Genomic DNA, 494,311 nt, shown 5'->3' with positions numbered 1-494,311 from the left:
TGTGTTCATCCCTGATGCAGAAGGACAACAGTGATGGGTAGAGCAGACGTGGAAAGCAACTCACACAGTGGGTTGGCATGAACTTGGAGCATCTTCATACAACTGACAAGACATGGAAGCATCAAGGGTGGTTTGCATTTTCCGTCAGTGCTCTCAGGTGGTCCCCCAATGGATATAACCCCAGTCACAGCAGCCAGAGCGGGCTCATACATTGCTCTGTTTGTCCCCGTGTTTCTCGAGGTTTGAATAGAGCATGAAAGTGATGACCACCCCAAACCGCTGCTGCATTCCTGGGTACAACAGATGCCTCTGTCAACACGTCAAAATTCCTTGATCAGAGGAACCACTCCTGCCCACTCACTTCATTTGCAGCGTTTCCACGCTCCCTCCTGCCTATAACGTGCTCAAGAGCTGCGGCATCCTGAGTGGGTCCATCTCCCGGACCCCACAGCTCTACAGCCTGGGTCAGCACTTTGCAGCTGGTTTGCTCCAAACATCCTCAATCCATCCATCCCGCTGCGCCAGCTCCTTCATGAGCTCAGCGCTCACCTATTCCACTCTTTCCGTGCTCCACATCTTTATTTCCAGCCAGATTAACCAGTCTTTTCTGGACAGTTACACATTACATTGCTTCGTGCTGTGTTCCCGTGCTGCTCGGCGCAGTTTGTATCTTCATCATTCTTCGTATCGCCTCGGGGCTTGTTTACTACACAGCAAACACTGCTCTGAATAGGGAATCTTTCTCTTCCTCTTGCACTTATCTGCTGTGATCATCGCCCAGAGAAGTAAGTCTTGGAAATATCGAGGAGGCTAAGAATTCTCACAGTGTCCAACGGCATGAGGAGATCTATTGTCCCTTGGACGCCCAGCAGGACCGAGCTTTGCTAAGCTTTGCTGGTCCTGCCCAGCTCAACCCCTTTGCTCGTGCGGGTGCTCTGGGTTCAGCAGAAAACCCAGTTGCCTGGGAAATTAGAGCACGAGTAGTACAGCTTGTTTGCCACGGGCAAAGATGAAGTTATCTTGTTTCTGGTGTTTCCTAGGATCTCAGTTCTTGTTTCAACCCTCTCAAGCTGCTCGTAGCAGGGTAAGGCTCTTATCAAATATCTTGGCTTGCAAAAGCAAGAGGGATGTGGGGCTGTTCAGCCTGGAGAACAGGAGATTGAGGGGAGACCTATCGCTGTATATAACTACCTGAAAAGAGATTGGAGCATGGAGGGTGTCGGTCTCTTCTCCCAAGTAGCAAGTGATGGAATGAGAGGAAACGGCCTCAAGTTGCACCAGGGGAGGCTGAGGTTGGAAATTTGGGGTGATTTCTCCCCAAAGGGCTGTGGGTGTTGGAACAGTTGCCCAGGGCAGTGCTGGAGTCACCATCCCTGGAGGGGTTGAAAAGGCGTTTAGACAAGGTTCTTAGGGACGTGGGTTTGTGCTGGAGTTGGTTGGGTTATGGTTGGACTCGGTGATCCTGAGGGTCTCTTCCAACCAAAACGATTCTGTGATGTCCTGCTGCACTCTCACAGCCTCATTTGCTGTACGCTTAAACCCCTGAGCACCTCCATGGCCCTTGCTCCAGTATGCTCATCTGTCTCTCGAACAGGGGAGCCCAAAATGGGGACACGAGATGTGCTGGAGCAGAGGGGCGCAGGGTCCCACAAGGAAGCCACCAGCTGGACTTCCAACTGCTGCTTGCAACCCTGGGAGCTGGTGGCGCAGCCGGTTTTCCACTGGAGTCGCCTGTATCGCGGGACGTCCAACACCTGCCCAAAGCTCAGGTACACAGCACACATTGCTCCCATCTCTTCTCACACACAACAATGAAATTGGTCAGGCACAATTCTCCCCGCTGGAGAAAGGTCAGGTCTTCCTCACGCAGAGCAGGGCTACAACGAGCCCTCGACACCCTGAAGTCCCCATGAAGACTCCGCCGCTCACGGTGGGGATTTCTACCTCGTCTTGCACACTTTTGGCTTCGTTTCCATGTGTTTTGCTAACAATGAGCTCCCGCTGGCTCCCAGCTGAGGTTGGAAGTTGCCCAGTAGCCTCCTTCAGCCTCACTCAACATAAAGAGCTGTTGTTTGTGGTGGGTTCACCGGCCCTTTAGCACGTGTTCCCAGAGCCCCAGCCACAAGTCACACAACAGTCCCTGACCAACAGGCAACTCTTAAATGCAGCTAAAACCAACCGAAGCCCAAACAAGACCTAAGACTATGCTGTCTGGTCAATGCAACCCCCCTGGCTTTCTGCGATAGACAATAGGAATATTATTGGGAAAGGACTAAAATCCAGTTCTCCCAGTTTGGGAGAGAAGTGCTAGAGCTGAAAGGACTTAAAACACTGCCCACCCACAAAGTCAAATTACGTATTGAGTTTGCAGTCCCATGGCTGCTTTCCAGTGCTCAGAGATGGCTCTGGATGTGCGCCGTGCTCCATAGTCACTCATTTGTCCATGGGGTCCGCTCACTGTGGGCTTCTTCCTTATTGCAGCCTGAAACTGAGAAAAAGAAATGGTTCTACAATTAATAACAGAAGCTGCGAAGAGTTAAAATGTCCCAGGAGTAGAAGCAGCTTTGATTCATTTCTCCACATAAAGAGTTTCTAATTATACTGACTCTTATCGCTGTGCTAGAGCGGATTCATAACTCTGCCTTTGTCCTTGGTGTGTTCAGCAATGGCGAGATTCCGGACAGCGCGGGGAGGACGGTTTGGGAAGGATGAGCAGTTACCGGCATCCTTCAGGCAGGAGCTCCAAGATGGGTATTGAGGAGAAGCACAAGCGCTGATGAACAAACCCCGACACACAGAGCTACGGCCATGGACCAGATGACAGCCCGAGGTCCCTGCCCACCTGCATTATCCCAGGATGACTGATCTTGAGTGGAAAGGTCCACCCCAGGAGCTCCAGTGCTGGGTTAGCACACGTGCACAGGAAGGATTAACGTGCGGTGGGAACCCTGTCTTCTCACCCTCATCAGAGTCATTCGCAGGGCGACACGCTCCAGCTCGGCACCGCATCCCGAGCTCCTGAGCATCTCCTGAGAGCTCACACAGGCGCTTCTGTCTGGACCAAACAGTCAGCAAAGCACTTAAGCAGCGCTCAAAATCTCCTTACGCTAGTTCCGAAACAAAGGCTGCCCAAGCAATCCAACGCCTCCCTCCCGCACACGTTATCCCGGAGGGTTTCTGCATCACGCTTCCAATTTGAAATGCAAGTTGTACAAAGCTGATGAGGGGCTGGAGCACAAGTGTGATGGGAGAAGCTGAGGGACCCGGGGGGTTCAGCTGGAGAACAGGAGCTGAGGGGAGACCTTCTGATCTCTGAACTGCCTGAAAGGAGCTTGGAGCATGGAGGGGGTTGGTCTCTTCTCCCAAGTAGCAAGTGTTAGAATGGGGTGGTCAGTGGGTCAGAGAGGTTCTCCTGCCCCTCTGCTCTGCCCTGGGGAGACCACACCTGGAATATGGTGTCCAGTTGTGGCCCCTCAGCTCCAGAAGGACAGGGAACTGCTGCAGAGAGTCCAGCGCAGCCACCAAGATGCTGGAGGGAGTGGAGCATCTCCCGTGTGAGGAAAGGCTGAGGGAGCTGGGGCTCTGGAGCTGGAGAAGAGGAGACTGAGGGGGGACTCATTGCTGGGGATCAAGATGGAAAGGGGCAGTGTCAGGAGGATGGAGCCAGGCTCTGCTGGGTGACACCAGTGACAGGACAAGGGGCAATGGGTGCAAACTGGAACACAGGAGGTTCCGCTGGAAGATGAGAAGCAACTTGTTGGGGGTGAGGGTGGCAGAGCCTGGCCCAGGCTGCCCAGGGAGGTTGTGGAGTCTCCTTCTCTGCAGACATTCAAACCCCCTGGACCCCTTCCTGTGGAACCTCAGCTGGGTGTTCCTGCTCCGGGGGGGTTGCACTGGGTGGGAGGGGGTGGATTGGACTGAATGTGCAAAACTCAGCTGTAGCAGGAACAGTCCAACCTCCTCAGGCCATTTACCTCACCGCATATGGGGATTAGCAGCCTCCTAAGCCAGGCTAAGGACTCCACAGTTAAGGGGGTAGTTTGTGCTCATTTATAAGCCCAATTTCACAGCCTATATTTCTCAAAAAATAATCTTTACGTTTGAATTTCACACGCGTTATCTGTGGCCGAAGCAGAATTCTGGCAGAATGTGAACTGAAAGGAGGAGAGAGGAGGAACGAGAGAGGAGAGAGGAGAGAGGAGAGAGGCAACCAGCGTCACCAGGATGGGGCAGCTGGTCATTTATAGACCTAGAACAGTGGAGAAGTCACCAATACCAAGGAGATAGAGCTCTGGGGACCTCCTCACCAGAATTTCTGTGCCTCCTCCAACCATCTCCATCACCAGCTGCAACAGATACCCCATACACACACATCTCTCCTCTCAATTCAGCTCTGCCTGTATTTGAATTGAACGCAATCTGCCATTTCATGCGCGAGCGTCACGGGACCCTCTTCATTGCATTCAGCCTTAGATTCGGCTCTCCTGAATCATTCTTTTCCCCTACCCATTTGCCAGCTCACTATTCACGGTGTTCTCCGCATCCTTGTGTGAATACCAGCGCGGAGCTCTGGACGCTGCCACTGCGAAAATGGGCTCAGTACTCCGGGAAACAGTCGTTAATCTATAGGTCTGCCTCTCCATCCCTTGAATAGGCAGTTTTCTTGTAGCTCAACTCACTCAAAACACATAAACCCCCATGTACGGGGTATTAATCGCACATCACCCTGGCCCAGCAGCTCGCTAACTTCAGAGCTCAAACGTAGATTTGACTCTAAGAGCCACGTAAAACTCTTGCCCAACACACAGCATTCATTAAAGCATCTAAATAAATTATTCTATATTATTATTGATGCTCTAGGTGTTCCCCCGACCCACCGCTCGCCCCCCAACACCCCGCAGATTGGCGCCCACAGAGAACTATTGACTCCAAACCTTCCAATATCCAGAGCCAAGGGTTTTATTACTCATTGAGCAACTCCCTTTAATTTCCCTTTAACTCGCCTCCCCCTTTTATGTCACCTAAAGACCTTTTCCAACTCCTGCTGCTGCAGTCAACCCTTCTGGCTCTTTCCCGTTACAACGATGTTGGATTTGAGTGCATTGCAGTCGGTGTTAAGGAAAAGAAAGGCATCTCTTTGATGGTGATATATTGATCCAGGTTCTGTGTGTTACTCTGCAATAAATCAAAGGTTATTCTCCCCTTGCAAGGTCTTTCACCGGTTGCTTCATGGGTTGTCATTTACCTTCTTTTGACTGGCATTTTGCATTGGTTTGTCGGGAGCTATTTAAATGTGCGCATTTCTATTCAATACATCCTTAATTGGGGCGAATTTCATTCCTTTGCAAAAATAAAACCCTCCAGAATAAACCGCTGGAAATGGAGCCCTTAATACTCTTAGAAATTCAATAGTTAAAGCAGATAAAGGTTATCAGATACTCCAGTGACCTCCAGGTCTTGTCTGGTCACCAACGGCCCCATCCATCGCTTGTTCCTCAACAGCTAATGCTACGCTCAGCCTATTAATTATTAGTTAATTAAGCACTTTGCTTCTAAACACCGTGTTGCTTCACCTTCCATCTCCCTCTTCTAGTGCAGAAGGACCTTGAAAAACATCCCCTCATTCCGCAGGTGGTCGGAAAGCACCGATCTCACGCCAACTGGTTAACGATGGCTGCGCGTTTTATAACTGAATCGCATCATACATTCATTCGGCATCAATTCTCTTCAATCCTCCCCTTTCCAATACATTGCGAATTCTTTCGCGCCGCACGCTGCTCGGTGCGATCGCTCCCTTGGAGCGAGAAGAGCGGGAAGAAGCGGGGAGGCCATTCTGGACCCGGTTTTAAGTGGCGCCCAGGAGCGAGTTCACAAAGCACTGAGATGCTGCACAACAGCAGCCCAGCGCTGTTCAGCTCAGCATCGCACGGGGAAACCGGCGCCGAACAGCACTGAGCGACACTAAACGGAGGCAAATGCTAAAAACCAGTGTGAGACTAATTAAGCAAAGCCTAAAGGGGTTTCGAACGGCGTAAAAACAAACAACGGGGCTGAGCGTGTCAAGAAGCCATCAGGAAGACGTGGGGTCATTGGACTGGCAGAGGTTAAAGGAAGCAATTGTGGGACATGAGGATATTGCAGAGATGCTAAATGACTCTTCTTCCATCTTCACACCTTCCCCAGGGATTTCTAAGCCTTTGCCTCCAGAGAAACACCACCCATGGCTGTAGCAACCGCAAACACGGGCAAGGAAACATGATCAGTTAAAGGGAACGTGTCACCGAGCTCATTTGGTGATTTAGAAGGTTTCATTCTCACTCCATCCTCCAACAACTCTGCCTCCAGAGACAGCATCCACTGGAGGGACACTGAGGAAAGGCTTGTGGGCTGAGCCTTAAAGTCAGGGGGTGGGCAGCAAGACACCAGAAAAGGCCAAATTCAGATATTCAGAGGGGAAAATCTTCTCTGGAGGTGTGGTGTTGTGGTTTAGCCCGAGCTGGTAACGCAGCCACGCAGCCGCTCACTCACTCCAACAGGGGAGAGAATCCAAAGGGAAGGGAGAAACTTGGATTGAGATAAACACAGTGCAATAAAATAGCTAAATACTAACACACTAGTAGTAAATATATATATAAATCGAAATAAAAGATGCTCAAGGCAATTCCCCATGAATACGCTGAGCAGTCGGTGCCAGGAAACGGCACCTGGTCCCACAACCCATCCCAGAGAGAGAAAAGAGGGGAAAAGGCAGACGGGCTCTCTGCAACGCACCAGGAGACAGAGAAAGGGTTAAAAGCACCGCCTGGAGCTCCAGGCTTCAGCAGAGGATGGGTTGGGGGTGGGGGGCTCAGGGAGGGGACAAGGCCCTCCGGGAGGGGACAGAAGCCCCCAGTGCCGTGGTGGGCGGTGCGTCCGGCGAGGGAACCGGCACGGCCCCAACGCTCCCCACATCCCCCTCAAGCAAAGCCATTGAAGCTGGGGATGGTGAAAGGCCCAAAGAGACCCAGTGTCACCAGAGACCCTCCTCTCTGGAGGAAAATACCTCCCTCCACCCCCCGAGGGCTGAGCGCAATGCCAGGAGCCACCCACGCCCCTCCAGAGCCCAACCCAGCACCATCCCCTTCCAGCAGCCATCCCACGGGACCCCAGCTTCCCCGCCCCATCCCACGCTCCTGCCACACGTCTGTATTCACTCTGCTCCTGGCGGAGGACCTCGCCTGAGCTGCTCTCGCATACCCCGGCTCGCCAGAGCTGTTTTCCAAAAGCAGCCCCTTCTCCAGCTCAAGGAGCCTCCCGTGGCCTCATGTGCCCCACGCTGTCCCCAAAAGTGCGCCACGGGCTGTGGCTCTGCACCCTGAGCACCGAAGTCACAGCTGGGGCCCGCCGCGGCTCCCCTAAGCTTGGCTTAACGAAGCCGTAACACAAGCAGCATCGCCTCTAGGGCCACGACAAAGGGATGAAAACTGAAGCGGAGCAGCGATCTGATGTGACCACCAGAAAGCTGTTCCTCCCACAGCCCTTCCCACAGAGATGATGACTAATGGAGACGTCCCTCTTGCACAACATTCGTGCGGGAGAACATCAGGGTGCAGAGAAGCTCAGCATCAAAGCACGTGAGGAGGAGTTCACCCTGATGTGTGAAATGAACGCACGCATTTGTTTCAGACCTACAAAGTAAAAGGGGTTAATTACTCATTTGGGGATGCAGGAGGGAGTCCAAGCTAGAAATGTCTGGGCTGCCATGAGCGAGCGTTGGGGTGTTATCACTTAATGGGTGATAACGCAGATGGATAACAGCGGATAAAGGAGTTTCCTGGGAGATGACATGGGGTAGCAAAGGCTGGACACTGACTTTTAGGAACTGGCAGCTAAAACCTGGAGCCAATGCAGACTTCATCCCAAACGTGATTTGGCTGCAAGTGTGCGCACGGCCGGGTTGTGAGACCGGGTGCTGCCGCAGAGACAGCGGGGAAGTTCTCAGCTCTGAGGACCAGAGACAGGCTGAGCCACGCTGACGAGCACGGGTCAAACCCCAGCATCTCAGCAGCATCCTGACCCCACGGAGCACCGAGGACACTGTCCCGCAGGCACTGAGCTGTGCGCTGGTTGCTGGTCCATGGTCAACACAGAACCCCAGAATGTGAGGGGTTGAGGGGCCTGGAAAGCCCATCCAGTGCAATCCCCCCGGAGCAGGAACACCCAGCTGAGGTTCCACAGGAAGGGGTCCAGGGGGTTTGAATGTCTGCACAGAAGGAGACTCCACAACCTCCCTGGGCAGCCTGGGCCAGGCTCTGCCACCCTCACCCCCAACAAGTTGCTTCTCATCTTCCAGCGGAACCTCCTGTGTTCCAGTTTGCACCCATTGCCCCTTGTCCTGTCACTGGTGTCACCCAGCAGAGCCTGGCTCCATCCTCCTGACACTGCCCCTTTCCATATTGATCACCTGCTCCCCAGACCACATCCCGGACCCACCTGAGTGCTCCCCGGGTCCGTCGAGCCCCGGGGACGCGGTTCTGGGAGGACGAGCCCTCCCGGGGCCGGGCGAGGCTTCGAGGGACGGGGCTCCGAGGCGCTGCGCGGCGGGACCGGCACCGGCACCGGCACCGGCACCCCCCTCGGGGCGGGAACCCTCAGCCCGGGAGCGGGGGAGACACCTTGAGAAATCGCGACTCCGCTCGGTGCGGGACGGGGACACACGGGGCGGGGGAGAACCCACCGGGACCCGCCCGCCGCCGCTCGCCCACCTGCGTCCCGCGGGGAGCCGCGCATGCGGAGCGCACCACCGCGCCTCGCGTGCAGGGGGGGGAGCGGCGGCCGGAGCGGGCATGTTTACAGCGGGGCCGAGGGGGGCGGCATCGGCGCGGCCCCCCCGCCCCCCCCGCCGCCGAGGCACGAATGGTCTCTTCCTCGAGCCCTATTTAATCCCCGCCGCTGCCGCACCGCCGGCTCCAGTCCGGAGACCAGCGCCGCGCCCGGTGCCGCCGCCTCAGCGCTGCGGCTCGGCTCGCCCCGGCCCCGCGGGCCCCCCCCCGCCGCCGCCACCATGCTGCCCCTCGGCCTCCTGCTGCTGCTCGCCTGCTGCGGCGCCGCCCGGGGAAACCTCTCCCGCGACGGTGAGTGGCGGAGCCGAGCGAGCCCCCGCGCCATCACTCCGCCCGTCGCGGCGGGGCCGGCGGGCGCGTCCTCTCCCCACGGTGGGGGACACCGGCCGCGCGGAGCGTGGGGAGCGCGGAGCGGCCGCGGGCAAGCGACAGGTGCGGGGGGCGGCGGCGCCGTTATGTGGGTCAAGCCCGGCAGGTGCCGCCGCCCCGCCCCGGCCCTGCCCTCGGGGCCCGCCCGCGCCGCCGGAGAGGCTGCGACCGCCGCGGCCCCGGGCAGCCGGTGGGACTCAAGGTCACGGCGGCGCCGGTGCTGCCCGTCGTGTCCCCCCCATCGCCGCGTACCGCCCGGGGCGGGGCCGGGGCCGGGGCGGCGGAAGATTCCAGACAGGCCCTGGCGGGCGGCGGCGGAGCCCGGCCCCTCCCGGCGCTGCCCGCGGCGGGGCGGGTGCAGTCGGGGGGTGGGGGGCTCGGCGGATGGAGCCCCCCGCTGGGGTAGAGCCGCTCCCCCGGGAGGATGGCGGGCGGCGCGGGGGAGGCAGCCACCCCCGCGGGTGGGGATGCAGCCCCCGGGGGGGCGGTGGTTACATCCCCGGCGTGGGGGCGCCCGGAATGGGCAGGACGCCGGTTCCCCACGATCGCAGCCCCGCTCCGTGGGGCGGTGGGCTCGGGGAAGGGCGGCCGCTCCCATCCCGCCGGGATCCCGCCGGTGTGTCTGCTGGCATCCCGGGCTCTGATGCTCCTCGGAGGAGCATCAGCCCTTGAAACAAAGGCTGTTTACCCGCCACAGCCTCGGGTGAGGCAGCCGGTAATGAAGTGCCGCAAAACAAATGCGATCTCGATGCTGCCTTGTCAATGGCAGCACCTTATTTTCCGTAACCATTTGGCTGCGGAGTCCTGCGCTCGGGGCTCGTAATTCCCAGCAGGCTGCTGGCGGCTGGGTTTGCTGCGCTGGGAGTCGCTGGCTGTGCTAAAACCGCTGCTGCGAGCGTTTGGATGGGGAGCGCGTTGTGCGGAGATGCAGCAGCCGTCCAGGGCCCGCTCTGCCTGTTGTATTTTGGGGGGTGTTGTGGAGCTGCCATCCAAGTCCCTGCCTTTGGCTGGTTGGAAGCAGGGGGGTAATTCTGGCATGGGATGAAGGCGCCCATGGGCTGTTGAGGTGGAAGGAGCGTGGTACGGAGGGTATGAGCCCCAGCTGGCGCATCCCCCGCCACGCATCCCTTTGCTGGAGGAGGTCGCTGTGACAGGCAGAGCCGCTCTGAGGGCTGGTGTGGGTTGATGGCTGCGTTCCCATCCACGAATCCCAGGGTTTATTCTGATTATGGCCACGGTCCTCCCACGGGAGCCTGTAAGAGTCACTCGGGTGTGGGTGACGCTGGGTCCCGCGGCACGGGGATGTCCCGGCGTCCGTACGTGGCGATGCTCAACAAGGGGGTGGCTGAGCCGCCTGGCGAGCGCTCGCATGAAAGGGGTGGCCGTGACCTGGAGCCGTGTGTAGTCCTAGGGCAGGATGTTGTGTGGATGATGACACTGCAAGATTCCTTCCAGGCCCGGCCATGAGCAGCCGGGCTCTGTCGCCCAAAGCAGCGAGACAAATGGCCACTTAAAAAGCCTTTGGGAGCTGCAGAGACGCGTGGATGGAAGATGCTCAAAGGAGCTGCTGGCGTGGCTTTGCAGTCGGTGTCTTACCCTCAACCAGCAGCTCGCAGTGCTGGGAAAGCCCTTCCACAGCGCCCTTCCCGAGGCAGGGACGGAGTCGCCATCTCTTCTCCTTGCAGAAGGACCCCTCCATCGCTCTGGATCTCAAAGCTCCAACCACGGCGGTGCCGGCAGAGCCCCCCGAGGCCACCCCGGCGCTTCGCACCAGGACCGTGTGTGCGCACTTGGCTGGCGTTGTGCTGCTGTCGGCAGATTTCTGAGTGTTTGGGCTGGGTGCGTGGTTGTCCTTGCTGCGAGGATTACTTCCCCCACAGAGTTATTACACTCCAGGCTTGTGTAACCCTTTTGTTTGAACAGTGCCCTACTGTTGTCCCATGGGAAGCCACAGCATGCCAAAAACAGACGGCTTGGGGCTATTTTGCCCTGTGTTTGCCAGCAGCTTCATCCCGTGTGGCACCGGCGTTGCGGGCTCTGGGTGTCCCTTGGTGCGCAGCACAAGGGACACCATGCGGCAGCTTTGGTGGCACAGTGGGGACCTGAGCATCCATCCCACTGTACCAAAGCTGCTCTGTTCTTTGTGTGTGGTTCTCTTGCTGGGAGAAGCCTCAATTTTGAGGGTCTTAGAGGTGGGTTTGCCTGGCCAGGTATAGGTGGCACAGCAGAGGGGCCAGGGCTGCTCTGCCCTGTAGATGAGGGGACTGGTTGGGTGGCTTGTGCCAACGTCTCCTGTGGGCTGAGGTGAGACTGGAGACCACCTTGAATGGTTGAAGGTGGTTGAGATGGTTGAGATGAGCTCCCTGCCTGACATTGGCAAGTAGGCAGGTTTGGGGACTTTCCCCTCCCTGGAATGTGGCTTCATCTTTCTGGAGGTGCTTCCTCTGTCTTGGGGGCTGCGTGGACCCCCATCCTTTCTGCAGTGGGAGCCCTGTTCTGCACAAGTGGAAGCCCAGGAGCTGTGTTGAGCTCACACAACCCTTTGATTGCCGCTTATGGCAGCGCTTTCACCCAACCGATGTGTGCAAGTGCCCCGTTCTCACCATATGCCGCACGTCTTTCCGTGCCAGCACAAGCCCTTGGCACTCGAGCAGAGGAAGCAGTAACACCCCTGATAAGATACCAACCTGCATTGATACCTGGACAGCCTAATTCGGGCGGCTCTGATCAGCGAGCGACGGCGACGCAGCCGGATCAGCATCGGCTGGAGGAGAAGCCGCGCGGGGAGCGCCGAGGCCGCTGCTCATGGCACAACGCGTTAGGCTCAACAGGCAGCGCTGGATTAAGACAACACACGGGATCAAGAGCTGCCCCACCGCATACGCAGACGGTGAGGGATGCGCTGGCACCGCTGCTGCGGGATGGGTTTTGCCGCTGTGCTGATCCCACCTGATATTTTGGTGCGGTTTGTTGTACCCAGGCTGGGGTGTTTGCGGCTTGGTCAAAGCCAAAATCCCCAGCGGACCGGGGCGTTGCTGCTGGAACACGAGTTCCTCCCACGTGTGGGTACGTTCTCCGGAAAGGGATGGAGGGAAAGCCCTGCTTGCCCAGAATTGAGGGCTCCCGCACGCTAAGCGGTGCCTCTGCTCCCTCTGCCCGACCTTCTCGCCTCGCCAGGGGTGTTGGAATTGCCGGAGTAACTGGAGGCGTCTACATCTGTGTAGTCACCCCGGCGCTGCTGCGTCCAGGCGTTGAGCCAGATGGAGGAATCCGCATTCAAACCAGCATTGTTTGTTTGCACTGGGTTGGTTTTAACCTCGATTTACCCCAGTCCAGGGTGCGGTGCGGTTCAATGGAGCGAAACCACGGGTGCGGGAGGAGGCGGCGCAGGATGCGAACGCGCGGCCGACGCGCCTTTGCGCCGTGGGTTCGGAGCTTGGTGGGCTCAGCGTGTGTGCTGCTGGGCTTGTTCTTCTGGGTCTCGTGTTTGCTGTTGTAAAGCATGCACAGGTGCCTTCTGGCAAGGGCTCTTCTCCCCGCACCGGCGTTTGGCGCGATGGCCCCATTCCCAGCTTGGTTTCCATCTGAACCGCGCTCCGGGCTCCTTTTCCAGCCCGGCGAAGGCTTGGCCGTGCAGCTCGTGTGCCGCTGTGTGTGCACAGATTGAGTTCCCTCCTCGTCGCTTGGCTCTTTGATGGCTCCGTGGGACCTCGGCGATGGTGCCAGCGCTGTAACACCCACGTAGTCCGACGCATCTGATCCTCCTCCTCTGAATTACTGGGTCAGCTCAGCTTGAACCATCTGGTCCGGTCCTCTCCCTGCGGCCGTGCCGTGAAGCGATGCAGCAGCAGAGCCTTCCGTCGCAGCAGAGGGAGGCGGAGGAGCCACGATGAGGGCTGGGAAGAAACGCACTTAACCATTCCAGTCACCCGCCCGGCGTCGCGCTTTGCTTCAGATGCTGCAGCCGCCGCCGCTCGGGGGTTGTGGAGGCTCCCTGGTGTCACCGGGACGTGCCGGAGGGCAGCGGCGCTTGCAGCGCCTTTGCAGGTGACCCCAGAGACCGCTTGTGGCTGCCGAGCGGCGGAGCCGGGAGCTCCCGTGTTGCTGCAGGGTCGCTTCCTCGGGTGATGCTCCAGGCGGTGCTTCCTCTACAGATGTTCCTCCTCACCTCGCAGCGCTTCAGGTGGTGTTTGCTGGGAAGCCTGGTGTGCAGCATTAGAGCTTCCAGACCGCTGCGTTCACTGCTGCTTTCAGGCTGTGGTTCCCGGGGGAGCGAGTTGTGACACTTGTCACAACATCCCCGAGCGGGTGAACGCGGTGACGGGTCAGCATCGCGGGGCTTTCCTGGGGGGGGCTCTGTTTTCACAGAATCACAGAATGGCAGGGGTTGGAAGGGACCTTAAGTGGAACCTCCTGTGTTCCAGTTTGCACCCATTGCCCCTTGTCCTGTCACTGGTGTCACCCAGCAGAGCCTGGCTCCATCCTCCTGACACTGCCCCTTTCCATCTTGATCCCCAGCAATGAGTCCCCCCTCAGTCTCCTCTTCTCCAGCTCCAGAGCCCCAGCTCCCTCAGCCTTTCCTCACACGGGAGATGCTCCACTCCCTCCAGCATCTTGGTGCCTGCGCTGGACTCTCTCCAGCAGTTCCCTGTCCTTCTGGAGCTGAGGGGCCACAACTGGACACAATATTCCAGGTGTGGTCTCCCCAGGGCAGAGCAGAGGGGCAGGAGAACCTCTCTGACCCACTGAGCACCCCCTTCTAACCCAGCCCAGGTCCCATTGGCTTCCTGGCCACAAGGGCCCAGTGCTGGCTCAGCCCACAGCACCCGCTGTTCCCAGCTGGTCTCCCATACAAGCACTGACCGGGCCCGACCCTGCTTAGCTTCCCAGATCAGACGAGATGGGGCGTTCTCAGGGTGCTATGGCTGTATAGATTACATTATGTATATATATACGTTCTCCAAGTATATCCTGATAGTATCTGAACTAAACCCTTTTCTCGAGGGCAGAGCAGAGGGGCAGGAGAACCTCTCTGACCCACTGACCACCCCCTTCTAACCCACCCCAGGTCCCATTGGCTTCCCGGCCACCAGGGCCCAGTGCTGGCTCACAGTTTCACCTCTTTGCAGCTCATCAACTTTGCTTTCTGACCTCTTTTTGTCTCCTCGTGATGCTGGGGGTTGCTCTCCAAAAGGCACAGACCACACAGCAGCCGAGGTGACGTGGTGGGCGAACAAAGAACAAAGCTGAGAGTACCTGAGCATCCCGTGGGACGCGGGGGCTCCCTGGCACAGCAATCACCTCAAAGACCAGCAGGATTGAGCCTGTATTTTGATATCACTCTTGCATTTCTGAGAAGTCAGGAGGAAGCGTTAGCATAGCTTTCCCCACTTCTTATTGCTGTTATCAATATCCTTGTGTGTTTGATCCCCGAACGGTTGGGAGTGGAGATTCCCCATGCCGGCTTGGACGGAGCTCTGCTGCAAGTGTTTAGATGCCTGCAAAGCAACAAGAGATGTACCAGGGCATCCGATGCAGCCGTTTCTGAGCCACCTCGCTGGGCAGGCAGGAGATCCTGAAAACAGAACTGTCAAAGCAAGGAGCTCGTTCCCTTGGCAACAGTCATGTTGGAGATTGGCCTTAGGGTAGGAGCTGAAAAACACGCTCCAAAAAGTCGTTATCAGCTGTTTGCTGTCAAACTGGAGGAGGCTTGGGAGAGGGTCCCCCTGCCCGGCTCCGCGTTGAGATGTGGGAATGAGTTCACAATGGATTCAGTCCTGGCTTTAGGGTCTCAGGACAGCTCTGGCACTGGGGGTGGGTGTTGTGGCGCTCGGATGATTCCTGGTGGCCCAGGATGAGGCTTTTCCCCCTTGTCTCTGTCTGTTGTGTGCAGTGTGTGCCGGAGCCAGGTTCTCGCCTTCCCGGGTCGGGCCAGCCGCAGATCCCGCGGGATCGCCGGTGGCCTCGAGGAGGTGATGGTGCTGGGATTCCCCGCCGATGCCGCTGCCTTTTGCCGCGTTAATTGGCCGCTGGAGCGGTGTGAACGTGCGAACACGACCGAGCGGAGCCGCCGGCGGCGATCGCGCGGCTGCCAAAGCTGCGGGTGGGAGATGCTGCCCCCGTCCCCTGAGCACCCTGCTCCTGTCCCAGCTCCCCGCAGGGCCCATCTGGCCATGGAGGGGGTCATAGTGCTGGGGACTGCGCTGTGATGGAGCAGGACACGGAGCCCGGGTGCTCCGTGGTGACAAGAACATGCCCCAAGGCTCTAGGGCTGTGGAGGAGGAGGAGGGTGATTAGAGGGCAACCTGCAATGAGAGCTTTGGTGGCACTTGCAACCAACCTCTCATCAGCTACTGATTGATTGCTAATTGCTGGCTGTGTTCCAGTTGCTTCACCCCGGGGCAGGGGTCGCTGTCACCCCGGGCAGGGGTCGCTGTCACCCCGGGCAGGGGTCGCTGTCACCCCAGGCAGGGGTCGCTGTCACCCCAGGCAGGGGTCGCTGTCACCCCAGGCAGGGGTCGTTGTCACCCGAGCAGGGGTCACTGTCACCCGAGCAGGGGCTGTCAGGGAGGTGACACAACCCCATGTCCTGGGAGAAGGCAGCAGCTCCGCAGTTTGCTGGTGGAGCTTGAGGCCGTGTCAGTGCCCCCGGAGCAGGACCTGCAGGGGGTCCGTGGGTCCTGGGTGTGAGCGGGGTCTCTGGTGTGGCCTTGGAATGATCCCAGCAGAGGCCCAGGGGTCAGAACGGGACCTTTGCTTTGCGTCTTCCCAGAATCATGGAATAGAATCATTTTGGGTGTAAGAGACCCTCAGGATCATTGAGTCCAACCATAGCCCAACTCCAGCACTAACCCATATCCCTAAGAACCTTATTTAAACACCTTTTAAACCCCTCCAGGGATGGCGACTCCAGCACTGCCCTGGGCAGCTGTTCCAATGCCCACAGCCCTTTCCATGAGGAATTCTTCCTAATATCCAATCTAAACCTCCCCTGGTGCAACTTGAGGCCGTTTCCTCTCATCCTGTCCCTTTGGAGAAGGGAACACTCATGTCCACATCTGTTTTCAGAGAAATAATGGTGTTCAGAATGTCATGGTTTTCACACGGGCCGCACCTGAAGGCACGGAGCCGCTGAACCCACTTGTAGGCATGGAGCCCATCACATCTGGAGCTGGGACGGCTCGTCGCTCCCCCCGTTAACATCTGGATCTCACACCCGCTGTTGCACCATCCCCATCATCCGCAGGACCACGGAGCAGATGGAGCACGGGCACGTTTCTCCCTCTAAGAAAACACGGAGCGAGCTGCTGGTGGGGAGGAGCCGGGTTTGTGGGTACCCAGACTGTGGATCCGCAGCCGCGCGGCCCAGCTTGAGCAGCAGATGCCTGAGCCCACGTGGCCGGGTGCGCGATCCAACCCATCCAAACTGCTCCAATGTCACCACGCGGCGAGGGCGGCTGGAAACGGAGCTTCGTGGCTGGGAGTGAGTTATTAAAGCACGGCCCTTGGAGATGAGAGAGCTCGTCGTGGAAAGCGTCTGTGTCGATGGGGAGGAATCGGGGCTTTAGGGTGAATAGGGGAGAATGAGGAAAGCGAGGAGTGGTGTGGTTTGCGCGATGGCTCTTGGAGTGGCGGCGCTGGAGGGATTGGAGCAGCGGGTGTTTTCCTCTGGGGATGGTTCTGCCCAGCAAAGATGCTTTGGGTAGGGCGGATGTGCCGGCGGAGGGACCCGGTGGCTCCGGCTGCACCGGCAGCAGCTGCTGAAGGAGCCGGGAGAGACGCCTGCGTTGTTTTCCCTTCATAAATATGAATGCGCCCCCCCCCCCTTGCAAAATGCACAGATTTAATTAATGGAATATTGATTTTTCTAGAGCGCGGCGCTTCTCTAATTTCACAGCTCCGCCGGGGATCTGGAGCAGACGCGGGCAGCGGTTTGTGCCCAAACAGGGGGGCTGGCAAAGCCTTTGCGGTGGCTTCTTGTGGGGCACCTGTGGTTGCTTTGCCCATCCCCAGGTGTGCTGGTTTGGCTTAAAATGGGTTCATTCTCCTCATGCAGTTACAAACCTTCCTTTCCCATCGCTCGTTATTTGGGCTTAGTTTGGGAACAAGAGGTACCAGCCCAGCACAGTTAATGTGTTTAATTGCTCTGCTCTGAGAGCCAAGGGCGCTGAGCTCTGCCCACAGGGGTGAGGCAGCGAGGAAGGGGATGGACGGACAGAGCCGGACTGACACCCACACTGAGCAATCACAGTGTTCCAGCCCATTCGCATCATGCTGATTATTTAAGGAGATTTGGGACCTTCCAGTGGGCTTTGGCCACCGCGCGGTGGCTCGGTGGGCGAGGGGACGGTGCCAGCCGCTCTGTGCTGGCAGCGTTCACCGGTGTGGTGAGGGCGGATGCTTCCCCGAGTGCCCGGCACCTGTCCCCATGGCCATGCCAGGGAGATCCGGAAGCCTTTTCAGCAGCCAGAGCATCCTTGCTCTGTTCCCCTTGTGTCTCCCGACCCCGGGGATGCTGCTGACCCATAGTACCAGGGCTTGTGATGCTGTGGAAGGGCTGTTGGGCCCGAGCAGAACGGCCTAAGCTGCTGTTTGTCCTCCTCGGGAACCCCGGGATGTGACCGGGAGGATGTGGGTTGTGGTTTAACCCGAGCGGGCAATGCAGCCACAGAGCCGCTCGCTCACCCAATAGGGGAGAGAATCAAAGGGAAGGGAGGAACTGGGACTGAGACGAACACAGTGTGATAAAATAGCAAAATACTAATACACTACTAGTAAATAGGTACATATAATAGGAATAAAAGATGCTCAAGGCAATTCCCCATGAACACGCTGAGCAGCCGGTGCCAGGAAACGGCACCGGGTCCCACAGCCCATCCCAGAGAGAGAAAAGAGGGGAAAAGGCAGAAGAGCCCAGAGGCCTCTGCAAAATGGCAAAAAACCCAACTAAACGTCCCGACCAAAACTCCCCCGGCTGCCCAAAAAGAGCAAAGAGAGAGAATGAAACTGGAAGGCCCCACTCTTAAATAATCAGCACGATGCCAATGGGCTGGAACACTGTGATTGCTCAGTGTGGGTGTCAGTCCGGCTCTGTCCGTCCATCCCCTTCCTCGCTGCCTCACCCCTGTGGGCAGAGCTCAGTGCCCTGGGCTCTCAGAGCAGAGCAATTAAACACATTAATTAACTCTGTGCTGGGCTGGTACCTCTTGTTCCCAAACTAAGCCCGAATAACGAGCGATGGAAAAGGAAGGTTTGTAACTGCATGAGGAGAATGAACCCGTTTTCAGTCAAATGGAGCGGCTGGATTTGGGGGCATGGCAACACGTGGAGCATCTTCCTTCTGGCTGTGCCGCTGTCCCCAGCCCTGGGGTGGCCGCTTTGTCCCCCCTTTGCCATCTGTTCCTCCAGGCTGCTGGGCCAGCGCGTATCTGGGTCGTGCCGGAGGGTGCGGAGCAGCGGCCGAGTCCCATAGGATACGGAACAGCAAACAGCTAAACCAGGCGAGCCCAAGACGCAGCTCTGATAGGCGAGACTTAGGAGCCTCAGGAACCACAACACAAGAGCCCATGTCAAACAGCAACAGCGTGATTGTCGAGGTTTGATTGCGGGGTGACAATAAGACCGTGGCAGATGTATTGTTAACCCTTCTCCCCCTTCACCCCCTCTGTCTCCCCCTTCCCGCTAAGGACAGGGAGTTGGAAAAATTAAAAGTGTTTTACTAATGCTGCTGATAAAATAGAGAAAATAATACAAAATATACAAACCCAATGTTGAAAGTCCCGGCAACTGCAGAGCCGGCAGCCGAAGTCCCGGACTGGATCCTCCAGCCAACCGGAGCTGGATTCACTCTGTCACTGGCCTCAGTTCACAAGCCGGCAGCCGAAGTCCCGGACTGGACTCTCCAGCCAACCGGAGCTGGATTCACTCTGTCACTGGCCTCAGTTCACAAGCCGGCAGCCAAAGTCCCGGACTGGACTCTCCAGCCAACCGGAGCTGGATTCACTCTCTCACTGGCCTCAGTTCACAAGCCGGCAGCCGAAGTCCCGGGCTGGACTCTCCAGCCAACCGGAGCTGGATTCACTCTCTCACTGGCCTCAGTTGGCAGGGACGACTCGCAAGGTCCTCTCCTGATGTCGCCATAAGGAAACGGGGCGAGATCCTCGTGATCTCCCACTTCTCTATGAAGTATCAGGTGGATGGGATGGTGTACTCGGTTGGTCAGGCTTTGGTCACCTGTTTCTCGTCGCCCCTCTCGTGGATGTGCATCCATCCTGATCAATGACCTCGCGTCCATTGCTGTGTCTACCAAACATGGATCTGGCTTGCAGGAAGATGAAGTTAATATGAAGCTTTAGCTAATTCACTAAAAGACAAACCTGTTTATAACAAATCAGGACAATGCTCCACGGGGCCTCGCTGGTGCAGGATCAGGGGATGCGCTCGGTGTTGTGGCTAAAACACCACCCTGTATCTGGATTTCTATTGCCAGCACCAGAGGTTTCGGTGCAGACCCGCAGAAGACCCAGAGCAAATAGTTTTGAAGAATATAGGCTGATATATTACGTGAGAACAACCATACAGAAATCCTTTGTGGAAAAGGGGGTTGGATTGGGGGTGACAGTAAGAAAAGGCAGGAAAACAGCCGCTGCAGTACAGAAATAGGCCCTGGCAGCAGGGAGGTGGGTGAGGAGAGGCAGTCGTGGCCCTTTTGCTCGGCTGGCGTGAGAACACGGGGAGCCGGCTCCGCAGCTCCTGCAGGACATGGTCCTGGGGCTGGAGACCGGTCCTGAGGGCTGGGGAGGGAGAGGGGCATTGTCAGCATGGCCAGGGGGAGCTGCCGGGGGGCTGTGCGGTGCCCTGGGTGTCACCAGCCGTGGGGCTGTGTGGTGTCACCGGCCATGGGTCTATGTGGTGTCACTGGCCATGGGGCTGTGTGGTGTCACCAGCCATGGGTCTGTGTGGTGCCCTGGGTGTCACCGGCCGTGGGTCTATGTGGTGTCACCAGCCATGGGGCTGTGTGGTGTCACCGGCCATGGGGCTGTGCGGTGCCCTGGGTGTCACGAGCTATGGGGCTGTGCGGTGCCTCGTGTCACCAGCCATGGGGCTGTGTGGTGTCACCATCCATGGGTCTGTGCGGTGCCCTGGGTGTCACCGGCCGTGGGTCTGTGTGGTGCCCTGCATGTCACCGGCCGTGGGTCTGTGTGGTGCCCCATGTGTCACCAGCCATGGGGCTGTGTGGTACCCTGGGTGTCACCAGCAATGGGTCTGTGTGGTGCCCCATGTGTCACCAGCCATGGGTCTGTGCGGTGCCCCATGTGTCACCAGCCATGGGTCTGTGCGGTGCCCTCGGTGTCACCAGCCATGGGTCTGTGTGGTGCCCCATGTGTCACCAGCCATGGGTCTGTGTGGTGCCCCATGTGTCACCAGCAATGGGTCTGTGCGGTGCCCTGGGTGTCACCAGCAATGGGTCTGTGTGGTGCCCCATGTGTCACCAGCAATGGGTCTGTGCGGTGCCCCATGTGTCACCAGCCGTGGGTCTGTGCGGTGCCCCATGTGTCACCAGCCATGGGTCTGTGCGGTGCCCTGGGTGTCACCAGCCATGGGTCTGTGCGGTGCCCCATGTGTCACCATCCATGGGTCTGTGCGGTGCCCCATGTGTCACCAGCAATGGGTCTGTGTGCTGCCCCATGTGTCACCAGCCGTGGGTCTTTGTGGTACCCTGGGTGTCATTGGCTATGTGACACGGGTGACACCAGCTATGGGACACGGGTGGCACCGTCTGGCCCTGCCCCCCAATAACACACCTTTCTCTGTTTAACCTCCCCACGCTAATACCTTAATGAGGCCAGTGCTGTGACAGGTGATGGTAATTGTGTTAATTAAGAGATCGGGTCTGTTCTGCATGGGTTTTAGGCCCTGTCCTCAGCTACAGCCGAGGTGGAGTGGTTTGAGTTTGGCCAACAGCAGCTTGCACAGCCTAATCCCCTAATTATGGTCGTAGCAGCACAAAGACATCGTTAACCAAATTAAAACAAGCCGAGGGATGGGTAGGAGGAGCTCACCCAATGCATCTGTGGTCCTGATGGTCCTTGCTGGAGCTCCTGCCGTGCCGGACCTGATGTGAGCTGGAGATGCATTGGTGAGGAGCCCGAGTTGTGCCCAGGGGACGGGAATGGGCTGCGGATGCTTCGGTTGGTGTTGGGGAGGGCTCCATCATCCCCTGGAAAGGGGAAGGAGATGGGACCCGGAGGCTCTTCAAGGGTCGCCCATCAAACCCAGGCAGGTGGAGGGGAGCGAAGCTTCACCAGCGAGCGTGAAACGGCGGGGATTGAGTGCAGAGCCTGCAGCCTTGGGATGTGTTTAATCCTAATTTGCTGCATTTCTGCTGCCACCAGCGGGCAGGGGGGGATTTGTGCGTTTCCAGCGCAGCTTCTCCTGGAGTTCAACACAAGCCAAGCCTGGCAGCCTCGTCCTCCTGCCCTCCCCAACCCGCTCCCTGCCGCAGCTTTGGGAGCTGGCGATGTGAGCGAAAGAAAGGATTTCCCTTCGGTGTTCTGGGTGGAAAACGGGGAAATTCAGCTGAAGCTGCTTCCATTTCTCTCCTGACCACGGGAGCTTCTCGCGGGCAGCGAACATCACGCCCATGACATCGGGGTGCGTGGGGACACGGGCAGGATCGCTCGGGGGTCCTGGGGGTGAATCGCTGCTTAAACTTGAGTCGGTTGGGCTGATGACACCAAGCTGGGAGGAGTGGCTGACACTGGAAGCTGTGCTGCCATCCAGCGGGACCTGGACAGGCTGGAGAGTTGGGTGGGGAATAACCTGATGGAATTTAACAAGGGCAAGTGTAGAGTCCTGCATCTGGGCAGGAACAACCCCGGGTTCCAGTATAGGTTGGGGCATGACCTATTAGAGAGCAGTGTAGGGGAAAGGGACCTGGGGGTCCTGGTGGACAACAGGATGACCATGAGCCAGCACTGGGCCCTTGTGGCCAGGAAGGCCAATGGCATCCTTGGGTGTATTACAAGGGGGGTGGTCAGTAGATCAAGAGAGGTCCTCCTTCCCCTCTACTCCGCCCTGGTGAGACCCCATCTGGAATATTGTGTCCAGTTGTGGCCCCTCAGTTCCAGAAGGACAGGGAACTGCTGGAGAGGGTCCAGCGTAGGGCAGCGAAGACGATTCAGGGAGTGGAGCATCTCCCTTATGAAGAAAGGCTGAGCGAGCTGGGGCTCTTTAGTTTGGAGAAGAGGAGACTGAGGGGTGACCTTATTAATGTTTATAAATATATAAAGGGTGAGTGCCACGAGGATGGAGTCAGGCTCTTCTCAGTGGCAAACGATAGGACAAGGGGCAATGGGATCAAGCTGGAACACAAGAGGTTCCACTTAAATTTGAGAAAGAACTTCTCAGTGAGGGTAACAGAGCACTGGCCCAGGCTGCCCAGGGAGGTTGTGGAGTCTCCTTCTCTGCAGACATTCAAACCCACCTGGACACCTTCCTGTGGAACCTCACCCAGGCGTTCCTGCTCCAGCAGGGGGATTGGACTGGATGAGCTTTTGAGGTCCCTTCCAATCCCAAACATACTGTGATACTGTGATACTGTGATACTGAGACAGGCGGCGCCGCGTGGGGAAGCCCGGCGTGTGCCCTGCGAGCCAGGCGCGTGTCGGCTTTCCCGAAATAGCCGTCCTTGGGCCGACCGCGGGTACCTGATCCTGCTGCTGCTCTTCGCTGCCCTTGGGCCGCTCGGCAGCCGGAGCCGTGCAGGGAGCCCGAGGAGACCAAGGACGGCGTCCGAGCTGTGGACGCGCGGTGTGGGACGGGACGTGTGCAGCCAAAGGGTGGCGGGAGTCATAGAATCGTTTTGGTTGGAAGAGACCCCCAGCCCATGTCCCTGAGAACCTCATCTCTGTGTATTCAACCCCTCCAGGGATGGCGACTCCAGCACTGCCCTGGGCAGCTGTTCCAACACCCACAGCCCTTTGGGGAGAAATCACCCCAAATTTCCACCCTCAACCTCCCTGGTGCAACGTGAGGCTGTTTCCTCTTGTCCCATCGCTTGCTGCTTCGGAGCAACAGAAAGTCCCCATAAGGAGTGACACGGAGAGCAGGACAGCGGGTGCACCCCACAGGCCCACGCTCAATGGGCCATGGATGCTTTTGCTGGAGGCGGCTGGTGGAGCATCCCAGCAGATCCTGCCCGCTGATCCTTCTGCAGCTCTGTTGGGGTTGTTGGGGTCACTGGGGGAGCCCAGGCTGATAGAAGCAGGTCCATGTTGTCCCTGGGTGGGTTGGGGCCACTGATGTGTTCCTCCCTTCACTTGGTTGCTCAGTGATGCTCGTGGAGAGGTGAGGCCTCTTAGGTCAGAGAGGTTCTCCTGCCCCTCTGCTCTGCCCTGGGGAGACCACACCTGGAATATTGTGTCCAGTTGTGGCCCCTCAGCTCCAGAAGGACAGGGAACTGCTGGAGAGAGTCCAGCGCAGCCACCAAGATGCTGGAGGGAGTGGAGCATCTCCCGTGTGAGGAAAGGCTGAGGGAGCTGGGGCTCTGGAGCTGGAGAAGAGGAGACTGAGGGGGGACTCATTGCTGGGGATCAAGATGGAAAGGGGCAGTGTCAGGAGGATGGAGCCAGGCTCTGCTGGGTGACACCAGTGACAGGACAAGGGGCAATGGGTGCAAACTGGAACACAGGAGGTTCCGCTGGAAGATGAGAAGCAACTTGTTGGGGGTGAGGGTGGCAGAGCCTGGCCCAGGCTGCCCAGGGAGGTTGTGGAGTCTCCTTCTCTGCAGACATTCAAACCCCCTGGACCCCTTCCTGTGGAACCTCAGCTGGGTGTTCCTGCTCCGGGGGGGTTGCACTGGATGGGCTTTCCAGGTCCCTCCAACCCCTCACATTCTGTCACTCTGTGGTGCCGTGTCCCCCGCTGACCTCTCGCCTCTTGTGTCTGTGTCCAGAGAGCCAGCCCACGACGTCGGATGAGACCGTGGTGGCCGGCGGGACAGTGGTGCTCAAGTGCCAGGTGGAGGACCCCGATGACTCCTCGCTGCAGTGGTCCAACCCTGCCCAGCAGACCCTCTACTTCGGGGAGAAACGAGGTACGTGGGCAGCTCCAGGATCAGAATCATAGAATCATTTCGGTTGGAAGAGACCATCGGGATCACCGAGTCCAACCATGGGCAAAGCACGAGCTCGTGGGGGGTGTGATGGTGCTGAGCCTCTTGTCCCTTTTCCGCCAGCCCTGCGCGATAACAGGATCCAGCTGGAGCGATCCACGCCGAACGAGCTGACCATCAGCATCAGTGACGTGGTGCTGTCAGACGAGGGGGAGTACACCTGCTCCATCTTCACCATGCCCGTGCGGACTGCCAAGGCCCTGGTCACCGTGCTGGGTGAGCCATGGGGAGCCCCAAACCTGCTCCCCATCTCCTGCTTGTAGCTGCTCTGTGTGTTTAACCCGAGCTGGCAATGCAGCCACACAGCCGCTCACTCACCCCAATAGCGGAGAGAATCCAAAGGGAAGGGAGAAATTGGATTGAGATGAGCACAGTTGAATAAAATAACAAAATACTAATACACTACTAGTAAATATATATATAATAGGAATAAAAGATGCTCAAGGCAATTCCCCATGAACACGCTGAGCAGCCGGTGCCAGGAAACGGCACCGGGTCCCACAGCCCATCCCAGAGAGAGAAAAGAGGGGAAAAGGCAGAAGAGCCCAGAGGCCTCTGCAAAATGGCAAAAAACCCAACTAAACGTCCCGACCAAAACTCCCCCGGCTGCCCAAAAAGAGCAAAGAGAAGAGAGAGATGGAAACTGGAAGCCCCCACTCTTAAATAATCAGCACGACGCCAATGGGCTGGAACACTGTGATTGCTCAGTGTGGGTGTCAGTCCGGCTCTGTCCGTCCATCCCCTTCCTCGCTGCCTCACCCCTGTGGGCAGAGCTCAGTGCCCTTGGCTCTCAGAGCAGAGCAATTAAACACATCAATTAACTCTGTGCTGGGCTGGTACCTCTTGTTCTCACACTAAGCCCAAATAACGAGCTATGGAAGAGAAAGGTTTGTAACTGCATGAGGAGAATGAACCCGTTTTCAGTGAAACCAGCACATTGCGAGGTGCTGTCGGTACAACCGTTCATCTCTGCTGCTCCCATATCCCTTCCCGTTACCTCGTCCTCACTGTGTTTATTGAGATCTCTATGCGCGTCTGTCTCTGGGTGGCAGCACACTCACAGCTAATGGGCTGTTGTATTTCTTGCCTCCTCCTCCTCCTCTACCAGGAGTCCCTCAGAAGCCCCAGATCTTCGGCCACGAGCAGCCCATCGATGAGGAGAAGATAGCCCGGCTGACCTGCCGCTCCTCGGGCAGCAAACCCGCAGCCCAGCTCCGGTGGAAGAAGGGAAACAAGGAGCTGAAGGGTGGGTGCTGCGCTGGGGCCGTGCCCTGCGGGACTGGGGAGCACTGGGCGGGCTCCAGGGGTTGCAGATGTGCTGGAGCACATTGGCGTCCAGCGCTCCTGCCAACAAAGGGATGGGACAACCAAGATGCTGGAGGGAGTGGAGCATCTCCCGTGTGAGGAAAGGCTGAGGGAGCTGGGGCTCTGGAGCTGGACAAGAGGAGACTGAGGGGGGACTCATTGCTGGGGATCAAGATGGAAAGGGGCAGTGTCAGGAGGATGGAGCCAGGCTCTGCTGGGTGACACCAGTGACAGGACAAGGGGCACTGGGTGCAAACTGGAACACAGGAGGTTCCGCTGGAAGATGAGAAGCAACTTGTTGGGGGTGAGGGTGTCAGAGCCTGGCCCAGGCTGCCCAGGGAGGTTGTGGAGTCTCCTTCTCTGCAGACATTCAAACCCGCCTGGACCCCTTCCTGTGGAACCTCAGCTGGGTGTTCCTGCTCCGGGGGGGTTGCACTGGATGGGCTTTCCAGGGCCCTTCAACCCTCAGATTCTGGGATCCTGTCATTCTCAATGTGCCCCATGCAGCTCAGTGGCCGGGGAGATCCCTCAAAAGAATAGAATAGAATTGTTTCAGTTGGAAGAGACCCTCAGGATCATTGAGTCCAACCACAATTAACTCCAGCACTAACCCATGTCCCTGAGAACCTCGTCTAAATGCCTTTTCAACCCCTCCAGGGATGGTGACTCCAGCACTGCCCTGGGCAGCTGTTCCAACACCCACAGCCCTTTGGGGAAGGAATTGTTCCTAAATCCAACCTCAACCTCCCCTGGTGCAACTTGAGGCCGTTTCCTCTGCTCCTGGCGCTTGTTCCTGGGGAGCAGAGCCCGACCCCCCTGGCTCCAAGCTCCTTTCAGGCAGTTCAGAGATCAGAAGGTCTCCCCTCAGCTCCTGTTCTCCAGCTGAACCCCCAGCTCCCTCAGCCGCTCCATCACCCTTGTGCTCCAGCCCCTCACCAGCTCTGTCACCTCCTATGCACCCTCTCTAGTGCTTCAATGTCCTTCTTACGGTGAGGGGCCCAAAACCAACCACAGGATTCAAGGTTTGGCCTCACCAGCGGCACAATCGCTTCTCTAGTCCAGCTGGCCACGCTATTCCTGATACAAACCAGGGTGCTGGTGGCCTTTTTGGCCACCTGGGGACACTGCCGTGTCATCCTGGTGCCTCGTGTCCCTCAGCTCTAACGGTCCCTGTCCCCACAGACGAAGGCACCGAGGTTGTGGAGGATCCCAACGGCAAGACCTTCACGGTGAGCAGCCGCGTGGAGTTCCGCGTCACCAAGGAGGACAACGAAGCCGAGGTGACCTGCACCGTGGACCACGAGTCCCTGCAGAACGCCGAGAGGTCGACCACGCAGAAGCTGCAGGTCCACTGTACGTGCCGCGTGGGGCTGACGGGACGGGGCGCCTGGGGAAGGGGACGGGGCTGTGCTGAGGGACGTGGGAGCTGCCCCCAAAGTGCTGCCCCCCATCCCAGTGCACCCTCCCACCCACAGGCGCGCTCGCAGAGCTTGGGGAAGGCGTTTTGGGGTGTATGCAGGCTCCCGCAGAGCGTGGGGCAGGGACTGACCGTCCCCCAACTCTTCCTCTCCTCCTTTTGCAGACAAACCGACAGCAAAGATTGAGCCGCACCCCCAGTACCCGCGGGAGGGCGAGAAGCTCCAGCTGCAGTGTGACGGGCAGGGCAACCCCATGTAAGGCTCCCCCTCTCCTTCCTCCTCCTCAGCCCTCCCAAAATCACCGCATAGCCCTCCGCAGAGCTCATGCCGGGCATCGCAGCCTTGCACCCATGCCAAGCAGGGCCGGGCGCCCCACAGGGAACGGGTGAAGCCCACGTCCTGTCCCCGGAGCACCAGAGCCATCCTGGTTCATATCTCGAGGGGTATTTCCCTCTGCTTAAATACTCCTCGTTGCCCCCTGTTGTGGTTTAACCCGAGCTGGCAATGCGACCACGCAGCCGCTCGCTCACCCAATAGGGGAGAGAATCAAAGGGAAGGGAGAAACTGGGATTGAGATGAATGTGGTTTAATAAAGTAACAAAATACTAATATGTTACTAGTTAATATATATATAATAGAAATAAAAGATTGTCAAGGCAATTCCCCATGAACACGCTGAGCAGCCGGTGCCAGGAAACGGCACCGGGTCCCACAGCCCATCCCAGAGAGAGAAAAGAGGGGAAAAGGCACAAAAGCCCAGAGGCCTCTGCAAAATGGCAAAAAACCCAACTAAACGTCCCGACCAAAACTCCCCCGGCTGCGCCAAAAAGAGCAAAGAGAAGAGAGAGATGGAAACTGGAAGGCCCCACTCTTAAATAATCAGCACGATGCCAATGGGCTGGAACACTGGGATTGCTCAGTGTGGGTGTCAGTCCGGCTCTGTCCGTCCATCCCCTTCCTCGCTGCCTCACCCCTGTGGGCAGAGCTCAGTGCCCTTGGCTCTCAGAGCAGAGCAATTAAACACATTAATTAACTCTGTGCTGGGCTGGTACCTCTTGTTCCCAAACTAAGCCCAAATAACGAGCGATGGAAAAGAAAGGTTTGTAACTGCATGAGGAGAATGAACCCGTTTTTAGTTAAACCAGCACACCCTCTCCCTCCCACCCTGGGTGCTGCGGAGGGTGCTGGTTCCTCAGCTCCGTCCCGCTCCGCAGCCCCCAGGAATTCCTGTGGGAGAAGGAGGGCAGCGACGCGCCCCTGCAGCTCAGCTCCGACAGCGTCCTCATCTTCCCCTTCCTCAACAAGAGCGACAGCGGCACCTACGTCTGCACGGCCACCAGCTCCATGGGCAGCGTCGTGGCCAAGTACAACCTGGACGTCAGCGGTAAGCGGGGCGCCCGGCGTCACCCGGGTGGGCGCAGCCGCCTCCGTCCCGGCCGTGTGTCCCCATTTGGGGACGCACGGACGCAGGGAGGGCTGTGGAGGGAGGGGGGGGGTGTATGTGAAGCTGTGTGCTGGCAGAGCCACATCCAGCCCCCCTGTCCTTGCCTGTGCTGTGCGGAACCGCTGCCTGGGGCTGAGATGGGCAAAGAACGGTTTTGGGGGCTTGGGGTCCCCGTTTCCCCAATGGGCAGTGGGTGCAATGGGGGGGTTGATGCTGCTGAGTCTCTGGGTGGGGGGGAACGGTGTTCCTCGTTGTCACCTCGTTGTGTCACCTCTGTGAACCAAGGAGGATTTCCAAATATCACTGACCCCTCCAGACCACGAGGTGCCCTGGGAGCCCCGTCCCGAGCTTCTGGAGGCCTGTCCCCTGTCCCCAGAGTGTGTCACCGCTCGTCACCCTGCACGGCGCTGTCCCCCCGCTGCCCCCCCGCCCGGCTGTGCTGTGTCACCGCGTTGCTGTCCCTGTGCCCCGCCACATCCACACGCTGCGGCTCTGTGTGCTGGTGGGACCCCGTTGCCCTGCGGTTCTGGCTTTGGATTTGGCGTTAACCTCCTCTTCTGCCCAATCTCTTCCCATCGCTACGAGCCTTGGACTCCCCATCTTCCACCCCCCCAGGTGCCTCAGTTCCTGTCCCCTTGTCCTCCCCTCCTGTTCTGGACGCTTTGGGCATCCCTCCCCTCCAGCGTGGCTGTGGTAGCGGAGCGCATGGCAGCAGTGGCAGCAGTGGCAGCAATGGCAGCAATGGCAGCAATGGCAGCAATGGCAGCTCGTGTCCCCAAATCCGCCCCCTCTGCCTGTCCAGAATGAGCCCCCCAGCGCCCAACCCTGTGAGGTCGTTCCTTTGTCACCCCCTGTGTCCCTGCTGTGCCCCTGGGGCTGGGGTCTGTACAGGGAGCTGGTTTCGGAGCCCGGCTCTGAGCATATAGCACCCATCCAGAGCCCTCAGCACCCATCCACGGACTCACAGCACCATCCAGAGCCCTCAGCACCCATCCATGGCCCCTCAGCAGCACCCAGAGCCCTCGGCACCCATCCGTGGGCTCACAACAGCACCCAGAGCCATCAGCACCCAGAGCCCTCAGCGGCACCTAGAGCCCTCAGCACCCATACAGACCCCTCAGCACCCATCCGTGGGCTCACAGCAGCACCCAGAGCCCTCAGCACCCATCCGTGGGCTCACAGCAGCACCCAGAGCCCTCAGCACCCATTTGTGGGCTCACAGCAGCACCCAGAGCCCTCAGCACCCATCTGTGGGCTCACAGCAGCACCCAGAGCCCTCAGCACCCATCCGTGGGCTCACAGCAGCACCCAGAGCCCTCAGCACCCATCCGTGGGCTCACAGCAGCACCCAGAGCCCTCAGCACCCATCCGTGGGCTCACAGCAGCACCCAGAGCCCTCAGCACCCATTTGTGGGCTCACAGCAGCACCCAGAGCCCTCAGCACCCATTTGTGGGCTCACAGCAGCACCCAGAGCCCTCAGCACCCATCCGTGGGCTCACAGCAGCACCCAGAGCCCTCAGCACCCATCCGTGGGCTCACAGCAGCACCCAGAGCCCTCAACACTGTCCCCGAGCACACAGGACACGGGTGTCCCTCATCCCCTCCGTGTCCCAGTCCCCAGCAGAGGAGCTCCGTTCTCCATGTCACATCGTCCCTCTCTTTCCCCGGAGCCGCTCAAGTCTCAGGCACCATCAGCTGAGCCCTGGAGCCCACCCGTGACAGCGAGGACAGGCCGGTCCCTGAGGGGCTGCCTAGGACAGTGTAGGTGGCACCTCACAGTGGGTGACACTTTGCAGCCACCGCTGGGTCCCTCCCGGAGGAAGGGGCCCCAGGGTTGCTGCATGGGGCCACGTCCCCAGGACGGCGGCAGGAGAAGGAGCGGGACCGAGAAAGGGGTTGTGGAAGGAGCTGCTGAGAAGAGCGAGTCCCACGAGGCCGGGGGGAGCCGGGGTCCCCTTTCCTTGTCCCCTCCCGGGGTTGATTCATGTCCCTGTGTTTTTGTCGTCTTCCCCAGATCTTTCCCAGCTCCCCACCCCACACGTTCACTCCACTCCAGCCCCTCCGCCGGGCCCTTCCCAGCCCATCTCTCATGCTTCCATGACCACCGCTTCATCCTTCACTCCAGCTCCCGTCCAAGGTACCGTAAGCTCCTTTTCTCTCTCTTTACGGACCCGGCGGGAGAAGCTCCACACGAGGATGGTGCCACCATCGCCACATCCCATGTTGCCCAACCAGGCTCCGGTCCCCGTGCAGCCACTTGGTGCGCGTGGGCTCCGCACCATCTCAGCACTTTGCGTGGTGGTAACACAACAGGAAGAGCCAAAACCACCGAGCGTGGGCTGCGCCGCGGCCCTTCCAGCTCTCCCGCTGCTGCGGTGGCAGCAACCTGTGCCTTGTGTCCACGGGAGATGTTGTCCCCCCGTCCTGTCACCTCCCCGGTGTGTGTCCCACGCTGTGCTGTGTGAATGCCACCTCGAAGTGTCTCCGTGCGTTGTCCCACCCTGGAGGTGCTGGGCGCAATGGGTTTGTCGTTTGGCCCCTTGTAGCGCTCGGCTCGTCGGTGACGCCCGAGGGACGCGGAGGGTGGAACCTCAGACCACAAAGAAGTCGTCACCCCTTGGTCCTGCTGCAAACGCTTCGCTTACAGAGACCTGGTCTGGGCTGTAGCTCTCGGGGGATGTCACCTCCCCTCTGGCAGGAATGGAAGGGGTCACTAACACACGCTCACTAAATAAGAGTTTGTGACAAGTGACGCTTGAGCGCTTGCTTGGGTATGAGGTGAAATTTGGAGAGTAGAGGGATTGGGGATGTCCTGGGAAGTGCAGGTGTGTGAGTTCTGCCCCAACGCTGTAGGAATCCCCATTGCAGGGATGGACGCTTCTGTATTCGTGCTGCGTTCCCACAGTGCTGCTGGTGTCCCACCCAGGTCACTGAGCCTGTCCTAAGGCTGACTCTAGGCCTGGGCGTCCCATCGTGAGCCAGGTCCTGGGGTGGGTTAGAAGGGGGTGCTCAGTGGGTCAGAGAGGTTCTCCTGCCCCTCTGCTCTGCCCTGGGGAGACCACACCTGGAATATTGTGTCCAGTTGTGGCCCCTCAGCTCCAGAAGGACAGGGAACTGCTGGAGAGAGTCCAGCGCAGCCACCAAGATGCTGGAGGGAGTGGAGCATCTCCCGTGTGAGGAAAGGCTGAGGGAGCTGGGGCTCTGGAGCTGGAGAAGAGGAGACTGAGGGGGGACTCATTGCTGGTGATCAATATGGAAAGGGGCAGTGTCAGGAGGATGGAGCCAGGCTCTGCTGGGTGACACCAGTGACAGGACAAGGGGCAATGGGTGCAAACTGGAACACAGGAGGTTCCACTGGAAGATGAGAAGCAACTTGTTGGGGGTGAGGGTGGCAGAGCCTGGCCCAGGCTGCCCAGGGAGGTTGTGCAGTCTCCTTCTCTGCAGACATTCAAACCCCCTGGACCCCTTCCTGTGGAACCTCAGCTGGGTGTTCCTGCTCCGGGGGGATTGCACTGGATGGGCTTTCCAGGGCCCTTCAACCCCTCACAATCTGGGATCCTGTGGCTCACTCCCCCAGGATCCAACACCGACGGCCGTCGCTTTCCCCTCCTCGCTTCCCCCACCACCTTCCCTCCCCTCCCCTCGCTCCCAGCTCTCATCTGCAGCAGGATCGAGCCGATGGAGCCCAGCAGGACAGGATGGGCGCCCCAGGGCACCCGTGGGATGAGCAGCAGCCCCTGCCGCGTCCTCACCGTCTCCTCTGTTTTCTCTCCCTCTGTCTGAGCAGATGCCAGCCCGGTGCCCTCCACCTCCAGCACGTACCACGCGCTGATCGGCGGGGTGGTCGCCGTCATCGTCTTCCTCCTCCTCAGTCTCCTCATCGTGCTGGGGCACTACCTGATCAGGCACAAAGGTACGGGGTCCCGGGGAGCCGGGCTGCGTCCCCAGTGAGCGCCAGCGTGGGGCAGGGGCCAAGGGACGTCCTGCACACCCCATAGAAACCCGGCGGAGCGCTCAGGGCTTGGGGGCTGCTGCGGAGGCACCGCAGCGAGTCCTCGCAGCACCGGGCGGACGCAGCGTCGACCCCGCTCCTCCGTCTCTCCACGGTTTGGCACCCGCTGCGCCGCGACCCCGGTGCCGCTGTCCCCACCTCCCTCTCCATCCCTCGCACCCTCCACCTTCCCCCCCCGCCATTTCCATCTCCCCATCCCTGGCCTTTTCGTCCGCCTGGCAGGTTTGTGCATAAGACACGGGGAGACGGTCACATCCAGACATCGGCAAAACCCCGCAGAGGTGATGTGTGAGTAAGAGCCCCCCATCCCCTGTCGCCTCTGCCCCACGCCGCACCGGGGCTACCGCGGGGCTACCAGGAGCCGGAGCCTCCCCACAGGCAGCATTTTGGCAGAGAAACCCTCCGGTTTTCTGCGGGACAGGGATGCGGGGAGGGCGCGTGAGCCTGGTGGGGACGCAGCTTCACCTTCTGGCTGGAAACCACGATAACTCGAGCGGCCAAAGTGCTCCAACTCAGGGAAACCGGTGACTTTTCCATTGCAGGCCAAACCCAAAGGACTTTGCAGCTCTGCCCCACGGCCCCTCCGGGCGGCCCAGCTTGTTTTGGGAGCGGGGTGCAGAGCGACCCCAACCCCGTGACGCTGCCCCCTCTCCCCACCCAGGCACCTACCTGACCCACGAGGCCAAGGGCTCGGACGACGCCCCGGATGCCGACACCGCCATCATCAACGCCGAGGGCGGCCAGAGCGGCGGCGACGACAAGAAGGAGTATTTCATCTAGGGGAGCGCGGGAGAGAGCGCGAAACGGAGCCAACAGACCCCGACGGAAACGGAAACCAGACCACAAACCCCACTCAACCCAACAGATTTTCACGTGCCCGGCGCGGGCAGACGGACGGACGGACAGAGGGATGGCGGGACAGAGAGCGGAGAGCGACCGGCCTGAGACGTGATGCTTCTTGTTGAACTTGTACAAAACGTTCCTACTACGAACAGCGAACGCCGCGGCCCCATTTGCTTGCTTGCACCTCCATCCCTGCCACCGGCACTGGCACCAAACACAGACCAACCAGTGAGTGAGCGACTTTCCTTCTTCCTTTGGACCTTTGCTTTGGTTTTGTGGCTGCACTTTGCTTTCGGGCCCTCGGTTGGGATGTGGGGCTGGGGTCCACGTAGCTCTTTTCCTTTTCTTTCTCTCCATTTTTGGTTTGACATCCAAGGATATAAATCGGCTCCGGTGCGTTCCCGTTGCTTCCCCGGCCGGGACGCGGCTCTGGGGTCAAACGGGGGGGACCCCAGGCCCCAAATGTGATTTTGTCCTTGGTGGTTCTTGTCCAAGTGTCCATTGGGAGGGAGATCTGTCCTCGTGCGGTACGGGTGTGACGGGGGGGCTGAGCTTCCAGGGTGGGAACCGCCGAGACCCCTGGATACACTGGGTGCTGCGGCTCCTCGGTCCCACCCCAGCGGGAGTCGGGGGGAGGTTTGGTCTCGGGGGGGGCGAATCCAGAGAGAAACAAACGAAGCCTCAACTTGACAAATTCTCACATTTGGAAACGTCGATTTAAACCCATCTATTGAGATGTTCAGTGCGGGGGGGGCGGGCCGTGGCCGTCGCCGCTCCGCTCCACCATACAAAAGGGGGTTTGGACCCTGCGGGTGGCTCCGGACAGAGGTGACACGGCCGGTGCTGGGCTGGGGATGCAGCCCAGGGCGGTGCAGGACCTGGGGTTGATTCGCTTGCCCAAGATGGAGCTGCTGCTTGGAGCTGCTCGTCCGCCTCCCCAGGGCTCGGAAAAGGCCGCTTCCCCTCGGCTCCAAGAGCTGCAGCCAACAGTGGCCAAAATGCCTGGGTTTAGCGTCTCGGTAGCGTGGGCTCTCCAAGGAGGCTCTGGGGGTCTCCAAGGAGGCTTTGGGGTTCTCCAAGGAGCCTTTGGGGTTCTCCAAGGAGGCTCTGGGGGTCTCCAAGGAGGCTTTGGGGGTCTCCAAGGAGGCTTTGGGGTTCTCCAAGGAGCCTTTGGGGTTCTCCAAGGAGGCTTTGGGGGTCTCCAAGGAGGCTCTGGGGTTCTCCAAGGAGGCTTTGGGTTCTCCAAGGAGGCTTTGGGGTTCTCTGAGGAGGCTTTGGGGTTCTCTGAGGAGGCTTTGGGGTTCTCCAAGGAGGCTTTGGGGTTCTCCAAGGAGGCTTTGGGGTTCTCTGAGGAGGCTTTGGGGTTCTCTGAGGAGGCTTTGGGGTTCTCTGAGGAGGCTTTGGGTTCTCCAAGGAGGCTTTGGGGTTCTCCGAGGAGCCTTTGGGGTTCTCCAAGGAGGCGCTGGGGGTCTCCAAGGAGCCTTTGGGGTTCTCCGAGGAGGCTTTGGGGGTCTCTGAAGAGCCTTTGGGGTTCTCCAAGGAGGCTTTGGGGGTCTCCAAGGAGGCTTTGGGTTCTCCGAGGAGGCTTTGGGGGTCTCCAAGGAGGCTTTGGGGGTCTCCAAGGAGGCTCTGGGGGTCTCCGAGGAGCCTTTGGGGGTCTCCAAGGAGGCTTTGGGGGGCTCATCCACCCTCTTACCGCGTCACCATCTCTTCCAAGACAAAACCGAGCAGCCTCCCCAACCTCTCCAGCGCGTCCCCAGGGTCCCCAACCACACGCCCACAGGCTGGGGCTGCGGGGGCTGCACACCCCAATATCCGCAGGACCCCCCTGGGGAGCCAGGACCTGTAATTCACCCCCACTATGAGGTTTTCCAGCATCTCCCGGTGCGGACACGAGGGGTTTGCAGCTGCGCACCCCTTGGATTTCGGGTTGTCTGGAGGAGGAGAGGAAGGAGGAGAAGCCATGGGGGTGTGGGGAACATCACTGGTGGGGTCCCATGTGGGGCACAATGCGGGCACGAGGGGGCTGGAGCTGAGCAGATGAGGAAGAGGAGGCACAACCAGGTGATGGGCACAGTGGTGAGCAAGGGACGCGTTTGTGGCACGGGGGCGAGCAAGGGACGCGTTTGTGGCACGGGGGCGAGCAAGGGACACATTTGTGGCACGGGGGCGAGCGGGTTCACGGTTCAAGGGCACGAAACCTCCGTCCTACCGGGCAAAGAAAACCGGCGGTTTTCTCCATGTCGTCCCTTCCCATCTCTTTGGAGGAGGAGGATGCTCCGAGCTCGTTTCAAGGACCGCGGCCCTCGCTGCCGGGGGTAGCGCTGCGGTTGTGGGCGCCGTTAACCGCGCACCGGGCGCCGCTGCCTGACGCTCGGCCGATGGTTTTTTAACACCCGCTATCGAACAGGCGTAAATTCCTTCAAATAAAAACCGCAAGGACGTGTTTTTCAAGCACGGTTTAATCTCGTCGTAAATCTACGCGCTGTAGATGGACACAAAGCAAACCCCGACTCGGGGCTCTGGGAGGGAAGGGGGGGGTTGATCCCCAGGGATGGGGAGGTGGGAGCTGAGCTTGCACAGGGAGATGCGACGGGCACATCGGTGACGGCGACACCCGCGGTGCTGCCAACGGAGGGTGTTTGGATGGAGAAACCGCTTTGGGGGGCACAGACAAATAGGTTTTGGGGGTGCGGCGGGCGCTGGGAGCGACGCGGTGACTGCAGCACGGGCGCGAGGAGGAGCACAGAGCCACGGAGCATGGGGACGCCCCGTTGTGCCTCGGCGCGGTGACGCGGCGCACGGGGCCGGCCGTGGGTGCGAGAGGTGGCGCGAAGGGGTGAGAAGCTGCACCTCGGTGGGGCGACGTGGCCGCGGTGCCGCAGCAAAGAGGGGGCGCCAGGCTCGTGTCCGGCGCCGCTGGCACCCAGCAAACCGGGGCCTGGGGAGCCGCGGTGTGGCCAGGACGGCGCTTGGGGGGGCGAGGAGGATCCGGGGCCCCGGTTCTGGCCGGGCTCGTTTCCTCCCGCTCGCCGGCCGTGGCACTGAACTCTCAATAGACACGAAAGCCATATCAGTGGGGAGCTCTGGAGACGCCGTGGGGCAGCGGGCAGAGGACGGTCTGTGGTGTTGTGCTGTGTTCTTGTGTGTACATACAAAGGGAGACGACGAACGTTTGATGTGACTTTATAACCTTTCTAATATCCTGTGCTAATCTTGGAAAATAATCCTATAAATATATCTGGATTACACACGTTACCTGCCTGAGTGTCTCTGCTTCTGCTTGGGGAGGGGACGGACGTGGCGCGTGGGGACACGGAGCCCCCCAAAAACATCAACTCCTGACCCCCCAAAACACAGCGGCCATCACCCCCGTGCCCCCAGAACCCCCGCATTACCTTTCAGCCCCAAATCTCCCCATCTACATCCCCCAGACCCCACCGCAGACACCCAGCCCATGACCCCCAGCTCCCCCCGCATTATCAGCCCATGGTGACCCCACAGCATCTGGTGTCCCCACGGGATGTCCCATGGGAAATCTGGGGATTCCCTTGGCATACAGGACCCGGAATGCACCCGGAGGGTCCCCTGGGCCACCCCGTGCCCACGCGGTCCATCCTGCGCCCCACGGGTGACACCGCGCACGCCTGAGCCCCAGCCAGCACCGGGAGCACCCGCGCGGCCGGGGCGCCCGTAAACACGGTTCCTAATTAATTTCAGGTGTTCTGCCAAGAAGTGATTGTTTCCTGCTCGAGAAATCGCGGGCTGGCCATGGCGGCTCAGCCGCTTTCCCGGCAGCGCCGGCGCCGCCGTTTCCTTCGGGCCCTGGCAGAGGGGAGTGCCCGGCTGGGTGGGTTGAGCAGGCGGTTCTTATCTCCATAGCGCAGCCGTGCACGGTGCCTTTCGGAGAGCGTGCACCCCGTGTGTGCACCCCAAACGTGCACCCTGTGTGTGCACCCCAAACGTGCACCCCGCGTGTGCACCCCAAACGTGCACCCCGCGTGTGCACCCCACTGTGGTGCACAGCACCCACCGGAGACCCCAAAAGCACAGGAGCAGCTGCAGACCGGGGGACGCATCATGGGCAACTGCATCCTGGTGGTGAGTGTCTCTCCCCGGTGCTTTCCCACCCTGCCGGACACGGAGCCGCATGCGGAGCGCTCGGTGGGGTTCGCGCTCGCCCACCGCAGGGTTTGCGTCCCTGCTTTGAGGCGGGAAGGGAATTGGGGCTTCCACGCGCGGTGGGACAGCCCCACGGCGCTCGAGGTGTCACCCGCAGGCGTTGTCCCCTCGCCACGGTGTGGCCATCCCTGATAAACTCGCTCAGCCCACACCGGGGTTGTGCGCGGATCCCTGGGCGCCGCACGGTGGGGAGCGGCGGCTCAATGCAGGGGACACTTCAAGTGATGCCGTGGGACGTGGGGACATCCCCGCGTGACATGGGGACATCCCCGCGTGACACCGCGCGCCTTCGTTCGCAGAGCCCCGGCGTCCTGGAGAGCGAGACCTCCCTGGACCTGCTGGACATCATGGGCAACTTGTCCTACGACGACAACAACGTGACCGACCCGGACTATGACGCCGCGCCCTGCCACAACCAGTACTGTCCCGTCTTCCAGCGCGTGGCCCCCCCGTTCCTGGCCGTCACCTGCGCCGCGGCCGCCGTGGGCACCGGGGCGCTGCTGGTGGCGCTGGCCAAGCGGCCCCATGGCTGGTGCTGGCCCCGCAGCCGCGCGCTGGTGGCCCAGCTGGCCGTGGCCATGGGCCTGTTCGCCGCGGTGCTGCCGGCCGTGGCGGTGGGCGCCGGGCAGGGCTGGCGGCTGGGGGGGGCGCTGTGCAGGGTCACCCACCTGCTGTGGCACTGGAGCCTCTTCGCGCAGGGGCTGCTGCTGGGCAGCGGGTGCTGCTGCGGCAACGCCTGGTGCCGCTGGGACCCCCGCAGCCGCCGCTTGGCCGTGGCGGCGTGGGCCGGGGCGCTGGCGCTGGCGGCACCGGCGGCTCTCACCAGCGGCACGGCGGCGGCTCCGGGGATGAGCTGCGTCCGCCGGAGCGTGGACGTCCTCTCGCCGCTCTACCTGCTTTACCTCGGCCTCTGCGTCGGGCTCTTCCTGCTGCTGCCGGCGGCGCTGCTGGCGGCCGCGCTGGCCGTGCCGCGGCTGCGGGCGGGCGCTGGAGCCGGCTGCCTGTTCTTCGGGCTCTGGGTGCCGTACGGCGTGGGGCTGGCCGTGGATTTCCTGCTGCGCGCCCGGGTGCTGCAGCCCACCTGCGGCACCTTCGAGCGCTTCGACTACGCGCTGGGGCTGAGCGAGGGGCTGGGGGTGCTGCACTGCTGCTTGGGGCCCGCGGTCCTGCTCACCGCACGGCTCTGCCGCCGCGGGGATGGCGCCGGCGCCAGCTGCTGAGCTCCCGAGGTCCCCACGCCAGCTCCTGGTCCCCTCAGTGTCCCCACCAGCCCCATGGGAGGGTGATGCCGCTCCCAGGCTTGGCGCCTCTCTCCATCCCATTCCTCAGCATCCCAGCTCTGATGTTTGGGGCCAAACACCCCGCTTTGCCCAATGGGGATGGCCATGGGTGCCTCAAGCATCCCCTGACCCCCCGGGGGGTGTCAGCCCCACGTTCCCGCAGGGCCCCCCAGCTCTATAAGGATTCCGGAGGCAGACAGGGCGGTGATGATGGGAAGCAATGGGATTTTCCGCTCCCTCCTGAGAAGCCGAGATAAGCGTCGCATCCAGATCGGCCAGCGGGAATTAAACCCAATGTAAACGTCTGTGAGAGCCGCTCGCCAAGCGCGGTTGACGGCGGGGACCGGGGGGCACGGGGGTGACATCCAGCACCTCCGGCCGCGCTCCCCGGGGTCGGGGGCCGGGAAGTGGGGGGCGCGTGTTCCTCGTGGCTCCGAACGAGCAGGAAAAGCTCATCACGGAGCTCCGCAGTGTTATTACTGGAAAGCGAGGTGATCGAGATCCGGCGCCGGAGGCCACGAGGGACGGCCGCGTGCGGTCACGAGGCGCGGGGGACGTGACACGGGAGTGCACGGGGGGATAGCGGAGGGGAGTGAGGGTGTGGCCGGGACCTGCCCGCCCGTGGGGCCGGCGTGGAGCACGCAGGAGCTGCCCCGGTTGAGCCAAACCCCGCGGGACCCGGGGGCTCATCCCTGGGGAACTGGGGGCTGACTCAGTGGGGAGCGAGCCCACCTTGTCCCCAAAATGGGGAGCGGAGCGCACCCCGCTGTCACCCTGTGCCTCTCAGGGTACCCGTGCGAGGGCCCTGACCCCCACCCGGCTCCACCATTGTGGAGCCAAAATCCACCCCCTTCCCCAGCAGCTCTGCACAACGGCCAGGTCCGCTTGCAGGACACACGGACGCCCTCAGAAGATGCCCAGACCACGGACGCCCTCGCAAGCTGCTCCGCTTTGCTGCGGTTTCTTCTGCCACCTGGTGCCCACAGCTCCGGCTCCAGGCTCCGTTTGCCCACGACGGAGGGGGCAGAGCCCGGGGATGTGCCCGGAATGGGGGTGAGGGGGCCGGGGCAGCTTCCCCTGTGCTTCTTGGACCAATTGTGCTCAAACCAAATGGCTCCCGGGGGGTTTGGATGAGAGGACGGGGGTGAAGCCACGAGGCGGGGGGCACAGCTCCAAGGGAGCCCCGTGCGGGCGGGTGACCCGGCCGCGTGACAGCGCGAAATCGGCGCCGTGCCAGCACCGGGGGGGACGGGGCTGGGGGGACGTGGCTCCGATCCCATCCTCCGGTTCATAAACCCAGCGGGGAGCCCCGCGCCGAGGCGGCTCCTCTGCCGGCACCAGGACCATGGGCCGGCTGCAGCTCTGGGTCACCGTCCTGGCCGGGCTCTCGGGGATGATGGCACAGGAAGGTAGGGGGGACACTGGGGGACGGGATGGGGGGACACGGCAGCAGCTCTTGGAGTCTGGGGGTTGCTGTGCTGAGCAGAGGGGACATCAGCGGGTCACCCAGAACAGGGAAGGCTCAGAGGGGGCTGCAGGACCCCCAGCATCCCATTGCGCCCCCTCTTTTGCCCCCAGACCTGTACCGAAAGGTGTTTGTGTTCCGGAAGGACCCCAGCGATGCCTACGTGGTGCTGAGGGCCGGGCTGGAGCAGCCGCTGCACAACTTCACGCTGTGCCTGCGGTCCTACACCGAGCTGGCGCGGCCGCACAGCCTCTTCTCCTACGCCACCAAGGCGCAGGACAACGAGATCCTGCTCTTCAAGCCCAAACCCGGCGAGTACCGCTTCTACGTGGGGGGCAAGTTCGTCACCTTCCGCGTCCCCGAGGGCCGCGGGGACTGGGAGCACGTGTGCGCCAGCTGGGAATCGGCCACCGGCATCGCCGAGTTTTGGCTCAACGGGAAGCCCTGGCCGCGCAAGGGGCTGCAGAGGGGCTACGCGGTGGGCGCCGAGGCGGCCATCCTGCTGGGGCAGGAGCAGGACGCCTTCGGGGGCGGCTTCGACGTCTATAACTCGTTCTCGGGCGAGCTGGCTGATGTCTACCTGTGGGACACGGGGCTGTCCCCGGACAAGATGCGGGCGGCGTACCTGTCCCTGCGCCTGCCGCCCGCCGTCCTGGCGTGGAAGAGCCTGAGCTACGAGGTGAAGGGCGACGTGGTGGTGAAGCCGCGGCTGCGGGAGGCGCTGGGGCCGTGAGAGCCGGCCGGGCGTGGGGCTGGGGTGGCCTCAGCCCCCGGTGTCCCCTCCCCGTCACCTCTTTGCCTCTATAATCCGCCAAACGGAGCTCCGGTCGCCACATGGGGAGGTTTTGGCTCAATGGGAAGCGGGGGGAGCGGGGGCGGTGTCAGCGCCCAGCAGCACTTTGAGGGGGAAATCTCATCCTGAATGTGCTGGTTTGGCTGAAAACGGGTTCATTCTCCTCATGCAGTTACAAACCTTTCTTTCCCATCGCTCGTTATTCGGGCTTAGTTTGGGAACAAGAGGTACCAGCCCAGCACAGAGTTAATTAATGTGTTTAATTGCTCTGCTCTGAGAGCCAAGGGCGCTGAGCTCTGCCCACAGGGGTGAGGCAGCGAGGAAGGGGATGGACGGACAGAGCCGGACTGACACCCACACTGAGCAATCACAGTGTTCCAGCCCATTAGTGTCACGCTAATTACTGAAGTTACTCTTAAGTAGCTCCCTTTTGCTCTTCTTCTGCCATCTCTTGCTATCGAGCCGTTTTGGTCGGGACGTTTAGTTGGGTTTTTTGCCATTTTGCAGAGGCCTCTGGGCTCTTCTGCCTTTTCCCCTCTTTTCTCTCTCTGGGATGGGCTGTGGGACCAGGTGCCGTTTCCTGGCACCGGCTGCTCAGCGTGTTCGTGAGGAATTGCCTTGAGCACCTTTTATTCCTATTCTATATATACATTTATTAGTAGTTTATTAGTATTTTGTTATTTTATTAAACTGTGTTTATCTCAATCCCAGTTTCTCCCTTCCCTTTGGATTCTCTCCCCTATCGGGTGAGTGAGCGGCTGCGTGGTTTAATCACCACCTCATGTTAAACCACAGCAGGATCTCCAGCACGGAGGTGATGGAGGCCACGCACAACAGCCCCGTCCTCAGCTGGAGAAGGGGAACCCAGCGCCATCCTGGACGAGCCGCAGCCGCCATGGCTGTGACCCCCCCTTTCCCGCTGTGCAACCCCCCAAACCCGCCCAGCACCGCATCAGTGAACAAACGGGTTTGAAAAGCAGCAAACGGTCCTTGCCGGAGCTCCTGTAATTAATCAGAAAACTCGTTAAGGGCAGAGGAGGAAGGGGCTGAGGCCACCCGGGGGTCCCACTCCCGTGGGGGGGGGCAGGGCTGGGCACCCGTGCTCGAGGGACCAGGGGTACCGAAACTCGGGGCCGGGGGAACCGAACTCGGGGCCCAGGGAACCGAACTCGGGGCCCAGGGAACGGAATCTCGGGGCCCGGGGAACCGAACTCGGAGCCGGGGGAATCGAACTCAGGGCCCGGGGAACCGAACTCGGAGCCCGGGGAAGCGAATCTCGGGGCCCAGGGAACCGAACTAGGGCCCGGGAAACCGAAACTCGGGGCCGGGGGAACCGAACTCGGGCCCTGGGGCAGGCGGAACTCGGCGCCGGGCTCCCGCTGCCCGGGGGCGCCGCCCCGTGTCCCGGCGGCCGGTGCGGCCCCGGCGCTGCCGCCCGCTCCGTGCCCGCCCGCTCCGTGCCCGCCCGCGCCGCCGCGCTCCGCACACGCTCCCCACACGCTCCCCGGGCTCCGCTCCGCCGCCCGCGGCCTCCTCGGTACGGCGGGGCGGGAGGGGCCGGGCCGCGGGGCTCAGCCGGGGAGGCCGCGGGGAGCGGGCCCGGGGGGAACGGGGGATCCCCGGGGCTCTGACCTTGCGGCCGGGGCGGTGCTGGGGGGGCCGGCCGTGATCTCCCCAGGGTCCCCCGAGCGACCCCATCCCGGTGCCCACCAGGCGATGGGAGCGACCGAGCCCCCCAACTTCTCGTGGGTGTCGGAGGGGCGGCTGGCGGGGCTGGCCATGCCGCGGGAGCCCGGGCACTACCGGTTCCTGCTGGGCCAGGGCGTGCGGCACCTGGTGTCGCTGTCGGAGCGGCCGCCCCCGCACCACGGCTGCTGTCCCGCCATCCGGCTGCACCGGCTGAGAGTGCCCGACTTCACGCCCCCGACGCCCGGGCAGATCCGGAGCTTCCTGCGGCTGGTGGAGGAGGCGAACGGGCAGGGCGAGGTACAGCGGGGACACCGCGGGGATGGGGGGAGCTGGGTTACAGCTCTTGGTAACGCCAAGGGGGGCAGCGGCTGTGACACCGGGTTCCAGTGTGAGTTGGGAATGAGGTGTTGGAGAGCGGTGAAAAGGGAGCTGGGGGTCCTGGGGACAGCAGGGTGAGCATGAGCCAGCACTGGGCCCTTGTGGCCAGGAAGCCAATGGGACCTGGGGTGGGTTAGAAGGGGGGGTCAGTGGGTCAGAGAGGTTCTCCTGCCCCTCTGCTCTGCCCTTGAGAAAAGGGTTTAGTTCAGATACTATCAGGATATATTGGGGAACATATAGATATACATAATGTAATCTATACAGCCATAGCACCCTGAGAACGCCCCATCTGGTCTGGTCTGGTAAGCTAAGCAGGGTCGGGCCCGGTCAGTGCTTGGATGGGAGACCAGCTGGGAACAGTGGGTGCTGTGGGCTGAGCCAGCACTGGGCCCTTGTGGCCAGGAAGCCAATGGGACCTGGGGTGGGTTAGAAGGGGGTGGTCAGTGGGTCAGAGAGGTTCTCCTGCCCCTCTGCTCTGCCCTGGGGAGACCACACCTGGAATATTGTGTCCAGCTGTGGCCCCTCAGCTCCAGAAGGACAGGGAACTGCTGGAGAGAGTCCAGCGCAGCCACCAAGATGCTGGAGGGAGTGGAGCATCTCCCGTGTGAGGAAAGGCTGAGGGAGCTGGGGCTCTGGAGCTGGACAAGAGGAGACTGAGGGGGGACTCATTGCTGGGGATCAATATGGAAGGGGCAGTGTCAGGAGGATGGAGCCAGGCTCTGCTGGGTGACACCCAGTGACAGGACAAGGGGCAATGGGTGCAAACTGGAACACAGGAGGTTCCGCTGGAAGATGAGAAGCAACTTGTTGGGGGTGAGGGTGGCAGAGCCTGGCCCAGGCTGCCCAGGGAGGTTGTGGAGTCTCCTTCTCTGCCTCTGACGGTGCCGCCTCTGCCCAGGCCGTGGCCGTGCACTGCATGCTGGGGCACGGCCGCACCGGCACCATGCTGGCGTGCTACCTGGCGAAGGCCCGGGACATGAGTGGCGCCGACGCCATCCGGGAGATCCGGCGGCTGCGTCCCGGCTCCATCGAGACGCAGGAGCAGGAGGAGGCCGTGATCCGGTTCTGCAGGTGGGTGCAGCCCAGCCCTGTGTCGTGCAGGGAGGGTGGCCGCGCGTCCCAATGTAGGGATGATGATAGAATAGGCCCAGGCGGGATCTCTCAGCAAAGCATATTTATTAACCATTTTCCAAGTTCTACCTCATGTCAGGCACATGGAATAGGGCAAAAATCCCGCTCACCGGTGTGATCTGCCCCACTACAGCGATGGAGAGGAGGGCGAGGAGGCGTGAGCGTGGCCAGCGCTGCAACGGAGACGGTCGCCATGAGATGCTGGGGGGGCCGTTCCGAGCCCCCAGGTGCTGCTGTCCGTCCCCTCCACCTTAAACAACTCTCCTGTGGCTTTTCTCCGGGACCGTGTGTGTGTAACCGGTGGGCGGCTGTCGTGGTTCAACCCGAGCTGGCAATGGAACCGCGCAGCCGCTCACTCACTCCAATAGGGGAGAGAATCCAAAGGGAAGGGAGAAACTTGGATTGGGATAAACACAGTGTAATAAAATAACAAAATACTTATACACTACTAGTAAATATGTATATATAATAGGAATAAAAGGTGCTCAAGGCAATTCCCCATGAACACGCTGAGCAGCCAGTGCCAGGAAACGGCACCTGGTCCCACAGCCCATCCCAGAGAGAGAAAAGAGGGGAAAAGGCAGAAGAGCCCAGAGGCCTCTGCAAAATGGCAAAAAACCCAACTAAACGTCCCAACTGAACTTCCCAGCTACCCCAGAGAGATCGGAAGAGCCAACCGCAAGTTCCCAACTCTCCTTAAATAATCAGCGTGATGCCAATGGGCTGGAACACTGGGATTGCTCGGTGTGGGTGTCAGTCCGGCTCTGTCCGTCCATCCCCTTCCTCGCTGCCTCACCCCTGTGGGCAGAGCTCAGTGCCCTTGGCTCTCAGAGCAGAGCAATTAAACACATTAATTAACTCTGTGCTGGGCTGGTACCTCTTGTTCTCAAACTAAGCCCAAATAACGAGCGATGGAAAAGAAAGGTTTGTAACTGGGGTCTCAGCCCTTGGGGAGGACAAGCGGCTCCGCTTGGGGCCCAGCAGGCTGGCCCGGGGCCGGTCACCCACCACCGCGGTGACACGGGGCACAGGACGGCGGCCAGGTCAGCACACAGGGGCCGGCCCGGGCCGTTGATGCTTAAACTGAAGCTTAGACCGAATTTAGGCATCTCTGTCCAAAAGTCCAATCCTGAAAATCTCTTCTCAGCCTCTCCTAACCTTGGTGGCATTTAAATCCCAAGTGCAACAAGTGTCACCGTCCCCGTTGCCAGGCGCGCCGCACATGGCTGGGATTGCCTGGTGGTCGTGGGCTGGCGGGGCCATCGACTCCATGGCTCCAACCATCGCTCTGAAACCCCAAAATCTTATCTTCCTTCAGGAACGAAGCAGCGGGGTGGTGACACCGCTCAGAGCTGTGACGGCTGTGACCCCCAGTGTCCCCTTTTGCTAGACCCAAATCCTCCTTCATGGCTTGGAGTGGGAATGGTGTGGAAAGAGATGATCGGATGGGTCTTCACCATGGGGTGCAGTGAGCTGGGCATGGGGTCTTCACCACAGGGTGCGGAGCACCCCAAAAATCAAGGTAGAAAGCTGGTGGTGCTGTGCCATGCCCCACGACCCCTCAGGAGCCACCCGTGTCCCTTGCACGGGGCTGTGACACCGCACTGGGATGCGGGGCCATCCGGGGTGCTTGATTCTGCCTGAACCCCTTGTCCGGGGGTCCCAGCCCCACGCGGGGGGACGGGGATGACGGGGACAGCGCTGTCCAGCCACAGCGCCTAAGCCCGTGGGAGCCGCCGGACTCACATGGGCCCGTGAGATGCAGGAAAGCAGCTTAACCGCAGAATTATTTACTTTAACTCCTCTTACTTTAGCTCTGTCCTTAATAGTCTCCCAGGCTCAGGGGGCCGGGCCAGGCCGGGGCGATGGGGGGGACTGTGGACCCCCCTGGCGCAGGGAAGGGGGTCAGACCGGGGGGCTGCGCCCCAGCGTCACCAGCACGGTGCTCAGCTCCGCACCAGCGCTCAGCGGTGCCGCGGAACGGGCCCTGGCGCCGTGCAGACCATGGCGGCGCTTGGCCCGCGATGCCACCGTGGTGACACACACGGGGGAACATCCCCTACCCCGGGAGACCTCCCGGAGCCCCCGGCCTGGCGGGCAGCCCAGCTCCGGCTCAACCTGGCAGGATGGGGACACCGCTCCGGTGGCCATCGCTGTGCCAGGGACGCATTTAGGATGGGATTAGAGGGGTGATGGCCTGGATGGGAAGGGCAGGTGGGGAGCGGTCACGGGGGTGCCCCATGCCGGCCCGCGTGCTGCCTCCCACGGCGTGCTGGGTGCGGTGCGGCGTGGCGGGGAAGGGCTCGGCGTGGAGGACGTTGGAGGGACAGCATGGGTTCCACGCGTTGCCGATGCCCCCGCCATGCGCAGCTCTATAATGGATGAATTTAACTTTCCATTTCACTATAGCTTTATTCAGCGTGACTGTAGATAAGGGCAGCAGCAAACAATCATTTTAAAAATAAGTACCAAGGCCTCCTATTTGCTCTGAGACGGTTTGTTTTATTTGTAGGGAATACTGTTTGATTTCATTGTCGTGATTCCCGTGTCCCAGGGGTGTCTCACACCCCCGTGTCCCACTGTTTGCTTCATTTTCAGGGAATACTGTTTAATTTAATTCTCTTGATTCCCGTGTCCCACGGTGTCTCACACCCCCATGTCGCACTGTTTGTTTTATTTTCAGGGAATGCTGTTTAATTTCATCAATTGTCGTGATTCCCGTGTCCCGCCCGCGCTTCGCTCCGCTCCCGCCAAACTACAACTCCCAGCAGCCCCCGCGCTTCCCGCTGCTCCGCTCTGCCATTGGCCACCTCGCAAGCGCCAGGCGCCGGGCTCCCGATTGGCTGTTGCCGTGGCAACAGGCGGCGGGGGGCGTGGCCTGAGCGGCCCCTCCCTACGCCGCGGGTTTGTTTGTGGCGGCGGCGGCCGGAGCGCGGGGGCGGAGCGGAGCGGGCCGGGCATGAGGAGCGGCGGCGGGACGCGGAGCCGCCAGCGCCCCCCGCCCGGGGCCGCTGCGCCGTGGGCAGCCCGGCGGAGCCCGCCTTGAGGCGCCGGCCCCCGGGGATACCGCTCCCGGCGACCCCCCGCCGTTCCCTCGCCCCGTCCCGCCGCGGGAGCCGCCGGAGGGGGAGCTGGGCTATGCGGTGGTGGCTGCGCGCCGCCGTCCTCAGCCTGCTTGCCGGCGTTGAGGGTAAGGAGCCGGGGCCGGGGCGGGGGCCGGGGCCGGGGCCGGGGCCGGGGTCGGGGTCGGGGTCGGGGCGGGGGCGGCCGCGCTGCTGGCGGAACCGGTGCGGGGTTCCCGGGACGCGGGTGGCGGCGGGAACCGCGCACGTGTTGCCGCCGGTGGGGAAGGGTCCGCGGGCTGGGGACTCGGGCGGGTCCCGTCCCGCGGGCGGAGCTCAGCCCTCCCGCTCGCTCCCCGCAGGCAGCGGCCAGAGCCCGGCCCGGGCTGTGGTGGGGCGGGTCGGGCAGAGCACGGTGCTGGGCTGCGACCTCCTGGACGCCCACGAGGCCCGTCCCCCGCTCTACGTGATCGAGTGGGTCCGATTCGGCTTCGTCCTCCCCATCTTCATCAAGTTCGGGCTCTACTCGCCGCGGGTGGACCCGGAGTACATCGGTGAGTCCCGGTGGGCGGTTATCCTGAGGGACCCTCGGGCTGGCTCCGGTGTCCCATGTCCCCTCTCTCCTTGTCTGGGCCCCAGCTGAGGGCTGCTGCTGTCAGCCCACATTAATCATGCTCCCGGGGTGGTGGGGAGGTGCTGGGCTCTCCTGGACAGCAGGAGGGGACATGGTGGGGTTGGGGATGTCCTCACGGCAGGGCAGAGTCCCCTCCTTGTGCAGCAGCGCCAGGGATGGCCGGAGCGGGAGGCAGAAAGGTTGTGGGTACCCAGCCTGGGGGCTGATGCAGCCCCCAGCCCAACGGGAGGGATCCCCACGGGGCTGGAGCTCCTGGCGCGTCAGCCCTTGCTGTGGACAATCCCAGCGCCACCCGCTTGGGACTGGGGACCTGGTCGTGGTCCTGCGTGCTGCTGGGGCCGGTGACACCAGGATGCCCCGTGCCAGAGGCCGTGGGTACCCGGGCGCTGCCACTCCGACGCCTCAACCCGTGCGGGTTTGTTGAGGACTGAGCCTGGGGAGGGGGTTTTGGTTGTTGGTGCTGGGGTTTGGAGTGAAGGGCTGTGGTGTGGGAGAGAGATCAGAGTCACAGGATGGTTGGGGTTGGAAGGGACCTCTGGAGATCATAAAGTGCGACCCACCGGTGCTCTCTTTACGGGGTAAAGCAAAGCAGTGACGGAACTTGAGGGATCCCTGCGAGCACGGAGGTGAGGACGACGGGAGCATCCCTCGAGGATGGGGATGGGGAAGGGGGGAAGAGCTGGTACCTGGCTGGTGTTTTGGGCTGAGTCTGGCCCCAATTACCCATGGCAGCGATGCACCAAAATCCCCCCCATGGTATGCAGAGGGCTGGAGCACCGGATTGTGCCCAACCTCCCTGCCGAAACCAGCCCTTGCCTAAAAAATATGCAGCAGGCTGAGGTTTGAACCGAGCCCCAAACTGGCTGTGGGCAGAGCGGCGATGCCTCTTGGGCTGTGCAGGAGGCGGCTGAATTCGGGGCACACCTGGGGACACCTTTGCTCTGCAGCCAGCCCTGAGCTGGCCCCGTGGGACCAGTGGTGACAACAAACCCGCCGGTGACGGTGCCGAGGAGGCACCTGCTTTCCCAGGAGGTTCAGCCTGGGTTCCTGTTACCTGAGCCGGCACCGCGGGGCCCCCTCGGCTGCAGGGGCTCCGGTTACCCAGGAAGGGCCCGACGGGCTCCTGCCCGCTCCGCACAGCCCCCCCTTGTCCCTGCTGGCAGCGTGGCCGGGGGGGCTGCTCCGGGGATCAGCGCTGGAGGAAGGGGGCTGTGGTTGTAATGAGGATGAGGTGGGTGGGCAGGGGGGCTGGCGGCCGTCACCATGGCAGCGGGGCGGCTTGTTTTCCCTTCTGTGGAAGGACGGAGGGACAGACAGGGGATGCAGGACAGATCAGACCCTCCGCTCAGCCCTTCCCAGGTGCCACCCGGAGGAGTTTGGGGAGTCCCTGTTGTCACCCATGTGGCAATTCGGGGTATCCCGGTGATGGGCTGGGCTGCTTGAGAGCCCTTGGGGGAGCAGGGTCGGCTCTCCCCCTGTGCCACCATCCTGCAGTGTCACAGCCTGGTGTCCCCTGCTGCCAGCCGGCCCGGAGCGGGGCTGGTGGCACCAGGTCCCCAGCAGCAAGCGTGGCTGGGGCTGCAGCCCCTTTGTGTCCCTCTGAATGCCGGTTACCAGGGATGCTGGTGTGGAGGGCAGCGGCGGTTTTGTTATCGGGAGGAGGAGGAGGGGGCTGGGGCCGCACAGGGGGATTAGGGGGAGGCTGGGGGCGTCCCCAGAGCGCTCTGATCCCTTCCAAAGGGACCTTTGTTCGGGAGCCCGCTGCTCCTGGGGCTGCGAGCTGGCAGCTGCCGGCGGGGATGGGGCTTTGCGGAGCTGCCCCCATTCCCAGGGCTCGGCGTGGGAGCCACCTCTGGGGTAGGGGGGAGGCCCCCTTGTCCCGGGGGTCTTTTGCCATTGCTCCCACCCTTCTTGCTGCTTCTCTCGCGTTCAAGGTTTGCCTGGGGTGTTGCTTTGTGCTCCGAGTCGGTGATGCTGCCGGAGACACCGAGACACGTCCGTCTGTCCACGGGACACAGCGTGGGGCTGGGTTAGGGGCAAGAGGACGCACCGTGGGGCTGGGTTAGAGGCAGGAGGGGTGGGAGATGCATTGGGGGGCTGCAAGGATCTCTGGCCACTATCAGGAAGGGTTTGCCCGTGTTTGAGCAGTGGGTTCACACGGGGCCGTGTGTCCCCAAACCGTGCAGCCTGTGTCCCCAAACCAGCCGTCCCGGCCCCACCGCGGTGCACAGGGCCAGCCCGCGACGCCAGCGCCAGAGCAGGGTTCGGCACAACTTGCTTTGTTGGCAACGCTTCAGGCCGCGGGGTGCTCTGGGGTGTCGAGGGGAGCGTCGTGGTGCCGAAAGCTGCAGGCGGTGCTGCCAGCGGCGTGCGGGAGCAAGGCCACCCCGGCAATGGCACGTGTGGGGCACACGTCCCCAGGGTAGCCCTCTGGGTGGTGGGTTCCTGCAGCGGGTGGGGGGCGCGCAGCCCGTGGGTGCTGGGGCGGTGGGTGCTGGGGCGGTGGGTGCTGGGGCGGTGGGTGCCGCTTGCTGCGCACCCCGGCCGGGGCTGAGCCAATTGCCCGCTGCACGCCTGAGCCGATTATGGCTCTGATAATAGCCCAGGGGATTAACGGGCTGCGCTCGCTGCCGCTTTGTGCCCTTATCCTCCTCCTCATCAAAGAGGCCATGGCGCTGCTGCTGGCGGGGTGAGGGTCCCCTGCTCCAGCAGAGCCCCCCGCCACGGCCGTGCCCCTCGGTGGGTCCATTGTGCTCGGCGCTGCGAGGCGGGCGAGGGGTTCAGCTCGTCCTCCCCGCACTGTGGGGACAGGGGACAGTGCGGGGGTGCCCGGGGCTTAACAGGGCTCCTGAGGGTGAGGCTGCCGGGGGGGTCCCGGGGGCCAGGGCGGCCGAGGCTGCGGGGGAAGGGTCCCTGACGCCAGGGCAAGGGTGCGGGGGGGGGTTTGCAGAGGGGCTGTGGGACCAGCTGGAGTGATGCTTGGGGTGCACAGACCCACCCGGCTGGGGGTCCTTGCCCCTTCGTGGGGACAAGTGACGGAGCCCAGCGCCGTGGTGTCTCCTGGTGCCGCAGCGCCGGGTGTCGGTGTGAAACTTCCACCAGCCACCTTGGCTTCTGTTCCCCGTGGCGCCGGAGAAGCCGGAGCGCGGCCCGGGCGTGCGGGCAAACGCCAAGTGGGGCAGTCGGGGAAGCCGCTGGGCTGCATGGGCGGGACCGTGGGGACGCGGTTGTCCCCGAGCCGGCGGTGACGGCCGCGTGTTGGCGCGCAGGTCGCGTGCGGATCGAGGAGGGCGCCTCGCTGCGCATCGACCTCCTGCGCGCCGAGGACCAGGGCTGGTACGAGTGCCGCGTGCTCTTCCTGGACCGGCACAGCACCGACGCCGACTTCCAGAACGGCACCTGGATCCACCTCACCGTCAACGGTACCGCTCCATCCCACCCTTGGCCGCTGCTCTGCTGTTGTGGTTTGATTGCGGGGTGACAATAAAACAGTGGCAGGTGTATTGTTACCCCCTCTCCCCACCTTCCCCCTTCAGCCCCTCCGTCTCCCCCCTTCCCACTAAGGACAGGGGATCGGGAGGGAAAGGACAGAGAGAAGAGAGCTGGAAAAATTAAAAGTGTTTTACTAATGCTACTGATAAAATAGAGAAAATAATACAAAATATACAAACCCAATGTTGAAAGTCCCGGCAACCGCAGAGCCGGCAGCCGAAGTCCCGGACTGGATCCTCCAGCCAACCGGAGCGGGATTCACTCTCTCACTGGCCTCAGTTCACAAGCCGGCAGCCGAAGTCCCGGACTGGACTCTCCAGCCAACCGGAGCTGGATTCACTCTCTCACTGGCCTCAGTTCACAAGCCGGCAGCTGAAGTCCCGGACTGGACTCTCCAGCCAACCGGAGCTGGATTCACTCTCTCACTGGCCTCAGTTGGCAGGGACGACTCGCAAGGTCCTCTCCTGATGTCGCCATAAGGAAACGGGGCGAGATCCTCGTGATCTCCCACTTCTCTATGAAGTATCAGGTGGATGGGATGGTGTACTCGGTTGGTCAGGTTTTGGTCACCTGTTTCTCGTCGCCCCTCTCGTGGATGTGCATCCATCCTGATCAATGACCTCGCATCCATTGCTGTGTCCACCAAACATGGATCTGGCTTGCAGGAAGATGCAGTTAATATGAAGCTTTAGCTAATTCACTAAAAGACAAACTCGTTTTTAACAAACCGAGGACATCTACCCAGTACCAGCCACGACCTCCAAGGGCTGAGACTGGATCCAAAACCTTGGCATAAGAGTCTGGATTTGCCTTTACAGCACCCCCCACCTTCCTGGAGACCCCCCCTGCATTTGTGGAGGTGCGGGACCGGGACGCGCTCAGCCTCACCTGCACGGCTGTGGGCAACCCGCAGCCCGTGGTCGTCTGGAAGAGGAGCGACCTGGCTGTGCAGAGCGGGGACACGGTGCAGGTGGGATGGCCAGCCCCCCGTCACCTACCGCGCTCGCTGGAGAGCGGGCGCCTGTCCCCGCCGCGGTGGCACCGCCGCTATTCCCGAGTGGCTTCGCAGGTGAGGAACGGGACGCTGAGCATCGCCGTGGTGGAGCGCGCCAGCGCCGGCACCTACACCTGCCACGCTTCCAGCAAGGAGGGCACCGTCACCCACACCACCCGCGTGCTCGTGCAGGGTAAGAGCGCCCACGGGGCACAGACGGAGTTGGTTTGGGGCAGGTGTGATGGGGTTTGGGAGGAGGTGGCGCTGTCACCTCGCCCTGGCTCTCACTGTCCCCTCTGCCCCGCGCCGCAGGGCCGCCCGTCATCGTGGTGCCGCCGCAGAACGTCACCGTCAACGTCTCCCAAGATGCCTTTCTGGCGTGCCAGGCTGAGGCGTACCCGGGAAACCTCACCTACACCTGGCTCCAGGGCAGCAGCAACGTCTTCCACCTCAGGTACGGTGGGGACGGGGCGGCACCGAGGTGGCCACGGGCCGGTGCCGCCGTGGCCCTGGATCTGAGCGCATTGGGCTGGCTGGGTGCGTGGTGTCCTTGCGGGGCGGTGGGGACGGTCCCGGCGCCACTGAGCGCGTCCTTCCCTCGCAGCCGCCTCCAGGCTCGTGTCCGTGTCCTGGTGGACGGGAGCCTCTTGCTCCAGCGAACGACCCCGGACGACGCCGGCAAATACACCTGCATCCCCAGCAACGGGCTGTGGAAGCCGCCTTCTGCCTCGGCCTTCGTCACGGTGCTGTGTAAGTGCCTGGGGAGCCCGGGCCACGCTGTCACCAGCCCAGGGGGTGACACAGGGACCTGCCACCCTCACACGGGCCCTGGCGCTGTTCGTCCCCGCAGATCCGGCACGGGTGACCGCAATGCTCCCCGAGACCCACCTGCCCAAGGGGATGCGGGGGGTGATCCGCTGCCCCACCAGCGCCAACCCGCCGCTGCTCTCCGTCAGCTGGACCAGGGACGGGCGCCCGCTGGAGCTGGACAAGGTGCCGCCACCCCCCCCGCCCTCCACATTCCCTCCCAAACCCCTCGTCCTGACCCTGTGTCCCGCTCCCCCAGCTCCCCGGCTGGTCCATGACACCGGACGGCTCCATCGTCATCGCGACGGGGAACGACGACGTGCTGGGGGTGTACACGTGTACCCCGTACAACAGCTACGGCACCGCCGGCGAGTCCCGGCCCACGCGCGTCCTGCTCAAGGTGAGGCCGGGGGGGGCCCCATCATCCCCCATGCCCCCATTGTTCCCCATGTCCCTGTCCCACGCTGTGCGCCCCATTCCAGGACCCACCAGCCTTCACGCTGCGCCCCAAGGAGGAATACTTCCAGGAGGTGGGCCGGGAGCTGGTGATCCCCTGCGTCGCCCGTGGGGATCCCCCCCCCACCATCACCTGGGTGCAGGTAGGAGCCACCGCTCCGAGGAACCCGCCGAGCCCTCCTGGAACGGGGACGCTGCTTTGGGCCACGGGGACATCACTCCGGGGTAGTCCCTGTGTCCCCAGCAGTGCCACATCTCTCCTGGTTCCCGCAGAAGGGGCTCAGGGCGCTTTGCTTGTGTTGCCTTCTGAAAAACCCATGCACAGTCCTGCCCCGCAGTTCCTAAGTTGGGTCACGTTGGGTTGTGTTCTCCCGAGGCCCGTGGGGTGGTGGCAGAGCAGCCGTCCTGGCCCGGGGGGGTGGGCGTGGGGGTCACCGTGCCCGTGCGTTGCCGTGCAGGCGGGCGGCGCGGGGAAGAGCGGCGCCCGGGTGGACGTGAACGGGAGCCTCGTCCTCCGGCCGCTCGCCAAGGAGCAGCACGGGCTCTGGGAGTGCACGGCTGCCAACCGCGTGGCCAGCGTCAGCGCCACCACCGCCGTCCACGTGCTGGGTGAGTCGTGGGCTGTGGGAAGGGAATCGGCCAAGGGGGTTAGGGGGGGTGACACCGACCCCCCGGTGCTGGCAGGGGTGGGGATGCCAAAGGTCGTGGTTTAACCTGAGCTGGTATTAGAACCACGCAGCTGCTCACTCACTCCAGTAGGGGAGAGAATCAAAGGGAAGGGTGGAACTTGGATGGAGATAAATGCAGTCTAACAAAACAACAAAATACTAATACACTAGTAGTAAATATGTATATAAAATAGAAATAAAAGATAGTCAAGGCAATTCCTCACGAACACGCTGAGCAGCCAGTGCCAGGAAACGGCACCTGGTCCCACAGCCCATCCCAGAGAGAGAAAAGAGGGGAAAAGGCAGAAGAGCCCAGAGGCCTCTGCAAAATGGCAAAAAACCCAACTAAACGTCCCGACCAAAACTCCCCCGGCTGCCCAAAAAGAGCAAAGAGAAGAGAGAGATGGAAACTGGAAGGCCCCACTCTTAAATAATCAGCATGATGCCAATGGGCTGGAACACTGTGATTGCTCAGTGTGGGTGTCAGTCCGGCTCTGTCCGTCCATCCCCTTCCTCGCTGCCTCACCCCTGTGGGCAGAGCTCAGTGCCCTTGGCTCTCAGAGCAGAGCAATTAAACACATTAATTAACTCTGTGCTGGGCTGGTACCTCTTGTTCCCAAACTAAGCCCGAATAACGAGCGATGGAAAAGGAAGGTTTGTAACTGCATGAGGAGAATGAACCCATTTTCAGCCTGCTCTGACCCGTGTTCCCTCTGCCCCCAGGCACCAGTCCTCACGCTGTCACCAACGTCTCCGTGCTCCCGCTCCTCCTGGCCGCCAACATCTCCTGGGAGCCCGGTTTCGACGGAGGTTATTTCCAGCGGTTCAGCGTCTGGTACACGCCGCTGTGAGTCCCCACGGCCACCGCGCTGCCCCACAGCCCCCTCTGCCCCGCCTGCTTCTCTGGGCTCACGGGTCCCACGTCCCCTCAGCGTGAAGCACCCGCCCCGCGCCCACCACGAGTGGGTGTCGCTCTCGGTGCCGGTGGGCGCTCAGCACCTCTTGGTGGAGAATCTCCAGCCAGACACCAGCTACCAGTTCAGCGTCCTGGCCCAGAACAAGCTGGGCAGTGGCCCCTTCAGCCAGATCGTTACCTCCGTGCCCAGGGGTAAGAGGCGGCTCCCCAAGCCCCCTGAGCCCCCAGAGCCCTCAAGCACCCACCAGGCTCCCCCTGTCCCCCCAAACTGGCGTCCCCTTTCTCCTCAGGCCTCTCAGTGACCACAGTGCCTCCAGAGCCACCGGCCATGACCATGCGCGTCTTCCTGTCCCCGCCGCAGGCTCTGAGCGCCAACGAGACCGCGCGCGGGGTCCTGCTGCGGTGGGACCCCCCCGGGCAGGCCTCGGTGGCGCTGAGCGGGTACGCGCTGGAGCTGCGGCAGGACAAGGGCGGGTGGGAGCTGCTGGATCGCTCCATCCCCAGCACCGAGACACAGGTGCTGGTGCCGGGACTCATCAAGGTGGGAATCACAGTGTAGGGGGGGGAGCTCTGGGGGGGGTGGAACAAGGGTGGGGGTGTCGTGGTTTAACCCAAGTTGGTGATGTGACCACGCAGCCGCTCGCTCACCCCAAATCAAAACCAGAAGGCCCCGCTATCAGTAATAATAATTAGCATGATGCTAATTAATGAGCTGGAACACTGTGATTGCTCAGTGTGGGTGTCAGTCCGGCTCTGTCCGTCCATCCCCTTCCTCGCTGCCTCACCCCTGTGGGCAGAGCTCAGCGCCCTTGGCTCTCAGAGCAGAGCAATTAAACACATTAATTAACTCTGTGGTGGGCTGGTACCTCTTGTTCTCAAACTAAGTGCAAATAACGAGCTACAGAAAAGAAAGGTTTGTAACTGCATGAGGAAAATTACCCCATTTTCAGCCAAACCAGCACAGGGGTCACGTCTGCGTTGTCGCTGCCCGGAGCTGGGGCGTCAGCTCAGCTCTGCAGCCACAGTGCTAAGGATGCTCAGGGCCCTTTGCTCCCCCAGGACGCCTTCTATGAGTTCCGCCTGGTGGCCTTTGCCGGCAGCTACATCAGCGATCCCAGCAACACGGTGAACGTCTCCACGGCAGGTGAGGCACCTGCTCGCCTCGCTGTTTGTCCCCATGGCGCCGGTGCCACGAGGGGGGCCGTGCCCGCCATCCCGGTGTCTGTGTCCCCGCAGGGATGGAGGTGTACCCGTCCCGCACGCAGCTGCCGGAGCTGCTGCCGCAGCCGGTGCTGGCCGGGGTCATCGGCGGCATCTGCTTCCTCAGCGTGGCCGTCATCTTCAGCACCATGGCCGCCTGCATCATGAACCGCCGGCGGGCCGCACGCATCCAGAAGAGGAGGCAAGGTAGGAGCTGCGATCCTGGAGAGCCCGGAGCCCCATGTGTGGGGCAGCATGACCCACCACCCATAGAGGGGACACCCCAGGGGTGCTGAGGACCCACCAGGCGTGTTCATAGTGCTGAGCGGGTGCTGTTGTCTCCTCATCATCACTTTTGAGTTGCTCGCTGTGTGATCCCCTTGTGTTCTCATGACCTTCCAGATCCACCACTCGTCTTCTCCCCCAGCAAGAAGCTTTCACCTCCACAGTAAGTCACGCCACGCCACGCCACGCTCCATCCCTGCCCCGCTGCGCTCCCCATCGTTCGCTCACCGCTGGCTGGGGACAGAGGGACAAGTTGGGGGGGGTTAGGAGTGCGGTGCCGCCATCAGGGCGGGTTGTGGGGTGCGGATCCCCTGAGGTGTCCCCTCCAGGGAGTTTTGAGCAGAAAGCGCACGAGCGGCTCCGTCGAGCCGGCAGCAGCGGTGCGGGGTCACGGTAGCCAGTGTTGCGTTTGGGGTAGCCAGGCAAGCCCGGAACAGTCCGGGCGCTGCAGCCGCTCCCTCCTTCCCTGCAGCAATTCTGCTGGCGCTGGTAGCCCAGACAGCACCGTGAAGCTGAAGCTGCAGCCGTCTCCCTACCGGAGCCTGCGCCGGACGCTGCTGTGGGGCGAGAAAGCCGGCACCAGCCTGGGGCTGAGCATCGCCGGCTCCCGCTACGCCGTGTACGAGAGCCACGTCGGGGAGCACGTGCCCCTGGAGCGCATCTCCCGCGGCCCCGACGGGCGCTTCGTGGTGGAGACCGAGGCGCAGGAGAGCGGCCACGGGGCGCTGGAGCCGTTCGCCCCGCGGGACCCTCAGCCGTGTGTCCAGCCGCCCGCCGAGGAGGAGCCCGTGTGGCGCAAGGGGGTCTCACTCCGCCCCCGGCCCGCGGGGCAGCCCCACCGGGACGCCGGATACCGCCGTGGCCGCTACTTTGGCTACGGCAGCAGCAGCAGCCCCGTGGATGAAGCCGCCGCGTTGTGCATCGTGGACATCAGCCCCGTGGCCTCCGCCGCGACTCTGCCTTACAGCACCACCGAGGAGCTGCGCGGCACCCCCGGCAGCGCCGGGCCCTGCCAGCGCCCCCCCAGCGCCCTGTGGGACTCGCTGCCCCTCGAGGGCTCTCCCCGGACCCCCCCGGCTCCCATCAGCCCCCCGGTGCAGAGCGGGATCCTGCAGTACCTGAGCCTGCCCTTCTTCAAGGAGATGTGTGTTGATGGCGACTGGCCGGAGGAGCCAGCGGAGCCCCCCGGCACCATCAACCACCCAGAACCCACCGCCAGCCCCCCGCCGGGCTCTGGGTGCTCCCCGCAGCGCGCGGGGCGGACGCTGTGCCCAGACTGCATCGACACGTGTGCCAACGCCACCTCCCCGCCGGCCACCGCGTTCCTCCGGCCCCCCAGCCCGCCCGTGGGTCCCGCCAAGGCCTCGCTGCCCGGCACGGCCGCCTGGCCCCGCTCCCCCAGCCCGCAGCTGCCCACCAGCGGCAGGACTGAGCCCGCGCCCTCGGCCGGCACCGCGGAGCCGGTTCCCCCGGAGAAGCTGCCGCGGGGCAGTTTGACCAGCCAGAGCAGCGGCCGTGGCAGCGCATCCTTCCTGCGGCCGCCCTCACTCGCACCGTCCCTGGGGGGCACCGGTGGCTCGGTGGCCGAGGAGGGCAGGGTGAGGATGGATCCGGCGCTCGGCGGGAAGAGGTGAGCCGCGGGAAGGACGCCGGCGACGAGCCGGATCATACCAGGGGCGCTCTGAGCCTGTCCTGGGGTGTCCCGGCATGGAGCTGCCTCCCAGCGCCTGTGGCACCTTGGCTGCTGCTCCCTGGGGTCACCCCGGTGGGGTCCCCACCTTCCCTGCCCCTGGGGTCACCCTGGTGGGGTCCCCACCTTCCCTGCCCCTGGGGTCACCCCGGTGGGGTCCCCACCTTCCCTGCCTCTGGGATCACCCCCGTGGGTCCCCACCTTCCCTTCCCCTGGGACCACCCCCAGCGTCCCCCTCTGGGGACACAGGCACCATCCTGACCCCCATCCCCACAGGAGGAACACATCAGTGGATGAGAACTACGAGTGGGACGCGGAGCTGACGCTGGAGTCCGACATCCTGGCGGCGCTGCAGCTGTACCGGAGCGGGGACCCGGCACGGCCCGTCTCCACCATCGCCCTGCGCGACCTGGAGCGGCAGAGTGAGTGCGGCACCCTGACCTGGTGGGGCTAGCAAACCCTCCCATGGGGAAAAGGGGGTGTCAGGGCCCTTTGGCACCCCTGTCCCCGCACAGGGGTGACGCAGCCGGGCCGGACACTGCGTGTCTCCCTGCAGAGCCTGGCTGCAGCTCGTCCCCGGTGAGCTCGGTGTCGGCGGAGGCGTTGGAGCGCGGCACAGCCCCGCGCCAGGAGCTGGCGGCCGCCCGGCGCCGCAGGGAGGGGGCCCAGCAGCGGCGGCAGCGCCTGAGCCCCCGTGGGGGCTGCGCTGATCGTTTCGAGCTGGCAACGCTGCTCTAGGGACCCCCGGGACCACGGGGCCGGGAGAACGATGAGGGGGGAATAAAGAGGAATGAGAGCAGCATGGGCTTGTATGTGGCACCCGTCACATCCCCCCCGCCGTGTCCCCTGCATCCCCCCCGCCGTGTCCCCTGCATCCCCCCCGCCGTGTCCCCTGCATCCCCCCCGCCGTGTCCCCTGCATCCCCCCCCCGTGTTCCTTTCATTCCCCCCCATGCTGTTCCTCCTCCCTCCCCCCCCCAGCTGCCGGTGCCTCTGTCATCCCGGTCCCCATGCTTCGTGCGGAGTCCCCCCCCCCCGTTCCCGTGTCCCCTCCCGTGTCCCCCCAGCCACCCTCTCCCTGCCCGCTGCCCCCCCGACTTTCGCGGGCTGGGCGGGGCCTGCGCGCCTCTTTCCCTTATATGGCCATGCCGCGGGAGCGCGTCACGGGGGCGGGGCCTGGAGCGCACTACGTCACCCCCGGCCGCGGGGTGTTCCGGGGGTCCCGGGGCTGCACCACGGGGTCACCTCGGGTCACCCCGGCTCGTCCCCGGTTCCTCTTGGGCTGCCCACGTTTGTCACCCCCGCCCGTCCCCCAGGCTGTCCCCCATGTCACTTCAGAGCCACCTCCCGGTTCTGTCCCCCTGGCCCAGCCACATGTCACGTCATGTCCCCTCGACCTGCCCTGTGTCCCCCTCGTTCTGCCCGGGGACCCTGAATGTCACCTCATGTCCTCTGCATCAGCCCCAGGTCCACCGCTGTGTTCCCCAGGGATCCTGCCTGTGTCACCCCTGGGAGTACCACCCCATGCCACCCCAGCCCTGTGCCCTGGAGCTGATGTCCCCTTATTGTCCCCATGCTGGCCCCAGGGTGCCTGTCCCCAGACCACCCTCTGTTACCCGCTGGCTGAGTCTTTCCAGGATCCTGCCCTTGTGTCACCCCCATGGGACCTGTCCCCCTGCATCATCCCGCTCCTGTTCTCTGTGTCACCCTGGACCTCCTGTGTCACCCTGTGTCTGTCCCTCCATGTCCTGCCATTGTGCCACCCTCATCCTCTCACCACTGACCCTGCCCCATTCCTGTACATCCACGTTACCCCCGTTAGCCTGGGGGGGTACAGGAGACATCAGGGACAACACCCAACCCACCATGTGTGGGACAGAGGGACACTGGCCACCGTGGGGACAGGGGGACACACCAAGGCCGGTCTCTGCTGTGGTGGTGTCCCCATAACCGAGCTCTGGAGGATGGCGGCACCTCAGGCTGGCTCAGGAGGAGGGTGGGTGTTGAGCTCAGGGCACTTTTTGGGTGCTGAGGGGTGGGTGGGGTGGCGGGGACGCGGTGGCAGTGGCAGTGGCTCTGCCGCCTGTTCCGGAGGCGGCCGGTGGCTTCGGGCCGAGGTTTTGTTTGTTGTTTTGATGGCGCTTCCCATGGAGACGGGACTTGTGCAAGCGCCGTCGTCCCTCCCTGCGCCCCGGGGACACCATGGGGCAAACTGGAGATGCTGTGTCCCCTGAGCTGTCCCCCTGCCACCATGGCCAGGCCTTGGTTGTCCCCACCGCCACATCCCCTGCCACCGCAGTGACCCTGCAACCACGGCTGGGCCCTGTTGCCATCACAGCCTTGTCCTCCTGCCACCAACGCCAGGCTGGCTCCACCATGGCCACCACAGCCGCTCTGTCCCCAACCAAACCCCCGATGTCCCTTGAACACTATGGCCAGCCTGTCCCTACCACTGCCACGCTGCTATTGCCACCATGGCCACCCGCTCCTCACCTTGTCCCCACCACAACCCTTGCGTCCCCCTGGTCACCACGGCTGCCTCATCCCCACCCCAAGTCCCCCCTGGCCACCTGCCACCGCATCCCCCCACCCTCAGCACAGCCCCTTTGCCACCCCGGTGCCCACAGGACCCCCTGTCCCCCGCGGGGCCGCCGGGCGGGGCGGGGCTGCCCGGGGCGCGGTGGCGGAGCAGCCCCGGCCCCGGCGGACCCGCCCCGGGAGCGGGCGGTACCGGGCCGCCCCCGGCCGCGCTGACATCAGCCGTGAAAAGGGCGCGGGCGGTGGCATCCGCCACTGCCGCACCGGGACCGCGGGATCGGCGCCGCAGGTAGGGACGGACCGGCGGGCGGGCCGGCGGGCACCGGGCGGCAGGTGGGGACGGGGACCGGGGTGGGGATGAGAGGGGAACCGGGGTGATGATGAGATGGGGACTGGTCACTCTGCCCTAAAATGGCCGAGCTGCCCCCGGGGGCCCGGAGCGGGCTCGGTGCCCCGGGCTGCCCCGCCCCGGGTAACGGCTCCGGGCAGGATCGGGCGCTGCGCCCGCGGAGCCGCCGGGACACGCGGCCGCGCCCGGGAAATGGGACCCGGGTGCGGCTTCCGGGCGCCCCGAGGGCACGTCCGTCCCGCGGCCGCGGTCCCTCGGAGCCACCGCGGCGGTCCCGGTGCTGGGGCTGCGGCTCGGCGGAGCCCCGGTCCCCTTCCCGCTGGCCCTGAGGTGCCCGCGGTCCAGTCAGGCTGGGGCCGGTGCCCCCCCAGAGTGGCCGTGTCCCAACCGGGGGTCTATGGGGACCCCAGGGTGGCCGTGCCCTGGGTATGGTCCCCTCCCTGCTCACCCCGGGGTCCCCAGCGCAGCCCTGTGCTGGCTGCATTCCCCTCCCTGCTGGCTTTGGGGGGGTCTATGGGGTCCCAGGGTGGCCTTGTCCCAGCTGGGCTGTGTCCAGTCTGCTCCCCGCTGGCCCTAGGAGACCTGCGGGTTCCCCAGGTGGCTGCATCCCAGCTGGAATCCCCATCCCGCAGCTCCCGGGATGCCCGGAGGGTACCCGGGTTGTCCATGCGGCACCCGCGGGGTCCCCGGTGCAGCGGTGGCGCAGCTGGGCTGGGTCCGGCCCTCCCCTCCCCTCCCGGCCGGGCAAGCCCCAGCTGTGTCGGGAAATCAGCGCTGTCTGCACCAATTTCTGCTCCTCTTTGTTTCCCAACCGGCTTGGCCCCCGGCCGGGCGCTCCCCACGCTCCCTCCCTGCGGGGGCCGCCTGCGCCCCAGCCCTTGCCCAGTAGCCCCGTGGTGGCCGCTGCCTTTTTGGGGACGCCCGTCTGGTTGCCGAGCGGCTGCAGCGCTGAGGCTTCACGCAGCTTCCCCGGGGGCTTGGGGTTGATTTTGGTCCCGTCCGATGAGCCAGGGTGGCTCATCCCTTTGCTGGTTTTGGTGACAGGAGCCCTGAGCCCGAAGCGGCGCGCGTGATGGGGTCGAGCTCTGTCCCAAACTGAGCCTGGCGCCCCACAGGTGTGAGCTGGGCTGCCCCAGGGTGGCAGCTGCCACATGTCCCCATGCGCCAGTGCTGGCGGGGGCACCTGCGTCCCCAGGGACAGCAGCACGTGCTCCTTCTTCCGTGTGCCGGGGTGGCACCCGCGCTCACCCTCTGCCCCCAAACACCGGGGGTGCAGCACTGGGCACAGAAGGTGATGCCAGGGCAGCCCCATGTGCCGCCACAGGGGGGGCAGCGGGGGCTGGGGACCCAGAGCACCAGGTGGGGACCCAGGGCAGAGCTGCTCTGCTCAGGACCCCCGTGGGCACCTCCCACAACCCCCATCGTCCCCAGCGGGGGTGGCACCAGCTCTGGGTGCTGATGCCTTAGCCAGGGCATGGCCACGGGGCCCAGCAGGTCCGGCTCCCCGCCGGGGTGGGGGCACCGCAGCCGGCAGCCCCAGTCCCGGATCTGGCGCCCGGCCCGAGCAAACGGGCGAGTTTGCAAACAAGCTCCGACCGGCAGCAAGCGCCTGCCAAGTCTGCGCGTCCTCGGCGGCGCTGAGCGGTGGGGACCGGGATGCTCGGGCTGGGGGGCCGGCCCTGGCACCGAGGGGCTGCGGTGCTGCCGAATCGCCCCGTTGCCCTCGGGTGGGCACGGCCCTGGTGCTGGGCAGGAAGCCGGCAGGGCAGAGCCCCAGCAGCGCCTGGCATGGGTGATAAGGCTCCGCGCCGGACGTCCAAGCAGGATGGGGCACTGCCGGGGAGCAGCTGCCACGTTCGCCGTCACTCGCATTCCCCAAGGGGCTCAATGCCATCCATCCCGTGCCGGATGCCCTGGTGCCACCAGAACGGCTGAGCGGGGGGTCCGATCTCCGCAGATCACAGCATGGCGAACCGGGGACCATCGTACGGGCTGAGCCGGGAGGTGCAGCAGAAGATCGACCGGCAGTACGACCCCGAGCTGGAGCAGATCCTGGTGCGGTGGATCCTGGGACAGTGCGGCGGGGACGTCGCGCAGCCGGCGCCCGGCAGGGATGGCTTCCAGCAGTGGCTGAAGGACGGCACCGTGAGTACCGCGGGGCCACCGGGGGGCTGCCGTGGCACTGCCGCGCCGCCTGACCCCCGGCTCCCCTCCGGTTTCCCCCGGCAGGTGCTGTGCCGGCTCATCAACAGCCTCCACCCGCGCGGCCAGGGGCCGGTGGCCAAGATCCAGGCGTCCACCATGGCCTTCAAGCAGATGGAGCAGATCTCGCAGTTCCTGCAGGCGGCCGAGCGCTACGGCATCGCCGCCACCGACATCTTCCAGACCGTCGACCTGTGGGAAGGTGAGCGGCTGGGGGGGACACGAGGGGACAGGTGGGGATGAGGACAGAGCTGAGCCACCGTGGGCCTTGCAGGGAAGAACATGGCGTGTGTGCAAAGGACCCTGATGAACCTGGGCAGCCTGGCCATGGCCAAGGGTGACGGGCTCTTCGTGGGAGACCCCAACTGGTTCCCCAAGTAGGTAGCGGGTGCTGGAGGGGGGTGCCGGGCGGTGGGGTCCCATGGGGTCCCACGGGGACGCTGACACCTGCCGTGCCCGCAGGAAGTCGCAGGAGAACCGGCGCGTCTTCTCCGAGGACAAGCTGAAGGAGGGGCAGAGCGTCATCGGGCTGCAGATGGGCACCAACCGGGGCGCCTCGCAGGCCGGCATGACGGGCTACGGCATGCCCCGCCAGATCCTCTGAGCGCCGCGCCGCCGCGGCACGGCCCCCCCGGGCCACCCCGCCCTGCCTTAACCCCCCTCCGCGGACCAGCTGGGTGCCCCCAGCACCCACCCCCCTGCCAGTATTTCCAGGACCAAAGTCTTTTTTTATTATTATTATTTTGCCGGGTGCGGGCGCCGCTGCGCTCACACCCCCCGTGCCTTGGGGGCGCGGTGCCCCCCGTCCTGTGCCCCAATAAACGGCTCGTCTTCTTTACAGGCTGGGCGGTCGTGCTGGGGGAACTGGGTGGGTGGGTGGGTGGTGGGGGTGCAGGGACCCCCCCAGCTCGAACATGACGAGGGGCGGGGCTTGAGGGGAGGGGCGGGGCCAGGACTGGTGGGCGGGGCCACGGCGTGAGACGTGCTGGAAGGAGACGCGTGTGAACATGGCCCAGCCCCTCCGTAGCCACGCCCCCTCCGTAGCCCCGCCCCTCCGCCGCTAGCGGGGGGCGCGTTGCTATGGCGACGTTCGGCGTCTGGCGAGCGCAACGAGATGGTGAGTGCGGCCTGTCCCGGTTCACCGGGCCCGGGGCCTCCTCCCCCGCAGCCCCGTCACGGCTCTTCTATCCCCCGCAGCCCACCAGCATCGCTCCGTCCCCCAGCCGGGCCCCCGGCCGGCAAAGAATCAGCGGCGCGGCGGATGAGACGCTGCTCGGGGAGCGCCGGGTAAGGAGCCCGGGACACCGGGGGCACCGCCGGCTGCTGGAGCCCCGCACCGGGCAGGGCCATGGGGGGTCGGGTTGGGCGGGACCTCACCAGCCACATCCCGCCCGGGGCAGCGTGGAGCCTCCCTGGTGCTTTCACTTTTACAATTAGTTAATTAGCCGCACAAAGGAGGCTCAGGTAAGACACCCCGGTAAGGGAGAGGAGCCGGCGCTGCCTGTACGCCCAGCAGCAGTTATTCTGTGTGTGGTGGATAGAGGGCCGTTGGAGCAGGGCCTGGAAGCTTCCAAAACAGCTCGTTGCCAGCATATTTAGATTTCCACCAGGGAGCTACGACATCAGTTCCCTTGGAGACGCAGCAGAGCTGCCCAGGTCTCTGACCTCCCGGCGGGAGGAGATAAACAGCGAGCGGCGGCTCTTTCCTCCCCATCCTGCAAGGAAAGGGCTCGTTTCCCCGGCTCGTTTCCCCGGCTCGTTTCCCCGGCTTGGCCCAGGGCAGAACTGCAGTGTTTTCCAGGCAAGGTGATGTTTTGGACACCTTTTTCCCGATGCTTCTTCCCCCACCTCCTTTACCAGCCCTGCCAGGGCAGGCCGGGTTTATGGCTGCACCGTTGGCTCTCCCCACCCTTCATGTCCTCGGCACAGACCAAGGTGCAAGGATACTGGTGGGTTTGGCCCCATCTCTACAGCTGATAAAACATTGGGGATCTGTATCTAGTGGAGTCCCTTGAGAGTCGGTACTGGGACCAGTGCTATTCAATATATTAATCAGTGATTTGTATGAGGGAATAGAGTGCACAGTCAGCAAGTTTGCTGGTGACACCAAGCTGGGAGGAGTGGTGACACTGGAAGCTGTGCTGCCATCAGAGACCTGGACAGGCTGAGAGCTGGGGGGGAGAAATGGAATGAAATAGAACAAGGGCAAGGGTAGAGTCTGGAATCTGGGCAGGAACAACCCCAGGTTCAGTGTAAGTTGGGAATGAGCTGTTGGAGCAGTAAAAAGGGAGCTGGGGGTCCTGGGGCCAGCAGGGTGACCATGAGCCAGCACTGGGCCCTTGTGGCCAGGAAGCCAATGGGACCTGGGGTGGGTTAGAAGGGGGTGGTCAGTGGGTCAGAGAGGTTCTCCTGCCCCTCTGCTCTGCCCTTGAAAAAAGGGTTTAGTTCAGATACTATCAGGATATATTGGGGAATATATAGATATACATAATGTAATCTATACAGCCATAGCACCCTGAGAACGCCCCATCTCGCCTGATCCGGGAAGCTAAGCAGGGTCGGGCCCGGTCAGTGCTTGGATGGGAGACCAGCTGGGAACAGCGGGTGCTGTGGGCTGAGGTTCCACTTAAACATGAGAAGAAACTTCTTCCCGGTGAGGGTGCCAGAGCCTGGACCAGGTTTGCCAAAAGCCTTTGGCTTTGCGGTGGGGAGGCAGGAAGCGTGTGATGAGGATTCCCTGCGCTCATGGACGGTTCACAAGCAGCACCCCGCAAGCCACGGAGCCACATACGGGTTTATGAGCTGTTATCTCTGAGGCCTTCGAGGCAGATAAAAATGTCATAACACTCACGTGGGCGTTACCTGAGTTCCTTTCAATTAATCCAGGTTCACTCCGAGGAGTTCTCGTGGCTTTGGGGACAATGTGTGAACTGGCTGGCGTGAATAACACTATTATCTTTGTTTGCGCCGGTGTTTTGGTGCCAAACCCTTTAATTCAACAGCTCGCGCTTGGGGCCCATGGGACGCTGCTCCGCTCCCCGCCGCGCTGGGCTGAGGTCACCAGACCTGAGAAATGGAAATGTCACAGACCCATAGAACGCAAATATTGCTGGCAGGAGGTTCCCAGGGCCCGGCCGGCCCTGGACTCTGCTCCAGCAGCGACTCTGGGTTCAAAAGCTGAACTGGTAAACAGAAGGACAAGGGAAACCACACACCTGTGTGTACCTGAGATCAGCTCCCGCCATTCCCCTGGGCTGGGGACTGGCCCTGGGCTCGGGGTCCCTGTGTCACAGAATCACAGGATCCCAGAATGTCAGGGGTTGAAGGGCCCTGGAAAGCCCATCCAGTGCAATCCCCCCGGAGCAGGAACACCCAGCTGAGGTTCCACAGGAAGGGGTCCAGGGGGTTTGAATGTCTGCAGAGAAGGAGACTCCACAACCTCCCTGGGCAGCCTGGGCCAGGCTCTGCCACCCTCACCCCCAACAAGTTGCTTCTCATCTTCCAGCGGAACCTCCTGTGTTCCAGTTTGCACCCATTGCCCCTTGTCCTGTCACTGGTGTCACCCAGCAGAGCCTGGCTCCATCCTCCTGACACTGCCCCTTTCCATCTTGATCCCCAGCAATGAGTCCCCCCTCAGTCTCCTCTTCTCCAGCTCCAGAGCCCCAGCTCCCTCAGCCTTTCCTCACACGGGAGATGCTCCACTCCCTCCAGCATCTTGGTGGCTGCGCTGGACTCTCTGCAGCAGTTCCCTGTCCTTCTGGAACTGAGGGGCCACAGCTGGACACAATATTCCAGGTGTGGTCTCCCCAGGGCAGAGCAGAGGGGCAGGAGAACCTCTCTGACCCACTGAGCACCCCCTTCTAACCCACCCCAGGTCCCATTGGCTTCCTGGCCACAAGGGCCCAGTGCTGGCTCAGCCCACAGCACCCGCTGTTCCCACCTGGTCTCCCATCCAAGCACTGACCGGGCCCGACCCTGCTTAGCTTCCCAGATCAGAGGAGATGGGGCGTTCTCAGGGTGCTATGGCTGTATAGATTACATTATGTATACATATATGTTCCCCAAGGGCCCAGTGCTGGCTCATGATCACCCCACTGTCCCCAGGACCCCCAGGTCCCTTTTCACTGCTCTCTAATAGGTCATTCCCCACCTCACACTGGTCACCCGCAGCCGGGGGACCCTGCACTAGGTGGCAGCCTCGGCCCAAGCAAAGGCACTGGCACCAGTCCCAGCTGTACTGGGAGGACTGGTTTTGCTGGTTGATGACCAGCCCTCGAGCTCCCACTGCCCCTGGACACCCAGCCAGCCCCCCCAACTTTGGGTCAGGCTGGGTTGGTTTTGGGGCTCAGCAGGACGGAGGTGCCATCAACTCCAGGTGACCGAGACGATGCTCCGGCATCCCTGGGGTCTTGCCCAGAGGAGCCAGCTCTCAACTCATCATTTACTGCACATTTGGGTGAGACGCCCAGAGTCTTACAGTAAAACAATTCTCCCTGTATCCTTGCCAGGCCTTTAGATCTGGGGTTGTGGGGGCAAAACCCCCTTCCCATGCCCAGATATTGTGTTTGGTGGAAAGCGTCCCGAGCTCATGGGAACTCAGGAGTCCCGTGCCCCATGCACCGGGGGCAGGAGACCCATAGGAAACACCGTCCTTCCTTGCAGAGCCCCATCGTGATCCTTCAGGATGCACGAACTGCCCCGAAACCATCGCACAAACCCGAGACCATCCGGCTCATCACCAAGGACTTCACCCGGGACGTCGTGTAAGTCCCCAAGGAGCTTTTGGGTCCCCGTGCGGCTGCCACGGCCCCGTTTCGGCACACGGCGTCCCCCGTTTGCCGGGATGTCACAGGGAGAAGGGACGGCAAACAACCAGGAAAAAGCAACATAAAACCTTCTCAGCAGCCAGAAAAGCTCCTTATGGGCCAACCTGCCCACATCTGCCCCCATCCCACACCAAACGCTGCCTCCCGTACCCCGACACCGAAAAACCCCGTGCGAGATGGGCAGTGGAGCATCCCCCACACCCTGCGCATTGTGTTTCTCTGCAAGGCTGTTTTATAAGCAAGACTGGACTGTAAGAACCCTGGCACTAATTACTACACCTCGTTAAAAGCCCGCAGCACATAGACGAGAATAGGGCCATTATCCCAACCGGCTCCAATTTAGCCTCGCTTTGACCTCCCGAAATTTTCGCTCCGCGCAGGGTTCGCCTTTGCTTCCTGTTTTGAACTCGTGCGTAACGCCCGTGCACCCGTAAAACCTGCGGGTTTGGGTTTGCGGTGAAAACGTGAGGTGGCACAGAGGTGCTGCTTTGGGCTTTGGAGGCTGGTTTAGGGCTTTGGAGGGTGGTTTGGGCTTTGGAGGCTGGTTTAGGGCTTTGGAGGCTGGTTTTGGAGGTTGGTTTGAGCTTTGGAGGTTGGTTTGAGCTTAGGAGGTTGGTTTGGGCTTTGGAGGCTGATTTGGGCTTTGGAGGCTGATTTGGGCTTTGGAGGTTGGTTTGGGCTTTGGAGGCTGGTTTAGGGCTTTGGAAGCTGGTTTAGGGCTTTGGAGGTTAGTTTGAGCTTAGGAGGCTGGTTTAGGGCTTTGAAGGCTGGTTTTGGAGGTTGGTTTGGGCTTTGGAGGTTGGTTTGAGCTTAGGAGGTTGGTTTGGGCTTTGGAGGCTGGTTTGGGCTTTGGAGGTTGGTTTAGGGCTTTGGAGGTTGGTTTGGGCTTTGGAGGCTGGTTTAGGGCTTTGAAGGCTGGTTTTGGAGGTTGGTTTGGGCTTTGGAGGTTGGTTTGGGCTTTGGAGGTTGGTTTGAGCTTAGGAGGTTGGTTTGAGCTTAGGAGGTTGGTTTGGGATTTGGAGGCTGGTTTGGGCTTTGGAGGTTGGTTTAGGGCTTTGGAGGTTGGTTTGGGCTTTGGAGGCTGGTTTGGGCTTTGGAAGCTGGTTTAGGGCTTTGGAGGTTGGTTTGAGCTTTGGAGGTTGGTTTGGGCTTTGGAGGCTGGTTTAGGGCTTTGAAGGCTGGTTTTGGAGGTTGGTTTGGGCTTTGGAGGTTGGTTTGAGCTTAGGAGGTTGGTTTGGGCTTTGGAGGCTGGTTTAGGGCTTTGGGGGCTGGTTTGGGCTTTGGAGGTTGATTTGGGCTTTGGAGGTTGATTTGGGCTTTGGAGGTTGATTTGGGCTTTGGAGGCTGGTTTGGGCTTTGGAAGCTGGTTTAGGGCTTTGGAGGTTGGTTTGGGCTTGGAGGCTGATTTGGGCTTTGGAGGCTGGTTTGGACTTTGGAGGCTGGTTCGGGCTTTTGAGATTGGTTAGGGCTTTGGAGGCTGATTTGGGCTTTGGAGGTTGGTTTGGGCTTAGGAGGTTGGTTTGGGCTTTGGGGGTTGGTTTTGGAGTCTGGTTTGGGCTTTGGGGGTTGGTTTTGGAGTCTGGTTTGGGCTTTGGAGGTTGGTTTTGGAGTCTGGTTTGGGCTTTGGAATCTGGTTTAGGCTTTTGAGGTTGGTTTTGGAGGCTGTTTGGACTTTTGAGGTTGGCTTTGGCTTTGGAGCCTGGTACCTGGTTCTGTACACCCCAGTTCAGCTGACAAAGCCAGGGGCCAATTCCCAGATGTGCTGCAGCTGGAGTTAATGGAAACCCTTTGTGCTGGTTCAATTCCTGAAAATCAGGCCCTAGACGTCCCAGGCTGGTCACCCAAACACCGGGACGACTGCAGCAGTGTCATTACATTTATTAGTGCCGTTGTTACCATTACCCATTCTTTCAAGCGTCCTGGAATCCGATGCTGTGATGCAGCTCTCGGATGGTCATTATGCAGGTATCTGTTCATATTCACAAGGGTGGATGAAAGGTGACACACAATAATAATGAGTAAATTCTTAGCCCTGAACATCTTCAAAGTGCTCTATGCATTTGGTTAATATACGCTCCTACACCGCACGCGTCACCATGGTATCTGAGTAATACCAAGAGTAATTAACTCCTTACAACTCCTCTGGAAAACAGCCCCGTGTTATTATCCACATTTTTACAAGTGGGGAAATGGGGGCACCCAGAGCTTCGGTGATTTCCTCTAAACCACAGCGTGAGTCACGGGCAGGGCTGGTGGCTCTGCAGTGTCCCCGTGGCGCTGGAGGGGACGGGGACCTGGACGGGACACCCCGCGCCGGGGCACATCTGGACCCAGAGCACCCTGAGTGTCATTGAAGCCGGATTCTGCTCCCCACGATCCATCCGCATGGGGCAGAGGTTCCGAGTCTGGGGGCAGTGACGAGCAGCGTGTCCCATGGGAAAAGGGGTGAGGGCAGCGGTCACCATGTTCCCACACCAGAGCTGGGAAAGTCGCGTTGGACTGAAACACTTCTTACAGGGACCGACTTGGCCTGCGCTGAGTGTTTCGGGCTTTCCCGGCTCGAGCATCCTGTCCCTTGTGCATCCCAGCGCGGTGACGCTTTCCCTGCGCCGTCCCCAGCGCGGGGAGGGGGACGCTCGGTACCGCTCACCGCGCTCTCCCCAAACCACCAGTGTCCCCGTGGAGAACCCGCCGGGGTCCCTTGTCATCGGCCGGGAGGATTTCCAGCGCATCCAAGAGGCGGCTCGAGTCCTGAGCAAGCAGGAGCGCGAGGCCAGGCTGGCGGCGCTCAAGGCGGAGAAGGAAGCCGTTCTCGTAGGCAAACCCCTCCTTGACCCTTCCCGTGTCCCCCTTGATCCCCAACCCTGTGCCAAGTCGCTGCGTTTGCCCATGGGGAAGGATCCCAAGCGCGGTGACCGCAAATAGACCCGGTGTCCTAAGGGGGTGCGGGAATGGGCCTCCCGGCGCCGCGTCCCCCGCTCCGTGCCGCGGATGGTGGAGGCGTCCCCCCGGGGGCCGCGTGTCCCCGCAGGACGCCCTGCGCGAGCGCAAGAGAGCGGAGAAGGAAAAGGCCACGCGGCAGCAGGCGGGGAAGCTGAGCGACCTGGAGGAGGAGGCGAAGGAGCGGACGCAGCACCTGCGGCAGCGGGCGAACAGGATGCGCTTGGAGCAGGAGGAGGAGATCAAGGAGTTCAGCGAGGTGGGACGGGGGTCCCCGATGTCCCCTGGCTGCTGAGAGCGCCGTCGGCATCACCCAGACCTAAACCCGCTGCTGCGCGGGCTCTTCCTCTCCTTCCCTCGTCCCCCACTTTGTGTGTCTGTCCCCCGGAGACCAGGGACACCCGTTGTCCCCACAGATGATCCTCGGCGCCAAGTGCCACATGATCCGCGACATGCAGATCCTGGAGAAGCAGCTCATCACCAAAGAGCTGGAGGAGGAAGAGAAGCGCCTGGACAAGATGATGGAGGTGGAGAGGACGAAGGCCAACGAGATGCAGGAGGAACTGGAGCGCGGGAGGAAGGAGGAGTTGATCAGGTTTGCAAGAAGGGCCCCTGCTACCCGCAGAGGCACCTGTCCTGATGTCTGTGCTGGGATGTCTGTCTGTCCTGATGTTTCTGCTCCTCGGCGCGGTGGAGCCGGAGGGAACCTTTCTGCTCTCTTCTCGCAGAGGGAGGCAGGAGATTGTGAAGCAGATGGAGAAGAACGCGGAGGAGCGGGCTCTGAGAGCCGAGCAGCAGGACCAGGAGGTGCAGGAGATGCTCAAGTACCTGGAGCGGCTGAAGATGGAGGACTTGAAGGTGCGACCAGCGACCTGGGGGGGCTGGAGCCAGAGTGGAAGGGTCACCCTGTGCTGGGCAAGTTGGGTTTGGTGTGTGGAGAACGCAGGCGGGAGAATTAAAGCTCTGGTCTCTTGGGGAAGTTGAGGCACCATTGGAAAGAGCTTGTCCTCCCACCCTTGGACCCTCCGTGCTGTTCCTCTTCCAGGAGATGGAGCGGAAACGGGAGGAGCAGAACAGAATCCAGGCCGAGATCAGACGCGTCAACGAGGAGAACCAGAGGCACAAGGAGGAGCAGCGGGAGCGGGAGAGGATGGAGGACGAGCGGGTGCTTGAGTACCAACGGCAGAAAATGGTATCAGGACCCCGTGTCCGGCACGGGCCGGGCCGGCGGAGCCGCGGGCGCTGCCACCGGGGTCTGTGCCGGGCAGGAGCGCGAGGCCGAGCTGGAGGCTGAGCAGGAGAGGATCCGCCAGGAGAAGGAGAAGGAGACGGCGCGCTTGAGGGCCATGCAGGAGAAGGCCCAGGACCACAAGGCAGAGCAGGTGGGTGGTTTGTGCACACACCATGAGCTCCATGTTCACCCACCGCCTTCCTCATCACCACCCCGGCCGCGGGGATGTGGCGGCTCTGCCGGGTTTACCGTGGATCTGGACCAGCACGTGGAACCGGGTGAAGTCTTGGAGCCCCACCAGGACTTGACCATGGCCAAGCGGCCCTGTGTGCCCCGTCCCAAGGGACAGTCACCCTGTCCCCCTCCGGCAGGATGCTCTGAGGGCCAAGCGCAGCCAGGAGGCTGCGGAACGCGAGTGGCGGCGCAAGGAGAAGGAGGCGGCGCAGCGCAGGGCCGAGACGAACCGGCTGCTGAAGCAGAGCCGCCTGGAGCAGATCGCCCAGCGGGAGCACAGCATGGCCGTGCAGGTGCAGCAGGACCGCGATGAGTTCGAGAGGATCCTGCGGTGAGAGGGGAGCTCGCTGATGAGGGGTGGTGGTTGTGGGGTCGTCACGGGGGCTCCGGCGCTGGCCGGGTTACCGGGTGTCGTGGTTTAACATGAGCTGGCAATGCAGCCACGCAGCCGCTCACTGACTGCAATAGGGGAGAGAATCCAAAGGGAAGGGAGAAACTTGGATTGAGATGAACACAGTTTAATAAAATAACTAAATACTAATACACTACTAGTAAATATACATATATATGATAGGAATAAAAGATGCTCAAGGCAATTCCCCATGAACACGCTGAGCAGCCGGTGCCAGGAAACGGCACCGGGTCCCACAGCCCATCCCAGAGAGAGAAAAGAGGGGAAAAGGCAGAAGAGCCCAGAGGCCTCTGCAAAATGGCAAAAACCCCAACTAAACGTCCCGACCAAAACTCCCCCGGCTGCGCCAAAAAGAGCAAAGAGAGAGATGGAAACTGGAAGGCCCCACTCTTAAATAATCAGCACGATGCCAATGGGCTGGAATACTCTTATTGATAAATGTGGGTGTCAGTCTGGCTCTGTCCGTCCATCCCCTTCCTCGCTGCCTCACCCCTGTGGGCAGAGCTCAGTGCCCTTGGCTCTCAGAGCAGAGCAATTAAACACATTAATTAACTCTGTGCTGGGCTGGTACCTCTTGTTCCCAAACTAAACCCGAATAACGAGCGATGGAAAAGAAAGGTTTGTAACTGCAGGGTCCAGCGGGAGCAGATGGAGAAGGAGCAGGCGGAGGAGGCGCGGAGGGCCGGGCTGCGTTTCGCCAACGCCGCCGCCGTCCGTCTCCAGATGCGGGAGCGGCAGCAGCAGCTGGCGCGGGAGCGCGCGGCCGCCTTCGAGGAGGGCAGGCGGCTGCAGGAGGAGGCTCGGCGGCGCAGCCAGCGCATCGCCCAGCTCAAGCAGCAGAAGATCCAGGAGCTCAGGTGATGCGCTGCCCTGGTTCCTTGAGTGTCCCCTGTCCCCTTTGCACCCACAAGCTCGGGTGCGTGATGCTTTGTGTCTCCTACAGAGCCTGCGGCATCCCCGAGAAGTACTGTGCCCAGTTGGAGCGGAGGGCGCTGCCGCGAGCGGGCGCAGACCCCAACCCGGCTCAGGACCAGAGCTCCAGTTCCATCACAACTTAAGACGTTCGATTTCCTTAGGCTGAGCTTTCTGCAACAGAGATGTTTTATGGATCAGACAGCGGCTTTCGCTCTTCTCTCCCTTGGGGTTTGCGGGCCAGGAGTTTGGGGCTGGACTTGCCCAAATCATTGTCCAACCTGCCCCATTCGCGGGACTCACATCGCCACTCGTAGGTGGCCCGTGTCCTCAGAGGGGACATGAGTGTCCCCAGCGCCTTGGCACAGCTCGGTGTCAGCATCTTGGAGTGGGGTGGGTGTCTCCAGCTCACACAGGGGGGTTCAGGAAGGGTCCCCAGGAGCCACACACACTCTTCTCCTCACACACAGCCCTGGCTGGGCCACTTTGTCACCGAGGTGTCACCTGCGGGCCCCGCAGCCTCCTAAACAAGGAGACCAAGCATGATGCAAAGATGTAAAATCCATTTGGATGGGACCGGCAGATTCAGAAGGGCCGGGAGCCCGTAGGAGTGGCTCTGATTAATTGTCAGAGCAGCTGAAAAATAAGGAGAGCCAGCAAAGGCAAGACTGCCCAGGGCAGGGGAACGGCGCAAGGACTCGCCAGAACCCCGAGCCTGCTCCGGGCTGGGTAAATAGGGAGAAGGAAACACTCTGGCCCTTTATTGTCCCTTCCTTGTCACTTCTCCAGCTTCTGCGTGTCCCCACGAGGTGACACGAGGTGCCCTTTTGGGGCAGGGGCTGGCTCTGCAGACCTGACATGAGTGAGTCCCCGTGGCTACCGAGCCCTCTGGGACCCCTCGGTGGTTGGTGCTCCGTGCCAGGCTCCGCTGCCACACCTCAGTCCCCTGTCCCCAGCGCTGTGTCACTCTCGGTCACCACCTTGCTCAGGCAGTCACAGCCTTATTCTAGGGCAGGCTCAGCCCCGGAGGGGTTCAAAGCCACCGCGCCGGCCACAGCGAGGGGACAGTGACCACCGGCGGGCGGCCAGCTGGGGTGGAGCGGCTTCCCCACCCTTCCTGCGTGAGGAGTCACCGGCTGGGAGCCGGCAGCGCCGCGGCCGGGAGCCCCGAGCCACCGTGAGCCACCGTGAGCCACCGTGAGCCACCGTGAGCCACCGTGAGCCACGGCCCCGTCACGGGGAACGGCCCCGGCTGGCGGCTCCTTGCGCCGCAGCGGTGCTGCCCGGGGACAGGACACGCACAGGGGGCCCCAAAATCACAGACGGGGCCAGGCACGTGCTGGGCTGGGCTCTGGTTCCCAGCGTGGGGCTGGTGAGGGTGAACTGGCAGCATGAGCCGGGAAATGGAGCAGCTCTTGGCCCCAGGGAGGGTTTGGGACCGGCTGGGCGGTGCTGCTGAGCCGGCTGGGACAGTCTGGGCTGGAAAGCAGCAGCGCGGCGGAGCTGTGCCGCGGGCAGTGCCCGGCGAGCCGGACATGGCGCCTGACCCGCAGTGACGGCACGGACCAGGGCGGGGGCTCGGCCAGGCCACAGGCCTGCATCTGCTGCACAGCATCCCTGTCCTGGCTCCTGCATCTGCTGCACTGCATCCCTGTCCTGGCTCCTGCATCTACTGCACAGCATCCCTGTCCTGGCTCCTGCATCTGCTGCACAGCATCCCTGTCCTGGCTCCTGCATCCCTGTCCCGGCTCCTGCATCTGCTGCACAGCATCCCTGTGCCAGCTCCTGCATCCCTGTCCCAGCTCCTGCATCTGCTGCACAGTATCCCTGTGCCAGCTCCTGCATCCTTGTCCCAGCTCCACCATCCCTGTCCCAGCTCCTGCATCTGCTGCACAGCATCCCTGGCCCAGCTCCACCATCCCTGTCCCAGCTCCTGCGTCCCTGGCCCAGCTCCACCATCCCTGGCCCAGCTCCACCATCCCTGTCCCAGCTCCTGCATCTGCTGCAGAGCATCCCTGTCCCAGCTCCACCATCCCTGTCCCAGCTCCTGCATCTGCTGCAGAGCATCCCCGTCTCAGCTCCACCATCCCTGTCCCAGCTCCTGCATCTGCTGCAGAGCATCCCTGTCCTAGCTCCACCATCCCTGTCCCAGCTCCACCATCCCTGTCCCAGCTCCTGCATCAATGTCCCAGCTCCTGCATCCCTGTCCCAGCTCCACCATCCCTGTCCTAGCTCCTAAATCCCTGTCCCAGCTCCTGCATCTCCTGCCGAGCATCCCTGTCCCAACTCCTCCATCCCTGTCCCAACTCCTCCATCCCTGTCCCAACTCCTCCATCTGTTCCAGGCCACCCCTTCCCCCAAATCCCACCCTCAGATCCCACCAGGTTTCAGCCACTGTCTTCCTACCCTCTGGCTGTCCCAGCCTCCCCCAGCCGCCCTGCGTGTCCCCTCGCTGTGCTGTCCCTGCTGCTGCCGTCCCACCGTGTCCCCATGCAGCGAGCCATGGCCAGACCTCCACACCGCATTTCAGCAGTGCCACCAGGGCTCGGTGGGTGCCGCGGTCCCCGCGTGGCTGCAGCATCCCCGTGCCCACCCGTGGAGGGGGCAGGACCAGAGGAGGGATCTGCAGGAGCTTAAGCCCACACTCAAACCACACCTTTAAGCTCTTCCAATCGCCCTGAGTCCAAAATCCTTCCAGGACCTGTATGGGGCTAAGCTGGCGCTTCCATGGTGCTTGGCTACTGCTTCCACGGGAGCTTTTGCCCACCGGCCACGCTCATCCCACCAGTGCCCACAGCAGGGACCACACACCACGCGGTCCACAGCCACCACGGGGTCCACAGCCCCCCGGTCCCTCCCCACAGCCCAGGATGCTCTATTCCCCCTGCCCACCCCATCCACGGTGGCCCCCGACCCAGGGCTGCCTGGATGGGAGCCCATTGCATGGTGATGCTTAATTAGCAGGTAGGGAGTGGAGCAGGGCGGCATCGCTCACGCACAGCTTGGAGCCACTCAGTCATCCCAAAGGCATCCGTCCCACAGGGAGGAGCGCCCCGGCCCAGCATGTAAAAGCGGCCCCGCACGCCCGGCTGCCCTGTCGCCTTTGGAGCCTCCTCCGCTCCCGCTCCTCCTCACCGCCGCACGGCCGCAGCGTCATGGCAGGGCACGGCGCCAGCCTGCTCCTGCTCCTGGGTCTCATGCCAGGTAGGCGCCAACAGATCCCCGCTCTCCGACCCGTTCCCGCAGCGATACCACCGAGGACCGAGGGTCCCCGCCCCGCCGTGGGGCTCCCCGGGGTGCGGGATGCACCCCATGGTCAGCAGAGCCCCGGATGCCCACCCATGTCGGAGCATTGAGCCCACCGTGGCGTTTTGCCCCCGATGCAACATCGCAGGACCTGGCGGGCGCTGAACCCCACCAGGACACCTGGTCCCCGGCAGATGGATGCGTCCTGCTCCCTGTTGTTGGTGCTGCCGGGCGCGGGGTTGGGGCGCACGCGGTGCAGGTTTGCGCTGTCCCCGCGCTCCCCGGCCGGTGCGATGGGTGCTGTTCTCTCCCCAGCTCTCCTCCTGGCCGTCAGGATCAACGGCAAGGGCCGGGAGGTGCTGCACTTGGCCAAGGGCGACTCGGTGAAGCTGGGTTGCCCATACGTCCTCGAGCCTGAAGACAACGGTCCCCAGGGCTTGGGCATCGAGTGGATCCAGATCACGCCCGAGCGGCCCAGCCCTGAGAATGTGGTGAGTGTCACCGGTGCCGGCAGCCGCCGTCCCACCGGGCCAGCAGGGCTGGGATGGACCAGCCGGAGCCCAGGAGAGCAGGCAGGGCAGGAACGGTGTGGCAGGGCAGGGAGGAGCAGGCAGAGCAGGCAGCGCCTGGCAGGGCAGGCAGGGACCAGGTCTGGGCAGCACATCTCCCTCCCCAGCCAGCACGCCGGGGTCCCCCACCCGCACCAGCCCTACCCAGTCTCCCCGCTTTCCCCCCACCAGTTCCTGTCCTACCACGACCACCACGTGGACTACGGCAGCGGGTCGGGGCTGCAGGACCGCGTGGCCTTCGTGCAGAAGGACCCCAGCCAGTACGACGCCTCCATCCGCCTGGCCGACCTGCAGGTCTCCGACACCGGCACCTACCAGTGCCGCGTGAAGAAAAACACCGTGGCCGTGCACGAGGTCATCGTCACCGTGCAAGGTGAGCCCGCTCCCCAGTGTCCCCCCTCTCCCGGGTGTCAGCTCTGGCGCTCACAGTGTCCCTCTCCCCACAGATAAGCCAGCACCCCCCCAGTGCTGGATCGAGGGGGAGCTGATTTGGGGGAGCAGCATCCTGCTGAGGTGCTTCAGCCGCGAGACCTCGACCGCCATCAGCTACCAGTGGGCCAAGCTGGCCGATGGCTACGGTGGGGGACACCTGCCCTCCGGCACCATCCAAGGTGGGTTCTGGGGGGGTTGCTGGGTGCAGGGGGTGCTCAGGGGTGGGGGGTCCTGTCTGTGGGCGCACACGAGTCGGTGGGTGCCTGTGGCTGGGTCTGGGTGTACTGTGTTAGTGGGTGGATGTGGCTGCGTGTCCATCTGCATCCCGGTGCCACCGTGTTCCTCAGTGCCCCTGTGCCCCCGTGTCCATCCCTGTCCCCCCCTGTTTGTCCCTGTCCCTGTGTCCCCATGTTCCTCTGTGTCCCTGTTCTCCCGTGTCCATCCCTGTCCCTGTTCTCCCGTGTCCATCCCTGTCCCTGTTTTCCCGTGTCCATCCCTGTTTTCTTGTGTCCATTCCTGTCCCCCCATGTTTGTCCCTGTCCCTGTTTCCCCTTGTCCACTCCTGTCCCTGTTCTCCCATGTCCATCCCCATTCCCCTGTGTCCATCCCTGTCCCTGTTCCCCTGTGTCCATCCCTGTTTCTCCATGTCCATCCCTGTCCCTGTGTCCCATGTCCCTGTGCCCCCTTGTCCCCATTCCCCCATGTCCATTCCTGTCCCTGTTCCCCCATGTCCATCCCTGTTTCTCCATGTCCATCCCTGTCCCTGTGTCTCGTGTCCCTGAGCCCCCATGTCCCCATACCCCCGTGTCCATTCCTGTCCCTGTGTCTCTGTTCCCCCGTGTACATCCCTGTCCCTGTGTCCCATGTCCCTGTGCCCCCATGCCCCCCTTCCCCCATGTCCCTTCCTGTCCTTGTGTCTCTGTTCCCCCATGTGCATCCCTGTCCCTGTTCCCCATGTCCCCACGCCCCTGCGCCCCCACATCCCCTTTCCCCTGCGCCTGAGTCTGACGCCTCCATCTCCCCGCCCCGCAGGACGAGCTCCTGGCGACCTGTTGATCCGTAGCCTGTCGGAGGTGCACGCCGGCATCTACCAGTGCCGCGTCACCAACCGCGTGGGCTACTCCGTGTGCCAGCTCAACGTCAGCCCCGTGCCAAGTAAGTGCCACCGCGGGGGGGACGCGGCGCGGGCTGGGGGGCAGCTGGCTCCGCGCCCAGGGTGCCCGCGGTGGCGCGGTGAGCGGTGGGCAGCCGGCGGGAAGCCGGCGGTGACAGGGTGTGCTCCCGCCGCAGGGGGACGGCAGACGGGCATCATCGTGGGCTCCATCCTGGGCTCGCTGCTGCTCCTCAGCCTGCTGGGGCTGCTCATCTGGGCGCTGATCTGCCGCTACCGCCGGAAGGAATGCCAGCGCGCCTGCAGCGACTGCCGGTGAGCGACGGGGGCGCGGGGCGGGCACGGGGGCACCCGCAGCTGCCACTGGGGCCGATGGGCACTGTGGGTGTCACTGGGAACTGATGGGCATTGCCAGGGACCTTTGGGGGCTGATGGAGACCAATGGACACTGTGGGTGTCACTGGGAACTGATGGGCATTGCCAGGGACCTTTGGGGGCTGATGGAGACCAATGGACACTGTGGGTGTCACTGGGAACTGATGGGCATTGGCAGGGACCTTTGGGGGCTGATGGAGACCAATGGACACTGTGGGTGTCACTGGGAACTGATGGGCATCACTGGGGACTGATGGGCATCACTGGGGACTGATGGGCATCACTGGGGACTGATGGGGACTGATAGGGACTGACGGGCACTGTGGGTGTCACCGGGCACTGATGGGCATCACCGGAGACTGATGGGGACTGATAGGGACCAATGGGCACCTATGGGTGTCACTGGGCACTGATGAGCATCACTGGGGACCGATGGACACTGTGAATGTCACTGGGCACTGATGGGCATCACTAGGGACCGATGGGGACTGATAGGGACCAATGGGCACCTGTTGGTGTCACTGGGCACTGACGGGCATCACTGGGGACCGGTGGAGACCAATGGGTGCTGCTGAGTGCCACCAAGCATTGATGGCCACCGCAGGTCACCTCTGGGTACCACCAGACAGTGATGGGCACCAATGGGCACCACGGGGGACCCCAGTGAGCACCAGCAGGTGCCATCAGGCACCAGTTGGTGCTACTGGGTGTTGATGGGCACCAATAGGCACTGGTGGTGCCAGCGGGCACTGGTTGGCAGTGACAAAAACCAGTGGGGTGCTAAGTAGTGCCACTGAGCATCCGTGGGCACCGAGGGGTGCCAGAGGCACCGGTGCGTGCCGGTGGGGTCCAGTGGGTACCGGTGAGCACCGCCGAGCGCTCACGGTGCCGCGGCGGCTCCCTCTGCCCGCAGGAGCAGCACGGGTGGCACCATGACCCGCACCTGCAACGTCTGCACCCACGGCTACGCGCCCCACGGCATCAGCTACATGCAGTGCCAGCACGGCGACAGCGACGAGCGGGCGGCCGCGCTCATCTGCAACGAGGGCATCCGGCACCAGGTCGCTTGCCCGGCGCTGTAACCCCCACTCCGGCACCACACGCCCGCCTTAAATTCGGCTCCACGGGGGGGGGGGAGCGACACAAACCCGGAGCTGGCGGCGCCGCCGGGATCAGCGCGGAGCCGCCGGGGCTCGCCGTGCAAATTGACGGCAAGAACCAGCTCCCTCCTCCCCCCGGCACAGCTCCAGCAAACCGCGTTTTGGTTCATCCCTCTGGTTGGTTGGTTTTCTTGGTTGTTGGTATTTTTTTGGCCCCTTTTTTTTGTATGTCCCCCCCCCCCCCGGCTCTCGGGGCGGCTCCCGGAGGCTTCCCTGCCTATTTATTTCTCTCCCGCCCATCCGCTCGGCACCGAGCGGGGACGCGACCGCCCCGAATCGCACCCCCCGCCCCATGCACCTCCGGCCCGGCGCCCCCGCATTGGCTTCAGCAATTGGGTGTTTGTTATTCGAGACGAGACGCCGTCGGCACCAGGATTTGCAGTTTGGAAAGAGAAAAACCAAAAAGAAATAAACCAAAGTGACTCCAGCGCTGCCCCTTCGTGTCTCGCCCCGGGCGGGGGGAGGCGGCGCTGGCGCCGCACTCGGGAGGGTCCGGCCTGGGGTGTCGCTGGGGTGTCACGGAGCAGCTGGGCACCCGGCACGTGCGTGTCCCCGCGTCCCCGCTGCTGACACAACCCCGGCACCCACGGGTGTCCCGGGACGTGCCGGGGCTGTGGTGGCTGCTCCCTGTCCCATGCCAGCGCTCACCGCAAAGGTGCCCAGAGCTGGGGTGGCCCAACGCTAAATTTGGTCCTAATTCTAAGCCAGTGTGGCTTGTAATTCAAACCCTAACCCCCCCGCCTAATTTGCACCCTAAAACTGAGCCTAACCTAACAACAACCTCTCACCTGACCCAAATACTAACCCAACATTAGCCCTGGCCCCAGCACTAACCCTAAGCCTCATGTCAGTCCTAACCTCCATGTTAACCCTGACTCAGGTGCCAACTTCAATCCTAATGCTAATCCGAACTCTCCTGCTGAGCCTGACCCTCCCCTAAGCCCAGCCCCACATCAGCCTAGACGTCCATTCTAGTTCAGATGGAGCCTGAACACTAATCCTGACAGCAGGCTTAACCCTGACCCCCGCTTGGTGGGCACTGGGACCCACCGCACTGGAGCTGGGACAACAAGGGCCACACCCTCTGAAGCCCCACCCTCCACAGCCCCGCCCTCCACAGCCCCTCCCTCCACAGCCCCGCCCTCCACAGCCCTGCCCTCTACAACCCCACCCTTAACAGCCACGCCCTCCGAGGCCCCGCCCTTCACAGCCGCGCCCTCCGAGGCCCCGCCCCCCACAGCCACGTCCTTCACGGGCCCGCCCTCCGAGGCCCCGCCCTTCACAGCCACGCCCTCCGAGCCCCCACCCCTGCAGCCCCACCTTTCACAGCCACGCCCTCCGAGGCCACGCCCCCGTGGTCCCGCCCTTCACGGCCCCGTCCTCCGACAGTCCCGCCCTTCACAGCCCCGCCCTTCACAGCCCCGCCCTCCACAGCCACCCCCTTCACAGCCACGTCCTTCACAGCCACGCCCTCCGAGGCCCCGCCCCGCCGGTAGCGCCCGTTGGAGCCGCCAGGGGGTGCGCGCGGCGCGGTTGCCAGGAGACGGCACGCGCGGCCATGGCGCGGTTCGGCGCGGGGCAGGTGGGACCGGGACGGGCCCGGGGCTGCCGCTCCTGCCGGTGCTGCCGCCGGGGCCCCTGCGGGCTCTGACCGGCCCCGCTCTCCCCGCAGTACGAGGACGCCTTCACCCCCCACCGCCTGCAAAACTGGAGCGTGCCCCGGCCCAGCCGGCAGGTACCGCCGGACCGGACACCCCCCGGCTGCGCTCAGCCCCGCACGGACACCCGGGACCCCTCAAAACCCCTCTCGGCCCTGGCCTGGGTGTCCCTGGGACCCCCGCAGCCCCAGCCCAGATACCCTGGGACCCTCTGGGACCCCCTTTAGCCCTGGCCTGCACCCTGGGACCTCCTTTAGCCCTGGCCCGGACCATGGGTTCCCCTTTAGCCCTGGCCTCCACCCTGAGACCCCCCCTTAACCCTGGCCTAGACCCCTGGGACCCTCATTTAGCTCTGGCCTGTACCCTGGGACCCCCCTTTAACTGTGGCCTGGACCCCTGGGACCTCCTTCAGCCCTGGCCTGGACCCCTGGGACCCCCCCTTAACCCCGGCCTAGACCCTCAGACCCCCATTAACCATGGCCTGGACCCCTGGGAGCCCCCTTAACCCCGACCTAGACCCCTGGGACCCCCATTAACCATGGCCTGGACCCCTGGGAGCCCCCTTAACTGTGGCATGGACCCCTGGGACACCCCTTAACCCCAGTCTAGGCCCCTGGGACCCCACTTAACCCCGACCTAGACCCCTGGGACCCCCATTAACCGTGGCCTGGACCCCTGGGACCTCCTTTAGCCCCAGCATAGACCCCCTGGGATCCCCCTTAACTGTGGCCTAGACCCCTGGGACCCCCTCAGCCCCAGCCCTGGGACCCCCTCAGCCCCAGCCCAGAGACCCCTGGGACCCACGGCCATGCACCCACCGCCCCCCACAGCGACCCACGCTGCAGGACGGCCCCACGCAGATCATCACCAACGACCGGGGACACCTGCTCCCCACTGTGCCCCGCTCCCAGGTGAGCCGCACCCACAGACCCGGGGGGGTCCCTTCCTGCCCAAGACCCCCACCAGCTCCTCCTCCTCCTCCTCGCAGGCCTCCCCATGGGGCACGTTTGTGGGGACGTGGGAGATGCCGCCCCGGATCCCCCCGGCCAGGCTGAGCCTGACGTCCCGCTCGGCCGCCGCTGCCGCCCGGCTCACGGCCTGGACCCGCCAGCCCACGGCGCTGCGCCGCGCGTGCAACGGCGTCCGCACCGAGATCACCGGCAAGGTACGGCGACCTGGGGATTGCGCCCTGGCAGATTTCGGGGGGTTTTGTACCCACCTTGGTCCGTGGGTGGAGATGGGGCTGCATGGGGGAGCTGCTGCTCCTTGTGCCGTTCCCTGTGTCCCGTGGGTTATTTCAAGCTTGTTCCTCCCACGTTTGCACCCGCTGGTTGATCCAACCCGGGGTGCTCAAGCACCCAGAGCTTGGGCCACCATGTCCCCTTGTGCTCAGTGTCACCCCAGATCGGGGCTCATCTGCCGGGTGCCCCAGGAGGAGCCCACAAGCCGCCGCTCTCCCCCAAAAGCATCTGAGAACAGGGGCTGCCCTGATGGGTCCCCAACTCCCAGCACCCCATTTCATTCGCCCCATCGCTGCACCGTGGGTTTAACGCTCGTCTCCCCCACGCAGCCCGAGGAGCCTCGGCCAGACAGACAAACCGCCCAGGAGCCTTCGCAAAGGAGCAATCGGGTGCCCAGCGAGGGGACAAAGCTCCGACGCGGGGACACGGGGTCACCCCAAATCTCAGCCTCAAGGGAGCCCAGTCCTGGGGGAGCCACCGCGCCGGGGGTCGCGGCTCCTGGACAGGGTGAGGAAGGGGAGGGCGGCGGAGGAGCCTGAGTCCAGCACCCCACGGCCCACACTTGTGTTTCTGTGGCGATCGGGATAAATAAACCTTTAACCAAATATCATCCCCACGTTTGGTTTGAGCAGCTGAGCCTGGGGATGTTTGGGGGGTGCAGGTGGGACGTGTGCTGTCCCAGCTCATCACGGTTTATCGTGTGCTGGAAATGCGGGTGCAGCGGTGGGGCGGGAGCTGCTCCCCGCTGAGGGGGGGGTTCATCCCTTCCCGAGCGCTCCCCAAAAGGAAATCAGGGCTGTCTGACTCGTGCGCAGCTGGCACATTGCACAGAATAGCTCATCAGCGAGAAGTGGCTTCCACATCAAAGCCATTTCAGCAGCTGCAGGAAGTAATTGGTTTAAAGCTAAAATATACTTATTTTCACCCAGGAAAAGCTCCGTCCTGCTGGGCCACGCGGCTCCACCAACAAGGGTTTGGTGCTTCCTCCACGGTGCTGACAGCTGATCTTCCCCCGCTGTGATTTGATTATGTCCCCTCAGGGCAGCGATGCCGCCGCTAATTAAAGGAGTGGCTGATTAGTCAGGGACGGGGCTCTGATCGGCGCCGCAAGGAAAAGCGATGGCGTGGAAACGAGCACGAGGGATCCCGGAGCACGTTACCGGCTCCTCTCCTGCCACTTCGGGTCTCCATCATAAGGCGGGGAGCAGATGTTCCCCGTAAAGCCGAAATCCTGCCAGTGGGAAGGGGCAGGAGGATGCTGAGCCGGAGCCCAGATTTGCGCTGGGCTGGCAAAGCAAGACAGAGCTTTGCAAAGCTTTGCTGCTGGTGGTAAATGTTAAAAACTGGCCGATTGCAGCAAAAAAGCTCCCAGAACTTGTACCAGTGCAACCACCCGTTGCTCAGGTAGGAAATTGCTTTGCCAAGCAGGTCAGACCCACACCCACCAGCTCCAAATGCTCCAAACAGTTTGTGTTTCCATCACCCGGCTCCTCCGGGAAGTGGTGACTCCCGGAGCCCAAAGCAGAGATGACGGACGTGGAGGATCGAGCTGCTTTATTGCCAAGGTGGGTGAGCGACAAGAGCCGAAACAAGAGCTGGTGGTGACATACGACTGGAAGGAAACGTCCCTCCCTGTTGTGTTGGAGATGGGGAAAACTGGATGTGAAAATTCCCAATGGGGGAAAAGTGGATGTTTTCACTGGCAGGGGCTCCAGCACCCAAATCGGCTGGATTTTGGGGATACTGAACCCTGCACACCCACCCCATGGTGCCGGCGCGGGTCCCGGTGGCACCGGCAGCCCGTTCCCCTCCCGGTGCCGGCGTTGGCAGCGCCGCCCGCTCTCCCCGCTCAATGGAGACGCTTGTCCTGGGCCGAGCCCACACACGCGGCTCCAGCCGTCCCCGAGCCCACTCGGACCCGCGGGGACACAGATCCAGCATTGTCTCCAGCTTGGGGACAGGGCACAGAGAAGAAACGCCCTGGAGTTCGCCGGGAGGAAGGTGGCAGCAACCGAATACGCTGTTAAAAGCCGTTTTTAACTTGTGCCCGGCTTCCCGCAGCTGTGTGGGACAGCAGGGACGGCCCGGCCTGTCCTCCCCGCACCCAGGGGGTCGGCGCGTCCCCCAGGTTAATGAAAAGCAGCTCTGATCTCCCACCTCCCTCTGCAGACTCTTCAGGCCAGGACGGAGCGAATCTTCATAAATGGGGAGGTTGTTGACGGGAGGGTGCGTTCACATGGCGGCGAGGCCGGCGGAGGAGAGCAGGGTCAGGATCAGGACCAGCACCCCGGATTGCTCAACCTGCGTGATCTTGAACCCCTTCCCCAGGTCCCAGGCCTGCGGGAGAGAGGAGACGCAGTGGGTTAATTCCAGGGGCTTGGGGTGTGCAGAAAGGTGCCTCTTTGCAATGAAAGCTTGGAAGAACACCCCAAAAAACAGCCTTTGGACCCCTGGGTACGGCTGCAAGCGCCCGGTATGTGGCTCCGTGCCAAAGGAAGCTCATCCCCCTCCAAACCCCCCTGTTTATCAGCAGAGCCGCCCATGAGCTCCCCCCAATCCCAAAGCAGCAGCTGCTCCCGCTCGCTGCTCTCCCGCTGACAGAAATGGGTTACAAAGCACAGCAGGAGCCGCAGATCCGCAGCAGAGCCCAAGGGGGGGTGAACCGCAGCCACAGCCCCCCCATGGACACCCGTGGGGTGGGTGGGGGCCACACTGAGCCTGGAGGATGGGGGGGATGCTGGAACGCAGCCCGGAGCAGGACGTCCGAGGCTCCCGGGTGGGTTTGCTCTCGTGGGGCTTTGCCCACGCAAACAGGGGTGCTGAAGGTGGTTTGGGGAGGGCACGGCCCCCCCAGCAAGCCCCCGGGCTCCAAACTGGGAGCGCTGGAAGCCGCCAGCACCGCAGCGTGAGCCCACGGCCGCCGCACGTGATGCGGCCCCGAGCAGGAGGATCGTGTCACGCTCCGGGCCAGCTGCCTTTGCTGTTGTGCTCCCGTAAAACCCAACCTCGTCTGGGGCTGCAGAAAACACTAAATAACTCCAAAAAGCAGCACATCTTGTACTGTTCCCAGCAAGAAACTCGCAGCTCTCTCGTCAAACACAGGAAGCTCGGCTGAAGGGAGCTGCCTGTTCCCTCAGCCCAGGGTGAACACGCAGGTTATTCTGTCTCCACCGCTATCTTGGGCTTGGAAACACCGTAAAGCACTTGAAAGGTGACAGCGTGATGAGGGTGAGATAATGAGCCATAGGTGGCCCCTCTGTGGGGCTTTGGGGACACGTCCCTGGCGGTCACGCTGCTATGGGGACACGGGGACACTCCCACCATCTGTGCCACCCTGGGAAGAGCCAGCAGAGCGATGCTCTTTGCACCTTAAACCCACCCAAAATAGCAGCACCTGAGGTGGGTAATTCCCTCGTAGCAAGTGATAGGACAAGAGGAAGCGACCTCAAGTTGCCCAGGGGAGGTTGAGGTTGGATCTGGGGAACAGTTTCTTCCCCAAAGGGCTGTGGGGCATTGGAACAGGCTGCCCAGGGCAGTGCTGGAGTCACCATCCCTGGAGGGTTGGACAGACGGACACGAGGTTCTCGTGGTCATGTGGCAGTGCCAGGGGTGAGGGATCAGTTGGACTTGATCTTAAAGCTCTTTTCCAACCAAAATGTCCCTGTGGTTCGTGATCATGGAAGGGTTTGGGTTGGGAGGGACCTTCAAAGCCATGGGCAGGGACATCTCCAATAGACCAGGGACATCCAACCAGACCAGGTTGCTCAGAGCTGTGCCCAACCCGACCCTGGATGTTCTCAGGGATGGTTCATCCACCACCTCCCTGGGCAACCTGGTTTTCCCACCCTCAGCATCACAAAAGGAGTTTGGAGATGGGATCTTGGGGACGATTTCTTCCCCAAAGGGCTGTGGGTGTTGGAACAGCTGCCCAGGGCAGTGCTGGAGTCACCATCCCTGCAGGGGTTGAAAAGGCGTTTAGATGAGGTTCTCAGGGACATGGGTTAGTGCTGGAGTAAGGTTATGGTGGGACGTGATGATTCTGAGGGTCTCTTACACCCAAAATGATCCTATGATTCTATGAATTCCCCTTTCCCGTGCCCGTTTCCCCCACAGCCGGCGCACAATCCCCTTCCCTCGCAGCCCCGGTTACTCACGAGGTGCCGGATCCCGTTCCAGGTGTGGTAGGAGAAGGGGAAAGCCAGAGCGAACTTGGCGGAGCAGATGAGAGCGGGGCCCAGGCTGAGCGACTTCACCAGGGCCAGGTAGTGCGGAAACTGCTCGGGGAGCAGCAGCGCAGCCACTCCGAACAGGGACACCCCTGCAAAGCCAACGCCGCGGGTCAGGACAGCGGGACCGTCACCGGCCCAACGCCCCAAATCTGGGTCATTCACCAGGGGCTGCGTCGCTCATTCAACACCCAAACCGCCCTGAGCTTATGGAACCGCAGCCAAACCAGCCCCAAATTCAAGGCGAAAGCTGCCGTGGCGTCTCCTCCCCGTTTTTAGGCTGAGAGGGTTTCTCCAGATGGTGCTGCCAAAATAAGGGGAGCGGCGCGGTTCAATAGCGCCTGATTGCGCCATGGCACACGCGCTCGCTCCGGCACCGCGGCTGCGCCCGCGCCGCTCAACCAGCTGCTCCTCAATGGCCTTTGTGTTCACCCGGCAAGAAGCTGCGGTAATTACAGGCCTGACGGAGCGGAGCTGAACTTCCCCCTCCTCCACCCGGCTGCGGCCGCAAAAGTGACGTCCCCTCGTGCTCCATCGGGCCGGGAAGGGGACGGTGTCCCCTATGGCAGGAGGTGATGGAGCGGAGCAGGAAGGTGACAGTGACACTGCCAGCTTGGCGTAATTTTTTAGGATGTTTAAGGATGCTCGGAATATAAGCCCTACTCCAAAAATAAGCCCTAGTTAGAGTTCATTAAAAAATCAATTTAAATAGTGCCCAGGCGGCTATAGGTATAAAAAAGTCAGCATCTTTTGGAGCTAAAATTAATATCGACTCTGTCTTATTTTGGGAGGAAACGGTATTTAGAAGCCAGGGGAAGGCAGAGGAAAAAGTGCAGGGGAAATTTGCTAAAGTGAAGGGGTCAAGGGGAGCAAACGTGCACCCCAAGTCCCAAATCAGCCGGTGGGGGGTGGACGCACCGATGCTGAGCGCCACGCCGGTGCCGCGGTGCGTGATGGACATCACCATGGGCAGGGACCACCTGCAAAACAAGCAACCGCGTCAGCAAAACGCGGGACAGCGCCGGGGCTGCACCCGCAGTTATTTAAGGAATCTGGCTGGAGCAAAAGGGGACGGACGGGGGAATTTGCAGAGGCAGCTCGGGAATGGCAAACGCTGCTGGCGCAGGAAGGGAAAGGCGGCTGCTGAGAGAGGGAGATGAAGCAGGAGATCGTGAGGAACAAAGGGGAAGGGTCTGGGCATTGTGGATAAACGTGACAGAAGTAGCCTCAGAAAAGCCATCGTTTCTCTGAGCAGGGGGCACAGGGACATCGTGCGTCCCTGGGGCCGAGCGGCTCTTACTTGTAGATGGTGACGTGCGGCGACAAGGGCCGATTGGACTTGGTGTTCTTCTCCCAGAAACGCGCCATCTCCTCCTTGGCCGTCGTTCCCATCGGGACGACGCTGCAAAAGGAGCAGAGACGGTGAGGGCACATGGGCAGCGTTTCGGCCCCAGCAGCACCGGGAGATCGGATCGCACGTTACATAACCCCCATCACGGGCAACCTGCTCCTCGCAGCCACGGTAATTGCACACTGCGCCAAATAAAGAGCTCGTAATTTACTGTTCCCTGGATTACACGGTAATTACACTCACAGCCCCGTTTAGCAGAAAATAACTATTTTCCCCCAAACCCGGCAGCGCAAAGCAGGGGAATGAGAGGGTTTCTGCAGCTCCCGGCCTTCCTCGGGTGCAAAGCTGCGGCACGGAGCAGCAGGGGGGTGACAGGGACACCGCCACCCCCTGAAAGACCCTTTGTCCCCAAGCCTCAGGCGGTGCCCTTGTGGTGGCAGGAGGTGGAAAGCACAGAAGCCTCAGGCGGGATCCCACAGGGAAGAGCTCGATCTGTTACTCCAAATAAAACCCAGGACTCACTGTCGCACGGAAAGGCCGGGGCCAAACCGGGCCAGGAGGCATCGCCGAGCGACACATCTGCAAGAGAGGAGAGAGACTTGATGAGCACCAAATAAACACCTGAAAGCACCAGCAACACAAGGCCGGGGAGAGGATCTGCTGCTTTGGCTGTTTGTATCTTAAAATCAATCTTAACACGAGAGATTTGGGCTGTTTCTTGGTGATTTTTCTCTTCCGCTGAGCTCTGAAGCAGAGCCCAGGGGCTCGTTCTCTCCGACACCCTGTAATTAGTGTGCTGAGCTATTTGTCAGGCAGACACAAACAGCGCTCAGCTCACAGCTCCCGCTTCTCGCTGTTGCTACAGCAGTTATTATTATTACAGCGAACGTCCCCGCACGGGCACAACCGCACTCAATGGGGTGACACAGACACCGAGGGCATCACTGTGGGGACAGGGACAAGGACGAGGGGTCAGAACGCTCTGCAGCGCAGCCACAAGCGCTAATTAATCCTCTCAAACACACAAGCGTCTGCGCCAGCGTCCCCCGCTGTTTCGTTAGCGATTAACGAAGCTCCGCGGCTCTCCAGTCGCCCTCTAGCCGAGGACGCGGGGGGGGAAACATCTGGCGGTCAGCTGTGCACCAGGTGTGAATCCAAAACAAAAGGCATTATTATTAACCGCCCCAGGTTCCTGTGTAAATGATCGGGAGGATGTTTCCCTTCCAATTCCTCCCAAGGCCGGAGTTGAAACGCTGCAGGTTTTTTGGAAAGCGACGCAGCAGGACGCGGTGATTTTCAGCAACCACCCCCATATTCGGGCAGGGGGGAGGAGGAGGACGACAAATCTCTGCCTGCAGAGCATTAATGATTTATGCCCCTTGCTTCTCCCCCCCTCAGTCCTCTTCTCCCTCTTCTCCAGATTAAAAGGCCCGACCTACTTCACCCCCCTTCTCATAGAAGCCGCTCGGCGCCTCTTCTGGGACGAGGGGGGGTTGGCTCCAAATCACACACGATATTCAAAGCAATAACAAAATTCACAGCGTATTTGCATTTTTTCAAAGCTAAGCTCCCCAGCAAGAACTCCTCATCTTCTTGGCTCCATTTGGGGATTTTTTGGGGTTGTTTTTTTTAGCTGCAAAGCGCAACGAGCATCACTGGCAAAGCGCAGCCCCCGCAGCGAAGCAATCGAGGTCGCTCCGCGCCCAGGACCTGTCCTCTTCATTATTTATCACGCCCTAAGTCATTGTGCCTTTCTCCGTCCATTAACTTGCATTTCCTTCCAGATCACTGCCAAACATGTTTTTTTAAAGAGAATCAGCCCTAAAAGAGGATCCTCCGGGCTGAGAGCTCCATGAGGATGGGGTGAAGGCTCCAGGGGTGCCAATTATCGGGGAGCTCATAGCTGGGGAAGCAGCTCAAACCAGACGGACACAAAAGCAGTGGCAGCACAGCCGGAGCTGCAGCCACCCCGGGGGACACCGGCAGCGACAGGGACATCTCTGGAGCGGCATCACCTCGACAGACGTTCACCCTGCAAGACAAGTCTATAAACATCACTTGGATGTCATCACGGAGGAGGCAAACGAGGAGCGATCGTGGGTGCTTTTTGATCTGCCAGGCTGCAGCAGATCCCGCCTTCAAACAAACCTGTGCAAGCAACAAAGCGCGTCCCACAAATGCCTGACAGCTCCGGCTAAAAGGGAATAAATTAAGGGAATAAAACCCCAAAGTGTGGCTGCGCGTTGACATCAAAGGGAGCGCTGGGGAGGGGACAAAACTCCTCGGGATGACGGGGGGACATGGAAGAGGCACCTTCGGGCCTGGCAAACACCGGGCGCTTCCCCACGGGGAGACCGGAGGGAGCGGCCCCGGGGCTGTGGTGGCTCCGGGGGCCGTTACCCGCAGCCCGGCCGGGGCAGGAACCGCCCCCGGGGCACCCAGGGCCCGGCCCGCCCGTGGCTCCGGGCCGCCCACCCCCCCGCGGCTCCGTCCCCTCCCGGCGGCACCCGGGGACACCCGGGGACACCCGGTGACACCGGGGACACCCGGGACACCCGGCCCAGCCGTCCCGTCCCCGCCCGGGGCCGCGGGTCCCTCCCCGGAGTCACCTCAACGCCAGCGCCGCCATCTTGGAGCGCCCCGCACGCCGGAAGCGGCCGTGACGCACTTCCGCCGCCGGGGCCGCCCGGTAGCGGCTGGGTGTCACCGATACCCGCTGGGTGTCACCGGTACCCCGGGGCCGCTCGTTGTCCCTCGTTATCACCACAACTGCCCGTTACCCCCCCGGGGGTGCCCGTTATCACCACAACTGCCCGTTACCCCCCCCGCCCCGGGGATGCCCGTTAAGCGCTTCCGCCGAGGGTTCCCGTTACCCCGCCGGGACTGCCCGGTTCTCCGGGGACAGCAGGACGGGGCTCCCCGGGACCCTCTCGCCGGTGGAGGGAGTTGAAGCAGAACGATCTCCCGTCCTTGTCCTCGGGGTGAAAAACCCGTGGAGGGGACACGGCGGTGGCACCGGGACGGGAGGGGACACACCGGTGGCACCAGGACAGGAGGGGACACACCGGTGGCCACAGGATCGGAGGGGACACAGCGGTGGCATCGGGACAGGAAGGGACACATCGGTGGCACTGGGACGGGAGGGGACATACCGGTGGCCCCAGGACCGGAGGGGACACAACGGTGGCATCAGGACGGGAGGGGACACAGCGGTGGCACCGGGACGGGAGAGAATGGTGTCCCTGGGACAGGAGGGGACACAGCGGTGTCACCGGGGTGGAAAGGGACACAGCGGTGGCCCCAGAAGCGGAGGGGGGACAGCGGTGGCATCAGGACCGGAGGGGACACACCGGTGGCCACAGGATCGGAGGGGACACAGCGGTGGCATCGGGACAGGAGGAGACACATCGGTGGCACTGGGACGGGAGGGGACATACCAGTGGCCCCAGGACCGGAGGGGGGACAGCGGTGGCATCAGGACCGGAGGGGACACAGGGGTGGCCACAGGATCGGAGGGGACACAACGATGGCACCGGGACAGGAGGGGACACAACGGTGGCATCGGGACGCGAGACAATGGTGTCCCTGGGACAGGAGGAGACACAGCGGTGGCACCGAGACGGGAGGGGACACAGCGGCGGCACCGGGACCGGAGGAGACACAGCAGTGGCACCGGGACAGGAGGGGACACAGTGGTGGCACCGGGACGGGAGGGGACACACCGGTGGCACCGGGACGGGAGGGGACGCATCGGTGGCCCCAGGACCGAAGGGGACACACCGGGGTCGGTCCCCGGGACTCCGGTTCCCCCCGCTCCGGTGCGCTCCGGCTCCGGCCGCATTCCTGCCGAGCCGCCCCCGCCGCGCCGGGAATGCGGCCGCACAAAGGGCGCTGTGTCCCGGCCCCCCCGCCCGCGTCCCCCTCCTCGCCCATGGCCACACTCAATGTCCCCTTTGAGCCCCGGCTGCCCGGTGCCCCCGGTGCCCCCACCTGCCCGGCGCCCATTGGCCCGAGGCCGCTGCTCCGCGGGCATCGCCCGGTGCCACCGGCTCTTAAACCTCGGCCCCCGGCCCCCGGCACCCTCCGGCCCGTCGCTCAGCCCTCCATGCGGCTCGGAGCCGGCCGGTGACAGCAGCCACCATGTCGCAGGGTGCCGAGGGCAGCGGGTGCCTCCTCCTCCTCGCCGGGCTGCTCGCCGTGCTGGGTAAACTGGGGACGGGGAACTGGGGCTGCGCATCCCCAAATCCAGGGTGCTGGGGGGGAACAGGGAGGCTCCAGACCCCCGGGAGGTGACCGTGGGGCTGGTGGCCACCTGCTTTTGGGACTGTCACCCGTGGTGGCGATGCTGTGGGGATGTGTCTGCTGCCATGTCCCTGTCACCTGGCTGCGAAGTGTCCCAGCATCAGCCACCTCCTTAGGGACAGGAGAGTGTGCTGGACCCTGCTGCGGTCCCCAGGTGACAGCTGGCACTGGGACACGGTCCCAGTGGGGACACCGGGGAGGAGGGTCCGTGTGGTGGCACAAAGAGCCGCTGTCCCCCTGCAGCCCTTGTGTTTTCTCCAGGGCCACCAAAAGCCCTTTGGTGGCAGCACGGGGCTGGCATGGGGGTGTGACAGGGTCCCCATGGGGCTGACGGGTTTGTCCCCCCGGCAGGGCCATCCCCGACGTCGTCCATCCACGTGTACACGCAGCGGGAGGTTTACGGCACCGTGGGCTCCCCCGTCACCCTCTCCTGCAGCTTCTGGTCCAGCGAGTGGATCTCTGAGGACATCTCCATCACCTGGCACTTCCAGGCCGAGGGCACTCGTGACAGCACCTCCGTAAGCACCCGCTCCGCTGTGGGGGGTGCCCCGGTGTGCCTGGAGCCGCCGTCACCCTGATGTCCATCTGTCTGTCCCTGTCGCTAGATATTCCACTACGCCAAGGGCCAGCCCTACATCGATGACGTGGGCACCTTCAAGGAGCGGATGGAGTGGGTGGGCAACCCCCGCCGCAAGGACGGCTCCATCGTCATCCACAACCTGGACTACACCGACAACGGCACCTTCACCTGCGACGTCAAGAACCCGCCCGACATCGTGGGCAAGTCCTCCCAGGTCACGCTCTACGTCTTCGAGAAAGGTATGGGACGGTGTGGGCGCTTCCCCTCCCCTGCCTCAGTTTCCCCACCACGGGCAGGGGGCTGAGCGGGTTCTGGTGTCCCCGCAGTGCCCACCCGCTATGGTGTGGTGCTGGGCTCCATCATCGGCGGGGCCCTGCTGCTGGTGGCCGTGGTCGTGGCCCTGGTCTATCTCATCCGCTACTGCTGGCTGCGGCGACAGGTGGCCCTGCAGCGACGGCTGAGGTGAGACCCCCGCCCCATCGGGGCCAAAAGACCCCAAAACGGGGCTGAACCAGCGAGGGGTCGGTGTTTCCGAGCTGCATTTTCTCCTTTCCGCCCCAATTTTAGCGCCATGGAGAAGGGGAAGCTGCAGCGATCGGCCAAGGACGCGTCCAAGCGCAGCCGGCAGGTGAGTATGAGAGGTTGGGGAGGGGAGTAAACCCCTCTCCTACTTTTTGGGGTGGGAGGAGAGGCTGTGGGGGGCACCGCGGTGCCGATGCTGCCCCATCCCACAGGCACCGGTGCTCTACGCCATGCTGGACCACAGCCGCAGCACCAAAGCAGCCAGCGAGAAGAAACCCAAGGGAGCCCCCGGGGACTCCCGCAAGGATAAGAAATAGCGGTTAGCGGGCAGGGAAGGTACCGCGGGGGCGGCCGCCGGGGCCCCCCGGCCCCCCAAAGTCGTCATGACCATCGAGATGGAGCTGCGGGGGGAGGCCCCCGAGGCTGCGCGCCCCCCGCCCGCCGTCCGCTCCCCCAGCAGGGGCAGCCTCAAGAGCGCCCTGATGAACATCATTAAGCCCAACGCCGAGACATGACGGGGTGCGGGCCCCCCCGGCTCCGGGAATTAGCCGCCCCGGGGTGGGGGACACGGCGAGGAGCGGGGTGTGGTCCTCGCCCCGTGTCCCCCCCACCTCGGGGACACCCCGGTGTCCCCGGCCCCGTCCCGAAGCCCCTCGGTCGGTACCTTCCTCTGCGCAACCGCTGCCCTGCCCAGCCCCGGGCTCTGATGTAATTTTTCTGTTTGAAGATGCAAACACTGAATTTTGAGTCTGCCCCCCCACAAGCTGCCTCGGTCCCCCCTCCCCAGAGACCTGCAAGGTCCCCGTGGGACCGAGCTGCCCCCCTCCCTTCCTAGCATCCCCCCCCCCAAAACCAATCTCCGGGAGGGTTTTTCTCTGCCCATGTCGTTGCTCCTTTTCTGGCCGTTTTCTCGTCTCTCCCCACGACCGAGCCCAAATGACGTCATGGGGTGGCCCCCCGCCCCGTCCCCTCCGTCCCCCTCCCGTCCCCCATTAACCCTCCCGCCCCGTAACCCCCGGCCCCCCCACGTCGGCCGGAGCCTCGTGGAGGAGGAGAAGCTGCGGCCCGGCTGGGGGGCCCCCCGGTGCCCGTCACCCGGTGCCCGTTTTTCTACGTCCCGTCCGTGTCCCCACGGCACCGTTAATAAAACTCACATCTCCAGGAGCGCAGTGTCACCCCGGTTCGAAGTGGGGGTGTCCGGGGGTGCGGGGGGTGCTGAGCATTTGCCAACTCACCGCACGGAGACTCCCAGCTCCCATAGAGAAAAGGGCAGCGCTGCCGTTGTGCCTCAGTTTCCCCAGGGGTGAGGTGATGGATCACGGCTGCGACCCCACCCCAGGGCCACCCACCTCGTCCCATCAAGCGTTTGAGTTAATTAACGCTCAGCACCCTTGAACTTGAGCCCACGAGGGGTCCTCGCTCTGCCCCCGGGGCTATAATTGTCTTTTCCCTAATAAGTCTGCAAAGCGAGCGGGGGCCGAGCCCCCACCCAGGGTGTCCCCTGGGCCCTGCGTGTCCCTTGGCCACGGACGCTGTTTTTCTTTCCAGGAGCTATTTCTGCCACCGCGGCTCCACGCCGGGTCCCTGTGTCCCCAGTTACCTCGTGGTACTGGGCAGCTTTTCGCGTCTGAGCACCGAGAACCCCCCCCAAATGGCTCATTTTACCCCCCACCTATTTCTCGCGGTGGTGCCGAGGCCGCGACTCTCGCCAGAATTTTAGGGGAAAAACTCCAAATTTGAGGGTGATTGGAGACCGGGGGTGGCAGGGGGGTGAAGCCGTTCCCAAAGCGCCATTCAAGGGGGGGAAGCCACCACCCACCTGCCTGTGTACCCCACCCCCCAAGTGGGGACACCCACCCCAGGGACCGGCTGCACCCCATTCCCCCAGAGAACCGGGGGTGCCACCAGCTGGGGGACAATCACACACCCCACCCCGCACAGACCACACACCAGCCCAGCTTCTCTCCCCCGATGTTTTATTCTCTACACATGCTAAAATCCGCCCCCCCCCGCCAGGAGAGAGGACGGTGACAATGTCAGGAATGTGGGGAGGGAGCGGTGCGAAGATGGGGAGCCCTGGTGGGCTGCAGCAAGTCCCTCCCGCCGTGTCACACCCCCCGGGATGGGACAGAAGCTCCCCCCGCCCAGGGGACACCGGTGCGTGAGTGTCCCCCCCCGCCCAGGGACAGGAAAATCCGAACCGCCCCGGTGAAAAAGGCGTTTGCGCGCCAGCCCCTCGCCCAAGGGCCACCTCCCCTCCGGGGGACACGGGACTCGGTGCTGTCCCCCCCACATCGACCCCCCAGCTGCACCCGGGGTGGGCGAGGGACGGGTTGAGCCCCCCCCGGCCCCGCTCGCTGCCTCCCCCGGTGCGGCGGAGCTCAGGACGGGGCTGTGGGGGGGGGACCCGGGACCCCGCAGCCCCTCAGGGTCCCGACTCCTTCTTGCGCTTCTGGAAGCGGCGGAATTTGCCCTGGATGGCGAGCGCGGCTTTTTCCGTCTCGGGTGCGCTCAGGTCGATGTCGATCTCCTCCTCCTCCTCCTCCGCCTTCTTGGGGTCGCCGGCTTTGGCTGGGGGGGCACACACACAGGATGGGGGTCGCCCTGGTTACAGCCTGGCACCCCCAAACTCATCCCTAGACTCACCCCAGGACACCCAGGGTCACCCCCAAGGGGCAGGGAAAGGACAGAGTGGGTCCCCAAATCCATCCAGGTGTCACCCCCACCATGGTGGGGACACAGATCCCGGACACTCCGGGGACGGGAACAGCCAGCGGGGTCCCAGAGGGACATAGGGACAGAGGTGGCACCGGTGACAGGGCACCCCGAGCGTGCACCCGCCGGTACCGGGCATCCTCACCTTCCTCCTGCCCGCCGGGGGCCTCCGCCGCGGGGGGACACTCATGGTGGCTGCGCTGCGGAAGAGAAGGGGGTGCCCGGGGGTGACACGGGGCAGCAAACCCGCACCGCGGGGAACGGGATCCGTTTTACCGGGACCCCCCGCGAACCTCCGGGGTCCCCCCCACTCCAGGCACAGCATCACCGCCGTTCCCCAGGGCGGCTCCTCTCCCTTTTTCGCTAAAAACGAGGGGAGAAGGGGAAACCCCTCGTCTCGTCCCTCACCTCGCTCATCGCCGCTCCGGTGCCGCCGCCGCTCCCGGTGAGCGCGGCCCCGAACGCCGCGGTCCCTTTGAAGGGGCGCGGTTGAGTGACGGCCGAGAACAGCCAATGAGACGCAGGGGCGGGGCCTGGAGGGGACCCCGCCCCCCGCGTGTGTCAACCTCTCCCCCCCCCATGACGAACCTCGACGCCCCACCGAGCGGGAACCGGGGGAACCGAGGGGATCGGGAGGTCGTGGCCATTGTCACCCCCCCAGCTGCCACCATCCAAAGGTGGGGGGTGACAGCCGGGGTGACAGGACCTCCCCGGGGGTCTTGGGTTGGGGACACCGGTGGCACCTCCCCGCGGTGGCTGGTGGCCATGTCCCCATCTCCTCCGAGCTCTGCCACCCCAAACACTGTCCCCAGCATCAACACGTCCCCCTGCCTGTCCCCGTGTCCGTCCCGTCCCTGACTGTCATCATGTCTGTCCCATCCCCGACTGCCCCTGTGTCTGCCGTGTCCTCACCTGTCCTCGTGTCTGTTCCGTCCCTGCCCGTCCCCGTGTCTGTCCCATCCCCGCCTGTCCCCACTGTCCCTCCCACACCGCCTGTCCCCGCCTGCTGCCACCTCGCCCAAGTTCAAGGTTCAAACTCCGCAGGGCTCCGGCTGGGAGGTGACAGGGACAGGCAGGGGCCAGGTGGCCCCACGCTGGCGGCACCGACCACCGGGCACGGCCGCACCGGTGGGCACCAGCTCCTGGGTACCGGCACCACCGGGCACCTGCTGTCCCCCTGCTCCGGGCACTGTCACCTGTCATGTCGAGCCCCTCGGATGTGGAGAGCAGCCCGCGCCCGCTGCCGGTCCCCATTGTCCCCGGGGGGAAGGACGCGGAGCCCGAGGAGGACAAGGTCTGCGCCGTGTGTGGGGACCGCGCCAATGGCTACCACTTCCATGTCATGACCTGCGAGGGCTGCAAAGGCTTCTTCAGGTGGGGGCTGCCACCACGGGGGGGACCAGGGTGACACAGGGGATGGAGTGGGATGGGACAAGATGGATAGGATGGGACAGGACAAGATGGGTTGAGACGGGACAGGACAGGGTGGGATAAGGTGCTGCTTCTCTGCCCACCCTGGGGACACACAGTGACAGTCCCCATGGCCTCGTGTCCCCCCAGGCGCTCTATCAACAAGGGCGTCCGCTTCACCTGCCCCTTCTCCCGGAGCTGTCCCGTCACCAAGGCCAAGCGGCGGCAGTGCCAGGCCTGTCGCCTCCAGAAGTGCCTGGACGTGGGCATGCGGAAGGACAGTGAGTGCGGTGACATGGGGACAGCGGCAGGGAAATGGGGGGACAGGGGATGGGGCGACACAGGGGTGACCTGAGGGGAAGAAGGGGACATGGAGCAGAGGGAACCTGGGTGGGAGGACACGTGGGAAAGGGGATGATGGAGACCTGGAGGTGACAATCTGGGGGGACATGGGACAGAGAAGATCAGCATGGGTGGGGAGGCATGGGAGGACGTGGGGGCGGAGGGGACGGAGCAGCCCCAGGGCAATGGGACAGCAAGGGACAGGGGCGTGGAAGTGACAGCAGGGGACGGGGGGGAGCGGGGACTGCAGGGCAGCGGTGGCTCCGAGCAGCGCGGGGCTGTGACCCGTCCCGGGGTGACGGTGGCGGCGGGTGGCAGTGATCATGTCCGAGGAGGCTTTGCGGCTGCGGCGGGCGCTGCGGGGCCAGCGGCGGCTAGAGCAGCCGGGGGAGGTGACAGCGGAGGTGACAGCGGAGGTGACAGCGAAGGTGACAGCGGAGCAGCGGGAGCTCATCGCCGTGCTCATGGCAGCCCACCAGCGCACCTTCGACCCCAGCTTCTCCCAGTTCATGCATTACTGGGTGAGCAGGGACCCACCGGGGACACGGGACCACCCCACGGGTGCCGCGGCACAGCGCTGACCCCGGTGTCACCGCCACAGCCCGCCGTGCGCCTCTACGTGCCCAGCTTGCAGCCGCAGAGCCCGACGCAGCCGGGTGTCCCCAGCGAGCGGCCGCTGTCCCCGCGGGTGGCCTGTCCGGACGAGGACGTGCTGCCCGACGTCTTCTCCATGCTGCCCCACTTCGCCGACCTCAGCACCTTCATGGTCCGGCAGGTCATCAACTTCGCCAAGGAGATCCCGGCCTTCAGGTCTGCGGGGTGTGCTGGTTTGGCTTAAAACGGGTTCATTCTCCTCATGCAGTTACAAACCTTCCTTTTCCATCGCTCGTTATTTGGGCTTAGTTTGGGAACAAGAGGTACCAGCCCAGCACAGTTAATGTGTTTAATTGCTCTGCTCTGAGAGCCAAGGGCACTGAGCTCTGCCCACAGGGGTGAGGCAGCGAGGAAGGGGATGGACGGACAGAGCCGGACTGACACCCACATTTATCAATAAGAGTATTCCAGCCCATTAGCATCGTGCTGATTATTGAAGAGTGGGGCCTTCCAGTTTCATTCTCTCTCTTTGCTCTTTTTGGGCAGCCGGGGGAGTTTTGGTCGGGACGTTTAGTTGGGTTTTTTGCCATTTTGCAGAGGCCTCTGGGCTCTTCTGCCTTTTCCCCTCTTTTCTCTCTCTGGGATGGGCTGTGGGACCTGGTGCCGTTTCCTGGCACTGGCTGCTCAGCATGTTCATGAGAAATTGCCTTGACTATCTTTTATTTCTATTTAATATCCGTATTTACTAGCAGTATATTACTATTTTGTTATTTTATTAAACCATGTTCATCTCAATCCAGGTTCCTCCCTTCCCTTTGGATTCTCTCCCCTATTGAAGCGAGTGAGCGGCTGCGTGGTCGCATTGCCAGCTCATGTTAAACCACCATGGGGGTGTCAGGGACGAACACCCCACTGCCTCCCGGCCCTAACACCCCCGTGTCACCCCCCCCCGCAGGGCTTTGCCCATCGAGGACCAGATCTCACTGCTGAAAGGATCCGCCCTGGAGATCTCGCAGGTCCAGTTCAACACGGTGTTCAACACCGAGAGCAAGTCCTGGGAGTGCGGGCCGCACTGCTACACCATCAAGGACGCGGCGCTGGGTGAGGGGACGCGCTGGCACCGCGGGAAAAGGGGCAGCGGTGTCCCTGTCCCCCCACTCACCGCTCTGCCCCCCCAGCCGGCTTCGAGCAGCTCTACCTGGAGGCGGTGCTCAAGTTCCACATCAGCCTGAAGAAGCTGGGGCTGCATGAGGTGGAGTACGTCCTGGTCCAGGCCATGCTGCTCTTCTCGCCAGGTGGGCACCGCGGGGGCCGCGGCAGGGGTGTCCCCTCGGCCACGCTGACCGTCACCCCCCCGCTGTCCCCAGACCACGCCGGCATCACCCAGTGGGACGTCATCGACCAGTTCCAGGAGAAGATTGCGCTGACACTCAAGAGCTACATGGACCAGCAGCACCCCATGCCCGAGGGCCGGTACGTGCTGGGCGGGGGTGACGCAACCACGGTCCCCACGCCACGGGGACGGTCACCAAATGCTCCCCCCCGACCCCGGCCGCAGGTTTATCTACGCGAAGCTGCTGCTGCTGCTGACGGAGCTGCAGACGCTGAAGGTCGACAGCATGCGGCAGATGCTGCACATCAGCGACCTGTCCTCCATGACGCCGCTGCTCTCCGAGATCATCAGCTAACGAGCCCCCCTCCGGTTGTCACCGCACACCACGGGGACAATTAAAGCTCCTTTATTTTTCCAGGCTCCGCGGGTCCCTGTGCCGCGGGAGGGAGCGGAGGGACGTGGCGCTGGGGCCTCCAGACCCACGCAGCGCCCACTCCTCAGCCCTGGGGTGTCAACGGCCACCACGCGCTGTCACACAGTGTCCCCCGGCCGCCAAGGACCGGGCCCCCATCCGCGGGCTCCCCCGGTGTCCCTGAGCGGCTCCCTGAGCAGGACGGTGACACCCGCGGCCGCTCAGCCCACGATGACGCTGAAGCCGCAGTGGAAACGGTTCTTCCAGTGGTTGAGGAAGGCGCCCAGAGCCAGGGTGACGGGCAGGGGGGGCAGCTTCTTCTCCAGCACCCCCCCAACGCTCCAGTTACTGTCCACGAGCCCTGTGGGGGGGACGGTGAGCGCGGGGGGGACGGCGAGCGCCGGGGCGGTGGGCGCCGGCTCCCCGCTCACCTCTGAAGACCATGTTGGCCCGCGGCAGGTTGAGCTGGTAGCCAAAAGCGAAGGTCGTGTCCTGCAGCCGCGTGTTTGCCTCCAGCTCCACCCCCACCTGTACCTGGGGGGGACACAAATATGAGACCCCAGTGGGAGCCGGGGACACGCAGGGACAGGCGGGGGACACTCACCTGCTCGTTGGCTCGGTGGTAGTAGCTGGCGTGGGCCCCCCCGTACCCCACATTCAGCGTCGCCACCCACTTGAGAGCTGGAAGAGAAGCCGAGCGGAGGGCGAGGGCGGCCGGGGTGCCCCCTGGGGTCAGCACATCGGTGGGGACCCCCGGGCTGTGTCCCTGTCCCCACGGCCCCCCTGCGTACCCGTGTACTTGCCCGCCAGCGTCAGGATGGCTCCTTCCTCCCCCGGCCGCCGGTGATAAACCATCTCCCCCCCCAGCACCAGGCGGGGGGTGACGCTCTGCAGGAAATGGGCCACCAGGATGACTGTGGGGACAGCACGGCGCTCAGCGCCCGTCCCTTTGCGCCCCTGGGGGGACACGGAGGGGCCACCCCGCTCACCGGACTCGCCGAGGATGTCGGGGTTGCCCAGCGTGAGGGTGGCCGTGCAGTCGTCCCCACGGTACTCGCCGTCGAACTGCCACGTCACGAACTTGGCCTGGTGTGTCTGCGAGGGGACGGGCACCGCGGGGGTCTTGTCACCGCCCCGGGGTGACACCCCCCGCCCGGGGTCCCCTCCCGCCCGGTCCCACCTGGAAGACGGCTTTGGTGCGGATGCGCTCGGCCACCAGCTGCAGCACTTGGGCGTTGAGGCTGCCGCTGTTGTCCATGTCCCCAACCAGCGTGGGGAAGGCCTGGGGACACAGCGGGGTCAGCTGGGGACACCCACCCCATCCCCCTGGAACCCTTCACCCCTGGACAACTCTCGCCCGTCCTGGTGGCCTTGCAGCCACCCTGGGGCCACCAAGTGTCCCAGGGCCACCTCACCTCGGTGGGGCTGAGCTGCCGGTCCCCCACGAAGGTGGCGTTGAAGTGGTAGCTGGAGGGGCCCAGGGTGCTCATGTGAACCGTGTGTGTCACCTGCGGGGATGGCACATCAGCGGGGACCAGGGGTGTGGCCCACGGGTGGCAGTGGCCTCCCGCTGGCAGCACAGGGTCCCCGTGTCCCCCCGTCCTGACCTGGAAGTGGCTGCTCAGGGTCTTGGTGACAATCAGCTTCACCCCCTCCATCTGCTGTGGGAAAACCTCTGCGGGAGAGGGGGGCTGAGTGGGGACACCACTGACACCCCCCCATGTCACCTGTTGCCACCCCCCATGTCACCTGCTGCCACCCCCTATGTCACCGGCTGCCACCCCCATGTCACCTGCTGCCACCCCCCATGTCACCTGCTGCCACCCCCTATGTCACCTGCTGTCAGCCCCCAGTGCCACCTGCTGTCCCCCCAGTGTCCCCCCACCTCTCCCAGATCCCCCCTTGTCACCCCAGTACCAGCCCGCGCCCCAGCGCCACCGGGAGCCTCTAAAGCTGCCGGGGCCACCGGGGGTGTCCCCAGGTCCCATTGCCCCCCGGTCCCGATGTTCCCCCAGTCCCGATGTCCCCCAGCCCCAGTGTCCCCCAGTCCCGATGTCCCCCGGTCCCGATGTCCCCCCAGCCCCGATGTCCCCCGGTTACGATGTCCCCTGGTCTGGATGTCCCCTAGCCCCGGTGTCCCCCCGGTCCTGATGTCCCCCAGCCCCGATGTCCCCACAGCCCCGGTGTCCCCCTAGCCCCAGTGTCCCCACAGCCCCGGTGTCCCCCAGCCCCGACATCCCCTTGGTCCCGATGTCCCCCCAGCCCCGGTGTCCCGCCGGTCCCCCCGGCCGCACCTTTGCATTGCCGGTGCAGCTCGTCGAAGCTGCCGGGGCTGCCGAGCGGCTCCCCCCGGCGCGGGGCCGGCCCGGCGGGGCCCAGCGCGTTGCCCATGGCCCGGCCCGGCGCTACGGCCGCCCGCCCCCCCCTGCCCCGCTGCCCGCCGCCATCACGGGCCCGGGCGCCGCCGCCGGAAGCGGCTTCGCGTGGCCGCGCCCGCCCGAGGCCGCCGCCATGTTGGGTGCGGGCAGTGCTCGGCGCCCATTGGCTGAGCCGGCAGGGGCGGGGCCGCCCCGACCGCGCTCCCCGGACCCCGCGTGTGTCCCCACGCGTGTCCCTTGTCCCCATCTCCTCTGTTCCCGTGTGCCCCCGTCTTCTGTCCTCCACCCCCTCCGTGTCCTGTCCCCCTTGTGTCCCCTCTGTGTCCTTCCCTGCACCCCCGGGTCCCCCTGTCTGTGACCCAATTCCCACCCGTGTCCCCGCTATGTTCCCTGCCGATGTCCTCTTCTTGCCCCACGTCCCCCTCCCTGTCCCCTCTGTCCCTGCTGCCACCACCAGCAGCTTTCCTGGAAGGGGCTGCTCCAGCCAGGGACTCAGACCCCGGTGGCCCCACCGGTGACCCAGGGGACAAAGAATTTTTGCCCGCGGTGCTGCCCAGGTGCCCTTTGGCCGTTTGTCCCCAAACAGCGCTGGAGCTGCAGCGGGGTGTCCCCAGGGTCCCCCCCGCCCCGCGCTGAGTCACAGCGTCACGTTGGCGGCCGAGGGTCAGCGATAAGGCGGGCGGTGACCTTCGCCCCATGGGTGCTGGTGGTGACCAGGGTGTGGAGCCCCCCAGGGTGACCCCACCAAGCCAGGACCCCCAGGAGCTAGAGTGGTGCTAGAGTGGGGGTCCGGGGACTTTTCTAGGGGTGCTAGGGCTACAATAAGCCACCAGCTGCCCCAGGGCCCCCACCAGCCCAAATCCCTTGGCCATTGTCACCAACCACCTGCATCCTGCCTGGGGTCATGGGGCGTTGGGGACACAGGGACAGTGCCCGGGGGTGTGGGGCCGCGGAGGGGCCGTCCCCTGCAGTGACCGTTACCCCCGCCGTGTTTACCCGGGCCCCAGGGCGGGGGCTGGCGGGGGATATAAGCAGCTCCCAAGGGGGGACCCATAGCCCCTGCACCCCAAGAGTTCTGCCCAGGTGAGCAGCAGCCGGTGACGGGCAGGGATGGGGCTGTGGGACAGGATGGGAATGTAGGGCAGGACGGGACTGTGGGGCAGAAGGGGCTGTGGGGCAGGGATGGGGTTGTGGGGCAGACTGGGGCTGTGGGGGGCAGGATGGGGCTGTGGGGCAGGGATGGGGCGGGACAGGGACAGAGCTGCTATGGGGTGCGGTGGGAAGGGACAGGAGTGGGGCAGGATGGTGCCAGCAAAGCTGTGGGGCTGGGACAGGGTTGGGAGCGGGACAGTGGGGCTGTGGGGCAGGAGGGGGACCCAATGTTCCATGGGGTGGGATGGAGACACTGGGGCAGCGATGGGGCGAGGAAATACGGGCAGGACAAAGGGGACAGGAGAGGACAGGAGGGGCCGGCGGAGCCACCGCTGACCCGTCCCACAGCCTCCTTGCCCTGCCGAGATGAGGGCTCTTTTGGCCGCGCTGCTGCTGCTGCTCTGCGCCTGCTGCCTCCAGGCCGCCCTGGTGCGGCGCGAGGCCCCGGCTGAGGACGCGGCTCCCGCCACCCTCGACGGCTTCTTCACCCGCCAGTTCCAGACCCTCTCGGAGTTCATGACCAAGGAGCTGCCCCAGAAGCTGCAGGCGGAGGAGCTGCGCAGCCAGGCCGAGTATGGGGGGGACAGGGGGGAACCCCTCAGCCTCCCCTGGACCCCCTCTCATCGCCGCCTCTCCCCAGGGCGTATCTGGACCGGGCCAACAAGCAGCTGGCACCGCTGGCCCAGGAGCTGCGCAGCAACTTTGTGGGGCTCTTCACTTCCCTGCTGGATCTGGGCAAGGACAAGGGCGAGGGGAAGCCCTGAGCGCCCACCCTGCGACAATAAAGTGTTGGAGCCACCACTGTGTCCCCGCTTTCTTTTTTGGGGGGGGAACATGACAAGCGCTGAGACCCGACAAACTCAATTCTGCCCGCACTAAAGATGGAGGCGTAGAAACGGCGTCGCGTTCGCCACGTGCCCCTAGTAAAGATGGCGCCCTACGCCCCCTCCCCGTGTGTTACGCCCCTAAGCAAGATGGCGGAGGGAGGCTCGGTGCCTCTCTTAGCGTCACTTCCGCCCCCAGCCAAAATGGGCGGCTTCCGGTGACCATGGCTGACGAGGCGGCGCGGCGGGCGGTGGCGGAGCTGCCGCTGCTGCGAACGGCGGCGGGGCCGCGGGACCGGGAGGGCTGGGCGCCGCGGCTCAAGGAGGAGTACCGCGCCCTCATCCAGGTGCGGCCGCGCCGCTCCGGGCACCCCGGTTCCCCCCCGGGCTTCCCCGCTTCCCTATCGATCCCTCTCGGTTCCCCCGGTCCCTCCCGGTTCCCCCGGTCCGTGGGCTCGGGGCGGCCCCGCTCACCCCCTCTCCCCCGCAGTACGTGGAGAACAACAAACGTGCCGATAACGACTGGTTCCGCCTGGAGTCCAACGCCGAGGGCACCCGGTGGGTGAGCCGGGAGGGGACGGGACGGGTTTCCCCCCAACCCGCGGCCGCTCCGGTGTCGGGGTGGGGGGGTCCCGGGACTGAGCGGGGCGGGGGTCTCGGGACTGAGCGGGGCGGGGGCCGGGCCTCCCCCGTGTGTTGCAGGTGGTTCGGGAAGTGCTGGTACATCCATGAACTACTCAAGTACGAGTTCGGCATCGAGTTTGACGTGAGTGGGGAGGAGATGGGGGGTGCTCGGGGGACCGCGGGGCTGGGGGGGCCGCTGACCTCCATGTCCCACTCCAGATTCCGGTGACCTACCCCGCCACCGCCCCCGAGATCGCCATCCCCGAGCTGGACGGGAAGACGGCCAAGATGTACAGGTTGGGAGGGGGGTCCCGGGGTTGTTCCCGCCCCTGGGGGGGTTTTGGGGGCTGACAGTTCCCCCCTCCCCGCAGGGGGGGCAAGATCTGCCTAAGCGACCACTTCAAGCCCCTCTGGGCCAGGAATGTCCCCAAATTCGGCTTGGCCCACCTGATGGCGCTGGGGGTGAGTCCAAGGTGTCACCCGTGGCCGGGGGGTGGTGTCCGCGGGGGATGTCACCCGCGGGGGGCGGGGTTGTCACCCGATGGGGGGTGTCCCCATGGGGCCACTCACCCTCTGTCCCCACAGCTGGGCCCCTGGCTGGCCGTGGAGATCCCGGACCTGGTTGCCAAAGGCATCATCCAGCACAAAGAGAAGTGAGCGCACGGGGAGGAGGTTGGGGGGTACTGCCCCCCCGAGGGGTGCTGTTCCCCCCGGCCCCCCCATGTACTCCCCCATCCCCCCTCGCTTTGCTGCTGCTGCCCAATAAACTGTTCAGCCCTGGATTTGCCCTTGCTTGCTGCTCTGGGGGGCCCGGCGAAGGGCTGGGGGGTCCCCCCCACCCCTCCACGCCCTCAGTGGTTCCGCGCGACCCCGCAGTGCCACAGAATTAGAGGACGCTGTCGCTTTAAGAAGAGCGGGCGCGGCGGCCCCTTTAAGAGCGACGTGGGGGACGCCGCTCGGTCTCCATGGCGACGCGGAAGCGTCAGGCAGGGGGCGTGGTTTTGGATCGGCGCAGGCGCAATGCGGCGCGTGAGGCCGGCGGGGGCGGGGCGGCGGGCGGGAGGAGCAAAGATGGCGGCGGGCGCTGCGGGAGTTGTTGCCATGGCGGCCCGCGGCAGGTACCGGCGGGCGGCGGCCCGCGGGGGCGGGGGGCACCGGCGGCACCGGGAGGGGGCGGCGGGCGGCGGGGGGCGCTCTGCCGGGCCGGGCAGCGAGGCTGAAGGGGCAGCGGTGTCCCGCGGTACCGCAGGGGGTGGGACGCGGCGGGGGACCGGGCCCCGGAGGGGCGGGGGGTGATGCCCGCGGCGGGGACGGGCCATACCCGGGGTGACCGGAGCAGGGGACAGCGGCCGGGCGGGCTGTGGGGCGGGGCGCAGCGCGGCAGGGCCGGGATCCCGGGGCCGGCGGCTGTTGCCACCGGTGTGACCGGCCCCGCGGGGCCCTTCGCTCTGGACGTGCTGCAGCGGCGATCCCGGCCGCCCGTCCTCCCTGCCCGCCGGGCCGAGCTGGCAGCGGGACCGAGCTCCCCGGGGCAGCCATCGCTGCTGAGCACCGGCAGCATCTGTGTGGGGCCTGCAGCCCCGGTACTGGCTGCAGGAACCCGCTCCCGGTGCTGCCGGTGCCCCCAGAACTCACCCACTGGCTTGGGACCATGGCTTAGTGCCAGGGGTCTGTAGGGTCTCCCCAGGGGCCGTGGGGTCTCATCAGGAGCCATGTGGTCTCATCAGGAGCCATGGGGTCTCATCGGGACCATGGGGTCTCACCGGGACCATGGGGTCTCACCGGGACCATGGGGTCTCACCAGGAGCCATGGGTTCTCAACCAGGGACCATGGGGTCTCACCAGGGACCATGGGGTCTCAGCGGGACCATGGGGTCTCACCAGGAGCCATGGGGTCTCACCAGGGCCGTGGGGTCTCACCAGGGGCCATGGGGTCTTACCAAGGTCGTGGGGTCTCCCTGGGGCCATGGGGTCTCACTGAGGCTATGGGGTCTCACCAGGGCCACACTGCCCCCCGGCCCCATCCGGTGACCCGGTGCATCTCTCCTTGTGCCGCAGGGCCCCCGCGGACGGGACGTTCCGGCCGGCCGCTCGCCGCGGGGGGCTGTGAGCGGTGCCAGCGGCGAGAGAGGTGGGTTTGCACCCCGGTGCCCCCGCGCACCAACCCAGCACCGCCATCCTCAGCCGCGTCCCTCTCCCCGCAGGGCGTCCCCCTCGGCCGTCCCCGCCATGCCGCAAGCCTCGGAGCACCGCGTCGGCCGCACCAGGGACCACGCCGTCGTCACCTCGCAGCCCAAAGCGGCCGCCAAGCTGCCCAGCGGGCACCGGGCGCTGAGCCAGGAGCGCCACGCCACAGCCCTGGCCTCCGCCGCCGCCAACGGCCTCTCCCCGGCGCCCAAGCTTCGCCTGCTGCCGCCGCGGCCCGGCGCGCTGGATGACCGCGGCAAGAAGCTGGAGCTGGACCGCGGGCGGGCGTCCAAGCGGGGGGAGGCTCTGCGCAGCTCAGCGTGCCGGCGCGGGCCCGTGAAGGCGGACCACGCGGTGCGGGTGCCCGGCTCTCCGCAGGCGGCCGCGGTGCCGGGCGGCGCCTCCTTCTCGCTGCCCGTCGGGGCCTCGCTGGCCGGGCGCGAGGCCGAGCGCCGGCGGAGCAACCTGGCCCGCTCCAAATCCATCAGCATCGGGGATCTGAGTCAGGGTGGTGGTGGTGGCGGCCGCGCCGAGGATGTGGCGGCGGTGCTGAGCCGGCTGGTGCTGAGGGACTGCGGCCACCAGCTGAGCTCCGGCTCGCTGGCGCTCAGGAGAAGCTCCTCGCTCCGCAGGGTCAACATCTCGCCGGGGCTGGACGGGAAGCCCGCGACCCCGCTGCTCTCCATCCGGCCCGAGGGCTGCCTGCGGACTCGTGCCCCCAACCCCCCGTACGCCCACAGCCCCGATGGCCCCGCGCCCACCAGCCCCCCCCTGGGCAGAGCCCCGGCGCCCGGCAGGACCGAGGAGAAGGTGGCAGCTGTAAGAACCTCGGGATTTGTCCCCAGCATCAGTGTTGCTCGCGTCGGGTGACACCAGGGGTGCCGGTCTCACCTCTCCCCGTTTCGTTCCCCGCTTGTAGAAGGGTCGAGTCCCCTTGGGGGTGCTGGGGGTTGGCTGGCACTGCGCCCTGCCCGCATCCTCCTGTGGGCTCCGTCCTCCGCTTGCCCTGGTCCACGTGTGGGATTACATGGTGTGAAATCCCATGTCGGGCCCGCAGGGGGACAGGGACGCGGCTCAGCCCCCCATGGCACGTCCCCTGCCAGCGGCACAGGGCTCCCTGAGCCCCCCGCTCCGCTCTCCGGCACGGCGGGCGCAGTCGCCTCCGCGCCCCGTTCCCCGTGCGCCCGCTGTCCCCGCGGTGGCTCTCCCGCTAATTAATCCCCCTGAGATGAGCCTCCAGCCAGGCCCAGAATAGCCAGGGGAAATCGGATCAGCTAATGAGCTGTGGCAGAGGGGCCCGGCGAAGCCGGTGCCGCAGTCGCGTCCCAACGCCCCGAGCGGTGCCGGAGCCGGTCCCGCAGCCATGCCGGGGCTGGTGGAGCTGCCGCGCCGGCTGCACCGCACGCTGCTCACCCGGCGGGAGCTGCAGGGCCGCGGCGCCGACATCTCCGAGTCGGTGGTGCACACGGCGGTCATGGGGCTGCTGCTCGTCAGCGGCGAGGTGACGGCTGCGCCACCGCGTCCGGCCGTCTGTCTGTCCGGGGGGGTTTGCTGTGCGGGGATGGGTCTCACTCCTGTCCCTCTGTGTCCCCACAGACCCACCACACGCTGCTGCTGGGCTCGGGCCACGTCGGCCTCAGGAACCTGGGTAACACGGTAAGCACCCACGTCCCCGTGTCCCCTCTGTCCCTCTGGGTGTGCAGGGACCCCTGCGCTCACAGCAGCCAGGATCAGCGCATCCCTAGAGACCCCGCAGCCCTTTGGGGGTACAGGGGGCACAGCGGGGGACGCCGAGCCCGGGTGTCACCGCGTCCCCGCGCTCCCCGCAGTGCTTCATGAACGCCGTGCTGCAGTGCCTGAGCAGCACCAAACCGCTGCGGGACTATTGCCTGCGCCGCGACTTCCAGCTGGAGCAGCCGCCCGGCCCCCGCGCCCCCCAGGAGCTCACCGAAGGTGGGACGGGGCCCCCCCGCTGCTAATCTCTTATGTAACCCCCCCCCGGCGCTGACACCCGTCACCTCCCCGCAGCCTTCGCCGATGTCATCGCCGCCCTCTGGCACCCCGAGTCCTCCGAGGCCGTCAACCCCGGGCGCTTCAAGGCTGTTTTCCAGAAATACGTCCCCTCCTTCACCGGGTACAGGTGAGGCTGCACCTTCCCCCTGCTCTGGGGTACCCCCACATCCCGGTGGGTGTCCCATGGGGCGGTGGGCGCGATGGGTCCCTCCCGCCGCAGCCAGCAGGACGCGCAGGAGTTCCTCAAGTTCTTCATGGACCGGCTGCACGTGGAGATCAACCGCAAGGGCCGCCGGACACCCAGCATCCTCGCGGACGCACGGCGGACCCCGGCGCTGGAGGAGCCCGAGACGCTGAGGTGAGGGAGGGGGGTCCCGCCATGGGGGCACAGCCCTGGGGAGGGGACACAGCCCCAGCCATGGGGACAGAATCCCAGCCGTGGGGACACATCCCTGGGGAGGGGACACAGCCCTGGCTATGGGGACAGAATCCCAGCCATGGGGACACAGCCCTGGTGAGGGGATGCAGACCCAGCCATGGGGACACAGCCCGGGCCAGGGGGACACGGCCCTGGGGAGGGGACACAGCCCTAGCTATGGGGACACAGCCCTGGTGAAGGGACACAGCCCCGGCCATGGGGACAGAATCCCAGCCATGGGGACACATCGCTGGCCATGGAGACACAGCCCAGGCCAGGGGGACATGGCCCCAGCCATGGGGACACAGCCCTGGTGAAGGGACACAGCCCTGGCCATGGGGGCAGAGTCCCGGCCATGGGGACATGTCCCTGGCCATGGGGACAGAATCCCGGCCATGGGGACACATCCCTGGCCATGGGGACAGAATCCCGGCCATGGGGACACATCCCTGGCCATGGGGACACATCCCTGGCCATGAGGACGCAGCCCAGGCCAGGGGGACACGGCCCTGGGGAGGGGACACAGCCCTGGCTATGGGGACACAGCCGTGGGGAGGGGACACATCCCCAGCTGTGGTGACACAGCACTGGCACGGGGACACAGCCCCAGCCATGGGGACACAACCCTGGTGAGGGAACACAGCCCTGGCCATGGGGATACAGCTCCAGCCATGGGGACAGAATCCCAGCCATGATGATACATCCCTGACCATGGGGACACAGCCTCGGACATGGGGACACAGCCTTAGCAAGGGGACACATCCCTGGCCATGGGGACACATCCCCGGCCATGGGGACACTACCCCGGCCATGGGGACACATCCCAACCCGCCATCCTCCCTCCGCAGTGACGACGAACGCGCCAACCAGATGTGGAAGCGATACCTGGAGAGGGAGGACAGCAAGATCGTGGGTGAGCGCTGGCGGCTGGGGTGACCCCTCCAGACCCCCCAAACCCCCCGGGGTGCCCCCCCTGGCCTCACCCCCCCCCCTACCTCCCAGATCTGTTTGTGGGGCAGCTGAAGAGCTGCCTGAAGTGCCAGGCGTGCGGCTACCGCTCCACCACCTTCGAGGTGTTCTGCGACCTCTCCCTGCCCATCCCAAAGGTAGGGATGGGGCACAGCCCCCCCGGTCCCCCCATGTCCCCCTTGTCCCCCCCACCTGACCCTCTCCCCCCACAGAAAAGCTTTGCCGGGGGGAAGGTCTCGCTCCACGACTGCTTCAGCCTCTTCACCAAGGAGGAGGAGCTGGACTCCGAGAACGCCCCGGTGAGCACCCAGACCCGGTGTCCCGCCCCCCAGGACCCCCCCCAACCCTCTCTCACTGTCCCCGTGTCACCGGTAGGTCTGTGACAAGTGCCGGCAGCGGACAAGGAGCACAAAGAAGCTGACGATCCAGCGCTTCCCCCGCATCCTGGTGCTCCGTATCCTTTGGGGACCGCGGTGCGGGGGAGACCCTCGCGGTGGGGGGTGTCCTGGGAGCGGGGGTGTGTCCCCCCCCAGCCTCTTGGGGTGTCCCTTGACGCTGCCCCAGACCTGAACCGGTTCTCCACCACCCGCTACTCCATCAAGAAGTGCTCGGTCTTCGTGGACTTCCCCCTGCAGCAGCTCAACCTGCGCGAGTTCGCCAGCGAGAAGGCGGGTGAGGCACTGGGGGGAACACACGGTGGGGGGGGACACACAATGGGGACACCAACCCCTCTTCCCCGCCCCCAGGCAGCCCCGTCTACAGCCTCTACGCGCTGTGCAACCACTCGGGCAGCGTGCACTACGGGCATTACACCGCGTTCTGCCGGGACCAGGCCGGCTGGCGCGTCTACAACGACTCCCGGTAGGTGTCCCCCGAACCCCCCGCGATCCCCCCCAGCCCCCCCAACCCGGCCCCGCGCCCCCCCCGGTGGGGCAGCCAGGCTGAGGGTGCTGCCGCAGCGTCTCGCCCATCAGCGAGAACCAGGTACCGTCCAGTGAGGGCTACGTCCTGTTCTACGAGCTGGAGGAGCCCCCGGGCCGGCGGGCATGAGCCCCCCAAGCCCCCCGCGGCAGGGCTGTTCCACCCCCCGAGCAGCGGCCTCGCCCTCCCCGGGGCCGGGCAGGGACACAGGGCGGGGGCCGCAGCCCGCGCTGCCCCGGGCGGGGCTTTTGTGAATAAATTTACTAAAAAAAAACCCAAAAAGCGCAAATTTGGAGGCGGGAAGGGCTGGGAAACCGCGCCGGAGGGGCGGGGCTGCAGGGGAAAGGGCGTGGTTATGGGAAAAGAGGGCGGAGCTGCAGGGGAAGGGGTGTGGTTATGGAAAAGGGGCGGGACCAAAGGCTGGGTAAATTGTGAGGGGCGCGGCTAGTTGCAGAAGGGGCGTGGCCTGCTCCAGGATTGGAGGTTCTGAAGCTGATGGGCGGGGCGATGCTGAGGGAAAGAGCTGGTCGTAGGCCACAGGGGGCGGGGCGTCGTAGCGTGCCGGTGGGCGGCCCCCGCGCCTGTCCGTCAGGGGATAACAGCGTACCATTGGCCTGCCGCGCCTCTAGCCCCGCCCTCTCCCCTGTCAGTCACGGAGGGGGCGGGACCGGGGGTGTCCCGGCGTGTCCGTGGGCCGGTCCCGCCGGTCCCTGCGCTCCCCGATGCCGCCGACCGTGGCCGTGGTGGGGGGCGGCATCAGCGGCCTGGCCGCCTGCTACCACTTGGCCCGCGGCCCCAGCCCGCCCAAGGTGAGCGCGGGAAGTGTCCGGGAGTTCGGGGGGACACCGGGACCCCCGGAGTCCCCGCGGTGACTTCGCTGTCCCCAGGTGTTGCTGCTGGAGGCCAGTGCCCGCCTGGGGGGGTGGCTGCAGAGCACCCGCACCCCCGACGGGGCCGTGTTCGAGCACGGGCCCCGGGGCATCCGGCCCGGGGGGGCGGTGGGAGCCGACACGCTGCACATGGTAGGGGGGACCCGAGAGGGCTGATCGGGGCTCCTGGGGCTTGGGGGGTCCCTGGGTGGGCGCTGGGATCCGGGGAGGCCCTGGGGGGGGTGCTGGAGTCTGGGGGTTCCCCAGGGCTTGGTTTGGGGTGCCAGAGTGGTCCTGCAGGCTGGAGGGTCCCTGGGTGGGATTGGGGGGTCCCTGGGTAGGTCCTGGGGCCTGGGGGGTCCCTGGGTGGGTGCCGGGGTCCGGTGGAGGCTGCCCCGGGGCAGGTCCTGTGTCCCACACCGTGCCCATGTCCCCCATGTCCCCGCAGGTCTCTGAGCTCGGTCTGGAGGGCGACGTCCTGCCCGTGCCCGGGGACCACCCGGCCTCCCGCAACCGCTTCCTGTACGTCGGCAGGGCCCTGCACAAGTTGCCCTCGGGACTGGGGTACGGACAACACCCGGTGCCACGGGCCACCCTCCCTTGAGCCCTCGCTGTCCCCAGGGCCACCCTCCCCTGTCCCCTCGCTGTCCCCAGGGCGCTGCTGCGGCCGGTGCCGCCGTTCTCGCGGGCGCTGCTGTGGAGCGGGGTGCGGGACCTGCTGGCGCCGGCGGGGACGGCGCCCGACGAGACCGTTCACGCCTTCGCTCAGCGCCGCTTCGGCCGGGAGGTGAGCGCCTGCGCCGGGAGATAGCGCCGGGGCCTTATCCGGGCTCCGCAAGGAGCGGGCGGGGACCGACCTCACCCCCCGCGTCCCCGCAGGTGGCCGATGTGGCGGTGGACAGCCTGTGCCGGGGGGTGTTCGCCGGGGACTGCCGGGCGCTGAGCGTCCGCTCCTGCTTCCCCGCACTCTTCGAGGCCGAGCGGCGCCGGCGGTCGGTGCTGCTGGGGCTGGCGCTGGGCTCCGGTGAGCGCCGGGGTTGGGGGGGACGCATGGGGGGACACCCCGGAGCACGAGGGGACACCGGTGTTGTCACCCCCACAGGGAAGGAGCGCGGGGCTGAGTCGCGGCTGAGCCGGCGGGCGCGGGCTGAGCGCTGGAGCCAGTGGTCGCTGCGGGGGGGGATTCAGAGCCTGCCCGAGGCGCTGGCCGCCTTCCTGCGCCCCCGCGGCGTCGAGCTGCGCTGCCACGCGCCCCTGCGCCGACTGCGCCACCATGGTGGCCGCTGGCAGGTACGGCCCTGGGGGGGACGGGACAGCCGGGTCCCCTTTCCAGTGTTACCTTCCCAGTGTCCCCCACCGCTCTGCTTTCCCCCAGCTCACCCTGGACGATGGCACCGTGACAGCCGACCACGTCATCAGCGCCATCCCAGCCGCAGGTACGGACCCCCCCGGACGCCGGGGTTTCCCTGATGTGTGGGGGGGAACCCCACGATGTCCCATCTCCCCCCAGCCCTGGCTGAAGCGCTGCCGGCCGAGGCCGAGCCGCTGGCGCGGGAGCTGCGCCGCATCCCGGCTGTGTCGGTGGCCGTGGTGAACCTGCAGTATGAGGGCGTCACGTTGCCCGTCACGGTGAGAGCGGCACCCGGGGTGTCCCCAAGCGCCCGGGGGTGTCCCCACCCTGCTCACGCTGCTGCTCCCACCCAGGGCTTTGGGCACTTGGTCCCTTCCTCTGAGGATACATCCGTCCTCGGCATCGTCTACGACTCGGTCGCCTTTCCCCAGCACGACGGCACGGGGGCCGCCTCGGTGCGGCTGACGGTGAGTGGCCGGGACAGCGGGGAGGGTCACGGTGACAATGGGGACGCCGCGTGGGGATCTCACGCTGCCCGTGCAGGTGATGCTGGGAGGCGCCTGGTTCGGGCAGAGCTTCGGGGACCCGGCGGCGGCGGCTCCGGCGCTGCTGCTGCGGCGGGCGCAGGAGGCCGTGCGGGAGCAGCTGGGGCTGGAGCCGGCGCCCACACGCTGCATCGTGCGCGTGCACCAGGTGGGTGACACAGAGGGGACACGGTGGGGACAGGGGGGATCCCACAGGCTCACTGTCTGCTCCCCCTAGGCCTGCATCCCCCAGTACACGCTGGGACACTGGGAGCGCACAGGTAAGGGGGGGACAGGGCGCGGGGGCCGTGTCCCCAGTGTGGGGTCTCTGGCCGCAGTGTGGGGGTCCCCTGGCCTGGCAGACGCCCCACGCGCGTCCCCGTCCCCACAGAGCGGATCGGCCAGTTCCTGGTGGAGCAACAACTGCCCCTCAGCCTGGTCGGAGCCTCCTACACCGGCGTCTCCGTCAACGACTGCATCGCCAGCGCCAAAGCAGCTGTGGGGCGGCTGTTGGGGCAGCCGCGCTGAGCCCCCACAGCCCCCCCAGCACCAGGCGGCCCCGCAGCTGTAGGACAAAGTGTTTTTTTAATTGAAAAACCCTTATAAAGGTCCAGGGAGCAGCTCATAAATAGAATAAATAACCGTGTGCCGGCAGCACAGCCTGGAGCCACCATCCAGGGCCGCGGCTGAGCCGGCGCTGCCCCCAGCACCCGGCGCTGGCCCCGTGACCAGCAGCTCCCCGGTAGCTCCCCCCGGTCTCTCCAGCAAGGCCACAACCCCCCCGTACACAACGGGGTCCCTTCCCTGTCACAGCAGCAGAGTCCATGGGGACCGCGGTGGCTAAGGGGCTCCATGTGGCAAGCTCTGGTTGTCCCCACTGGCAGGCAGGGTCCCCGGGTGGCCATCGCCCTCCCCGGCAGCCTCGGGGCTGCGCTGGGTGATCCCCGGTGCCGCGGGGGCGCCGGCGCTGCCGTGGGTGCCGTTCCCCGCTGGCGGCTGCTGCGCGGTGGCCGGGGGGAGGCGGGGGGACAGCGACAGAGCCAGGGCCCGGTCCCCCCAGCCGGCTGCGGCATCACGGGGCGGCTTGCGCAGCATCTCCTCGCGGAAGAGGCTGTTGGCGCCGCGGTACCTCTGGCCCTCGCGGGCGCGGCGGCCGGCGCGCGGGTCGGTGCCGATGTCCACGGTCAGGTTGGTGTAGAGCGGGCGCAGCTGCTTGGCCAGCAGGGTGTAGGTGAGCGAGTTCATCCCGTCCTGCGTCCACATGCGCTGCGTGCGGATCAGCAGGTCGAACCTGCCGGGGGGGGGACACAAAGCAACGAGGGGGGCGTCACCACCATGTCACCGCCGAGCCCCCCGCCCGGCGCACGCCCCCCGACCTGTGGGGATTCTCCTCGTTGCCTTTGTCGCTCTTGTGCTTCACCATCTTGTAGTGGCCGATGGAGATGGGCGGGCGGGCGATCTTCATGCCGGCCAAGCGTACCCTGCGATGAGCCCACGTCACCCAAGGTGCTGGGGACAGTGGTGCCACCCCGGGGGGGACAAACCGGGATGGTGACCCGCAGGTCCCCATGGTTTCCTACCTGGTGGCAATGTCATCGTCCTCACCGCCCCAGCCCCAGTATTCATTGGGGAACCCGTTGATCTTCATGTACTGGTCAGGGGTGAGGGCTGAGACCCCCCCAAAGTACTGGGGGTACGGGAGGCTGCAAAAAAGGGGGGGACGCTAAGCCAGTGCCGGTCCCCTCGCCCCCAACTCACCCCACGCCGCAGTTCCTCACCTGTACCCGAATTTATTCATGGCGATGGAGACGTGTTTGGGGTTCCAGGGGTCGCACACATAGAGGTTGTGGTCGTTCTCCGGGATGAGGTCAACGTCGTGCAGGAACAAACAGTCCCACTCCTCATCCTTCAGCGCCTCCTTCACCCCCACGTTCAGGAGCTTGGCCCGGTTGAACGTGGAGTTACCGGCCTGCGGAGAGAGGCGGCTGAAGCGGCGGCCCCGGTAAAGTAAACCCCCCCCCAAAACCCCCCGTTCTCACCTGGTGCACGACGTAGATGCCGTACTGGAGCTGCTGGCGCTGCAGGAAGGGGTGCAGGTAGTAGAGCAGGTGGCCCAGGTGGCTCTCGCGGTTGCGGTGGGGGACGATGACGGCCGTGCGGGACCGCGGCTCGCAGCCGGGGGGCTGGTACCGCCCGCCCTCCTGCACCGCCGGGTTCTTGGCGCGGATCTGCTCCAGCGTGGGCACCCGGCTGAAGGTCACGGTCAGCGGGCCGACTGCATGGGGGGCAGAGGCTGGTGTGGGGGGCTGGGGGTGGCAATGCGTGGGGGGAGACCCCTGCCCTGAGCCACCCAGGACCGGCACTGCCTGGGTGGTGGGGCCGGTTCTTCCCCCAGAGGAGCCGGTTCTTCCTGTAGAAGGACCGGTTCTTCCCCCAAGAGGGGCCAGTTCTCCCCCTGGAGAGGCCGGGTTTTCCCTTAAAGGGGCCGATTCTTCCCCCAAGAGGCTGGTTCTTCCTCCGGGGGGGTCTAATTTTTCTCCCAGAGGGGCCCGTTCTCCCCTCGGAGGGACCGATTCTTCCCCTAGAGGTGCCGGTTCTTCCCCTAGAGGTGCCGGTTCTTCCCCCAGAGGGTCCAATTCTCCCCCCGGGGAAGCAGATTCTTCCCATAGAGGGGCCCGTTCTTCCCCCGGAGGGGCCGATACTTCCCCTATAGGGGCACGTTCTTCCCCCGGAGGGGTGGTCGCGGTCTCCAAGAGCCCGGTTCTTCCCCCGGGTGGTCTAATTCTTCCCCAAGAGGGGCCGATCCTTACCTTAGAGGGGCCGGTTCTTACCCTAGAGGGGCCGATCCTTACCCTAGATGGGGCCGATCCTTCCCCGGGGTCCCCGTCCCTGCCGCCGCCCCCCCGCCGGTCGCTCCCCCGCACTCACCGAGGAAGGGCGAGCGCTCGGGGCAGAACGGCAGCGGCCGCGCAGGGTCGGGCGAGCCGGGCCGGGCGGGCAGCAGGCGGCTCAGGTTCGCGTACACGTCGTGGGTGCGGGAGTAGTCGAAGACGGGCCCGGCGGCGCGGCCGAAGAGCGCGGTGAGGTTGCGGAACCCGCCCAGCGAGAAATAGGCCACGAAGGCGAACTGGCAGCCGACGAGCAGCGCCAGCGAGCGGGGCCGCTCCAGCAGCCGCCGCAGCATGGCCGGATCAGCGGGGAGCGCGGGGCCGCATGGCGGGGTCGGGCCCGGGGAGCGGCGGCCTCGTGTCCCCCGGAGCCGCCGGTACCTGCGGGCGGCGGAAGCGGCGGAAACGCCTCAACCCCGCCCCGCCGCCACCGCCATCTTGGGACGGGGAGAACGGGAGGGAGGGGCGGGGCGCGGTGACATCAGGGGGCGCGGACGCTCTGATGTTAAAGGCGCCGGTACCGGCCCCGCCGCGGCCGTTGCTGCGGGAGGGATGGGCGGGGGAGAGGGGTTCCCTCCGGCCCTTGGCGGAGGTTGGGCCGCGGGGGTTCCGGCTGCGGGACGAGGTCCCGGGAGCCTGGAGAGGAGCGGGTTGGGGGCCCGTGGTGACCGGCGGGGACCGGGGAGGGGAAGCGGGTCCCGGGAGCGGCGTGGGGTGACCGGATGGCGGCGGAGTGACGGGCGGTAGGACCCGGGGGAGCCCGAGCCGGCGGCAGGGGGCGGGGCTTCTCTGTGTTTCGCCCATATTTGGCGTGTCTAAAGAAAGCCCCGCCCCCTCACTTCGTCGCCGTGGCAACTGCGCACGCCACCGCTCTCACTTCCGGGTGGTGGTCCCGTCCCTACTGGCAACGTCACGGCAGGGGCGCACTCTGATTGGACACCGACACGCGTGGTTCCCGGGGCGGTGGGATTCCCTGGGTCCTCCCGTCCCTCCGCTGCCGCCCGGACCCCCCTGGCTGCCGATCCCGGCGAGCGCCCACCCCCCCACGGAGCCCCGGGTGCCCCCTGTGGAACCGTGTGGCGGGTGTGCAGCCCCCGGCGGCGCCCCGGCCAGGGGGTCACTCACGCTCCCCTCAGTAAAGTCCCGTTCTGGGCAAGCCCGGTGAGGCCCGATCCTGGGGGGCAGGGAGTGCTGGTGGCACCCGGGGGGACAATGACACCGGGGGAGAATGCTGGGAGCACACTGGGCGGGCGGGGTGACCGCAGCTGCGCCCCGGGACGTCGCCGCGCCTGGCACAGCCGATCACACACACACCACACCGGCCGCTCCATAAATAGCTTTAAATAACCGCGCTGCGCTACGTGACAGCGCGGGGGGCTGCGCTGGAGGGGGTACAGCCGGGGCGGGGAAGAGGGTCCCTGGGCCTGCCCAGGGGTCGCCCCGCGAAGGGGCTGAGGTAGATGCGGTGACCGCGGCGCGAACGCACCGTGGGCAATAAATAACCAAATAAATAGTCCCTGCGGTGCCGCCGGCATCGCTGCCTCCTCCTGCTACTTGTGGCGCCGGCGGCTCCTCAGGATCTCCAGGATCTCGGCTTTCTGCTTCTCCCAGGCCGCCGATGACCGCGGCGGTGCCCGCGGCACGAAGAAGCTGTATTTCAACCGCGGCGGCTGCCGCTCGTCCACCACCAGCGCCTGCAGCACCAGCGGCTCCCGCAACGGCCCCCGGCCCGTCAGCGTCTCGGTGGCCGCCGTGGCCCCGCTGTAGCGTAGGGTGACACCGCCGGGCAGGGCCACGTCCGTCGGGGACGGCACCAGGACGTAGCCGCCGTTGAGCAGGGACCCGCCGTCCGGGCGCCGCAGTGCCAGGAAAACGTCCTCGCCGCCCACCGCCGAGATTTGCCGCACCAAGAGGTGCGTGGCCCCCGCCGGGACGGTCACCACGTCGTTGTAGCCGTAGCTGTGGAGCACAGCGGGGTTGAGGGGGGGACGATGGCAGCCCGAAGGTGGCGTCCCCCCAGCGCCACCGCCACCATCGGGTGCTTACCGGGCTTTCGAGAAGGAGCCGTAGACCTTGGAGCAGCCGGAGCCGTCGCCGCCGCACGTCATGCACTTGTCGAACTTCTTCTTGGAGCCGATAACGCGGTCGCAGCCGGCGGGGACGCAGCGGCCCCGCACACACACCCCGGTGCCCTCGGGGGAGCAGGGGGTCCCGTCGACGACCTGCGGCACAACCCGGCGTCAGCGCCCGCCAGCGGCACCGCGGGGCGAGGGGGAACGGGGGCGACGCTCACCCGCGGCTGCAGGACGTGGTAGTAGCCCAGGGTGCGGGACTGGCAGGTCAGCTTGCACTGATCGCGCTCGGAGACTCCGCTGTAGCGCGGCACCCAGTCCTGGGGGGCCGGGAGCCCCCTGACGAGCTCGGGGCGGTTGTTGTAGGCGGCGCATTGCTCCTCGCGGAAGGTGAGGGCTGCGGGGGGCACGGTCAGCACCACCGGCACCCCCCAGTCCCCCAGCGGTGTCACTCCCCCCGTCGCCCCCACTCACGGGTGCTGCCGGGACACTCCTCCACGTTGCAGGACTGGAAGCGGGTCCGCTTGCCCTCGCAGTACCGGCCGCCGTGCCGCGGCACCGGTGCGGTGCAGTTGCGGTGGGAGAGGCGGACGCCGCCGCCGCAGCTCCGCGAGCAGCCGCCCCACGGCCCCCACGGCCCCCAGCCGCCGTCCACGGGTGTCTGCAGCGGCGAAACGCAACGGAAGGGGGTCAAAACGGCGCTGGCGGGTGGGCGCCCACCCCGCAGCCCCCCATCCCGGGACTCACGGTGAGCTCCCGCACACGGGCGCCGCCCACGCACAGCCCGTCCATGCAGACGCGTCCCGGTGCGCACGGCGTCCCGTCGGCCCAGGGGAAGTGCTTGGTCTGGCAGACGGAGCGGCCGCCGGCCTGGCCGGTGCACCAGAGCCAGGTGCAGGGGGGCTGCAGGTCCCCGCAGTGCCGCGACTCGGGCCCGAAGGCGAGCTGGCATTGCCGCGCCAGCGGGTACACGCTGCCCGGCAGCGCCGACGGCAACTGCAGCCACTCCAGAGGCTTGTCCAGGAGACAGTGACCTGCGGGGACATGGCACCGCTGCACCGGGGTCCCCGAAGGCGCCGGGACGCCCCACCCTGCGCCGTCACCTCCCACTCTGGGTCGTACCGTGGCCGTTGTCCAAGAAGTCGGTGATGAAGCGGGCGCTGCACGGTGACCACATCTCGCCGGGCTCCAGCGAGGAGAGCACGGGAGCCATGACCCGGCGGGCGGCTCCGGCGGCGCCGTTCAGCTCCCGGCAGGGCTGGGAGGTGTCGTGCAGCATGTTGAAGACGTGGCCTGTACCGGGGGACGATGTTGTCAGCCCTGGGGAGGCTCACGGGCAGCGGTGGATCCCCCCGCCCCGGCCCCGCCGCTCACCCAGCTCGTGTGCGGCCGTGAACGCCGACTGCAGCCCGTCGTCCTCCACGATAGCGCAGCTCCGCTCGGGATCGCACACGGTGCCCACGTCGGCCATGCCCAGCGTGGCACAAGTGGCCGCTCCACACAAGTCCTGGGGGCATGCGGAGGGTAGGAGGGGGCTCAGGGCCACCCCAAAACCTGGCCATGGGGACCCCGCCAGCCCCAGAAACCACGGACACCCCACGGGCTTGGCCAGGACCCAAACACATCGGGGGAACCCTGCCAGCCCAAAGGGACCCCAACCCTCCCGGGCCCCCCCCAAGCCGTCACCCCCCGCACCTGCCGCGTGAAGAGGATGGCGGTGTCGAAGTGGAGGGGACTGTCCTCGTCGGGGACGTTGAGCCCCTTCTGCCACTGGCAGAAGTTGCGGAGCATCTGAGCGGCGTTGGAGGTGACGGGGGGTCCCGGGGTGCCCTGGCCCAGCACCATCAGCCGCGTCACCCGCAGCTCCACCGCGTTGCCCAGGCTGCCGTGGCGGAACGAGCGGGCGGCCGCCGCCAGCACCGTCAGCAGGTACCGCCGCAGCCCCGCGCCGTGGAACCGCGACATCGTCTCGTCCGCCACCACCAGCATCTCCACGTACCGCGGCACCGAGGCGAAGCGCTGTCGGGGAAGCGGGGCGTTGGGTACGTCCCGAATATGTCCCGGTGCCCCCCAGCACCGGCCCCGTCCAGCCCAGTGCAAACTAGTGGCCCCGGACCCCGCAGCAGCGCCCCGGTGTTCTCAGGGTCCCGCAGCCCGATTCACTCCCCCAGGGCCGGTCCCGGCGCTGCCCCCCGAGGCGGAGGATCCGCTCGGCCCGGCCCTGGTCCCGCCCCTGGTCCCGCCCCTCCCGGGCTATGCCGGTCCGGCGTGTCCCAGCCTGTCCCGGTCCATCCCAATCTATCCCGGTCCATCCCAGCCCGTCCCAGTCTCAGCTCATCCCGGTCCGATGTGTCCCGGTCCATCCCGTCCCGGTGCCGGTGTCCCGGCCCGGTGGTACCTTGGCTCTCCTCGGGGCCGGCCCCACGTGGGACCGCGCCCCGGCTTCGTCCGGTGCCGTGACGGGACACGCGGGGTCGGGGGCGGCGACGGCAACAGCGGCGACGGCAACGACAGCAGCGACCAGGAGCATGCGGCGCATCGCCCGGGCACCGCGGCAACGACAGCGGGAGGCGACAACGGGTCCCCGCGGCTCTGCGCCGCCGCCTTTTAACGGGCGGGACGGGCGGGGCGGAGCGGGGCAGCCCCGGGCGGGGGGGGAACCGGCCCCCTCGTTCCGGGAAGGCACAGACGGTCCCTGGGGAGCGGGGCCGGGATTCCCCGCACCGGGACCCTCTGAGCGGGATACCCCTACCGGACCCCCCAACTGGGACCCCGCACCGGGTCCCCACCACTGGGACCCTCCCCGGGACCCCCCTCATTGAGACCCCCGCACCGGGACCCCCCCACTGTAACCCCTCCACAGGGACCCCGCACCGGGACCCCCCCCACCTGGACCCTTTACCTGGACCCTCCCACCGGAACCTCCCACTGGGACTCCCCACAGGAACCCCCCCACTGAAACCCACCCACTGGAACCCCCCACTGGAACCCCCCCACTGGAACCCCCCACCGGGACCCCCGACCAGGTTCCCCCCACCAAGGGACCCCGCACTGGGACCCCCTCACTGGAACCCCCCATTGGGCCCCCCCCCCGGAACCCCCTCACCAGGATCCTCCCACCATGACCCCTCATTGGGGCGGCTGAGGGGGCACCCCCAGGGTGGGAGGGTCAAAGTCAGGGTGGGCGTCTGCTTGGGGTACCTGGAGTGAGCACGGGGCACCTTGGGGTGGCTCCACAGCACCCGCTGCCCCCAAACCCCCCCTGCTGCATCCCCTTCATCCCTCCTCATCCTCCCTGTCCCCCCCAGCCCTTCTGTCCCCCCCTCCATGTCTGCACTTCCCAGCAGGGCCACCCGCTGTGTCACCCCTCGAGTCCCCACCCCCAGGGCCGCATCCTGCTTCCTCCCTTCTGGGAACCGGGAGGGTCAGACCCGTCCGTCCATCTGTCCGTCCGTCCTGCCCCGGCCCCCCCGTCCCCCCATCTGGGGTGCCCTGCATGGCCCCGGTGCTGCCGGTGCTGTCCCCGCTGTCCCCGGGAGAACAAGGGGGTGACGCGGCCGCACACAAAAGCGGCCGATGGCACCGGGTGCCGCCACACAAAGGGCCTCTGTGCCACCGCCGCCGCGGGTGCTCAGCGGCACCCGTGGGACCTGCTGGTGACACGACTGGGAGAGGTGACACTGCCAGGGCCGTGGAGCCACTGAGAGCCACCGCGACCTGGCACCTGCTGCGGTGGCATCCGCTGAGTTCCAGCATCCGCTGCTGTCACCATCCGCCGGAGCCGGCGTCCCAGGGGTTGCGGCATCCGCTGGCTGCGGCATCCGGCACAGCTGCAGCCCTGGGATGGGACAACTGCTCCGGCCACCACCTGCCAGCTTGGGTACCCAGCATCTGAGCATCCGGCACCTCCAACATCCAGCACCTCCAGCATCCCCAGTTCCAGTATCCCAAATTCCAGTATCCCCAGTTTCAGCATCCCCAGCTCCAGCACACCCAGTTCCAGCATCCTCAGTTCCAGCACCCCCAGTTCCAGCATCCCCCAGTTCCAGCACCCCCAGTTCCAGCATCCCCGGCTCCAGCACACCCAGTTCCAGCACCCCCAGTTCCAGCATCCCCAGCTCCAGCATTCCCCAGTTCCAGCACCCCCAGTTCCAGCATCCCCAGCTCCAGCATTCCCCAGTTCCAGCATCCCCAGCTCCAGCATTCCCCAGTTCCAGCACCCCCAGCTCCAGCATTCCCCAGTTCCAGCATCCCCCAGTTCCAGCATCCTCAGTTCCAACACCCCCAGTTCCAGCATCCCCCAGTTCCAGCATCCCCAGTTCCAGCATCCCCGGCTCCAGCATCCCCAGCTCCAGCACACCCAGTTCCAGCATCCCCAGCTCCAGCATCCCTAGTTCCAATATCCCCAGCATCCCCAGTATCCCCAGTGCGTGGGGCACCCTTGGGTGCTGGCGGGGGCTCAGTGTGGGGGGACCCCCCTGGCTGCCCGGGGCCGGCTCCAGTCCCCGCAGGGTGTCCCCAGCTGGAGGGGTGGCCAGTGGCCAACATCTGGCCGGCATCACCCGCGCGGCCACCATGACTCACGCCGGGCCGGGAACAGCTGTGACGTGGGGGCTCTGCGGGCGCTGGCGTCACCGGGGTCGGTGACGCAGGGTGAGGCCACGGGGCTGGCGTGACCCTGTGGCTGTGGGGACATGGTGAGGGACAGGGGACACAGAGGGTCTTGGCACAGATGGATGTGTCCGCGGTGAAAGGGACAAATGATGCTGGAGCGAGGGGGTGCAGTTTGGCCAGGGGGGACACAAGACAAATTGTTCACCCCCCCTGGGCACCCACATGGCACCGCAGTGCCTGTCCCCATCCCTGGTATCCGCATGGGGACACTGCGAGTGTCACAGAGGGGACAGGAGCCACCTCGCGCCGCTGTAGTCCCCGAGTGGGGAGGCTTGGGGACACGTCCCCCCCCGCCACCACACCGGGACACTCTGCTCCTCGTTTGTCCAGTGTGTTCTGCTTGGCCTGTCCCCGTCACTCTGTCCCTTCCAACCCGTCACTCCTGTTCCTACCCGCTTTGTTCCCATGCCCACCCCTCTCCCCTCCATATCCAACCCCATCCCTCTGTCCCCACCCCTGTCCCCTCTGTCCCCACCCCTGTCCCCTCTGTCCCCACCCCCGCCCTTTCTGTCCCCACCTCTGTCTCCCTGGGACCGCCCCGTCTCGCTGCCCGGCACAAAGATGGCAGCGGCCCCAACAGCCGTTTCCCGGATGTTTCCCTTAGTAAAGATGGAGGAGGGTTGGAGGGGGGATGCTGCCCTCGGTTAACATGGCGGCACCACAGACCTTCACTTGCCCTCCCCAAACATGGCACCCCGGCCCCGCCCCTTGACGTAGCGTGTGGGCGGGGCGGCCCATGCGCGGTGCCAAGGGCAACATGGCGGCACTGCGGGTGCTCGGGCGGCTCCGGGCACCTTCGGGGCTGCGGGCGGCGGCGCCGCTGGGCCCGGCCCCGGCGCGGTGAGAACGGCGGGAACGGGGCGGCGGGGCCGGGCAGGGGCTGCGGGGCCCGGCAGGGGCTGCGGGGCCCGGTCCCGGTGGGGTCCGGTGCCGGTGGGGTCCGGTCCCCGTGGGGTCCGGTCCCGGTGGCGTCCGGTCCCGGTGGCGCCCCGTTCACGGCCCGGTCGGTCCCCAGGGCGGCGCGGCAGTGGCAGCCCGATGTGGAGTGGGCCCAGCAGTTCGCCGGCGCCGTCATGTACCCGAGCAAGGAGACGGAGAAGTGGGTCCCGCCGCCCTGGAACGGTGAGAGGCGACCGGGGGAGAAAACGGGACCCGGGGGGGTAATTAACGGGGCCTGGGGGGTAAACGGGGCCCTGGGGAGAATGGGGCCCGGGGGGTGGAATGAGGCCTGGGGGGTGGGGAACGGGGCCCAGGTGGGAACAGGGCCTGGGGGGCCTCGGGGAGGGCAGGAATAGTCCTGGGGAGACCCCTCATGGGGGACCCCAAGGTCCCTCAGGGTGCAGCCAGGTGCCCTGGGGGGCTCTGAGGGGCTATTTGGGGTCCCCATTAGTGCTCAGGGAGGCACTGGAGGCCCCGCGGGGGTCAGTGGGTGTGGGTGCCCTGGGGCCTGGGACTCAGGGTCTGGGGGTGTCGGGGCTCTGCGGATCCCCCCCTGCATCCCCAGGCAGCCCGAGGCGCTTGGCCCCGGCCCAGGGCGCTGGGGACGGCGCGTTCCCAAAGTCCGGCCAAGCCCCCAGTGCGGTTTGGCCGTCTGTCCGGCGTCCGTCCCGCTGCCGGGAAGGGTTTGAACACCCCCCCGTGTCCCCCCCGGCGCAGACAAGGACCCTCTGGCGCACAAGAAGGTGTCCAGCCTGACCATCAACTTTGGGCCGCAGCACCCGGCGGCGCACGGCGTCCTGCGGCTGGTGATGGAGCTGAGCGGGGAGACGGTGAAGAAATGTGACCCCCACGTGGGGCTCCTGCACCGCGGCACCGAGAAGCTCATCGAGTACAAGACGTATCTGCAGGTGAGGGGTCGCTGGGGTGGAAGGGGGTTACTAGGGTGGAATGGGGCTGGGGGTTATTGGGGTGGAATGGGGATACTGGGGTGGAATGGGGATACTGGGGTGTAATGGGGCTGGGGGTTACTGGGGTGGAATGGGGATACTGGGGTGGAATGGGGATACTGGGGTGGAATGGGGATACTGGGGTGTAATGGAGCTGGGGGTTACTGGGGTGGAATGGGGCTGGGGGTTACTGGGGTGGAATGGGGATACTGGGGTGGAATGGGGCTGGGGGTTACTGGGGTGGAATGGGGATACTGGGGTGTAATGGTGCTGGGGGTTACTGGGGTGGAATGGGGATACTGGGGTGGAATGGGGCTGGGGGTTACTGGGGTGGAATGGGGATACTGGGGTGGAATGGGGCTGGGGGTTACTGGGGTGGAATGGGGCTGGGGGTTACTGGGGTGGAATGGGGATACTGGGGTGGAATGGGGCTGGGGGTTACTGGGGTGGAATGGGGATACTGGGGTGGAATGGGGCTGGGGGTTATTGGGGTGTAATGGTGTTACTGAGGTGTAATTGGGCTGGGGGTCACTGGGATGTAGTGGGGTTACTGAGTTATAATGGGGCTTGGGGTTATTGGGGTGAATGGGGTTACTGGGGTGGAATGGGGATACCGGGGTGTAATGGGTCTGGGGGTTACCAGGTGTAATGGGACTGGGGGTTATGGGGTGTAATGGGGTCACTGGGAGTGGAATGGGTCTGGGTTACTGGGGTGTAATGGGGTTACTGGGGTGTAATGGAGGTGTAATGGGGTTCTTGGGGTGTAATGGGGCTGGGAATTACTGGGGTGTAATGGGGTTACTGGGGTGCAATGGGGCTGGGGGTTATTGGGGTGTAATGGGGTTCTTGCGCTCCAGTGGGGCTGACGGTTACTGGGGTGTAATGGGGTTACTGGGATATAATGGGGCTGGGGGTTACTGGAGTATAATGGATTTATTGGGTTATAATGGGATTGGGGGTTATTGGGGTGTAATGGGGCTGGGGGTTCTTGGGGTGTAACAGGGTTACTGGGGTGTAATGGGGCTGGGTGTTACTGGGATGTTATGGAGTATAATGGGGCTGGGGGTTATGGGGGGACCTGTCCGTCCCGGGGGGGATCTTGGTGTGTCCATCTGTCCGTCCGCTCCAGCAGCCGCCGCTCGGCGCCGTCTCTCCCGCAGGCGCTGCCGTATTTCGACCGCCTGGACTACGTGTCCATGATGTGCAACGAGCAGGCGTATTCGCTGGCCGTGGAGAAGCTGCTCAACATCCGCCCCCCCCTGCGCGCACAGTGGATCCGAGGTGAGACCCGATCCCAAGGGATCCCACGCCCCCCCCCCCCCGACACTTTTAGGGGGGCTCCAGCTCTTTTACACCCCCATATTTCCCAGGGTGGCATCTCCTGGCTCTCCACACCCCCAACCGCTGTTTCCCCTTCCCTGGGGACACATGGGGGGCCAAGGGGCTCCCCCTGCACCCCTGAGCCCCCCCCGCGCCCCCCAGTTCTCTTTGCAGAGATAACACGGCTGCTGAACCACATCATGGCGGTGACCACGCACGCGCTGGACATCGGCGCCATGACCCCCTTCTTCTGGATGTTTGAGGAGAGGGAGAAGGTACCAGACGGTATCACCGCAATGGGGGGGTCCCATGGGGCCTTGGGGGGGGTCCAAGGGGGGTTTGGGTGCAGCGTTGTCCCCTCTGTCCCCGCAGATGTTCGAGTTCTACGAGCGCGTTTCGGGCGCGCGGATGCACGCCGCCTACATCCGCCCCGGCGGGGTGCACCAGGTGAGCCCCCCCATGCCCATGGGGTGTCCCCGCGTCCCCCCTGTGGGTGATGACCCCGCCAAGGGTGTCCCCGCTGTCACCCTCACTGTCCCCTCCCGCAGGACCTGCCCCTGGGGCTGATGGACGATATCTATGAGTTCGTCAAGAATTTCTCCATGCGGATCGATGAAGTGGAGGAGGTGAGAGGGGGTGGGTGTCCCCCATGTCCCCCGTGTCCCCCAGCTCTGGGGACAGTACTTGACCCCCCCAGGACCTGCTGACCGACCCCCCCGCCCGCAGATGCTGACGAACAACCGCATCTGGAAGAACCGCACGGTCGACATCGGGGTGATCACGGCGGAGGAGGCGCTCAACTATGGCTTCAGGTGGGGCTGGGGACACCGGGGAGGGCTCCAGCACCCCCCCCAGATGCTTTGGGGCTCATTGGGGGGCATGGGACCCCCCCGGCGGGTGCTGACCCCCTTTTGCACAGCGGGGTGATGCTGCGGGGCTCGGGGATCCACTGGGACCTTCGCAAGACCCAGCCCTACGACGTCTACGACCAGGTGGAGTTCGACGTCCCCATCGGCACCCGTGGTGACTGCTATGACAGGTGTGTCACCCCCCCTGGCTCTGGGGTGGCCCGGTAGGGTCTGACACCCCCCTGGGGGGGCTGCGGGTGCTGACCGGGGGGTCCGCAGGTACCTGTGCCGCGTGGAGGAGATGCGGCAGTCGCTGCGCATCATCCTGCAGTGCCTCAACAAGATGCCCGAGGGGGAGATCAAGGTGGACGACGCCAAAATCTCCCCACCAAAGCGGGCAGAGATGAAGGTGACTGTGTTGTGTCCCCCTCCCCGGGGCTCCTGTCCCCTCCCCGGGGCTTCTGTCCCCTCCAGCCTCACCGCAGCAGCAGGATCCGCGGTTTGATGCGTCAGCTGCTCATGTGAATGGTTTTGCCGGGTTATCGGCTCCCGCATCGCGCCAAAGGGCGGGTGGGGGACGCCAGCGTGTCCTGCCCGCGGTGACAGCGCCGGTGACGCCGTCCCCTCCCCACAGACCTCCATGGAGTCGCTGATCCACCACTTCAAGCTCTACACTGAGGGCTACCAGGTGCCCCCCGGAGCCACCTACACGGCCATCGAGGCCCCCAAGGTGCCACTTGTCGCGGTGTGACGGTCACACGTGTCCCCTGTGACACTCTGGGGACATCACAGGGCTCCTGTCACCAGTGGGGTGGCCTGTCCTTGTCCCCAGGGCTCTGCCCTTGTCCCAAACTGTTCCTTGGGGGCCGGATATCCCTGTGTCACCAGCCCTGTCCCCATGTCCCCACAGGGTGAATTCGGTGTGTACCTGGTGTCCGACGGCAGCAGCCGCCCGTACCGCTGCAAGATCAAGGCGCCGGGATTCGCACACCTGGTAGGAGCGGCCGGGGGGGGTTTTGGGCTGGGGGGGCACAGCTGCCCCCCCCCATGGCAAGCTGGGGTCCCTGGGCCACCACCCCAGTGTCCCATGGGGCCACGTGTCCCCTCGTGTCTCTGCTGCTTCCTTTCTCTGCTGATAACTGACCACTTCCCCCCACACTCATGCTGGGGGGGCCGCGTCCCCTCCCCGGGGTTTGGGGGGGGCTGACAGGGGTCCCTGTGCTCCACAGGCTGGGCTGGATCGCATGGCCCGGGGCCACATGCTGGCGGACGTGGTGGCCATCATCGGTATGTCCCCTCCCTGGGGGGTTCCTGCCCCAGTTTGGGGGTTCCTGCCCCTGTTGGGGGGCCAGTCCTGCCCTGACACCCCTGTCCCCCCCCAGGCACACAGGACATCGTCTTTGGGGAGGTGGATCGGTGACATCCCCGGGTCTCCTGCTGCGTGTGCAACCCCCCAGTTGTTGAGTTCAATAAAGACTAAATGGTGTCGCGTGTGTCCAGCGCTTCTTTACCCCCCCCCAGCCGGAACCCGTGAGCCCAGTACCGCCAGTAAAGCCCAGTAAAGCCTGGCTCTTCCTCCCCACGCTGGGCTTGCGGTTGAGCTTCCCCTTCCCACGGCCACAACCCCGCCGGGGGAACTGGGAAGGACCCCCGGATTCTGCCTCCCCCCTGCAAACCGCAGCGGGGCGGGGGGGCCACAAGGGGGACGGGTGACGCTTGGGGACAGTTCGCCTGGCCCTTGAGCAATGTCCCCGCCGCCCTTTGCAGGAGGGGAAGCGAGGGGGGGGCGGCGCGAGTTCGGGAGGAAGGCGCTGGCGCTGCAGGCAGTGGCTGGGGCACCGGCACCCCAGACACCCCCTGGACACCCCGGGGCGATGGGCACCCACCTGCTGCTCACGGCCACGCTGCTGCTGCTGCGGCCCCCGGCGGCAGGTGGGGACAGGGACAGGGGTCCCGGGGGACAGGGAGTGGGTGGATGGGGACAGGGACGCTGTGGGGACAGGGACCCTGTAGGGACAGGGGTCCTGGGGGACACGGAGCAGCTGGGTTGGGACAGGGACCCTGTAGGGACAGGGAGTGGCTGAATGGGGACAGGGAAAGGGGCCCCTTGGGGACACAGAGCAACAGGTGGGGACAGGGACCCCTTGAAGACAGGGACAGGGAACCTGGGTGATGGGGACAAGGACCCTGTGGGGACAGGGAGTGGCTGGATGGGGACAGGGATGAGGGTCCCAGGGGGACAGGGAGTGGCTGGTGGGGACAAGGATGGGAGTCCCAGGGAACACAGAGCAGCAGGTGGGGACAGGGACCCTTTGAGGACAGGAGACCCAGGGGATGGGGACAAGGACCCTGTGGGGACAGGGAGTGGCTGGACGGGGACAGGGATCCCAGGGGCATGGGGAGCAGCAGATGGGGACAGGGGTGTGGGTCCCAGGGGGACAGGGAGCAGCTGTTGGGGACAGGGGGGACTGGGACAGGGACCCTATGGGAACAGGGAGCGGCTGGTGGGGACAGGGATGGGGGTCCCGGGGGACAGGGAGCGGCTGGTGGGGACAGGGATGGGGGTCCCGGGGGACAGGGAGCGGCTGGTGGGGACAGGGATGGGGGTCCCAGGGGGACAGGGAGCAGCTGGTGGGTGCGTGGCCCTTGTGCCGGTTCTTTTGCTATTGTCATCGTCCCCTGGGGACAAGCCAGGACCCATCACCTCCCCGGGGTGCTGGTGTCACAGGGGGGGACACCCCAGGGATGTGTGACTGTCCGAGGGGACGTGGGTGCTGCTGCCACCCCTGGGACCCTCCGGGACCCCCTGCCCTCCTATGGGAGGGGGACACGGGAGCTCAGGGTGTCCGGGACATTTGCGGGGTCCACCCTGGGGTGACACTGCCCTGGGACCCCCCGTGTCCCCCCCAGCGGCGCTGATGGAGCCCGAGCTCTGCTACGTGCTGGATGCCATCCTGTTCCTCTACGGCCTCGTCCTCACCATCCTCTACTGTCGCCTCCGGGTGAGCGCAGGATTGGACCCCCCTAACCCCCCCTGGACCCGCCTGAACCCCCTTTTGTTGGGGCGACCCCGGGGGGGGGGCGCAGCGGGTGCTCCCCCACTCCCCATGGACCTTTTTCCTCTTCTTATTTGTTTTTATGGCGACCCCCTCGCCCCCCCCCAGTTCCTGGTTCACCGCAAATCGCAGCAATCAGCCGGCAAGGAGGTAATGGGGCGTGGGGGGGGATCGAGGGTGGGGGGGTCAGGCTGGGGCACCCCGGGAGGGATGGACCCCCCAGCGAAGGGAATTGAGGGTGCTGGGGGGGGGGAAGAAATCCCGGCTTCCCTGGGGATTGGGGGGTGTAGGGGGCTGGGGGGGGATTCGTGTATCCGTGTCCCCCCCCTCCTAAAGCTCTTTCTCTTTCTCTTTCCGAGAGCAGACAGAAGAAGCCATTTACGCCGTAAGTCAGCGGGAGGTGACGCGTTCCCGGGGGGGGGGGGGTGTCCTGTTCTGGGGGGGGCACCGTGACACATCGCACGCGTCGGGCGGGAGCCCCCGCCTTGGGGTGACAGCTGGAGGGACACAGGGACCCCGTAACCCCCCCTCTGCTGCAGGGGCTCAGCGGGGAGAGCCAGGAGATGTACGAGACCCTCCAGCACCAACAATCCTGACCCCCCCGCGATGTCACCCCTCGTCGTCCCCTCCGGACCCCCCCACCCGGGACTGCGATGGAGAACCGGAGCTTTTTCCCCTGGAAATCGCTGGTTTTGCCCCAAACCGTGCCCAGGCTGGGGCTGCCGCGGTGCCGGGACCCCCGGAGCCTGGGGGGGGGTGGGGGGGGTGAAGCTGCCCGGGGGTGCCCCCCCCGTCCTGCTGTACCCCCCTTTTTTCTGCCGTACCCCCCAATAAAGCGGCGCTGAGGGGCAGGAGCGTTTGTGTCACCGCGGGGTGGGAGGTGGCGGCGGTGACACCGGGCTGGGGAGGGGGGGCAGGATGGCGCCTGGGGGGCTGCGCTGGTGACACCTGATCCTGACTGGGACCCCAAAATCTGGGAGCTCCATAGCTGGGAACACAAGGGCTGGGACCCCCAGGAACTGGGACCCGGAGGGGCTGAGACCTCCAAATCTGGGACCCCCGGACCCGGGACCCCACCCGCTCGCTGTGGCGCCGCCTGGCGGATCTGCGCCGCGAGGGGCGTGGCCCCAGGGGGCGTGGCATCACAGGGGCGTGGTATCAGTGGGCGTGGCTCCTAGCGGGCGTGGCTCCCGCGGAGGGCGTGGTCTTCCTTGAGGGCATGGCTTCCGTGGAGGGCGTGGCCGCCAAGTGGGCGGGGCTCAGCGGTCCCGCCCCCTGGCGGCGGAGGCGGAGCGGCGCCAAGATGGCGGCGGAGCCGGACCCGGGGTCGGACCCGGAGCTGGAGGAGCTGCTGGACAGTGAGCGGGGCCGGCGGGCGGGGGGACCCGGGGGCACCGGGGTTATGGGGTGCAGTAGGGCTGGGGCTACTGGGGTGTAATGGGGTGACTGGGAGTGGAGTGGGTCTGGGGTATATTGGGCTGTAATGGGGTTACTGGGGTGTAATGGGGGTCACTGGGTTATAATGAGGCTGGGGGTTACTGGGGTGCGATGGGACTGGGGGTTATTGGGGTGTAATAGGGTTATTGGGGTGTAATGGGGTTATTGGGGTGTAATGGGACTGGGGGTTGCTGAGGTGTAATGGGGTCACTGGGAGTGGAGTGGGTCTGGGGTATATTGGGGTGTAATGGGGTTACTGGGGTGTAGTGGGGTTACTGGGGTGTAGTGGGGTTTCTGGGGTATAATGGGGCTGGGGGTGACGGGGGTTAATGTGTTGCAGTTATTGGGGCACAGCCAGGTGGGGGGACCCAGCTGGGGCTCTCAGGTGTGCAGGACATCACTTTGGAGACATGGGGGGTCCAGGGGGTCCCCCTCATCCCAACTCCTCCCCCAGGTGCCCTGGACGACTTCGAGAAGGCCCGACCCGCGCCCCCCCCGCCGCCCCCGCCCGGGGCGCAGCCCCCGCCCAGCGCCACCGCCCAGGTGTGACAGCCCGGGGGGTGAGGGGGGGACACGCACCCGCGTCCCCGCCGGGTGACCGTGCCCCCGCCCAGGCCGCGCTGTTCGCCTCGCAGGAGCGGTTCTTCCACGAGCTCTTCGAGGGCGAATTGGCCTCCCAGGCGGCCGCCGAGTTCGAGGCCGCCATGCAGGAGCTGGCGCGGGAGGAGCCGCAGCTGGTGGAGCAGTTCCAGAGGCTCTCGGAGGCGGCGGGAAGAGTGGGTGAGGGCACCTCCGGGACACACGGGACCCCCAGGACCCCCTGCTGCCCCACGGGACCCCACATTGCCCCCTGGGAACCCCTGAAGCCCCCTGGGACCCCCACGGCACTGGCACACACCAAGAGGGCAGTGGGCAGAGTGGCTGAGTAGTGTAGCCTCCCAGGGACCCCCACAACCCAATGGCACCCCCCATTGCCCCCCAGGACCCCACGCTGCCCCCAGGACCCCCGGGACCCCCTGGAACCCCACACTGTCCCCTGGGATCCCCTGCAGCCCCATGGCACTGGCACACACCAAGGGGGCACTGGGCAGAGTGGCTGAACGCTGTGGCCTCCCAGGAACCCCCACAGCCCCATGGCACCCCCCATTGCCCCCCAGGACCCCACGCTGCCCCCCAGGAGCCCCTGCTGCCCCCCAGGACCCCACATTGCCCCCGGGACCCTCCACTGCTCCATGGCGCTGGCACACACTGAGGGGGCAGTGGGCAGATTGGCTGAGCACTGTGGCCTCCCAGGAACCCCCACAGCCCCACAGCACCCCCCATTTCCCCCCAGGACCCGATGCTGCCCCCCAGGACCCCTGGGACCCCAGGACCCCCCACTGCCCCCTGGGACCCCCCAGTGCCCCACGACGCTCCCCATTGCCCCTCAAGACCCCATGCTGACCCCCAGGACCCCTGGGACCCCAGGACCCTCCACTGCCCCCTGGGACCCCCCAGTGCCCCACGGCACTCCCCATTGCCCCTCAAGACCCCGTGCTGACCCCCAGGACCCCTGGGACCCCAGGACCCCCACTGCCCCTTGGGACCCCCCACTGCCCCATGACACTCCCCATTGCCCCTCAGGACCCCATGCTGGCCCCCAGGACCCCTGGGACCCCCCACAGCCCCCCAGGATCCCCCACTATCCCCTGGGACCCCCCACTGCCCCATGGCACTGGCACACACTGAGGGGGCAGCAGACCCCCCAGGACTCCCTGCTGCCCCACAGGACCCCCCGAGGCACTCCCTGCGGCCCCCCGGTACCCCCCACTGCCCCAAGGGACCCCGGTTTGGTTCAACACCAGTTGGCACCTCTGCGTTGTCACAGCACTGGGTGTCCCCCCACATACTGGGCGCTCCCCAATCCTCCATGGAGAGGGGGAAGGTTTGGGGGTCCTGTGGGATGCCCATTTAGGGGTGCAGTCCCAACAACAAGACTCAGAGCGGTGTCCCCGTCCCCAATGGCGTCTCCCGGTCCCCGCAGGGAGCGACGCGGCGTCACAGCAGGAATTCACCTCCTGCCTGAGGGACACGCTGAGTGGCCTGGCCAAGAACGCCACTGATCTGCAGGTAACGGGGCACCGGCCGGGACCCCGCGGCGTCACCACGGCCCCGCTCGCCGTGTCCTTTCACCCCATTCTGGTGATCAAGATGGAAAGGGGCAGTGTCAGGAGGATGGAGCCAGGCTCTGCTGGGTGACACCAGTGACAGGACAAGGGGCAATGGGTGCAAACTGGAACACAGGAGGTTCCGCTGGAAGATGCGAAGCAACTTGTTGGGGGTGAGGGTGGCAGAGCCTGGCCCAGGCTGCCCAGGGAGGTTGTGGAGTCTCCTTCTCTGCAGACATTCAAACCCCCTGGACCCCTTCCTGTGGAACCTCAGCTGGGTGTTCCTGCTCCGGGGGGATTGCACTGGATGGGCTTTGGGGTCCCTTCCACCCCTGACGTTGTGGCTCTGTGTCCCCGCAGGGCCCGGCCGAGGAGGAGCTGGTGACGGCGCTGGCGGGGCTGGGGCTGGAGGACGGGGACGGCGAGGCCGGTGTCCTGCCCGCCGTGCGTGGTGTCATGCAGAGCCTGCTCTCCAAGGACCTGCTCTACCCCTCGCTCAAGGAGATCACTGACAAGGTTTGGGGCTGGGGTCTGTCTGTCCCTCCCCTTCCTCCACAGGGACCTTGCGGTCTGTCTGTCCATCCCGTCCATCCATGGAGACCCCAGGATCTGTCTGTTCGTCTCCTTTCTCCGTGGGGACCCCAGGGTCTGTCTGTCCCTCCCCTCCATCCACAGGGATTCCGGGGGCTGTCTGTCCATCCCCTCTGTCCACAGGGACCCCGGGGGCTGTCTGTCCATCCCCTCCCTCTTTGGGGATCCCAGGGTCTTTTTGTCAATCCCCTCCGTCCACAGAGACTGCGGGGTCTGTCTGTCTGTCCCCTCCCTCCGCAGAGACCCCGGGGTCTGTCCGTCCCCTCCATCCACAGGGACCCTGGGGTCTGTCTGTCCATCCCTTCCCTCCGTGGGGACCCCAGGGTCTGTTTGTCCATCCACTCCCTCCGCTGAGACCCCCGGGGTCTGTCTGTCCATCCCCTCCCTCTGTGGGGACCCTGGGGTCTGTCTGTCCGTCCCCTCTGTCCACAGGGACCGTGGGGTCTGTCTGTCCGTCCCTTTCCTCCCTGGAAACCCCAGGCTCTGTCTGTCTGTTCCCTCCATCCACAGGGACCCCAGGGCCTTTCTGTCCATCCCCTCCCTCTGTGGGGACCCCAGGGTCTTTCTGTCGATCCCCTCCCTCCACAGAGACCCCAGGGTCTGTCTGTCCATCCTCTCCCTCTGCAGAGACCCCAGGGTCTGTCTGTCCATCCCCTCCCTCCGCAGAGACCCCAGGGTCTGTCTGTCCATCCCCTCCCTCCGCAGAGACCCCAGGGTCTGTCTGTCCATCCCCTCCCTCCGCAGAGACCCCAGGGTCTGTCTGTCCATCCCCTCCCTCCGCATGGACCCTGGGGTCTGTCTGTCCGTCCCCTCCATCCACAGGGATTCTGGGGTCTGTTTGTCCCTCCCCTCCCTCCATGGGGACCCCAGGGTCTGTCTGTCCATTTTCTCCCTCCATATGAACCCTGCGATCTGTCTGTCCATCCCCTCCCTCCGCACGGACCCCAGGGTCTATGTGGGGCTCGGGACGGGCTGGGGGGCCGGGGCGGGGTCCCCGTGTGACGCCGCTGTCCCCGCAGTACCCCGAGTGGCTCCAGCAGCACGGCGCGGCGCTGCCGGCCGAGCAGGTGGCGCGGTACCGGGAGCAGCACAGCGTCATGGGCCGCATCTGCCGGCAGCTGGAGAGCGAGCGGCCCGGGGAGGGCGAGGCGGAGCGGCGGGCGCGCTTCGAGACCCTCCTGGACCTCATGCAGCAGGTCAGCGCCATGGGGGGGGACATGGGGACACCCCTGGCACACCCTGAGCTGCCCCCATTCCCTTGAGCTCCACAAGCCACCCCGAGCTGCCCTGACCCTCCCCAAGCTGCCCTGACCCCCTCAAGCCGCCCAGAGCTACCCTGACCCTCCCCGAGCTGCCCTGATCCCCCCAAGCCGCCCAGAGCTACCCTGACCCCCCCTGAGCTGCCCTGACCCCCCCAAGCTGCCCAGAGCTACCCTGACCCCCTCCGAGCTGCCCTGACCCCCCCAAGCTGCCCAGAGCTACCCTGACCCCCTCCGAGCTGCCCTGACCCCCCCAAGCTGCCCAGAGCTACCCTGACCCCTCCCAAGCTGCCCTGACCCCCCCCTGATCCTCCTGAGCTGTCCTGACCCCCCAAGCCACCCTGAGCCATCCTGACCCCCCCTGATCCTCCCGAGCTGTCCGGACCCCCCCAAGCCACCCAGAGCTGCCCTGATCCCCTACTTGAGCTGGCCTGACCCCCCCGAGTCACCCTGTCCCCCCCAAGCTGCCCTGGCTTCCCTTGATGACCCCCCCAAGCCACCCTGACACCCCTGACCTGCCTTGAGCCACCTGACCCCCCCAGAGCTGCCCTGACCCCCCCGAGTCACCCTGTCCCCCCCAGCTGCCCTGACTTCCCTTGATGACCCCCCAAGCCACCCTGACCACCCTGACCTCCCTGACCCCCCCTGAGCTGCCCTGAGCCCCCCGATCCCCTCAAGCCACCCTGACCCCCCCCACCCCCCTTTAGCTGCCCTGACCCCCCAGAGCCACCCTGACCCCCCCGAGTTGCCCTGAACCTCCCGACCCCTCAGAGCCACCCTGACCCCCCAAAGCTGCCCCGAGCCCCCCAACCCCCCAGAGCCACCCTGACCCCCCAAAGCTGCCCCGAGCCCCCCAACCCCCCAGAGCCACTCTGACCACCCCCCCAAGCCACCCTGAGCCCCCCAATACCCTCAAGCCACCCTGACCCTCCCCGACCCTCCTTGAGCTGCCCTGACCCCCTCTGGCCCCTCCAAGCCCCCCTGACCCCCCCTGTGTGTCCCCACAGCTGCAGGAGCTGGGCCACCCACCCAAGGAGCTGGCGGGGGACGCGGTGAGTGGCCCCAGGGGGTGGGGGGACCTGCCTGGACCCCCCCCGGACGCCTGGGTCCCCCAACTCACCTGCCCCCCCCACCCCATCCCCGCAGCCCCCCGGCCTCAACATGGAGCTGCCAGGCGCCGAGCAGTGTCGCCTCATGTAGAGCCTCGTTACGCACTAATTAACACCCTGACGAGGGTGAAGATGAGGATGAAGATGAGGATGAGCAGCCCTGGCTCTGCTGTCTCATGGGGGTGGGGGCATGGGGACCCCCACTCCGGGGACGCGCGGGTGTCCCCAAATGTCCCCAATAAACGCGTTGGCACCCATGCTGGCTCCCGCCTGGGGAAACTGAGGCGGGGTGGCCAAGGAAGGGACACCCCGAGTGACACAGCACGGTGACCCTGCCATAACATGAGGGGGTCGTGGGGTGACCCCACACTAACACGAGGGGCACAGGGAGACCCTACAATAACAAGGGGGGACACGGGGTGACTGCACAGTGTCACAGGGTGACCCTACAATAACATGGGGGGACACGAGGTGACCCCACAATGAGACGGGGTGACCCTGCATTAAAGAGGGCACAGGGTGACCCTACAATAACATGGGGGGCACAGGATGACCCTACAATAACAATGGGGGGACATGGGGTGACCCCAGAGCAACATGGGGTGGCCCTTCATTAAAGAGGGCACAGGGCAACCCTACAATAACATGGGGGGACATGGGGTGACCCACCAACGAGATGGGGTGACCCTACAATAACAAGGGGGGACATGGGGTGACCCCACAGTGACATGGGGTGACCCTACGTTAAAGAGGGCACAGGGCAACCCTACTATAACAAGGGGGGACATGGGGTGACCCCACGTTAAAGAGGGCACAGGGTGACCCTACAATAACAATGTGGGATACAGGGTGACCCTACATTAAGAAGGGTGCATGGCAACCCTACAATAACACGGGGGGACATGGAGTGACCCTACATTAAAGAGGGTGCAGGGCGACCCTACAATAACACAGGGGGCACAGGGCAACCCTACAATAACAAGGGGGAACACGGGGTGACCCCACAATGAGACAGGGTGGCCCTACATTAAGGAGGGTGCAAGGTGACCCTACAATAACACGGGGGGACATGGGGTGACCCCACAGTGTCACGGGGTGACCCTACAATAACATGGAGGGCACAGGGTGACCCCAGAGTGACATGGGGTGACCCTATGTTAAAAAGAGCACCGGGCGACCCTACAATAACAAGGGGGGACGGGGTGACCCCACAGTGACATGGAGTGACCCTACATCAAAGAGGGTTCAAGGCGACCCTACAATAACACTGGGGGGACATGGGGTGACCCTACAATAACACGGGGGGGACACGGGGTGACCCTACAATAACACAGGGGGCACAGGGCAACCCTACAATAACACGGGGGGACATGGGGTGACTCCAAAATGAGACAGGGTGACCCTACATTAAGGAGGGTGCAAGGCGACCCTACAATAACACTGGGGGGACATGGGGTGACCCTACAATAACATGGAGGGCACAGGGTGACCCCAGAGCGACATGGGGTGGCCCTACAATAACATGGGGTGCACAGGGCGACCCTACAATAACACGGAGCCGCGGAGGTGGGGGGGGGGGGGGCGTTCCCATGGCGACGGCGGGGGCCCGGCGCTGTCGCGCGGCCCGTCGCGCCGCGGCCCCGTTTGCCGTAAAGCGGCGCCGTAAAGCGTCCCGCGGAGGCGGCGCACTAAGATGGCGGCGGCTGCGCCCGGGGCCGGCGGCGGAGGAGAAGCGACCGGGGCCCGCGGGGCCCGCGCTTGAGCGACGGCCGGGAGCTGCCGGGCAGCCGGGTCGGTGCGGGGCCTTCCCCTCCCTCCCCCTCCCCGCCCCGACCGGCCGATCCCACCGCGGCCCCGGGGCCTCCCTGCCCCCCCCACCCCGGGGGCCGCGGCCTCAGCCTGGGGGGGTCCCGCGGCCCCCGCGGTGAACGGCGCTTTCGGGGGGACCCGAGGGGGTCAGGGGGGACTGGGGGGGGTCTATGCTTTTCCCCGGGGATCGCTGCGTTTTAGGGGGACCCTGTGTTATGGGAAGGGGGCTGGGGGGGTTCCCGGTGCCCCCCGGGGGGTTTCCGGTGCCCCCCGGGGCCGCTCAGCCCGCGGGAGGGAACCTGAGGGTCCCTCTGCCCCATCCCGGTCCCTGTCACCCCCGGGGTGTTGCCACCTCCGCGGTGTCACCGTGTGGCTGGGGGGACACCGGGGGTTCCCCCACCCCCCTGTGGTGCTGAGGGTCCCTCCAGCCCCCCTTGCTCCAAACCCCATCATCGGGTCTGTGTACCCCCCTCCCTCCCAGGACAGTCCCGTTGTCCCCAGGGTGTCCCCAAGGGGGGGTTCCCATGATATAACCTGTTGTTCCCGTCAGCTGCCAGCAACCCCCCAGCCCCGGCGCCCCCGGCACCGCCGCGCAGGTGAGTGGGACCCCCCCGGCCGCGCGTCCGTCTGTCCATCTTGTGTCTGCCCCCGGTTGTTTTGACTTTGCCAGATTCTTTGTGCTGGTGCTGCGATTTTGGGGCTGCTCTGGTGGGATTTCTGCCAACCCGAGGACCCTTGTGTCCCCCCCATGCTCATTAGCTGTGGTTAATTAGGCCCTACCTGCGCTGGGGGGTGGGTGCTGTGTCCCCCCAAAGAGACTCTGGGGTGCCTTGAAATGTTTGGGCTGGACCCCTTGTAATTGTAGATGGGAAGAGGTTGCTTAATTAGCATCATTATGGGCCCCACTGGGCTCCGGGGCAGGTTTGGGGTGAACCCCAAGTGCAGGGCTGGGGGGTCCCCCCAGCTTCTCCCTGCTAAGGGGTGGAAACGGCTCGTTGTGGGAGTTTGAGCTGGTTGGGGGGGGACGGCGGCTGGAGCGCGGCCGCCCCGGCCATGGCCGCTGAGGGAACTTTCCTTAAATAGAAGCGGCTGAGCCGAGCGCGACGCGACACGAGCCGGGAGGGACCCGGCGTAAACACGGGCACGAGGCTGCGCCACAGCGTGTGCCGGTGCCGGCAGACCACACCGTGGCGTTTACCGGCGTGGGGACTCCCGGTGATGGGAACCCCCCAGCCACGCTCACCGCGGCCCCGTTTCTGCTCCGTGTGGCGGTGCTGGGGTGTTTGTGTTGCTGTGTAAATATTCTGGTGATGGGTCTCTCCGTGTCCCACCAACTCGCGGCAACCGGGGATGGGGAGGGTGCGTCTCCTGGGTGCAACTTGCCGACCGGTATAGGGGAAGGTGGCTGGGGAGCCCGGTGTCCCCGTGGTGTCCCCGTTCTGTCCCTGCTATCTGCTCCGCCATGGCACCGTGGGGTTTCTTTCCTCAATCCCGGTTCCCCGAGAGCTACCGGTGCCCGGTGTCGGTGGGTGCGACCGTCACGGTGGTTATGCGGTGACAATTCCTCTTCTGTGTGTCCCTCACCTGTGGGAGAAGGTGTTGGTGACAGAGCTGATGTGACAGAGGAAACAGCCCCCAAAGAGCGGAGTCTGGACCCAGTTCCAGCCCCGTTTGCTCCGGTATCACCTGTTTCTGGTGCTGGGCCGGCATTGCCAGGCCCAGCCAAGGCACAGACCTCGGCTCCTTGGGGCTCTGCTGCTGTTAATTCCGGCTCTAACGAGGATTAGTCCCCAGCGCGGTTGCTGTAACCGGAGTTAATGATGTTCTGGCTCCGTGTGAACGGGGAATCGCAGCCGCCCCCGGCCCTGGGTGAAACAGTCTGAAAACAGAGAAAGAAAGAACGAGCAAAGCAGGATTCAAATGGTTTTGTTCCTTTTGTGTTCCTGAACTCGTGGCTCCGCATCCCCTCCTGTGTCACCCACCGCGGCAGCTCCGCTGCCCTCACCAAAAGCCACCCATGGGTGACAGCACCACGATACTGGGGTGTCCGTGGCCCCCGCTCTCCTGCCTCACCGTGTTTTCCATCCTCTCCCGCGCAGGGTTTGCTTCGGAACACGCAATGTCAGACAAGAGCAGCGGCATGGACGGCAAGACGGACATCGTGAACGGTAAGGCCGGCTGCCGGGGGGCGCCCGCGCCGGGCCGTCCCGCCACGGGGGCTCACGGCGTCGCCTGCACCGCGCAGGCAGCTTGTCCAGCAGCCCCGAGGAGATGTCGGCCGAGGAGGGCCGCGAAACGTCCTCCGGCATCGAGGTGGAGGCCTCGGACCTCAGCCTGAGCCTGACGGGCGATGAGGCGGCGCCCACCCGCGCCGAGAGCCGCGGCACCGACACCGAGAGCTCGGGCGAGGAGAAGGACTCGGACAGCATGGATGACACGGGGCACTACTCCATCACCGAGGAAAGCCGCGCCCGGGACCGCTCGGACGACGAGGAGGAGGAGGAAGAAGAGGAAGAGCAGCGGTCGCGCCGCCGCGCCCAGCGCAAGCGCGCCGGCGGCCGCGAGCACGACTCCTCGGACGACGAGCGGGCGCTGGAGGACTGGGTGTCCTCGGAGACCTCGGCACTGCCGCGGCCGCGCTGGCGGGCGCTACCGGCGCTGCGGGAGCGGGAGCTGGGCCGCGGCGCCCGCTTCGTGCGTGAGGCGTGCGGGGCGCGGGTGTTCGTGCAGCGGTTCCGCCTGCAGCACGGGCTGGAGGGCCACACGGGCTGCGTCAACACGCTGCATTTCAACCAGCGCGGCACTTGGCTGGCCAGCGGCAGCGACGACCTCAAGGTTGTGGTTTGGGACTGGCTGCGGCGGCGGCCGGTGCTGGACTTTGAGAGCGGCCACAAGAGCAACGTCTTCCAGGTGAGGAGGGGATTGGGGGGCAATCTGGGGTCCCCCTTGTGTGAGAAGCTCCTGATTGCGGCCGGATGATGCGGTAGAAACATCTGGGGGCTGTGGGAGGGTCTGACCGCTTCGTGGTGGGAATTCATCACTGAAACTCACCGATTTGCCCCAAAACCTGGCGCTGAATGTATCCCCCCCCGCCTCTTCCTTGCTGTCTCCCCCAGGCCAAGTTCCTGCCCAACAGCGGGGACTCCACGCTCGCCATGTGCGCCCGTGACGGGCAGGTCCGTGTGGCCGAGCTCTCGGCCACCCAGTGCTGCAGGAACACCAAGCGCGTGGCGCAGCACAAGGGAGCTTCGCACAAGGTGACACCCCGGCGGCACGCGGAGAGGGGGCGGTTGGGGACCCCAAGACACCCAAGACCCCCCTGAAATACCTGGAGACCTCTGAGACACTCAGGGACCCCCCAAGAGACCCATTGACCCTTGAGACATCTGGTGAACCCCCTGAGAGACCCATTGACCTGTGAAACACTCGGAGATGCTCCAGAACATTTGGGGACCCCCTGAGACACCTGGGGATCCCCAAGACACCCATTGACCCTCAAGATATCTGGGGAACCCCCTGAGACTCCCAGGGACACCCAAGACACCCATTGACCCTTGAGATATCTGGGGAGCCCCTTGAGACACCCACTGACCTGTGAAACACCTGGAAATGCTCCAGAAAATTTGGGGACCCCTTGAGACACCTGAGGACCCCCAAGACACCCATGATGCTCAAGATATCTGGGGAACCCCCTGAGACACCTAGGGGCCCCCAAGACACCCACTGACCCTTGAGACAGCTGGGGACCGCCCTGAGACTCCCAGGGACCCCCAAGACACCCATTGACCCTTGAGACATCTAGGGAACCCCCTGAAACACCCAGGGACCCCCTGAGACAGACAGGGACCCCCCAGGCCACCCATTGATCCTTGAGACATCTGGGGAACCCCCTGAGATACTTGGGGACCCCCAAGATACCCATTGACCTGTGAAACACCTGAGGATGCTCCAGAACACTTGGGGACCCCCTGAGATACCCAGGGACCCCCAAGATAGCCGTTGACCTTTGAAACACCCCAGGATGCTCCAGAACACCCAGGGACCCCCAAGACACCCACTGACCTTTGAAACACCCGGGGATACTCCAGAACACTTGGGGACCCCCTGTGAGACACCCAGGGACCCTCCAGACACCCACTGACCTGTGAAACACCCGGGGATGCTCCAGAACACTTGGGGAACCCCAAGACACCGGACAACCCTCTGAGACAGTGGAGACCCCCTGAGACACCCAAGGGACCCCCAAACACCTGGAGACCCCCAAAGACCCCCTGCAACCCTCCTGTCCCACGCTGGCGAGAGTGGTGATGGCAGAACCGCTGCCACATGGTCCCACATCTGGAGAGGGGACGGATCCAAAGCTCCTCTCTTGTCCCCATCACCTCGGAGGGGACAAGCAGGGTGCGGGCGCCGGGTTTGGTGACACCATTTCGGCGGAGGGACGGGGTCTGGTGGCGCTGTTGGTGCAAAGGGAACCGACGCCCGAGTGTTTATCTTGCAGCTGGCCCTAGAACCGGACTCTCCATGCACTTTCCTATCGGCAGGTGAAGATGCTGTGGTCTTCACCATCGACCTGCGGCAGGACCGGCCCGCCTCGTGAGTACGGACGCGCCGGGGGGTTCGTCGTGGCGATACGCGCCCGTTTCGCGGGCGAAAAGTGGGATAACGAGCGATTTTTGCCTTTCTGTCGCTGGTCAGAGCTTTTCAACCGCGCTAATTAGCGTTAGGACCCTCATCCTGCCCTTATTGGGACTCCAGAGAGATAATAGAAATAATACCGATAGAAATAATAACGCGGTGGCTGCACGGAGGGTCCCGGTTCATCGCGGCGTGGAAACTTCCCCGCGCTGGCACGAGCGCTGTCGCTGTTAATTGAAAAACAATAATTAACGAGCAGCCGGGTGGTGCGTGCTGGATCTGCCGAGCTTCCAAACCAACCCGCGGCTGTCGGAGTTTGGTGTCTCGGTACTTTTCCAACCCGGCGATGTGTTCTTTTGGAGATGATCCCGCTTAGCGTGGCGCGTTGGGTTTATTTGTGTGCGCGAGGGCTTTTGTGTGCGGCTCCGGACCCGTTTGTTTCGTAACCAGCACAAAAAGCGCCCGGGTGGCTCAAAACCGCCGCGGTTAATCCTGCCCCCGCGTCCCCCCCCGGCCTGCGGAGCCGGGTCTGTGAGGCTGGCAGGTCTGTCTGTCCGTCCCCTCCCTCTGCATGGACCCCGGCGTCTGTCTGTCCGTCCCCTCCCTCTGCATGGACCCCGGCGTCTGTCTGTCCGTCCCCTCCCTCTGCATGGACCCCGGCGTCTGTCTGTCCGTCCCCTCCCTCTGCATGGACCCCAGCATCTGTCTGTCCGTCCCCTCCCTCCACGAGGACCCTGGGGTCTGTCTGTCCGTCCCCTCACTCTGCAAGGACCCCATGGTCGGTCTGTCCATACCCTTCCTCCACAGAGACCCCAGGGTCTGTCTGTCCATCTCCTCCCTCTGTGGGGACCCCAGGGTCTGTCTGTCCATCTCCTCCCTCTGCAGGGACCCCATGGTCGGTCTGTCCATCCCCTCCCACTGCAAGGACCCCGGGGTCTGTCTGTCTGTCCCCTCCCTCCGCAAAGACCCTGGGGTCTGTCTGTCCGTCCCCTCCCTCCACGAGGACCCCGGAGTCTGTCTGTCCGTCCCCTCCCTCTGCATGGACCCCGGCGTCTGTCTGTCCGTCCCCTCCCTCTGCATGGACCCCAGCATCTGTCTGTCCGTCCCCTCCCTCCACGAGGACCCTGGGGTCTGTCTGTCCATCCCCTCACTCTGCAAGGACCCCATGGTCGGTCTATCCATACTCTGCCTCCACAGAGACCCCAGGGTCTGTCTGTCCATCTCCTCCCTCTGCAGGGACCCCATGGTCAGTCTGTCCATCCCCTCCCATTGCAAGGACCCTGGGGTCTGTCTGTCCATCCCCTCCCTCCGCAAAGACCCCAGGGTCTGTCTGTCCGTCCCCTCCCTCCGTGGGGACCCCAGGGTCTGTCTGTCCGTTCCCTCCCTCCGCAAAGACCCCAGGGTCTGTCTGTCCATCCCCTCCCTCCGTGAGGACCGCGGGGTCTGTCTGTCCGTCCCCTCCCTCCGCGAGGAGCCCGGGGTCTGTCTGTCCATCCCCTCCCTCCGTGAGGACCCCAGGGTCTGTCTGTCCATCCCCTCCCTCCGTGAGGACCGCGGGGTCTGTCTGTCCATCCCCTCCCTCCGCGGGGACCCCGGGGTCTGTCTGTCCATCCCCTCCCTCCGTGAGGACCCCAGGGTCTGTCTGTCCGTCCCCTCCCTCCGTGGGGACCCTGGGGTCTGTCTGTCCGTCCCCTCCCTCCACAAAGTCCCCAGGGTCTGTCTGTCTGTCCCCTCCCTCCGCGGGGACCCCGGGGTCTGTCTGTCCGTCCCCTCCCTCCACAAAGTCCCCAGGGTCTGTCTATCTGTCCCCTCCCTCCGCGGGGACCCCGGGGTCTGTCTGTCCGTCCCCTCCCTCCTGGCGGGTTTGGCGGCAGCAGGAATTGTCACCCGGGGCTGGTGACACTGACGCTCATGCTGGAAGCAGCTCCCGGCTCTCGTTAAGCCGAACGGTACAATTAAAGACGAGCTTTGGAGCTACCGCATTTCCCTTCATGTCTGAAACCCCAAATCCTGCGCTTCGGGGGGGATGGGGACAGCGCGTGTGTCGCGTTTCGTTAAACCCGGGCCTGATTACAGCCCAGACGGGCGGGAGAAACAGCAGCAAAGCGGCTCCGCTCCGGAGTTAATCCGGTTCTACCCCGGGAGGTGTCGGAGGAACAGGGCCCCATCTCACGTGTGAGCTGCCAGCTGGAACGGGCGCCTTTGGGTTCTTTTGTTGGCGGGTGTTGTTTTTCTCCGCGAGTGAGTAAGAGACTCGTGGAGCTTCTGCTTCTCCCATCTGGCCCCTGTTTTGAAGGCAGGGTGGATTATTTTGCTGGTGTTTTGTTGTGATTTTATTGCCTCGTTTCTTCAAGGAAACTGGTGGTCACCAAGGAGAAGGAGAAGAAGGTGGGTCTGTACACCATCTACGTCAACCCCGCCAACACCTTCCAGTTCGCTGTGGGGGGCAGAGATCAATTTGTCAGGTGAGTCTGTGCCCAACCTGACCCCCAAAATGGGGCCAATATCCCTGGGGGGGCTCAGCTGGTTCTCCCTGAGCCCCAAAATCCCACGTGGCCCCCAAAACGCTGCGGTTGCTGCCGCCTCCGCAGCCCGACCTCCCCTCATAGAGGGGATTAACCAGGAGGATTTGGATGCTCTGGGGTTTAGCTTTGGATCCTCTGTCCTGGAGCGGGGAGATCCTTCCCTCGGCAATTAGCGACACTTAACGAGCCGCTGATTAACCCTCCCTCGGTCCCAGATTAATCTCATCCCCCAGCGATGGGATTAGGGCTGGGGATGGGCTCGGTTTCAGCAGGACCCGGCTCTGTAGGTCATGAACACAAAGCCCATTGGCGTTGGGGGCAGCCCTGGGCGTGTGTCCGGGCTGTGTCCATCTGTCTGTCCTCTCAGCTCTGTCCGTCTGTCCCCTCACTCTGCCTGTCCCCTCGGCTCCCCATGGCCAACAGGTTTAAGGCCCCAAACTCGGCAGCACCTGTTTTGTGGCCAAAGCGAATGGTACGCACACCAAACCCGCCGGATGTGCCGGAGCCGTTCCCTGGGGACATCGCGGCCGCGCCGCCGGCACCGCCGGCTCCCCGGAGCGCCTGGCAAACAGGCAGCGGCTCCCGGGGTGCCGGGCAGGGAAGTGCCGAGCACGTGGGCTCACGGCTGCTCAGCCGGTGCCGCGGCGGCTCCGGGAGAACCGCGAGCGCTGCTCAGCCGCAGCCGCCACGGACGGCGCGGTGACGGTGACATCGTCCCGGCTGCAGGTGGTGGCCTGTAGGGACGCAGGCAGTGACGTTGTCACGTGCTGCCGAGTGATGAGAGGTGACATTAAGCTGCTTTGGCTGGATGTGGCATCGGGGGGAAACCGCGGCTCTGCCGCGCTCCTGCCCGGTGGCCCCGGTGTCCTGAGCGAGTGACAAAGACCCAATGCCACCGTCTTGTCCCCCCAGGATCTACGACCAGCGGAAAATAGATGAGAACGAGAACAACGGCGTCCTCAAGAAGTTCTGCCCGCACCACCTGGTGAGCACCACGGTTTGGGGACACGGTGACCCCCACTTTGGGGGTTATGGGGATGGGTGGGAGCTGAGCTCTGTGCCCCCCCAGGTGAACAGCGAGTCCAAGGCCAACATCACCTGCCTGGTTTACAGCCACGACGGCTCAGGTGAGTGACACAGGGGTCACAGCCCCGGTTGGTGGCACCGGGGGGGTCACAACCACCTCTGCACCCCCCCTCGCTAACGCTGTCCCCTCCGTCCCCCCCAGAGCTCCTGGCCAGCTACAACGACGAGGACATTTATCTCTTCAACTCCTCGCACAGCGACGGCGCCGAGTACATCAAGAGATACAAGGGACATCGCAATAATGCCACCGGTGAGGACGGGATGTGCCCGTCACACTAGAATCTGGTGGCGGGGGTGGCACCGCGGGTTTGTGACCCACGACCACGGTTTGTGTCCCCCCCCCTCAGTGAAAGGCGTCAACTTCTATGGCCCCAAGAGCGAGTTTGTGGTGAGCGGCAGCGACTGCGGCCACATCTTCCTATGGGAAAAGTCCTCCTGCCAGATCGTGCAGTTCATGGAGGGCGACAAGGGCGGCGTGGTGAGTCCCCCTCGTGCCCCCCCCCGGACTTACACCCCATTTCTACCTTGAAAACTTACTAAATAAGCTTCAAAGTTTCTCATTGGAAGGGGACATGGGGGGGATGCTGAATTTCCAGGCTCTGGTGGATTATGTCCCCACCGGGGGGGGTGGGCTGGTGGCACCGTGGTTCATGGGGGACACAGGTTTTGGTGTCATGGCGATGGCAGAGCCCTCGCCGCTCTATCCCCCACAGTCACCCTTTGTCCGGTGGCCGTGGCTCCGTGCCAGGTCCTGGTGGCTGCTGGCACCGCCACCCCCGCCAGCAGCACTGGGTCCCCCCCAGGTCCTCCCCTAAGTGCCACATCCCACCCAGGACCCCCCCAGGTCCCCCCGGTGCCCTTGGGAGCCATGGCCCCTCTTCCCTGGGCTTTGCTGGGAGGGGGTTTGGGGTCCCCCATCCCCAGGCTCGGTGCCCTTGGGGACACCCTGAATTGGAGGGTTTGATGGCAGGGGTGGTGAGAGACACTGGTGGGGACTGGGGGATACTGGTGGCTGCACCTGGGTGGCACTGGGGACACTGGTGGGGACTGGGGGCTGTTGGTGGCTGCACCTGGGTGGCATCGGGGACACTGGTGGGACTGGTGGCTGCACCCGGGTGGCACTGGGGACACTGGTGGGACTGGTGGCTGCACCCGGGTGGCATTGGGGACACTGGAGGATACTGTGGCTGCACCCAGGTGGCACTGGGGACACTGGGGGATGCTGGTGGCTGCACCCAGGTGGCACTGGGGACACTGGTGGGGACTGGGAGCCAGTGGTGGGACAGGCACCAGCATCCATATGGCCCTGGGGCCGCTTTAGGGACCAGGGGATGCTGGTGGGATACGGACTGGGGCACCAGCACCCATATCATACTGGGGACACCGATGGGGACAAAAGGGACAGTGGGGAGGGACACACACCAACCCCCGCTTTGAGGGGTCCATGGGGACAGAGATCTGACCTAAGGGGCTGGGGGAGGCCACCAACACACCCATGGGTGACTCCCCGTGTCCCCCCCCAGGTAAACTGCCTGGAGCCCCATCCCCACCTGCCCGTCCTGGCCACCAGCGGCCTGGACCACGACGTCAAGATCTGGGCGCCCACGGCCGAGACCCCCACCGAGCTGGCCGGGCTGAAGGAGGTGAGTCCCTGGATGATGGGGGGGGACACCCCCTGAACCCCTTAAACCCCCCCTGACCCCCCAATGCACAGGTGATCAAGAAGAACAAGCTGGAGCGGGACGAGGACAGCCTGCACCACACCGACATGTTCGACAGCCACATGCTCTGGTTCCTCATGCACCACCTGCGACAGAGACGCCACCACCGCGTAGGTGACCCCCCCACCCCTATCCCGCACCCCCCCAAAGCCCCTTCGCACCCCACTTCACCCCCTATTGTGTTTCCCCCCCACTTGGCAGCGCCGGCGGGAGCCGGGAGCACCGGACGGCGATTCGGACGAGTCCCCGAGCTCCTCGGACAGCTCGGATGAGGAGGAGGAGGGTCCGGACCGGGTGCAGTGCATGCCCTCCTGAGCCCCCCCAAACCGCCGGGGGGGGGGGACCCCACTAACACTTTGAGCTTTGTATTGACTTATTAAGGACCCCCCCTCCCCATCCCGCATCCCCATTCCCTCCCCAGGACCTGCCGCGTTGTGGGGGGGGGGACGGGGGACTTTTGTACTAACGTGGCCCCCCCTGTTCCCCTCTTTGGGGGGGGGCCCATTCCTTCACGCTCTTCAGGGCCCCCCCCTTGATCTGGGGGGGCTGTGTACCCCCCGTTTTCCCCCCTGGGGGTGTTTGCAGAGATGCTTGTCTGGTTTGTACATATCAGTGATTTGCACTTGGTTTGGCCCCCCCCTGCCCCCCCATGTTCTGTTCTTTGATTTGGGGGGGATGGGGTGGGGAAGGGGAGGGCGGGGGGGGGGCTTCCCCGTCACTGTTAGAGGCCTAATTTTATATGTATTAAAACCAAATCGAACTTGGATGTTATCAAGTTAAAATTATTGTAAAAGTTTGAATATATATTATATATAAATGCAATAAAAAGCGATAGAGAGAGAGAGGCTGCGGGCTGCGTGTCCCCATGTCCCCTTCCCTATGTCCCCAGTGTCCCTACGCCCCCCCCCACAGAGCCAAGCGACCCTCCAGAGCAGCTTTTCATCTCCATTTATGAGATCCATACACAGTCAGCGCGGTCGGGAAGAGGAGGGGGGGGGGACAGGGAGCAGGGAGGGGACCCCCGCAGGGGACACCGCGGTGTCACCTGTCCCCCCCCCTCCCCGCACCAGGATCTCAATGGGGAGGGGGGAGAGGGGTCCCAAACAGTCATTTTGCAACAAAAGACACAGTTTTGGGGGTGGGGAATGAACGTGGTCCCTGTCCTGGAGATAATAAATAGGGGGGGGGGACACGACACGGGGTGGGGGGGACACATGAGGCGGGGGCCGCGCAGGCGCTCTGCGGGTTTTAGCTTTTATTAAATAAAATATATTAACATATTCTCTCTCCAGTGCCCCCCCCCCGGGTTAGTAGCTAGAGCTGAACCCCAGAGACCCCCCCACGCACCCTGCGCACACTGGGGGGGCTGTTCCCATTCCCAGTCCTGTGCCCCCCCCTTCCCAGTATGGCACTGGGAGAGGCTGGAAGGACCCCCCCTAATCAGTTTGGCTGGTTGGGGGGGGCTCCCAGTTGTGCCCCCCCCCCCCCCCAACCAAAGTGGGGGTTTGGGGGGGTCTTTCCAAGGGAGATTCCCCAATGCCCTGGGGGGGGTGTGGGGTGCCCCCCATGTCACCACCTGCACTGGGGCTGCCACCGCCCCCCCATCATGTCACCTGCTTGTCCCCTCATTGCAGCCCCTGGCGGGGGGGACACTACAGCTGTGCCCCCCACCCCGTGTGGGGCTGAGGCCTCACAAACTCACTCCATCCTCCTGGGGGGGCCACAACCCCCCCCCAGCTCATCCATGCCGCTCGCCCCCTCCTGACCTGCCCCCTCCTTCATCCCCATGTCCCTGTTATCCCCCCCACAACACTGGGGTGGGGGGTGGTCCCGGTCCCTGTCACCCCCCCAGTGCCACAACTTGGACTGGGCGGGGGGGTCCCTGTTGTTGTCCCCCCTCCCAGTGAGCGCTTGGGGGGGTCCCCTGGGAACAGCAAAGCGCCACCCCCCCCCATGCCCCCCACACACGCAGAGCGGCCCTGGCGGGTGGGGTGGGGGTGGGGGGGGCGTTAAGACTTGGTTAGTGACCGCGCCGGCCCCCCCAGCCTGCCCGGGGCCGGAGAGGCGGTGGGGGACACGGGGGGGGCACAGCCTTCATCCTCCTCCTCCTCCTCGCCCCCCCCCTCAGGCTTTCTTAGGCGGGGGGGCCAGTTTGATGATCTCCTCCTCCGAGGGCTGTCGGATGATGTCTGCGGGACACGGCGCCATCATGGGGGGCTCCGCTGTGTCCCACCCCGGCCAAAGCCACCCGGACCCTGCCCCTTGTCCCCATCCCCATGGGGAGGTCACTTTTTTTTTGGGGGGGGGGCTCACCCTTGTACTTCTTGGCGCTGGGGATGCGGGTGAGCTTGGTGTCCACCTCGTCCTCCTCGGAGATCTTGAGCACCTGCGTGCGGTACTGAACCACCATGGTGAGCAGGTCGGGGCGGCGCGAGATCTCGAAGATGTGCTCGATGTACGACAGGTTGTCTGCGGGGACACGGGGACACGCGCTGGGACACCCCCTGGGGCATGGGGAGCGGGCAGGGATGGGGACCAAAGGGTGGGACATGGGACAGGGAATGGGGCGAGCAGAAGGTGACAGAGATGAGCAGGGACAGGGGTTGGAACCAGGAGAGGGGACATGAGCCAGGCGGGGGACCACAGGGGACAAGGACAAGGGTGGGGACCAGGGCAGGGACAGGGATCAGTGCAAGGGACTGGGATGGGGACAAGGAAAGCAGACAGGGGACCAGGATGGCGATGGGGACAAGGATGGGGACCAGGAAAGCGGACAGGGGACCAGGATAGGGATGAGGACAAGGATGGGGACCAAGAAAGCAGACAGGGGACCAGGATGGCGATGGGGACAAGGATGGGGACCAGGAAAGCGGACAGGGGACCAGGATAGGGATGAGGACAAGGATGGGGACCAGGATGGGGACCAAGAAAGCAGACAGGGGACCAGGATGGGGATGGGGACCGGGATGGGGACTGGGATGGGGATGGGGACAAGGATAAGGATGGGCACAAGGAAAGCAGACAGGGGACAAGGATGGGGATGGGGACTGGGATTGGGACCAGGATGGGGATGGGGACCAGGATAGGGATGGGAACCAGGATAGGACCAGGATGGGCATGGGGACCAGGATGGGACCAGGATGGGGACCAGGATGAGGATGGGGACCAGGATAGGACCAGGATGGGGATGAGGACCAGGATGGGACCAGGATGGGGACCAGGATGAGGACAAGGATAAGGATGGGGACCAGGATAGGGATGGGTACCAGGATAGGACCAGGATGGGGATGGGGACCAGGATGGGGACCAGGATGAGGATGGGGACAAGGATAAGGATGGGGGCCAGGATAGGGCTGGGGACCAGGATAGGACCAGGATGGGGATGGGGACACGGATGGGGACACAGATGTGGACCGGGATGGGGACACGGATGTGGAGAAGCCCTGGGCAGTGTCCAGGGCTGGGGACCAGGGCCAGGGGGGTGTCACCTCTGCCCAGCTTGTCGTGCTTCTCCAGGAAGGCGAACCAGTGGTGGCTGGTGGCGATGGCCTCCCCCTCCCCGCTGGGGATGTCCTCCTTGCAGGCCGACTTGAGCTGCTCCAGGTCCTCGGCCGTGATGTTCTGCGCCAGCTCCTCCAGCAAGCTGCGGTACTCGGCCATGGCTGGTGCCACCGGCGTCACGAGCTGCCCGGGCTCAGCCGCTAACCCCCCCGGACCCCCCCGCGCGGCGCCAGCCGGGCTCCGCTGGCCCGTGACTCATGTGATGCTCACGGGATGTGACAGGGACGGCGGGACCCGCTGTGTGTGTCTATGTGTGTGTGTCCCCCCCCCGGCGCAGAGGAGCCTCGCACACGCGCCCTGTCCCCGCGTCCCTGCGCAGACCCCCCCTATTGGCGTGGGCTGACCCCCCCCACCCAATACAGCACAGCCCCCCCCACGCACCCACCTGCGGGGTGGGGGGCACCAAGAGCACCCCCAGCACCAAGCATGGATTGGGGGGGGGGGTGTGTGGGGGTCAGGGCTGGGGAGGGGGGGGGGTGTCACACCCTATCCCCCCCATCCATCCCCTGTTGCGCCTCGGTCGCCATGGCAACCGCTGCCACCCACCCCAGGGATGCGGTTGCCGTGGCGATCGCAGCTTGGCCACCCTTCGGGGCTCCTCCCGTGTGCTCCCCCCCACTCTTTCCCCGAGTGGGGGGGCACCTGTGGGTGCTGAGGGGGGGACCCCACAGACACGAGGGGACACACAGACACGCCGGGGGTGGGGGGACACACAGACACTCATACCCACCGCGCTGCTCCCCCACGTCATGTGCACGCATGCGCCCCCCCCCGCATCTCCCCCCCGCACACGCACACTCGTGCGTGAACCGTAAACAGCCGCCCCCCCCCCCGCAGACACCTGCACGCACAGACACCCCCACCCCCGCACGGACACGTGTGCACGCGCGTGCACCCACCCCCCCCGCTTCGCACCCACACCCCCCCACCCATTCACACCCCCCCCACCCATTCACACTCCTCCCCACCCATCACGCCCACACCCAAACAAACTCACCCCCCCAACACACACACACGCGTGTCCCCGCCGTGTCCGGCCCCTTTAAGGCCGCCGATGACTCAGCCCCTGGCCCGGACGCCTGGGTCCTTCCGGGCGGGGGGGTGCGGGGGGTGGGGGCGGGGACCCCCCCTCCCTCCCCGCCGTGGCCGCTTGCCCGTTCCCAGGCCCGGCGGGTCCCGCCCGAACGCCTGGGTTCCCCCGCCCTCCCCCCCCGTCGCGGCCGTGGAAAGAATGGGGGGGGATGCCCGAGCCCCCCACCGCGGAACCCCCCCCCCATTCACGCGTCCCATGCAAAACGCCTCATGAATATGCACGAGGGGCGTGGCCACAAGGGGGCCCATTCAAAAGGGCGGGAGGGGCGGGGGGCGCCTAATCCCGCGGCGGGGGGGGCAGGACACGGAGGGTAGGGAGCAGGACACGGGGGGGGGGGCAGGACACGGGTGGGCCGGTTCCTTCCCGCCTTTGTCTCCCCCGCTCCGGCCAGGTGCGGGGATGGGGGGGGGAACACAATCACTGTCCCCCCCCGCCGGGACTTTGGGGCGGGTGGCGACAGCGGGAACGGGAGGGAAGGGCCCCCCCCACCCGGACCCCCCCGCAGCCCCGGGGACAAGGGGCCTTTGTGCAGCGGGAGCAGCGCAGCGCCGGCCGGGGCCGCCCCCGGGTCCCCCCCGCGGCAACCCGAATCACGGTGCTGGCCCCACGGACACGGGCCCGGCCCCGCGGGCACCGTCCGGCTGCGTGGGCAGCGGCACCGGCCGCTGGGTCCCCCCCTCGTGTCCCGGGGTTCTCGCCCTGCCCGCGGCGGGAGCCGCATCCCCCGGGACGCGCATCCCACATCTGGGTCGCATCTGGATGCGCCCCCGCCCCGCCCCGTGCCTCAGTTTCCCCACGCGGGACAGTGCGGAAGCTCCGTGGGGCGGAGCACGGGGTGTGGGGGGGGAAGATGAGTCGTGGCCCCCCCAGCCCTCCCCGTCCCGGGGCAGCGCGGCGGAAGAGGCGGCTCCACCGCCGCCACGGCCCAGTTTGGCCCCAGTTTGGCCCCAGTTGGGCCCAGCCCGACCGCGTGACCGCCTCACGCGCCCCCTCCCACCCGTGTTCCTGGGGAGTCCGGCCACGCAGCCGCCCCCAATTCACCCACTCGCGGCGGCGGGGGACCCTGCCCTGGGGTACGGGTGGCATCCCGGTGCTCCGCGGCTACTGGGCGGCACTGGGTGGCAGCGTGGGGATGGGGCGCGGGTGGGGGGACCCCGCGTCCCACGGGGACCGGGTGGCATCCACGGGGGGTGAGGAACACGCCGGGTCTCGGGTGGGGATGGGGGAACCGGGGGGAACATCGGGATCGGGTGGGGATGGCAAACCCCGTGTCCGGCGTGGGGGCCGGGACCGGGTGGCACCGCGTGGACCGGCGGGCCCGGACACCCCCCCCTCCACTCCCTCCCCCGCAGGTCACGGGTTCGCGTCCCCCCCAGGGGAGTGAAAGGGGAAGTGGAAGGGGCGGGCGAGCCCCGCGGAGGGGGAGGCACCGGGGTGGGGGGGGGTGTCCTGGCACCGCCGGTAGCACCGGAGCCGTTAACCCCTTCCTGGCCACGGTCGGGGCGGGGCATCGCGCGTTACCGGGGCGGGGGGGGCATCACCGGGGCGGGGGGGATGTCTAGTACCGGAGGGGGGGTCACTACCGCGACCGCTGCCCGGCTGAGGGGACCGCGACCGGGATCGCGATCGGGACCGTGATCGGGACCGGATGGCGGCGGCCGCCACCTGCATCCGGCCGCGGTTCCGCTCGCGGTCCCGTGTGCCGGCGGGAGCCGCCGGTGCCCGCGCAGCCCCGCACTTACCGGCCGGCTGGGGCGGTGCCGGTGGCGGTGCCGGTGCCGGTGCGGCCGCTCGGGATCGCGGTGCTGCCGCTCTGAGCAGCGGGGCGGGGCTTAACGGGGCGGGGCCTAACGGGGCGGGGCTGCGGGGGCGGGGCTTAGCTGGGCGGGGCCGGGGGAGCCGCCCCGCCCCGCGGGGACCGTGGGTGGCTGGGTGGGAACGCCGATCCTTGATCCCACCCCCCAGACGTCCTTTTGGGGTCCCTGCTTGGGACTGTCACCCCAGGGAAGGGGCGCAGTGGGACACCCACGAGTGTCCATGTCCCCATGGGTGTCACTGTGCCTCCAGGAAGCCCCACGGAAACAACCCCCCCGGGGTTTCTCATCCACGGCTGGGGCGTCTCCAGTCCCCCTGTCCCCCCACTTGGTGACACAATGTGGTTCTTTGGGGACTTTAATGTCTCGTGCAGGGCCAGGGCTGGAAGCAGAGGCCCAGCACAAGGCCTAGTCATCGTCATCGTCATCATCTTCATCTTCATCATCGTCGTCATCATCATCATCGTCGTCATCATCATCATCATCATCATCATCGTCGTGGTAGTCCTCATCGTCATCCTCGGTGTTGATGTCCCCAGCCAGCACGTCCTCCAGCCACCCCTCCAGCTCCTCGGGGCCCGGCAGATCCTCCTCGTCCGCCATCTCCAGCCACACACTGTCAGCCTGGGGACACCGCGGGGGGGACGTGGGACAGGCAGGGGACAGGGTGGGGGGGGCTCCGGCCGGGGGAGGGGACGGCGGGGGCGGACATGGGACACTTGGGTACAGGTCAGACTGGGACCCTGACTCCCAGATGTTGCCTGTGATGAGCCTGTTGGGACTGGATGACACTGGCTGGCATGGGGGGGCACAGCTGCGGTCCGCGGGGGGGGACATATCAGGGCTCCTCGTGGGGGGGACACTCACATCAGTGACATTGACCACCCCGATCTGGGGCCGGGACAGGTCGATGTTGAAGGTTTTCTCCCAGTAGGGAATGAGCTGTGGGGGGGACACACACAGGTCAGGCCCCCCCAGGGCCACCTCCCAGTGCCGGGGGGGGGGGTCATGTGGGGGTGTCCCCCCCACCAGGGGGCCGGTACCAGTGGGAAATCGCCTGGGTCGATCCAGATGATGCTGAGGTCGGGGTTGTCCGTGTTGTCCTGGGCCACGTCCTTCAGGATCTCCAGGAACTCAAACCCATCTGGGGGGTGGGGAACCGGGGTTGGGGGACACCAGGACCCCCCTGGACCCCTTGACCCCCCCCCCGGGCCACTCCCTCACCCGGATCATCCTCCTCTGCAAAGGCCACGATGTGGATCCCGTCCATGTCATCCTCCTGGGGGGACATGGGTTGGTGTCACCAATTTGGGGGGGGCCTCCCTGGGGGTCAAGGTGATGGAGGCAGGACCCCCCACCACCCCAATTCCACTCCCCCCACGCTCACCCAGGTCTCGTACATGCTCTCGGGTTTGAGTTTCCGCAGAGTGGCCCTGTGAGATGGGGGACAGTGAGGGACACCCCCAAACTTGCCCACCACCCCCCCTGAGATGCTGCCCCCCCATCCCCAAGCTGTGCAACTGTGGGGCTGCTCAAATGGGGGGGGCAGTGGCTGGGGGGAGGTGAGGTTGGGTCTGGAGGAGTGGGGGGCACAGATTGCGGGCTGAGCCCCCCAACACCACCGGCACTTCGCAGAGGGGGGGGACATGCAGGGTCCCTCCATCTCCCCATCTCCAGCGGGATTGAGGCCGCGGCGGGGGGGGCGGGTTGATCCGGGTGGGGGGATTAAGGCTGCGGAACATCCCGGCAGCGCTTGGGTTTAACCCTGCCCTGCCGGCCCCTCCCACGGCCCGGGGGGGTTCGGCTGCCCCCCGACACCCCCAGAGCCACCCCCAGCCCTGAGGTCTCACAAATTCGTGTCACCGCAGGGACTGGGGACAGGGGGAGCGGACTGGGGGGGCTCGGGCCCCACTGGGCACTGGGGGGGCCCCCCCACTCCGGTCTTCCCCACCCCTGATATCCCCCGCGGCTGCGGCTGCCCTGGCAGTCACCGGTCCCCATGGCAACCGCCTCCCCATGGCAACCTGTCCCCATGGCAACCGGTCCCCAGGCAACCTGTCCCCATGGCAACCACCTCCCCATGGCAACGGTCTCCTGTAACAACCACCCCCCCTTGGCAACCTGTCTCCATGGCAACCACCACCCATGGCAATCACTTTCCCATGGCAACCGCCTCCCCATGGCAACCTGTCTCCATGGCAACCGCCTCCCCGTGGCAAACACCTTCCCGAGGCAATGGTCTCCCGTGGCAACCACCCCCTTGGCAACTGCCTCCCCATGGCAACCATCTCCCATGGCAACCACCTCCCCTGGCAACCACTCTCCTATGGTAACCATAGCTCCCATAGCAACCATATCTCCCATGGCAACCATCTCCCATGGCAACCATCTCCCATGGCAACCATCTCCCATGGCAACCATATCTCCCAGGCAACCCTTCCCTATGGTAACCATCATCTTCCATGGCAACCGCCTCCCCATGGTAACCGTCTCTCATGGCAACCACCTCCTGTGGCTCCCGGTCCCCCTGGCACCCCTGGGGACACCATGTGTGGGTGTGGGGGGGTCCCGGGCCCCCACCGCTTGTGCTCCTCCACGAAGGCCACGATCTCCTCCTTGCTGTTGGGCCGCCCGGGGACGGTCACCGGCTCCTCCATGAAGGGCTCGTAGAAGTCGATCTCGTTCAGCTTCAGCGTCAACTTCTTGGCTGTCTGGGGGTTGGGGGTCCCTGAGACCCCCGAGGGAAGATTGGGGTCCACAAGCCCCCCCAGGACCCCCAACCCACCTTGCTGTCGAAGGTGGCGAAGAAGGAGATGTAGGGGTGGAATTCCTCTGCTGCTGCCTCGAAGGCCTTGAAGTCTGGGGGGACAGGGATGGGGGTGGTACCAGCACTGGGATCCGGCACCGGGATTCGGCACCAGCCCCCCCAGCTCTGGTCTGTCCTGGGGGGCTCTGGCTCCAGAAGGATCCCCCCAGCCCCATGGTCAGAGTTGGTACCTCGTGGAGGGACAGACGATGGACGGAGGGATGGATGGATGGATGGATGGATGGATGGATGGATGGATGGATGGAGGGATGGATGGATGGATGGAGGGATGGAGGAATGGATGGATGGATGAATGGATGGATGGATGGATGGATGGATGGATGGAGGGTGAGATGGATGGATGGATGGATGGAGGGTGAGATGGATGGATGGATGGATGGATGGATGGATGAAGGGATGGATGAACGGAGGGGTGGATGGATGGACAGAAGGATGGATGGATGGATGGATGGATGGATGGATGGATGGATGGAGGGATGGATGGAGGGATGGATGGATAGATGGAGGGGTCGATGGAGGGACAGATGGATGGATGGACAGAGGGATGGACAGAGGGATGAATGGAGGGATGGATGGATGGATGGATGGATGGATGGAGGGATGGATGGAGGGATGGATGGATGGATGGATGGATGGATGGAGGGATGGAGGGAGAGATGGATGCATGGATGGATGAATGGAGGGATGGATGGATGGATGGATGGATGGATGGATGGATGGATGGATGAATGGATTGATGGAGGGATGGAGGGACAGATGGATGGATGGAGGGACAGATGGATGGATGGATGGATGGATGGATGGAAGGACAGATGGATGGACAGAGGGATGGATGGATGGACAGAGGGATGGATGGAGGGACAGATGGATGGATGGATGGATGGAGGGATGGATAGATGGGTGGATGGATAGACAGACAAGCAAATGGCTGATGGATCGTGGGCTGTGGCCGTGGTGCTGGGGGGGATGGAGAGGACAAGGGGACATGGGAGGGGACACCAGGAGCTGCCCCAGCCCCACGCACGTTCCGAGTCCTCGTTCTTGAAGTAGCCGATGAGTTTGGGGTCGTCCTCGATGTTCTCAAAGGCCTGGAGCTCGTGGTCGCCTTCGATGAGCTCCACAGGGTCCTCCAGCACCTGGGGGGCAGTACCGGGGTCCCCAGGGACCCCCCCAAGTCAGGGGGGGGCTGCCCGGGGGGGTCAGGACCGGGAGGGGTCAGGACTCCTGGGTCACACAAAGGGGGTTCGGGGACTCGGACTCCTGGGTTCCCCCCTGGGATAGTGATGGGGGTAGAGGTTGGGGGGGGTCCTGGATGGGATGGGGGGCCAGGGGGGGCTCACATCCAACAGAAACTCCACCAACGTGTCAGCCGCCAGCTCCCCGTCGTACTCTATCACCTCGTCCTCCTTGAACACGTAGATGCTGTCCTCCTCCGTCAGCCCTGGGGGGGCAGGGGGTCCCTGTGCCAGGTTTGGGGATCTGGGGGGTCCCTGTGCCTGGGGTTGGGACCTGGGGGGCCCCTGTGCCTGAGGGGGGTCACCCTTACCCAGCTTTTTGGCCAGGACCACGTCCTTCTCAGAGTCGACGAGACCGAATCCGACCCCCTTGTCCTCCAGCACCTGTGCTGCCAGCTGAGGGGACACGGCGCTGGGGACACCAGCCGTCCCCACTGTCCCTTTGTCCCCACCAGTGTCCCCAGTACGATGTGGGTGCTGGTGCCCCAGTCTGTGTCCCACCAGCATCCCCTGGTCCCTAAAGTGGCCCCAGTGCCACATGGATGCTGCTGCCTGTCCTACCACTGGCCCCCAGTTCCCACCAGTGTCCCAGTGCCACCTGGGTGCAGCCCCCGGTCCCACCAGCATCCCCCAGTCCCCACCAGTGTCCTAGTGCCCCACCAGTGCACCAGTGTTCCCAGTGCCACACGGGTGCAACCATCAGCATCCCCCAGTCCCCACCAGTGTCCCCTGGATGCAGCCACCAGCATTCCCCAGTCCCCACCAGTGTCCCCTGGATGCAGCCACCAGCATCCCCCATTCCCCACCAGTGTCCCTGGTGCCACCTGGGTGCAGCCCCCAGTCCCACCAGCACCTCCCAGTCCCTACCAGTGTCCCAGCGCCCCACCAGTGTTCCCAGTGCCACCTGGGTGCAACCCCCAGTCCCACCAGTCTCCATCAGTGTCTCCAGTGTCCCCTGGGTGCAGCCACCAGTATCTCACAATCCCCACCAGTGTCTCTGGTGCCACCAGCATCCCCCAGTCCCCACCAGTGTCCCCAGCTCCCCACAGCCACCACTTCCCCAGTGCCGCCGTGTGTCCCCCCGTGTCTCCAGCGCCCCGCGGGGTCCCCTGCCGTGTCCCCCGTGCCCACCTCCAGGACCAGCTCCTCCATGTCGTGGTGTCGCTGGGCTCCCCGGTCCCCCGCCGGGGGGGGCCGGTGCAGCAGCGCCAGCACCGGGAAGCGCTTCAGCAGCGCCCGGTAATTGCGCAGGGTCACGGGCACCACTCGGTCCGCTCCATCGTACGTGGGGAAGTCCAGACCCCCACCCGGGGACCCACCCGGGATCGCGGTCCCCAGGGCCAGCAGCGCCAGCGCCCACCCCCACGGCCCCATGGCCCGGCGGGCGGACAGACGGACACGGACGGACAGACGGGGGTGGGACTGATAGACAGACGGACAGATGCGGATGGGACGGGTGGACGAGCGGGGATGGGCGCACAGTCAGGGGACGGACAGACAGCTCCGGGGGCAGAGAGACGGACTGACGGACAGCTCCTGGAGAGGGACGGACAGACAGACACAGCCTGGGGGACAGACGGACGCAGCCTCGGGGACAGACAGACGGATTCCCTCCTGGCCGGGGATGGATGGATGGACGGACAGACAGACGGAGCCCGACTGGAGCGGCGCAGGGGACGGACAAACAACCCCTGCTTGGTCCTAGTGGGGGGTGACAGGGACAGACACGGCCCCTTCCGGCCCGGTCAGGAGGGGACAGACGGACACAGCCGGGCGGGGACACACGGACACCTGTCCCTTCTCAGCCCCGGGGAGGCTTAAGGCACAACGGGGGGGCAGTGACACCCTGATCCCCCGACCCCCCCAGGGCACAGGGGGGGCTCAGGGCCCCGGGAGGCGCAGGGTCCGCCCGGAGGGCTCAGCCTCGTCCCCCCCTGTCCCCTCCTGTCCCCTCTTGTCCCCGCCGCCCGCTCCAGGTCCATATTAAGCCAGGAAAGAAGAGCGGGAGGGGGGGCTAAAAATAAGGAGCCGTGACCAGTGTCCCCCACCTTGGAGTCCCCAGAGTCCCTGCCTGGGGACGGGGACACCCCTGAGCCGGCCCTGAGGGCAGCAGGATGGGGGTCCGGGTGCCCACCCAGCGCAGGGACCCCCCCAGCCCCACAGTCACCAGCTGCCCCGCTCTGTCATAGCGGGGGGGACGCGGGACTTTTGTCACCTCTGTCCCCTGGGATCGGGTGACCACCCGCTCTGCTGAGCGCGGGGAAGCGGATCCCCCCGGGCTGGGGGGGTCGGACCCCCCATGGCCATCCCCGAGCTGGGGGGGTGGAGCAAAGGAGCAACCAGAGGCAGGACCCCTATTATTGGGGGGACACCCCCGTGTGCTGGGAATTGGGGTGCTCGGAACCCCCCTCCCACGGTGCCAGAGGGCACAGGGGGGTCCTTGTCCCCCCCCGTCCCGGTTTCGGGTGACCCTGACTCGGATCCGCCTTATTTTTAACCTGGGGTGACACCGAAACCCAGCGGAGGCGAAACCGGAGCCTGCGCCCCCGCCTTGCGCTGCTGACTCAGCACCTCAACCCCCCCATGGTCCCTCTGCCCCCCCCAAAAGCCCCCCAGCACAGACCAGTGCACAAAAGGGTTAAACTGGTTTATTGCTCTGAAGTTGGGGGGTGGGGGGGGGGGGTCTGGGTGCTCCGTGGGGCGCTCCACGCACTCCTGGGTCCCCCATTGACCAGGGGGGGCCCGACCCCCCCACGCTGTGCCCACGGGGTTAGTAGGGGGGTGCAGGGTGGGGTGAGGGGGGGCCGCACGGATATTTAATAGTAGGTCTCCTTCTCCACCCAGCCTGTAAAGGGGGGGGTGTCAGTGGGGTGAAATGGGGGGTGTCCCCCCCTCCAGGTTCTGGGGGTGTCCCCGCATCTCTCCTGGGGGGCCCCCCACTTCTTTTCCCATGGGGGCTCCCCGTGTCTCCCCACCCCCCATGGGTGCCCCCCCACCCACCTTGGGTACCCCCCAACCCCTCCCTGGGTGCCCCCTCACTTCTTGGGGTGCAGGTGCCAGCCCTAAGGGGGGTGCAGCAAACCAACACGGGGGGGTCGGGGGCTGGGCCAGTTTGGGGGGAGCAGCGATGCTTTTGGGGTGCAAAGGGGGGGAAAGCCCGTACTGGGGGGGTTTAGGGGTGCAGGGGAGAGCGATGCCCACCCGGGGGGGGTGATACCCATGGGGGGGTCACACCGGGGGGGTCACTCACCGCCGGGGTAGCGGCGCAGGATGAGCTTGCGCACCTCGTCATAGGCGAAGATGAGGAGGCTGTAGGGGAAGGCGCAGAACCACCAGGTGACCCTAGAGGGGGAAGAAGCGTTAGTGGGGGGCACCCATGGGTGGGGGGGCACCCCCCATCCTCCCAGACTCACTTGAGGGGGTACATGCGCAGGGCCACCCCCATGCCAGGGCAATAGGACAGGAACGCGGCCAACGCCGTCTCCTCCAGCAACCCGAAAATCAGGATCTTGTTCCTATGGGAAAACAGCACCGTCGGGGGGTGGGTGTTGGGTGGGGGGCACCCATGGGTGCTGGGGTTTCGGGGTGGGGGGGTCACCCACTTCATGCCCTGCTGGAAGACGGAGTTGCGTCGGGTCTTGCAGATGATGAGGTCGGCCCACTGCACCACCACGATGCTGGCGAAGAACGCCGTGTGGCACGTGAACTCCACCACCTTGCGCTGCTCGTACGTCTGGGGGGGGACACGGGCTCAGCGGGACCCCCCCGGGACCCCCCGTGCATGGGGGAGCACGCACAAGCACGCACGGTGCAGGTGCATGAGCGTGCAAGGGTGTGCATGAGGGTGCATGAGGGGTGCATGGATGTGCGTGGGGGTGCATGGGGGTGCACGGGGGGGTGCACAAGGGATGCATGAGGGTGCATGGGGGTGCACCGGGGGTGCATGGGGGTGCACAAGGGCGCATGGGGGTGCACGGGGGTTGCACAAGGGATGCATGAGGGTGCATGGGGGTACATGAGGGGTGCACAGGGGGTGCAAAAGGGATGCATGAGGGTGCATGGGGGGGTACGTTAGGGGTGCATGGGGGCGCACAAGGGTGCATGGGGGTACATGAGGGGTGCATGGGGGTGCACAGGGGGTGCACAAGGGATGCATGAGGGTGCATGGGGGTACGTTAGGGGTGCATGGGGGCGCACAAGGGTGCATGGGGGTACATGAGGGGTGCATGGGGGTGCACAGGGCGTGCAAAAGGGATGCATGAGGGTGCATGGGGGTACGTTAGGGGTGCACAAGGGTGTATGGGGGTACATGAGGGGTGCATGGGGTTGCATGGGGTTGCACAAGGGATGCACAAGGGTGCACGGGGGTACGTTAGGGGTGCATGGGGATGCATGAGGGGTGCATGGGGGTTGCACAAGGGATGCACAAGGGTGCATGGAGGGTGCACGGGGGTTGCACAAGGGATGCACGAGGGTGCACGGGGGGGGTACATGAGGGGTGTATGGGGGTGCACAAGGGTGCACAAGGGTGCATGGGGGGGTACACAGGGATGCACAAGGGCGCATGTGGGTGTATGGGATTGCACAAGGGATGCACGAGGGTGCACGGGGGGGTACACGAGGGGTGCATGGGGATGCACAAGGGTGCACGAGGGGTGCATGGGGGTGTACAAAGCATGCACGCGGGTGCATGTGGGGTACATGGGGGGTGCATGGGATTGCACAAGGGATGCACGAGGGTGCACAAGGGTACACGAGAGGTGCATGGGGATGCACAAGCGTGCACGGGAGGTGCATGGGGGTGCACGGGGGGGTTCAGGAGGCCCCACGCACCCACTCCTGGCCGTAGGAATCCTCCAGGTCGTTGGTGGAGCGGTCGTCCCAGGCCAGGCGGATCCCCACCAGCGTCCCGGGCAGGAACCCGTTCTCCGCCAGGATCACGAAGTAGGTGAAGAACCCGCCCAGCGCCTGGATCATCCCTGCGGGATCCACAACGGGGAGCGGGGATCAGTGCTGGGATCAGAATCAGGATCAGGGATTGGCGCTGGGGTCAGAATTGGGATCAGGGGTTTGCACTGGGATTGAGGATGGGCACTGGGATCAGGGATTGGCACTGGGACCAGAGATCAGCACTGGGATCCACTGGGATCAGGGACCAGCACAGGGATTGGGGATCAGTACAGGGATCAGGGACTGGCTCCCAGATTGGGGATCAGCATCGGGATCACATCCCAGGATGGGGGATTGATGTCACCTCGGGGGACGTCCCTTGGCACCTCCAGTGGGTGCCCTGTGTCCCCAGTGTCTCCTGTCCCCCCGGGTCCCCATCGCACCGATCTGCCCATGTAACCCTATCCCCCCCTGTCCCCCGTGTCCCCCCCATCACACTGATCTGTCCATAGTCCCCTGTCCCCCGTGTCACCCCTGTCACACCAATCTGCCCATAGGCCTCTGTCCCCCCCTGTCCCCTGTGTCCCCCTCATCGCACCAATCTGTCCGTAGTCCCCTGTCCCCCCCTGTCCCCCGTGTCCCCATCGCACCAATCTGCCCATATAACCCTATCCCCTCCTGTCCCCTGTGTCCCCCCGTCACACTGATCTGCCCACAAGCCCCTGTCCCCCCCTGTCCCCCATGTCCCCATCACACCGATCTGCCCATAGGCCCCTGTTCCCCTCTGTCCCCGATGTCCCCCCATCGCACCAATCTGCCCATAGGCCCCTGTCCCCCCTGTCCCCTGTGTCCCCCCCATTGCACAGATCTGTCCGTAGTCCCCTGTCCCCCCTGTCCCCCGTGTCCCCCCCGTCACACCAATCTGCCCATAGGCCCCTGTCCCCCCTGTCCCCTGTGTCCCTCCTGTCCCCCGTGTCCCCCCCATCGCACCAATCTGTCCATAGTCCCCTGTCCCCCCCGTCCCCCATGTCCCCCCCATTGCACAGATCTGTCCGTAGTCCCCTGTCCCGCCCTGTCCCTGTGTCCCCATCACACTGATCTGTCCATAGGCTCCTGTCCACCCCTGTCCCCCGTGTCCCCCCATTGCACTGATCTGTCCGTAGTCCCCTGTCCCCCCCGTCCCCCGTGTCCCCCCCATCGCACCGATCTGCCCGTAGGCCATGCTGATCAGCCTCTCATTCACCAGCTTGTCCGTCCGCGGGTTCCGCGGCTGCCGCTTCATGATGTCGCTCTCGGCCGCCTCGTAGGCCAGCGAGATGGCGGGGACCTGGGGGGGACCGGCGTCCGTCACCCCCCGTGTCACCCCCTGTCACCCCCCGCGACCCCCCGTCCTCACCATGTCGGTGCCCAGGTCGATGCAGAGGATGGTGACGGTGCCCAGCGGCAGCGGGATGTTGGCGATGATGAAGAGGAGGAAGGGGGTGATCTCGGGGATGTTGCTGGTCAGGGTGTATGCGATTGACTTCTTCAGGTTGTCAAAGATCAGGCGGCCTTGTGTGGGGGACAGCGGGGTGTCACCGGGGTGTCCCCATCATCATCATCCTCCCCACGGGTTCATCCCTGACCTTCCTCCACGCCGGTGACGATGGAGGCAAAGTTGTCGTCCAGCAGGATCATGTCGGCCGCCTGCTTGGAGACGTCGGAGCCGGCGATGCCCATGGCGATGCCGATGTCGGCTTTCTTCAGCGCCGGGGAGTCGTTCACCCCGTCCCCCGTCACCGCCACGATGGCCCCCTGGGGACACGGGGGTCAGGAACAGTGGGGATGGGGCGTGGGGTGTTGAGGGGCATGGGGACACCACGGGGACACCTTGGGGACAGGGGCACTGTGGGCACAAAGATGGAGAAACCGTGGGGTATGGGGACACCATGGGGACACCACAGGGACACCATGGGGACTGGGGCACTCTGGGCATGAGGACGGAGACACTGTGGGGCACAGGGATGGGGACACCATAGGGACATCATGGGGTCACCATGGGGACAGGAGCACTGTGGGCATGAGGATGGAGACACCGTGGGGCACAGTGATGGGGACACCATGGGGACAGGAGCACTGTGGGCACAGGATGGAGACACCATGGGGTACAGGGATGACGACACCATGGGGACAGGGGCTCTGTGGGCACGAGGACGGAGACACCATGGGGCATGGGGACACCACAGGGACAGCATGGGGACAGGGGCACTGTGGGCACAGGATGGAGACACCATGGCGTACAGGGATGGGGACACCATGGGGACACCTTGGGGACAGGGGCACTGTGGGCACAAAGATGGAGAAACCGTGGGGCATGGAGACACCATGGGGACACCACGGGGACACCACGGGGACATCATGGGGACATCATGGGGACATCATGGGGACAGGGGCACTCTGGGCATGAGGACGGAGACACTGTGGGGCACAGTGATGGGGACACCATGGGGACAGGGGCACTGTGAGCACAAGGATGGAGACACCATGGGGCACAGGGATGGGGACACCATGGGGACAGGGGCACTGTGGGCACGAGGGTGGAGACACCATGGGGCACAGGGATGGGAACACCACGGGGACACCAGGACCCCTTGGTGTAGGGGGCCAGGGGCACTGCATGGAGCACAGGGATGGGGACAGAGTGGGGCACAGGGACTGCACAGAAGTGGTGGCACCATGTTGCACGGGGACATCGTGGGCCAGCAGGGCACACGGGGACAGCAGGGGCCATGGGGACACAGGGGCCACCTGGCGCTGGCAGCCCTCCACGATGATGAGCTTCTGCTGGGGGGACGTGCGGGCGAAGACGATCTCCGTGTGGTTCTTGAGGATCTCGTCCAGCTGCTCCGAGCTCATGTCCTTCAGGTCGGAGCCGTGCACCACGCAGGCCTTGGCCTCCCTGCGTTTCGGATGGAGGTCAATGCCCTCATCTGAAGGCCATTGGCCTCTCCTTGACCTCCTTTCCTGGCATCATGTCCTATATTATCCTTGCTCTTATTACAAGTATGTGAAATAAACACTTTGGTGTTTTTCGTCTGGGGACCAAAACCTGACCAACTGAGTACACCATCCCATCCACCTGATACTTCATAGAGAAGTGGGAGATCACGAGGATCTCGCCCCGTTTCCTTATGGCGACATTAGGAGAGGACCTTGCGAGTCGTCCCTGCCAACTGAGGCCAGTGAGAGAGTGAATCCAGCTCCGGTTGGCTGGAGAGTCCAGTCCGGGACTTTGGCTGCCGGCTTGTGAACTGAGGCCAGTGAGAGAGTGAATCCAGCTCCGGTTGGCTGGAGAGTCCAGCCCGGGACTTCGGCTGCCGGCTCTGCAGTTGCCGGGACTTTCAACATTGGGTTTGTATATTTTGTATTATTTTCTCTATTTTATCAATAGTCTTTAATTTTCCCAACTCTCTTCTCTCTGTCCTTTCCCTCCCGATCCCCTGTCCTTAGTGGGAAGGAGGAGATGGAGGGGCTGAAGGGGGAAGAGGAGGTAACAATACATCTGCCACGGTCTTATTGTCACCTCGACACCTCCTCAGCCTCCTTGTTCTCCTCCTGAAAGCTCAGTCTCTGTCCCACAAAACAGTTTATGACCCTACTGAAGATTTTACAAACTATGCAGCCACTGTCTAGCGCTGGGTCATCTTGCTTGGACCATCCTTATGCCAAGAAAGGTTGGAATAAGCCCCCAATTCGGGGTGCTGGAGCCCCAATTCCCCCCTGGCACCGGCACCTACCGGGGGTTGACCTGGCTGACCGGGATGTTGAGCCGCGCCGCAATGTCCTCCACCGTCTCGTTGCCCTCCGAGATGATCCCCACCCCCTTGGCAATGGCCTTGGCCGTGATGGGGTGGTCCCCGGTCACCATGATCACCTGGGGGGGGATGCAGAGGGGTCACACCCCACTGGGGGCGTCCCCAGGAGGCGCAGAGATGGGGCGACCCCAAGGGAGCTTGGCAATGGCCTTGGCAGCGATGGGGTGGCCCCTGGTCACCATGGTCACTTTGGGGGGCACGCAGAGGGGTGACAGCTTGGGAGGGGGGCCGGGGGGGTCTCACCTTGATGCCGGCGCTGCGACACTTGCCCACGGCATCAGGGACGGCGGCGCGGGGGGGGTCGATCATGGACATGAGCCCCACGAAGACGAGGTCGCTGGTGGGGAAGTTCACCTCGTCGGCATCGAACTTGAACCCGCGCGGGAACTTGTCCGGGGGCAGGTAGAGGTGACAGAAACCTGGGGGACACGGGCGGGTCATGGGGTGGGGACACCCCCGAGCCCCCCTGCCCTCCCTTGGTGCTCCTCATCCTTGCTGTGACCTCCCCAGTGACACCTTTGACCCCAGGTCCCTTGTGCACCCCATGTCCCCTGTGTCCCCAAGTGTCCCCAAGTTCTTACCCCCCCGCCCCAGCTCGTGTCTCCTGTCACATTGCCCGTGTCCCTACACCCTCATGTCACTCGCATTCCCCTGTCCCAGTGTCCCTTTGCCCCCACCTCCTTCATCCCCCTGCCACCATGTCCTCATGTCCCTCATGTCCCACATATCCCCATGTCCCCTATGTTCCTGACATTCCCATGTCCCCCACATCCCCACGTCCCCCATGTCCCCCACATCTCCCACATCCCCCACGTCCCCCGTATCGCCATGTCCCCCATGTCCCTGACATCCCCATGTCCCCCACATCCCCACACCCCTCCATGTCCCACATATCCTCACGTCCCCCATGTCCCCACATCACCCATATCCCCATGTCCCCCACATCTCCCACATCCCCACGTCTCTCATATCCCTATGTCCCCCATGTTCTCCACATCCCCACGTCCCACATGTCCCCAAGTCCCCCATGTTCCCCAGATCCCCACGTCCCACATCTCCCCCACATCCCCATGTCCTTCATGTCCCCCATATCCCCATGTCCCCCACATCTCCCATGTCCCCCATATCCCCGTGTCCCCCATGTTCTCCACATTCCCACGTCCCACATGTTCCCATGTCCCCAGGTCCCCCATGTTCCCCACATCCCCATGCTCCCCATGTTCCCCATATCCCCCGTGTTCCCCATATCCCCATGTCCCACATCTCCCCCACGTCCCCATGTCCCTCATGTCCCCCCCCATCTCCCCCACATCCTCATGTCCCCCCATCTCCCCCACATCCTCATGTCCCCCCATCTCCCCCACGTCCTCATGTCCCTCATGTCCCCCCATCTCCCCCACATCCCCATGTCTCCCATGTCCCCCCATCTCCCCCACATCCCCATGTCCCTCATGTCCCCCTCATCTCCCCCACATCCCCATGTCTCCCATGTCCCCCCATCCCCCCCACATCCCCATGTCCCTCATGTCCCCCCCATCTCCCCCACATCCCCATGTCTCCCATGTCCCCCCATCTCCCCCACATCCCCATGTCCCTCATGTCTCCCCCATCTCTCCCACATCCCCATGTCCCCCATCTCCCCCACATCCCCATATCCCCATGTCCCCCCATCTCCCCCACATCCCCATGTCTCCCATGTCCCCCCATCTCCCCCACATCCCCATGTCCCTCATGTCTCCCCCATCTCTCCCACATCCCCATGTCCCCCCATCTCCCCCACATCCCCATGTCCCTCATGTCCCCCCCATCTCCCCCACATGCCCCCCATCTCTGCCCTGTGCCCCACAGCCCCGGTGCCCCCTGCTCACCCAGGACGCGCTCCCCCAGCCCCCCCAGCTCCAGGTACGCGTTCTGAAAGGCCTCGCGCATCTCGGGGTCCAGCGGCAGCTCCTGGCCCTGCAGCAGGATGCGGGAGCAGCGGTCCAGGATGCGCTCGGGGGCCCCTTTCATCACCAGGAGATGCCCTTGCGGGTCGTCCTCCCGCTCATGGATGGACAACTGCGGGCACAACAGGGGACACTGGCACCGTGTGGCACCCCAGGACTGTCCCCAGTGTCCCCGTGGCCACCACCGGTCCCCCCACACCTGGTATTTATTGGTGGAGTTGAAGGGGATCTCGGTGACTTTGGGGTTCTTGTCCCGCATCTTCTTGACGGAGCCGCAGGAGAGCTGGATGCACTTGAGCAGCGCCGACTCCGACGCGTCCCCCGCCGTGTCCCTCTGTGGGGACAGGCGCTCAGGGTGACACCGGTGACACCGCCACCGTCCCGGCTCTTCGGGGGAGGATTTTGGGGGGGTACCTTGGAAATGGAGATGTTCTCCTGGCCCGGCTTGAAGACGGCGCGGTTGCAGAGCCCGGCGATGCGAGCCAGGGCCGCCCAGGTGGGCGAGCGCTTGTCGAAGGTGGCACCTGGGGGACAGCGGCCCCATCAGCCACCCCAAGTCCCCACCCTCCGCTGGGGACACCCCCTGTGCTCCCAGAGGTGCCCTGGGGTGCCAGGAGGTCAAAATCTGGATGCAAGGTAAGAAAAGGGGTGTCCTGGGTGCTGCTGGGGTTTGGGGTGCTCCGGGTGCCCCCCACCCACCCGACTGGTCCTCGGTGGTGTCGGCCTCGTGGATCTGGTTGTCGAACCACATGTGCGCCACCGTCATGCGGTTCTGGGTGAGGGTGCCGGTCTTGTCGGAGCAGATGGTGGAGGTGGAGCCCAAGGTCTCCACGGCCTCCAGGTTCTTCACCAGGCAGTTCTTGCGCGCCATGCGCTTGGCCGTCAGCGTCAGGCACACCTGGGGGGCACAGGGGCACCCATGGGGGTCAGTGAGCACAGGGCATTGCTGGGGAACCTGGGTCGGACCAGCAGAACCAGCGCCCGCCACCTCCCTCCCAGTAGAACCAGTGCCCATCATCTTCCTCCCAGTAGAACCAGAGCCCATCACCTCCCACCCAGTAGAACCAGCACCCATCATCTTCTGCCCATCACCTTCCTCCCAATAGAACCAGCACCCACCACCTCCCTCCCAGTAGAACCAGCACCCATCACCTCTCTCCCAGTGGAACCAGCACCCATCATCTTCCTCCCAGTGGAACCAGTACCCATCACTTCCCTCCCAGTAGAACCAGCACCCATCACTTCTCTCCCAGTAGAACCAGCACCTATCATCTTTCTCCCAGTAGAACCAGCACCCATCACCTCTCTCCCAGTGGAACCAGCACCCATCATCTTCCTCCCAGTAGAACCAGCACCCATCATCTTCCTCCCAGTAGTACCAGCACCCATCATCTTCTTCACAGTGGAACCAGTACCCATCACTTCTCTCCCAGTGGAACCAGAACCCATCACCTCCCTCCCAGTAGAACCAGCACCCATCACCTCTCTCCCAGTGGAACCAGCACCCATCACCTCCCTCCCAGTAGAACCAGCACCCATCACTTCTCTCCCAGTGGAACCAGCACCCATCACCTTCCTCCCAGTAGAACCAGTGCCCCCGCACCACCCCACCCCTCTGCTCCGCTGGCCCTCACGGTGACGGTGGCCAGCAGCCCCTCGGGGACGTTGGCCACGATGATGCCGATGAGGAAGATGACGGCCTCCAGCCACGTGTAGCCCAGGATGAGGGAGAGGATGAAGAAGGAGAGGCCGAGGAAGACGGCGACGCCGGTGATGAGGCGGATGAAGTGCTCGATCTCCATGGCGATGGGCGTGCGGCCCACCTCCAGCCCTGAGGCCAGCGACGCGATGCGCCCCATCACCGTGCGGTCCCCCGTCGAGATGACGATGCCGCGGGCGGTGCCTGGGGGGTGACACAACCCAGGGAGCGGTGACACAGCCAAGGACCCCCCCAGAAACCCCCTGGCACGGGCAGGGACCCCCAGGACCCACCTTCCACGCAGTTGGTGGAGAAGAAGCAGATGTTGCGGGTCTCCAGTGGGTTCTCGTGGGTGAACTCGGGCGAGCGCGTCTGCGGCTCCGACTCCCCCGTCAGTGACGAGTTGTCCACCTGGGGGGGGACATGGGGTGGGTGACACGCATGGGGGCTCAGCTGGATGGACCCCTGGGCCATAGGGGCCACAGGGTGCCAGCCCTGTTGTCCCCATGCTGGCCCCAGTGTCCCCATGCCAGCCCCAGTGTCCCCATGCCAGTCAGAGTCTCCCCATGCCAGCCCCAGTGTTCCCATGCCGGCCAGAATGTCCCCATGCCAGCTCCAGTGTCCCCATGCCGGCCCCAGTGTCCCCATGCCAGCCAGAGTCTCCCCATGCCAGCCCCAGTGTCCCCATGCCGGCCCCAGTGTCCCCATGCCAGCCAGAGTGTCTCCATACCAGCCCCAGTGTCCCCATGCCAGTCCCAGTGTCCCCATGCCAGTCCCAGTGTCCCCATGCCAGTCAGAGTGTCCCCATGCCAGCCCCATTGTCCCCGTGCCGGGTCCAGTGTCCCCATGCTGGTTCCAGTGTCCCCATGCCGGCCCCAGTGTCCCCATGCGGGTTCCAGTGTCCCCATGCCAGCCCCAGTGTCCCCATGCCAGCCCCATTGTCCCCGTGCCGGGTCCAGTGTCCCCATGTCGGCCCCAGTGTCCCCATGCTGTCCAGAGTGTCCCCATGCCAGCCTCAGTGTCCCCATGCTGGCGCCAGTGTCCCCATGCCGGCCCCAGTGTCCCCATGCTGGCGCCAGTGTCCCCATGCCGGCCCCAGTGTCCCCATGCCAGCCTCAGTGTCCCCATGCCGGTCCCAGTGTCCCCGTGCCGGCTCCAGTGTCCCCATGCCGGCCCCAGTGTCCCCATGCCAGCCCCATTGTCCCCACACTTCCTGGTGCTCCCCATGTCTCCCGGTGCCCCCCACCTTGCAGCCGTGGGACGAGATGATGCGCATGTCGGCGGGGACGCGGTCCCCCCCCTTCACCTCCACCAGGTCGCCCACCACCACGTTCTCCGCGTTGATCTGGATCTTCTCGCCCTCACGGATCACCAGCGCTTGCTGGAAGGGGTGACAGGACACCCTGAGGGACACCCCGAGGGACACCCCGAGGGACACCCCGAGGGACACCCTGAGGGACACCCGGGCACCCTAAGGAACCCAGGCACCCCCCAGCACCCCCTGTGCCCCCACCAGGGTCCTACCTGGGGCACCATGTTCTTGAAGGAGTCCATGATCTTGGAGCTTTTGGCTTCTTGGTAGTAGGAGAAGCAGCCGGTGACAATGACAACGGCAGCCAGGACCACCCCCAGGTACAGCTGGGACCAGGTGGCACCTCAGCACCCTGGGGTGCAGGAGGGGACCCCCCCTGTGCCCCCCTGGCCCATTTGCCCCCCAAGACTGCAATGGAGCCCCCTGGGTGCCTGTGTCCCCTGCAATGCCCATGTCCCCATGGTACCTGTTCCCCCCCCACCCAGTGCTTGTGCACCCCAGGGTGCTCAAGGACCCCACAGACCCCACGTCCCCATGATGTCTGTGGCCTCCCAAGGGTGCCTGTGCCCCCCCCAGGGTCCTGGTGCCCCCCCCGGGTCCTGGTGCCCCCCATGGGTGCCCACGGTTCTGCAGCACTTGTGCACCCCATGTCCCAACATCCCCATGATGCCCGTACCCCCAAAAGTTGCCTGTGCCCCCCCAAGGTGCCTGTGCCTCTCAGGGTCCCCATGCCCCACATGACACCCATCGCCCCCCCCAATTCTCGTGATGCCCACAGCCCCCCCATGATGCCTGTGCCCCCCAAAAGGTGACTGTGCCCCCCAAAAGGTGACTGTGCCCCCCAAGGTGCCCATGCTCATACAGTGCTTGTGCACCCCCCCAGCGCCCATGTCCCAACATCCCCGTGATGGCCGTGTCCCCAAAATGTTCTTGTGCCCCCCAAATGTGCCTGTGCCCCCCCCCCCAGGTTGCCTGTGTCCCCCAAGGGTGCCTGTGCCCCCCAAAAGGTGCCCGTGCCCCTCAGGGTCCCTGTGCCTCTCAGGGTCCCCATGCCCCACATGACACCCATTGCCCCCCAATCCTCATGATGCTCATGGCCCCCTGTGACACCTGTGCCCCCCCAAGTTCCTTGTGCCCCCCGCCACAATACCTGAACCCTCCCATAGTTGCTGGAGAGCTCATCCCCCATGCTGACCCCCTCATCACCCCCAGCCCCCCTGTAAGTGCCCCCCATCGCCCCCCCTGGCACCCCTGTTCACGTTGTCATTGGAGGGCTCGTCCCCCATGGTGACCCCCTCATCATCCCCAGCCCACCTCTAAGTACCCCCCAACGCCCCCCATCGCGCCCCCCGCTCACGTTGTCATTGAAGGGCTCGTCCCCCATGGTGACCCCCTCATCACCCTCAGCCCCTCTCTAAGTGCCCCCATCGCCCCCCCTGGCACCCCCGTTCACGTTGTCATTGGAGGGCTCGTCCCCCATGGTGACCCCCTCATCACCCCCAGCCCCCCTCTAAGTGCCCCCCATGGCGCCCCCGCTCACGTTGTCGTTGGAGGGCTCGTCCTCCATGGTGACCCCCTCATCACACCCAGCCCCTCTCTAAGTGCCCCCATCGCCCCCCATGGCTCCCCCGCTCACGTTGTCGTTGGAGGGCTCATCCCCCATGGTGACCCCCTCATCACACCCAGCCCCTCTCTAAGTGCCCCCATCGCCCCCCATGGCTCCCCTGCTCACGGTGTCGTTGGAGGGCTCGTCCCCCATGGTGACCCCCTCATCACCCCCAGCCCCCCTCTAAGTGCCCCCCATCGCCCCCTATCGCGCCCCCTGCTCATGTTGTCATTGGAGGGCTCATCCCCCATGGTGACCCCCTCATCACCCCCAGCCCCCCTCTAAGTGCCCCCATCGCCCCCCATCGCACCCCCTGCTCACATTGTCATTGGAGGGCTCATCCCCCATGGTGACCCCCTCATCACCCCCAGCCCCCCTCTAAGTGCCCCCCATCGCCCCCCATGGCGCCCCCGCTCACGTTGTCGTTGGAGGGCTCGTCCCCCATGGTGACCCCCTCATCACTCCCAGCCCCCCTCTAAGTGCCCCCCATGGCGCCCCCACTCACGTTGTCATTGGAGGGCTCGTCCTCCATGGTGACCCCCTCATCACCCCCAGCCCCCCTCTAAGTGCCCCCCATGGTGTCCCCACTCACGTTGTCATTGGAGGGCTCATCCCCCATGGTGACCCCCTCATCATCCCCCAGCCCCTCTCTAAGTGCCCCCCATCGCCCCCCATCGCGTCCCCTGCTCACATTGTCATAGGAGGGCTCATCCCCCATGGTGACCCCCTCATCACCCCCAACCCCACTCTAAGTGCCCCCCATCCCCCCCCATGGCGCCCCTGCTCACGTTGTCATTGGAGGGCTCGTCCTCCATGGTGACCCCCTCATCACCCCCAGCCCCCCTCTAAGTGCCCCCCATCGCCCCCCATGGCACCCCCTGCTCACGTTGTCCTTGGAGGGCTCATCCCCCATGGTGACCCCCTCATCACCCCCCAGCCCCCCTCTAAGTGCCCCCCATCGCCCCCCATAGCGCCCCTGCTCACGTTGTCATTGGAGGGCTCATCCCCCATGGTGACCCCCTCATCACCCCCCAGCCCCCCTCTAAGTGCCCCCCATCGCCCCCCATCGCGCCCCCTGCTCACATTGTCATTGGAGGGCTCGTCCCCCATGGTGACCCCCTCATCATCCCCAGCCCCCCTCTAAGTGCCCCCCATGGCGCCCCCACTCACGTTGTCATTGGAGGGCTCGTCCCCCATGGTGACCCCCTCATCATCCCCCAGCCCCCCTCTAAGTGCCCCCCATCGCCCCCCATGGCGCCCCCGCTCACGTTGTCATTGGAGGGCTCATCCCCCATGGTGACCCCCTCATCACCCCCAGCCCCCCTCTAAGTGCCCCCCATCGCCCCCCATGGCGCCCCCGCTCACGTTGTCGTTGGAGGGCTCGTCCTCCATGGCTGCCTGGATGCCGTAGGCCAGGAAGCAGAGGATGGCGCCGATCCAGAGCAGGATGGAGAAGCCCCCGAAAAGCTGCCGGCAGAACTTGACCCACTCGGGGGTGGTCGGGGGGGGCGTCAGCGCGTTGGGACCGTCCTGAACCAGGATCTCGGCCGCCCGCGCGTTGGTCAGGCCCTGGTGGGGGACACACGGTGCCACTGGGGAGCCAGGGGACACCCTGAGGGTGACATGGGCAGGGGACATGTGGGGTATGGCTGGGGGGACAATGGGGATGGGGGCACAGGTGGGTGTCACCCATGGGGACAGGGTGGCAGGAGGGGACAGGGGACATGGGTGGGTGTCACCCCCAGGGTCAGGAGGGGACAGGGGACATGGGTAGGTGTCACCCCCAGGGGCAGGGGGGGACAAGGGACATGGGTGGGTGTCACCCAATGGGACAGGGTGGCAGGAGGGGACAGGGGACACTGGTTGGTGCCCCCCATGGGGGCAGGAGGGGACAGGGGACATGGGTGGGTGTCAACCCCGGGGCAGGAAGGGACAGGGGACATAGCTGGGTGTCACCCATGGGGACAGGGTGGCAGGAGGGGACAGGGGACACGACTGGGTGTCACCCATGGGGACAGGAGGGGACAGGGGACGTGGGTGGGTGTCACCCCCGGGGCAGGAGGGGACAGGGGACATGGGTGGGTGTCACCCATGGGGACAGAAGGGGACAGGGGACATGGGTGGGTGTCACCCCGGGGGCAGGGGACACTGGTGGGTGTCCCCCATGTGGACAGTAGGGGACATGGCCCATGGGTGGGTGTCACCCATGGGGGCAGGAGGGGACATGGGACATCGGGGGGTGTCCCCCATGGGAGTAGGAGGGGACAGGGGACACAGGTGGCTTTCACCCCTGGGGGCAGTAGGGACACAGGACACCGAAGTGTGCCACTTGGGGACATCTCACCCGGGACAGATCCACCTGGTACTTCCTGCCCAGCTCATCCAGGGACAGCTTGTGGTCGTCCTGTTGGGGACACGTCCCCCATGTCACCCCGGGGGGGCCGCGCCAGCCGCCCCCTCTGTCCCCACTGTCCCCCCGGTCCCCTGCTCACCAAGTTCACCTCCTTCTTCAGCTCATCCAGCTCCTTCTCCTTCTGCTTCCTCTTGCCCCCCCCATTCTCCGAGGTGGTGGCAGCGGGCGAGTACTCGCGGCCGGCCTGGATTTTGGAGGGGGGGGGGACACCCATGGGGACAATGGCACCGCCGTGTGGGGTCCCCCCCGCCGCACGGCCCTCGCCTCGTGGGGGGCACGGGCATTACCATGGGCATGGATGTCACCGCCAGCATGGGGGTCACGGTGGCCACGGGCATCGGCGAGGGAACGGGCGTCACCGGGGGCGCGGGGGGGGCTGCGGGCACCGGGGGCAGCGTGGGCATGGGGGGCACCGAGGGGTGGGGGGGACACAAGTAGGGGGGTGGCAGTGAGGGCAGGGGTGACACTGTGGTCATGGCGGGGGGGGGGGCGGGGGTCAGTGTCCCCTGGGGTGTCCCCAAGGTGCGGGGGTGTCCCCATGGCCACAGGGGTGTCCCCAAGGTGCGGGGGTGTTGCTTTGTCCATGCGGGGGGTCACCGTGGTTTGGGGCGGGGGGGTCACTAAGGTAATGGGGGTCACACTGGAGTGTCCCCAGGACTGGGGGGAGAGGTGACACTGCAGTCATGGGGGTGTCACTGTTCCCAGGGGGGTCACTGTCCCCAGTGGGGTCACTGTGACCACAGGGGTGTCCCCAAGGCCACGGGGGTGTCGCTTTGTCCATGGGGTGGGGGTCCTTGGGACTGTGCTGGTGGGGGGGTCACCGTGGTGAGGGGGTCACTGTGGTCATAGGAGTGTCCCCAAGACTGTGAGAAGGGGTGGCTCTGTGGTCACAGGGGTGGCACTGTCCCCAGGGGTGTCACTGTGGCCACGGGGGGGTGTCCCCAAGGCCACGGGGGAGTGTCGCTTTGTCCATGGGGTGAGGGGTCACCGTGGTTGGGGGGGGGGGGGGTCACTGTGGTCATGGGAGGGTCCCCAGGACCTGGGGAAGGGGTGACACTGCAGTCACAGGGTTGTCGCTGTCCCCAGGGGTCTCACTGTCCCCAGGGGTGTCCCCAAGGCCTCGGGGGTGTCGCTTTGCCCATGGAGGGGGCCACCATGGTTGGGGGGGAGGGGGTCACTGTGGTCATGGGAGGGTCACTGTGGTCATGGGAGGGTCACTGTGGTCATCGGAGTGTCCCCAGGACCAGGGGAAGGGGTGACACTGCAGTCACAGTGGTGTCACTGCAGTCACAGGGGTGCCACTGTCCCCAGGGGTGTCCCCGTGGCCATGGGGGGGTCCCCACAGTCCGTGGAGAGGGACACGCCACCGCCACCAGCAATGTCCCGGAGAGGCAGGGGTGTCACGGCGGGCAGGGGACAGGCGGGGGTGACACGGCAGCAGGGGGTCCCCGGGGCTGGCAGGGCTGGTGACACGTCTGTCCCCGCGCCCGGAGCTTGGCAGGAGCAGGAGGGGCCGGGGGGGGCCGATGCGCTCATGGAAAACGGCCCCGGTGCCAAGAACAACGGCCGGGGCGGGGGGGTCGTGTTACCGCGGGGACGGAGACACGCGGGGCGCCCACATACCCCCCCACGGGGCGACATCTCGCGTGGGGAAGCTCTGCTGTCTGTCCCCCCCCCCCCCGCGGGGATACTTTGCATGGGTGGGGGGGTCCCAATGCTACGGCACCCCAGGATTTTGGGGGGATGGTGGGTGTTGTGTCTGTGTCCCCCCCACGTCGGTATTTCCCTGGGGTGACTCGGGGGGGACACCCGGGGACGGGACACCCACGTTTTCCGGGGTAACCCCTTTTTTGGGTGGGTGTCGGCGTGGGGGGTCCCGGCCGTGCCAAGCGGGACGGGGCGGGGGGGCCTCGGTGGGATGGGGGGGGACCCGGGCGAGGTGCCAACCCCGGCTCAGGGCCCCCCCGCGGCCGTTGCCACGGCAGCCGCGACCCTGGCGCTGAGCAGCCGCGGGCACGGGGCCACGGGCACGGGTGGGGGACGGGCACGGGGAGGGGAATGTGTGCTGGGGTACAGGGGGGGTCCAGGCGGGGGAACCCCGGTTCCGTGCCTCAGTTTCCCCACCATAGGGGACCCTTTTTCCCCCGCATTCCTTCCCTGAAGAGAGGGGGACCCAGGCGTCCGGGTAGCCGCCCACGCGTGGCGGGGGTCACTCGGGAACGGGTGGTTGTGGGGGGGGGTGACTGTGTGTGGGGTGTTGGCGCGGAGGTGATGGGGGTGTCGGTGGCACCCTGGGGGTTGCAAGACGCCCGTGGGTGGGTGCCGGGGGGGGAAGTGCCCACGGGTGACAGCGGTGCCCCGCTTGGGGGGTGCCCAGGGCTGGGGGTGCGGGTGCCAGGGGCAGGTGCCGGGTCCCCGCAGGGGTGGGTGCCCTGGAGGGGGAAGGGGGGTGTGTGGGTGCCCCGCGTGGGTGGGTGCCTCGCGTGGGCGGGGGGCGCCCCGGGCCGCCCCTACTCACCCCTCTGCCCATGGCGCTGCCGTCGCTGCTCCCGGCCCGGGGCGCTCGGGGGGGACGGCGGCGGAGGCGGCCGAGAAAAACCCTCCCGGCCCCGCCCGGCCCGGCCCCCCCCGCCCACCCGGCCGGGCCGGCCCCCCCCCAGACCCCCCCTCCATCCCCCAGCCCCTCCTGGCCGGACACGGACCCCCCCGCCCGAACCCCCTCCCCTCTCCGCTCCCCCCCGTTATGCGCCGGGGGGGGCTCCTCCCGCCTCCCCCCGCCCGTGCTGGGGGTCTCCACCCCCCCCCCCCACTGGAGGCAGCCGTGGGACCCAGGCATCCGGGGCGGTGGGGGGTCCTGGCCGAGCGCTGGGAACCCAGGTGTCCGGGCGGGATGGGAGGGGGGGGGCTGCCCTCTCCTGACCCCCCCCGTGCTGACCCAAAGCTGAGGGGAGGTGTCAGGGGACCCAGGCATCCGGACCCCCCACACCGACCCCCCAGCTCGCCGAAGGGGGGGACAGGACACCTGCGTCCCTCCCTGCAGCCCCCCCAGCGCAGGGGGTGACCCCAGGAGGAGGGGGGGAAGTTTGTGGGGCGGGGGGGGTTGATCCCCACCCCAACGTGTCACCAATTCTCGCAGCTGGGGACGCTGGTGCCACCGGGAACGCGGGGTGGCTAAAATTAGCTGGGGAAAGGCCAGGGCCAGGAGGGGACACTGTGCCAGGGGGGGGACACTGTGCCCAGGGACAGCTGTGCCCAAGGAACTGACTGTTCCTGGCGACCGGCTGTGCTGGGGACACGGTGGTGTCTGTGGTGGCTGTGCTGGGGACACGGTTGTGCGTGGGGACACGGTTGTGCCTGCGGTGGCTGTGCTGGGGACACCGTTGTGCCCTGGGGACCCACTGTGGCTGTGGTGGGGACACTGTTGTGCCTGGGGACCGACTGTTCCCAAAGCCCTGGGGTTGTGCCTGGGGACACACGGTTGTCCCCAGGGGCCAGCTGTGCCAGGGCAGTGCCCAGTGTCACATCCCGACACCCCCCGTGTCCCCCCTCCCAGTCCCAGTGCCCCCCAGTCCCGTTCCAGGGTCCCTTCCCAGTGCAGCTCCCTCCCCGTTCCACGCCCCCCCCAAACCCCTCAAGGTCCGGCTTAGTCGCCATGGCAACCGTCAAGGGCAGCTCAAGGGCATGGGGGGGGCACGGCCGTGGGGCCCACAGCCCCCTGCACCAGTGCCACCAGTCTGCACCAGTGCCACCAGTCTGCACCAGTGCCACCAGTGTGCCCAGCACCCCCGCTCTGCTGCGCCGCTTCCCAGGTCCAGCCTTGAGCTCCCAGTGCAGCCCAGTATCCCCAGTCTGGACCAGACTTCCCAGTTTGTGCCAGCGACCCATCTGTCCCAGTATCTCCCAACCTGCCCCAATTCTCCCCCAAACCTGTCAATGCTTCCCACCTTCCCCAGCACCTCCCTGTCCAACCCCAGTCTCTCCCAGTATGCCCCAGTCTCTCCCAGTCTCCCCTCAACTGCCCCAGCAACTCAGTCTCAGTGTGCCCCAGTCCATCCCAGTCCCTCCAGTCCATCCCAATATTCCCCAGTACCCACAGTTCCCCCGTCCATCCCAGTCCCTCCCAGTCCTCCCAGTTCCCCCAGTCCATCCCAATATTCCCCAGCACCCCCAGTCCCCCCAGTCCATCCCAGTCCTTCCCAGTCCTCCCAGTTCCCCCAGTCCATTCCAGTCCCTCCCAGTTCCCCCAGTCCATCCCAATATTCCCCAGCACCCACAGTCCCCCCAGTCCATCCCAGTCCCTCCCAGTTCCCCCAGTCCATCCCAATATTCCCCAGTACCCACAGTCCCCCCAGTCCATCCCAGTCCATCCTAGTTCCCCCAGTCCATTCCAATATTCCCCAGTACCCACAGTCCCCCCAGTCCATTCCAGTATTCCCCAGCACCCACAGTCCCCCCAGTCCCTTCCAGTCCCTCCCAGTTCCTCCCAGTTCCCCCAGTCCATCCCAGTATTCCCCAACACCCACAGTCCCCACAGTCCCTCCCAGTCCCCCCACTCCATCCCAGTTGGGGCCGGGCACGTCGAGGCCAGTTGCGGGGGGGGTGTTTACCCAGCCTGTGTCCCCTGCTGTCCCCCTCCCGCTGTCCCCAAGCTGAGCAAACAGATGACGCGGGAGCAGGCGCCACGTGCTGCGACCCCACCCCGGCCCCCACGGGGGACCCAGGCGTCCGGCCCCACGGGGGACCCAGGCGTCCGGCTTCCACCCCGCTGCCCGGGGCAGCCCAGTCTTCCCAGTCACCCCAGTTCTCTGCCCAAAGTGGCAGCGTGACGCGTGTCCCCGTGGGACTGGGGGGGGTGTCCTGCACACGCGTGTGCCCCTGCCCGTGCCAGGATCGTGCCCCCGCCCCGCGCAGCTGCTGCCCGTGGGCGGCAGGAATGCGGCAGCCGGTGGGGGGGACACGGCAGGGTGGCCGTGTCGCTCCCCCCGCTGCTCACGCGTGTGCACACACATCACCCCCCCACTCCGGTCCAGCCGTGTGTGTGTGCACACGCGTGGGGACCGCCCCGATGTCCCCCGGACCCACGCGTGGCTATGAGGGGGTGCAGCTCCTGCCCCCCCCGCGGCTGCTCCACCCGCGGCGTGGGCGGGGATGGGCGGGGCAAAGGGTGGGGTGGTGGGCGGAGAAGTGGGCGGGGAGAAGAGTGGGGCAATAGGCGGGGCGACGGGCGGAGAAGCGGGCGTGGCTTCCCGATGCATCAGGGCCTATTCAGCTCCGCCCACTTCTCTAAGCCCCGCCCTCTCCGCTGCTGCTGGATCCGCGGGGGGGACAGCGGGGATGTCTCGGGGGCGGGAAGCGATGTCTCATAGTCTGGAGCCACCCCCCCAATTCCGTGGGGTGGGGGACACTAATCCCTGCCCGGTGGCAGCCCCTCCGAACCCCAAATTCCCAGATGGGTTCACCTGGCCCTCCCCGCATCCCCCTATTCAGCACCCAACCATCACTTGGCGGAGTGTGGGGGGGGTTGTATGTGTTTATTAACAGCAAACGGGGAGCAGCGGGGCGCCCAGCACCCCAGCGCCCATCACCGCCCCTCGGGGCTGGCCAGGCTGCCGTTGCGCTGGCGGGGGGTACCGGGCGGCGCCCCCCCCGCCGCCTCCTCCAGCGGCTGGTCCAGGCGGCTGGGGATGGACCAGTAGAGATGCGCGTCCCGGCGGGCGGCGGCGGCCGCCAACTGCCGGGCGCTGCAGGCGGGGGTGGGCACCGGCACGGTGTGGTGGAACCCCCCGTAGTCCACCTCGTAGAACCCTTCCTCCAGGCTGAGCAGCGGCGTGAAACGGTGGCCCCACAGCACCTCGTCCGCCAGGTACGAGCTGCGGGCCTGGCACGTCATCCCTGCGTGGGGACAGCCCGGGACAGCCCGTGACACCCGGCCCGGGGACGTGGGACATGGCGGGGTGACCCGTGCTAATGGGGTGGGTGGAGGGGGCTGTGGTGCACCCGTGGTGTGGGGCACCCCAATATCTGCAGCACCCGCTGCATAGCAGGACTTCAATCTGTGCTGCACCCACTGTGTGGGGCACCCTAATATCTGCAGCACCCAGTGCATGCAGGACCCCATTCTGTACCATACCTGGTATGTGGGGCACCCCAATATCTGAAGCACTCACCGCATGCAGGACCCCATTCTGTACTGCACCCATTGTGTGGGGCACCCCAATATCTGCAGCACTCAGTGCATACAGGACCCCATTCTGTGCTGCACCCACTGTGTGGGGCACCCTAATATCTGCAGCACCCACTGCATGCAGGACCCCATTCTGTACCATACCTGGTGTGTGGGGTACCCCAATATCTGAAGCACCCTCTGCATGCAGGACCCCAATCTGTACTGCACCCACTGTGTGGGGCACCCTAATATCTGCAGCACCCACTGCATACAGGACCTCAACTTGTGCTGCACCCACTGTCTGGGGCACCCCTATATCTGTAGCACCCACTGCATGCAGGACCCCAATCTGTGATGCACCCACTGTGTGGGGCACCCTAATATCTGCAGCACCCACTGCATACAGGACCCCAATCTGTGCTGCACCCACTGTCCGGGGCACCCCTATATCTGCAGCACCCAGTGCATGCAGGACCCCAATCTGTGTTGCACCCACTGTGTGGGGCACCCCTATATCTGCAGCACCCAGTGCATGCAGGACCCCAATCTGTGTTGCACCCACTGTGTGGGGCACCCTAATATCTGCAGCACCCAGTGCATGCAGGACCCCATTCTGTACTGCACCCATTGTGTGGGGCACCCCAATATCTGCGCCGCAATCTGTGCTGCATCTGCTGTATGGGGCACCCCTATATCTGCAGCACCCACTGCATGCAGGACCCCAATCTGTGCTGCACCCGCTGTGTGGGGCACTGCAATATTTGCACCCCAATCTGCTGCACCTGTTGTGTGGGGCACCCTAATATCTGCACCCCAATCTGTTCTGCACCAGTTGCGTGGGGCACCCCAATATCTGCAGCACCCGGTGCATGCAGGACCTCAATCTGTGCTGCACCCACTGTGTGGGGCACCCTAATATCTGCACCCCAATCTGTACTGCACCCACTGTGTGGGGCACCCCAATATCTGCAGCACCCAGTGCATGCAGGACCTTAATCTGTGCTGCACTCATTGTGTGGGGCACCCCAATATCTGCAGCACCCAGTGCATGCAGGACCTCAATCTGTGCTGCACCCACTGTGTGGGGCACCCTAATATCTGCACCCCAATCTGCTGCACCTGTTTTTTGGGTACCCCAATATCTGAAACACCCAGTGCATGCAGGACCTCATTCTGTACTGTATCTATTGCGTGAGGCACCCCAATATCTGCAGCACCCGGTGCATGCAGGACCCCAATCTGTGCTGCATATGGTGCACAGGGCACCCCAATATCTATAGCACCAAGTGCATTCAGAACCCCAATCTGTGCTGCACCTGGTGCATGGTGCACCCCAAAATCTGCAGCATCCACTGCATGCAGGACCCCAATCTGTGGTGCACCCCAAAATCTGCAGCACCCAGTGCATGAGGTGCCCTGCTCCTGGCTGGAGGGGGCTGGACTGCACCCCAGTGCACAGGGGCACCCCAATCCTGGATGGGGGGATCTGTACAGCACCCAGTTGCATGAGACACCCCAGTGAGCAGGGGACAGACTGGGACATCAGGAGCTGCCACTGTCATCGGGACCCCCTCCCCAAGCTCCTGGTGAAGGCGGCACCCCCCGCAATGGGCTTGTTCTGGAGGGGGGGACCCAGGCTGAGCTTGAGGGGGAGGGGGAATTTGGGGTCACTTCCCAGTAGGATGGGGCAGGAACACCCAGGGTTGAGATGTCCCCATGCAGGTGAGATGTCCCCTGTGAAGGTGAAGCATCCCCATGGAGATAAGATGTCCCCAAGCACATCCCACCCCCAAAGCCACCACCGGCGTCCCCGTTACCTGTGGCCTCCACCATCCCCTCGAGGATGACGACGATCTCGAAATCGTCCTTCTCCAGCTGGTGCCGCGAGACGTCCCAGAAGGGGCTGCGCTCGTCGATCTCGTGGCTGATGATGAGGGGCGAGACGAGGAAGAGCCGGTCGTCGCCCGTCTCGAAGCCCACGCTCAGGTCGGTCTGGTCCAGGGGGATGAACTCGCCCTCCTGCGTCTGCTTGGACTTGATGAGCTTGGCGCGGATGGACGCCTCCACGATGTGCGAGTCCCGCAGGTCGCCCACGCGGAACATCAGGCAGAGCCGGTCGTCCCGCAGCGAGACCACGGCGTGGGACGAGAACACCAGGGTCTCGGCGCGCTTGTTGGGTTGGGAGATCTTCACGAACATGCAGCCCACCATGAAGGCGTTGACCATGGAGCCCAGGATGGCCTGGAGGAGCAGCAACACGATGCCCTCGGGACACTTGTCGGTGATGACGCGGTGGCCGTAGCCGATGGTGGTCTCCGTCTCAATGGAGAAGAGGAAGGCGGAGACGAAACCGTTGAGGTTGTTGACGCAAGGCGTCCAAGCGTGGTCCTCCAGGTGCTCCAGGTCCCCCCGGCAGTAGGCGATGAACCACCAGATGAGGCCGAAGAAGAGCCAGGTGACGGCGTAGGCCAGGATGAAGACGAGGAGGCTGAAGCGCCACTTGAGGTCCACCAGCGTGGTGAAGATGTCGGTGAGGTAGCGGTAAGTCTCCCGCACGTTCCCGTGTTGCACGTTGCACTTCCCGTCCTTCTCCACGTAACGCTGGCGCTTGCGGGCGCCGGCCCCCCGACGCCTGGGGGGGACCAAGGGGGGCTTGGTGTCCCCCGGGAGCCCCTCGGGGACCCCGCAGAAGGCGGCGTTGTCTTGCGCCATCACCCCTCAGCGCCTGTGGGGCAAGGAGAGGGTTAAAGGCACCGCTCGGCCCCTCCAAACTGGGGGGACTGGGAGGGGACGGTGGCACCGGCTGGTGCGTGGGGGGGGCTGTCCTGGTGAATTGGGGAGGGGGGGTAAAATAAGGCAGAGGAGCGCACGGGGGTGCCGAGCCCACGCGTGTGCACGCACCTGTACACACCTGCACACGCGTGTGCACACCTTGCACACGCAGCCCCCCCCATTGCACACACCCACGTGTGCGCACCCACCCCATTCCACCTGGACCCCCCCCACGGCCCGGCCTTGGGGTCTTGTGCCCCCCCGCATCGTGGAGGACCCCCCCACTCCCACCCGGGTTCGTGGGGCCGAACGGAGGCGGGGGGGAGGAGCGCACCCTCCGCGCTCTGTGTTGGGGTGGGGGGGACCCCTCCACGCAGGCCGGGCCCCCAGCACCCCACCCGTGGAGGGGGGGTCCCCGGTGCCCCCCCATGCGCTGCGGCGGTGGGGGGTGCAGGGGGCTGTGGGGCGCAGGGGGAGCAGCAGGACCCCCCCCCCAGGCTGTGTCGTGTTCCCCCCCCGGCCCCGCACTCACCGCTCCCCCCGCGGCCGCCGCTCCCGCCGGGCCGCGCAGCCCCCGTGCGCTGCGCACATGGCGCGGGGGGCGCAGCGGGGCCGCACCGATCGCTCCCGGGCCCGCTGCCGGTGTCGGACCCGCTGTCGGTGCCGGTCCTGGTCCCGGAGCAGCCCCCCCGTTCCCGTTCCTGTCCCCCCCCACCAAACCGTTCCCTTGGCTGCGCTCCCGCCGTTCCCCGGCAACGGCTGCGCCCCGGGAGCGCGCGGCTAAAAATACCGACCAGCGCCCGCCCCCCGGGCCGCCCGCCCCCGGGTCCCCCACTCGTGACCCCCTCACCCCCCCCGGACCCTCACCCGTGACCCCCCCGCCGGTGCGGTGCACACGTGTGGGAAAGCACGCGTGGGACGGGGGTTCGCACACGCGTGTGCGGGACGCGGGGGGGGGGCGAACACCTGGGGACACCCGGGGGGGTCACGGGGGACAGGTCTGGGGGGACACACGCGCGGGGCGCAGCGGGGGGGGTGTGACACGGGGCACATCGGGGTGGGGGCGGGATGTGAACACGCGTGTGACACTGAGCACGGTGCGGGGGGGACATGCGAGGTCCCACCCTCCCCGCTGGCCCACGCAATGCACAGGTGGCCACGACTGCCCCGCGCAGGCCGAGAGCCCCCCCCTCACTTGCCCAATGCCCCCCTCACTAGGCCAGACCTCCCCCACTTGCCCAATGCCCCCCTCACTAGCCCAGACCTCCCCCACTTGCCCAATGCCCCCCTTCACTAGCCCAGACACCCCTCACTAGCCCAGTTCCTCCTCATTTGCCCAATGCCCTCTTCACTAGCCCAGACTCCCCTCGCTAGCCCAGTGCCCCCCTCACTAGCCCAGGGTCCCCCTCACTAGCACAGACCCCCTCACTAGCCCCTTTCCCTCCTCACTAGCCCAGGGCCCCCCTCACTAGCCAAGTGCCCCCCTCTCTAGCCGCCCCCCCCACTAGCCAGGGCTCGGTGGTCACTAGCCACCCTCCGTCCTTTCCAGACCCTCCCCCGGTGCCGCCTTCGGGAGCCCCCGCGCAGCCCCGGCCCCCCCGGGAGGACAAAGGCGCTTTGTCCCTCGGCCCCGGGGAACCGGCCCCGGAACAGCGGAGCCTTGTGCGGGGGGGCCCGGAGCCGCGCCCCGCGCTGCCACGGACCCCCCCGGCCCCACGGACCCCCACGGACCCCCACGGCCAAGAGGCAGCGCCGGAGCTGCCGTTGTCCCCACAGGGATGCTGGGGGGGGGTCACTGTGTGTGTGTGGCTGGCGTTGTCCCCATAAGGATGCTCGGGGGGTGGGATGCAGCCGGGGGGGCGCTGCGGTGACCGGGGGGGGAGCTCTGCCCGGTACCGGAGCCCGGGGGACCCCGCCCGGCCCCTCCCCGGTGCCGGTGGCTGCGGGCAGGGTCCCCCGCCCCCCCCGTGGCCGGTAACGTGACCCGGTGCGGACCGGCTCGTTTTCCACCCCATTAACCCCCGGCCCGCCCCCGGCGGCTCCTCCCCGGCCCGGGCCCCCTCCCCGGCCCCGCCAATCGGTGCCGGCCGGGCCCGGCGAGGCGGCCCGGGCCAGGGGGGGGCAGCGGGGGGGCCCGGCCCGTCCCGCCGCCGCCGGCCCCGCCGAGCCATAAAGCCCATGGGGAGGCGGCGGCGGGGCTGAGCCAGCCGGGACCGGGACCCCGGGTCCTCCCCGAGCAAGGTAAGGGCGAGGGGGGGGCACCGGGGGTCCCCGTCCATCCCCATCCCCTCTGGGGCACCTGCCGGAGTGGGATCGGTCCCCGGGTCCCTGCAGCCCCACGGCTCCTGGTACTGGGACCTTGTAACCCTGTGTCCCCCGCAGCTCCGTGTCCTTGTGTCCCCATCTCCCCACGACCCCATAACCCCGTGTCCCCACATCTCCGCAGCCCCATATACTTCCACAACGTGTCCCTAAGTCCTCCTGTACACCATGTCCCCCTGTCACCCCATATCCCCATTCTGCACATCCCCATGTCCCTGCATCTCTCTGCCCCCATATCCCCAAGTCCCCATGTCACGTATCCCCCTGTCACATATCCCCACGTCCCTGTGTCCCTGTGTCATGTCTCTCCAAGCCCCCATGCCCCTGTATCCCCACGTCACATATCCCCATGTCCCCCCTGCTCCCTGTGGGTGTCCCCCATGGGGGGCTCAGGTCCTCAAGGATGGAGCACTACAAAAGCATTTGGGTGGAGGGGGCTGGAGTGTCCTTGTCACCTCCCAGGTCCCCACAGTGGGCAAGTGGGTCTCACCAGGCACTGGTGGCCCTGGCTGGGCTGTGGGTTAACCGGGCTGCGGGTTAATCACACCAGATTAACTGGATTGGGGATTAGCAGGGCCACAGATTAGCCACACTGGGCAGTGGTTTATCCCAGGTGTGGTTTATCCCGAGTGTGGCTTATCCCAGGTGCGGTTTATCCCAGATGTGGGTTATCGCAGATGTGGGTTATCCCAGATGTGGGATATTGGGGCTGTGGGTTATTCTAGGTGTGGTTTATCTGGACTGTGGGTTATCCCAATTGTGGGTTACCTGTGGTGCAGGTTATCCCAGCTGCAGGGTTACCTGTGGTGTGGGTTATCCGTGGTGTGGGTTAACCAGGCTGTGGGTTACCCATGGTGTGGGTTAACTGGGCTCTGAGTTCCCTGGGCTGCAGGTTAATGGGGCTGGGAGTTAACGAGGCTCTGGGTTAATGAGGCCGGTTGCGGTGACTGCGGTTACTGGTGCCACGGTGGCTTCTCCGGTGGCCACAGGAGCCCGTGGCCCCACGGGACGTGCTTGAAAAAGGGCCCAAATTGGCTGGTTTTCCCCTCAATCTGCAGCCCTGGCTGACGAGGGTTGGGCAGCACTGGGGCGGAATAAACAAAAATGGTCATTTTGCGGTGCCGCGGGTGCTGCTGGGGTGGGACGGGGGGTCCCCATCGCCCCCATGGCCGGGGGGTGGCAGCTCCTGCCCCCCGGCGTTTACCGGCTGTGGGTGGCAGCGTGAAGGGCACAGGGACATGGGGACATGGGGACATTCATCCCCTGGGGGCACCAGCCCCGCATTTGGGCTCAAACCGCTCCGGGGGTTCAGTGGGGGAACAAGGGGGGTCTGGTGGGGGGGACCCAGGCGTCCGGGGGGTGGGTGGTGGGGGGACCCCCATTGGGGGCTGCGCTGGCGGCGGGCGCGGGGCCCTGAATGCTAACGAGGGGCCTCGTCAAAGCGCCATTGTGCCCCGCCAGCTCCATTGAGGCCTCTGACAATGGCCCCACTGTCCCTGTCCCCCCCCCCCCGCCACCCCGCGCGCCCGCCCCGCACCCCCAGCCCCACGGGACCTGCCCCACGGCGCGGTCCCCCGAGACCCCAACCCACTGTGGGGATGGGGTCGCACATCCCCCCCACACACACACCAGTTCCCAGTTGGCACCAGTACGGGGAGGCCGGCGCCCCAGTTTCGAGGTGGGGGGGACGCCCTGGCGGGGAGCCCGGCCATGGCTGGCACGGCGCGGCCATGGGCACGGCGCCCGCGCTGGTGGTGCCAGCGGGACGGGATGGGGGGGGACGTGTCCCTGTGTCCCCCCTGTCCCACCACGGACCCCCCTGTTCGCAGCCAGTGTCCCCTGGGGGGAAACTGAGGCATGGGGGGTGAGGGGGGTTAATGGGTAACCGGTTCTGCCCGCGGGCACCGTCCCCGCGCCGGGAACAAGCGCTGGCTTGTCACAACCCGTGTCCCTGCATGGGAAGGGCACAGGGGCACGCGGCCCCCCAGGGGGACATTATGGGGTGCAGTGACCCCAAAAATGAGGAGGGGGCACAGACCCTGGGGAGGGGGACTAAGGAGGCCCAGAGGAGCAGAAGGACCTTCAGGGTGCAGCGGCCACTGTGTCCCCACGGTGACGAGCTGGTGCCTGTTGCTGCTTGGTGTTGGGAGAGCTCTGGGGACACGGTGGCTTTGGGGACACACGGTGGCTCTGGGGACATGGTGGCTTTGGGGACACGCGGTGGCTCTGGGGACATGGTGGCTCTGGGGACCCCCGGCAGCTCAGCTGGGATGTGGCAGGTCCGTGTCCCCGGTGTCACTGTCCCCTCCCCAGGGCATTTCACCAGGAGGGGACGTGGCACAGGGGGGACGGCGGCAGTGCCACCCACGTTCCCCCAGCTTTGGCAAGGGCAGGGACACCGGGCTCCAAGGAGACCCCCCAGGGTGCCACCGTGTCCCTGTGTCCCCGGCACGCTGCCGTGGCGGAAACCGCGGTGGGGCCAAAGGCTGGCGGGGGCTGAAAGGGCCTTTCTGTGCCGCCGGGGCTGGCAGGGGACAGGGACGGGGACAGGGATGGGGACGGAAACGCGCCTGGCGCCGCCACCAGCCCTTTGTCCCCGTCACCTCCCATTCATCCCCCTTCCTCTTCCTCCTGCCCGGCCAGGACACCTGGGTCCCCTCCACGGGACGGGAGGGCTGCCAGGGGACAGAGGGGACATCCGTCCTCTCCTTCTGTCCATCAGTCACCCTCTGTCTTCTCACCCATTGCTCCTCTACGACTGTCCGTCTGTCCATCTGTGTTCTCCATCCATCCATCCCTCTTCTCCATCCTTCTTCTCCATCCGTCATCCATCATCCATCTTCTCCATCCATTCGTTTGCCTCCTCCGTTTTCCTTTTCCCTTTTCATCCATCCATCCATCTTCTTCATCTTCTCCTTCCCTCTCCATCCCTCCTCTTCTCCATCTTCTCCATCCCTCCTCTCTTCTCCATCCCTCCTCTCTTCTCCATCCCTCCTCTCTTCTCCATCCCTCCTCTCTTCTCCATCCCTCCTCCCTTCTCCATCCCTCCTCTCTTCTCCATCCCTCCTCTCTTCTCCATCTTCTCCCTCCCTCCTCTCCATCCATCATCCACTTGTCCATCTTCTCCATCCATTCATCCATCCACCTTCCTCCTCCTCTTCATCCATCTGTACGTGTTCTCCATCCATCATCTTCTCCATCTTCTCCACCTTCTTCTTCCTCTTCTCCATCCATCACCCACCCATCCATCTTCCCCATCTCTCAGTCTCCCTTCTCTCCACCCCCTGACTCAACACTCCCCCCCATCACCTCCTGACCCGCCTTGTCCCCTCCTGACCCCCCTGTCCCCTCGTCCCCAGATGACGTCGGCCACCAAGGTTTACTACAGCCAGACCACGCAGACCGAGGGCCGCCCGCTGATGGGGCTGCGCCGGCGCCGGGTGCTCACCAAGGACGGGCGCAGCAACGTGCGCATGGAGCACATCGCCGACAAGCGCTTCCTCTACCTCAAGGACCTCTGGACCACCTTCATCGACATGCAGTGGCGCTACAAGCTGCTCCTCTTCTCCGCCACCTTCGCCGGCACCTGGTTCGCCTTCGGCGTCGTCTGGTACCTGGTGGCCGTGGCCCACGGGGACCTGCTGGAGTTCGAGCCGCCGGCCAACCACACACCGTGCGTCATGCAGGTGCACACGCTCACCGGCGCCTTCCTCTTCTCCTTGGAGTCCCAGACCACCATCGGCTACGGCTTCCGCTACATCAGCGAGGAGTGTCCGTTGGCCATCGTGCTGCTCATCGCCCAGTTGGTCCTCACCACCATCCTGGAGATCTTTATCACCGGTACCTTCTTGGCCAAGATCGCCCGGCCTAAGAAACGCGCCGAGACCATCAAGTTCAGCCAGAACGCCGTGGTGGCCCAACACGAGGGCAAGACCTGCTTGATGGTCCGCGTGGCCAACATGCGCAAGAGCCTCCTCATCGGGTGCCAGGTCACCGGGAAGCTCCTCCGGCCCCACCTCACCAAGGAAGGCGAGAACCTACGGCTCAACCAACTCAACGTGGACTTCCAGGTGGACACGTCCTCCGACAGCCCCTTCCTCATCCTGCCCCTCACCTTCTACCACGTGTTGGACGACGCCAGCCCGTTCCGCGACGTGGCCCTGCGGGCGGGGGACGGGGACTTCGAGCTGGTGGTGATCCTGAGCGGCACGGTGGAGTCCACCAGCGCCACGTGCCAGGTGCGCACGTCCTACCTGCCCGAGGAGATCCTGTGGGGTTACGAGTTCAGCCCGGCCATCTCGCTCTCGGCCAGCGGGAAGTACGTGGCCGATTTCAGCCTGTTCGACCGCGTGGTGCAGGTGGCGGCGCCGTGTCCCCCCCGCGGGGGCGGCCGCCTCGGGGACCCCGAGAAGGTGAAGCTGGAGGAGTCGCTGCGGGAGGCGGGTGACAGGGAGGGGACGGCGCTGAGCGTGCGCATCAGCAACGTCTGAGGGGACGGGGGATGCTGGGCACAGAGGGGACAATGGCCCCGGAGGTGTCACCAGCACTGGAGGTGTCACCAGCCCTGGAGGTGCCACTAGCTCCCCCCTCCCCGCCAGGTGCCACTAGCCACTAGATGCCACCAGCCCTGAAGGTGTCACCAGCCCTGGAGGTGCGGCCAGCCCTTAGTGTCACCAGCTCTGGAGGTGCCACCAGCCCTTAATGCCACCAGCCCTGAAGGTGCCACCAGCCCTGGAGGTGTGGCCAGCCCTTCGTGTCACCAGCTCTGGAGGTGGCACCAGCCCTCAATGGCACCAGTTCTGGAGGTGTCACCAGCCCTGAAGGTGTCACCAGCCCTGGAGGTGCGGCCAGCCCTTTGTGTCACCAGCTCTGGAGGTGGCACCAGCCCTTAATGCCACCAGCTCTGGAGGTGTCACCAGCCCTGAAGGTGTCACCAGCCCTGGAGGTGCGGCCAGCCCTTCGTGTCACCAGCTCTGGAGGTGGCACCAGCCCTTAATGCCACCAGCTCTGGAGGTGCCACCAGCTCTGGAGGTGTCACCAGCCCTTAATGGCACCAGCTCTGGAAGTGCCACCAGCTCTAGAGGTGTCACCAGCCCTTAATGCCACCAGTTCTGGAAGTGCCACCAGCTCTTAATGCCACCAGTGCTGAAGATGCCACCAGCTCTGGAGGTGCCACCAGCCCTCCAGGTGCCACCAGCTCTGGAGGTGCCACCAGCCCTTAGTGCCACCAGCTCTGGAGGTGCCACCAGCCCTGAAGGTGCGGCCAGCCCTTAGTGTCACCAGCTCTGGAGGTGCCACCAGCTCTGGAGGTGGCACCAGCCCTGGAGGTGGCACCAGCCCCCCCCCAGGTGCCACTAGCCACTAGATGCCCCCAGCCCTGAAGGTGTCACCAGCCCTGGAGTTGCGGCCAGTCCTTAGTGCCACCAGCTCTGGAGGTGTCACCAGCCCTTAATGGCACCAGCTCTGGAAGTGCCACCAGCTCTAGAGGTGTCACCAGCTCTCAATGCCACCAGTGCTGAAGATGCCACCAGCTCTGGAGGTGCCACCAGCCCTCCAGGTGCCACCAGCTCTGGAGGTGCCACCAGCCCTTAATGTCACCAGTTCTGAAGGTGTCACCAGTGCTGAAGATGCCACCAGCCCCTCAGGTGCCACCAGCCCTTAATGCCATCAGCCCTGGAGGTGTCACCAGCCCTGGAGATGCCACTGGCTCATCCCCCCCATGCCGTCCCCTCCTGGGCCATTTTGCCCCCCAAAACCCCCCAGGCCGGACCCCCCTTCCTGCTCCAGGTCAGGGCTGGGGACACATCCCAGGGTTGGGGACACGAGCCGGGGCTGGGGACGCACCCCAGGGTGTCACCGATAATCGGACGCGGCGCCGTGTCCCCCCGGGCCGGGTGCCCCCCCGGCCCCATCGCTGCTGCTAACGTAGAGCTCCGCTAATTAACCGCGGCCCCCCCGTGCCGACACCCCATATACATTATATATATATACATATATATATATATAGCACCACTAATCGTATGTACAGACCAGGGGGGGCCGTTTCCTCCCCAGACAGACTGTCCCACCCCCCCTCGGGTTTTCAATTTGGGGGGGGGGAAGGTAAAGCGGTTACTAAATAAAGGTGATGTTGACCATGGGGGGCTGAGTGTCACCCCCATGTCCCCAGGGTCCCCCACGTGTGTCCCCCCCCGAACAGACACCGCTCAGTACAAGGACACATTTATTTCCAGCAGCTGCTGCCCCCCAGTACAGGGGGGCAACTGGGACCAGTAGGACCCAGGATGGCTGGGGAGGGGGGGTCGGGTGACACCAGCCCCCCCTACAGACCTGTTCCCCTACTTGGGGACATGGTGATGTCCCCAAGCGTGGGGTCACGACCCATGTCCTGCTGGGGAGGAGACATGAGACCCCCCCCAAAAATAAAGCCCTGAGGGGCTGCGAAGGCACCGGCTGAGACTTAAAAAAATAATCATTAAAATGGGGGAAACAGGGACGTGGGGACAGAATTGGGGACATTTACACAGGGTGGGGGTCACACCAGGAAGGACGATGTCTGCTTGAACTCGCCCTGTGGGGACAAAGGTGACGTTAATGGGGGACACGGGTTGGCTGTGCCGCTGTCCCCAGGACAGGGACATTGGGGACAAGGGACGCTGGGGATGGGGGGGATCCTTTTGGGATCCGTGGGGAAGGAGCCCAGTGTCACACACCCCCCTGGGAGGTGACAGTGGCAGGGAGGTGACACCGTACTCACGTCGGTGCGCTGCGAGGGTTGGCTGTAAATCACCTTCTTGCTGCTGGTGCTGCGGAAAACAACGGCGTCAGGACACGCAAACGCTGTCCCCATGTCCCCACCCCAGCACCTGGGGACACCCCAGGCACCGTCCCAGCCCGGGGAGGGGACACAGAGGGGGACAAAGCCCCCGTGTTCCCACTGGAGGAGGAAGAGGCAGCAGCGCCACGGCGTCACTTACTCTTTTCTCTCTGAAACAAAAGGAACAAGATGGGGTTTTTTGGGGTGTGGGGGGTGTGGGGGTCCCGGGGGGGCCTGGGGGGGGTCACTCACTGCTGAAGAAGCCGCGGCTGTAGGCGAACCAGACGCCAAAGGCCACCAGGCCCAGCACCATCAGCAGCACCACGACCGCCGCCACGATGCCGCCCACGTTGACCTCGCCTGGAAAAGGGGGACACTGGGGACATCGGGGACAACACCGGGGGGGCCAGACCCCCCGTGCCTGAGCCAAACCCCAGCAACAAAGCCCCAGTTCGGGGGGGGCCGCCCAATTTAACCCCCTCACTCCCAAAGCACCAACCCAGGGTTTGTTAATGTCACTGTTAATTAACATCACCGTTAATTAACTTGGGAGGGCCAAGGGGTCACCTAAACGTGACCTGCCCAGGGTGGGCAGAGCACAGCGCAGCCCCACAGCAGGGGGGACACACGTGTCACCCGCTGTCCCCCCCTGTCCCTTACTGGCTTCCATGCGGATGGTGCTGGATTTCTGGGGGGGCCCCACGCTGTTGGTGGCCTCGCAATAATATTCCCCGCTGTCAAAGGCGCTGAGGGGCTGGAACACCTGCGGGAAGGGGGGGTGAGCACAAGCTGGGGTGTCCCCAGGTCGGTGTCCCCCCCAATGTGACCCCCAGCACTCACCAGCTCTCCGGTGGTGGAGTCCAAGCTGTAGGATGAGTTGCGGAAGGTGGGGCTGGATTTGGGGTCCGAAGGCATCACCATCCCATCCTTGTACCAGCGGAATGTGGGGGGCGGCGACCCCTCGGTCTCGGTGCAGCGCAGGACGGCGCGGCTGCCGATGGTGGCCGAGGTGGGGACATGGGCCACCGGCGTGGACGGTGGCACTGCGGGACAGGGCGCCGGTGAGCACCCCCATCCAACCAGCCGTCCCACGCCGCGGCGGGGACAATGAGGACAAGGTGGGGGGACAGCAAAGCCACCCGAGGAGGGACACACACACACACACCTTGGACGATGAGGTTGACCTCGGACTTGGCGATCTGGCTGCCGGACCCCACCACCTCGCAGATGTAGCGCCCGGTGTCCTCGCGCGTCACCGCGCTCAGCTGGATGCTGGTGCGCGAGAATGTCACCCGGTCCCGGTACGGCTCTGCGGGGACAAGGGGACGCGGCGCTGGCGCAGGTTGGGGACACGCAGGGGACATCGTGGGGATGGGGGGGGTGTACCTGTCAGCTCCCCCCCGTAGTAGAAGAGCACGAGCGTGGAGCCTTTTTGGAACTTCCACTCAATGCGGGGGTTGCCCCAGCTGGACTTATATGCTGAGCAAGGGATGTTGGCGGCTGTGGGGACAAGGACACTGTGGTTGGGGACACCCCCAAGCGGGACCCCCCACTGGCAGCCCCGGGGGACAGGGGACGGTCACTTACTGTCATGCTCAGGGACTTCTTTGGTCTCGGAGGTGACCTGAGCTCCTGCCAAGGCCACTGCGGGGGGAAAGGACATGGTGAGAGACGCTGGTGACAAGATTTGGTGCACCGGGGGGGTCAGCGGGAGCCCGGAGGTGATGGTCCCCAGGGCACGGGTGACACTCGTGCCGCGCGGTGCGTCACGGCGGAGAGAGCCGGAAAATCCCGTCCTGCCGCTCCCGCCACCGTCACCGTCACGTTTCCCCCGCCCTGCCCCGTTCCTCCCGGTTTCGCACAAAAGCGCCCGGTTTCGCAACGCCCCGCGCACGTGACACCCCCGGCGTCCCCACGCGTTGTCACCGTGGCCCCGGGGCCGGTGACCGGGTGGTGGCCTCGTCCCTGAGCCACCTGCACGTTTGCACCCTGAAACGCCACTGAGAGAAACGTGGGTGGGTGTCAGCAGAAAACAGCGATTTTTGGGGTGAAATGAGGGGGAAATGGGGTGTCTGGTGTCCCCAGGCATAGGGGCTGGCACCGCTCCCCAGCACCGGTGACACGGTGACAGCCAGGACCCCCCTGACACCCTGGCTGGGACAAGGGTTTTGGGGATTTGGGGCAGATGCAGCAGGAGGTGACACCTCAAACCACAGGGAGGTGACACCCCCAGACCCTGCAAAGTGACACCCCCAGCCCCATGGAGGTGACAGTCCCAAACCCCAGGGAGGTGACAGCCCCAGACCCCAGGGACCATCACATGGGTCCCCATTCTGGGTGGAAATCAGGCAGGATCGGGTTAATCCCAAACCCGGGATTGTCCCAGCACAATGGAGGGGAAGTGACAACGGGGACAGGAAAGCCACCACCGTCACTTTGGCCTTTGGGAGCGCCGGCTACTCATTAACCCGGGGCGGGGGAGACACGGCCCGACAGCGGCCCCGGGGCAGCGGGACGGGGACACCGGGAACACCGGGGAAACCGGGGACACCGGAGACACCGGGGACACCGGGACAGGACCAGCCCAGGAAACCCGCCAGCCCCGGCCGGGATGTTTTGGCCTCACCCGGTTTCCGGCCCCGGGAAGTGCGGCCGAATCTGCTCCCCGCGCCCGGTCCCTCCCCCCGGTGCCCCGAACCCCCTCCCCGGTACCGGGAGTCGGTAACGGGCTCGGCGGCAGCGGCACAACCCCCGCCCGGGCTGCGGAGGGGGAGACGCGGGTGGCGAAGCTCTTGTGCACCCACAAAAACAACCGTAAACCGGGGGCGGCCCCGGGACCGCATGGCGGTTCGGTGCTAACGGGGCTCCCCGGGGCGGGCGGGCGCCGCCGGGTTATTAATAGCCCGTTATCGCGGTGAGCGGCGGCACCGGGGCCCCGCCGTGACCTCCCCCCCGCGGGACCCCCGGGGACGGCGTTGGCACCGGGGACCCGCCGCCGGTATCGGGAAGGCGCCGCCGTCCCCGGACAACAACCCCGCCCCTGGCGGTAACACCGCCACGCCCCGGTTACCGGCACAGCGCCGGTCACCGGCACCACCCCGGGGGAACCCCCGCCGCTTCCCCGGTACCGGCGGTGCCCCACGCACGGGCCATTGTTCGGGCACCGCGTGGCCGGTCGCAACCCCGCCCTTCCCGGGGACTCACCGACCGCCGCTGCGAGCAGCAGCCGCAGGGTCCAGGCCCGGGCCCCGGGGCCGCCCCGCCGCGCCGCTCCCGCCATGGCCGCCGCCGCACTGCGCGACCCGCCCGCTCCAGGTGCGGTCCCGCCCAGGTAGGCCCCGCCCACCGGGACCGCCCACCTTGGGGCCGGGCCAACCCGGCAACGCCCCTCCGCCAGGTGCTAGAAAACCCCGCCCCTCCCTCGGCTCCATTGGCCGCGGCGGCTGTCTCGCCAAGGAGAGACCACACCCCTCTGCAGTGAGTGGCTGGCTCGACTCACACAGCTCCGGCTTGATTGGCTGGAGCGAAGGGGCCGCGCAGGAGACAGGTGTGGAGAGGGCGAGGCCTCCCGGCCAATCAGAGAGGGCGCTTGAACTTCTAGCCAATGGGCGCGCTTTGCGCCCCTCGTGGAGGCCGTCGGGCGGGGACCCGGGCGTTGCCATAGCGACGGGGCCTGCGGCCTCCTCGGGTCCTAGAGGCCTCCCAGTAACCCCCAGTTCACCCCAGTTGCTCCCAGTTCACCCCCAGAGCCACCATGGTGCAGCAATGCCAGACCCTGATGGCATAGTGACATCACAGGGACACAAAGTCCCATCCCGGGGGGGCTCAGGCAGGAATGAGGGGACCCTGGAAGCTGCTGTGAGGCTGGGGGGCGGGGGGGGTGAGCAGGAGGGGAAGAAACTGTAGGACCTGGAAAAACAAATCACTATTTTTATTTATTTTTTTTTGCTTTTTTTTTGTTGTTTTTTTCTTAAATTCAGAGAGTTTAAAAAAAAAAAAAAGTCCGGCCGTGCTGGGCCGGGCCAGCCGCAGCAGGTGGGGGGGGGAGCGGGGAGCTGCACCCCCCCACCCGGGCCCCCCGAACCCCCATTGGGAGGGCGAGGGGCTGCGTGGGGTCCCCGCGGGTCTGGGGGGGGTTCCGTGGGGTCCCTGCAGGTTGGGGGCGCAGAGGCAGTGCTGGGGGGGCCGCCCCCCTGGCCGAGAGCGTGTGCACGAAGCGTGGAGGGGGGGACACGTGAGAGAGACGATGGGGACACAGTGACACCCCAGGTTGAGGGGGGGGGATGGGGAAAAAGGGTGGGTGAGGGGTGGGGTGGGGGGGACACAAACCAAACGGGGGGGTCCTGGTGTGGCGCCGGAGAGGTGTTGGCTGCGGGGGGGTGTGCGGCACGGGGGGGACACACCCCGGCCCCCCCTGTCCCCCTGTCCCCATCAGTGGCTGTCGTTCTTGATGACGATCTCCACGCCGTGCTGGCGCAGCTGCGCCCGCAGGATCAGGTTCTTGTTCTTCAGATCCTCCACCTGGCACCGTGAAGGGGGGGGAAAGGGGGTGAGAACAAGTGTGACCCCCCCACACACACACCCCCCCACTCAGGGAGCCCCCCCGTTTTGTCACCTGCTGCCGCAGCACCTCGTTGTCCATCTGCAGCTGGTCCAGGCCCTGCAGCTCCTCGGACAGGCGGTGGTTGCTCTGCCGCAGCTCCTGGATGTAGTCGCAAGCTTTGGAGAGGATGCCGCCCTTGCTCTGGTGGGGGGGACACGGGGGTCACGGGGGGGCACGGACCCACCGGGGAGCCACCCCCGTACCCCTTTTGGGGGGTCCCCACCTGCCCCGACTTGGTGTTCTCCATGGAGCAGTCAGGGATGATCTTGGAGAGCTGCACGATCCAGTTGTTGATCTTGTCCCGGCGCCGACGCTCCACTTTGGTGGGGGGGACACATGGGGGGGTCAGCAGAGTCTGAGACCCATGGCAGGACCCCCCCAAGAACAACCCTTAATCTGCATCTAATTACAGCTCGCCCAAACGAGGTTTGGTCTTCAACCGACGAGAGTTTTGCGATGTGGGTGATTTTTTGACCCGATCGTGGTCACCGGGGACAATCGCGGTGACTGGGGACAACCATGGTGACCAGGGACAGCCCTGCACCCCCCCGTGACCCCCCCGGTACCTTCATTGTGCTGCGCCCGGCGCTTCTCGTCCCGGGTGGCCCGCGGGGCCTCCGATTTCCTGGGGGGAGAGCGATGGCATCAGTCCCGGTGACAGCAGCGGGGATCCCCACGATGGCACAGGGGACGCCCCCCACTTTGCACCGGGGGGGACACCGGGGGGGTGGTTTTGGCACTCACGGGGAGTAGGGGTGCGCACGGGGGGTGATGGACCTTTGCGCCCCCCCCTGCAGCACCTCCTGCGGCGACATCATCACGAAGAATTGCCCTGAACGGCACAAAATGACAAAGGGGGTCAGAGCTGTGAGCAGTTGGGGGTCCCGCGGGTTGTCACCCCCCCAGTGTCCCCCCTCGGTACCTGTGGGGGTGGGTTGCCCCAGAAGCGCCTCCGAGCTCTGCGTGGTGACGACGGCGGTGGCCGCGGTCCCCGCGCCGGCGGAGCTGCCGGCGTCGGCCACGGCGGCGGTGGGGAAATAGGTGTAGTGGGTCTCGGTGGCCGCCGCCTCCGTCTCCACCGCGTCCTCGCTGGTGAAGGCGCCCTGAATGACGGCCTGGGGGACAGAGGGGACACACAGTGGTGGCACGGGGGTGCCGGGGGGGACCCCGCGCCGCCAAACGCCACCAACACCCACCTGTGTCATGGACTGAGCGGCGGGGTAACCGCTGATGGCGCCCGCGCCCTCCGTCTGTCCGTCCAGCTGTCCGTCTGCCACTTGGATCACGCGGTACATCAGCTGCGCACAGGGACGTGGCTCTGGTCACCCCCCGATGTGGTGTCCCCCCAAAACCCCCACCCCGGACCCCCCCGTACCTGCGTCCCGCCGTTCTCTGTGCGGAAGACATACTTGATGTTGGGGTCTGGGAAGGTGGTGGCCGACTGGATGCTGGCAATGGCGATGCTGGTGGGGTCCTCCCCGGTGGCCACTGCACCTTGAGGCGAGGGGGGGACACGCCATGACGGGGAGGGGGACACCATGATGAGGATGGGGGACACACAGTGACGGGGAGGGGGACACCATGATGAGGATGGGGGACACACAGTGACGGGGAGGGGGACACCATGATGAGGATGGGGGACACATGGTGACGGGGAGGGGGACACGCCACGACGGGGAGGGGGACACACGGTGACGGGGAGGGGGACACACGGTGACAGGGAGGGGGACACACGGTGACAGGGAGGGGGACACCATGATGAGGATGGGGGACACATCGTGACAGGGAGGGGGACACGCCACGACAGGGAGGGGGACACATGGTGACGGGAAGGGGGACACCATGATGATGGGGAGGGGGACATACAACGACGGGGAGGGGGACACCACGATGAGGATGGGGGACACATGGTGATGGGGAGGGGGACACGCCACGACGGGGAGGGGGACACCATGATGAGGATGGGGGCACATGGTGACAGGGAGGGGGACACCATGATGAGGATGGGGGACACATGGTGACAGGGAGGGGGACACACAACGACGGGGAAGGGGACATCATGATGAGGATGGGGGACACATGGTGACAGGGAGAGGGACACCATGATGAGGATGGGGGACACATGGTGACAGGGAGGGGGACACACAACGATGGGGAAGGGGACATCATGATGAGGATGGGGGACACATGGTGATGGGGAGGGGGACACCATGATGAGGATGGGGGACACATGGTGACAGGGAGGGGGACACGCCACGATGGGGAGTGGGACACCGTGATGGGGAGGGGGACACCATGATGGGGAGGGGGACACCATGATGGGGAGGGGGACACCATGATGGGGAGGGGGACACACAACGACGGGGAGGAGGACACCATGATGAGGATGGGGGACACATGGTGATGGGGAGGGGGACACACAACGACGGGGAGGGGGACACCATGATGAGGATGGGGGACATATGGTGATGGGGAGGGGGACACACAACGACGGGGAGGGGGACACCATGATGAGGATGGGGGACACATGGTGATGGGGAGGGGTCCCCCGGGGTTGGGTCAGAGCCATGTCCCACTCACTCGGTGACAAGGACAGTGTTTGGTGTCAGCCCAGCCAGAGCGCACCCAGCGCTGGGACTGAACGGGAGGCACCCCGAGCCCCGCCCCCCCAATCCAGGGACCCCCAAAACCACCGCGGGGTCCCCGCTCACCTTCCTGGATCTGCACCGTCCCCTCTTCCGTCTCGGCTGCTTTCTGCTGCCTGCCAGGGGAGGGGGTGAGGGTGGGACAGGGACCCCCGGGATGTCCCCCTGTCACCGGCACCCTGGAGTTCGGGGGGGGGTCCGGGGGGTCCCGCACTCACCCCTTCATCGCTCCGCTCCCTCGGGCATCAGCGGGGACGTCGCGGAGGAGCCTCGGCCTTCACAGCCCTGGGGGGACAAAGGGGGTGAGGGACAGTGGCCTTGCTCCCCTCATCCTCTTCCTCCCCTCATCCTCCTCATCATCTTCCCCCCCTCCTCATCCTCATTGTCCCCTCCCCATCTTCATCCTCATCCTCCCCGGGGGTGACGCACTCCCCGCTGTCACCAACACCGGGGGACACCCCCGGGGCACCATGACGGGGACGAAGCCACCGCGGAGACACCAAACCCGGTGCCGGTGGCACCGCGGCAGCACCACGGGCGCCGCTTCGGGGCGTCTCCCCCGTTCCGCTGCCACATCCCGGGTGACACAGCTGTCCCCAAAGCCACCGGGGGGGACGGTTTGGGGTCCGGCTGGTGCCACAGACCCCCCGGTGACCCCGTGTGGCCGCGTCACCCCAAAACGGCGACCGCGCTCCGCTGTCACCGCCGGCACCGGGGACACCGCCACCAGCGCTCAGTGCCGCGCTACCCCCGCTCACGGCCCCGCGTCCCCCCCGAGCGGCTCCGCTCCCCCCGGAACGCGGTGTCAGGCTCCGGTTGAACCCCCGTGCGGGGGTGACAGCGCGGGGGCGGCGGTGCCAACCCGGGAAGGGGGTGACAAACCCGAGGGGAAGCGGCGGATCCCGGGAGGGGGAACCCGCACCCCGCCGGCTGGGCCCAGGGGCCGCGGCCGGGCCCGCACCTCCCGGCGGCGGCGGCGGGGCCCGGGGCTGAGCCCGCGGGCCGGGGCGGGGGGTTGTGTGTCCGGCCCGGTGCCGCCGCCGCCCCCGCCCGGCCCGGTGTCCCCCCCCCCCGCCGTTACCTCGCCACACCGGGCCGCCCTGCGCGCGCTCGGCCCCTTGTCTCGCCATGGAGCCCCGCACATGCGCACGGCGCCGCCGCGCCGCCATGGCGGGTGCGGGCGGAAGCGGGTCCCCCCTCCCCCTTGCGCACCCGCCCCCTTCGCCGCCATCTTTGGGCAGGGGCGCCGCGTAGAGCTGCGCCGCCACCGCCGCCATCTTGACGCCGGGCACGGCCTCCCCGCCCCTCCCCGCCGGCGCCATCTCAGGGCGTGCCGGCCCCCGCGGGCGCCATCTTAGACGGCGAAGCGCGGCGCTTCCGCCTGGCCGCCATCTTGCGTGAGGGCGGCGCCATCTTGGAGGCGGGCATGGCTCCCCGCGCCTCGCACCCCACTCGTGAAAACTACCCCGGCCCGCCAGTACCGCGGCCACGGGGGGAGAAACCCCGTGCCCTGCTCCCCGCCCCGGCCACGCTCGGCGTGCTACACAGAAACCCTCCCGCAGCACCAGTGCTTTGAAGCCACCCTGGGCGTCGCCATGTTGCGTGAAATGAGGCCTCAGTGACAAAGCCCAGCGCCTTTATTGTCCCCGTTGTCGCACAAATGTCACCAACCCCTCGTCCCCAGTGCTCAGCGCTCCCCCGTTGTCCCCTCAGTGCCCAGCTGAGCGCAGCTGAGCGGCCGCGGCCTCCGCGGGCCCCTGTGGAAGGGCCGGACCTGGTGCATGGCGGCCGCCGGTTCCTCCCCCCCGTACGTCTGGATCCTCCTCACGGGCACCGGCACCGGTTGCTCGGCGCCCAACGCCGCGTCCAAGGAGCCGCCGCCGCTCTCCCGCCAGCCCGCCCGTCGCGTCCCGGCCCCGGGGGCAGCGTCCACGGCGAGGGGGGCGCAGGGGGCCCTGGCGAATTGGGGCTTGGGGGGCACGACGGGCACGGAGCGGACGTGCTGCACCCGCACCCTGCGTGCCGCCAGCCGGGCCGGGGCGCTGCCATCGCCGCGCAGCGCCGGGCCGGGGGGCCGGGGGCAGCCGGGGGCGGCGGGGGGGTGGTCTGGGTGGGGGGGACACGGGGGGATGAGGTCCGGGATGGAGCTGGGGACGGAGCTGGGGACGGAGCTGGGGATGGAGCTGGGGACAGAGCTGGGGATGGAGCTGGGGACAGAGCTGGGGATGGAGCTGGGGATGGAGCTGGGGACGGAGCTGGGGACAGAGCTGGGGATGGAGCTGGGGACGGAGCTGGGGACGGAGCTGGGGACAGAGCTGGGGATGGAGCTGGGGATGGAGCTGGGGACGGAGCTGGGGATGGAGCTGGGGACGGAGCTGGGGACGGAGCTGGGGATGGAGCTGGGGACGGAGCTGGGGATGGAGCTGGGGATGGAGCTGGGGACGGAGCTGGGGACGGAGCTGGGGACAGAGCCGGGGACAGAACTGGGGACAGATGTGGGGACAAATCCAGGGACAGACCCAGGGACAGAGCTGGGGACAGATGTGGGGACAGACCCTGGGATGGAGCTGGGGACAAGCTCGGGGACAGAGCCAGGGACAGAGCTGGGGACAAATCCAGAGAGAGACTCGGGGACAACCCTGGGGACAGACCCAGGGACAGATCCAGGGATGGAACTGGGGACAGATGTGGGGACAGACCCAGGGACAGACCCTGGGATGGAGCTGGGGACAAGCTCGGGGACAGAGCCAGGGACAGAGCTGGGGACAGATGTGGGGACAAATCCAGGGACAGACCCAGTGACAACCTCATGGGCAGACCCGGGGACAGACCCAGGGACACAACTGGGGACAGATGTGGGGCCAAATCCAGGGACAGACTTGGGGACAGACCCATCGACAACCTCATGGACAGACCCAGGGACAGACCCAGGGATGGAACTGGGGACAGATGCAGGGACAGACCCATCGACAACCTCGGGGACAGACCCAGGGACAGACTTGGGGACAACCCTGGAGCCAGACCCATGCTCTGGGGGCTCCGCTGGCTCCTGGGGGGGCGCGGGGGCTGGAGGGGACCCCGCTGGGGGGCGACCGGAGCCACCTCCGTCCTCTTCAGTGTCCCATTCCTCCTCCATGTCCCCAACCTCTTCAGTGTCCCCATGCTCTTCAACGTCCGTTCTCCCAGGGCCACCACCCACGGTCCCCTCCCCGTCACCCCCCTGCCCGGTGCCTGGTGTCCCCCCTTCTGCTGGCACCTTGTCACCATCCTTCTCTTGTGGTACTGGGGACACGTCCTGGGGCTCTAGGGACACATCCTGGGGCTCTGGGGACACATCCAGGGGTGATGGGGACACATCCTGGGGCTCTAGGGACACGTCATGGGGCTCTGGGGACACATCCTGGGGCTCTGGGGACACATCCAGGGGTGATGGGGACACATCCAGGGGTGATGGGGACACATCCTGGGGCTCTGGGGACACGTCATGGGGGACAGCAGCACCAGGTTGGGACGGGGGCTCCGTGACCGTCCCCAAATCCAGGGGCTGGTCCGGTGGCACCAGCGGGCTGAGCTCGTCGTGGGCGCTGAGGAACATGTCGTCCGAGTCGGTGTCCCTGGCACCATCTTCCGTGTCCCCAGCGCTGTCCTCGGTGCCATCCTTGGTGTCCCCAGCGCTGTCCTCGGTGTCCCAGCCGCTGGGCGCCATGAAGAACATCTCCTCGTCCATGCACTCCTCAATGGACAGGTAGCTGGGGGGCTCCCCGGCCTGGGGACAGGGACAGGGACAGCGGGACGGTGACATCCATGCTGAGGAACCTCCGGCTCCATCCTGTCCCCTCATCCCTGGCCCCTCCATCCCTGGCCCCTCCATTCCTATTCTGTCCCCTCATCCCTATCCCCTCCATCCCTGTCCCCTCCATCCCCATCCTGTCCATCCCTGTCCCCTCATCCCCACCCTGTCCTGTCCATCCCTGTCCCCTCCATCCCTGTCCTGTACATCCCTGTCCCCTCCATCCCTGTCCCCTCATCCCCACCCTGTCCTGTCCATCCCTGTCCCCTCCATCCCTGTCCTGTCCATCCCTGTCCCCTCATCCCCACCCTGTCCCCTCCATCCCTGTCCTGTCCATCCCTGTCCCCTCATCCCCACCCTGTCCCTTCCATCCCTGTCCCCTCAGCCCCACCCTGTCCTGTTCATCCCCATCCTGTCCATCCCTGTCCCCTCATCCCCACCCTGTCCCCTCCATCCCTGTCCTGTCCATCCCTGTCCCCTCATCCCCTCCCTGTCCCCTCCATCCCTGTCCTGTCCATCCCTGTCCCCTCATCCCCACCCTGTCCCCTCCATCCCTGACCCCTCATCCCCTCCCTATCTTGTTCATCCCCATCCTGTCCATCCCTGTCCCCTCCATCTCCGTCCCCTCATCCCCACGCTGTCCCCTCATCCCCCCGGCTGGGGACAGTGACCATGACCCTCCACCCTCCCTCCCACCGTGTCCCCAAAACGAGGGGACGGTGACAGCCACTCACGCTCATGAACCCCCTCTCCATGCCCTCCTCCGTGGCCAGGAACGCGTCCCTGCTGTCCTCAGTGTCCCTGATGTCCCCAGCGTCCAGCAGGGACCACGTCGACAGCTCCTCATCCCTGGTGTCCCCAGCGTCCGGTGACAGGGCCGGTGTCACCAGCTCGGTGTCCCCATCCAGCCAGGGCTCCTGGCTGTCCAGGAAGGCGAAGGAGTCGCGCAGCTCCAGGGACAGTCGTGTCTGTGCTGTGGCCGCTGTCCCCTCCCCTGTGGACAAGTTGGGGACACTGAGCCCATATGTCACCCTGAGGGTCCCTTTGGCCACTGTCCCCTCCCCTGTGGACAAGTTGGGGACACTGAGCCCATATGTCACCCTGAGGGTCCCTGTGGCCACTGTCCCCTCCCCTGTGGACAAGTTGGGGACACTGAGCCCGTGTGTCACCCTGAGGGTCCCTGTGGCTACTGTCCCCTCCCCTGCGGGCGAGGTGGGGACACTGAGCCCGTGTGTCACCCCCTGGCACCCCAAGGGTCCCGGTGGCCGCCACTCACCGCTGCGGTGCTGGATGTCACCAGTGCTGTGCTCAGTGTCACCAGTGCTGTGCTCAGTGTCACCAGTGTGACACTCAATGTCACGGCGGGTGGGCGCTGGGGGGCTGGCGGTGATGTCCCCTCCTGGGGGACCGTCCCCTCCTGGGGAGGTGTCCGTGCCTGGGGGGGTGTCCCTGCCGGGGGCACTGTCCCCTCCCTGGGGACCGTCCCCAGCCGGGGGTGCCAGCGCCGGGCAGGGCAGCCCCCTCGTCAGGCGGGACAGGCTGGCGCTGATGTGGAAGGGGACGGTGACAGCGAAGGGACCCGAGATGTGGACCCCCCCGCGGTGCTCGGCGCGGCTGCGGACCCGGCCGGCACGGGGGGTGCCCCAGGGGGGGGTGCTCTCGTCCCCCGGATCGGGCCCCGCTGGTGTCACCTCCGCTGTCACCGCCGCTGTCACCGCCCCTGTCCCCTCCACTGTCCCCCGCGGCGCGGCGCAGGCGTCGAAGCTCTCCCGGCGCGGTGGCGGCGTCGCTGGCCGGGCCACGCTCAGCCCGGGGTCACCTGTTCCCCAAGGAGGGGGACAATCAAGGCTGGGGACACGGGTGATGCTCGTGGGGGTGTCTGTCCCCACACTGTCCCTGTGTCACCTTCTCCAAACCCAGCCCTGGTCCCTTCATCTCTGTCCCCTCCATCCCATCCCTGTCCCCTCCGTCCCATCACTGTCCCTTCCATCCTTGTCCCCTCCATCCCATCCCTGTCCCCTCCATCCCATCGCTGTCCCCTCTATCCCATCCTTGTCCCCTTCATCCCTGTCCCCTCCATCCTTGTTCCCTCCATCCCATCCCCGCCCCTCCATCCCATCCCTGTCCCCTCCATCCCATCGCTGTCCCCTCCATCCGATCCTTGTCCCCTCCATCCCATCTCTGTCCCCTCCATCCCATCCCCGTCCCCTCCATCCCTGTCCCCTCCATCCCATCCCTGTCCCCTTCATCCCCATCCCCTCCATCCCTGTCCCCTCCATCCCATCCCATCCCTGTCCCCTCCATCCCATCCCTGTCCCCTCCATCCCATCCCTGTCCCCTCCACCCCCTGTCCCCATGTCCCCCACATGTCCCCTCACTGTCACCGGCGCAGGGGACAGCGCTGAGCGAGTCCATGCTTTTGGCCGGGCGCAGGCTGGGGCCACCGCACTTGTCACCTGTGGGGAGGGACACGGGAAACGGGGACATGCAAGGTGGCGGCGGGGACGGGTCTGGGGACAGCGGGGGACAGCGGAGGACACCGAGACTCCCACCTTTGTCCTTCCCCGGCTTGCGCTTGGGCTCGTGGCCGGAGCGGCCCAGGTGGAAGATGGATCTCCAGTTGCGGGCCTTGAGGGAGCCCTTGCGCCTGGGGACATGGGGACACCGGGGGACACTTGTGTGTGTGCACAAGCACGTGCCACACTCATGTGTGGCACTGCCCAGGTAGGGGGTCCCCGGAGGTGTCCCTGGGGGGTGACAGCAGGTCCCAGGGTGTCCATGGGTGTCCCCGGGTGTCCCAGTGCATCCCTGGTGTCCCTGGGTGTCCCAGTGCGTCCCAGGGTGCCCCTGAATGTCCCTGGGTGTCCCAGTGGATCCCGGAGTGTCCCTGGTGTCCCTGGTATCCCTGGGTGTCCCAGTGCATCGCAGGGTGTCCCTGGGTGTCCCAGTGGACACCAGAGGTCCCAGGGTGTCCCTGGGTGTCCCAGTGCGTCCCAGGGTGCCCCTGGATGTCCCTGGGTGTCCCAGTGGATCCCGGAGTGTCCCTGGTGTCCCTGGTATCCCTGGGTGTCCCAGTGGACACCAGCGGTCCCAGGGTGTCCCGGGGTGTCCCAGTGAGTCCCAGGTGTCCCTGGGTGTCACAGTAGGTCCCGGGGTGTCCCTGGTGTCCCTGGGTGTCCCCAGGTGTCCCAGTGGGTCTCTGGTGTCCCTGGCTGTCCCCGGGTGTTCCTGGGTGTCCCAGTGGATCCCGGGGTGTCCCAGGGTGTCCCTGGTGTCCCTGGGTGTTCCAGTGGATCCCGAGGTGTCCCCAGGTGTCCCGGAGGTGACAGCGGGTCCCACCTGTGGTCACCCAGCTCGATGATGGTGTGGTAGGGCCGGATGGGGGGGGGCCCGTCCCCCTGGCTGAGCGTGGCCGGGACGTGGTACGGGGGGGGCTGAGTGTCCCCTTGTCCCCCCCCCTGCAGCAGCAGCGACCGACGGGGACACTCAGTGCCTGTGGGACATGGGGACGGCGGTCAGGGGCACACGGGGTGACACCAGGACAGGGAGTCAGGGTGACATAGGGACAGGGTGACAAAGGGGTGGGGGATCACGGTGACAAGGAGACAGGGTGACACAGGGGTGGGGGGTCAGGGTGACACTGGGACAGGGTGACACAGGGACGGGGGGTGATGCCAAGATGGGGGGACAGGTTGACATTGGGACAGGGTGACTCAGGGATGGGGGATGAGGGTGACACTGGGACAGGGGTGACAAAGGGGCAAGGGTGACACCAGGATTGAGGGGTCAGGGTGACACCAGAACAGGGGCTCAGGGTGACACAGGGATGGGGGTGACACCAGGAGGGGGGTCAGGGTGACACAGGGACGGGGGTGACACCAGGAGGGGGATCAGGTGACACAGGGACGGGGGTGACACCAGGAGGGGGGTCAGGGTGACACAGGGATGTGGATGACACCAGAAGGGGGCTCAGGGTGACACAGGGACAGGGGTGACACCAGGATGGGGGTCAGGGTGACACAGGGGTGTGGATGACACCAGGAGGGGGTCAGGGTGACACAGGGACGGGGGTGACACCAGGAGTGGGCTCAGGGTGACACAGGGACAGGGGTGACACCAGGAGTGGGCTCAGGGTGACACAGGGACAGGGGTGACACCAGGAGGGGGATCAGGTGACACAGGGATGTAGGTGACACCAGGAGTGGGCTCAGGGTGACACAGGGACAGGGGTGACACCAGGAGTGGGCTCAGGGTGACACAGGGACAGGGGTGACACCAGGAGGGGGGTCAGGGTGACACAGGGATGAGGGTGACACCAGGAGGGGGTTCAGGGTGACACAGAGATGGTGACACCAGGATGGGGGTCAGGGTGACACAGGGACGAGGGTGACACCAGGAGGGGGGTCAGGTGACACCGCTGTCACCCACCGTGCAGGGGCGCGTCCCCAAAGAGCTGGGGGACGTGTGTGAGGACAAACTCCACCACGATGGCCTGGACCCGCACCTCCAGGAACGCGGCCGTGCCGTTCAGCCCCGTCACCTCGATGTCCCGCGACCTGCGGGGACACGGGGACAGGGACGGACGTTGGGGACACCTCGAGGCTGCATGTCACCTGTGTTCCCAGCCCCACACGTCCCCCTGTGGCCCCCCATCCCCCAGCACATTCCCTTGCCCCTGTCCCTCTGTATCCCCCCATGTCCCTCGATGTCCCCATGTCCCAACCACAGCAGGCTGGGGACCCATACGATCACCAGGTCCCCTGTCCCCCCATGTCCCCTTATGTCCCCCCATGTCCCCATGTCCCCACCACAGCAGATTGGGGGCCCAGAGGATTGAGAGGTCCCCTGTCCCCCATGTCCCATTGTGTCCCCACATGTCCCCACGTCCCCACCACAGCAGGCTGGGGACCCATACGATCGCTAGGTCCCCTGTCCCCCCATGTCACCATGTCCCCCTGTCCCCACTGCAGCAGGCTGGGGCCCACATGATCGCTAGGTCCCCTTGCCCCATGTCCTCCTGTGTCCCCATGTCCCCGTGTCCCCACCGCAGCAGGTTGGGCACTCAGACGATCGCCAGGTTCCCTGCCCCCCCATATCCCCCGGTGTCCCCATGCCCCCCATGTCCCCCCATGTCCCCATGTCCCCACCGCAGCAGGTTGGGCACCCAGACGATTGCCAGGTTCCCTGTCCCCCCATGCCCACCATGTCCCCCCATGTCCCCCCATGTCCCCCCATGTCCCCATGTCCCCACCACAGCAGGCTGGGCACTCAGACAATCGCCAGGTTCCCTGTCCCCCCATGCCCCCCATGTCCCCCCATGCCCCCCATGTTCCCTCATGTCCCCGTGTCCCCACCGCAGCAGGTTGGGCACTCAGACGATCGCCAGGTCCCGTGTCCCCCCATGTCCCCCCATGTCCCCCCATGTCCCCGTGTCCCCCCATGCCCCCCATGTCCCCCCATGTCCCCATGTCCCCCCATGTCCCCATGTCCCACCGCAGCAGGTTGGGCGCCCAGACGATCGCCAGGTTCCGCGCGTGCATGTTGGTGCGGCCGCTGTGCGACGCCATGAGCAGCAGGTGCCGCATCAGGAACTCCAGCGTCCTGCGGGGACACCTCGGTGACAGTGACACCCACGGGGTGGGGACAACCACCCCGGGGTCCCCGTGTCCCCAATACCTATAGTGTGGCGGCGGCAGCTCCTTCAGCACCTCCTTGATCTTCACCAGCCGAGCCTCCTCCAGCTGCGTGGCCACCGCGTCCTGGGGGACAACGGGGGTGACAAGTGCCAGCCGGGGTTGGGGACACTGGGGGACATGGAGGGGGGACACTCACGGCGAATTTGTCGTAGAGCTGGTAGGTGAGGAGGGGATTGGGCAGCTCGCGGAAATAGGACTTGAGCAGGGAGCTGACGCAGTGGATGTCCTGCAGGTAAATGTCCCTGCGCAGGTCGGGACAGCCCGGCCCCTCGAACTCCTGCCTGCGGGACAGGGGACAGCTCGGGGACAGGGACACCAGAGCGGCAGGGATGGGGAGGATGGTGGGGATGCGGGGATGGTGGGGACGGGGGGATGCTGTGGGTGTCAGTGGTGCAGGGACACAGGGGAAGTGGGAACATGGGGGGCATGGGAACACTGGGGGTGTTGGGGACGCTGGAGACACTGGGGACACTGGGGGTGTGGGGGACGCTGCAGACACAGGGGACACTGGGGACACTGGGGGTGTGGGGGACGCTGCAGACACAGGGGACATTGGGAGTGTTGAGGACACTGGAGACACTGGGGGCACAGGGGACACTGAGAGTGTTGGGGATACTGGGGGTGTGGGGGACACTGGGGACACAGGGGACACTGGGGACACTGGGGGTGTGGGAGACACAGGGGACACAGGGGACACTGGGGACACTGGGGGTGTGGGGGACACTGGAGACACAGGGGACACTGGGGACACTGGGGGTGTGGGGGACGCTGCAGACACAGGGGACACTGGGGACACTGGGGGTGTGGGGGACACTGCAGACACAGAGGACACTGGGGGTGTTGAGGACACTGGAGACACTGGGGGCACAGGGGACACTGAGAGTGTTGGGGACACTGTGGGTGTGGGGGACACTGGGGACACAGGGGACACTGGGGACACTGGGGGTGTGGGGGACACTGCAGACACAGGGGACAGTGGGGACACTGGGGGTGTGGGGGACGCTGCAGACACAGGGGACACTGGGGGTGTTGAGGACACTGGAGACACTGGGGGCACAGGGGACACTGAGAGTGTTGGGGACACTGGGGGTGTGGGGGACACTGGGGACACAGGGGACACTGGGGACACTGGGGGTGTGGGAGACACTGGGGACACAGGGGACACTGGGGACACTGGGGGTGTGGGGGACACTGGGGACACAGGGGACTCTGGGGACACTGCAGACACAGGGACACTGGGGATGTTGGGGACACTGAGGACACTGGGGGTGTTGGGGACACTGAGGACATAGGGGACACTGGGGGTGTTGGGGACACTGAGGACATGGGGACACTGGGGATACTGGGGCTGTGGGTGACACTGAGTCCATAGGGGACACTGGGGGTGTTGGGGATACTGGGGGTGTTGAGGGCACTGAGGACACAGGGGACACTGGGGATGCTGGGGATGTGGGGGACACTGGAGACACAGGGGAGACTGGGGTTGTTGGGGACACTGAGGACATAGGGACACTGGGGACACTGGGAATGTTTGGGACACTGCAGACACAGGGGGCACTGGGGATGTTTGGGACACTGAGGACATAGGAGACACTGGGGGTGTTTGGGACACAGGGGACACTGGGGACACTGGGGGTGTTGAGAACACTGGGGACACTGGGGGTGTTTGGAACACTGTGGGTGTTGGGGACATAGGGGACACTGGGGACACTGAGGGTGCTGGGAACACTGGGGGTGTTGGGGACACAGGGGATGCTGAGGATGTTTGGGATACAGGGGACACAGGGGACACAGGGGACACTGGGGGTGTTGGGAACATTGTGGGTGTTGGGGACACAGGGGACACTGGGGGTGTTGGGAACATTGTGGGTGTTGGGGACACAGGGGACACTGGGGGTGTTGGGAACACTGGGGGTGTTTGGGACACAGGGGACACTGGGGACACTGGGGGTGTTGGGGACACAGGGGACACAGGGGACACTGGGGGTGTTGGGGACACAGGGGACACTGGGGGTGTTGGGGACATGGGAAAAGGGGAAGAAAGAAACACTCGAGGCAAGAACGGAGAAGAGCAGAACAGTGACAGCCCCAGTGTGGAGAGTGAAAGAGAAGAAGAAAGAGCAAATAAAGAACAAGGAAGGAGCTGCGGGGGACACGGGGACAGGACGGGGGGGACACGGGGACAGAACGGGGGGGACGGGGCCCAATCCGGCCACCTCAGCACCGGGGGCGGGTCCTGCGCTGGCTGTGACGGTCCCCGTCCTGTCCCCTCCCCACCTCCGCCCTTCCGGTCCCGGCACCGTCACCCTGCGCCCTCATCCTGTCTGCTCCCCCCTCATCTTCATCCCCATCTTCATCCCCATCTTCATCCCCATCCCTGTCCCCATCCTCATCTTCATCCTCATCTTCATCCCCACCCCCGTCCTCATCCCCATCTCCATCCTCATCCCCATCTCCATCCTCATCCCCATCTCCATCCTCATTCCCATCCTCATTTCCATCCTCATCTTCATCCCCTTCCCTGTCCTCATCTTCATCCTCATCCCCATCCCATCCTCATCTTCATCCCCATCCCCATCTTCATCCCCATCCCCATTTTCCACCCATCTCCCTCCTGCTTTCCTCCTGTTTGATCCCATCTGGGCTCCAGCTCCATCCCAGCTCCCTCCAAACTCCATCCCACCTACTTTGGCTCCAGCCCCATCACCTGCAGCTCCATCATCTCCATCCCACCTCCATCCCCACCCCACCTACTCCAGCTCCATCTGCTCCATCACCTCCATCTCATCCCACCACTCCGATCTCCATTCCATCATCCCCAGCTCCAGCCCCATCATCTCCAGATCCATCATCTCTATCCTGTTGTTCCCATCTCCATCCCACCTGCTCCATCCCCAGCATCTCCATCCCCATCTGCTCCATCATCCCCATCCCAGCTCCATCCCATCACTCTGGTCTCCATCGCAACTGCTCCTGCTCCATCCCCATCATCTGTATCCCTACCATCTGTATCCCCACCATCTTTATCCCCATTACCTCCATCCCCATCATCTGTACCCCCATCATCTCCAGCTCCGTCATCTCCACCCTCATCATCTGTATCCCCATCATCTGTATGCCCATCATCTCCATCCACATCACCTTCATCCGCACCATCTCCACCCCATCATCTCCATCTCCATCACCTCCATCCCCATCACCTCCAGCTCCATCCCCTCCATCGCTCCCCTGTCCCCCCTCACCGCAGCCGCTGGATGTTGGAGGAGACGCCCGAGAGCCGGTAGATGCCATCGACCACCCCGTGCTGCTCCACGAACTCGGTGCAGCTCCTCAGCACCTGGGGCACTGCGGGACAGTGTCACCGCTGTCACCGCTGTCACCTCTGTCACCCCCTCCCTGCCCTGCTCCCCGCCACAGGTGACAATGGGGACTGGGGACCGTGTCCCCATGGGCTGCACCGGCCACCTCCAGCTCCTGTGACCACCAAGGGACAAAGCCACCATCTCCATCCCCTCAGAACCACAGTGGGGCCGCACCGAGCCGCAGGGACCCCCCGAATCTCAGCGGGACCCCCCCCAAATCTCAGGGGGCCTCACCAGGATGTGCCACGGCCACACCAGTTACTCAACCACCGGTGATGCAACCGCATGGCCGCGTCACCCCCATCCCCTCCCCGCGGCACCGGGCGGGGGTTCAATGGTGACAAAGGGGACACAGGGGGACACTCACCGTCCGTCCCCGCCTGCTGCAGGTGCTCGCGGAGGTCGCAGCCGAACACCCGCTCGCGGGAGCCGCCCTTGCGCCTCGCCCGCTGCCGCGCCTTCAGCGCCAGCGACATGGGGGCGGCCGGACCCCCGTCCCGTCCGGGGCGTCACACGCGGCCCATGGCCCCAGTGGCACCGCCGCGGTGGCCGGAGGGGACGGGGCCCCCCGAGAGAGGAAGCGCGGCGGCCCCGGGTGCCGCAGCGGCGCAGGAAGGCGGCGGCCGCGCTCGAGGCGCTTCCTGCTGCTCGGCGCCTCGAAACCGCAGGGCAGGGCGCGGGTGGCACGCGTGCGCACCATGCTGAGCGCCCCGGCACGCCCCGGCGCGCTCGTGCACGGCGTGCGCGCTCGTGCACGCTCGCGATGCTTGTGCGTGTGCACTCGTGCACGCCCGCGCGGGCCCGGGCGCGCTCGTGCACGCTCGCGTGATCTTGCGATGCTCGCACGTGCTCGTGCAGGCTTGCACGGGCCTGGACGCGCTCGTGGGTGTTGGGCACGCTCATGCACGCTCGCATGATCTTGAGATGCTTGCACATGCTCGTGCACGCTTGCACAGGCCTGGGCGTGCTTGTGCGTGCTTGCACATTCTTGTGCATGCTTGCACGGGCCTGGGCGTGCTCGTGCCTGCTTGTGTATGCTTGCACATGCTCGTGCATGCTTGCATGATCTTGAGATGCTTGCACATGCTCATGCATGCTTGCACAGGCCTGGGTGTGCTTGTGCATGCTTGCACATGCTTGTGCATGCTTGTGCATGCTTGCACAGGCCTGGGCATGCTTGTGCCTGCTTGTGCGTGCTTGCACGTGCTCGTGCATGCTCGCACGATCTTGAGATGCTTACACATGCTCGTGCACGCTTGCACGGGCCTGGACGTGCTCGTGTCTGCTTGTGCATGCTTGCACATGCTCGTGCACGCTTGCATGGCCTTCGGCGTGCTCATGCATGCTTGTGCATGCTTGCACATGCTCGTGCATGCTCGCATGATCTTGAGATGCTCGCACGTGCTCGTGCACGCTTGCACGGGCCTGGGCGTGCTCGTGCATGCTTGCACATGCTCGTGCATTCCCGCATGAACTTGAGATGCTTGCACATGCCTGTGCACGCTTGCACGGGCCTGGGCGTGCTCGTGCCTGCTTGTGCATGCTTGCACACGCTGGTGCACGCTCACATGATCTTGCAATGCTTGCACATGCTTGCTCGTGCATGCTTGCACAGGCCTGGGCGTGCTTGCATACGCTTGTGCATGCTTGCACATGCTCGTGCACTCTTGCATAGGCTTGGGCATGCTCGCACATGATGGTGCACGCTCGCATGATCTTGCACTGCTTGCACAAGCTTGCTCGTGCATGCTCCTGTGTGCTCATACCTGCTTGCACAATCTCCCGACGCTTGCACACGCTCGTGCACGCTTGCGTGAGCTTGCGACACTTGCGCACGCTTGCTCACGCACACTTGCACAGGCCAGGCCATGCTCGCACACGCTCGTGCGCGCACAGTCTCCTGCTGCTCACAAACGCTCGCGCACACTTGTACGATCTTGCGATGCTTCCACGTGCTCACGCACGGTTACACGAGCCTGGGCACGCTCACGCGTGCTCACACGACCTCCTGATGCTCACGCGTGCTCCTGCACGCTCGCACGAGGCCACTGAGGAGCCCATCCTTGCACACGCGTGTGCAGCAGCAGCTCCCGGCCCCGCTGAGACCAGACGCACAGACACGGCCCCAGGCCCCGCGCGGGGGTTTATTTACAAGCGCGGCTCCGCCGGGGGGGCCCCATCCTATACAGCTCTGTACACGTGGGGTGCGATGGCCCCAGGGACCCCCCAACAGCCCCCACCGGGGGGGGTCCCGCGGCGGTTGGGGGGAAGGGGAGGGTTTTTTGGGGGGTTTCGGGGTCAGGGAGGGGACACAAGCGTCCCAAGTGCCACCGGCAAACCGTGGCCCCAGCGCCGTGCGGGAGGAGCCACCACAGTCCAAGGGATGTTTGGGGTTGGGGGGGTGGCCCCCAGGGGGGCTCCTGTCCCCATCTTGTCCTTGGGGTGTCCCCGGTGGCTCCAGCACCCACCAGTCCTGGATGCTGCTGTCACCTCTTTGCGTGTCCGGTGCCAGCTGCGAGGTGACATTTGGGGACCGGAGTCTGTCCCAGGGCACTGTGCATGTCCCCAGCCCTGTGCCAGCAGCAAGGTGACATTTGGGGACCGTCGCCCATCCCGGGGCACTGTGCGTGTCCCCAGCCCTGTGCCAGCAGCAAGGTGACATTTGGGGACCGGAGCCTGTCCCAGGGCACTGTGTGTGTCCCCAGCCCTGTGCCAGCAGCAAGGTGACATTTGGGGACCGGAGCCTGTCCCAGGGCACTGTGTGTGTCCCCAGCCCTGTGCCAGCAGCAAGGTGACATTTGGGGGCTCTGTCCTAAGGCACGACGCGTGTCCCCAGCCTGTGCCAGCAGCGGGGTGACACCCAGGGACCGGAGCCAGCCCGGTGGGCGGCGGAGCAGCGGGGGGACACTTGGGGTCCCCGGGTGTCCCCCCGGCCCAGGCCGGTCACACCAGGTGGCCGCGGCCGTTGATGTAGATGCCATTGGTGCTGGGCCGGGCCTGCAGCATCCCGTTCTCCTGCACGAAGTGCGTCATGGCCACCTTGATGGGGTTGTCCCTGTCCCCAGCGCCGCCGCCACCGTCCTCCTCCTCCTCCTTGGGCTCCTTCCCCGGTGGCAGCGGCAGCAGCGGCAGCGCCGGCGCCTCCGTCTGCGTCTCGATCTCCCGCACGGTCGAGAGCGTCGAGTAACTGCGGCCCTCGGGCTCCTCGCTCTGCGGGGACGGGGGACAGGGTCACCAGGGACAAGGGACGGGGTCACCAACAGGGACGGGGTCACCAGGGACAAGGGATGGGGTCACCAACAGGGCCGGGGTCACCAGGGACAAGGGACGGGGTCACCAACAGGGACAAGGTCACCAAGAGGGACAAGGGATGGAGTCACCAATGGCCCCGCGGACAAGGGACAGGGTCACCAGGGACAAGGCACAGGGTCACCAACAGGGACAGGGTCACCAGAGACAAGGGACGGGGTCACCAGAGACAAGGGACAGCGTTACCAACAGGGACAAGGAATGGAGTCACCAATGGCCCCGGGGACAAGGGACAGGGTCACCAACAGGGACGGGGTCACCAGGGACAAGGGACAGGGTCACCAACAGGGACAGGGTCACCAACAGGATCAGGGTCACCAGGGACAAGGGACAGGGTCACCAACAGGATCAGGGTCACCAGGGACAAGGCACAGGGTCACCAACAGGGACAGGGTCACCAGAGACAAGGGACGGGGTCACCAGAGACAAGGGACAGCGTTACCAACAGGGACAAGGAATGGAGTCACCAATGGCCCCGGGGACAAGGGACAGGGTCACCATAGACAAGGCACAGGGTCACCAACAGGGACAGGGTCACCAGAGACAAGGGACGGGGTCACCAGAGACAAGGGACAGTGTCACCAGCAGGGACAAGGTCACCAACAGGGACAAGGGATGGAGTCACCAATGGCCCCGGGGACAAGGAACAGGGTCACCAAGAGGGACAAGGAATGTGGTCACCAATGGCCGCAGGGACAAGTGACGGGTCACCAACAAGGACAAGGGATGGGGTCACCAAAAGGAACAAGGAACGGGGTCACCAATGGCCTCAGGGACAAGGGACAGGGTCACCAGTGGCTCCAAGGACAAGAGACGGGGTCACCAATGGCCCCCAGGGACAAGGGACGGGGTCACCAACAGGGACAGGGTTACCAATGGCCCCGGGGACAAGGGACAGGATCACCAAGAGGGACAAGGGACGTGATCACCAAGAGGGACAAGGGACAGGGTCACCAACAGGGACAAGGACAAGAGACAGGGTCACCAGTGGTCCCAAGGACAAGGGACAGGGTCACCAATGGCCCCCAGGGACAAGTGACAGGGTCATCAGTGGCTCCAAGGACAAGGGACGGGGTCACCAATGGCCCCCAGGGACAAGGGATGGGGTCACCAACAGGGACAGGGTCACCAATGGCCCCAAGGACCCCCACAGGTGTGCAAAGGTGTGTGCAGGTACAGGAGCTTTGCACACACGGAAGGAGAGTTTGCACGTGTGCAAGGGGTTTGCACAAGCGGAAAGCAGGTTGCACACCCAGAAGGGGACACCCCCGTGCCCCCCGCCGTCCCAGGGCTCTCACCATGGCGGAGCAGATGCTGGTGCCGCGCAGGCTGTCCCCGCGCAGGCTGTCCCCACGCAGGCTGCCCTGCCGGCTGCCCTGCCGGCTGCCCTGCCGGCTCTCCGTGCGCAGCTGCAGCGTCTCCTCCAGCTGCAACAGCCCCGTGAGACACGGCACCCCAAAACCCAGACCCCTGCATGCTCTGATATCCAGCACCCCAGCACCCTGAAACCCAGCCCCATGGGCACCCCAAAACCCAGACCCCCAGCCCCCTGAATCCCAGCCCCCCAGCCTCCTGAATCCCAGCACCCCAGCACCCTGAAACCCAGCCCCATGGGCATCTCAATACCCAGCAGCCCAGGCACCCCAAAACCCACTCCCATGGGCGCCCTGAAACCCAGACCCCCAGCACCCCAATACCCATCACCCAGACACCCCAATACCCATCAACCAGGCACCCCAGACCCCAATACCAATCACCTAGCACCCAAACACCCATCACCCCAATAACCATCACCCACCACCCCAATACCCATCAACCAGGCACCCCAGACCCCAATACCAATCATGTAGCACCCCCATACCCATCACCCCAATAACCATCACCCACCACTGCAATACCCATCACCCAGACACCCAAATACCCATCACCCACCATCCCATTACCCATCACACAGACCCCCCAACACCCATCACCCAGACACCCCAATACCCATCACCCCAATACCCATCACCCACCACCCCATTACCCATCACACAGACCCCCCAACACCCATCACCCAGACACCCCAATACCCATCACCCATCACCCCAATACCCATCACCCACCACCCCATTACCCATCACACAGACCCCCCAACACCCATCACCCAGACACCCCAATACCCATCACCCATCACCCCAATACCCATCACCCATCACCCCATTACCCATCACACAGACACCCCAACACCCATCACCCAGACACCCCATTACTCATCACCCATCACCCCATTACCCATCACCCATCACCCCAATACCCAATACCCATCACCCCAGACCCCACCACCCCATTACCCATCACCCAGACACCCCAATGCCCATCACCCAGACACCCCAGACCTCAATACCAATCACCTAGCACCCCAACACCCATCACCCCGGACACCAACACCCCAATACCCATCACCCCAATACCCATCACCCAGACACCCCAGGCCCCAATACCAATCACCTAGCATCCCAATACCCATCACCCTAACACCCATCACTCCAACACCCATCACTCAGACACCCCAGGCCCCAATACCAATCACCTAACACCCCAATACTCATCACCCATCACCCAGACACCCCAATACCCATCACCCATCACCGCAGACCCCAACGCCCACCACCCCATTACCCATCACCCAGACACCCCAGACCCCAACACCAATCACCCAGACACCCCAATACCCATCACCCAGACACCCCAGATCCCAATACCCATCACCCTAACACCCATCACTCAGACACCCCAATACCCACCACCCCATTACCCATCACCCAGACACCCCAGACCCCAACACCCATCACCCCACCACCCGTCACCCCACCTGTGTGCGTGTGTCGGTGCTGTGGCTGGAGTGCAGGCGCCGGATCGAGTTTTCCCGCGTGAGCGTCAGCTCCTCCTCACTGGGGACACGGGGTGGGGGACACACTCAGCAGGGGACCCCCCACCTCACCCCCACCCCCCACCCCCATCTCTGCCCCCTCTCTTACTACTTCTCGGAGATGCGCTTGGTCTTGCGCTTGTGGTAAAGGGTCATGACGACGACGACAATGACAAGGACGCAGAGCAGGACGGCGGCGATGACGCCCACGACCACCACCGAGGCCGAGACCAGGTCCACCTTGCGCACTGTGTCATCTGCGGGGACACGGGGGACCGGTGAGCGTGTGGGAGGGTGGACGGACAGATGGACAAGTCCAGAGATGGGGCGGGGTGGTTGGAGAAACAAGGGGTGGAGAGGTGGATGGACAGAGAGACGCATCAGAGGGATGGATGGGTGGATGGGTGGACAGACGGATAGATGGGTGGATGGATGGGTGGATGGACAGATGGACAAGTCCAGAGATGAGCAGGTGGTTGGATAAGCAAGGGATGGAGAGATGGATGGACAGAGAGACGCGTCAGAGGGATGGATGGTGGACAGACGGATAGATGGGTGGATGGATGGGTGGATGGACAGATGGACAAGTCCAGAGATGAGCGGGTGGTTGGATAAGCAAGGGGTAGAGAGATGGATGGACAGAGAGACGCATCAGAGGGATGGATGGGTGGATGGGTGGACAGACAGATAGATGGGTGGATGGATGGGTGGATGGACAGATGGACAAGTCCAGAGATGAGCAGGTGGTTGGATAAGCAAGGGATGGAGAGATGGATGGACAGAGAGACGCGTCAGAGGGATGGATGGTGGGCAGACGGGTAGATGGGTGGATGGATGGACGGACAGATGGACAAGTCCAGGTTGAGTGGGTGGTTGGATAAACAAGGGGTGGAGAGATGGATGGACAGAGAGACGCATCAGAGGGATGGATGGGTGGATGGACGGACAGATGGACAAGTCCAGAGATAAGCGGGTGGTTGGATAAGCAAGGGGTGGAGAGATAGATGGATGGACAAATGGATGAGTAGATGGATGGGTGGACGGATGGGTGGACAAGTCCACAGATGAGTGGGTGGTTGGATGAACAAGAGGTGGAGAGATGGATGGACAGAGAGACGTGTCAGAGGGATGGATGGATGGACGGACGGACAGATGGGTGGGTGGATGGATGAGCAGAGGGATGGGTGAACGGATGGGTAGATGGGTGGATGGACAGACAGGTGGACAATAGGACAGACGAGCGTATGGACGGTCACATGGATGGATGGAGAAATGGAGAGAAGTGAAAGGCAGATGGACAGACAGATGGACAGACAGATGGACAGCCAGGTGGGCGGATGAGGATGTAGAGGCAGAGGTAGGTGGGCAGAGTGAGGGGCTGGGCAGACAAACAGGACAGAGAAGCAGATGGAAAGATGGACGGACGGACAGACAGATGGGTGAAGGGACGGAAAGGAGCATCTGGGGAAGGACAGAGCCTGGGGGGGACACACGGACAGACAGAAGAGGGGACAGACGGGCGTGTGGCGGGAAGAAGAGCCCGGGGATGGACAGACGGACAAACACAGCAGCTTGCCCCCCCACCCAGGCTCCCCTGGGACCCCCAAACCTCCCCACGCCCCCCGGGGGTCCCTGACCCCCACCTTCCGCGCGGCCCTTGACGCTGACGTTGGCTCGCGCCTCCTTGGTGGCCACGCGGTTGGTGACGCGGCAGACGTAGGCGCCGGCGTCGGTGGTGGCGAGGGGCCGCTGGAACAGCAGGGTGTCCCCCCGCGCCCGCACCCCCGTGGGCAGCGGCGCCTCCAACCTACGGTGGCACCGGTGGCACCGTCAGCGGTGGTGGCACCGTCAGCACCGGGCAAGCGCTGGTGGCGTCGGTGGCGGCGCCATCAAAGCCGGGGCTGCCGGTTCCCACGGTGACGCCCCGACGGGACCTGCCCGGGCACGGCACCGCCGCCACGGCACCGCCACACCCGGGCGGGGACACGGGACGCGGCAGGGACGTGGGGACGGGCAGGGGACACCACAGGGACATGGAACATGGGGACAGGTAGGGGATGCGGCAGGGACACCAGCATGGGCAGGGGGGACGTGGCACAGGCATGGGACATGGTAGGGACATCAACATGGACAGGGGACACAGCTGAGGCAGGGGACACGGCAGGGGACACGGCAGGGGACACATGGCAGGGACAGGGATGTGCACAGGGGGACACAGGAGATGGCAGGGATGTGGGGATGGGCAGGAGACACCACAGGGACATGGGCCATGGGGACAGGTAGGGGATGTGGCGGGGACACCAACATGGGCAGGGGTGATGTGGCACAGGTATGGGACATGGTAGGGACATCAGCATGGACAGGGGACACAGCTGAGGCAGGGGACACGTGGCAGGGACAGGGATGTGCACAGGGGGACACAGGAGATGGCAGGGATGTGGGGACAGGCAGGGGACACCACAGGGACATGGACCACGGGGACAGGTAGGGGATGTGGCAGGGACACCAGCATGGGCAGGGGGTACATGGTACAGGCATGGGACATGGTAGGGACATCAGCATGGACAGGGGACACAGCTGAGGCAGGGGACACGTGGCAGGGACAGGGATGTGCACAGGGGGACACAGGAGATGGCAGGGATGTGGGGACAGGCAGGGGACACCACAGGGACATGGACCACGGGGACAGGTAGGGGATGTGGCAGGGACACCAGCATGGGCAGGGGGTACATGGCACAGGCATGGGACATGGTAGGGACATCAGCATGGACAGGGGACACAGCTGAGGCAGGGGACACGGCAGGGGACACGGCAGGGGACACGGCAGGGGACACGGCAGGGGACACGTGGCAGGGACAGGGATGTGCACAGGGGGACACAGGAGATGGCAGGGATGTGGGGATGGGCAGGGGACACCACAGGGACATGGACCATGGGGACAGGTAGGGGATGCGGCAGGGACACCAGCATGGGCAGGGGGGATGTGGCACAGGTATGGGACATGGTAGGGACATCAGCATGGACAGGGGACACAGCTGAGGCAGGGGACACGTGGCAGGGACAGGGATGTGCACAGGGGGACACAGGAGATGGCAGGGATGTGGGGACAGGCAGGGGACACCACAGGGACATGGACCACGGGGACAGGTAGGGGATGTGGCAGGGACACCAGCATGGGCAGGGGGTACATGGTACAGGCATGGGACATGGTAGGGACATCAGCATGGACAGGGGACACAGCTGAGGCAGGGGACACGGCAGGGGACACGTGGCAGGGACAGGGATTTGCACAGGGGGACACAGGAGATGGCAGGGATGTGGGGATGGGCAGGGGACACCACAGGGACATGGACCATGGGGACAGGTAGGGGATGTGGCAGGGACACCAACATGGGCAGGGGCGATGTGGCACAGGTATGGGACATGGTAGGGACATCAGCATGGACAGGGGACACAGCTGAGGCAGGGGACATGGCAGGGGACACCTGGCAGGGACAGGGATGTGCACAGGGGGACACAGGAGATGGCAGGGATGTTGGGAGGGGCAGGGGACATCAGCAAGGACAGTGGACACAGCTGGGGCAGGGGACATGGCAGGGGACACAGCAGGGGACAGGAACATGCTCTGGACACCTGGGAGGGAACAGGGACATGCACAGGGGGACAGAGGACATGGCAGGGATGTGGGGACGGGCAGGGCACACCATGGGGACACGGGCACAGGCTGGAGGGACATGGAACATGGGCACAGGTAGGGGACATGGCAGGGACACCAGTATGGGCGGAGGGACATGGCACAGGCATGGGACATGGTAGGGACATCAGCAAGGACAGGGGACACAGCTGGGGCAGGGGACATGGCAGGGACACGGCAGGGACAGGAACATGCTCTGGACACCTGGTAGGGACATGGACATGCACAGGGGGACACGGACACGGTGGCAGGGGACACACAGGCACACAGGGCAGTGTCACCAGCACCCAGGGGACAGCAGGACCCAGGACAGGGACGGTGGCCTCACCGTGTCCAGTTGTAGGTGGGCGGGGGGTTCCCGTCCCCCAGGCAGGTCAGCGCTGCCCCCTCCATCCCCTCGCGCCACTCGTCCGTGTGTCCCAGCACCGAGGCGTCCGACAGGTCTGGGGACAGGGACAGTGTCCCCCAGTGTCCTCCGTGTCCCAACGCCCCGTCCCTGATGTCCTCCGTGCCAATGTCCCCCATGGCCTCGGTGCCCACCATGTCCCCAGCATCCTCCACATCCCTCAATGGCCCCATGTTCTCTCTGTCCCCAATGCTCCCCATGTCCCCAGTGACCCTCGTGCTCTCCATGTCCCCACTGTTCCTATGTCCCTCAATCCTCCCTATGTCCCCTTTGTCCTCCAGTGCCCCCCATATCCTCCACGTTCCCCAGTGCCCCCCATGCCCCCATGTCCCAAATGCCCTCCATGTCCTCAATGTTCCCCATGTCCCCAGTATCCTCCATGTCCCTCAGTGTCCCCCATGACCGTCAATACCCCACATGCCCTCCAGGTCCCAAATGTCCCCCATGTCCCCAACATCCTCCACATCCCTCAGTGCCCCCCATGCTCTCTATGTCCCAAATGCACCTATGTCTCCAGTGTCCCCATCACCCCCATGCCTTCCATGTCCCCAACATCCTCCACATCTCTCAGTGTCCCACATGCTCTCCATGACCACAATGCTCCCCATGTCCCTAGTGTCCCCATGTCCCCAGCATCCCCATGACCCACATGTCCCCAACATCCTCCACATCTCTCACTGTCTTACATGCTCTCCATGACCACAATGCTCCCCATGTCCCTAGTGTCCCCATGTCCCCAGCATCCTCCATGTCCCTCAGCGTCCCCATGCCCTTCAATGCCCCCAACATCCTCCACATCTCTCAGTGTCCCACATGCTCTCTATGGCCACGATGCTCCCCATGTCCCTAGTGTCCCCATGTCCCCAGCATCCTCCATGTCCCTCAACATCCCCATGACCCTCAATGCCTCCATGCCCCCCATGTCCCCAACATCCTCCACACCTCTCAGTGTCCCACATGCTCTCCATGACCACAATGCTCCCCATGTCCCTAGTGTCCCCATGTCCCCAGTGTCCCCATGATCCACATGTCCCCAACATCCTCCACATCTCTCAGTGTCCCACATGCTCTCTATGGCCACGATGCTCCCCATGTCCCTAGTGTCTCCATGTCCCCAGCATCCTCCATGTCCCTCAGCGTCCCCATGCCCTTCAATGCCCCCAACATCCTCCACATCTCTCAGTGTCCCACATGCTCTCCATGACCACAATGCTCCCCATGTCCCTAGTGTCCCCATGTCCCCAGCATCCTCCATGTCCCTCAACATCCCCATGACCCTCAATGCCTCCATGCCCCCCATGTCCCAAACATCCTCCACATCTCTCAGTGTCCCACATGCTCTCCATGACCACAATGCTCGCCATGTCCCTAGTGTCCCCATGTCCCCAGCATCCCCATGATCCACATGTCCCCAACATCCTCCATGTTCACCAATGCCCCCCATGCTCTCCATGTCCCCATTGTCCCCATGGCGCACAGGCGACGCTGAGCAGGTGGGTGATCCTCTTCTCATGGCGCAGGCCGGGATGCTCCACCACGCAGGTCAGGCTCTTGCCGTTCATGCTGCGCCCGGGCACCAGGAAGAACTCGCTGGTGACGGAGGCCGAGCGGGCGTGCGCCGAGCGGCGCGTGGCGTTGGTGCCGCGCACCTCGGTCTCCCAGCGCACCGAGGGCACCGGGTTCCCCTCCGCCGTGCACGAGGCCGCCAGCGTCCGGCCCTGGCCCTCCTCCAGTGGTGGCCCCGGGTTCAGGATGGGCAGCGGCGGCACTGCGGGCGGCACCGGGCTCAGCCGCGCTGGTGCCTTGTGGGGCGGCCGGTGCCCGTCCCCCTGCGCCCGGTGACCCGGCATCCAGCACCGCTGCCCTTCAGCCTGTGGCCGTCACGGTGTGGCCGTTGTCCCATGGTCGCCACGCTGTGCCCACCACCGCATCTCCTCATCCTCCCTGTGCCTGCTGCCCCTTGGCCACCACCCATCACCCACTGGCCATCACCCATTGCCCACCACCCCATGCCCATTGGCCCTTGGCCACCACCCCATCCTCGTGCCCCATGCACGCTGCCCCTTGCCCACTAACCATTGCCCATCACCCCTTGGCCACCAACCCATCCTAATCCCCCTGTGCCCGCTGCCCCTTGGCCATCACCCATTGCCCCTTGGCCACTAACCATTGCTCCATGCCTATTGTCCTGCGTCTATCAGCCCTTGCCCACCACCCCATGCAAACCACCCCTTGGTCACCACCCATTGCCCCATGCCCATTGCCCTGAGCCCCATGAGCCTTTGGCCACCAACCATCACCCCTTGGCCACCAGCCCATCCTCATCACCCTGTGCCCATCGCCCTGTTGCTCTACGCCCACCATCCCACCTGCACCCACTACCCATTGCCAATCACCCCACGCCAATTGCCCTGAGCCCCATGAGCCCTTGGCCACCACCCCGTCCTCATTGCCCTGTGCCCATTGCCCTATTGCTCTACGCCCACCATCCCACCTGCACCCACCACCCCATGCCAACCACCCCTTGGCCACCACCCATTGCCCCTTGGCCACCACCCATTGCCCTGAGCCCCATGAGCCCTTGGCCACCACCCTGTCCTCATCGCCCTGTGCCCATTACCCTATTGCTCTACGCCCACCATCCCACCTGCACCCACCACCCCATACCAACCACCCCTTGGCCAGCACCCATTGCCCCTTGGCCACCACGCATTGCCCTGAGCCCCATGAGCCCTTGGCCACCACCCCATCCTCATCACCCTGTGCCCATCGCCCTGTTGCTCTATGCCCACCACCCCACCTGCACCCACCACCCATTGCCCATCACCCCATGCCCATTGCTCTGAGCCCTATGAGCCCTTGACCACCACCCCATCCTCATCACCCTGTGCCCATCGCCCTATCGCTCTACGCCCACCATCCCGCCTACACCCACCACCCCATGCCCACCACCCCTTGGCCACCACCCATTGCTCTGAGCCCATGAGCCCTTGGCCACCAACCATCACCCCTTGACCACCACCCCATCCTCATCACCCTGTGCCCATCGCTCTATTGCTCTACACCCACCATCCCATGCCAACCACCCCTTGCCCATCACCCCATGCCCATTGCCCTGGGCCCCATGAGCCCTTGGCCACCAACCATCACCCCTTGGCCACCACCCCATCCTCATCACCCTGTGCCCATCGCTCTATTGCTCTACGCCCACCATCCCACCTGCACCCACCACCCCATGCCAACCACCCCTTGGCCACCACCCATTGCCCTGAGCCCCATGAGCCCTTGGCCACCACCCTGTCCTCATCGCCCTGTGCCCATTACCCTATTGCTCTACGCCCACCATCCCACCTGCACCCACCACCCCATACCAACCACCCCTTGGCCACCACCCATTGCCCCTTGGCCACCACGCATTGCCCTGAGCCCCATGAGCCCTTGGCCACCACCCCATCCTCATCACCCTGTGCCCATCGCCCTATTGCTCTACACCCACCACCCCATGCCCAGCACCCAGTGCCCACCCCAGACACTCACCCAGCACCTTGAGCGTGAGGTGCCCCTCGAAGCTGCCGCGGGGGAAGGTGATGAGGTGACACTCGTAGTCGCCCTCGTCCCCCTGCACCGCGTTGCGCAGCACGATGGCCCCGTCCTCCAGCTCGCCGCCCGTCGCCCGCCGCAGCACCCGCCCGGCGTACGGCTCCTGCACGTGCTCCCCGTGCTGCCGGTCCAGCACCGCCAGGCGCGCCCGCGTCCCCTCGGGCCCCCGCTTCAGCCACGTCACCTGCACCACCTGCTCCTGCTCCTGCGCCCGGTACCGGCACGGCAGCACCACGTCCTGGCCCAGCACCGCCGTCACGCTGGGCTGCACCTCCACCACGCCGGCGCGGCCTGCGGACACACGCGTGTGCACACGGTCACGCGTGTGCACGAGATCACCGTGCGCAGGAGCGCTCGGGCATGTTTGCACATACTCTGACATGCACCAACATGCAAGAACACACAGGCACGCTCCAGCACGCTTGGGCACGCTTGTTCTTGTGCTCATATATGTGCAAGAACACTTGCACACACTCCAGCACGTTTGTGTTTGCACTCATGTATACACCAGAACACTTGTGCACACTTGCACATGCTCTGACATGCTTGGACACGCTTGTTCTTGCACTCATATACGTGCAAGAACACTCGTACACACTCCAGCACGCTTGTGTTTGCACTCATGTATACACCAGAACACTTGTGCACACTTGCACATCCTCCAACATGCTTGGACACGCTTGTTCTTGCACTCATATACGTGCAAGAACACTTGCACACACTCCAGCATGCTTGTGTTTGCACTCACCTACACACCAGAACACTTGTGCACACTTGCACATGCTCTGACATGCTTGGACACGCTTGTTCTTGCACTCATATACGTGCAAGAACACTCGTACACACTCCAGCACGCTTGTGTTTGCACTCATGTATACACCAGAACACTTGTGCACACTTGCACATCCTCCAACATGCTTGGACACGCTTGTTCTTGCACTCATATACGTGCAAGAACACTTGCACACACTCCAGCATGCTTGTGTTTGCACTCACCTACACACCAGAACACTTGTGCACACTTGCACATGCTCTGACATGCTTGGACACGCTTGTTCTTGCACTCATATACGTGCAAGAACACTCGTACACACTCCAGCACACTTGTGTTTGCACTCATGTATACACCAGAACACTTGTGCACACTTGCACATGCTCCAACATGCTTGGACACGCTTGTTCTTGCACTCATATACGTGCAAGAACACTTGCACACACTCCAGCATGCTTGTGTTTGCACTCACCTACACACCAGAACACTTGTGCACACTTGCACATGCTCCGACATGCTTGGACACGCTTGTTCTTGCACTCATATACGTGCAAGAACACTCGCACACACTCCAGCACGCTTGTGTTTGCACTCACGTATACACCAGAACACTTGTGCACACTTGTACATGCTCCAACATGCTTGGACACGCTTGTTCTTGCACTCACATACATGCAAGAACACTTGCACATGCTTGCACACACTCCAGCACGCTTGTGTTTGCACTCACATACACACCAGAACACTGGTGCACACTTGCACACGCTCTGACATGCTTGTGCTGGCACTCACATACATGCAAGAACACTTGTGCACACTTGTACATGCTCCAACATGCTTGGACACGCTTGTTCTTGCACTCACATACGTGCAAGAGCCTTGCACATGCTTACGCACGCTTTGGCACGCTTGGGAACGCTTGTTCTTGCACTCACATACATGCAGAAACACTCAGGCACGCTTGCATAAGCTCCAGCACGCTTGTGTTTGCACTCACGTACACACTAGAACACTTGTGCACACCTGCACACACTCCAACACACTCGTGCTGGCACTCATACACATGCAAGAACACTTGCACACACTCCAGCATGCTTGTGTTTGCACTCACATACACATCAGTACACTTGGGCACACGTGTAGATGCTCCAGTACTCTCGGGCACACTTGTTATTGCACCCACACACATGCAAGAACACTTGTGCACACTTGCACATGCTCCAACATGCTTGGACATGCTTATTCTTGCACTCACATACACACAAGCACACTTGTGCACGCTTGTGCATCCTCCAACATGCTTGTGCTGGCACTCATATACACGCAAGAACACTTGTGCACGCTTGCACATGCTCCAACATGCTTGAACACACTTGTTCTTGCACTCACACGCATGTAAAAACACTTGGGCATGCTTGCACACTCTCCAACACGCTTTTGCTGGCACTCACGTGCAAGAACACTTGTGCACACTGGCATATGCTCATGCACACTCAGGCAAGCTCAGGCGTGCTCGGATGTGCTCACACACACACACGCTCAGCGTGTTTGTGCAGGCTCCTGCACACTCGGGTGCACGCAGATGTGGCTGGGCACGCTTGCACACGTGGACGCGTTCACACTTGCACACGCTCACACGCACTTGAGCACGCTCAGACACGCTCCCAGACACCTGCACATGTTCATACACACTTGGGCACGCTCAGACACGCTTGGGTGTGCTCCCAGACACCTGCACACACCTGTGAACATTCGTGCACACTCAGACAAAACTGGACACACTCCCAGACACCAGCAAACACATGTGCACACTCATGCACACTCACACACAACTGGACACATTGCCTGACACCTGCACACACCTACACATGTTCACACACACTTGCTCACGCTCCAACACGCTTGAGCACGCTTGCACACACCTGCACGTGTTCATGCACGCTTGGGCACGCTCTGACACGCTTGGGCATGCTCCCAGACACCCGCACACACCTGTGCACGCTCATGCACACTCAGACACATCAGACACACCCCAGATACCCCCACACACCTGTGCACACTCATGCACACTCAGACACATCAGACACACCCCCAGACATCTGCACACGCTCCTGCACGCTCGCTCACGCTCCAACACGCTCCCAGCCACCTGCACGCACCTGTGCACGCTCACACACACTTGGGCACGCTCTGACACGCTCCCAGCCACCTGCACACGCTCACGCACACCCGTGCGCGCCCGCAGCCGCTCACCGACGTTCGTGCCCGCTCTCACACGCACGCAGGCACATCCACCCGTGCTCACACACCCGTGATGCTCCCGGTCCCCGTCGCGGGTGTCGGGGCGTGGCGGGAACCACGCCCGCCCGCCGGGCGACGCCGGGGGAAGCGGCCGGGCCGGCACGGCCAGCCCAACCGGCCGGCGCGGATGCCGGGCCGTGCCGCGGCTTGCGGAGGGCACCCGCCCCCGCCGGCCCCCGGGGCCTCCCCGCCGAGCCCCCCGCCGTGCCCGGCCTAATTACCCCCCGATTAGTCGCCGGATTAATTAAATAATTGCGGCGCTGCCCAGGCCCGTGAGTCACGGCCGTGCCGCCGCGCCAGCCCCGGCCCTGCCTCAGTTTCCCCCGGCGCGGCCGCGGGTCCCGCGGGGTCGGGGTGCCGCGGTGTGGGGGGGGGGTGGATGCCGGGGTGCCGGTGCCGTCGGGGCTGGCGGGGCGGCCCTCGCCGCGGGGCGTCCCCACCCAGCGGGGCCGAGCGCGTGGGAACGGGGCCGGGAACGGAGCCGGGAACCGGCTGAACCGGCTCCCGCGGCCCCCACGCCCCGGCCGGGCTCGCACCCGCGGGATGCGGCACCGAGGAGACGGCGGGGGGGGTCCCGTGGTGGGGGGGGCAACCCCGGGGGGTGCAGACGCGTGGGTGAACCCTCCCTGACACCCCCAGCCGACCACCCCTCCCCGGGGGTCGCAGCCCTGACCCCGGGAGGCTGGGGGGGCGCTCGGCGCCTTTCGTGCCCCCGGTGGGTGGGGGTGACCACTAGGCCGCCCCCCAGCCGTGGCACGAAGCCCCCGACCCCCATCCCCAACACTGTGAGTCCCGGGGGGAACAGTAACCCCTGCGGTGACGTCACCCCCCGCGGCGCTCACCGCGTTCCCACGGGTCCCCCGCCAGTGGGGAAACTGAGGCAGGGCAGGGGGGCAAAGCACTGAGCCCCCCTTTGGGTACAATACCCATTTCGGCACAGCGTGGGGCGGCGAGTGCCCCCCCCCGCGCTCAAAACGTAGGAAAACAATGGGGAGGGGGCGGGGACCCCTCCGGGCACGCTGGTCGCCCCCACTGTACCCACATTCCCCGCTGCCGGGTGTCCCCCGTTCCCACGGTGTGTCCCCAGAGGGGTCCGTCCCCTCACACGGGGTTTGGGGGGGTGAGGGGGTGGCAGACGCGGACGCGCAGGTGCGCGCACACGGACACGCACGCACAGGTGCGCGCACACGCGTGTCCGGCGCCCCCGGCGCAACCCCCGGCGCGGCGCGCGGCCGCGCACAGCCCAGACACAGAGACACGGACACACAGACACGGACACACGGACACGCGCGGTCACAGGTGCGCGGAGCCACAGGTGCACACGCGAGCGCACACGCACACCCCCCCAACACACACACACCACACATACCCCCCCGGTCCCGCAGCCCCGGGGCAGCCAGTACCCCTGGTCCAGGTTTCGCACCCCGTGGGCTGCCGGTGTCCCCACGTCCCCCCCTCGCCCCCCGCCCCGAGGGAGCCGGTACTCCCGCCCCGGTCCCCACCCCCGGGCCCGTCTCCCAGCCCGGAGAAGCCGGTGCTGCCGGTCCCGCTGCTGCCGGTCCCGGTTCCGGTTCCCCTCCTCGGGGTTCCACTCCATGTCCCGATCCGCCCCCCGTCCCGGTGCCGTCGTTCCTTACCGGTGGCGGCGAGGAAGAGGAGGAGGAGGAGGAGAAAGGGCGTCCCGGGCCGCATCCCGCGGGGGGCCATGCGGACACCTGGGGGCTCACGGCGCTGCTCGGCCCCCCCCGGCCAGCACCATCCGTGCCGAACCGGGCTGCACCGGGCCAAACCGAGCCGAACCGGGCGGCACCGAGCTGGGCCGGGACCAAGCGAGCCGAACCGGGCGGCACCGGGACCGACCGGGCTGAGCCTCCCCGGGCCGCTCCGGGCTGCACCGGGCCGAACCGGGCGGCTCCGGGCCGAGAGCGGCAGAGGGGCCGGTGCTGCGCCGCTCCGGGACGGGACGGGACGGGGGGGCGGAGCCGCGGCGGGGGCGGGGCCGAAGGGGGCGGGGCCTGAAGGGGTGGGGTCGGCAGGGCGGGGCCGGGCGGGGTGGACCGGTCCGGCAGGTCGGGGCAGGGGCGGGGCCTTAAAGGGGCGACAGTCACCGTGGGGAGGGGCGGACCCCACCCGGGCGCTCCCCGCCGCGTCACACGGAGGCTGCTGGGGGGTCCCGGTGACGCTCCCGTCCGTGGGGACACCCCCATGCCCCCCCATGTCCCTCCCAGTTCTCCCCCCAGACTCACCTGAGGGTGAGACCCCGGAACATCCCTGTTTCTACCCAACCCCCCCGGGATGACATCGATCACCCACCCCAAAAGTCTGGGGGGGGGTCCAAATCTCGCCGGACACCACGCTGGGGGGTCACGGCAGTTTATTGGCACCGCAAGATTCGGGGAGGGGGAAGAAAGGGTCAGAACGCTGGGGGGGTGAGGGAGAGTGGGGGGCACAGCTCAGCATCGCAGTGACACGCACCCTGGGGTGCCCCCACCCACTTCTCGCAGGGAGGAGGGTGGGGGCAGGATCGGGCCCCCCCGGGGGGGCCCCTCAGGCACCCGGCACTTCCGAGCTCTCTGGAGATGGGTCCTTGGCGGCAGCACAGAGGTGGAAAAGCCCTGGGGGGGGACAGGAGCCCGTGAGGCGCGGGGGCGGCTCCGTGTGGGTGTGGGGGCCCCCCCTGCTGCCCCCCACCCCTGGGTGCCCTCAGCGTGTGGTCAGGCCAAGCTCAGCTCTGCGGAGACCAGACACAGCTCATTACAGCAGTGACCCCCCCATGAGACCAGATGCAGCGCAGCAGTGACCCCCCCCCATGAGACCAGACACAGCGCATTGCAGCAGTGACCCCCCTATGAGAACTGACACAGCTCAGCACAGCAGTGACCCCCCCATGAGACCAAACACAGCTCATTGCAGCAGTGACCCCCCGCCATGAGAACAGACACAGTTCAGCGCAGCAGTGACTCCCCCATAAGACCAGATACAGCTCAGCACAGCAGTGACCCCCCCACGAGACCAGACACAACGCAGCAGTGACCCCACCATGAGACCAGACACAGCTCAGCAATGACCCCCCCCACGAGACCAGACACAGCTCAGTGCAGCAGTGACCCCCCCATGAGAACAGACACAGCTCATTGCAGCAGTGGCCCCCCCATGAGACCAGACACAGCTCAGCAATGACCCCCTCATGAGACCAGACACAGCTCATTGCAGCAGTGACCCCCCCCACGAGACCAGACACAGCTCAGTGCAGCAGTGACCCCCCCATGAGAACAGACACAGCTCATTGCAGCAGTGGCCCCCCCATGAGACCAGACACAGCTCAGCAATGACCCCCTCATGAGACCAGACACAGCTCATTGCAGCAGTGACCCCCCCCACGAGACCAGACACAGCTCAGTGCAGCAGTGACCCCCCCATGAGAACAGACACAGCTCATTGCAGCAGTGGCCCCCCCATGAGACCAGACACAGCTCAGCAATGACCCCCCCATGAGACCAGACACAGCTCATTGCAGCAGTGACCCCCCCATGAGACCAGACACAGCTCATTGCAGCAGTGACCCCCCCCTCCCAGGTGCCTCTACCTGCCGAGCTGGTGAGGACGACGGCGACCCAGCCCAGAATGTAGGACCAGGAGAAGCGCCAGGCGGGCCGGGCCGGGCCCAGCAGGCTCAGCGTGCCCACGGTGTACACGGCCAGGGCCAGCAGCGCCAGCAGCCCTGCGGGTGGAGGGGACGCTCAGCGGCACGGCACAGCGCGGCCGGACAGCCCCAGCCGGGCACAGACCGGCACAGCTCAGTGCAGCAGAGATTGGCAAAGCTCAGTGCAGCAGAGACTGGCACAGCTCAGTGCAGCAGAGACCGACACAGCTCAGCCTGCAGAGACTGGCACAGCTCAGTGCAGCGGTGACCGGCAAAGCTCAGCCTGTAGAGGCCGGCAAAGCTCAGTACAGCAGAGACCAGACACAGCTCAGTGCAGCACTGACTGGACTCAGCCTGCCGAGACCGGCACAGCTCAGTGCAGTGGTGACCGGCAAAGCTCAGCCTGCAGAGACCAGACACAACTCAGTGCAGCAGTGACCGGCACAGCTCAGCCTGCAGAGACCTGCAAATCTGAGCCTGTAGAGACCGGACACAACTCAATGCAGCAGAGACCAGCAAAGCTCAGTCTTCAGAGACCGGGCACAGCTCAGTGCAGCAGAGATCAGACACAACTCAGTGCAGCAGAGACCAGGCACAGCTCAGTGCAGCAGAGATCAGACACAGCTCAGTGCAGCACAGACCGGCAAAGCTCAGCCTGTAGAGGCCAGACACAGCTCAGTGCAGCAGAGACCAGCAAAGCTCAGTCTGCAGAGACCGGGCACAGCTCAGTGCAGCAGTGACTGGACTCAGCTCAGCCTGCAGAGACCAGCACAGCTCAGTGCAGCACAGACCAGCAAAACTCAGCCTGTAGAGGCTGTCAAAGCTCAGCCTGCAGAGACCAGAGACAACTCAGTGCAGCAGAGACCAGCACAGCTCAGTGCACCAGTGACTCCCCTGGTAACAGTCCCTGAGGCCCGTGTGCCCCATCCCGCCCCACCATCCCGTCCCCACGTACCAGCCAGGAGCAGGGTGACGCCGGCCACGCGGGCCCGCGCTCGCCGGGCAGTGCCGGCCGTCACGGACACCCCCAGGGCGAGGCCGGCGGCGGCGGCGAGCACCGAGAGCAGCATCAGCACCCGCGTGGCCTCCCATAGGGCTGGGGGGGGACATGGGTTGGGGACACCGGGGGGACATGGGACACCAGAACAGTGTCCCTGTGCCCCACACATGGAGACCAGACACAGCTCATTGCAGCAGTGACCCCCACCCTTGAGAACACACACAGCTCAGCGCAGCGGTGACCCCCCCATGAGACCAGACACAGCGCAGCACAGCGGTGACCCCCCTCTTGAGAACACACACAGCTCATTGCAGCAGTGACCCCCCCGTGAGAACACACACAGCTCATTGCAGCAGTGACCCCCCCATGAGACCAGACACAGCTCATTACAGCAGTGACCCCCCCCTTGAGAAAACACACAGCTCATTGCAGCAGTGACCCCCCCATGAGAACACACACAGCTCATTGCAGCAGTGACCCCCCCCCGTGAGAACACACACAGCTCATTACAGCAGTGACCCCCCCCTTGAGAAAACACACAGCTCATTGCAGCAGTGACCCCCCCGTGAGAACAGACACAGCTCATTGCAGCAGTGACCCCCCCGTGAGAACAGACACAGCTCATTGCAGCAGTGACCCCCCCATGAGAACACACACAGCTCATTGCAGCAGTGACCCCCCCCTTGAGAACACACACAGCTCAGCACAGCAGTGACCCCCCCCATGAGAACACACACAGCTCATTGCAGCAGTGACCCCCCCGTGAGAGCACACACAGCTCATTGCAGCAGTGACCCCCCCGTGAGAACAGACACAGCTCATTGCAGCAGTGACCCCCCCCGTGAGAACACACACAGCTCATTGCAGCAGTGACTCCCCCATGAGACCAGACACAGCTCGTCACACCAGTACCTACCAGGGGTGGCGGGGTGGGGGTGGCACTGTCCCCCGAGGCAGAGGCGCCACAGCCCCAGGCTGGCGATGTCCCCAGGTGCCCGGCGCTGCAGCCACCCGTGGGTGACAGTGGCAGCCAGGAGCAGGGCCAGACCGGTGGCCCCGCACAGCAGCCCCCCGCCCGCAGGCATCCCCTGTTGGGGGGACAGCACCAGGGGACACAAGGGATGATGGTGGGGACACAGGGGACAACCGTGGGGATGTCTCCGGGGGAGAGGGGTACCCGGTGGTGGCATCTCCAGGGGATGTTGGGGACACCCATGGGGACATCTCTAGGGGCAGGGGTGGTACCCGGGGGTGGCATCTCCAGGAGATGTTGGGGACACCCATGGGGACATCTCTAGGGGCAGGGGGGGTACCCAGGGGGGCACTGCTGGGGACATTGGGGCACCCGGGGGATGACACTTCAGGGGACACCAGGAGCATCTCCAGAGGACACCGTGGGGGACCCAGGGGTGGTACCTCAAGGATGTGGTGACAGGGTGGGGACACCGGGGTCCCTCAGGACAGACCCCCCTCCCGGGGCATCGACCCCCAGCCACTCACCCGCCTTCAGCACCCGCCAGCCGGGTGTCCCATGGTCGCCTGTCCCTCTGTCCCTCTGGGTTGGGGACAGGGGCCCCAGGGGGATCGAGGCCACCGGGCGCACGTGGCACTGCCATTGTCAGGGACACAATGCGGGGAAGGCTCTGGGTGCTGTCACCACCCGGGTGCTGACACGGCAAAAGCTTGTCCCCAGTGGGGTGACACTGCGGGGGGGCAGGGGACACAGCCAGGGTCCCTACCCGGTGACAGCAGGTGCCATCACCACGGGGATACTGGAGACAGAGGGGACACTGGGGACAGCAGGGCCAGGGATACTGAAGGCAGAGGGACACAGGGGACAGCAGGGGCAGCAGGGACAGGGACACTGGGGACATGAGGGGCGCTGAGGACACCAGGGACAGGGCCAGCAGGGGTGACGACAGAGGCACTGGGGACACGGAGGACAGAGAGGAAAGGGACACGGGGGACAGTGAGAGTCCCCCCAGGGTGAGGGTCAGTCCCCTGGTGCCACACGCGTGCACGGTGACACGCAGACGCGTCCCCCGGGCCACAGCAGCAGCAGGAGGAGGAGGAGGATGAGGATGAGGCCGAAGCTGCCGCGGGGGGTGGCCCTGGAGCAGGGGGGGCTGCAGGGGACACCTGTGACACGGGGGGACAGAGGGACCCACATCAGCGGCTGCCACGTCCCCTGAACCCCGACACCGGGGTGAGCGGCTCCTGCTGCCCCCCAGCCCTGACACCGGGGTGAGGGTCCCCCCGCTCACCTCCCCGCAGTGTCACCTCGCCGAGCCGCAGTGTCACCTCCCCGCAGGCACAATCGTCATCGCCCAGCAGGAGGCAGCTGTAGGTACCGGCGTCCCCGTCCCGCAGCCCCCGCAGGAGCAGCCCCCGCGGGGTTTCGGGGGGTCCCGGGGTGCCGGAGGTTCCCGGGGTGCCGGGGGGTGACACCAGCGCTGCGCGGTCCTCGTAGGGCGGGTGGCAGCGGTTCTGGCTGCAGACGGTGACAGCGTCGCCCGCGGTGTCACCCCAGAAGTACCAGTGCTCGGCCCGCAGCCGACCCAGGGGGACACCGGCCGCGGGACACCCCAGGGTGACAGTGGCACCCAGTGTGGTGTTGGCTTGTGCCCGGGCACGGTGGGGGCTGTGGCACAGCCAGCAGCCCAGCGAGGGGTCACCACGGCCTGGGGACAACGGGGACTGTCACCGGGACTGGCACCCACCAAGTGTGGGTCCCCACTGGTGTGGGACCCATGGGATTGTCACCGCCCCACGGCCATGGGGACATTGCTGAGGGACCCTGGGGACTGTCACTACCCCACGGCCATGGGGACATTGCTGAGGGACCCTGGGGACCGTCACTGCCTCACGGCCATGGGGGACACTGCTGAGGAACCCTGGGGACCGTCACCGCCCCACGGCCATGGGGGACACTGCTGAGGGACCCTGGGGATTGTCACCGTCCCACGGCCATGGGGACACTGCTGAAGGACCCTGGGGACCGTCACCGCCCCACGGCCATGGGGGACACTGCTGAGGGACCCTGGGGACCGTCCCCGCCGCACGGCGCGGTCATGGCAGGGACTCGTCACCGTGCGGCACTCGGGGACAGCCACCACACAGCTCGGGGACCGGGACGAGGACAGGGGGGTGGGAAGGGACGGCGACAGCGACAGAGACATGACCTCCCCGCCCACGAGCCGCTCCAGCTCCAGCAGCCCCCCCGGCGCCCCCGGACCTCGGGACCCCCCTGTCCCTGCCGCACCCCCGCGGGACCCCCAGACCTCGGGCCCCCCGGCCCCCCCGCACCCCCGCGGGACCCCCCAGACCTCGGGACCCCCCGGGACCCACCGCGGGGGGCCAGGGCCGCTCCCAGCCCCAGGGGCAGCAGCAGGACCCACATCGCCGGGCGGTGGCTCCGGGGGGCGGGACGGGGCGGGGGGCGGAGCGGGCGGGGGCGGCACTGCGGGCGGGCGGGGGGGGGGGACAAGGGACACTCCACACGACCCCCCCTGGGGCTGGCGAGGGGGTCCCCGGCCCTCAAGGCGCTGCCCCCCAGGTTTCCCACCCTTCCCACTGGCCGGAGCGGGACAGGGACCCCCACGGTCCCTCCCAAAATGAGGCTCCGGTGCCGGTGCCAGCGCCCGCGCGGGGGGGGGACCGGCCGGTCCCATCCGCTGCAGGGAAACCACGCCTGGAGGCCGAGCTGCCTCAGGGCCATTTATTAAGCTGGGGGCGGGACACCCCCCATCCCGTGACCCCCATTTTCCTGTCCCCCCCCCCCGCCTCAGTCCTCCAGGTTGCGGAACGCCGCCTGCATCTCCTCGTTGAGCTGGGTGAAGGCGGCCGTGATGGTGGCTTCGCCGTCCTTCACCGGGTCCTGGGGACGCAGGGGACAGGGTGGTGTCACCACATGCCCCCCCGGTGGTGCTCAGAGCCCCCCCGGCCCCATAGACCCACCATGAACTTCATGGCGCTCAGCCGGTACAGGATGTCCCCCAGGTTCTCGCGGATGGTGGCCCAGGTGACGCGGCGCTCGCCCGCGGCCGTGGCCTCCACGGCGTGACGCGCCAGCTCGTAGAAGGTCACCATGTTCTGGAGCATCCCCACCGTCTTGTAGAAGGGGCAGAACCTGGGGGGCGGGGGGGTGAGAGTGGGGGGTGCAGGGGGTGCGGGGGTGCGGGGGTTTGGGGGGCCGGGGTACCTGTCGTAGGAGGAGTAGCCGTTCTGCTGGAGGAAGTCGTCCTTGAGGAGCTTCGCCACCTCCAGGGTCACCTTGTCGGCCTCGGCGAGGGACGCCTGCGGGGGGGACAGCTCTGGGGTGTCCCTGTCCCCATCCCATCCCATATCCCACATTCCCATCCCGAATTCCACATCGCCACCCATCCCACATCCCCCATCCCATCCTCCCCCCCATCTCCATCGCCAACCCGTCCTGTCCCACCCATCACATCCCCATCCCATATTCCACATCTCCATCCCAACCCCTGTCCCACATCGCATCCCCATCCCATATCCTCCATCTCAGATCTTCCCTTTCCATCCTGTCCCTTATTTCCACCCCCAGTCCCGTCCTATCCCATATCCCACATCCCATCCTATTCTATCCCATCTTCCCATCTGCATCCCATCCCATCCCATGTCCCATGCCCCCATCCCATTCCACATCCCCATCCCATCCTGATCGCCAACCCACATCCCAAATCTCCATCGCATATCCCACATCTCCATCCCACATCTCCATCCCGTCTTCCCATCTGCATCCCATCCCCATCCCATTCCATGCCCCCATCCCATCCTGATCACCATCCCACATCTCCATCCCACATCCCACATCTCCATCCCATCCTCCATCGGCACCCCATCCTATGTCCCATGTCCTCATCCCATTCCATATCCCCATCCCATCTGGATCGCCAACTCACATCCCGTATCTCCATCCCATCGCCGTCCCATGTCCCATATTCCCATCCCATTCCATATCCTCATCCCTTCCTGATCACCATCCCGCATCTCCCTCCTGTCTCCCCATCTTCACCCCAGCCCCATCCCATGTCCCACACCCCATAACTCCAACCCCATCCCACTCCCCACGTCCCCATCCCCGTCCCCATGTCCCACCTTCCCGACCAGCTGCACGATCTCCGCCAGCTCCTCCTCCTCCTGCAGGATCTCCCGCGCACGGCGGCGCAGGGCGGGGAACTCGGGGTGCAGCCGCTCGTAATGGGGCTCCAGCGCCCGCAGGTACCGGCTGTAGCTGATCAACCAGTTCACCGACGGGAAGTGCTTGCGCTGCGCCAGCTTCTTGTCCAGCCCCCAGAACACCTGGGGGGGTCACACACACAGAACAGCAGAATCCCACCCCCTTCAGCATTTTGATGGCTGCGCTGGACTCTCTCCAGCAGTTCCCTGTCCTTCTGGAGCTGAGGGGCCACAGCTGGGCACAATATTCCAGGTGTGGTCTCCCCAGGGCAGAGCAGAGGGGCAGGAGAACCTCTCTGACCCACTGAGCACCCCCTTCTAACCCACCCCAGGTCCCATTGGCTTCCTGGCCACAAGGGCCCAGTGCTGGCTCAGCCCACAGCACCCGCTGTTCCCAGCTGGTCTCCCATCCAAGCACTGACCGGGCCCGACCCTGCTTAGCTTCCCAGATCAGACCAGATGGGGCGTTCTCAGGGTGCTATGGCTGTATAGATTACATTATGTATATCTATATATTCCCCAATATATCCTGATAGTATCTGAACTAAACCCTTTTCTCAAGGGCAGAGCAGAGGGGCAGGAGAACCTCTCTGACCCACTGAGCACCCCCTTCTAACCCACCCCAGGTCCCATTGGCTTCCTGGCCACAAGGGCCCAGTGCTGGCTCATGCTCACCCTGCTGGCCCCAGGACCCCCAGCTCCCTTTTCACCGCTCTCCAACACCTCATTCAACTTACACTGGAACCTGGGGTTGTTCCTACCCAGATGCAATACTCCACACACCAGGGGGGTGTTTGGGGGGGCTGTGCCACAACAGAGCGTCCCCCGCGCCCCACTCACCTGCACAATGCCCAGCGTGGCTGAGGTGACGGGGTCCGAGAAGTCCCCTCCCGGCGGGGACACGCTGTGGGGGACAGTGAGCAGGGGGGGTCAATGCAACGCCGGGGGCGGGGGGGTCCCCAACACTGCCCCCACCCCGTGTCCCCCGCACTCACGCGCCCACGATGCTGACGCTGCCTTCGCGCATGGGGTTCCCCAGGCACCGCGCTCGCCCCGCGCGCTCGTAGAAAGACGCCAAACGCGCACCCAGGTACGCCGGGTACCCGCTGTCTGCGGGGGGGACACAGCGTCACCGGACCCCCGGGGCTGATGGGGGGGTTCAGTGGGGTACCCGGGGTAGGGGCTCACCCGCCGGCATCTCGGCCAAGCGCCCCGAGATCTCGCGCAGCGCCTCGGCCCAGCGGGACGTGGAGTCGGCCATCATGCTGACGTTGTAGCCCATGTCGCGGAAGTATTCGGACAGCGTGATGCCTGCGCCGGGGGCACGTGGTTTGCACACTCGGTGTGCGCTGTGGCATGCTCGGTGTGCGCTCTTGCACACTTGGTGTGTACTCTTGCATGCTCGGTGTGCACCCCGGCATGTTCAGTGTGTGCTCTTGCACACTCGGTGTGTGCTCTTACACACTTGGCGTGTGCCCTTGCATGCTCAGTGTGCACCCCGGCATGCTCAGTGTGCACTCTTGCACACTCGGTGTGCACCCTGGCGCACTTGGCATGTGCTCTTGCATGCTCGGTGTGCAGCCCAGCATGCTCAGTGTGTACTCTTGCGCACTCAGCGTGTGCTCTAACACACTCGGTATGTGCTCTTACACACTCGGTGTGCACCCTGGCACACTTGGCGTGTGCCCTTGCATGCTCAGTGTGCACCCCGGCATGCTCAGTGTGTACTCTTGCACACTACTGTGCACCCTGGCACACTTGGCGTGTGCTCTTGCATGCTCGGTGTGCAGCCCAGCATGCTCAGTGTGTACTCTTGCACACTCGGCGTGTGCTCTTACACACTCGGTGTGTGCTCTTACACACTCGGTGTGCACCCTGGCACACTCGGCGTGTACTCTTGCATGCTCAGTGTGTACCCCGGCATGCTCAGTGTGCACTCTTGCACACTCGGTGTGTGCTCTTACACACTCGGTGTGCACCCTGGCACACTCGGCGTGCACTCTTGCATGCTCAGTGTGCACCCCAGCATGTTCAGTGTGCATTCTTGCACACTCGGTGTGCATCCTGGCACACTCGGCATGTGCTCTTACACACTCAGTGTGCACCCTGGCACACTTGGCGTGTACTCTTGCATGCTCAGTGTGCACCCCGGCATGTTCAGTGTGCACTCTTGCACACTCGGTGTGTGCTCTTACACACTCGGTGTGCACCCTGGCACACTCGGCGTGCACTCTTGCATGCTCAGTGTGCACCCCAGCATGTTCAGTGTGCATTCTTGCACACTCGGTGTGCACCCTGGCACACTCGGCATGTGCTCTTGCATGCTCAGTGTGCACCCTGGCACACTTGGTGTGTGCTTTTACACACTCAGTGTGTGCTCTTTCACACTCTGTGTGCACCCTGGCACACTCGGTGTGTGCTCTTGCATGCTCAGTGAGCACCCTGGCACGCTCGATGTGTGCTCTTGCACACTCAATGTGTGCTGTTACACACTCGTTGTGACCCCTGGCACACCCGGCGTGTGCTCTTGCATGCTCAGTGTGCACCCCAGCATGCTTGATGTGTGCTCTTGCACACTCTGTGTGCACCCTGGCACACTTGGCGTGTGCTCTTCCATGCTCGGTGTGCACGCCGGCATGCTCAGTGTGCACTCTTGCACACTCAGTGTGTGCTCTTACACACTTTGTGTGCACCCTGGTACTCTCAGTGTGTGCTCTTGCACGCTCGCTGTGCACTCTTGCACACTTGCTGTGCACCCTGGCACGCTCTGTGTGCACTCTTGCACACTCAGTGTACACTCTTGCACGCTCAGTGTGTGCCCTCCAGTGCCTACTGTGCACCCTTGCACACTCACTGTGCACCCTGGCACACTCAGCACTGCCTCTCGCACGCTTGCCGTGCACCCTGGCACGTGGCTCACACCCTCAGCGTGCTGCCTCGCACACCCACTGTGTGTTCTTGCACACCCAGCGTGCATCCTGGCATGCACAGCACAGCCCTTTGCACACTCAGCCCTGCGGCTTGCACACTCAGCACAGCCCCTTGCACGCTTGGCGCACACCCTGGCGAGCACCCACCCTCCTGCGCACGTAATTGGGTGCACAAGCAGCACGGTTGCACGCGCGTGCACACTCACCCGTGTAGATGGAGGCTTCACGCGCCGCCACCGGCATGTTGGACGTGTTGGCCACCAGCGTCGTGCGCTTCATGATGGTCTCGGTCCTCCCGTCCACCTCCATGGTGAGCTGGGGACGGCACCACCGTCACCGCGGTGCCCGGCTCACCCCGGTGTCACCGCAGGGTCCCCCTGGTGTCCCCACCTCGGGGAAGTCCCGCAGGACCTCGGACATCTCGTTGCCGCGCTCGCCGCAGCCCACGTAGACGATGACGTCGCTGTTGGAGAACTTGGAGAGCGACTGCGAGATGACGGTTTTGCCGCAGCCGAAGGCGCCCGGGATGGCCGTGGTGCCACCCTGCACGCACCTGGGGACACGTGGGGACACGGGGGGATGGGGGGGAGTGATGGCTGCAGGCCCCCAACACCGCCCCTTGGCCCCAGCCCTGCTGTCACTGTCCCCAGCCTCGTCCCCACCTGCCATCCTTGTCCCCACTGCCATCTATCCCATGCTACTGTCCACTGTCCCCATTCCTATCTCTGTCCCTCACCCCACTCTCTGACCCCACCCCTGTCCCCAACCCTGTCCCTTATTCCCGTCTCCATCTCCTGTCCCCGACTCTTGTCACCAACCCCATCCCTGTCCCAAATCCCCATCCCCTGCCCCTTATCCCCATCTCCATCCCATCCCCAACCCTTGTCCCCAACCCCATCCCTGTCCCCATCCCTGTCCCAAATCTCTATCCCCTGTCCCCAACCCCATCCCTGTCCCCATTCCCTGTCTCCAACACTGTCCCTTATGCCCATCTCCATCCCCTGTCCCCAGCCATTGTCCCCAACCCCATTCCTATCCCTTATTCCCATTGCCATCCCCTTTCCCCAACCCTTGTCCCCATCCCTGTCCCAAATCCCCATCCCCTCCCCAACCTCATCCCTGTCCCCTGTCCGTTATTCCTATTGCCATCCCCTGTCCCCATCCCTGTCCCTTATTCCCATCTCCATCCCCTTTCCCCAGCCCTTGTCCCCATCTCTGTCCCAAATCCCCATCCCCTGCCCCTTATCCCCATCAACATCCCATCCCCAACCCTTGTCCCCAACCCCATTCCTGTCCCAAATCTCCATCCCCTGTCCCCATCTCTGTCCCTTATTCCAGTTGCCATCCCCTGTCCCCAACCCTTGTCCCCATCCCTGTCCCCATCCCTGTCCCAAATCCCCTGTCCCTTATTCCCATTGCCATCCCCTTTCCCCATCCCTTGTCCCCATCCCTGTCCCAAATCCCCTGTCCCTTATTCCCATTGCCATCCCCTTTCCCCAACCCTTGTCCCCATCCCTGTCCCCATCCCTGTCCCTTATTCCCATTGCCATCCCCTTTCCCCATCCCTTGTCCCCATCCCTGTCCCAAATCCCCTGTCCCTTATTCCCATTGCCATCCCCTTTCCCCATCCCTTGTCCCCATCCCTGTCCCCATCCCCTATCTCCATCCCTTGTCCCCATCCCTGTCCCTTATTCCCATTACCATCCCCTTTCCCCATCCCTTGTCCCCATCCCTGTCCCAAATCCCCTGTCCCTTATTCCCATTGCCATCCCCTTTCCCCATCCCTTGTCCCCATCCCTGTCCCAAATCCCCTGTCCCTTATTCCCATTGCCATCCCCTTTCCCCATCCCTTGTCCCCATCCCGTCCCCAACCCCTTCCCTGTCCCTTATTCCCATCTCCATCCCGTCCCCATTCCCATCTCCATCCCCTGTCCCCATCCCCACCCCTCGTCCCCAGTCCCCAGCTCCCTCTCCATCTCCGCCCCCCTCCCGCCCGTGTCCCCGTCCCCGTCCCCGTCCCTACGGGAAGAGCGCGTCCAGCACGCGCTGGCCGGTCAGCAGCGGGTGACACGCCGGCAGCTTCTCGGCCACCGGCCGCGTCTGTCGCACCGGCCACACCTGCAGCATCGTCAGCTGCTCCGCCTGGCCCTGGAACTCCAGCTCCAGCACCACGTCCTGCGGGGACAGGGGACAGTGGGGACAGGGAACAACGGGCAGCGGGACAGGGGACAGCGGGGACAGGGGACCGCAGGGACAGCAGGCAGTGGGGACAGGGGACAGCAGGGACAGGGGACAGCAGGGACAAGGGACAGGGGAGAGCGGGGACAGGGGAGAGCGGGGACAGGGGAGAGCAGCGACAGGGGACAGCGGCGACAGGGGACAGCGGCGACAGGGGACAGCGGCGACAGGGGACAGTGGGCAGCGGGACAGGGGACAGTGGGCAGCGGGACAGGGGACAGCGGGCAGCGGGGACAGTGGGGACAGGGGACAGTGGGGACAGTGGGGACAGCGGGGACGGAGGACAGTGGGCAGCGGGACAGGGGACAGGGGACAGCAGGGACAGGGGACAGCGGGGACAGCAGGGCAGGGGACAGTGGGGACAGTGGACAGCAGGGATAGGGGACAGCAGGGACAGCTGGGACAGCGGGGTCAGGGGACAGCCGGCAACGGGGACAGGGGACAGCAGGGACAGGGGACAGCGGGCAGCGGGGACAGGAGACAGCAGGGACAGGGGACAGGAGACAGCGGGGAGAGGTGACAGCGGGGACAGCGGGGCAGGGGACAGTGGGGACAGGAGACAGCGGGGCAGGGGACAGTGGGGACAGGAGACAGCGGGGACGGGGGACAGCGGGGACCAGGGACAGCGGGCAGCGGGGACAGGGGACAGCGGGGACAGCGAGGACAGCGGGGACAGGGGACCCGCCACCCGCCCTTACCGTGACGCTGTAGTGCCCGGGGGGTGCCACATAGGTGACGGTGCCGCGGCTGCGGGGCGGCACCATGATGCGGTGCTGGAGCAGCGAGTTCTCCATCACCGTCCCATAAATGTCACCGCCGGTGACGTGGCTCCCGACCTGAGCCAAAAGGGTGGCCGTGAGGACCCGGGACCCCAGCGGGGACGGGGTGGGTGTCCCCGTGGTGGGAGGGACACGCACCCGGATGTCCTTGCTGGGGACAAAGTCCCAGTCGAGGTGTCGCGGCAGCGCGGGGACGTTGGTGCCGCGCGGGATGTAGATGCCACCGGTGTCACGCGCGATGTCCCGCAGCGGGCGCTGGATCCCGTCGAAGATGGAGCCCAGGAGCCCCGGGCCCAGCTCCACCGACAGCGGCTGCCCCGTGCGCAGCACCGGGTCCCCAACCCGCACCCCCGCTGTCACCGCTCAGGAAGATGGGGACAGAGAGGGGACAAGGGGCTGGGGGTCACGGGGCAGGGTGGGGGGACAGGGAAGGGACGGGGTGAGAGGGAGGGGACAGGACGGGGTGACAGGGAGGGGGTAGGACAGAGGGGACAGGGCAGGATGGAAGGGATGGAGTGGACAGGACAAGGGGGACAGGGCAGGACAGGGTGACAGGGAGGGGACAGGGCGGGGGGACAGGGAGGGGACAGAGGAGACAGGGCAGGATGGTAGGGGCAGAGTGGACAGGACAAAGGGGACAGGGAAGGGACAGGATGGGGGGACGGGGAAGGACAGGGAGGGGACAGGACAGGGCAGGATGGGGGAACAGAGAAGGGACAGGACAGGGGGGACAGGGAGGGGACAGAGGGGACAGGGCAGGATGGAAGGGATGGAGTGGACAGGACAAGCGGGACAGGGCAGGATAGGGTGACAGGGAGGGGACAGGGCGGGGGGACAGGGAGGGGACAGAGGAGACAGGGCAGAATGGAAGGGACAGAGTGGACAGGACAAAGGGGACAGGGAAGGGACAGGATGGGGGGACGGGGAAGGACAGGGGGACAGGGAGGGGACAGGACAGGGCAGGATGGGGGGACGGGGAAGGACAGGGGGACAGGGAGGGGACAGGACAGGGCAGGATGGGGGAACAGGGAAGGGACAGGACAGGGGGGACAGGGAGGGGACAGAGGGGACAGGACAGGATGGAAGGGATGGAGTGGACAGGACAAGCGGGACAGGGCAGGACTGGGGGACAGGGAGGGGATAGGACAGAGGGGACAGGGCAGGATGGGAGGGACAAGGAGGGGACAGGGAGGACAGGGAAGGGACAGAGGGTCTTGGGGCCATGGGGCAGGATGGGGGGACAGGGAAGGGACAGGACAGGGAGGACAGGGAGGGGACAGAAGGGCTGGGGACAACGGGGCAGAAAAGAGTGGGGGGGACAGGGAGGGGACAGGACAGAGGACAAAGGAAATGGGACAGGCGGGGGAACTGGAAGGACAGGGAGGACAGGACAAGGGGACAGCAGAGGATGTTGGGGACAGGAGGGGACAGGGAAGGGCGGGATGGGGACACGGGGGGGACAAGGGCAGCAGGATACAGGTCTCCTCGTACACCTGCAGCGTGGCCGTGTCCCCGTCCAGCCGGATGATCTCCCCGACCAGCTCCGCGTGGCCCACGCGCACCAGCTCGAACATGGCGGCCCCGGCCATGCGGGTGGCGGTCACCACTGCGGGGACACGCCATGGTCACTGTCACCACCACAGGGACAGGCCATGGTCACCACTGCGGGGACACGCCATGGTCACTGTCACCACCACAGGGACAGGCCATGGTCACCACTGCGGGGACACGCCATGGTCACTGTCACCACCACAGGGACAGGCCATGGTCACTGTCACCACTGCGGGGACACGCCATGGTCACTGTCACCACTGTGGGGACAGGTCATGGTCACTGTCACCACTGCGGGGACACGCCATGGTCACTGTCACCACCACAGGGACAGGCCATGGTCACTGTCACCACTGCGGGGACACGCCATGGTCACTGTCACCACCACAGGGACAGGCCATGGTCACTGTCACCACTGTGGGGACAGGCCATGGTCACCACTGCGGGGACAGGCCATGGTCACCACTGCGGGGACACGCCATGGTCACTGTCACCACCACAGGGACAGGCCATGGTCACCACTGTGGGGACACACCATGGTCACTGTCACCACTGTGGGGACACCCCATGGTCACTGTCACTGCTGCAGGGACACGCCATGGTCACCACTGCGGGGACAGGCCATGGTCACTGTCACCACTAGGGGACAGGTCATGGTCACCACCGCAGGGACAGGCCATGGTCACTGTCACCACTGTGGGGACAGGCCATGGTCACCACGGCAGGGACAGGTCATGGTCACTGTCACCACTGTGGGGACAGGCCATGGTCACCACTGCAGGGACAGGCCATGGTCACTGTCACCACCACAGGGACAGGCCATGGTCACTGTCACCACTGTGGGGACACACCATGGTCACCACTGCGGGGACAGGTCACGGTCACTGTCACCACTGCAGGGACAGGCCACGGTCACCACTGTGGGGACACGCCATGGTCACCACTGCGGGGAGGGGCCATGGTCACTGTCACCACTGTGGGGACAGGCCATGGTCACTGTCACCACTAGGGGACAGGTCATGGTCACCACCGCAGGGACAGGCCATGGTCACTGTCACCACTGTGGGGACACGCCATGGTCACTGTCACCACTGTGGGGACACGCCATGGTCACCACCGCAGGGACAGGCCATGGTCACTGTCACCACCGCAGGGACAGACCACCCAACCCCAGCTACTGCCCCGCCGCCAGCTCCCACCTCCCCAAACACAACCCCTCCCTGTCCCCAACAATGACCACCCCACGTCCCCAACCACAGCCCCCATGTCCCAAACCCTGTCCCCAACCACAGCCCACATGTCCTCAACCCTGTCCCTAACCACGACCCGCCATGTCCCCAACTCTGTCCCCAAAAGTGATGCCCCCTTGTTCCCAACCACAGCCCCCCACATCCTCAACCCTGTCCCCAACAATGACCCCCCCATGTCCCCAACCCTGTCCTAAATCACAACCCCTCATGTCCCCAACTCTGTCCACAACCACGACCCCCACATGTCCCCAACCCTGTCCCCAACCACACCCCCCTGTCCCTAACAGTGACCCCCCCCATGTCCCCAACCTTGTCCACAGCCACACCCCCCTGTCCCCAACAATGACCCCCCCATGTCCCCAACCACACCCCGCTGTCCCCAACAATGACCCCCCCATGTCCCCAACCCTGTCCACAACCACACCCCCCTGTCCCCAACAATGACCCCCCCATGTCCCCAACCACACCCCGCTGTCCCCAACAATGACCCCCCATGTCCCCAACCATGTCCACAACCACACCCCCATGTCCCCAACAATGACCCCCCCATGTCCCCAACCACACCCCCCTGTCCCCAACAGTGACCCCCCCATGTCCCCAACCCTGTCCACAGTCACACCCCCCTGTCCCCAACAATGACCCCTCCATGTCCCCAACCACACCCCCCTGTCCCCAACAATGACCCCCCCATGTCCCCAACCCTGTCCCCAACCACACCCCCCTGTCCCCAACAATGACCCCCCCCCATGTCCCCAACCCTGTCCACAGCCACACTCCCCTGTCCCCAACCACACCCCCCTGTCCCCAACAATGACCCCCCCATGTCCCCAACCCTGTCCACAACCACATCCCCCGTCCCCAACAATGACCCCTCCATGTCCCCAACCACACCCCCCTGTCCCCAACAATGACCCCCCCCATGTCCCCAACCCTGTCCACAGCCACACTCCCCTGTCCCCAACAATGACCCCCCCATGTCCCCAACCCTGTCCCCAACCGCACCCCCCTGTCCCCAACAGTGACCTCCCCCATGTCCCCAACCACACCCCCCACCCCCAACAATGACCCCCCCCATGTCCCCAACCCTGTCCCCAACCACACCCCCTTGTCCCCAGTCCTGTCCCAAATCCTGTCCCCAACAATGACCCCCCATGTCCCCAACCCTGTCCACAACCACACCCCCATGTCCCCAACCCTGTCCACAACCACACCCCCATGTCCCCAACCCTGTCCCCAACCACAACCCCCGCTGTCCCCATCCCCGCTGGTGTCCCCATGTCACCGGGCCCTGAGACGCCGTGCACAGCCCCCAGCAGCCCCTCCCGCTCGGCCTCCGCCAGCCGCGCTGCCCCGGTCCCCGCCATGGTGTCCCCAGCACGGCCCCGTGTCCCCGCGTTATATGGGGCGGGTGACGGTGACACAGCGGGCGAGGGCTGTGTACAGTCAACACGTCCCCTCCTGTCCCCCCCGGCACCGCCGCACCGAGGTGCCACACACCGGCACGCGCCGGCCTTGGCCGCGCTCAGGGTGACGGTGACATTCGTCCTCCCCGCTGCCACCACCGTGTCCCCATTCCTGTATCACCCATGTCCCCTGTGCCACCACCGTGTCCCTGCCCCCTCCTGGGATCCCTGTGTCCCCCGGTCCCCTGTGCAACCTCCCAGGTGCCACCACCACATCCTCATCCCCTCCTGGGGTCCCTGTGTCCCCCACATCCCCAGTGCACCCTCCTTGGTGCCACCACCGTGTCCCCATCCCTGTGTCCCCCATGTCCTCTGTGCACTTTCCCCGGTGCCACCACCACATGCCCATCCCCTCCTGGGGTCCCTGTGTCCCCCAGGTCCCCCACGGCCCCTGTGCAACCTCCCTGGTGCCACCACCGTGTCCCCATCCCTGTGTCCCCCATGTCCCCTGTGCACCTTCTCTGGTGCCACCACCACATCCCTGTCCCGTCATGGGGTCCCTGTGTCCCCCATGTCCTCTGGGCACCTTCCCTGGTGCCACCACCGTGTCCCCATCCCCTCCTGGGGTCCCTGTGTCCTCCACGTCCCTTGTGCCCCCTCCCTGGTGCCAGCGCTATGTCCCTGTGCCCTCATGGGGTCCCTGTGTCCCCCATGTCCTCTGTGCACCTTCCCTGGTGCCACCACTGTGTCCCTGCCCCCTCCTGGGGTCCCTGTGTCCCCCACATCCCCTGTCCCCCTTCCCTGGTGTCACCACCATGTCCCCGTCCCCTCCTGGGTTCCCTGTGTCCCCCATGTCCCCTGTGGACCCTCCTTGGTGCCACCACCACATCCCCGTCCCCTACTGGGGTTCCTGTGTCCCCCAGGCTCCTTATGTCCCCTGTCTACCCTCCCTGGTGCCACCACTGTGTCCCTGTGCCCTCCTGGGGTCCCTGTGTCCCCCATGTCCTTTGTGCACCCTTCCCGCTGCCACCACCGTGTCCCCATCCCTGTGTCTCCCATGTCCCCTGTGCACCTTCCCCAGTGCCACCACCATGTCCCCATCCCCTCCTGGGTTCCCTGTGTCCCCCATGTCCCCTGTGCACCCTCCCTGGTGCCACCACCACTTCCCCGTCCCCTACTGGGGTCCCTGTGTCCCCCAGGTCCCCCATGTCCCCTGTCTGCCCTCCCTAGTGCCACCACCGTGTCCCTGTCCCCTCCTGGGGTCCCCGTGTCCTCCTGGGGTCCCCGTGTCCCCTATGTCCCTTGTGCCCCCTCCCTGGTGCCACCGCCATGTCCCTGTGCCCTCATAGGGTCCCCGTGTCCCCCATGTCCTTTGTGCACCTTCCCTGGTGCCACCACCACGTCCCTGTCCCCTCCTGGGGTCCCTGTGCACCCTCCCTGGTGCCATCACCACATCCCTGTCCCCTTCTGTGATCCCCGTGTCCCCTATGGACCTGCCCCCCGCTGTGTCCCATGTCCCTAACATTTGGGGTGCCCCCCCCAACACCTACACTTGACCCTTATCCAAAGACCAAAACAAAAGACATTTATTTAACAAAAACCCATTGGGAGCAGCACTAAACACAGCGGGGGTGGGGAGGGGACACTTGGGGGGGGGAAAACAGGGGGGGTCAGGACACCAGCACCCCGGCCGCGCCCCCCTTGCCCCCCGGGGCTCCGTCGCGGGGGGGCCGCGCGTCCTCCTCCCCCAGCAGCCGCACGTTGTGCTGCTCGCGGAACTCGTTCAGCTCCCGGCCCTTCGCCTGCAGCTGCTGCGACAGCGACTCCAGCAGCTTGTTGATCTGGGGGGGGCGGGAAAAAGGGTCTCGGGGGGGGTGCTCTGAGCGTCTTGGGGACAATCTGGGGGAATTCAGGGTGTCTAGGGGGACTTTTGGGGGGTCTGAGGGTTCCAGAGAAGCTCCAGGGAGGTCTGGGGATGCTGGAGAGGTTCTTGGAGGTCCAAAGGGGCTTTGAGGAGGTTCTGGAGGGTCCCAGGGGGGATTTGGGGGGGGTCTGAGGGTCCCAGGGAAGTCCTGGGGAAGTTTTTGGGGGTCCCAAGGAGGCTCCAAAGGGATCTGGGAAGGTTCTTAGGGGTCCCAGTGGGTCCTGAGGGGTTTGGGGGAGGTCTGAGGGTTCCAGAGAAGCTCCAGGGAGGTCTGGGGGGCCTGGAAAGGTTCTTGGAGGTCCCAGGGTGGCTCTGGGGGTCCCAGGGGGGTCTGAGGGTTCCAGAGAAGCTCCAGGGAGGTCTGGGAGTCCTAGAGAGGTTCTTGGGGGTCCCAAGGTGTCTCTGGGGAGGTTCTGGAGGGTCCCAGGGGGCCCTGGGGGATTTTGGGGGGGGTCTGAGGGTCCCAGGGAAGCTCCAGGGGAGCCTGGGAGTCCTGGGGAAATTCTTGGGGGTACCAAGGAGGCTCCAGGGAGGTTCTTGGGGGTCCCAGTGGGTCCTGGGGTGGCTCTGGAGGCGTTTGAGGGTCCTGAGGAAGCTTCAAGGGGTTCCAGGGGGGTTTGGGGAGGTTCTTGGGGGTCCCAGGGGGTCCTGAGGGGCTTGGGGGAGGTCTGAGGGTTCCAGAAAAGCTCCAGGTGGGTCTGAGGGTCCTGGGGATGTTCTTGGGGGTTCCAATGGGTCTAGGGGGGCCTTAGGGGGGCTTTAGGGGGTCTGAGGGTACTGAAGAAGATTCAAGGGATTCCATGGGTGGGTCTGGGGAGGTTCCTGGGGGTCCCAGGGGTCTCTGGGGGTGCTCAGGGGGTCCCTGACCTGCTCCTTGTTGGCCTCCAGCGCCGGCAGCACCTCCTTGACGGTCCGTTCCACCAAGATGCCACCAACCATGCGGTAACAGCGGCGAGTGGGATCAACCTCCCGCAGCGTCTCGATCACCAGGCTGGGGAAAGGGGGAGGAGGGTGAGGGGGTGAGGGGATGAGGGGGTGAAGGGGGTGAGGGGATGGGGGGGTGAAGGGGGTGAGGGGATGAAGGGGGTGAGGGGATGGGGGGGTGAAGGGGGTGAGGGGATGGGGGGGTGAAGGGGGTGAGGGGATGGGGGGTGAAGGGGGTGAGGGGATGGGGGGGTGAAGGGGGTGAGGGGATGGGGGGGTGAAGGGGGTGAGGGGATGGGGGGGTGAAGGGGGTGAGGGGATGGCGGGGTGAAGGGGGTGAGGGGATGGCGGGGTGAAGGGGGTGAGGGGATGGCGGGGTGAAGGGGGTGAGGGGATGGCGGGGTTAAGGGGGTGAGGGGATGGCGGGGTTAAGGGGGTGAGGGGATGGCGGGGTTAAGGGGGTGAGGGGATGGCGGGGTGAGGGGATGAGGGGATGGGGGGGGGTGGAGGGGGATGGGGGGGTGAAGGGGGTGAGGGGATGGGGGGGTGAGGGGATGAGGGAATGGGGGGTGGAGGGGATGGGGGGGTGGAGGGGATGGGGGGGGTGAGGGGATGGGGGGGGTGAGGAGGGTGAGGGGATGGGGGGGGTGAAGGGGATGGGGGGGTGAGGGGGATGGGGGGGTGAAGGGGATGGGGGGGTGAAGGGGATGGGGGGGTGGGGGGGGTGAGGGGATGAGGAGAGTGAGGGGGATGAGGAGGGTGGGAGGATGAGGAGGGTGGGAAGATGAGGAGGGTGGGAGGATGAGGAGGGTGGGAGGATGAGGAGAGTGGGAGGATGAGGCCCCCCCTAACCCCACCTGTGCTCGTTGAGTTCCAGCTCCAGCTCAGCCGCCTTGGAAGCCAGGCCGCGCTGCTCCTGCCGCAGCCGGTTGAACCGGGCGACCACCTGCGGGGACACGGACGGCTGACAGGGCCGGGCCCCCGTTGCCCGACTGAGACCCCCCCACAACGCCCCAGGGCCCTCCCCCGCTTCCCGGGGGGCTCCAGGGCCATCCCCAGGGCCGCTCCCCCACCGCCAGAGCCCGCACCTGCTCCGCTGTCAGCGCTTTTCCCCCCGGGGCCGCCGCCGTCCGCCCCTTCCCGCCGTCCGCCATCTTTCCCCCGTCAGCGGGCGAGCCCCGCCTCTTCCGGCACCCAACGGAAGCGGCGCCATCTTGCTTGAGGGCAGCGGCGCTGTCGCCGCCATCTTTGCTGCGGGCGCGGCCGGGGGGACTTTGCCCGCGTCCCCTCGGCATCGCCAACAGGGCATGTAGGGAAAGTGGGGGAGAAACTGGGGGGTCTGGGGGAATTTGGGGGTCCGGGGTGGGTGCAGGGGGCGTGATGGCGTTGGGAGACGGTCTGAGGGTGCGGGGACGGAGTTTGGGGCAAATAGAGCGGGTTGGGGGGAGCTGGGGCATTGGGGGTGCTGGGGGGGGTTGGGGTGCTGGAGGTGTTTTGGGGGTTCTGGGGCAGGTTTGGGGGTACTGGGGCAGTTTTGGGATGTAATGGGGCAGTTCTGGGGGCACTTTGGGGTGCTGGGGTTTTTAGGGGTGCTGGAGGCTTTTTTGGGGTACTGAGTGTAGCTGGGGGGTGCTGGGGTTATATTGGGGTGCTGGAGGCAGTTTTGGGGGTGCTGGAGGCATTTTGGGGGGTGCTGGAGGCATTTTGGGGTGCTGGGTTATTGAGGGGCTCTGTGGGTAGTTTTGGGGGGTTCTGGAGGCATTTTTGGGCTACTGAGTGTAGTTCGGGGGTGCTGGGGTAATTCGGGGGTGCTGGGGGCAGTTCAGGGGGTGCTGGGGACACTTTTGGGGTGCTGGGGGCAACAGCCATGACCCCCCCCATCCTTCCCCAGGCTGCGGGTGCTGCCCCGACCCCCCCTTTGCCTCCTGTGCCTGGGTCCCCCCCGCGTCCCCCAACGTCCCCCCTGCGTCCCCCAACGTCCCCACAGCTCCGCCACCCCTGCCAGGTACCGGCGATGGGGGGGATGACCCATGGTGACCCCAGAATGACCCATGGTGTCCCCGGGGGTGACCTCAGGTGGCCACCGCGGTCCCCAACGCCCCCTCATCCCGCAGCCCCCCACCCAGACCCATGGCGCGTCCCCCGCGGGCGCTGGTGGCCGTGGCGCAGGTGACATCGACGCCGGACAAGGAGCGGAACTTCGCGGGGTGCTCCACGCTGGTGCGGGAGGCGGCGGAGCGCGGCGCCACCATCGTCTTCCTCCCCGAGGGCTTCGACTTCATCGGCACCGACCCGGCACAGACGCTGAGCTTGGCCGAGAGCCTGGATGGGGACATCATGGGACGATACGCCAACCTGGCCAGGTACCCCCGGGGACCCCCGGGGTGGCGGTGGCACCTGCGGGACCCCCCGGGTGACCCTGTGTTGTTGTCCCCAGGGAGTGCGGCGTGTGGTTGTCGCTTGGTGGCTTCCACGAGCGTGGCAAGGACTGGGACACCACCCAGCGCATCTACAACTGCCACGCGCTGCTGGACCCCACTGGTGAGACCCCCCCCCAAACCCCACCAACTGGGGTCACCGGGCAATGCGAACGTGTCCCCTGTCTTGTCCCCAGGTCAGCTGGTGGCCGCCTATAGGAAGACCCACCTGTGTGACGTGGAGCTGGAGGGACGCGTCACCATGAAGGAGAGCGGCTTCACCAACCCCGGCGCTGAGATTGTGCCGCCCGTCAGCACCCCGGCCGGGAAGGTACAAGGAGGGCACACGGGGGTCTCCTGCTGTCCCCAAGCTCCTTGCAGAGCCCCCCAAGGGTGTGGTGTCCTTGCTGATGTCCCCTTGTCACTGAAAGCTCGGCCTCGCCGTCTGCTACGACCTGCGGTTCCCGGAGCTGTCGCTGGCGCTGCGCCGCGCTGGCGCCGACATCCTCACCTACCCCTCGGCCTTCACCTTCCCCACCGGCGCCGCGCACTGGGAGGTGAGCACGGGGCTCCACAGCCCCCCTGGGCAGCCTGGGCCAGGCTCTGCCACCCTCACCCCCAACAAGTTGCTTCTCATCTTCCAGCGGAACCTCCTGTGTTCCAGTTTGCACCCATTGCCCCTTGTCCTGTCACTGGTGTCACCCAGCAGAGCCTGGCTCCATCCTCCTGACACTGCCCCTTTCCATCTTGATCCCCAGCAATGAGTCCCCCTCAGTCTCCTCTTCTCCAGCTCCAGAGCCCCAGCTCCCTCAGCCTTTCCTCACACGGGAGATGCTCCACTCCCTCCAGCATCTTGGTGGCTGCGCTGGACTCTCTCCAGCAGTTCCCTGTCCTTCTGGAGCTGAGGGGCCACAACTGGACACAATATTCCAGCTGTGGTCTCCCCAGGGCAGAGCAGAGGGGCAGGAGAACCTCTCTGACCTACTGACCACCCCCTTCTAACCCACCCCAGGTCCCATTGGCTTCCTGGCCACAAGGGCCCAGTGCTGGCTCAGCCCACAGCACCCGCTGTTCCCAGCTGGTCTCCCATCCAAGCACTGACCGGGCCCGACCCTGCTTAGCTTCCCAGATCAGACCAGATGGGGCGTTCTCAGGGTGCTATGGCTGTATAGATTACATTATGTATATCTATATGTTCCCCAATATATCCTGATAGTATCTGAACTAAACCCTTTTCTCAAGGGCAGAGCAGAGGGGCAGGAGAACCTCTCTGACCCACTGACCACCCCCTTCTAACCCACCCCAGGTCCCATTAGCCTTGGCCACAAGAAAACCCCCCCTTGTCCCCCCAGGTGCTGCTGCGGGCCCGGGCCATCGAGACCCAGTGCTACGTGGTGGCGGCGGCGCAGACGGGGCAGAACCACGAGCGCCGCGTGTCCTACGGTCACTCGCTGGTGGCCGATCCCTGGGGGACCGTGGTGGCCCAGTGCAGCGACACCCCCGGGCTCTGCTACGCCACCATCGACCTCGAGTACCTGCAGAGCATCCGCCGCCAGATCCCGGTGCACCAACACCGGCGCCACGACCTCTATGGCACCACCACACCCCCCTCAATGCATTAACACCTAAATCCACTCCATTTCGAAGCGTTTCACCCCAAAACGCAGCAGCTGGATGCGCACGGGGCTCCCCATGCCGCAACCAAGGGGGGGGTGTCCCCCCAAATCTCAGCGTCCCCCCTGTTTTTGGGTGCGCTCCGGGGGGGTTGGGAAGGAAGGAAGGAGGCGGGCGCTGCGGTCGCTGTTTATTCCGAGAAACCCGAAGCTACACAGGGAATGGGACGTTAAGAGTGAAGTTTTAAAAAATACAGAAATCACAGAAATTACAGCGAGTTGTGGCAGAATCGTCCATGAGCGGATAAGGGGGGGGGTGCGCTGGGGGGGCCACACGCACCACAAATCCCCTGGTGGGGGGGAACTGCACCCAATTGGGGAGAAAAACCACAAAATGGGGATGGAGCTCAAAAAACCCCCTCAGAGCCATAGGCAGCGGTTTGGGGGGAAAACGGCTGTTTTTGGGGGGGGCGCGGAGCTGCTGACCCCCCCGCCATGTGTGGGGAGGGCTGGGCTGCCAGCAACACTGCCCCTTGGACCAGTTAGTCCCAGTTTGTCCCAGTTGCCAGCTGGAGGGGGGGGTAGAGCCAGGCAGCCGCAGAGGGGACAGGCGGAGGTTTGGGGGGGTCCCTTGGCGCTGGTCCCCCCCCAGGGGAGGGGACACGAAGGCACATGGTCCGGGGGACACGGTGGGGAAGTGGGGGGGGGGGGGGGAAACAGTTTGACTCCTGAGAAACCCCCCTGAGGCACCGGGGGGGGATTGAGGGACAAACAGCATGGGGGACACAACCCAGAGGGGCCACACAACCCAGGGTGGGATCCCCCAGCACATGGAGCCCCCAAGACGGTGACACAAGGGACAAAGCCACCCCTGAGCCCACCCAGTTTAACACCCCCCCGCCCAGGCAGGATTTTTGCCCTTTCTCCTGTGTGTGTGTGTGTTTGTTTTTAATGGATATAAAAGAAAAGAGAAGAAAAGGAGGAAAAACAAAGCGCAAGAGGCGACAAGAGGGGCCGGGAGGTGGAAACACGAAGCCTCCGAGTCGCACCATCCCAGGCCATGGGGGAAGGGGGGGGTCCACCGTTTCCTTTCCTTTTCCAAACCAAAAACCATAACCAAACCAAAGCAAAACCCCAAAGCGTCGGGGCGGGGAGCGCGCGGGGCTCAAGGAGCCGTTTGCAGCATCAAGTTCCTCAGGAGTTTCTGGCGGCCGAGCTCGTAATCCTCCTCGTCCACATTGACCAGCAGTTTGATGGCCTCGTGGCCCACGGCCTGTTTGAGCGAGTCCGTGATGAAGACGCCCTTGAGGGCCTCCAGCAAGGAGCCGTTGATGTAGTCGCGCCAAAAGGCGTCGAGGTAGGTGAGCTCGGAGAATTTGATGTCGCAGATGATGGAGCCCAGGTCGCGGGATTTGAGGATGGTGTTGGCCTGGTTGAAACGCTCGAACTGGCGCTCCAGCGGGTCCTGCTTGTTGGAGAAGACGTTGCCCTGCAGCGCCGTCTCGTGCTGGCAGTACTCGGCGCGGACGCGCAGGCGGATGTCTATGGGGGGGAGGAAAACAGCGTTAAATTCAGGTAATACAATTAAAAAGTGTTCCGTGGTAGTAAAATGAAGGTTTGGAGTAAATATGAGGACTTGGCGCTTTAAGCTTCAATGGTTGTTGGGGCGTCTTGGTGTTGCGTGTTCCCTCCCACCCAGTTATGTGGTTGCTGTTTGTTCCCAGAATCATTGAATGTGAGGGGTTGAAGGGCCCTGGGAAGCCCATCCAGTGCAATCCCCCCGGAGCAGGAACACCCAGCTGAGGTTCCACAGGAAGGGGTCCAGGGGGTTTGAATGTCTGCAGAGAAGGAGACTCCACAACCTCCCTGGGCAGCCTGGGCCAGGCTCTGCCACCCTCACCCCCAACAAGTTGCTTCTCATCTTCCAGCGGAACCTCCTGTGTTCCAGTTTGCACCCATTGCCCCTTGTCCTGTCACTGGTGTCACCCAGCAGAGCCTGGCTCCATCCTCCTGACACTGCCCCTTTCCATCTTGATCCCCAGCAATGAGTCCCCCCTCAGTCTCCTCTTCTCCAGCTCCAGAGCCCCAGCTCCCTCAGCCTTTCCTCACACGGGAAATGCTCCACTCCCTGCAGCATCTTGGTGGCTGCGCTGGACTCTCTCCAGCAGTTCCCTGTCCTTCTGGAGCTGAGGGGCCACAACTGGACACAATATTCCAGCTGTGGTCTCCCCAGGGCAGAGCAGAGGGGCAGGAGAACCTCTCTGACCCACTGAGCACCCCCTTCTAACCCACCCCAGGTCCCATTGGCTTCCTGGCCACAAGGGCCCAGTGCTGGCTCAGCCCACAGCACCCGCTGTTCCCAGCTGGTCTCCCATCCAAGCACTGACCGGGCCCGACCCTGCTTAGCTTCCCAGATCAGACGAGATGGGGCGTTCTCAGGGTGCTATGGCTGTGTATATTACATTATGTACATCTATATGTTCCCCAATATATCCTGATAGTATCTGAACTAAACCCTTTTTTCAAGGGCAGAGCAGAGGGGCAGGAGAACCTCTCTGACCCACTGAGCACCCCCTTCTAACCCACCCCAGGTCCCATTGGCTTCCTGGCCACAAGGGCCCAGTGCTGGCTCATGCTCACCCTGCTGTCCCCAGGACCCCCAGCTCCCTTTTCACTGCTCAGGCCTCAACTGGACTCTGCCCCATTGACCACGACTCTCTGGCTTCCCCCCTTCACCAGTTCGCAGTCCCCTCACCACCCGCTCATCCAGACCGCAACCCGAAGCGAGGCGGGGAATGGGATAAGAGTGAAGTTTTAGAAAGTACAGAAATCACAGAAATTAGAGTGAATTGTGGCATTGTCCATGAGTGGATGGGGGGGTGCTTTGTATTCTGGGACCCCCAAAGCCCTCCCAAGGGTGCTCACCACACGTCTGCTTCTCCTTGGGATCCGGCGTCGCCGACTTCCTGCGCTTGCGCTGGCTGCCCGGGAGGGTCCGGCCGCGGCCCGGCCGCTTGGCGCAGAGCTGGGGGCCCGCGGGGGAGCAGCAGACAACGGGGTGCTGGGGAGGCACTGGGGGGGACACACAGGGGACAATGAGCCCATCAGCACGGCCCGGGGATGCTGAGGCCACCCTGGCTTGCGGGATGGGGACACCAAGCCCCCAACTTGCAGGATGGGGACACTAAGGCCCCCAACTTGCAGGATGGGGGACACTGAGCCTCCCGGCTCACAGGATGGAGACACCGAGGCCCCCAGCTCGTGGGATGGGGACACCGAGGCTCCAACTTGCGGGATGGGGACACTGAGGCCCTCGGTTAGGATGGGGGACACTGAGCCCCCCAGCTCACGGGATGGAGACACCAAGGCCCCCAGCTCGTGGGATGGAGACACCGAGGCCCCCGGTTGGTGGGATGGGGACACCGAGGCCCTCACTTCAGATGGGGGCACTGAGCCCCCCGGCTCACGGGATGAGGACACTGAGGCCCCCAGCTCGTGGGATGGGGACACTGAGTCCCCCACTTCAGATGGGGGCACTGAGCCCCCCAGCTCATGGACTGGGGACACCGAGGCCCCCATTTAAGATGGGGACACCAAGCCCACCACTTGCAGGATGGGGACACCAAGGCCCCCACTTAAGATGGGGACACTGAGCCCCCCACTTAAGATGGGGACACTGAGCCCCCCACTTGCAGGATGGAGACACCGAGCCCCCCGGTTCGTGGGATGGGGACACCGAGCTCCCTGGTTCGTGGGATGGGGACACCGAGGCCCCCGGTTCGTGGGATGGGGACACCGAGGCCCTGCTCACCGTGTTGGTGCTTTTCTCTGTGCCCAACACTCCATTCCAGCCTTGTCACCCCCCCGGTGTCCCCCCCAATCCCAAGGGACGGCCAGCAGCCCCAGGAACCTGCACAAGCCCAAAGGGGGAACCCCCAAACCTCCAACCCCCCAGCACACCCGCTCCCCAAACCGTATGTCACCCCCGTCCCCCCTGTTCCCAGGGTGACACCCACCTGGTTTGTGGGGGTGGCCGAGCCCGTGTCCCCCGGCTGCGCCGTGTGCCCGCGGGGTCACGTAACGGATGGACGTCTCCTCCAGGTACTTGTCCACCAGGTCCGGACACACTGCGGGGGGCACACGGGAATGAGGGGGGCAGAGGGGACATGGATCCACTGAGGGGTGACAGAAGGGACACAGGGCCCTACAGGAGGGACGGAGGGGACATGGATCCCCTGAGTGGGGACAGAGGGGACACAGAGCCCTACAGGAGGGACGGAGGGGACATGGATCCCCTGAGTGGGGACAGAGGGGACACAGGTCCCCTGAAAGGAGGACTGAGGGCCCTACAGAATGGACAGAGAGGACACAGGTCCCCTGAAGGGTGACAGAGAGGACACAGGTCCCTACAGGAGGGACAGAGGGGACATGGACCTCCTGAAGGGTGAACAGAGGGCCCCACAGGGGAGACAGAGGGGACATGGACTTCCTGAAGGGTGACAGAGAGGACACAGGTCCCCACAAGGAGGACAGAGGTCCCCACAATGGGGACAGAGGGGACAGAGAGCACATGGATCCCCTGAGTGGGGACAGAGGGGACACAGGTCCCTATAGGAGGATGGAGGGGACATGGACCTCCTGAAGCGTGACAGAGGGGACACAAGGCCCTACGGGGAAGGCAGAGGGGACAGAGAGGACACAGGTCCCTACAGGAGGGACAGAGGGGACACGGATCCCCTGAAGAGTGACAGAGGGGACAGAGGGCCCCACAAGGGGCACAGAGGGGACACAGGTGTCAGGTTGCAGGCCGGGATGGATTTTTGGGTTGATTCTGTCCCATTTGGGAGCTCTGGGCCCGATCCCACCCAACCCCACACCAGCCAAGGGCAATTGGGGACCAAGTTTCTCTGGTTTGGAGCCACAAACAGGGCAGGAGGAGAAGAAACTGCAAAGGACTTGGGGAGCAGGAACCGGGTCGATAAACCCGGGCGAGACTCCTGAACCACCCCTCGTAACCCGCACCGAAAGTCACTCGAAATGCTACTTTTGGGCATTTGATGGAAACGTTTCCGCCCCAACCGAGGTTGGTTTTGTGCAAAACAACCCAAAAGCTGCTCAAGAAACACAGAAACGGCGCCGCCGTCCCCCCGTGCGCACCCCGAAACTGGGAGGTTTTGGTTCCTGCCTCCACCAGCAGAAACTGGGGAGACTCAGCAGCGCCGAGGAAAGGCCAATTATCCTCATTTAGAGTGAAGATGCTAATTAGAGCGGTTGGGTTTTGGCTCAGCCCTTTGAACTCTGAATTGGGGTTTTTAGTCCAAAAAAGGAGTTGGCGGAGGGATCAGCTTGGCCTGGCAGCTCCACTGGGAGCCAGAGGGAGGGAACTGGGGGAACTGGGAGCCAGAGGGAGGGGACTGGGGGAACTGGGGGAGCTAGGAGCCAGAGGGAGGGGACTGGGGGAACTGGGGGAACTGGGAGCCAGAGGGAGGGGAGTGGGGGAACTGGGAGCCAGAGGGAGGGGAGTGGGGGAACTGGGAGCCAGAGGGAGGGGAGTGGGGGAACTGGGAGCCAGAGGGAGGGGAGTGGGGGAACTGGGAGCCAGAGGGAGGGAACTGAGAGGTGAAGGGATAGAACTGGGAGAGCTGGGAGCACTGGGAGCCAGAAGGAGGGAACTGAGAGGTGAAGGGATAGAACTGGGAGAGCTGGGAGCACTGGGAGCCAGAAGGAGGGAACTGAGAGGTGAAGGGATAGAACTGGGAGAGCTGGGAGCACTGGGAGCCAGAAGGAGGGAACTGAGAGGTGAAGGGATAGAACTGGGAGAGCTGGGAGCACTGGGAGCCAGAGGGATCGGACTGGGGGAACTGGGAGCACTGGGAGCCAGAGGGAGGGAACTGAGAGGTGAAGGGATAGAACTGGGAGAGCAGGGAGCACTGGGAGCCAGAGGGACGGGACTGGGGGAACTGGGAGCACTGGGACCCAGAGGGACGGGACTGGGGGAACTGGGAGGTGAAGGGACAGAACTGGGAGGTGAAGGGACAGAACTGGGAGGTGAAGGGACAGAACTGGGAGGTGAAGGGACAGAACTGGGAGGTGAAGGGACAGAACTGGGAGGTGAAGGGACAGAACTGGGAGGTGAAGGGACAGAACTGGGAGGTGAAGGGACAGAACTGGGAGGTGAAGGGACAGAACTGGGAGGTGAAGGGACAGAACTGGGAGGTGAAGGGACAGAACTGGGAGGTGAAGGGACAGAACTGGGAGGTGAAGGGACAGAACTGGGAGGTGAAGGGACAGAACTGGGAGGTGAAGGGACAGAACTGGGAGGTGAAGGGACAGAACTGGGAGGTGAAGGGACAGAACTGGGAGGTGAAGGGACAGAACTGGGAGGTGAAGGGACAGAACTGGGAGGTGAAGGGACAGAACTGGGAGGTGAAGGGACAGAACTGGGAGGTGAAGGGACAGAACTGGGAGGTGAAGGGACAGAACTGGGAGGTGAAGGGACAGAACTGGGAGGTGAAGGGACAGAACTGGGAGGTGAAGGGACAGAACTGGGAGGTGAAGGGACAGAACTGGGAGGTGAAGGGACAGAACTGGGAGGTGAAGGGACAGAACTGGGAGGTGAAGGGACAGAACTGGGAGGTGAAGGGACAGAACTGGGAGGTGAAGGGACAGAACTGGGAGGTGAAGGGACAGAACTGGGAGGTGAAGGGACAGAACTGGGAGGTGAAGGGACAGAACTGGGAGGTGAAGGGACAGAACTGGGAGGTGAAGGGACAGAACTGGGAGGTGAAGGGACAGAACTGGGAGGTGAAGGGACAGAACTGGGAGGTGAAGGGACAGAACTGGGAGGTGAAGGGACAGAACTGGGAGGTGAAGGGACAGAACTGGGAGGTGAAGGGACAGAACTGGGAGGTGAAGGGACAGAACTGGGAGGTGAAGGGACAGAACTGGGAGGTGAAGGGACAGAACTGGGAGGTGAAGGGACAGAACTGGGAGGTGAAGGGACAGAACTGGGAGGTGAAGGGACAGAACTGGGAGGTGAAGGGACAGAACTGGGAGGTGAAGGGACAGAACTGGGAGGTGAAGGGACAGAACTGGGAGGTGAAGGGACAGAACTGGGAGGTGAAGGGACAGAACTGGGAGGTGAAGGGACAGAACTGGGAGGTGAAGGGACAGAACTGGGAGGTGAAGGGACAGAACTGGGAGGTGAAGGGACAGAACTGGGAGGTGAAGGGACAGAACTGGGAGGTGAAGGGACAGAACTGGGAGGTGAAGGGACAGAACTGGGAGGTGAAGGGACAGAACTGGGAGGTGAAGGGACAGAACTGGGAGGTGAAGGGACAGAACTGGGAGGTGAAGGGACAGAACTGGGAGGTGAAGGGACAGAACTGGGAGGTGAAGGGACAGAACTGGGAGGTGAAGGGACAGAACTGGGAGGTGAAGGGACAGAACTGGGAGGTGAAGGGACAGAACTGGGAGGTGAAGGGACAGAACTGGGAGGTGAAGGGACAGAACTGGGAGGTGAAGGGACAGAACTGGGAGGTGAAGGGACAGAACTGGGAGGTGAAGGGACAGAACTGGGAGGTGAAGGGACAGAACTGGGAGGTGAAGGGACAGAACTGGGAGGTGAAGGGACAGAACTGGGAGGTGAAGGGACAGAACTGGGAGGTGAAGGGACAGAACTGGGAGGTGAAGGGACAGAACTGGGAGGTGAAGGGACAGAACTGGGAGGTGAAGGGACAGAACTGGGAGGTGAAGGGACAGAACTGGGAGGTGAAGGGACAGAACTGGGAGGTGAAGGGACAGAACTGGGAGGTGAAGGGACAGAACTGGGAGGTGAAGGGACAGAACTGGGAGATATGGGAGTCAGAGGGAGGGAACTGGGAGATATGGGAGTCAGAGGGAGGGAACTGGGAGATATGGGAGTCAGAGGGAGGGAACTGGGAGATATGGGAGCACTGGGAGTCAGGGGGATAGAACTGGGAGAGCTGGGAGCACTGGGAGCCAGAGGGAGGGAACTGGGAGCACCGGGAGCCAGAGGGAGGGAACTGGGAGCACTGGGAGCACCAGGAGCCAGAGCTGCAGCAATCCCAGTTCTCTGCTTCTGAAGGAAGGAGGAAACCGTAGGGTTTGCCAGAAATGAAGCCAAATCTCCACCCCAGCAAAGAGGAGGATGATGGGGCCCTAACGAAGGCCAGGCTCGTTAGGCACCCTCTCACCAGGCTCATTAGGCTCACCGGGCCACCAGTCCTAACAAAGGGCAGGCTTGTTAGGTGCCCACTCACCAGGCTCATTAGGCTCACCAGGCCAACAGCCCTAACGAAGAGTGGGCTCATTAAGCTCACAGGGCCACCAGCCCTAACAAAGGGTGGGCTCATTAGGTGCCCACTCACCAGGCTCCTTAGGCACCCACTAACCAGGCTCATTAGACTCACCAGGCCACCAGCCCTAAGGAAGGGTGGGCTCATTAGTCACCCACTCCCCAGGCTCGTTAGGTTCACAGGGCCACCAGCCCTAATGAAGGGCAAAGGGTGGGCTCATTAGGTGCCCACTCACCAGGCTCATTAGGCTCACCGGACCACCAGCCCTAATCAAGAGTGGGCTCATCAGTCACCCACTCACCAGGCTCGTTAGGCTCACAGGGCCACCAGCCCTAATGAATGGTGAAGGATGGGCTCATTAGGCTCACCGGGCCATCAGCCCTAATGAAGGCCAGACTCGTTAGGCTCACAAGGCCACCACCCCTAACGAATGGCAAAGGGTGGGTTCATTAGGCTCACAGGGCCACGAGCCCTAATGAAGGCCGGGCTCGTTAGGCTCATAAGGCCACCAGCCCTAATGAATGGTGAAGGGTGGGCTCATTAGGCTCACAGGGCCACCAGCCCTAATGAAGGTCGGGCTCATTAGGCTCACAGGGCCACCAGACCTAACGAAGGGTGGGCTCATGAGTCACCCAATCCTCAGGCTCGTTAGGCTCACCGGGCCACCACCCCTAACAAATGGCAAAGGGTGGGCTCATTAGGCTCACAGGCCCACCAGCCCTAATGAATGGCAAAGGGTGGGCTCATTAGGCTCACAGGGCCACCAGCCCTAACCAAGGGTGGACTCATGAGTCACCCACTCACCAGGCTCGTTTGCTCACCGGGCTCATTACACCTAACGAAGGGCGTGCTCGTTAGCTCACTCACCGGGCCGCCGGCGCTTGAGCGTGACGTAGGGCAGCAGGTCGTGGCGGGTGATGATGCGCAGCAGCTGCAGCACCTGCCGCAGGTTGGTCTCGTCGCAGCGGCCCTGCCGCTCCAGCGCCAGCAAGAAGTCCCTGCCGCTGCGGATGGCGCCGCGCTCGGCCTCGTCGATCACGTCCACGAAGAGGAAGGACAGGACGCGCACGTCGCGGTGCGTCAGCTGCGCGCCCACCACGTCGAACATGCGGTGCAGGCTGTAGAGCCCGTGCTCGCGGTCGCCTCGCTCCTCCGGCCAGGCCTGAGCGCGGCGGCGCTTCGGGGCGGCCATGGCGGCGGCCTCGGGGTTGGGGGAGCCTGGAGACAAGGAGGGAAGGGAGTTTAGTGCATTTCACATTGATATTGGGGTAAAAAAACCCATCTGGTGGGTGCGTTGTGGCCCTGGGAGACACAGAGGGAAGAGGTTTAGTGACTTTGGTATCGATGGGTGGGTAGAAACCCTGCGCTGGTCCCTGGGGATGCAGAGGGAACAGGGTGTGATCCCTTGCACATCGAAATCTGGGGTCACAATCCCAATCTGGTCCCTAGGGGTGCGATCCCTTGCACATCGAAATCTGGGGTCACAATCCCAATCTGGTCCCTAGGGGTGCAGAGAGAACAGGATTTGATCCCCTTCCCATCAGTATTGGGGTAAAAAGCCTGATATGGTATCAGTGCTATGGCCCTGGGGATGCAGAGGGAACAGGGTTTGATCCATTCCCCTCAATACTGGGGTAAAAACCCTGAAATGGGATCAGCGCTGGGGTCTTGGGGGCGCAGAGTGAATAGAGTTTAGTCCCTTTCCCACTGATATTGGGGTAAAGCCCCCAATCTGGTCCCTGGGGATGCAGAGGGAACAGGGTGTGATCCCTTTCACATCGATATCTGGGGTCAAAATCCCAATCTGGTCCCTGCACCACGGCCCTGGGGATGCAGAGAGAACAGGATGTGATCCCCTTCCCATCAATATTGGGGTAAAAAACCCCATCTGGTCCCTAGGGATGTAGAGTGAACATGGTTTAGTCCTTTTCATATTGATATTGGGGTAAAACCCCCATCTGGTCCCTGGGGATGCAGAGGGAACAGGGTTTGATCCATTCCCATCAATACTGGGGTAAAACCCCCATCTGGTCCCTGGGGATGCAGAGAGAACAGGGTTTGACCCCTTTCCCATCAATACTGGGGTAAAACCCCCATCTGGTCCCTGGGGGTGCAAAGGGAACAGGGTTTGACCCCTTTCCCATCAATATTGGGGTAAAACCCCCCATCTGATCCCTGTGTCATGTCCAGCAGTGACTTGAGCTCAGCTGTGCCGGGGAATCCTACACCAAAACCCACCAGTTGGGAACCGGAGCAACAAGATTGGGAATGAGGATCTTGGGAACAAGGAAAAGCCACCGAGCGTCACCAGAAGCCACATATCCAGCCGGCAAAGCCACGGGGTTTGCAGAGGGAGCTCCAAATACCCCCCAAAAGAAGTAAAACAACCAGGAGAAACAGATCCACTAGGCCTCTGCTTTCCATCCCGGCCAACGAACCAAACATAAACCCGGCTTAAACCCGACCTAAACCCCACACAAACCCACGCGTCCGTTTATCACGGAACCACCGGCATGTTTACACCACAACAGCCCCAAAATCCCAACCTCTGGCCCCAAAACAGCGCCAGCTCCACCTGCAGTCGCCCCCAGGACCCTCTTTTCTTGCAGTTTTAGGGAAAAATGGTTAAAATGGCTCATTTTTCCACACCCGGAGGGGTTGCCAAGCGCCGAGTTGCGTAAACCCAGGGCAGGAATTCAGCAAACACCCTCTTTTGATTATTTAGCACCAACTAAATTGCGTCTGTGCTTCTCGTGCTGCTCAAACCGAGCGAGTTTGGGGGGTTGTTCTGAGTCCTGGAGGGGGGGTTAAAATACCCTGAATCGCCCCATTTTTGCTCAAGAACACAACGAGCTGCCGGTGACACCGCAACGTGTCCCCAAAGCCGCTCGGGAGGGGACGTCCCACCGGCATCATGAGGATAATTTCAGGTGAACAGGAAAAACGAGCTTTGGGTGTCACTGCTCAGTCCCAGCTTTGCCCAAGGCTCGGCCTAAACCCACAAAACCCCCCTCATGCCAACACAGCCCCACCCGGATAGGCACAAAACCCAATTTGGGGGTGAAATGTGGCTTTGTGGTTTGGTCACGACGACTCCGATCGTCCCCAAGGCAGAACCAGAACCCACCAACCATCCCAGGAGAAAATTGAGGATTTAACCAATTCCTGTTGTGCTGAGGGTGAAGGGAAACGATAATGAAGAAAACAACCCTCAAAACGCCCATTAATGCCCCAAAACACCACCCCGGGGGGAGGAGGAGGCGTCCGACTGCGCTGTGGCACCGGACGGAGCCCTCGAAGAGCCGGAGCTGTTTTGGGGTAGGTTTTGGTGCCTGGATTTACCTGGGGGATCGGATTGAACGTCTCATTGCAGAAAACACCTCTGTTCGTTACCCCGGCTAATTCCTATCACCCCAATTAACCCCCCGATCTAATCTGTGGCAGCTCCGCTGGTTTCCAAGCGACAACGGTAAAAAATACCCAATAAACCCCAAAACATGGAACCCCCGGTGACGCCACCAGGTCCCTTTGACCAATCCCACCCTTTCTGTCAGCAAAACACCCGGGTGGGATCCACCGGAGCCTCTCGCAACCGGGGGAACCGTGAGGACGTCGGGAAAGGCGCAAGAACACCCACCTGGGCCGGGAGCTCCGCTGCTCTCAGATCCACAGTCCCAAGCGTCTCTTGGTGGCTCCGATGCCCTTTTCTCGGCGTCTCCGACCCCTTTTCTCCTCGGCTCTTTAAATAAAAGCTCCTGAAGCAGCTCCTGTAGTCCCGGGTCTGGCCGAACTTCCAGAGTCAGGTTGGTCGACTTGCCAGAAGCCACCCAATTTATTTCTGCGGTCTTTTTATCCCCCAAACCCCCCCCCTTTTTTTTCCTACTTAATAACTTATTGACGCAGGGAGATGGGAAAGGCAAGTCCAGAGCTCCCCCCGCGCTCTCTAGGTCACTTCTTTCTGCACAGCCACCATTCCTGACGAACTAATTCCTCTCTTCCCGGCGGGATTTAAACCTCGCTTTGCTCTGAGGATCGCGACTCCTCCAGAAACCGGCCCGGCTTAAGTCACAAACCTTGACAAAAAGAAAAACCAAGACAACGTCACCCGAACTGGGTTCTCCTTTCAAAACTCAGCCTATACCTCCCGTCTCCTTGGCGCTTACAACGGGCTCGTCCTAACCTGCTCCTTAGGCCGGGTTTATCCCTCCCGCCACGCTGGTGACGTTTATATTCAATATTACTAAATAAACCCTTCCAAATTAAGCTCTAATCCAGCGCTAAACCCCCGGGACGCGGCTCCCCCCGCTGGGTTCTTCCCTCCCGGAGGCACCGGGCTCGTTAAAGCCCCCGGGGGAACGTGTAGTGACCCCGGGAACGGCGGCGAGAGGCTCCGCGGGGAGCGGCACCACAGGCCGCCCTACACACCCATCCCCCGGGGCCTCCCCCGCCCGGTACCGGCCGCGCCGAGCTGGGGAGCGGCCTGTTCCCCGGGCCCGTCCCCTCACCCACAGGCACCGCCGAGGCCTCCCTTACAGCGCCCCCGCCATGCCCGCCGGCCCGGCCCCCGCTGCGCTCTGGGGCCCCGCGGGGCCGCCCCGGGGGGAGTCGCGGCCTCCCCGTCACGGCCGGGCCAGGCCCGGCGCCGCCATGTTGGCTCCGTCCGCTCCGCTCCCCGCTCGCAAACGGCCGCGGCGGCTCACGGAGCGACGCAACATCCGGGGACGCGCCGTGGCCCCGCCCCTCTACGCGCAGGGCGGCCACGCCTACATCCGGGCTACACTCACCCTCCTCCGCCTTCACGCTCATTGGGAATGCTAAGGAACGCGGCGCCCTCTTAGATAAGGGCAGAAGGGCGGGCGCATCCGGGTCACCAGCCGCCGGCTTCAGCGCCCTTCAGGAGCATTGCGGAGCGGCCGCCATGTTGGGGGAGGGCAAGCTGGCAAGGCCGCCATTTCGGGAGAGGGCAGGCGGGGTCCGCCGGGCGCGGCTTCGCGCCTGCTGAGGGGCATGAGAGGGCGCCGCCATCTTGAGTGAGGGCAGAGCGAACGGCGCTGAATTTGGGGGGGTCTCTGGCTTTTGGGGGTGGGCTCCCTGAGGGCGGGAACATATCCCTGACCCACCGTGTGCGGTTTAATGGGAGCCAGACACTTTATTCCCTAAAAACGGTGTAAAATCCCGGGATTTCTCTCCCAGCCCATCCGGCTGCTGCACCACGCCGCTGAATTATTGATTATTAAATTAGCCATTAAATCAGTGATTTCTGCAAATTTCGATGCTCGGTTTGCTTCCAGGGGGGAGGAGAATGATGGAATTTCGCAATCCCAGTGAGTGATGTAAAGAGTCGGGTGTGCACGTATAATCCTTGGCCATACATACGTATAATCCACATATAGAACACATGCAATCCCTGCCCTGTTTCCCCACTATGACACGAACCATTTAACACATCTGGGGCTCAGTTTGGACCCGGGCTCCTCCCTGGGACCCTAAATTGGTGGGGGGGTTGAGGGTGGGGGGCCATGGGACAAGGGACAAGGAGGGGGAACCTATGAGGGAAAGGAGGGGGCCCTGGGGACAAGGAGGGACCTGTTCAGACAAGGAGGGACTCGTGGGGACAAGTGGGGGTCGCTGGGGACAAGGGGTGACCCTGGGGACAAGGAGGGACCCTGGAGACAAGAGGGGGGCCCTGGGGACAAGGGGGGACCTGTTGGGACAAGGAGGGAGTCATGGGGACAAGAGGGGGGTCCTGGGGACAAGGGGGGACCCTGGAGACAAGAGGGGGGCCCTGGGGACAAGGGGGGACCTGTTGGGACAAGGAGGGACTCATGGGGACAAGAGGAGGCCCTGGGGACAAGGGGGGACCTGTTGGGACAAGGAGGGGCTCATGGGGACAAGAGGAGGCCCTGGGGACAAGGGGGGACCTGTTGGGACAAGGAGGGGCTCATGGGGACAAGAGGAGGCCCTGGGGACAAAGAGGGGTCCATGGGGACTGTGGGAGACTCATGGGGACAAGAAGCGGGTCCTGGGGACAAGGGGGGTTCCTGGGGACAAGGGGTGACCCACGGGGACAAGGGGGTTGAGGGGGGGATCCCTGGGGGTCCCCTCTGGAGCGAGGGGTCCTTGTGGGGTCCCCCATCCCCAGGAAAAGGCCCCTGTGCCCCGGGCTCGTCCTCATCCCCATCCCCGGCAGATGGTGCCGGGCGGGTGCACCCGCACCCATGGGTGGGGGGGGACACCCGTGGACCTCGCCCCGGCCCTGCCCCCCCCCCTCCCCACCTTTGCACCTTCCGGGTGGGGAAACGGAGGCAAGGACGGGCCCGTCCCGGTGCCCCGCGGGTTTCGGGGGTGGGGGGGGTGTCAGAGCCCTGCGTGTCCCCTCCGGCCCCGTGTCACCGGCGCGGGTCTCACGCCTCCGCAATGCAATTAATACTAATTAGCCGGCACGCGCCGGGCGGGCGCCTCTACCGGGGGGTGGGGGGGGCGGGGATGGAAGGTCCCCGGTGTTGGGGGGCAGAATGGGGGATTTGGGGGGGCAGCGGGGTGGGGGGTCCGGGGTGGGATGGGGGGGGTGCGGGGGTGCAAGCTGGGGACACAGTGGGGCTGGATGGGGGGGTCCGGAGCAGCAACTCGGGGGGTCCTGGGGCAGGATGGGGGGGTCCAGGGGGGTCCGGAGCAGCATCTCGGGGAACAGCGGGGATGGATGGGGGGAGCCGGGGGGATCCTGGGGACACAGTGGGGCAGGATGGGGGGGTCCGAGTTGTTACTCGGGGGGTCCTGGGGCAGGATGGGGGAGTCCACGGGGATCCGGAGCAGCATCCCGGGGGACAGCGGGGATGGATGGGGGGAGCCGGGGGGGTCGTGGGGACGGATGTGGGGGTCCGGAACAGCAGCCTGGGGGGGTCCGAGTTGTTACTCGGGGGGTCCTGGGGCAGGATGGGGGAGTCCACGGGGATCCGGAGCAGCATCCCGGGGGACAGCGGGGATGGATGGGGGGAGCCGGGGGGGTCGTGGGGACGGATGTGGGGGTCCGGAACAGCAGCCTGGGGGGGTCCGGGAACGGATGGGGGGGTCCCGGGGGCAGCAGCTTGAGGGGTCTGGGGATGGATGGGGGACACGGGGGGTTCCGGGGGCAGCAGCTCGGGGGGCCCTGGGGGTCCCGGGGGCAGCGGCGCAGGGGGTCCGGGAATGAATGGGGGCGTCTGGGGCAGGATCGGGGGGTCTGGGGCTGGATGGGGTGTCCTGGGGGTCCCGTGTGCAGCAGCTCGGTGGGGTCCGGGGATGAATGGGGACGTCCGGGGCAGGATCGGGGGGTCCGGGGCTGGATGGGGGATCCTGGGGGTCCCGTGTGCAGCAGCTCGGCGGGGTCCGGGGATGAATGGGGGCGTCCGGGGCAGGATCGGGGGGTCCGCGGACGGATCTGGGTGTCCGGGGGGTCCCGTGTGCAGCGGCTCGGGGGGTCCGGTGCCGGGAAGGGGTTAAGTCCGAAGCGCGGCCGGGCGGGGAGCGGGTGAGTCAGCGGGGCCGCCCCGGTGCCCCCCCGGTGCCCCCCCGGGCCCGCCCCCGCCGTGCCTATCCCGGGCGGCGCCGCTCGCCGCCACTGCCCGCGCCGCGCCGGACCGGACCGGACCCGTGAGTACCGGAGCGGTGGGGGGGGATCCCTGCACCACCTCCCCTCCCTGCACCCCCGTATTGAGGCTGCAACATTGGGGGGGATCCCATCTGTGCACCAGGGTCCCAACTCTGCACCCTGCTCGGGGGGCTCCACCCTGCACCCCATAACCCCCCTGGGTGCGGTCCCCCCAATCCTGACCCTCTGCTAGAGGGGGACCCCAAGCCTGCCCGCCCCCTCCAGCAGGACTTCCGGGCTTTGCTCCCCCCCCCTCCTAATTAAAGGGGGACCCCGCTTTGGAGGGGGACCCCGAAATGGGCACGTGTCCCCAGGGCCACCTCGCCCTGAACGTCCCCCCGCCAGAAGGTTTGGGGGTGCCTGTTGGGGGGCACATTCCCCCAAAATGATGCCCCCACACCCCTGGGGACCCACATCCCGCTTGGGGGGTCACAGCCCGGTTGGGGGACACCGGGGGGTCCCGGGGGGGCTCAACCCTTTGCCCCCGCCCATCCCACGGTGGGGCCCCCCAAGTTTTGGGAGGCGAAGCCGCGGGCTGGGCCAGTTCCTGTTTCAATGGCGGGCGCTGGGGTGTGGCACCGGTGTCCCCAACGTGTCCCCAACGGGTCCCCAACGTGTCCCCAACCCTCCGGCAGCCCTGGGGGGGAACACCGAGGTTGGGGAGGGGACACCGAGGTTGGGGGGACACACCGAGATTTTGGGGGTTGTGACACTGCATGGGCGGGGGGGGGGAACACATCGGTCCCATGGGACACACGTGTCCCCACGCTGCCATCACCCCACATCCATGCCAGGCCCAGCCCCTCCTCCCCAAAATACTAGGAGGGAGGGGGGGCTTATTTGGGGGTGTCACCTCCCACTTGGGGGGGGGCGCTGATTTGGGGCTGCCCCCCCCCCCCCGGTGACCCTGCGGCCATGGGGAAACTGAGGCACAACGCACCCCACCCAGGGAGGAAACCGGGGGCTTTGCGCAACCCCCCCAATGACTCACGGGGTTCCCCAGGGTGCCATAGCCGGGGGGGGGGGGGACATGGGACACACCCACAGGACGTGTCCCCCCCCCGGCCCCACCCGCAGCCATGAGCTGAGTCATTCCCGGTGGCTGGAAAATGCTCGTGTGTGTGATGAGTGCGCCAGGCTCAGCCCCGGGGGGGATCGGATGGGATTGGGGGGGTCCCCGCTGAGCTGTGCCCCCCCCCGCAGCCCCCGCCATGCCGTCCCAACTGGAACACGCCATGGAGACCCTGATGTTCACCTTCCACAAGTACGCGGGGGACAAGAACCACCTGAGCAAGGAGGATCTGCGGGCGCTCATGGACAAGGAGTTCCCGGGGTTCCTGGAGGTGGGGGCAGCGGCGGGGTGGGGGGGCTATAGCACCCCAAAATCAACCCTATAGCACCCCGAGATCAGGCCCTATAGCACCCCAAAATCAACCCTGTAACACCCCGAGATCAGGCCCTATAGCACCCCAAAATCAACCCTATAGCACCCCGAGATCAGACCTTATAGCACCCCAAAATCAACCCTATAGCAGCCCGAGATCAGGCCCTATAGCACCCCAAAATCAACCCTGTAATACCCTGAGATCAGGCCCTATAGCACCCCAAAATCAACCCTGTAACACCCTGAGATCAGGCCCTATAGCACCCCAAAATCAACCCTATAACACCCCGAGATCAGGCCCTATAGCACCCCAAAATCAACCCTATAGCACCCTGAGGTCAGGCCCTATAGCACTATGAGATCAGGCCCTATAACACCTCGAGACCACCCATAGCACCCTGAGATCAGACCTTATAGCACCCCAAAATCAACCCTGTAATACCCTGAGATCAGGCCCTATAGCACCCCAAAATCAACCCTGTAACACCCTGAGATCAGGCCCTATAGCACCCCAAAATCAACCCTATAACACCCCGAGATCAGGCCCTATAGCACCCCAAAATCAACCCTATAGCACCCTGAGGTCAGGCCCTATAGCACTATGAGATCAGGCCCTATAACACCTCGAGACCACCCATAGCACCCTGAGATCAGACTCTATAGCACCCCAAGATCAGAGCCCATAGCACCCTGAGACCATCCATAGCACCCCAAGATCAGACCCTATAGCAGCCCAAATTCAGACCCTATTACACCCTGAGATCAGACCCTATAGCACCCTGATATCAGACCCTGTAGCACCCCAAGTTCAGACCTTATAGCACCCCAAGTTCAGACCCTATAGCACCCTGAGACCAACCCTATAGCACCCCAGGATCAGACCCTATAGCACTCAAGTTCAGAGCGTGTAGCACCCCGAGACCAAACCCTATAGCACCCCAAACCCAACCCTATAACACCCCAGTTCAGACCCTATAGCACTCCAGGATCAGACCCTATAGTGACCCAAGACCAGACCCTGTAGCACCCCAAGACCAGCCCCTATATCCCATGGCTCAGACGGGACCCCCATTCCCCATGGGTGGGTGGGAACCCCAAGGTGGGTGGGGTCCCTGACACAGGATGGGGATCCCCAAGGTGGGTGGGATTCCCTGACATGGGGGGTGTCCCTGACATTGGATGTGGTCCCCAACATGGGGCGAGGTCCCTGGCACAGGGTGGGGGTCCCTGACATGGGGTGGGGGTCCCCAGCATGGGGGGGCGGGTGTCCCTGACATAGGATGGGGATTCCCAAGGCAGGTGGGGGTCACTGACATGGGGTGGGGGTCCCCAACATGGGTTGGGGGGTCCCTGACATGGGTGGTGTCCCCAACAAAGGGTGGGGATCCCCAACACAACGGGGGATCCCTGACACAGGGGGTGGTGTCCCCAATACAGGGTGGGGATCCCCAACACGACGGGGGTGTCCCTGACACAGGGGGTGGTGTCCCCAATACAGGGTGGGGATCCCCAACATGAGGTGGTGTCCCCGACAGAGGGTGGTGATCCCCAACATGAGGGGGTGTCCCTGACACAGGGGGTGGTGTCCCCAACACAGGGTGGTGATCCCCAACATGAGGGGGTGTCCCTGACACAGGGGGTGGTGTCCCCAACACAGGGTGGTGATCCCCAACATGAGAGGGTGTCCCTGACACAGGGGGTGGTGTCCCAAATACAGGGTGGGGATCCCCAACACGACGGGGGGTCCCTGACACAGGGGGTGGTGTCCCCAATACAGGGTGGTGATCCCCAACACGAGGGGGTGTCCCTGTCACAGGGGGTGGTGTCCCCAATACAGGGTGGTGATCCCCAACACGACGGGGGGTCCCTGACACAGGGGGTGGGGTCCCTGACACGGGGGGTGGTGTCCCCAACACAGGGTGGTGATCCCCAACATGAGGGGGTGTCCCTGACACAGGGGGTGGTGTCCCCAACACAGGGTGGTGATCCCCAACATGAGGGGGTGTCCCTGACACAGGGGGTGGTGTCCCCAACACAGGGTGGTGATCCCCAACATGAGGGGGTGTCCCTGACACAGGGGGTGGTGTCCCTGACACAAGATGGGGTCCACGACATGGGGCAGGATCCCCATCACGTGGTGTCACCCCGAGGTTGGTGGTGTCCCTGACCCCCCCGTGTCCCCCAGAACCAGCGGGACCCGATGGCTCTGGAGCGGATCCTGCGGGACCTGGAGCAGGGACGGGACGGTCGCGTCACCTTCCAGGGCTTCTTCTCTCTGCTGGCCGGACTCACCATCGCCTGCAACGACTACTTCGTACTGCACATGAAGCAGCGCGGCCGCAAGTGACACCCGAGTGACAACACACCCTGGGGACACCCCCACCCTGGGGACACCCCCCCTGGCGACACCCCTAATGCCCCCACCCCAATAAAGCTGTTTTGTATGACGCTGGAGCTGCCTTGTTTCTGGGGGTCACTGTCCCCACTGTCCCTGTCACCCCAAGGTCCCCGTCCCCTCCGTGTCCCTGTCGCCCGCCACGTCCCCATCACCCCCATGTCCCTGTCACCCCTGTGTCCCCATCATCCCCCTGTCCCCATACTCCCTAGGTCCCCATCACCTCCGTCCCCCCGTGTCCCTGTCACCCCAAAGGTCCCTGTCACCCCAAGGTCCCTGTCACCCCCATGTCCCCATCACCCCAAGGTCCCCGTGCCCTCCGTGTCTCTGTCCCCCCTCACGTGCCCATCACCCCAAGGTCCCCGTCCCCCGCCACGTCCCCATCACCCCCACGTCCCCATCACCCCAAGGTCCCCGTCCCCTCCATGTTCCTGTCACCCCAAGGTCCCCGTGCCCCTGTCACCCCAAGGTCTCCATCTCCCCTGTGTCCCTGTCCTCCCCATGTCCCTGTCACCCCAAGGTCCTTGTCACCCCCATATCCTCATCACCCCTGTGTCCCCATCACCCCCATGGCCCCGTCACCCCAAGGTCCCTGTCACCCTAAGGTTCCCCATAGGAAGCTAAAGGGGCTGTTCCGGGTTCCATAGGGGATGTGTGGGAGATTATAGGGGCTGGATGGGGGTCCAGAGGGGCTGCACAGGGATATATGGGGTTGTATAGTAACCTAAAGGTGATGTGTGGGGGTCCATAGGGGCTGTATCGGGATTTATAGGGGCTGCGCAGGGCTGTATGGGGAGTCTCTGGGGCCCATACAGGGGTGTACGTTGGCATATAGGTGCTGTGGCTGCGTACGGCCTGCAGGGGGCTGTATAGGCTCGTATAGGCGTCTGCGGGGCCTGCAGAGTGCTGTATGGGTATGTACAGGGTGGCTGTAGTGCCATAGAGAGCTGCATAGGGGCCGTGTAGGGGGTATATAGGGGTGTATAGAGGCTGTGTGGCAGTGTATAGGGGCTCTGTGTGGGGTATACGGGGGTGCATAGGGGCAGTATGGGGTACATAGGGGTGTATAGGGGCTGTGTGGGGTTCTATAGGGGTGTACAGGGGCTGTGTGGGGGTTCTGCAGGAGCTGGACGGGGCTGTATAGGCACCTATGGGGGTCCGTAGGGGTCTATACAGTCCGCAAGGATCCACAGGGATCCATAGGGGCTGTGTGGGGCCCTATGGGGTCTATAGGGTCCCAGGGGGCGGGACGGAGCTGCTCGGGGAGCCCCGGAGGCCCCGCCCCTGGTGGCGAATGGGAGAGGCCACCCCTCAGGCCCCGTGACCCGGTGGGCGTGGCCTCGCTCAGGCCACGCCCCGGTGGCGCGGTGGGCGTGGCCGCCCTCCCGCTCAGTCTCTCGGTCACCGTGTCCCGGACCCTGCGCGGCGCCGTGGGAACGGGGGGTACCCGCGGGGGGGCCAGGGGTCACTGGGAGGGGGGCAGCAGGGGTGGGGTGACCTCTGACCTCCACAGGAGGGTGGGGCCACCGGGAGGGGCGTCACTGCCCCACCCTTGGCTGGGAGTGACGTCACAGTGATTCCCCCACCCCCACCCCCCCCGATGGCGTGACGTCACCGGTGGGCCCAACGTGTGACATCATCACTGCCCTGCAGTGACCTGGTGTGACATCACCGACTGAGCGTGACATCATCACTGACATCACCAACATCACCTGTGACCTCACCGACCGGGCGTGACATCATCACTGACCTCACCAACATCACTTGTGACCTCACCGACCGGGCGTGACATCATCACTGACCTCACCAACATCACCTGTGACCTCACCGACCGGGCGTGACATCATCACTGACCTCACCAACCAACATCACCACCATGTGGGGTGGCAGCCGGGCCCTGAGCCGGGCACTGGTCATGGGGGGGTGGCCGCATCCCCCCGCCCGGTGCTGTCCCCGTGTCCCCCCCGTGGCGCCGGAGCCCCCCCAGGACCTGTCCCAGCCCAATGGCAGCTGGAGCGCGGCCATGCGGCAGCACCACCAGCGCCTGCTCGCCATGGCGGCCACCGGCACCTGGGCACGGCTGCCGTCCTACCGGCACCGCCACCGCCCCGCAGAGGGGACACCAGGGGACACGCTTGGGGACACACGGCTCTTCCCCCACGCCATCGACGACCCTGGCGCCGGCTTTGAGATTGCCATGTTCCTCAACGCCTCCGAGCGCCGCATCCTCTGCCTGTGCCAAACTGGCCCCTACCTGGAGGGACCCCCCGGGTGAGTGTCACTGTCACTGTCACCTCTGTGTCCCCTCTGCGCTGGCGCTGACGGTGTCCCCCCCACCCAGGATGACCCATGGCGGTGCCATCGCCACCATGATCGACAGCACCATGGGGGTCTGCGTGCTGAGGGTGGTTGGAGCGGTGATGACGGCCAACCTTAACATTGACTACCTGGCGTGAGTGTCCCCAGGGATGGAGGGGTGTCCCCAGGGCTGGGGGGGACACAGCCGCCACTTGAGTGGCCGTGTCCCCACAGCCCTGTCCCGCTGGGGTCTGTGCTGCTGCTGGACGGCCGCATCGAGCGGATGGAGGGACGCAAGGTGTTCCTGTCCTGCCACGTCCGCGCCGCCGATGGTGACACACTGCATGCCCGGGCCACCGGTGAGGACGGGGACACCCCTGGGGACACCCCACCAGAGGGACAGGTCGTGTGGGGGGGTCACACCCAGCCCGTCCTCCACCTTCTCCAGGTCTCTTCATCCGGCTGGACCCCACCAAGCAGCAGGCACAGGAGAAGGGAGGTGGCCGGTGATTGTCCCCAGGTGTCCCCTCCGTGTGTCCCCCGTGCCTCAGTTTCCCCAGGCGGGGCTGGGGGGGACGGGATCATCAGAGCCGCTGCCACCACCTCGCATGTCCCTGGTGTGTCTGTGGGGCTTGGGGGGGACCCCAGGGCCAGGAGGGGAGGGGACACGGCGGCGGGGGGCAGGGACACACCATGGAGTCCTGGTGACACCGCGGGGACGCGGGAACCCCGGCACGGGGGGCGGGGCCAAGTACGGGTTGTGGGCGGGGTCTGATGGTGTGGGCGGGGCCGCGGCAGCAGAAGAGGCAGGTGTGGGTTGGGTGGTGTGGGCGTGGCCACGGGATATGGGCGTGGTCTGTAGCCTTTGTAGGCGTGGTCGGGGCGCTGGGCTGTGTGGGCGTGGTCTTGGGTTTGTGGGCGTGGCCGGGCGGCCCCCGGCGGGCAGCGCTGAGCCCGGCGTTAGATGGAGCGGGATTGAGGGGACACAGGGGACACGGGGGACACGGAGGCACACGGGACAGGACCGGGTGGCCGTGGGGACCCCCGGGGTCTGGGTGGCATCGCCAAAGCTGGGACCTGAGTTTCCTGCATGACCCGGGAGCGCCTGGACCCCCATGGGCACCTGGGGGCATGGGGATCCCGCGACTGCACCCCAATTCCAGGCACGTCGGGGTGCCGGGGGGTCCCATACATCGGGGTGCTGGGGGGTGCTGCAGCTGCACCCCAAAGCCGGGCACATCGGGGTACTGGGGTTCCCACATATCTGGGTACTGGGGGATCCCGCGTCTGCACCCCAAATCTGGGCATGTCGGGGTGCCAGGGGGTTTCACACATCGGGCTGCTGGGGGGTCCTGCGGCTGCACCCCAAAGCCGGGTACATCGGGGTACTGGGGTTCCCACACATCGGGGTGCTGGGGAGTCCTGCGGCTGCACCCTAAAGCGGGGCACATCGGGGTGCTGGGGAGTCCTGTGGCTGCACCCCAAAACGGGGCACGTCGGAGTGCTGTGGGGTCCCACACATCGGGGTGCTGGCGGGTCCCATGGGGCCGGGGGGGTGTCAGACCCCCCCAGGGGTCCCGTGGCCATGATGCCGGTGCCTGCCCGGACTCCTGGGTCCCCGCTCCGCTTCACCTGGGGTCACCGGGGTCACGGGGCGGGGGGGCGCCCCCAGCCCGCCGGGTCCCTCCGTGCCTCAGTTTCCCCCCCAGCTGCACCGTGGAAAGTCGGAAATTTCCAGTGCGTGGGGCCGGGGGGGCAGGATGCCGGGGAGGGGGGGGCAGGATGCCGGGGGGGCCCCTGCGCCCTTATAATGCTCGGCCGCGCCGCCCGCGCCGCCGCCGCCACCATGCGAGGTAGGGCCTGGCACGGGGGCTGCGTGTGCAGGGGGACACGCGTGTGCGGGCGAGGGGGTGTGCGAGGCCGGGGGTGCGTGTGTGCAGGGGTGTGGGAGCATCCTCGGGGTGCACATATGTGTGCACGGGTGTGGGAGCATCCTCGGGGTGCACGCGTGTGTGCAGGGGTGTGGGAGCATCCTGGGGGTGAACGTGTGTGTGCAGGGGTGTGGGAGCACACATGGGTGTGCACATGGGTGTGCAGGGGCATGGGAGCATCCTCGGGGTGCACATGTGTGTGCAGGGGTGTGGGAGCACACATAGGTGTGCACATGTGTGTGCAGGGGTGTGGGAGCACACATGGGTGTGCACATGTGTGTGCATGGGTGTGGGAGCACGCAGGGGTGTGCACACACTTGTACAGTGGTGTGGGAGCATCCTGGGTGTGCACATGTGTGTGCAGGGGTGTAGTAGCACACAGGGGCATGCACACGCATGTGCAAGGCTGTGGGAGCATCCTGGTGGTGCACACATGTGTGGGAGCATCCTGGGGGTGCACACGTGTGTGCAGGGGTGCGGGAGCACACACATGTGTGTGCAATCAGTGGGAGTGGACATACACATGTGCAGGCGTACTGGAGATTGCAGGAGCCTGTGTGCGTGTGCAAGGGTTAGGGACCATATGTGTGCAAAAGTAGGGGCACACGGATAGCTGCACATCTGCAAGCGTGTGGGAGTGTGTGTGTGCGCGCACACGCGTGGGCACGGCTGTGTGCTCATGTGGGCTGGCGGGAGTGTGTTGCACAGTGCGTGTGGCATCACGCGTGTTCCAGAGCTCACGCCCGCGCGTGTCAAGGCGTGTGCAGGCGTGTTTTGGGGCACACGCGCAACGAGGGTCGTGTAAGCACGTGTGCACACATGCTAGGGTCTGCACACGCATGTGGTGCGTGCTGTTCCATGCACACACGTGTTGCAGCGTGTTGTTGCACTGATGACGCGTAGGTGCGTGCACACGCATGTCATGGCGTGTCAACGTGTGGCGCAGCTTGTGCGGGTGTTGGACGTGGCGCCGGGTGTCTGTGCACAGAGTGTGATGTACACGCGTGTCGAGGGTTGTGCACATGGGTTGTGGGGCTTGCACACACGTCATGGGCTGTGCACATGTGTCGTAGGGCTGTGCACATGGATCATGGGCTGTGCACATGTGTGGTGGGGCTGTGCACACACGTCATGGGCTGTGCACACACGTCATGGGCTGTGCACATGTGTTGTGGGGCTGTGCACACACGTCATGGGCTGTGCACACGTGTTGTGGGGCTTGCACATGCACCGTGGGCTGTGCACACACATGATGGGCTGTGCACACACATGATGGGCTGTGCACACACGTCATGGGCTGTGCACGTGTGTTGTGGGGCTGTGCACACGTATCATGGACTGTGCACACATATTGTGGGGCTTGCATGCTTATTATGGGTGTACACGCATTTCGTGGGCTGTGCACGCATGTCGTGGGTCTTGCACGCATGTTGCAGGACATGCAGGCGTGTTGTGTGCTGTACACGCGCGTTGTGGGGCTTACACACGCCGTGGGCTGTCCACGCGTGTTGTGGGGCACGCACGCACATTGCAGAGCTCGCACGCATGTTGCACGTCTTGCACGCGTGTTCTGGCGTGTTGCCGCACGTCCCGCGGTGCCGGGCAGCCCCGTTTCCCCCCCAGCTGTGTCTGCACGCCGGGGGTGCCCCCCAGCACCCATGGGTGCCCCCGTGCACCTGCGACTCGGGCGCTCGCCCTTAGATGTGGTGGGGCCGGCAGCTGCGCGGGGCTGGCGCAGGTGACACCGGCGGGGACATGGATGGGGACACGCAGGTGGCCCCGCTCCCGCGCCACCCCCTCCACAGCCCCCCCCAAGCTCTGGGGAAACTGAGGCAGGGGTGGCAGCACCCATGGGTGCCGACCGGGCCAGGGTCCCCGGCGTGGCCCGGCGCGGTGGCCTGTGCCGTGACGTGTCACCCTGTGTCATGGCGTGTTTTGCCGTGACGCCGCAGCGGGGGGGCCGGGAGCGCCCGGTCGTCCCCCCACCCTTGGGTGGTGGGTGCTGATGGGTGCTGGGGGTTCTTCATGGGTGGTGGTGGGTGTTGGGTACCAGGGAGTGCTGGGGGGTGCTGATGTGTACTGGTGGGTGCTGGTGGATGCTGGTGAGTACTGGGCTGTACTGGTGGGTGCTGGTGGGTACTGGGGTGTGCTGGTGGGTGCTGGTGGGTACTGGGGTGTGCTGGTGGATGCTGGTGGGTACTGAGATGTGCTGGTGGGTGCTGTTGGGTGCTGGGGGATGCTGGTGGGTGCTGGTGGGTACTGGGGTGTGCTGGTGGGTGCTGGTGGATGTTGGGGGGTGCTGGTGGATACTGGTGGGTGCTGGTGCATCCTGGTGGGTGCTGGTGAGGATGTTGGCTACCACTGGGTGCTGGTTGAGCTGACGGGTACTGGTGTGTGCTGGTGGATGCTGGTGGGTACTGGTGGGGGGTACCAGTGGGTATTGGGGGGTCTATTGGGTGCTGGTGAGGATTGGTGGATCCTGGTGGGGCTGGTGGGTCCTGGTGGGGCTGGTGGGTACTGGTGGGGATGTTTGGTACTGGTGGGGATGTTTGGTACCACTGGGTGCTGGTCGGGCTGACGGGTGCTGGTGCATACTGGTGTGTGCTGGTGGGTCTGTTGGGTACTGATGGAGGTGTTTGATACTGGTGGGTACTGGTGGGGCTGTTGGGTGCTGGTGAGTACTGGTGCATCCTGATGGGTGTTGGTCGGTGCTGGTGGATGCTGGTGCACACCGGTGGAGCTGGGGGGGGTACCAGCCGGTACTGGGGGGTCTATCGGGTGCTGGTGGGGGCTGGTGAGGACCGGCGGGTCATGCTGGCTCTGTTGGGTACCGGTGCGTACTGCTGGGGCCGTTTGGTGCTGATGCGTACCGGTGTGTACTGGTGCATCCCGGTGGGGCTGTCGGGTACCACTGGGTGCTGGAGGGTGCCGGGGGGTGCCGGGGGGTGCCCGCGTTGCCGCCGTTGGGTGCAGGGGGAGCTGTGGGGCTGCCGAGACCTCGCCGACCTCTGCCCGCCGGTTCCCGGCAGGAGCAGCACCCGAAAGCGGCGCTTCCTGGCAGCCGCCGGCGCCGCCGCCGTTGACTAATGCGGGTGCCGGGGGGGCGCTGAGTCAACGCCCCGAATTCCCAGGGCCCCCCCCTTTTGCCGGCGCCGCCGCGGGGGTCCCCGGTGCCCGGTGCCGGATGCGCGGGCGGCCGCCGGGGCCCAAACTGGGGCAGGTGGAAAAAGCCGACGAAGCGGATTCGGGCGCGGGAGGAAGAGCTGCGGGCGCGTGTGCACGCGTGTGCACGCGTGTGCGGGCGTGAAGGAGCGGCTGCCCGTGGGCACGGCCGCGCCGGAGCGTGTGCTGGTGTGCCAGAGCGTGTACGGGTGTGCCAGAGCGTGTACGGACGTGCCAGAGCGTGTACGGACGTGCCAGAGCGTGTTTTGGGGTGTGCAAGCGTACGCGGGCACGTCCCAGCCTGTCTGAGCGTCCCCAAGTGTGCAAGAGCGAGCGTGAGCGCATACAGGCGCGCACAAGCAAAGAGGAGTGTGCACAAGCATCCACGAGTGTGTGCAAGCGCACACAGGCGCGCACAAGCACACAGGAGCGTGCACAAGCGTGTGCCCAGGTGTGTGTCACCCCCCCGTGTCACCATCCCCATGTGTGCGGTTGTGCACAACGTGCAAGCCACCGGTCCCCCAGCTCCGGTGTCCCCTCTGGCTCTGCTTTGTCCCCCCCACTCCAGTGGCCCCTCTGGCTCTGCCATGTCCCCCCCATCTCCAGTGTCCCCTTTGGCTCTGCTGTGTCCCCCCTAACTCCAGTGTCCCCTCTGGCTCTGCTGTGTCCCCCCCATCTCCAGTGGCCCCTCTGGCTCTGCTTTGTTCCCCCCACTCCAGTGTCCCCTCTGGCTCTGCTGTGTCCCCCCTAACTCCAGTGTCTATTGTGTCCCCCCCCATCTCCAATGTCCCCTCTGGCTCTGCTTTGTCCCCCCCCAGCTCTGGTGTCCCCTCTGGCTCTGCCATGTGGCCCCCCAGCTCCAGTGTCTGTTGTGTCCCCTCCATCTCCAGTGTCTGTTGTGTCCCCCCCAGCTCCAGTGTCCCCTCTGGCTCTGCCATGTCCCCCCCAGCTCCAGTGTCCCCTCTGGCTCTGATGTGTCCCCCCCCAGCTCCGGTGTCTGCTGTGCCCCCCCCATCTCCAGTGTCTGCTGTGTCCCCCCATCTCCAGTGTCTATTGTGTCTCCCCCATCTCCAGTGCCCCCTCTGGCTCTACCGTGTCCCCCCAGCTCAGCCATTCCCCCACTCTGGTGTCCCCACACATCCCCATCCCCGGTGTCCCCATCCTCAGTGTCCCCATCCTCAGTGTCCCCCACCCCTGTGACCGCACCCCGCGTTCCCCTGCCCACCCAGCAGGCGCAGCGGTGCCACACAGGTGCCACACGGGTGCCACACGGGTGCCACACTGGTGCCATAGCGGTGCCCCAGCGGTGTCACCGCGGGGCCGTGCCGGGCTGTGCCGGGCCGTGCCGGGGCGGCGGGCGCCTTCCTGCGAGGTGGGGCCGCGTCCCAGTTGCGGCTTCGCCGGCGCTCGCTGCCGCTGTGGTTTCGGCAGCGTCCGGCTGGGCCCACCCTGGGGACACCCGGGGGGACCCTGAGTCCCAGGGGGGACATCGGAGCCCATGGGTGGCACAGAGTCCATGGGGACCATGGGGACATGTGAACCCGTTGGTGGCGTCTGGATCCATAGGGGACAGCGGTGCCCATAGGGACACATCAGCCCATGGGGTCGTGGTGACAACACGGGTGGTCCCAGAGGGGACATGGGGTCCCGTGTGGCCCTTGGGAGCCCACGGGTGACACGGGAACCTCGGGGGGGACATGGGAGCCTGCGGGGTGACGTGTGAGCACATGGGGGACGTGAGTCTGCAGGGGACACGTGAGGCCCTGTGGGGACACGTGGATCTGTGAGGGACACGTGAGCCCATGGGGGACACGCAGTCCTATAGGGGACATGTGAACCCATACAGGACACGTGAGGCCATAGGGGACACACGGATCCATAAGGGACATGTGAGCCCATAGGGGACACACAGTCCCATAGGGGACACATGAACCCATAGGTGACATGTGAGGCCGTAGGGGACACGCAGTCCTATAGGGGACATGTGAACCCATAGGGGCCACATGGTCCTATAGGGAATGTGTGAGCCCATAGAGGACACATGAGGCCGTAGGGGACACATGGTCCTATAGGGGACATGTGAGCCCATAGGGGACACGTGAGCACATAGGGGACACATGAGCCCACAGGGGACACATGAGCCCATAGGGGACACCCAGTCCTATAGGGGACACATGAGCCCATAGGGGACACCTGGTCCCATAGGTCCCACGTGACCCCACAGGGGACACATGAGGCCATAGGGGACACAGGGCCCTATAGGGGACTCGTGAGCCCGGGGTGAGCCTGTGATGCTGCAGGTGACACACATGTCCCCGGGGACCCCTGGGGTCCCCACGCTGTCCCCCCCCAGCCCACATCGAGGTGATCCCCTGCAAGATCTGCGGGGACAAATCCTCGGGGATCCACTACGGGGTCATCACCTGCGAGGGCTGCAAGGTGCCGGGGGGCTCTGGGGGTGCTGGGGGGCTCTGGGGGGGATACTGGGGGATGCTGGGGGGCTCTGGGGGTACTGGGGGTGCTGGAGGGCTCTGGGGGTACTGGGGGGCTCTGGGGGGGATACTGGGGGATTCTGGGGGGCTCTGGGGGTACTGGGGAACTCTGGGGGGATGCTGGGGGGCTCTGGGGGTACTGGGGGTGCTGGGGAGCTCTGGGGGGGATACTGGGGGATGCTGGGGGACTCTGGGGGTACTGGGGGGCTGGGGGGCTCTGGGGGTACTGGGGGGCTCTGGGGGGGATACTGGGGGATTCTGGGGGGCTCTGGGGGTACTGGGGAGCTCTGGGGGGATACTGGGGGATGCTGGGGGCCTCTGGGGGTACTGGGGGTGCTGGGGGGCTCTGGGGGGGATACTGGGGGATTCTGGGGGGCTCTGGGGGTACTGGGGAGCTCTGGGGGGATGCTGGGGGGCTCTGGGGGTACTGGGGAGCTCTGGGGGGATGCTGGGGGGCTCTGGGGGTGCTGGGGAGCTCTGGGGGGATACTGGGGGATGCTGGGGGGCTCTGGGGGTACTGGGGGTGCTGGGGGGCTCTGGGGGTACCGGGGGCCTCTGGGGGGGATACTGGGGGATTCTGGGGGGCTCTGGGGGGGATACTGGGGGATTCTGGGGGGCTCTGGGGGTACTGGGGAGCTCTGGGGGGATACTGGGGGATGCTGGGGGGCTCTGGGGGTACTGGGGGTGCTGGGGGGCTCTGGGGGGGATACTGGGGGATTCTGGGGGCCTCTGGGGGTACTGGGGAGCTCTGGGGGGATACTGGGGGATGCTGGGGGGCTCTGGGGGTACTGGGGGTGCTGGGGAGCTCTGGGGGGGATACTGGGGGATTCTGGGGGCCTCTGGGGGTACTGGGGAGCTCTGGGGGGATACTGGGGATGTTGGGGGGCTCTGGGGGTGCTGGGGGGCTCGGGGTACTGGGGAGCTCTGGGGGGATGCTGGGGGGCTCTGGGGTCTCTGGGGTTACTGGGGAGCTCTGGAGGTGCTGGGGGGCTCTGGGGTTACTGGGGGGCTCTTGGGGTGCTGGGGGGCTCTGGGGGGATACTGGGGGATTTTGGGGGGATACTGGGGGGGCACCAAGGGGCTCTGGGTGTGCCATGGGGTGCTGGGAGTACTGGGAAGTTCTGGGGGGTTCTTGGGGGATACTGGGGGATTCTGGGGGGCTCTGGGGGGGATACTGGGGGATTCTGGGGGGCTCTGGGGGTACTGGGGAGCTCTGGGGGGATACTGGGGGATGCTGGGGGGCTCTGGGGGTACTGGGGGTGCTGGGGGGCTCTGGGGGGGATACTGGGGGATTCTGGGGGCCTCTGGGGGTACTGGGGAGCTCTGGGGGGATACTGGGGGATGCTGGGGGGCTCTGGGGGTACTGGGGGTGCTGGGGAGCTCTGGGGGGGATACTGGGGGATTCTGGGGGCCTCTGGGGGTACTGGGGAGCTCTGGGGGGATACTGGGGATGTTGGGGGGCTCTGGGGGTGCTGGGGGGCTCGGGGTACTGGGGAGCTCTGGGGGGATGCTGGGGGGCTCTGGGGTCTCTGGGGTTACTGGGGAGCTCTGGAGGTGCTGGGGGGCTCTGGGGTTACTGGGGGGCTCTTGGGGTGCTGGGGGGCTCTGGGGGGATACTGGGGGATTTTGGGGGGATACTGGGGGGGCACCAAGGGGCTCTGGGTGTGCCATGGGGTGCTGGGAGTACTGGGAAGTTCTGGGGGGTTCTTGGGGGATACTGGGGGATTCTGGGGTGCTCTGAGGCTTCTAGGGGGTGCCAAGGGGTCCTAAGGGGGGTCTGGGGATACTGGGGGGTCCTGGGAGGATCTAGGGGTACTGAGGGGCTCTAGGGGGTGCCGGGGGGTGCTGGGGGTGCTGAGACTACTAGGGGGTTCTGAGGGGTGCTGGGGGGCTCTGGGGATGCTGGGGGGCTCAAGGGGTTCTGGGGGGCACTGGGGGTTCTGGGGGCACTGGGGGTTCTGGGGGACACTGGGGGGCACTGGGGGTTCTGGGGGCACTGGGGGCACTAGGGGGCACTGATTGGGGCACTGGGGGGTTCTGGGGGCACTGGGAGTTCTGGGGGACACTGGGGGGCACTGGGGGTTCTGGGGTCACTGGGGGGTTCTGGGGGGCACTGGGGGGCACTGGGGGTTCTGGGGTCACTGGGGGGTTCTGGGGGGCACTGGGGGCACTAGGGGGCACTGATTGGGGCACTTGGGGGTTCTGGGGGCACTGGGGGTTCTGGGGGGCACTGAGGGGCACTGGGGGGTTCTGGGGGGCACTGGGAGTTCTGGGGGGCACTGGTTGGGGCACTGGGGGGTTGTGGGGGGCACTGGGGGGTTCTGGGGGGCACTGGGGGGCACTGGGGGTTCTGGGGTCACTGGGGGGTTCTGGGGGGCACTGGGGGCACTAGGGGGCACTGATTGGGGCACTGTGGGGTTCTGGGGGCACTGGGGGTTCTGGGGGGCACTGAGGGGCACTGGGGGGTTCTGGGGGGCACTGGGAGTTCTGGGGGGCACTGGTTGGGGCACTGGGGGTTCTGGGGGCACTGGGAGTTCTGGGGGACACTGGGGGGCACTGGGGGTTCTGGGGGCACTGGGAGTTCTGGGGGGCACTGGTTGGGGCACTGGGGGTTCTGGGGTCACTGGGAGTTCTGGGGGGCACTGGTTGGGGCACTGGGGGGTTGTGGGGGGCACTGGGGGGTTCTGGGGGGCACTGGGGGCACTGGAAGTTCTGGGGGGCACTGGTTGGGGCACTGGGGGGCACTGGGGGCACTGGGGGTGCCGGTGACCCCCTCGCAGGGCTTTTTCCGGCGCAGCCAGCAGAGCCGCCCGCGCTTCACCTGCTCGCGGCAGCAGAACTGCCCCATCGACCGCGCCAGCCGCAACCGCTGCCAGCACTGCCGCCTGCAGAAGTGCCTGCGCCTCGGCATGTCCCGGGACGGTGCGCCACCCCGAACCCCAGCCGGCACCCCCGAACCCCCAACCGGCACCCCCAAACCCGGCTGTACCCCCAACCGGCACCCCTAAACCCCCAACCGGCATCCCCAAACCCGACTGCACGCCCAAAGCCCCAGCCGGCACCCCCAAACCCCAACACCCCCGAACCCGGCTGCACCCCCAAACCCCCAACCAGTACCTCCAAACCCCAACCGGCACCCCCAAACCCGGCTGTATACCCCCAACCGGCACCCCCAAACCCGGCTACACCCCCAAACCCCAACCAGCACCCCCAAACCCGAGTACACCCCCAAACCCCCAACCAACACCCCCAAACCCGAGTGCACCCCCAAACCCCCAACCGGCACCCCCAAACCCGAGTGCGCCCCCAACCGGCACCCCCAAACCCCAACCAGCACCCCCAAACCCGGCTGTACCCCCAAACCCCAACCAGCACTCCCAAACCCGGCTGTACCCCCAAACCCCCAATCAGCACCCCCAAACCCGGCTGTACCCCCAAACACCCAATCGGCACCCCCAAACTTGGCTGTACCCCCACCAGCCCCCCCAAATCCAGCTGTATCCCCACACCCCCTCCACAGCCCCTCCAAACCCGGGTGTACCCCCAGACCCCCAACCAGAACCCCCAAATCCTGCTGTACCGTCCCCAGCCCCCCTAAACCCAGCTGTACCCCCACACCCCCCCACAGCCCCTCCAAACCCGGGTGTACCCCCAAACCCCCAGCCGGCACCCCCAAACCCTACTGTACCCCCCCCAGCCCCCCTAAACCCAGTTGTACCCCCAAACCCTCAACCAGCACCCCCAAACCCCCCCGCAGCCCCCCCAAACCTGAGTGTACCCCCAGGCCCCCAACCAGCACCCCCTAAACCCGAGTGTACCCCAAACCCCCTCCCAGCCCCCCTCAAAACCCGATTGTACCCCAAACCCCAACCGGCACCCACAAACCCGAGTGTACCCCCAAAGCCCCCTACAGCTCCCCCAAACCAGGATGTGCCCCTAAAACCTCCCCATAGCCCCCCCAAACCTGAGTGTACCCCCAAACCCAGGTGCACGCCAATCTCACAGCTGGGTGCACCCCTCTCCCCAAACCTGGTTGGACCCCCAGACCTGGGTGCACCCCCCTCCCCAAATCCAGGTGCACCCCAACCCCACATCTGGTTGCACCTCCAGGCCTGGGTGCACCCCCACATCTGGGTGCACCCCCTCCCCAAACCTGGGTGCACCCCCAAACTCGGGTGCACCCACCTCCCCAAACCTGGGTGCATCCCAATCCCAAACTTGGGTGCACCTCCACACCTGGGTGCACCCCCAGACCTGGGTGCACCCCCTCCCCAAACTTGGGTGCACCCCCAAACTCGGGTGCACCCACCTCCCCAAACCTGGGTGCATCCCCAGGTCTGGGTGCACCCCCACCTCTCAGTGAACCCCCTTCCCAAACCTGGGTGCACCCCCCTCCCCACATCAGGGTGCACCCCAATCCCAAACCTGGGTGCACCTCCACACCTGGGTGCACCCCCAGACCTGGGTGCACCCCCTCCCCAAACCTGGGTGCACCCCTAAACCCTGGTGCCCCCCAACCCAGCCCCACACTCACCCCGTCCCCTCCCGCCCGTCCCCCCCGGGGCTGTGGCCGCTTGGGGACATGGGACATCCCGGGGGGGCCCCGGTGTCCCCGGGGAGGAAGCGCCGTGGCGGGGGCCACACGCGTGGGGCCGGAAAGCCCCGCTTGCCACCGCTATGTAGGTCGCGGGGAGCCCGTCCCACGAGTGGGGCCGTCCCACGCGTGTGACACACGTGTCCCCGGTGCCACCAACTGTCCCCCGGTGTCACCAACTGTCCCCGCAGCCGTCAAGTTCGGCCGCATGTCCAAGAAGCAGCGGGACCGGCTGCACGCCGAGGTGCAGCAGCAGCTGCAGCAGCGGGTGGCCGAGGGGACAACCGGTGTCACCGCGGGGGTGACGGGGACACGGGGACACCCGCTGACCCCCAGCAGCACCCCGGGGTGCCCCGGCACCCACCACGGTGGGATGGACGAAAGGACGGGGACCGCGGTGCAGCCGGAGGGGACGCGGGGGGGTCCGGATGGGGACGGGGACGGGGATGGGGACAGTCCCCGCTTCTACCCACACCCCGGTGCCAGCAGCGTCCTGGAGTCACCTGTGTCCTCTGAGATCGGTGAGTGATGGGTGACATGTCACCCGTGGGTGCTGGGGGGTGGTGGCGCCTGGTTCTGTCACCTACAGGTGCTGGGTGGTGGCATCTGGTTCTGTCACCTACAGGTGCTGGGTGGTGGCCCCTGGCTCTGTCACCCATGGGTGCTCAGTGCTGGTGGCACTTGGCTCTGTCACCCATGGGAGGTGGCACCTGGATCCATCACCCATAGGTGCTGCATGGTGGCCCCTGGCTCTGTCACCCATGGGTAGTGGCACTTGGCTCTGTCACCCATGGGTGGTGGCACCTGGATCCATCACCCATAGGTGCTGCATGGTGGCACCTGGCTCTGTCACCCATAGGTGCTCAGTGTTGGTGGCACCTGGTGCTGTCACCCATGGGTGCTCAGTGCTGGTGGCACTTGGCTCTGTCACCCATGGGTGGTGGCACCTGGATCTGTCACCCATAGGTGCTGCATGGTGGCACCTGGCTCTGTCACCCATAGGTGCTCAGTGCTGGTGGCACTTGGCTCTGTCACCTATAGGTGCTGTGTGGTGACACCTGATTCTGTCACCTGTGGGTGCTGGGGAGTGGCACTTGGCTCTGTCACCCGTGGGTCATGGCACCTGGATCTGTCACTTGTAGGTGCTGGGTGATGCCACTTGGCTCTATCACCCATGGGTGCTGCATGGTGGCACCTGGCTCTGTCACCCATAGGTGATCAGTGCTGGTGGCACCTGGTTCTGTCACCTATAGGTGCTGGGTGGTGGCACTTGCCTCTGTCACCTGTGGGTGTTGGGTGGTGACACCTGGCTCTATCACCCATAGGTGCTCGGTGCTGGTGGCACCTGCATCCATCACCCATGGGTGCTGGGTGGTGGCACCTGGCTCTGTTACCCCTAGATTCTCAGTGCTGGTGGCACCGGGCTCTGTCACCTATAGGTGCTGGGTGGTGACACCTGGCTCTATCACCCATAGGTGCTCGGTGCTGGTGGCACCTGCATCCATCACCCATGGGTGCTGGGTGGTGGCATCTGGCTCTGTCACCCATGGGTGGTGGCACCTGGCTCTGTCACCCATAGGTGCTCAGTGCTGGTGGCACCTGCATCCATCACCCATGGATGCTGAGTGGTGGCACCTGGCTCTGTCACCCATGGGTGCTGTGTGGCGGTGGGTCCTTACCTGTTGTATCCACAGCCTCGGCCCACCCACCATGTCCCCGTGTCCCCGCAGAGCAGCTGACGCAGAACGTGCTGGCGTCGCACCGCGCCACGTGCCAGCTGGGCGCCGAGGACCTGCGGCTGCGCCGCGGCGACACCTTCACCCGCGAGGAGGTCAGCGCCTACCAGCGGCAGGTGAGGCGGCGCCGGGAGGGGACCGGGGTGTCCCCAGAGGCCATGGGGACACAACGGGGACACAATGGGGACACAATGGGGTCGCGCAGCCGGCGGCGGAGATGTGGCAGCGCTGCGCCGGGCGCATCACCGAGGCCGTGCAGCACGTGGTGGAGTTCGCCAAGCGCCTGCGCGGCTTCATGGAGCTGAGCCAGCATGACCAGATCGTCCTGCTCAAGGCGGGTATGGCCTGGCTCCAAGCTGGGGACATCACCGTGTACCCTGTCCCCAACCCCAGGGTCACCACTGCGTCTCTGTCCCCAACCCCGGGGTCACCACTGCGTCCCTGTCCCCAAGCTGGGGACATCACCGCATCCCCGTCCCCAACCTGGGGATATCACTGCGTCTCTGTCCCCAACCCCGGGGTCACCACTGCGTCCCTGTCCCCAAGCTGGGGACACCACTGCATACCCGTCCCCAACATGGGGACATCACCGTGTCCCTGTTCCCAACCCCAGGGTCACCACTGCGTCCCTGTCCCCAAGCTGGGGACATCACCACATCCTTGTCCCCATCCCCACTGTCCCTTCTGCCTCCATCTCCCCAGCCCTGGTGTCCCCAAGGGCCACTCTGGCCTCATCGGGGAGGTAACACTCCCATGGGTCCCACCGGGGAGGTGACAGTCCCCAAGGGACCACTCCAGCCCTATTGGGGAGGTGACAGTTCCTAAGGGGCCACTCCAACCTCACTGAGGAGGTGACAGTCCCGTGGGTCCCACTGGGGAGGTGACAGTCCCCAAGGGCTACTCCAGCCCCATTGGGGAGGTGACAGTCCCATGGGTCCCACTGGAGAGGTGACAGTCCCCAAGGGCTACTCCAGCCTCACTGGGGAGGTGACAGTCCCATGGGTCCCACTGGGGAGGTGACAGTCCCCAAGGGCCACTCCAGCCCCATTGGGGAGGTGACAGTCCCATGGGTCCCACTGGGGAGGTGACAGTCCCATGGGTCCCACCTGGGAGGTGACAGTCCCCAGTGCTGGTGCCACGGGGGCACCATCCCACCCCCACTTAACGTCACCGCGTGTCCCCGGTGCCACCCCCGTGTCCCCGCGGCGGCTCCAGGTGCCATGGAGGTGGTGCTGGTGCGCATGTGCCGAGCCTTCGACGCCGAGACCCGCACCGTGTTCTTCGAGGGCAAGTACGCCGGCGCCGAGCTCTTCCGAGCCCTGGGTAGGGCTGGGGACATGGGGGGGACACAGGGGACACGGGGAGGGGACGCAGGGTGACCGGGGCTCCCCCCAGGCTGCCACGAGCTGGTCGGCTCCATCTTCGACTTCGCCCAGAGCCTCAGCGCGCTGCGCTTCTCGGAGAGCGAGGTGGCCTTCGTCAGCGCCCTCGTCCTCGTCAACGCCAGTGAGGGACCCCGGGACTCAGTTTCCCTCCCTGTCCCCCCCGGGCCTCAGTTTCCAGTGTCCCTGTCCCCATGCGGTGTCCCTGTCCCCACACGGTGTCCCTGTCCCCACGCGGTGTCCCTATCCCTGTCCTTGTCCCTGTCCCCACACAGTGTCCCTGTCCCCATGTGCGGTGTCCCTGTCCCCACACGGTGTCCCTGTCCCTACACGATGTCCCTGTCCCCATGCAGTGTCCCTGTCCCCAGTGTCCCTGTCCCCACACAGTGTCCCTGTCCCCACGCGGTGTCCCTGTCCCCACACGGTGGCCCTGTCCCTACAGAGTGTCCCTGTCCCCATGCAGTGTCCCTGTCCCCAGTGTCCCTGTCCCCACATGGTGTCCCTGTCCACACACGGTGTCCCTGTCCCCATGTGCGGTGTCCCCATCCCTGTCCTTGTCCCTGTCCCCACACAGTGTCTCTGTCTCTCTTCCTGTCCCCACACAGTGTCCCTGTCCCCATGTGCGGTGTCCCTGTCCCTACACGGTGTCCCTGTCCCCATGCAGTGTCCCTGTCCCCAGTGTCTCTGTCCCCACATGGTGTCCCTGTCCCCATGCGGTGTCCCTATCCCAGTCCTTGTCGCTGTCACCACACAGTGTCTCTGTCCCTGTCCCCACACAGTGTCCCTGTCCCCACACAGTGTCCCTGTCCCCATGTGCGGTGTCCCTGTCCCTACACAGTGTCCCTGTCCCTACACAGTGTCCCTGTCCCCACGCAGTGTCCCTGTCTCTGTCCTTGTCCCTGTCCCCATGCATGGTGTCCCTGTCCCCACGTGGTGTCCCTGTCCCTATCCCCAGTATCCATGTCCCCATGTAGGGTGTCCCTGTCCCCAGTGTCCCTGTCCCCATGCGATGTCCCTGTCCCATGCAGTGTCCCTGTCCCTGTCCCCACGCGGTGTCCCTGTCCCCACGCGGTGTCCCTGTCCCCACATGATGCCCCTGTCCCCATGCGATGTCCCTGTCCCTGTCCCCACGTGGTGTCCCTGTCCCTGTCCCCACGTGATGTCCCTGTCCACATGCGATGTCCCTGTCCCTGTCCCCACGCGGTGTCCCTGTCCCCACGTGATGCCCCTGTCCCCATGCGATGTCCCTGTCCCTTCCCTGTCCCTGTCCCTGTCCCTGTCCCTGTCCCTGTCCCCACGCAGTGTCCCTGTCCCCACATGATGCCCCTGTCCCCATGCGATGTCCCTGTCCCTTCCCTGTCCCTGTCCCTGTCCCTGTCCCTGTCCCTGTCCCTGTCCCCACACGGTGTCCCTGTCCCCACGTGATGCCCCTGTCCCCATGCGATGTCCCTGTCCCTGTCCCTGTCCCTGTCGCTGTCCCTGTCCCTGTCCCTGTCCCCACACGGTGTCCCTGTCCCCAGGCCGGCCGTGGCTGCAGGAGCAGGGGAAGGTGGCCCGGCTGCAGGGACATCTGGACATCGCCTTCCGGCTGCTGCTGCGCCGGACGCAGCGCGAGGGGCTGCTGGCCAGGGTGGGCATTGTCACCCGTGTCCCCCGTCTGTGTGACACGTGTGTCCCCTCCATGAGTGACATGAGTGTCCCTTCTCTCTGTGTGTGTTACATGTGTGTCCCTTCCATGCATGCAACGTGTGTCCCCTTTGTGCGCATGTGACACGTGTGTGGCGTGCGTCACCACCTCCTTGGCATGCGTGGTGCGTGTCCCTGCGTGGCGCTGTGTGACAAGCGTGTCCCCAGCGTGCACGGTGCGTGTCCCCTGCATGTGGCAGCGTGTGACAGGCATGTCCCCAGCAGTTGCCGCCGCGGGGGCGGCTGCGGGCGCTGTGCTGGCAGCACATACAGCAGCTGGGGACGTTCCTGCGCCAGCACCCCGGGGTGCCCCCCGCCGCCTTCCCCCCGCTCTACCGCGAGCTCTTCGCCCCCGACGTCGACACCGGTGCCACACGCTGACCCCCCGGACGCCTGGGTCCTCACCCTGACACCCCCCTGCCTACGACTCAGCTGTGGCTGGGGACAGGGGGGTGGCACCCATGGGTGCTCCTGCGGCTGGGGAGCACCTGGAGGGGTCTGGCACCCAGTGATGGTCTGTCACCTGGTGACACTGTCACCCAACGGGGCTTTGTCACCTGGTGATGCTCTGTCACATGAGGAGGATTCATCGCCCGGGGGTCCCCATCACCTGGGGGTGTCCCCTCCCTTGGGGACGATATCTCACCCACGGGGGGCGCCCTGGCACTGGGGGTGCCCCCCCCCCCGTTCGGAGTGGAATAAAGGCGTTTTGGGGAACGGTGTGTCTGTGGGCTTTGTCACGGCGGGAACAGCGGCGTGGGGGGGGCACTGGGTGGCAGTAGGTGGCCCGGGGTGGCGGGGTGACAGAGGTGACACCGAGTGGCCCCGTCCCACCTCCCGGAACCCCACGGCCACGCCACGCGGGGCGTTACGGGACGCCCCGTCCCCCCGGCTCTACGGGACCCCGCGCCTGTCACTCACGGCTCAGGGAGGGTCCGAGCCGCTCTGCTGCTCGCTGATTGGCTCTATCCATCCTCCGCGCTCAGCCGATTGGCCGCTTTATTCCAAGGCCGGCGCTTTGCCCCGCCCCCTCTCCCCTCTCGTCCCTCCCCCTCTCGCTGATTTGCCACCTCGGCTTCGGCGCTGATTGGTGGGAGGGGGAGGAGCTGCGCTCTGGTTGGAGGGCGGTGGAAGGGGGCGGGGCCGGCGGCGGCCGGGCGCGTGAGGCGGCGGCGGCGCGATGGGCGCGGAGCTGCGGGACGAGGCCGGGCCGGGTCCGAAGGGTCCGGGCCGGGGCCCTGCAGGTACCGCGGGGCCACTGGGGAAGGCGGCGAGACCGCGGGGCCGGTGCAGCTGCGCTCCCGGGCTCCGTGTGCTGCGACCTGGTCCGGTGGCACCGGGGCTGAGGGGACGTGAGCGGGAGGAGCTGAGGGGCGGAGGCCGCCCCAGGGCGGGGAGGGCTCGGCCTGGGCTTCCCCACCGCAGCAGGGCCAGGGGCAGGCTCCCGGTAACGGTGCCGGTTCCTCAGCCCGCGGGTGTGATGGCGGCGGAGCGGGGACACTGGAGCAGCCTGACAGCGCTGCAGAAAACCGCCCTGGTGCTGGGGATCCCGGCCGGGGCCACCGTCCTCTACATCCTGTACCGGCGGTACCGGGAGAGCCGAGGTGGGTGTTGCAGCCCCCGTGTCCCTCCTGGTCCCCCGTGTCCTTTCCAGGGCTCCCTGTGTCCCCCCTTACATTCAGCTACTCCCCCCAGCACTGCTGAGGTGCTCAGGTCCCCACCCGGGTCCCTCTTGGGATCCCTCAGGGTTCCGTGTCCCCCTGCCTGGATCCCCCTTTGGTTCCCTCAGGGTCCCGTGTCCCCCTACCTGGATCCCCCTTTGGTTCCCTCAGGGTCCCATGTCTCCCCCGCCCCAGGTCCCCCTCTGGTTCCCTCAGGGTCCCATGTCTCCCCCGCCCCGGGTCCCCCTTTGGTTCCCTCAGTGTCCTATGTCCCCCTACCTGGATCCCCCTTTGGTTCCCTCAGGGTCCTGTGTCTCCCCCACCCTGGGTCCCCCTTTGGTTCCCTCAGAGTCCCGTGTGTGTCCCCCAGGTCCCCCTTTGGTTCCCTCAGGGTCCTGGGTCCCCCTTTGGTTCCCTCAGGGTCCCCCTTGCATTCCCCCACAGATCCCTTTAGGGTCCCCCCTGGGTCACTTCAGGTTTCCCCCGTGCTCCCTCCCCAGTCCTGGGGCAGCTGCTGGAGCAGCTTTGCCCATTTACCGTTTCCCCGGGGCTGTTTCTGCCTCCCCCCCATGCCCCACACCACTGTGGTCCCACAGAGGAGAGACTGACGTTCGTGGGGGACAAGGAGCTGGAGATCGAGATGCGGGTGCCCCGGGCGGCCATGAAATCCATCATCGGGCGGAAAGGAGCCACCATCAAAAAGGTGGGGGACACTGGGGGTGGCCGAGCTCACCGGGAGCCGCGATAAGCAGCTCATCCTCCCCTTCCCGGTGCCCACAGCTGAGCCAGGAGACCGGCGCCCGCATCACAGTGGAGGAAGAGGAGGGTGAGGAGGAGACGGCGCTGCTCATCGCGGGCTCCCCCGCCCAGGTGTGCCGCGCCAAAGCCGCCGTGCACCGCATCGTGATGGAGAGCGCGCCGGTGACCGAACAGCTCTGTGTGCCCCAGCGCGCCGTGGGACGGATCATCGGTACCTCAGCCCCCAGCAGGGGTCGCAAATGGACCCCCTCGGTGGCAGAATCGCTGCCGAAAGCGCCGGGGTGGGGTGGGAGAGTGGTGTTGCCTCTTGCTTTGTATCCCTGGGGATCCCAGTTACCCCCCAAGGGACCTCCCGGATGCCTGGGTCCTCCCCTGGATGCCTGGGTCCACTTGGGTGGGGGGCACCTCAGATGTTTGGATTCCCTGTGTCACCCCCCAGGGGACCCAGGCATCTGGACCCCCCCACTATCCCCCCACAAAGGACACAATTTTGGGGACCTGACACCCTGGGGGTACCCAGGTGTCTGGACCCCCCATGGGACCCAGGCATCCGGCCCCCCCACTTTCCCCTCATGAAGGGCACAATTTTGGGGACCTGACCCCCTGGGGGGACCCAGGTGTCTGGGCACAGCTGGCCCCCATCCATGGCTAATTAGGGCTCATTAATGGCAGCTGCTAATCAGTGTCATGACACCTGGAGAGGGGTGGGACCTGGATGCCTGGGTCCCTTACTGATCCCCATTCCCCTCACAAGAGAACCCAGGTGTCCGGGGTAAAGAAATGAGAGAAACCCCCTGATTTCCTTCATATATTTTAATTAATCTGATTGCGTCCCGCAGGCCGGGGGGGCGAGACGGTGCGCGGCATCTGCCGCAGCTCGGGGGCCCGCGTGCTCTGCGAGCGCGAGGCCGACGCCGGCCCGGGCCCCATCAGGGTCGTGCAGCTCTCGGGGACGCGCACGGAGGTGGCGGCAGCCAAGGTGAGCGGGACCCCGAGGCCCGGGGGGTGTCCCGGTGCCCCCAACCCACCGCTCACCTCTTCCACCCCACCAGAAACTCATCCTGGAGAAGCTGGCGGAGGACGTCGCTTTCCGCAAGGAGCTGATGGTGGCCCCCGTGCGCTGCCCGGTCAAACAGCCCCTGGGCCGCCGGCGGGACCGGGAGCCGCTGCCCGACGGGGAGGAGGAAGATGAAGGGGCCACGGCCTGGGCTGAAGGTTCCGACCTGCCCCACGATGAGGGTGAGGAGCTGGAGGAGCTGGCAGTGCCGAAATTTCAGGGTAAGAGAAGGCGTTTGCGTCGTTCCGGTGAAATAGAACCAGGGAACGCGATTGCTCAGGGCAAGCGGAGGGTTGGGGATGCTAGGTCACCCCGGGGCTGCTTGTGGCTTTGTCCCCCTCCTCGTGCCCCCGGTGTTGCCGTTACCAGGCGGGACGGCTCAGCCGGAGCCGTTTGTCCTGTAGTTGCCCCAAGTGGCGTCTCCACGAGCAGGATGGGGATTCGGGGCTCCCTGGGTGGCCCCCCCAGCTCTCACCGCCCCCCCTGCAGTTCCCAGCCCCGATTTGGGCCCCGTGCCCCTCGAGCCCCTCCAGGTTTTCGTCTCGGCGGCCGAAAGCCCCGCACGGTTCTGGGTGCAGCTGGTGGGGCGGCGCAACCTGCGGCTGGACCGGCTCCGCGCCGAGATGCGCCGGCACTACCAGAGCAGTGGCCACACGGTGAGATCCTGGGGGTGTCGTCCCCGTCCCCTCCTGCTCCCTGCAGCCATCGCGGGGATGTCACCTGCTCTGTCCCCCCCGCCCAGGCTGAGCTCTTGACCGTCCAAGCCGGGGACATCGTGGCTGCTCCGTCCCTGGACGGTGGCGAGTGGCACCGGGCGCGCGTGCTGGGTGTGCAGGGGGATGGCAGAGTGGGGCTGCACTACGTGGATTTTGGGGACAACGGGGACGCCCCCCCCGAGGCGCTGCGGGCCCTGCGGTGAGCGTGGGTGGCACCGAGGGGTGGGGACAGCGGTTTGGTGTCCCCAGGGGAGGCTGGCGGTGGGGAGGGGGCTCATGGCTGTGGAACAAGGCGGGGAATTCAGTGTTTGGGTGGCCAGGGGAAGCTGGGGGGACCGTGTCACTGTGTCACCGCGCTCTCTGTCCCCACCAGGAGTGACTTCCTCAGCCTGCCCTTCCAAGCCATTGAGTGCAGCCTGGCCGGGATCAAGCCTGCTGGTGAGTTGGGGGGGCTAGATCTTTGTGTCCCCTACAGGGGGGTGACACCCAGTGTCCCTTCCCCCATGGGTGACACCCTGTGTCTCCCACATTTGAAATGGGGTGTCGGGGATCCCCTCCTTCCCTGGGGACATTCAAACCCCCCCGAGATGTGTCCTGGTTACCCCACAGCGTGTGTCCCCATCCCCCTGGGGGTCCCATTGTCCCCCCAGCAGGTGACACATGGGACGAGGCGGCGCTGGCCGCGTTCCAGCGCCTGACGCACTGTGCCCGCTGGACACCGGTGCTGGCCACCGTCACCAGTTACTCCCAGTCCGGGCTCTGCCCCCGGCCCAGCGTGCGGCTCTTCGGGCTCCACCACAACCAGGTGACCCCAGCGTCCCCGTGTCCCTTCCTTATGTCCCCATGACCCCCCTGTTACCCTCTCTGCTCTCACAGAACCTGGACGTGGCCACGGAGCTGGTGCGGTTGGGCCACGCTGTGCCCTGTCCCCTAGAGGGCTCGGTGGGGGACGGGTCCCCCCGGCCGGTACCGGGAGCTGCGGCGGAGACACCGGTGAGTGGAGATGGGGTGAGGACAGTGGACGAGGCTCTGGAAGGAGACGGTGCCTGGGGATCGTTCCTTCCCCAGTGTCTCCCCGGTGTCACCGTGCAGGAGCCCGTCACCGCCGCCTCCCTTGAGAGCCTCTTGCTGGAGCCACAGCACAGCCCCGGCGAGACCCCCCGCACCCCATCATGCCTCAGCCTGTCCGGTAAGCACGGGCACGGGCTGGGAACGGCCCTGGTGACACCGCTAATGCACCCAGTGACACCGGTACCGTGTCCCCAGCCAGCCCTTTTCCCACTGTTTCTCTACAGACGGTGCCTCCAGCGGCAGCGAGGATGGTGACGGTGATGTGACAGAGACGAGGTCGTCGTGATACCCCCGTTACCGGCCCGGTCTCCCCTGTTCCCCCCGGTTGCGGTTGGTTTGGTTTTGCCCCAGCCCTGTTTTGCGGCGGAGGAAAAGAACCGCATTGTTGTTAATAAAATTGAAGGTTTTGGAGCTCCTGCTTCTTCCGGTCCCTGCTTGCAGCACCGGTTTCCCCCTTGTTTTTGGGGGGGTGACCCTGGGTGGAATCCGGGGCGCCGCTGTGACGCGGAGCACCGGGCGCAGGCGCGCAGCAGGGCAGCCCCCGGTGGGGTCCTCGGGCGCCGGTGCATGGCACCACGGTGTCGTTATGCGCAGGCGCACTCAGCTCGGCGCAGGGTTGCGCGCGCAGGCGCGCTGCAGGGCAGCCCCGCGGGGTCCTCGGCGGTACCGGGAGCGGGGCGGTCATGCTGGGCCCAGGGGCGGCGGGCGGCGGCGCGATCGTGGTGCGGGCGGCCAGCCGGGCCCTGAGCCTCAGCCACGGCCGGGTGAGCTCCGAGGGGACCGGGGAGAGCGTTTGGGGGCCGGGTGTGGGGTGTCCGTGAGGGAAACGGCGGGGGCGGGAGTATCCGTGAGGAGACGGGGTGGGCGGGAGCGTCCGTGAGGGGACGGCGGGGGCGGGAATGCCCGTGAGGGGACCGGGGGGTCTGCACAGGGGCCTTGGGGCAGCTGGTGGTCGGGTGCAGGCAACCTGGGGGGTTCCGGGACTCACCACCGGGAGCCCCCGGTCTGCCCGGTCCCGGGGGTGTGCGTGTCCCGGTGCCCCCGCTCTGACCGCGCTCCCCGGGCAGGGCACGGTGGTGGTGGAGCGCTGGTGGCAGGTGCCGCTCAGCAAGGAGGGCCGGCCCCCCCGCCTGTACCACCGGCGGCACCGTGTGTACCGGCTGCTGGAGGACACCAAGCACCAGCCCCGGGGGCAGCTGGAGCTCCTGCTCACCCAGCCCGTGGAGGGTACGGACCCGCACTGCTTCCCCCCGTTATACCCCATCTCCCCCCCTCCGTTAGGTCCCGTTTCCCCCCATTGGGTCCCATTTGCATCCCGTTTCCCCCCCGTTATCTCCCGTTTCTGTCCCATTCCCTCCCCATTATGTCCCGTTTCTGTCCCGTTTCTGACCTTTTTCCCCCATTATCTCCCATTTCTGTCCCATTTCCCCCCAGTATGTCCCATTTCTGTCCTATTTCTGTCCCATTTTTGTCCCTTTATATCCCGTTTCTGTCCTATTTCCCCACTGTGTCCTGTTTCCCTGCCCATTATGTCCCATTTCTGTCCCTTTTCCCTCCCTTTATATCCCGTTTCTGTCCCATTTCCCCATTGTGCCCTGTTTCCCTGCCCGTTATGTCCCGTTTCCGTCCCATTTCCCCCCTTATGTTCCATTTCCATCCCATTTCCCCCTTTTGTCCCGTTTCCATCCCATTTTCCCCCCTTATGTCCCATTTCCATCCTGTTTCCATCCCATTTCCCCCCTTATGTCCCATTTCCATCCCGTTTCCATCCCATTTCCCCCTTATGTCCCATTTCCATCCCGTTTCCATCCCATTTCCCCCCTTATGTCCCATTTCCATCCCATTTTCACCATTACATCCCGTTTCCACCTGTTAAGTCCTGTTTCTGTCCCATTTCTCCCCATTATGTCCCATTTCCCCCCATTATGTCCTGTTTCTGTCCCATTTCCCCCACTATATCCCATTTCTCCCCGTTATGTCCCATTTCTGTCCTGTTTCCCCCCGTTACGTCCCATTTCCCCCCCATTACGTCCCGTTTCCGCCCCATTTCCCTCCATTATGTCCCGTTTCCACCCGTTATGTCCAATTTCTGTCCCACTTCCCCCTGTTATCTCCCATTTCTGTTCCATTTTTGTCCTGTTTTCCCCCCTTTATGTCCCACTTCTGTTCCATTTCCCCACAGTATGTCCCGTTTCTGCCCCATTTCCCTCCATTACATCCCATTTTCCCCATTGTGCCCCGTTTCCACCCATTATGTCCCATTTCTGTTGTGTTTTCCCCATTATGTCCTATTTCCACCTTTTATGTCCTGTTTCTGTCCCATTTTCCCCCCCATCATGTCCCATTTCCCCCCCATGATGCCCCAATTCCCCCTCTTATGACCCATTTCTGTCCTGTTTCCCCATTATGTCCGATTTCCCCCATTACATCCCATTTCTGCCCCATTTCCCCCCCATCCTGCCCCATTTCCCCCCCATCCTGCCCCATTTCCCCCCCATCCTGCCCCATTTCCCCCTCATCCTGCCCCATTTCCCCCATTCTGCCCCATTTCCCCCATTGTTTCCCCTGTTACATCCCATCCCCACTGACCCACAGCGCTTCCCCCCTTGTGCCACAGAGCCCCCAAACCCATCATTTTGCACCATTTCCCCTCTTTATTTTGCTTTTCCACCCCCCGCCAGCTGGAATCCAAGCTGGGGGGGTCCATCCCTGACCCCCTGTCCCCCCTCCCCAGGTTTGGGGACCCGCGGGGACCTGGTGAGTGTGGAGAAACGCGTGGGGCGGAACAAACTGCTGCCGCGCGGCTTGGCCGTGTACGCATCCCCCGAGAACCGGCGGCTGTTCGAGGAGGAGAAGCAGGTGAGACGGGAAACGGGGGCTCGGAAATGGGGAAAAAGCAAAGATTTGGGGGGGGGGGTGTTATTGGGGATCATCCCCATGTCCCCCCCACGCATCTGGTTTTTGAGTCATCCCCCATGTGTCTGTTTTTGGGGTGATTCTCTTCCCTGTGTCCCCACAGCTGCGTCAAACAGGGAAGGTGGAGGAGCAGCAGACGCAGAGTGGGGAGAAGGTGAGTGTGGGGGGGTCCACCCCCCCAAAACTGCCACGGGGAGACCCCCCCCCGGGGTTGGGAGTGGCTCATGAACCTCATCCCACTACTGTGTGTGTCCCAGTGTCACCCTCTCCCCCCCAAACCCCTGGGGAGCGCGGTGCCCCCCTGGGCGGCTCAGTGCCCCACCTGGGGAGCACGGTGTCCCCCCCCACAACCCCTTCATCCCCCCCCCAGACCCTCAGCTTCCTCCGGAGCTGCCGCCTCGAGGTTGGGATGAAGAACAACGTCAAGTGGGAGCTGAACAACGAGATTGTGGCGCGGCATTTCCTCAAGAACGTGAGTGCTTCCGCCGTTAACGGGGCGGGGGGGGGAAACAACACGGGGAGGGGGGTCTGTGGGGGTTGTGCCCCCCCAAACCTCACCCCACGCCCCTCTCGTTCCACAGCTGCGGGTTTTCGTGCCCCCCCACGCAGTGAAGCTGCCTGAGGAGCCCATCACACGCTGGGGCGAGTACTGGTGCGATGTGACGGTGAGAGACCCCCCCAAACCCCCTCCTTGCCCCCCAAACCCCTTCCCCACCCCCCCACTCTGTACCTCCCCCCCCAGAGAACCCTGAGCTCAGTCCTGGCACAGGGTGCGAGGAGCCAAAATCCTTTATTTAAAAGAGGAGAATAACCAACCAAAAGCCCCATCCCTGGGACACACAGACTGGGGGTGTCTCCTTGACCCCCCCAGGGAGAAGAGCCCCCCCAGAAACCCCCCCAAAAACACCTCCCACAGATCCTGGTTCCTATCACCTCCCGGTGCCTTCACTGTGCCCCATTCCCATGGGGAGGGGAAGGGATGAGGGCCCCATTTCCCCCCTTATTTCCCCCCTTATTTCCCCCCTTATTTCCCCCCTTATTTCCCCCCTTATTTCCCCCCTTATTTCCCCCCTTATTTCCCCCCTTATTTCCCTCCTTATATCCCCCCTTATTTATACCCCCCCTTATTTATATCCCCCCTTATTTATTTTCCCCCCCCATTTCCCCCCTTATTTCCCCCCCTCCCCATTCTCCCCCACTCCCCCCCATTTTCCCCCCACTCCCAGCTCCCCCCGCACTCAGGTCCCCCCAGATTTTGGGGACAGAGCATCCACTGGCACATGATGGGGCAGAGACCCCAGAGCAGCCGCCCCCCATTCCCGGGGGACACAGGAAGGGGTCTGGGGGGGTTCCCCGGCCCTGACCCCCCCTCCCCGTGCTCTGCAGGTGAACGGGCTGGACACGGTGCGGGTGCCCATGACCGTGGTGCAGTTCATGCGCCCCAAGACCCGGCGCTACCGGCACTGGCTGCAGCAGCAACGGGAGGCGCTGGAGGCCACCAGGGAGGGGCTGCTGTGAAACGGGGGGGGTCCCGACCCCCCTGGGACCCCCAGACTTCTCCTAGGGACCCCTGGGATCTCCAAACTCCCCCCAGGACACCTGGGACCCCCAAACTGCCCCTGGGACCCCCCAACTCCTTGGGATCCCCAGACTGCCCACAGGACTCCCAGGACCACCCCAGGACCCCCAAACTTCCCCCCAGGACCGCTGGGACCCCCAAACTACCCCCAGGACCCATGAGACCCCCCCCCAACTCCTTGGGACCCCCAAACTGCTCCCCCAGAACCCCTGGGACACCCCCAACTCCTTGGGATTCCCAAACTGCTCTCAAGTCTCCCATGGGAACCCCCCCCCAGGACCCTCAAATTGCCCCCAAGACCTGTGGGACCCCCAAATTCCCCCAGAACACCCCCCCAGGCCCCCCAGCTTCCCCCCAGGATCCAGGTGGGGTTCCCTAGAAAGGATGGGGGGGGTGTTCCTGGAGCTGCTCTGCCATGGGGGGGACACAGGTGGGGTGGGGGGGTCCCAGCACTTTTATTGGGGTAAGACCCCCCCCTCAAGATGCTGCTCCCGGTCCCCCCAGCTGCTCCTGGATGCGACGCGGCAGCTCCGGCTGTGTAAAGTACCCTGGGGGGGCACGGGGGGGTGAGGGGGTGCCTGGGACCCCCTATGTCCCCCCAGGCCTTGGGGACCCCCCCAGGACCCCCCGTCACCTGCAGCGAACTCCAGGACATCATCCGGGCGCTGGCGCAGCAGCTCCCTGTTGGGGGGGGGGGGGGGGCACAGGGTTTTTTGGGGAAAATGGGCCTTTTTGGGTGTTTTCATTGCAAATGAACGTTTGTTTTTCACACGAATTGGGGTGGGTTTTTTTGGGGGGGGGTCGAATCCCACCTGAGGAAGCCACCAATCAATAGCCGCGTCTCGGGGTGTCCCCGCAGGTACCGCTCGCTGCTCAGCCTCAGCGCGGCCGGGGAGGGGCTCAGAACAGCGTCACGCGTGGGCTGGGGGGGGACACAAGGGTCACCCATGGACTGGGGAGGAGGGGGACAGACACCCCCATGTGAGACACCCCCATGTGAGACACCCCCCCCACACACAGACCCGCAGCGCCACGCCGGGGGTCACCGCGCCCCCCACACGTGTGAACGCGCCCCCGGGTGGGGGTGGGTCACAGCCCGTGGGTGCGTGTCCCGGTGTCCCCCCCACCCCGAGGCGGCACCTGCCGGGGACGCGGCGGTTGCGGCGACGCCATCTTGGCTGCGGCCGGTGCGACCGGTCGCTATGGCAACGGGGGGGGGGGGGGGGGGGGGACACAACGACACCGTGGCGGGGGGGGGCGGGTGACACGCGGGGTGTGCGCGTGGGGTGTGCCACGGGGGGGCTGGGATGGGGGCGGTTTGTGTGTCCCCACCCCGGGTGGAGCGGGGCCGCCCCGCGCTCAGCACCGGGGACAGCGCCGAGGGGGGGGGACGGACACGGGGACACGGACACACGGACTCGGCGTCTTCACCCCCCCACGCGTGCACACGCGGGCGCGCCCCCGCGAGCGCGGCCCCGCACACACGCACCCGCCCCGCGCGTCCTCCCCCCGCAGCCCCGGCGGCCGCCGCGGCGGAGCCCCGGGCGAGGCGGAGCCGGTGGCCACTGCTCGGTGCCCGGTTGCCGGTGGCCAGCGCTCACTGCCGGTCCCCAGGTCCCGGTGTTCTCGCCGGTGCCCGGTTCGCGGTCCCGCTCTGACATCAGCACCGGGAGGGGCGGGGCGGCACCGGCCGGGGAAGAAAAGCGGCGAGCGGGGTCCGGAGCCGGTACCGGTGCCGGTACCGGGGCGCAGCGAGCGCGGGGTCTCGCCACCGCCGGAGCTCTCGGGGAGCGCGGCCGGTGCGGCCGCCATGGGCCGGGCCGGGCGCTGAACCTTCCCCCGGTACCGGGGGCCCCCCGGGGGCAGCGGGGCGGCGAGCGGGCGGTACCGGCAGCCACCGGCATCTGGGGGCCGCCGCACGGGAGGGCCCCATCGGGAAACCGCCGGGACCTACCGGGAGCGCCGCCCCCCGGGCAGAGCTGCCCCCGCCCCGCCGCGCCCCGTCCCCGGAGCCGAGCGGAGCCCCGGGGCCGCCTCGTCCTTTGTGTGCGCCGCGGCCGGGCCGCCACCGGGCACCGGGCACCGGCAACCGCCAGCGGGAGCCGCTCCGGCAGCCGAACGCGGGCGGTGGGAACGCGGCACCGACCACCGCGGCGGCGATACCGGGAGCCGCACCGAGCGGCGGGAGCGGCCCCGGGGCCCGGTCCCCCCCCGGCGGCCCCATGAAGGAGCCCGACGCCATCAAACTCTTCGTGGGGCAGATCCCGCGGCACCTGGAGGAGAAGGATCTCAAACCCATCTTCGAGCAGTTCGGCAAGATCTACGAGCTCACCGTCATCAAGGACAAGTACACCGGCATGCACAAAGGTAACGGCACCGGGAGCGCCACCGGGCACCGGCACGGCCCTGGGGAACCGGCAACGGGAGCGGGGTGCGGCCCCCGGCCCCGGGAATGGCACCGGGAACAGCCTCGGGCGCCACAAACGACACCGGGGACAGCCCTGGGGAACGGGGAGCGGGATGCGGCCCCCGGGAACGGCACCGGGAACGAACACCCTGAGCGCCCGAAACGGCCCCGGGAACTGGTGCAGCCCTGGGGAACCGGGAACGGCGCCGGGCACACCCCCGGCACCGGGCACAGCCCCACGTACAGTCAGAGGCCCCGAGCAGCATCCGCAGCCCCGGTCCAGCACCGGGTACCCCCCGGTGCAACCCCGGGCACCCCGGTCCAGCCGCAGGCAGCGGGTTCAGCCCGCGGCGGGTGCTGCGGGGGTGGGTGGCGGTTGTGCGGGGATGTTGGGTGCGGGTGTTGCGTGGGCGCTGGGGGTGTTTGTGCGGGTACCGGCGCAGGGTGTTGCGTGGGTGGGTGTTTGCGGTGCTGGGTAACGGCGGGGGGAGGGTGTTGGCCCCCCAAAAAACAACCCCCTTTCCCTGGCAGCTGGGGGGGTGTCCATGGAGCCCCAGGACAGGCCGGGGGGGCACAAGGCGAGTGCAGGCCCGAGGCCGGGGTGATGGGCACAGTGGAACTGGGGGGCTCGGGGCTGCTTCTCCCGAATGCCTGAGGCCCCCCAGGCTCGATGGGGGGCCCTGAGGACCCACAACTGTCCCCAGCCTGGGCCTGGGTGGGGGGGCAGAACCCTGAAATATGGGATCTGGGTGCCATAGGGGATCTGGGTGCCTCAAGGGATCTGTACCCCCCCCCCCATCCCGATGTCTCCCCCCAGGATGCGCCTTCCTGACCTATTGCGCCCGCGAATCGGCCCTGAAGGCGCAGAGCGCCCTGCACGAGCAGAAAACCCTCCCGGGGGTGAGTGGGGCCCACCCGTGACACCCCCACCCGTGACACCCCCTCGCCCGCGGGAGGACCCAGGTGTCCGGGACCCCACCTTTGGGATGGAGGGGGGTGTCGCACCCACAAACATCTGCTGGGGGGTTTATAAATAGCGGGCGCTGCGTCGCCTGAAGACGCTAACGAAGGCCTGGCGCTAATTAGGGCCTGGCGCTAACGAAGCGTTGCCAGGCGAGCCACGGGCACCGGGCAGCTGAGCTAACAAAGCCGGGGGGGGGAACCCAGGCGTCCGGGTGTCCCCCATTCCCCCATTGCAGCTGGGGTGCTGGGGGGGGTCCCAGCACCCAGTTTCTCCCTTATAGGTGCTGGGGGTGCCTGGGGCCTCGTGCGGGGTTTGGGGGATCCCAGGGGTGTGGGTTGGGGTGGGGTGGGGGGGTATTTTGGGGGTCCCCACGTGCAGGGGTGGGGGGGTCGGTGCCCCCCCCGCCGCGCTGCGCGTGTCCCGCCGGCCCCGGGGGGGATTTGGCTTCGCCGGGATAATCCGGGGATTTGGGGGCCGTAAATCCCGGGGGGGATTTGCGGGGTGTGGGGGGGGATTAGGGGCGGCACCGCCCTGGCAGCTGCCCCCCCCCCCCGCCCCGCACCGGGATGGGGACGGGAACAGGGAGCGACCCCCCCAACACCCGCCGGGCCTGGGGGCGGGGGTGATGCTGGGGGGTCCCGGGGCAATTTGGGGTGGTGGGTGCCCCCCTTTCCCATGCCCCCCCCGCCTTGGCCGGGGCTGATCGCGGCCCCGCGGGGGATTACGGGGGATTAGTGCCCCCCCCCCACCCGGGGGGGCATTTCCAGCGCCATCTGGGGCGGGGGGGTAGGGCTGGGGCCACCTTCGCTTTCGGCGGGGGAAAGGGGCCGCCTGGGGTCAGCTGGGGCCGAACCGCCCCCCCGAGCCCCCCCCGGGCTGAGGCTGAACCGCCCCCCCGAACCCCCCCCGGGCTGGGGCTGAACCGGCGGCCCCTGGAACCCCCGCACTAACGGGCCCCCCGGCGCCCCCATCTCCCGCATCCCCCCAAGCCGGGGGGGTCACGGCCTGGGGGTCCCCCCCTCACCCCCCCCCCCCCCAAACCTCCATTCCCTCCGCCCCCCCCATCCCCGTCATTGTTTATCGCGAGCGCTGATGATGTCAGCGGCGTTGCCGGGCAACGGGGATGGGGAAATTGGGATGAGTGGGCGGTTGCCATGGAGCCGGGGCTGCCGTTGCCATGGTTACCGGGCATCTGCGCCCTCCCCCCCCCGGCCTCTGGGGGTTACGGGGTGGGGGGGGGTGGGCTCATCACCCCCTAATTAGCGGGGCGGTGGTGGGTGCTCGTTAGCGCATCCCTGGGCCCCCCCGGCCCCCCTATGGCCGCGGTACCCGTTGCCGGGTAACAGGATGCAGGGCTGGGGTTGCCATGGTGACGGGAGCATCTTTGGGGTGCTGGGAGCCGGGGGAGTGGATCCGTGCACCTCCCGTGGTGGGGGGTGTCTGACCGGACACCTGGGTCCCTCGGGGATGGGGGGCTGTGTCCCCCGTTGTCCCCATCCCCTCCCCTGTCCCCCCCCAGATGAACCGGCCCATCCAGGTGAAGCCGGCGGACAGTGAGAGCCGAGGAGGTACCAGCCCCCCCCGGCCCCGCAGTGTCCCCCCCGCGACCCTGTCCCCATCCCGTGTCCCCAAAACACCCCTGTGCCCACTTCCCATGTCTCCAACCCTGTCCCCATGCCAGGGCTTTGTCCCCACCTCTGTCCACCCCAACATGTCCCTGTTCCCCAGAGGGGGGTCCTGGCCCATCCCAGTATCCCCATGTCCCCATCCTTGTGCCTCAGCCCATCCAAGCATCCCCATGTCCCCAATCCCGGGGGTCCCAGCCCATCCCAGTGTCCTCATGTCCCCATCCCTGGTTCTCAGCCCATCCTAGTTGTCCCCATGTCCCCATATCCCTATCTCTGGGTCCCAATCCATCCCTGTGTCCCCATGTCCCCATCCCTGGGTCTCAACCCATCCCATTGTCCCTATACCCCCGTCCCTGGGTCCCGACCCATCCCAGTGTCCCCATAGCCCTATCCCTGCGTCCTGGCCCATCCCAGTGTCCCAATGTCCCCATATCCCTATATCTGGGTCCCAATCCATTCAAGTGTCCCCATGTCCCCATATCCCTATCTCTGGGTCCCAATCCATCCCCGTGTCCCCATGTCCCCATCCCTGGGTCTCAACCCATCCCATTGTCCCCATACCCCCGTCCCTGGGTCCCGACCCATCCCAGTGTCCCCATAGCCCTATCCCTGCGTCCTGGCCCATCCCAGTGTCCCCATGTCCCCATATCCCTATATCTGGGTCCCAATCCATTCCAGTGTCCCCATGTCCCCATCCCTGGATCTCAGCCCATCCCAGTGTCCCCATCCCTGGGTCCCAGCCCATCCCAGTATCCCCATATCCCCATCCTCGGGTCCCAGCCCATCCCGGCATCCCCAGGGGGTCCCACCCCAGAGCGCAGGGGGGTCCCCACCCCGGTGTCCCTGTGTCCCCACCATGTCCCCGCAGAGGACCGCAAGCTGTTTGTGGGGATGCTGAGCAAGCAGCAGGCGGACGAGGACGTGCGCAAGATGTTCGAGCCCTTCGGCACCATCGACGAGTGCACGGTGCTGCGGGGGCCCGACGGCACCAGCAAAGGTGGGGGGACCGGGAATGGCTCGGGGGGGGTCTCTGAGGGCTCTTGGAGGGGGGAGATGGGGACCCATGGGGCAGGGTGTGAACTGGGGAGCGGGGTTGTGGTTGAGGGTTGGTGGGGCGGGTTGAGGATGGGTGGGGCGGGTTTAGGTGGGGCCATGGGTGTGTGTGGGGGGTCCGAGGGGGACATGTGGGTGTCCCCCCACACACGCTGACCCGCTGTCCCCCCCAGGCTGTGCCTTCGTCAAGTTCCAGAGCCACGCGGAGGCCCAGGCCGCCATCGCCGCGCTGCACGGGAGCCGCACCCTCCCGGTGAGACGGGAACGTTGTCCCCACTGTTGTTGTCCCCACTGTCATCATCCCCACCATCGTCATCCCCTCCGTTGTCACCATCATTGTCTCCGTTATTGTCCCCGTCTTTGTCCCCACCACCATCTCTACCATCATTGTCCTCATCACTGTTGTCCACATCTTCATCCCCATCATCACTGTCCCCATCTTCGTCCCCCCCACCATCCCTGCCATCCTCGTCTCCATGACCCAGGGTTGTGGCACCGGGGTGACCATCATGGGGAGGTGATGTTCTCCATCATCATCTTCACCACCCCTATTGTTGTCCCCATCCCCATCCCCACCATCCCCATCCCCACCATCTTCATCCCCACCATCACCATCTTCATCCCCACCATCACCATCTTCATCCCCACCATCACCATCTTCATCCCCACCGTTGTCCCCCCCCCCACCATTGTCCCCACCACCACCATTGTCCCCATCACCATCATTGTTCCCACCATCATCTTCGTCCCCATCATCTTCATCTCCACCACTGTCGTCCCCACCACCGTTGTCCCCACCACCATTGTCCCCTTCATCATTGTCCCCACCACCATCATCCCCACCATCACCATTGCCCCCATCACCTTCATCCCCACCATTGTCCCCATCATCATTCTCCCCACCACCATCATCCCCACCATTATCCCCATCATTCCCATCCCCACCCCTTGCCCCCAAGGACCCCGGTGCGGGCGGCCACTCCTGGGTGACCCGTTGTCACCGTGTCCCCGCGCAGGGCGCGTCCTCCAGCCTGGTGGTGAAGTTTGCGGACACGGAGAAGGAGCGGGGGCTGCGGCGCATGCAGCAGGTCGCCAGCCAGCTGGGCATGTTCAGCCCCATCGCCCTCCAGTTCGGGGCCTACAGTGCCTACACGCAGGCGGTGGGTGGGGACATGGGGACACGTGGTGGCCCTAGTGGCCGCTGGGCCCCCTGGGGCAGCGGGAGGTCCTGGGGGTGATGGGTGGCTGCGGGGGTGACACTGGGAGATGCTGAACCCCTGTGGTGGTGCGTGGTGGACGTGGGGACATGAGGGACCCCGTGGCCCAGGGTGGGACATTGGGGTGATGGAGGACATTGGGAGGTGATGGAGATCTGTGGTTGGGTGTGGGGACATTGGTGTGTTGGGGTGACAGTTGTGGGGAGGTGACGGATCTCCATGACCTAGGGTGGTGACACCAGGGTGACCATCATGGGGAGGTGATGGATCTCCATGACCCAGGGTGGTGGCACTGGGGTGACCATCATGGGGAGGTGCTGGATCTCCATGACCTAGGGTGGTGACACCAGGGTGACCATCATGGGGAGGTGACATTCTCCATGACCCAGGGTGGTGGTGCTCAGGTCACCATCATGGGGAGGTGATGTTCTCCATGACCCAGGGTGGTGGTGCTCAGGTCACCATCATGGGGAGGTGACGTTCTCCATGACCCAGGGTGGTGGTGCTCAGGTCACCATCATGGGGAGGTGATGTTCTCCATGACCCAGGGTGGTGGTGCTCAGGTCACCATCATGGGGAGGTGACGTTCTCCATGACCCAGGGTGGTGGCGCTCAGGTCACCATAATGGGGAGGTGACGTTCTCCATGACCCAGGGTGGTGGTGCTGGGGTCACCATCATGGGGAGATGATGTTCTCCATGACCCAGGGTGGTGGTGCTGGGGTGACCATCATGGGAAGATGATGGATCTCCATGGCACTGGGGTGCTGGCCCCACGGGGTGTCCCTGGGCTCCGGGTGGGACCGTGGTGGCCGGCGGTGGCCGGTGGCCCGTGCCCGGTGCCAGGCGCTGTCCCCGCAGCTGATGCAGCAGCAGGCGGCCCTGGTGGCCGCGCACTCGGCCTACCTCAGCCCCATGGCCACCATGGCCGTCCAGATGCAGCACATGGGCACGGTCAACCCCAACGGGCTCATCGCCACCCCCCTGCCCCCCTCCTCAGGTATGGGACAGCTACCGCGGGGGACACGGGGATGGGAAGATGGGGACACCAGGAATGGGACATGGGATATTGGGGACACCAGGGGTGGAGGATATGAGATATGGGGGACAAGGAGACATGAGATGTGGGGGACAGCAGGGATGGGGATATGGGGATATCAGGGATAGGATATGAGATATGGGGGACACCAGGGATGGGACTGTGGGGACACCTGGGAATGGGGGAAACCAGGGGTGGGACATGAGATATGGGGACATCAGGGATGGGACATGGGATATGGGGGACACCTGGGAATGGGGACATGGGGATGTGGGACACCAGGAATTGGGGACACCAGGAATGGTGTCACCAGGGATGGGACATGGGCTATGGGGGACACCAGGAATTGGGGACACCTGGGAAAGATGGCACCAGGGCTAGGGACCTGGGGGTGACACCAGGAGACTGAGATGGTGTCACCAGTGCTGGGGACATGGGAGGTGACACCAGGAGACTCAGATGGTGTCACCAATGATGGGGACCTGGGGGTGACACTGGGAGACCAGAGATGTTGTCACCAGCACTGGGGACCTGGGGGGTGACAGTGGGAGCCCAGAGATGGTGTCACCAATGCTGGGGACCCAGGGGGTGACACCAGGAGACCAGAGATGGTGTCACCAATGCTGGGGACCTGGGGGTGACACCAGGAGACCGGAGATGTTGTCACCAGCACTGGGGACCCGTGGGTGACACCAGGAGACCGGAGACGTTGTCACCAGCACTGGGGACCTGGGGGTGACAGTGGGAGACCAGAGATGGTGTCACCAATGCTGGGGACCCAGGGGGTGACACCAGGAGACCAGAAATGGTGTCACCAGCACTGGGGACCCAGGGGTTGACACTGGGAGACTGGAGATGTTGTCACCAGCACTGGGGACCTGGGGGGTGACACCAGGAGACTGAGATGTTGTCACCAGCACTGGGGACCCAGGGGGTGACACCGGGAGACTGAAGATGTTGTCACCAGCACTGGGGACCCGTGGGTGACACCAGGAGACTGAGATGGTGTCACCAGCTCTGGGGACCCAGGGGGTGACACTGGGAGACTGGAGATGTTGTCACCAGCACTGGGGACCTGGGGGGTGACACCAGGAGACTGAGATGGTGTCACCAGCACTGGGGACCCAGGGAGTGACACTGGGAGACTGGAGACGTTGTCACCAGCACTGGGGACCTGGGGGGTGACACCAGGAGACTGAGATGGTGTCACCAGCTCTGGGGACCCGTGGCTGACCCCAGGGTGCCACGTTGTCCCCGCAGGAACCAGCACGCCGCCCGCCATGGCCGCCACCCCGGTCCCCGCCATGGCCGCCCCGCTCGGTGTCAACGGCTACAGCCCGGTGCCGGCACAGCCCGCGGGGCCCCCCGCGCCCCCCGACGCGCTCTACGCCGGCGGGGTCCCCCCCTTCCCAGGTGCCCGCCGCCCCCCCCGCGCCCCCCGCGTCCCCCGCCGCCCCTAACGGCCCCTCTGTCCCCAGCCCAGAGCCCCGCGGCCCCCCCGGACCCCCTGCAGCAGGCGTACGCCGGCATGCAGCACTACACAGGTGCGCTGGGGCACTGGGGGCACTGGGAGGCACTGGGGGGGTCTTTCATGGCTTGGGGGGGAAGTGGAGGAGTCTTGCATGGCTTGGGGGGGCACTGGGATGGCAACTGGGAGGCACTGGGGGGGTCTTGCATGGCTTGAGGGGACAGTAAAGGAGTCTTGCATGGCTTGGGGGGGCACTGGGGCGGATCTTGCATGGCTTGGGGGGGCACTGAGATGGCAACTGGGAGGCACTGGGTGGGTCTTGCATGGCTTGGGGGGGCACTGAGATGGCAACTGGGAGGCACTGGGGGGGTCTTGCATGGCTTGAGGGGACAGTGAAGGAGTCTTGCATGGCTTGGGGGGGCACTGGGGCGGATCTTGCATGGCTTGGGGGGGTACTGGGATGGCAACTGGGAGGCACTGGGGGGGGGTCTTGCATGGCTTGAGGGGACAGTGAAGGAGTCTTGCATGGCTTGGGGGGGCACTGAGATGGCAACTGGGAGGCACTGGGGGGGTCTTGCATGGCACTGGGAGGCACTGGGGGCACTGGGATGGCAGCTGGGAGGCACTTGGAGAACCTTGTGTGGCACTGGTGGCAGTGGGAGGCACTGGGGGGGTCTTGCATGGCTTGAGGGGCACTGGGAAGGCAACTGGGAGGCACTGGGGGGTCTTGCATGGCACTGGGAGGCACTGGGAGGTCATGATGTGGCACTGGGGGCACTGGGATGGCAGCTGGGAGGCACTTGGAGAACATTGCGTGGCACTGGGAGGCACTGGGGGGGTGTCTTGCATGGCTTGGGGGGGCACTGGGAGGGCAACTGGGAGGCACTGGGAGGCACTGGGGGGGTACGGCATGGCACTGGGGTGGCAGCTGGGAGGCACTGGGGGGATCTTGCATGACTTGGGGGGGCACTGGTGGGCACTGGAGGGTATGGCATGGTACTGGGAGGCACTGGGGGGACATGGCATGGCACTGGGAGGGCAACTGGGAGGCACTGGGGGGTCTTGCATGGCACTGGGAGGCACTGGGGGGGGTCTTGCATGGCTTAGGGGGCACTGGGATGGCAGCTGGGAGGCAGTGGGGGGGGTCTTGCATGGCTTGGGGGGGCACTGGGAGGGCAACTGGGAGGCACTGGGCGGGTCTTGTATGGCTTGGGGGGCACTGGGAGGGCAACTGGGAGGCACTGGGGGGGGGTCTTGCATGGCTTGGGGGGCACTGGGAGGGCAACTGGGAGGCACTGGGGGGGGGTCTTGCATGGCTTGGGGGGCACTGGGAGGGCAACTGGGAGGCACTGGGCGGGTCTTGTATGGCTTGGGGGGCACTGGGAGGGCAACTGGGAGTCACTGGGGGGGGTCTTGCATTCTTGCATGGCTTGGGGGGTCACTGAGAGGCACTGGGGAGGTCTTGCATGGCTTGGGGGGGCACTGGGAGGGCAACTGGGGGGCACTGGGGGGTATGGCATGGCACTAGGGGGCACTGGGAGGGCAACTGGGGGGCACTGGGGGGTATGGCATGGCACTAGGGGGCACTGGGAGTGGCTTTATGTGGCACTGGTGGGCACTGGGAGGAGCTGGGGGGGCATTGGGCGGCACTGATGGGTACTGGGGGGTACTGGGGGAGCATGGCTTGGTTTGGGGGAAACTGGGGGCACTGGGGGGGGTCTTGCATGGCGCTGGGAGGCACTGGGGTGCCAGGGGTCCCTGTGCCCCGCCCGCTGACCCCGTCCCCTCCCCAGCCGCCTACCCGGCCGCCTATGGGCTGGTGAGCCCGGCGTTCGCCCCCCCGGGAGCGCTGCTGGGCCCCCCCGCACCCCAACAGCAGCAGCAGCGCGAAGGTGAGACCGGGGGACACCCCAGGGACGAACCCAGGGACACCCCCAGGGACACCCCCAAAGGGACAGACCCCAGGACACCCCAAGGGACACCCCAAAAGGACAAACCCAAGGGACACTCCAAAGGGACAAACCCCAGGGCACCCCAAGGGACACCCCAAAGGGACAGACCCCAAGGACACCCCAAGGGACACCCCAAAAGGACAAACCCAAGGGACACCCCAAAGGGACAAACCCCAGGACACCCCAAGGGACACCCCAAAGGGACAGACTCCAGGGACACCCCCAAAAGGACAAACCCCAGGACACCCCAGGGGACAAACGCCAAGGACACCTCAAAGGACACCCCCAAAGGGTCAGACCCCAGGGACAGACCCCAGGACACCCCAAGGGACAAACCCAATGGACACCCCAAAGGGACAAACCCCAGGACACCCCAAGGGACACCTCAAAAGGACAAACCCAAGGGACACCCCAAACGGACAAACCCCAGGACACCCCAAAAGGACCAACCCAAGGGACACCCCAGGAGACACCCCAAAAGGACAAACCCCAGGGACAGACCCCAGGACAACCCGGGGACACCCCAAGGGACACCTCAAAGGGACAAACCCCGGGACACCCCGAAAGGACAAACCCCAGGGTGCTGTGGGTGGGCGGGCTCAGAATCCCCAGGGGTGCAGGGACAAGTTTGGGGTGCCTGTGTGTACATGTGGTGGGTTTGGGGGTACATGGGGCTGGTTTGGGGTGCTTGGGGTGGGTTTGGGGGTGCAGGGTGGGTTTGGAGGTGGTTCAGGGGGCTCCGGGCAGGTTTTGGGGTACATGGGGTGGTTTGGGGGACACAGGGCAGGTTTTGGGGTGCATGGGGTGGTTTAGGGGGCTCCAGGTGGGTTTTGGGGTACATGGGGTGGTTTAGGGAGCTCAGGGCAGGTTTTGGGGTACATGGGGTGGTTCAGGGGGCTCCGGGCAGGGTTTGGGGGTACATGGGGTGGTTCGGAGGCTCCGGACGGGTTTGGGGGTACATGGGGTGGTTCGGGGGCTCCGGGCGGGTTTGGGGGTACATGGGGTGGTTCGGGGGCTCTGGGTGGGTTTGGGGATACATGGGATGGTTCGGGGGCTCCGGGTGGGTTTTGGGGTACATGGGGTGGTTCGGGGGCTCTGGGTGGGTTTGGGGGTACATGGGATGGTTCGGGGGCTCCGGGTGGGTTTTGGGGTACATGGGGTGGTTTGGGGGCTCCGGACTGGTTTGGGGGTACATGGGGTGGTTCAGGGGGCACAGGGTGGGTTTTGGAGTACATGGGGTGGTTCGGGGGCTCCGGGTGGGTTTGGGGTACATGGGGTGGTTTGGGGGCTCCGGACTGGTTTGGGGGTACATGGGGTGGTTCAGGGGCTCCGGGCGAGTTGTGGGGTACATGGGGTGGTTCAGGGGGCACAGGGTGGGTTTTGGAGTACATGGGGTGGTTCGGGGGCTCTGGGCGGGTTTGGGGGTACATGGGGTGGTTCGGGGGCTCCGGGTGGGTTTTGGGGTACATGGGGTGGTTCAGGGGCTCCGGGTGAGTTGTGGGGTACATGGGGTGGTTTGGGGGCTCCGGACTGGTTTGGGGGTACATGGGGTGGTTCAGGGGCTCCGGGCGAGTTGTGGGGTACATGGGGTGGTTCAGGGGGCACAGGGTGGGTTTTGGAGTACATGGGGTGGTTCGGGGGCTCCGGGTGGGTTTGGGGGTACATGGGGTGGTTCGGGGGCTCCGGGCGGGTTTGGGGCCGGGCCGCTGCCCCGCCCGCCGTGACGCCGCTCCCCCCCCGCAGGCCCCGAGGGCTGTAACATCTTCATCTACCACCTGCCCCAGGAGTTCGCCGACACCGAGATCCTGCAGATGTTCCTGCCCTTCGGCAACGTCATCTCCGCCAAGGTCTTCGTGGACCGCGCCACCAACCAGAGCAAGTGCTTCGGTAGGGACAGCGCCGGGGACGGGGACAGCACGGCCAGGGGATGGGGACATGGTGGCCAGAGGATGGGGACATGATGGCCACAGACACCATGGCCAGGAGATGGGGACACTATGGCCAAGGGATGGGGACACCATGGCCAAGAGATGGGAACATGATGGCCAGGGACACCATGGCCAAGGGATGGGGACACCACAGCCAGCGGATGGGGACGTGGTGGCCAGGGGATGGGGACGTGATGGCCACAGACACCATGGCCAGGAGATGGGGACACTATGGCCAAGGGCTGGGGACATGGGGGCCAGGGATGGGAACATGATGGCCAGGAGATAGGGACATGATGGCCAGGGACACCATGGCCAGGAGATGGGGACACTATGACCAAGGGATGGGGACACCATGGCCAAGAGATGGGGACATGATGGCCAGGGACACCATGGCCAAGGGATGGGGACACCATGGCCACAGGATGCAGACAAGGTGGCCAAGGGATGGGGACACCATGGCCGGGGACACCATGATCAAGGGATGGGGGCACCATGGCCAGGAGATGGGAACATGATGGCCAGGGACATCATGGCCAGGAGATGGGGACACTATGGTCAGGGATGGGAACACCGGGGCTAGGGGATGGGGACATGATGGCCAGGGACACCATGTTCAGGGATGCGAACACCATGGCCAAGGGATGGGGACACAGTGGCCGGGGACACTGTGGCCAGGGCCACCGCGGCCAAGGGATGGGGACACCATGGCCAGGAGATGGGGACATGATGGCCAGGAAATGAGGACACTGTGACCAAGGGATGGGAACACCATGGCCAGGGACACCAGGGCCAGGGGATGGGGACACCATGGCCAGGAGATGGGGACATGATGGCCAGGGATGGGGACACCATGGTCAGGGACACCACGGCCAGGAGATGGGGACACTATGGTCGGGGACACTATGGTCAGGGACACCATGGCCAAGGAATAGGGGCATCGTGGCCATGGCCACCATGGCCAAGGGATGGGGACATGATGGCCAGGGACACCATGGCCAGGAAATGAGGACACTATGACCAAGGAATGGGGACACCATGGCCAGGGACATGATGGCCAGGGACACCATGGCCAAAGGATGGGGACACCATGGCCAGGGGATGGGGACATGATGGCCGGGGACACCATGGCCAGGGGATGGGGACACCAGAATGGAGACAGGGACACTACAACTGGGGACACCATGGCCAGGGCCGACACAACAGGGGCCACTGTGGCCAGGACAGGGGGACATCACAGCCAGGGGCTGTGGCCACCACACCTGGGGCCACCATGGCCAGGTACCCCGGGGCCACGTTGCCCCACGGCAGAGCCCCTGGGGCTGCGGGACAGAGCCTGGCGAGGGTGTTGGCCCGGATGTCCCTGAAGTCCCCGCTGTCCCCAACGTCCCCAACGCTGTCCCCGCAGGTTTCGTCAGCTTTGACAACCCGGCCAGCGCCCAGGCCGCCATCCAGGCCATGAACGGCTTCCAGATCGGGATGAAGCGCCTCAAGGTGCAGCTCAAGAGGCCCAAAGACGCCAACCGGCCCTACTGAGCCCGGTGAGCCCCCCGGACCCCCCCTGGACCCCCTCCCCGGGACCCCCAGCTCTGCTTAACCCCCCCAAATCTCCCCGTTTTCCCCCAGGTCGGAGGCTCTGGAGCAGCACCCATGGGTGCCCCCCCTTGCAGAGCAGCTCCCCCCCCACCCCAGCGGTGCTCGCGGGGGGCTCGGTGCTGCCGGGGGGGGCACACAGACCCCCACACGCTCAGGAAGGACGGACCCCCCCCCCCCCCCCCCACCCAGGACCAAGCCGGACCCCACACCCAACCGGGCAGGGCTGGGGGGGCCCTGGGTGCCACCCCCCCAATCTGGGTCCAATCTGCCCTGGCGGGGGGGAGGGGGGCACCCACACCCCAAACCCCCCCCCAATTCCCCCTTGCACCCCGCAGGGCCCTTCACCCCCCACCCCTCGGAGCTTTTTTCTCACCAAACAGGACCAAAACCAGCTCCGGGATGGGGGTCCCATGGTGGGGGGGACATTCCGCGGTTGGGGACACCGACCCCGGCACTGTCACCCCCCCCGGTCCCCTGGGTGGCCGTGCCAGGGCGCAGCGGGACCCCCACCCCACACACACACTGCCACCCGCTTCGCCCCCCAACCTGCCTCAGTTCCCCCCCCCCACACACACACACCCCCCCTCCAGGCACCAAAATGGGGACAAACCAGCCAAATTTGGGGACAGAGGGACATGGGGACACGAGACGGCTCCAGACCCGCAGAGGCCAAAAGTGGGGTGTGCCGGGCCCCCCCCCCCCAGCCAAAGCGGTGCCCCTTGGTACCCCCTAAATGGAGACAGTGCTCCTGACACCCCCAAAATGGGGCCGGTGCCCCTGACACCCCTAAATGGGGATGCTGACCTTGACACCCCAAAGGGGATGGGGACCCTGACCCCCCCTAAATTGGACAGTGACCCTGACACCCCCTAAATGCAGCACCCCCAACACCTCTAAATGGGGCCAGTGACCATGCCGCCCCCCAAAATGGGGCTGGTGACATTGACACCCCCAAAATGGGGCCGGTGACACTGACACCCCCAAAATGGGGCCGGTGCGCCCCACATCCCAAAAGGGATAGGGACCCTGACCCCTCCTAAATGGGGACGGTGACCCCGACACCCCAAAGGGAATGGGGACCGTGACCCCCCCTAAATGGGGACAGTGACCCTGATACCCCAAAGGGGATGGGGACCCTGACCCCTCTATATGGGGATGGTGACCCCAATACCCCAAAGGGAATGGGGACCCCGACCCCCCTAAATGGGGATGGTGACCCCCCCAATACCCCAAAGGGAATGGGGACCCCGACCCCCCTAAATGGGGATGGTGACCCCCCCCAATACCCCAAAGGGGATGGGGACCCTGTCCCCTCTATATAGGGACAGTGACCGTGACACCCCAAAGGGAATGGGGACCCCGACCCCCCTAAATGGGGACAGTGACCCCAATACCCCAAAGGGGATGGGGACCCTCAGCCCCCCAAATGGGGACGGTGACCCCGACACCCCACTATGGGAATGGTGACCACGACACCCCAAAGGGAATGGGGACCCTGACCCCCCTAAATGGGGACGGTGACCCCAATACCCCAAAGGGAATGGGGACGCTGACCCCCCCCTCAATGGGGATGGTGACCCCAATACCCCAAAGGGAATGGGGACTCTCACCCCCCCAAATGGGGATGGTGACCCCAATACCCCAAAGGGAATGGGGACTCTCACCCCCCCAAATGGGGATGGTGACCCCAATACCCCAAAGGGAATGGGGACGCTGACCCCCCCCAAATGGGGACGGTGACCCCAATACCCCAAAGGGGATAGGGACCCTGAGCCCCCCTAAATGGGTACGGTGCCCCCAACACCCCAAAATGGGAAACACGCCCCTGACCCCCCCAAAACGGGGATGGTCCCCCTGACACCCCCAAAAGGGGCTGGTGCCCCCCTGTCCCCACTGTCTGGAAGGTTTTGGGGTGTGGGGGGGTGTGTGGGGGGGGTGGGTCTGTCCCCCCTTTTTGGGGGTTCGGTTCCTGCTGAGTCCACGTGGGGGTGGGTCGGGGTGGGGGGTGGGGGGGCGCAGAACCCCGGGATTTACCGGCCCAGACGCCGCCACTTAATTTATTTGCTATTTATTGCGATTCCTTTGGATAATTTAAGTTGATTCCTTTTATTATTTGATTTTCCTCTGGTTTTTTTTTTCTGTCTAAATAAAATAAGTTAAAAAAAATAATACAAACCTGAAGCTTAAAGGAGCCTCTGGGGGGGGCGGATTTTGGGTGTGGGGGGGGAAGGACACGGCACTTTCATCAATAAATCAATTTATTTAAAAGAATATGTTACAATTAATTACACTAAGTGACTTTACCAAACAGCCGGTGAGTTAGAGACCGAGGGACGAACCACCGGGAGCAGCTCGGGGGGGGGATTATTTAATAAAGCCAATTAGTGCGGTGCTAATTAATTCCACACCCGACCCCCCCTCACTGTAAAAGGCTCTGGGAGCCGTAGAACAGGAGGATTTTGCCCCAAAATAAGAGGGTTTCACCCCAAAATGCCATGAAGGTTGGGGGGGCGTGGGGTGATGACACATGGGGGGGACTATGGGGTGATGGGGACATGGGGGGGACATGGGGTGATGACACATGGGGGGGACATGGGGTGATGACACACTGGGGGGGGATATGGGGGGGGACACATGGGGTGATGACACATGTGGGGGTGATGACACATGGGGGGACACGGGGTGATGGGGCATAGGGTGATGACACATGAGGGGCACATGGGGTGATGGGGACATGGGGAGGACATGGGGTGATGACACATGGGGGGACACAGGGTGATGTGGACACATGGGGGGACATGGGGTGATGGGGACATGGGGGGACATGGGGTGATGGGGACATGGGGGGTCATGAGGTGATGACACATGGGGGACACATAGGGTGATGACACATGGGGGACACATGGGGCGATGACACATGGGGGGACATGGGGTGATGACACATGGGGGGGACATGGGGTGATGGGGACATGGGGGGTCATGAGGTGATGACACACGGGGGGACACATAGGGTGATGACACATGGGGGACACATGGGGCGATGACACATGGGGGGACATGGGGCGATGACACATGGGGGGACATGGGGTGATGACACATGGGGGGGACATGGGGTGATGGGGACATGGGGGGTCATGAGGTGATGACACATGGGGGGACACATAGGGTGATGACACATGGGGGGACATGGGATGGTGACACATGGGGGGGACATGGGGTGATAGGGACACATGGGGGGACACAGGGAGACAGGGACACAGGGTGATGACACATGGGGGGTCACGGGATGATGGGGACATGGGATGATGACACATGGGGGGACACACGGGGCGATGACACATGGGGGACACAAGGAGATGGGGACACGAGGCAATGACACATGGGGGACACATGGGGGACACATGGGGCAATGACACATGGGGGGGTCACGGGGTGATGGGGACACAGGGTGATGACACATGGGGGGTCATGGGGTGATGACACACGGGGGGACACGGGATGGTGACACATGGGGGACACATGGGGCGATGACACATGGGGGGGACATGGGGTGATGGGGACATGGGGTGATGACACATGGGGAGACACATGGGGTGATGGGGACACAAGGGGGGACACAGGGAGATGGGGACAGGGGGTGATGACACACGGGGGGACACGGGGTGATGACACATGGGGGGGTCACGGGATCATGGGGACACGGGATGATGACACATGGGGGACATATGGGGCAATGACACATGGAGGGGACACAGGGTGATGGGGACATGGGGTGATGACACACGGGGAACACGTGGGGTGATGGGGACACATGGGGGGACACAGGGAGATGGGGACACGGGGTGATGACACATGGGGGGGTCACGGGATGATGGGGACACGGGATGATGACACATGGGGTGATGACACATGAGGGACACATGGGGCGATGACACATGGGGGGGACACGGGGCGATGACACATGGGGACATGGGGTGATGGGGATAGGGGGTGATGACACATGGGGACACATGGGGTGATGACACATGGGGGACACACAGGGTGATGGGGACACAGGGCGAGGGCACATGGGGTGACGGGGACAGGGGGTGATGGGGACACACGGCGCCCCCTTCACCAACTCTTTAAATCACCTTTTTCCCCTGCAAAAACCACCCCCAAAGCAGCAAAAAAACCCTTTTTTCACCCCAATTTCCCCTCTGGGTCCCCCGGGGACAGCTCCCCCCAGCGTGGGGGGGTCCAGATGTCCCCAAAATCTATGAAATCACCCCAAATTGAAGCAAAACACCGCGGGGGGGGGTGGGAACAACAACCCAAGGGCTGAAACCTGCACCCAGAGGCCTTCCCGGCAGCGACGCTTTTTTCCCCTTTTTTTCCTCGTTTTTGTTTTTTTCTCCTTTATTTTTAATATTTTTCCACTTTTGTTTTTTTCCTTCGTTTTCTTTTCTCTTCTCCTTCTTTTATTTCTTTTTTCCTTTCGCCTTTTTTATTCCAAAGTTCTTTTATTTTGAATAAAAAAACCCAACCCATGTTGTGTTGGGAAGGAGCCGCGTTTGTTATATAAAAAAGGTGAAAAAGGCGCTGCCGGTGGGATGGAATTGAATGAAATGTGTGGATCTTGGACTCTGCTTGGTTGGGGGGTATTTTGGGGGGGGGGGGGGGTATTTTTTACATACATACAATATACGTTTGCCCAGCGCAAACGGCGACGTTCCGGTTCCAATGGTACAAAAGAGCTCAGTCCAAGCGCTGGAACATGGGGGGAAGCGGCTCCTCGGTGCTTTCGACAGGACGCTCACAAATGGGATTATTATTAATAATAATATTTAGTTTCAGGGCTTTAATACAATGACAGAGCTGTGTTAATTAGGGGGGGGGCGTTGTTCTGTTTGACTAAGTGGCCGCGTCCCTTTGCTGTGATCTGACCAGCTGGAAAATGTTCTGGAAAAGAGGAGAATAAAAGGGTGTTAAACATGGGAAGGATCTGGGGGGGGATCATTGTCCCCAATCCCAGTGTAAGAGCCCAGGACAACTGGGGACACTCTTGGTCACACCATGAATTGGATGCACCGACCCCCCATGGTACTGACCCCCCGCCCCGGCTCCGAAATCCCCGCGATTCACCCCAAAACGGGGCCGCTGCCCCAGCAGCCGATGGGACTGACAAAGAGCCAAGAGGGGACAGGCCAGACACCATTTGGGGGACACGTGTCCCCAAGTATTTTGGGTGGAGAGAACAAAACCCATCAGTTTCGGTGCTGTGACTCGAGGGAGGAGGAGAAGCCTGGTTGCCGGTTATGGAGACACCGGAGCTGCGGAAGCGGCGGCGCCGGGCGAGGGCTGCGGGAGCTCCAGCCATGCGTGGTTGCACCAGGGATGGTTGAGGGTGGTCATTTGGGGTGATTTCCTCCCCAAAGGGCTGTGGGGTGTTGGAACAGGCTGCCCGGGGCAGTGCTGGAGTCACCATCCCTGCAGGGTTGGACAGATGGACATGAGGTTCTCAAGGATGCGCTTCGTGCTGTGATGGTTGGACTCCATCTCCAGGGGCTTTTCCACCCGAAATGGCACGAGCGGCTCCCTCGCGGCGTCCCCTTTGTAGCAACATCAAACACCGCGGGAAGCGGTGACTCCGCACAAACAACCTCCCGGCGGTGTTTTCGGCGTTACCGGGTGGGTTGGGCAGGGGAAGCTCCCACGCCCCCGCGGCTCCTTCCTGCGCGGGCGCCGCGGCCCACGCCGTCTGCTACCGCTTTCTGTTCCTGTGGACGCCCGACGCTCCCTCGGTGAGAACAACCGCACCACGGGGTCCACGGTGTTGGCGGCACAACCGCGGTTCCCTTGCACCACTCGACCTGTGGCTCTTTCCGACACCCAAGCGAAGGCAAAGGTTGATTTGCAGTGGGAGGCACCAGCTTTCCCCGGCTTTTCCAAAGCCTCCACGATCATTTTTGGTGAATATACCACAAAGGGACGTTGTGTATTCAACCAGTGATGCTCCCCGTGACACCCTTAAGCGTTTAGTTTTAAATCCTGGCCAGGTAGGATCATTCTGAAGGTGCCACTTTGCTCCCCTAAAGGTCTTTGTTGCGCTGCAAAGTTGCTCCTTGCGTAGATTTCATCCCCATACTGTTCTACATCTTTTTCAATCCATTCGTACATCGCATTTACGTCTCTAATTGCATCAGATTGTATAGATGCACTGGGTCAAACTCAATGCCATGAGTTACGGGGTAATCGGTGATCAAGAGCAGTCATTTCAGGAGGAGAAAAAGCATCCAGAAACTGCTTAAATAAATAAAAAGCGCTTAAATAAAGTGAAAACCAGACGCTACGAGCGTGCGGGACGGAGCCTTCGGTCCTCGAAAAGCAGCGGTTGCGTTCAGCCCGGTTACCTCGCTGCGCAAACCGTCTCTACCGCAGTTCTCGTGCGCCTTGTCTGCCGCCTCCTCCTCCACCTTGACAAGGGAAGAGAATAAAAAGGGGAGAAATTAAAAGGAGAGGCGCAACGAGTTGTTGCTGGGAGGGACGGGGGTGTCCTGCAGGGATTGATTCCCATTTTCTGGAAAATTCGGGTAGGTTTATCCCCTTCGGTCCCGGTGGTAACGTTCGCCGGTGCGGCCGTGGTGACGGTGCCGGCGCTGGATCCCAGCGCATCCAAACCCTCCGGGCACGGACACAACGGGGTTTCATTCCCATTTAGGAGGAGGCAATTGAAGCGAAGGTTCTCCTGGATCACCGTTCCAGATTTGCCGCGTTCCAGCCTCATTTGGGGGACCCAAATCCAGAGGAGCCGTGGGCGCAGCGAGCAGGGTTGGTATCACACATCAAGGGCGATGAGAGGGGATCCGGCGTCCGAGGGCGCTCGTCTCCGACCCCGCGATGGAGAGAACGGCTCCGGGGTGGCGATTCAGCAGCAAACCGGTTGAACGAGCTGAACACGTGTTTGATCCGCTGTTTTCTGCCTGTTCCCCACGATCCGAGTGAAACGAAGCGCAGGGGGGGACTTGTGTCCACGCTCATGTCCAAGCGACAGGAGACGCCCGAGCAGGTGGAGATTCGGCTCAAACGCCCCCAAAACCTCCTGGGTTTCTCAGCAGCTTTGCACCGCGGGCTCTCACGAGCCATTCTGAATAATTCACCAGCCTGCGCTGTCTCCACGGAGGTTTTGCCATCTGCCTCATCCCGCTCGGGGGAATCGCCTGGCGCCGGGAGCTCCAAATACCAAACACCCTCCGCCTGGGTGCTCCCCAAGCCCCGGCATCGCTCCCCATGCCCCGGCATCACTCCCCAAGCCTGGCATCGTTCCCCCAGTCCCAGCGTCGCTCCCCAAGCCCCGGTGTCGCTCCCCAAGCCCCGGTGTCATTCCCCAAGCCCTGGTGTTGCTCCCCAAGCCCCGGCGTCGCTTCCCCAACCCCAGCGTTGCTCCCCGAGCCCCGGTGTCGCTTCCCCAACCCCAGCGTCGCTTCCCCAGCCCCGGTGTCGCTCCCCAAGCCCCGGTGTCACTTCCCAAGCCCCGGTGTCGCTCCCCGAGCCCCGGTGTCGCTCCCCTGAGCTGCCAGGCAGAGACGCCGCAAAGACGGAGCCGTTTGGCCGCGGCGGCGGGTTCTTACCTCCTTCCTCCACTTGAGCTCGCAGAAGACCCGTTCGAAGCACTCGTGCATGTAGTTGAACTGCAAAGAGAAAGCGGGGAGCGCTCAGCTCCTCCTGCTGGTCACCAGCCCCTGTGTCAGGCTGCTCCTCCACTTTCTTGGGGGAAAACAAGCAGGTTTGGGGCTTTCTCCTCTTCGGAGGATGGGGGTACTTACATAAGGGGTGAAGATTTTAACCCATCGGGGTTTCTTCTCGCCTCGGGCGTACTCAAAACAAAAGGCCATGCCCTCCTCGTCCGTGTCCCACCGCTGCATTTCGTCCCATTCGAAGGCGATGACCTGGTTCTGGAGGAAAAGGAGGCACCGGTGAACCCGGGAGAGGTAGAAACACATCCCGAACGTGGCCAAAATCCCTCCAAGGCCGCTCAGTGTCATTGCAAGCCCGCCGATGACGTCCCTTACCTCCAGCTGTCCCTCCTCGGTGCAGGCGTGGAGTTTAAAGTGCTTGATGCTGATGGCGGTGATGACGTGGCCCTTCCGCCGCGAGTCGCAGGAGCAGTGGGGGAAGATGATCTCGTTGTAGCCCTCGCACGTCCGTAACATGTTTAGATACTGCGGGGAGAAAGCGCCGGGAGCTCACGGTGACGGAACCAACATCACCCCCTTGGAAGCCCCCGGTTTTATCGCAGCCCCCTCCGAAAGAACCAAACCCCAGCGCTGCACCATCAGGAAAAGACCCAAAGAGGGATTTTGGATGTTTGGAGGATGAAGAGCTTTGAGTTCTCAGGCTCTTTGGGACACACACGATGTCTCCTTGACCTGCTGGACCAGGGCCCTGGTGCATGTGTGTGTGCATACATATATATATGTAGATTTATGTGCTGGGATATCTATATGCTGGGATATCTATATGCTGGGATATCTATATGTTGGGATATCTATATGCTGGGATATCTATATGCTGGGATATCCCTTTGCAAAGATCCACATCTTCCCTTGGCCATCAGGGTGAGAGGAGTGGGAACAAAAGAGCAACAAGATAACCCCCAGGAGGAAGTGTCTATTTACTGATCCTTATCAAAAGGTAATAATTAACCTTCTCTCGTTATTCCTGGTGACCCTTCCAGGGTCCAGCCCAGGCCAGCGGGTCCCCCTCGGAGCCACCAAAGCTTTGGGGACGGTCCCGAGCGAGCTGGGAAGGGACCCCAAGGCTCTTGGAGGGCGGCCGGCGGTGTCAGGACAAGGGCAGCGCCTTCCCCAGCACCCGCAGCCTCGAGCAACGCAGGAACTCATTTACAAGGCAGATTCTTCTGGTGTTTGATGTCGGAGCCAAGCCGGTGTCTGGCAGAGGAGCCCAGGGCATCCCCATCCCTCCCCGGGCAGGTTCGCCCGGTCCTGCTGAGCCCCGGAGCGATAAGAGGTAGAAACCCCCCCTGAGATCAGACACGGGGTTTGCAAGCTTGGAATAATGGCCAAAAATAAGACATTAAGGTGGTGAGGGGGGAGCAGCTCGACAGGATGCTTTTCCCCCTTGGCTGAGCCAAAGCCGCCGTCACGGAGGCGGAATGAGACCTTTGCCTCGGGATTACAGAGAAGAAACAGGGCTGCGGGTGCAGGGTTGCTCCACCGCACCTTTCAACACCAGCAATAACCCACACGGTTCAACCGCTGCCTCGTCTGGAGCTGAGTCAATGGGGATCTTGCCAAGGACAAGCAGTTGTTCCGCTGAGGAGCGAGGGGAGGAACTGGGTTGGGTTGCAAGGGATCTCTGGAGATCACAGAACCCCAGAATGTGAGGGGTTGAAGGGCCCTGGAAAGCTCATCCAGTGCAATCCCCCCGGAGCAGGAACACCCAGCTGAGGTTCCACAGGAAGGGGTCCAGGGGGTTTGAATGTCTGCAGAGAAGGAGACTCCACAACCTCCCTGGGCAGCCTGGGCCAGGCTCTGCCACCCTCACCCCCAACAAGTTGCTTCTCATCTTCCAGCGGAACCTCCTGTGTTCCAGTTTGCACCCATTGCCCCTTGTCCTGTCACTGGGTGTCACCCAGCAGAGCCTGGCTCCATCCTCCTGACACTGCCCCTTTCCATCTTGATCCCCAGCAATGAGTCCCCCCTCAGTCTCCTCTTCTCCAGCTCCAGAGCCCCAGCTCCCTCAGCCTTTCCTCACACGGGAGATGCTCCACTCCCTCCAGCATCTTGGTGGCTGCGCTGGACTCTCTGCAGCAGTTCCCTGTCCTTCTGGAGCTGAGGGGCCACAACTGGACACAATATTCCAGGTGTGGTCTCCCCAGGGCAGAGCAGAGGGGCAGGAGAACTTCTCTGGACCTGACGCAGTTCCAGCCATGGCAGGGACACCTCGGGCTGCTCCGTCCCCATCCAACCTGCCCTGGAACCCTCGCAGGTTCCCTGTGTCCCCTCTCCAGCCACAGCTCTGCAAACTGGATGGGCAGAACTCACCATCACCATCTTCCTCTGCTCACACAGCTTCTGCAGCTGGTAGGACTTCTCCTCGGCTTTGATGTAGCCTTTCTTGACATCATCGACAGCCTAAAACGAGAGTCGAGTCACGAGGCTTCGCCTGTGCCACCAAATTGAAAGCCCAGAAGGTGACCGGTGTCCCCAAGGGATGGTCAGACCATGGGGTGACTCCTGCTCAAGGAGCACAGGGCATCCAGGAGGATTTGGGAAGAACATCCCCTGGGAAAAGGATGGATCTGGAGATGCTGGTACCTGTTATCCCGCTTTTGCCTCCAGCAAAAAAACCGCCCGGAGCGGTTCCGGGAGCGGGTTCTGCCTCACGTCACCTCCAGGCAAACGCCACAGCTCTGGGGCACCCACCTGATGGAAGAAGTAGGTGACTGCCAGGTCGTTGTCGTTGAGAAGCACCTCCTCCTCCGTCGTGAAGAGCCACTTCCGAATGGTGAGGCACGTCCCCGGCACCGCCGAGGTGTAGTTCTGCACGTAGAGTTTGTGGGGGAATTCGTTGGGCGCCAGTTTGCGCACTGGAAGGAGCGGAGAGGGCGGTGAGCGCGGCGTTGGCTCCACGAACCGCCCCGCCATCCGCGCCTCTGAGCTTCTGGTCTCCAGAGCCATTACACGGGTGTAATGAGACAGGGGGAAATGTGGGTGTTCACAGCGAGCACCCAGAAAACATAAGCACAAGGTTCACTGGAGCTTTAGCTTCCCAGCAGTTGGAGCTCACAGGAACGAGGAGCTAATTAAGCGCTCCCGTTAGTCTGGTGTCTGTGAGATAACTCGTTTTAGGAGGGTGATAAGAAGCTAAAAATCAGCCTGATGGTTCAGTCAGAATCTGGTGAGCGAGAGGAACAACCTCTTCCTGCACAGCCCAGCCTGCTGGAATGGCAGGATGGGTGACAAACGGGTGACAATGCAGAGATGAAGGTGCCCGGCCAGGAATGCGACACCCGCTTGGCTCAAAGCGCTTAAGAAATGGAAAGCTAAACGATGGCGCCCACCCGATTCCTCCCTGGGGGTTCTGGTGGTGCGAGGAGAGATAAAACCCAAAGGTGGGAGCTCTGCTCACACCAGAGCTGCCCCGCTCGTCGGCACCGGGGGGTTAACGGGCTTACCGAAGGAGTGGTTGATCACTTCGAACAAGGCGAAGTAGTTTGCGGTAATACTGTCCATCCCGACTTTCGCAGCCACAGCCTGAGGAGCAAGAGAAGGGGAAATAGCGGGGAGGAAGGTGGGAGCCGCAGCTCCACGCGCCCCTCGGGGTAAAACCAGCTCCGTGTGGGTTATTTACAGAATCACAGGATTCCAGAATGTGAGGGGTTGAAGGGACCGGGGAAGCCCATCCAGTGCAATCCCCCCGGAGCAGGAACACCCAGCTGAGGTTCCACAGGAAGGGGTCCAGGGGGTTTGAATGTCTGCAGAGAAGGAGACTCCACAACCTCCCTGGGCAGCCTGGGCCAGGCTCTGCCACCCTCACCCCCAACAAGTTGCTTCTCATCTTCCAGCGGAACCTCCTGTGTTCCAGTTTGCACCCATTGCCCCTTGTCCTGTCACTGGGTGTCACCCAGCAGAGCCTGGCTCCATCCTCCTGACACTGCCCCTTTCCATCTTGATCCCCAGCAATGAGTCCCCCCTCAGTCTCCTCTTGTCCAGCTCCAGAGCCCCAGCTCCCTCAGCCTTTCCTCACACGGGAGATGCTCCACTCCCTCCAGCATCTTGGTGGCTGCGCTGGACTCTCTCCAGCAGTTCCCTGTCCTTCTGGAGCTGAGGGGCCACAACTGGACACAATATTCCAGGTGTGGTCTCCCCAGGGCAGAGCAGAGGGGCAGGAGAACCTCTCTGACCCACTGACCACCCCCTTCTAACCCACCCCAGGTCCCATTGGCTTCCTGGCCACAAGGGCCCAGTGCTGGCTCATGCTCACCCTGCTGGCCCCAGGACCCCCAGCTCCCTTTTCACTGCTCCAACAGCTCATTCCCAACTCACACTGGAACCTGGGGTTGTTCCTGCCCAGATGCAAAACTCTACACTCTCCCGAGTATTCACCAGCCCAAGGAAAACACGAACATTTCTAGTTCCCCTTTCAAAAAGCACCTCCACCCCCTCATCATCTTATTCCTCTTAATCCATCGCCAGCTCGATGTTTCCTCGAGTCAGTTGTCCTTCATTTTCCGCTTCATTTTCCACTCGCAAACCTGGCCGGAGTCCCCAAAAGCGTCACCACCCTCAACATTCATCGCGCCGCAGCCGCTCTTGGATCCAGCTCGGCCGCAACACACAACCCGCCTCGTAGATATTATCAGGGGAGATTAATTCGGCGATGACTCCGGCCCGCGAGTGAAAAGGCGGCATCGCTCGGAGCTACCGAGCGTCCCTGTCTGTGTGACAGCGCCACGGTGTCACCGGCGCCCACGGGGAGCGGAGAGAAGCCGGTGCGTGCCCACGGGGTCGTGGTTGTTGTCTGAATGCAGGCGCGAAGCGGAGCAGCTCACCTGGTACACCTGGTCCGTGGTGCTGTTCTTTTTCACCCTGACCGTCACCGTGGTTATGTCCGGTAACGCTACTCGGAGCTCCACGTCCGAGACGCCGTTGTAGTTCTGGAGGGAGAGGACAAATCAGTGTTGTATGAACTGAGCCATGAGATCTATGGATTATTTATCACCCTGCGTTGGCTAATTAAGCCACCCAACCTCAACAATCCCGTTGCAGAGGAAGGAGAAAGAAGAGAAGCTCTGCACCGAGGCAGGAACCGGAGCAAAGCGCCGCAAACCACGACGGGGTTGAGATTTTGGATTTGCCGCGGTTTTCTGCTCGACCACGCGAGGTTTTGGCAGCGAAGGGCTCCGCTCCCCGCTTTACCGAGCGTTTGCCGGGCAGAGCTTTAGCGCACCCACCTCATCCGACTCGGACAGGAACTCCTGCATGATGTCGCTCTCGCCGATGACACGGATGGAACACACTGCGGGTGGAAAGCGGGGTCAGCGGGCAACGGGAGCCCCAAAAACCACATGGAAATGACAACTGTGCTGTGCAAGCCTGGAAACGCCTTCTCAATGCCATTCGGGTTGTCTCGGGGTGACAACGATCCAGCGGTCGCGTTAATGCACCGAGAGGGGTTCACGCTACACTTAAAAAGGGGTGAGAATTTCATATATAGTGCTTTCACCTCTAAAAAAACCCCAAGTTTTAACAGAGGGACTGAAGCAATTTGGGAATTCAGGCCAATTTCAGGCAATGATTTGGAGCTGAACTGTGTTGTGTTGTTTTTAAGACACAATGGGTCTCACCCTTCCTTGCACCTACGGTCTCTCTGCTGCAAAAAGGGTCAGATCTTTTTGCCAAGGTGTTGCATGCGTTATCCGAACTGAACCCCAAGGAAACTCCCGCTGCAGGTGCGACAATTCTGGTTAAAAAGAGCCAGAAAAAGGGCTCAGGTCGCTGCTACCCGAGCTGAGTTCCCTGCTGAGAAAGGGCCTCCAATGTGGCTTTCCCCCTCCAAATTCCCTCCTCCATCTGCTGAGCAATATAAAAAACTCATTAAGTAATTATACATATATTGTTGGAATGGCGCCGCGTTATTTATCCGTGGCAAGTCTGGATTTCACAACCAAAGCAGCAAGAGGGAGCTCAATTTGGCTCCAAAGCAGCTTCTCCTCCTTGCTGATAAACCCCCGGGGAGGTTCGTGGAGGGATGCGCTGGTGGATTTGGATGTGCTGGTGGATTTGGATGTGTCTGAGCGCTCATTCTCGTACCTTTCTCCAGATACTCCTCCAGGCCACGTCGCCGCGCGTCCAGCTGCTGCTCGGATAGCGAGAACGGCCACTTCCCCGGCAGGCGCGGGAAGGTGAAGTTGGCAAACTCCCGTTTCAGGTTCTGGTGCAGGATGGCGAACTCGCGGTAGCGCTTGGAGCAGAGCTGGCGACCCGCCATGTACACGTTGTAAACCTGCGGGGAGGACACGGGGTTCGGTGCACGGAGACGCCTCCCCAAGGCTTTTTATTCCCTATTTCTAGGAATTATTGGGGCGTTATGCAGGAAAACGCCACCAGCCTCGCGTCAATGCGAACCCAAAGGAAAAAGAGGCTTTTTGCAGCTATTTCCCCCTAAAAAGAAAAGGGAAACGGGAGGGAAAAGAGATTCTGGAGATGGGAATTTGCTCTGAGACACCTGCTCCCTTTGCTTTTCTGTATTGAACACTTGGGTAAAACGGGGGGCACAAATATGAAAGCTTATATGAATAAAACAACAACTTCCTACTTAATCTTTGCAAGAGATCGAGCTATTCCATATACATTAATAAAAAACAAAGAAGAACAAAGAGCGACCTCAATCAAACGCTCCCCAAAGCGACCGGTAAGGAATTAACGTCCCAAGCGCAAACCGATACCAACCACGAACTTCTCGCCGTTCTGCTCCACGTGCTTGTAGGTGGGGATGGAGATGGGCACCGCCTGCTTCTCCGTGTAGTCGTAGAACGACTGGCCCAGGGAGTCGTCGCCGGGGTCCAGGCTGTCGGCCTCGTGCGGCGGCACCGAAAGCACCGTCAGGATCAGCTCCTTCTCGCCGGCGCGGATCAGATCCACCACCTGCTTGTGCGTCGCTCCCTCCACGTTCACCCCGTTGCTGCGGAGGGGAAAGCGTGAGCTTGGGTGTTTCAAATTAATCTTAACGCCCAATCGGGGAATAAAACCCTGACCACGCGCTACTTGAGCGCATTAAACCCCATCTCCCGATCCTCTGCGGCCCCAAAACATCACCGGATTGCCCCAAATCCCACTTGAACACAGCAGAACCCCAAATCTCTCATTCCCACATCCCCGGCGGTCATTGGCTCCGTGAGACCTCGAGGACGAAGCAAAACTCCCCGTCGTTCCAACACTAATGAGCAAAACCCCCGAGAAATGTTTCACTTCTCCCATTCGAGCGCCGGGTGACTCATTTTCCGCAAAGACTTCGCTAAATTTCCCAACTCTCTGCCCCGTCGAGGAGGAAATTCAACGTGGGGAAGCTCGTGAGAAGCTTCCTGGAGGTGGGTTTGGCTCCGGCTCCGTCCATGGACGACCCTACGGCTCCATCATCCCCTGTTTGCGTCATTATCCAGAGCGCAGGAAGCAGAAATAGGTTTAAATCCCCGTGATTTCAACCATCGCGCCCGTTCCAAGGCACAAATCACAGAATCGACTGGGTTGGAAAAGACCTCAGGGATCATCAAGTCCAACCCATCAAGTCCAAAGATGCCGGAGAAGCGTTAAAGCGGGACAGAGAAAAAGGCTCTTGCATTTATCTAATGGAAAATCCAGTGTTTGAGGGCTCATTCCCCACCGCTGCTCTTCTGAGGAAGGAAAGATCCGTTCCGCGTTTTCACTCCAACTCAGGGAACCCAGATTGGTCCCAGTTTGGACCTCCGGGTTTAACTGGGAGAATCCACTCCCCAGTTCGGGTAAAACGCTCTGAAAATGAGCACAGGGAAGCATGGAAAGGTTGGGGTGAATTTGTGTTGAAGAGGAGAAGGATCACCCATCAGTTATTGTTTTATAGGCTTTCCCAAAGCAGAAGCGGCTTTTTCTGTCCCGAGTCAACACTTAAAACCAGACTTTAGGCCAAGAGGAGATGAAGTGTGGTCCCCGGAGGGAAGCGCCTCTTACCCTGTGCACACAGGAGCATCAGGATGGCGCTGGTTCCATCGAGGGCTTTTCCATCCAGGGTATAAACCCGTTTTGACCACGCAGGGATAAGTGATGGAGACCAACCCTCTGCTCTAGGGGTACGGTGTCCCCCACATCCGCCCCATTTCCGCATCGATAATACCGAGAACAACCCCCTTCTTTATCTGCTCGGTTTAGCGGGAGCTCCCCTGCGAGTGAGACGCTCTTCCCTGTCAAGATTAGTTATGATTGTCATTCAGGGCGATAATCAAGAGCTAAATTAGCTCTCGTTGTCTGTCTCCAATGCCCTCGACGCCCAGAAACACCCCAGCTAAGGAGATTACGGAGCCGCGGAAAGCGAGAGCTCTGAGCTGGGTGCGAGGCGACGGGATTCGAAATCAACCCCAACTACAACCCCTTGGTTTTGGGGAAGGCGCTCGCAGGCAAAACCAAAACCCCGCCGGGAAATCAGCACCCAAAACGGCACCGCACGCGAGGCACAGACGCCGAACCCGCCGCGGGAACCGGCACCGGCGGTGCCGACGGATGGGCCCCCCCGCTGCTGCGGAAAGGAGGGGAAATCAGAGCTATTTCTGGAGTCCCGTTTGATTGTTTGCTGCTCCGACTCGCAGCCGCGCTGAGATCGGGTTTTAACAGACCCGTGGGGGGGAAGAAGGAGCATCCTCTTGACTCCATGCCCCCCCGGAAGGTTTTTGGGGCTGGTTTACGCAGCCGGGTTAAGAAAAGCGAGAGGTGATAGCGGCAAAAAGCAAGAGCTGGTGGAGCTCCAGGAAGATCCGTAGGAAAACTCCAAGCGGTTCCTCCCGGGAGATAAAGAGGTGGATAAACCCCCAACCACACCAAGGGGGACACGGGGGGTCCTGCACCTTCGTTAACACCGTTACCTGCAGCTCTTAATTCTTCCAAACACCACTGATGGACTAAAGGGCGCTTCCTCACCTTTTGCCAGGACCAAACCCCAGCGTCCGGTTTAAAACGCGGCGTTTTAAGCGTTTTCCCCCCCTCGCGCTAAATATTTCCCCTCGGTCTCGAGATGGTCCAGGTGTAGAATTCACCGCCCCCCCCCGACCGTTTCTTCTGCAAAGAAAATACAATAAATCAAAGCGGAAAGTATTTGGGTCACCGGGGAGAGGCGCGGATGGTGGTAGCCAAGGGCTAGTCCAGACCTAAACGCGGGCAGGTGTCCTTCACACCCCGCGGAGCCCGGCAGCGAAGCATTCCTGCTGCCGCCAAATCCCTGTAATTAATAAGTAATTGAACTTAACCAGCTCAGCACGAAGTACAAACACGGCGGGATCGGGAGGGAAGAACCAGCTATAAGATGAAGGGGAAAATACACCTCGGGGGGCTGAGGAAAAGCCTCGAGGAGATGGAACCTGCGGTAGCACGGAAACGTGGGGTTTGATGGGGTTTTTATGGGGGGAGGTGATCAGTTTTGACCCAGCTGGAGCATCCCCATGGGAAGATGCTTCCAGGGCCGAGAGGAGTTTGAACCAAGCGGTCGCGTTCCCATCTCCGCTGCCTTTGCAAAGCTGCACAAGGGGGGAAACAAGCCAAGGACTTCGAGATCACCCCATTCTGTCCCAAAATGGGGGTTCTGCCCCCTCCCTGCCCAGCCCTGCCTGCAGCAGCACCCCTGCCCCACCGGCTCGCCTCTTCACACCAAGGGGTGCCCCCTAAAACAAAGGTGGGGGGTGAATCTCCTCAGTCCCCCCCCACACCCCAGAAAGAGGGGGATCCCCTAAAAACATGAGTGTCCAGGCTTTAAGGAGATGGAGACTGTGCCCCCCCCTGATCCCCAAAGCTCTCGGAGGGGATGATGCTGCCCCAGAGCTCCCTGGAAAGAGGTTTGAACCCTCAATGGGGATGACAACAGCCCAGAGCCCTCCTAAGGGCTCCCCAAATCATCAGTGAGAGCAAAGTAGACCCCCCCCCAACATCAGGGGTCCCCAAAGCATCTCCGCACAGGAACCCCTGGGGGGGGCCCAAAAGCCCCTGCTGAGAGGGGCACAAACCAGCCCCCAAACCCCCCACCATGTCCCCAAGGTGGGAAAACCAGGCTGGCCCCTCCATAGCAACCCTCAAGGCTCAGCCCCCTCAGTGTCCCCCCAAACCCCACTGAGGGGACGCCCAACCCCTCCTCAGGACCCCCCAGGGGAGGCTCAGCCCCCTCAGTCCCCCCAAACCTCAATGAGGGGTCCCCCCAGCCCCACAATCCCCCCCCCCCACCCCATAAAGAGGGGGATCCCCTGAAGAACCCCCTAAAAACACGAGTGTCCAGGCTTTAAGGAGATGGAGACTGTGCCACCCCCCCCGGCCCCAAAAGCTCTCGTGGGGGACGATGCTGCCCCAGAACTCCCAGGAAAGGGGGACTCCCTCCTCAGGACCCCCCCGGGGGAGGCTCAGCCCCCTCAGTCCCCCCAAACCCCAACGAGGGGCCCCCCAGCCCCAGTCCCTCCTCAGGAACCCCCGGGAGAGGCTCAGCCCCCTCAGTCCCCCACAAACCCCACTGAGGGGACCCCCCGGGGGAAGCTCAGCCCCATCAGTCCCCCCAAATCCCCACTGAGGGGACCCCCCAGGGGAGGCTCAGCCCCCTCAGTCCCCCCGAATCCCCACCGAGGGGACCCCCCGACCCCTCCCAGGCTCAGCCCCCTCAGTCCACCAAGCCCCATTAAGGAGCCCCCCTCAGTCCCCCCAAACCCCATTAAGCCCTCCCCCAGCCCCAGCCCCTCCTCAGGACCCCCCGGGGGAGGCTCAGCCCCCTCAATCCCCCCCAAATCCCCACCGAGGGGACCCCCCGACCCCTCCCAGCCTCAGTCCCCCCCAAACCCCATCAAGTCCCCCCTCCAGGCGCAGCCCTCCCGGGGCGGCGGCCCCCCCGTACTCACACCTCCAGGATGCGGTCCCCCTTGCGCACCCCGGCTCGGTCGGCGGCCCCTCCGCCCAGCACGGCGCTGACATGCTGCAGCGGCGCGTACAGCTCGCCGTTGATGCTCCGCAGCTGCCCGCCTTCGCTCACTTGGCCGCGGACGTTGAAGCCGTAGCCGGACTCCGACTTGACGATACGGACCACGCGGGGGCCCCCCGGCCCCGCCGGGGCCCCCTCGCCGCCGCCGTTCCGCTGCGGCAGCGCCGCCGAGCGCGGCAACGTCTCGCCCTCCTCATCCGCCATCTTGGCGAGCAAGCGCCCAGCCGGCCCGTCACGGGACCGCGGCCGCGCCGGCCACCGTAGCGCCCCCTCTGCCCCGGGGGACGACGGGAAATGTAGTCCAGCCCGCTCGTTCCCTTCACCCGCGGGCGCGGGGGATGCTGGGAAATGTAGTCCGGAAAGAGCGGCGGTAACTCCGAAGTGTCAGAGAAGAGGAGCTGAGCAGCACTGGGCCCTTGTGGCCAGGGAGGCCAGTGGTACCTGTGGGGATTAGAAGTAGGGGGTCAGTAGGTCAGAGAGGTTCTCCTGCCCCTCTGCTCTGCCCTTGAAAAAAGGGGAACGTAAATATATCCATACATATGTGTGATATATACAGCCATAGCATCCTGAGAACGCCCCATTTTGTCTGATCTGGGAAGCTAAGCAGGGTCAGGCCCGGTCAGTGCTTGTATGGGAGACCAGCTGGGAACAGCGGGTGCTGTGGGCTGAGCCAGCACTGGGCCCTTGTGGCCAGGAAGCCAATGGGACCTGGGGTGGGTTAGAAGGGGGTGCTCAGTGGGTCAGAGAGGTTCTCCTGCCCCTCTGCTCTGCCCTGGGGAGACCACACCTGGAATATTGTGTCCAGTTGTGGCCCCTCAGCTCCAGAAGGACAGGGAACTGCTGGAGAGAGTCCAGCGCAGCCACCAAGATGCTGGAGGGAGTGGAGCATCTCCCGTGTGAGGAAAGGCTAAGGGAGCTGGGGCTCTGGAGCTGGAGAAGAGGAGACTGAGGGGGGACTCATTGCTGGGGATCAAGATGGAAAGGGGCAGTGTCAGGAGGATGGAGCCAGGCTCTGCTGGGTGACACCAGTGACAGGTCAAGGGGCAATGGGTGCAAACTGGAACACAGGAGGTTCCGCTGGAAGATGAGAAGCAACTTGTTGGGGGTGAGGGTGGCAGAGCCTGGCCCAGGCTGCCCAGGGAGGCTGTGGAGTCTCCTTCTCTGCAGACATTCAAACCCCCTGGACCCCTTCCTGTGGAACCTCAGCTGGGTGTTCCTGCTCTGGGGGGATTGCACTGGATGGGCTTCCCAGGTCCCTCCAACCCCTCACATTCTGCGATTCTGTGAAATTACGCAGGAATTCATCTCGCCTCCGCTTTATGAAGAAACAGACGCACAAACCAACGGGCAGAGGGGTTAAGGCACGTGTATTTTGTTTCCTATAATTAACACAGTCAGCACAAACGCCAACGACTTCCCTCTCGCCGCGCAGGTCACAACGGGCCAGCCGGTTGGTGCTTCCCAGTTCACGCGCGGGCCAGGCAGTCCCGGCGGTGGCCGGCGCCACCGCGCCTGTCACCACATCATCGGAACACACCGCTCATCCACTGAAATAAATACGGGGAACAAACCAAACAGCCTCTGGCTTTAAACGCTACGACGCACGGCGGGTACAATTTCTCTACGCTCTGAGGAAAAGCAAAGGGGCGAGACGCCGGGTTGCGGCCGCGTGAGCCTTTGCCGAGTCCGGAGCAGCCTGATGTGTGCTGGAGATCGGAGGTGGAGGCTCCCAACTTGTCACGCGTTGGGCTTCGCTGTGGGAAGGAGTCCGGTTTGAGGAGGATTTCTTTCTTCTTTGTGCGAGCGATTGTTTTCTTTCCCTTTTTGTTAAACCCCAAGTCCACGTCGCCAAGCTGCAAGCTGAACGGGGGGCGCTGTTTGGATGGAGCCCCTTCAGAAGCAAAACTGCTCCCGCAGAGCAAAGCCAGGACTGACCGGGCACCGCGAGCCGGTCCCAGCTCCGAACGCCACCCGCGGTGCCGGCGCCGGATCCGCGGACGCTTCGCAAACCTCCTTCCTCTGCCAGGGCCGCCCCGGCTCCCTGCGTGCTCGGCTGCCGTGGTTCTCCCCGCCGGAGCCGCCGGGAGCGCCGGGGCCGGAGGACGGCAGCCAAGCGGGGAAATCCGGTCAACGGTAACAAGGGGAGAGTCTTCAGCTCGGCCCAGCCCTCGGAACTCATGTTTCCACCACTCGAATGAGAGGCAGCGGCTTGGGGCCCGTCAGCCTTTTGCTGCAAGAGAGAGAAGCCGTTTGCTTCAGCCGGGTGAACGGGGTGAGCTCAAAAACCATGGGGGAGCGTCCGGCGTAGCCGCCGGTGGTTCTGGATCCCCCCAAACGCACCCACAGCAGGGACACCACGCACAACAGCGTCCCCGAGCGCGGCGTCGCCTCCGGACGGGACGCGGCGCTGCAGCCGGCGCCGGAGCGGAGGGCGCGAGCGCTCCCACCTACCTGCTCACGTACTCCGACTTGGAGCGCGCCCGGGCGCTGTGCCCGCCCCGGCTCACTTGCTTCTCAATCAGGTGCTCGATGCGGTCGTGCATCTCCAGATTCTGCAAAGGACAGAGCGTGGTTAGCGCCAGGCTGGGGGCTGCGGCTCCGGGGTCGCCGCGGGGCAGCTTTTCCTTTAGGAAACACCGAGCACGCGACGCCTCTCGCTCGCTCCATCCACCCCATGGGCTCACACACCATCCCCATGCAGAGAAAACACCAAAAGCGCCAACACAAGCTCCGTTTTCCTCCGAAAAAGGAGGACGGTTTGACACTCGTTACGACCCCAGAGGTTGGAATGCAGCTCCGCAGGCAAGAAGGGGTTTTGCCGCGGTGATTTTGGAGTTCACGGCTACTCCAGCAAACCTTCTCGAAACCCCCGCAGCCCCCCAAAACGGCCCTGCCGAGACGCACCTCGGCCTCCAGGTACGCGACTCTTTCCTTGAGCTCCTGGATCACGGCGTCTTTGGCCTGAATCACCGTTTTGGAGTTCTGGAGCTGCAAGAGAAGGAGTTGGCGGCGGTCGCAAACCCCTCCGGTGCACGGCGAAGCGTCTGGGGAGGAGGGCGGCTCATTCCGCCCGGCAACACCCACCACATTCACTGCAGCAAAACCAGCCCAAAAACAGCCTCAAATTAAGTCTGCGAATTAAGCCTGAGGTGAAGGAGCTCATGGAGTTGGAGATTTAACCCTTTAACACAGCTCCTGTTTCACTCCTTTTCCTCTCCTCTTCCTCCCTCCCCAGCACCTTGCGGGGTCAAGCTCAGAACTTGCATCCCCACAACCCCGCGGCTCTTTCCGTTTGAGCTTCCACGTTTTCCCCCCCTCGTTTCCCTCTCCGCTTTTCGGCTCCCGCACCTGCTCGATCATCTGGCGCACTTTGCGCTGCTGGCTCTTCAGCATATCGTCCAGGTGGTGGATCTTCTCCCGCAGCATCGCCACCTCCTTCTCCAGCTGCGCCGACCTGGGGACAAGAGGGGACAGAGTCCGTCGGAGCCGGAGCGCCCACCCCGAGCAGCTTTATCCACCGTGCACGCTCGGGATGTTTTGGCGAGACAAGGTTATGGAGAAGCAGACACAAAAGCTCTTCAATCAGGAGCCACAAAGACGAGCAACCACAGGAACAGCAGGAAGAGTCAGCCCGCAAACCAGGCCTTCCAGAAACGACCCGTTGCCAATTACCCCCCGGAGCACCGGGATACCGGCTGGGCGGATGGAATGCGACATTCCGGGGGGGTGGGGGGGTGGAGAATGGGCTCCGCCGGAGCTGCCCGGAGCTCCCCGCATCTCGAAAGCCGCGGGAGGTGTTTGGGGGTGAGTCAGCTCCTGGGAGCCGGGCGCTGTTTTGCAAGCGGGAGCGCGAGCACGCCCGGCGCAGGAATGTGCAGTCATGCCCCAGCCAGCTGCCGGCCCGAGCCGGCGGCGTGGGCTTGCTCCGGCGTTGGCAGGCGAGCCGGAGGCCGAGCCTCACCGGTCTTGTTGGGCGAGCTTGTCGCCTTCCACGCTCCGCAGCCGCGCCAGCTCCGCTTCGCCCTCTTTCATCTTCAGCAGCAAACTCCTGTGCTCCTGCGGGGGAGCGAGAGCCCGAGTTACGCGTGGGGAGGTGGGGGGGAACAAGTCGCAACAGATGCCGCTTGGCCCCGGCGTCCCCGCTCCAGCGTTAGGGATTGGATCTTTTGAGGTGCCTTCCAATCATCTAGGCCAGCGGTGCCTTTAGACACAAGGGACAGACAGACACGCTGCGGAGCTGACGGACAGACCCGTCCCGCTGCGTCGCCCCCAGGACACGGGGAAAGCAGCGGTTTGGAAGCTCCATGCTCGCACCGCGCTGATTTATGGCTTTATAAAGTAAGAATAGAATCGGGGTGGATGTGGCGTTGCTGCCCCCGTGAGCAGAATGGGGCGGCTGGACCGTTCGCTCCTCCCCGGACGCTTCGCACAGACCCACCAGATGTTCTAAACCTGAGTCTAAACAGCGGCTTTGCAGCTGTTCCCGGTTAAACCCGGTTGGAAGTCAAACCCTCTGTGAGCGCTGCCTGCTTTCTCGATCACCCCACAGCTCCGGTACCTTCTCCATGCCCGCCAGCAGCCTCTGCAGCTCCTCCACCTGCAGCTCCTTCTCGGCCGCGCTCTGCTCCGCTCGCCGCAGCGCCGAGCCCGCGCGCTCCGCGTCCTCCTGGTACCGCGACACCGTCCGCTGCAACGACACCAACCCCGTGGCTCCCATCCACCCGGGGACATTGTGTGGCGGCTTCACCCCGACCCTCGCGCAGCCACGGGGTCCCCAAAACCACGGAGCTCCCGCTTCAAAGGCGCCGGCGCCGAAACGCCGCGGTGGCTCCTTGAACGCGGGATGTTTGTTCTCAGCCCCAAAGCCACGGAGCTGAGGGGCCACGGGTGTCCCCGTGGGTCTGCAGGATAAGCCACATCTGGATCAACAACCACCAAATGTGTCCCCACCCCGGGGTCCTGCAGCGGGGTGGTTTCGGACCCCAAAATACCACCAAACCACACACAAGGACAGGTGTCCTGGGGGTACATGTCAATAGGCGAATGTCCCCATGCCGGAGGAAGCGGCTCCGGCTCAAAGCCACTTCCCCCGGGGATGCCATCCCCGGCACCCCCGGGGCTGGCCAGGACCAGTTTGGTCTGTGGGACAGGATGTCACCAGGGATGTCACCACTGCCACCAACACTGGGTGACGCGGTCCGGCCCAGCCCATCCGGGCCGGGAGCCGTCACCAGGACACGCACCCACGGGGACAATTAATCACCGCGGCTGCGGGATTGAAGGCGGTGGCTCTGCCAGCGTCGCACAGCGGGCGAGGGGACCCGGCTGGTCACTCGTCCCCAATGCACCGCACAGATGGAGCAGCCAAGCTCCCGCACACCTAAACCCCAGGGAACTGGCGCCCATGGGGACACCCCCTCCCCACAAAACCCCCCTCTTGCGCATCACCCTGGTAGAGATTGGGGGGACCCCTCGCAGCCCCACGGTGTCATATTTGAACTGGGAAAGGTTTGTGTCTGCAGACCCCTCTGGGTAACGCGGAGGAGTTTTGGGGGTCTGGGTGGCTCCCACTGCTCCAAAAGGACAAACCAATGGTGTGAATGCCCTGTCCTGCTTTCCCGGCTACGGCCGAACCTCGAAGGCTTGTTGTTCCAAGCGATGGCGCCGCTCGGCCTCCTGCAGCTTGGCCAACAGCCTCTTGGCCGTCTGCCGCATCTTCTCCACGTCCTCCCCGGAGCACTCGTCCTCCTGCGGAGACGGAGCCAGGTTGGGTTGAGCGGGTGGCAGGAATCAAAGAGCCCCTCGTGGCGCGGGTTGGTGACCCGGGTGCCAAGCGGCGCTCCCCGCTGTGCCGTTCTCACCGCCCACGCCGGTGGCCGCTGCCAGCCCCGCCGGGGAGCACACGGTTGCCTTTGGTGGCCCGCCAAGCCGGATGCCACCCCGAGCGCGCTTGGGCAACCTGAAACCCCACGGTGGCAAGCGGGGCCGTGGCCACCCAGCCCGAAACCCCCGCCCCACGCATGGGAACAGCCCAGGATTCCTGGGTTGAAAACCCCGCTTTTGGGGCTGGAATTCTGATCCAACCCTGATGAAAAGACCCCGGTTTGCTGCTGCACTGAACGCATCTCAAATTCCCTCCTGGAAGGGAGATCCCAGACTAAACTATTTCTTTCTAAGCTATTCCTAAGTTATTCCTAAGCTATTCCTAAGCCATTCCTAAGCCATTCCTAAGCCATTCCTAAGATATTCCTAAGCTATTCCTAAGCTATTCCTAAGCTATTCCTAAGCCATTCCTAAGATATTCCTAAGATATTCCTAAGCCATTCCTAAGATATTTCTAAGCCATTCCTAAGATATTCCTAAGATATTCCTAAGCCATTCCTAAGCCATTCCTAAGATATTCCTAAGCTATTCCTAATCCATTCCTAAGATATTCCTAAGATATTCCTAAGCCATTCCTAAGCTATTCCTAAGATAAGCTATTCCTAAGCCATTCCTAAGCCATTCCTAAGCCATTCCTAAGCCATTCCTAAGATAAGCTATTCCTAAGCCATTCCTAAGCCATTCCTAAGATATTCCTAAGACATTCCTAAGCCATTCCTAAGCCATTCCTAAGATATTTCTAAGCTATTCCTAAGCCATTCCTAAGATATTCCTAAGCTATTCCTAAGCCATTCCTAAGCCATTCCTTTCCAGCCTCCGCTTAGCTCCATACCTGCTCCTCCCAGGAGTCGGGGCACGACCAGCTCCCATTCTGCTTCTCCGTCACGACCTACGGACGCAGAGGACAGACAGACAGACAGACAGACAGATGGACGCGGCCGGGTCGCCGCAACCGCTCGCCACCGACGGGGCTTTTCCCACAGAGCAACATGCAAAAGCACGCGTGGCCGCTTCGTGCGAGGCTCCCGATCCCAACGGCACCCGTGCGACTGAGGCCCCTTCTACCGCTTTCCGAAGGAGCCAAGGGCACCCGCAGCGCTCCCGTTACCTGTGCGTGCTGCTTATCTCCTTGTCTGCTCTCAAGTTTACTACTTAAGTCTTCCCGCAGCTTCTTCAAAGAACTTCTAGCCTGGCAAAGGCAAGGCAGTTAAGCCGGGGCTGCGCGGGGCCGGCGCAAGAACGGAGCCGCTCGGCCAGCCCGGCGGAATTAAACGCTAAACGGATCAAATTAAATAGCACAAAAAGCACTGATGATTTCTCGCGCCGTCCGGACTCGCTCGGATTAGTCGGAGCCCAGGGAACGATTTACCGGCTGTTACGGACCTGTCTCAGCGCTTCATTCCTGCCCGTGGACTTGAGACGCTCGCGGCGAAGGGACAAGGGACAAAGGACGCGATGCGCGGCTCTTAGCGATCAAGCCTATAACCCGGGCACAGCCATCCATGATCCCATTGATTGAGACGTCCCCAAGCACAGCGCACCGGTGCCGCCGTGACTTAGTTTGCCCTATTCTCTGGTCCCAGCGGGCCCCTCCGCGGCCAGGCCGGGCTTAAGTTGAGCTCGGCTTTTGCTAAACGGGCCCTTTGAAAACCCCTTTGCGTCCGAGGCGCCGCGGGGAAGCTCAATGGGAAGAAGGATCACGCGGGGAATAAAACGCCGCGGGTCGCATGGGTTGGGGTAGCGACACCTCAGGGGTGCAGCACCAAGGGGCTGCTTGCTTTTGGGTGGAAAACCCTGCATTTTGGGGCAGCAGGGTGATAGGAAAGCCCTGGAGGCCGCTCTACGCCTCGCTGTGATGAAATCCCCATGCGAGCAAAGCCGAATAACAATTGACTTCTGTTTCCCTCTGCTTTCTCTCTTGCTCAGGCCAAGCCCATGCACGCCAGCAGCTCCGCAGAAACCCCAGCGAAGGGTTAATCCTCCTCATCCAGTTTGCTCTGGGAGATGAGACATTCCAAAGCAACTGCCTTTTAACGAGAGAGGCTCCTCGCCGCACCCAGCACAGCCGTGGGGGAAAGGCAGCGCGCAATTCCCTTCAAATTCAGTCCATATAGCAGAGCAATTAGTCAGGCGGAATTAATTTATGGCGCTCCATTAGGCTCCTGCCCCGGACCGGCAAGTCAACAAACCGGAGGGTTCGCTTTGCATCGGGGCATCGAAACCGGCCCCGGGGGAAGCGGAGCGGCCGGACCCTCGCCCCGAGCGCCGTGTGCCGCGCAGACCCCCCCCTCGCCGCTGTTAATTACCTCTTGGATGTAACGAACTTCGCTCTTCAGCTGGTTGACGTGCTCCTCGTGGTTCGCGCCGCCCTCGGCCCGCGCCTTGAGGTAAACCTGCCCGGGGGGGACACGCGGGTCAGACCCACGGACGCACCGGGGGTTTCTCCATCACCACGAACCGTCACCGGTTGTATGGGGATGTAGCGGAAGATTTGGCGTAGTCGGCAGTCGCTAGAACCAGCCATGGCTGGTTCTAGCGACTGCCGACTACGCCAAATCTTCCGCTACATCCCCATTTCTAGCGACTGCCGACTACGCCAAATCTTCCGCTACATCCCCATCTCTAGCGACTGCCGACTACGCCAAATCTTCCGCTACATCCCCATCTCTAGCGACTGCCGACTACGCCAAATCTTCCGCTACATCCCCATTTCTAGCGACTGCCGACTACGCCAAATCTTCCGCTATATCCCCATACACCGCTGTTTCTAGAAGCTCCTCATGTGCGTCCCCAACCCTGGGTACCGGTGGATCCCACCATGACGGTGCCCACCCAAACGTCAACCAACCCCTTTTTGCCAGCCCTAACCACCGAAGCCACGGATGGATGGTACCTTGATGATCTCCTCGTCGCCATCGTTGGATTTGATGCACTCGGAGGCCAGGGAGTGCCCGTTGCTGGATCTGTTGGCCACCATGGCGAAGGCTTTGCCCACCGGCTGCGGAGACACCGAACCCACCGAGAGGTGAGAGCGGCCAAACCAGCACCGCGCGCTTTCACCGGGGAACCCGCACCCCAGCGTTTAACAGACCCACGGGTGAGTTTTCCCATTCGCAAAGCATAAAGCGACTGATCCTATACCCGTTACCCCCTTCCTAAATCATCTCCGAATGGGGGGTCACCCACCTTCTGCTTCGCCTGCTCGCGCCGCTCGCCCGGGAGCTCATTGGGCAGCGTCAGCCGCAGCACCTTCACGCTCTCCTAAAACAAGACACAAATTTGGGGTTTATAACTCCTGAAAGCTCATTTTTTAGCCCCAGTTGGGTCAGCAATGTCATAAAGTTGGAGTCACAGCCCGCGTGGCGTTCGCCAAGATGCCTAAAGATGCGCAAAACACCCCAAAACACCCCAACCGCGGCACCGTGCGCCCCACACAGACCCCGGTGTCACCCGCCGCTCATGGTCCCCACGCAGAGCTCGGTGTCACCTGGGTGGCCGCCGCTCATCGTCCCCACACAGACCTTGGTGTCACCCACTGCTCATGGTCCCCACACAGACCTCAGTGTCACCCGGGCGCCCGCCGCTCATCGTCCCCACGCAGACCTCGGTGTCACCCACCGCTCATCGTCCCCACGCAGACCTCGGTGTCACCCACCGCTCATCGTCCCCACGCAGACCTCGGTGTCACCCGGGTGCCCACCACTCATGGTCCCCATGCAGACCTCGGTGTCACCCGGGTGCCCGCCGCTCATCGTCCCCACACAGACCTCGGTGTCACCCACCGCTCATCGTCCCCACGCAGACCTCGGTGTCACCCGGGTGCCCACCGCTCATGGTCCCCATGCAGACCTCGGTGTCACCCGGGCGCCCACCGCTCATCATCCCCGCACAGACCTCGGTGTCACCCGGGCGGCCGCCGCTCATCGTCCCCACACAGACCTCAGTGTCCCCTGCTGCTCATCGTCCCCACACAGACCTTGGTGTCACCCATCACTCATGGTCCCCACACAGACCTTTGTGTCACCCGCCTCTCCTCGTCCCCACACAGACCTCGGTGTCACCCATCACTCATGGTCCCCACACAGACCTTTGTGTCACCCGCCTCTCCTCGTCCCCACACAGACCTCGGTGTCACCCGCCTCTCCTCGTCCCCACACAGACCTCGGTGTCACCCATCACTCATGGTCCCCACACAGACCTCAGTGTCACCTGCTGCTCATGGTCCCCACACAGACCTCGGTGTCACCCGCCTCTCCTTGTCCCCACACAGACCTCGGTGTCCCCTGATGCTCACCGTCCCCAAACAGACCTCGGTGTCACCCACGGCTCATTGTTTCCACACAGACCTCGGTGTCACCCGCCACTCAGGGTCCCCACATAGACCTCAGTGTCCCTTGCTGCTCATGGTCCCCACACAGACCTCGGTGTCACCCACCTCTCCTCATCCCCACACAGACCTCGGTGTCACCCATCACTCATGGTCCCCACACAGACCTCGGTGTCACCCGCCTCTCCTCGTCCCCACACAGACCTCAGTGTCCCCTGCTGCTCACCGTCCCCATACAGACCTCAGTGTCACCCGGGCGGCCACCGCTCCTGGTCCGCGGCAGCGCCGTCACCCGCCCCTCGTCACACCCCGGCCACGTCAGCCTCCCGCTCTCCAAAAGCGACGTCAAGGTGTTTCTGCCCTCACCCCGCGCCGCCCAAGTCTCGACACGCCGCCCGCTTGTTTCCAAAATACGGCGCGTACGCCGCTCGCGCCGGACGGGGAGCCCTCCCACAGATCCCAAAAGCGCGGCCCCTCGTTAAGGCAATTAACCGGGAGAAACTCCGCTCGGGCTCGGCGTTTAACCGCCTGTGTGCCCGCGGCTTTTACCGCGGGGAATGGTGGGAGCTGGGAACTTCGGTAAGAAAATAAGCGGCCGGAAGGCTCCGTGGTGCAAGAGCTCCCGGTGTCAACCATTGTCTTATGAAGGCGACGCGGAGATGCCGGAGAAAGCCCCGGCAGCACCGCAGCCCCTTTGTTGCAGTCACCCCGACCTGGTGTTTCCAGCCCCACGCAGCTTTCTGACCCATGGGACCCCCTACTCTTGGTTAAACTCCCCCTCTCCAGCCAACACAAGGAGCAGCCGCTGCCTCCCCGACCGGCACCGGCGCTGCCAAACTCGGCTCCAACCAGGAAACCAGCCATGCAAATGCCGGTGGGGAAGGCTCCGTCCTCCTCCTCGCCAGCACGCTGGGTTCTCTGCAGAAAACCAGCTTTTTGGGCATGGGAAATGCTCATAAAGAGCCCGAGGCCGGGGTTAGAACCTGCTCTACTGTTTCCAGCTGCGGTGACGGGGGAGGCAGCGGGGTTTTGGGCCCCGTCTGGTATTTTCTGGTGAAGCAAAGGGGTTTGGCGACATGGCCGGTGCTGGGGAGAAGATGGAGAGCGTTGTGCTCTTTTCCTACGTGGAAAAACCCATCTTATACCAAAATGCTGTGTTAACGCCCCCGCTGTGCACCCCGAGGGTCACCCAGCCCCGCGCCGCCGGTCCAGGGACCCTTTGGGTCCAACCAGGAGGGAGGGAAAGGGAAACCCCAACCGCATCCCGAGCGGAGGCGGCACCGGCCCAGCACCCGACGCCGGCGTTTTGCAACCGCGGGGAAGGCGCTCGGTCCGTCCGTCTGTCCCGACGGCTCAATAAGAACAGGCCTGACCTGACCCGGAGGGTATCGCGAAGGATCAGCAGCAAACAGCTCCGGTGTTTGGAATCGCCGGCGTTACAGAGGCGCTTATCACCGTAATAACCCATTAGCCAAACGAGCCTGGCTTTGCAATCGCTCCTTATAAGGCTGGGATGAATTAGGACTCTCCTAAGGAGACTCAGAGCTGAGTCACCCGGCTGAGCTCGGGTTGGGGAGCCGGGCGAGCACCGGCGACCAAGCGCCGCCGCGGTGGTTCTGCCTTCGCCGCCGCCTTTGGGGGATCCCTCCGGCCACCGGAACCGGAGCGAAGAGCCGAATCGCCACCGGTTTTATCCCCTCGGCGGGGAAACGGGGTCGCGGCGCTGGGTTGGCTTTGGGGCGCTGCCAGCCCCACCCTGTGCTTGTCCCCACGGCGGTGGCCCGGCCGCTGACGGCGACAAGGAAGCCAAACGATAATGTCGGGGAGAAGCGCCAGGGCCTGATGAAACCCAAGGGGAAAGCGCCAAAGCGCTGCTCCCGCCACCGCGGCGTCACCCCAAAAGTGACGGTTTTGGGGACGGCTCAACGACGGCGCGGGAGGGGATTACTGGGAGGTGCCGTAAGCACGATGGGTCCCCAACACTGGGGTGTCCCTGGGTGCGCTTTGTTGTCCCCAAACCCCAGCGGGATCACCGAGCCCCAACCGGGCTGAGATCCTGGGGATGAGCCCCCGGGGGAAAGAGGGGCTGCGGGGTCCCCCAGCCCCCCGACAGTGCCCTGGGCTGCGGGACGGGACAGGGAGCGACACCGGGGGGCGATGCGGGGTGCCCGGGGGGCTCAGTCCCGCTCCCCGAACGCAAATCCCGGGACCCCCCGCGGGCACCGGAGGGGGAAGAGGGGACCGGGGAGGGGTCGGGGAGGCCCGGGGGGAACCAGGGGGTCGTGGGGGACCGGGGGGTCGCGTCTCACCGGGCTCTCGCCTTGGGGCCGCACGTCCAGCACCGCGCACCAACCGTTCCGCCCGTTCATGGCCCCGCCGCGACTGCCGGAACCCGCCGCCGCCGCCGCGGCTTTTATACGGCCCCGCCCAGGACACGCCCACTCAGCGACCACGCCCCCTGTGTGGGCACGCCCGCCCGCTTTGACCACGCCCACAGCTCGCTTGGCGCGCCAAAGGCGGAGCCGGGCAGCGGGAGGCGTGCGGGGGGGGCGCGAAAAACGTGAAAAAGCCGGGAAAACCGTGCAAAAACTGCGCGAAACCGTGCAAAATTTGGGAAAGGTCTGTAAAACCGGTGCAAAACCGTGTAAAGTCGTGCAAAAACTGTGCAAAACCCACGCAAAAACGGTGCAATATCCATGCCAAACCGTGCAAGCCCGTGCAAAAACCTGTGCAAAAGCTGTGCCGAACCCATGCGAAAAAGTGTGCAAAAGCACGCGAAACCGTGCAAAACTACATGTAAAACCCGTGCAAAACCATGCAAAAGCCGTGCCAAAGTGTGCAAAAACCATGCAAACCCCATGCAAAAAGCTCTGCAAAACCCGTGCAAGACTCGTGCAAGAACTGTGCCAAACTGTGCCAAACAACACCAGAGCTGTGCCAAAGTTGTGCTGCTGCGCCTGCCCCCCAATACACGGGGGTGTCCCCACCCAGAGCGGCGGGGTCACCGGGGCTGAGCCCAGTGGGTGCCGCAGCCCCTGTGCCGCGCCGGTGGCACCGATTGCCACGCATTGGAGTGATGAGCTCAACCGGCCTCCGGTTCACGGCTGGGAACACCCTGTCCTGGGGGGGTTTGGGATGGAGGATGCACCCCAGGGCCCCCCACCCCGTCACCGTCGTACCCGCGGGGGAAACCGAGGCGCAGCGGGGCCCCGGCAGCCTCGCCGAGCCGAGCGGCCGCTGGGGAAACTGAGGCACGGGGTGGGGACAGCGGTTGGACCTCGGCTGCGACGCGCGTGTCCGGGAGGAGCGGAACCGGTTGTGCCGGGCTGGTTTGGCCGCGGGGGGGACGCCGTGGGTGCCGGGCACGGCCCTCGGCGCTGGTGACGCGGGGACAGCGCTGACCGCAGAGCGGATGGGTTTGTCACCGCTGTTGTCACCGTGTCCCTCCCCGCCGGTTCAACATCACCGCGGCGCGGGGGGGGAAACTGAGGCAGCAGGGCCAGGATTGACCGGGTCCCCGGGCACCGTCCCAGCCGCGCTCGAGGCCACGGAGGGGAACGGGAGTAACCGCCTGCCAATCACCGCAATGGCGCTAATTAGCAGCTGGCAAGGCTCCCATCCTCGTTAATTAGCGATAACGAAGATTTATCTCCAGGCCAGATCCAGCGGAGCGGGGAAGGAGCGCGGTGCCACGCACGACGAGCCGTGGGCGCCAAAACGCCGGGGTTTATTTCAAACAGCGCTCGAGGGGGACGGAGAGGGGGACACAGAAAACAACCCGGCCCTCTGGGAGCCCCACTGGGGAGCTGGTGACGTGGGGGGGACAGCGGCCATGGGGAGCAGCTCCCCCGGCACAAACCCCCCAAGACCCGTATGGAGACGAAGATGCCGGACGGAATGGGGGTGGCGGCGTTTTTCCGGCACCGTCCTTCAATCCGGTGCATCCCGGAGAGTTTCTGTCCGTCCGGGGGGGGTCAGCAGGAGCTGGTCTGCAGGGTGGGCTCGTTGAGCAGCGAGGCGATGGAGGACGGGCCGTAGGCGCTGTCGGACTCCTCGTCCGAGCTCAGCGGCTCATCACGCAGGGACGAATCGGCCGCCGAGCGGGCGGCTTTGCGCCTGGGGAGGGACAAAGGGGTCACCCCCCCCGTGCTGGGGACACGGTGGGGACCCCCCCGGTGCGGCGTCCCCTACCAAGCCTCCTTCTCCAGCGCCGTGACGCGGTTCTGGAGCTGCTCGTTGAGCTCCTGTTGCTCCTCCAGCTCCCTCTGCGCCTTCTTCCGCGCCCCCTCCAGCCTCTCGATCTCCTCCTCCGCCTCGTCCACCTGGCGCTTCAGCGCCTTCACCCGCAGGCTCAGCTGTGGGGACACCCAGTGAGTCCCGTGGGACGAGTGACGGGCATCCCTGAGTGTCCCCGTGTCCCCAACCTGGTCCTTCTGGTCGCTGACGTGCTGCCGCTCGTCCTCGATCTGGATGCTCAGCTCTTTCACCTTCCGCTCCAGCTTGCGGTTGGAGGACAGCAGGGTGCTCTTCTCCCTGCGGCAAAACATGGGTTGGCTGAGCCCTGGTGAGGCCGAAGGCTCCCGGGGACACAAGGGACACGGGGGACACGGGGGACGTGGGGGACAGCACCTCTCCTCCGCCTGCAGCCGCTCCTGCAGCTCCTGCACCCGCGCCTCCAGCTGCGGGACGTGGCCGCTGGGTCTCTGCAGCCCCTCGGCGTTGGCCAAGCGGCTCTTCAGCTCCTTGTTCTGCGGGGACGGGGACACCAAAAACCATCCCAGTCACCCCACGCGGCTCCCGGGGAGGAGGGGACACCCCAAAGCCGCCTCCGTCACCCCGCGGGGCTCCTGGCACCGAGCCGCCCTTATGTAAACCCAAGTGGTGAGTCAGGGCCCCGAAACCCATTTCCCAAGGAGGAGCCGTAACGAGCCGGGTTATATAACGGCAATTAGGCGCTGGCACACAAGGCGAGACCGGAGACGGGGACATCCCGGGGGCCACCGGGGCCGGGAGCTCTTGTTGGCCAAAAAACCCCTCATTTTGCCCCAAAACCGCGGCGTCCCCTCACCTGCCGCTCCAGAGAGACCTTGTCACACTCCAGGTCCTGGCGCCCGGATCGTTCCTGCAGCAGCTCCGCGCGCAGCTGGTCCAGCTGGGGATGGGGACACGGTGACGCTCGGTGACACCGAAACCCCCACCGAGAGGAGTTTGGCTCCTTCCCAGGGGAATTTTGGCGAGCGGCCGGGGACCAGTGCTGCAGCTTTTGCTCCGCCGGAGCGTTTAAACTGGTTGGACTGGGACGGGGAAGCCGGCGGCGGTGGCGGCTCTGCCAGCACCGCGGGCGAGAAGGGGTTGATCCGCACTGGGTCCCGGTGCTGCCCTGGGATCCCAGTAAATCCCAGTGCTACTGGGTCTCAGGATCCCAGTAAACCCCAGGAAATCCCAGTGCTACTGGGTCCTGGGATCCCAGTAAATCCCAGTACCACCAGGTCCCAGGATCCCAGTAAATCCCAGTGCTACTGGGTCTCAGGATCCCAATAAATTCCAGTGCTGCCAGGTCCCGGGATCCCAGTAAATCCCAGTGCTACTGGGTCTCAGGATCCCAGTAAATCCCAGTACTACTGGGTCCCAGTAAATCCCAGTAAATCCCAGTGCTACTGGGTCTCAGGATCCCAGTAAATCCCAGTGCCACCAGATGCTGGGATCCCAGTAAAATTCCAGTGCTGCCAGGTCCTGGGATCCCAGTAAATCCCAGTGCTACCGGGTCTCAGGATCCCAGTAAACCCCAGTAAATCCCGGTGCTACTGGGTCCTGGGATCCCAGTAGATCCCAGTGTTACTGGGTCTCGGGATCCCAGTAAATCCCAGTACCGCCAGGCCCTGGGATCCCAGCACACCCCAGTGGATCCCAGTACACCCCAGTACCACCAGGCCCTGGGATCCCAGCACACCCCAGTGGATCCCAGCACACCCCAGTGGATCACAGTGCCACCAGGCCCTGGGATCCCAGCACACCCCAGTGGATCCCAGCACACCCCAGTGGATCCCAGTGCCACCAGGCCCGTGGATCCCAGCACACCCCAGTGGATCCCAGCACACCCCAGTGGATCCCAGTAAATCCCCGTACCACCAGGCCCTGGGATCCCAGCACAACCCAGTGAATCCCAGCACACCCCAGTGGATCCCAGCACACCCCAGTGGATCCCAGTGCCGCCAGGCCTGTGGATCCCAGCACACCCCAGTGGATCCCAGCACACCCCAGTGGATCACAGTGCCACCAGGCCCTGGGATCCCAGCACACCCCAGTGGATCCCAGCACACCCCAGTGGATCCCAGTGCCACCAGGCCCGTGGATCCCAGCACACCCCAGTGGATCCCAGCACACCCCAGTGGAGCCCAGTAAATGCCCGTACCACCAGGCCCTGGGATCCCAGCACAACCCAGTGAATCCCAGCACACCCCAGTGGATCCCAGCACACCCCAGTGGATCCCAGTAAATCCCAGTGCCACCAGGCCCTGGGATCCCAGCACAACCCAGTGAATCCCAGCACACCCCAGTGGATCCCAGTAAATCCCAGTGCCACCAGGCCCTGGGATCCCAGCACACCCCAGTGGATCCCAGTACACCCCAGTGGATCCCAGTAAATCCCAGTGCCACCAGGCCCTGGGATCCCAGCACAACCCAGTGAATCCCAGCACACCCCAGTGGATCCCAGTAAATCCCAGTGCCACCAGGCCCTGGGATCCCAGTACACCCCAGTGAATCCCAGTACACCCCAGTGGATCCCAGCACACCCCAGTGGATCCCAGTAAATCCCAGTACCGCCAGGCCCTGGGATCCCAGCACACCCCAGTGGATCCCAGCACACCCCAGTGGATCCCAGTAAATCCCAGTACCACCGGGCCCGTGGATCCCAGCACACCCCAGTGGATCCCAGCACACCCCAGTGGATCCCAGCGCCGGCAGCTCCGCCCGCGCAGGGCTCAGCCAGCGGCTCCAGCTTTGAAGGTAATTAGCAGGTGGGTTAATGGGGCGGGAGAGCCCGAGCCGCGGGTGATTTACACCCGGGCTCCTGCACAAACACAAACCTCACCCTGCCATGCCGGGATTTCTTTTCTCCTTGTTTTGTCGCGTTTCTCTTTTCTTTTTATCCCTTTTTTTGTGTCCGCTCGGTTGGTTCGTTTGTTTTTAACGACTCATTAGGGCGGTTTGAACTCAGGTTGTGCTGAGCATGGGGGGCCTGGTGCTGTTTGCCCCGAGCCGCTGGGTTCCGCTGTTGCACCCTTGGGTTTGGGGGATACCCCCGGGTTTGGGAGACACCCCTGAGTTCTGGGGGACACCCCTGAGTTCTGGGGACCCCCCCCTGAGTTTTGGGGACACCCCCCCGAGTTTTGGGGACACCCCCCCGAGTTTGGGGACCCCCCCATCTGTACCTGCTCCCTGCTGCGCGTCACCCGCTCCGTCAGCAGCTCCACCGTCGCCTTCTCCTCCTCCAGCTCCTCCTCCAGCCTCTTGGCCTTCTCCTGCACACACATGGGGGTCAGCGGAGCTGGGGGGACACGGGGGGCTGGGGACACCCCGGGGGAGATGATGGGATGGGATGGGATGGGATGGGATGGGATGGGATGGGATGAGACTCCCCCATGCACCCAGCACCCAATGGACAGTGGGCAGGGATGGGGTGGGGTGGGGTGCGGGGGATTTGGGGGTGCAGGTCGTTGGGGTGCAGGGGATCTGGGGGTGAAGGTGGTTGTGGTGCAGGGGATTTGGGGGTGCAGGGGATTTCATGGTGTAGGTCGTTGGGGTGCAGGCAGTTGTGCTGCAGGGGATTTGGGGTGCGGGGGATTTGGGGGAGCAGGGGATCTGGGGGAGCAGGTGGTTGGGGTGCAGGGGATTTGGGGTGCAGGGGATTTGGGGGAGCAGGCAGTTGGAGTGCAGGGGATTTGGGGAGGAGGCGGCTGGGGTGCAGGGGATTTGGGGTGCAGGGGATCTGGGGGTGTGGGGTATTTGGGGAGCAGTGGTTGTGGTGCAGGGGATTTGGGGTGCAGGGGATTCAGGGAGGAGGTGGTTGGGGTGTGGGGGATTTGAGGGTGCAGGGGATTTGGGGGTGCAGGGGATTTGGGGTACGGGGGATTTGGGGCAGCAGGCAGTTTGGGGTGCCAGGTATTTTGGGGAGCAGGCAGTTTTGGGGTGCAGGCAGTTTGGGGTGCAGGGGATCTGGGGATGTGGGGGATTTGGGGAGCAGGTGGTTGTGGTGCAGGGGATTTGGGGTGCAGGCGGTTGGAATGCAGGGGATTTGGGGAGCAGGGGATCTGGGGGTGTGGGGGATTTGGGGAGCAGTGGTTGTGGTGCAAGGGATTTGGGGGTGCAGGCAGTTGGGGTGTAGGGGATTCGGGGGTGAAGGGGATCTGGGGTGCAGGAGATTTTGGGGGTGCAGGTAGTTCAAGGTGCAGGGGATTTGGGGTGCAGGGGATTTGGGGGTGAAGGTGGTTGTGCTGCAGGGGATTTGGGGTGCAGGGGATTTGGGGGAGCAGGCGGTTGGGGTGCAGGAGATTTGAGGGTGCAGGGGATCTGGGGGTGTGGGGGATTTGGGGAGCAGGTGGTTGGGGTGCAGGGGATTTGGGGTGTGGGGCATTTGGGGCAGCAGGCAGCTGGGGTGCGGGGGATTTGGGGTGTGGGGGATTTGGGGTGCGGGGGATTTGGGGGTGCAGGCGGTTGGGGTGCAGGGGATTTGGGGTGTGGGGGATTTGGGGTGCGGGGGATTTGGGGGAGCAGGCGGTTGGGGTGCAGGGGATTTGGGGTGTGGGGGATTTGGGGTGCGGGGGATTTGGGGGTGCAGGCAGCTGGGGTGCGGGGGATTTGGGGTGTGGGGGATTTGGGGTGCGGGGGATTTGGGGGTGCAGGCGGTTGGGGTGCAGGGGATTTGGGGTGTGGGGGATTTGGGGTGCGGGGGATTTGGGGGTGCAGGCGGTTGGGGTGCAGGGGATTTGGGGTGTGGGGGATTTGGGGTGCGGGGGATTTGGGGGAGCAGGCGGTTGGGGTGCAGGGGATTTGGGGTGTGGGGGATTTGGGGTGCGGGGGATTTGGGGGTGCAGGTAGTTGGGGTGCAGGTAGTTGGGGTGCAGGTGGTTGTGGTGCAAGTCGTTGGGGTGCAGGGGATTTGAGGCGCAGGCGGTTGGGGTGTGGGGGATTTGGGGTGTGGGGGATTTGGAGTGTTGGTGATTTGGGGCGCGGGGGATTTTGGTGGCGCCATCCCCACCTCCATCACCCTGGCGTGGCGCGAGCGTTCGTCCTGCCCGCGCTGCCGCTTCTCCAGCTCCTGCTCCAGCCCCTGCAGCCTCTGCAGCAGCAGCTCCTTGTCCAGCTGCGCGCTGTCCCGCTGCGCCTGCTGCTCCTGCAGCGCCTGCTTCAGCCGCGCCACCTGCGCCGAAACCCCGTGTCGCATCGTGTCCCCACGTCACCCCCGTCCCGGGGACGTCGCCGGACCCACCTCGTCCTGCAGCCGCCCCGTGCCCAGCCGCGCGTTCTCCAGCTCGGCGCCGCGCTCCTGGGCCTGTTTCTGCGCCTCCGCCAGCTCCTTGCGCGATTTGTCGCGGAACTCGTCCAGCTGGGCCCGCAGCGCGGCCAGCGAGCGCTGAGACTCCTGCGACATCTGCTCCAGCTGCGCGGGGCGGGCAAGGCTCAGGGGACCGCTGGGGACGGCTCCGGGGACAATTGGGGACAGCTCAGGGGATGGTTGGGGACAGTTCGGGACCCAGAGACAGCTCAGGGGCTGGGGATGGCTCAGGGGACAGTTGGGGACAACTCAGGGGATGGTTGGGGACGGCTCAGGACCCAGAAACAGCTCAGGGGCTGGGGACGACTCAGGGGACAGTTGGGGACAGCTCAGGGGCTGGGGTTGGCTCAGGGGACAATTGGGGACAGCTCAGGGGATTGTTGGGGACAACTCAGGGGACAGTTGGGGACAGCTCAGGACCCAGAAATGGCTCAGGGGACAGTTGGGGACAGCTCAGGGGCTGGGGACAACTCAGGGGACAATTGGTGACAGCTCAGGGGCTGGGGATGGCTCAGGGGACAATTGAGGACAGCTCAGGGGATGGTTGGGGACGGCTTGGGACCCGGAGACAGCTCAGGGGCTGGGGATGGCTCAGGGGACAGTTGGGGACAGCTCAGGACCCAGAAACGGCTCAGGGGACAGCTGGGGACTGCTCAGGAGTTGGAGACAGCTCAGGGGACTATTGGTGACAGCTCAGGACCCAGGAATGGCTCAGGGGACAGTTGGGGACAGCTCAGGGGCTGGGGATGGCTCAGGGGACAATTGGGGACTGCTCAGGGGATGGTTGGGGACAGCTCAGGACCCGGAGACAGCTCAGGGGCTGGGGACGACTCAGGGGACAGTTGGGGACAGCTCAGGGGATGGTTGGGGACGGCTCGGGACTCAGAGACAGCTCAGGAGCTGGGGATGGCTCAGGGGACAGTTGGGGACAGCTCAGGACCCAGAAACGGCTCAGGGGACAGCTGGGGACAGCTCAGGGGATGGTTGGGGACAGCTCGGGACTCAGAGACAACTCAGGGGCTGGGGATGGCTGAGGGGACAGTTTGGGACAGGTCAGGGGCTGAGGATGGCTCAGGGGACAATTGGGGACAGCTCAGGACCCAGAGGTGGCTCAGGGGACAACTGGGGACAGCTCAGGGGCTGGGAATGGCTCAGGGGACAGTTGGGGACAGCTCAGGAGTTGGGGACAGCTCAGGGGACAATTGGTGACAGCTCAGGACGCAAGGACAGCTCAGAGGACAATTGGTGACAACTCAGGGGACAACTGGGGACAGCTCAGAACCCAGGGACACCTGGTGACCACCCTGTCGCAAGCTGATGGGCCCAAGTGGGGACAAGATGCCCATAGGGGGGGACATTTCTACCCCGTGGGCTCAGGAGTGTCACTGGGAGGGTGACAGCGCCACCTGACTGTGCAGGGGACACCCTTGGGACACCAGCAGACCGATCCCTGGGGACAGCGTGGCTTCATGGAGCCTCTGGGGACATCGGGGAGGGATCGGGTGGGTGTCTCCCAAACCTCTTTATTGAGCTTCTGGGTGGTGCGGTCGAGCAGCCGCTTCTGCTCCTCCAGCTCATCCCGGCTGCGCTGCAGCTGCTCCTTGTGGCGCCGCTCGTCCTGCACCGCGGCGCTGAGCTCCCGCTGCTCCTGCGCCAGCCGCGCCAGCGCCCGCTCCGCCTCCTCCCGCTGCCGCCGCGCCGCGCACAGCTCCTGCTCCCGCTGCCCGGCCTCCCCCAGCGACTCCTCCAGCTGCCGCCGCTCGGCCTGCGGGGACAACGGGGGACAAGAGGTGACAAAGCTGCTCAAACAGAACCCCAGAGTGTGAGGGGTTGAAGGGACCTGGGAAGCTCATCCAGTGCAATCCCCCCAGAGCAGGAACACCCAGCTGAGGTTCCACAGGAAGGGGTCCAGGGGGTTTGAATGTCTGCAGAGAAGGAGACTCCACAGCCTCCCTGGGCAGCCTGGGCCAGGCTCTGCCACCCTCACCCCCAACAAGTTGCTTCTCATCTTCCAGCGGAACCTCCTGTGTTCCAGTTTGCACCCATTGCCCCTTGTCCTGTCACTGGGTGTCACCCAGCAGAGCCTGGCTCCATCCTCCTGACACTGCCCCTTTCCATCTTGATCCCCAGCAATGAGTCCCCCCTCAGTCTCCTCTTCCCCAGCTCCCTCACCCTTTCCTCATTCCTCCCTCATCACCCGGGGAGCCGCTCGGCAGCACCCTCATTCACCTCCAGCTTGGCGACTCTGTCCTTGAGCCGCGCCTGGGAGCCCTCCCAGCTCTCTCCCAAGCGCTCGTAGTCCTTCAGCTGCTCCTCCAGCCCCTGGATCTTCCTCCTCAGGTCGTCGTTCTGCTCCTGCAGCTCCCGCCGCCCGCTCTCGGCCGCCCCCCGCGCCTGCTCCGCCGTGGCCCGCGCGCTCTCCAGCGACGCCTTCGCCTGCGACGCAACCACGGGATGAGCCATGGGGACAACATGGGCTTGGACCCGACTCCCCCGGTCCCGCACCCACCTCGGTGGCCTCATCCCGCTCCTCCCGCAGCTGCTGCAGGTCCCGGCGCAGCCGCTCCAGCTCCTCGGTGTGTCCGGTCGCCTCGTCCCTCAGCGCCGCCAGCTCCTGCTCGCGCTGCCGCAGCCGCTCGTCCCGGCTCTGCCGCTGCTCCGCCAGCTCCCGCTGCTGCTCCCGCGCCTCCCGCAGCTCCTGGGATGCGGAGGTCGGCGTTTTGGGGACCGGCGGTGCCGCCGCGGTCCCCTCCCCGCGCTCGCCTCGCCCACCTTGCGCAGCGCGTCCAGCTCGCCGGGGTCCCCCGCGCTGCCCCGCGCCCGCTCCGTCTCCTGGCGAGCGGCCGCCAAGCGCTCGCGCAGCTCCCGCAGCTCGTCCTCCAGCTCCTCGCGCTCCAGCTTCACCTGCAGCAGCCTGCGGAGGGGCACGATGGGGACATCGAACCCACCCCATGCGCCCCGGGAGCCCCCGCGTGCCCAGAGAAGGAGAATCAATGAATCATTTTGGTTGGAAAAGCCCCTCAAGATCATGGAGTCCAACCACAACCCACCCCTATCCCTGCCCCATGTCCTGAGAACCTCATGTCTGTCTGTCCAGCCCTCCAGGGATGGTGACTCCAGCACTGCCCTGGGCAGCCTGTTCAATGCCCCACAGCCCTTTGGGGGAGAATCATCCCCAAGATCCCATCTCCAAACTCCATTTGTGATGCTAAGGGTGGGGAGACCCTGGCCCAGGTTGCCCAGGGAGGTGGTTGATGCCCCATCCCTGAGAACACCCAAGGTCAGGTTGGATGTGGCTCTGAGCAACCTGGTCTGGTTTAGACATCCTTGATCTGGTTGAATGTCCCTGATCTGCTGGAGATGTCCCTGATCTGATTGGATGTCCCTGGTCTCTTGGAGATGTCTCTGGTCTCTTGGAGATGTCCCTGATCAGTTGGTGATGTCCCTGGTCTGGTTGGATGTCCCTGATCAGCTGGGGATGTCCCTGGTCTGGTTGGATGTCCCTGATCAGCTGGGGATGTCCCTGGTCTGGTTGGGGATGTCCCTGATCAGCTGGGGATGTCCCTGGTCTGGTTGGGGATGTCCCTGATCTGGTGGAGATGTCCCTGATCAGTTGGTGATGTTCCTGATCTGGTTGGATGTCCCTGATCTGGTTGGGGATGTCCCTGGTCTGGTTGGGTGTCCCTGGTCAGTTGGAGATGTCCCTGATCAGTTGGTGATGTCCCTGATCTGGTTGGGTGTCCCTGGTCTGGTTGGATGTCCCTGGTCAGTTGGAGATGTCCCTGCCCATGACTGGATGGTCTTTGAAAGTCCCTCCCAACCCAAACCCTTCCATGATCACAGAGTCACCATTTTGGTTGGACAAGACCCTCCAGATCATGGAGTCCAACTACAACCCACCCCTGTCCCTGCCCCATGTCCTGAGAACCTCCTGTCTGTCTGTCCAGCCCTCCAGGGATGGTGACTCCACCACTTCACCTGTTCAACACCCAACAACCCTTTTGGGAAGAAATTCTCCCAAATTTCCAACCTCAACCTCCCCTGGCACAACTTGAGGTCCCTCAGCCGCTCCCATCACACTTGTCCTCCAACCCCATCCCAACCGCCGACCCATTTTAACGAGCTCTGCACTAACGATGCTCACAGGCGTCTGGACCCCCCAAAGCCCAGCCTGGCACCCACTCCTGCTTGGCGGCGCGGAGCTCGTCCTTGTTCTTCTGGAACAGGTCCCGCCAGTGCCCGGTCTCCTCCGCGCTCTCCTCCAGCTCCCGCTGCAGGTTCCGCAGCACCGCGCCGATCCGCTGCCGCTCCGACTCCAGGCTGGCCTGGTCCTGGGGACAGAACTCGGGGTCACCAAACCGCGGGTCACGGAACCTCGGAGTCACCAAACCATGGGATCACAGAACCTCGGAGTCACCAAACCATAGGATCATGGAACCTCAGAGTCACCAAACCGCAGGATCACAGAACCTCAGAGTCACCAAACCGCGGGGTCACGGAACCTCAGAGTCACCAAACCGCGGGGTCACCAAACCGTGGGATCACAGAACCTCGGAGTCACCAAACCATGAGGTCATGGAACCTCGGAGTCACCAACCTACAGGATCAGGGAACCTCAGAGTCACCAAACCATGGGACCACAGAACCTTGGAGTCACCAAATCGTGAGGTCATGGAACCTCGGAGTCACCAAACCGCGGGACCATGGAACCTCAGAGTCACCAAACTGCAGGGTCACGGAACCTCAGAGTCACCAAACCGCGGGGGTCACGAAACCGTGGGATCACAGAACCTCGGAGTCACCAAACCGTGAGGTCATGGAACCTCGGAGTCACCAAACTACAGGATCAGGGAACCTTGGAGCCACCAAACCGCAGGATCAGGGAACCTCAGAGTCACCAAACCATAGGATCATGGAACCTCGGAGTCACCAAACCACGGGGTCACAGAACCTCGGGGTCACCAAACTGCAGAACCACGGAACCTCAGAGTCACCAAGCGACGGGATCATGGAACCTCAGTCACCAAACTGAGGATCACGGAACCTCAGAGTCACCAAACCATGGATCATGGAACCTCGGAGTCACCAAACCAAGGATCACGGAACCTCAGAGCCACCAAACCAAGGATCACGGAACCTCAGAGCCACCAAACCACGGGATCACGGAACCTCAGTCACCAAACTGAGGATCACGGAACCTCAGAGTCACCAAACCATGGGATCACAGAACCCTGTCCCCCTGTCCCCACACCTGCAAGATGTCCCCATATATCCCCATGTCCTCAAACCTGTGAGATGTCCCCATATCGCCACAGCTCTGAGATGTCCCCACACCTGCGAGATGTCCCCATGTCCCCACACCTGTGAGATGTCCTCACACCTGCGAGATGTCCCCACAGATCCCCATGTCCCCACACCTCCGCAATGTCCCCACACCTGCGAGATGTCCCCATATATCCCTGTGTCCCCGAACCTGTGAGATGTCCTCACACCTGTGAGATGTCCCTGTGTCCCCACACCTACGAGATGTCCCCACACCTATGAGACGTCCCTGTGCCCCCACACCTGTGAGATGTCCCCGTGTCCCCACACCTACGAGATGTCCCCGTGTCCCCACACTCGCGAGATGTCCCCACACCTATGAGACGTCCCTGTGCCCCCACACCTGTGAGATGTCCCCGTGTCCCCACACCTACGAGATGTCCCCGTGTCCCCACACTCGCGAGATGTCCCCACACCTATGAGATGTCCCTGCATCCCCACACCTGTGAGATGTCCCCGTGTCCCCACACCTACGAGATGTCCCCGTGTCCCCACACTCGCGAGATGTCCCCACACCTATGAGATGTCCCTGCGTCCCCACACCTGTGAGATGTCCCCGTGTCCCCACACCTACGAGATGTCCCCACACCTATGAGATGTCTCCGTGTCCCCACACCTGCGAGATGTCCCCATGTCCCCACACCTACGAGATGTCCCCACACCTATGAGACGTCCCTGCGTCCCCACACCTGTGAGATGTCCCCGTGTCCCCACACCTACGAGATGTCCCCGTGTCCCCACACTCGCGAGATGTCCCCACACCTATGAGATGTCCCTGCGTCCCCACACCTGTGAGATGTCCCCACACCTGCGAGATGTCCCCATGTCCCCACACCTACGAGATGTCCCCACATCTATGAGATGTCCCCACAACTAAGAGATGTCCCCGTGTCCTCACACCTGTGAGATGTCCCCACACCTGCGAGATGTCCCCACACCTACGAGATGTCCCCATGTCCCCACACCTCTGAGGTGTCCCCACACCTGTGAAGTGTCCCTGTGTCCCCACATCTGTGAGATGTCCCCACACCTGCGAGATGTCCCCATGTCCCCACACCTCTGAGGTGTCCCCACACCTGTGAAGTGTCGCTGTGTCCCCACACCTGTGAGATGTCCCCATGTCCCCACACCTACGAGATGTCCCCACACCTATGAGATGTCCCTGTGTCCCCACAGCTATGAGATGTCCCCATGTCCCCACATGTGCGAGATGTCCCTGTGTCCCCACACCTGTGAGATGTCCCCACACCTGTGAGATGTCCCCGCGTCCCCACACCTACGAGATGTCCCCACAACTAAGAGATGTCCCCATGTCCCCACACCTGTGAGATGTCCCACACCTATGAGATGTCCCTGTGTCCCCAGACCTGCGAGATGTCCCCATGTCCCCACACCTACGAGATGTCCCCACACCTATGAGATGTCTCTGTGTCCCCACACCTGCGAGATGTCCCCACAACCATGAGATGTCCCCATGTCCCCACACCTGCGAGATGTCCCTGTGTCCCCACAGCTATGAGATGTCCCCATGTCCCCACACCTGCGAGATGTCCCCACACCTACGAGATGTCCCCATGTCCCCACACCTGCGAGATGTCCTCACACCTGCAAGATGTCCCCATGTCCCCACACCTGCGAGATGTCCTCACACCTGTGAGATGTCCTCCATGCTGCGCCGCAGCGTCTCCACGTCGCTCTGGCACTGCTGGCGCACGCGGTCCAGCTCGCGGTCGTGCGCGGCCACCTCCTCCTTGAGCGCGCCCTTCAGCGCCGTCAGCTCGCGCTCCCGCAGCCGCAGCTGCTCCTCCAGCTGCAGCCGCCGGCCCCGCAGCTCCTCCAGCTCCTCCCGCGCCTCCGCCAGCTCCTGGGACACGGGGACACGGCGCTGGGTGGCAGTGGGTGGCACGGGGGGACACCCACGTGGCTGCCGCCGTTACCTTGTGCGTGGCGTCGCCGTCCGGGGCGGCGCCGGGGTCCTGGCGCAGGCGGTTGAGCTCTTGCTGCGTCTCCATCAGTTGGTCCTGGTGCTGGCGCAGCCGCGTCTCCGCCTGGTCCTTGGCTGCTGTCACCGCGCTCAGCCTGGCCGGGGACATGGGGACATTCAAGGGGATGTGGGGACATTCAGAGGGACACAGTGGTCACAGGGACCCCGGCCATGTCCGCCCCGATGGGGACAGAGAGGACAATCGCAACCCGCCCTGAGCTCCCTGAGCATCCCCACACCATGGAGCCCGTTCTGGGGACAGACGGACATCCCCAGCACTGTTGTGGGGACAGATTGATGTCCCCAGCCTCATCACAAGGACAGAGAGGCATCCTCAGCCCTGTCATGGGGACACTGATGTCCCCAGCCCCATTGTGGGGACAGACGTCCCCAGTCCCATCACAAAGACAGACAGATGTCCCCAGCCACATCATGAAGACAGACAGACATCCCCAGCCCTGTTGCGGGGACAGACAGACGTCCCCAGCCCCATCATGGGGACAGACAGAAGCCCCCAGCCCCATCAGGAAGACAGACAGACGTCCTCAGACCCATTGTGGGGACAGACAGATGTCGCCAGCCCTGTTGTGGGGACAGACAGACGTCCCCAGCCCTGTCACAAAGACAAACAGACATCCCCAGCCCCATCACAAAGACAGACAGACACCCCAGCCCCATTGCAAAGACAGACAGATGTCCCCAGCCCCATTGCAAGGGCAGACGGACACCCCAGCCCCACTGCGAGGACAGACGGACACCCCAGCCCCACTGCGAGGACAGACGGACACCCCAGCCCCATCGCAAGGACAGACGGACGTCCCCAGCCCCACTGCGAGGACAGACGGACACCTCAGCCCCATCACAAGGACAGACGGACACCTCAGCCCCATTGCAAGGACAGACGGACACCCCAGCCCCACTGCGAGGACAAACGGACACCTCAGCCCCATCGCAAGGACAGACGGACACCCCAGCCCCACTGCGAGGACAAACGGACACCTCAGCCCCATCGCAAGGACAGACGGACACCCCAGCCCCACTGCGAGGACAAACGGACACCTCAGCCCCATCGCAAGGACAGACGGACACCCCAGCCCCACTGCGAGGACAAACGGACACCTCAGCCCCATCGCAAGGACAGACGGACACCCCAGCCCCACTGCGAGGACAAACTGACACCTCAGCCCCATCACAAGGACAGACGGACACCCCAGCCCCATCGCAAGGACAGACGGACACCCCAGCCCCATCGCAAGGACAGACGGACACCCCAGCCCCACTGCGAGGACAGACGGACACCCCAGCCCCATCGCAAGGACAGACGGACGTCCCAGCCCCATCGCAAGGACAGACGGACACCCCAGCCCCACTGCAAGGACAGACGGACACCCCAGCCCCACTGCAAGGACAGACGGACACCCCAGCCCCATCGCAAGGACAGACGGACACCCCAGCCCCACTGTGAGGACAGACGGACGTCCCAGCCCCATCGCAAGGACAGACGGACACCCCAGCCCCATCGCAAGGACAGACGGACACCCCAGCCCCACTGTGAGGACAGACGGACGTCCCAGCCCCATCACAAGGACAGACGGACACCCCAGCCCCATCGCAAGGACAGACGGACGCCCCCAGCCCCGGCGCAGCTCTCACTCCTGCATCCTCCTCTGCAGCTCCTGGGATTTGGCCTCCAGCGCCGTGCGCAGCCGCCGGTTCTCGCCCTCGGCCTCTCGCAGCTTCCCCGGCTCCCCGGGCAGCTCCAGCTTCTGGCGGAGCTGGGGGCAGGGGACACGGTCACGTCCCCTCCCGGCAACCACGTCCCCTGTCCCCTCCCCAGCGGCCCTGAGACACCTTGGGGAGGACGTTTGGTCTTGGTGACCCACTGCGTGTCCCCCTCCCCGGGATGTCCCTCCCAGTGTCCCCAACCTCCTGCCCGGCGTCACCTTGGTCTCCTCGTCCAGCTTCTCCTGCAGCTCCTCCACCTGCCTGGCCAGGTCCCTGTGCTGGGGCTGGGGACACGTTGTGGCCTTGGGGGGCACCTGAGGACACCCCTGGGCTCACTCGGGGGGTTTGGGGTGCTGTGACCCTCCTGGCGACTCTGCTTGGTCCCCGGTCACCCGACCGGAGCCCCTGGTTGGGGGGTGAGGGACCAGGGACCCCCAACTCACCGCCAGCTCCTGCAGCTTCTCCAGCAGCCGCAGGGTTTTCCTCTTCAGGGACGTTTCGCTCTCGCTGCTCCTGTGGCAGCAGGAGGAGGTTGGGGACATGAGGAGGAGGTTGGGGACACGGGGAGGAGGTTGGGGACATGGGGAGGAGGTTGGGGACACAAGGAGGAGGTTGGGGACACAAGGAGGAGGTTGGGGACACGGGGAGGAGGTTGGGGACACGAGGAGGAGGTTGGGGACACAAGGAGGAGGTTGGGGACACGGGGAGGAGGTTGGGGACACGAGGAGGAGGTTGGGGACATGGGGGGAAGGAGGTTGGGGACATGGGGGGAAGGAGGTTGGGGACAAGGGGAGGAGGTTGGGGACAAGGGGAGGAGGTTGGGGACAAGGGGAGGAGGAGGTTGGGGACAGGGAGGAAGGAGGTGGGGGACAAGCGGAGGAGGTTGGGGACAAGGGGAGATGTGGGGGACACAGGGAGGAAGTTGAGGACAAGAGGAGAATGTGGAGGGACACAGGGAGTAGGTTGGGGATGGGGGAAGATGTGGGGGACACAGGGAGGGGGTCGGGGACACGGGGAGGAGGTTGGGGACAAGGGGAAGATGTGGGGGACAAGGGGAGGAGGCGTGGGACAGGGGGGAAGGAGGTTGGGGACAAGGGGGAAGATGTGGGGGGACACAGGGAGTGGGTTGGGGACGGGGGAAGATGTGGGGGACACAGGGAGGAGGTTGGGGACAGGGGGAGGTGGCTGGGGACAAGGGGAGGAGGTTGGGGACAAGAGGGGAAGGAGGTGGGGGACGGGGGGGAAGGAGGTTGGGGACATGGGGAGGAGGTTGGGGACAAGGGGAGGAGGTTGGGGACAAGGGGAGGAGGAGGTGGGGGACGGGGGGGAAGGAGGTGGGGGACAGGGGGAGGAGGTTGGGGACAAGGGGAGGAGGTTGGGGATGGGGGAAGATGTGGGGGACACAAGGAGGAGGTTGGGGACAGGGGAGGCGGCTGGAGACAAGGGGAGGATGTGGGGGACAAGGGGAGGCGGTTGGGGACACGGGGAGGTGGTTGGGGACACGGGGAGGCGGTGATTTGGGACATGTGGAGGATGTGGGGGACCCAGAGGGAGGTTGGGGACAGGAGGAGGTAGTTGGGGATAGGGGGAGGTTGGGGACCCAGTGGGGGAGGTTGGGGACATGGAGAGGAGGTTTGGGACATGAGGAGGAGGTGATTTGGGACGGGGGAGGAGGTTGGGGACATGGGGGGGATGTGGGGGACAAGGGGAGGCGGTTTGGGACATGGGGAGGAGGTGATTTGGGACAGGGAGAGGAGGTTGGGGACCCAAGGGGCAGGTTGGGGACAGGAGAAGGTGGATGGGGACAAGAGGAGGTGGTTGGGGACACGGGGAGGCGGTTGTGGGGAGAGGACTGGGGGACACCCCAAGGGCTTTGCCACTCGCTCCCCCCATACCCTGGCCCTTCTCCACTCCCAGGCTGCCCCACAGCCCCCGGTCACTTTGGGAACAGGGCTGGGGGGAGCTGGGGGGTCTTTAGGGGGGCTTTGGGGCTTTTTGGGGGGCTTTAGGGGCTCACCCCTCTCTCAGGATGCCGTAGATGAGCTCCTTGGGGTCCTCGGTGCCGCGGGGCTGGGTGACCTCCCGCTGGTCCCGCAGCAGGTCCGGGGTGGATTTGAGCTGCCACGGGGACCAACACCAGCTCAGGCCCCCCCAGGGCACCAGCGTCCCCCCCACATTAAGGAACCGCGACCCCCGCGACCCCCGGTACCTGCAGCGGCTCCTCCGCTCCCCGGCTCCCGCGCTGGCTCCGTGTCCCCGTGTCCGCGGGGGACCCGGCGGGGCGGCCGCTGCCGGCGCGGCGCTGGGTCCCGCTCAGCCCCGCGGTGTCCGGCGCTTCGCGGCGCTGAGCGCGGCCGTCCAGGCTCTGCGAGCGCTTCCTCTGCTCGGGGGGGACGCGGCCCCTTCGCCCCACGCGCCCCCGCGCCGGCCCCGGCCCGTCGAACTTGCTGATGAGCGAATCCACCGAGCCCAGCGGTTCGGTGACCACGTCGCCACCGCCCGTGTCCGGCGAGGGGAGCGCGGCCCGCGGCTCCGGCGCGATGTTCGCCAAGCTGCTGCTCTTCCCCATGGTCACAGTGCGGTTTTGCCGGGTGGCACCGGTGGCCACGGGCTCCTCAATGGTGGCCCTGAGCAGGTCCCCGTGGGACTGTGACCTGCGCAGGTCCCGGGGGGTCCCCTCCTCATCCGAGGAGCTGCGGGGGTTCTCCGGTTGGTCCAAATCAGAGCCGGGGGGCCGAGGGGCGGCGGGGGGGCCGGCGAAGGAGCCGTCGCTCTTGATCTGCACCCCGAAGGATTCGCCGCCCTTGTCGCCGCTGTTGAGGACGACGAAGGGCTGGCCGGCGATGCCCTGGACGCGCACGGCCACGCCGTACGTGCCGGCTCTGCCGCGGGGCCGGGGGGGTCTGCGCGGCTCCTGCAGGTCCGTGATGAAGCGGATCTGGACGCCGTGGTCCAGCGAGTTCTGCTGCTCCATCCCGGCGCTCGGCACCGCGGTCCTGGGGGGACAGATGGGCACAGTCACCCTGCGAGCGGGGACGGGGAGCCAGGGGGCACTGGTGTCACCACGGCAGCGTCACCAGGATGGGGACACGGCACCAGCATCGCCCGCTGCTCTGGGAGGGGACAGGGAGAGCTGAACCCCCCACCCTGCTGCAGCATCACAACCGGACCCTGGGGACATGGAGGGGACACGGAGGGGACGCTGGGACCTTGGCTGAACGCTGCAGCCCGGGTGTCCCCCGGCATCGCCCCGGCCCCCGTGTCCCCGCGTCCCGTGGGGAGGGGACAGATGAGCAGTGACATATTGGGAGCAGCGTGATGTCACCTCCCCCTCGGTCCCGGCGGCAGCCCCGGCGACGCCGGCCGGAGCGGGGGACACGGTGCGGGGGGAGCTCCCTCATGGGCACCAGGGGGGTTAAGGGATGGAAAAGCCCCAAATCAGGCCGGTGGGACCGTGTTGTTGCCCCCCAGCATTGTTTTGTCACCCACACACACCGGGAGCACCTGCGGCTCCTTCCTCTGCTGTAAATAAACTGGGTGCTCAGAGCTCAGCGGGGATGCAGGTGGAGGATGCTCAGCAGGGATGCAGGTGGAGGTGAGGATGCTCAGCAGTGATGCAGGTGAAGATGCTCGGGGGGATGCAGGTACAGGGAAGATTCTCAGGGGGATGCAGGTGGAGGTGAGGATGCTCAGCAGGGATGCAGGTGGAGATGCTCGGGGGGATGCAGGTGCAGGGAAAGATGCTCAGGGGGATGCAGGGGAAGATGAGGATGCTCAGTGGGGATGCAGGTGCAGGGGAAGATGCTCAGCAGGGATGCAGGTGCAGGGGAAGATGCTCGGGGGGATGCAGGGGAAGATGAGGATGCTCAGCAGGGATGCAGGTGCAGGGGAAGATGCTCAGCAGGGATGCAGGTGCAGGGGAGGATGGTCAGCGGGGATGGGATGGAGGGAGGGATGCTCAGCAGGGATGCAGGTGAAGATGCTCAGCAGGGATGCAGGTGGAGGGGAGGATGCTCAGCAGGGATGCAGGTGAAGATGCTCAGGGGGGATGCAGGTACAGGGAAGATTCTCAGGGGGATGCAGGTGGAGGTGAGGATGCTCAGCAGGGATGCAGGTGGAGATGCTCAGGGGGGATGCAGGTGCAGGGAAAGATGCTCAGGGGGATGCAGGGGAAGATGAGGATGCTCAGTGGGGATGCAGGTGCAGGGGAGGATGGTCAGCGGGGATGGGATGGAGGGAGGGATGCTCAGGAGGGATGCAGGTGAAGATGCTCAGCAGGGATGCAGGTGGAGGGGAGGATGCTCAGCAGGGATGCAGGTGAAGATGCTCAGGGGGGTGCAGGTGGAGGGAAGATGCCAAGAATGGATGCAGATGGAGCAGGGGACGCCCAGCAGGGATGCAGGTGAAGATGCAGGGGGGGATGCAGGTACAGGGAAGATGCTCAGGAGGGATGCAGGTGGAGGGGAGGATGCTCAGAAGGGATGCAGGTGAAGATGCTCAGGGGGATGCAGGTGCAGGTGAAGATGCTCAGAAGGGATGCAGGTGGAGGGGAGGATGCTCAGAAGGGATGCAGGTGAAGATGCTCAGGAGGGATGCAGGTGGAGGGGAGGATGCTCAGCAGGGATGCAGGTGGAGGGGAGGATGCTCAGCAGGGATGCAGGTGAAGATGTTCAGGGGGATGCAGGTGCAGGTGAAGATGCTGAACAGGATGCAGGTGCAGGGGAGGATGCTCAGCAGGGATGCAGGTGAAGATGCTCAGGGGGATGCAGGTGCAGGGAAGATGCTCAGGGGGATGCAGGTGCAGGGGAGGATGCTCAGAAGGGATGCAGGTGGAGATGCTCAGCAGGATGCAGGTGGAGGGGAGGATGCCAAGAATGGATGCAGATGGAGCAGGGGATGCCCAGCACGGATGCAGATGGAGCGGCGGACGCAGGAGCTGCTGCAGGACCCGGTTTTCTGCCGGCGGTGCTGGAGCAGCCGCGGGTGCCGGGCAGTGCCAGGAAGGACTTGCTGTTCGCTCCCCCAGCCCTGCCAGCTCCTGCCAGCGCCATCTGCTCCCGTCCCCGGCCACAACCCAGCAGGGGCAGCTCCTGCGGCGACTCCGGTGTCACCCCAGGTCCCTGTGTCCCTGCCCAGGGCCCGCGGTGACGGCAGCGCCGCAGCGACCGGGATTTATCTACGAACAAGAGCAGGGGATGGGAGAAGAGCCCCCGGCTCCTGAGCTCGTTATCCCTGCACCGGGTCCTGCTAACGAGATCAGCGCGGACACCGGTTTATCAACACACCCTGGGGCAAATCCCATCAGTCCTGTCCCTCGGGGACTGCAGTGGCACCTTGGGGACGGCGATGTCCCCTCAGCCCGCAGAGATGGGCGCAATCCAAGGAGGGGGAACCAAAGTTCGGGATGTGCCAGCAAAGTGGGAAGGGGAGGCCTTTGGGTGGGTAAAGCGGCTAAAATTGGGGATAAACCAGCGGGTTCTTGGACACGGCAGGAGGGACCGGGGCTGGTGGTCACGCAGCTCGGGCACCGCGGCCGGGGATGGCGAGCGGCCAACTCCGCACCGGCCGCACAATGAGCCCTTTGTGCCCGGGACATTCACCCAGAAAAGCTGTTTTGCAATGTGCAGGCGCCACTGGAAAAGGCTCCGAGTCCTGTGGTTCGCTCCGGTTCCCCAGCAGCACCCGGAACACCCCGGGGTGGCACCTGCGATGGCTGCGGGGCCGGGCTGATCCTGCTCCGGCAAGGTCAGATGGATCATTCAACCGCCGGCATCACATTCCGGGTGGTGATGCCGGAGCCGGTTTCCCGCTACTTGTGTGCGAACCGAGCGGGTCGTGCAGCTACAGGCATGGGGAACAGAGGACATCATGTCACCCTAAAATGTCACCGACTCGGCATGTTTCCATCACCTGTTTTTTGGCGTGTTCCCGGTGAGGGTTTCCCCAGCGCTCAGCTCCACCCTGTTTGCCGCAGCGCCGGTTTCGCTCGTGCCAAAGTCCAGGGTTGGTCCCTGCCCGGCACCGGCTCTTCCTGCTCCGCCGCAAACCCCAGGAGCGCTCGGCCGGGTCGGAGGAACCCGAAACCGGGACACCTGCGTCACACGGCGGGGCCAGGCCGATGGTGACGCCGTGACACCGCGCCGGGCTGGAGGAGGTGAGATGTGGTGGGGACAAGGGTCACCCCGCAGGTGGCGTCCCCTCGGGGCTCCGACAAGAAGCTGATAAGCACCGAATTCCAAATTCCTCGGCGGGCAGCGCCCTGGGGTTAATCATCAACCGCCATACTGGAAAATCCCGTCCTGCGGGGTCACCAAACTGCCACCAAACCACAAGCGTCACCGCGGCGCCCCGGGCCGCACCGCACGGCGTCTCCGGATCGGGTCCGTTTAGCGGTTTCCAAGCAAATGGTGCCGTGAAACTGGGGTTATTTGATGGGTGTTTCCCCCGGGACACAAGGGGGATCCACACGAATCAACGGGTGATGCGGATGCTCCGGTTTCACCCCAAAATGGGCTGTGACCCCGGGAGGATGGGGACCCGCACGCTGGGGACATGGGGACACAGATGAGTCTGGGGATGGTGGGTGGGTTGCGGGGTGATGGGGACAAAACTTGAGCCCCAGATTCTCTGTTCTGGTCCCCTATGGAAGGGACAGTCCCCAGAGGGGATGTATAGGGGACAGTAGATCCCCTGTGGGACAGCAACAACCCAGGTCCCCAGCTCAGGGAGTAGCATGGAGGTTCCCTATAGGATCTGCTATAGGGTAAGCAACACTTAGGGGACTGCAGTAGGTTGAGCACACACCAAGGACAAGGGTCCCCATAGAGCCAGCCCCTACAGCATCTTCTATAGGCTCAGCCCCCAAAGGAAAGCCCCTATGGCCCAGCCCCTATATGTTCCACAACAGGACAGGGCACACCCTGGGAAGGACACCACCTATGGCCCAGCCCATATAGGCGCTGCCATAGGGCAGGACACGTGCCAAAGCCAACAGCCCCTATAGGCGCTGCCAGAGGGAACAGCACGCTCCAGGAAGGGCAACGCCTACACACCCGGCCCCTATGGGCGCCGCCAAAGGGCAGGGCACCCCTATAGCCCCAGCTTCTATAGGCTTTGCCATAGGGTAGCGCACACTCCTGGAACAGCAGCCCCTATGGCCCCAGCCCCTATCGGCTTTGCCATAGGGTAGCGCACACTCCCGAAACAGCAGCCCCTATAGCCCCAGCCCCTATAGTCTTTGCCATAGGGTAGCGCACACTCCCGGAACAGCAGCCCCTATGGCCCCAGCCCCTATAGGCTTTGACATAGGGTAGCGCACACTCCTGGAACAGCAGCCCCTATGGCCCCAGCCCCTATAGGCTTTGACATAGGGTAGCGCACACTACCGGAACAGCAGCCCCTATAGCCCCAGCCCCTATAGGCTTTGCCATAGGGTAGCGCACACTCCCGGAACAGCAGCCCCTATGGCCCCAGCCCCTATAGGCTTTGCCATAGGGTAGCACACACTCCCGGAACAGCAGCCCCTATGGCCCCAGCCCCTATAGGCTTTGCCATAGGGCAGGACACGTACAGAAATAACAGCCCCTATGGGCGCTGCCATAGGGTAAGACCCCCCCGGGACTACAGGACCCCTCCCAGGACAGCAGCCCCTATGACCCAACCCCTATAGGCTCTGCCATAAAGCAGCACTGCCCCGGGGCAGCAGGACCCCCCGGGACGGCAGCCATCTGTCCCTCTGTCCCCCTGTCCCCCTGTCCCCGTGTCCCCCTGTCCCCGCACTCACCGCCGCCGCCGCTCCCGCCGCTCCCACCGCAACCTGTTACCTTCGCCCAGGCCCCGCCCCCGGAACCGCCCATTGGACCGCGCCTCGCTCGGCACCGCCCCGGGGCGGAGTCAGAGCGTCAGACCACGCCCCTATCCACGCCCCATCCCGTGGACGGCCCATCCCCGTACGGCCGTCACGTGATGCACCTGGTGCCGCTCCGCCCTGTGCCGCCATCTTGGGGAGGGAGCCGCACCGGTGGCAGCGGAGGGGGCGGCCGGGACAACGGCGTTTTCGTGCTCCCAAACGGCTCCCCCGTCCCTGTCTGCTCCCCAGGACACGGTGTGGCGGGGACGCTCCCAGGCCCTCCCGTCCCCGTCCCCACGCAGGCGCGTTCCGCCACACACAAGATGGCGTCCGGCGCAGCCCTCAAGCCAAACGCGAGCCGCCACACGTGACCACACCCCCGCCTACGGCGGCCGGGAGCGGCCGCGCTTCCTTGGCGCCTGCGCAGCGCGGGCCGCACCGTGACTAAGATGGAGGTCGGGGGAGCGCGGGCGCCGCCGCCGTTCTGGGCCGGGGGCCCAGCCCCGGGACAAACGTACATCCCCGGGGGGGCCGGGCCCGTCACCGGCATCGTGCCCTTCACCCGCACCCTGTGAGCGCCGGGGGGGCCGGGGGCTGCGGGGATGGGGAGGATGTGAGGGATGGAGAGGATGTGGGGGATGGGGAAGAGGATGTGGGGGATGGGGAGGGGCTGGGGGGCATCAGGAGAAACTGGGTTGGGGGAGCAGGTTTGGAGGGGGCAGAGGGGGCTGGGGGCAGGTTTGGGGGGCAGCAATGGGGCTGGAGTTAGGTTGGGGGAGTAGCAGTGGGGCTGGGGGGGGGGGTAGGGTTGGGGGGGCAGCAGTGAGGCCGTGGGAGCAGGTTTGGGGGAGCAGCAATGGGGCTGGGGGGGCAGAGGGGGCAGCAATGGGGCTGGGGGGGGCAACAATGGGGCTGGGGGGCCAGGGGAGCAGCAATGGAGCCAGGGGGACAGCGATGGGGATGGGGGGCAGCGATGGGGATGGGGGGCAGAGGGGGCAGCAATGGGGCCAGGGGGGCAGCAATGGGGATGGGGGGCAGGTTTGGGCTGGCTGGGGGGCAGCAATGGGGCTAGGGAGCAGAGGAGGCAGCAATGGGGCTGGAGGGGCAGGTTTGGGGTGGCAGAGGGAGCTGGGGGGACAGGAATGGGGCTGGGGGGTAGAGGGGGCAGCAGTGGGACTGGGGAGGGGGGACAGATTTAGGGGGCAGAGGGAGCTGGGGGGCAGTGATGGGGCTGGGGAGCAGCAATGGGGCCAGGGGGCCAGTGATGGGGCCAGGGGGGCAGTGATGGGGCCGGGGGGCAGTGATGGGGCTGGGGAGCAGCAATGGGGCCGGGGAGCAGCGATGGGGCCAGGGGGGCAGCGATAGGATTGTGGGGCAGAGGGGTCCCACCCTGACACTGGGGTCCCCCCCTGACCCGGCATCCCCAGGAGCCCCACAGTGACGGGCACATCGGTGCTGGGGGTGAAGTTCGCCGGGGGGGTGATGATCGCGGCCGACACCATGGGCTCCTATGGCTCCCTCGCCCGGTTCCGCGGCATCTCGCGCCTGCTCAAGGTGAACGACACCACCATGCTGGGTGCCTCCGGGGACTACGCCGACTTCCAGTACCTCAAACAGATCATCGACCAGATGGTGTAAGTTCCCCTCCCGGGGCCACACTGGGCTCCAAGGGCTTAAACGCGGCCACCGACCGGGGACAAAACGGGGTGGAAATCCCCCCTGTCCTCCGACAGCCCCTTCGATGCGAGCGGCTGTTCCCGAGCACCGCGCAGAACCGGTTCCCGTTGTTCTTTGTGGCCTTTGCCTCATTCGCCTCCTTTAAAATCTTATTGGAAAAAGAGATTTTGGGTGGGATGCTCCGATTTCCAGCTTTTCTCAGGGGAATTTCTGTCCGTGTCAGAATCGACGAGGAGCTACTGGGAGACGGGCACAGCTACAGCCCCAAAGCCATTCACTCCTGGCTCACACGGGTCATGTACAACCGGCGCTCCAAGATCAACCCGCTCTGGAACACCGTGGTCATCGGCGGCTTCTACAATGGCGAGAGGTGAGCAGGGCCATCCCCATCCCTTGCTGGGGGTCTTGGGGGGGTTCAGCCCCTCGAAAGCTAAATCCTTTATTCCTGGTGCCGCCACCGCGCTCACAAACGTCCCCACAGCTTTTTAGGTTACGTGGACATGCTCGGCGTGGCGTATGAAGCCCCGACGCTCGCCACGGGCTACGGAGCGTACCTGGCGCAGGTACGTCGCCCTCCGCCGCCAAACCGCCTCGGGCACGGTTTATTCCTTGTATTATACTATGATTTCTCTTCCTCCCCAGCCGCTGATGAGGGAGGTTCTGGAGAAGCAGCCCGTCCTGACGCGGGAGGAGGCGCGAGACCTGATCGAGCGCTGCATGAAGATTTTGTATTATAGAGACGCTCGCTCGTTCAACAGGGTGAGTCCGGAGCCGCCGCGCCGCTTTCCGCCTCCCGGCGCTTCTCCCATCGCCGCCGTCTCATCAGATTAAACCGTTAGCGAACGCAAAGCCACGTTAAAGTGGTTTTGAGAGTGGTTTATCTCTCGGAGCTCTCGCAGGTGCGTAAATGGGGTTTCCTGGTGACTTGTCCCTGTTTTCTCTCCGCAGTACGAAGTGGCCACGGCCACCGAGAAGGGGGTGGAGGTGGAGGGGCCGCTGACGCTTGAGGCCAATTGGGAGATCGCTCATCTCGTCAGGTAACGCGCTCGGGGTGAAAACAAATGCTGATGGTGGTAGCGCGGGGGTTTTATTCGTTATCCTGACCTAAATATGTCCATTTTCAGCGGCTTCGAGTGATCCCCGATGGCAAAACCGGCCGCGTTCTGCCCTGCTCGCTGTAAATTGGCTGCGGAAGCTCTTGGTCCTGCTTGGAGAGAAAATAAACCTGTTAAGACCAAACTTGTATCGTGCTCGATTAAAAGCGCAATAAATGCACCGTCCTCCACCTTTAAAGGCACCGGTGGACAGAATAAAACGCGTCTTTAAAGGTGTTTTCTGTTCTAATACATAAAGTATTTGCCAATTAATGGAGAAGTCGGAGGGGGAGAGTGGGAAGGTCTTGGCTTTATGTGAAATACATAACGCTCAGAGCGGTGTTTCCTCCAGTAAATAACAATCAAAACGTTCACCCCCAATTAAACAGCAACACAATGAATCACCCCCAAAGCTCAGGGTTTTCGCCAGCCCTCGGTAATAAAAACACGTGTTTATAAATCCCATTTCCCTGGTTTTATTAAACGTTCCACGGCTGTACATGGGAAAGACGAAGCATTTCTGGTGCCGCAAACCGCGGCCGGTTCCGCGCGGCCTTCCCGAGCACGTACAGTTAAAAAACCCGCAAACATGCAAATTGTAGAAAAACCTGAAGCCGGCGGTGAAAAATAAAACCAAATTCTCCTTTTATTTTGTGCACGTCACAGTTTTGTTGCGTTAAACTGGGGGAGGTTCTAATTCTAAGGAACGTAGTGGCTGCTGGTTGAGCGGGACTTGTTAGTGATGGTTACTGAGCCATAGGGTTGAACCCCCACCCAAACTCCCCTCATTCCCCGTATCCCGGATTCTCCAGGCGCGGAAATGGGGGGGAAAAGGGGCTATTTTGGGGTTCTTGGTTCTGTCCGCGCTCGCTGGCATCAAACACCAAAAACTTGTGGTTTAACCCCGCGTCCAAATAATTAACCCCCAAATCTTAACGGCCAATTCTAGGGGTTCACACATTAAAGCGATAACTCTCATCTAAATTTCCCACAGGAACCTAAATCTCCGGTGTTCAAAAGAAATCTGTGTTAAGACAACCCAAAAGATTTATATACTGGTTCATTAGCTACATACTCGGGTTTTTTTTTTGCCTTTAGAAATGGTCACGTTGACGATGTCGAATTCCAAACATTTCTGCACAATAAACCCAGAAAACTATGATACAGTGAGGTAAAGAAAACGCAAAAATATTCACCCACGATAGATCTTCCAAGAAAATACCAACACAGTGATTTTTTTTGTTTTTCCTTTTTAAAAAAAGCACAAAACTTAGAAATGAACGGCATCGATGGCTATTGATCGGAGCGATCGCCTACGAGTTTCCTAAACCCACGAATCCACAGGGAAGCGTCAAGGTTCTCATCTCAAAGCCCCAAAAAGCTGGGAAGCGCCTCAAATCTCCGTCAGCTCCAAATCGGCGTCTTCGAAGCCGTAAAAGGACTCGGTCTCGCTCTCGCCCTCAAAGAGCCGGTGGAGGACGTCGGGGTCGGCGCTTTCCTCGGGCGGTTGCCGGCGCTGCCGTTCGCCGGCGCCGCGGGGCTGGCCCAGCTTCAGCTGCTCCTCCAGCGCGCCGATCAGCTCCTCCTGCATGTCGGCGTTGCGGGCGGGAGAGTTGGCGGTGCCGTCGGGTCCCGGCAAGACGCTGGCCACCAAAAAGGATTGTTGCACCAGCTCCGGTGAGTCCGCGATCACCTCCAGCGCCTCAGCCAGCCAGCACAGCACCAGCTGCAGGAGGATGTCCGAGTCGCAGCCGGAGTCCGCCAGCTCCTTGGCTTGCTCCTTCCATTTTTTATGCAAGAAGTTTTTCACGGTTCTTTTGATACAAACGTCAAGGGGTTGGATTTTGGAGCTGCAGCCGGCGGGGACCACGGCGGGGAGGGTGCTGGAGGCGCTCAGAAGGGCCAGAACCTCTTCGGAAAGGTGCGTGCGGTGGCAGTCCAGCACCAGCATGCCCTTGCTGTTCTGGCACGCCGTGTGTTTTCGCCACACGCGCGATGCCCACAGCTCCATCACCTCGTCGTCGCTGTAGCCGCCCTCCTTGGCTTCCAGCAGGACGGACTCCGGCACGTTGGCGGGCGGCTGGACGCGCCCGCGGTAGAAGACGAGCGTGGGGAGGACGCTGCCGTCGGCGAGGATGGTGAGGACCACGTCGCACCAGGGCTCGCCGGTCCCCACCGTCTGCAGCGCGTTCTCCTTGCGGTCGTCGCTGCTCAGCACCTCAACGTCGAGGAAGAGCGAGATCTCGTCGATGGCGGCGATCATGGAGAGGGGCAGGTCCTGGGTGTGGATTTGCCGCTGCACGAACTCGATGAAGCAGCCGGCGTTGTCCTCCACGTCCTTGGGGAGCGGGTGCGCCACGGCGCGGCGCGCGTGCGTGCTGAGGTTGTGCCGCAGCATGAACCGCACCGCCCACTCATAGGAGATCTTGAAGCCGCCTTCCAGCGAGCGGCCCAGCTTGGTGGCTTTTTGGAACAGCGTCTCCTCGTTGACGGGCAACTGCTGCTCCCTCTGCGTCAGCACCCACTCCGCCAGCTTCTCCTCGGCCTCCAAGCTCAGGTACTTGCCCTCCGACAGCGACGCCAAATTCTCCTCTTGGAACGCCTGGAACCTCCGCAACCAGCGCTTGATGCGGCGCTGCGGGTTGCGGAAATGCTCGGCCGCCTGCTCCGTGGTGCAGCACAAGGCGAACAGGACGACCCGTAGCTTTTTCACCGATAGCTGCAGCTTTTTGCCGGCGGCTTCGGGCTCCTTGGCCGCCTGCTCGTCGGCCACGTTGAAGGATTCGTCCTCCCGGCCCAGCGCGGCTCGTTCGTGCGACGCCGGCGCCAGATCCGGCTCGTCCTTGCCGGGTAACACGGACTTGGTTTTCACAGTAGCAGCTTTACTGGGGGAATAAGTGGGACATGGGTTCTTCACGCTCTTATCCTGGGGCTGGACGTGCCTTGAAGGGAGAGAACACAGGAGCCTCTTAAAACCTCTTAAAGCAAATGAGGCTGTTAAGGGAAAAACAAACGAACAAAAGGAGCCCAACCCCACCAAGCTGATAAAAAGTTTACAAAGAGTTTACCTGGAATGTGATATCCAAGTAGGCCCTGTGGACAAAACACAAAACACGTTTGTAGCTTGGCAAACAAAGTCGGTGCAAACAAAGTTGTCGCAGAGAGGAGCAGCTCCCTCTGGGTCACTGTGTCCCCGTGTCACTGCAGAGCGGCTGATCCGCACCACCAGGGACAAGGGACAAACCCTTTGCAGTGAGAAAGGGTCAGGGATGCTCAGCCCTGGCCCGATCTCTGTGGGTTTTTGGGCCGAATGAGCCACTTTGGGGCTCCATTCAAACCCGATGTCCCCAAGAACAGAGGGAGTCACCGCAGCACAACGATGTCCCCGAGAACAGAGGCCTGGCTGAAGCCTTAGGGCTTTGTCTGTCCCTGGGAGCATCTCCTGCTCCCCTATCTCCATAACAATGCTGGCTGGACAAGGTTTGATGGCAACTTTGATGGAGGTGAATTAATGCCTCATGTTTGCAACTTTTCTGCTCCTTTCCAAAGCTCTTACCTCGGAAAATAATGTTACTAAACTCGTGCGAGGGATTGAAGACCAGATGTTTGGCCATCGCGTCCCCCTCAGATGTCACAAAGAGACAAGAGGAACAGGAGAGTTTTACACCGCTGGAAGGGAAAAAGAGGCGAAAACAAAGTGAGTTATCCCCTCAATAACAATTAGAAATGAAAAGGTCACATCCAGCACACGCAATGTCCCAACCCCAAACCAATAACTCCCGCTCTTGCCCTTAATTCAATGTATTCCCCCATGTTGCAAAAAAATAGGGGGAGCTGTATCAGAAAAAAGAACAGCACCGAAGACCCGAAAGCCAACGCCAATTAGATTCCCCAGTAATTAAAATAAGACGATGAGTATCGCATTACCAGGCAGTGTAATTCTTAAACAAAGCCAAGTACTTTGGACTCTTGCGAGGAACGTGGTTGCTGTAAGACAAGAGAGTTTATTAAACGTTGGAATGACTCCGGGCGTTTAAAGAGCAACATGATTTATGGAGATGGAGCCAATCGTGGGTTTAGCGCTATTTTAGGTCATGTTCAGGGAGGAAGCGGCGCCACACGTACTTGATCATGTGGTTGGCGTAAGCGCGGGAGCAGCAGGTGCTGTAGCGACACAAGGAGCAGTGCACGTAGGTGGGGAAGTGGTTGGGGAAGTCGGGGATCTCGAAGCTGCACTCCAGGCACGTCTGTCGGCCCAGGACGCTCCTGCGGGGAACAATGACATTGTCACCATTGTCACCAGCGGCCCAACAGCGGTTTGAGGGTTCTGATGAGCAGCAGGACAGAGGACTTAAGGACGCGTCAATTTGGGGAATTCTGTGGCCAAACTCGGCGCATCTCGCACCCTGGGCTCCCCACCCTTCCCGCTTCCTCTAATCCAGTGCGCGATTAAAAGCGCATAATAAATTGACATTGGATGGGCAGAGAGCCCTTACGCCAATGAAATCCCATAATTTCTATAAAAGTGCCCGGTTAATTCTGTATTTCGCGCTTTCACCTCAAGGCGTTTCACAACACGACTCAATGTTCTGTTCTGTTTCGCGGGATCTGGCTTCTCCTAAAGCTCCCGTGGCAACCAGCCCAGCGCCGTGGGCTGCGTTACCCGCCCCCATTGAAGACCTAACAACGTTTCCTTTAAAATCCCCAAATAATCTCTTTTTAACGCGAAATTCGGCCCAAGGTTCTGACATCTTTTTGACGGCTCTCTTCTGGATGTTCCTCTGGACGGGTGGGTACAGGAAGATGGGCTGGGGGTCGGTAGCGGATGACAACGCGGCCGTTTCGTGCCCGGCGCCCTGCGCCATGTCGGGGGAAGACAGCGGCAGCGTCCGCGGTTGGCCTCGGGACGCCCTGATGGTCACCTGCGGCAAACGGGTACAAACACCCCCTCAAATACACTTGTCAGCGTTCCGGCTCCTCTCTCAGAGCACAAAAAGCTGTTCCTCGATACAATTTGTGCCCCTCTGGACATGATTTTGTCCCCAAAGGGTGTTTGGCTCGCTCAGGTATCTTCGCTTGGCGATAGCTTCGTTAGGGGAGCTCAAGCTCTGCCAAGCCACCTTCCCCTCCTTTTTCTCCCTTATTATTTCTATAAAATATCTAATTAATCCAACACAAACAGAACACATGGCTCTTCCATCCCTGTGAGTGACGCAGCTGAAGCGAACAGCAATTGCAATACGGCAACCCAGTTAAGTCGGATCTCTGACCTTGGTTCCAGGTTTCAATCCTTCCAACTGTTTGGGCTTGCGGAAAGTTTTGTGGTGCTGCAGCTTGTGTTCGATTTTATCCTTGGCAAAGAGGAACTGGAGTCTGCACTTGTTGCAGTGGTAAACACTCTTCTTCTAAAGCAAATGGAAACCAAAGACATTTTGGTTCAGTGAAAGCGAAGTCAAAATGCAGTAGGTTTAGAAAACCAAGAAGCAAAACCCCAGAGAAACCAAACACGGCGAAACAAACAACCCACTGCAGTTCTGAATGTGATGTTAAGCTCTAGTATATAACACCAAATCCATCTTGGATATGGTGGGGAAATGGAAATCATCGGTCCAATTCTCTCGTGGTGGTAGGAAGCTGCTGTTAGAGTGGCAATCCAGTTAACCTTGGAAATCTAGATGTTTAGAAACTATACAATTTCGTACTCAAACGAGGGAGAATTGAGACAAACAGGATTCCAAAGGTGGTTTCTTCTTGTTTGATTTCACCTGGAATCATAAATTTTATTTGGGAATCTTCCAATCAGGAGAAGTGAAACATTCAGGGGCGAGGAAATGTATTGTAAAGATGGAATTGTTCTAGGCTTTATACAAAAAGGAATAATATTGCTGGATTAATTAATTAATCATGGGAAGCACCCACAACAAACCCGCCGACATACCTGGTGCCTCATGAAGTGCTGCTGGAAGGCGTTGCCGTTCTTGAAGACCTTGAGGCAGTAGGGACAGAGCAGGTGCCGCGTGTCCTCGTGGATCATGCGGAAATGGCTGTCGACCTCGGAATAGAGCGACGAGCGGTACTGACAGACCTGCCAGAACAATATGAGCAGGGTGAGCATGAGCCAGCACTGGGCCCTTGTGGCCAGGAAGCCAATGGTACCTGGGGTGGGTTAGAAGGGGGTGCTCAGTGGGTCAGAGAGGTTCTCCTGCCCCTCTGCTCTGCCCTGGGGAGACCACACCTGGAATATTGTGTCCAGTTGTGGCCCCTCAGCTCCAGAAGGACAGGGAACTGCTGGAGAGAGTCCAGCGCAGCCACCAAGATGCTGAAGGGAGTGGAGCATCTCCCGTGTGAGGAAAGGCTGAGGGAGCTGGGGCTCTGGAGCTGGACAAGAGGAGACTGAGGGGGGACTCACTGCTGGGGATCAAGATGGAAAGGGGCAGTGTCAGGAGGATGGAGCCAGGCTCTGCTGGGTGACAGCCAGTGACAGGACAAGGGGCAATGGGTGCAAACGGGAACACAGGAGGTTCCGCTGGAAGATCACAGTATCACAGTATCACAGTATGTTTGGGATTGGAAGGGACCTCAAAAGATCATCTAGTCCAATCCCCCTGCTGGAGCAGGAACGCCTAGGTGAGGTCGCACAGGAATGATGAAGCAACTTGTTGGGGGTGAGGGTGGCAGAGCCTGGCCCAGGCTGCCCAGGGAGGTTGTGGAGTCTCCTTCTCTGCAGACATTCAAACCCCCTGGACCCCTTCCTGTGGAACCTCAGCTGGGTGTTCCTGCTCCGGGGGGATTGCACTGGATGAGCTTTCCAAGTCCCTTCAAGCCCTCACATTCTGGGATTCTGTGAAATCATGCAGGAATTCATCTCGCATCCGCGGAGATCTCACGGTGCGGAGTCTGGGCCAGTGGGAGCGGGTGCTTGGCTAAAAGACGCCGGGTTTCCCCTAATACTCAAGCGCACGTGGCTGAAATTGAGCCTGCGAAGCGCCTCGGATACCTGACACACGTAGGGCATCTCCCCGGGCTTGTGCGTGTCCTTCATGTGCTGCAGGAACATGGGCTCCGTCTCAAACGCCCACTCGCAAATCTTGCACTTTGCTGCGAGAGAAAGGGAAAGGTGCTAAGAGCAGAGGCACAAAAACATCCGCCGCCTGTCACAAGTTGCTTTGGTAACAACTTAAACCAAAACCAACCAACTAGCTCTCGGCTCTTTGAAGTGGGTAGATAAAGTGTATCCTAAGGGGTTTCCAAAAGGTTGTCTTAAGTTAAAAGAATATACAGTAAGCAGGAAGATGCCTCGATGAGGAAACTTCAAGAGGTTTGACATCAGATGTCAACCTACTGGTAAACATTAAATTCCAGCACGACGTTGCTATTGAACCTGGTCTTGAAAATGCTTTTGAGTTTGCAGAAATGTGATTTAGATGGATTTTTCTGCTGGGTGGAACAGACACACCTGTCTCAGCAGATTAATACCAACCAGGAACCCTCCCAAACAAATGACGAGAGCAAAACGGACGCACTGGTGGACTCGTAGGGACTGTGGACGTTCTCCAGGTGACACTGGAGCTGGAAGGGCGTGGAGAACTGGCGGTAGCAGTGCTGGCAGATGGTGTGCACGTCCACCTCGCCGTTCTGCTGGTCCAGCTCCACGTGGTGCTTCATGTGATTCATGAACCTGCCGGAGGCGAGCGGAAAGCGCGTGAGCCAAAACCGCGACACCGGTGACCATCACTGGCGCCGCGCGGTTTGTCAGCGGCGTTAAGACGTTTCCTTCTCGCTCTTTCCACCAAAAGCAAAGTCTCCTCCAAGCCAGCAACCGGCTGCCCGGCTCTAGAGAACAGATTTTGTGGTATAAGGGCTCTGCTCCTTGTTTCTGACCCCGCAACCTGTGTGACAACAGGCGAATCTTTCCCTTTTGTGGGAACTTAGTTTGAGAACAAGAGGTACCAGCCCAGCACAGTTAATGTGTTTAATTGCTCTGCTCTGAGAGCCAAGGGCACTGAGCTCTGCCCACAGGGGTGAGGCAGCGAGGAAGGGGATGGACGGACAGAGCCGGACTGACACCCACACTGAGCAATCCCAGTGTTCCAGCCCATTAGCATCATGCTGATTATTTAAGGAGAGTTGGGAACTTGCGGTTGGCTCTTCCGATCTCTCTGGGGTAGCTGGGAAGTTCAGTTGGGATGTTTAGTTGGGTTTTTTGCCATTTTGCAGAGGCCTCTGGGCTTTTGTGCCTTTTCCCCTCTTTTCTCTCTCTGGAATGGGCTGTGGGACCTGGTGCCGTTTCCTGGCACTGGCTGCTCAGCGTGTTCATGAGGAATTGCCTTGACTATCTTTTATTTCTATTTTATATATATATATTTACTAGCAGTGTATTAGTATTTTGTTATTTTATTCAACTGTGTATCTCCATTCAAGTCTCTCCCTTCCCTATCGATTCTCTCCCGTATATGGAGCAAGTGATCGGCTGCATGGTCCTACCACCAGCTCAGGTTAAACCACAACACAAAGCCGTGGGGCCTGAGGGACCAACACTCACGCTCACCTTGATTTGCAGACCCAAGGCAGCCACATTTTTGCAGCACGCCGCGCTCCTCTTACCGTATGTTGTTCTTTAGCCGCTTGGTGCAGTGCGGACACCTGAAGGAGGTGGGGACCTTGGGGAAGTTGAGCAGCTGGTTCACTTTGCCACCGTCTCTGCCGTAGTAGAAATCATCAACCAACATGATGAGCTTGCTTTGGGACGCATCCACGACGTTTTCGCCGGGTTCTGGGGCTTTGGCAGGCGGGGACAGCGCAGGGCTGGGAGTGGAAGAGGGTGGTGAAGCAACAGCCGTAGTTTTTTCCGGAGACGGAGGCTTTGCAGATTGAATATTTGGTTCAGATTCTAAAGATTTCCTTTTCTTGAGGAACTCAACCATTTCAGGGCAGCAGTACTAAAAGGAAAAGAACCACACGACAAAAACCCCGCGTATTAAACTCGGAACTACGTTAAACAAAGACTAAGGAGTAACGTTAAGCGCTCACTTACACACATGTGTCCTCTGAGAGCTTCCGTGACCCGAAACTGCGCGTCGCACCGCGGGCAAACCTTCCTGCCACCGTCTTGCAAATCGAACGTGGGAATAGGAGATGAACTGACTGCAACGGGGGAAAAACCACGTCAAAATGAGAACCATTACACATCAATTTAGAGCTAGGTAAGCTTTGAAATGCTTTCAAGAGCTCTGCTTTTAACTACTGACTAGACTGGAAGAGGTGGGAAAAGGACGTAAACCTCTGATAATCTGGATGACAATACAGACCCCCCTATAGCTACAATAAAATAGAAGCGTCTCAAAACTACAGATGACACAAAACATCCTTTAAATCAACTTCTGGACTCCCAAATGCCTTAGGAAGGTGCTTTTTTGGAAGAAGAGAAGCCAAGATTTAACCCTTTTCCTAGCGTAGCATATTTCAGGTGTGTGTTCTCAAGGTGGCAACACACACACCAGTAATTTGGAATAACAGAACAAAATAAGGGGTGCAAACATCCCCACGCAAACCAGAATCACCGGAAACCACGCAGATAAACCCAAGGTAATTAAAAGCAAAGCTTTTCAAGCGTTTATCCCTATTAGCAAATCTCAGCAGCTACAGGTTTGTGGTATTTTCACTCTGGAGTCTCAGCAGAACTGATTGAGTTAATACCTTTTAACGAGGAGGACGAGGAGGAGGACTCGGAAACGCTGGATCTCTGGGAACCGTGCACGGGGCTGCTGTTGGAAACCACGAGCGGGCCGGGGCTCTGGCCTAACGAAGGAACCGTGTTCAAGGTGTTCACCAGCTTGGCCACCTCGTTGCTGTTCTCCCCCGTCACCCCGGGTCTCTTGACGGTCACAAAGCTGGCGATGCTCACTGCAGACAAACAGCAGCGCTAGGACGCAAAGAGCGACATCCAACCCCCTCTAGAACGTCCCCCTTGTCCCTCACATCCTCACTGGGTGACCGAGTCACCAGTTCTACCCCGTTAACCGATGCTGGCGAGACTGGAAACCGCGTTTCACCCAAGGTGAAACGATGAATCCCCTGGCTTTGGGTTACCAAGGGCGGTGCTGGAGGGGACTTACTGGGCTGTGCGGCCTGGGACTGCGGCACGGTGCTGCGGATGGTCAGCGTGGCCGGGATGACGGTGGTGAAGGTGTTGGCGGTGGGCCGGACCGGCATGGTCGTGCCGGGTCTCACCTGGGCCATTTGGGAGAACACCTGAGGAACTCCGACCGTCGGTTTCACAAACTGGGTACCTGGGGCTTCAGAAACAAATGAACACGGCAATCGAGTTATCTAATTGCATTCCTCACACGCTAATACCTGAGAGCATCCTGTTTTGCAACAGCACCGAGCTCCCAAAATCCCCAGGTTTGAAGAGTTCAGCACCTTATTTCACTTAGCAGACTAAAGATGAATGTGGATGCAGGTAATACAAATATATATATATATATATATTTAATCCTTGGTAATATAAAAAGGAAGATGAGTGTGGCTTTGGCTTGTTCCAATCCTTACCTGGGACAAGGGTGATGGGTCTCACTGTTTGACCCTGCTGTACATTCAGAACAATCCCAACCTGGTTCATCGTGTTCTGGACAGGCCGCATGTTCCTCACGGGAAAGCCCTGCAGTCAAACAGAGCTATTTCTAAATCTCTATACATTAAATAACACAAAACAACCCCACCAGACGTCAGCTCAAGCGCAACATCCGCCGCAGAGCACAAGAAAAGCTGAAACAAGCGCTTGATTGTTTCTTAAGAGAGAAGAGTCTTGCGCGGCCGAGTGGAGCGGACGGTCCGCGCTCACCTGGGTGGTGATGAAGATGGGCTGGCTGGTCACCGGAGAGCTGGTGACGTGGTTGGCGTTCTGCATGATCTGCACGGGCCGCAGCACAGGCTGGGTGACGGGTCGGAGCACGGGCTGGGTGACCACAGCACCCAGTCCTGAAGCTGCATTCTGGGCCAGGAGCAGCGGCTGCCCGCTCTGCTGAACCAGGGGGTTGCCGGCTGGAAGGGGAACAGAAATACAAGTCATGTTGGGCAGGTGAAGAGGCTGCTCAGGAGACTCCACAACCTCCCTGGGCAGCCTGGGCCAGGCTCTGCCACCCTCACCCCCAACAAGTTGCTTCTCATCTTCCAGCGGAACCTCCTGTGTTCCAGTTTGCACCCATTGCCCCTTGTCCTGTCACTGGGTGTCACCCAGCAGAGCCTGGCTCCATCCTCCTGACACTGCCCCTTTCCATCTTGATCCCCAGCAATGAGTCCCCCCTCAGTCTCCTCTTGTCCAGCTCCAGAGCCCCAGCTCCCTCAGCCTTTCCTCACACGGGAGATGCTCCACTCCCTCCAGCATCTTGGTGGCTGCGCTGGACTCTCTCCAGCAGTTCCCTGTCCTTCTGGAGCTGAGGGGCCACAACTGGACACAATATTCCAGGTGTGGTCTCCCCAGGGCAGAGCAGAAGGGGCAGGAGAACCTCTCTGACCCACTGACCACCCCCTTCTAACCCACCCCAGGTCCCATTGGCTTCCTGGCCACAAGGGCCCAGTGCTGGCTCAGCCCACAGCACCCGCTGTTCCCAGCTGGTCTCCCATCCAAGCACTGACCGGGCCCGACCCTGCTTAGCTTCCCAGATCAGACGAGATGGGGCGTTCTCAGGGTGCTATGGCTGTATATATTACAGTATGTATATCTATATGTTCCCCAAGTATGTCCTGATAATATCCAAACTAAACCCTTTTTTCATGCTCACCCTGCTGTCCCCAGCACCCCCAGGTCCCTTTTCACTGCTCCAACAGCTCATTCCCCAACTTACACTGGAACCTGGGGTTGTTCCTGTCCATATACAAGGCTCTACCCTTGCCCTTGCCCAGCTGGCAACGTTAGCCTCCAGAATCTGAACGAGTTTTCCAGAGCGTGCTTTCCAAGTAAACCCGTGAAACTATCCAACCCTTCTATGTAGTTTTAATATTCATCTTTAGCCCAGGGCTTGCCAAGCTGCCTAGGAACGAGCTTTTCAAATCTCTTCGCCTCGAGCAACCTCACACACGATTATTCTGGCTCCTACGTGCCCTTTGAACACGGCCACAGCTGCTATAGGTTGTTTTTTTTCCTAGTCTCGTTAACTATGGAGTAACAATTCACCTGCTGGCAGACATGGGGAAAACTGAAGCCCTGGCACGGGACGCACGGCAGCGGCACAGCCACGCCAAATATTCCTGAACAGAACCCACAGGCTGCGGTTCACCAGGGCCAAAACTCACAAGGAAACTAAAACTGAACCTTCCCACAGCAGCAGAAACTTCAACCAGAACAGAGGTTGAAAGAGGCTGACGCTGAAGTTGTGATGCGGATACACGCTGTGTCGTGAGAATATCTTACGGTGGTTCTAAGCGCTTGTTCTCTTGATTCAAGAGTGAAACAACCTGCTTGAAAAAGCCTCGGGATCCCGTTTGTCCCACGTGCGCTCTCAGTTCCACAAGCTCTCGCTTGCCAAGCGGAGCAGACTCGCAATATTTGTGCAGAACGAGGCAATTCCAACTCCGGAACGTTGCCCAACTGCTTCTGGCAACTCGGGGAGGGGGGCCCGTGTTGCACCAAAACAGAGATCAGAAGAGTTTCCCAGCTCCTGGCAGCGTTTGCTGGCAGCCGCAGCAGGGGAGGAATCCAAAGGAGCAGCGGAGAGGATGAAGGAGGCGGCTGGGATGAAACTCAAGTCCAGCAAACGAGCAGGGTACTTATTTGGGCTCCAATTCCTTCCTCTATGCTGTCCCTCCTCACAATGTTTGGCTCATCCATATATTTGTGTTATATCCACTCACTATGCACATGTATGTGATATAAGAGCTGGTTTGAGTGGGATGCAGGTAGAGCTAAAAGCAATCAAAGGAAATTAAGGAAAGAAATTAGGCTGAGCGTCACTTCAAATATATTTAGCTTTCAGTAATTCTTCCTTTTATGTCCCAGTAATTGGAGACATTTTAGAACTAATCTGCAGGGAAAGATCCAGCAGAAAGATGGGAAAAGCTAAATGAAAAGATCCTTCCGTGTCCAGTTTGGAATCCTCCTTCTGGATTTTCAGACGTTTCTCTACCAACATGGATGTTGTTGTTTAAGTAAAGGATGAATTTTCGGCCTCCAGATTTAACGGGGCTTTTTCAGCCTCAGCTTGTAAGTCTGTTTAATTAATGTAAAACAAAACGCGAGCCGACAGCCACGAGCGTACAAAGCAGATTGCCGAGAGCTGGGCCGGCTCCAGCCGCCGCTCATTTCGGGAGCGTTCCGCAGTCACAACTTCAACCGGGATGTGACCCCCGGTTACCGGGCCAGCAGGGAGGTGACAGATGTCCCCGTGGCACTTTGCCACGCCAAATCCTCGCTGGCGCCGGGCCACAAAGGATTCCCCTGCAAGTCCAAGTCGTGTCAGCCGAGCTTGTAGCGACTCCAATATAACGCTAAGGGAAGAAGAGGCCACGCTGTGGGATGAACAAACTGTGGTTGTGTTGATCCCGGAGCTGCGTCGGTGCCTTCCAGAGGAGAATTCACCGCAGTGTGGGAACTGGAGGTGTCTAAAACGTATTGTGGCGCGGAGTTTTTCACCTATAGCATCCATACTGGAGCGTTTCCAGGTGTGCTGCTCGGTGAAGGAGAAAGGCCCGTCCGGAGCTTGTTCCCACTCCGGTAGATCCGAAAAGCACCGGTATAACCCGCACCATCCAGCTGACCCCGCGGTGTTGAGTCCGTGGTGTCAAACGCTCTGTTTTGACAACGTTACCAGAGCCGACCGGGCTGCCAAGTCGTAAATTCTGCCTCTTTGGGAAGTCGCTGCGGCTCTAAAGGTCATTTTGTTCCCTCTCCTCCCGCGCAGCCCAACGCACACCTGGTGAATCCGCGGGTTTATCGCAGCAGTCTAAGAACAATTCAATCAATAGTTCCCAAGTGTCACCACCCCCGGGCAGCTCCCCCAGTTTCTGTACTGGGCACGATGTCTGGAACGCGGCCCAGCAGTCCTTGACTTGCTATAAACAGCGCTCGGCAACAACCACAACATCACCACTTATCAACGTTCTTCTCACCCTCCAGCACAACACAGCACCACCCAGTGACAATTAACTCCGTCCCAGCCCAAGGCAGGACCTTCGTTTAGCCCAAACGGCAAAATGCTCATCATTGAGATATAATTAGTGTACGAGGCCTAAACGGCCCAACCCAGATAGAAATCAACACTCAGAAAGTGTCAGCCTTATGTCTTTATTTAGTGGAGCTATTACATAGCATGTGAGAAACATAAAGCTTCCTATATGGCAATTATTGCTTTTACCAGCCCCAATTTCTCATAGTTTGAGACAGCTACTGGATAACAACGCACTCCGATCTGTACATTAAATGCAAACACCAAACATCTTTCCCTTGGTGGAAACCAGGAAAAAGCAACCAAACCAACACCAGCCAAACCAACGCCAGCCAAACCAACGCCAGCCAAACCAACGCCAGCCAAACCAACGCCAGCCAAACCAACGCCAGCCAAACCAACGCCAGCCAAACCAACCCAAAGTGGTTAAATAAATACTAAACTGGTTGGAACCTCTCTGTTTGCTGCAGAAAGTAAAGCACAGGAAATACAATTCTGCGAATCCCCAGCATCCTCACCCATTTCTGAACCACCAGAAGATGCAAAACCACTCGCCACCGAACGCTGGTAAGGTAGGAAAGCACTTTGTAAAAGAAAAAGCATCATTCTCTATGTAAATGATCCATTCTCCGCTTGTAAGAAACCACAACTGCGAAGCGCTAAGAACTTCTCAAATAAGTGGATAGGATGGAAGCAATCCCTGCAGTTTCATGTTTGAACACTGATAATGGGAAGAATTCCGGATTAAAAGAGCGAATTACCCGTCGCAGTTTTCTCAACCGAATGATAATCCTCGACGACTGAGTCTTCGATCACGTCGCTGATTTTCTGCCAGGGCTCCAGCTCCTCCTCCTCGCACTCCATGAAAAGATCCGTGTCCGCCATCCTGCAACGGGAAAAGAGGAGGAACCGTCACTGGGAAACTGCTCTGTGAAACATCAAATTACCCAAAAAGCGGCGGTTTGAACGTACGCGCCGAACTTTGCGCAGCAACGCGGTGAAATATCTTGTAATCAATGAGGAAAAATAGCCAGCTACAAAAGAAATCAAGTCTTGCTCGTCAAATAAAATTACATCAGTATATTAGAGAAGCAGAGTGTTGTAATAATCCTAATATCCAATTAAGCGGGTGTATTACGTGAAGCATGAAAGAGCTCCCGTTCCGCAGCTGCTGCGTTTACAGGAAAGCTACGGCGTGTGGAAAACGGTGTCAACCGCCTCTCGAAGGTGGGAAACGGCGCGCGGCGAAATGAGGTGACCGATTGTACCGCTCGGCAACCAACTCATGGAACACGAACTCCTGCTATTAAGAAAAGACACAAACCAAAAAGATAAGGACACAAAGAATTTTGGGATGAGATACGGAAAGAATTCCAAGCAACGAAGCCCAGGTCTGCGCTAGAAATCCACCCCGCAAAGCAACAAGCAAAGAGCCTCAACTGTTCTCTCTGCTTGTTAACAAACTTTGTATCCGATGATAAGTAATAGAAACAAGCGGAATCGGTACAGCCGATCGGAACCGATGTCACTGCATGATCCATCCACATCTTGGTGATTTGCAATATTCACCCTGTTTAGAACCATCTAGAAACACCTCCTGGGTGAAGCTGGACCCGGCGACACTCCCCCCGTCGCTATTTATCCGGAATCATGTTACTCCAGGCAGCCGAGATCCAGCCTTGACGCTCCGGCAATGGGCAGCTATAAATAGCCAGGATAAATAACCTGCTCTATTAATTAAATCACACACACGCCTGCCCGGGAGGGTAGAACGACGGGGGAAGCCTTTTGCACACGCCGTATAAAGAAATATATTATTCAACGCCTCATCGTTATTCAAAAGATGCAAAGACAAAATGCTAAAGAGACGGGAGTTACAAGCTGCTTTTGACACTCACTTGCATTATGCGCATAGTATTTCGTCTGCTCGCGTCGCCCGAACTCAGAAAATGTCTCCTCTCCTCTCTCATGTAACAGCTTTGTTTTGCAAAGCTTTGATCTGGAATATTTTTGTATGTAAGAAGCCTTTGCTCAATAAAATGATTAATCCCGATGATAAATACTCTACATTTAGCTCTTCAGCGCGCACTTGGCAGATGCTCGGTTGAAGAATGCGGCTGCCAAAATATGTGACCAAAGGAAAAATCAAGATAAATTACAAAGTGTTCTAGACGCTGCAAGAAATATAGAAATGAAGGGGTTTTCTATCCCCTTCGGGTGCGAAATGGGAGAAGAGGTTCAGGGGATGGTACAAGATACATCACAAACCACCGCAGGACACGGGGTTGTTATTTCCCATGAGATAATGCACCGGCCATTCACCCCATTGCATCCCCTGATCAACGCGATCGCCGCTATCGAGGGAAATCTGACAATCAGATTCCCCTGGATCCTTTTCTTTGATGTCCCACCGAAAAAGAAGCAAAATTCTCTCGTAATTTCCACCGAAATTTGGGATCTACGACACAATCGCGTTCATGGATGAACGACTTTTGCGTAGCTCGACTCAGAGCGTCGTTATTTTCCCAAGAGAAAAGGAGAGGATGGGTAGAAAGGACCGGACGCTGCTTTAGGAGACGCGGGCACCTCCGATCTTCAAACAGCACAAATGCTCAGCCCCGTTTTGGCACCAAACAAAGGACGTGGTGACCACAACGCAAGTTTGAACCCGGTAAATTCGCCACCAGTGGGTCCCGAGAGGTTCGGAATCCGCTATAGGAGACGTGGGGCTCTGAGCTACAGGTTCATTTGGTTATTGGACACGAGTCACACACCTGCTGCATAGACACGTTCCTTTTGATAAAGGACTTGGAATTACTGACCCGTTCTTCAAAACACATGTTGGGACGTGTTGCTCACTACATAAGCTTTGCTTTCCATGGGTTTTAATTAAAAAGAGTATAAGTAAATGAGTGCTTAACACAGGGTGAAAGCATCTGCACCACAACCGCTCTTCAGAGCACGGGCTCCGGTGATTATTAGTGATGAAGGACCCAATGGAAGTTGAGGAGTAGTTTATGACTTTAAAGATGCTCCTTGCATCGCCCAAAAGTCCACGATTAACACATTTGAGCACAAACCGCAGCTCAGAAAATCTCACCGACTGTATAAATACCCTTCATCCTTCTCGTCCAAGGGCTGACGGGTTTTACACCGGTCCGGATTGGCCACCGAAGATTTAATTGTGATGTGGCTATAGTGCTATCGATAGGCAACTGGAAAACAACCTCCTCCCCTCCTGACAGTCCGGAAAAGAGAATCTAAGATATAAGATCAAGGGTCTGTCTGTAAGAGACCTACAAATAAGCCTGAGGAGATGATCCGATCATGCTTTAGGACAGAAATAAATGCATAAATCAACATCTCTTGGCCAAATTCTCCTTCTGAACGGCCGCTTCTCTCTGTTACATCTTCCCTGCGCGAACGCTCAGCCCCAACAGAACCGCTGTCCTGTTTTCTCACTTGCTGTCGTATTTTCCCACTTCTTTCCATACCTAACGGCGAGGAACATCTCAACTTTCTAAGAACTAAACACCCAACGAGGTTACACCAAACGCAAACGGATCCTCCGATAAGGTTCCCGCTGTCACCCCTGCCCTGAGAACAACACAACGCTCCTCCTCCTTTAATGACCAACCGGCACGGCCTGGAGCTGATACAATCACAGCGATGAAAACACAGGTTGGCGATGGTGTCATCGCTGTTTCTGTGGCCGCTCATCACCAGCGACACCTCCAAAAGAAGAGGGGAGGCGAGCGGCACCGAGTTCCACGTTCCATCCCTCAGGCCAAGGGGAACTCACCTGCCGGCGATTGATGTGGTTGACTCGACTTCACTGGGCGCCGCAATAATCCCAACAGGCATTTACATCCCTTACGATTTACAGCCCTGTATGTTTTACGAAAGGCTTTGAAGTGCGCGACGCCTGCTAATTAACGTGTATTATTACACACCCCATTACGACGATTGTTATCTACCCTGAAGTTTGCACAGCGGAGCGATGAAAACAAACCGCTGATTATTTGTCTCCGAGCACAGGACTCCCCGACTCTTCCAGAGCCGGAGAGCGTGGCTGGAGCGACTTTTCCACACCGCGCTCTTTGGGGAGCAGCCGGCGGTGACACCGAGACAGCTGGAGGTTCCGATGGTACCGGAGCTGTGCGGACGGCGCACACAGACAACCGTATATACCCACAAAATCAACTGTAAGAACGCTCACAGAGCCCGCGGCCAGGCCAAGCTTAGAGCAGCGACGGCCTTATATGCGCTAATAACGACACAACTGAAAAGGCGGGCGCGCAAGCTCGGCTTCAGCTTCGACAACCGCAGCGCCCTGGAGCTACAACACTTTCCACAGACACACAATCCACAGCCCCTCGAGAAGTATTTCCCGAGAGAAGCGACAGACCCACCCCATCCCGCACCCCCTGGCTCCTGCCCCGTTTGGAATGTTTCGGTGACAGCTGCAGCACCGAGTTCAACAAAGTGAAGCTGTGCGTGTGTTTTTTACAAGGGGGAGAAGCCCAGAGCGAGACGCAGCAACAGTGGGGTTGCCCAGAGGAGCGGGACCCCGGTGGGAACCAGGTGAAAGCCTCCACGCTAGCAAACATCTCATTTTCAATACCTCCAGTGGGTATCTCGGCGAGCCCGCAAAAGGGATTTACCGCAGGTGTGCTGGGCACAGGGTGACGCAGCGAGCGATCCAGTCCTTGTGGGTGCAGGGGGAGCACTGGGAGAGCCCAGGTAACAAATACACCCAATGGCTTCCCCGCTACACCTACCCTAAGGTGTTTGGGCTGCGGGCAGGGGTGGGTGACACCGCTGCTGTCACCAGAGGGTGACAGGGCAGGCGCTGAGGGCAGGGGGGGTGACACCCCTTGTATCACCAGAGGGTGATGGGGAAGGCACTGAGGACAGGCCCCAGGCCAAGGGGGGCCCCTCGCCCTCCGAGGGGGTGGGCAGTGATGCCCCCCATATCGCAGAAAGGGGTTTTCTCCGGAGAAGCAAAGCGCAACCCACCCTCGGCGGATCCTGGCGGCTGAGGAAGAAAAAGGAGAAAAATAATCCCCGTGCCCAACATGGCCGCCCACCCAGCACCAGCCACGGCAAAAGGAGGAGGGGGAGACACGATAGGGAGGCCGCGGCCGCCCCCTCCCCCGGTGCTAACGGGGAGGCCCCGCTCGGTGTCCCTGGGGAGCGGGGGTCGGGGGGGACACAGAGCGGAGGGAGCTGCCGGTGGTGGGGCCGCTTCACCGCCCGCTCGCCCCCCGCCGCCGGGGGTGTGCGCGGATCCCTCCGCCTCCCCTCAGCGCCCGCCGGGGCCACATTCCGCCGCCCAGCGGGAGCCGCCGCGGCCGCAGCTCCTCCCCGTCCCCCGCTCCGGCGGCCCCGAGCCCTCCCTCCTCCTCCTCCTCCTTCTCCTCCTCCGGCCGCTTTGTGTACGGCGCGCTCCGGCCTTGTCCCCCCCTTTATTCTCCCTCAGACCCGGGCGGTTCGAACCGGTTCCAACAGTCGCCAAACGCCGCGGTGTGTGTGTCCCCCCCCCGCCCCGCAACGCCTTAACCCTCCCCACATAACGGGCCCGCTCCGCCTCACCTTCCTCACCGCCGCGCTCTCCCGCCGCCGCCTCAGCCGCTCGCTCTCACAGGGCTCCGGGGCGAGGCGGGCGGCGGGGGAGGGCAGGTGGCATGAGCCCCCCGGGAGCCCCGAGCGGGATGCTGAGGAGGACGATGAGGTGTTAGCTGTTGTTTCCGCGCTGCCGCTGCGCGTTCCCGCGGGGAGCGGCTCCGGGACCGGCGTGTGTGTGTGTCCGTGTGTCCCCCCTCAGGAGAGTAGAGAGAAAAAGAGCGCCCGGCGGGCTGATACACGCGCGAAGGCACACACACATACACACACACACAAAAAAAAGGGGGACCTGGCCGGCGGAGGGATACGGTGACGTCATTTCCTTCTGGGCCGCGGAGAGGAGCGGGGATTGGTGCGCGGCGCGGTGACGTCAGCGGGAGGCGGGCGCAGCCGCTACCTCAGGCCTGGCGGGGTTCGGCTGAGGGAGAAATGGCGGCGGGAGCGGCGGCGCCTCCCGCTCCTCAGGGCGACCCCCGCGGGCTGCGGGGCCTCGGGGCTGCCGCGGGGGGCGAGGCGGGCGGGGGAGCCGCGGGCGGGCCCGCACGGGCCCTGCTGGAGGCCTCAGGTGGGCGGTGCCTCCCCCTGAGGGGGCCGGTGGAGTCCAGCCCAGGAGGTGGTTCCTTGGCCTGAGTGTGGTTTCCAGCCCAATCTCCCCTTTCTAACAGGTGTCACTTTGGCTTTACCTGCGGCACTTGTCGCTTTTGGTGGTGTTTGTGACATTTTGGGCCCTACAGGTTGGCAGTGGGGTGAGGATTCAATGCTGCCGCCTACAGGTGTAGGGATGCTGAGGTTATTAATGTAATTAGGTCTGGGTGTCTCAAGTGTGAGGTTATTTGGGGGCCGTGGGAACAGCTGAGGTGGGAACTGGAAGTGCTCAGTGATGGGGACACGCAAACATGGGTTTGGTGGCCGTTTTGGTGGCCACAAACAGCCCAAGGGACACTTATTGAAGAGAGAGGCTTCCAAGGTTCGCAGATTATCACAGGCTTTTTTAATGAAGCTATTCCTGCATTTTGTGTCCCGTCTGTGGGATTCTCCGCACAGGTTTCATCCCTCAGAGGTGATTTCAAGAGGGAGGTGAAGGATTAAGTTGCCCTAAAAGTCTCCGTGGGCTCTGCGGAGGTTTCCTGGGCTGCCCACCTCGCTGTCACAGCTTCCAAATACCCTCAAGGCAGCGATATAAATGCTTAAATTGCACATTTGCTTAAGTACATTTGTGGATCGGTGCCATCTGAGTCCCCTGTGCTGTCCAGCCGGTGACTCCACGTCTCCCTCGCATCAATTCACGCAGCTGGTGTCTTTAATAATGAACTTATTATTGCGATTATATCTTTAATAATGAACTCCTTGCTGGGAATAATTGAGGGCTGGTGGAGCACACGGCTTTTAACTGCCTGCCATACAGAAGATAGTGCGGTTAAAACGGGTAATGCACGTTTTTATTAACATATTTAACAAAAGTACAAGTGTTAATTTTAGAATTAACATATTCAGCATAATTTGAAATGTTACTTTGTTTGTAGAGCTCCCGTGAGTTTGGGAAGCGCTGTGCTCCCAAACAGAGCCCCTCGCCGTGCCACCCGTGTGCCGCTAGGAGGTGATTTATGAGTCTGTAGCTCGTTAAACAAGCCTATTAATTTTCTTCTGCTGGTCTTCAGGAGCTGCCGGTCGTTCTACCCGCTTTGCACAACCCACCAGGCCGCTGCGGGGCTGTGTTTCCATTCACCGGGCTCTCTACCGCCTGTAAATCACGCACACACGCGACGCAAAGAGCGCCACGTTCTCCGCTTGTGCCACCGCTAATAACAACGAGCACCGTTATCGCCGGGTAGGCATTTGTGTTCCTGATGGTGCTTTGCAGCCTCTGCCTTGGGTGGAGCGTTATTATTTAACAGAATAATAGCCATTTTCACTTGGCTTTTTCAAAAAATAAAATCTGGAAGCAGAAACTGAATATAAAGTGACTTTTTGCTGAAGCGAAGAGGACAACAGCCCGTCGCTCCGGCAGTGCTGGCGACAAGAAAGGTGACGTTTGTAAGGGGGATTCAGGTGTCAAGAGCAGCCAGGATTTACCAACAGAGCTTTTTGTGACTAATGGGTGTATTAACCACTGGAAAAAGCCATCTACGGATCCCAAACTTGGTTTCTTCCTTGCTTGGAAATGCGACGCGTCCTAGATTTGAGGCAAAACCACGATGTTTAAGAAACAGTCAAAACTCCCCAGGGCGCTTCTGTCCATGTCCAGTGTGTGTTCTGCAGATGTTAATGACGAGGAAAACGCAGCTGCTCTGGATCACATCAGTGAGTTACTTCTCCTTTTTACAGGAGGAAACTCCTGTTTCTTTAGGAATAAGGATAGCTGTGAAATACATATGGTTTAAAACGCAATGCACAGGTGGACCAGTCCGGAAGGAACACCGAGATTATCTACAAAACGTGAGCTAATTACTGAGGCAAACGACCTGTCACGGCAGGACAAACCCGCTCAAGGGAGGTCTTAATAAAACCGGAGCGAGAGGCCTCCAGGACGCAGGATTTGGCCCGGGATCAAGATGTTTCTCCACAGGAAGCTGTTGTGGCCATAAAAATGTCTGTCCTTTTAATCAGGGGTTTGTTGCTCTTGTCAAGTCCCGGCTGAGATTTCCCTTCTCAGCTTCTCCAAACATCTGGTTGTTGTCACGTCGTTATTATCAACCTCGGAGCGAACGATCGGGCTCTCCCACGTTATGCAATTGCTTTGAAAGCTGTGAAGTTATTAAAAATAATAAACACGTGGGGTTTTGTCTTGGTTTCAGCAGCAAGCGGTAAACAGGAGGCTTAGCGTATCCCCCACCTGCGGGTTTTACCAGCGATCTGTCGCGAGGTTTGTGGCGAAATGTGAAAGTTGTCAAAAGCCTCATTTATTTCTACACGTGTAGGTATTTAACGCCGGCTGCCGATGGAATCGCGGTGCAATCGTGGTGGTTTATGTGACGATTAAAGAACAACAATGTGGTTTGCACACACCAACGTGGTTGCAAGGCACTGTCGACACGTGCGCTGCAGATGATCCCGTCACCAGATCCGCGTCAATTAACGCACCCGGACCTGCTGCTGTGTGAGTTTCAGACGATCGCCGTCCTCTTTGACATTCAAATTCTGATTTTTGTCTCCTATTCCTCATTTGAGATGCCTTTGGAGGGAGGAGACCCACTCTTTGTGTTACTTATACGACCGGAATGAGAATACGAGCGCAGCGCAAAGGTCTTGATCCTACTCCTGAAGATGTTTTGCGCTTTATGTGAGTGCAGGACAAGTAACACGAACCGAACGTGGAACTGTGGGTCTCTCAGTTCTGCAAACACGTTACAGAGTCAAAAAGTCATCCCTAAAAAGGCCACAAGGTTGAAACTTCGCCAGGGCTGTGAAAATACAATCGCAAACTCAGGCTACAGCTGGTTTGTGTCTTATATGAACTTTCTGATACGTGCGTCATCCAGTTTATAAAGGATTAATAACTATAATTCATTCTCTTGATGGTGCTTTTTTACAACGAGATGAGAGACCCAAATTCCACGTGTAGGACATCAGTTCAATCAGGAGCTTACGCTTTATTTTCTGCTTGTAATCGAAGGAATTGGCGTAATTGTTGGCAGACCCAGTGCAGGGTCTACCACCTGAAAACAAAGAGGTTTTATTAGATCCACGTTGGAAGAAGCGGGATCGATGCATCGATAAGAATTCTCTGCTTTGCTAAAGCGTGTTTGGGAACTTGGTGGTAACGCTTTGCTGATATTAATGTATTGATGCTTGCCCATTTTTAATTATTTTAATAAGAGCCGCGTTTTATTTTGTAGTCCAGCCCTATTTCCAACTCCTGCAGGTGCCGAGTGTTGAGAACAAAACTCAGAGAACGGCGTTTTCGCGCAATAACTCGCACGAAACACTTGGCGGTGTGAAGAGGTTGACAGAGCGTGTTTGTCTCATTCGGGGGAAAAGGCTCCGTTCACTAAACAAGAAATGGTGAGTTCTGGGGTGTTTATTGAATCTCCCCAATGCTCTCTTGGCTTCGTGGAGGGAATTGCTAAATAGTCGTGTTGTTTCAGCACTGTTTGGTTTCTCTGCTGTCTGTGGAAGGCAGAGAAGTGGGACAGGGCTGTAAAATGTGTAAACCCCTCTCTCATTAATGTTTTGCAGATGACAAAAGTAACGTTGCCCAGGAAGCACCGTCCTTTAAAACAATATCTGGGAAACAACAGGCTAATTCTTATCAAGGAGAGTTTAGCAGAATCCAAGCTTCGAGAGCCACATTTCTGGTGCCTTTATGTCCTACAGAGCTGGGAAAGCTGAATATGATCCTGTTTTTATCCGTCGCCGCGCAGCCCCGGCCGTGCCGGATCCTCCCCTTGGCAGGGGCTCCTGGTCCGGCCCCCTCGCTGCTCTATAAATCACCCTCCGGCGCCTTTTCCTGCGCAACCATCCAGCCGTCGGCCCACGATCACCATGGGTAAGGGATCCGCTCCTCTTTGCTGCCCTTCGGACTCATTAGCAGGGGGTTCGTTAGCGCCCGGGAAGGAGAAATGCGCAGCTGAAGTTTTCCCAGCTGTTAAAATGTTGATGTCTTTAAGCTGTTGGAACCCCCGTGGTTTTCAATAAGTGACTTTAAAGCTGTGGTCAGCGCCTTTTATCCCCCTGTTAAATGTCTCTTTTAGTACCTTGGTGTTTATAATAGAAACCGAAAGACGCACTTGGACTTGCGTTGTTTGCGAGCTGCGCTGGGAAAGGTCCCTGGGAAACTGAGGGCTGGAACTTAACTTATTTGCTTGTATTTTTGTGATAGGACGTGTTGTTTTTCAGGACTTTCCTTTTCAGACACACAGACAGGAAATGGAGGAAGGCACTGAAGGTTTTATTTGTATTAATGTCTTACTGTGTTGTTTGCACAGTGGACACTTAAACTGATTTCACAGCACGGGGAAGATAGTGGACATTGATTAAAAACCCCTCTTATTCCACAGGCAAAACCAAGAATTCTGACTCAGCCCAAGCGACTCTGGTTTATCAACCTGGGGCGAACGCTTCTCTCTTTGCGCTTTTATAACAGTACAAAGGAAACTATATCCGTGTCGCTTTGCTTTCTAACAAACTGTGCGTCTGGTTCTGTGAGCGGTTTTGTCGGCGGCGTGCGAGGATTAAGTTAAATGCTGCGCCTTAAAGCGTAAAAACCAGCGCGGTGGTGACTGAGGATTGAGTCTTGGGCTGCTATTCAATAACAGGACGGATCGCTAAAGTCCGCTTGCGTAAGTTCTTGCTGGGAAAGGGTTAATTCCTGGAAGAACGCGCTGCTTTTGGTCTGTGTCTTGTCATGCCCGGCGTCCAGCTGATAACACAATTGATTCTTTTCCCATTTGTGTGTTTGGATCAGCGGTTTAGCCCAACCACACCTTGACTTCTGAGGGCTCCCGATTGCCCAGGCTCTGCAAAATCCCAAGTTGGGCTTATTCCACCTCAACTTAAGCTCTCAACAGAGGTGCCTCATTTATCTCTTCATGAAGAGGCTGAAGAATTCTACTGTAAAACCCCACAAACAAAAAGCAGAGTAATTCCTGCTGTTAAACCCAAACTATCAAACTATTGGGCCCCTCAGCTCCAGAAGGACAGGGAACTGCTGGAGAGAGTCCAGCGCAGGCACCAAGATGCTGGAGGGAGTGGAGCATCTCCCGTGTGAGGAAAGGCTGAGGGAGCTGGGGCTCTGGAGCTGGAGAAGAGGAGACTGAGGGGGGACTCATTGCTGGGGATCAAGGTGGAAAGGGGCAGTGTCAGGAGGATGGAGCCAGGCTCTGCTGGGTGACACCAGTGACAGGACAAGGGGCAATGGGTGCAAACTGGAACACAGGAGGTTCCGCTGGAAGATGAGAAGCAACTTGTTGGGGGTGAGGGTGGCAGAGCCTGGCCCAGGCTGCCCAGGGAGGTTGTGGAGTCTCCTTCTCTGCAGACATTCAAACCCCCTGGACCCCTTCCTGTGGAACCTCAGCTGGGTGTTCCTGCTCCGGGGGGATTGCACTGGATGGGCTTCCCAGGGCCCTTCAACCCCTCACATTCTGTCATTCTGTGATCAAGGAATCCCTCAGCCTGAATTTACTCTGAAACTGCGGTTTATATTTTTTACAACCTATCATAAACCTGTAAACGTCATTATCCAGGCTGAATATAGTTAGAGAATGGCTGTAGGCAGCAGTGACAGAAGGAACAGGGATGTTTTTTCGGCTCTTGGTGTGCACATACAGACAACCGCACAGGAGCGAGGGGGATCGGGCTCATAGGGACCCGTTGGCGAAGAGGAACGGCCGTGGATTCGGGAAGACGAAGGCGGATGGGAAGAGAATTTACCTGCAGCGGTGGCAGACGCACAGTGGAACAAAGATCTTGATGCTTTAATCCTCACTGCTATTTCCAAGCCACGTTTTGCGTCCTGGCGTTCAAACCGCACCAGCAGCCGCCGGATCCACCGTGAGCCACACGAACTTCGTTAACCCTGGATTATTAACACGGCAGCGTCAATATTCCCATTAACGTGTCGCTACAAGATGGTACAAATCAACGTTTCGTGATAAAGCCGGATTTTGTGTTCACAACTGACACGGAAGGGCCTCACCCCCCGAAGTCTTCACACAGAACAGAACAGAAGTGTTTGCACAAGGTGAGAGGGAGAGGAGGGAAGAACGCGCGTGTGAGGAGGAACAGAAAACGTTCATCATCCTGCTGGGGGTTTTCTCTGGAAAACAATTTGGCACAAATCGTCTTTTTCTCCGAGTAATCAGCAGAAAGCTGCGTTTGCAATGCTGATAAAGCCGCGATCCAACGCACATTGAGCTCCTGCTAATTTAGGTGATTGAGAAAATTGGAAGAAAGTTTAAATTACGGCTTGGGCGTACACGGAACAAAGCAAACCTCATATTTTGTGTTTATGCATGAAAACGTTTCACAAAGAACGGGTAATTAAAGCTGAAGTGCTAAGTCACTCTTCTTGAGAAGCTGCGGCGTGACAAGTCATGGGATGGCTGAGCCGCTCCGGCGCCAGAACGGCGGAGATTTCGCTCCAGTTTAACCCAAAATGTGCAACAGGTTGTACCTGCCCCTTAGAGCGACGCTTCAGGGTCAGATTTCCTTAATTTCAGCCAACAAGTCTTAATTCCAACCACCAATGTATCGATGCAACCCTGACCCATCTATTGGCCGCATTAGGGTAGAAATCGCTGCGCCTGAGGCTGGTTCAGTCGCATTTGCACTTTGGTGTTGATTGGGATCCAAATTCGGAGATTTGACTGACTCCTTTCTTTTCTCTCCAATCAGCAAAATGCGGAGCCTGCGGCCCGGGATACGCGACTCCTCTGGATGCCATGAAAGGCAAGTGTTTTAACATCTTTTCTAAATCCAAGCCAACCAGGAACTGGTTTTAAATTAGGCGAAGACTAAGGCGCCTTCCAGAGCGGCTCATTAGTCAGCAAAGCCAAGGACGCTTTAAATACCCGAAGAGATTTGATTTCATTTTGCACACTGGGCTCATGAGCTCTGTTACATTAAACCACAGGGACTTTGGGTTCAGACTTCTAGTTTTAAGTGTCCAAACTTCACCTTGAGGCCTCTGATATGTTTTAAAAGCCTTAATTTTATAGCTTGGAAATACAAATACTGAGGAGAAATCCCAACTTAGCGGAGAGGTGAAATCTGGGGGAGGTGAACTGCAGGTTTTGGTCAAAATTGGGCACGTTCAATGTGATTTGTGCATTGCAAGGTCCACGGGAGGAGATCGTGTACCTGCCCTGCATCTACCGGAACACGGGCATCGAGAAGCCCGACTACCTGGCCACGGTGGACGTCGACCCCAAATCCCCGCACTATTGCCAGGTATCCACACGTCGAACCTCGAGAGGCTTCGTGTCGTTATTCGGTGTCCCCTTAGAGTCTCGTAAAGCTTTGGGTTAATTGCATAGCGCAGAGCATGTATAGAATCATGACGTCCAACTTTCTTCTCCCACTTCGCAGCTTCAGCTCTGTGTGTCTCAGGCTGAATCCGCTCCCTGAATAACAAACAGCAGGTTCCTTCTGCTCTTTATTAATTCATGCTTCCACACAAAGACCCATCTCTTTGCCTAGGGGGGAATAAAGCTCGAGCAGACTGAATCTTAAGCCCGGCTCATGCTTTGCAGGTGATCCACCGCCTGCCCATGCCCAATCTGAAGGACGAGCTCCATCACTCCGGCTGGAACGCCTGCAGCAGCTGCTTTGGGGACGCCACCAAGAGCAGAAATCGCCTCATTCTCCCCAGTCTCATCTCCTCTCGGGTTTACGTGGTGGACGTGGGAACGGACGCACGAGCTCCCCGAATCCATAAGGTCTGTTTAGGTGACTTTAAGCTGGCTTTTTATTCCGGAGGTTTTGAGCAGGATAGGAGAGCCAGAACATTAGGGAAACTTTGGTCAAATGTGGGAGTTTGGAAATTCCTGCAGTTTATTGATAAAATAAACTGACCGTGGAACGTGAGGGAACTGTTAAGTGGTTTTTGTGCCAACCCACCTGCCTGCAAACAATCTCATTCAAAATCTTTCCATTTCGAGCTCTGCAGAACCTCTCCAGCCTTTAACTATTAATGCAACGGAATAAAACCCCTCAAGGGCTCTGCTCGTACAGTGAATTTTCATTCAACCCTCAAAGCCTTTATTTTCCCCTCTGAGCTGCTGGTGCTCCAGCAAGTGTTGATGCCTGAATATCGCACACGTGGTGTTTCTGCTGCTGTTATTAATTAACACAAACGCAGACGTCGGTGTCTCGCTGGTGCACGAATTTGCTTCGAACCATTCACCTCTCGCTGTTTATATTTTTATGAACAAATCAATGTTGCGGCGCAGAGGAGAAAGGTGGAACGGGCGTTCTGCGTTGCCATGCGTAAACTCGTTGTCTTAACAGATCGTTGAGCCGGTGGAGTTGTTCTGGAAGGGGAACGTGGCTCATCCTCACACCTCGCACTGTCTGGGCAGCGGTGACATCTTAATCAGCTGCTTGGGAGACCCTGCTGGCAACGGAAAAGGTATTAAACCCCTTTGGGAGAAGTGTTTGTGCTCCCAAAGTACAGGCTGAGGCATTGATAAGAGCTTCCCGTTCTCCTGTGCGCACAACATTCCAGCAGCTCGTTAATTAACCGTAGAATAAATGAGTGACCAGGTGAGCTGTGTGGTCTTTGCCAACCCAAATCCCCTTTGTCTCATTGTCTCGCAAAGATTCAAGCTTTCCAGCGCCTCTAGATTGCGTTTCCTATTGAAACCTTTAGAAGGATTCTTGCATGTAAATGGTGTTACCTACGCGCTTCAAAACGTACAAGCTCTTGGGAGAAATGAGCTTCAGGTGGCAAGTGGGGAACCGGCTCCTCTTCACGGGGTTTTTCTCTTCTGGATGGTGGGCGAACGTGTCCTTGGGGAGATGCACATTATGTACGGAATTCAAGGCGAGCAGCAGAGAACACCAGAGGTGACTCCTCCAGGGCCTTCTCTAAGATGTCCCTTGATTGAAACGGACTCTAGGAGGGCTAATGGATGTATCAGAATGACTTGAGTAGAAACAGAGCGAACGGAAGCTTAAATAAATCACGATGGTGTGATAAAGTTCTTTAAAAATCCGGCTTTCCTGTGCTTTAGTCCAAGAGAATCACAAAATTCTGCGTACGCACTGGGTCGCATTTTACAGCGTGTTTAGATCATTTAAATAGTGTGAATGTGATTTAAAGCTGGGTGGATGTCTTCTAACATTTGTGGGGTTTTATCTGTCAGGTGGTTTTATTTTGCTGGACGGAGAGACCTTTGAAGTGAAGGGGAATTGGGAGAAAGGGGACAAGGTGCCGCCCCTGGGTTACGATTTCTGGTACCAGCCGCGCCACAACGTCCTCATCAGCAGCGAGTGGGGAGCGCCGAAGGTCCTGGCAGACGGATTCAACCCCGCCGACGTCGAGAGAGGTGAGGGAGCGTTCGCTTCAGCTCTCCCGAGTGATTCTTCATTGCAATAACATCTGGTTTGTGTCCGTCCCGACCCTCCAGGGCATTACGGCCGCCACATCAACGTGTGGGACTGGAGCTCGCGCACCTTCGTCCAGGCCATCGACCTGGGGAAGGGCTCCGTCCCCCTGGAGATTCGCTTCCTCCACGACCCGGCTGCCGCCGAGGGCTTTGTGGGCTGCGCTCTGAGCGGCGCCGTGCAGCGCTTCTACAGGACCGAGGTGAGTCGGGGCGGGCACGGCAGACGCAGGAGCTCAGCCCCCAGCTCAGAAACCCGCTGATACCGAAGGGAACGGGAGCTCTTAATTCCAGTCTAATTCTAGCCAAGCTTTAACACTGCGCCGCAGAGCAAACCTAACGCCAGCGTGCGCACAAGCCAGGGGTAACTGATTAAGCAGAGCGAGGGTCTCTTCCATCCAAAATGGATCCTATGGTTGTACGATTCTCTTGCCGTTGTAGAGGGCGAGCTGGGGACAGGCAGCACCCCCAGCTGAAGGAGACCCAGGGGTTTGGCTCTGCTGCCGTTACCGCGGTCAGAGATGCTGTTGTGTGGTTTAATCATTGACGTTCTCGCTGGCAGCGGAGTTCCAGCCTCACCCCTTTGCAGCCTGCGTGTCACCGCTGGACGGGACCTGTTCACCACTCAGCACTGTTTGCTTCTCCCCCTCCGACAGGCGCGGCCGAGCCCTCGCGGCTCACTCCGCGGTGATAATAACGCTGTGTTCTCTGCTCTGCCTTCCGCAGAAAGGGGACTGGGCGGCGGAGAAGGTGATTGAAGTCCCCAGCAAGAAGGTGCGAGGATGGCTCCTCCCGGACATGCCGGGTTAGTGTGTGTGGGGAGGAAACGGGGTGTTGGCCTTGGCCATTCCCTGCTCCGGTGTCGCGTTTTGCAAAATCTTATCCTTAAATAGCAAACACATCCCTCGTAGAATCCTATAATAGGTTTATGTTTGAGTTCTTTGTGCGATGCTACTGATGTGACATCAACCTGGAGATTTCTCCATAAAAATACCTGGAGTCTGGGTCAATCAGCGAGAGCTCGTGGTGTTCAGGGACAGTCCCGGGAACGCTGGTGGTTCGTTGGCTTTCCAGGGATGATTGCGGTTGTTCAACCCATATCTTAACATATCTTCCTGAGGTTACTGTAGCTAGAATTTTGAAAGGCAACAAGAGGCTTGTGGTTTTGTTTGTTGCTGGTCCCGTTTCCTCACTGAATGTTTCCGTCAAGGTCTGATCACCGACATCCTCATCTCGCTGGACGACAGGTTCTTGTATTTCAGCAACTGGTTACACGGGGACGTGCGCCAGTACGACATCTCCGACACCCGCCGGCCGCGCCTGGTGGGACAGGTGAGGAGAAAACACCCAGTTACTGTGGCTGGAGAGTTATCCTGTTCCTTTGAGAGCCAACACGTTCTGACTCTCCCTGGGCTGCAGGTGTTTGTGGGGGGCAGCATCACCAAAGGGGGACCTGTGACCGTGCTGGAGGACAAGGAACTGCAGTGTCAACCGGAGCCTTTTGTCATCCAGGTGAGTGTTCCAGACACACCGTTGTCCATTTTGAAGTATCTTTTGCTTCTCTTTTTCTGTGGCATTTCTGGTTTTCGACCTCATCTTGAGCATCTTGTTCTCTGCTGTGATTTCAAGGGGAAGAAGGTGCCGGGTGGACCTCAGATGATCCAGCTCAGCTTGGACGGGAGGAGATTGTACGTCAGCACCTCCCTCTACAGCGGCTGGGACAAGCAGTTCTACCCCGATCTTGTCAGGTAAGAAACCTTTGGGTTGTCTTTGCGTGCATCTGTGGGACTTTATATTTGTGGGAATGAAGGGAGATGATTTTCCAGATGGCCACGGGAGGGCAGAGCGCAGCCTCCCAGTTAATCCCAGCAGCAATTAATGTCATTTTTCACTCCTTCATCGCTAATTTGAGGCTGCAGGTTCCACCGAGGCGATGTGACTGACTTTGAGCCCCACAAAACCCCCATTTCAATCCGGGGTTCTTTCCGTTGGACATTAAACGGAGACAAATCCCACCCGAATATGCAACGACGAGGAATCCTCTTCCCAATTTCTGTTCTCTTGGCCGTTTTTCAGGGAAGGCTCCGTGATGCTGCAGATCGATGTGGACACGGAAAGAGGCGGATTGAAAGTGAATCAAAACTTCCTGGTGGATTTCGGGAAGGAACCTGACGGGCCCGTCCTGGCCCATGAGATTCGTTACCCTGGCGGGGACTGTAGCTCTGATATCTGGGTTTAATCACTTATAGAGCTTTTGTGGTGATGGAGACGCTGTTCTTAAATATAACAACTCCATCACCAAGATCATTCCGTGGGCTTGGGGCCAAAAAGCTTCATTTGCTCATAAAGCGCTTTGCATGGCATAAAAATCCCGCGTATCTCATCCTTAGCTGCAATTTCTAGAGCCGCGTTATATTTTAGCACACGGGCAATGATGTTATTAAAAAATCAACGATAAAATTGTTCTTCGACTCGTTTTTGTTTTAGCATTTCAGCGTTTTCTGTTATAAAGAATATAAAATGTAAGGTCGTTTCATAAAATAACCTGGGGATGATCCTGCGAGCGGCCACAGGAGGGCACAGCTGAACCTTTCCTGCTCTTCACTCCCGGATTGTTAATTTGAGGTGGCAGATTAATTGATGTTTCTGCTCCCAGGTCACATCCAAGAGGAGCAGATGTGTTTATATAAAAAAAGAGAGAATATTTGGGGTGTTTTCAACCATCGGGAGAGGGCAGCAAGATCTGCATGAAGCAGGGAAGGTTGTAGAATGGAGAAGTCGGTGTTTAATTGAAGCCAGAGTCACCATTAAAAGGCTTTTGCCTTGAGATCTCCAGTCTGGTGAAGACAGAAGTGTTGAGGAGTGGGGAAGTGCCTTGAGATATACAGAGGAGGCCAAAATGAGTCCTGGGGGTTGGGGTGTGGGTGGGAGCCACCCCTGCACTTTAATTAGCAAATCTAATTTAATTATCAAACCCCACAGCTGGGTTTGGTGAGGGGTGCCAAAGACACCAGTGGGGGAAGCCAAAGAGGATTGACCAACAAGCTCTGGGAATGAGTGGGAAACTAACGAGCTGCTTAATTAGCAGGTGCAAGGAGAAGGTGCAGGTGACATGCGCACGGTGACGGCAGGAGCGCAACAGCACCCGACGTCGCGGCAAAGCACGGGGGATGGCGCTGGAGCACTGCCAGGTGCGTTCTTTCCGTGCTTTGCTTATCTTAAAGTCAGCCCCATAAACCCCCAAGTTGCTTTGGGTGATGCCAGCGCAACGTTGCTTTGACAAGATGGGTTGGTTTGGGGCAGAAAAAGCACAAATAGCTGCCAGGTTTCCCTATAAAATACACAAAAGAGAACGAGCAAAGCAAACAAGGGCCAGACTCTTGGCAGAGGACCCAGAGGCATCTGGCACAACCAGGGTCCTGCCCCAGGGATCTGCAGAGCCCCGAGCGGCTCATTCCCCACAGCCGGCGTTTGGTGGCCCCAAAACCAGCCTGAAAGGCTGCGCTGAAATGAGACACGGGAAGGTGCAGCTGATGCACAGAACACATTTATTGGTGTATGAAGCAGAACACAAAGCAAAGCAGCATCAGGGAACAGGCCCCTCTCTCCACCATCCTGCACCTCGTGCTCCTCGGCCGTGTCTCGGTCGCCCCGAGCCGGGAGCAGCCGCCGAGAGCTCGTGCCGGGGGAAGAGGCTCCAGGAAGGACCCGGCTGAGGAGCGGGAGCTCGGCCGCACCGGGCGCTCGGCTGCCCTTGGCCTCGCTGTGCCCCAGCGTCCTCCTCACCGCTCCGTGACCCAACCCCAGCTCACGTTAGCAGAACCCGAGACCCCAGACCCAATTACCCCGCGCTCTTTGTTAACGGCGGTACAGTGGAAGAGCGAGGAGGAGGGAACCTGGCTGGGGTGCTTAGGAAAAGACCTCGGTGGTGGCGTCTCCGCAAGGGAAGTGGATGTCCTTGGCCAGGCACGGCCCGCAGGGCTCCTTTCCGAAATCCACCAGGAAGTCCTTGTTCACGCACAGGCCTCCTCTCTCGGTGTCCACGTCGATCAGCACCAGGACGGCGCCTTCCCTGCCGGGGGACACGGGCACGGCCGCTTCAGCCCAGCGCACGGCGGGAGGTGCCGGAGCAGGGATGCGGCTCCCGGAGACCCGCGGTGGCTCCAGCCCCATCAGCCCAAGCCCCCGATGCTCTCCCCAGCCCTGGAGCTCCACACCGGCCCAGCCAGAGCCGCTGGGACTCACCTGCCCGGGAGGTTCCACCCCAGGGAGCCACAGGGACGATGTCAGGAGAACCTGTCCCCCCACAGCCCCAGCCAGGCCCTCGTACCCCCAGCCCAGGCACTGTTCCCATCCCTAGCCATGTCCAAGATGCCCCTTTGCCCCAACCCCTCCTCACCGGACCATGTCGGGGTAGAACTGCCTGTCCCAGGCGCTGTAGAAGGAGGTGGTGACGTACAGCCTCCTGCCGTCCCGGCTGAGCTGCAGGCGGCTGGGGCCGCCGTACACCCTGCGGCACTGCGGGCACGGCGGAGCGGGGCTGTCAGACACTGGCACTGGGCGCCGAGCCCCACGAGTGCTGCCATGGAGCCTCAGCCCAGAGCCCGGGCAGTACCAGCCCAGCCCCACACTCACCTTGACCACCAAGGGCTCAGGCTGGCACTTCAGCTCCTCGTCCCGGCACACGGCCACGGGCCCGCAGCGCACGATGCTGCCTCCAACAAACACCTGAAAGCAGGGCAGAGGGACCATGGCACCCGGTCCTGCCCAGGGACCCGGTGCTGCCGACCCTTCTGCCCCCGCCTCACCTGTCCCACCAGCCGGGGCTTGCAGCCCCTGGTCAGCTCGTACTGGCGGACGTCTCCGTGCCACCAGTTGCTGACGTACAGGAACCGGTCATCCGGGGAGATGACGATGTCCACGATGAAGGCTGCGGCACAGAACAAGCGGCTTCAGAGCAGCCCCAGGGCAGCAGCTCCAGCTCGGGGGGTGCGCAGCCCCCAGCCCCTCCCAGCAGCCCCCTCGGGTCCCCCCGAACATGGCGTCACTGTGGCCACACCAACCTGGCATCCTGGGCATGATCCAGCCCGTCACCTCCTTGTCCGGGATGCAAATCGCCTCTTCAACCTCCCAGCAGTCTCTCTGCACGGGGAACACGGGCAGCGCAGGCTCAGCCCCCTCTGTGCCCCCCAACCCAGGCTGCTGGCCCCCCAGCGTCCCCAGGCTGGGGCTCCCCGCTCCCACGGACACTCGCCTGGCACTTGTAGAAGCGGTAGATGACGCCGCTCAGGGCGCAGCTGACGTAGCCCTCGGCAGCGTTACGGTTGTGCAGGAATTTCACGCTCAGGGGCAGGGAGTCCTCCCCCAGGTCGATGCACTGGATGATGTTGCGGCATGACAAGTTCCACACGTAGATGTGGCGCCCGAAGACCCCTGAGGAAAAGGGAAACCGAGTCACGAGAGGGGAACCTGCCCATGGGGACTTGTTCCTTCCCAAAGCGCTCGCACACGAGGATGGCAGCGACCGGTCGGAACGGACAGAGAAATGGCAGCGGTTTGGGAGCAGCGGGAGAAACGAGGAGCCGCTCCTCCCATTCCAGCCCCTCGGGGGTTCTGGCTCAGCACCCCGGTTCCCTCACCTTTCTTGTAGTCATCGGGGCAGAACCCGTATCCCGCGATTTTGGGGGCGATTCCAGACGAGCTGATCAGGACGTCGAGGCACGGCTGGAACCAGAACTCGTACCCAAACTGGGGAGCCTCGCACTCATTTTCCCAGTTCCCCTTCAGCTCAAAGTTGTGTCCATCCAGCACCACAAACCCACCTGCCGCACAAAAGGGGACGTGTGACAAACCACAGGCTGTGCCACCAGCCCAGCCCGTGTGTCCACAGGGTCAGCGGGGACAAAGCACCTTTGGAGTTGCCAGCCGGGTCTCCCAGGTTGGCGATCAGGACGTCACCGCACGGCAGCTGGCGGGGGACGTTGAGGTAGCCCTTGTCACACCTCCAGAAGACGCACTCGGGCGGGATGATCTGCAAAAGGGACACACGGCGCTCAGGCTCCCGCCGCTCCGCTCCTGTCCCGCTCACTGCACAGTTTGCCAGCGCAGATCTCGCTCCGTCCCCAGCACCCGCAGCGGTTTTGTCCCCAAGAGACCCACGTGCTGGGGCTGCTCCCTCCGCACGACACCAAGAGCAGCGACCCCGACTCCAACAGCCCCTCTGTCCCCTCCCCGCCATGGGACACGGGGTGTGCGCGACTTCCAGCCACCAGAACAGAGACAGCACGGCGAGGGCGCTCAGAGCCTCCCCGGCTGGGAGGGACAGAGGGCCCCGTGTCCCAGCTCCAGAGCGTGGAGAGGAGATGGACAGAGACCCTTCTACCCGGGACGGCCCCAGAAGCACCAGTTCCCAACTCCTTCCCAGGAACTCATCACCGGGTCCCCCCGTCATACCTTGCACAGCCGGGGAGTGTGGCACCGGGACCCCACATCCACCACGTAAATGCGGGAAGAAATCAAACCGGGCACAATCAGCTTGTTCCATCGCGTGCCGGAATTGTCAGGGCAGACGCAGACAGTGATCCAGCCCGCTGAATGCAGCTCGTCTCCGAGGTTGGGCATGAACAGGCGGTTGATCACCTAGGCGGCCAAGGCAGAGTTAGGCTGGGCTCAGGGGACACGGGGACCCTCGTGCTGCACCTCCTGCTCTCTCGGCGTCTTGCTCGCCCAGGGCTGGTTCTGCCTCCAGAGAGGGGGAGACGCTGCTCCCAGCCCCGGGCTCTGCGCTGTGGCAGGAGCCGTGGGGTTCGCTCAGGAATTCCTCCCCCGTGCCAATCAAATTGGGACAACCAGGCGTGCACAGAAACGCTGATTATCGCCCTGACACAACCACGCGCTGCTCTGCAGACCCCTCCTGAGCCTGGAGCTCACAGCAGGTTTGGGACTTTTACAAGTCACTCCTTGCTCTAAAGTGCCTTTTCTGCTGAGCTCCTGTAGCGATGGGCGGCTGGGCTCAGATCCACCCCGAGCTGGGGACAACCCGACCTGCAGCTTCAGAGCCGGGAAATGCTGGTTTCCCGTGTGGGTGGCCCCGGGTTGGCCCAGAGCACAACAGAACGGCTCCAAAACGGCAGCACGAGAGCAAGAGGTGCAATTCTGCAAATTTCTGCAGCTCCCCAAGCCCCGACTCAGCGGGAGCATCGCCCTGCGGAGCAGCACCTACGAGTGACCCTGAGCTCCAGAGCTCCTGAGCAGCACCGAGATGCTCTGGGAGTGAGTTGGGAAGTGAGTCGGAGCCGCCCCATCCCCGGGACAGCGAGAGGGGACGATCGGCCAGAGCCGGGCACCCAGAGCAGAGCGGGACAAGGGAGCCAGCGTGGGGGACACGCGGAGCTGGCAGCGGGTCCCCACAGCCCGGCTGACAGCGGTACCTGGCCATAGCAGGGTGAGCAGGGGTCAAGGTCAATGACGGCCAGGAAGTCGGGCTTCTCAATGCATGTATTCCTGTAGGTGCAGGTCACGTAAGCAACGTCCTCCCGAGGAACTGTGGGAGAGAAGCTGCTGTTAAACCTGCCCGGAGCCGCACAGGGCAGGAAAAGCTGCCGCAGGTTTGCAGAGAGCACTGGGCTGGTTTTCGGGGTGCTCCAAGCCCCTCATTGCTCAGGGCCACCCGCCCAAGCCCAGTTCTGATCCTGACCCAGGGGCGGCAGCACAACAGCCGTGGGTCCCCACAGAGTCACCGTTTGCTCTGGTCTGGAAGGGGCTCGGCAAACGCGGGGGATTCCTGGTGGTCTCGCAGCCACGGAGCTCCCTCCCAACCCCCGGGTGCTCTACCTGGTACACAGCACCCTCCTTTCACAATGTCCTGGCAGGTCTGGAACTGCTGGCACGGAACTTTGCATTTGTTGGCTGTGGGGAGAAGAGAACGACGTGAGGAACGGCCCCGGCCTTGGAAGGTGCCGATTCTGAAGGTTCCATCCCACCCCACGGAGCATCTACCCCCCCCCGACTGCCAACAGGGACAGACAGAGCTGCCCCCAACCCCACAGCAGGACAGATGGACCAGCTGGGGAAACACAGCAGGTTCCCATCTGCATCAGCCCCAGCTCTTCCTTCCCACAGTATGGAGAGGGACAAACCCAGTCCCCTGCCACTGAGTGTCACCAAGGGCGTCACCCATGGTCCCCCTGGGACTGGGTGTCTCTGGGGTGTCTGCAGAGGGACAAACCCGGTCCTGTGGGACTGGGTGTCACTGGGGATGTCACCCCTGGCCCCCCTGGGACTGGATGTCCCCACAGGGTCTCTGCATCCCTGTCTGGTTCCAGGCAGCGACCACGGTGGTCGCAGCATCTCTCACCCATGCTGGAGCTGCGGGTCCCTCTCCTGCGAGCAGAGCTGCTGGCGCTGGAGCTGCACTCGTGTCGGTCTCGCCGGAGCGGGGTGTCTGGGGCTACGGCTGCTCCTGGGGGACTTTATATCCCAACCCAGGGGTGGGGGGACAAGGCAAAGCTGCTCAGGGAGGAGCCGTCGCTCCCCAGCGTTTGGGAGGTGCCAGCCCAGCACCACAGCTGGTTTCCGCCTTTACCAACCGCCAATCTGGGCCAGAAATCTGCTGTTCCGTGCAGGTCTGTTCCTCAAACGCCATCTCCCGTATCTGATCCTGGGCTCTGCTGCTCCCCGTGGGCTCCGCTGGCTCCGAGGCCTCATGTGCCAGCCCAGGAACAAGCTCAGCGAAGCCATCGCCGTCCCCGCGCTGCTGCCGCACCGACGTGCCGAGGCTGCAGATTCCAGGGAGGGACGAGGAGCCCAGCGAGATAATGGCCCCACCAGCCACCTCCTGGTCATTGCCCGCGGTGGACACGCCGAGGCCACCAAAGGCACCTCTGAAATGTGGCCCCTGAGCCAAGGCACGTCCCTGGCTCGGGCTGAGCTCCAGCATCTGCTCTATGGGCACCCCAGGGCCGGCACCAGTTCCACACAGCGCCCGGCACCAGCGTGGCCAAAATGGGAATAAACTGCCCCAAAACCCCCCAGGAGCAGCAGCGCCCCCGTTCCAGGCCCTAAGGGGTTGGAGAGAAGAGCTGACACCACTAGAGACCCCTGAGCGCCACGGAATGTGAACGAGCATCATGTCTTGTGGCAGAGCCGCTCCATCCATGGGCAAATGCCACGGGTGGAGTGATCACCCCACGCAGGAATGTGGGAACATCCACCAGCAGAGAACCCCGGGAGATCCCAATCACGGGAGCCCGTCTGTCTCACCGGGGCTGTCATTAGTGGCTCTCCGGTTCCTGTTGGCACTTTAAATGTGTGACCATGGTGCAGCACCCAGCTGAAGCCAATTCTGTAATAATTAGTATGCAATAAGAGGCAGGTGGGCCCAGCTGGAAAATGCTGTTTCAGGCAGTAAATAATATTTGTTGGGGTTTGGTTTTGTTTGTTTGTGGGTTTTTTTTGTTTGTTTGAGGGGTTTTGTTTGTGGGGTTTTGTTCGCTTTGGTCTTTTTGTTTGTGGTTTTTTGTTTGTTTGAGGGTTTTGTTTGTTTGGGGATGTTTTGTTTTTAACACAGGCTCGTTCTCACTCCTCCCACAGAGTGCAGCAGTTTCATTCCCATCCGGAGGATCCATCATCACCCCAACGCCACCTCCAGGCACCACGGACCAGAGCACGGTGCCTGGGGAAGGATGCTCAGGTCAGACTGAGGATGCAGCTGCATTTGGTGTTTGTGGGGCCGACTCTAAGATACGCAAAGGATGGACAGAACGCACCTGGGAGCTGCTCCAGCGCCATCCCTGTGTTCGCTCAGCGCTGCTTTGCCCCGACATCGGGTGCTGTTGCGCCCCTGCCGTCACCGTGCGCATGTCACCTGCACCTTCTCCTTGCACCTCCTAATTAAGCAGCTCATCAGGCTTCTACTCATTCCCGAAGTTTGCCGGTCATCCTCTTTGGCTTTCCCCGCTGACGTCTTTGGCAGCCTTCACCAAACCCGGCTGTGGGCTGTGAGGTTTGCTAATTTAATTAAATGCGCTAATTAAAGCGCAGCTCAGCACCGCCCCATGCCAGCGTGGGGGCGGCTCCCACCGCTGCCCCAAACCCACATCCTCGGGGTTGGGGGGAGTTTCAGCCGCCGGGGGATGAGACGTGACTCCAGGAGCCGCCGCGGGGACACGGGCCGTGAGTCACGGTTTTGGCAGCGCAGTTTTTGCTGCATCAGCTCCTGCCCCGGCTCCTCCCAGCACCGGAGCAGCAGCCACCGTTGGGGGGATGAGCAGGACCTGCGGATGCTCTCCCGGTTCTACCCTAAGCCCGGCCTAAACCAGCGCCCAAGGAGCGAGCGCAGGGATCAGAGTCCAGCCTGTGACACATGGGACTGGAGTGAGTGGCTTTGCTGCTGGAGATGAGAAGACAAACCAGGGACACACACGCTGAGCAGACACCTGCACGTTCCAGGGTCCACTCCAATGACCCGTTTTCCACTCCTGTGTATGAGTTCCTGGTCAGTCTCCCATCACGAACGTGAAGCAGAACACCCGTCACTGGCTTGTTCGACTGTTGCAGCCCGATGAGACGGACGGGCTCCTGTGATCGGGATCTCCCGGGGTTCTCTGCTGGCGGATGTTCCCCCATTCCTGCGTGGGGTGATCACTCCACCTGTGGCATTTGCCCACGGATGGAGCAGTTCTGCCATGAGGCACAATGTTGGTTCACATTCCGTGGTGCTTGGGGGTCTCTCCTTGGGTCAGTTCGGCGTTTGGTGGCAGCCAGGTCCATGGTGACCCAGGGAGGGGACCCTGAGCTCTTCTGTCCAACCCCTCAGGCCCTGGAACGGGGGCTTTGCTGCTCCTGGGGGGCTTTGGGGTGGTTTATTCCTATTTTGGCCACACTGGTGCCGGGCGCTGTGCAGAACTGGTGCTGGCCCCGGGGTGCCCATAGAGCAGATGCTGGAGCTCAGCCCAAGCCAGGGACGTGCCTTGGCTCAGCGGCCACATTTCGGAAGTGCCTTTGGTGGCCTCGGCGTGTCCACCGCGGGCAATGGCCAGGAGGCGGCTGGTGGGGCCATTATCTCGCTGGGCTCCTCGTCCCTCCCTGGAATCTGCAGCCTCGGCACGTCGGTGCGGCAGCAGCGCGGGGACGGCGATGGCTTCGCTGAGCTTGTTCCTGGGCTGGCACATGAGGCCTCGGAGCCAGCGGAGCCCACGGGGAGCAGCAGAGCCCAGGATCAGATACGGGAGATGGCGTTTGAGGAACAGACCTGCACGGAACAGCAGATTTCTGGCCCAGATTGGCAGCTGGCAGAGGCAGAAACCAGCTGTGGCGCTGGGCTGGCACCTCCCAAACGCTGGGGAGCGATGGCTCCTCCCTGGGCAGCTTTGCCTTGTCCCCCCACCCCTGGGCTGGGATATAAAGTCCCCCGGGAGCAGCCGTAGCCCCAGACACCCCGCTCCGGCGAGACCGACACGAGTGCAGCTCCAGCGCCAGCAGCTCTGCTCGCAGGAGAGGGACCCGCAGCTCCAGCATGGGTGAGAGATGCTGCGACCACCGTGGTCGCTGCCTGGAACCAGCTGGGGGTGCAGAGACCTTGTGGGGACATCCAGTCCCAGGGGGGCCAGGGGTGGCATCCCCAGTGACACCCAGTCCCACAGGACCGGGTTTGTCCCTCTCCATACTGCGGGACAGCAGGGCTGGGGCTGATGCAGATGAGAACCTGCTGTGTTTCCCCAGCTGGTCCATCTGTCCTGCTGTGGGGTTGGGGGCAGCTCTGTCTGTCCGTGTTGGCAGCCGGGGGGGGGTAGAAGCTCCGTGTGGTGGGATGGAACCTTCAGAATCGGCACCTTCCAAGGCCGGGGCCGTTCCTCACGTCGTTCTCTTCTCCCCACAGCCAACAAATGCAAAGTTCCGTGCCAGCAGTTCCAGACCTGCCAGGACATTGTGAAAGGAGGGTGCTGTGTACCAGGTAGAGCACCCGGGGGTTGGGAGGGAGCTCCGTGGCTGCGAGACCACCAGGAATCCCCCGCGTTTGCCGAGCCCCTTCCAAACCAGAGCAAACGGTGACTCTGTGGGGACCCACGGCTGTTGTGCTGCCGCCCCTGGGTCAGGATCAGAACCGGGGTTGGGCGGGTGGCCCTGAGCAATGAGGGGCTTGGAGCACCCCGAAAACCAGCCCAGTGCTCTTTGCAAACCTGCGGCAGCTTTTCCTGCCCCGTGCGGCTCCGGGCAGGTTTAACAGCAGATTCTCTCCCACAGTTCCTCGGGAGGAGATTGCCTACGTGACCTGCACCTACAGGAATACATGCATCGAGAAGCCCGACTTCCTGGCCACCATCGACCTTGACCCCTGCTCACCCTGCTATGGCCAGGTACCACTGTCAGCCGGGCTGTGGGAACCCGCTGCCAGCTCCGCGTGTCCGCCGCGCCGGCTCCCCTGTCCCACTCTGCTCTGGGTGCCCGGCTCTGGCCGATTGTCCCCTCTCGCTGTCCCGGGGATGGGGCGGCTCCGACTCACTTCCCAACTCACTCCCAGAGCATCTCGGTGCTGCCCGGGAGCTCTGGGGCTCGGGGTCACCCGTGGGTGCTGCTCTGCAGGGCGATGCTCCCGCTGAGTCGGGGCTTGGGGAGCTGCAGCAATTTGCAGAATTGCACCTCTTGCTCTCGTGCTGCCGTTTTGGAGCCGTTCTGTTGTGCTCTGGGCCAACCCGGGGACACCCACACGAGAAACCGGCATTTCCCGGCTCTGAAGCTGCAGGTCGGGTTGTCCCCAGCACAGGGGTGGATCTGAGCCCAGCCGCCCATTGCACAAGGGTCCCCATGTCCCACTGAGCGCTGAGCCCAGCCTAACTCTCCCTTGACCGCCTAGGTGATCCACCGCCTGCCCATGCCCAACCTTGGGGACGAGCTGCATTCGTTTGGCTTGAGCGATCCCTGCGTCTCCTCTGACAATTGCGTCACGCGATGGAACAAGCTGATTGTGCCCGGTTTTATTTCTTCCCGCATTTACGTGGTGGATTTGGCATCCCAGTGCCGCGCTCCCCGGGTGTGCAAGGTATGCCCGGCGACGAGTTCCTGGGAAGGAGTTGGGAACTGGTGCTTCTGGGGCCGTCCCGGGTAGAAGGGTCTCTGTCCATCTCCTCTCTGCGCTCTGGAGCTGGGACACGGGTCCCTCTGTCCCTCCCAGCCGGGGAGGCTCTGAGCGCCCTCGCCGTGCTGTCTCTGTTCTGGTGGCTGGAAGTCGCGCACACCCCGTGTCCCATGGCGGGGAGGGGACAGAGGGGCTGTTGGAGTCGGGGTCGCTGCTCTTGGTGTCGTGCAGAGGGAGCAGCCCCAGCACGTGGGTCCCTTGGAGACAAAACCGCTGTGGGTGCTGGGGACGGTGCGAGATCTGCGCTGGCAAACTGTGCAGGGAGCGGGACAGGAGCGGAGCGGCGGGAGCCTGAGCGCCGTGTGTCCCTTTTGCAGATCATCCCGCCCGAGTGCGTCTTCTGGAGGTGTGACAAGGGCTACCTCAACGTCCCCCGCCAGCTGCCGTGCGGTGACGTCCTGATCGCCAATGTGGGAGACCCGGCTGGCAACTCCAAAGGTGCTTTGTCCCCACTGACCCTGTGGACACACGGGCTGGGTTGATGGCGCAGCCTGCGGTTTGTCACACGTCCCCTTTTGTGCGGCAGGTGGGTTTGTGGTGCTGGATGGACACAACTTTGAGCTGAAGGGGAACTGGGAAAAGGAATGCGAGGCTCCCCAGTTTGGGTACGAGTTCTGGTTCCAGCCGTGCCTCGACGTCCTGATCAGCTCGTCTGGAATCGCCCCCAAAATCGCGGGAGATGGATTCTGTCCTGATGACTTCAAGAAAGGTGAGGGAACTGGGGTGCTGAGCCAGAACCCCCGAGGGGCTGGAATGGGAGGAGCGGCTCCTTGTTTCTGCCACTGCTCCCAAACCGCTGCCATTTCTCTGCCCGTTCTGGCCGGGCGCTGCCGTCCTCGTGTGCGGGCGCTTTGGGAAGGAACAAGTCCCCATGGGCAGGTTCCCCTCTCGTGACTCGGTTTCCCTTTTCCTCAGGGGTCTTCGGGCGCCACATCTACGTGTGGAACTTGTCGTGCCGCAGCATCATCCAGTGCATCGACCTGGGGGAGGACTCCCTGCCCCTGAGCGTGAAATTCCTGCACAACCGTAACGCTGCCGAGGGCTACGTCAGCTGCGCCCTGAGCGGCGTCATCTACCGCTTCTACAAGTGCCAGGCGAGTGTCCGTGGGAGCGGGGAGCCCTGGCCTGGGGACAGTGTGGGGCCGGCAGCCTGGGTTGGGGGGCACAGAGGGGGCTGAGCCTGCGCTGCCCGTGTTCCCCGTGCAGAGAGACTGCTGGGAGGTTGAAGAGGTGATTCGCATCCCGGACAAGGAGGTGAAGAACTGGATCATGCCCAGGATGCCAGGTTGGTGTGGCTGCAGTGGCAGTGGGACCCGAGGGGGCTGCTGGAAGGGGCTGGGGGCTGCGCACCCCCCAAGTTGGAGCCGCTGTCCCATGGCAGCTCTGGAGCCGCTTGTTCTGTGCCGCAGCCTTCATCGTGGACATTGTCATCTCCCCGGATGACCGGTTCCTGTACGTCAGCAACTGGTGGCACGGAGACGTCCGCCAGTACGAGCTGACCAAGGGCTGCAAGCCCCGGCTGGTGGGACAGGTGAGGCGGGGGCAGAAGGGCCGGCAGCGCCATTCCCTGGGCAGGACCGGGTGCCATGGCCCCTCTGCCCTGCTTTCAGGTGTTTGTTGGAGGCAGCATCGTGCGCTGCGGGCCTGTGATCGTGTGTCGGGACGAGGAGCTGAAGTGCCAGCCTGAGCCCTTGGTGGTCAAGGTGAGCGCGGACGCCCCGATGCCCCCGGGGCCCTCGGGGCTGGGCTGGAACTGCCCGGGCTCTGGGCTGAGGCTCCGTGGCAGTGCCTGCGGGGCTCGGTGCCCGGTGCCAGCCGCTGACAGCCCCGCTCTGCCGTGCCCGCAGTGCCGCAGGGTGTACGGCGGCCCCAGCCGCTTGCAGCTCAGCCGGGACGGCAGGAGGCTGTACGTCACCACCTCCCTCTACAGCGCCTGGGACAGGCAGTTCTACCCCGACATGGTCCGGTGAGGAGGGGTTGGGGCAAAGGGGCCTCTGGGGCACAGTTGGGGAAGGGAACAGTGCCTGGGCTGGGGGTACAAGGGCCTGGCTGGGGTTGTGGGGGGACAGGTTCTCCTGACATTGTCCCTGTGGCTCCCTGGGGTGGAGCCTCTCGGGCAGGTGAGTCCCAACGGCTCTGGCTGGGCCGGTGTGGAGCTGCAGGGCTGGGGCTTTGCCGGGGAGAGTGTCGGGGGCTCGGGCTCACGGGGCTGGAGCCACCGTGGATCTCCGGGAGCCGCGACCCTGCTCTGACACCTCCCGCCGTGCACTGGGCTGAAGCGGCCGTGCCCGTGTCCCCCGGCAGGGAAGGCGCCGTCATGGTGCTGATCGACGTGGACACCGAGAGAGGAGGCCTGTGCGTGAACAAGGACTTCCTGGTGGATTTCGGAAAGGAGCCCTGCGGGCCGTGCCTGGCCAAGGACATCCACTTCCCTTGCGGAGACGCCACCACCGAGATCTTCTAAGCGCCCCAGCCAGGTTCCCTCCTCCTCGCTCTTCTCCTGCGCGGCTGTTAATGAAGAGCGCGGGGTAATTGGGTCTGGGGTCTCGGGTTCTGCTAACGTGAGCTGGGGTTGGGTCACGGAGCGGTGACGAGGATGCTGGGGCACAGCGAGGCCAAGGGCAGCCGAGCGCCCGGTGCGGCCGAGCTCCCGCTCCTCAGCCGGGTCCTTCCTGGAGCCTCTTCCCCCGGCACGAGCTCTCGGCGGCTGCTCCCGGCTCGGGGCGACCGAGACACGGCCGAGGAGCACGAGGTGCAGGATGGTGGAGGGAGGGGCCTGTTCCCAGATGCTGCTTTGCTTTGTGTTCTGCTTCGAACACCAATAAAACTGTTCTGCACATCAGCTGCACCTTCCCGTGTCTCATTTCAGCGCAGCCTTTCAGGCTGGTTTTGGGGCCACCAAACGCCGGCTGTGGGGAATGAGCCGCTCGGGGCTCTGCAGATCCCTGGGGCAGGACCCTGGTTGTGCCAGATGCCTCTGGGTCCTCTGCCAAGAGTCTGGCCCTTGTTTGCTTTGCTCGTTCTCTTTTGTGTATTTTATAGGGAAACCTGGCAGCTATTTGTGCTTTTTCTGCCCCAAACCAACCCATCTTGTCAAAGCAACGTTGCGCTGGCATCACCCAAAGCAACTTGGGGGTTTATGGGGCTGCCTTGAAGATAAGCAACGCACGGACAGAACGCACCTGGCAGTGCTCCAGCGCCATCCCCCGTGCTTTGCCGCGACGTCGGGTGCTGTTGCGCCCCTGCCGTCACCGTGCGCATGTCACCTGCACCTTCTCCTTGCACCTGCTAATTAAGCAGCTCGTTAGTCTCCCACTTATTCCCCGAGCTTGTTGGTCAATCCTTATTGGCTTTCCCCACTGATGTCTTTGACACCCCTCACCGAACCCGGCTGTGGGGTTTCTTAATTAAATTAAATTTGTTAATTGAAACTCAGGGGCATCTCCCACCTATGTGTTTGCTATTTAAGGATAAGATTTTGCAAAACGCGACGCCGGAGCAGGGAATGGCCAAGGACAACACCCCATTTCCTCCCCACACACACTAACCCGGCATGTCCGGGAGGAGCCATCCTCGCACCTTCTTGCTGGGGACTTCAATCACCTTCTCCGCCGCCCAGTCCCCTTTCTGCGGAAGGCAGAGCAGAGAACACAGCGTTATTATCACCGCGGAGTGAGCCGCGAGGGCTCGGCCGCGCCTGTCGGAGGGGGAGAAGCAAACAGTGCTGAGTGGTGAACAGGTCCCGTCCAGCGGTGACACGCAGGCTGCAAAGGGGTGAGGCTGGAACTCCGCTGCCAGCGAGAACGTCAATGATTAAACCACACAACAGCATCTCCGACCGTGGTAACGGCAGCAGAGCCAAACCCATGGGTCTCCTTCAGCTGGGGGTGCTGCCTGCCCCCAGCTCGCCCTCTACAACGGCAAGAGAATCGTACAACCACAGAATCCATTTTGGCTGGAAAGAGACCCTCGCTCTGCTTAATCAGTTACCCCTGGCTTGTGCGCACGCTGGCGTTAGGTTTGCTCTGCGGCGCAGTGTTAAAGCTTGGCTAGAATTAGACTGGAATTAAGAGCTCCCGTTCCCTTCGGTATCAGCGGGTTTCTGAGCTGGGGGCTGAGCTCCTGCGTCTGCCGTGCCCGCCCCGACTCACCTCGGTCCTGTAGAAGCGCTGCACGGCGCCGCTCAGAGCGCAGCCCACAAAGCCCTCGGCGGCGGCCGGGTCGTGGAGGAAGCGAATCTCCAGGGGGACGGAGCCCTTCCCCAGGTCGATGGCCTGGACGAAGGTGCGCGAGCTCCAGTCCCACACGTTGATGTGGCGGCCGTAATGCCCTGGAGGGTCGGGACGGACACAAACCAGATGTTATTGCAATGAAGAATCACTCGGGAGAGCTGAAGCGAACGCTCCCTCACCTCTCTCGACATCGGCGGGGTTGAATCCGTCTGCCAGGACCTTCGGCGCTCCCCACTCGCTGCTGATGAGGACGTTGTGGCGCGGCTGGTACCAGAAATCGTAACCCAGGGGCGGCACCTTGTCCCCTTTCTCCCAATTCCCCTTCACTTCAAAGGTCTCTCCGTCCAGCAAAATAAAACCACCTGACAGATAAAACCCCACAAATGTTAGAAGACATCCACCCAGCTTTAAATCACATTCACACTATTTAAATGATCTAAACACACTGTAAAATGCGACCCAGTGCATACGCAGAATTTTGTGATTCTCTTGGACTAAAGCACAGGAAAGCCGGATTTTTAAAGAACTTTATCACACCATCGTGATTTATTTAAGCTTCTGTTCGCTCTGTTTCTACTCAAGTCGTTCTGATACATCCATTAGCCCTCCTAGAGTCCGTTTCAATCAAGGGACATCTTAGAGAAGGCCCTGGAGGAGTCACCTCTGGTGTTCTCTGCTGCTCGCCTTGAATTCCGTACATAATGTGCATCTCCCCAAGGACACGTTCGCCCACCATCCAGAAGAGAAAAACCCCGTGAAGAGGAGCCGGTTCCCCACTTGCCACCTGAAGCTCATTTCTCCCAAGAGCTTGTACGTTTTGAAGCGCGTAGGTAACACCATTTACATGCAAGAATCCTTCTAAAGGTTTCAATAGGAAACGCAATCTAGAGGCGCTGGAAAGCTTGAATCTTTGCGAGACAACGAGACAAAGGGGATTTGGGTTGGCAAAGACCACACAGCTCACCTGGTCACTCATTTATTCTACGGTTAATTAACGAGCTGCTGGAATGTTGTGCGCACAGGAGAACGGGAAGCTCTTATCAATGCCTCAGCCTGTACTTTGGGAGCACAAACACTTCTCCCAAAGGGGTTTAATACCTTTTCCGTTGCCAGCAGGGTCTCCCAAGCAGCTGATTAAGATGTCACCGCTGCCCAGACAGTGCGAGGTGTGAGGATGAGCCACGTTCCCCTTCCAGAACAACTCCACGACCTGTTAAGACAATGAGATAACACACGGTGAGGCAGAACGCCCGTTCCACCTTTCTCCTCTGCGCCGCAACATTGATTTGTTCGTAAAAATATAAATAGCAAGAGGTGAATGGTTACGACAGGCCCTGCTCAAAAAAAAGGGCAAATTTGGGCCATCATTTGGAGAAGTTTGGGTCCCAATCAACACCAAAGTGCAAATGTGACTGAACCAGCCTCACGCGCAGCGATTTCTACCCTAATGCGGCCAATAGATGGGTCAGGGTTGCATCGATACATTGGTGGTTGGAATTAAGACTTGTTGGCTGAAATTAAGGAAATCTGACCCTGAAACGTCGCTCTAAGGGGCAGGTACAACCTGTTGCACATTTTGGGTTAAACTGGAGCGAAATCTCCGCCGTTCTGGCGCCGGAGCGGCTCAGCCATCCCATGACTTGACACGCCGCAGCTTCTCAAGAAGAGTGACTTAGCACTTCAGCTTTAATTACCCGTTCTTTGTGAAACGTTTTCATGCATAAAGACAAATATGAGGTTTGCTTTGTTCTGTTTATGCCCAAGCCGTAATTTAAACTTCCTTCCAATTTTCTCAATCACCTAAATTAGCAGGAGCTCGGTGCGCGTTGGATCGCGGCTTTATCAGCATTGCAAACGCAGCTTTCTGCTGATTACTCGGAGAAAAAGACGATTTGTGCCAAATTGTTTTCCAGAGAAAACCCCCAGCAGGATGATGAACGTTTTCTGTTCCTCCTCACACGCGCGTTCTTCCCTCCTCTCCCTCTCACCTTGTGCAAACACTTCTGTTCTGTTCTGTGTGAAGATTTCGGGGGGTGAGGCCCTTCCGTGTCAGTTGTGAACACAAAATCCGGCTTTATCACGAAATGTTGATTTGTACCATCTTGTAGCGACACGTTAATGGGAATATTGACGCTGCCGTGTTAATAATCCAGGGTTAACGAAGTTCGTGTGGCTCACGGTGGATCCGGCGGCTGCTGGTGCGGTTTGAACGCCAGGACGCAAAACGTGGCTTGGAAATAGCAGTGAGGATTAAAGCATCAAGATCTTTGTTCCACTGTGCGTCTGCCACCGCTGCAGGTAAATTCTCTTCCCATCCGCCTTCGTCTTCCCGAATCCACGGCCGTTCCTCTTCGCCAATGGGTCCCCGTGAGCCCGATCCCCCTCGCTCCTGTGCGGTTGTCTGTACGTGCACACCAAGAGCCGAACAAACATCCCTGTTCCTTCTGTCACTGCTGCCTACAGCCATTCTCTAACTATATTCAGCCTGGATAATGACGTTTACAGGTTTATGATAGGTTGTAAAAAATATAAACCGCAGTTTCAGAGTAAATTCAGGCTGAGGGATTCCTTGATCACAGAATGACAGAATGTGAGGGGTTGAAGGGCCCTGGGAAGCCCATCCAGTGCAATCCCCCCGGAGCAGGAACACCCAGCTGAGGTTCCACAGGAAGGGGTCCAGGGGGTTTGAATGTCTGCAGAGAAGGAGACTCCACAACCTCCCTGGGCAGCCTGGGCCAGGCTCTGCCACCCTCACCCCCAACAAGTTGCTTCTCATCTTCCAGCGGAACCTCCTGTGTTCCAGTTTGCACCCATTGCCCCTTGTCCTGTCACTGGTGTCACCCAGCAGAGCCTGGCTCCATCCTCCTGACACTGCTCCTTTCCACCTTGATCCCCAGCAATGAGTCCCCCCTCAGTCTCCTCTTCTCCAGCTCCAGAGCCCCAGCTCCCTCAGCCTTTCCTCACACGGGAGATGCTCCACTCCCCCCAGCATCTTGGTGGCTGCGCTGGACTCTCTCCAGCAGTTCCCTGTCCTTCTGGAGCTGAGGGGCCCAATAGTTTGATAGTTTGGGTTTAACAGCAGGAATTACTCTGCTTTTTGTTTGTGGGGTTTTACAGTAGAATTCTTCAGCCTCTTCATGAAGAGATAAATGAGGCACCTCTGTTGAGAGCTTAAGTTGAGGTGGAATAAGCCCAACTTGGGATTTTGCAGAGCCTGGGCAACCGGGAGCCCTCAGAACTCAAGGTGTGGTTGGGCTAGACCGCTGATCCAAACACACAAATGGGAAAAGAATCAATTGTGTCATCAGCTGGACGCCGGGCATGACAAGACACAGACCAAAAGCAGCGCGTTCTTCCAGGAATTAACCCTTTCCCAGCAAGAACTTACGCAAGCGGACTTTACCGATCCGTCCTGTTATTGAATAGCAGCCCAAGACTCAATCCTCAGTCACCACCGCGCTGGTTTTTACGCTTTAAGGCGCAGCATTTAACTTAATCCTCGCACGCCGCCGACAAAACCGCTCACAGAACCAGACGCACAGTTTGTTAGAAAGCAAAGCGACACGGATATAGTTTCCTTTGTACTGTTATAAAAGCGCAAAGAGAGAAGCGTTCGCCCCAGGTTGATAAACCAGAGTCGCTTGGGCTGAGTCAGAATTCTTGGTTTTGCCTGTGGAATAAGAGGATTTTTAACCAACCTCCACGATCTTCCCCATGCTGTGAAATCAGTTTAAGTGTCCACCGTGCAAACAACACAGTAAGACATGAACATTAACCCTTCAGTCCCCAGTTTCCCAGGAACCTTCCCCAGCGTCGCTCACAATCAACCCAAGTCCCAGTGCTTATTTCAGCTTCTATTATAAACACCAAGGTACTAAAAGAGACATTTAACATTGAGATAAAATGCACCGACCGACAGTGTTAAAGGTGATACGGGAGATGGCGTTTGAGGAACAGACCTGCACGGAACAGCAGATTTCTGGCCCAGATTGACAGTTGGCAGAGGCAGAAACCAGCTGTGGCGCTGGGCTGGCACCTCCCAAACGCTGGGGAGCGATGGCTCCTCCCTGAGCAGCTTTGCCTTGTCCCCCCACCCCTGGGTTGGGATATAAAGTCCCCTGGGAGCAGCCGTAGCCCCAGACACCCAGCTCCGGCGAGACCGACAGGAGTGCAGCTCCAGCGCCAGCAGCTCCACTCGCAAGAGAGGGACCCGCAGCTCCAGCATGGGTGAGAGATGCTGCGGTCACCGCGGCCACTACAGGGAACCAGCCGGGGTGCAGAGACCCTGTGGGGACCCACGGCTGTTGTGCCGCCGGCCCTGGGTCAGGATCAGAATCAGAGTCGGGCGGGTGGCCCCGAGCAATGAGGGGCTTGGAGCACCCCGAAAACCAGCCCAGCGCTCTCTGCGAGCCTGCGGCAGCTTTTCCTGCGCCGTGCGGCTCCAGGTGGGTTTAACAGCAGCTTCTCTCCTTCAGCTTCTCGGGAGAACGTCGCCTACGTGACCTGCACCTACATGAACACAGGCATCGAGAAGCCCGACTTCCTGGCCACTATCGACCTCGACCCCAGCTCGCACTCCTACAGCCAGGTACTGCTGTCAGCCGGGCTGTGGGGACCCACTGCCAGCTCCGTGTGTCCCCTGCGCTGGCTCCTCTGTCCCGCTCTGCTCTGGGTGCCCGGCTCTGGCCGATCGTCCCCTCTCGCTGTCCCGGGGATGGGGCGGCTCCGACTCACTTCCCAACTCACTCCCAGAGCATCTCGGTGCTGCCCGGGAGCTCTGGAGCTCAGGGTCACCCGTGGGTGCTGCTCCGCAGGGCGATGCTCCCGCTGAGTCGGGGCTTGTGGAGCTGCAGAAATTTGCAGAATTGCACCTCTTGCTCTCGTGCTGCCGTTTTGGAGCCGTTCTGTTGTGCTCTGGGCCAACCCGGGGCCACTCGCATGGGAAACCAGCATTTCCCAGCTCTGAAGCTGCAGGTCGGGTTGTCCCCAGCTCGGGGTGGATCTGAGCCCAGCCGCCCATCGCTACAGGAGCTCAGCAGAAAAGGCACTTTAGAGCAAGGAGTGACTTGTAAAAGTCCCAAACCTGCTGTGAGCTCCAGGCTCAGGAGGGGTTTGCAGAGCAGCGCGTGGTTGTGTCAGGGCGATAATCGGCGTTTCTGTGCACGCCTGGCTGCCCCAATTTGATTGGCACGGGGGAGGAATTCCTGAGCGAACCCCACGGCTCCTGCCGCAGCGCAGAGCCCGGGGCTGGGAGCAGCGTCTCCCCCTCTCTGGAGGCAGAACCAGCCCGGGACGAGCAAGACGCTGAGAGAGCAGGAGGTGCAGCACGAGGGTCCCCGTGTCCCCTGAGCCAAGCCTAACTCTGCCTTGGCCGCCTAGGTGATCCACCGCCTGCCCATGCCCAACATCAGAGACGAACTGCATTCGTTTGGCTTGAGTGCTCCCTGTAGCAGCAAGAACAATGCCGGCATGCAACGGAACAGGCTGATTGTGCCCGGTTTGATTTCTTCCCGCATTTACGTGGTGGATGTGGGGTCCCAGTGCCGCGCTCCCCGGGTGTGCAAGGTATGACGGGGGGGACCCGGTGGTGAGTTCCTGGGAAGGAGTTGGGAACTGGTGCTTCTGGGGCCGTCCCGGGTAGAAGGGTCTCTGTCCATCTCCTCTCCGCGCTCTGGAGCTGGGACACGGGTCCCTCTGTCCCTCCCAGCCGGGGAGGCTCTGAGCGCCCTCGCCGTGCTGTCTCTGTTCTGGTGGCTGGAAGTCGCGCACACCCCGTGTCCCATGGCGGGGAGGGGACAGAGGGGCTGTTGGAGTCGGGGTCGCTGCTCTTGGTGTCGTGCAGAGGGAGCAGCCCCAGCACGTGGGTCTCTTGGGGACAAAACCACTACGGGTGCTGGGGACGGAGCGAGATCTGCGCTGGCAAACTGTGCAGGGAGCGGGACAGGAGCGGAGCGGCGGGAGCCTGAGCGCCGTGTGTCCCTTTTGCAGGTCATTGATTCCGAGTGCAGCAACTGCTACCTCAACGTCCCCCGCCAGCTGCCGTGCGGTGACGTCCTGATCGCCAACATGGGAGACCCAGCCGGCAACTCCAAAGGTGCTTTGTCCCCGCTGATCCTGTGGACACACGGGCTGGGTTGATGGCGCAGCCTGCGGTTTGTCACGCGTCCCCTTTTGTGCGGCAGGTGGGTTTGTGGTGCTGGATGGACACAACTTTGAGGTGAAGGGGAACTGGGAAAATGAGTGCGAGGCTCACCCATGTGGGTACGAGTTCTGGTTCCAGCCGTGCCTCGACGTCCTGATCAGCTCGTCTGGAATCGCCCCCAGAATTGTGGTAGAAGGGTTCTGCCCCGATGACTACAAGAAAGGTGAGGGAACCGGGGTGCTGAGCCAGAACCCCCGAGGGGCTGGAATGGGAGGAGCGGCTCCTCGTTTCTCCCGCTGCTCCCAAACCGCTGCCATTCCTCAGTCCGTTCCGACCGGGCGCTGCCGTCCTCGTGTGCGGGCGCTTTGGAGAGGGACGAGTCCCCACAGGAACATTCCCCTCTCGTGACTCGGTTTCCCTTTTCCCCAGGGGTCTTCGGGCACCACATCTACGTGTGGAACTTGTCGTCTCGCAGCCTCGCCCAGTGCATCGACCTGGGGGAGGACTCCCTGCCCCTGAGCGTGAAATTCCTGCACAACCGTAACGCTGCCGAGGGCTACGTCAGCTGCGCCCTGAGCGGCGTCATCCACCGCATCCACAAGCACGAGGCGAGTGTCCGTGGGAGCTGGGAGCCCCGGCCTGGGGACAGTGGGATGGGTTGGGGGGCACAGAGGGGGCTCAGCCTGTGTTCCCTGTGCAGAGAGACTGCTGGGCCGTGGAAGAGGCGATTTGCATCCCGGACAAGGAGGTGACGGGCTGGATCATGCCCAGGATGCCAGGTTGGTGTGGCCGCAGGGTGGGTTGCTGTGTCATCGCAGCACCATGTGCAGGGGGAGCCAGTGGGGCTGCTGGGAGGGGCTGGGGGCTGCGCACCCCCCGAGCTGGAGCCGCCGCCCCATGGCAGCTCTGGAGCCGCTTGTTCTGTGCCGCAGCCTTCATCGTGGACATCGTCATCTCCCCGGATGACCGGTTCCTGTACGTCAGCAACTGGTGGCACGGAGACGTCCGCCAGTACGAGCTGACCAGGGGCTGCAAGCCCCGGCTGGTGGGACAGGTGAGGCAGGGGCGGAAGGGTCGGCAGCACCGGGTCCCTGGGCAGGACCGGGTGCCATGGCCCCTCTGCCCCGCTCGCAGGTGTTCGTGGGAGGCAGCATCATGCACTCTGGGCCCGTGATCGTGACCCGGGACGAGGAGTTGAAGAGCCAGCCCGAGCCCTTGGTGGTCAAGGTGAGTGTGGGGCTGGGCTGGTACTGCCCGGGCTCTGGGCTGAGGCTCCATGGCAGCACCCGTGGGGCTCGGTGCCCGGTGCCAGTGTCTGACAGCCCCGCTCTGCCGTGCCCGCAGGGCCGCAGGGTGTACGGCGGCCCCAGCCGCCTGCAGCTCAGCCGGGACGGCAGGAGGCTGTACGTCACCACCTCCCTCTACAGCGCCTGGGACAGGCAGTTCTACCCCGACATGGTCCGGTGAGGAGGGGTTGGGGCAAAGGGGCCTCTGGGGCACAGTTGGGGAAGGGAACAGTGCCTGGGCTGGGGGTACAAGGGCCTGGCTGGGGCTGTGGGGGGACAGGTTCTCCTGACATCGTCTCCGCGGCTCCCTGGGGTGGAACCTCCCGGGCAGGTGAGCCCCAGCGGCTCTGGCTGGGCTGGTGTGGAGCTGCAGGGCTAGGGCATCGCTGATGGGCCTGGAGCCACCGTGGGTCTCCAGGAGCCGTGTCCCTGCTCCGGCACCTCCCGCCGTGCGCTGGGCTGAAGCGGCCGTGCCCGTGTCCCCCGGCAGGGAAGGCGCCGTCATGGTGCTGATCGACGTGGACACCGAGAGAGGAGGCCTGTGCGTGAACAAGGACTTCCTGGTGGATTTCGGAAAGGAGCCCTGCGGGCCGTGCCTGGCCAAGGACATCCACTTCCCTTGCGGAGACGCCACCACCGAGGTCTCTTCCTAAGCGCTTCAGCCAGGCTCCCTCCTCCTCGCTCTTCCACTGCACCGCCGTTAACGAAGAGCGCGGGGTAATTGGGTCTGGGGTCTCGGGTTCTGCTAACGTGAGCTGGGGTTGGGTCACGGAGCGGTGACGAGGACGCTGGGGCACAGTGAGGCCAAGGGCAGCCGAGCGCCCGGTGCGGCCCAGCTCCCGCTCCTCAGCCGGGTCCTTCCTGGAGCCTCTTCCCCCGGCACGAGCTCTCGGCGGCTGCTCCCGGCTCGGGGCGACCGAGACACGGCCGAGGAGCACGAGGTGCAGGATGGTGGAGGGAGGGGCCTGTTCCCAGATGCTGCTTTGCTTTGTGTTCTGCTTCAAATGCCAATAAAAGTGTTCTGTGCATCAGCTGCACCTTCCTGTGTCTCATTTCAACACAGCCTTTCCGGTGGGTTTCGGGCCAGGGTTTGGAAGGGCCCTGGAAAGCCCATCCAGTGCAATCCCCCCGGAGCAGGAACACCCAGCTGAGGTTCCACAGGAAGGGGTCCAGGGGGTTTGAATGTCTGCAGAGAAGGAGACTCCACAACCTCCCTGGGCAGCCTGGGCCAGGCTCTGCCACCCTCACCCCCAACAAGTTGCTTCTCATCTTCCAGCGGAACCTCCTGTGTTCCAGTTTGCACCCATTGCCCCTTGTCCTGTCACTGGTGTCACCCAGCAGAGCCTGGCTCCATCCTCCTGACACTGCCCCTTTCCATCTTGATCCCCAGCAATGAGTCCCCCCTCAGCCTCCTCTTCTCCAGCTCCAGAGCCCCAGCTCCCTCAGCCTCTCCTCACACGGGAGATGCTCCACTCCCTCCAGCATCTTGGTGGCTGCGCTGGACTCTCTCCAGCAGTTCCCTGTCCTTCTGGAGCTGAGGGGCCACAACTGGACACAATATTCCAGGTGTGGTCTCCCCAGGGCAGAGCAGAGGGGCAGGAGAACAAGGGAGTGACCCCCACGCTGCCTCAAAATGGCGGCACCAGAATCACCTCAGGGCCCAAAATGGCGGCAAAATCACCTCAGGGCTCAAAATGGCGGCAAAATCATGTCAGGGCTCCAAGTGTCACTAAAATCAGCTTGGCCACAAGGGCCCAGTGCTGGCTCATGCTCACCCTGCTGGCCCCAGGACCCCCAGCTCCCTTTTCACTGCTCCAACAGCTCATTCCCAACTTACACTGGAACCTGGGGTTGTTCCTGCCCAGACTCCAGACTCTACACTTGCCTTAGTTATATTTCATTACATTTTTCTCCCTTGGCTCCAGCACCCATCCAGTCCTTCACAGCGTCCCACAGATCTCCTGGACCACGAGGACACCGGTGGCAGCACCCTCTTCCCTGAGGTACACGACACTCGCATGGTGACTTTGCAGGGCTGCAGTGGGGACATTTCCATGGGGGGTGACTGGAGGGTGCACGTGGGGTGCAGGTGAAATTGTGCTGACCTTTATTTGTCCCTTGTTTTGCCTTTGATCTTTGGGGCCTCCTGGAGCAGCTTCTTGTGACATGCAGGATGCTCCATCGCGCGGTCTCGAGCACCAAACACAATATGGGTGAGCACCGAGGGCCCACGGCAGCACCCGCCATGGCTGTGGGGGCCCCACGCACCAGTTCACCCCCAGAATCAGCAGCAAGCATGGACTCACGGGTTGAAAAACCCGGCACCCTGATTGCTTCTGCCCTCCCAGCCTGCGAATTAACTTCCCACAGCAAACACGGCGCCCACCGCTCGTTTGTGACGGTGATTAACGTGAGGTCTGGTGGGAGCGTGCGGGGAAGCTCCCACGCGGCTTTCAGTGGGACGGGGGCACGGGAGCCCGGGGCCTCCCCAGGGCCACAACACACGCGTGTTCCTGGTGTGTTGAACGCGTGTGCTGTGTGTACTGAATGAGTGTGCTGTGTGTGCTGAACGTGTGTGCTCTGTGTGTGCTGAACGCGTGTGCTCTGTGTGTGTGCTGAACGCGTGTGCTCTGTGTGTGTGCTGAATGAGTGTGCTGTGTGTGCTGAACGCGTGTGCTGTGTGTGCTGAACACATGTGCTGTGTGTGCTGTGTGTGCTGTGTGTGCTGTGTGTGCTGAACACGTGTGCTGTGTGTGTGCTCAGTGTGCTGTGTGTGCGCTGAACATGTGTGCTGTGTGTGTGCTGTACGCGTGTGCTGTGTGTGCTGAACGCGTGTGCTGTGTGTGTGCCCCATATACATACTACATGTATGTGCCCCATGCATGTGCCCCATATACGTACTACATGTGTGTGCCCCATGCATGTGCCCCATATACATACTACATGCATGTGCCCCATATACATACTACATGTATGTGCCCCATGCATGTGCCCCATATACGTACTACATGCATGTGCCCCATGTGTGTGCCCCATATACATACATGTATGTGCCCCATATACATACTACATGTATGTGCCCCATGCGTGTGCCCCATATACATACTACATGCATGTGCCCCATGCATGTGCCCCATATACGTACTACATGCATGTGCCCCATGTGTGTGCCCCATATACATACATGTATGTGCCCCATATACATACTACATGTATGTGCCCCATGCGTGTGCCCCATATACGTACTACATGCATGTGCCCCATATACATACTACATGTGTGTGCCCTATGCGTGTGCACCATATACATACTACATGCATGTGCCCCATCTGTGTGCCCCATATACATACAACATGTATGTGCCCCATGCGTGTGCCCCATATACGTACTACATGCATGTGCCCCATGTGTGTGCCCCATATACATACAACATGCATGTGCCCCATGCGTGTGCACCGTGCTCCCCCAGTCCCTCCCACAGCCCCGGGCGTGCAGATCCTCCCTCCGCGTCCCTTCCCAAACCCTCCTTCTCCCCATCCCGCTCCCTTTATATCCGAAACCCCACGGAGCCGCCTTGCTCCTCTGAGCTTGCACCTTCTCCCTGCACTCGCCCCTTCCCGCTCTTGCTCCGGCACCAGGATGCAGGCAGCACCGGCTCCATCCCATGCCCAGCAGGTGGGCTCCGGCTCCAGCTCCAGCGCAGGTAAGAATCTCCATTTGCTCTCCAGAAAAAGCTTTGGGGCTGTCCCCAAATCCCCCCAAACTCCTTCAGCACTGGGTCTTGCGCTCGTGTTTCTGCAGCACCCAGAAAACCCAAATTCCGAAGAAACGTGGGGTTGAACGTGGTGTTTTCTCCACCTGGGAAGGGTTTATGTTCTCAGGAAATGTTTAAGGAGCTGGAGGATTAAAAACCTCTCATTACACTCTCTCATTATTCACCTGGTGCAAAGCTTTTGCAAAGCTGGTGCAAAGCCCGGCTTTGCCAGGGCTGGTTTTGCGGGAGTGACCTAAGGGGAAGGGAGCGGCGAGGGGCAGGGGGGGTTCTTGGGGCTTCACGGACACATAAAATGAATAAGAATAAAACAAATAAGCAGCTGACGCAGCAAAGCGAGTCGGACGCTTTAGCTGGAGGTTTTCCTCCCTCTCCTTGAGCTTCAGGGTCGTAAATGGGGTAAAAGGACCCTTTGGGTGGGGGGTTTGTTTCCTAATGAGCCTTTTTGGCTCCCCAAACCTTTCTGGGGGTCACTGGGCTGGACGTGGGCATCCCAGGTCGCCTCAGATATTGGCGATGACGCAACCGCTCCGGCGAGGCAGAAAAAGGGGATTAAAAGCCCTCAAGTCGTCTGATTCCTGGTGGTTTCTGTTCTGGCTGCAGGAGGGTGCGGAGCGTGCGGTCCCGGCTTCGCCTCCCCCCTGGACGCCATGAGAGGCAAGTGTGGAATTGGGGGCGTTTCGGGGAAGATTAAAGCAACGCTTTTATCCATTAACCCCGTTCTCCGAGAGGGTTCCCAGCCAGCCTTAGGGAAGCTGAATCTTTGCGTCTGACCCATCCCGAGGCCAAATATCGATCGGAGGGTCGGAACAAACCTCTTCAGGTGTTACGGTGGCTCGGGACGGGTGGCAGTGGCACCTGTGGCTGCTCAAAGCCGAGGCCGACATGGGCACCACTGGCCGAGGGTCTATAGAGGTTTATAAAGGTCTATAAAGGCACCACATTGCAAAACCAGTCGCTATCTCCTTGGGATCAAACCCCAGGCCCCCACATCACTTCCGTCCCCGTCTCCCACTGTTCTCTCTTCCTCAGCATTTCCCAAACCAGTTTTCCCTGCCGGCCCTCGCTTTGGCAACAGATTATCCTGGCACGACCCCATGCAAGAGCCAGGTTTTGGTGTCTGGTTCATCCCGAGGCCAAACATCCATCGCAGAATCAGAACAAAGCTTTTTAGGGGTTACGGTGGCTCGGGACGGGTGACAATGCAGCAGTGTCACCTGTGGCTGCTCAAGGAGATTCGGTGGGGATCGGACGTCCCGGGCAGCGCTCAGGTCCCGCGGTGAAGCCGTTTCCCAGCCAAGCCGGTCCCAGCGGCCATAAGGATGGGAGCTCTTGTACCATCACTTGTCCTGATGCTTGAGCAACGTTTCCATCTTCTAAGGTCCCCGGGAGGAGATCATATACGTGCCGTGCATCTATAGGAACACCGGGAGACAGAAACCCGACTTCCTGGCCACGGTGGATGTCGACCCCACGTCCCCGCGCTACTGCCAGGTACCAAACGCTTCATCTCGGTATTAAACCAACCTGGGAAACCGCTCGGTGCTTGTTCCCCAAAGCTGCTGACGTGGTACCAAACCCTGATGATTATCTCGCTCTCCCCAAGACCCTGAGCCTTCTCGTGCTTGGGAAATGTATGTAAAAACGCCCCCGATTCCGCGCTGGGGTGTTGCAGGTGATCCACCGGCTGCCCATGCCCAACGTGGGGGACGAGCTGCACCATTCGGGCTGGAACGCCTGCAGCAGCTGCTTCGGGGACGTCACCAAGAAGCGGAACCGCCTGGTCCTCCCCAGCCTCATCTCCTCCCGCATCTACGTGGTGGACGTGGGCACCGACCCGCGCGCCCCCCGGCTCTTCAAGGTACCTCGAGCTGCGGCCGAGATGCGGGGAAGGGGCTGGAGCACAAGGGTGATGGAGCGGCTGAGGGAGCTGGGGGTTCAGCTGGAGAACAGGAGCTGAGGGGAGACCTTCTGATCTCTGAACTGCCTGAAAGGAGCTTGGAGCCAGGGGGGTCGGGCTCTGCTCCCCAGGAACAAGCGCCAGGAGCAGAGGAAACGGCCTCAAGTTGCGCCAGGTGAGGGTGAGGTTGGATTTAGGAACAATTTCTTCCCCAAAGGGCTGTGGGGCATTGAACAGGCTGCCCAGGGCAGTGCTGGAGTCACCATCCCTGGAGGGCTGGACAGACGGACAGGAGGTTCTCAGGACATGGGAGAGGGACACGGATGGGGAACGGTTGGACTTGATCTGCAAGCTCTTTCCCAACCAAAATGACTCTGTGGTTTGTGATCATGGAAGGGTTTGGGTTGGGAGGGACCTTCAAAGCCATCCAGTCATGGGCAGGGACATCTCCAACAGATCAGGGACATCCATCCAGAACAGGGACATCCAATCAGATCAGGGACATCCAACCAGACCAGGGACATCCAACCAGATCAGGGACATCCAACCAGACCAGGGACATCCGCAACCAGACCAGGTTGCTCAGAGCCCCATCCAACCTGACCTTGGGTGTTCTCAGGGATGGGGCATCAACCACCTCCCTGGGCAACCTGGTTTTCCCACCCTCAGCATCACAAATGGAGTTTGGAGATGGGATCTTGGGGATGATTCTCCCCCAAAGGGCTGTGGGGCATTGAACAGGCTGCCCAGGGCAGTGCTGGAGTCACCATCCCTGGAGGGCTGGACAGACGGACATGAGGTTCTCAGGGACACAGGGCCTCCCCAGTGTCTCCCCAGCCCCTTGGGGCGAGTGTGGCAGCCGTCCCATGTGCCGGCATGCCCGGTAACGCGGGACCGGGCACGTTTGGCCCTGCTGGCTACGCAGCAAGTCCCGTCTTGAGGTCCGGCAGGAGCTGCCGCGCTGTGCTGGTTTCACTGAAAACGGGTTGATTTCCCTCATGCAGTTACCAACCTTCCTTTCCCATCGCTCGTTATTTGGGCTTAGTTTGGGAACAAGAGGTACCAGCCCAGCACAGTTAATGTGTTTAATTGCTCTGCTCTGAGAGCCAAGGGCACTGAGCTCTGCCCACAGGGGTGAGGCAGCGAGGAAGGGGATGGACGGACAGAGCCGGACTGACACCCACACTGAGCAATCGCAGTGTTCCAGCCCATTGGCATCGTGCTGATTATTTAAGAGTGGGGGCTTCCAGTTTCCATCTCTCTCTTCTCTTCGCTCTTTTTGGCGCAGCCGGGGGAGTTTTGGTCGGGACGTTTAGTTGGGTTTTTTGCCATTTTGCAGAGGCCTCTGGGCTTTTGTGCCTTTTCCCCTGTTTTCTCTCTCTGGGATGGGCTGTGGGACCCGGTGCCGTTTCCTGGCACTGGCTGCTCAGCGTGTTCATGAGGAATCACCTCGAGTATCTTTTATTTCTATTTAATATCCATATTTACTGGTAGTGTCTTAGTATTTTGTTATTTTATTAGACCTCAATCCAATTTCTCCCTTCCATGTCGATTCTCTCCGCTATGGGGTGAGCGAGCGGCTGCGTGGTCACATTGCCAGCTCCGGTTAAACCGCGACACCCGCTTACCCCGGCCAGCCTGGCACGGAGCGGGTGACGGTGCTGGGGACTCTCGCAGGTTGTGAACCCCGAGGACGTGTTCTGGAGGTGCAACCTGGGCTACCCCCACACCTCCCATTGCTTGGGCAGCGGTGAAATCATGATCAGCACCCTCGGAGACCCCGCTGGCAATGGGAAAGGTACCCCCGTCCCCCCAGTCCTCCCAGTCCCCCCAGGGACAGGACAGGTCCCCACATCCCGGAGGCTTCACCCAGGTCTCCCAGCAACGTGTTGACCATCGCTGCGTGGTTTATAACTGTTAATGCGAGTGATTTCCTCGCCCCCGATGGGTTTTGTTTCTGCGTCAGGTGGGTTCATCCTGCTGGACGGGGACACCTTCGAGGTCAAGGGGAACTGGGAGAAAGGGGACAAGTCCCCGCCGATGGGTTACGACTTCTGGTACCAGCCGCGCCACAACGTCCTCATCAGCACCGAGTGGGGGATCCCCAAATGCCTGGGGTACGGCTTCGACCCAAACGACCTGAAGAAAGGTGAGGAAACGCTTGTTTAACCCTCCTGGAGGGAGATGCTGCGAGAAAGCCACATTTCAACACTTCTATTGCAAGGGAGAGTTGATGCCAATGGGTGTAGATCAAAGTGTCCAAGACAATTTGCTTGCCAAACAAATTTCACACCGATTCCTAGAGGCCACACAGATTTAAACACAACCAGCCCAGCCCTTGTGCTGGCAACACACGAGTTCAGCCTAAGACTGACCCTAAACGCTGCTGTTGAGCTGGACCTGGGCTGGGATTTGGGCTGCAGAGGTGAAGCCCCAGCTTAAAGCTTAAACTGCCCTTCCCAGCCCCGAACCAGCGAGATGGTCCCTGTTGGGTACCGGGTGAGTTCCAAAGCAACCAATATGTGGTGGTGCTGAGGACTCACCCAAGCTCATCGCACATGTCCCGGAGAACCCTCAGCACCCCGTCCCTCCCTGCCAGGGCGCTACGGCCGCCGGCTCAACGTGTGGGACTGGACCGCGCACACCTACGTCCAGGCCATCGACCTGGGCGAGGACGCGGCGCCCCTGGAGATTCGCTTCCTCCACAACCCCGAGGCGGCCGAGGGCTTCGTGGGCTGCACCATCAGCAGCGCCATCCACCGCTTCTACAAGACTGAGGTGCGCACGTGCTCCACGGGGGCCGGGGGAAGCGGGGGTGCTGCCCCCGCGCAGCATCCTGCATCCTAAATCCTGCATCCCGCACCCTGCATCCCACATCCTGCATCCCACATCCTGCATCCTAAATCCTGCATCCCGCATCCTGCATCCTACATCCTGCATCCTAAATCCTGCATCCCACATCCTGCATCCTACATCCTGCATCCCACATCCCCCATCCTGCATCCCAAATCCCACATCCTGCATCCCGCATCCCAAATACTGCACCCTGCATCCCCCATCCTGCATCCCGCATCCCAAATACTGCATCCTACATCCCAAATACTGCACCCTGCATCCCAAATACTGCATCCTGCATCCCCCATCCTGCATCCCAAATTTTGCACCCTGCATCCCAAATCCCACATCCTGCATCCCCCATCCTGCATCCCACATCCCCCATCCTGCATCCCAAATCCTGCATCCCGCATCCCACATCCCCCATCCTGCATCCCCCATCCTGCATCCCACATCCCCCATCCTGCATCCCAAATACTGCATCCTGCATCCCCCATCCTGCATCCCAAATTTTGCACCCTGCATCCCAAATCCCACATCCTGCATCCCCCATCCTGCATCCCACATCCCACATCCTGCATCCCAAATCCTGCATCCCAAATCCTGCACCCTTCATCCCAAATCCAGCATCCCACATCCCACATCCTGCATCCCAAATCCTGCATCCCAAATCCTGCACCCTTCATCCCAAATCCAGCATCCCGCATCCCCCACCCTGCATCCCAAATACTGCATCCAGCATCCCACATCCTGCATCTTGCATCCCGAACACTGCATCCCACATCCTCCATCCTGCATCCCGCATCCCAAACCCTGCATCCCCCATCCCACATCCCTCATCCCACCTCCCACATCCCCCATCCCACCTCCCACATCCCCCATCCCATATCCCTCATCCCACCTCTCGCATCCCCCATCCCACCTCCCGCATCCCCCATCCCACATCCCTCATCCCCCATCCCGCATCCCCCATCCCACCTCCCACATCCCCCATCCCGCATCCTTCATCCCCCATCCCACATCCCGCATCCTTCATCCCCCATCCTGCATCCCCATCCCACCTCCCACATCCCCCATCCCGCATCCTTCATCCCCCATCCCGCATCCTTCATCCCCCATCCCACATCCCGCATCCTTCATCCCCCATCCCGCATCCCCCATCCCCACCAGCGCACATCCCCATCACCCAGAACAGGAGCAGCGCAGGGGCACCTCCCCAGACTTGTTCCGACTGGCAGGAGCTGAGGCTGAAATGGTTTAATTTAATTGAAAGGCGGTTAATTTACACCTTTGTTGTGGGTTTGCAACAGCCCGAGCAAAGTTCCCAGCTGTGTGTAACGACCCGGTGGGTGAGGAGGGGGAACATCTTTCCTCAACCCACCTAACCGAGCTGGAAAATTAGCCAAGTTTTTAGCCCCCAAAGCCCTTCTGTGGATCCCGGAGCCTGGGATGAGGTTTCCCGCAGCTGCCAAAGCAGCGCCTGCCCCAGCGTTGGGTTTCACGCTGTGCTGAGCCCGTGGGGCCGTGCCCTGTCCCATCCCTCCCGCAGTGTGGAACCTGGGCGGCCGAGAACGTGATCCAGGTCCCCAGCAAGAAGGTGCAGGGGTGGCTCCTCCCGGAGATGCCAGGTGGGTGCATCACCACGGAGATGGGTACCCGGTGCTCCCGGTGCTCCCGGTGCCGCCAGCTCCTTTTGTAGCTCTTGTTGTCCCTTCCCCAAAGGCTTCATCACCGACATCCTCATCTCGCTGGACGACAGGTTCCTGTACTTCAGCAACTGGTTACACGGGGACGTGCGCCAGTACGACATCTCCGACACCCGCCGGCCGCGCCTGGTGGGACAGGTGGGGTGGTGGCGCCTCCCGTGTGTGTTTCCTCCATTTCTTGGGGGGTTCAGCACGGAGCAACGAAGATGCTGGAGGGAGTGGAGCATCTCCCGTGTGAGGAAAGGCTGGGGGAGCTGGGGCTCTGGAGCTGGAGGAGACTGAGGGGGGACTCATTGCTGGGGATCAAGATGGAAAGGGGCAGTGTCAGGAGGATGGAGCCAGGCTCTGCTGGGTGACACCAGTGACAGGACAAGGGGCAATGGGTGCAAACTGGAACACAGGAGGTTCTGCTGGAAGATGAGAAGCAACTTGTTGGGGGTGAGGGTGGCAGAGCCTGGCCCAGGCTGCCCAGGGAGGTTGTGGAGTCTCCTTCTCTGCAGACATTCAAACCCCCTGGACCCCTTCCTGTGGAACCTCAGCTGGGTGTTCCTGCTCCGGGGGGATTGCACTGGATGGGCTTTCCAGGGCCCTTCATCCCCTCACATTCTGTGATCCTTGCTGTCTCGGCCACCTCTGCAGGTCTTTGTGGGCGGCAGCATCACCAAGGGGGGACCCGTGACCGTGTGTGAGGACGAGGAGCTGCCGAGCCAGCCGGAGCCCTTTGTCATCAAGGTGAGCAGGTCCTTGTGCTGCTGCTCCGCTGCATCCCACGGGATGCGGGTGACATCCCACACCGAGGGTGGCAGAGCTGTCCCTGTGTCCCACACCCTCCAGCAGCACCTCTGTCCCCTCCCAGGGGAAGCGGGTGCCGGGGGGACCCCAGATGATCCAGCTCAGCTTGGACGGGAAGCGGCTCTATGTCACCACGTCCCTCTATAGCGCCTGGGACAGGCAGTTCTACCCCGACCTCATCAAGTAAGACAAATTCCAATTAACGGAGCGAGGTACGAGCAGGAGGTGCCGACCCCGCGGCTGGGGGACGGAATTTGGGCGGCTCCTGGGAGGTGTCCCCGCTGTCACCCCCCCAGGGAAGGCTCCGTGATGCTGCAGCTGGACGTGGACACGGAGCGGGGCGGCCTGAGCGTCAACCGCGGCTTCCTGGTGGATTTTGGGAGGGAGCCCGAGGGGCCCTGCCTGGCACACGAGATGCGCTACCCCGGCGGGGACTGCACCTCCGACATCTGGCTCTAGCCACCTCCAGCCTCCCCGCACCCCAAAACCCCCGTGTGCGTGGGCTCGTGGGGCTCCACGCACTCAGCAAAACCCAGCAACACTCGCTTCAATAAACCCAGAGGTCATCATCATCCTCCTCCTCCTCTTCTCTCACCTGTGATCGGTTTTAACCCGAGTTCAGGACCACAAACCAGGGGTGTGACCAGAGCAGGGGGTCCCTGAGCTGCCCCTCGTGCTGCCCGGTGCGGGGCACAGGGTTTGCTCCCCAAAACCAAACTTGGTTTATGTGCTGGGAGTGGGAGCCCCCGGCTTGCACCGGGCACATACACTGTGCACGCATGTTGCACGCACACATTGCACACATACTGCACACAATGAGTACACACATTGCACACAATGTGCACACACATTGCACACACACTGCACACTGTGCACGCACACTGCACACAATGCGCACACACATTGCACACACACTGCACACAATGTGCACACACATTGCACACACATTGCACACACACTGCACACAATGAGTACACACACTGCACACAATGTGCACACGTACACTGAACACAATGTGCATGCACACACTGCACACACACTGCACACAATGTGCACACACATTGCACACACACTGCACACGAGTACACACAATGCACACAATGTGCACACACATTGCACACACACTGCACACAATGTGCACACACATTGCACACACACTGCACACAATGAGTACACACACTGCACACAATGTGCACACACATTGCACACACACTGCACACAATGCGCACACACACTGCACACAATGTGCACACACATTGCACACACGCTGCACACACTGTGCACGCACACAATGTGCACGCACACTGCACACTATGTGCACGCACACATTGCACACACGCTGCACACAATGTGCACACGTACACCGAACACAATGTGCATGCACACATTGCACACACGCTGCACACAATGTGCACACGTACACCGAACACAATGTGCATGCACACATTGCACACACGCTGCACACAATGTGCACACGTACACCGAACACAATGTGCATGCACACATTGCACACACGCTGCACACAATGTGCACACGTACACCGAACACAATGTGCATGCACACATTGCACACACGCTGCACACAATGTGCACACGTACACCGAACACAATGTGCATGCACACACTGCACACACACTGCACACAATGTGCACACGAACACTGAACACAATGTGCACGCACACATTGGACACACGCTGCACACAATGTGCACACGAACACTGAACACAATGTGCACGCACACATTGCACACGCACTGCACACGAGTACACACAATGCACACAATGTGCACACACACATTGCACGCACGCTGCACACGATGTGCACACGAACACTGAACACAATGTGCACACACATTGCACACGCACTGCACACAATGTGCACACGAACACCGCACCAGGCACACACTGTGCACGCACCGTGCACCCATGTTGCACGCACACATCCTGCACACACTGCACGCAACGCGCGCACACGCACCGCGCATACGCGCATATCGCAAATGCACGCGCACGTGCGGGCGTCGCGCGTGCACACGCCCCGTGCACAACGCACGCCCGTACATCACGTGCACGCACACGCGTTGCACACGCATTGCACACGCATTGAACACGCACCGGCTCGTTTACGCTCGTACTTCCTGCTCCAGCCCCACCAATCAGAAGCCTGTTACTAGGCGAACTTCAGCTCTCGCGGCCACTCAGGAGACCCGCCCCGCTTGTATCCGGGTAGGAAAGCCAGAGCAGCCAATCGCGTTTAAGTGAAGAGACGTATCCAGGCAGACCGGCGGCGCCACGGCCAATCAGGAAAAAAAGCGGCCCGCGGGGCCCGCGGGCGCGTCCCGGTGGGGCGCAGCACTTTCGGTTCCTGTTGCGCGGGGGGCAGCGGCACGTGGCGGCGACCGGACCGAAGCGGCGGGAACCGGACCGAAGCGGCGGGAACCGGCATGAGGCGAGCGGGGCCCCGGCTGTAGCCGCCCGCAGGTGGGTGCGGGTCGAGGCGGGGGGCGGTCCGGTCCGGTCCGGTCCGGTGCGGTGCGACACCAGCCCCGCCGGGCGCGGGCCGCGCTGCCCCGGTCCCTTGTCCCCTCCCTGGCAGCTGTCACCGGCGGGGCTGCGCTGTCACGGAGCCCACGGGTGCGCCCGTCCTCCGGGAACCCGCCCTCCTGCTGCCCCACACCCCTGGGGACCTCCTGGTGTCCCATGTCCCCACATACCCCGTGGACGTGTCCTCCTGGTGTCCCGTGTCACCACACCCCTGGGGACATCTCCTGCTGGTGTCCTATGTCCCCGCGCCCTTAGGGACCTGCTCTCCTGGTGTCGCATGTCCCCAGGGACGTGTCCTGATGTCCCATGTCCCCACATCCCCGGGGACTTGCCCTCCTGCTGTCCCATGTCCCCACACCCTTGGGGACCTGTCCTCCTGGTGTCTCCATTCTGGGGACCTGCCCTCTTGGTGTCTCATGTCCCCAGGGACCTGTCCTGGTGTCCCATGTCCCGACATCCCCGGGGACTTGCCCTCCTGCTGTCCCATGTCCCCACACACTTGGGGACCTGCCCTGCTGTCCCATGTCCCCACACCCTTGGGGACATGTCCTCCTGGTGTCTCCGTTCTGGGGACCTGCCCTCTTGGTGTCCCATGTCCCCAGGGACCTGTCCTGCTGTCCCATGTCCCCACACCCCTGGGGACATGTCCTCCTGGTGTCCCTGTTCTGGGGACCTGCCCTCTTGGTGTCCCATGTCCCCACACCCCTGGGGACCTGTCCTCCTGGTGTCCCTGTTCTGGCGACATGTCCTCCTGCTGTCCTATGTCCCCACACCCTTGGGGACCTGCCCTCCTGCTGTCCCATGTCCCCACACCCTTGGGGACCTGTCCTCCTGGTGTCTCCGTTCTGGGGACCTGCCGTCTTGGTGTCCCATGTCCCCAGGGACCTGTCCTGCTGTCCCATGTCCCCACACCCCTGGGGACCTGTCCTCCTGGTGTCCCTGTTCTGGGGACCTGCCCTCTTGGTGTCCCATGTCCCCAGGGACCTGTCCTGCTGTCCCATGTCCCCATGCCCTGGGGGACCTGTCTTGGTGTCCCTGCCTTGAGGACCTGCACTGCTAGTGTCCCATATCCCCACACCACTGGGGGCCTGTCCTATTGTCCCCACCATCCCCACTGATGCCAACATCCCCGCAGGTGCCCCCTGGGCACTTCCCAGCTCCAAAGGCTTTTTCTCCCCCCTTTTTTAAGTCACCGTTTTGTTTTCCCTCCTCCTGGCAGGATCCCAGCGCCATGGCTGACGACGACCTGAGCGCCCGAGCCACCAAGAAGGGAGATTTGTCACCCGGCGCCACCCGGGGCGGCGCGACCGAGTCGAGCACGTTGCTGCAGGGGCTGCAGGGCAGCATCTCGTAAGGGCAGCGCTCGCTCTCCCCGTTAGGCTGAGCATCACCCCATGTGTGTTAATTTAATAAGGTCAATTAATTTGCAGCCGCGGGGACCGAAGCGTTGCGGTGCCTTGCGGCTTCTTGTGCTGCATTGCAAAGATCAGTTTGGGGCCGATGGGTTTGCTGCAGCCCCCCGGGAGGGAGCTGGGCGGCTTGGGGAGTGTCCCTGGTGTCACCCCGCTCCGTGCTAACGCCTTTTGTCTCTGTCCCGTGCAGCAAATCCGTGCAGAACAAAGTGGACGCCATCCTGGTGAGTGTCCCCGCGACACGGCGTGCGGGGACGAGGTGGCTCCCACCCCTCACCCCAAAACCCGGTGATGGGTTCTTCCGGAGCCCATTTGCCGTCACATCACGATCTGGCTGCGGGGATGAGCCCCGAGAAATTGGGGGACAACCCTTCCCCATCCCCTCGAGGGGCAGCTGCTGTCCCCTCGTGCACCCAGTTCCCTCGTGGGCTGACAAAGCCACCCATGGGTTATGTCATTAAGAGGGTGATGAGCGCCACCTGTTCCTTATTTTGGATCCTTAACCTTTGTCTCTGGTCCGTTCTCCCCCTCCCCGTGGACCCTTTGAGCGCAGCAAGATGTCCAGAAGTTTTCGGACAACGACAAGCTCTACCTCTACCTCAAGCTGCCATCGGGGCCAAGCATGGGGGAGAAGAGGTGGGTGCTGGAGCTGCCTTGGGGACAGCGGGGGCTGTAGGGTGATGGCGGGTGACACCGATCGCGAGAGGCCGGGGGAGAGATTGCTGCGCTCGGCCTCCATCCATGCCGCTTTTTCCCTGATTACGTATTGATCTTGGGCTCCCCCGGAGCAGCGGGAGCCTGGACCTGAGCTCGCTGAGCACAGCCGAGTACATGCACGCGTGCAACTGGATCCGGAACCACCTGGAAGAGCACACGGACACCTGCCTGCCCAAGCAGGACGTCTACGACGCCTACAAGTGAGCGCGGGGGCTGCGCTGGCACCGGGAGCCTCTGGGTTTGTCCGGGGAGCGCGGTTCGGAGAGCGGCGAGCGCCGGGGGTTGTTTGGGAGCAACCCAACCGCGGGCTCCCGAAACATCAGCAGGGATGGCGTTAACCGCGGCTCTCCCCGGCAGGCGATACTGCGACAACCTCTGCTGCCGCCCCCTGAGCGCCGCCAATTTCGGCAAGATCATCCGGGAGATCTTCCCCAACATCAAAGCCCGGCGGCTGGGGGGTCGGGGACAGTCGAAATATCCTTCTGCTTCACCCGTTTTTCCCATTGCTAAGCCCATCGCGAGCCCGCTGGGTGTTGTGAGCGGTCACGTTGGTGTGACAGCAAAACGCCTTAACGCTGCCAAACATACTGCTACAGCGGGATCCGGAGGAAGACGGTGGTCAGCCTGCCGCCCCTGCCCAGCCTGGACCTCAAAGTGACGGAGACCGTAAGTCCTGCTGGTGGGGGGGACACATGGGGAGGGGACACCCAGGGGGTGCCTTGGTTCCCTGCCGGGGCTGCAGGCACTGATAGACCCGGTGTGGGCATCTCCGCTCCCGGATGGTGCCGCCAGAGCCGATTGCCAACGCAACCCCGTGAAACGCGTGGCCCATGGCCACTGTGCTCGTTAACCTCTTGGGCAGGGTAACGAGCCCCCTCGCTCGTTAGGTCTAATGAAGATGCAGGGGGGAGGGATGCGCTCTACCAGGAGCAGGTTCTGCTCGGTCCCCCAAAGGTTGTGACTCCTGGGGGGGTCAGGACTGGGGGTCCCATGGGTGCCGGGGGGTGACGGCTCGTCTCACCAGCAGCAGTCGGAGCTGGCGGACCTGGTGCAGTCGTACAGCAGCGAGGTGATGGAGGCGGCCTGCGCCCTCACCTGCGACTGGGCCGAGAAGATCCTCAAGCGCTCCTTCAACAACATCGTGGAGGTGGCGCAGTTCCTCATCCAGCAGCACATCATCAGCGCCCGCTCGCCCCGCGCCGACCTCGTCATGGCCATGGTGGTCTCAGGTGGGTGATGGGGTCCCCTGGGGTACCATGTCCGTCCCCCCCACCCCAGCTCCCGCTGCCCACAGCGGCGATGGGGGGTCCCCCTTTGTCACCTGCGCACCCACAGAGCGCACGGAGAAGACCCCTCGTGAGAGCCGGATGCCAGCGGTGGGGAAGAAGAACGGGTTGGATGCTGAGAGCGGCGACAGGAGCCAGGGACAGGTGAGACCCCACCTGGGGGGCAGCCAGGACCCCTGGGTCCCCAGACCCACCGCAGTGTCCCCCTGCCACCACCGCTTCGCCCGCAGATGGAGAGCGGCCCCAAGCCCCCCGTTCCACCCCGGCCAGAGAAGAAGAAACCCCCGGAGCCCCCCAGGGCGGGCAGCAGCCCCCAGGTGAACGCCCTGGTCGCCCGCCTGCCCCTGCTCCTGCCCCGCGTCCCACCGGGCGACCGACCCGCGCTACCCGGCGCCACCGTCCGCTCCTCCCCTCCCGTCCTGGCACCCAAAATCACCGCTGCCCCTCTGGGGGCCACAGTGAAGGTGGCTCTGCCGCTCCCGGTGGGCACGGCGTCCCCCTCCCTGCCCCCCGGGGCCAACGGGGCGGCCGGGCTGCTGAGCCAACAAGCCACCGTCCCCGTCCTCAACGTGCTGCTGCCCGGCGTGGGCGTCCCCGCCGCCGAGAGTCCCCCGAACCCCCGCGGCACCGCGGGCAGCGAGGGTCCCCAGGACTCGCAGCGCCCCAAGGCCACCAAGCGTCCCCCGGAGCCGGCTGGTGACGCCGCCCCGCAGAAGCGGAGGCGGGGGCGGCCGCGGAAGAGGCCGGAGGACGCGGGGGACACGGCGGAGCTTCAGCGCAGGCACGATGGCGGTGGCTCTCCCGGTGGTGGTGGCGGTGCCACCGGTCCCCTCGGGGACAGCCTGGCTGGGGGGTCCCTGCCCAGCCAGGTCAGCGTCATCCAGGATGGGAGGCCCGGGGGCAAGGTCACTGATGGCTGCGAGTTGGCACCGGAGGAGGGGACAGCACAGCAGAGCCCAGACCAGGCTGGGTCCCCTCTTGGTGACACCGGGGGGTCCTGCACCCCCCAGGATGGGGGGGATCCCCCCGCACGGCGTGATGGACACACACAGGCAGGGACTGGTTCTGCTGCTGCCACCTCCCAGCCCTTGGATGTGTCCCCGTGTGTCGCTTTGTCCCAGGGGGGCTCGCCAGGGCTCTGTGCCCACCCTGGCACTTAGGGGGTGTCCCCTGCCTTGTCCCCTCATTAAAAACCAAGTGCTCTGTCCGTCCCGTCTGTGACCTCTAGTGGGGGGGCTGGAGACCCTGCATGGAGGGTGGGGGGTCCTGTGGAGGTGACACCAGTGCCACGTCTCCTCCCTGGGGTGTCGAACACGCAGGGTGGGTGTCACAGCCCCGGGGGTGGGGGGACGCGTGGGGACGGGACACCCGTGGGGTCGCTCGGTTCGCTGCAGGCACTGACAGAGCCGGCGGGGGCGGCTCCGCTCCCCAGAGCCGATTTTCAACCAAAAAACCGACGATTTTCGCCAAGCCCGCGAAACGCGCGAACTGCGGCTACTGCGGCTGCGTGGCCACGCCCATTCCCACATGGACACGCCCTCTCCCTTGTGACCACGCCCCTCAATGCGAGCACCAGTGTAGGGGAAAGGGAGCTGGGGGTCCTGGGGTCAGCAGGGTGAGCATGAGCCAGCACTGGGCCCTTGTGGCCAGGAAGCCAATGGGACCTGGGGAGAGTTAGAAGGGGGTGGTCAGTAGGTCAGAGGGGTTCTCCTGCCTCTCTGCTCTGCCCTTGATAAAAGGGTTTAGTTCAGATACTTGAGGAACATATAGATATACATAATGTAATCTATACAGCCATAGCACCCTGAGAACGCCCCATCTCGTCTGATCTGGGAAGCTAAGCAGGGTCGGGCCCGGTCAGTGCTTGGATGGGAGACCAGCTGGGAACAGCGGGTGCTGTGGGCTGAGCCAGCACTGGGCCCTTGTGGCCAGGAAGCCAATGGGACCTGGGGTGGGTTAGAAGGGGGTGCTCAGTGGGTCAGAGAGGTTCTCCTGCCCCTCTGCTCTGCCCTGGGGAGACCACACCTGGAATATTGTGTCCACTTGTGGCCCCTCAGCTCCAGAAGGACAGGGAACTGCTGGAGAGAGTCCAGCGCAGCCACCAAGATGCTGGAGGGAGTGGAGCATCTCCCGTGTGAGGAAAGGCTAAGGGAGCTGGGGCTCTGGAGCTGGAGAAGAGGAGACTGAGGGGGGACTCATTGCTGGGGATCAAGATGGAAAGGGGCAGTGTCAGGAGGATGGAGCCAGGCTCTGCTGGGTGACACCAGTGACAGGACAAGGGGCAATGGGTGCAAACTGGAACACAGGAGGTTCCGCTGGAAGATGAGAAGCAACTTGTTGGGGTGAGGGTGGCAGAGCCTGGCCCAGGCTGCCCAGGGAGGTTGTGGAGTCTCCTTCTCTGCAGACATTCAAACCCCCTGGACCCCTTCCTGTGGAACCTCAGCTGGGTGTTCCTGCTCCGGGGGGTTTGCACTGGATGAGCTTCCCAGGTCCCCTCCACCCCTCACACTCTGTCACTCTGTGACCACTCGTGTCCCCACGCTGCCTCTCTCCAGCAGTTCCCTTTTCCCCCGGAGTCCGCCGGGCCGGCAGGGGGCGCTGGCGGGCAGGCAGGCCCGTCCCGTCCCGTCCCCTCAGCCCCGTGAGGCGGCGGCGCGCGCAGCCCGGGGCCTCCCCCGCTCCGCCAGCTCCGCTCCGGCCCCGCGCAGGTGAGCGCCGACCCGGCCCCGGGAGCACCGGGAGCACCGGGCGGGGGAACCCCGGGCCCCCCGCGGCCTCCCCTGCGTCCCCGCGGCCTCCCCGGCACCCCGGGCCTGTCCCCCCGGCCTGGGCCGCGGCGGCGCCGTCACCCCGGGCAGGGGGGTTGAATGTGGGGGGGTCCCGGAGTCGGTTTTGCGGTCGCTCCGGGAGCTCAGTCCCCGGTCCCGGCCCGCGGTTCTTCCCGGGGAGCCGCCGCTTCCTCCCGGGCCCTCCGGGGCTCTGCGGGCCGCGCCGCCTCTTGGCGCAGGAAAATCGCCTTTTCCCCTTGTTTTTTTTCTTATTTTTGAAATATTTCTCCTTCTCCCCCGCAGCAGCCGCTCGGCCCCGAGCCCGCGGAGCCGCTGCCGCAAGATGAGCCGCCTGCGCTGCCCCGAGCGTCGGCATCCCCGGGCGGAGAGGCGGCCGGACGGGCCGGGATCGCTCCAGGTACGGCTGCTCCCCCTGCCCCTTCTCCTCCTTCCCCTTCTTCTCCTTTTCCTTCTCCCTCTTCCTCCTCTTCTTCTTCTTCCTCCCTCATCCTTCTCCCTCTCCTCCTCCTTCCTCCCCTCTTCTCCTCCTTCCTCCCCTCTTCTCCTCCTTCCTCCCCTCTTCTCCTCCTTCCTCCCCTCCTTCTTTCTTCCTCCCTCTCTTCTCCTGCTTCCTCCCTCTCTTCTCCTGCTTCCTCCCTCTCTTCTCCTGCTTCCTCCCTCTCTTCTCCTGCTTCCTCCCTCTCTTCTCCTCCTTCCTCCCCTCCTTCTCCTCCTTCCTCCTCTCCTTTCTTCCTCCCCTCTTCTCCTCCCTCCTCCCCTCCTTCTTTCTTCCTCCCCTCTTCTCCTCCTTCCTCCTCCCCTTCTCCCCCTCTCCCCTCCTTCCCCTTCTCCCCCTCTCCCCTCCTTCCCCTTCTCCCCCTCTCCCCTCCTTCCCCTTCTCCCCCTCTCCCCTCCTTCCCCTTCTCCCCCTCTCCCCTCCTTCCCCTTCTCCCCCTCTCCCCTCCTTCCCCTTCTCCCCCTCTCCCCTCCTTCCCCTTCTCCCCCTCTCCCCTCCTTCCCCTTCTCCCCTTCTCCCCTCCTTCCCCTTCTCCCCTTCTCCCCTCCTTCCCCTTCTCCCTCTCTCCCCTCCTTCCCCTTCTTCCTCTCTCCCCTCCTTCCCCTTCACCCTCTCCTTCCCCTTCCTGGGGACACGGTGACCACCACCCCCCAGCCACTGTCCCCAAATCCCCAGGGAGGACCCTGACCCCCCTGTCCTCCCAGCACATCCCACTCAGCACTAAGCCAAGCTCCCCGTGCAGGCCGAGCTTTGCAAAGCCCCGCTCAGCCACTCTTCCAGCAAATTTCCTCCCGTCATTTCTGAGGAGGCTTCACTGCCACCCCTGAGCCATCTGCTGCCCCTCGCGCTTTGGAATCGCCTAAAATATCCACTTAAAGAGCGGAGACATTGCGTAACGCGCTGGGTCGGTGGGCGCTGAGCCGGGTTAGTGATCCCACGATGCTTCCCCCCTCCCCAAAACTTCTGCTTTGGGTTGATAGCAACTTTAGTCATGATTAATAATAATTAATCGTTGCCTTTGCCGTCCTCTGCTTCTCTCCAACCCCTGGTTGGAGCGGCGTGGGGATGGAGCTGGGTACAGATGTGGGTGGGAGGGTTTGTCCGCACTTGGAATGGCTTTGCAAGGGGCTTCCTCACCAAAATGTTGCCCAAAAAGCCACCTTTTCCGAAGGGCTGAAGCGCTTTGCAGAGGTCAGGGGGGGTTTTAAGGCTCCCACCTTGCGGGAGGCGCAAGGACTTTGTGTAAAGCGATCACACCAAATATCAATAGTTTGCTGTGGGTGAGTGCTGGAAGTTGGCGGCATCGCTCCCATACGGAGCCCCGGGAGCCGTTCTTTACCGCGCTGCGTGGTTCACCCTTCTCCTGCTGCATTTCTCGCAGCCTGGCTGTGATTTGATCCGGATTTAGGGGGCGAGTCACTGCCCGAAGGCCAGCGGTGCTGAGCAAAACAAAAAGTAACGCGGCCTAATGGAGACCAGATGTCCTGGTGCAGCTTCATCCCGTCCCCCTGGTCGTGTGCCAGGGTTAATATTTCTTATTCCAATCAGGCAGGAGCGAGATCTTTCTCGTTTTGCTGTTCCCCCCTGAGGCTGCCGCTGTGTTCCCGTGGATCCCCCTCTGCTTTTGCCCCTTCCCGAGGGAGCCGCGCTCTCCGATGGCCGCACGGCTGCTTCCGTCTGTGCTAACAGGGGCTTTTCCTATTCCCCATTTAATCCGTGGCTTCGGGGCCGTTCCCCCAAAGAGAAACTTGGCCCGTTAGGGCCGTGGGTGGAGGACGAGCCGCGTGAACCCAGCTCAGCCTGTTTTCCAGCCCGGATTGCTTCACCGCCTGCAGTTTTAATCGCTGTTGGGACGGGGGGGGGTTCGCTGAGCCTCGAGACGTGAATTGATGCGTTTAACAACCGGAGATGCGAGCGGAGGAGAAACACAGCGAGGCCGAGGAGCGATTTTGGGGTGTGATAGGAGCAGGGATGAGTCCGATGGGCCCCCTCGTTGCGCTGTCACCGGAGACCGCGGCTTTGTGAGTGTTGGGGGGAGGTTGGAGAGTAAAATGGTCATAATAAGGAGTCAATGCGCTGATTTAAAACGAAACCCAAGGCGCCGCGTGGGTCTGGCAGCCGTGCCCGAGGTAGCGCTGCCGGCTCGTGGGCGGATTTATCTTGAGCAGCTCCCTAATCCGAGTTTAACCCGCTCGGCAGCTGCGAGCTCTGCCTGGCTCCGGTGTCACCGGCTCGGTGGCGAAAGGCTCCGTTTGTCACCCCGGTTGGCTCGGCAGGAGTGCCGGTGCCATTCCCGCTTGGCCCCAGTTCCCCGTCGGATCCTTCGCGCCGGCGCGGTGTTAATTGAAAAATTAACCCGTCTGCGCTTTTGTGGCGCAAAGCTAAGAAGGAAAACCAGCTTCCTTTGGCGGGCAGGGGCTCGGGGAGCTCATGACCACAAAAATCTGAAGCACGCGGGATTTGCGCTGGAGGGAAACGTCGCGTGTTGCACCGCGGGGCCGGGGCGAGCGCCGCTGGACTTTGGTCGGGATTTGGCACCTCCTGGTTAGAGCTGGAGCGCTTTGGGATCGAGGAGGAATGGGATCGGGGGGAAGCGGCTCCGGTAGAAACACCCCGCGTTCCCCTTTCCCCCGGCTCGGGAGCTGCTTTAGGGATAAACACATAAAGCAAGGTCGCTAAACTAATGGGGAAACATCTCAATATTTCAATATTAATAATCTCAGTATTCAGTCCCTTGTTCATTGGGTTTTAGAAGTGGAATTGAGTGCGAAGCGTTGGGCAGGACACGTAATCTCGGAGTTGGTGTCCGGACTTTGAACACAGGGACCTTTTCCCGACAACCCCGGCTCTCGCTCGGGCTCATCCAGCACAAAGGATTCCCCGTCCCAGCGCCACATCTCGCTGTCACCTACGCCTTAAACAAGCAAAACCAGCATGGCTAAGTGACATTTGTAGGGGGAAGCGGAGCCACCGGGACCCACGGCGCTGTGACCCCAGCGTTGCAAAAAAGAGCACAAAGCAACCTGCTGCTTTTTTCCCCCTTTTTCCGTCTCTTTTTGGCTCGCTCAGGTTTTTTATCGTCATGGTAACGGGGGAATTTTGTGTAATGGCTGATAGGCGCTTCCAGCTCGCTCAGGTCTGAGGGGAAGGCACCTCAAGGACCTTTAACCACCGCGACCGGCTCGGCCTCGTGCGCTGCCCGGGGCCACCGGCCCTCTCCAGACAAGAGGTTTGCGCCAAACCTGCGCTCGAGGTGCATCCCGGCGCCGATTCCTGTTTTCCCACCCTCCGTTTCTCCTCCGACGCCTCTATCGCTGATTCTTTTTGTCTGTTTTCTTGCCATTTCCAGCTTTGAAGCACACGGACCCGCCGCTGCTATGGGCGACTCGGTGGCGGATCCGGGGAGCGCCGGGACGTCCCTCAGCGTCATCGCGGAAGGTGTCGGCGAGCTGGCCGTCATCGACCCCGAGGTGGCCAAGAAGGCCTGCGAGGAGGTCCTGGAGAAGGTGAAGCTGCTGCACGGCGCCTGCTCGGACACCGCGGCAGAGCCAGCGCCACGCACCGCGGCGGATTTGGCCAACGGAGACGTCGGGGATGGCTGCGAGATCCGGTGCTTGGATGATCCGCCCGGCGCGGGCTCCAGGATCAGGGAGGAGGACGAGGCGGCCGCCAACACGGTGAAAGGCGCCCGCAAACGGCAGAAGAACAACTCGGCCAAGCAATCCTGGCTCCTCCGGCTCTTTGAGTCCAAACTCTTTGATATTTCCATGGCCATTTCGTACCTGTACAACTCAAAGGAACCCGGCGTGCAGGCTTACATCGGGAACAGGTTGTTCTGCTTCAGGAACGAGGAGGTTGACTTCTACCTGCCGCAGCTGCTCAACATGTACATCCACATGGACGAGGACGTGGGGGACGCCATCAAACCCTACATCGTGCACCGCTGCCGGCAGAGCATCAACTTCTCGCTGCAGTGCGCCCTGCTGCTGGGCGCCTACTCCTCCGACATGCACATCTCCACCCAGCGACACTCCCGCGGGACCAAGCTGCGCAAGCTCATCCTCTCGGACGAGCTGAAGCCGGCTCACAAGAAGAGGGAGCTGCCGTCGCTGAGCCCGGCGCCCGACACGGGCTTGTCCCCTTCTAAAAGGACTCACCAGAGGTCCAAATCGGACGCCACCGTCACCATCAGCCTGAGCAGCAACCTGAAGCGCACAGCCAGCAATCCCAAAGTGGAGAGCGAGGAGGAGGTAAGGTTGGGGTTCTCCGCGGCCGCTGGTTCGCGTCGTGTGGCTCCTTCTTGAACGCGTGGGGTTTTTTGGGTCGTGGTTGCTGCAAAGGGTTGAATTGTTGTTTTGTGGGTGTCTAAAAGTGCTGCACACTGGTGGGTTGCACCCCATGGTGCTGGTTGTCCGGGGGGGATTTTCCTCGGTGCGACGGGCAGGGAGGACATTTGGTGCCTTCGATGTGAGGCAGAAATTTGGGTGAGGATGACCGAGTCACTTCCTATGTCACTGAATTGTGGTCAATGGGGCAGAGTCCAGTTGAGGCCTGGATCCAGTGCAGTGCCTCAGGGGGCAGTGCTGGGAACAGCACTATTCAATATATTCATCAATGATTTGGATGCGGGAATAGAGTGAGTGTCAGCGAGTTTGCTGGTGACACCAAGCTGGGAGGAGTGGGTGACACTGGAAGCTGTGCTGCCATCAGAGACCTGGACAGGCTGAGAGCTGGGGGGGAGAAAGGGAATGAAATAGAACAAGGGCAAGGGTAGAGTCTGGAAACTGGGCAGGAACAACCCCAGGTTGCAGTGTAAGTTGGGAATGAGCTGTTGGAGCAGTGAAAAGGGAGCTGGGGGTCCTGGGGCCAGCAGGGTGAGCATGAGCCAGCACTGGGCCCTTGTGGCCAGGAAGCCAATGGGACCTGGGGTGGGTTAGAAGGGGGTGCTCAGTGGGTCAGAGAGGTTCTCCTGCCCCTCTGCTCTGCCCTGGGGAGACCACACCTGGAATATTGTGTCCAGTTGTGGCCCCTCAGCTCCAGAAGGACAGGGAACTGCTGCAGAGAGTCCAGCGCAGCCACCAAGATGCTGGAGGGAGTGGAGCATCTCCCGGGTGAGGAAAGGCTGAGGGAGCTGGGGCTCTGGAGCTGGAGAAGAGGAGACTGAGGGGGGACTCATTGCTGGGGATCAAGATGGAAAGGGGCAGTGTCAGGAGGATGGAGCCAGGCTCTGCTGGGTGACACCAGTGACAGGACAAGGGGCAATGGGTGCAAACTGGAACACAGGAGGTTCCGCTGGAAGATGAGAAGCAACTTGTTGGGGGTGAGGGTGGCAGAGCCTGGCCCAGGCTGCCCAGGGAGGTTGTGGAGTCTCCTTCTCTGCAGACATTCAAACCTGCCTGGACCCCTTCCTGTGGAACCTCAGCTGGGTGTTCCTGCTCCGGGGGGATTGCACTGGATGGGCTTCCCAGGTCCCTTCCACCCCTGATGTTCTGGGGTTCTGTGAATTCCCACACCCCAGCCGCTCTCTCTGTTACACTCTGGCTGTTGTAAATCTGGTTTCCTCCGTGTCCCGACTTGTTCAGACTTAGCAATGAGGTTTAATTGCAGGCAGAACAAGCCGTGGGCAGATAAACCAAAGGCTTCGCCAAACCCTGCTTGGGCTTTCTGCCTCTTTTGGGCAGCGGGGGCCGGTGTGGAGCCAGGTGGGGTCAATGACTCTTGGGTGTCTCTGTGGGGTGGAAAACAGGACATGCCGAGGTCTCTTGTGCTCGCGGCCGCTTGAATAATGCAAAGCGAAGCTTTCCATGAATGATGGATGAGAGCGGCGCTGCCAAGGGCTCCTCTTGGCGACGTCTGAAATGCATTTTGATCACCGGGCGAGCTGTTTAAATGCTCACGGCGCTGAAATACAAGAGGGGGCTCCTAAAGGTGCCTCCGTCCTTCGCTACCATTCTGGATTAGCTGAGTCAGACCCAAAGCCGGTATTAACGCTGCTTAAGGGAAGAAATCCCAATCCCCACGTTGGTTTTAGAGCGTGGTGGGGCCGGATGGGGTGGATCTGGCTTTTCCCCTCTCTTAGGCGTCCGGAACGTCGTTTTAATGGTATAAATTTACTTGGTGCTCGCCGCGTTTCATGAATGCGAAGGAAAAGCCGCGAGCTTGAAATGCGCATCGACTCGGCCGTCCCTCCGCTTTCCAGGCTGGTTTTGCGTTTCTCCGACCTAAAAACAAAGCCCGGATTAAATGTCGCGGAGCCGCTCGGTGTTGGGTTTTCAAGGTGAGGGGAGGAGCTCAACAGAACCCAATAAATCACAGCGCCTGAGTCTGGGCTCAGGAGCGAGATCGAGGTTCAAAGTGCGCAGAGCGGGTGGGGAGAAGCGGCTTTTGAGTTGGATTTAGTGGGTTTGCGGTCGCCGGCTGATCCAGAGCGGCTCCGTTTAAACGGGAAACGTTTGGCCCAACTGGTTCCTTTAGTCAAATAAAAAGGAAATCTAATTAGGAAACCGCTAATTGAATCATCAGTTGAGGTCCGCGCGTTGACTCCCCAACACCTTAAACTCAGCACTAAGCGTTGGTTTAAGGGCAGGATTTGCTGAGCCTAAATCTGAGGGGGATTTGGAAACTCTGCCCTTGCTCGTTGCAAACGCCATTATTTCCTATGTAATTAGCGGATCACTAATTACCACCCTGAGCCCAGCCCCTTGTGTTGCTTTTTGGGCAGTGGGTTAAAACCAATTCCCCACTGGTTCTTAAGGGCGCAAAGCTCTATTATTATATTTTTGGTTGCTTTTTGCTTGAAATAATGGATTTACAGGCCGATTCGAACCGTCTCATCCATCGTGGAAATAGTTAAATTGTCAGGTTTATTAATCTTTATGGATGTTTCCATAGGGTTGATTTTATCTGCTGAAATGAGAAGGTAAATTAGAGCCAAGGGAATTAACACCAAGTGGTTTCGAAGGTGCTTTTGGGGCAGAAATCGGCACAACGTGACCCAAAGAAGTCGGGTTTAGGGGCGTTTAGGGGTAGATTCTGCCCAGAACCATCAGCCCCGCTCCCCGTTTGCTCCCTGATTAAAACGCCGCCAAATTGTGATGGGGGGGAGAAGGAAACGCACCCGAACCAAAACGAAGCGGCGAGTGCTGGTTGGGAATGGAGAAGCCGGAGCTAAACTGTTGCTTTCTCTCCTGTCTCCTGTGACCGCCCCGTCCCCAGGAGCTCTCCTCCAGCTCGGAAAGTCTCCATAGGTCATGTTCTCCCGTAAGTGGCCGGTCTGTCCGTCCGTCCGTCCGTCCGACCCCCCGCCTGGCCCCCCGCAGCAGCATCTCCTCTGCCACCCGCACAGCGCGTCCCCAGCACAGCGGCACCTCCTGTGACCCCTACACCGTGTCCCCAGCACAGCGGCACCTCCTGTGACCCCCACACCGTGTCCCCAGCACAGCGGCACCTCCTGTGACCCCCACACCGTGTCCCCAGCACAGCGGCACCTCCTGTGACCCCCACACCGTGTCCCCAGCACAGTGGCATCTCCTGTGACCCCCACACTGTGTCCCCAGCACAGCGGCACCTCCTGTGACCCCACCCCGTGTCCCCAACCCAGCAGCATCTCCTTTGCCCCAAACTCCATGTCCCCAACCCAGCAGCACCGTGTCCCCACTGCAGCGGCATCTCCCGTGTCCCCTAAACTCCATGTCCCCAACCCACCAACTCCATGTCCCCAACCCAGCATCATCTTCTCTACCACCCAAACTCCGTGTCCCCAACCCTGCAGCACCGTGTCCCCACCTCAGTGGCATCTCCTGTGCCCCCAACCCAGCAGCATCTCCTGTGCCCCAAACTCCATGTCCCCAACCCAGCAGCATCTCTTGTGACCCCAAACTCTGTGTCCCCAACCTACCAACACCATGTCCCCAACCCAGCAGCACCTCCTGTCCCCCCACCCCGTGTCCCCACCCCCTGCTCCGCGTGTCCCCCCCACCGGCCCCGGGAAACGCAGCTTTGGGCAAACCCATTGGTTTGGCTCCAATCCGGCCACACGACCCCGAGGAGCTGGGGGTGCCCTGGGGGAGCTCACATCTCACCCCCCCTAAAAATCATCAAAACACAAAGCAAAGGAGAGAGGAACCTTGCATGGGCCAGGCAGATGGAAGAGGAAATGCTGTTTCCTTCGATTTGAATGAAAATCTTCTCTTCTCGATGAGATTTAATTTGCTTTTCTCCCACAAATCGGTTCTCCCCCCTTCTACCCTTTTTCCCCGAAAATAAGACAGGGTCGGTATTAATTTTTGCTCCAAAAGATGCTGACTTTTTCACATGTATAGCTACCTCTAGGGCTTATTTTTGGAGTAGGGCTTAAATTTTGAGCATCCTCAAAAAATCCCCAAACAAATCCCACTAGGGCTTCATTTTGGGGTAGGTCTTATTTTCGGGGAAACGGGTGAAGCATTGAGCTTTGTTCTTTCAATCAAAACCCAGCGTCTCCCTGATGTTTTGCCTTCAAAACGAGCCCTTTGCATTGTATTTCTATTTGGAATCAGCAGCATCTTGAAGCGGCGCGAGGCTGGGGGGGGCCGGGTAGGACGTGGGGGTCCCCGTTCCCCTTTGCCCCCCACTTTTAGGTAAAAGTTGCTTTACTTTGCAAATCGCGGGTGGCGATTTCTCCTCCCTTTGGACCCAGATTATTTATTAAACCCTGTATCAAACTGAGTCATTTCTAAATCCCGGTTATCGGTGCCGGTGAATCGGCGGCACCGCTGGGGTGTTTCCAACCCTTGAGTGCATGGGGGTGCTGGTTCTTGGGGCGGTTTTGCCGTAGAAAGCGGAGATTTGGGGCTGTTTTGGGGATAATATCAGGGATGTGCGAACCCTGGGGAGCAGGAGGTGCTTGGAATATCGTCCCGCTTTGCGCAGAACTGGATTAAATCAAGAGCGAGATCTTGGGTTCAACGCATTGCCAGGAGGATTTGGGACGGCCAAACCGCTTCCCACCCACCCTTTCCCAAAAGGGACCCCCCCAGCCCCATCTTTCTCGTTTCCTTTGCGTCGCTCGGCGGTGACTCCTTGGCTTCCCCTTCTCCCGCTTGTTGCATGTGCGTTTCCAGCATGATTGCGCCGAGTTTCATTCTGCACCCGCAACGGCAAAAATCAGCCGTGGTCGTGATTTAAACGCTCGGGACAAAGCGGAGCGAAGGGCTCGGGTTAACCTATGGGGGTCCGAGGGGCTTCAGTTTGATCTTGAGATGATGGGATTGAGCAATCGATAAAGTAAAGAGAAAATAAAGCGGGGAACGAGGCTGATTTGTGCTGGGGGATCCGCGGGTTTCTGGTGGGGATGGAATTTTGGGGAGGATGTGTGGCAAAAGCGATTTGATGCTGCTCTGCCTGCGGTTGACGAGCCGGACAGGAGCGTCATCCAAGAGGGAGGGACGGGAAGCACCTTTGGGGTTAATCCCGGTGATTTTAGCCCATGGAGCCTGTTTGCAAACCCCACCGATGTCTCCTCAACCCCCTCACCTTTCTAACTCTCCCCCCCACGACCCCCCCAGCCCGTCAGACTCGCTCCCGAGCGGGAGTTCATCAAGTCCCTGATCGCCATCGGGAAGCGCTTGGCCACCCTGCCCACCAAAGAGCAGAAGACGCAGCGGCTCATCTCGGAGCTCTCGCTGCTCAACCACAAACTGCCGGCGCGCGCCTGGCTCCCCACCGCCGGCTTCGACCACCACGTGGTGCGCGTGCCGCACACCCAGGCCGTCGTCCTCAACTCCAAGGACAAGGTAGGATGGTGACTTTTGGGCCTTTTCCCTCCGAAAGCTGCTTTTTGCTTCGGAAGGTGGGGTTTTGTCCTTGGGGTGGGCATCTAATTGCCATAAAGACCCTGTGCAAGAGTTAAGAGCGTTGCGCTGCCTCCTGTAGCCTCTGGGGCTCTGGAGCTTGAGAAGAGGAGACTGAGGGGGGACTCATTGCTGGGGATCAAGATGGAAAGGGGCAGTGTCAGGAGGATGGAGCCAGGCTCTGCTGGGTGACACCAGTGACAGGACAAGGGGCAATGGCTGCAAACTGGAACACAGGAGGTTCCGCTGGAAGATGAGAAGCAACTTGTTGGGGGTGAGGGTGGCAGAGCCTGGCCCAGGCTGCCCAGGGAGGTTGTGGAGTCTCCTTCTCTGCAGACATTCAAACCCCCTGGACCCCTTCCTGTGGAACCTCAGCTGGGTGTTCCTGCTCCGGGGGGATTGCACTGGATGGGCTTTGGGGTCCCTTCAACCCCTGATATTCTGGGATTCTGATAACACACATTTTGCACCCCCCCAGGCTCCCTATTTAATCTACGTTGAAGTACTTGAATGTGACAATTTCGACACCGCGAATGTGCCCGCCCGCATCCCCGAGAACCGCATCCGCAGCACCCGCTCGGCCGAGAACCTCCCGGAGTGCGGCATCACCCACGAGCAGAGAACCGGCAGCTTCTCCACCGTCCCCAACTACGACAACGACGACGAGGCTTGGTCCGTGGACGACATCGTGGAGCTGCAGGTGGAGGTGAGTCGAGCGCCCGGCGGCGGGGACGGCGGCTCGGAACGGCCGCCGCATCCCACCTCTGGCGCCTTTTCCCACCTGGCAGCTGCCGGAGATCCACACCAACAGCTGCGACAACATCTCGCAGTTCTCGGTGGACAGCATCACCAGCCAGGAGAGCCGCGAGCCCGTCTTCATCGCCGCCGGTGACATCAGGTGAGGCCAACGCCGGTTACAACCGAAATTTTCGAGATTTGTCTGCTAGATTTGTGCAATCTCTGGGTGGCAAGACCCCTAAATTGAAGGCTGGGCTGGTGCAGCTGCCCCCGCGCAGCTTTCCCCTCCCTGGCTCTGGGTTTGGGGTGAATCCCTGAGATTCACAGGGTGGTAAAGGCTCCGGGAGAGCGTGGGGACGGTGTTTTCTCTCTGGACGCCGCGGTTCGCTCCGTAACGGCCGCGTTCGGCAGGCGGCGGCTCTCGGAGCAGCTGGCGCACACCCCCACCGCCTTCCGGAGGGACCCCGAGGACCCATCGGCCGTCGCGCTCAAGGAGCCCTGGCAGGAGAAAGTCAGGTAGGGCCGGAAGGGACGCGGGTGACGGGATGGGACGGGCACCGCGGGGACTTTGGACAGCACGGAAACACAAGGAAATGGCTCCGTGGCCTTGACTTTGGGCCCTGAGGGGAGGGCAGAGAGCGGCGGGTGCGCCCGAGCAGGGAGAGGATCAGAATCCACGGCGGGTTTGCTGCCCTGGGATCGGGGCGTCACCAGGTATTCACAGGCATCTTTTCTATCAGAGGAGTTTGACCTGGTGCAGAATAAACTGGGTTGTGTTCCTCATCAGTAATTGCACATCCAACGCTCAAATTTCAACCTGAGCAAGAGCCCTCCGGGCTCTATAAACCCGCGGGTTTGTCTGCGTTGTGCGTGGGAGCTGCTGTTGTGCAGAGCTCTGTGGTACCGGGGCCCACGCAGCCCTGGGTGTGGCCCCCCCCATGCTCCTGTTCTTGTCCCATATTAATGAAATATAACAAGTGTAGAGTGTTCTATCTGGGCAGGAACAACCCCAGGTTCCAGTGTGAGTTGGGAATGAGCTGTTGGAGCAGTGAAAAGGGAGCTGGGGGTCCTGGGGCCAGCAGGGTGAGCATGAGCCAGCACTGGGCCCTTGTGGCCAGGAAGCCAATGGGACCTGGGGTGGGTTAGAAGGGGGTGCTCAGTGGGTCAGAGAGGTTCTCCTGCCCCTCTGCTCTGCCCTGGGGAGACCACACCTGGAATGTTGTGTCCAGTTGTGGCCCCTCAGCTCCAGAAGGACGGGGAACTGCTGGAGAGAGTCCAGCACAGCCACCAAGATGCTGGAGGGAGTGGAGCATCTCCCGTGTGAGGAAAGGCTGAGGGAGCTGGGGCTCTGGAGCTGGAGAAGAGGAGACTGAGGGGGGACTCATTGCTGGGGATCAAGATGGAAAGGGGCAGTGTCAGGAGGATGGAGCCAGGCTCTGCTGGGTGACACCAGTGACAGGACAAGGGGCAATGGGTGCAAACTGGAACACAGGAGGTTCCGCTGGAAGATGAGAAGCAACTTGTTGGGGGTGAGGGTGGCAGAGCCTGGCCCAGGCTGCCCAGGGAGGTTGTGGAGTCTCCTTCTCTGCAGACATTCAAACCCCCTGGACCCCTTCCTGTGGAACCTCAGCTGGGTGTTCCTGCTCCGGGGGGATTGCACTGGATGAGCTTTGGGGTCCCTTCAACCCCTCATGTTCTGTGATTCCCCACAGGAGGATCCGTGAAGGGTCCCCCTATGGCCACCTGCCCTCCTGGCGCCTCCTCTCCGTCATCGTCAAGTGTGGGGATGACCTGCGCCAGGAGCTCTTGGCGTTCCAGGTCCTCAAGCAGTTGCAGGTGAGGGGGCGAGGGCCATGTGGGGGCCGCACCGCCCGGGGGGGTCCCTGAGGGATTTTCTCGCTCTCTCCCGCAGTCCATCTGGGAACAGGAGCGCGTCCCGCTCTGGATCAAGCCATACAAAATCCTCGTCATCTCCGCCGACAGCGGCATGATCGAGCCCGTGGTGAACGCCGTGTCCATCCACCAAATCAAGAAGCAATCGCTGCTCTCGCTGCTGGATTATTTCCTGCAGGAACACGGGAATTACAACACCGAGTCCTTCCTGACGGCGCAGAGGAACTTTGTGCAGAGCTGCGCCGGTTACTGCCTGGTGTGCTACCTGCTGCAGGTCAAGGACAGGCGAGTCCCCGCGGTGCCATTGCGGCTTTTCCCCGCGATCCATCATTTTGTCCCTGGGTTTGGCGGGGAAATCGCGCCGTGCGCAAAGCTTAACGGGCCGGTTCCCCTCTCCCGCGCAGGCACAACGGCAACATCTTGCTGGATGCGGACGGACACATCATCCACATCGACTTCGGCTTCATCCTGTCCAGCTCCCCCAGGAATCTCGGCTTTGAGACGTCGGCCTTCAAGCTCACCACGGAATTCGTGGATGTGAGTGAATGGAGGGGATGGGACGTGACGCTGCAGCGGGTTTGTCACCCTCGGGGGCTCCTGGGCCACCTCGGCCCGGCCGCTCTCAGGACTGGGACACTGGGGGTGTCTGTTTGAAGTGACCCCCCCCCAAAATGCCCCGCAGGTCATGGGCGGGCTGGACGGGGACATGTTCAACTACTACAAGATGCTGATGCTGCAGGGGCTCATTGCTGCCCGCAAGCACATGGACAAAGTGGTGCAGATCGTGGAGATCATGCAGCAAGGTAAGAGGAGGAATAGAGTGAGTGTCAGCCAGTTTGCTGGTGACACCAAGCTGGGAGGAGTGGGTGACACTGGAAGCTGTGCTGCCATCAGAGACCTGGACAGGCTGAGAGCTGGGGGGGAGAAATGGAATGAAATAGAACAAGGGCAAGGGTAGAGTCTGGAATCTGGGCAGGAACAACCCCAGGTTCCAGTGTGAGTTGGGAATGAGCTGTTGGAGCAGTGAAAAGGGAGCTGGGGGTCCTGGGGCCAGCAGGGTGAGCATGAGCCAGCACTGGGCCCTTGTGGCCAGGAAGCCAATGGGACCTGGGGTGGGTTAGAAGGGGGGGTCAGTGGGTCAGAGAGGTTCTCCTGCCCCTCTGCTTTGCCCTTGAAAAAAGGGTTTATCTCACATACTATCAGGATATATTGGGGAACATATAGATATACATAATGTAATCTATACAGCCATAGCACCCTGAGAATGCCCCATCTTGTCTGATCCGGGAAGCTAAGCAGGGTCGGGCCCGGTCAGTGCTTGGATGGGAGACCAGCTGGGAACAGCGGGTGCTGTGGGCTGAGCCAGCACTGGGCTTCTTCTCCATGAGCGCCCAAAACCAGTGCCATAAATGGTGACAAAGGGGGACAGAAGCCACCAACCCGTGTCCCTGTGTCCCGCAGGGTCGCAGCTCCCCTGTTTCCACGGCTCGTCCACCATCCGCAACCTGAAGGAGCGTTTCCACATGAACATGACGGAGGAGCAGCTGCAGCTGCTGATCGAGCAGATGGTGGACGGCAGCATGCGCTCCATCACCACCAAGCTCTACGACGGCTTCCAGTACCTCACCAACGGCATCATGTGAGGGCTCCTCGGGGTGGGGGACAAGGACATCACGTCGCAGCCTCTTCCCGGGGCCGCTTTGGCCAAGACTCCTCGACCAAATGAAACGAGGAAAGCAAAGAAACGACAAAAAACAACCAACCCCAGAAACCAAAATCCAAGCGAAAACGGATCAGGCGGTAACGGTGTCGCGCGGGGGTGACGCCAGCGAGGGGCCAGGGACCGCGCGCCCATCAGTGTTACTGAATGTCCCCTGAATGTCCCCGCAAGACGTTGAGGACCTTGGTGGGGGGGACAGACATGGGCCTGGCCCCCCCCGTTTGGCATCTGCTGTGACTCGAGCTGCTGCTCACGGTGACCCCCGCATGTCCCCCCCCCACGGTCCCATTTGCCACCCACCCGCCGCCCCTTTTGTTTCTCGCACCCCCACATGGGGCTGGTGCCCCCCGGCTGTCACCTCTCGCCCCCTCGAGCACCTTTTGGTTTGACTCCGTTCCAGGAATTTGGGACTGTGCCCCCCCCTCTGTGTCCCTTTTGCAATAATTTCTCTGCTGCTTTTCCTTAGGGGCGGGGGGGTTGACCCCTTTTCCCCACTGGGGTGGCTGGGGGGGGGGTGGGCAGAGCCAGCGCTGCACCCCCAAAATTCCACCCCCCTCCCCGCTCCCTATTTTTGCTTTAAGAGCAGTGACCCCCCCCCATATCCCCCCCGTCCCGCTGCAGCGTCCCCCCCATTTCTTTGTTTAGCACTAATCTGTCCCATTGCTTCTTTAGCATTAAAAACCCCACCCCACTTCTCTTTTTAAAAACCTGGTGGCCACCAACCACCTTGGGGTGGGGGGGGGCAGGAATTAGGGACAGAACGGGGCGGGGGGGTCCCCACCCCGCGGCCATAGGGGATCACAGGCCTCACTTTGAGGGGGGTCCCCCCCTCCCCGTGTTGCAGTGAGGGGCTCAGAGGAGCCCTATGGGGATGTGGAGGGGGGGAAACCCCTTTTTTGGGGCAGGACCAACACCCTTGTGCTGGGGGGGGGGCGGACACCCACCCCCCCCAGCCCCGCGGGGCCAGGTAAGCAAGACAGGGCACAGCAGGGGTTAAACCACTAAAAGTTTAATTAATTGCGTTATTACTACAAGAATAAATGATACCTGAGAGCTCTGCAGTGCCCGGAGTTTGACTGTAGCATCAGCACGACCCTAAAAACAAAGAGCACGGCCCCCCCCCCCCCACCCCTAACCCCCCCCCGTTTTGAACCGAAATCACTCTAAAGGCACTGAAGTGCTTGAAAACCAAGAGATTACAAAGCGATTCGTTTCCTTCCTCTAAAAGTCGTAGAAACTTTAGGTTCTTCTCTATTATTAAACAGCATTTACACGTTCACGGCCCCACACGCTCGGGGAGGGGGGGACAAAGGGGGTTTTGGGAAGCGTTTGGTTGCTTTAGAGGTTAAAAACCACCCCCCTGTGTCTTGTGGCGTTGGTTGAATCCAACCCAGCGCTTCAAGCCAAGGAAAAGCAACCAAAGGCCAAGCCCAGCAAACAGAAATCAACCCAAACCCCAAAACAACACCAAAAACAACCCCCCCACCCCCCAAATCACAACAGTAGTTTTCTGGTTGTTACTTTTAGTGTATGATACAACTTTACAAAGCTCGTTAGCGGGTGGTTATTCACAAGGAAATGATGAGAAAGCCCCAGCGACACCGTTTGGGGCTGGGTTTTGCTCCTTTTCTCCCCCAAAGGGATCGAGACCCTCACGGGGACGCGGGTGGGGTGGTGGTGACACCAGCGGGTGACACCGGTTCCCCCCGGACTCACCGTCAGTGGTTCGGCAGTGGGGTCTCCATCGTTTGGCCTCCGCCGCCCCCAATTCTGCTCCTCTTCCTCTTCTTCCTCCCCACCGGGAGCGGCCGAGCCACCTCGAGTCCACGCGGTGATAGCGAGAAGGGACCTGGGGGCTGCGGGGCTGGAACCGGCTCCCAAATGAGCAACATTCGAAGGGGGAGCTTAAAACTAACACAACAAAACAAGGTGGACGTTGCTGGGATGTTGGCAGCACAGACGTCTCTGTCCTGCGCCGAAGTGGCCCCGGGGACCGCGGTCACGATTCGCCGGTGGAGAGGAGCCCGGGGTTGGCACCGGCGGTGCGGGGCGGGATGGGATGGGATGGGACGCCGAGGACAGAGCAGCGAGCGGCGAACAAACCGTGTGGTCTCCCCATGAAGCCGCGGCGCGTCCGGACTCGGCCCTTTGTGCCCCGGGCGATCCGGCGAGCGAAAGGCTCCGGCGCAGATCAGCTTCTCTCTTGGCGGCTCCACGATGCGAACCGGAGGAGGGACGGAGGACACGGGCTCAGCGTGGCTCCATGCCCATTATTTACAGGTGTTGGGTTCCCCCGGTGGCGGCGCTAGTTCTCGGGGCTGGCGTTCTGCCGGGCGCGGATGAAGGCCATGCCGTGCGTGCGGAAATGCGTCTTGAGGTTGAGCTGGGTGTCGAAGCAGCGGCCGCACACCTTGCAGGAGAGTTTGCCGTCGGGCGCGTGCTGCGCGGCGCCGTCCCGGGGGCTGCGCGGCCCCGGTTCCTCCGGCTCCCCCGCGCTCCTCTTCTTCTTGTGGGTGATGAAGCGGTGGCGGTTGAGCGAGACCTGGGAGGTGAAGCAGAGCCCGCACTCGCGGCACTGGTGGGAGCTCTCGTCAGTCCGGTGCTGGGGGATGTGCTCCTGGAAGTCGGCGGAGCTGCTGGCCAGGTAACCGCACTTTCGGCAGCGGAAAGGGGCCTTGCGCTCGCCCTTGTGCGTTTTGGAAGGGGGGGTGGTGCTGTCGGGCTCCTCGCTGCACGAGTCGCCCTCGTCCGAGGAAAGTTTGCGCTTCCGAGCGGACACCTGCGGGAGGGCGGCGTCAGGGGTTTCCTCGCGTCCTCGGACACCTTCAACCCGCCCAAACCCTCCGGGAACGCCCCGAGGGGCCTCGTACCTGCGCGGTGCCGGTGCCGATGCGGGCGATCACGACCTCCTGGCTCTTGGGCTGGTCGGTCACTTTGATCCCGTGTCGCACCTGGATGTGCTTCTCCAGGATGAGGCGGCTGCTGAAGGTGCGTTTGCCCTCTGTGCAATATCTGCAGGGCCAAGAAGGTGATGGAGCCATGGAAGCCGAACCCCGGCATCCCCACCCCATCCCAAACCTGCTCATCCACCTCCCTTTAGAAAGCACAAACCCCCCCCGGTGCCTCCTTTCCCTCCTATCCCCTACTAAATCTCCATCACCTGCAGCTTTATCCTCCCCGCACCAGCTTCCCAGAAGGAAACCGGTCGCCCCCTCCGCCCAGCGCCACCCCAAATCCGCGGCGTTACCGGCAGGGATAGACGCGCTTGATCCCTTCGTGGTTGACGCGCACGTGTCTGCGCAGGCTGGGCGCCGAGCAGAACGAGCGCTCGCACAGGTGGCACGGGAACTTCTTCACCGACTGCGAGACACAAAGGTGCGGGTGGGCGCCGCGCCGGGGGGCTCCCCAAACCCTCCACACCCCCCTGGTGTCCTTCTCCTCACCTTGCCGTGGTCTTTCTTCATGTGGGACACGTACTCGTCGCGCTCCGGGAACCACGAGTGGCAAACGCCGCACGTCCACCCGCTGCCCTTGGATTTGTTGCTCGTTTTGCGCTGGAAGCGGCTCCGCTTGGTCTTGCGCAGCTCGGGGGAGCTGGGGGGCTCGTCCTCCTCCGTGGACGACGACGATTCCTCCGAGATCTTGGACACGGGGGTTTCAACGGGCTCCTGTTTGGGTGTCAGCAGGACCGCCACCTTCTTCGCCAGGTCTTCCTTGGGCTTCTGGGGCTGGTGAGTGTTCTGGAAAGCAGAGAGGGTGGTGAGGGTGGCTGGAAGGCAAAGCCCACGCACCCCAAACTGCAACAAGAGGCTCATTGTGTTTTGGGACAAGGCAACCAGATCTCAGGGCCCTGCTGCATCAGCAGGTTGCCCACCCTTTAACCCAGCCTCCGGCGTGCGATAATTCTCCAATATTTGTCTAAAAAGAAAGCGGTGGGACGGCGAGAGCGTCACCTTGAGGTGCTCCAGCATGGTGCGCTTCTGCGCGAAGAGCAGCGGGCAGTCCGGGCACTTGAAGACGCTGACGCGCTGGTTGAGCAGGTGCTGGTCGAAGTGGGAGGAGAGCAGCGGCTTGTGGGTGAAGACGGTGTCGCACATGGCGCACTTGTAAATCATCCTGGGCGGGGGGAAAACACCGGTACCGAGGGTAAAGAGCAGCCCCGGGTACGGTGTGACCGCGCTCCGAGGTCCTCCCGCAGTATCCCGCTCCTTGTTCTTGGAATCATATTAATTAAAGTGAAATAAACGATGAGTAATGCAGTTTGCTACACGGTCGCTGAGATAGCGGTATCTAAAGATTGATTTGTGCAGTGCTGAGTAAGGAGGGAACAAAGATACTTTAGCGTGGTTTTCTGTAACGCTGTGAAAACGTCGCGCAGAAGGAGGAGAGGATGCCAAGAAACGTCGCTGAGGTTGGAAATGAGCTTTATAATCATCAAGTTCTACCATAACCCACCCCTAGCACTGCCCCACGTCCTGAGAACCTCATGTCCGTCTGTCCAGCCCTCCAGGGATGGTGACTCCAGCACTGCCCTGGGCAGCCTGTTCAATGCCCCACAGCCCTTTGGGGGAGAAATCGTCCCCAAGATCCCATCTCCAAACTCAATTTTTGATGTTGAGGGTGGGAAAACCAGGTTGATCGGGGAGGTGGTGGATGCCCCATCCCTGAGAACATCCAGGGTCAAGTTTGATGGGGCCCTGAGCAACCTGATCTGATTGGGGACATCCCTGATCAGTTGGAGATGTCCCTGATCTGTTGGAGATGTCCGTGATCTGTTGGGGACGTCCCTGATCTGGTTGGATGTCCCTGATCTGTTGGAGATGTCCCTGCCCATGACTGGATGGTCTTTGAAGGTCCCTCCCAACCCAAACCCTTCCATGATCACAGAATCACCATTTTGGTTGGACAAGACCCTCCAGATCATGGAGTCCAACTACAACCCACCCCTGTCCCTGCCCCACGTCCTGAGAACCTCATGTCCGTCTGTCCAACCCTCCAGGGATGGTGACTCCAGCACTGCCCTGGGCAGCCTGTTCCAACACCCAACAGAAGAAATGACCCCCAAATTTCCAACCTCAACCCCCCATCTCTGCCAGCAAGGTGTGGGGAGCACTCACTTGGACTGCTGGTTGCTGAAGCCGGGGTGCTGCGTGTAGACGTGCGCGTGGGCGCTGGGGGCCGACTTGAAGGCCATGGGGCAGATGGGGCACTTGTGGAACACCTCGCAGTGGGACGTCTGGATGTGTGACTTGATGGAGTTGACCCCACCGAAGACCACGGCACAGCTGGGACACCTGAGGAGGTTCCACAGGAAGGGGTCCAGGGGGTTTGAATGGCTCCAGAGAAGGAGACTCCACAACCTCCCTGGGCAGCCTGGGCCAGGCTCTGCCACCCTCACCCCCAACAAGTTGCTTCTCATCTTCCAGCGGAACCTCCTGTGTTCCAGTTTGCAGCCATTGCCCCTTGTCCTGTCACTGGTGTCACCCAGCAGAGCCTGGCTCCATCCTCCTGACACTGCCCCTTTCCATCTTGATCCCCAGCAATGAGTCCCCCCTCAGTCTCCTCTTGTCCAGCTCCAGAGCCCCAGCTCCCTCAGCCTTTCCTCACCCGGGAGATGCTCCACTCCCTCCAGCATCTTGGTGGCTGCGCTGGACTCTCTCCAGCAGTTCCCTGTCCTTCTGGAGCTGAGGGGCCACAACTGGACACAATATTCCAGGTGTGGTCTCCCCAGGGCAGAGCAGAGGGGCAGGAGAACCTCTCTGACCCACTGAGCACCCCCTTCTAACCCACCCCAGGTCCCATTGGCTTCCTGGCCACAAGAGCCCAGTGCTGGCTCATGCTCACCCTGAGTCCCCCACATCCCTTTCCCCTAATCGAGACCTTCACCCTCGGCACCACCAGGGAGAAGGAACAGGACCCCCAAACACCCTGTGGCAGTTTGGGACCGTCCCCCGCTGTCCCCGGTGTCCCCAGGGCCGTACCTGTAGCCCACCCTGCGGGAGAAGTGCAGACACGCTTCCTTCAGGTGCGTCTCGAAGTTGGCCAGGAGGAAATTCCCCCCGCACTCGGGGCAGACGTGGGGCGGGCGGTTCTTGTGCATTCGCTGGTGGGCGTTGAAGCTGCAGCGGTTGGACATGATCATGGGGCACGTCGTGCAAACCTGCGGGGAGAGAAGCGGCGAGCGGCTCAGCCCGGTGTGGAACGGCAAGAAGGGCTTTATTTCAGCCTTTTCCACGTCCCGCTGGCAACCTGTAACACCCAAAGAGGGGGGAAGAGAAGCACCAGGACTCTACCAGGTGTGTTTTAGGGGACAATCTGCTGGCAACGGCTCGCTGAGGGCGTTTCACACGCCTTTTCCAGGCTCGTCACCGCAGACAGGTCCCAAACATCACGGGTGTTGAGGGTTCACCGGGGACCAGCCGCCAAAACAGCGTCAAAACTCATTCCAAGCCGGGATGCGGACACAGGGGAAAAGCCGACAAGGAGCAGAAGAAACGGCTGAGCTGCCCCAAAAGCCGCGATTCCCAGAGCAAAGGTGAGGAAGGGAAGGAGGGGACGGAGCGAGGAATCCTCCCTGCGAGCAGGGATGAACACGGGATCGCAGGGCTCCCTCCTCCTCAATATCTGTGTTGGAGCGGCTCCGGAGTAAACAGAGTTACCAGGAAACAGCAAAGGAAACCGGGGGCTCCGGACAAGGGAAAGGTGTGGGGAGGACAGGGCTCCCCTGCGGACCCGCGTTCCCCTTCGGCTTGGAAAGCTCGCGGCGTTAATCCGGACGCTGCTGCCGACAGAGCAGGGGGGAGCGCCCGGGGTCTCCAGGTTGGCTCGCGAGGAGGGAGGAAATCAAAAAATAAAGCAAACACTCCCCCCTCGGGGTTTCTCCAGACTCCATTTGTGCTTTGAGGCGGCAGAAGGGGAAGCAGCACCCGCGGCTCTAACATGGCTCCAGCACCTTGGAGCCGCGATCCCTCCCCAGCCAACCACCACCAGCCCCTTACGGTCACAAACGGGCCCCCAGCTCCTGCGTTTCCTTCCCGTGCAGGTTTTATGTAGGCGGGCGCTGCCCAAATCACATTTGGAGCCCCGGCGAGGTTTTGCCGTAACCGGCCCCCACGTACCGTGCTGCTGGTCGTCCCCGTGCTCACGGCCTGCTGGAAATGCGTGGCCAGCCCGGCTTTGTCCTTGCACTGCTCCTTGCACTCCAGGCACCTGAAGCAGCTGTAGCTGCTCTGCTCCGAGCCGCTGCCCAGCGGCAGGATGGGCAGCTCCTGCGCCCCGTTGGCCGCCACCAAGGCATCCTGCGTCACGCCGGTCACCTTGCTGGCGGGGAAGGACGTCACCGAGACCAAGGGGGTGATGTCGGGCTGGCCGATCATCTGGTCCAGGGCGATGGGGCGCATGACGAGGTGGGAGCACTGCATGACCAGGCCCTTGTCCTTGTGCTCGCGGGCGTGCAGCAGCAGGCTGCACTTGTTGAAGAAGACGAGGCGCTTGGTGCAGTGGTTGCAGGTCACCTCGATGCGCATGCTGCGCCGGTCGTAGTGCCGTGCCAGGCTCTTCTCCAGGGCGAAGGAGTCGCCGCACTCCAGGCAGCGGTAGCCAAAAGGCGGCAGGGCCAGGCTGGCGTCGGCCGGCGGGTTCAGGTTGGGTTTGTAGGTGGGCAAGAGGTTCTTGCTGTTGAGGATCTTGTTGAAGGCTTCCACCAGGCTGGACTGGCTGCGGGAGATGACGGTGCCCGCCACGGTCGGGGAAGGTTTCTGCGGCTGCACCATCACCACCGTGGTGCCGTTGACCTTCTGGTTGGCGGTGGTGGTGATGGTGGCGGTCTGCGTCACCGTGCTGGCGTTGGTCCTGGTGTCGGCCTTGGGCAGGCTCTGCGGCACCAGGTTGATGATGTTCTTGGCCACGGCTTTGCCCGTCTTCGCCGGCAGCACCACGGATTTCTGCTGGGCCACGCTGGCGGCGATCAGCATGGCGCTGCTGGCGTTCTGGATGGTGGACACGGGCAGGACGGTCCCTTTGAGCTTGGTGCCGTTGCCGAGCTGGACGCTGACAATTTTTGGCCCCTCGATGGTTTTCAAGGGGCTGGAAAGCTCCGTTTTCTCCTTGGGCGCCTCCAGCGCCATCCCCTCATCCTTCTCGGCCGACACCTCGAGGGCCGCATCCTGAGAGCTCTGCTCAGCCGGGCCCTTGGCGGAGCCCGGCTCGGAATCTGACGACACCCTGGTCACCGTCCTGGTGATGCTGCCGCAAGACGTTTTGATGGTTTTGATCCGCACCTTCAGGGGCCGCGAGGAGTTGGAAGAAGGAGAATCGTTGTTGTTGTCTTCTTCCTCCTCCTCTTCCTCGGCGCTCGACATGCTCTGTGGGCTTCCCATCACCTTCTCCAGGACTTGGTGCTCTTCCTTGAGGCCGTCCAGCTGCTTTGGGGACTGGGGGAGCCTGGGGCTCTGCACAACGGGCGAGGAGGGTTTGTAGAAGGGCTCGCGGGGGCTGACGGGCGAGTGTTTCACCTCGGTGACGTTCCCGGTGCCGCCGTCAAGATTTGGGTCAGAACCGGGCCAGGCGGCCATGGGAGAATCATCGGCGGCGTAGCGAACGGTGACGGATTTCAGGTGGTCCAAGGGACTGTCCCCCAAGGCAGCGGCCAGGCCCTTGGGGCTGCCCTCCCTGCACGGCTCCTCTGAGTCCGACTCCTCTTTCTTAATGCAGGCGATGGTGGCGGGGGACGCGGCACCCCCGGCCTGGCCCGGCTCGAAGGCCGCAGGGAACGTGGGGGCCATGTTCTCGGCGCCCTCCCTCATGGGCTCCTTGCAGTCGAGCGCCGGGGTGGGCGATGGCGAGAGGGAGGGCACGGCGAGCGATTTCTCCTTGGCTTTGCACTCGCGGGCTCTGTCGATCAGGTTGGCGGCGTTGTCTTCGTTGGGGTCGGGGCTAAAATGGGAGAAAATATCCAAGGGTTTGGGGCCTTTTTCTTTCCCCCAACACTCCCCGTTGGAAGAGGCTTCCGCAGACCTGGCCGGGGGGGACCGGGGTATTTCGGTGGCTCCGAAGCCGTTTTGCAGCAAGCGGGACCCGAGGACGTGTCCATCCTTGCTGCGCCCGTCCAGGGCGTCCAGCTGCTCGGGACACACCGTGTTCTTCACGATGACGCTGACGGCGGTGATGTCGGCGTGTGGGAGGACGTGGTCGGGGGGTCCCGGCTCCACGGGGACCTGTTTGATGTGAGCGTCGGCGTCCTCATGGCCGGAATGAATGGCCTCGTTGGCGTCGATGTCGGGAATGTCGAAAGCTGCCAGGAGGTCGTCAAAATCTGGGGTCTTCATGTCACCCATGGTGGGGAATGCGGCGGAGTCTGCAAGAAACAGAGACGAGCGTTAGCACCGTGGGCACAGGGGTGAAGCCACCAGAGGCACAAAACAGAGCCGTGGATGCAAATCTGGTTCGCTAGAGCCCCACACAAAGCGCAAAACCCCCTGGGAACCGCTTTTCACCCCTTTTTCGCTCCGTTTGGTTGCGGGTGGTGGTGCTGATCCCCGGCCAGGACGGCGGACGGTTCGGACGGATCCGCATCGCCATCCACCGACAACAAGGATCAGCGGGTCGCAATCCATCACCCAACGTGACGCAGGCCCCGTCCGGCCTCCCCAAGGCCGCCCCAAGGCCGGGCTCACGGGGAAGGCGGCCGGACGGGATCCAGGAGGCTCAGATATCTAAGAGACCTTGAGCAGGCTGGGGAGGGAAGGGAGGAGAAACGGGGGAGGCCGAGGGGAGATGTGGCAACAGGTTCCAAAGCTGCGGCACAGACAAAGGGAACAACGTCCCGCCCGGCGCCGCGGGCTGGGGATGGAATCCCAGGATTAAGCTGCAGCCGGGGACGCGGCTTAGACAGCAGGAAAGGGTCTGGTTTAGGAGGACACGCGGCTGTCCCCGCGCTGGATGGGATGGGGACGACAAATATTGCGGGGGGAGCTGCGGGGAGGGATTCCCACCTGGTTCGGTTAAACCATCCCAAAGCCCAGGCAGAGGTTTAACCCGCTTGGTTCAGTTAAACCCCCTCAAAGCCCAGGCAGAGGTTTAACCCGCCTGGTTTGGTTAAACCCCCGCAGAGCCCAGGCAGAGGTTTAACCCATGTGGTTCAATTAAACCCCGCCAAAGCCCAGGCAGAGGTTTAACACATGTGGTTCAGTTAAACTCCCCCAAAGCCCAGGCAGAGGTTTAACCCATGTGGTTCAGTTAAACCCCCCCAAAGCCCAGGCAGAGGTTTAAACTGTGTGGTTCGGTTAAACTGCCCCAAAGCCCAGGCAGAGGTTTAACCCGCTTGGTTCAGTTAAACCCGCCCCCCAAAGCCCAGGCAGAGGTTTAACTCATGTGGTCCAGTTAAACCCCCCCAAAGCCCAGGCAGAGGTTTAACCCATGTGGTTCAGTTAAACCCCCCCCAAAGCCCAGGCAGAGGTTTAACCCATGTGGTCCAGTTAAACCCCCCCAAAGCCCAGGCAGAGGTTTAACTCATGTGGTCCAGTTAAACCCCCCCAAAGCCCAGGCAGAGGTTTAACCCATGTGGTTCAGTTAAACCCCCCCCAAAGCCCACGTTTCTGGCCTTTTTTTGGCCTTTAAACATTGACCTTGGCCGAGCGCATCTCCTGGTATCATCCCCGCTTTACAAGCAGGATACGTTTTGGATCCTCCACCTCTGGTTTAGAAGCTTTACAGTAGGAATTATGGTATTTACGTACCGGTCTCAGCTCCACAAAGCTTGGGTTGGATTTGTTTTGCTGTTCTTAGAAATCCCAAGTCTAACGTGCCCTATTCAGCCCCTTCTGAAGCACAATTTGGAGTCGCTTGGCAAGGGGACGGGATGGGAAGAGCCAGGGTATTTCGGTAGCTCAAAACACACCTATTTCCTCAGGCAAAGCGCTGTTTTTCTAGGGTGAAACGAAGCCGGTGCTGGGTATTTTTAACCTCAGTGGTTAAGAGCTCTGAATCGTCTTCCCGCAGAAACCGAGCTCGAGAAGCATCGGCTTTGTGTGGAAACGGCCCCGATGGGAGCAACTGCGTCCCGGCTCTAAGTTAAGAGCCCGGCGGACTCCATGTGTGAAAATCCCTGCTCTGGGATCCTGCCTGAAACCAGAGAGATCCTTCCACCCCGAAGATCCCCCTTTTCCACCCCAAAGATCCCTTCTGACCCCATAGATCCCCTTTTTCCACCCTCAAGATCTCCTTCTTCCACCCCAAAGATCCCTTCTGACCCCATAGATCCCCCTTTTCCACCCCAAAGATCCCTTCTGACCCCATAGGTCCCCCTTTTCCACCCCAAAGATTCCTTCTGACCCCATAGATCCCCTTTTTCCACCCTCAAGATCCCCCTTTTCCACCCCAAAGATCCCTTCTGACCCCATAGATCCCCTTCTTCCACCCTCAAGATCCCCCTTTTCCACCCCAAAGATCCCTTCTGACCCCATAGATCCCCTTCTTTCACCCTCAAGATCCCCCTTTTCCACCCCAAAGATCCCTTCTGACCCCATAGATCCCCTTCTTCCACCCTCAAGATCCCCCTTTTCCACCCCAAAGATCCCTTCTGACCCCATAGATCCCCTTCTTCCACCCTCAAGATCCCCCTTTTCCACCCCAAAGATTTCTTCTGACCCCATAGATCCCCTTTTTCCACCCTCAAGATCCCCCTTTTCCACCCCAAAGATTCCTTCTGACCCCATAGATCCCCTTCTTTCACCCTCAAGATCCCCCTTTTCCACCCCAAAGATCCCTTCTGACCTCATAGGTCCCCCTTTTCCACCCCAAAGATCCCTTCTGACCCCACAGATCCCCTTTTTCCACCCTCAAGATCCCCCTTTTCCACCCCATAGGTCCTCTCTGACCCCATAGGTCCCCCTTTTCCACCCCAAAGATCCCCTTCTTCTTCTGCCCCAAATCTCCTTCTTCCGCCCTAAAGATCCTCTTTCCACGCCAAAGATCTCCTCCTTCCACCCTCAAGATCCCCCTTTTCCACCCCAAAGATCCCTTCTGACCCCAAAGATCCCCTTTTTCCACCCCAAAGATCCCCCTTCCACCCTCAAGATCTCCTTTTCCCATGCCAAATATCCCCTTCCCACCCTAAAGATCCCCTTCTTCCACCCTCAAGATCCCCTTCTTTCACCTCGAAGATCCCCTTTTTCCACCCCAAAGATCCCCTTTTCCCACCCCAAAGATCCTCTTCTTGCACTCTAAAGATCCCCTTCTCACTCCAAAGATCTCCTTTTTCCACCCCAAAGATCCTCTTCTTCCAACTTCAAGATCTCCTTCTCACACCCCAAAGATCCCCTTCTTGCACTCTAAAGATCCCTTTCTGACCCCAAAGATCCCCTTCTTTCACCCTAAAGATTCTCTTCTTGTACTCTAAAGATCCCCTTCTCACCCTAAAGATTCCCTTCTGACTCCAAAGATCCCTTTTCCCACCCCAAAGATCCCTTTTCCCACCCCAAAGATCCCCTTCTTCCAACCCCAAAGATCCCCTTCTTCCAACCTCAAGTTCCCCTTTTCTCACCCCAAAGATCCCCTTCTGACCCCAAAGATCCCCCTTTTCCACCCCAAAGATCCCCTTCTCACCCTAAAGATCCCCTTCTTCCACCCTCAAGATCCCCTTTTTTCACCTCAAAGATCCCCTTCTTCCACCCCAAAGATCCCTTTTCCCACCCCAAAGATCCTCTTCTTGCACTCTAAAGATCCCCTTCTCACCCCAAAGATCCTCTTTTTCCAACCTCAAGATCCCCTTTTTCCACCCCAAAGATCCCCTTCTCACCCTAAAGATCCCCTTCTGACCCCAAAGATCCCCTTTTTCCACCCCAAAGATCCCCTTCTGACCCCAAAGATCCCCTTCTTCCACCCCAAAGATCCCTTTTCCCACCCCAAAGATCCCCCTTCCACCCCAAAAATCCTCTTCTTGCACTCTAAAGATCCCCTTCTCACCCCAAAGATCCTCTTCTTCCAACCTCAAGATCCCCTTTTTCCACCCCAAAGATCCCCTTCTCACCCTAAAGATCCCCTTCTGACCCCAAAGATCCCCTTTTTCCACCCCAAAGATCCCCTTCTGACCCCAAAGATCCCCTTTTTCCACCCCAAAGATCCCCTTTCCCACCCCAAAGATCCCCCTTTCCCACCCCAAAGATCCGCTCTGACCCCAAAGATCCCCTTTTTCCACCCCAAAGATCCCCCTTTTCCACCCCAAAGATCCCCTTTCTGACCCCATAGATCCCCTTTTTCCACCCCAAAGATCCCCCTTTCCCACCCCAAAGATCCGCTCTGACCCCAAAGATCCCCCTTTCCCACCCCAAGCACCCGGTGCCCGTGATCCGGAGCCATTCGGTGCCTCCTAATGTCAGCAACACCATCCATCGCTTCCCTCCAACCCACCCCAACCTTACAGGGGGGGTTTCAAACCCAAATCATCAAGGCTGCGCTAAAACCAGCTGCTCTCCCAGCAAAGCCCGGACTTAGGCTGAGATCCGCAAAGCCCATCAGCAGCATCACAAACACAAACCGCAGCACCCACCTTTCGCTTTGGGGCAGAAAGAGCCAGTTCTGCGTTAATCACAGAACCACCTGCCCTACGCAGGTGCAATCAGCACCTAATTAAACCTGGGATGTGCTGGGTTTTAGCTGGGATAGGACGCAGTTTTAAGGCTGCCAGGCTCAGGTTTCTGCCTTTCCGAAGAGCAAATTCCACCTGCAGCCACCCAGGTGTTTCAACCCCAAATCCAACCGAGCTCAGGTGTTTGCACCAGATTAACCCCTAGGGACTGTCGCAGGTGAAGCTCAGACTAACTAACACCAAGCTGGGATTAACAAGGCGGAAAACCTGGGCTGGGCTAACGCAGAGCGCCAATCAGTCTGGTTGAGGGGATCACAGCAACCCCATGAGTTAACGAGGCTCGCAGCTAAACTAAGGAGACAAGCCAAGCCTCCCTGGAAAGCAAAGCTTATCTGCTCGTGTTGTTTGAGCCGAGGATGCTGCAGCCCCTTTCCCTGCTTCAAACACCCCTCGTGCCATCGGCTCATCCAACCGCTCACCCGTCACCGCTCCGCATCCTCCTCCCGACGCCGATTCCCCGTCTCCCACGCTGGGTTGTGTTTAAACGCACCCCGAGGACGCCCCTAAAGCGCTCCCGGGGTTTTCGGGACCCGCTTTGCCGCGGAAGCCGCGCGTCGCGAGCAAAACTCCGCTCCGGAGCGACACGGGGGTTTGCAGACTCACCCTCGGCGCCGAGAGCACCCACCGGGTTCCCCACCGCGCGGATGCGGCGCCGGGACCGGGGGGCACCGGGCGAGCGGGAGCCGCTGCGGTTGGCACAAAAGAGGCCGAACGCCGCGACTGTTTCAAGGGCTTGCTATTTTTATAAAGCTGCTTTTCCTGTTCCCTTCCTGACCCTCGGTGGCGAGTTCGTGCCGAAACAACGAGGAAAATCACCCGCGGAAAGGCGACTCCGGGATGAAGTTAAGCCGGGTTTAAGCCCCCGGCCCTGCTCACCGCGTCCGAGGCCAGCGGGAACGGCTGCGCCGCCGGCACCACGTGACGGCCGGGATTAGCTTCCGAGGCACGGAGGAAACGCCGGACAAAGCCTGGCCCTGCGCCGCTGCTCCCGGCCTCTCCGCGGCCACGCAGGACAACAAATCCACCGCCGCAGGTACCTGCAAAACACAAAGCAACAACAGGTTGAGGCGGGAGGGAATCGCTGCCTCTCGTGCGCTGTTTTAAAACCGAGCCCTTGCTAAAAAGCCGTGGCTTTTGTGCGGAGGTGTCAGCGGTGAGAAGGGGTTTTAATGAGCCAAACGAGCGGTGGGTGTTATACAATATACAGAGGAGCCCGAGGGGGGAGGACGGGGGTAAATTCCCCGAGCGACAAACTCGTAGCACCTGGCGCAGCTTTTCTCCGTTTCCCTGCTTCCAAATCCTCCGCGGCAACTGGTGCGCAAGGGAAGAAAAGCGGTTGATGCAGAGGGAATGATCGGCAGCATCTGCCCCCCGGCGCGGGGAAAACCGCGGCACGGCAGCCGTGCGACTCCACCAAGCGCACGTCCCGTGGATTGTGCGAGACACACGCAGCTTTGCTTTGTTTTGGGGTGAGAAACGCGGTTTCGATGAGTTTGGTTTAGATGGGTTGGGTTGGGTCTCGCTCTGCTCCATAAAGGAAAACCCCCGAGAGCGGCCAGAGCTCCTTCCCACAATGAGATGCTGAAACCAAGCTGATATTCGGCAGGTGATGCAGAACAGCGTTGTTTTACCATCCGACCAGAGGGAAAATCAACCAGATTTCAGAGGGGAAAGGATTTAAAGCGTTATCATTAATTTGACACCGAGCTCAGGCGGAAACACGCAGCAGGATTTTGGGAAACACAGGCTGGCGACCCCCATACGCTGAATCTACACGAGGACGGGGTTTTTCAATCCATCTCCAAACAGCGTTTCCCTCTTAGGCGAGAAACGAGTTGGGAACGTCCTAACGAGCACCACGTCCTAATGAGCACCGCGTCCTGGGATCCACAGCAGCACCAGATTCTCCAGCATCATCGGCCGCCCCTCGCTACCATCCAGAACTAATTAGACCTAATTAGTTTTGCTAACACAACAAGCAGAAGGGATTCTGTCAGCTCGCGAAGAGAGAACACAGAAGAGCGATGGAGGTTCACGTTAAGAGCACTTGTGTTTATTTAACTCCGCGCCCGTGGATTTGAAATTAAAATCTATGGATATGGTGCTAAATCTCCCCCGGCCGCTTTTCTCCTCCTCATGGGAAACATCCCCTGTTGGTTTTGGGGATGGAGGAAGGAGCGTTTACACCTCACGCAATCCGGAGCCTGCTCGGATCCCACTTGTTCCGTGCTCCAGTTTCCAAATCACAGTGTGTGATGTTTCTCTGCCTCCTGATCCCCTCAGAATTTGCTCACCCGGAACAATTCACAAACGTCGTCGCCGTCCCCTCGCACCAGGGACCCCGGTTTGGCGCTGAGCTGATGGGAAGGAGCCCCTGGATGGAGCTGAGAGGGGGGAAAAGGATAAAAATGGTTAAAAAAGGGGGAGGAAGGGACAGCGAGCGGTCTCGGGTTTCACAAGGAGCAGAGGGTGTGCGGGGAAGGACAGAAACACCGGTTCTTGTTTAACCAGCACCCACCGCATCCTGCGCGACTCCAGGAGGTTCTTTTGGGGAGAGAAATAACTCCCAAAACCCAGCACCGAACTCCTCAGCCCCCCCAGCACTGCGGGAGGGCAGCTCTGGGTGCAAGCGGTGATGCTCTGGGATATTTGTCTCCTTACGGTTGGTTCCTCCACATTCTGTGAGCTCGGGGAATCTCTCCGCTGCTCGTTCCCTCTCTGGTCGCACCTCCCTGAGGCCCCGGCTTCGCTTGGATGGTTTTGGGGGGTCTGCAGTGGCAGGTCCCCCCTTTTTCTTGCTGGGATCTCAGCTGCTGAATCCTGCATGGGTCTGGTTCATCCCAAATGGGTCTGGACCATCCCACAGGGGTCTGGTCCATGCTGCACATCTCTGGTCCATTCCACAGGGGTCTGGTCCATCCTGCACATCTCTGGTCCATCCTGCACATCTCTGGTCCATCCCACATGGGTCTGGTCCATCCTGCACATCTCTGGTCCATTCCACAGGGGTCTGGTCCATCCTGCACATCTCTGGTCCATCCTGCACATCTCTGGTCCATCCCACATGGGTCTGGTCCATCCCGCACATCTCTGGTCCATCCCGCTGTCAGTCACCGATGGATAGGGAGAGAACAGTCACTTTAAGGCACTTCAAGAGTTTAATTATTCATTTTCCCGAATTAAATCCACTGCCTCTCCAGAGACGAGCCTGCGCCCTGCTGCTGCCATGCCTTGGAAAGGGCTCTGTCCGTCCATCCGTCCTTCCTTTGCGTCTTTCTCCCCTTCCAGCACAGGAAAAGGCTCTTGGGGGGCAGCAGGTACGAGCAGGGCCATTTGAAACCCTGGGCATTGTTTTCGCTGCAGACGGGGATTAGAACTCCGGCCATTATGCGCATGGGTTGTGCTCCATTGTGCTCCGCTCAGCCGTCCCGCCGCATTAACATCTCAACAGGTCCCCAGCCAGTGCGGAGCCGGCATCTCCTGAGGGGTCCGGCATCTCACAGTGGGGTCCAACATCTCACAGTGGGGTCCAACATCTCACAGTGGGGTCCGCCATCCCCATAGGGGTCCGGGCATCTCACAGTGGGGTCCAGCATCTCCTGAGGGGTCCGGCATCTCACAGTGGGGTCCAACGTCTCACAGTGGGGTCCGGCATCCCCATAGGGGTCCGGGCATCTCACAGTGGGGTCCAGCATCTCCTGAGGGGTCCGGCATCTCACAGTGGGGTCCAACGTCTCACAGTGGGGTCCCGCATCCCCATAGGGGTCTGGGCATCTCACAGTGGGGTCCTGCATGTCCTGAGGGGTCCAACACCTCCCAGTAGGGTCCAGCATCTCCTGCAGGGTCTGGGCATCATCCCAAGGGGTCCAGCATCTCCCCAGCACGGCAGCTTAGCCAGGGCCCACAGCCCCTTCCTCCCCAAGCAGCTGACCCTGCACCGGAGCCGAGCGAGACGGATGTTTCCACAGCTCCAGCCATTCCCCTTCACACAAAAACCCCCAAAGCAAGGAGCACGGAGCCCTTGGCTGCTGAGCCGTGCGCCCACACTGCTCCGGTTGAGCTCAGCAGCCGTAAATTCCTCCTTTTTAAACCCTGCCCCTCGTCTCACACCCCCAGCGCCCCGCTTTAAAGGAAATCAATCTATTTTCTCCCCCCTAGCAGCACTGCCACCATTTCAGTGCTGTTTGCAGTGTGGAGGGTGAATTATTTGCCGCCGCAAGTCGCTCTTGGTTTTGATCCTGTTCATCCCCAGCCAAATAAAATCAAATCGCGTTATTCTCAAGGGAGCGGCATCCGTCAGCCTGGGCTGCCCTGTTGCTTCAAGCATCGTCTCCAAAACACCCAGATGGCCAAGAGGCCCCGACCTAGAATTGCTGGAATTAATTAAGAAACTTCATTCTGCACAAGGTGGCTTCTTGGGGACCCCCAACAAGTTGGTTCTCATCTTCCAGCGGAACTTCCAGTTTGCACCCATTGCCCCTTGTCCTGTCACTGGTGTCACCCAGCAGAGCCTGGCTCCATCCTCCTGACACTGCCCCTTTCCATCTTGATCCCCAGCAATGAGTCCCCCCTCAGTCTCCTCTTCTCCAGCTCCAGAGCCCCAGCTCCCTCAGCCTTTCCTCACACGGGAGATGCTCCACTCCCTCCAGCATCTTGGTGGCTGCGCTGGACTCTCTCCAGCAGTTCCCTGTCCTTCTGGAGCTGAGGGGCCACAACTGGACACAAGATTCCAGGTGTGGTCTCCCCAGGGCAGAGCAGAGGGGCAGGAGAACCTCTCTGACCCACTGAGCACCCCCTTCTAACCCACCCCAGGTCCCATTGGCTTCCTGGCCACAAGGGCCCAGTGCTGGCTCAGCCCACAGCACCCGCTGTTCCCAGCTGGTCTCCCATCCAAGCACTGACCGGGCCCGACCCTGCTTAGCTTCCCAGATCAGACCAGATGGGGCGTTCTCAGGGTGCTATGGCTGTATAGATTACATTATGTATATCTATATGTTCCCCAATATATCCTGATAGTATCTGAACTAAACCCTTTTCTCAAGGGCAGAGCAGAGGGGCAGGAGAACCTCTCTGACCCACTGAGCACCCCCTTCTAACCCACCCCAGGTCCCATTGGCTTCCTGGCCACAAGGGCCCAGTGCTGGCTCATGCTCACCCTGCTGGCCCCAGGACCCCCAGCTCCCTTTCCCCACTGGTCATTCCCCTACTTATACTGGAATAGGCTTTAGGGAATAGGGTCTTTCAATAGGGTTTTGTTTTTAAACGGAGCTGTGAAGGGCAGGGAGAGGAGACGCAGCAAACGCAGGTTCCCCAATTCAACACGGATCGCACCGAATTCCGGCAAAAAAAGACGCGGCACCGCGGAAGGGAACGGGATATTCATCTTCTCCCCGTCCCCCATCCCAGCACAGACCAACCGAAGGCTGCCGGGGGATTAAATTCCCGTACGGCGAAGGGAATTAAGTCTGCACCATCTGCTGACTTCTGGGGACACCACAACAACCAAGCGGTGGACGAGCTCCAGAAAATCCCAACTGCTTGGCCAGCCTGGAAAATGAAGGAGTTTTAAACACCGGCGGCCACGACCAGAACGGAACAGCTTCAATATCAGTGCGGGGAGGTTTTCTCCCCAGATCTACCAGGATCCCCCAAGGCCGTCGCCATCCCCGGGCTCCTTTCCGAGCGATTCCCAGTTATCTCCATCCCCGTGGGTCTCGTGTTATTTCATCGCTTTGGGTTTGAAAAGATGAAGTTTACTAACTCGGCCCGGACGCCCCGTTTGTTGCGTATAGACAGAAAACCCGCGGGGTAGGACGCCAGAAGGAGGGGAACACGGAGCCGCAGCTGCGTGCGCTGTTAGCACGTTGTTACTATTACTTTTATAGCACCCAGGTGTGTGCTTAGGTGCTCGACGGCACAAATAAATTAAAGCCCTAGGAATATCTTGTAGGGGGAAAGGGAGGGATTAGACCCAGGGGAACCTGATAAGGTGGAATAAACCCAGAGGAATGGGTGCAAACGTCCTCCAGCCCATCCCAGGCAATCTAAGGGTAGAAAGCCTTGGGAAGCGGCTCCCCTGCCAAGGCCACGTGTGGGTTGATGTATTGATTTTCCTCCTCAAACGCACTAAAATCACATTCTTTGAGGCAGCTGCCTCCACAAACAAGGCTCAGCTCCAACGCGCTGTTCTAAACCTCGGTCCGGAGGTTTGCAAAGCTCCCCGCTCCGGGGAAGCCTCTTGGAATTAAACTAATTGTGGGATGATAATTACAGCCCCCAAGGGCTGCCTGCTACCCGGGTCACACACAGCGCGGCGAGGATTTAACGGGCAAGAAACAGAAGAGAGATGAGAAATGGGGTAAGGAAGAAAACATCGCATCCTCACCACCGACCCGCTCACAAACAACAAACCAGGAGTTCTTCGGAAAGAAGAACCTGCTGTTGGTCTTTGTTATTCCCAGTTTATTCCCTCTGGAAGTCGGGGTGGATCTAGACCCCGATTTGCGATGTGTCCACCTCTCTATGAACTTTCTGCATCTGGAGCCACATAGGACCTTCCTAGAGCTTCCCCATCCCTTCCAAAAACCCCTGAACAGCACCCAAAAATACACAGGCTGCGTTACCGGGGCTGCGACAGAATCCTCCCCGCACTTCCCGTGTTCTCTTCCCCCCCAAAAAAACGGGTGTAATCGCAGGATTTCCTCCTCCCAAACCCCAAAATCGTTTGGAAGCCGCAGCACCGCTCATTCTGGGAGGTTGGGGGGTGAGAAGGGACCAACGCATCCTGTTCTCAAGCACCATCGGTACCTGGAGAAACCAGAGAGGATCCAGGGAGCCCAAAGCCCACCTGCTTATTCACACAGCGGCTCCTCAACAACTTGGGGGGGGGGAGAAACCCCCCCTGCGAGGCTCCAAAACAAGGCACCGCTTTATTTGCAAGAGATGTTGCCACTGGAGGATTGGGAGGAGCCGAAGGAGCAATGGGAGGGAACAAAACCCACATCCCAAACCCGGGACCTGTGGGGATGTATGAACAGTGCCCCCCACCCCAAAACCTCCCCCAGCTATAGGGGGGGGCTCATCCCACCCTGAACTGTAGGGGGGCAGAACCAAAGGCCCCTTCTGTCCCCAGCGATGTCACACGGCGGGGGACAAGCCCAGGTGTCCCCAGTGGGGACTATGAGCCCCTCGTGGGGGGGACACAGGCAGCACCCCACAAAAAAGCCCCTTAGTGCTGTGGGGCGCGCTTGGCCCTCCCAGGAGCCCCAAATCCCCACAGGAAGCACCGTCCCGCTCCCCCATCCCAAAGGGGGCGGGATCACCGCTGGGCTCCCCCTCCCCCCCAAATCCTCACGGGGATAAACGGCACCTGCCCCCCGGCCCGGGAGGGTGGCCAGGACCGCCCTCCCCCCCCCTCAAAACCCACGAGGGAACGGGGCGATCGCCACCCCGGGGCACGGAGGGGAGGGCCCGTCACCGCCCCCCCATGCCGAGCGGGGAGGGCGGCAGGACCGGCCCCTTTCCCCCCCGCTCCGCGCCCTCACAGGCCCCTCCGACCGGGCCCCCCGCAACGCTCCAGGCCGAGGCTCCCACCTCCACGCCCCGGGTCCCCCCCAAGCCCCCCGGGACCGTGTGAGGCCCGCGGGTCCCGGTACCTGGTGCAGCGGGCGCCCGGTTCCCGCCCAGGCCCCTCGGCGGCGGTCGCTTCTCCTCAGCCACTTCCTGCTTGGCTCGCACCCCCCCACCTCACCGCGCTCCCGCCTCCCCCGCGCCGCGCAATTGGCGGGGGCGCCCGCCACTCGCCGCCGCGCTCATCTTCGATTGGTCCGCGTCGCTGTCGCTCTCCGGGGTTCGCACTCGCTGTTGGTGACTCCGCGGCTGGAGCCCCGCCTCCCGCGGGGTGTGCTCATTGGGGAGTGGGGGTGCCACTCAAACCGCTCAACCCCTTATCCCGCTTCCTATTGGTGGTTGGCGCTGGCTCGCCCACGGGGCAGCCCCGCTGCTCATTGGCTGGAGGCTTTGTTCATCAAGCTAGCTCGCCTCCTCCCGCTTTCCACTGGCCAAACGAGCTTGTCCTTCAAGCACGAGTTCTCGCAGCTATTGGCCACGGGAACAGCTATCAGGGCGTCTCCCATCCCAGCTGTTGCTTCCCGATTGAGCGATAGA

General features: G+C 62.9%; 56 protein-coding genes, 1 long non-coding RNA gene and 8 pseudogenes across 110 annotated transcripts; 34 read left to right on the top strand and 31 right to left on the bottom strand.

The window, feature by feature from the left end:
- Positions 1-8,752: 8,752 nt before the first annotated feature.
- On the top strand, positions 8,753-41,814 carry LOC136112753 (cell adhesion molecule 3). Of its 8 annotated transcripts, none has more exons than XM_071800443.1 (11): positions 8,753-9,113; positions 24,148-24,288; positions 24,430-24,582; positions 25,475-25,612; positions 26,854-27,024; positions 27,254-27,344; positions 28,304-28,473; positions 30,549-30,671; positions 32,322-32,447; positions 32,769-32,827; positions 33,208-36,647. In XM_071800443.1, the coding sequence occupies exons 1-11, from the start codon at positions 8,768-8,770 to the stop codon at positions 33,217-33,219; spliced, it is 1,530 nt and encodes a 509-aa protein (XP_071656544.1). In that variant the 5' UTR covers positions 8,753-8,767; the 3' UTR covers positions 33,220-36,647. The 8 variants fall into 8 exon arrangements, with proteins under 8 accessions (XP_071656544.1, XP_065713667.2, XP_065713669.2 ...); XM_065857595.2 differs by having other exon boundaries at positions 32,769-32,834; XM_065857597.2 differs by lacking the exon at positions 30,549-30,671 and having other exon boundaries at positions 32,769-32,834.
- On the bottom strand, positions 14,006-14,124 carry LOC136113040 (5S ribosomal RNA; annotated as a pseudogene).
- ACKR1 (atypical chemokine receptor 1 (Duffy blood group)) lies at positions 37,292-39,200 on the top strand. Its single transcript, XM_065857657.2, has 2 exons — positions 37,292-37,490; positions 37,871-39,200. Exons 1-2 carry the CDS (start codon positions 37,470-37,472, stop codon positions 38,789-38,791), a joined length of 942 nt encoding a protein of 313 aa, XP_065713729.1. The 5' UTR covers positions 37,292-37,469; the 3' UTR covers positions 38,792-39,200.
- Positions 41,815-42,602: 788 nt separating the features above from the next.
- Positions 42,603-44,750, top strand: DUSP23 (dual specificity phosphatase 23). 3 transcript variants are annotated; one of them, XM_065857694.2, is made up of 4 exons: positions 42,603-42,646; positions 42,823-43,095; positions 44,075-44,247; positions 44,371-44,750. In XM_065857694.2, the coding sequence occupies exons 2-4, from the start codon at positions 42,826-42,828 to the stop codon at positions 44,423-44,425; spliced, it is 498 nt and encodes a 165-aa protein (XP_065713766.1). In that variant the 5' UTR covers positions 42,603-42,646; positions 42,823-42,825; the 3' UTR covers positions 44,426-44,750. The 3 variants fall into 3 exon arrangements, with proteins under 3 accessions (XP_065713766.1, XP_071656567.1, XP_065713767.1); XM_071800466.1 differs by lacking the exon at positions 42,603-42,646 and having other exon boundaries at positions 42,658-43,095; positions 44,387-44,750; XM_065857695.2 differs by lacking the exon at positions 42,603-42,646 and having other exon boundaries at positions 42,662-43,095; positions 44,441-44,750.
- Positions 44,751-47,259: 2,509 nt separating this feature from the next.
- Positions 47,260-64,437, top strand: IGSF9 (immunoglobulin superfamily member 9). The gene is made up of 28 exons (XM_071800321.1): positions 47,260-47,497; positions 47,732-47,923; positions 51,273-51,425; positions 52,314-52,465; positions 52,565-52,682; positions 52,802-52,943; positions 53,094-53,239; positions 53,340-53,482; positions 53,556-53,696; positions 53,779-53,895; positions 54,211-54,361; positions 55,144-55,267; positions 55,353-55,528; positions 55,627-55,877; positions 56,396-56,480; positions 56,573-56,743; positions 56,939-56,984; positions 57,294-58,451; positions 58,788-58,933; positions 59,068-59,247; positions 59,492-59,800; positions 61,138-61,377; positions 61,538-61,741; positions 61,975-62,112; positions 63,355-63,542; positions 63,627-63,801; positions 63,874-63,976; positions 64,062-64,437. Exons 1-28 carry the CDS (start codon positions 47,446-47,448, stop codon positions 64,201-64,203), a joined length of 5,343 nt encoding a protein of 1,780 aa, XP_071656422.1. The 5' UTR covers positions 47,260-47,445; the 3' UTR covers positions 64,204-64,437.
- A 144-nt stretch (positions 64,438-64,581) lies between these two features.
- On the top strand, positions 64,582-74,356 carry CFAP45 (cilia and flagella associated protein 45). 4 transcript variants are annotated; one of them, XM_065857562.2, is made up of 12 exons: positions 64,582-64,716; positions 64,797-64,886; positions 68,262-68,362; positions 71,098-71,239; positions 71,457-71,624; positions 71,782-71,960; positions 72,094-72,223; positions 72,411-72,557; positions 72,634-72,747; positions 72,968-73,161; positions 73,875-74,099; positions 74,186-74,356. In XM_065857562.2, exons 1-12 carry the CDS (start codon positions 64,714-64,716, stop codon positions 74,298-74,300), a joined length of 1,608 nt encoding a protein of 535 aa, XP_065713634.1. In that variant the 5' UTR covers positions 64,582-64,713; the 3' UTR covers positions 74,301-74,356. The 4 variants fall into 4 exon arrangements, with proteins under 4 accessions (XP_065713634.1, XP_071656548.1, XP_071656547.1 ...); XM_071800447.1 differs by lacking the exons at positions 64,582-64,716; positions 64,797-64,886; positions 68,262-68,362 and adding an exon at positions 68,369-69,390 and having other exon boundaries at positions 70,023-71,239; XM_071800446.1 differs by lacking the exons at positions 64,582-64,716; positions 64,797-64,886; positions 68,262-68,362 and adding an exon at positions 69,462-69,486 and having other exon boundaries at positions 69,564-71,239.
- Positions 67,515-67,633, bottom strand: LOC136113041 (5S ribosomal RNA; annotated as a pseudogene).
- Positions 74,357-77,128: 2,772 nt separating the features above from the next.
- VSIG8 (V-set and immunoglobulin domain containing 8) lies at positions 77,129-81,464 on the top strand. The gene is made up of 7 exons (XM_065857658.2): positions 77,129-77,358; positions 77,716-77,891; positions 78,141-78,342; positions 78,416-78,580; positions 79,434-79,556; positions 79,674-79,827; positions 80,801-81,464. Exons 1-7 carry the CDS (start codon positions 77,310-77,312, stop codon positions 80,967-80,969), a joined length of 1,038 nt encoding a protein of 345 aa, XP_065713730.1. The 5' UTR covers positions 77,129-77,309; the 3' UTR covers positions 80,970-81,464.
- A 1,068-nt stretch (positions 81,465-82,532) lies between these two features.
- CFAP126 (cilia and flagella associated protein 126) lies at positions 82,533-84,551 on the top strand. The gene is made up of 5 exons (XM_065857688.2): positions 82,533-82,629; positions 82,720-82,782; positions 83,536-83,616; positions 83,694-83,870; positions 84,276-84,551. The coding sequence occupies exons 1-5, from the start codon at positions 82,606-82,608 to the stop codon at positions 84,483-84,485; spliced, it is 555 nt and encodes a 184-aa protein (XP_065713760.1). The 5' UTR covers positions 82,533-82,605; the 3' UTR covers positions 84,486-84,551.
- A 932-nt stretch (positions 84,552-85,483) lies between these two features.
- SDHC (succinate dehydrogenase complex subunit C) lies at positions 85,484-92,216 on the bottom strand. Its single transcript, XM_065857692.2, has 6 exons — positions 92,133-92,216; positions 90,046-90,102; positions 89,473-89,574; positions 89,091-89,152; positions 88,101-88,264; positions 85,484-86,283 (listed from the first exon to the last, which is right to left on the bottom strand). Exons 1-6 carry the CDS (start codon positions 92,150-92,152, stop codon positions 86,179-86,181), a joined length of 510 nt encoding a protein of 169 aa, XP_065713764.1. The 5' UTR covers positions 92,153-92,216; the 3' UTR covers positions 85,484-86,178.
- Positions 92,217-92,718: 502 nt separating this feature from the next.
- Positions 92,719-96,110, top strand: MPZ (myelin protein zero). The gene is made up of 6 exons (XM_065857673.2): positions 92,719-93,727; positions 94,177-94,343; positions 94,431-94,644; positions 94,732-94,867; positions 94,973-95,033; positions 95,140-96,110. The coding sequence occupies exons 1-6, from the start codon at positions 93,664-93,666 to the stop codon at positions 95,242-95,244; spliced, it is 747 nt and encodes a 248-aa protein (XP_065713745.1). The 5' UTR covers positions 92,719-93,663; the 3' UTR covers positions 95,245-96,110.
- A 776-nt stretch (positions 96,111-96,886) lies between these two features.
- On the bottom strand, positions 96,887-98,845 carry PCP4L1 (Purkinje cell protein 4 like 1). The gene is made up of 4 exons (XM_065857481.2): positions 98,839-98,845; positions 98,051-98,175; positions 97,788-97,842; positions 96,887-97,498 (listed from the first exon to the last, which is right to left on the bottom strand). Exons 1-4 carry the CDS (start codon positions 98,843-98,845, stop codon positions 97,353-97,355), a joined length of 333 nt encoding a protein of 110 aa, XP_065713553.1. The 3' UTR covers positions 96,887-97,352.
- NR1I3 (nuclear receptor subfamily 1 group I member 3) lies at positions 98,692-101,741 on the top strand. Of its 2 annotated transcripts, XM_065857605.2 has the most exons (8): positions 98,692-99,016; positions 99,203-99,333; positions 99,713-99,915; positions 99,996-100,204; positions 100,944-101,089; positions 101,167-101,283; positions 101,356-101,461; positions 101,547-101,741. In XM_065857605.2, exons 1-8 carry the CDS (start codon positions 98,844-98,846, stop codon positions 101,674-101,676), a joined length of 1,215 nt encoding a protein of 404 aa, XP_065713677.1. In that variant the 5' UTR covers positions 98,692-98,843; the 3' UTR covers positions 101,677-101,741. The 2 variants fall into 2 exon arrangements, with proteins under 2 accessions (XP_065713677.1, XP_065713676.1); XM_065857604.2 differs by having other exon boundaries at positions 101,167-101,461.
- TOMM40L (translocase of outer mitochondrial membrane 40 like) lies at positions 101,712-104,186 on the bottom strand. 3 transcript variants are annotated; one of them, XM_071800459.1, is made up of 9 exons: positions 104,028-104,186; positions 103,341-103,408; positions 103,149-103,241; positions 102,914-103,015; positions 102,723-102,828; positions 102,525-102,621; positions 102,338-102,414; positions 102,165-102,267; positions 101,712-102,094 (listed from the first exon to the last, which is right to left on the bottom strand). In XM_071800459.1, the coding sequence occupies exons 1-9, from the start codon at positions 104,122-104,124 to the stop codon at positions 102,079-102,081; spliced, it is 759 nt and encodes a 252-aa protein (XP_071656560.1). In that variant the 5' UTR covers positions 104,125-104,186; the 3' UTR covers positions 101,712-102,078. The 3 variants fall into 3 exon arrangements, with proteins under 3 accessions (XP_071656560.1, XP_065713735.1, XP_071656559.1); XM_065857663.2 differs by having other exon boundaries at positions 102,525-102,647; positions 104,028-104,185; XM_071800458.1 differs by having other exon boundaries at positions 102,338-102,621.
- Positions 104,187-105,069: 883 nt separating this feature from the next.
- On the top strand, positions 105,070-106,064 carry APOA2 (apolipoprotein A2). The gene is made up of 3 exons (XM_065857705.2): positions 105,070-105,194; positions 105,612-105,835; positions 105,904-106,064. The coding sequence occupies exons 2-3, from the start codon at positions 105,630-105,632 to the stop codon at positions 106,025-106,027; spliced, it is 330 nt and encodes a 109-aa protein (XP_065713777.1). The 5' UTR covers positions 105,070-105,194; positions 105,612-105,629; the 3' UTR covers positions 106,028-106,064.
- A 210-nt stretch (positions 106,065-106,274) lies between these two features.
- UFC1 (ubiquitin-fold modifier conjugating enzyme 1) lies at positions 106,275-107,493 on the top strand. Of its 2 annotated transcripts, XM_065857696.2 has the most exons (6): positions 106,276-106,434; positions 106,578-106,645; positions 106,790-106,853; positions 106,931-107,007; positions 107,083-107,173; positions 107,297-107,493. In XM_065857696.2, the coding sequence occupies exons 1-6, from the start codon at positions 106,312-106,314 to the stop codon at positions 107,366-107,368; spliced, it is 495 nt and encodes a 164-aa protein (XP_065713768.1). In that variant the 5' UTR covers positions 106,276-106,311; the 3' UTR covers positions 107,369-107,493. The 2 variants fall into 2 exon arrangements, with proteins under 2 accessions (XP_071656565.1, XP_065713768.1); XM_071800464.1 differs by lacking the exon at positions 107,083-107,173 and having other exon boundaries at positions 106,275-106,434.
- A 264-nt stretch (positions 107,494-107,757) lies between these two features.
- USP21 (ubiquitin specific peptidase 21) lies at positions 107,758-113,682 on the top strand. 3 transcript variants are annotated; one of them, XM_071800438.1, is made up of 14 exons: positions 107,758-107,829; positions 108,770-108,842; positions 108,916-109,717; positions 110,495-110,554; positions 110,728-110,851; positions 110,927-111,038; positions 111,132-111,269; positions 112,178-112,242; positions 112,332-112,435; positions 112,511-112,597; positions 112,674-112,752; positions 112,863-112,970; positions 113,049-113,159; positions 113,258-113,682. In XM_071800438.1, exons 3-14 carry the CDS (start codon positions 108,941-108,943, stop codon positions 113,665-113,667), a joined length of 2,175 nt encoding a protein of 724 aa, XP_071656539.1. In that variant the 5' UTR covers positions 107,758-107,829; positions 108,770-108,842; positions 108,916-108,940; the 3' UTR covers positions 113,668-113,682. The 3 variants fall into 3 exon arrangements, with proteins under 3 accessions (XP_071656539.1, XP_071656538.1, XP_071656540.1); XM_071800437.1 differs by lacking the exon at positions 108,770-108,842 and having other exon boundaries at positions 107,777-107,829; XM_071800439.1 differs by lacking the exon at positions 108,770-108,842 and having other exon boundaries at positions 107,784-107,829; positions 113,045-113,159; positions 113,258-113,501.
- A 122-nt stretch (positions 113,683-113,804) lies between these two features.
- Positions 113,805-116,617, top strand: PPOX (protoporphyrinogen oxidase). Of its 3 annotated transcripts, XM_065857588.2 has the most exons (12): positions 113,811-114,028; positions 114,107-114,241; positions 114,537-114,652; positions 114,743-114,875; positions 114,968-115,112; positions 115,191-115,378; positions 115,464-115,524; positions 115,599-115,717; positions 115,793-115,906; positions 115,983-116,132; positions 116,202-116,244; positions 116,355-116,617. In XM_065857588.2, exons 1-12 carry the CDS (start codon positions 113,942-113,944, stop codon positions 116,489-116,491), a joined length of 1,428 nt encoding a protein of 475 aa, XP_065713660.1. In that variant the 5' UTR covers positions 113,811-113,941; the 3' UTR covers positions 116,492-116,617. The 3 variants fall into 3 exon arrangements, with proteins under 3 accessions (XP_071656552.1, XP_065713661.1, XP_065713660.1); XM_071800451.1 differs by lacking the exon at positions 116,202-116,244 and having other exon boundaries at positions 113,805-114,028; XM_065857589.2 differs by lacking the exon at positions 114,107-114,241 and having other exon boundaries at positions 113,809-114,028.
- B4GALT3 (beta-1,4-galactosyltransferase 3) lies at positions 116,530-119,553 on the bottom strand. Its single transcript, XM_065857600.2, has 6 exons — positions 118,892-119,553; positions 118,003-118,238; positions 117,742-117,932; positions 117,544-117,666; positions 117,340-117,444; positions 116,530-117,254 (listed from the first exon to the last, which is right to left on the bottom strand). The coding sequence occupies exons 1-6, from the start codon at positions 119,145-119,147 to the stop codon at positions 116,804-116,806; spliced, it is 1,362 nt and encodes a 453-aa protein (XP_065713672.1). The 5' UTR covers positions 119,148-119,553; the 3' UTR covers positions 116,530-116,803.
- A 624-nt stretch (positions 119,554-120,177) lies between these two features.
- ADAMTS4 (ADAM metallopeptidase with thrombospondin type 1 motif 4) lies at positions 120,178-123,641 on the bottom strand. Its single transcript, XM_065857482.2, has 9 exons — positions 123,322-123,641; positions 122,619-122,942; positions 122,298-122,430; positions 122,046-122,216; positions 121,671-121,957; positions 121,398-121,584; positions 121,145-121,320; positions 120,898-121,073; positions 120,178-120,810 (listed from the first exon to the last, which is right to left on the bottom strand). The coding sequence occupies exons 1-9, from the start codon at positions 123,460-123,462 to the stop codon at positions 120,402-120,404; spliced, it is 2,004 nt and encodes a 667-aa protein (XP_065713554.2). The 5' UTR covers positions 123,463-123,641; the 3' UTR covers positions 120,178-120,401.
- A 2,665-nt stretch (positions 123,642-126,306) lies between these two features.
- NDUFS2 (NADH:ubiquinone oxidoreductase core subunit S2) lies at positions 126,307-131,137 on the top strand. Its single transcript, XM_065857664.2, has 14 exons — positions 126,307-126,437; positions 126,613-126,719; positions 127,254-127,444; positions 128,644-128,764; positions 128,966-129,078; positions 129,176-129,250; positions 129,352-129,429; positions 129,530-129,615; positions 129,723-129,842; positions 129,931-130,060; positions 130,286-130,381; positions 130,562-130,645; positions 130,881-130,938; positions 131,034-131,137. Exons 1-14 carry the CDS (start codon positions 126,334-126,336, stop codon positions 131,069-131,071), a joined length of 1,401 nt encoding a protein of 466 aa, XP_065713736.1. The 5' UTR covers positions 126,307-126,333; the 3' UTR covers positions 131,072-131,137.
- Positions 131,138-131,422: 285 nt separating this feature from the next.
- FCER1G (Fc epsilon receptor Ig) lies at positions 131,423-133,548 on the top strand. Its single transcript, XM_065857717.2, has 5 exons — positions 131,423-131,583; positions 132,562-132,653; positions 132,816-132,857; positions 133,072-133,092; positions 133,247-133,548. Exons 1-5 carry the CDS (start codon positions 131,526-131,528, stop codon positions 133,301-133,303), a joined length of 270 nt encoding a protein of 89 aa, XP_065713789.1. The 5' UTR covers positions 131,423-131,525; the 3' UTR covers positions 133,304-133,548.
- A 363-nt stretch (positions 133,549-133,911) lies between these two features.
- Positions 133,912-139,507, top strand: PEX19 (peroxisomal biogenesis factor 19). Of its 2 annotated transcripts, none has more exons than XM_065857660.2 (8): positions 133,912-134,065; positions 134,599-134,687; positions 134,780-134,924; positions 136,168-136,253; positions 136,652-136,807; positions 137,902-138,078; positions 139,149-139,193; positions 139,288-139,507. In XM_065857660.2, exons 1-8 carry the CDS (start codon positions 133,927-133,929, stop codon positions 139,339-139,341), a joined length of 891 nt encoding a protein of 296 aa, XP_065713732.1. In that variant the 5' UTR covers positions 133,912-133,926; the 3' UTR covers positions 139,342-139,507. The 2 variants fall into 2 exon arrangements, with proteins under 2 accessions (XP_065713732.1, XP_065713731.1); XM_065857659.2 differs by having other exon boundaries at positions 134,759-134,924.
- A 1,760-nt stretch (positions 139,508-141,267) lies between these two features.
- Positions 141,268-151,873, top strand: DCAF8 (DDB1 and CUL4 associated factor 8). The gene is made up of 13 exons (XM_065857553.2): positions 141,268-141,655; positions 143,159-143,227; positions 143,305-143,969; positions 144,176-144,316; positions 145,561-145,655; positions 148,052-148,162; positions 149,135-149,207; positions 149,292-149,349; positions 149,451-149,558; positions 149,656-149,786; positions 150,832-150,951; positions 151,023-151,139; positions 151,231-151,873. Exons 2-13 carry the CDS (start codon positions 143,179-143,181, stop codon positions 151,342-151,344), a joined length of 1,782 nt encoding a protein of 593 aa, XP_065713625.1. The 5' UTR covers positions 141,268-141,655; positions 143,159-143,178; the 3' UTR covers positions 151,345-151,873.
- Positions 151,874-151,960: 87 nt separating this feature from the next.
- Positions 151,961-157,523, bottom strand: PEA15 (proliferation and apoptosis adaptor protein 15). Its single transcript, XM_065857701.2, has 4 exons — positions 157,426-157,523; positions 154,518-154,691; positions 153,343-153,498; positions 151,961-153,218 (listed from the first exon to the last, which is right to left on the bottom strand). The coding sequence occupies exons 2-4, from the start codon at positions 154,687-154,689 to the stop codon at positions 153,154-153,156; spliced, it is 393 nt and encodes a 130-aa protein (XP_065713773.1). The 5' UTR covers positions 154,690-154,691; positions 157,426-157,523; the 3' UTR covers positions 151,961-153,153.
- Positions 157,524-157,853: 330 nt separating this feature from the next.
- Positions 157,854-163,249, bottom strand: CASQ1 (calsequestrin 1). Its single transcript, XM_065857607.2, has 11 exons — positions 162,691-163,249; positions 161,871-161,955; positions 161,665-161,765; positions 161,349-161,460; positions 160,283-160,356; positions 160,078-160,208; positions 158,885-158,930; positions 158,722-158,776; positions 158,541-158,641; positions 158,365-158,439; positions 157,854-158,121 (listed from the first exon to the last, which is right to left on the bottom strand). The coding sequence occupies exons 1-11, from the start codon at positions 162,931-162,933 to the stop codon at positions 157,906-157,908; spliced, it is 1,239 nt and encodes a 412-aa protein (XP_065713679.1). The 5' UTR covers positions 162,934-163,249; the 3' UTR covers positions 157,854-157,905.
- Positions 163,250-164,191: 942 nt separating this feature from the next.
- LOC136112718 (sodium/potassium-transporting ATPase subunit alpha-2) lies at positions 164,192-181,881 on the bottom strand. 4 transcript variants are annotated; one of them, XM_065857526.2, is made up of 24 exons: positions 181,798-181,839; positions 179,567-179,655; positions 179,359-179,463; positions 179,211-179,270; positions 178,232-178,435; positions 175,473-175,586; positions 175,195-175,329; positions 174,242-174,359; positions 173,884-174,152; positions 172,949-173,147; positions 172,664-172,773; positions 172,449-172,583; positions 172,172-172,361; positions 170,547-170,722; positions 170,226-170,362; positions 169,237-169,387; positions 168,075-168,243; positions 167,846-168,000; positions 167,653-167,776; positions 166,393-166,538; positions 165,162-165,292; positions 164,973-165,074; positions 164,810-164,901; positions 164,192-164,404 (listed from the first exon to the last, which is right to left on the bottom strand). In XM_065857526.2, exons 2-24 carry the CDS (start codon positions 179,615-179,617, stop codon positions 164,376-164,378), a joined length of 3,102 nt encoding a protein of 1,033 aa, XP_065713598.1. In that variant the 5' UTR covers positions 179,618-179,655; positions 181,798-181,839; the 3' UTR covers positions 164,192-164,375. The 4 variants fall into 4 exon arrangements, with proteins under 4 accessions (XP_065713598.1, XP_065713599.1, XP_071656537.1 ...); XM_065857527.2 differs by lacking the exon at positions 179,567-179,655 and having other exon boundaries at positions 181,798-181,881; XM_071800436.1 differs by lacking the exons at positions 178,232-178,435; positions 179,211-179,270; positions 179,359-179,463; positions 179,567-179,655; positions 181,798-181,839 and adding an exon at positions 176,897-176,909.
- A 2,908-nt stretch (positions 181,882-184,789) lies between these two features.
- On the bottom strand, positions 184,790-188,930 carry KCNJ9 (potassium inwardly rectifying channel subfamily J member 9). 2 transcript variants are annotated; one of them, XM_065857609.2, is made up of 3 exons: positions 188,750-188,926; positions 187,263-188,170; positions 184,790-185,171 (listed from the first exon to the last, which is right to left on the bottom strand). In XM_065857609.2, exons 2-3 carry the CDS (start codon positions 188,155-188,157, stop codon positions 184,861-184,863), a joined length of 1,206 nt encoding a protein of 401 aa, XP_065713681.1. In that variant the 5' UTR covers positions 188,158-188,170; positions 188,750-188,926; the 3' UTR covers positions 184,790-184,860. The 2 variants fall into 2 exon arrangements, with proteins under 2 accessions (XP_065713681.1, XP_071656553.1); XM_071800452.1 differs by lacking the exon at positions 184,790-185,171 and adding an exon at positions 185,180-187,179 and having other exon boundaries at positions 188,750-188,930.
- Positions 188,931-190,337: 1,407 nt separating this feature from the next.
- KCNJ10 (potassium inwardly rectifying channel subfamily J member 10) lies at positions 190,338-196,678 on the top strand. Of its 3 annotated transcripts, none has more exons than XR_011736065.1 (3): positions 190,338-190,458; positions 193,899-195,830; positions 195,867-196,678. XR_011736065.1 is itself a non-coding variant. In XM_065857639.2 (2 exons), the coding sequence occupies exon 2, from the start codon at positions 193,899-193,901 to the stop codon at positions 195,027-195,029; it is 1,131 nt and encodes a 376-aa protein (XP_065713711.1). In that variant the 5' UTR covers positions 190,338-190,458; the 3' UTR covers positions 195,030-196,678. The 3 variants fall into 3 exon arrangements, 1 of the variants encoding a protein (XP_065713711.1); XR_011736064.1 differs by having other exon boundaries at positions 193,899-196,096; positions 196,219-196,678; XM_065857639.2 differs by having other exon boundaries at positions 193,899-196,678.
- A 71-nt stretch (positions 196,679-196,749) lies between these two features.
- F11R (F11 receptor) lies at positions 196,750-200,714 on the bottom strand. The gene is made up of 10 exons (XM_065857722.2): positions 200,561-200,714; positions 198,944-199,000; positions 198,743-198,856; positions 198,522-198,665; positions 198,197-198,399; positions 198,017-198,119; positions 197,612-197,716; positions 197,517-197,526; positions 197,297-197,345; positions 196,750-197,110 (listed from the first exon to the last, which is right to left on the bottom strand). Exons 1-10 carry the CDS (start codon positions 200,634-200,636, stop codon positions 197,075-197,077), a joined length of 897 nt encoding a protein of 298 aa, XP_065713794.1. The 5' UTR covers positions 200,637-200,714; the 3' UTR covers positions 196,750-197,074.
- Positions 200,715-201,269: 555 nt separating this feature from the next.
- USF1 (upstream transcription factor 1) lies at positions 201,270-205,802 on the bottom strand. 2 transcript variants are annotated; one of them, XM_065857655.2, is made up of 11 exons: positions 205,686-205,802; positions 204,823-204,889; positions 204,671-204,720; positions 203,335-203,453; positions 203,156-203,257; positions 202,882-203,074; positions 202,704-202,791; positions 202,526-202,584; positions 202,183-202,277; positions 201,972-202,100; positions 201,270-201,877 (listed from the first exon to the last, which is right to left on the bottom strand). In XM_065857655.2, the coding sequence occupies exons 2-11, from the start codon at positions 204,828-204,830 to the stop codon at positions 201,788-201,790; spliced, it is 933 nt and encodes a 310-aa protein (XP_065713727.1). In that variant the 5' UTR covers positions 204,831-204,889; positions 205,686-205,802; the 3' UTR covers positions 201,270-201,787. The 2 variants fall into 2 exon arrangements, with proteins under 2 accessions (XP_065713727.1, XP_065713728.1); XM_065857656.2 differs by having other exon boundaries at positions 203,335-203,447.
- A 451-nt stretch (positions 205,803-206,253) lies between these two features.
- On the bottom strand, positions 206,254-218,099 carry ARHGAP30 (Rho GTPase activating protein 30). 2 transcript variants are annotated; one of them, XM_071800434.1, is made up of 12 exons: positions 217,820-218,099; positions 217,333-217,435; positions 214,227-214,371; positions 214,071-214,153; positions 213,888-213,995; positions 212,823-212,950; positions 211,734-211,887; positions 210,947-211,041; positions 210,773-210,850; positions 209,671-210,213; positions 209,129-209,388; positions 206,254-208,370 (listed from the first exon to the last, which is right to left on the bottom strand). In XM_071800434.1, exons 1-12 carry the CDS (start codon positions 217,926-217,928, stop codon positions 206,292-206,294), a joined length of 3,885 nt encoding a protein of 1,294 aa, XP_071656535.1. In that variant the 5' UTR covers positions 217,929-218,099; the 3' UTR covers positions 206,254-206,291. The 2 variants fall into 2 exon arrangements, with proteins under 2 accessions (XP_071656535.1, XP_071656534.1); XM_071800433.1 differs by having other exon boundaries at positions 210,779-210,850; positions 217,820-218,072.
- A 1,477-nt stretch (positions 218,100-219,576) lies between these two features.
- On the bottom strand, positions 219,577-236,328 carry NECTIN4 (nectin cell adhesion molecule 4). 2 transcript variants are annotated; one of them, XM_065857584.2, is made up of 9 exons: positions 236,083-236,328; positions 231,310-231,663; positions 229,250-229,540; positions 227,695-227,809; positions 225,316-225,479; positions 223,782-223,929; positions 223,616-223,694; positions 222,060-222,188; positions 219,577-220,662 (listed from the first exon to the last, which is right to left on the bottom strand). In XM_065857584.2, exons 1-9 carry the CDS (start codon positions 236,150-236,152, stop codon positions 220,396-220,398), a joined length of 1,617 nt encoding a protein of 538 aa, XP_065713656.1. In that variant the 5' UTR covers positions 236,153-236,328; the 3' UTR covers positions 219,577-220,395. The 2 variants fall into 2 exon arrangements, with proteins under 2 accessions (XP_065713656.1, XP_071656550.1); XM_071800449.1 differs by lacking the exon at positions 229,250-229,540.
- Positions 236,329-236,802: 474 nt separating this feature from the next.
- On the bottom strand, positions 236,803-242,517 carry LOC136112802 (lens fiber membrane intrinsic protein-like). Of its 2 annotated transcripts, none has more exons than XM_065857684.2 (6): positions 242,437-242,517; positions 241,353-241,769; positions 240,005-241,227; positions 239,044-239,184; positions 238,032-238,166; positions 236,803-237,060 (listed from the first exon to the last, which is right to left on the bottom strand). In XM_065857684.2, exons 3-6 carry the CDS (start codon positions 240,276-240,278, stop codon positions 236,993-236,995), a joined length of 618 nt encoding a protein of 205 aa, XP_065713756.1. In that variant the 5' UTR covers positions 240,279-241,227; positions 241,353-241,769; positions 242,437-242,517; the 3' UTR covers positions 236,803-236,992. The 2 variants fall into 2 exon arrangements, with proteins under 2 accessions (XP_065713756.1, XP_071656564.1); XM_071800463.1 differs by having other exon boundaries at positions 241,353-241,579; positions 242,437-242,513.
- Positions 242,518-242,872: 355 nt separating this feature from the next.
- On the bottom strand, positions 242,873-254,399 carry LOC136112736 (V-type proton ATPase catalytic subunit A-like). Its single transcript, XM_065857560.1, has 14 exons — positions 254,318-254,399; positions 251,712-251,840; positions 250,373-250,587; positions 250,154-250,291; positions 249,241-249,392; positions 247,608-247,770; positions 247,424-247,532; positions 245,476-245,598; positions 245,283-245,397; positions 245,128-245,191; positions 244,207-244,410; positions 243,290-243,384; positions 243,046-243,217; positions 242,873-242,965 (listed from the first exon to the last, which is right to left on the bottom strand). The coding sequence occupies exons 1-14, from the start codon at positions 254,397-254,399 to the stop codon at positions 242,873-242,875; spliced, it is 1,854 nt and encodes a 617-aa protein (XP_065713632.1).
- On the bottom strand, positions 244,661-244,779 carry LOC136113047 (5S ribosomal RNA; annotated as a pseudogene).
- A 1,598-nt stretch (positions 254,400-255,997) lies between the features above and the next one.
- On the bottom strand, positions 255,998-258,467 carry PFDN2 (prefoldin subunit 2). The gene is made up of 4 exons (XM_065857698.2): positions 258,375-258,467; positions 258,144-258,232; positions 257,230-257,353; positions 255,998-256,279 (listed from the first exon to the last, which is right to left on the bottom strand). Exons 1-4 carry the CDS (start codon positions 258,438-258,440, stop codon positions 256,109-256,111), a joined length of 450 nt encoding a protein of 149 aa, XP_065713770.1. The 5' UTR covers positions 258,441-258,467; the 3' UTR covers positions 255,998-256,108.
- Positions 258,468-258,499: 32 nt separating this feature from the next.
- Positions 258,500-261,590, top strand: NIT1 (nitrilase 1). 4 transcript variants are annotated; one of them, XM_065857645.2, is made up of 7 exons: positions 258,500-258,595; positions 259,178-259,291; positions 259,401-259,649; positions 259,724-259,827; positions 259,901-260,034; positions 260,135-260,260; positions 261,056-261,590. In XM_065857645.2, coding segments are annotated over exons 1-7 (999 nt in total). In that variant the 5' UTR covers positions 258,500-258,593; the 3' UTR covers positions 261,326-261,590. The 4 variants fall into 4 exon arrangements, with proteins under 4 accessions (XP_065713717.1, XP_065713718.1, XP_071656557.1 ...); XM_071800456.1 differs by having other exon boundaries at positions 258,516-258,591; XM_065857646.2 differs by lacking the exon at positions 259,178-259,291 and having other exon boundaries at positions 258,501-258,595.
- On the bottom strand, positions 260,757-260,875 carry LOC136113048 (5S ribosomal RNA; annotated as a pseudogene).
- DEDD (death effector domain containing) lies at positions 261,496-274,333 on the bottom strand. 3 transcript variants are annotated; one of them, XM_065857650.2, is made up of 6 exons: positions 274,140-274,333; positions 273,272-273,707; positions 270,502-270,852; positions 265,333-265,443; positions 264,242-264,388; positions 261,496-262,858 (listed from the first exon to the last, which is right to left on the bottom strand). In XM_065857650.2, the coding sequence occupies exons 3-6, from the start codon at positions 270,824-270,826 to the stop codon at positions 262,482-262,484; spliced, it is 960 nt and encodes a 319-aa protein (XP_065713722.1). In that variant the 5' UTR covers positions 270,827-270,852; positions 273,272-273,707; positions 274,140-274,333; the 3' UTR covers positions 261,496-262,481. The 3 variants fall into 3 exon arrangements, with proteins under 3 accessions (XP_065713722.1, XP_065713721.1, XP_065713720.1); XM_065857649.2 differs by having other exon boundaries at positions 274,144-274,333; XM_065857648.2 differs by having other exon boundaries at positions 274,168-274,333.
- LOC136113031 (5S ribosomal RNA) lies at positions 263,655-263,773 on the bottom strand (annotated as a pseudogene).
- Positions 274,334-277,114: 2,781 nt separating the features above from the next.
- Positions 277,115-281,092, top strand: S100A10 (S100 calcium binding protein A10). The gene is made up of 3 exons (XM_065857711.2): positions 277,115-277,263; positions 278,465-278,604; positions 280,831-281,092. The coding sequence occupies exons 2-3, from the start codon at positions 278,473-278,475 to the stop codon at positions 280,990-280,992; spliced, it is 294 nt and encodes a 97-aa protein (XP_065713783.1). The 5' UTR covers positions 277,115-277,263; positions 278,465-278,472; the 3' UTR covers positions 280,993-281,092.
- Positions 281,093-281,913: 821 nt separating this feature from the next.
- Positions 281,914-283,940, top strand: LOC136112795 (acyl-coenzyme A thioesterase THEM4-like). 2 transcript variants are annotated; one of them, XM_065857676.2, is made up of 5 exons: positions 281,914-281,954; positions 282,694-283,311; positions 283,382-283,492; positions 283,573-283,697; positions 283,787-283,940. In XM_065857676.2, the coding sequence occupies exons 2-5, from the start codon at positions 282,917-282,919 to the stop codon at positions 283,846-283,848; spliced, it is 693 nt and encodes a 230-aa protein (XP_065713748.1). In that variant the 5' UTR covers positions 281,914-281,954; positions 282,694-282,916; the 3' UTR covers positions 283,849-283,940. The 2 variants fall into 2 exon arrangements, with proteins under 2 accessions (XP_065713748.1, XP_065713747.1); XM_065857675.2 differs by lacking the exon at positions 281,914-281,954 and adding an exon at positions 282,394-282,483.
- Positions 283,941-290,737: 6,797 nt separating this feature from the next.
- Positions 290,738-301,038, top strand: RORC (RAR related orphan receptor C). The gene is given in 11 exon segments (XM_065857601.2): positions 290,738-290,870; positions 293,704-293,845; positions 295,709-296,038; positions 297,248-297,369; positions 297,459-297,591; positions 298,469-298,576; positions 298,649-298,759; positions 300,156-300,179; positions 300,182-300,245; positions 300,247-300,265; positions 300,547-301,038. Coding segments are annotated over 10 exon segments (1,080 nt in total). The 5' UTR covers positions 290,738-290,870; positions 293,704-293,832; the 3' UTR covers positions 300,703-301,038.
- A 429-nt stretch (positions 301,039-301,467) lies between these two features.
- On the top strand, positions 301,468-305,996 carry TDRKH (tudor and KH domain containing). The gene is made up of 13 exons (XM_065857720.2): positions 301,468-301,565; positions 301,790-301,925; positions 302,579-302,685; positions 302,763-302,952; positions 303,581-303,720; positions 303,794-304,019; positions 304,288-304,454; positions 304,541-304,713; positions 304,888-304,952; positions 305,168-305,319; positions 305,391-305,507; positions 305,607-305,703; positions 305,810-305,996. Exons 2-13 carry the CDS (start codon positions 301,802-301,804, stop codon positions 305,869-305,871), a joined length of 1,620 nt encoding a protein of 539 aa, XP_065713792.1. The 5' UTR covers positions 301,468-301,565; positions 301,790-301,801; the 3' UTR covers positions 305,872-305,996.
- A 198-nt stretch (positions 305,997-306,194) lies between these two features.
- Positions 306,195-310,408, top strand: MRPL9 (mitochondrial ribosomal protein L9). The gene is made up of 7 exons (XM_065857674.2): positions 306,195-306,349; positions 306,653-306,812; positions 308,320-308,444; positions 308,605-308,655; positions 308,872-308,973; positions 309,083-309,166; positions 309,888-310,408. Exons 1-7 carry the CDS (start codon positions 306,269-306,271, stop codon positions 310,017-310,019), a joined length of 735 nt encoding a protein of 244 aa, XP_065713746.1. The 5' UTR covers positions 306,195-306,268; the 3' UTR covers positions 310,020-310,408.
- Positions 310,409-311,740: 1,332 nt separating this feature from the next.
- LOC136112752 (CUGBP Elav-like family member 3) lies at positions 311,741-327,506 on the top strand. Its single transcript, XM_065857594.2, is given in 13 exon segments — positions 311,741-312,447; positions 313,305-313,387; positions 314,971-315,019; positions 315,948-316,076; positions 316,306-316,385; positions 317,149-317,292; positions 318,210-318,348; positions 319,648-319,842; positions 319,845-319,931; positions 321,649-321,747; positions 323,551-323,694; positions 325,144-325,276; positions 325,362-327,506. Coding segments are annotated over 12 exon segments (1,422 nt in total). The 5' UTR covers positions 311,741-312,302; the 3' UTR covers positions 325,272-325,276; positions 325,362-327,506.
- Positions 327,507-330,156: 2,650 nt separating this feature from the next.
- SNX27 (sorting nexin 27) lies at positions 330,157-344,249 on the bottom strand. Its single transcript, XM_065857564.2, has 12 exons — positions 343,951-344,249; positions 339,788-340,019; positions 339,149-339,341; positions 338,290-338,354; positions 337,888-337,992; positions 336,511-336,589; positions 335,759-335,922; positions 335,378-335,467; positions 333,383-333,532; positions 333,137-333,265; positions 332,942-333,001; positions 330,157-330,272 (listed from the first exon to the last, which is right to left on the bottom strand). The coding sequence occupies exons 1-12, from the start codon at positions 344,232-344,234 to the stop codon at positions 330,225-330,227; spliced, it is 1,599 nt and encodes a 532-aa protein (XP_065713636.1). The 5' UTR covers positions 344,235-344,249; the 3' UTR covers positions 330,157-330,224.
- Positions 344,250-345,378: 1,129 nt separating this feature from the next.
- On the bottom strand, positions 345,379-356,627 carry TUFT1 (tuftelin 1). Of its 2 annotated transcripts, XM_065857635.2 has the most exons (13): positions 356,550-356,627; positions 353,100-353,174; positions 352,807-352,911; positions 352,220-352,306; positions 351,022-351,102; positions 350,746-350,802; positions 349,665-349,778; positions 348,589-348,717; positions 347,992-348,086; positions 347,379-347,484; positions 346,935-347,018; positions 346,482-346,582; positions 345,379-346,260 (listed from the first exon to the last, which is right to left on the bottom strand). In XM_065857635.2, exons 1-13 carry the CDS (start codon positions 356,607-356,609, stop codon positions 346,206-346,208), a joined length of 1,149 nt encoding a protein of 382 aa, XP_065713707.1. In that variant the 5' UTR covers positions 356,610-356,627; the 3' UTR covers positions 345,379-346,205. The 2 variants fall into 2 exon arrangements, with proteins under 2 accessions (XP_065713707.1, XP_065713708.1); XM_065857636.2 differs by lacking the exon at positions 351,022-351,102.
- A 1,313-nt stretch (positions 356,628-357,940) lies between these two features.
- On the bottom strand, positions 357,941-380,659 carry CGN (cingulin). 3 transcript variants are annotated; one of them, XM_065857517.2, is made up of 21 exons: positions 380,611-380,659; positions 375,037-375,823; positions 374,845-374,945; positions 373,271-373,340; positions 373,046-373,141; positions 372,756-372,877; positions 371,056-371,197; positions 370,770-370,982; positions 367,979-368,127; positions 366,569-366,710; positions 366,306-366,494; positions 366,026-366,232; positions 365,316-365,561; positions 363,731-363,901; positions 363,500-363,661; positions 361,674-361,763; positions 359,309-359,392; positions 358,870-358,988; positions 358,665-358,773; positions 358,432-358,595; positions 357,941-358,356 (listed from the first exon to the last, which is right to left on the bottom strand). In XM_065857517.2, exons 2-21 carry the CDS (start codon positions 375,799-375,801, stop codon positions 358,215-358,217), a joined length of 3,483 nt encoding a protein of 1,160 aa, XP_065713589.1. In that variant the 5' UTR covers positions 375,802-375,823; positions 380,611-380,659; the 3' UTR covers positions 357,941-358,214. The 3 variants fall into 3 exon arrangements, with proteins under 3 accessions (XP_065713589.1, XP_071656469.1, XP_065713590.1); XM_071800368.1 differs by having other exon boundaries at positions 373,046-373,111; XM_065857518.2 differs by lacking the exon at positions 380,611-380,659 and adding an exon at positions 378,738-378,846.
- A 431-nt stretch (positions 380,660-381,090) lies between these two features.
- PSMB4 (proteasome 20S subunit beta 4) lies at positions 381,091-383,668 on the top strand. Its single transcript, XM_065857668.2, has 7 exons — positions 381,091-381,247; positions 382,104-382,310; positions 382,577-382,723; positions 382,835-382,916; positions 382,996-383,112; positions 383,302-383,390; positions 383,478-383,668. The coding sequence occupies exons 1-7, from the start codon at positions 381,126-381,128 to the stop codon at positions 383,488-383,490; spliced, it is 777 nt and encodes a 258-aa protein (XP_065713740.1). The 5' UTR covers positions 381,091-381,125; the 3' UTR covers positions 383,491-383,668.
- A 231-nt stretch (positions 383,669-383,899) lies between these two features.
- On the bottom strand, positions 383,900-403,498 carry POGZ (pogo transposable element derived with ZNF domain). 4 transcript variants are annotated; one of them, XM_065857510.2, is made up of 18 exons: positions 403,205-403,498; positions 398,371-398,495; positions 394,291-394,490; positions 393,999-394,107; positions 393,563-393,742; positions 393,144-393,350; positions 392,482-392,591; positions 392,052-392,386; positions 390,971-391,125; positions 390,445-390,545; positions 389,386-389,532; positions 388,718-388,849; positions 388,197-388,369; positions 387,573-387,713; positions 387,375-387,434; positions 387,004-387,116; positions 386,516-386,540; positions 383,900-386,389 (listed from the first exon to the last, which is right to left on the bottom strand). In XM_065857510.2, exons 2-18 carry the CDS (start codon positions 398,492-398,494, stop codon positions 384,841-384,843), a joined length of 3,861 nt encoding a protein of 1,286 aa, XP_065713582.1. In that variant the 5' UTR covers position 398,495; positions 403,205-403,498; the 3' UTR covers positions 383,900-384,840. The 4 variants fall into 4 exon arrangements, with proteins under 4 accessions (XP_065713582.1, XP_065713581.1, XP_071656468.1 ...); XM_065857509.2 differs by having other exon boundaries at positions 388,718-388,852; positions 403,205-403,497; XM_071800367.1 differs by lacking the exon at positions 403,205-403,498 and adding an exon at positions 398,748-401,985 and having other exon boundaries at positions 388,718-388,852.
- Positions 395,036-395,154, bottom strand: LOC136113060 (5S ribosomal RNA; annotated as a pseudogene).
- Positions 403,499-407,458: 3,960 nt separating the features above from the next.
- On the top strand, positions 407,459-415,737 carry LOC136112750 (methanethiol oxidase-like). Its single transcript, XM_065857591.2, has 12 exons — positions 407,459-407,720; positions 410,567-410,620; positions 411,009-411,121; positions 411,424-411,609; positions 412,181-412,301; positions 413,038-413,220; positions 413,302-413,480; positions 414,004-414,082; positions 414,488-414,609; positions 414,697-414,789; positions 414,907-415,025; positions 415,354-415,737. Exons 1-12 carry the CDS (start codon positions 407,717-407,719, stop codon positions 415,514-415,516), a joined length of 1,416 nt encoding a protein of 471 aa, XP_065713663.1. The 5' UTR covers positions 407,459-407,716; the 3' UTR covers positions 415,517-415,737.
- A 1,080-nt stretch (positions 415,738-416,817) lies between these two features.
- LOC136112800 (methanethiol oxidase-like) lies at positions 416,818-422,073 on the bottom strand. Its single transcript, XM_065857682.2, has 12 exons — positions 421,634-422,073; positions 421,111-421,185; positions 420,708-420,820; positions 419,731-419,916; positions 419,188-419,308; positions 418,917-419,099; positions 418,532-418,710; positions 418,341-418,419; positions 418,086-418,207; positions 417,913-418,005; positions 417,677-417,795; positions 416,818-417,349 (listed from the first exon to the last, which is right to left on the bottom strand). Exons 1-12 carry the CDS (start codon positions 421,635-421,637, stop codon positions 417,187-417,189), a joined length of 1,437 nt encoding a protein of 478 aa, XP_065713754.2. The 5' UTR covers positions 421,638-422,073; the 3' UTR covers positions 416,818-417,186.
- Positions 422,074-423,712: 1,639 nt separating this feature from the next.
- LOC136112746 (methanethiol oxidase-like) lies at positions 423,713-429,254 on the top strand. Its single transcript, XM_071800369.1, has 12 exons — positions 423,713-424,796; positions 425,156-425,230; positions 425,521-425,633; positions 426,131-426,316; positions 426,730-426,850; positions 426,939-427,121; positions 427,328-427,506; positions 427,619-427,697; positions 427,822-427,943; positions 428,023-428,115; positions 428,260-428,378; positions 428,717-429,254. The coding sequence occupies exons 1-12, from the start codon at positions 424,793-424,795 to the stop codon at positions 428,874-428,876; spliced, it is 1,434 nt and encodes a 477-aa protein (XP_071656470.1). The 5' UTR covers positions 423,713-424,792; the 3' UTR covers positions 428,877-429,254.
- Positions 429,255-429,659: 405 nt separating this feature from the next.
- Positions 429,660-431,857, bottom strand: LOC139825896 (methanethiol oxidase-like; the record flags this gene model as incomplete). The annotated part of the gene is made up of 5 exons (XM_071800319.1): positions 429,660-429,700; positions 429,961-430,039; positions 430,564-430,742; positions 430,824-431,006; positions 431,743-431,857. Coding segments are annotated over 5 exons (582 nt in total), but the record flags the coding sequence as incomplete, so codon positions are not given.
- A 2,920-nt stretch (positions 431,858-434,777) lies between these two features.
- LOC136112689 (methanethiol oxidase-like) lies at positions 434,778-439,105 on the top strand. Its single transcript, XM_071800370.1, has 11 exons — positions 434,778-434,871; positions 435,120-435,232; positions 436,024-436,209; positions 436,633-436,738; positions 436,827-437,009; positions 437,216-437,394; positions 437,487-437,565; positions 437,719-437,840; positions 437,921-438,013; positions 438,131-438,249; positions 438,563-439,105. The coding sequence occupies exons 1-11, from the start codon at positions 434,868-434,870 to the stop codon at positions 438,723-438,725; spliced, it is 1,347 nt and encodes a 448-aa protein (XP_071656471.1). The 5' UTR covers positions 434,778-434,867; the 3' UTR covers positions 438,726-439,105.
- A 2,544-nt stretch (positions 439,106-441,649) lies between these two features.
- On the top strand, positions 441,650-449,618 carry LOC136112759 (methanethiol oxidase-like). Its single transcript, XM_065857606.2, has 12 exons — positions 441,650-441,775; positions 442,448-442,501; positions 443,226-443,338; positions 443,520-443,705; positions 445,422-445,542; positions 445,711-445,893; positions 446,344-446,522; positions 448,129-448,207; positions 448,302-448,423; positions 448,925-449,017; positions 449,142-449,260; positions 449,374-449,618. Exons 1-12 carry the CDS (start codon positions 441,712-441,714, stop codon positions 449,534-449,536), a joined length of 1,476 nt encoding a protein of 491 aa, XP_065713678.1. The 5' UTR covers positions 441,650-441,711; the 3' UTR covers positions 449,537-449,618.
- Positions 449,619-451,360: 1,742 nt separating this feature from the next.
- On the top strand, positions 451,361-456,241 carry RFX5 (regulatory factor X5). Of its 5 annotated transcripts, none has more exons than XM_071800421.1 (10): positions 451,361-451,556; positions 452,839-452,969; positions 453,222-453,255; positions 453,585-453,667; positions 453,823-453,948; positions 454,106-454,225; positions 454,336-454,414; positions 454,773-454,977; positions 455,084-455,178; positions 455,253-456,241. In XM_071800421.1, the coding sequence occupies exons 2-10, from the start codon at positions 452,851-452,853 to the stop codon at positions 456,192-456,194; spliced, it is 1,803 nt and encodes a 600-aa protein (XP_071656522.1). In that variant the 5' UTR covers positions 451,361-451,556; positions 452,839-452,850; the 3' UTR covers positions 456,195-456,241. The 5 variants fall into 5 exon arrangements, with proteins under 5 accessions (XP_071656522.1, XP_071656524.1, XP_071656523.1 ...); XM_071800423.1 differs by having other exon boundaries at positions 451,362-451,556; positions 455,265-456,241; XM_071800422.1 differs by having other exon boundaries at positions 451,363-451,556; positions 454,776-454,977.
- A 579-nt stretch (positions 456,242-456,820) lies between these two features.
- Positions 456,821-456,939, top strand: LOC136113033 (5S ribosomal RNA; annotated as a pseudogene).
- Positions 456,940-457,626: 687 nt separating this feature from the next.
- Positions 457,627-473,553, top strand: PI4KB (phosphatidylinositol 4-kinase beta). 4 transcript variants are annotated; one of them, XM_071800418.1, is made up of 13 exons: positions 457,627-457,742; positions 458,106-458,220; positions 461,669-462,569; positions 465,535-465,579; positions 467,865-468,092; positions 468,628-468,855; positions 468,938-469,047; positions 469,299-469,403; positions 470,600-470,723; positions 470,800-471,065; positions 471,185-471,317; positions 471,463-471,583; positions 472,242-473,553. In XM_071800418.1, exons 3-13 carry the CDS (start codon positions 461,697-461,699, stop codon positions 472,421-472,423), a joined length of 2,415 nt encoding a protein of 804 aa, XP_071656519.1. In that variant the 5' UTR covers positions 457,627-457,742; positions 458,106-458,220; positions 461,669-461,696; the 3' UTR covers positions 472,424-473,553. The 4 variants fall into 4 exon arrangements, with proteins under 4 accessions (XP_071656519.1, XP_071656517.1, XP_071656518.1 ...); XM_071800416.1 differs by lacking the exons at positions 457,627-457,742; positions 458,106-458,220 and adding an exon at positions 459,934-460,340; XM_071800420.1 differs by lacking the exons at positions 457,627-457,742; positions 458,106-458,220 and adding an exon at positions 461,234-461,548.
- ZNF687 (zinc finger protein 687) lies at positions 473,494-487,154 on the bottom strand. 4 transcript variants are annotated; one of them, XM_065857511.2, is made up of 9 exons: positions 487,022-487,154; positions 479,619-481,855; positions 478,482-478,660; positions 477,618-477,794; positions 476,454-476,616; positions 475,944-476,240; positions 475,748-475,860; positions 475,371-475,512; positions 473,494-475,279 (listed from the first exon to the last, which is right to left on the bottom strand). In XM_065857511.2, the coding sequence occupies exons 2-9, from the start codon at positions 481,833-481,835 to the stop codon at positions 474,806-474,808; spliced, it is 3,762 nt and encodes a 1,253-aa protein (XP_065713583.1). In that variant the 5' UTR covers positions 481,836-481,855; positions 487,022-487,154; the 3' UTR covers positions 473,494-474,805. The 4 variants fall into 4 exon arrangements, with proteins under 4 accessions (XP_065713583.1, XP_071656515.1, XP_071656516.1 ...); XM_071800414.1 differs by lacking the exon at positions 487,022-487,154 and adding an exon at positions 486,749-487,006; XM_071800415.1 differs by lacking the exon at positions 487,022-487,154 and adding an exon at positions 483,237-483,449.
- On the top strand, positions 487,093-489,346 carry LOC139825902 (uncharacterized). The gene is made up of 2 exons (XR_011736060.1): positions 487,093-487,178; positions 487,752-489,346. It is a non-coding gene; the product is annotated as an uncharacterized lncRNA (long non-coding RNA).
- A 1,652-nt stretch (positions 489,347-490,998) lies between these two features.
- LOC136113049 (5S ribosomal RNA) lies at positions 490,999-491,117 on the bottom strand (annotated as a pseudogene).
- Between the last annotated feature and the right edge of the window lie 3,194 nt (positions 491,118-494,311).

Source organism: Patagioenas fasciata, chromosome 30 (genome assembly GCF_037038585.1).
Source record: "Patagioenas fasciata isolate bPatFas1 chromosome 30, bPatFas1.hap1, whole genome shotgun sequence".
In the NCBI taxonomy this organism is placed as follows: Eukaryota; Metazoa; Chordata; class Aves; order Columbiformes; family Columbidae; genus Patagioenas; species Patagioenas fasciata.
The sequence above is the reverse complement of the archived record's forward strand: the minus strand, read 5'-3'. Positions and strand labels throughout refer to the sequence as shown.

What these genes read in the sequence shown, in the direction of transcription:
- LOC136112795 (XM_065857676.2), top strand. Translation starts at nt 282,917, where the DNA reads ATGTGGGGTGGCAGCCGGGCCCTGAGCCGGGCACTGGTCATGGGGGGG. An exon ending in TACCTGGAGGGACCCCCCGG is followed by an intron (nt 283,312 to 283,381) that starts GTGAGTGTCACT and finishes CCCCCCACCCAG; the next exon opens with GATGACCCATGGCGGTGCCA. An exon ending in ACTGCATGCCCGGGCCACCG is followed by an intron (nt 283,698 to 283,786) that starts GTGAGGACGGGG and finishes CACCTTCTCCAG; the next exon opens with GTCTCTTCATCCGGCTGGAC.
- LOC136112736 (XM_065857560.1), bottom strand. Translation starts at nt 254,399, where the DNA reads ATGGCGGGGACCGGGGCAGCGCGGCTGGCGGAGGCCGAGCGGGAGGGG. An exon ending in GCACGGCGTCTCAGGGCCCG is followed by an intron (nt 251,841 to 254,317) that starts GTGACATGGGGA and finishes GTGTCCCCGCAG; the next exon opens with TGGTGACCGCCACCCGCATG. An exon ending in TCCCCAGCAAGGACATCCGG is followed by an intron (nt 250,292 to 250,372) that starts GTGCGTGTCCCT and finishes CTTTTGGCTCAG; the next exon opens with GTCGGGAGCCACGTCACCGG.
- VSIG8 (XM_065857658.2), top strand. Translation starts at nt 77,310, where the DNA reads ATGGCAGGGCACGGCGCCAGCCTGCTCCTGCTCCTGGGTCTCATGCCA. An exon ending in GGTCATCGTCACCGTGCAAG is followed by an intron (nt 78,343 to 78,415) that starts GTGAGCCCGCTC and finishes CTCTCCCCACAG; the next exon opens with ATAAGCCAGCACCCCCCCAG. An exon ending in GCCCTCCGGCACCATCCAAG is followed by an intron (nt 78,581 to 79,433) that starts GTGGGTTCTGGG and finishes CCCGCCCCGCAG; the next exon opens with GACGAGCTCCTGGCGACCTG.
- S100A10 (XM_065857711.2), top strand. Translation starts at nt 278,473, where the DNA reads ATGCCGTCCCAACTGGAACACGCCATGGAGACCCTGATGTTCACCTTC. An exon ending in AGTTCCCGGGGTTCCTGGAG is followed by an intron (nt 278,605 to 280,830) that starts GTGGGGGCAGCG and finishes CGTGTCCCCCAG; the next exon opens with AACCAGCGGGACCCGATGGC.
- PEA15 (XM_065857701.2), bottom strand. Translation starts at nt 154,689, where the DNA reads ATGGCCGAGTACCGCAGCTTGCTGGAGGAGCTGGCGCAGAACATCACG. An exon ending in GCACGACAAGCTGGGCAGAG is followed by an intron (nt 153,499 to 154,517) that starts GTGACACCCCCC and finishes GTGTCCCCGCAG; the next exon opens with ACAACCTGTCGTACATCGAG. An exon ending in CAGCGCCAAGAAGTACAAGG is followed by an intron (nt 153,219 to 153,342) that starts GTGAGCCCCCCC and finishes CGTGTCCCGCAG; the next exon opens with ACATCATCCGACAGCCCTCG.
- USF1 (XM_065857655.2), bottom strand. An exon ending in CCGCTCAGTCCATGACACAG is followed by an intron (nt 203,075 to 203,155) that starts GTGGGTGTTGGT and finishes TCTGTCCCCCAG; the next exon opens with GCCGTCATTCAGGGCGCCTT. An exon ending in CGTGCGCACCCCTACTCCCC is followed by an intron (nt 202,585 to 202,703) that starts GTGAGTGCCAAA and finishes CTCTCCCCCCAG; the next exon opens with GAAATCGGAGGCCCCGCGGG.
- MPZ (XM_065857673.2), top strand. Translation starts at nt 93,664, where the DNA reads ATGTCGCAGGGTGCCGAGGGCAGCGGGTGCCTCCTCCTCCTCGCCGGG. An exon ending in CGGGCTGCTCGCCGTGCTGG is followed by an intron (nt 93,728 to 94,176) that starts GTAAACTGGGGA and finishes TCCCCCCGGCAG; the next exon opens with GGCCATCCCCGACGTCGTCC. An exon ending in GCTCTACGTCTTCGAGAAAG is followed by an intron (nt 94,645 to 94,731) that starts GTATGGGACGGT and finishes GTGTCCCCGCAG; the next exon opens with TGCCCACCCGCTATGGTGTG.
- RFX5 (XM_071800421.1), top strand. Translation starts at nt 452,851, where the DNA reads ATGGCTGACGACGACCTGAGCGCCCGAGCCACCAAGAAGGGAGATTTG. An exon ending in ACCTCAAAGTGACGGAGACC is followed by an intron (nt 454,415 to 454,772) that starts GTAAGTCCTGCT and finishes TCGTCTCACCAG; the next exon opens with CAGCAGTCGGAGCTGGCGGA. An exon ending in GCGACAGGAGCCAGGGACAG is followed by an intron (nt 455,179 to 455,252) that starts GTGAGACCCCAC and finishes CTGCCACCACCG; the next exon opens with CTTCGCCCGCAGATGGAGAG.
- CASQ1 (XM_065857607.2), bottom strand. Translation starts at nt 162,933, where the DNA reads ATGGGGCCGTGGGGGTGGGCGCTGGCGCTGCTGGCCCTGGGGACCGCG. An exon ending in GGTCCTGGCCAAAAAGCTGG is followed by an intron (nt 161,766 to 161,870) that starts GTAAGGGTGACC and finishes CTGCCCCCCCAG; the next exon opens with GGCTGACGGAGGAGGACAGC. An exon ending in TTCGTGGAGGAGCACAAGCG is followed by an intron (nt 158,931 to 160,077) that starts GTGGGGGCCCGG and finishes CCCATCTCACAG; the next exon opens with GGCCACTCTGCGGAAACTCA.
- B4GALT3 (XM_065857600.2), bottom strand. Translation starts at nt 119,147, where the DNA reads ATGCTGCGGCGGCTGCTGGAGCGGCCCCGCTCGCTGGCGCTGCTCGTC. An exon ending in CGAGCGCTCGCCCTTCCTCG is followed by an intron (nt 118,239 to 118,891) that starts GTGAGTGCGGGG and finishes CCCCCCATGCAG; the next exon opens with TCGGCCCGCTGACCGTGACC. An exon ending in GACGATGACATTGCCACCAG is followed by an intron (nt 117,445 to 117,543) that starts GTAGGAAACCAT and finishes GGCTCATCGCAG; the next exon opens with GGTACGCTTGGCCGGCATGA.
- USP21 (XM_071800437.1), top strand. Translation starts at nt 107,783, where the DNA reads ATGGCGGCGGGCGCTGCGGGAGTTGTTGCCATGGCGGCCCGCGGCAG. An exon ending in GCCATGGCGGCCCGCGGCAG is followed by an intron (nt 107,830 to 108,915) that starts GTACCGGCGGGC and finishes CTCTCCCCGCAG; the next exon opens with GGCGTCCCCCTCGGCCGTCC. An exon ending in CCCCCAGGAGCTCACCGAAG is followed by an intron (nt 110,852 to 110,926) that starts GTGGGACGGGGC and finishes ACCTCCCCGCAG; the next exon opens with CCTTCGCCGATGTCATCGCC.
- PFDN2 (XM_065857698.2), bottom strand. Translation starts at nt 258,440, where the DNA reads ATGGCGGACGGCGGGAAGGGGCGGACGGCGGCGGCCCCGGGGGGAAAA. An exon ending in CTGGAACTCAACGAGCACAG is followed by an intron (nt 257,354 to 258,143) that starts GTGGGGTTAGGG and finishes CCCTTTCCCCAG; the next exon opens with CCTGGTGATCGAGACGCTGC. An exon ending in TGGAGGCCAACAAGGAGCAG is followed by an intron (nt 256,280 to 257,229) that starts GTCAGGGACCCC and finishes CGCCCCCCCCAG; the next exon opens with ATCAACAAGCTGCTGGAGTC.
- ADAMTS4 (XM_065857482.2), bottom strand. Translation starts at nt 123,462, where the DNA reads ATGCGCCGCATGCTCCTGGTCGCTGCTGTCGTTGCCGTCGCCGCTGTT. An exon ending in CTTCTTGGACAACGGCCACG is followed by an intron (nt 121,958 to 122,045) that starts GTACGACCCAGA and finishes ATGTCCCCGCAG; the next exon opens with GTCACTGTCTCCTGGACAAG. An exon ending in GGCTCCTTCTCGAAAGCCCG is followed by an intron (nt 120,811 to 120,897) that starts GTAAGCACCCGA and finishes TGTGCTCCACAG; the next exon opens with CTACGGCTACAACGACGTGG.
- POGZ (XM_065857509.2), bottom strand. Translation starts at nt 398,494, where the DNA reads ATGGCGGACACGGATCTTTTCATGGAGTGCGAGGAGGAGGAGCTGGAG. An exon ending in CGGCTAAAGAACAACATACG is followed by an intron (nt 391,126 to 392,051) that starts GTAAGAGGAGCG and finishes CGCCTCCGGCAG; the next exon opens with GTTCATGAATCACATGAAGC. An exon ending in TACGCCAACCACATGATCAA is followed by an intron (nt 387,435 to 387,572) that starts GTACGTGTGGCG and finishes CTTGTCTTACAG; the next exon opens with CAACCACGTTCCTCGCAAGA.
- NDUFS2 (XM_065857664.2), top strand. Translation starts at nt 126,334, where the DNA reads ATGCGCGGTGCCAAGGGCAACATGGCGGCACTGCGGGTGCTCGGGCGG. An exon ending in TGTTTGAGGAGAGGGAGAAG is followed by an intron (nt 129,079 to 129,175) that starts GTACCAGACGGT and finishes CTGTCCCCGCAG; the next exon opens with ATGTTCGAGTTCTACGAGCG. An exon ending in CGGCCATCGAGGCCCCCAAG is followed by an intron (nt 130,382 to 130,561) that starts GTGCCACTTGTC and finishes ATGTCCCCACAG; the next exon opens with GGTGAATTCGGTGTGTACCT.
- ACKR1 (XM_065857657.2), top strand. Translation starts at nt 37,470, where the DNA reads ATGGGCAACTGCATCCTGGTG. An exon ending in TGGGCAACTGCATCCTGGTG is followed by an intron (nt 37,491 to 37,870) that starts GTGAGTGTCTCT and finishes CTTCGTTCGCAG; the next exon opens with AGCCCCGGCGTCCTGGAGAG.
- PI4KB (XM_071800416.1), top strand. Translation starts at nt 460,228, where the DNA reads ATGCGAGCGGAGGAGAAACACAGCGAGGCCGAGGAGCGATTTTGGGGT. An exon ending in TCACCGGAGACCGCGGCTTT is followed by an intron (nt 460,341 to 461,668) that starts GTGAGTGTTGGG and finishes TGCCATTTCCAG; the next exon opens with CTTTGAAGCACACGGACCCG. An exon ending in CTGCTGCAGGTCAAGGACAG is followed by an intron (nt 471,066 to 471,184) that starts GCGAGTCCCCGC and finishes TCTCCCGCGCAG; the next exon opens with GCACAACGGCAACATCTTGC.
- NR1I3 (XM_065857604.2), top strand. Translation starts at nt 98,844, where the DNA reads ATGTCGAGCCCCTCGGATGTGGAGAGCAGCCCGCGCCCGCTGCCGGTC. An exon ending in CCCAGTTCATGCATTACTGG is followed by an intron (nt 99,916 to 99,995) that starts GTGAGCAGGGAC and finishes TCACCGCCACAG; the next exon opens with CCCGCCGTGCGCCTCTACGT. An exon ending in AAGGAGATCCCGGCCTTCAG is followed by an intron (nt 100,205 to 100,943) that starts GTCTGCGGGGTG and finishes CCCCCCCCGCAG; the next exon opens with GGCTTTGCCCATCGAGGACC.
- LOC136112753 (XM_071800445.1), top strand. Translation starts at nt 8,768, where the DNA reads ATGCGGAGCGCACCACCGCGCCTCGCGTGCAGGGGGGGGAGCGGCGGC. An exon ending in GGGAAACCTCTCCCGCGACG is followed by an intron (nt 9,114 to 24,147) that starts GTGAGTGGCGGA and finishes GTCTGTGTCCAG; the next exon opens with AGAGCCAGCCCACGACGTCG. An exon ending in GACGGGCAGGGCAACCCCAT is followed by an intron (nt 27,345 to 28,303) that starts GTAAGGCTCCCC and finishes CCCGCTCCGCAG; the next exon opens with CCCCCAGGAATTCCTGTGGG.
- PEX19 (XM_065857659.2), top strand. Translation starts at nt 133,927, where the DNA reads ATGGCTTCCGTGGAGGGCGTGGCCGCCAAGTGGGCGGGGCTCAGCGGT. An exon ending in AGAACGCCACTGATCTGCAG is followed by an intron (nt 136,254 to 136,651) that starts GTAACGGGGCAC and finishes GTGTCCCCGCAG; the next exon opens with GGCCCGGCCGAGGAGGAGCT. An exon ending in AGGAGCTGGCGGGGGACGCG is followed by an intron (nt 139,194 to 139,287) that starts GTGAGTGGCCCC and finishes CCATCCCCGCAG; the next exon opens with CCCCCCGGCCTCAACATGGA.
- APOA2 (XM_065857705.2), top strand. Translation starts at nt 105,630, where the DNA reads ATGAGGGCTCTTTTGGCCGCGCTGCTGCTGCTGCTCTGCGCCTGCTGC. An exon ending in GAGCTGCGCAGCCAGGCCGA is followed by an intron (nt 105,836 to 105,903) that starts GTATGGGGGGGA and finishes GCCTCTCCCCAG; the next exon opens with GGCGTATCTGGACCGGGCCA.
- DUSP23 (XM_065857694.2), top strand. Translation starts at nt 42,826, where the DNA reads ATGGGAGCGACCGAGCCCCCCAACTTCTCGTGGGTGTCGGAGGGGCGG. An exon ending in AGGCGAACGGGCAGGGCGAG is followed by an intron (nt 43,096 to 44,074) that starts GTACAGCGGGGA and finishes GCCTCTGCCCAG; the next exon opens with GCCGTGGCCGTGCACTGCAT. An exon ending in GCCGTGATCCGGTTCTGCAG is followed by an intron (nt 44,248 to 44,370) that starts GTGGGTGCAGCC and finishes CCATTTTCCAAG; the next exon opens with TTCTACCTCATGTCAGGCAC.
- PPOX (XM_071800451.1), top strand. Translation starts at nt 113,942, where the DNA reads ATGCCGCCGACCGTGGCCGTGGTGGGGGGCGGCATCAGCGGCCTGGCC. An exon ending in GCGGCCCCAGCCCGCCCAAG is followed by an intron (nt 114,029 to 114,106) that starts GTGAGCGCGGGA and finishes CGCTGTCCCCAG; the next exon opens with GTGTTGCTGCTGGAGGCCAG. An exon ending in AGCGCCGCTTCGGCCGGGAG is followed by an intron (nt 114,876 to 114,967) that starts GTGAGCGCCTGC and finishes GCGTCCCCGCAG; the next exon opens with GTGGCCGATGTGGCGGTGGA.
- CFAP126 (XM_065857688.2), top strand. Translation starts at nt 82,606, where the DNA reads ATGGCGCGGTTCGGCGCGGGGCAG. An exon ending in CGCGGTTCGGCGCGGGGCAG is followed by an intron (nt 82,630 to 82,719) that starts GTGGGACCGGGA and finishes CTCTCCCCGCAG; the next exon opens with TACGAGGACGCCTTCACCCC. An exon ending in CCACTGTGCCCCGCTCCCAG is followed by an intron (nt 83,617 to 83,693) that starts GTGAGCCGCACC and finishes TCCTCCTCGCAG; the next exon opens with GCCTCCCCATGGGGCACGTT.
- TOMM40L (XM_071800458.1), bottom strand. Translation starts at nt 104,124, where the DNA reads ATGGGCAACGCGCTGGGCCCCGCCGGGCCGGCCCCGCGCCGGGGGGAG. An exon ending in CCCTGAGCAGCCACTTCCAG is followed by an intron (nt 103,242 to 103,340) that starts GTCAGGACGGGG and finishes CCATCCCCGCAG; the next exon opens with GTGACACACACGGTTCACAT. An exon ending in GCACCAAAGCCGTCTTCCAG is followed by an intron (nt 102,829 to 102,913) that starts GTGGGACCGGGC and finishes GTCCCCTCGCAG; the next exon opens with ACACACCAGGCCAAGTTCGT.
- IGSF9 (XM_071800321.1), top strand. Translation starts at nt 47,446, where the DNA reads ATGCGGTGGTGGCTGCGCGCCGCCGTCCTCAGCCTGCTTGCCGGCGTT. An exon ending in CACCCGCGTGCTCGTGCAGG is followed by an intron (nt 52,683 to 52,801) that starts GTAAGAGCGCCC and finishes CCCGCGCCGCAG; the next exon opens with GGCCGCCCGTCATCGTGGTG. An exon ending in GGCCTTCGTCACGGTGCTGT is followed by an intron (nt 53,240 to 53,339) that starts GTAAGTGCCTGG and finishes TCGTCCCCGCAG; the next exon opens with ATCCGGCACGGGTGACCGCA.
- KCNJ9 (XM_065857609.2), bottom strand. Translation starts at nt 188,157, where the DNA reads ATGGCGCAAGACAACGCCGCCTTCTGCGGGGTCCCCGAGGGGCTCCCG. An exon ending in GGGGATGGTGGAGGCCACAG is followed by an intron (nt 185,172 to 187,262) that starts GTAACGGGGACG and finishes GTCCCCACGCAG; the next exon opens with GGATGACGTGCCAGGCCCGC.
- CGN (XM_065857517.2), bottom strand. Translation starts at nt 375,801, where the DNA reads ATGGAGCAGCAGAACTCGCTGGACCACGGCGTCCAGATCCGCTTCATC. An exon ending in CTCCGCGCCGCCAAGCAGGA is followed by an intron (nt 366,711 to 367,978) that starts GTGGGTGCCAGG and finishes GCCCCTCCGCAG; the next exon opens with GCTGCTGCAGGTGAAGCTGG. An exon ending in AGCTGGACGCGCTGCGCAAG is followed by an intron (nt 366,495 to 366,568) that starts GTGGGCGAGGCG and finishes TCCGCATCCCAG; the next exon opens with GAGCTGCGGGAGGCGCGGGA.
- PSMB4 (XM_065857668.2), top strand. Translation starts at nt 381,126, where the DNA reads ATGGAGGTCGGGGGAGCGCGGGCGCCGCCGCCGTTCTGGGCCGGGGGC. An exon ending in GGCTTCTACAATGGCGAGAG is followed by an intron (nt 382,724 to 382,834) that starts GTGAGCAGGGCC and finishes ACGTCCCCACAG; the next exon opens with CTTTTTAGGTTACGTGGACA. An exon ending in ACGCTCGCTCGTTCAACAGG is followed by an intron (nt 383,113 to 383,301) that starts GTGAGTCCGGAG and finishes TTCTCTCCGCAG; the next exon opens with TACGAAGTGGCCACGGCCAC.
- NIT1 (XM_065857645.2), top strand. An exon ending in AGCTCCGCCACCCCTGCCAG is followed by an intron (nt 259,292 to 259,400) that starts GTACCGGCGATG and finishes CTCATCCCGCAG; the next exon opens with CCCCCCACCCAGACCCATGG. An exon ending in CGCGCTGCTGGACCCCACTG is followed by an intron (nt 259,828 to 259,900) that starts GTGAGACCCCCC and finishes TCTTGTCCCCAG; the next exon opens with GTCAGCTGGTGGCCGCCTAT.
- LOC136112746 (XM_071800369.1), top strand. An exon ending in GATCATGCCCAGGATGCCAG is followed by an intron (nt 427,698 to 427,821) that starts GTTGGTGTGGCT and finishes TCTGTGCCGCAG; the next exon opens with CCTTCATCGTGGACATTGTC. An exon ending in AGCCCCGGCTGGTGGGACAG is followed by an intron (nt 427,944 to 428,022) that starts GTGAGGCGGGGG and finishes CCCTGCTTTCAG; the next exon opens with GTGTTTGTTGGAGGCAGCAT.
- DCAF8 (XM_065857553.2), top strand. Translation starts at nt 143,179, where the DNA reads ATGTCAGACAAGAGCAGCGGCATGGACGGCAAGACGGACATCGTGAAC. An exon ending in ACAAGGGAGCTTCGCACAAG is followed by an intron (nt 144,317 to 145,560) that starts GTGACACCCCGG and finishes TTTATCTTGCAG; the next exon opens with CTGGCCCTAGAACCGGACTC. An exon ending in GGCAGAGATCAATTTGTCAG is followed by an intron (nt 148,163 to 149,134) that starts GTGAGTCTGTGC and finishes TTGTCCCCCCAG; the next exon opens with GATCTACGACCAGCGGAAAA.
- TUFT1 (XM_065857635.2), bottom strand. Translation starts at nt 356,609, where the DNA reads ATGAACGGGCGGAACGGTTGGTGCGCGGTGCTGGACGTGCGGCCCCAA. An exon ending in TGGAACAACAAGCCTTCGAG is followed by an intron (nt 348,718 to 349,664) that starts GTTCGGCCGTAG and finishes GTGTCGTTGCAG; the next exon opens with CGGACGGTGTCGCGGTACCA. An exon ending in TCGCGTACCTGGAGGCCGAG is followed by an intron (nt 346,583 to 346,934) that starts GTGCGTCTCGGC and finishes TGTCCTTTGCAG; the next exon opens with AATCTGGAGATGCACGACCG.
- F11R (XM_065857722.2), bottom strand. Translation starts at nt 200,636, where the DNA reads ATGGCGGGAGCGGCGCGGCGGGGCGGCCCCGGGGCCCGGGCCTGGACC. An exon ending in GCTGCTCGCAGCGGCGGTCG is followed by an intron (nt 199,001 to 200,560) that starts GTGAGTCCCCGG and finishes TTCCCCCCGCAG; the next exon opens with TGGCCTTGGCAGGAGCTCAG. An exon ending in AACCCTCGCAGCGCACCGAC is followed by an intron (nt 197,111 to 197,296) that starts GTGAGTACGGTG and finishes TTGTCCCCACAG; the next exon opens with GGCGAGTTCAAGCAGACATC.
- KCNJ10 (XM_065857639.2), top strand. Translation starts at nt 193,899, where the DNA reads ATGACGTCGGCCACCAAGGTTTACTACAGCCAGACCACGCAGACCGAG.
- CFAP45 (XM_071800447.1), top strand. Translation starts at nt 70,859, where the DNA reads ATGGGAAAAGGGGTGAGGGCAGCGGTCACCATGTTCCCACACCAGAGC. An exon ending in CGGAGAAGGAAGCCGTTCTC is followed by an intron (nt 71,240 to 71,456) that starts GTAGGCAAACCC and finishes GTGTCCCCGCAG; the next exon opens with GACGCCCTGCGCGAGCGCAA. An exon ending in AGGACCACAAGGCAGAGCAG is followed by an intron (nt 72,748 to 72,967) that starts GTGGGTGGTTTG and finishes CCCCTCCGGCAG; the next exon opens with GATGCTCTGAGGGCCAAGCG.
- LOC136112800 (XM_065857682.2), bottom strand. An exon ending in ACCGCTTCTACAAGTGCCAG is followed by an intron (nt 418,420 to 418,531) that starts GCGAGTGTCCGT and finishes TTCCCCGTGCAG; the next exon opens with AGAGACTGCTGGGAGGTTGA. An exon ending in AGCCCCGGCTGGTGGGACAG is followed by an intron (nt 418,006 to 418,085) that starts GTGAGGCGGGGG and finishes CCCTGCTTTCAG; the next exon opens with GTGTTTGTTGGAGGCAGCAT.
- ZNF687 (XM_065857512.2), bottom strand. Translation starts at nt 482,079, where the DNA reads ATGGCGATGCGGATCCGTCCGAACCGTCCGCCGTCCTGGCCGGGGATC. An exon ending in CCAAACGGAGCGAAAAAGGG is followed by an intron (nt 481,856 to 481,994) that starts GTGAAAAGCGGT and finishes TGTTTCTTGCAG; the next exon opens with ACTCCGCCGCATTCCCCACC. An exon ending in AAGCGCGTCTATCCCTGCCG is followed by an intron (nt 475,513 to 475,747) that starts GTAACGCCGCGG and finishes TTGGCCCTGCAG; the next exon opens with ATATTGCACAGAGGGCAAAC.
- LOC136112718 (XM_065857526.2), bottom strand. Translation starts at nt 179,617, where the DNA reads ATGCCCGTGGCCACCGTGACCCCCATGCTGGCGGTGACATCCATGCCC. An exon ending in ACCAGGTGGATCTGTCCCGG is followed by an intron (nt 178,436 to 179,210) that starts GTGAGATGTCCC and finishes GTCCCCCACCAG; the next exon opens with GGCCTGACCAACGCGCGGGC. An exon ending in ATTCCTACGGCCAGGAGTGG is followed by an intron (nt 165,293 to 166,392) that starts GTGCGTGGGGCC and finishes GTCCCCCCCCAG; the next exon opens with ACGTACGAGCAGCGCAAGGT.
- SDHC (XM_065857692.2), bottom strand. Translation starts at nt 92,152, where the DNA reads ATGGCGGCGCTGGCGTTGAG. An exon ending in CCCGGCCTTTCCGTGCGACA is followed by an intron (nt 89,575 to 90,045) that starts GTGAGTCCTGGG and finishes CTCCTTTTGCAG; the next exon opens with CGTCGTCCCGATGGGAACGA. An exon ending in GGAACGGGATCCGGCACCTC is followed by an intron (nt 86,284 to 88,100) that starts GTGAGTAACCGG and finishes TCTCTCCCGCAG; the next exon opens with GCCTGGGACCTGGGGAAGGG.
- FCER1G (XM_065857717.2), top strand. Translation starts at nt 131,526, where the DNA reads ATGGGCACCCACCTGCTGCTCACGGCCACGCTGCTGCTGCTGCGGCCC. An exon ending in GCTGCGGCCCCCGGCGGCAG is followed by an intron (nt 131,584 to 132,561) that starts GTGGGGACAGGG and finishes TGTCCCCCCCAG; the next exon opens with CGGCGCTGATGGAGCCCGAG. An exon ending in CAGAAGAAGCCATTTACGCC is followed by an intron (nt 133,093 to 133,246) that starts GTAAGTCAGCGG and finishes CCTCTGCTGCAG; the next exon opens with GGGCTCAGCGGGGAGAGCCA.
- PCP4L1 (XM_065857481.2), bottom strand. An exon ending in CCGGAGCGGCGATGAGCGAG is followed by an intron (nt 97,843 to 98,050) that starts GTGAGGGACGAG and finishes TCTCTTCCGCAG; the next exon opens with CGCAGCCACCATGAGTGTCC. An exon ending in CCCCGGCGGGCAGGAGGAAG is followed by an intron (nt 97,499 to 97,787) that starts GTGAGGATGCCC and finishes GTGCCCCCCCAG; the next exon opens with CCAAAGCCGGCGACCCCAAG.
- DEDD (XM_065857650.2), bottom strand. Translation starts at nt 270,826, where the DNA reads ATGGCCGCCCCGAAGCGCCGCCGCGCTCAGGCCTGGCCGGAGGAGCGA. An exon ending in GCTCAAGCGCCGGCGGCCCG is followed by an intron (nt 265,444 to 270,501) that starts GTGAGTGAGCTA and finishes TGCCCCCCGCAG; the next exon opens with TGTGTCCGGACCTGGTGGAC. An exon ending in CAAGGAGAAGCAGACGTGTG is followed by an intron (nt 262,859 to 264,241) that starts GTGAGCACCCTT and finishes TCCCCCCCATAG; the next exon opens with ACATCCGCCTGCGCGTCCGC.
- UFC1 (XM_071800464.1), top strand. Translation starts at nt 106,312, where the DNA reads ATGGCTGACGAGGCGGCGCGGCGGGCGGTGGCGGAGCTGCCGCTGCTG. An exon ending in TCCAACGCCGAGGGCACCCG is followed by an intron (nt 106,646 to 106,789) that starts GTGGGTGAGCCG and finishes CGTGTGTTGCAG; the next exon opens with GTGGTTCGGGAAGTGCTGGT. An exon ending in AAGACGGCCAAGATGTACAG is followed by an intron (nt 107,008 to 107,296) that starts GTTGGGAGGGGG and finishes CTGTCCCCACAG; the next exon opens with CTGGGCCCCTGGCTGGCCGT.
- LOC136112689 (XM_071800370.1), top strand. An exon ending in GATCATGCCCAGGATGCCAG is followed by an intron (nt 437,566 to 437,718) that starts GTTGGTGTGGCC and finishes TCTGTGCCGCAG; the next exon opens with CCTTCATCGTGGACATCGTC. An exon ending in AGCCCCGGCTGGTGGGACAG is followed by an intron (nt 437,841 to 437,920) that starts GTGAGGCAGGGG and finishes CCCCGCTCGCAG; the next exon opens with GTGTTCGTGGGAGGCAGCAT.
- LOC136112750 (XM_065857591.2), top strand. An exon ending in GCTCCTCCCGGACATGCCGG is followed by an intron (nt 414,083 to 414,487) that starts GTTAGTGTGTGT and finishes GTTTCCGTCAAG; the next exon opens with GTCTGATCACCGACATCCTC. An exon ending in TTCTACCCCGATCTTGTCAG is followed by an intron (nt 415,026 to 415,353) that starts GTAAGAAACCTT and finishes GCCGTTTTTCAG; the next exon opens with GGAAGGCTCCGTGATGCTGC.
- LOC136112759 (XM_065857606.2), top strand. Translation starts at nt 441,712, where the DNA reads ATGCAGGCAGCACCGGCTCCATCCCATGCCCAGCAGGTGGGCTCCGGC. An exon ending in CCCAAACGACCTGAAGAAAG is followed by an intron (nt 445,894 to 446,343) that starts GTGAGGAAACGC and finishes CCTCCCTGCCAG; the next exon opens with GGCGCTACGGCCGCCGGCTC. An exon ending in GCTCCTCCCGGAGATGCCAG is followed by an intron (nt 448,208 to 448,301) that starts GTGGGTGCATCA and finishes CCTTCCCCAAAG; the next exon opens with GCTTCATCACCGACATCCTC.
- ARHGAP30 (XM_071800434.1), bottom strand. Translation starts at nt 217,928, where the DNA reads ATGTCGCTGGCGCTGAAGGCGCGGCAGCGGGCGAGGCGCAAGGGCGGC. An exon ending in CAAGCCGGGGAAGGACAAAG is followed by an intron (nt 210,851 to 210,946) that starts GTGGGAGTCTCG and finishes CCCTCCCCACAG; the next exon opens with GTGACAAGTGCGGTGGCCCC. An exon ending in TGGAGAGGGGGTTCATGAGC is followed by an intron (nt 208,371 to 209,128) that starts GTGAGTGGCTGT and finishes CCCTGTCCCCAG; the next exon opens with GCCGGGGAGCCCCCCAGCTA.
- NECTIN4 (XM_065857584.2), bottom strand. Translation starts at nt 236,152, where the DNA reads ATGGCCCCCCGCGGGATGCGGCCCGGGACGCCCTTTCTCCTCCTCCTC. An exon ending in CCCACCTACAACTGGACACG is followed by an intron (nt 225,480 to 227,694) that starts GTGAGGCCACCG and finishes GTGCCACCGTAG; the next exon opens with GTTGGAGGCGCCGCTGCCCA. An exon ending in AAGCGCATCTCCGAGAAGTA is followed by an intron (nt 223,695 to 223,781) that starts GTAAGAGAGGGG and finishes CCGTGTCCCCAG; the next exon opens with TGAGGAGGAGCTGACGCTCA.
- SNX27 (XM_065857564.2), bottom strand. Translation starts at nt 344,234, where the DNA reads ATGGCGGATGAGGAGGGCGAGACGTTGCCGCGCTCGGCGGCGCTGCCG. An exon ending in TCACCTACTTCTTCCATCAG is followed by an intron (nt 335,468 to 335,758) that starts GTGGGTGCCCCA and finishes CTCTCGTTTTAG; the next exon opens with GCTGTCGATGATGTCAAGAA. An exon ending in TTAAAATCTTCACCCCTTAT is followed by an intron (nt 333,002 to 333,136) that starts GTAAGTACCCCC and finishes TTCTCTTTGCAG; the next exon opens with TTCAACTACATGCACGAGTG.
- LOC136112802 (XM_065857684.2), bottom strand. Translation starts at nt 240,278, where the DNA reads ATGCCACCACCGGGTACCCCTCTCCCCCGGAGACATCCCCACGGTTGT. An exon ending in CGTCACCCTGCTCCTGGCTG is followed by an intron (nt 238,167 to 239,043) that starts GTACGTGGGGAC and finishes CTCCACCCGCAG; the next exon opens with GGCTGCTGGCGCTGCTGGCC. An exon ending in CGTCCTCACCAGCTCGGCAG is followed by an intron (nt 237,061 to 238,031) that starts GTAGAGGCACCT and finishes GTCCCCCCCCAG; the next exon opens with GGCTTTTCCACCTCTGTGCT.
- MRPL9 (XM_065857674.2), top strand. Translation starts at nt 306,269, where the DNA reads ATGCTGGGCCCAGGGGCGGCGGGCGGCGGCGCGATCGTGGTGCGGGCG. An exon ending in TGAGCCTCAGCCACGGCCGG is followed by an intron (nt 306,350 to 306,652) that starts GTGAGCTCCGAG and finishes CTCCCCGGGCAG; the next exon opens with GGCACGGTGGTGGTGGAGCG. An exon ending in CGCGGCATTTCCTCAAGAAC is followed by an intron (nt 308,974 to 309,082) that starts GTGAGTGCTTCC and finishes CTCGTTCCACAG; the next exon opens with CTGCGGGTTTTCGTGCCCCC.
- TDRKH (XM_065857720.2), top strand. Translation starts at nt 301,802, where the DNA reads ATGGCGGCGGAGCGGGGACACTGGAGCAGCCTGACAGCGCTGCAGAAA. An exon ending in GGCAGTGCCGAAATTTCAGG is followed by an intron (nt 304,020 to 304,287) that starts GTAAGAGAAGGC and finishes CCCCCCCTGCAG; the next exon opens with TTCCCAGCCCCGATTTGGGC. An exon ending in GAGCTGCGGCGGAGACACCG is followed by an intron (nt 305,508 to 305,606) that starts GTGAGTGGAGAT and finishes GTCACCGTGCAG; the next exon opens with GAGCCCGTCACCGCCGCCTC.